General features: G+C 43.6%; 4 protein-coding genes and 1 pseudogene across 5 annotated transcripts in view; 3 read left to right on the top strand and 2 right to left on the bottom strand.

Annotated features, from left to right (window-relative positions):
• Positions 1-54,351: 54,351 nt before the first annotated feature.
• On the top strand, positions 54,352-316,454 carry LOC309567912 (uncharacterized protein; the record flags this gene model as incomplete). The annotated part of the gene is made up of 3 exons (XM_082273448.1): positions 54,352-54,426; positions 304,115-306,851; positions 316,292-316,454. The coding sequence occupies exons 2-3, from the start codon at positions 304,150-304,152 to the stop codon at positions 316,452-316,454; spliced, it is 2,865 nt and encodes a 954-aa protein (XP_082129574.1). The 5' UTR covers positions 54,352-54,426; positions 304,115-304,149.
• Positions 151,577-162,105, top strand: LOC309568447 (uncharacterized protein). Its single transcript, XM_082274116.1, has 2 exons — positions 151,577-154,300; positions 161,868-162,105. The coding sequence occupies exon 1, from the start codon at positions 151,611-151,613 to the stop codon at positions 153,066-153,068; it is 1,458 nt and encodes a 485-aa protein (XP_082130242.1). The 5' UTR covers positions 151,577-151,610; the 3' UTR covers positions 153,069-154,300; positions 161,868-162,105.
• On the bottom strand, positions 271,498-272,883 carry LOC309568803 (annotated as a pseudogene). The gene is made up of 3 exons: positions 272,619-272,883; positions 272,337-272,444; positions 271,498-271,890 (listed from the first exon to the last, which is right to left on the bottom strand). The product of its transcript is annotated as an uncharacterized misc_RNA (transcript).
• Positions 316,455-326,395: 9,941 nt separating the features above from the next.
• LOC309568481 (neuronal pentraxin-1-like) lies at positions 326,396-369,657 on the top strand. The gene is made up of 5 exons (XM_082274156.1): positions 326,396-327,393; positions 343,008-343,194; positions 362,079-362,326; positions 366,707-366,886; positions 369,283-369,657. Exons 1-5 carry the CDS (start codon positions 326,551-326,553, stop codon positions 369,490-369,492), a joined length of 1,668 nt encoding a protein of 555 aa, XP_082130282.1. The 5' UTR covers positions 326,396-326,550; the 3' UTR covers positions 369,493-369,657.
• A 51,244-nt stretch (positions 369,658-420,901) lies between these two features.
• The window catches only part of CYTH2 (cytohesin 2), a 94,664-nt gene continuing 77,905 nt past the window's right edge, over positions 420,902-437,660 (bottom strand). Inside the window, exons 8-12 of the mRNA XM_082273450.1 lie at positions 437,367-437,478; positions 431,737-431,813; positions 428,509-428,580; positions 428,239-428,393; positions 420,902-421,926 (exon numbers count right to left, since the gene is read on the bottom strand). Of these exons, the coding sequence (XP_082129576.1) occupies positions 421,818-421,926; positions 428,239-428,393; positions 428,509-428,580; positions 431,737-431,813; positions 437,367-437,478 (525 nt within the window). The 3' untranslated portion in view covers positions 420,902-421,817. The remainder of the gene's footprint in view (positions 421,927-428,238; positions 428,394-428,508; positions 428,581-431,736; positions 431,814-437,366; positions 437,479-437,660) is intronic.

Here is a 437,660-nt window from a genome sequence, read left to right as displayed (position 1 = left end):
TTGATCATTTCACAAGCCTGTGTTTTGAACAGCTGACCATTCTTCTCTCTCAGCGGGGAGCGATCGCGGATGGCCGGGCGGTAATTGGTGCCGCTGGTCCCGTGCATCGGCATCCCCGCTGCCTAGTGGGGCTATGTTGGTTCACGCAGGAGAGGCTGCCTGCCGCATTAAATCTGCGGCGGCGGTCTTAATGTGGTTAAAGCTTTGTATTTTTTTTTTATCAAAATAATAAATATGTTATACTCACCTGCTCTGTGCAATGGTTTTGCTTAGAGCAGCCCTTATCCTCTTTTCTGGGGTCCACCGCCGGTGTTTCTGGCTCCCCCTCAGCGAGTGTTCACATAGGAAGCTGCCTTTTCGTACGGGTTCGCTCCTGAGCTAACTTGTCTGTTTCCATTGACAAAGACAGTGTGTCTTGGCCCTGTACCCGCTCCCTCATCACAGAAATTGATTGACAGCAGCGGGAGCTAATGGCTCTCCCTGCTATCAAGCTGCCCAGTGAGGAGGTAGAAAGCAGAGAGAGACGCTGCTCTCATGCACAGCGCTGGATCAAAATCGGACGGTAAATATAAGGAGAGGCTGGAGGGATGCAGCACAGAAGTTTTTTACCTTAATGCAAAGAGCCACTTTAAAACTAACAATTTTAAAAGCCCCGGAAGATTTTACCCCCTTTCCTGACCAGGGCCTATTTTGCGATTCGGCACTGCGTGACTTTAACTGACAATTGTGCGGTCGTGCGACGCTGTACTCAAATTAAATTGATGTCCTTTTTTCCCACAAACAGAGCTTTCTTTTGGTGGTATTTGATCACCTGTGCGATTTTTTGATCATGCGCTATAAACAAAAAAGAGCGACAATTTTGCAAAAATAACATTATTTTTCACATTTTTTTTATATCATATTCCACAAAAAAAATAGTAAAAATCAAATTTTTTTAACATATTAGGCCAATTTGTTTTCTGCTACATATGTTTGGTAAAAAAAAATCGCAAAAAGCGTATTTTGATTGGTTTGCGCAAAGGTTATTGCGTTTACTAACTAAGGGAAAGATTTTTGTCATTTTTATTGTTTTTTTTTTAACGAGTAGTGGCGGCGATCTGCGATTTTTTTTGCGGGACTGTGACATTGCGGCGGACAGATCGAACCCTTGACTGACATTTTTGACACTTTTGGGGGTACCAGTGACATTACTACAGTAATCAGTGCTACACATATGCACTGTTACTGTAAAAATGACACTGGCAGGGAAGGGGTTAACTTTATTTGAGAAGGAGGGGTTAAGTGTGTCCCTAGGGGCGTGTTTCTTACTGTGATTGGACATGGCTGTTTGTGTAACAGCAGAGATCAATGGTCCTACATAGCAGGACCGTATGATCTGTGCTTTTACACAGGGGAGAATGACAGGCGGCTGTGTTTACATTACCTGCCTGCCTTTCTCCCGCTGTAACGGACAATCGCGAGTGACCGGCGGACATCGGGTCCACCGGGCACACGCGCGAGGGGGTCCGTGAGCGAGCGGGAGCGCGCCCTACGGCGGCGCGCGCGCGCTCCCTAGAGCCTCACAGGCAAGCGACGTAGAACTACGTCACTTTGCCTGTGAGGGGCTGACCACCGCAGTAAATAGTCGTGCGGTGGTCGGCAAGTGGTTAAGATTGCAGAAATTTAATAAATACATAAATTATATAAATATGGTATTGCTAATACAGAGGTTTTTGCTGCATATATTTGAAAATACATGTACAAGTCACACACAAGATTGTATATGAATAACGTTTTCAAATAAGGGGTTGATTTACTAAAACTGGAGAGTGTAAAATCTGGCGCAGCTGTGCATGTTAGCCAATCAGATACTAACTACAGCTTGTTCAATTAGGTTTTGACCAAAAATAAATAAATAAATAAATAAACCTGGAAGCTGATTGGTTTCTATGCAGAACTGCACCAGATTTTGCACTCTCCAGCTTTAGTAAATCAACCCCTAATTGTTTCTAAATACAACATTTCATGAAAAATGTGTTATCTCAGGAGTAACCCGAAGTGTGATTTTAATGATGTTATACTAGAAATAATGCATTAGAAGTAGAAGACAATTTATTGCTTTAAAGAAATTTTACTAATTATTACCAACAGTACTGACCTTTAGAGCTAGAACTAGCAGAAATCGAGTTTAGAATGCCCAATTCTCTTAGAAGTTCTAATGAGCAAAATGTAATTTGTAATAATGTTAACTGTTATCACATTTTACAAAATGAAATTATGAATGAAAATCAGAAACATTAAAACATGAAAGAAAAACAAAGACGACTATTTTGTAATTCATAATTAAAAATGCATGTTCTCGGGTTATTTTCCACGTCACCAATGTCTTCTGCATCATGGACAGTGCTGTAGTAATTATTTGAGATTACTGAGACCCTAAACGAAATAACATTTTGATAGATTAGAAAGACAATTCAGATCACTTAGTATAACTTTTTGGATGATATTGAGAAAAAAATGAAAACAGAGGAAAGTATCTGCTGATGATTTTATTTAAAAACTCCTGACACTACATAGGCAGGGTATATAAAAAAATAATTAAAAAATAAAGCATGTGGTACGCCACAAAATTCATACCACGCTCTTTTCTTGTGTAGAGATCTGGTATGGATTTGAAAAACCCCAGGGTAAAAAATCGGGCATAAGTTTCCCATTAAAACACGTGCCAGACCCTTACTCTGAATAAGGATCTGGTATGGATTTGCAAAAGAACATCGCAAAAAAAAAAATAAAAATAAATAAAAATAAATGAGATCATCCTAAAATCAATATCAGATACTTATCCATACATCAAGGCTGGCTGGAGAAGAAAGGGAACGGTAACTAACAAGCCCCCCCCCCCCCCTTACGTTACTTGTCCTATGTTGATGCAGACAAAAGCTTCACCCACACATAAGGACCACAGGCCTAATGTGGGTCTGTGGAGAGGGACCTATTGGAATCAGGAAGCCAGATATCTGGCCCCACAGCTTACCCCTGGTTACTCATTCACTGATATGTTCCTGTGCGATATTATGCAAACATGTTGCATAATATCACAGGCAGGCTTGATGGAAAACCTTGAAAAGTTTATTTATAAAAAATATATAGTGATGATTAAAACATAATAGAATGTGTTCCAAACCAGAGCGTTGCTGGGGGTCACAGGATGATTGAGCCGCTGGGTGAGCCAGGAACTGTGTAGATGATCACAACAGGGAACCAGGCAGGAGGGAGAAGGATCTTATGTGCCAAAAGCAGACCGGACCAGCCGGTAGGGTGGCGTGGCTTCCTCCCACCCGATAGTGTGGCTGCTCGCACCGGAGAAGCCACCCGGAGGTATCCTCAGCGGAGGCCGCTACCCGGAAGTGACACCAGCAAGCGTTGGGACCCGGCCTGGAAAGCATCAGGGTTGCCGTGAGGACATGTTTCGCACTGCTGTGCTTTGTCAAAGTCTTTGCTTTGTCAAAGTCTTTGTGCTTTGTCAAAGGACTTTAACAAAGCAAAGCAGTGCGAAACATGTCATCACGGCAACCCTGATGCTTTCCAGGCCGGGTTCCAACACTTGCTGATGTCACTTCCAGGTAGCGGCCTCCGCTGTGGATACCTCGTGGCATGTCTACACTGCTCCGGTGCGAGCAGCCACACTATCGGGTGGGAGGAAGCCACGCCACCCTACCGGCTGGTCCGGTCTGCTTTTGGCACACAAGATCCTTCTCCCTCCTGCCTGGTTCCCTGTTGTGATCATCTACACAGTTCCGGCTCACCCAGCGGCTCAATCATCCTGTGACCGCCAGCAATGCCACAGATCTGGTTTGGAACACATTCTATTATGTTTTAATCATCACTATATATTTTTTAATAAATAAACTTTTCAAGGTTTTCCATCAAGCCTGCCTGAGTTACATTGTAGACTATGTACCATGGGATAGCGCTGCTGCCCCTTCCCCCATGCACTGACTTATGCTGAATCAGCATTAATTAGCAGCAGCACCACACGGTAACTTGACTTTATTCATTCCTGAGAGTGAGAGATATCACAGTTAGCGCTGGAAGTCCCTTTGTTGTTCGATTTGCATAATATCACACATCTGTTCTGGGGACAATCCAAAATGTGGGATTTTCTTTTACTTTCGATGTTATAGGGCAAATAAAGGGTGTGAATTTTCCTAACGGGGCACATACAGCAATAAAAACATCTCAGGGGTTCTAATTCCTTTCCAAACTATCCAAAACTTTGCTCCCTGGTGAGCTGGTGGACCCGCTAGATCAACTTGCCCTCCATACTGCTGTCAGACACCAGCTAGGTCTGTTTGCCCTCAATACTGCCTTAAGGCACCAGCTAGGTCTGCCTGTCCTCCATACTGCTGTCAAAAACCAGATATGCCCACCTGCCCTCCATACTGTCTTAAAACACCAACTTGCTGTCAGGCACCAGCTAGGTCTTCCTGCCCTCCCTACTACCTTAAGACACCAGCTAGGTCTACCTGCCCTCCCTACTACCTTAAGACAGCATCTAGATCCCCCTGCCCTCCATACTGTTGTCAAAAACGAGCTAGGTCTGCCTACCCTCCATACTGCCATCATACACCAGCTAGGTCTGCCTGTCCTTCATACTGCCATCAGATACCATTTAGGTCCACCTGCAAACCAGTTATAGTGTTCTGTAGAAGATGATAGGGTATTAACCTCAGCACTCAATCAGATAGTGACTAATTTTCAGAATTATTTTTTATTGTTTTTTAAAAATAAAAGGCATTCTAAAGGTACATTTGCTATCACACAATTTTCATTGCGATGCCTGTACCTTATTAGTCTGATGTACACTTGTGATCAATTGAACAAAATTGTAGACACGTGAAAAATGTAGTATTAGACAGAATAACAGCTTTCTGGCATTAAATGCAGCACATTTATGTTCTTTTGGTGTAACGATATGATAACAGCACTTCATTATAGATTCTGTGAGGTTCTTTTTTTTTTCCCAACACCATGCTTTAGTCTTGCCCACATGGTTTTGATGGGGTTTTTAGGTCCATACTCCATCTTAAGACTGATGATTATACATATCTGACTGGGAGGGATCCTTAGAGACCCCTAGTGTTGAAGTGTAATATTATTGCTCTATATTCTCACTAGAGAAATAAGGAAAACACACTGGAGGTTCGAGCTTATTTTATGTATTATTTATGTACCTATACTTATATACAGTAACTGACCTGAATGGGACCTTACATGCCTGTTGTTATCAATATAAATATAGGATAAAGATGTAAAGCTATCAAAACAAGGATCGTAGAGAAGATGTTTGCATATATATATATATATATATATATATATATATTATTATTATTATTATTATTATACAGGATTTATATAGCGCCAACAGTTTGTGCAGCGCTTATATATATATATATATATATATATATATATATATATATATATATATATAGTATATGCAGATGTACAGTATCTAATGAAGGAAGCTAATCACTAATCATATTTGGACAGACCATAAGGGTCCACAAGGGCATATAGCTATTTAAATGCAAATTTTTATTTTTCACTTTATTTTAAGTTTTATATGCAGTAGACCTGCCTTTTGGTGTTCACGCTCCAACACCCCCCCCCCCCTCCCCCTCCACTTCTCTGCAGTGCCACTGGAAAGTTTTTGGGGAGGTTTGTTTTGTTTGGGGAGTCACACAATTATTTTTGGTAGGTGGATAAATGGTTTTGTGTATATGTATATATACACAAAACCTGTGTATATACTTTTGATGAATATGATGATTGTGATCATGATGATTTTCTTTCATTTGCTTGTACAGTATTTATGTTAAATTGTAATCATATATTTTAGATATCTACACAGGGCCGGCCTTAGGTGTTCAGGTGCCCTGTGCGAGCTAATCCTGTGGCGCCCCCCCCCCGCATTTTCTTGCACCTTTTTTGCACTTTATTTGACTTTTCTTTTTTATGATCACTAATAACTTAGCCCCCCTTACATCAGAGACCCCCCACACATCAGAGACCCCCCCCACAAAGTCCCCCTTAATTTAGAGCCCCCACACAGAGCCCCCCTCACATCAGAGACCCACCTCACATCAGAGACCCCCACACAGAGCCCCCCTCACATCAGAGCCCCCCCACACAAAGCCCCCTAACATTAGAGACCCCCCACACAGAGCCCCTCTCACATCAGAGACCCCACACAAAGAGCCCCCCTTACATCAGAGACCCCCCCACACACAGAGCCCCCTTACATCATAGACCCCCCCCCCCACACAAAGCCCCCCTAACATCAGATACCCCCTGCACACACACACACACACACACACACACAAAGCCCCCCTTACATCAGAGACCCCCCACACAAAGCCCCCCTTACATCAGAGACCCCCTACACACACACACACAAAGCCCCCCTTACATCAGAGACCCCCTACACACACACACACACACACACACAAAGCCCCCCTTACATCAGAGACCCCCCACACAAAGCCCCCCTTACATCAGAGACCCCCTACACACACACACACACACACAAAGCCCCCCTTACATCAGAGACCCCCTACACACACACACACAAAGCCCCCCTTACATCAGAGACCCCCCACACAAAGCCCCCCTTACATCAGAGACCCCCTTACATCAGAGAGCCCCCTTACATCAGAGAGCCCCCTTACATCACAGAACCCCACACAAAGCCCCCTTACATCAGAGCCCCCCACAGAGCCCCCCACATCAGAAAGCCCCCCTTACATCACAGACCCCCCACAAAAAGCCCCCTTACATCAGAGCCCCCCCACACAGAGCCCCCCCCCACATCAGAGAGCCCCCCTTACATCACAGACCCCCCCCCCCCACAAAAAGCCCCCTTACATCAGAGCCCCCCCACACAGAGCCCCCCACATCAGAGACAGCCCCCCACATCAGAGAGCCCCCCTCACACAGAGCCCCCCACATCAGAGACCCCCCTTACATTTTTAGAAGCTTTTTTTTTCTTTAAACTTCCCGCCCACACATCCCCGGGGAGTGTGGGCGGGGTAGGAGGAGAAGGGCGGGGCGAGGAGGAGCTGACGATCCCTGCAGGGAGGAAGGGATCTGTCACGTGGTGGATCGGAGGCTGAGCTGTGTGTGATACACAGCTCGCCTCAGACTGTCAGCACAGCACTGCAGTAGGTGAGGTGACCGAGGCACAGCGGGAGGTAAGCGGCGGCCGCGGCCTGTGTTAACCCTGTCCAGGCCGCGGTCGCCGCTTACCTCCCGCTGTGCTTGATCTTCTGCGAGCTGTGATGGCCGCACGGCGCCCTTGTTGCCCATGGCGCCCTGTGCGGCCGCACGGCTCGCACACCCCTAGGGCCGGCCCTGTATCTACATCTGTTGCTTGCTGCTTGAGGAAGCAGAGTCTATCTGCGAAACACTAGGCTATAATTTTGGTCTGCTATCTACGTTCTTAGAGAACTAACTATGATGAAGTGGTATCTGTATTTGGATCCACCTGTGTACTAAGTAAATTATGAATAATAGAGAGATAGGAAGATGAACACGGATGGTGTAATAATAGCTGACTCTTGAACTGTTCTTTTAAATGTATGTTTTTTTTTTTAATTGTTTATAAAAATAAAAACACATTTTAAAATATTGGCTTTGTCAATTATCTGATCTATTCACTGGAAAATCCATGCAACTCCCAAAGCCTCGATATTGTTAGCTGCTTTCATTGAAATCCCACAATTTTATGTACAATTCCTGTTGTAAGAGGTGCTAGAATGAATGCAGGTGGGGTAACAGGTCTGGCTGTTTCCTGGCTAGTCAACCACAATAATACGATGGATTGCAAACCAGTTCTTTGGTTATTTCAAACAGTTTTTTACAATTTTAACATGACAAGGAGCATAATCATGCTTGAAATAAGGAGGAAATAACTCATCTGCAGAAGGAAAATATTTTGGTTGTAATATTGACTTGATATATTTTTTTAGCTGTAGCATCCCTTCCACAAGCTGACAATGGCCAACAGCAGGACTAGGCATGCACACCTACATTGTCTTCCATCTGCAAAGCAAAAACATCAACCTATATTTTGGAGATGAAATGGAATTAGACACAGAACTCAACTATGGGAGATAGTTAGAATTCTGATTATTTAGCTTTTTATCTGTAAAGAGAAATGATTTTCTGGAATACAACAAAAAGGGTATTTTTTCCATAATTAAAAATTCACCAGATTATCTTTTGTACAGCAGATATATAGAGGGGCATCCAACCTACATACAGGCTAACACCACAGCCAAGGTATTAGTCTGTCAGGTGAATTAATTGGCTAAAAAGGAAGATAGGAGACAATATATAAATACATTGGCAAGAGGAAGGCTGATTTCTAAACTAGGTAATCAATGTTAAAAATCTAATATATATCTAGATCATTTTTGACTTTTCATTTTTTTAAATCCACACAAAATCCGATCTTTAATAAATTATTTAAAAAAAAAACAAATGTTTTCTAAATGTGTGCATAAGTAATAGCTTGTAATTACACTTTTAGAATCACATCTGTTCAGTTGACTGACTGTTTCCTTCATAAAAAAAAAAAAAAAAAACTAAATTGCTTTTAATTGTTTTAACTGTTGGACCCTCTTCAGTAATTAATCATAGGTAGTAGGGTGGTAGGGATGTATGTAATGTTACAAAACATTTAATTTTAGCATATCTACTTGTTTTTTTCCACATAATTGCTTGGTTTAAATATAGCACTCTGATATTCAGTAATTAATTTGCTTTAGTCTTGCCCAGAGGTTTTTAACAGGGTTTAGGTCCAGGCTGGTTCCTAGTCAGTCAATAACAGTGTACTTTGCAAGTGCAGTTGCTCCAGAGCTTAGTAAATGAGGGGAAGCTCTGCTGACTTCCATCATTTAGTCATGTGCAAGCAAAAATGCTGTTTTTTTTTTTTTTTTTTTCTTGCATGTGATTGGGTATTCATTGCAAAGTGAAGCTTGTGAGGCTTCATCTTATTTACTAAGCTCTGGAGTAACTGCAGTTGCAAAGTGCACAGTTGATGTGCCTTCAATAACTCCATTCCTTTGTGTTTTGTAGGCTTACATCCACTGGTAAAGCTGACCTTAAAAAAAACCTGGCCTTATGCAACTTATGCAAACTAAGGCCTTATGGAACCAGTTTGTATATTTCTTTGTAAGGAATAGGGTTGAGCGGACACCTAGATGTCCGTGTTCGACGGGTTCGGCCGAACTTTAAAAAAAAGTCCGGGTCCGTGTCCCGGACTTTTACCGAACTTTTCCCGGACACCGAACCCCATTGAAGTCAATGGGGACCCGAACTTTAAGGCACTAAAATGGCTCTAAAACACCAAAGGAAAGGGCTAGAGTGCTGCAAATGGCAGCAAAACGTAATTAAGAGCATGGCAAGTGCTCTGCAAACAAATGTGGATAGGGAAATAACTTAAAACAACAAAAAAAAACAGAAAAATAAAACAATGTTCTTCTTCATCTCTGAAGGACGAGGCCCATATGGAGTAGGAGGGAGGTTGAGGTGGTGGTGGATGTGGCGGTGACATAGGCGTGCGCACAGGGTGTGCTGGGTGTGCCTGGGCACACCCTAATCACCTAGGGCACATAGCATTGCCAGTGAGGAGATGGGAAAGATCTCCCTGGGACCTGCTCTGCTCTATTTCTCCTTGCCTACAGGTACATGGCCCCGATACATTACTCTCCCTGCTGGCAAACACATGCATGTGTATTTCAACTTTGGGGTGCACACCTTAATGCAATAGGCTGCGCACACCTATGGGCGGTGTAGGTGGAAGCGGCGGTGGAGGAGGACCAGGGCCGGATTAACAGCATCATGGGCTTGGTGCTGAGGATTTTGAAGGGCCTTAAGGGCCGTGCCTTGCCATGCACCCAGAGGAGGAAGGGTGCAGCCATGCATGCCTAATTCAACATGGGATGCTGTCTCTGAAGCCCATAAACACATCCATGCATCGCCAACTGTCCCTCCTTGTCCGGCCTTCACGCTGTGTGGGGAGGTTCTGAGGGTGCTGCCTGGGGAAGCGAGCATAGAAGCCAGACTTCTGTGTTTACAAGTGACAGAAGAGCGGTAACAGTGAATATGGCCAACCCGGGGCCTATATAAAAGGTAGGGGCCTGGAGCTGCAGCTCCAATAGCCCCTACATTAATCTGGCCCTGAGGAGGAGGACGAGGTAGCCAACACTGCTTCTTTTCAAAAATTTTAAATGAGGGTACACCCCAAAAGAGTGAGAAAGAGCAAAAATGGAACAATGGGTGGGTAAGGTCGGTATCCATTGCTATTCTGCATAAGGTACGGAAAAGTCCCGTGGGATCCATGCCTGGTTCATTTTAATGAACGTGAGCTTGTCCACATTGTCTCTGGACAGGCGGCTGCGCTTGTCTGTTATAACGCCCCCAGCCGTGCTAAATACCCGTTCAGATAATACACTGGCTGCAGGGCACGCCAGCACCTCCAAGGCGTAAAGGGCAAGCTCAGGCCATGTGCCCAATTTGGAGACCCAGAAGTTGAAGGGGGCAGACCCGTCATTCACTACATGTAGGCGTGTGCACACATACTGCTCCACCATGTTGGTAAAATGCTGCCTCCTGCTAAGACGTTCCATCTGAGCTGCTGGTGCTGCTGTTTGTTGTGGCGTGCTGACAAAGCTTTTCCACATTTCGGCCATGCTAACCCTGCCTTCTGAGGTGCTGGCGGTGCCCTGGTTGCGTTGGCGACCTCCTCCTCCTCCTCCTCTGCCTTGTGCTTCCACTGTGGCCCCGCTGTCAGATGGGAATGCCAGCAGCATGGCGTCTACCAGCGTGCGCTTGTACTCGCGCATCTTGCGATCGCGCTCCAGTGAGTGAATTAAGGACGGTACGTTGTCCTTGTAACGGGGATCCAGCAGCGTGGCCACCCAGTAATCAGCACAAGTTAGAATGTGGGCAACTCGGCGGTCGTTGTGGAGACACTGCAGCATGTAATCGCTCATGTGTGCCAGGCTGCCCAGAGGCAACGAAAGGCTGTCCTCTGTGGGAGGTGTATCGTCCGTGTCCTCTGTATCCCCCCAGCCACGCACCAGTGATGGCCATGAGCTGGCCTGGGTGCCACCCTGCTGTGAACATGGTTCCATCTCCTCCTCCAGCTCCTCCTCCTCCTCATCCTCCTCATCCTCCAGAACTGTGCCCCTGCTGGACAATTGCGTCCCTGGCGTTTGCGTGTGCAGGAACCCACCCTCGGAGCCCCTTGCGAATGACTGCCCTGAAAGCCTTGGAAATGTTACCTCTTCATCCTCCTCCTCCTCCTCATCCTGTGCCACATCCTCTTCCATCATCGCCCGAATTGTTTTTTCAAGGAGGCATAGAAGTGGGATAGTTAAGCTGAGAACGGCGTCATTGCCACTGGCCATGTTGGTGGAGTACTCAAAACAGCGCAACAAGGCACACAGGTCTCGCATGGAGGCCCAGTTAAATTAAATAGCGGAATAGAAAATATGATCCAAAAAAAGTGTATGTATATCACACGTACACAACCACACTGGGCCCCAATTACTATTGTTTGTACCCCTAAAAGGCTAGATGAGGAGTAGGGGGAGAATGGAACAGGCAGCACCCTCAAACCTTCAGAAGTATGAGATGAACCCCAACAACTTGGAAAGGTGGATCTCTCTCACACGTACCAACACAGACTATCCCCCAATTTAACTGATCCCCAAAGGTTTTTGATTAAATAGCGGAATAGAAAATATGATCCAAAAAAAGTGTATGTATATCACACGTACACAACCACACTAGGCCCCAATTACTATTGTTTGTACCCCTAAAAGGCTAGATGAGGAGTAGGGGGAGTATGGAACAGGCAGCACCCTCAAACCTTCAGAAGTATGAGATGAACCCCAACAACTTGGAAAGGTGGATCTCTCTCACACGTACCAACACAGACTATCCCCCAATTTAACTGATCCCCAAAGGTTTTTGATTAAATAGCGGAATAGAAAATATGATCCAAAAAAAGTGTATGTATATCACACGTACACAACCACACTAGGCCCCAATTACTATTGTTTGTACCCCTAAAAGGCTAGATGAGGAGTAGGGGGAGTATGGAACAGGCAGCACCCTCAAACCTTCAGAAGTATGAGATGAACCCCAACAACTTGGAAAGGTGGATCTCTCTCACACGTACCAACACAGACTATCCCCCAATTTAACTGATCCCCAAAGGTTTTTGATTAAATAGCGGAATAGAAAATATGATCCAAAAAAAGTGTATGTATATCACACGTACACAACCACACTAGGCCCCAATTACTATTGTTTGTACCCCTAAAAGGCTAGGAGTAGGGGGAGTATGGAACAGGCAGCACCCTCAAACCTTCAGAAGTATGAGATGAACCCCAACAACTTGGAAAGGTGGATCTCTCTCACACGTACCAACACAGACTATCCCCCAATTTAACTGATCCCCAAAGGTTTTTGATTAAATAGCGGAATAGAAAATATGATCCAAAAAAAGTGTATGTATATCACACGTACACAACCACACTAGGCCCCAATTACTATTGTTTGTACCCCTAAAAGGCTAGATGAGGAGTAGGGGGGGTATGGAACAGGCAGCACCCTCAAACCTTCAGAAGTATGAGATGAACCCCAACAACTTGGAAAGGTGGATCTCTCTCACACGTACCAACACAGACTATCCCCCAATTTAACTGATCCCCAAAGGTTTTTGATTAAATAGCGGAATAGAAAATATGATCCAAAAAAAGTGTATGTATATCACACGTACACAACCACACTAGGCCCCAATTACTATTGTTTGTACCCCTAAAAGGCTAGGAGTAGGGGGAGTATGGAACAGGCAGCACCCTCAAACCTTCAGAAGTATGAGATGAACCCCAACAACTTGGAAAGGTGGATCTCTCTCACACGTACCAACACAGACTATCCCCCAATTTAACTGATCCCCAAAGGTTTTTGATTAAATAGCGGAATAGAAAATATGATCCAAAAAAAGTGTATGTATGTCACACGTACACAACCACACTGGGCCCCAATTACTATTGTTTGTACCCCTAAAAGGCTAGATGAGGAGTAGGGGGAGTATGGAACAGGCAGCACCCTCAAACCTTCAGAAGTATGAGATGAACCCCAACAACTTGGAAAGGTGGATCTCTGTCACACGTACCAACACAGACTATCCCCCAATTTAACTGATCCCCAAAGGTTTTTGATTAAATAGCGGAATAGAAAATATGATCCAAAAAAAGTGTATGTATATCACACGTACACAACCACACTAGGCCCCAATTACTATTGTTTGTACCCCTAAAAGGCTAGATGAGGAGTAGGGGGGGTATGGAACAGGCAGCACCCTCAAACCTTCAGAAGTATGAGATGAACCCCAACAACTTGGAAAGGTGGATCTCTCTCACACGTACCAACACAGACTATCCCCCAATTTAACTGATCCCCAAAGGTTTTTGATTAAATAGCGGAATAGAAAATATGATCCAAAAAAAGTGTATGTATATCACACGTACACAACCACACTAGGCCCCAATTACTATTGTTTGTACCCCTAAAAGGCTAGGAGTAGGGGGAGTATGGAACAGGCAGCACCCTCAAACCTTCAGAAGTATGAGATGAACCCCAACAACTTGGAAAGGTGGATCTCTCTCACACGTACCAACACAGACTATCCCCCAATTTAACTGATCCCCAAAGGTTTTTGATTAAATAGCGGAATAGAAAATATGATCCAAAAAAAGTGTATGTATATCACACGTACACAACCACACTAGGCCCCAATTACTATTGTTTGTACCCCTAAAAGGCTAGATGAGGAGTAGGGGGAGTATGGAACAGGCAGCACCCTCAAACCTTCAGAAGTATGAGATGAACCCCAACAACTTGGAAAGGTGGATCTCTCTCACACGTACCAACACAGACTATCCCCCAATTTAACTGATCCCCAAAGGTTTTTGATTAAATAGCGGAATAGAAAATATGATCCAAAAAAAGTGTATGTATATCACACGTACACAACCACACTAGGCCCCAATTACTATTGTTTGTACCCCTAAAAGGCTAGGAGTAGGGGGAGTATGGAACAGGCAGCACCCTCAAACCTTCAGAAGTATGAGATGAACCCCAACAACTTGGAAAGGTGGATCTCTCTCACACGTACCAACACAGACTATCCCCCAATTTAACTGATCCCCAAAGGTTTTTGATTAAATAGCGGAATAGAAAATATGATCCAAAAAAAGTGTATGTATGTCACACGTACACAACCACACTGGGCCCCAATTACTATTGTTTGTACCCCTAAAAGGCTAGATGAGGAGTAGGGGGAGTATGGAACAGGCAGCACCCTCAAACCTTCAGAAGTATGAGATGAACCCCAACAACTTGGAAAGGTGGATCTCTGTCACACGTACCAACACAGACTATCCCCCAATTTAACTGATCCCCAAAGGTTTTTGATTAAATAGCGGAATAGAAAATATGATCCAAAAAAAGTGTATGTATATCACACGTACACAACCACACTAGGCCCCAATTACTATTGTTTGTACCCCTAAAAGGCTAGGAGTAGGGGGAGTATGGAACAGGCAGCACCCTCAAACCTTCAGAAGTATGAGATGAACCCCAACAACTTGGAAAGGTGGATCTCTCTCACACGTACCAACACAGACTATCCCCCAATTTAACTGATCCCCAAAGGTTTTTGATTAAATAGCGGAATAGAAAATATGATCCAAAAAAAGTGTATGTATATCACACGTACACAACCACACTAGGCCCCAATTACTATTGTTTGTACCCCTAAAAGGCTAGATGAGGAGTAGGGGGAGTATGGAACAGGCAGCACCCTCAAATCTTCAGAAGTATGAGATTGTGTTCACTGTACCCCACAAAGATTGAGTTCACTGCACCCCACAATGATTGTGTTCACTGCACCCCACAAAGATTGTGTTCACTGCACCTCACAAAGATTGTGTTCACTGTACCCCCCAAAGATTGTGTTCACTGCACCCCACAAAGATTCTGTTCACTGTACCCCACAAAGATTGTGTTCACTGCACCCTAAAAGGATGTTGTTCACTGCACCCCACAAAGATTGTGTTCACTGCACCCTAAAAGGATGTTGTTCACTGCACCCCAAAAAGATTGTGTTCACTGTACCCCCCCAAAGATTGTGTTCACTGCACCCCACAAAGATTGTGTTCACTGCACCCCAAAAAGATTGTGTTCACTGTACCCCCCAAAGATTGTGTTCACTGCACCCCAAAAAGATTGTGTTCACTGTACCCCCCAAAGATTGTGTTCACTGCACCCCACAAAGATTCTGTTCACTGTACCCCACAAAGATTGTGTTCACTGCACCCCAAAAAGATTGTGTTCACTGTACCCCCCCAAAGATTGTGTTCACTGCACCCCACAAAGATTCTGTTCACTGCACCCCACAAAGGATTTTGTTCACTGCACCCCAAAAAGATTGTGTTCACTGCACCCCAAAAAGGATTTTGATCACTGCACCCCAAAAAGGATGTTGTTCACTGCACCCCAAAAATGATTTTGTTCACTCCACCCCAAAAAGATTGTGTTCACTGCACCCCACAAAGATTGTGTTCACTGCACCCCAAAAAGATTGTGTTCACTGTACCCCCCAAAGATTGTGTTCACTGCACCCAACAAAGATTCTGTTCACTGTACCCCACAAAGATTGTGTTCACTGCACCCCAAAAAGATTGTGTTCACTGCACCCCAAAAAGGATGTTGTTCACTGCACCCCAAAAAGGATGTTGTTCACTCCACCCCAAAAAGATTGTGTTCACTGCACCCCACAAAGATTGTGTTCACTGCACCCCAAAAAGATTGTGTTCACTGCACCCCAAAAATGATTTTGTTCACTGCACCCCAAAAAGGATTTTGTTCACTGCACCCCAAAAAGGATGTTGTTCACTCCACCCCAAAAAGATTGTGTTCACTGCACCCCAAAAAGATTGTGTTCACTGCACCCCACAAAGGATTTTGTTCACTGCACCCCAAAAAGATTGTGTTCACTGCACCCCAAAAAGGATGTTGTTCACTGCACCCCAAAAAGGATTTTGTTCACTGCACCCCAAAAAGATTGTGTTCACTGCACCCCACAAAGGATTTTGTTCACTGCACCCCACAAAGATTGTGTTCACTGCACACCAAAAAGGATTGTGTTCACTGCACCCCAAAAAGATTTTGTTCACTGCACCCCAAAAAGATTGTGTTCACTGCAGCCCAAAAAGATTGTGTTCACTGCAGCCCAAAAAGATTGTGTTCACTGCAGCCCAAAAAGATTGTGTTCACTGCAGCCCAAAAAGATTGTGTTCACTGCAGCTCACACACAGAAAAATGGATGTGGATCACTGACACCTGCCTATCTCCAATCCCACACCACACAGCAATATCGATTGTAGTTTGTAGAACACAGTTTCCCTAAAATTCAGCAGACTCTGTCCCTAACAGGATTGAGAAGAGATCGTAGATCAGGATTGAGTGCAGATTCACCCCACCCCCCACACAGCAATATCGATTGTAGTTTGTAGAAGACACTGACCCTATAATTCAGCAGACTCTATCCCTAAAATGCCTACAACTCGCCCTGCCTAAACACTCCGACCTGTCCCTCAATTCTATCCGGACACAAATGGTTTTTTCCTGCCTATCTTTCCCTAATCAGCAGCCAGCACATTGATGTGTGCTCTGTCCCTTAGCTAAGCAGCAGAATGACGCTGCTGCGGCGGCTGCCTCGAACTTATAAAGACTTGGTCACATGCTTCAGACGGCCAATCACAGCTACTAAGACATTTGCAGGCATGGCTGGGATGGCTTAAGGCACACCAGTTAAACGATTGTTGATTGGCTGTTGAAAGCCCGCCATGAAAAGAGCGCCAAAGCATGCAAAACCCGGAAATAAAACGACCGAACACGGATTTTTACCCGAACATACAGTAAAGTGTCCGTGTCCGTGTTCGGGTAAAAAAAATCCAATTATTCGGTACGAACACGAATAATACAGTCCGTGTTCGCTCAACACTAGTAAGGAAGTGTATTTAAGTGCATTGGTCATGTGTATCGGTAAAGTGGGTAAAAGTGATTTTATATAATCCATGTTCAATATTTCATTCCATCCTTGTCTGACTTGACAAGTATTTTATTGTGTCATGTGTTTTGTATTTTATGTATTTCATGTGTCTTTTCTACTCTGTTGATTTTTTGTTTACCTAATAAAAACATGTTTTAATTTTACATTTTGGTGTTATTCTGGCCTTAAAAGTCCCATTCCCTATTAGGGGGGTTTTTTCATATCCATTTTACTAGGGATGTCGGCCATTTAACACCTTGCCCTACCTAGATGAGTGATTTTTTGTATAATATTTCATTCCATGTATTGTTTGCTGAAGGTTTTACTAAAACAATTTTTTGGTGACTTATCAACATACAATCCTACACAATTACTCTCATTATGCCTACTGTAAAAAAATAAAAATAAATAAACACTGGAGCTGCATAGAACGTTTTAAATGTAAAGTGGGGTACACACTATAAGAAAATCGGGCGAACGATCGTCCGATTTTTATCCTTGTTTCACAGCAAATCGGAACAGATGAACGAAAATTCATACAACAATTCGGCTTTTTTTGTTGTTTATTGTTTCTGATCATGCGCTTTCTTTCTTTTCTAATTTTTCTTGTACAAAAATCGTACGAAAATGGTACACATTAAACGAAATTCATGGTCCATTCGTCTATTTCAAACTGTGGCCATAGTAGCCATTGAATGTCTGTAAAGCTTGCTTGTGCCTATTTTGTGAGTATACATTGCTTTTAATAAACTGCGTGTTGAATCCTAAATGACAGAGAGCAATAGATTTCTTCCTTTCTGCCTAATATATGTATCATTTTCTTGAAAGGGATCTAAAGGATTTTAAGCAGAGATCTACACCTAATTAGATATATCCCCACATGGGGAACTGCTTTATCTGACCTGCTGGTGAAACAGGGGTCAGATAGAAGGGTGAGAGGCTCATCCATAGGGGTGGTGGAGAAGCACTTTGCACTTTATGGATTTTTGCACTGGAGTATCACCCGCTGAGATTTTATGGACTATTTTTGCACATTATTGTTATATTTTTCATGGTATTTATTAATAATATCTTTATTGCTAGCACCTTCCACTTTTTTTGCACTTTTGGACTAGTTCTTTACATTATTGAATAATATTAATATTCTTAACACTTTTTGCACTTTATGGACTATTTCTTCACATTAATAATTAATATTTGATGCGATTAATATTTGATGCGATTAATATTTGATGCGATTTTTGTTGAATTACTAGCACTTTTTGCCATTTTTTCTGGTGCAGCACTATTTGATATTTATTCATTATGTCTATGTGAAGTGGTTTACACATACAGTGTTGGCAGCCGGATATTTATGCACTATACACTTCATAGATATTGTTTTTAGATTGCGGCTGATTTATATTTGTTTCCAGATCTTGCTGCTATACTTAGCACATCTCAACAACCCTGGACACATATTTCTTTCTTTCCAAGTCAGCCACTGACAAGGCTACATATAAACTATCTGAAGGTTTGGTGGTGCATTGCAGTTAGAGTTATGGCCACAAGATGTCACCCAATTCCCGGAGAAGCTAGAGTAAAATGTAATACAATGGCCATGGAGTCATACTGTGCAGTACATATATGTAGAGTAGGAGAGCAGCAAAAACAAGCAGGACATTAGAATTCTCCTGAACACTAAATTAACTTGGGACATGTAGCTGGGCTCTACTTGGGTAAAATGAACATTACACATCTACATCTACTGCTGACAAGCGTTTTGAAATACTAACGCATAAATATACTGTACATTCGTTTTTCATTCACTATGTGTTTCTTTGTCAGTCACTGTTCGAGATTCCCAATTGGGGTTGATCTCCCTGTAGACCACTTCACAGAGCATTCTTATTTTGTTAACATCACAATATTCCAGCATCTCTGTGCCCCATACCTCAGGTCAAGCAGCATAGTTGCCAAAATTTCCAAAAATAAACAATGGACACTTTTTTGCTGTGCATTTACCAAGCCAATGTAGGTGGAGAATGTTTTTTTTAACCACTTCAATACTGAGCACTTTTACCCCCCTTCCAGCCCAGGCCAATTTCCAGCGTTCGGCGCTGTCGCACTTTGAATGCCCATTGCGCAGTCATGCAACATTGTACCCATAGGAAATTTTTATAATATTTTTTTCACACAAATAGAGCTTTCTTTTGGTAGTATTTAATCACCACTGGGTTTTTTATTTTTTGCTAAATAAGTAAAAAAAAAGACCGGAAATTGTGGTGAAAAAAAACATGTTTTTGTTATAAACTTTTGTAAATAAAAAAACCCTTGTTTATAAATTTAGGTCAAAATGTATTCTGTTACATTTCCTTGGTAAAAATAACCCAAATCAGTGTATATTATTTAGTCTGTAGTAAAGTCCACAAACTATGGTACATATCTGAAAATCTATCAATCCTGATGTACTGATGGCCTATCTCATTTCCTGAGGCCTGAAAATGCCAGGACAGTATAAACACCCCCAAATGAAAAAAACATAAATTGACATTTCGATATCTATGCCACCAAAGGAGAACAACAGTATATACCACACAGTATAATGTGAATTTTGCATCACTCTATACAGTATAAGGCATAACTGGAAACCTGGATGTGATATAACCCTTATTCATAAAAGTGGGAAACATCCCACTCAAAATTAAATCCCGCTGGCTTTCTAATATTTAGGCTAAAATCCAATAAACCTCTTTTTTACAGAGTAATCTAAATTTGTCACCACCTCTCTTTGGCAGCAAGACTTTTTCAATCCCTTGTATAAACAAGCCAGTTACATCTTTATCATGACACCCATTCCAAAGTTTAGCCACATTGGTTGAGCGATCTTTCTCAATAACGGGGGTGGTTAACCGCACGCTTATGGTAAATGAATAAGGTGACTAGTGGTGTGTGATGTAGCTGCCGCTGAAAAATAAGGTGCTAGTGCCTTTAAGTGATAAAAACCAAAGATAATCAGCGCTGCTACCTTATATAACAATAACCCAGTTATTAACTAAGCCCACCATGGTGAAGTACATCAAGGTATTATTTTATTTAAATAACAAGAAACCTACTTACAAGCAGGGATTAACCACCTCCCACTCGGCCATTGTAAATATACGGCCGGGTGGGAGTCTCGTCCTTCTGATCGGATGTTCCGGAACGTCCTTCAGAAGGAGAGAGATCGCGCCGGCGCGGGCACACGCAGCGGCGCGATCTCGATGTGCCTGTGTCCCTAGGACACAGAGCAACAAGACTCGGCAGGAGGGCCCTGTGATTGGCCCTCCTGATCACATGACGGCTGTGTCCAATCACAGCCGTCATGTAATGTCAATACAGCTGTTGTAACGGCTTCGATCTCTTCTCCTCCTGACAGATCCTGTCAGTGAGGAGAAGAGGAGAGGATCGATTCTGCAGCAGGGGTGATCAGTGAGTATTTCTAATTACTCACTGATCACAGGGGGGATCTGTGCTGGTAATCAGATGATTGATTACCAGTGCAGCCCTGGGGGGAGGGGATGCCACTAGAGCCACCAGGGATGCCCACCCATGACCACCAGGGATGCCCACTATGGCCACCAGGGATGGCAAACAGGGCTCAGAGAGCCTGTCAGTGGTGCCCCCTATCAGTGCTGCCCACCAATGCCATCTATCAGTGCTGCCCACCAATGCCCGTTATTGCCATCTATCAGTGCGGCCCACCAGTGCCCATTATTGCCCACCAGTGCTGCCTAACAGTGCCCATCAGTGCCCCCCATCAGTGCCGATCAGTGCCGCCCATCAGTGCCACCTATCAGTGCCCATCAGTGCCGCCTATCAGTGCCCATCAGTGCCGCCAATCAGTTCCCATCAGTGCTGCCTATCAGTGCCCACCAATGCTGCATATCAGTGCTATCTATCAGTGCCACATATCAGTGACCATCAGTGCTATCTATCAGTGCCACATATCAGTGCCCATCAGTGCTGCATATCAGTGCCACCCCATCAGTGCCACCCCATCAGTGTCTCCTCATCAGTGCCTGTCACTGCGGCGTCATCAGTGCTCATCAGTGCAGGAAAAAACTTATCTATTTACAAAATTTTATAACCTAAACAAAAAAACTTTTTTTTTTTCAAACTTTTCGGTTTTTTTTTTTGTGCACCAAAAAAGAAAAAACCTGGCGGTGATCAAATACCACCCAAAGAAAGCTCTATTTGTGGGGAAAAAATGACATAAATTTGGTTTAGGTGCAGTGTTGCATGACCGCGCAATTGTCATTCAAAATGCAACAGCGCTAAAAGCTGAAAATTGGTCTGGGAAGGAAGGGGGTTTAAGTGCCCAGTATTGAGGTGGTTAAAAACACACAGATAGACGACTCGGTGGTTAGCTGCTCTCGCAGCGTGCGTTCCACCGGCCAGATATGATGTGGGACGCTTCAGCCAATGGGCTTTATATTTTTATGAGGACACCCTGGACCTATATACCACTGGCAATAAGGATTTCTCTCCTAAGCTGAGTCCCTAAGGCTGCTCCCACTAGGATGCATGGTCACACACCAGGAGATTACATTGCTCAACGCCCGATTTCCATCTGCTTGTGGTGAGTAGGGAAACACAGGGGGAGCACCAGCACTTTTGTCTCAAGCAATTGGAGCACCTTCATACTTGCACTGAAGGACTAATTATTTCTGCACCATTTTTTGCACTTTTTTGCACATATTTATTGAGTGATTCATTGAAGTATCACAGTGCATGGACATTTGAGTTGAAGGGCTATCCATGTATTATAAGATCATTTACGATATTTAAAGCACATTTGTACTGCACCTAGTTTATTTGATGTGATTAACTATATACATTGTTTTACGCTTAGTTAATAACTGGGTTATTGTTATATAAGGTAGCAGTGCTGATTATCTTTGGTTTTTAGATCTTTCTCAATATCACATAAATGATCGTGAAGCCTATCCCTCAATCTGCGTGTTGTTGGACCCACATATTGGATCGAACATAACTTGCAGGTTTTGATAAAGGCTAAATATCTGGTGTTGCAGTCAATAAAGGAATATATCTTAAAATTGAATGGATTGGATTGTATCACCTCTTTTAATGTAAGCACAACAAGGACATACTTTCACACCGCATCGAAAGGAAACCTTAAATTGTAAGCAGTGAGAGGGAGACTTTTTACTGATATATAGGCTGGGAGATAGAGTTCTGCCTAAAGTAGGTGCTCTGTGAGAGACCGTTCTCACCCTTTAGAAAGAATCTGAGCATAAACAGGATCGTTATTTAGAACCGGCAGGTATTTTTGAACAATGCTCCTAATTCTCCCTAATTCAGCAATAAAGGAAGTAGAGAAAACAGGAACATCCACAGATGGTGAGGTTCCCTTTTTTGTCTTATATAAAATCTACTCCTTGTGGTATTAAAAACAACATTAATAGCTCGATTAAGAATAGACCTTGGATAGCCCCTACTTTCAAAATGTTGCTTCGTGTCCTCTGCTTCTCTTTTCAAATCTTCATTGCTGCTGCAGATCTGTTTTAATCTCAAAAATTGTCCCTCCGGTACACTTTTAATGGTGTGCTTGGGATGGCCAGAATCAGCTCACAATAGAGAGTTGCCAGCAGATGGTTTCCTATACAACTTGGAGACTACTCTGTCTTCCTTACCTGTTAAAGTGGCATCTAGGAATTTAATGAACCTAGAGTCCATGGTTCCTGTAAAATGCAGATTAACATTGTTGTCGTTTACATATGTCAGCTAATCTTGAAAGCTTTCAGCCTCTTTAGAACAAATAAAAAGCAGATCATCTATGTAGCAACAAAAAAACATTATAACTGGACGATGGGGACAACCTGATCCAAAAATGCGAGACCTCTCCCACCATCCCATATAGAGATTGGCAAGGGAGGGGGAGAACTTAGCTCCCATAGATGCCCCGCACTTCTGGAGGAAGTAGTCCCCATCAAATATAAAGAAATGATTAGTCAACAAATATTCCAAACTTAACAAAATAATCTTCTGATGTACAAGGGAAGAGTTGCTGGAATGTCTCAGAAAATAGGCAACAGCCTGTAAATCCAATGAATGGGGGATTGACGAGTATAGACTCGTCACATCACATGTAATCCATACACATTTAGAGTGCCATTTAAAGTCCTGTAGATCAATCAGCAACTGTTTAGTGTCCCTATGGAAACCTGGCAGACCAACAACAAGAGAATCTAGCTGATGGTCTACCCATTGAGCCAGGCATTCATTTAGTGACCCAATACTCAATGGTTCAATGCTTAATGGTTTTGCAGCATCGTGAGTTGCCAATGCATCACAAGAGATGTAAAAATGTGCATGGATCAGTGTATAAAAGGTAACTAAAATAGGTGCTTAACTGGAAGTACTTACTGGAGCACTGGAAGTACATAGTGATACTCTTCAACATAGGAGTCCATTGCAGAAAATCTTATTACTATGCAGGCGTAAGAATACCCTGAAATATTGTGCAGAGCTTCATTCACATATAGATGAAAAATGGAACATAAAAATTATGTATCCACTACCCGCACACCCTAAATTAAACAAAATTGTTCCAAAAAACAAACAAAATCCAAATATAGCTGCTGGTTGTGAGGCCAAGAAGGTCTGAAAAAATGTATGTTTCAAAAGACCAGTCAGCACCTATACTGAACGATTCTTTTGACAAACCGCGCTTAATTTATATATTAAAGTGATGAGTGCCAATAAATATACAAAAATTCATAAAAGTTCCAATAAATACATTGATTTTATACAGTGACAAATTGTCAACAATTATAAAGTGCATAAATGCTATACATTGCATATATTATTAATATTATTATTGCATGATGTCCATAAACACCAGTGTGAATCACACGTACAAAAATCTTGTGGATCGCTCTTCAAAAATCCTCCAAATGTGTCAAAATGTTGTGCCAAGATCCACCCACCGGTAAAAAATACCTACTCACCAGAAGTAAGTATAGATCTCGCATATTAAGGTGAGGGGACCCTCAAACTGGATACAAATTCTCCACCGGGACCACAGCAATGAGCCACATAAGAAGTAGATGTGCATATCCCATAAGGGGAGACCCTTAATTTGGGCACATAAATCTCCACACGAATCACCACTGTGACTCACATCAAAGGGAAAAAGAGAAGAGACGCTTACATAGTGTAAAAACATTTGTTTATTTAAAATATAAATGGTTAAAAAACGTACAATCGTGCAAGTAAATTAAAGGTTCGTAAGATGAGCAGGGACGCCGAAATGAAGTGTCACGCTACCCGTAATCCTACGCGTTTCGTCTGATATCACCAGGGGTCATGTGATCGGACACGTGAGTTCCACTATATTTATACAAGCCGCCGAACAGGAGGATATCCAATCTACATCCATCCTTACTGGAAACTGATATCCTGAATATGGATAGAAATGAACAACTAAAAGATATAGTCAGGAACAAAGATGAAATAAGTAACCTTGCCTTTTTGACAAATTTTATTTGAGATCACAAAGCTTTTGAACATATTATAAAGAAACATTGGCCTTTGCTTTTGAGAGACACAACATTGTCAGCTTTACTTTACTAAGTTTATATATATCGGAGGGCTCCGAACCCCTGGAATAAATTAGCACCTAACATCTACAACCCACCCAAAAGGATTTCTACCTTTTTGGATCGGAAAGGTATTTCTACTGTAATATATGTAAAGCATGTACGACAACAGTAGTTAATCAATGGAAAATAGAGAAATTGACATCATCAGTAATGGGGAAAGAGTACAAAATCAATAAATTTATCTCTTGTGACTCCATGCATGTAACCTATGTGGTAATGTGTCCATGTGGGTTGCAGTACATGGGGCACACCACATGAAAACTAGCTATTAGAATAAACGAACATCTAAATAACATTAGGAAGGGGTTTTCAAAACACTGCCTTTCTAACCACTTCAGAACCCACCATAATAGAGATCCTAATTTAGCTATTTTTTTATGGGATTTATAAAATTGAACCCCATTGGAGGGGCGGTAATATGAAATAAAAAATCTCAAGGAATGATACAGAATGGATTTTTAAATTATGTACCTTGTGTCCAGCTAGAATGAATGTAGATATTGATTGAAATTGTTTTATTTCCAATTACCGAATGTTTAAGGTGTTCAATCAGTTTTTATTGGAAATTCAAAATTAGGTTGAGGTGTGTTCCTTCTATATCGCCACTAGATGGCGTCATTATGGTATCCCTAGATCCCCATTACAACCTTTGTACAATATATTTGTGTGTCCATTGGAGGGAGCTCCCCTCCTTTTCGATATAGACATTTATGTATTTTAATATATCTATTATTCTCAATAATGTGATTTTACACCAATTTAGAGTATGATTTTTTTTATTACCTTTTATTACCATTTTCAGTGTTTTTGCCCTCATTTAGATTAATGCACCTTTATTACCATTTTGGTGGTATTGTCCTCATTTAAATTAATTTAAATCTATATTTGCTAAATATGGGTACAGGACTTCACTTAATAGGTAGTATGTAGGGGTTTAGATTCCTATTTTATCAATTTCCAGTAAGGATGGATGTGGATTGGATATCCTCCTGTTCGACGGCTTGTATAAATATAGTGGAACTGACCGGAGTTTGCTTAGTAAGTGGCGTGCTTAGCACTGTGCAGCATTACAACATAAATAAATCACTGGTTGGCTTGCACCCGAGGGTTCTTAAAGAGCTCAGCCAGGTGATTGTCAGACCATTATTCTTGATCTTTAAGGATAGTCTACAGACGGGTATGGTGCCAGCTGATTGGAAAAAAGCTAACGTGGTACCAAAAAGGGCCGAGATATAGCCTGGGTAACTATAGGCCGGTCAGCCTAACATCAGTAGTCTGCAAGATTTTGGAGGGGATGTTAAGGGACCACATACAAGACTTTAGTAATGAAAACGGTATTATTAGTAGTAATCAGCATGGATTCATGAAAAATCATTTTTGCCAAACCAATCTATTAACCTTCTATGATGAAGTGAGCTGCCACCTAGATAAAGGTAAGCCAGTGGATGTGGTGTACCTGGACTTTGCAAAGGCCTTTGACACCGTTCCCCACAAACGCTTACTTTTCAAACTAAGAAATGTAGGTATGGACCATAGAGTGAGTACCTGGACAGAGAACTGGCTCCAGGGGAGAGTCCAGAGGGTGGTGATAAATGGGGAGTACTCAGATTGGGCGGGTGTGGGAAGTGGGGTCCCCAAGGTTCTATCCTGGGACCATTCCTGTTTAATTTATTCATAAATTATCTAGAGGAGGGGATATCTAGTACAATCTCAGTATTTGCAGATGATACTAAACTAGGCTTGCCAATATCTTCTATGCAGGATGTGGAAACCTTGCAAGCGGACCTGAACAAAATAACGGGGTGGGCAACTACATGGCAGATGAGATTTAATGTTGAAAAATGTAAAGTAATGCACTTGGGGGCCAGAAACCAGAAAGCAAGCTACTCACTAGGGGGGGAACCTCTGGGTGAGTCTATGATGGAAAAGGACTTGGGGGTACTGGTAGACAACAAGCTTGGCAGTGGCATGCAATGCCAAGCCGCCACAAGCAAAGCCAACAGAATACTGGGATGTATAAAAAAGGGGATTCACTCCAGAAATAAAGAAATTATTCTCCCGCTCTACAAGACTCTGGTCCGGCCACATCTGGAGTATGCTGTCCAGTTCTGGGCACCGGTCCTCAGGAAGGATGTGCTGGAACTGGAGAGAGTCCAGAGAAGTGCAACAAAAATAATTAGGGGAATGGAGGGCATTGGCTATGAGGAAAGACTACAAGCACTGAACTTATTCTCTCTGGAGAAGAAACGATTGAGGGGGGATATGATATCAATGTACAAATACTGTACTGGTGATGACCCTAGCATAAGGAACAAACTTTTTAGAGAAAGGGTATATAATAAGACACGTGGCCACTCACTAAAACTAGAGGAGAAACGGTTTAACCTTAAAATACGTAAGGGGTTCTTCACTGTCAGAGCAGTAAGGATGTGGAATTCTCTTCCACAAGCAGTCGTATCAGCAGAGAGCATCGATAGTTTCAAAAAACTATTAGATGGGCACCTTAAAGACCACAACATGCAGGGGTATTCAATATACGGTTAACAGCAAACACACACACACATCATAGGTTGAACTGGATGGACGGATATCTTTTTTCAACCTGACAAACTATGTAACTATGTACAAGCCTCCTCAGATGACCCCACAGAGCACTGTGCATTACAGGCCTCCTTAGACTTCCCACAGCAATGTGTAGCCTTACAGACCTCCTCAGACCACCATGCAGAGCACTGTGGATTAGAGGCCTCCTCTTCAGACTACCATCCAGAGCACTGGGTGCAATATAGCCTCCTCAGATCATCCAGAGCACTGTGCTGCATTTACAGGCCTTCTCAGACCACTGTCCAAAGCACTGTGTGCATTACAGCCCTCCTCAGACCGTCCAGAGCACTGTATGCATTACAGGCCTCCTCATACTACTGTTTAGAGTATCTGTGTAGTTTGTTCAAACCATAATACCATAAATAATAACCCAATATTAGATTTTTTTTTTTTTTTTTTTTTACTCCAGGGAGTATATAACGAGTTTGGAAATTCTAGAGAAATCCCTTAATAATGCATTACAATTTTAATTAAACCCATTAAATTTTAGTAGACAAAAATGTACTGGCGATTCTAGTCAACTAAAAATAAAACAATTGCAGATGACTAAAATACGCCTTAAACTAACATGGCATTTAAATCAAAAGACTATGACTAAAACTGAATTGAAAATTGACACAAAAATAAACACTGCTGGTTAAAAATGAAAAGTATTAGTTGACTGGTTGTGGCTTCAATTCAGAATAAAAGATCAGTAGTGCCAGCCTCCATATTCTCTCAGTGTAAGTTTTATCTCAGTATAGTTTCCTTTGATATACAGTATTAGGAATGGCAACGGGTTCACTTTAAAGCTGAAAGCTGGGAAAAATAAAACACAATTTTCTGTGTAAATACCAAAATTTTCCTTCATATAAGCATCCTTATTATGGTACGCAGGGCTTACATAAAATTTCCTGTCCTCCCCCTGCAGTTGCCAGCAGTTTCCAGCTAAATTAATATGATAAATGTGTTATACAGCAACTATTTATAATGCTGCTTTAAAAAAATGGAACTTCTTTGTGTTTGTGCTTACTTTGTTCTATTCATCTGCAGTTCAAAGGAGTGACATTTCACTGCATATGATGTCAGTTAAAGCAACAACGTGTTTTTTTTGCATTAAAGCGGAGTTCCAGCCATTTACTCACCTGTCCAATGGTCCAGCGATGTGGCCGCCGGAAGCCTCGATCCTCTCCCTCGGCGCCGGCATCACTGCTGTGGGCACCCGGCTGTTACAGTTTGCGGCTTCACAGCCGGGTACCCACTGCGCATGCGCGAGTCGCGCTGCGCGCCGTGATTGGCCGGCAATCTTCTGGGACCTCTGACGTGTCCCAGAAGATTGCAGGGAGGGAGGGGGAGAGGAGAACTTCCGCTCAGGGCGCCGCGGCGCTCCGAGCGGAAGTGGGAGCGGGTACCTGTCAAAACTAGGTACCCGCTCCCCCCCCAAAAAAATGACATGCCAAATGTGGCATGTCGGGGGGTCAGGACTCCCTAAAGCGGAAGTTCCACTTTTGGGTGGAACTCCGCTTTAAATACATTAAACTGTTTCCCTTAGCAACTCCTAGTTTACCCTAATTAGCTCTAATCAACTCCTTATTGCTTTGTTTTTTCTAATCAGTAACATTTAACATTTTATTAGTTTTTATATGTTGTGTTTTTCATTTTTGCCTTTAGTGCTGCATTAAAAAAAAAATAATAATAATTTTGGCAAGACAATATCAATATCAAAAGAAAACCATGGATGTCCCTGAAAGAAAAACCTATAGGGGTAATTTACTAAAACTGAAGAGTGCAAAATCTACTGCAAGTCTGCATAGAAACCAATCTGCTTCCAGGTTATATTGTCAAATCTTAACCGAACAAGCTGAAGTTAGAAGCTGATTGGCTATCATGCACAGCTGCACCAGATTCTGAGTGCTCCAGTTTTAGTAAATCTACCCCTATGTATCTATTACTGTTATCTTAAAGCGGACCTACACTACATCTGAGCGTCACAAACCAAAACCACTATTTCATTTGTTTTCAATATTCAAAACAAATTCACCCATACATCAATGTCTCTATGCTTTATTTTGCTGAGGAATCACTTTGAAAAACACCCCCTAGCATTTCTGGCAGCAGCCATCTTTATTAAGGGCCGATCATTTATGTACCGTTTACTCCCTAGAATCCACCTGCCCTTAGCTCAGGCATGCAGGCAAGAGGGTGTGGTTAGCTCCCTTTCTCCCCTCCTGAAGACTGTAGAATTTGTTACTTCATTTGCCTAGGCCTGAAAACCAGAAAGTAAGTAAAGAAATGTAAAAAAAAAATGGTTAAAACATGCAAATATTATCTACTTTCCTATATATTTATTAATGCTGGTAGTGCAAGGATTAAAAATAGTCAATATGGACTGAAAGAGTGTGTCATGCATTTCTGCTTTTTTTGCATAGTTTTTCAAGAAAAACAATCACTTTTAATAAAAGGAAATGTCACATGGGAACTAAATGTCCTAATTTGCATTTCGGTTTTGGGAATTTTTGTTTAGGACCTATTCACAACAGATGCAGTTGGTTGAATTTTTGACTACACCCTAACTGCATAGACAATCAAAAATCAAATTTATCTTATAGGCATAACTTACACCATTGCAAGGCAGTGCAGTGCAGTGCAGTGAAAAAAGTACAGCATACTGAACTGCAAATGGAGAGAAGTGTACACAAATGCATGTAAATGCACAAAATTGCACAAGGCATCGCAATGCACGTAAAAGCCCAAAGAAGAAAGAAGATGGAAGTGACCTCAAAGGAAATGCAAGCTTAGAAAGAATGCACTGTAAATGCATGAAAACCCTGAATCAAAAGCATGTTATTAGGCAAAGACGTGCAGTTTTTTTGTGTGAATGGGCTCTTAGACATGTAGTTACAGTTTGACTCTGAAATGTTATTACTTTTTTTTTTGTTAACCTCCCTGGCGGTATGATTCTTTCGGATTTTAGGTGCTGAAAGCGGTACCATTATTTTGCATGTAATTCTTAAGAATGAGCAGCCCAAACCAACTATTTACATATGATTTTTATTTTACTGTGCGTTCTTCTTCATAACATCTCGGGTATGATAAAGTTTGAAACACAAGATCATAAATGATAATATAATAAATAACTATAAATAAGTTAAAGTATGTATGTATGTATACATATATATATACTGTATATATATATATATATATATATATATATATATATATATATATACACACACGTATATTATATACATAAAAAGTACAGTAAAACTGCAGGAAAGGGCACTGGGGGGCAAACTAATGTGAATTTATTTTATTTTGCATTGTATCAGTGTGTTTGGTGTGTTTTACCAAGATCTAGCGATCTTCCTAGCGATACCCCGAGTGTGGCTCGGGGTTACCGCTTTTGGCACTGAAATTTAACCCCGAGCCACACTCGGGAATACCGCTAGGAAGGTTAAACTGCTGGTGGGAAATTATATATGTAGTTATACTGTATATGTCAGCAACACCCCCTCTTGTGGAAATAATGTCAGTGCATCACTAAACAAACAATTTTTTAAAATTTTTACTACCATATGAATGCGTGTTTCATAGTTACTCTTGCTGGATGCAGGAACGGGCCCTGCTGCTAAAAAATCCATCCAAATTTAAAATTGCATGTACATGTCATACAGGTTCCAAAAATTGGACCTTTGCTGTTGGTGGTGCTTGAACACCATAACCAAGCCCTTGCAGATACTCTTGCTGGGTGCAGGAACGGGACCTGCTGGTAAGAATTCCATACAAATTTGAAATTGCTTGTACTTCTCATACGGTGCAAAAATATTGGACCTTTGGTGTTGTTGGTGCCTGAACACCGTAAGTTAGCAGGGCACAGGGACAGGACCTACTGTTAAAAATCACATACGACATTTAAATTGTATGCACCTGTCATATAAGTGCAGAAAAATTAGGCCTTGGGGGTTGGTAGTGACCTAAACCAAAAACATTGTTGGAAGCTAGCAGAATCAAGGTAGAGGAATAGGATAGGCAGCATATGCAGTCTTCAAGGGATGGCAGACCCCTGGCAAATTCAATCAGTTACATCAGCATCAGGGGCTTGATAGCTCTTGTTGATCCAGGACTGGTTCATTTTGATAAAAGTCAGCTGGTCAACAGAGTCTGTGGATAGATGCACTCTTTTGTTTGTCACAAAACCTCCAGCAGGACTTCCTGTTTGGAAAAAATGGTGGAAGCAAGACAGGCCAGTCGCTCCATTGCAAATTGAGCAAGTCTTGACAGTGGTCCATCCTCAAGACCCAGTAACCCAGTGGATGCTCAGCTGGAAAAGTCTCCAAGTCAGCCCTGGGTGCTGCTGAGGACAAAAGAACTGTTTAAAGGCATCGGTCAGCCGGCCGCCTTCTCCACCGCTCTTCCTTTGGCTGAACGATGCCTCAGAAACACGTCCAGAGAATGTTGACCTCCCAGTGTCTGGAAAGGTGGTACACAAATTTTTTGTCAAGTCCTTCTCAAGATGTTTCATCCTCTGAAGGCAGGGTGAGTTCTGCAACTTTACCCTTGTAACGTGGATCTTGAAGACTGCCGTATGCTATCCTCTACATGCTGCTTAAATCCTCATCCTCCTCCTCCTCTTCCTCCTGTATGTTTTGTGGCCCTGCAGGAATGATATCTGCATAAAGGGGGCCTTGTGAGGAAAGGATGTCCTCCTCTTCCTCCTGCTTTTCTGCCTCAAGTGCCCTGTCCATGATTCCTCCAGCAGGTAGACTAGCGGGATAGTATCACTGATGCATGCATCGTTCCGGCTCACCATCCTTGTGGCCTCCTCAAATGGTGTGACAGGATGATGCATGCGTCCTTAATCAAAAGCAACTGGCATGGCGAAAAAAAGCCAAGCTCCTCTGACCCTGTCCTTGTACCATACTCGCACAGGTACTCATTCATGGCCCTCTGCTGTGTGTGCAGCCACTGCAGCATTGCCAACGTTGAGTTCCACCTGGTGGGCATGTCACAAATGAGGCTGTTGGTGGGCAGGTTGAATTCCTCTTGAATGTCAGATAAGCGAGCACTGGCATTGAACGAACGGCAGAAATGGCTACAGACTTTTCTGGCCTGCCTCAGGAGATCTTGGAAGCCCGGGTATCTGCTCAAGAAATGCTGCACCACCAGATTCAGAACATGTGCCAAGCATGGAACATGCGTCAAGTGTTCCTGTCAGAGGGCGGAGAGAAGGTTGGTGCCATTGTCGCATACAACCATTCCTGGCTCAAGCTGTCATGGTGTCAACCATCTCTGAGCCTGCCCCAGCAGAGCTGACAGAATCTCTGCACCGGTGTGACTCCTATCCCCTAGACACACCAACTGAAGCACAGCATGGCATCTTTTTGCCTGGCTGCTTGCGTAGCCCCTTGAATGCTTAGGGAGCACTGCTGCTTCAGAGGATAATTGAGCAGAAGAGGACATGGAGGAGGAGGAGGTGGTGGAGTAGCCAGATGTGGCAGACCCAGCACCAGCTTTTTGGAGGCATGTTGGCAAAACAAGCTGCAACACCGAACCCTCTCCCACATCCTTCCCAGCTGCCAGCAGAGTTGAAAGAAATGTAACGTCCCTGTCCATGCCTGCTGAACCAAGAGTCAACAATAATGTGCACCTTCATTGTCAGGGTCCGGACTGGTAGCAGGAGCGGTGCAGGGAGTGGATCCGCTGTGTCAGTGAGGGATTGGCGTGGACCGTACCGGACGATCGGTTCTAAGTAGTTACTGGTTTTCACCAGAGCCCGCAGCAAGGCGGGATGGGCTTGCTGCGGCGGTAACTACCAGGTCGTGTCCTCTGGTAGCGGCTCAACCTCACCGACTGCTGATATAGGCGTAGTACAAAAGGGACAGGCAGAGGCGTAGTCAGACGTAGCAAAGGTCAGGGCAGGCAGCACAGGTTCAGAGGCGATAGTCGTTAGCAAAGGGTTCGGCAACAGGCAAAGGATTACACAAATAACGCTTTCACTAAGGCAACAAGGCAACAAAGATCCGGCAATGGCTGGAAGGGGCAGGTCACTTATATAGGAAACAGGAAACAGGTCACAGGAAACAGGTCACAGGTCACAGGAAACAGGAAACAGGAAGGGAGGTTTGGACCAGGCACCAATTACTGGTTCACAGGCCCCTTAAATTTCAAACGACCTGCGCGCGCGCGCCCTATGGTGCAGGGGCGCACGCTCCGGGAACCATGTGAGTGGGGAGCGGAGGAGGGAGCCGGAGCAGGCACAGGTGAGTGGATCTGGAACGAATGCTGCGAGCGCTCCGGTCCAGAAGCAGGGACCGGAGCGCTCAGCGTTACAGTTCCCCCCCCCCTTTGGTCTCCCCCTCTTTTTGGTACCCAGAAACCTGAGGATGAGGTTACGGTCCAAGATATTTTCCTCTGGCTCCCAGGATCTCTCTTCAGGACCGCAGCCCTCCCAGTCCACCAAAAAATATCTTCTCCCCCTGACCAATTTAGAGGCCAATATCTCCTGAACGGAGAAGACATCCGAGGTACCGGATACAGGCGTGGGAGGAAGATTCTTGGGGGAAAAGCGATTAAAGATCGCAGGCTTGAGGAGGGAGACATGAAAACAGTTGGGAATTTTAAGGGAGGGAGGGAGATGGAGTTGGTAACACACAGGTTTGATCCTCTTCTTGACCTTGTAGGATCCCAAATAACGAGGACCAAGCTTGTAACTAGGAACCCTGAAGCGGACGTACTTGGAGGAGAGCCAAACTCTGTCCCCAGGAACCAGGACAGGAGGAGACCGACGTTTCTTGTCCTCTTGGATTTTCATGCGGGATGAGGCCTGTAAGAGGGACAGGCGCGTCTCACGCCAGATGGCAGAAAAGTCTTGCACCAGGTCATCCACTGCAGGTACACCGGAGGAGGAGGATAACGGCAGAGGAGGCAGAGGATGACGACCGTAAACCACGAAGAAGGGAGACTTGTTGGTGGCGGAAGAGTCTTTGTGGTTATAGGAGAACTCCGCCCACGGGAGGAGGTCGACCCAATCGCCTTGACGGGAGGAAACGAAGTGGCGAAGGTAGTCGCCCAAGATTTGATTGACCCGCTCTACTTGTCCGTTGGTTTGGGGGTGGTATGAAGAAGAGAAATCCAGCTTGATTTTAAGCCGTGCACAGAGAGCCCTCCAGAACTTGGACACAAACTGGACTCCTCTATCGGAGACAATATGTGAAGGCAGGCCGTGTAACCGGAAGATGTGTCGGAGGAAATGCTTGGCCAACTGAGGTGCGGATGATAAGGCTGACAACGGGATGAAGTGCGCCATCTTCGAGAAGCGATCTACGACGACCCAAATTATAGTTTTCCCGTGAGATGGTGGTAGGTCCGTAACAAAGTCCATCGTGATATTGGACCAAGGGGTCTCTGGTATGGGAAGTGGCTGGAGAAAGCCGGCGGGTCTTTGGCGAGGGGTTTTGTCTCTGGCACATACAGAGCAGGACTGTACAAATTCAGAGATGTCCTTCTCCAAGGATGGCCACCAATATCTCCTGGAGATAAGTTGTAGAGTCTTTCGGACGCCAGGATGTCCTGCGAGAAGAGAAGAATGTCCCCACTTAAGAACCTTTAGGCGAAGACGGGGAGAAACATAGGTCTTTCCGGGAGGGAGGTTACGCAAGTCTAAAGGTGCCACGGTGACCAGACATTCCGGGGGCACAATGTGCTGTGGCTTGACTTCCTCTCCTGTGACATCAGACGAACGAGAGAGGGCATCGGCCCTGAGGTTCTTGCTCGCTGGACGAAAGTGGATCCGGAAGTTAAATCTGGCAAAAAATAGAGACCAGCGAGCTTGGCGGGGATTTAGTCTCTGAGCAGACTGGAGGTAAGATAAATTTTTATGATCCATGTAGATGTTCACGGGATGTACCGATCCTTCCAGTAAATGCCGCCACTCTTCCAAGGCCAGCTTGATGGCGAGTAATTCTCTATCCCCAATAGAATAATTTCTTTCAGCGGGAGAGAAAGTCTTAGAGAAAAACCCGCAAGTAACCGACTTGCCTCTCGTAGTCTTTTGCATGAGCAAAGCACCAGCACCAACAGAGGAAGCGTCTACTTCCAGGTAGAACGGCTTAGTAGGATCCGGTCTGGACAGAACTGGGGCGGTGGCAAAGGCAGACTTAAGAGCGCTGAAGACCTTCTCGGCCTGGGGCGGCCAAGATTTCGGGTTAGCCCCCTTCTTGGTTAGGGCTACAATTGGTGCCACAAGGGTGGAGTAATGCGGGATGAACTGTCTATAATAGTTTGCGAATCCGAGGAATCGCTGGATGGCCTTAAGGCCAGAGGGACGAGGCCAGTCCAGGATGGCAGACAGTTTGGCAGGATCCATTTGTAGTCCCTTGGCAGAAATGATGTAGCCCAGGAAGGGAAGGCTGGTACGGTCGAACAAACACTTTTCAAATTTAGCGTAGAGACGGTTCTTTCTGAGACGGGAGAGTACTAAGCGGACATGAGCACGGTGTTGATCCAAGTTAGTAGAGAAGATGAGGATGTCATCCAAATAGACCACGACACAGGTATAGAGCAGGTCTCGGAAAATGTCGTTAACGAACTCCTGGAAGACCGCTGGAGCGTTACAGAGCCCGAAAGGCATGACTAAGTACTCAAAATGCCCGTCTCGGGTGTTAAAAGCCGTCTTCCACTCGTCACCCAATTACTGGTTCACAGGCCCCTTAAATTTCAAAAGACCTGCGCGCGCGCGCCCTATGGTGCAGGGGCGCGCGCTCCGGGAACCATGTGAGTGGGGAGCGGAGGAGGAGTAATGCTGTTGAGACCCCGAAAGTCTATGCAAGGCCTAAGGGTACCGTCCTTCTTCGCAACAAAGAAGAATCCTGCTCCGGCAGGAGAAGAGGATTTCCTGATAAACCCTCTCTGCAGGTTCTCCTGGATATACTCTGACATGGCTAGAGTCTCTGGAGGGGAGAGAGGATAGATTCTTCCCCTAGGCGGCGTAGTGCCAGGTTGCAAGTCAATGGGGCAGTCATATGGCCTATGTGGAGGCAACACCTCCGCCTGTTTCTTGCAAAAAACGTCTGGAAAATCCGCATATGGTTCAGGCAGACCGGGAGGAGGAGAAATAACAGGTGCAGACTTGACTCGTATCGACTTGAGACATCTGCCGAAACAAGCCGAACCCCAGCTTCGAACCTCTCCGGAGGTCCAATCCAGAACGGGACAATGGCGCTGGAGCCAGGGCAGACCCAAGAGGAGTTCTGAGGTGCAATGGGGTAACACAAAAAACTCCAATCGCTCAGAATGCAGGACTCCGATGTCCATCTGGAGGGGTTCTGTACGGAACTGCACCATACCGTCGAGTCTCTCTCCATTAACTGTGGAGATGAAGATGGGCTTCAGTAAACGAACCACAGGGATGTGGAACTTGTTCACCAGCGAGGCGTCGATGAAGTTACCGGCTGAACCGGAATACAGAAAGGCAGAGGCAGCAAAGGAGATCTTGGCGGACACGGAAATCCGCACGGGTACCGTAATGCGTGGAGAGGAGGTATTCACACCTAGCAACGCCTCTCCCACGTTGACTAGGTGCGAGCGTTTCCCTGACGCGGTGGACGGAGAGGACAGTCCTTTAGAAAGTGCTCAGTACTGGCACAGTTCAAACAGAGGTTCTCGTCTCTACGGCGGTTCCTTTCTTGCGTGGTCAGGCGAGACCGATCCACCTGCATGGCTTCCTCGGCGGGAGGCCCAGAAGAGGGTTGCGGTGGAGGCTGGAAGATAGGCGCCAGACGAGGAAAGCGTCTGGGACGAGCACTTCCCTTTTCCTGTAGCAGTTCCTCTCGTCGCTCAGCAAAACGCAGGTCAATCCACGTGGCCAAATGGATGAGGTCACTCAGGTTGGTAGGGACTTCTCGTGCGGCCAGGACGTCCTTTATGACGCTGGACAAGCCTTTCTTAAAGGTAGCACAGAGCGCCTCGTTATTCCAGGAGAGTTCCGAAGCCAGGGTGCGGAAACGGATAGCATAGTCTCCGACAGAGGAACTCCCCTGGGACAAGTTCAATAACGCAGTCTCTGCTGAGGCAGCCCGGGCTGGCTCCTCAAAAACACTCCGGAATTCCACAAAGAAACTCTGGACACTGGCAGTGGCAGGATCGTTGCGGTCCCAAAGTGGTGTAGCCCAGGCCAGGGCCTTCCCCGAAAGCAGGCTAACGACAAATGCCACCTTGGCTCGCTCCGAGGGGAACTGGTCAGCCGACATCTCCAGGTGAAGGGAGCATTGGGATAAGAATCCGCGACACAACTTGGGATCACCGTCGTACTTGGCCGGCATGGACAGACGGACTCTAGAAGTGGCGGCGGCCACAGGCTGCGGTGGTGAAGCAGATGCAGGCGGTGGAGGCGGCTGCTGCTGTGCTGGAAGAAGCTGCTGCAGCATGGCGGTCAAGTGTGCCAGCTGTTGACCTTGCTGAGCGATCTGCTGCGACTGCTGGGCCACAACTGTAGTAAGGTCCGCGATACTAGGCAGAGGCACATCAGCGGGATCCATGGCCGGATCTTACTGTCAGGGTCTGGACTGGTAGCAGGAGCGGTGCAGGGAGTGGATCCGCTGTGTCAGTGAGGGATTGGCGTGGACCGTACCGGAGGATCGGTTCTAAGTAGTTACTGGTTTTCACCAGAGCCCGCAGCAAGGCGGGATGGGCTTGCTGCGGCGGTAACTACCAGGTCGTGTCCTCTGGTAGCGGCTCAACCTCACCGACTGCTGATATAGGCATAGTACAAAAGGGACAGGCAGAGGCGTAGTCAGACGTAGCAAAGGTCAGGGCAGGCAGCACAGGTTCAGAGGCGATAGTCGTTAGCAAAGGGTTCGGCAACAGGCAAAGGATTACACAAATAACGCTTTCACTAAGGCAACAAGGCAACAAAGATCCGGCAATGGCTGGAAGGGGCAGGTCACTTATATAGGAAACAGGTCACAGGAAACAGGTCACAGGAAACAGGTCACAGGAAACAGGTCACAGGTCACAGGTCACAGGAAACAGGAAACAGGTCACAGGAAACAGGAAGGGAGGTTTGGACCAGGCACCAATTACTGGTTCACAGGCCCCTTAAATTTCAAAAGACCTGCGCGCGCGCGCCCTATGGTGCAGGGGCGCGCGCTCCGGGAACCATGTGAGTGGGGAGCGGAGGAGGAGTAATGCTGTTGAGACCCCGAAAGTCTATGCAAGGCCTAAGGGTACCGTCCTTCTTCGCAACAAAGAAGAATCCTGCTCCGGCAGGAGAAGAGGATTTCCTGATAAACCCTCTCTGCAGGTTCTCCTGGATATACTCTGACATGGCTAGAGTCTCTGGAGGGGAGAGAGGATAGATTCTTCCCCTAGGCGGCGTAGTGCCAGGTTGCAAGTCAATGGGGCAGTCATATGGCCTATGTGGAGGCAACACCTCCGCCTGTTTCTTGCAAAAAACGTCTGGAAAATCCGCATATGGTTCAGGCAGACCGGGAGGAGGAGAAATAACAGGTGCAGACTTGACTCGTATCGACTTGAGACATCTGCCGAAACAAGCCGAACCCCAGCTTCGAACCTCTCCGGAGGTCCAATCCAGAACGGGACAATGGCGCTGGAGCCAGGGCAGACCCAAGAGGAGTTCTGAGGTGCAATGGGGTAACACAAAAAACTCCAATCGCTCAGAATGCAGGACTCCGATGTCCATCTGGAGGGGTTCTGTACGGAACTGCACCATACCGTCGAGTCTCTCTCCATTAACTGTGGAGATGAAGATGGGCTTCAGTAAACGAACCACAGGGATGTGGAACTTGTTCACCAGCGAGGCGTCGATGAAGTTACCGGCTGAACCGGAATACAGAAAGGCAGAGGCAGCAAAGGAGATCTTGGCGGACACGGAAATCCGCACGGGTACCGTAATGCGTGGAGAGGAGGTATTCACACCTAGCAACGCCTCTCCCACGTTGACTAGGTGCGAGCGTTTCCCTGACGCGGTGGACGGAGAGGACAGTCCTTTAGAAAGTGCTCAGTACTGGCACAGTACAAACAGAGGTTCTCGTCTCTACGGCGGTTCCTTTCTTGCGTGGTCAGGCGAGACCGATCCACCTGCATGGCTTCCTCGGCGGGAGGCCCAGAAGAGGGTTGCGGTGGAGGCTGGAAGATAGGCGCCAGACGAGGAAAGCGTCTGGGACGAGCACTTCCCTTTTCCTGTAGCAGTTCCTCTCGTCGCTCAGCAAAACGCAGGTCAATCCACGTGGCCAAATGGATGAGGTCACTCAGGTTGGTAGGGACTTCTCGTGCGGCCAGGACGTCCTTTATGGCGCTGGACAAGCCTTTCTTAAAGGTAGCACAGAGCGCCTCGTTATTCCAGGAGAGTTCCGAAGCCAGGGTGCGGAAACGGATAGCATAGTCTCCGACAGAGGAACTCCCCTGGGACAAGTTCAATAACGCAGTCTCTGCTGAGGCAGCCCGGGCTGGCTCCTCAAAAACACTCCGGAATTCCACAAAGAAACTCTGGACACTGGCAGTGGCAGGATCGTTGCGGTCCCAAAGTGGTGTAGCCCAGGCCAGGGCCTTCCCCGAAAGCAGGCTAACGACAAATGCCACCTTGGCTCGCTCCGAGGGGAACTGGTCAGCCGACATCTCCAGGTGAAGGGAGCATTGGGATAAGAATCCGCGGCACAACTTGGGATCACCGTCGTACTTGGCCGGCATGGACAGACGGACTCTAGAAGTGGCGGCGGCCACAGGCTGCGGTGGTGAAGCAGATGCAGGCGGTGGAGGCGGCTGCTGCTGTGCTGGAAGAAGCTGCTGCAGCATGGCGGTCAAGTGTGCCAGCTGTTGACCTTGCTGAGCGATCTGCTGCGACTGCTGGGCCACAACTGTAGTAAGGTCCGCGATACTAGGCAGAGGCACATCAGCGGGATCCATGGCCGGATCTTACTGTCAGGGTCTGGACTGGTAGCAGGAGCGGTGCAGGGAGTGGATCCGCTGTGTCAGTGAGGGATTGGCGTGGACCGTACCGGAGGATCGGTTCTAAGTAGTTACTGGTTTTCACCAGAGCCCGCCGCAAGGCGGGATGGGCTTGCTGCGGCGGTAACTACCAGGTCGTGTCCTCTGGTAGCGGCTCAACCTCACCGACTGCTGATATAGGCGTAGTACAAAAGGGACAGGCAGAGGCGTAGTCAGACGTAGCAAAGGTCAGGGCAGGCAGCACAGGTTCAGAGGCGATAGTCGTTAGCAAAGGGTTCGGCAACAGGCAAAGGATTACACAAATAACGCTTTCACTAAGGCAACAAGGCAACAAAGATCCGGCAATGGCTGGAAGGGGCAGGTCACTTATATAGGAAACAGGTCACAGGAAACAGGTCACAGGAAACAGGTCACAGGAAACAGGTCACAGGTCACAGGTCACAGGAAACAGGAAACAGGTCACAGGAAACAGGAAGGGAGGTTTGGACCAGGCACCAATTACTGGTTCACAGGCCCCTTAAATTTCAAAAGACCTGCGCACGCGCGCCCTATGGTGCAGGGGCGCGCGCTCCGGGAACCATGTGAGTGGGGAGCGGAGGAGGGAGCCGGAGCGGGCACAGGTGAGTGGATCTGGAACGAATGCTGCGAGCGCTCCGGTCCAGAAGCAGGGACCGGAGCGCTCAGCGTTACATTCATGCTGATCGCTTTGTCCAACGAGGCCAAAACACTACCTTTTTACATGGAGGTAGAGAGCCGGAATGGCCTTACGCGAAAAGAAATTCCTTTTTGGGACCTGCCACTGTGGTGCAGCACATTCCACAAATTCGCGAAAGGGCGCAGAGTCTATCAGACAGGTAGCAACTGTAATGCTAGCAATTTGGCCAAGCTAGCATTAGGACGCTGAGCATGTGGATGGCTGGGACAGTATTTCTTTCTACGGTTCAAAAACTGGGGTAGTGAAAGGTGCCTGCTACTCAAATCAAGTGGTGGTGTACTGCTAGCAGATTGGGTGCAGGTCTCTGTGCCACTCATTGCTATACCATCATCCCTCTCAATGCTGGTATTTGAGAAGGCATGAGGTATAGTAGGGTTAGACATCACAGATGAGGAGCAAGGGGATGTATGCTTGTTTTTATCTGGTGCCTCTTTCAGGTGCTGTTGCCAACAGACTGCATGGCAGGTCGTCATATGCCTTGTCAAGCATGTGGTACCCAAGCGGCTGGTGCTCTGGCCACGCTTGATCCACTTTAGACAGATGTTGCAAAAACAGCAACGCTGTCTACTGCACAGCCCACACTAATGAACTTTTGTGATTCCTCGAGGAGTTTGCAGCACCCTGCACCTGTGGAGCTCTGAGCTGTGATGCAATAGGGTGGCTACTGCTATGGCAGCCCCTGGAGCACATACTGCCTCGTTGGTGTTGTGCATCCTCCTCATCATCCCCCTCCTCCTCCTCTATCCTGTCAGGCACCCAAGTACAGTCAGTGACCTCATCATAGGCTAACGTTATTGTGGGTGTCAGAGGACGAGGAGGATAAGGACGGCTTATTGATCCACTCCACCAACTCTTCCACATGTTGTGGCTGAAAGGCACAGGCAGCACCGGAAATAAAAGATGGACATGCCCCGCCTGCAGAGGATGCACTATGTCGACTGTGACCACCACTTTTCACAGTGAACACAGAGGCTGCTTGCCCTCTTTTTGTGGCCTGTGAGCGCCGGCCTCTCATTGTCGGCCTTTCGGACATGATGTTGATACAGATCAATATAGGGTATACGCAACTGACCAATAGATACTCAATGACCTGATATGATGTAATAGATAGCCCTATAGATGAGCTGTGGTGGTTAAAGATGTACGCAAGTGACCGATTAACAATACTCTAACTGATATGATGTAATCTATAGCCCTATAGATGAGCTGTCCTGCTTATAGGATGTACACAAGTGACTGATTAACAATACTCTCACTGATATGATGTAATCGATAGCCCTATAGATGACGAGCTGTCGTGGTTATAGTTTGTACGCAAGTGACCGATTAACAATACTCTCACTGATGTGATGTAATCGATAACCCTATAGATGATGAGCTGTCGTGGTTATAGTATGTACGCAAGTGACCGATTAACAATATTCTCACTGATGTGATGTAATCGATAGCCCTATAGATGAGCTGTGCTGCTTATAGGATGTACGCAAGTGACCGATTAACAATACTCTCACTAATATGATGTAATCAATGGCCCTATAGATGAGCTGTGCTGCTTATAGGATGTACGCGAATGACCGATTAACAATACTCTCACTGATATGATGTAATCTATAGCCCTATAGATGAGCTGTGCTGCTTATAGGATGTACGCAAGTGACCGATTAACAATGTGATGATGCGATTAACAAACTGATGTGATGTAATCGATAGCCCTATAGATGACGAGCTGTCGTGGTTATAGTATGTACGCAAGTGACCGATTAACAATACTCTCACTGATGTGATGTAATCGATAGCCCTATATATGAGAAATCTCTCTCCCTCCCTGCTAGAAATGAATGATTGGCACTGCACTGTCTGACAAACTGCAAAGAAACAAATCTCTCCCTGCCTGAAACACGTTCCTGGCCCTCCTTACACTGCTAGCAATGTCTCTCTGCACTGTCTGACAAACTCCAAAAAAAAGCTATTCTCGCCCTGCCTCACACGCGTCCCTCTCCCTGTCTCCTTGCCCGAACAATCACACTACACGCTGCGGCTGCGTGGGCAGCCTTTATGTAGTGTGGGGCGTGTACTTGGCCGCTGAGCCACTATTGGCTAAAGGCAGCCTGCCTTTAGTCCAATCATGGCAGAGATCATTTGATTGGCCAAAGCATGAAGTCAGGGTGCATGCTTTGGCCTATAGCTTTCAATTGGAAACCCAGTTTATTTTATTATTTTTTTTAACCTTCAATTTTAAAATGAAAACATAATCTTTGATTTTAAAATGTATAATATATGTATAGTAAAAGGCAAATCTTTGTTTTAGTTCTGGCTAGTGTGGGGGGGAAGAGGGGGGAGGGATTAGAACACCTGACAGGTTTTTATTGCTGTCTGGGTCCCCTTTAGGAAGATTCACCCTCTTTATTTGTCCTGGTGACCATTCTTACCTAGGGTGAAAATGAAAGAAAATCCCAAATGTTGCCTTATCACCAGAACAGGAGTTAAGGGGAAACCTCCTAATGGGATCATGAGCTCTGGTGACCCTGGTGACAACCAAGGATTCCCTTAATTTACAGGGATTTCCTTTCACTTCATGTCTTGGAACAGGCTTATGGGTTAAGAAGTGAAGCAAAGTCTCCTCAACAGGATACAAAAATAAAAATAAAAAAATAAACACTTGACAGTGGTTATAACCCTCCCTTATGGTGCCCATACACTAGATGAAAAATCGTTCAAAAATCTCTCATATTGACTATTCGTTCACTTTTCAGCCAGTTAATAGGCACAGATCGAAAATCGGTTGTGACATTTTTGAGCCAAAGAATTTGAAGGAAAAATTTGGAAAACTTCTGCTGAATGGACGATAAATTAAAAGGTTAACCACTTCAGCCCCGGAAGGTTTACCCCCCTTCATGACCAGGCCATTTTTTGCGATACGGCACTGCATTACTTTAACTGACAATTGCGCGGTCGTGCGACGTTGTACCCAAATAAAAATTATATCCTTTTTCTCCCACAAATAGAGCTTTCTGTTGGTGGTATTTGATCACCTCTGTTTTTGTTTTTTTGCGCTATAAACAAAAAAACCCAGACAATTTTGAAAAAAAAAACCACTATTTTTTTACTTTCTGCTATAAAACATACCCAATAAAAAAAATGTATACAATTACATTTCTTCATCAATTTAGGCCAATATGTATTCTGCTACATGTTTTTGGTAAAAAAAAAAATCCCAATAAGTGTATATTGATTGGTTTGTTCAAAAATGATAGCATCTCCAAATTCTGGGATATATTTATGGGATTTTTATCTTTTATTTTCTAGTAATGGCGGCAAATTTTTAGTGGGACTGTGACATTGCAGTGGACAAACCAGACACCTAACTGACACTTTTGACACTTTATAGGGACCAGTGACATTATTACAGTGATCAGTGCTAAAAATAAGCACTGTTACTGCACTAATGACACTGGCATGGAAAGGGTTACTATCAGGGGCAATCAACGGGTTAAATGTGTTTCTAGGGAGTGCTTTCTAACTGTGCGGGGGATGCTTTGACTGGAGGAAGACAGAGATCTGTGTCCCAGCTTAGCACAAACACAAGATCTCTGTCTTCCCCTCTCACAGAACGGTGGTCTGCCTTGTTTACATAGGCGGACTGCAGTTTTGTCTCTCCTGAGAACGATCGGCGGGTCCCGGCCGACATCATGTCCTCCAGACCCACTGATTGGCTCCCACTGTGTCTAATTACAGTGGGAGCAGGTTTCCGGCGGTGTGCGCCCCAGACCCATTGCCGACCTGCCGCAGTATATCTGCGTGGAGCGGTCCTTAAAAGATTCATGTGTTTCTTGCCCAGTAAAAATGTAACTGTGGTACTGCGCATATGTGATCCAGAAACAAAAAACAAACAAGATATTGAATAATTTATGTCCATTAAACTATTTATCGTTTGAAATTCGGTCATTACATGATGGACATATCATCTGCTCTCACGACCGTGTGTTCCTTTTCCAAATACACGTTTGAACGATTTTTCAACTGGTATATGGCTAGCATTATTCTATCAACAAAAGTTTTGCCTTTAGTTCTGCTTTAGGTTTTCTTTTTCAGTGGTTTTTGTTATTTTACAAAGAGTACACATTTTATTGTTTTAAATACATTGTTTACATGCCATATTTATATACCTGTACCTGTTTACCCACATTCTGACTGCAATATGTATATAGGTTGCGGTTTGCAAGTGGTTTACTAGAGTTATGGCTGAGGATATCAGCCATAATCCTGGTAACATGTTTTTCAGCCAGCAGTTGGCCTTCTCATTAAAGCATTCCGAGCGGCTCATGAGCTGCTGGAATGCTTTCCAAAATGACGGGAGGGGACACCCCCCTCCTCTGCTCGCTGGTGTTTCTCGAGCTTACCGTTTCCGCTGGTTCAACCGGGGAAAGGATCCGAAGGTGCCACAGCTGCTCCCATAGACGATCAAAGAGTAGATACGTGTTCATCAACTCTTTGGCCTTTTTTTCTTTTTTTTTAAAGCAAAAGATCAAAAAAAAGATTTTTTTTTAGAAGGTTAAGAAGAGATTTGGGGTCTTTTTGACCCCAATTCTTTCAATAAAGTGGACCTGTCATCCCTTTTTAAAAAAAAAAAAAAAAATGAAAGGGACAGTGTAAAAATTAAAAATAAAAAAACATAAAAAAAAAAATAAAGAGCCCCTATCTCTTCGTGCTCGCGCATAGAAGCGAACACATACAGTACGTAAGTTGCACACGCATATGTAAACAGTGTTCGCACCAAACATGTGAGGTATTGCCACAAACGTTAGAGAGAGAGCAATACCTCTAGCGCTAGACCTCCTCTGTAACTCTAAACAGGTAACCTGTAAAGGCGTTTACAGCGTTGCCTATGGAGATTTTTAGGTACGGTAGTTAGCCACCATTCCACAAGCCTGCGCAGTTTTAAAGTGTGACATGTTAGGTACCTATTTACTAGGCCTAACATCATCTTTCACATTTTACAAAAAAAAAGGGGTAAATATTGTGGGGGGGGGGGTTTATTTTTTTGTATTCATTAAAGTGTATTTTTTTTTAAAACAATTGCATTTCCAAAACTACTGCGCAAATATCGTGTGACATAAAAAATTGCAACAATCACCATTTTATTTCCTAGGGTCTCTGTTAAAAACCATATATGAAATGTTTGGGGGTTCTAAGTAATTTTCTAGTAAAAGATAATAATTTAAACTTGGAAACAAAAAGTGCCAGAAAAAGCCTGGTCTTCATCAAGTGATTTCATATGTTGTTTTTTCTATTTATGTTTGGGAAAGCTTCTGTATTTTTATCTCTGGAGAATGCCAGTGTTGTCTTAAAATCTCCTTGTATACACTGGTGTGACTGTAAATTTACTACCACTGTTGATATCTGTCAAACACATTCATTGGTCAAAGTACACAGCAAATATTGCTTTACACTAGGGGTGTCACCTGTCTGGGGTTTGAATCATGTGTCCGGGTTTCAACCCACCTAAAACCCGGACACATTATTCAGACAAGATTGTGGCTCAGGACCAGAGATGTATAGTAACTAACTGTAGTAACTAACTGTATAGTCACTACTGTAGTTAAGTACTGAAAGGCCGTATCTGTACTTTCCTGGAGTAGAATTTTTTTCTCCTTCTTCCACTTTTACTTCACTACATTTTTTCAATGATTTCAATACTTCTACTCCAATCATTTTTTTTTTGTGCTGCATAGTTACTTGTTACTATTATAAAAACTACCACTGCCAGAACAGTAGATGGCAGGTTTTATGAAGCTCAAAACATGTGTATTATCAGCACATACGAAAATAAAAGCTACTGTATGAATAAATAAAACTGCATTTGAAATAATAAAAAACAATATGATGTTCAAACTTTTGACTTCTTTCTTTAATAACTACATAACACAGTACTTGTACTTTTACTTTTAGTACTTGAGTAGCAATTTTTTTTTTCAAAACTACTGGTACTTTTACTTTCAGTACTTGAGTAGCAAAATTAAAAAAAAACTACTTGCAATACTTAAGTACAAAAAATGTTGAATACTTTAGTACTTCTACTCAAGTCACTTTTTAATCGAGCACTTCCACTTCTACTCAAGTCACTTTTTGATCGAGCACTTGTACTTTTACTCAAGTATCGGTTTCGAGTACTTTATACAACTCTGCTCAGAACAGGGCCTGACAGGAGGGTGAAGGGGCACTATGTGCACCACAATAATATTTTCTTTGGAGTGCCCAAAGATGTCCCAGGTTTGTTACAATCCTATAGTGTATAAAAAAAAAACAAAAAAAAAAACAAAAAAAAAAAAACTACTGTGCGCCTCTAAAGTGTTTGGGTTTGGCTTGAAGAAAAAGTGGCCATCATTCCATCGTGCCTTTGTCACGACAATACGTCGGTCTGGCTTCTCCTTGGACTCTTTTAACCTAATTGAAACAGCTTTCTACACCTGAGCCTGTTTTGATTTGGACTCCAGCCGCACACAGTTCCCCTTGGATGGGTTTGTTTGTGTGAGCTCTACACACAAATGGGAAAAGGGGTTCACCCCCCTAAATACAGGTCTCGGTGACCTTGTACGCACTTATTTCTGCTCTGCGCACCCCCCAGTGGACACATAGAGAGAATGCTGAGCCTGCCGAATTGATTTTAAATCCATACATGCAGAATCTCTTCTAATACAGACAGAGACCTTACAAACAGTTATGTGCAATATTTCACATTACCCCTGAAGAAGAAGCGAATAGCTTCGAAACGCGTTGGGTATTTCGGTGTTAACTTACTTGCACGTCTCTGCTGCTGCATTGTATTGTATTTTCTGCATGTGTATAATTCATGTACCTACTTGCTGTTTTTAGATTCTTCTTTTTTGTCAATAAAACATTTGTTATATATTTTTTCAAACATACTCTACTACTTTACTTGTATTACATTTATCTGAGTGCCTAAAAAGTCCCAACCCCTTAGGGGAATCCTTTTCTTTTGAAGAAAAAGTGGCAACCCTATATTACACTGGTGGGTTGTGATATGACTAATAATGTATACAATATTCTCTTTGTGCAATATGTTCTGCTTGATCACACTTTAGGCCTCATTCACACCTGAGCGTTTTGTAGCTTGTAGCTTAAAGCTCAAGAAGGCTCAACAAGCAAAAACCCATTGTATTCAATAGCCTTTGTTCACATCTGAGCATCCCGTTGCTTGTAGCTAAACGCCTGTTGCTCCAAAAAGTAAATGATCTACTTTTCAGGCAGAAGCAAGCATTTTAGGCTACAGAGACTTCAACGGGAATGCCTGAAAACTCTTGTTGAGTGTTTTCAGCCTATATTACCAGATCATCTGCCCCTAGTGATTTCCATTGGCAAAAACAAAAAGCTTGAAGCATAAATACACATGTAAAACCCCTGTAATACTCTTCTAAAAGCATCTGTACAATCGGTCCCTTGGTTACAAACAAGATAGGGATGGTAGGTTTGTTCTTAAGTCGAATTGGTTTGTAAGTCAGGACAGGTACATTTTTTAACCACTTGCCGACCCCCCGCCGCATATACAGTATCTCACAAAAGTGAGTACACCCCTCACATTTTTGTAAATATTTTATTATATCTTTTTGTGTAACAAAACTAAAGAAATGACACTTGCTGTCCCCTCAAAATAACTCAACACACAGCCATTAATGTCTAAACTGCTGGCAACAAAAGAGAGTACACCCCTAATTGAAAATGTCCAAATTGGGCCCATTTAGCCATTTTCCTTTCCCAGTGTCATGTGACGCGTTAGTGTTACAAGGCCTCAGGTGGGAATGGGGAGCAGGTGTGTTAAATTTGATGTTATTATCCCTCTCACTCTTTCATACTGGTCACTGGAAGTTCAACATGGCACCTCATGAAAGAGAACTCTCTGAGGATCTAAAAAAAAGAATTATTGCTCTACATAAAGATGGCCCTAGGCTATAAGAAGATTGCCAAGACCCTGACCCTGAGCTGCAGCACAGAGGCCAAGACCATACAGCGATTTAACAGGACAGGTTCCACTCAGAGCAGGCCCTGGTTGACCAAAAATTTGAGTGCACGTGCTCAGCGTCATATCCAGAGGTTGTCTTTTGTGAGTGCTTCCAGCATTGCTGCAGAGGTTGAAGGGGTGGGGGGGTCAGCCTGTCAGTGCTCAGACCATACGCCGCACACTGCATCAAATTGGTCTGCATGGCTGTTGTCTCAGAAGGAAGCCTCTTCTAAAGATCATGCACAAGAAACAGTTTGCTGAAGGAAAGCAGACTAAGGACATGGATTACTAGAACCATGTCCTGTGGTCTGATGAGACCAAGATAAACTTATTTGGTAATGTGTCAAGCGTGTGTGGCGGTGGTGAGAAGTACAAAGACAAATGAGCCTTGCCTACAGTCAAGCATGGCGGTGGAAGTGTGATGGTCTGGGGCTTCATGAGTGCTGCTGGCACTGGGGAGCTACAGTTCACTGAGGGAACCATGAATGCCAACATGTACTGTGACATACAGAAGAAGAGCATGATCCCCTCCCTTCAGAGACTGGGCTGCAGGGCAGTATTCAAACATGATAACCCCAAACACACCTCCAAGACGACCGCTGCCTTGCTAAAAAAGCTGAGGGTAAAGGTGATATACTGGCAAAGCATGTCTCCAGACCTAAACCCTATTGAGCATCTGTGGGGCATCTTCAAACGGAAGGTGGAGGAGCGCAAGGTCTCAAAAATCCACCAGCTCGTCATGGAGGAGTGGAAGAGGACTCCAGTGGCAACCTGTAAAGCTTATGATGAACTCCATGCCCAAGAGGGTTTAGGCAGTGCTGGAAAATAATGATGGCCACACAAAATATTGACACTTTGGGCCCAGTTTGGTTATTTTGACCTAGGGTTGTATTCACTTTTGTTGCCAGCGGTTTAGACAATATTGGCTGTGTGTTGAGTTATTTTGAGGGGACAGCAAATTTACCCTGTTATTACATTGTAGCAAAGTGTAATTTTTTCAGTGTTGTCACATGAAAAGATATAATAAAATATTTACAAAAATGTGAGGGGTGTACTCATTTTTGTGAGATACTGTATCCTGCGGTAGGCTGGCCGGCTGCGCAAATCAATGTATCTATACTCCACTAGGCAGTGGAGATGCCGATCCACGGAGCCGGCGGTCGCAATTGCCGCCAGGCACTCGCGATCACTCCCCGCTGAGAGAGAACACCGGTCAGCTGTTGTAAACATAGCAGAACGTTGTTCTCTCTGAAATGATCACAGAGCGCCTGTGATCCTGCTATCCTGCACTTGTGTATCCTGGATCACATCTCTCTATGATCATTTCACAAGTCCCTCATCCACACAGTTAGAAAACACTCCCTTAGGCTCACACTTAACCCTTCGATCACCCTTTCCCTGCCAGTGTCATTATTACAGTAAAAGTACATATTTTTAGCACTGATTACTGTAGTAATGTCACTAGTTCCCCAAAAGTGTCAAAAATGTCAGTTAGTTATATATATATATATATATAGAGTGCCTTGCGAAAGTATTCGGCCCCCTTGAACTTTGCGACCTTTTGCCACATTTCAGGCTTCAAACATCAAGATATAAAGCTGTAATTTTTTGTGAAGAATCAACAACAGGTGGGACACAATCATGAAGTGGAACGAAATTTATTGGATATTTCAAACTTTGTTAACAAATAAAAAACTGAAAAATTGGGCGTGCAAAATTATTCAGCCCCTTTACTTTCAGTGCAGCAAACTCTCTCCAGAAGTTCAGTGAGGATCTCTGAATGATCCAATGTTGACCTAAATGACTAATGATGATAAATATAATCCACCTGTGTGTAATCAAGTCTCCGTATAAATGCACCTGCACTGTGATAGTCTCAGAGGTCGGTTTAAAGTGCAGAGAGCATCATGAAGAACAAGGAACACACCAGGCAGGTCCAAAATACTGTTGTGGAGAAGTTTAAAGCCGGATTTGGATACAAAAAGATTTCCCAAGCTTTAAACATCCCAAGGAGCACTGTGCAAGTGATAATATTGAAATCGAAGGAGTATCAGACTACTGCAAATCTACGAAGACCTGGCCGTCCCTCTAAACTTTCAGCTCATACAAGGAGAAGACTGATCAGAGATGCAGCCAAGAGGCCCATGATCACTCTGGATGAACTGCAGAGATCTACAGCTGAGGTGGGAGACTCTGTCCATAGGACAACAATCAGTAGTATACTGCACAAATCTGGCCTTTATGGAAGAGTGGCAAGAAGAAAGCCATTTCTTAAAGATATCCATGAAAAGTGTTGTTTAAAGTTTGCCACAAGCCACCTGGGAGACACACCAAACATGTGGAAGAAGGTGCTCTGGTCAGATGAAACCAAAATCAAACTTTGTGGCAACAATGCAAAGCGCTATGTTTGGCGTAAAAGCAACACAGCTCATCACCCTGAACACACCATCCCCACTGTCAAACATGGTGGTGCAGCATCATGGTTTGGGCCTGCTTTTCTTCAGCAGGGACAGGGAAGATGGTTAAAATTGATGGGAAGATGGATGGAGCCAAATACAGGACCATTCTGGAAGAAAACCTGATGGAGTCTGCAAAAGACCTGAGACTGGGACGGAGATTTATCTTCCAACAAGACAATGATCCAAAATATAAAGCAAAATCTACAATGGAATGGTTCACAAATAAACATATCCAGGTGTTAGAATGGCAAAGTCAAAGTCCAGACCTGAATCCAATCGAGAATCTGTGGAAAGAACTGAAAACTGCTGTTCACAAACGCTCTCCATCCAACCTCACTGAGCTCGAGCTGTTTTGCAAGGAGGAATGGGCAAAAATTTAAGTCTCTCGATGTGCAAAACTGATAGAGACATACCCCAAGTGTCTTACAGCTGTAATCGCAGCAAAAGGTGGCGCTACAAAGTATTAACTTAAGGGGGCTGAATAATTTTGCACGCCCAATTTTTCAGTTTTTCGTTTGTTAAAAAAGTTTGAAATATCCAATAAATTTAGTTCCACTTCATGATTGTGTCCCACTTGTTGTTGATTCTTCACAAAAAATTACAGTTTTATATCTTTATGTTTGAAGCCTGAAATGTGGCAAAAGGTCGAAAAGTTCAAGGGGGCCGAATACTTTCGCAAGGCACTGTATATACAGTGGGTACGGAAAGTATTCAGACCCCCTTAACTTTTTCACTGTTTCACTGTTATATTGCAGCCATTTGCTAAAATCATTTAGGTTCATTCTTCTTCCTCATGAATGTACACATAGCACCCCATACTGACAGAAAAACACAGAATTGTTGACATTGTTGCAGATTTATTAAAAAAGAAAAACTGAAATATCACATGGTCCTAAGTATTCAGACCCTTTGCTGTGACACTCATATATTTAACTCAGGTGCTTTCCATTTCTTCTGATCATCCTTGAGATGGTTCTACACCTTCATTTGAGTCCAGCTGTGTTTGATTATACTGATTGGACTTGATTAGGAAAGCCACACACCTGTCTATATAAGACCTTCCAGATCACAATGCATGTCAGAGCAAATGAGAATCATGAGGTCAAAGGAACTGCCTGAAGAGCTCAGAGACAGAATTGTGGCAAGGCACAGATCTGGCCAAGGTTACAAAAAGATTTCTGCTGCACTTAAGAGCACAGTGGCCTCCATAATCCTCAAATGGAAGACGTTTGGGACGACCAGAACCCTTCCTAGAGCTGGCCGTCCGGCCAAACTGAGCTATCGGGGGAGAAGAGCCTTGGTGAGAGAGGTAAAGAAGAACCCAAAGATCACTGTGGCTGAGCTCCAGAGATGCAGTCAGGAGATGGGAGAAAGTTGTAGAAAGTCAACCATCACTGCAGCCCTCCACCAGTCGGGGCTTTATGGCAGAGTGGCCCGACGGAAGCCTCTCCTCAGTGTAAGACACATGAAAGCCCGCATGGAGTTTGCTAAAAAACACCTGACGGACTCCAAGATGGTGAGAAATAAGATTCTCTGGTCTGATGAGACCAAAATAGAACTTTTTGGCCTTAATTCTAAGCGGTATGTGTGGTGAAAACCAGGCACTGCTCATCACCTGTCCAATACAGTCCCAACAGTGAAGCATGGTGGTGGCAGCATCATGCTGTGGGGGTGTTTTTCAGCTGCAGGGACAGGACGACTGGTTGCAATCGAGGGAAAGATGAATGCGGCCAAGTACAGGGATATCCTGGACAAAAACCTTCTCCAGAGTGCTCTGGACCTCAGACTGGGCCGAAGGTTTACCTTCCAACAAGACAATGACCCTAAGCACACAGCTAAAATAACGAAGGAGTGGCTTCACAACAACTCCGTGACTGTTCTTGAATGGCCCAGCCAGAGCCCTGACTTAAACCCAATTGAGCATCTCTGGAGAGACCTAAAAATGGCTGTCCACCAACGTTTACCATCCAACCTGACAGAACTGGAGAGGATCTGCAAGGAGGAATGGCAGAGGATCCCCAAATCCAGGTGTGAAAGACTTGTTGCATCTTTCCCAAAAAGACTCCTGGCTGTATTAGATCAAAAGGGGGGTTCTACTAAATACTGAGCAAAGGGTCTGAATACTTAGGACCACGTGATATTTCAGTTTTTCTTTTTTAATAAATCTGCAACAATGTCAACAATTCTGTGTTTTTCTGTCAGTATGGGGTGCTATGTGTACATTCATGAGGAAGAAGAATGGACTTAAATGATTTTAGCAAATGGCTGCAATATAACAAAGAGTGAAAAATTTAAGGGGGTCTGAATACTTTCCGTACCCACTGTATATATATATATATATATATATATATATATATATATATATATAGTTGTGTTATGTGCATTTTACCAATAAAATTATGTAATTTTGGTAGATCAGTTATCGCTGACTCACTTACTTTCAGTTGAATTGTTTGCATGTCAGCCCAGATGTGATAGCATTGTTTGCTGTCCGTTTTGTACATGTGCTACGTGTCAGTTTCCTGTGATCATGGACAGGATTAATAGGTATGTTCACATAAAAACTATGACATTTGTCTTGAGTGTGTTGCATGAGATATACAGGATGGCTACCTGACATATTTTAGGGAATGCGCCCCAGTGCAGAGAGGAGTGGCTAGTATTTATACAGTATATCCATGTGATATATCAGTGTGAAACTTTCTGAAGCACAATTATTACTTTCTTATGATTAGATGGTCAGACCTCTTTTGGGAAGTTCACTGCTGAGGGCTATACAAGGAAATGAGAGCTGCAAATAAAACTACCTATCATCTAAAAATAAATCACATCCCGGAGCAAAGAAGAACAGGAAACGTCTAATGTGTAAGGTGAGTAAACACATTGAATGTCTTTATAGTAGTGGTAGTAGTATACATATAGTATACATAGTAGTATGTGTGCCAACAAAATGCTGCAAGGGAGATAGTATTTTCACTATATAGCACAGGTTCTTAACTAGGACTCCTTGTACTCCTGGGGGTATTTCAGATGGTGTCATGGTCTGATTCTTGTAGTTAATTAAACAGTTTGGAGTCCTAGAAAAGCCTGTTTAAATGGATATGGGTAGGTATTTTAGTTATTTCAGAAGATAATGGGTTATTTGGGAAACATTTATGCACAGTTAAGTGTACTGGCAATATTTTCCCCCTTTGATAGCAGAGACACGTATCCTTCTGGAAAAATGGCACACGGGCTTCCACTCGTGGTTTGGCAGATGTAATTTGATAAAGATGAATATTCTGCCTAAACATATCTATTTGATAAGAGCCTTACCGGTGCGGTTACCTGCTCGATACTTCCATCTGATTCATGCTCTATTTATCAAATTCGTCTGGGCAAAGAAAAGACCCCGTTTAGCGCGGAAACTATTAACCTGGCCAAAAAAGTGCGGTGGTTTAGCTCTCCCGGATATGCAAAAATATTTTCAGGCAGCCCACCTGAGCAGGGTGGTTGACTGGTGTAGACATCATGCACTTAAATTATGGACTACTATAGAACAAGCACAGACAAATATCCCCCTCAGAGGAGCACTGTGGTGCTATCCAGATCTACCCTCACAACTAAGACTGCATCCTCTTATAGGTACGACGCTGCGTATAGGCTATCTGGCTAATATGAGATACTCTATTATTCCCCCCTTCTCTCCATTGTTCCCGGTGATTGGAAACCCTCGATTTGGGCCTGGATTCTCATCACCAGACCTGAATGCGTTGGGTATAGATGGATATGCTCGAGCGGAGCAATTCCTAGTAGCAGATAATTGGCCGACAGTAGAGACTCTTATGAAACAGGATGGCAATTTTAAGTTAACCTTCTGGTCGGCTCTACAACTGCATCATTTCCTGGGCACCCTGCCAAATTCTGCAGAGTACTCAAGGAGTATGTCTAAATTTGAAGGATACTGTCGGGGAGAAGGAGTGCTATTACATACACTTTCCTTACTATACAAATTATTAAGGCCAGTACCAGACAATTCTGCTTTACCCTGGGTGACCAAGTGGGCAAATGATCTAAATTGTACGTTCACATCAGTACAAATACAGAATATGATCTCGTTGGCTTTTGGAACATCTATCTGTACTAAAACCCAAGAGACCAACTTTAAAGTATTGAACAAGTGGTACTACACACCTCATAAACTCCACAGGATATTTCCAAACACATCAGTGAACTGCTGGAGATGTGGAGGAGAGGATGCAGGGATATTTCATATTTTCTGGTCCTGTCCGAAACTTGTAGGATATTGGACTGAGGTGAAACTTATTATCCAAAAATTTACGGAATTTACTATTCACGAAGATCCGGCTTTTTTCCTGTTCCATCTCTCAGATATTCCCATACAGAGATATGAGAAGTCAGTGGTGCGACATCTGGTCAATGGGGCGAAGGCCTGTATCCCTGCCTTATTTAAAAGCCCACATCCTCCTACGATAAAGCACTGGTTACGTAGAGTAGAGGTTATTAATAAAATGGAAGACTTGGTGTTGACATCTCAGAGTAAACGTGGATTGTATACTGAGACCTGGGAGCTCTGGAATAGCTTCATCCGGTCAGAAGAGGGGTTCAGGTTGTTGCAGACATGAGTGAAGAGAGGGGGGGAGACCTACAGGGACGATGATGGGAGGAGGAGGAGAGGGAACCTTCGGGGTTTTTTTTTTTTTCTTGTCCTTAGTTTTTGGTCTCGTTGTTTTTAATGGCGTTTGTTAGTTTGTTTGGGTATGCAAATGGGGTAGTATGGTTGAGACTAGCAAGCTATAGGATGCCTTAATGGTGGGAGTGACTATAGATTGTGGTAAGATATATAAACTTAGACCTCCCTGAAGGGATATACAGTAGATGAAATTAAGACTGGAATAGCCTCTCTAGTATGAAGGAGTTTCAATGTTGCTATAGCTGGACAGTGTTGTACTTATCTTTCTTTTGAATTGTTGTAAATCCCTATTTGTGTTTGGAGAAAAATAATAAAAGATATATTTGAAAAAGTGTACTAGCAATAAATGTACCCACACCTAAGTGTACTTGAGATTATGTGTCCCACACCAAGGGGTACATACTGTAGGTACACAATGACTTTATAAAGGGGTGCAACGTTTAATAAAGTTGAAAAACAGTTCTATAAGGCATGATATTGCTTCTAATAAGGTATGCAGCTGTACATTAGCTTCCCAGGCTAAAGGTATCCCAGTATGCTTGTATTAGAGTAATAGGATCAGGAATCATAAAGTACAAGTTGGCCAAGTTGGTTTATACAACACTGTATAAAAAAGCTTTAGAAAAAATGCATGGATTGATAAGTAAAATGTTAAGAATTCCAAATATCTGAAATAAGATTGAACCAAACTTAGTTTCCTTTTGTGTATAACCACAAATCACGTTCTAAGATGTATAACTTGAACACATTCAGCAAACGTTATATCTAACAAAAAAAAAGCTGCATGATCCAGGAGAGAAGCTTGTGAAAGCTAAACAATGTGGAAAAGAAATCTATCTTATGTGTCATATACATTTTTTATTTCTAGTGCTTCACTAGCTATAAGTAGACTCATTGGATGTCATCAAGAGAGGCACTGCATATTTTTTCACCTTTGCATGTTTATAGCTTGAATATAGGGATTTGACATATCATTAGGATAAAAAAAAAAAAAAATATTAGAACAGAGAATTTTTTTTCTTTCATTTTGTTGCACTGATAAGGTCACTTCCCCCAGTTTTAACTTTTCTTTTGTTCAATATTTGTATTGAAAATATGGAACTAGATATATAATTGTATAGTTACATTATGTATAAGCTGCTATGTAATAGAAATACAATTAGCAGTACACAATAAGGGCAAAATCAACAGTAGCACAAATGAGAATACACGGTGGAGCCAAATATTGAAGCAAAAATGGAACAATTGCAGATGGACTACCCCCCGATTTATAGGGACAGTCACGCTGAAGAGCTTCCAAATATCAGGAGCATGAAGCAGCCTATCTAACGTACACAGTTTAAATAAATAGTCTAAGAAGAAGAAAGAGAAAGAAAGGTGGGAAGGGAAAAGGCAAACCAAGCGGTCCGGTAGGTGTGATGACCAAGCTATGGCCAATTTTAGTATATCAGTGGGAAATTCTGCAGATATATAGTCAAAGTTCCAGTAGTGGTTAGTCAAAGTCTCATGGCAAGTAATTGTCTACCCTTGGCTGCCATATTTTCAAGCGTTTAGGGATGCGATCAAGTAGTGTAGCCTCTATTTTACTATGAATCATAAATTGTGTTATTCTATGTTTAATTTCGAAGAGACAAAGATTGGGCCTTTTCCACGGCTATAGTTTGTTTCTCTGCAGTGGTAAAGTATGAGAACAGTTTAAATTGTGTTGTAGTTAATTCAGGTGGGTGTTTATTCAATAGGGCTGTGGTAGAGTAAGGCATGAGGGTAACCCCAGCAAGCATAGATAGCATATGAAATACCTCAGCCCAAAAGGCCTCCACAACAGGGCAAGACCACCAAATATGCAAATGGCTTCCCCTATCTGTGAAACCCCGAAAGCATTGTGGGGGATAAGTTGGAAGAATTTTATTGATACTTGCTGATATCCCCAGTTTTAATTTTTGATTGGTTTTAAGCTTCTCATATTTCTACGGTCTCTTTTTCTGATTTCCCAAATTCACAGATAATTGTACATTGAAGCATAAGTTTGAAAACTGCCAATCAATTATTCGACAAAACTATTTTAGGTGGAACTTCAGCCAAAACTTTTTTTGTTAGTTATGAGCAGAACAGGGGAAGAATTAGAACATCTATGAAGTTTTAATGCCAGCTGTGTCACCGGTGGAATATGCCACCTTACTTCCTGTCCTGATGACCACTGCCACCAAAATAGAAAGTAAAGGGACTGTATTTACAACTTTTACAATTTCACAGTGTTAACCAAAATAGGAATAAATGGAAAACCATCTATGATACCAGTTTTGCTGAAAACTGTCAATGTACAATTTCTCCTCGTTTCTCCTTCTGTAGTCTGTCTGAGACAGCAGTGTAAATCTCTGGGAACACAACTAGAAATAAAAAGTTAAAAAAGGTATTTTTCTTTTATTCAATTTTTGAATATATCTTAAGCCAAAACACTTTTTTCCATTTTAGATGGAGTAGAGCAAGGGTCTCCAAACTTTCTAAATAAAGGGCCAGTTTACTGTTCTTCAGACTTTAGGGGGGCCGGACTGTGGCCAAAGGAAGTAAACAATGCCTGATCTTTGGTATTAGGGGGAGGACTAGTTTGTGTCAGTGGGTGGAATAGTGCCTCGTTTTTGTTGTCAGTGGAAGGAATTATGCCCAATCGCTTGTGTCAGTGGAAGGAATTATGCCCAATCGCTTGTGTCAGTGGAAGGAATTATGCCCCATCGCTTGTGTCAGTGGAAGGAATTATGCCCCATTGCTTGTGTCAGTGGAAGGAATTATGCCCCATCGCTTGTGTCAGTGGCAGGAATTATGCCCCATCGCTTGTGTCACTGGAAGGAATTATGCCCCATTGCTTGTGTCAGTGGAAGGAATTATGCCCCATTGCTTGTGTCAGTGGAAGGAATTATGCCCCATTGCTTGTGTCAGTGGAAGGAATTATGCCCCATTGCTTGTGTCAGTGGAAGGAATTATGCCCCATTGCTTGTGTCAGTGGAAGGAATTATGCCCCATCGCTTGTGTCAGTGGCAGGAATTATGCCCAATCGCTTGTGTCAGTGGAAGGAATTATGCCCCATTGCTTGTGTCAGTGGAAGGAATTATGCCCCATTGCTTGTGTCAGTGGAAGGAATTATGCCCCATTGCTTGTGTCAGTGGAAGGAATTATGCCCCATCGCTTGTGTCAGTGGAAGGAATTATGCCCCATCGCTTGTGTCAGTGGAAGGAATTATGCCCCATCGCTTGTGTCAGTGGCAGGAATTATGCCCCATCGCTTGTGTCAGTGGCAGGAATTATGCCCCATCGCTTGTGTCAGTGGCAGGAATTATGCCCCATCGCTTGTGTCAGTGGCAGGAATTATGCCCCATCGCTTGTGTCAGTGGATGGAATTATGTCCCATCGCTTGTGTCAGTGGAAGGAATTATGCCCCATTGCTTGTGTCAGTGGAAGGAATTATGCCCCATTGCTTGTGTCAGTGGAAGGAATTATGCCCCATCGCTTGTGTCAGTGGAAGGAATTATGCCCCATCGCTTGTGTCAGTGGAAGGAATTATGCCCCATTGCTTGTGTCAGTGGAAGGAATTATGCCCCATCGCTTGTGTCAGTGGAAGGAATTATGCCCCATCGCTTGTGTCAGTGGAAGGAATTATGCCCCATCGCTTGTGTCAGTGGAAGGAATTATGCCCCATTGCGTGTGTCAGTGGAAGGATTAATGCCCCATTGCTTGTGTCAGTGGAAGGAATTATGCCCCATTGCTTGTGTCAGTGGAAGGAATTATGCCCCATCGCTTGTGTCAGTGGCAGGAATTATGCCCAATCGCTTGTGTCAGTGGATGGAATTATGCCCCATTGCTTGTGTCAGTGGAAGGAATTATGCCCCATTGCTTGTGTCAGTGGAAGGAATTATGCCCCATTGCTTGTGTCAGTGGAAGGAATTATGCCCCATTGCTTGTGTCAGTGGAAGGAATTATGCCCCATTGCTTGTGTCAGTGGAAGGAATTATGCCTCAAGGGTCGGATAAAGCAAGCAAAGGGCTGCATCCAGCCCCAGACCTGCAGTTTGGAGACCACTGGAGTAGAGAAATAGTTAACGTGGTTGTAAAGGCACAAGTTTTTTTACCTTCATGCATTCTATGCATGAAAGTAAAAAACCTTCTGTGTGCAGCATCTCCCCTAATACTTACCTGAGCCCCCTCTCAATCCAGGGATGTCAACGTGAGCCTTGCCTCTCTGGGAACTCACACTCCTGATTGGCTATTGGCAGCAGCAGGAGCCATGCTGTAACTTACAGCCAATGAGCCAATCAGGAGACGGAGTGGGCAAGGCTGATCAGTGGCTCCGTGTGTGAATCGACACACAGAGCAGCGGCTCAGGTGCCCCCATAGCAAGCTTCTTTCTGTGGGGGCACTCGACAGGAGAACCAGCATGGGACCCGAGAAGAGGAGGATCCAGGCCACACCCCTGCACAGAGCAGGTAAGTATAACATGTTTAATATTTTAATTAAAAAAAAAATTAAAGCTTTACGATCACTTTAAAATCATCACCTGGGTGTTTTTCCTATCTACAGTATCTCACAAAAGTGAGTACACCCCTCACATTTTTATAAATATTTTATTATACCTTTTCATGTGACAACACTGAAGAAATGACACTTTGCCACAATGTAAAGTAGTGAGTGTACAGCTTGTATAACAGTGTAAATTTGCTGTCCCCTCAAAATAACTCAACACACAGCCATTAATATCTAAACCACTGGCAACAAAAGTAAGTACACCCCTAAGCGAAAATGATCAAATTGGGCCCAAAGTGTCAATATTTTGTGTGGCCACCATTATTTTCCAGCACTGCCTTAATCCTCTTGCTGCAGCTCAGTTTCAGGGTCTTGGCAGTCTTATTGTAGCCTAGGCCAGTGATGGCCAACCTTGGCACCCCAGATGTTTTGGAACTACATTTCCCATGATGATCATGCACTCTGCAGTGTAGTTGAGCATCATGGGAAATGTAGTTCCAAAACATATGGGGTGCCAAGGTTCGCCATCACTGGCCTAGGCCATCTTTATGTAGAGCAATCATTCTTTTTTCTCAGATCCTCAGAGAGTTCTTTGCCATGAGGTGCCATGTTGAACTTCCAGTGACCAGTATGAGAAAGTGAAAGCGATAACACCAAATTGAAAACACCTGCTCCCCATTCACACCAAGGAATCACATGACACCGGGGAGAGAAAATGGCTAATTGGGGCCAATTTGGACTTTTCACTTAGGGGTGTACTCACTTTTGTTGCCAGCGGTTTAGACCTTAATGGCTGTGTGTTGATTTATTTTGAGGGGACAGAAAATTTACACTGTTATACAAGCTGTACACTCACTACTTTACATTGTAGCATGTCATTTCTTCAGTGTTGTCACATGAAAAGTTATAATAAAATATTTACAATAATGTGAAGGGTGTACCCACTTTTGTGAGATACTGTATATCCTATTGGGGAGATTTTCCAAGACTTACTGTCCTGTAAACATAATAATCTAAAAAACTTTTCTTAGGCGTTGTATATCCTAATATCCCACCCCACTGCAGTTTCTAGAAATTAAAATGATGAATGTGTTGAAGCAGCTATAATGCTGCTGTAAAAAAAGGAACTTCTTTGTGTTTGTGCTTACTTCGTTTCATTCATCTGCAGTTCAAAGGAGTGACATTTGATCTGCATATGATGTCAGTGAAAGCAACAATGTTTTTTTTTTTCTTGCATAAAATTTAATTAAATTTAATTGTTGCTATTGACCCCCTTAGAAACCCCTAATTAACCCTAATCCACCCTAATCAACTCATTCTTCCCCTTCTCCATTTAGCTATTATTTTATTGCTGATTTATTTGCTTATTTTTATTTTTTATGATCATTGATATTTAACATTTTATTTGCTGCGTTTCTCATTTTTGCCTTTAGTACTGCATTCAAAAAATGCAAAATTAAAAAAAAAATGTTTTTTATTTGTAAATAAGTTTGCATTGCTTAGTTTTACTGCGGCAGGCTGGCTTGGCTGCGCGAAATGACGTAGCTCTACGTCGGTTGCGCGTGTGGTGCTGGGGGGTGGCGCACTCCCGCCCCCACTAGGTACCGGAGATGCCGATGCACGGGGCCGGCGGCTGCGATTGCCGCCAGACACCCGCGATCGCTCCCCGCTGAGAGAGAAGAACGGTCAGCTGTTGTAAACACAGCCGACCGTTCTTCTCTCTGAAATTATCACAGAGCTCCTGTGGATCCTACTATATAGGATCACAGGTCTCTATGATCATTTCACAAGCCCCTCCCCCATACAATTAATAAACACTCCCCTAGGCTCACAATTAACCCTTTGATCACCCCTAGGTTAACCCCTTCCCTGCCAATGACATTACAGTAACAGTGCATATTTTTAGCACTGATTACTATAGTAATGTAACTAGTCCCCCCAAAAGTGTCAAAAATGTCAGTTAGGGGTCCGATCTGTCCATCGCAATTTCGCAGTCCCCCTAAAAATCCCAGATCGCCGCCATTACTAGTAAAAAAATAAATAAAAATGACATAAATCTTTCCCCTAGTTTGTAGATGGGATAACTTTTGCGCAAACCAATCAAAATACGCTTATTGCGATTTTTTTAATCAAAAATATGTAGATGTGTAGTTGCACGGCCACGCAATTGTTTATTAAAGTAACGCAGTGCTGAATCTCAAAAAATGGCCTGGTCATTAAGGGGGCAAATCCTTCCGGTCCAGAACTGGTTAAAAAATAATAATTTTTGCAAGACAGTATCAACAGAAGAAAAACATTTTTGTCCTGGAAAAAATAACTATGTATGTATTACTTTGTTATGTTGAAGTGAACCTACACTGCATCTGAGCATCACAAACCAAAACCACTATTTAATTCATTTTCAATATTCAAAGCAAACTCACCCACACATCCATGTCTCCATTCTTTATTTAGCTGGGGAATCACTTTGAAAAACACCCCCCTAGCATTTCTGGCAGCAGCCATCTTGCTTAAGTGCCGGTCATTTATGTACCATTTACTTCATGGAATCCATCTGCCCTTAGCTCAGGTACGCAGGCAGGCAGGTATGTTTAGCTGGGACAATCCCTCCTTCCCTCCTCAAGACTCCAGGGATGTATGACATCATTTGCATAGGCCTGGAAACCAGAAAGTAAGTAAAGAAATGTAATAAAAAGTTTAAAACAAGTAAATATGATATACTTTCCTATCTATTTACTAATTCTGGTAGCATAAAGATTTTAAAATATATAAAAAAAATATTTTTTTGCAGCTGGTGGGAAATGTTATACATCAGCAACATTGTGGAAATAATTTCATATTAAAGCAAACAATTTTTATAGTTTTTTACTACTATATGAATGCGTGTTTTACACTTACATTGGGACAGATTTGTTAATCACTGATTTTCACAAAACGTATCTTAGCAATGGTATGCGAGTAATGCATAAGTATAAAAATAATAAATTGAAAGTATATGATACATCCAGTTCTAGAATATTGTGAGACATGGCATCATGATGTCATGGTAGATTACATAAATGGAATTAATCTATCCCTCTGTTATCCAGTATAAAAGCTAGGTGGAGGCCGCCAGATCAACACCAACAGTGTTGAACCAAACAGTAAAAATGTAAATAAAAAAGGATTGCCACTACTCCTGACCAGCCAAGGTGAATAAACGATAAGAACCGGCCTCGGCCTACTATCTTGTCTCCACCAAACCACACACCCTGGTGCATTTCGCCCTGCCCACCTATGACTAAGCCCCCGTGGGCAGATGAAATACACCAGGGTGTGTGGTTTGGTGGAGACATGTAGGCTGAGGCCGTTATTTATTGTTTAGTTACCTGGGCTGGTCGGGAGTAACAGTGATCCTATCTTCTTTACATTTACCACCGCTCTGGATTGGTATCAGGACAAACCTGCACCCCATGCTCTGGGACACAGTGATATGATTTCACCTTTACTTTAAATGATGCCAAAAGCAATATAATAGGCTGCAAATAAATTAAAATTATATTTTATTTGTAAATAACTTTGCAATGCTTTGTACCTAAATCATAATTGTAGTGTAATTTTAAATTGAAGACATTTTAGAACAAAATGTATACTTTTTATCTACAGTAATATTATTTTTTTAACCACTTGAAGAGCAGGCCTTCCTCTGACACTTTATGTTTACAAGTAAAAAATCAGTATCTTTGTATCAGTATCTAAATCAAATCTAGTAAAAAATATTTACTAGAAAATTACTTGTAGCACCCTACAAGGTAGGTGCTAAGTAAAGCATAATGGGCATTGGCTGCCTAACAGCAGGGCCATGATTTTCAGATGGACTGTCATGTCAGGTGTGGCTGCGAAGAGGATTCTCATTGGGCAGTGAAGGAAACCCAATCAGTGGCCCATTCAGGCCTGTATCTACCCCAGAAGGCAGATTCTGCCGCAGAGGATTCTGGGAGTGGGTATAAGTTTGAAGGGAACGCATGACGCAGCATCTTTGGCGGTAAGCAGAATCCCAGGAGGGGGAGTACGGCTGTCTCTCCTCCTTCAGAAGGATGGGTGTCTTGGGTGGCTGCCTGAGAATCCAGAAGGGCGAGCTGAGCTGAGCTGCAGAGAGGATCCGGTGTGCCGAGGACCAGCGAAGGAAGAGGGGTTCAGTTCCAGGAGTACTGTGAACTCCCTCTGAGGGTCTGCCTAGTGTAGAGGGGACCACTCCAGTGAAGGCCCCAGGGATCATGGAGCTTGCAAGTGTCAAGGGGGTTGCCTAGTGAAAGGACCCTGAAGTGTCAAGGGGGTTGCCTAGTGAAAGACCCTGAAGTGTTAAGGGGGTTGCCTAGTGAGAGGACCCTGAAAGTGTAGAGGGGGCGCCAGCGGTTGGGCCCTGAAGTCAAGTGTGCAGTGTTAGGAGTTGCAGCAGCACAAGCAGTCACAAGAAGGTACCTCAGTCAGTGAAGGGCTGGAGGGAGTCATACGCAGGACTTTTGAGCTAGACAGAGTGTAAAGAGTCAAGGGTTGGTACAGTCCTGGATTTTCTGAGTTAATCAGGGAGTTAAAGTTGAAGTTTCAGCACTTTAAGCAGAACAGTATCTCAAGCACCAGGAAGCATTCAGCTGGCGTCAGGACAGCGCTAACTGGCATTTTTCTACAAAGTGTCCCAGTTAAACCTAGTTGATGTTGGAGGCTGCAGCGCCTTAGATTCACACTACAGATATAAAGTTAAGAGGTTAGCTCGAGGCACAGGACAAAAAATTTTATTTTTCAAGAGCAATTGGATAAAAAAGTACATTTTTCAGGGTACTGCTTAGGCCAAAACTAACATTTCTAGATGCTTCCCATAAAATTGCAAATGTTTGCATTTTGAGTTTAGGTCTAGACCCCCTTCCCACCCAGCCCCAATGGATTAGGATTTGTGTGCCCAGTGGGGCGGGAAGGATTGGATGATCACATAATCACTGTGATTGGCTGTCACAATGGTCACATGATCGGGAGCCAATCCTGCTGACTCCCAAACATTAGTATGGATCATGAACTGTCTTTGACAGCTCATTTACTGTGCTAGATGCACACAGTGAGGGAGCTCTCAGCACAGAAAGCTCTGCCAACCATGGACGCTTATGTGCAGCATGTGAGTGTAAAGGCCCACCCTCTTTTGCCACCACACATACATTATATTGTCAAAAGTACATAAACTTTAGTGGCATCCCAGCATTAGTACGGAGGGTTCAATATTGAGTTGGCCTACCCTTTGCAGCTATAACAGCTTCATCTCTTGTGGGAAGGCTTAGGAATGTGTCTATGGGAATGTTGGACCATTCTTCCAGAAGCGCAATTGTGGACGAGAAGGCTTGGTTCGCAGTCTCTACTCTAATTCATACCAAAGGTGTTCTATCAGGTTGAAGTCAGGACTTTGTGCAAGCCAGTCAAGTTCCTCCACCCCAAACTCGCTCATCTATGTCTCAATAGACCCTGCTTTGTGCACTGGTGCATAGTTGTGTTGGAATAGGTAAGGGGCCATCCCCAAACTGTTCCCACAAAGTTGGGAGCGTGAAATTGTCCAAAAATCTCTTGGTATGCTGATGCCTTAAGAGTTCCCTTCACTGGAACTAAGGTACCAAGCCCAACCCCTGAGAAACAACCCCCGCACCATAATCCTTCCTCCACCAAATGATTTGGACCAGTGCACAAAGCAAGGGCCAAAAAAACATGGATGAGCGAGTTTGGAGTGGAGGAACTTGACTAGCCTGCACAGAGTCCTGACCTCAACCCGATAGAACACCTTTGGGATGAATTAGAGTGGAGACTGAGAGTCAGGCCTTCTTTCCAACATCAGTGCCTGACCTGACAAATGCGCTTCTGGAAGAATGGTCAAACATTCCCATAGACACACTCCTAAACCTTGTGGACAGCCTTCCCAGAAGAGTTGAAGCTGGTATAGTTGCAAAGGGTGGGCCAACTCAATATTGGACTAAGATTGGGATGCCATTAAAGTTCATGTGCATGTAAGGGCAGGCGTCCCAATACTTTTGACAATATAATGTGTATATGTTATGTAAGCAGCAAGAGATTAAGTGAGCAAAAAAAATAAAATGTAAGTGCATCTAGCATTAAAAAATTATCCCTAAGGGCCCATGGACACTGTTGAGCTGTGTTAGCGTATGTGCATTAACATGTGTTGTGTCACGGCAGCACTTTCAAATAAACCAAAGTTTTGTTAGACTGTTGTGTGCTACCACGCATTATAGTGTTTTGCATCATATTTACTGGGAATACTGGGAATTTACTCCTGAAATAAAACGATAATCGTCCCATTTTATATAACTCTGGATTGGCCATATCTGGAGTATGCCGTCCAGTTCTGGTCACCAATCCTCAGGAGGGAGGTGCGGGAACTGGAGAGAGTCCAGAGAAGGGCAACAAAGTTAATAAGGGGACTGGAAGACCTCAGTTACGAAGAACGACTACAAACATTAAACCTATTCTTTTTGGAGAAGAGACCCTTGAGAGGAGGTATGATAGCAATATACAAATACCTCAATGGCGATTCTGGCTTAGGGAATACACTATTCAGTTTTAGGGAGTGTAAGAAGACATGGGGCCACTCAATGAAGGAGGAGAATCAGTTTAAACTTAAGGCTCTGTTCACATTTTGGCATCCCAGATTTTGTTCTTCTACTTCTTGTACTTCTTTTGGGCGACAGGTGTCCCGCGATTCTATTTACAAGATTTTACCGCAATTCATCGGGTGACAATCGCGGCAAAATCGTGACACATTTGGGGTGCAATTGGAAGTGACGGGGGTCTCACGGGTGTCCCGCGATTTGCCGTGATTCAGGATCACGGGCAGAATCGCTGCCTTCACTGCGTAGAGGGTTTTTCACTGTCAGGGTGGTGAGGTTGTAGAATTCACTTCCACAATGGGTGGTGTCAGCAGGAAGTATTAATAGTTTTAAAAAACTCTTGGATGGGTATCTTAGCAAACACAGTATACAGGGATACGGAAAATGATTATGAACACATACACCCACACAGGTTGAACAGGATGGACTAGTGTCTTTATTTAACCTTACCAACCGTGTAACTATGTAACATGTCAGTTGGCAAAGTGCTTTTGGGGTGGCATTCAAAATGAACCCTGTTTGCAACAGTAAATTACCAAAGTGCAATTGTTTGAAAAGGCCCTTAGGGTTCATTAAAAATAAAAAAAATAAAAAGGGCGCACCCGCCTAGCGCGTTACCTTTGCAAAAATGGTTTTATTTCAAATATATACATCATACTCACAAATTAAGATGACAATTCAAGCAAATATAAGTGTGAGTGAACCCAGATTTCTACTTGGCATGGTCTTCTGGTCAGCGATAGTTGTGGAATGAATATCTTCAAAAGAAGCTAACGCATTTCAAGGGGTATCCCCTCTTCCTCAGAGCTTTCATTTTTTTTTTTTTTAGAGTGCCATTCGGGTTTCCCTTGATCTGCTGAGAGTGACAGCACAGCCCACGTGACGCTTGTGGTAGTGGACCTTCAGTCTCCATCTGTCACATTACCACCTCTCGAGCCCAGGAGCATTAACTTTCCTTTTTCTTCAGCCTTAGGGTCCATTCACAATAGTGTGTTGCCATAACTAGTATGTACCAGTAATAGAGTGTTTTTACAATGCATTACTGCAATACATGGAAGCATATAGTATGGTGTCATACAGTGCGGCTCATGTGGTGGCATTTATTTCCAACATAGCGGCATCCTAACCCACAGGAAATGTACATGTGTGAACCACGTGTGCATTGTGGTGCATTGGCAACCCATTCAAAGTGAAGGGTCTGCTTCAGCACAAAGTACAGTAACCCATGAACACTGCTGGATTACACCTTGTGCATTAACAAGCCAAACAATGTTGTTTCAGTGCTTACCAAAACAAAAATAAGATCTATTGTAACCCTTAGTTTTGTTAACAATCTTTTAAACTAAGGGCTCTTTCACACGGAGCGGACCGCATTGCGATCCGCTCCGGCACTTTTTTTTTTTCACGGAGCGGATGACATTTGTGTCATCCGCTCCGTATGTCCGCATATCATCCCATTCGTTTGCGGATGATATACGGACATAATGTATGTCTACGGGCATTGCGGATGTCAACGGATGACACCGCTGACATCCGATTTTCCTTCCTTTACGTTTTTTGAACTGAGGAAAAATAGGGTTCTGTTCCGTTCCAAAAAACGGAACAGAACTGAAAGGAAGAAAATCGGATGTCAGCGGATGGTCATCCGCTGACATCCGCAATCCCATAGACTTACATTATGTCTGCAAATCATCCGCAAAAAAATAGGATGATTTGCGGACATACGGAGCGCCCGTGTGAAAGGGCCCTTACTAAAATGGAAAGCTGTATTTGTGGAGCTTTATTCAACTTCCAGATATCTGGGAAAAAGAAGGGAGGGTGGGGCATGACCATTTTTTCTTTTCTGCAAAATCAGCCCAGACCTAACTTTGTGAGGTTGTGTTCTCTGTACAGCAGAAAAAAAAGATGCATAGTTTAAGGATTTTTTCAATTTATGACTGTGGAGATGATTTACTAAAGGCAAATAGACTGTGCACTTTGCAAGGGTAGATTCACTCTGCAGGGGTATTTGCTCCAAGCTTACTAAATGAGGGGAAGGTCTGCTGACTTCCATCATCCAATCATGTGCAAGCAAAAATTAGTATTTTTTTTAAATCTTGCATGTAATTATTTTTTGCAAAGTGAAGATTCATTTTATTTACAAAGCTCTGGAGCAATTGCACTTGTCCAGTCTCATTTCTCCTAATCAGCGTTTTGTAAGAATATTTAATAATAAATATCTTGCGCTCGTACTTATGTCAGAATATTTATACTGCTCTCTGAATATAGCAGTGTATTTATTTATGGTTAATAAGCAAAGATCTGTGAAAAAGGAGAGTCTTCACCTATTGCCATAAATCACTGTCGTGAATTCTTTTTAATTGATTAATTTCTTTTTAAAAGCATATACCAATCTTAGTGAGTACAGTCTACAGCGTGGAATATATATAAAATATTTATTCTCAAGACATGCAAACACGATATATGATCAAACAAGAAATGACACAAAAAGATAACTTCTACATAAAAAATACTAACTTCAAACAATCAATGCAATGTGATGTTTAGCTCAATAATGAAAATGAAACTAAAACAAAGTGAAACTAAAACAAAGTGAAAGTGAAACCAAAGTAAAAGCAGGATTACCATTTCTTCCCAGGTATAGTATAAGCCATAAATTAATGTTCTATATAAACAGACTACAATGGTCTGCGAATCACACGGCTCAAAGTCATTCCACTGCAGAAGGAATGAGAATAAGCCATGCAAAACGGAAGACTTAAAATTGCAAATAATGCACTTAATCTGATATTAATAATAATGTATAAAAACAAAAATCAGCTTTTTAGAGAAAAATCTACCATGGCTTATACGGCTGGGATTGTAATCTCATTACCCTTAAATATGCAATATAAAACATATAAGGAAGGAATAAACAATTGTTGAATAAAATCAAATAACATAGCAAGGCATATTTACCACACTTATGGCTGCTAGCTTCAAATCGTTACCAGAGTCCTAAGATGGATGCCTTTCTTAAGATGGTGGCTTCCCTTCAAGTTTCAGATGAATGATTGGACAAATATGGAGTATGTCTGGATGAGTCTGTTGAGGAATCTAATAGCGTGTGTGGTGTAAGTGTGAGGTGTGTTGTCAGTAGTGTAAAGTGTGTTGTGTCTCATATCTGGGTTGGTCTTTTATATGGTAAGAACAAAGAGCTATAAAAATTACCATAAGTAAAACCCAGAGGGATGAAACATTATCTCCATTGGCTGGGATATTCTATACCTAAACTGATGAGGTCAGAGACACACCTCTTTTGATAATTAACCCAAAACTTGGTTAATAAAGTTAAATGATTTCTCTATATGTGAGATTAATCATATAACACAACATAAAACTTTCTCCAGACTCCCAGTACATACATAAATGTCCACCTGTATCTCCATAATTCACCTGGGCAAGTAATGCCATTCCAATAATTATATTATTTAACACAATATAATATTTTTATATTGGAATATCTCAAATTATCTCAAGACTGCACCTGGTATTTCGCCTCCAGAGGGCAGTATTGTACCGTTCATTAGATTTTGTATTTAATATAATTAAAACAATTTGTTATCTGATGACCTATTGACCTGTCGGCTAGTGAAAAGCAATTACTTATTTGACCATGTCTTACACTGTCAATTAAGATGTCTGGCCTGTAGGATTTACAACACCTTGAGCACTTAGACTAGACTTCTCTGAAATGAGGTAACTAGTGACGAGATACATATGTCCTTACACTTATTAGAAAAAGAATTCTAAGTAAGATTATTACTGAGAATATAAACCCAAAATGTGATATAACATTCCTAAATATATATGTATATGCCTTACATAATATAATGACATAATTATGGCTAATATCTTCTCACATATGATAATGTATCTATAAAAACTTATATGGTTCATCTTTAAATGTCTGCTAGAATATACTGGGGTATTGTCCATTGTTATATACTTATAGACAGACTGAGATATCCCCCCTTAACATAGCGTCAGACTGACTAAGTTTTATCTGATCGAGATGTCAAAAGAAATCTTATTTACGATTACATAGAAATACAAAGATCTCTGTTGAAACCATAGACCCTTTGTAAGCCTGTGAGAGACATTTTGTTTAACAAGTATATATATGAACTTTGTTTCACCTTAAAAACAAGATGGACGCCATCCTGTTCAGAATCTCATATATGCATAATATGAAATACATGGCTTTTAAAATCATTTTTCTTTTTACCTATTATTATTTGAATCAACCCCCCAATAGTCCCGACATATCCCCCCCTTTCTTCCCAGTAGACAAGTGAGCAACTTAGGCCTATCTGGAAAGAAAGCCTTTTAAGGAGTAGCGGGAAAAAAAAATGTCTTGTTCTCTTTTTGTAAGAGAATAGTTCATATTGGGAATTGTTCATAACTTTTAAGTAAAGCGGTAAAAATGAAATTGAGAAAAAAAAATCAGTTCAAAATGTCAGTTCGTAGCGACTTTGCTGGTGTTAGCTATGTCACAAACTGTTCCTTATTAGTCTCTTTGAATTCTGATCTCCTGGTAAAGAAACTCAAATGTTCCTTGAAATCTGCAACATCAGCTTGTACAGTCTTGATGGAGACAGAAATTAACTGCTGCAATGGCATTAGCAACTACCATTCAAAGCGCAGTAAAACAATGTTGGCAATCAGGAATCAGAGAAATCTGTTTGGACGTTCAACCTTGGATGTTGGTTGGATAATGAATGGTTTCAGCATGGCCTAGAGTGTCATACACCTCGACTGAGGTTTTCTCACATGTGCAATGCACCATTCTCACATCTCCTTCAACTGAAAACAGGAGGTAGTGCGATTCCTCTCAATGGATTTCCTCGGATCAAATGCACAAAGATCTGTAGAAACAAATCTTCCTCTCCGTCAACAAGAATCTGGGGCGTCTCGCAGCTTGATTCCTGAAGAGGGATCCGATTCAATGAGGGGTTCCATCCAGAACTGGACTCTAAGGAGAGATGACCCATCCAATCGCTGTGTCTTTGGCAAACATCATCGTCTGTACCAATCAACGACCTGGCATGGAAGGTTAATCTATTCCTATTGGGTGAAACATATAGTATGAATATACATTCTTATCAATTGACATTTCAATGCGATGTTGGGACCCTAAGCTTTCTCAGAGTTCTCCTTTAATCCACCGTGTGATCAGCCCTTTTATATGAGCACCACGGAAGGTGAAACTATATATGCGACCTTTCCTAGGGCGACTGACTTCTGGGGCTTATTAACATGGGAATATTTATCGCCATGGATACTACACATTGGACAATAATACAATGATCTAATATTTTGTTTAAAATTTACCTACTACTTGGGAGAAAAAAAATATAATATCTCCCCCTTTGGGGCATCAATGCAATTTATTGTAGGCAACAAACTACCTGGCATTGAGGATTCCTTCTTGGTTACCGTATACAACCTTTAACCTCTTGACTGCATTACGTCATTAGGGTTTGATCCTCCTTGGTATCACCGTCATTGGCGATTTTTCAAAATGTGCCCGCTTTAAGCAACCTGTTTGAGTCAGAGGGATGAAGTGACCACTGAAAAATAGGAGGGTAGTTAGTATCTAACAACCAAGATTCCCTGATAGGAATTTCAGGATCCTCAATGCTGTGACCTGGGATAAAATGGTGTTAGAACCTCTGTATCCTATACTTCTATTCAGTGTATCCCTTTGATTCCTGCCACTTGGGCATTTAAGGATTTTATGGCCTTTGGCTGGCCATTGGATTTGTTCCTAAAGAGGAATTTATTTTAATTCTGGGCTGCAGTGCCCAAAGTGAATCAAGTGATCAGCTGATCAATTTGGCCTCTACTCTGCTGAAAACTTTTACAGAATTAGATTATTGGCTCTGCCTCCTGCGGTGCCTATGTCTCTCGGGTTCAGACATATGGGACAGATCCCCATTAGAACCAGTTACTTGGTTCTGGCGTGAGGTCTGGGCCTTAATGTCACTTGAACTTCCCGAGGATTTTGGGGAACCCTAGGATGGGGCAAATCCCTATTTATTTGTGGGCGTCCCCCCCTTGTTGATGGGATGTCCGGTGTCCTCCTTAAGGTATCCGGTGTCCCCTTGGGGCCTAGGTGGTATATCTTGCTCCTTTGCCAAACTTATTATTTTTATGTGCATGGGCAATGCCTCAAAGCACAGGGATTTAAATTCCTGGTGGTTGTACTCCGCTCTTTCATTGAAGGGTGTTAGGCACTTTTGAGTACAGCAAGAAAAAAAAATTCAATGGGGCTTTGGTGCTGTGTACATTTTAAATTGTAGATAACAGCTCTAGCAGCAGTAAGGTTTTATATGGGTTGCATTTTAAATGACATCCTGCAGGCACAACACAGAAAGTTGTTTTCATAGGCCTCAAGATGATCAATAAAGTTTAAGGACCTTTTATTAACAAAAAAAAATATACAGGACAGTACTCTTTTTAAAACTTTTAAATTCTGGAGGTGCATGGTGTCTTTTTAGGGGTGCTAGTCTTTTTGCAGTGACCTGATATGACTCATACCTATTTATGCATGGCTGCCCAATTTCTGCCCTCCTATTTTAGAAGATGGCTGGGGTAGGACATGGACTCTTTGCCCGACTCCCCCCCTGTCTGGGTCATAACCAACAGACTGGGAATCATACCTGGGTCTATGAATAATTACATCATATTTAAAATGCAGGACTAAAAACATTGCCTTTTTGTATGGACCCCATGACCTTATGGAACTCTCCTATGTATTTACTGATGAGTTCCTGTCATTACATGAACTGTTACATTTTTTTTTTTTCAAATTTTTCCACTGCTGATTACTCGGCAACTTTTTGCTAGAAAACATTTTCCTTGCTCAAAAAATCCTAATTATTGCATTAATCATTTACATTTCACTTTCAAATGGTTACTTTCATTACAGTTTACCTTATGAAACTTCTGCCACAGTTCTACTTTATTCTGCAGTTTCACGCTACATTCTCTTAACTTATGTGTCCCAATAGAGGTTACTTTCACCTGCTCAAGGAGGTTCCTTATCTCATACTCTCATTTATTTGGAGTGGAGATTGAAACTTTACTAAACTCCTTTTTGCTGAGCCTTCTGGTGCAGTTCCTCATAAAGATACAGTAAGATTGGCCATGACTCAAAAAGTATGTGATCACACTTCCTGACGTTTTTTTGGTGTTAGATAAGCTTATTGGTGAGTTCATACATACAGGTTTTCCTCTACCCATGTCAGATGCCCTTTATTGGCCCGACGTTCTGAGGATTTTGATATATGACTCTAACCAGCATTTACATATTCCACCATTTCAAACTCAGAGAGGTGTTTCCACACATTTATGATCTGTGCCAAATCTACTGCGGTTGTGGCATTACCACTAGGGACTTACACCTTGCCAGAGTTGGCAGCGTGAAAATTACCTGCTATAAACATTTTTAAGGCATTTCTATTACATTCATAATTAATAAAAAAAAATTCCAAAAAAAAATTTTTTTTTTTTTAAGTTATTGATTATGTCACATGATCAATATTTATGATTGGCATATGTAAGAAATCAATAATTATCTCAGCAGTGCCTCCATTATATGTAAGAATATTTAATAATAAATATCTTGCGCTCGTACTTATGTCAGAATATTTATACTGCTCTCTGAATATAGCAGTGTATTTATTTATGGTTAATAAGCAAAGATCTGTGAAAAAGGAGAGTCTTCACCTATTGCCATAAATCACTGTCGTGAATTCTTTTTAATTGATTAATTTCTTTTTAAAAGCATATACCAATCTTAGTGAGTACAGTCTACAGCGTGGAATATATATAAAATATTTATTCTCAAGACATGCAAACACGATATATGATCAAACAAGAAATGACACAAAAAGATAACTTCTACATAAAAAATACTAACTTCAAACAATCAATGCAATGTGATGTTTAGCTCAATAATGAAAATGAAACTAAAACAAAGTGAAACTAAAACAAAGTGAAAGTGAAACCAAAGTAAAAGCAGGATTACCATTTCTTCCCAGGTATAGTATAAGCCATAAATTAATGTTCTATATAAACAGACTACAATGGTCTGCGAATCACACGGCCCAAAGTCATTCCACTGCAGAAGGAATGAGAATAAGCCATGCAAAACGGAAGACTTAAAATTGCAAATAATGCACTTAATCTGATATTAATAATAATGTATAAAAACAAAAATCAGCTTTTTAGAGAAAAATCTACCATGGCTTATACGGCTGGGATTGTAATCTCATTACCCTTAAATATGCAATATAAAACATATAAGGAAGGAATAAACAATTGTTGAATAAAATCAAATAACATAGCAAGGCATATTTACCACACTTATGGCTGCTAGCTTCAAATCGTTACCAGAGTCCTAAGATGGATGCCTTTCTTAAGATGGTGGCTTCCCTTCAAGTTTCAGATGAATAATTGGACAAATATGGAGTATGTCTGGATGAGTCTGTTGAGGAATCTAATAGCGTGTGTGGTGTAAGTGTGAGGTGTGTTGTCAGTAGTGTAAAGTGTGTTGTGTCTCATATCTGGGTTGGTCTTTTATATGGTAAGAACAAAGAGCTATAAAAATTACCATAAGTAAAACCCAGAGGGATGAAACATTATCTCCATTGGCTGGGATATTCTATACCTAAACTGATGAGGTCAGAGACACACCTCTTTTGATAATTAACCCAAAACTTGGTTAATAAAGTTAAATGATTTCTCTATATGTGAGATTAATCATATAACACAACATAAAACTTTCTCCAGACTCCCAGTACATACATAAATGTCCACCTGTATCTCCATAATTCACCTGGGCAAGTAATGCCATTCCAATAATTATATTATTTAACACAATATAATATTTTTATATTGGAATATCTCAAATTATCTCAAGACTGCACCTGGTATTTCGCCTCCAGAGGGCAGTATTGTACCGTTCATTAGATTTTGTATTTAATATAATTAAAACAATTTGTTATCTGATGACCTATTGACCTGTCGGCTAGTGAAAAGCAATTACTTATTTGACCATGTCTTACACTGTCAATTAAGATGTCTGGCCTGTAGGATTTACAACACCTTGAGCACTTAGACTAGACTTCTCTGAAATGAGGTAACTAGTGACGAGATACATATGTCCTTACACTTATTAGAAAAAGAATTCTAAGTAAGATTATTACTGAGAATATAAACCCAAAATGTGATATAACATTCCTAAATATATATGTATATGCCTTACATAATATAATGACATAATTATGGCTAATATCTTCTCACATATGATAATGTATCTATAAAAACTTATATGGTTCATCTTTAAATGTCTGCTAGAATATACTGGGGTATTGTCCATTGTTATATACTTATAGACAGACTGAGATATCCCCCCTTAACATAGCGTCAGACTGACTAAGTTTTATCTGATCGAGATGTCAAAAGAAATCTTATTTACGATTACATAGAAATACAAAGATCTCTGTTGAAACCATAGACCCTTTGTAAGCCTGTGAGAGACATTTTGTTTAACAAGTATATATATGAACTTTGTTTCACCTTAAAAACAAGATGGACGCCATCCTGTTCAGAATCTCATATATGCATAATATGAAATACATGGCTTTTAAAATCATTTTTCTTTTTACCTATTATTATTTGAATCAACCCCCCAATAGTCCCGACAGTTTTCTCTTTCATTTCTGTGTTTTCCACATCCTGCACTTCTGCTTTTTCTGTAATACGTTTTACAAAAACGTTTCACTTAGTAAAAGGAAATGTTATATGGGTAGTAAATGCCATAATCTGGGAATTCTTTCTTGGCTATAATTTTACTCTGAAATGGTATTTCTATTTTGACAAAACTGGTGGAAAATAGGTATATAGGTCAGCAACATCCCCTCTTGTGGAATTAATGTCATTGAATCATTATAGTGATTGCAGAGTTTTTTTTTTTTCAATAATATAACAAACATGTTATACTTACCTGCTGCTCTGTGCAGTTGGTTTTGCACAGGGTGGCCCCAATCCTCCTCTTCTCAGGTCCCTCTTCTGTGCTCCTGGCCCCTCCCTCCTGTCGAGTGCCCCCACAGCAAACAATTTGCTATGGGGGCACCTGCACCAAGTCACAGCTCCATGTGTCCATTCAGACACAGAGCTGCGACCCGGCCCTGCCCCCTCTCTCTCCTGAGTGGCTGACTGACTTTGATTGACAGCATAGGGAGCCAGTGGTGCTGCGGCTGTGTCTCAGCCAATCAGGAGGGAGAGTCCCAGATAGGGAGGGACTAGTGGACATCACTGGACAGAGATGGGGCTCAGGTAAGTATTAGGGGGTGCTGGTGAGGCTGCTGCACAAAGTAGGCTTTTTATCTTGATGCATAAAAACCTTCTGGCTTTACAACTCCTTTAATTTGATGATTATGGCTTACAGCTAGTGAAAACCCAAAATTCAGTATCTCAGAAAATGTGAATATTGTGAAAAAGTTCAATATTGTATAGACTCATGGTGTCACAATCTATTCAGCTAATTAACTCAAAACACCCATAAAGGTTTCCTGAGCCTTTAAATGGTCTCTCTGGTTCAGTAGGTTACAAAATCATGAGAAAGCTGACTTGAAAGTTGTCAAAAAGACAGTCACTGACGCCCTCCACAAGGAGGGTAAGTCACAAAAGGTCATTGCTAAAGAACCTGGCTTTTCACAGAGTGCTGTATCCAAGCATATTAATGGATAGTTGAGTTGAACGAAAAAGCTGCACAAGCAACAGGGATAACCGCAGTCTTGGGAGGATTGTGAAGCAAAGGCCATTCAAGAATTTGGGGGAGATTTACAATGAGTGGACTATGGCTGGTGTCAGTGCTTCAAGAGCCACCACACATAGACGTTTCCAGGACATGGACTGCAACTGTCGCATTCCTTGTGTCAAGCCACTCCTGAACCAGAAACAACATCAGAAGAGTCTTACCTGGGCTAAGGAGAAAAAGAACTGCACTGTTGCTCAGTAGCTCAGTAGCTTACTCAAAGTCCTATTTTCGGATGAAACTAAATTTTGCATTTCATTTGTAAATCAAGGTCCCAGAGTCTGGAGGAAGAGGCACAGAATCCAAGTTGCATGAGGTCCAGTGTGAAGTTTCCACAGTCAGTGATGATTTGGGGAGCCATGTCATCTGCTGGTGTTGGTCCACTGTGTTTTATCAAGTCCAAAGATAGCGTGTCTCAGCCATTTAGGAGGGAGAGTCTCAGATGGCCGAGACACTTGTGGACATCGCTGATGTGGCTCAGGTGAGTATTAGGGGTGCTGGGGAGGCTGCTGCACACAAAAGGTTTTTCATCTTAATTAATAGAATGCATTACGATTAAAAACCGTCTGGTTTTACTACTTTAAGCAAATACTTTTTTTAGCTTCTTACTACCTTAAGTTCAAACTTAAAGTGGTTGTAAACCTGTAGCATGAAAATTAACAAAGCATATACTGTGTACTAGCCTCAATCTAAAGCACATAGGATTTACTAAGGGCTAATAGAATTTTGAAAATGCAGTTGATCTAGAGCTTAAGGGATTGTAAAGGCAGAAGGTTTTTATTTTTTTTTATCCTAACGCATTCTATGCATTGAGATAAAAAAGCCATCTGTGTGCAACAGCCCCCTCTGTCCCCCTAATACTTACCTGATCCCATCTTTAGGAGTGTCTCAGCTGCCCGGGAATTCCATCCTTATTGGCTGAGACAGCAGCACGGCGCGATTGGCTCCCGCTGCTGTCAATCAAAGTCAGTTAGCCAATCAAGAGAGAGGGGCGGGGTCACGGGACACAGGGAGCTGTGACTTGGCTCGGGTGCCCTCATAGCAAGCTGCTTGCTGTGGGGGCACTCCACAGGAGGGAGGGGCCAGGAGCACAGAAGAGAGACCCAAGAAGAGGAGGATCCGGGCTGCTCTGAGCAAAACCAACTACACAAAGCAGATAAGCATAACATGTTTGTCATTCAAAAAAATAAACAATTACTTTAGTAAACGAGATGAAGCTTCACTTTGCAAGGAATACCCAATCACACGCAAGGAAAATAAAAAACAGCAATTTTGCTTGCGCATAGAAGAGTGTGAAATGAGGTGCTGCGCTGAATGCCTATTGGCAGAGAGGTACAGAATAATTCAATAATGCTCACATGGTGAATATAATCAATACATAGAAGGCAAAGATGAATAAAGTGCATGTGATAGAATAAATAATCGATCCAAACGAAATTGTAAATAAGAAAGTAGACAATAAAATATATATATATAAGATGATGAACAAAAAACAGAAGACAAACATAAACAAAGACAAACAAACACAAAAGACAGTGGGACTTTATATGAGACAACGTCCATCCGCGGCTAATTGTCTCCATCCCTAATTCATATATAAATATTGAGGGGAGGGGAATAAAAATAGGTGGTTATAAAGTAACAATGGGATCGGCATATGGGGTATAATAAGTATGATGGATATCTATGTAAATAATATAGTAAAGGTAATATTTGGTAAGAAGCCGATTGCCCAATAGGGTTAATGAAATAAAATGGGAAGGGGGGGAAAGAAGTCGGGACTTTATATGAGGTGTGTGGAGTCGGTGGACATAGTGGAGAGTTACAATCATCTAGCATAAAATACAAGATTTAATATATGACAAAAAAACATCTCATGAATTGACATGAACAAAACATGCATGATGGAGACATACATGTGGTAGACAGTCAAGATTGTGATAAAAAACATTTTGGATGCATAATCATACATAATGGGTAGAATAAACATAGGGGTAGATGCCATTGACAATGTCCTGTGTACAGTCAAAATAAGGCTTATCAAGGGGGACACATCTATAGTAGGCTCGACGCGTTTCGTGGGGATACCCACTCATCAGGAGCAGATGCATCTCAAATTGTAATCAACATAAGATCAGTCTAAAAACATAACATGGCACAGTAATCCAAGAGCCAGGAAGTCTATTCCGGGAGCTGTAGGAGCCCATAACGCGGCCAGGGTGCATACCGGGAAAACATTCCAGGGTGTGTGTAGATAATCAAAAGATAAGTAGTGATGTCACAGATGCCCATCTCCAGTGATTTCTATGAAGGTAAAAATGTAAGTTAGTGAAGGTGAGTGTGCACTGGGGGTCCAGTGAAAATATAAAAAGGTATGGAGATAGGTCTGTGGTAGTATAAGTAAATTAATCAAAAATAATGTAAAAAATAAACATAAAAAATAAAAAAATAAATAAAAAAATAAAAAAATAAAATAAATAAGGGCCCATAATGAATGAACACATAACTAGTAAACTATTTCCCAAAAGGGAAACAGACAAAATATTGATAACCGTGACAAAGTGAGTGGGGTATCAATCATGATCAACAAAAACAGGGAGTAAAAAATGTGCAAGGTGCGAAAATAAAGTGAAGGAATGTTGTAGGGAGGCACCTGTTGACGGCCATGAGTAGGGCTCCTAGCGCCACGTCCGCGCTCAAGAAGTGGAGGTAGTGTGTCCACATCCAAGACCATTGTTACTTTATAACCGCCTATTTTTATTCCCCTCCCCTCAATATTTATATATATATATAAGATGGCGATATAAAATACTTGAAGTGCAACATAAATAAATATATTTAAAATAATGACTAGTTGTATCAAAGTGCAAATGGTGCTTATATAAGTGACGGATATTTTGACTAAGTTTGTCGAGGTAAAAGCTTGGTTTGTCAAAGTGCAGGCAGTGTTTATATAAATAACAACAGTGGCTGGATCTAAAGTGCAAAAGAGTGCTGTTATAAATGACAACTGATGTTGGAAATAAATAAATAAAAAAATCTGCTGCAGAAAAGTAGTGAATGTTGATGGTGACTTGAAAGAAAGATGCAAAATGCTCAATACGGTGACACCAATGCACCAAAAAGTGCAGATCTTCAGTGTGGGTGACACCACTAGGTGTTCAAGCCGCTCACCTTACTGCTATACAAATATAGCATGAAATGATAATGCCTCGGCTGCGACTTCACATATGCTGTAATGTGTCTCCTTTGATCCTCGCCCTTTTAGATAAGGTATGCTCCATATGGTATATGTAAGAAACGATATTGCAAATCCATAGCGTAATCCCATTTCAAATAATGGTTTTTATTCAAGTATTACAGTGGGTACTCACTATTCAATGGTAAAACAAAGCGTGGTAATCACAAGCACCGAGTTCATCTTAACATCCCTTCCAGTATTCTGGTGCCCTACGCGTTACGTCACACAGCACGTGACTTCATCTGAACTCCAGCGGTATCACTTCCGATCATGTCACTTCCAGGCAGGGTGGAACGCAGGTGGAACACACGCTATACAAGCGGCGTTTCCTCACTGTTTTACACAGAAATTTTCCACAGTTAGTGCTACTTGAAGCACTGAAAAATGTGAGTTTATGCACTTTATTTGTATTTGAATCAACGTTTAATAAACATATTTGTTCAATGAAATTTTTATCTGTTTGGAATCCCTGAGCACCAAACTACATCTGGGCCAACCATATCTGAAGGGGTATAGTACACCCACTCAACAGATCCAGGTTAAATCACCTTATAACCAAGGAGGCATTATACAGCTCTGTAGGTCCCAGGGGCCTGAATAGTTCTGGTAAGTGGCCATTACTTACCAAGGTGGAGGAACACGGAATACCCACACAATAGCACCTTATTCACTTGAAGCACGGATCACTTTATGGGGACATGAGGAGACAAGAACCCCTTTTTTCTAAAGAATAACAAACTTTTATTTACACATTTTTTATCAAGTCACATTGTTTTACCGCGCTTATAATTTATTTGAATGCATAGTTCTACAATATTTTCATTTGTATATATTTGAATACCATTTTTGAACGCACATATATATACTTTATGCACTTTGGAATATATTGCACATTGCACAATTTTGTATCAATGCACGTTGGAAGCACGTTTGCACTTTTATAGCACTTCAGTCACTTTATATATAAATATTTTACTTATATGGTCTATATATATCTAAATTGTGTATTAAGGGTAATAGTGCCTCACCACAACACACACATACTTATATTTGCTTGCGCTTGATTAGATGATAGAAGTCAGCAGTGCTTCTCCCCATTTACTAAGTTTTGGAGCAACTGCAATTTCATAGTGCACAGTCTATTTGCCCTTAGCAAATCCACCCCAAAGTGTAATTTCTGTCTGCTGTCTCTTCCCTCTGCTGTCTGCATGCCACCTCCACAGCATCCTGGGTGATCGCCCTCCACCCAGCAGCTGACTGAGAGCCTTGGCTGTGTATATTTCCTTATGATTCTGTGTAGAGGAGGTCTGTCCAATCCCTCCACTCAGGTTTCAGGTTTTACTGAGCTCTGTGCTATAGCTGTGCGTGTGTGTGACATCAGATTCCTACTCCCTAATGAGAAATAGCCTTTGACCTGTGTGTTTAGGAAGTTGTAGATAAGATAAGGATGCAGATAAACAGGTACAACTTATGTAGGATGATTTGTTTCATCTTTGTGTATCACCTGAAGCTAGTTACTTCACCTATATGTAACGGTTTACAGCCACTTTAACCACTTCCGGACTGCCCGCCACAGTTTTATGTTGGTACTTTGCCTTTAAGTACCGGTGTCATGGCCAGGGCTGCCATCAGGGGGGGGACAGGCCATACACATGTAGGGGGCCCGGACATCCTGGGGGGCCCTGCAGCCCAGGCCCCAACCAACAAGACTAAGTTGTTGCTGCTGTAGTAACTAGCAATTGCTAGAGCAGGACAGCCACAGAGTGAGCCAATGCAGTAAGTGGGATGTCTTTTTCCTGGATTTGGATTTCTCTTTGCTGAGTTTATGTGAATGTCTCTTTGCTGAATATATGGGTCCATCTCTTTGCTGGATTGGGATGTCTCTTTGCAGAATATATGGGTCCGTCTCTTTGCTGGATTGAGATGTCTCTTTGCTGGATTGGGCCATGTCTTTGCTGATTATATTGGGATGTCTCTTTGCTGGATTGGATTCATTTTTATATAATAAATTGTAAGAGAGTTAAAATAAAAGTGGGTGCACAGAAGGACTTGGTGGGATGGCCAGTGGGCCGATTCAGTTTTGATTTCTATAAGATCAAGTGTTTAGCTGCTTTCACTATCACACATCTCACATTCAATTTCATTTTAATTCCTAGCGCAGGATTTTTTTGATTTTTACATCTTTATGTAGAGCAACAGTTCTCTTTTTCAGATCCTCAGAGTTCTTTGCCATGAGGTGCCATATTGAACTTCCAATGACCAGTATGAGAGAGTGAGAGCGATAACACCAAATTTAACACACCTTCTCCCCATTCACACCTGAGACCTTGTAACACTAACGAGTCACATGACACTGGGGAGGGAAAATGGGTGATGGGGCCCAATTGGGACATTTTCACTTAGGGGTGCACTCATTTTGTTGCCAGCGGTTTAGACATTAATAGCTGTGTGTTGAGTTATTTTGAGGGAACAGCAATTTTACACTGTTATACAAGCTGTACACTCACTACTTTACATTGTAGCAAAGTGTCATTTCTTCAGTGTTGTCACATGAACAGATATAATAAAATATTTACAAAAATGTGAGGGGTGTACTCACTTTTGTGAGATACTGTATGTCCAGGACAAATCATTTCTCAGTGATTGTCAGCAGATGGCATGTTTATCAAGCATAGTTACATTGTCTGGATTTCAAATCACTTGTCACACTCACAGGAATGCAGGTAATGCGAAGCTTTTTGGGTGCACTGCTCCGCTTCCTTGACACCAAGCTTTTAATTACAGTAGTATGACAAAATAAAGATGTGAAGACTTGTGCAGATACCCCTTACCAAATAGCTGATGGAAAGAAGCCAGATGATGAGTATTCACTTGTCCTCACGGATGTGACACATTAATTCACCCAATGGCGATGGGGCTTCTCAGCAAGGGGCATTAAAATAAAAGAAAATGGACACCATAGTGTAAAACCAACTTTAAATGAGATTAAACACCAGAAGTGATATTCAAGCCTTGTTCAGGTACCGCTTACCAGAGATACAATAGGTTAAGGCCAAACAATATAGGGTGACTCCAGATCCGCCTCAGAAGTTGGGGATCAGGGGACTTCGTGATGTCAGTATGGAACTCCAGCAACGTGTAGGTTGAATTATGAAAAATAAAACAAGGCAAACGCCATAGCGTAAAACCATAAACAAAAAACAAAAACGACACCCAAGTGATGTGCACACAACAAGTCTCGTGGGGGGAGAGTCAGTACATGTAGATGAATAAGACACCAACCAGCAAATAAACTCCGTAGGTACCCCTTACCGGATGCTAAATGAAGAAAGAGCAAACAGAGGAATGTGTAGGGTATCAATCCAGTGAAGATGGCTGCTTACCAGATGGATGAAGGTAAAGCGTAACAAAGAGAGAGGGGACACCGAACATGCAGACCGGATGACCAGTAGTGTGTATAGGTACTCTTACCAACTTCAATGGTTAAACAAGCAGAGATGTAAAGCTCAGCTCAAGCTCCCAAAGTAGAATCAACCGGCTCAACAGATGGATGAGTGGATAGGGAATCAAGTGGTTATCGTCCTGGGTGATATCGTGCTGAGCTGTTCAGGACGGCGCTGTGAGCACGGGTCGGACAGACCGATTGGACAGGACAGTGCTAACAGCCAGGACAGCAAGAGAGCGTGGGAGGGAGCCCTCCGCCCAGTCAATCCAATTCTGCAAACGCAAACAAAAGCCCTTTGGAGAAGCCCCGAGTTGAGCGATAACCACTTGATTCCCTATCCACTCATCCATCTGTTGAGCCGGTTGATTCTACTTTGGGAGCTTGAGCTGAGCTTTACATCTCTGCTTGTTTAACCATTGAAGTTGGTAAGAGTACCTATACACACTACTGGTCATCCGGTCTGCATGTTCGGTGTCCCCTCTCTCTTTGTTACGCTTTACCTTCATCCATCTGGTAAGCAGCCATCTTCACTGGATTGATACCCTACACATTCCTCTGTTTGCTCTTTCTTCATTTAGCATCCGGTAAGGGGTACCTACGGAGTTTATTTGGTGGTTGGTGTCTTATTCATCTACATGCACTGACTCTCCCCCCACGAGACTTGTTGTGTGCACATCACTTGGGTGTCGTTTTTGTTTTTTGTTTATGGTTTTACGCTATGGCGTTTGCCTTGTTTTATCTTTCATAATTCAACCTACACGTTGCTGGAGTTCCATACTGACATCACAAAGTCCCCTGATCCCCAACTTCTGAGGCGGATCTGGAGTCACCCTATATTGTTTGGCCTTAACCTATCGTATCTCTGGTAAGCGGTACCTGAACAAGGCTTGAATATCACTTCTGGTGTTTAATCTCATTTAAAGTTGGTTTTACACTATGGTGTCCATTTTCTTTTATTTTAATGCCCCTTGCTGAGAAGCCCCATCGCCATTGGGTGAATTAATGTGTCACATCCGTGAGGACAAGTGAATACTCATCATCTGGCTTCTTTCCATCAGCTATTTGGTAAGGGGTATCTGCACAAGTCTTCACATCTTTATTTTGTCATTGGACTTTTTATGGACTATTTCAGTTGATGGTTCAACACACAGCACAGCTTATTTTTTACTATTCTATTTTGGGGTGTCTGTCGCATTTGAAGTTGCTGCTTATTATTGTATTGGTCTGAATTAGCGCAGTTGTTTTCCATATTTTCTCTTTTAATTACAGTACCCTGAGCCAATCCAGGCAGCAGACACATATTCCATTGGGGTTTCTCGATCATGCTGACTACGCCAAACATGTAATGTGGTATAATATGGGGTCACCTCAGGGAATGAATAAAACATTATTAAAACCAGGTGAATAAGATTGGTAATAAAAATAGATACTTACATTGTAACAACTGTGTACATTCATTATATACCCACTCCCTTCATTCCAGCCATAGATATTGTTTAATGATTTCCTACACTGACTTCTTGACATGCAGTGGCTCCTATTACTGACTTGTTAGAATGTGGGAACTGCATGCTAATTGTTTTGTATTATTTGATATGTGGGTTTGCACCTCTCAAAGCTGGAGGCCAAAATGAATTCATATACAGAAGGATGACATGCTTTTTTACTTGCCAATGATACCAGTTCCAGCACCAAAAACAGATTTGAGACATACAGCTTTGAGTCTCTTCACCAGCTGTTCACCGCACACTTTACATTTTACACCTTGTCATATTTCACCCAAAGGCAAAGAGGGGAGTCACCGCACTTAATTTGCAGCAGGATCTAAAACATAGAATTACCAAGGCTTTTGACCATTTGTTCGGCCCGCCGAATGAACACAATGCACAAAGCACTGCATTGGAAGCACTGATTGGCTGAAGCCATGAAAGCTTTGCCCAATCAGGGCACAGAGCACTGTCAGAGCCATGATTGGAGAAAGTAATGATGACTCTATCCAATCATGGCTCATTGCTCTTAGTCCCACCCCACACTATAAAAGTATTCTTTCAATAGCGGCCAGAACAAGGCTCTGTTCTGTGCCACTAGAGATAGCGTGCAATTCTAAATGTATTGTCAGTGTAGAAACTCATTTTAGTGTGAATCTAGTGATAGTTCCAGGGGCGTAACTACAGGGGTTGCAATTGCAACCGGGCCCCATGCTCCAGGGGGCCTGTGCAGTTCCCCTGTACATCTGGATAGGAGGGGTGGCTGGGACAGCATGTAGAGAAATCACTGTCCTCCTTTTTCCTCCTGTAGCTGCAGGAGGAAAATGGAGGAGACTGGTTCCTCTGTATGCTCCCTGCGCCACTCCTCCTATCCAGTTCACTTGTGTTCTGCTGTCTCTGGGCCCCTGTGTTCCCCCCTCCCAACCCCACTGTGCTCTCTCTCTCCTGCCAGCTGTTGCAGGGGATGTGTCACAATTAGTGATGTCGCGAACATAAAATTCGCCGTTCGCGAACGGCGAACGCGAACATCGGCAAATGTTCGCGAACCGGCGAACCGGGCGAACCGCCATAGACTTTAATAGGCAGGCGAATTTTAAAACCCACAGGGACTCTTTCTGGCCACAATAGTAATGGAAAAGTTGTTTCAAGGGGACAAACACCTGGACTGTGGCATGCCGGAGAGGGATCACACAAAAAAAAGTTCTTAAAAATTGTAATTTTTTGATAGAGAGCCAATTATTGGAAAAATTAAAAAAAAAAATAAAAATAAAAAATTAAGAATTAGGGTTAGGGCTAGGGTTAGGGCTAGGGTTAGGCTTAGGGCTAGGGTTAGGGTTAGGGCTAGGGTTAGGTTTAGGGTTAGGGTTATTTTTATGGCTAGGCTTAGAGGGTTAGGGTTAAGGTTAGAGGGTTAGGGTTATGGTTAGAGGGTTAGGGTTAGGTTTAGTGTTAGGGGCTAGGGTTAGGGTTACGGTGAGATACTTAGGGTTAGAGTTAGTAGCCCTACCCCTACCCCTCTAACTCTAACCCTCTAACCCTAAGCACTAAAAATAACCCTAACCTTAGCCCTGACCCTAACCCTAGCCCTAACCCTAACCCTAACCCTAGCCCTAACCCTATTTTTTTTCTGGTTCTGGACATGCTACAGAGCTGAAACTTCACAGGTACACTTTTTAGACCCCCCAGACAATAAATCCAAAGAAATTTTTTTTTTTTTAAGTTTTTTTTTTTTTTTTTAAGTTTTCCAATAATTTTCTCTCTATCAAAAATGACAATTTTTAAGAACTTTTTTGTGTGATTTCGTGTATAGGGGGTCTAAAAAGTGTACCTGTGAAGTTTCAGCTCTGTAGCATGTCCAGAACCAGAAAAAAAGATAATTTTTCAGTAGAGCAGGGATGGTGGGAACCCCTTTTACACCTATATGATCTTTTTTTCCTGGTTCTGGACATGCTGCAGAGCTGAAACTTCACAGGTACACTTTTTAGACCCCCCAAACAATAAATCCAAAGAAATGTTTTTTTTGTTAAGTTTTTTTTTTTTTTTTCCAATAATTGGCTCTCTATCAAAAATGACAATTTTTAAGAACTTTTTTTGTGTGATTTAGTGTATAGGGGGTCTAAAAAGTGTACCTGTGACGTTTCAGCTCTGTAGCATGTCCAGAACCAGAAAAAAAAGACAATTTTTCAGTAGAGCAGGGATGGTGGGAATCCCTTTTACACCTATATGAATTTTTTTTTCTGGTTCCGGACATGCTACATATATATATATATATATATATATATATATATATATATATTAAAAAAATACTCAAATACCAGCCCTCAAAGGGGCTTTTGGGGACAATATATATATATATATATATATATATATATATATATATATATATATATATATATCACAGAACCAAAAAAATTACACAAATACCAGCCCTCAAAAGGGCTTTTGGGGACAATAGATATATATATATATATATATATCACAGAACAAAAAGAATTACACAAATACCAGCCCTCAAAAGGGCTTTCGGGGACAATAGATATATAGATATATATATATATCTCACAGAACTAAAAAAATTACACAAATACCAGCCCTCAAAAGGGCTTTTGGGGACAATATATATATATATATATATATATATATATATATATATATATATATATATATCACAGAACAAAAAAAATTACACAAATACCAGCCCTCAAAAGGGCTTTTGGGGACAATAGATATATATATATATATATATATATATATATATATATATCCAAAAAAAACCTCAAATACCAGCCCTAGGAAGGGCTTTTTGGGGTGCTGTCCTTACAGCAGGAGTGTACCAAGAACACTGGCTAACAAGACCGGGAACTGTCCCTAGCTATAACAACAGCAGCAGCACCAGCACTTTCCCTGCTCTCAGTAACACAGAAATGATCTAAAATGGATGCTGCCCTTGCTTATTTATAGGAGGTGGGAGGGTGTGGGAGGGAGGTATGCTGATTGGCCTGGAATGTGTCTGCTGACTGTGATGTTCAGGGTCAAAGTTTGCCTCAATGATGATGTATAGGAGGCGGACCAAACATCGCATATGTTCGCCCGCAGCGGCGAACGCGAACATGCGAAGTTCGCCGGGAACTGTTCGCCGGCGAACAGTTCTATACATCTCTAGTCACAATAGAGAACCAGGAAGGGGTTGGTAAATATATAATTTACCAGCTCCTTCCTTTTCTGAATGGGCAGAGTCATAGTCAGTTACTTAAAAAAAATCAAATAAAATGATAAAAAATAATACAATTAAAATACCAAAAAATAAAAACTACTGACACCAGTGGGTGAACTTCCAGGATCGCAAAGGTCACACTTGCAACTGGGCCCTGGCATTCCACCACCATGGGGAGGCCCCAAGATGGCAGGAAGGGGGCCCACTGCAAAACTTGTGAATGGGTCCCGCTGTGGGACCATAATAAAGGGCCCGCAACAAGAGTAAGGGCTCCAGGATCAGTGGGAAGAGCCCCAGGCTTGAAGGGAAGGGCCCCCGGCCAGGGGTTCAGGGGGCCTTCTTGGTTTCTTGCACCGGGGCCCTGAAGGCTCTTGTTACTCCTCTGGATAGTTCAGTCAGTGTGGGTGTACTGCGACCATTCTTTTTTGCTTTAGTGTCCCTCTAGTGTGAATCTAGTGACAGTTAAGCTAGTGTGAGTGTAGTAAACGTTAGTTTTTACTTTAGTGTGAACCTAGTGATAGTTCAGTCAGAGTGTATTGATCTGACCATATACTTTTACTTTAGTGTCACTTTGTTTTGTCAGGGCAGGTTTTTTTGCATTACAGTTCAGTGCGTTAGTGCACATTTAACAAAGTACACTGTCTGGCCAAAAAAAAAAGTCGCCACCTGGAATTAACCAAGCAACTAACTAAACCAAGCATGCAGTAACTATCCTATAGGATAGTTACTGCATGTGCCCAAAGAATGAGGTCAGCTAACTACCTCAATATACTGAATGACCAGGTTATTCCATCAATGTATTTTTTCTTCCCTGATGGCACGGGCATATTCCAAGATGACAATGCCAGGATTCATCAGACTCAAATTGTGAAAGAGTGGTTCAGGGAGCATGAGACATCATTTTCACACATGGATTGGCCACCACAGAGTCCAGACCTTAACCCCATTGAGAATCTTTGGGATGTGCTGGAGAAGACTTTGCGCAAAAGTCCGACTCTCCCATCATCAATATAAGATCTTGGTGAAAAATGAATGCAACTCTGGATGAATAAAAAAAACTTGTGACATTGCAGAAGCTTATTTAAACAATGCCACAGCGAATGCACTGCATTTAAACTGTGTTTAACACAGTACATTTCTGTGTGTTACGTTTCATTTAATGCAGTATATTTCAGTGTGTTACTGCACGTTTAACACAGTATATTTCTGGCCATTGGTGCACATTTACCGCAGTATATTTCTGTGCATTATTGCACGTTTAACACAGTATATTTCAGTGCCTTATGTGCCATTTACCGCAGTATATTTCAGTGGGTTATGTGCCATTTACCGCAGTATATATCAGTTGCTTAATGCACGTTTAATACAGTATATTTCTGTGCAGTACTGCACGTTTAACGCAGTATATTTCAGTGCATTACTGCATGTTTAACGCAGTATATTTCTGTGCGTTTTTGAACATTTAACACAGTATATTTCTGTGCATTACATGCTATTTAGCGCAGTATATTTCAGTGAATTAGTGCCTGTTTAATACAGTATATTTTTGTGCATTACTGCAGGTTTTACACAGTACATTTCAGTGCGTCACTGCACTTTTAACACAGTATATTTCTGTGCATTAGTGCACGTTTAACGCAGTATATTTCTGTGCATTACTGCACGTTTAACACAGTATGTTTCAGTGCGTTAGTGCACATTTAAAACAGTATATGTTAGTGCATTACGTACCGTTTAATGCAGTATATTTCTGTGCGTTACGTGACGTTCAGCGCAGTATAGTTCTGTGCATTACTGCACGTTTAATGCAGTATATTTCAGTGCATTACTGCATGTTTAACGCAGTATATTTTAGTGTGTTACGTGCCGTGTAACACAGTATGTTTCTGTGCGTTAATGCACGTTTATTGCAGTATATTTCTGTGCGTTAGTGCACATTTAACGCAGTATATTTCAGTGTGTTACGTGCACGTTTAATGCAGTATATTTCTGTGCATTGGTGCATGTTTAACGCAGTACATTTCAGTGCATTACATGTTGTTTAGCGCAGAATATCTCAGTGTGTTAGTGCACATTTAATTCAGTGTATTTCAGTGCGTTACTGCACGCTTAACACAGTATATCTCTGTGTCTTACTGTATGTTTTCATTGCCTTAGTGCACGTTTAATGTAATATATTTTTGTGCATTAGTGCAGATTTACTACAGTATATTGTAGTGTGTTGGTGGAGTGTATCTGTGTAGTGAGTGCCCCAAACACCACTTTCCATTGATTAAAGTGCATCCACGTACACATTTCCACATCTTTATTACATTTTGTTAATAAGCATCTTCCCATCATGTCTGGGAGGCCAACAAAGAGAGGCAGACGTTCCCATGGCACTGTGAGGGGCCAGCAGCATTTGTGTCTACAGGCAAATGTGGATGTGGTCAGTCCTCAGGCAGAGCATCATTTCCTCTGTTTAGTGATGTTGCCTGTGCTATCCAACCACATCATGCAGAGGAGGTGGTGGACTGGCTTACTAAACCATCCCTATCCTCCGTTACCCAAGCAGAGACTAGTGCGCAGTCCACCACAGCTGCTAGAGCGGCCAAATCTGCCTCCTTGTCCACAGCTATTCCTGCCATAGCCTCAGCATCAGGCATGGAGGAGTCAGCTGAGTTATTTGAACACAGCATCAGCCACTTGCTCCTTGATGATGCACAGCTATTATTTGATTCAGATGTTAGTTCTGAGGTTGAGGAAGGTAGGAACATGAGCCTACAGAGAGGGGAGAACACTGGTACACAAATTGGCAGTCATGTTCCACCAGACGCAGGTGCAAATTGGATGCCAGATAGAGCAGGAAAGTGAGGGTGAGGCACAACTCCAACGAGGCTGCCATCATGAAAGAGTAGAGAGCAGCCACCCTATTCTATCACATTGTGGAGCTGTTATCTCCCGGCACCCTTCCCACAGCTCAGCTGTCTGGGCCTTATATAGCACATGTGCAGCCAATCACAATGTTGTAGTTTGCAAACTTTGTTTCAAGCGCAGTAAGTGTGGCAAAAACAACAGCCATTTGGGTACCACATGCTTGACAAGGCATTTAACCTCCCAGCACTCAGCGCATTGGCAAGAGCACCTGAAAACCACACAAAAGGGACACAATTCTGTTCCTCCTCCTTACTCACCTCTGTCTACCCCCGCTATACCTCATGACCTCTCAGCAGCCTCCACTGACAGGGATGATGGTATAGCGCAAGGTTCCCAGGTCCTTGCAGCACATCTGCCAGTAGCACACCACCAGCTGTAGACTATAGCCAGCAAATTTCTTTGCCCCATCTGCTGCAGTGAAAAAAAAATATATAGTCACTGCCACCCACATGGCCAGCGTCTAAATGCAAGCTTGTCAAAGATGCTGGCTTTACAACTTCTGCCTTTCTGTCTGGTGGATTCTGCCCCCTTCCATGAATTTGAAGAATGCGCTGTACCACAATGGCAGGTTCCCAATCTGTATTTATTTTCACGTAGGGCCATTCCAGCTCTGTACCATCATGTGGAAGGCAAGGTTGTGGCATCATTAAGCAAGGCAGTCAGCCGCAAAGTGCACATTACTGCTGACACGTGGTCCAGCAAGCATGGTCAGAGACGCTATATTTCCTTCACAGCACACTGGGTAACTTGCAATTCAGAAGTATGCAGGACAGGGCTCAGTGCTGCAGCTGGTTGTGCCACCACATCTCCATACAGCTAGTGCTGATGATGCGAGATTTGTCAGCTATCCCCCCCTCCTCCATGCCCTCCTCTGCTAAACTTTCCTATGAACCACAAGTACCCCCTTAGCGTTTAAGGTGCTTTTCAATGAGTCAGGCAAAAAGGTGCTGCCATGAAGTGCTTCAGTTGGTGTTTCTAGGGGACAGGAACCACACCGGAGCAGAGATTCTTGAAGTTCTGCAGGGGCAGGCCCAGAGGTGGTTCAAGCCATGCCAGCTGGAGCCAGAAATGGTGGTGTGTGATAATGGCACAAACCTCCTGTCTGCCCTTAGACAGGGAAAGTTGACACATGTGCCATGCCTGGCACATGTCCTCAATTTGGTGGTGCAGCGTTTATTAAATAGGTACATAGAGTTGGAAGATCTGCTAAAGCAGGCCAGAAGAGTCTGTAGCCATTTCAGGCAGTCATACACAGCCAGTGCTCGGTTGGCTAAAATTCAGCGGGAACTCCTCCTGCCCATAAACCGCCTGAGTTGTGACATGCCCATCAGGTGGAACTCGACTTTAGCAATGCTGCAGCAGCTGCACATGCAGCAGAGGGCCGTCAACGAGTACCTGTGTGAGCATGGCACAACGCCAGCCTCAGGTCGGCTAGGCTTTTTTTCCCCATGCCAATGGCTGCTGATAAAGGATGCATGCACTGTACTGTCACCACTTGAGGAGGCCACAAGGATGGTGAGCCGAGACAATGCGTGCATCAGTAACACAATCCCTATTGTGTTCCTGCTGGAGAAGACTCTACGTGGCATTATGGGAAGGGCACTTGAGGCAGAGGGAGGAAGAGGAGGACCTCCTTTCCTCTCAAGGCTCGCTTTATGCAGACACCATTCTTACTACACCACAGAAGGAACAAGAGGAGAGGGAGGAGGAGGAGAAGAATTCATGAAGTTTTGGAGGCATTGAAGCAGAGGAAGACATACAATACTTCAACCCTCAACAGATGGTTTTCCATCTCCAGAACCCTTGGCAGTAGTATGTGGCTGGGAGGAGGCAGTTCCAGAGACTGTAATCCTCAGTGACCCCAAGGAGTCTGCTTCTCATGCCTCCGCAAACTTGCGGTGCATGGGCTCCCTCATGCTTTAAAGCCGGTAAAAGGACACTTTAAACAGGAGTTTATCTAATGCTTTTCCCGATTCTGTGTAAGATCCTGGCACTCTCAGTGCCTTTCTATCATCTCACTTCCGGGTTGCGTTCCACCACTCAGGTAGGTGGAACGCATATAAGGTGTGTATTCCTTTAACAGTGCTGACGTCATCATCAGGCGCCGCACTGAGCGGCTATTTCAACTGACGGTCTGCACTCACACATTGTTCCTGCAACCGCTGCTGATACCTGCCTAACCTGACGCTGCCGAATCTTCCAGCTACATACCCTATACCTGGATTGACCGGAGCCTCGCTACCTTGTCCTACACTCCCTCACTTCTGGCTATTGATAAGTACCCCACAGGGGACCCCCTCTTATCAACAACGCTTGCTATCTATACCTGCATTATAAGAACTATTGCTAGCTCTAGGATACATGCTCTCCAGTATCTACCATCTGCATTTCTAAACCTAGATCGCTAGCTCTTGTGCCTATTATTTGTTACAACCTGCATTACCGAACTAAGCTTAGCAACACCTGTATATCTTGCTTGCTATTATCTATCGCCTGTTGATTATACTAGATTGCTAGCTCTTGTGATTGCTATCTATCATCATCTACTATCATTCCTGTAACATCACTATCTGAGTGCTTATCATCATCTACTATCACTCCTCAGAGCCTATACCTTCAGTGTAACATCTCACTGCTACTTGCATAATTACTATCACTCCTGCAACATCATTATCTGAGTGTTTGTATATGTGCATACTGAATCAGGCTGAACCACTATGATGAGTCAAGAGAGTTGGATCAGGTGATTTAACAAGATCTCTACAAGACTACTGAGTGGAATTCTGCAGCTGCAAATCCAGTATCCTTGAGCTAAAACCCAGAGCGTTACAGATTGCACAAACCTTAAAAAATGGATTCAGCAGAAATGGCCACTCATGTGATGCACCTCACACAAAAAGTAGAAGCATTAGTTCATACTCTTACTGAAGTACAAAAGGAAAATCAAACCTTGAGACAGCAGGTGGCCCCTGTATCACAGCTTACTGCTTCTCAACCCCGTGAGCCCAAGATAAACCCTGCACAAGTGTTTACAGGTGACCGGAAAAAATTTTGTGAGTTTAAAAACGCATGTCAATTGCTTTTCAGTTTAAAACCTTGTACTTACAATACAGACCGTATTAAAGTATGCACTACTATCTCTTATATGTCAGGTGATCCACGGGCTTGGGCAGACTCCTTCTTTGAGAAAGATGATCCTATTCTCAATTCCTATCCTGCGTTTTTAGCAGAACTCTCCCTTCTATATGAAGACCCAAATAGGCAAAGTACTGCTGACAGCCAATTGAGAGCTTTAAAACAGGGAAGGAGACCTGTTGAAGACTTTGCAGCAGAGTTCAAGAGATGGACCCTTGATGCAGGGTGGAATGATGCATTTCTGCGTACCCAGTTCAGGCTTGGTCTATCCGAAGCCGTTAAAGACGAGCTCGCCCGAGTGGACTTACCTGGCACTTTGGATGCTTTAATACAGCTCAGTATCAACATTGACAGACGGTTACGAGAAAGGAAGGCTGAGAAAATGGGAGTACCATCACCCAATCCTTCTCGTTTCTCGTCTTCTGATCCTACTCCCATGGAGGTAGGGATCATACGCTCCCCATTATCATCTGTAGAACGAGCCAGGAGAAAATCTCAGAACCTTTGCATGTATTGTGCTTCCTCTGATCATCTAATAGGCGTCTGTCCCCTTGTCCGCAAAAAAGAGGGTGAGTTTTCACATATATTATTGGGGGGTTTAACGACTTCTTTTTCTAACCCCTATCTTTTCATCCAATTAATTTTACAGTGGGACCAAAATAGAATCACTACCAAGGCTATGATCGACACAGGATCCTGTGGGAACTACATTGACACTAGTTTTGTTGCTTTAAATAAAATACCTATTATTTCAAAATCTAAACCTGTCTCTGTTAGTTTAATTAATGGTATTCCCTTATCTTCTGGTCCAATCGTTAAACAAACTCAAGCACTTCTAGTTACTGCTATCGAGTCTCATGTTGAGACAAACACTTTTGATGTGTTACCTTCACCACATTTTCCCATTATTCTGGGACTTCCCTGGTTACACATGCATCAACCAAACATCGATTGGAAAACACGAACACTGACTTTCCCCTCACACTATTGTGAGACCACGTGTAAGATCCAATCGTACCGAAATATCCTTTCCATGGAGTCAGATCAAATCACACCACCACCATGCTATCAGGATCTGGCTGAGGTTTTCCTTGAGAAAAATGCTCAAGTGTTGCCTCCCCATAGGGACTATGATTGTTCCATTGATCTACTCCCTAACAGTAAACTACCTTTCGGACATGTTTATCCTCTATCTCAGGATGAACTTTCTCATCTCAAACAATATTTGGATGAGAATTTATCGAAGGGGTTTATTAGACCCTCTACTTCTTCCACAGCTGCTGGACTTTTCTTTGTCCGCAATAAGGATCAGAGTCTCAGGCCTATCATTGACTACAGGCAATTAAATAACATCATGTTACGGAACCATGAACCAGACGTACAACAACAGATAAGTGAAAATAAGAAAGCTTTATTGAAAAACAAGCTGTAAAGCAAAAGTCCAAACGGATGACGAAACAAATGCAGAGTCTTTTGCGAAGCCAGGGGTCAGGAACCAGCAGGGTAGTCAGACGAAGCCAGGATCAGGAACCAGCAGGGTAGTCAGACGAAGCCAGGATCAGGAACCAGCAGGGTAGTCAGATGAAGCCAGGAACAGGAACCAGGAGCAGCAGCAGTCTTAGAAGCATGTGAACACAGGAGGACCAAGCAGGGAACTGAAGCCACAGACCACCTATATATATGAGCTAGGCATCCAGCTCCTCCCAGTGGGAAGGAGGAGCCGCAGGGTGGGAGGCTACAAGAAACCCAGAAACCAAGATGGCCGCCAGCACATGTCAAACGAAGGAGAACAGCAAGAAGGTAAGACCATGACAGTACCTCCCCCTCAAGGGCCCCTCCTCCGCGGAGTAAAAAACGGTTTCTGAGGGAAGCGTGCGTGGAAGGCTCGGAGCAAGGCAGGAGCATGGACATCTGCGGAGGGAACCCAGGAACGCTCCTCTGGACCATAACCACGCCAATGAACCAAAAACTGCACCCGACCGCGGACCAGGCGTGAGTCCAGGATATTGCTCACCTCATACTCCTCACGATTGCCCACTCGGACCGGACGAGGCCGAGGAACCGAGGAAGTGAAACGATTACACACCAGTGGCTTCAACAGGGAGACATGAAACACGTTGGAGATCCACATGCCAGGAGGAAGCGCAAGGGCATAGGCTACCGGGTTTACCCTGCGAAGCACTCGGAAGGGACCAACAAAGCGAGGCGCCAGCTTGGGAGTGGGCACTCGAAGGTTGAGGTTGCGGGTGGACAACCATACACGGTCTCCGGCCTGGTAGGAAGGAGCAGGCGCTCGTCTGCGATCAGCCTGGAGTCTCTGGCGCTGCGCAGAGACCTCAAGGGACCTCTGGATCTGTACCCAAGAAGCACGTAGGACGGAAAGGTGATCCTCCACAGCCGGAATATCCTGGGGAGAGAATACCTCCGGTAACACGGCAGGTTGGAACCCATAGTTGGCCATGAAGGGAGACGTCCCAGAGGAAGAGTTCACCGCCGTGTTCCTGGCAAACTCAGCCCAAGGCAGGAGGTCAACCCAATTGTCTTGGTGATCGGAGACATAGCAACGAAGGAATTGCTCCAAGGCCTGATTGGATCGTTCTGCGGCCCCATTGGACTGAGGGTGGTAGGCCGAGGAGAAGGAGAGATGAATCCCCAACTGGGAGCAAAAGGCGCGCCAGAACCTGGACACAAACTGACTCCCCCGATCCGACACAATCTCCTTGGGCAAACCGTGCAACCGGAAGACCTCCCTGGCAAAAATCGTGGCCAACTCCTGTGCAGAGGGTAACTTCTTGAGAGGAACACAGTGGCACATTTTGGAAAACCGATCCACAATCATGAGAATGACCGTATGGCCTCGGGATGCAGGGAGGTCCACAATGAAATCCATCCCCAGGTGTGACCATGGGCGCTCCCCGGTGGCTAAGGGTTGCAGAAGGCCCAACGGAAGGTGCCGAGGAGACTTACTCTGGGCACAAACGGAGCATGCCGCTACATATGCGGCGATGTCGGAACGTAGGGAAGGCCACCAGAACAGACGTGAAACAGCCCAGGACAGCTGATTCTTTCCAGGATGCCCCGCGGTCTTGGAGTTATGGTAGGTTCGCAACAACCGAGTGCGCAACTCCTCAGGCACAAAACATCTGCCGTTGGGTCTCCCAGAGGGAGCACCAGATTGAGCCGCCAAAATCTGCTCACCCAGGGGAGAGGTCAGGCTGGTGCGAATGGCGGCCAGGATCTGATTCGGAGGTATGACCGAAGTCGGAATCGACTCCTCCCTGGACAGGTCGGAGTACTGCCGTGATAAGGCATCCGCCCTGATGTTCTTGGAACCGGGTAGGTAGGAGACCACGTAATTAAAACGTGACAAGAACAGAGCCCATCTGGCCTGACGTGGTGTCAATCTCTTGGCCTCAGAGAGGTAGGTCAGATTCTTGTGGTCCGTCAGGATGAGGACCGGAACCACCGAACCCTCGAGCAAGTGCCTCCATTCTTTAAGAGCCTGCACGATGGCCAATAACTCCCTGTCACCAATCTGGTAGTTGCACTCCGCGGAAGACAGTTTCCGGGAGTAAAACCCACAAGGAAGCAGAGGACCCTCTGGTGTTCTACGCTGAGACAGAAGGGCGCCTACTCCCGTCTCAGACGCGTCCACCTCGAGGACAAAGGGCAACCCAGGGTTGGGATGCGACAGAATCGGAGCTGACACAAAGGCGGACTTTAGAGCCTCAAAAGCTCGGATGGCCTCGGGCGGCCAGACCTGGGAATTACTGCCCTTCCTGGTCAGATCCGTGAGAGGCTTGGCTAGCATGGAAAAGCCCCTGATGAACTTCCGATAATAATTGGCGAAGCCCAAAAAGCGCTGCAGGGAGCGAAGACCACTGGGCTGGGGCCACTGTAAGACAGCCGAAACCTTCTCAGGATCCATGGAGAACCCCTCAGCGGAAATGATGTAACCTAAGAAGGTTACCTGGGATCGGTGAAATTCGCATTTCTCAAGCTTACCGAACAGCTTGTTCTCTCGTAACCGTTGCAACACTCGTTTGACATCCAGAATGTGGGTCTCCATGGACTCAGAATATACCAAGATGTCATCCAAATAGACCACCACACACTGCTGCAACAGGTCACGGAAAACATCGTTGATGAATTCCTGAAAGACTGCGGGCGCATTGCACAGCCCAAAGGGCATAACCAAGGATTCATAATGACCGGTCCTGGTGTTAAACGCGGTCTTCCACTCATCGCCCGCCTTGATCCTTACGAGGTTATAGGCCGCCCTCAGGTCGAGTTTGGTAAAGACCGTGGCCCCTTTAAGGCGATCGAACAGCTCGGAAATCAAGGGTATCGGGTAAGCGTTCTTGATCGTGATGCGATTGAGACCCCTGTAATCGATGCAAGGCCTCAACTCACCGCCCTTCTTTTTCACAAAGAAAAATCCAGCCCCTGCCGGGGACGAGGATTTGCGAATGTGTCCGCGTGAAAGCGCCTCCCTCACGTACTCCTCCATGGCCTCATTCTCCGCTACCGACAGTGGATAGACTTTGCCACGGGGAGGAACGGCACCAGATTGTAACTCGATGGCACAATCGTATGGGCGGTGCGGAGGTAGGGCAACCGCGCGCACCTTATCGAATACATCCCGGTACTCCTCGTACTCAGGGGGCAACAGAGAGTCCGAGGAAGTACACAGCAACTTGACAGGCCCATGGATGCAACTAGCCCCACACTGCGGTGACCACGAGAGGATCTCGGCCGATCTCCAATCGAAAATCGGATTATGCTTCTGGAGCCAGGGGTACCCCAAGACCACCGAGTAGTGTGGAGACGAAATAACCTGGAAGCAGACCCACTCTCTGTGGACAGCACCAATGGCTAACCCCACTGGAAGGGTCTCATGAGTCACGTGTGGCGGCAGAAGGGGTCTGCCGTCTATCGCCTCAAGAGCCAGAGGAGAACCTCGAGCCTGCAGAGGAATGGAATTGGCGGCAGCGAACACACTATCAATGAACAAACCACCAGCACCAGAGTCCACCAACGCCTGGGTCGTCACCGAGCCCCTGACCCAGGAGAGGACAACAGTGATCAGTGGTTTGTCAACACGGGAAACCGGGGACGAGGAGACTCCACCCAAGATCTGCCCCCGACAGGATCTCAGGTGCGAGCGTTTCCCGGACGGTTCGGACATGCCAACCGAAAATGCCCACCGAGACCACAGTACATGCATCGGCCCTCGCGTCTCCGGAGTACCCTCTCCCCCTCGGACAGGCGAGCAAACCCCAGCTGCATGGGTTCACCCCCAGACAAGTCATCCCCAGGAGGCGTGGGAGGAGAGGGAGGCACGGGTGGGACAACAAAGGTAGGCGCCAATCTGTTAGGAGGCCTCCGCAGACTCTCCTTAAAGGAAGGTCTCTCCCTGAGTCTGGTGTCAATCAAAATCAGGAAAGAAATAAGAGACTCGAGCTCCACTGGTAGGTCCTTAGCTGCAACCTCATCCTTCAAGGCATCCGAGAGACCATGAGAGAAAGCAGCGACCAGAGCCTCATTATTCCAGCCCACCTCTGCTGCCAGGGTACGAAACTCAATGGCGTATTCAGCTACGGATCGTGAACCCTGTCTGATGGACATAAGGAGCTTCGCAGCAGAGGCAGCACGAGCCGGCACATCGAATACCTTCCGAAGAGAAGCAACAAAACCGGAAAACTCGGCAACCACCGGATTGTTGTTCTCCCATAAAGGGCTGGCCCAGGCCAAGGCCTTGTCCGAGAGCAGCGAGATTAAGAAGCCCACCTTTGATCTCTCAGTAGGAAAGGCATGTGGCAGCAACTCGAAATAAATGCCCACCTGGTTAAGGAAACCTCGGCACTGAGTTGGCTCTCCCCCAAAGCGCTGTGGAAGGGGGGCAGAACCGGACATACCCCGAAACACCGCAGGCGCAACAACAGGTATCGGGGTAGACTCTGGTGCAACAACCGGAGCGGCAGTAGGAGCGGGCCCAGGAGCGACAACCGACCCATTGGCAACGGGAGCGAAATGAGCCGTGCGTTCAAGCAGGGTTTGCAATGCCACGGCGAACTGACCCAACAGGTGATCCTGCTGATCAAGTCTGGCAACCAGCGAGGGTAGTGAGGATGGCCCTGTACCGTCAGAATTCATGGCCTGTGGTACCGTGCGTTCAAGCAGGGTTTGCAACGCCACGGCGAACCGACCCAACAGGTGATCCTGCTGATCAAGTCTGGCAACCAGCGTGGGTAGCGAGGATGGCCCTGTACCGTCAGAATTCATGGCTTGGTCCTAATGTTACGGAACCATGAACCAGACGTACAACAACAGATAAGTGAAAATAAGAAAGCTTTATTGAAAAACAAGCTGTAAAGCAAAAGTCCAAACGGATGACGAAACAAATGCAGAGTCTTTTGCGAAGCCAGGGGTCAGGAACCAGCAGGGTAGTCAGACGAAGCCAGGATCAGGAACCAGCAGGGTAGTCAGACGAAGCCAGGATCAGGAACCAGCAGGGTAGTCAGATGAAGCCAGGAACAGGAACCAGGAGCAGCAGCAGTCTTAGAAGCATGTGAACATGTATATATGAGCTAGGCATCCAGCTCCTCCCAGTGGGAAGGAGGAGCCGCAGGGTGGGAGGCTACAAGTAACCCAGAAACCAAGATGGCCGCCAGCACATGTCAAACGAAGGAGAACAGCAAGAAGGTAAGACCATGACACATCACAATAAAGGATCGCTATCCTTTACCTCTCATTCCGGAACTCATTGAACAGGTGCGTGGAGCCACTTACTTTTCAAAGTTTGATTTAAAAGGGGCATACAATCTCATCCGTATACGCAAAGGGGATGAGTGGAAGACGGCATTCAGAACTAGGTATGGAATATTCGAATATCTGGTGATGCCCTTCGGATTATGCAACGCTCCCGCAGCATTCCAGCTTTTTATAAATGACATCTTCAGAGACCTACTCGATGTTTGTGTTGTGGTATATCTGGATGATTTACTCATCTACTCACAATCCTTGTCTGAACATGTAAGACATGTATGACTTGTATTATCCAGATTGCTCTCACACAATTTATATGTAAAATTGAAGAAATGCCTATTCCATATGGAGGAAGTGTTATTCCTGGGATACATCATATCAACGAATGGCATTAAGATGGATAAAAGCAAGATATCGTGTATCCAGGATTGGCCTATACCAACAACACGTAAGGCATTACAACGATTCCTTGGGTTCTCAAACTTTTACAGAAAATTCATCAAAAACTTCTCTACCATTGTAAGACCGTTAACTCAACTCACAAGTGTGAAAAAGACGTACAAATGGTCTGAAGAAGCGAATCAAGCTTTCCGCTTGCTAAAATCAAGCTTCACTTCTGCTCCCATATTACGCCATCCAGACCCATCTCTACAATACATCCTAGAGGTGGATGCATCAAATATGGCTGTAGGAGCAGTTCTCTCCCAAAGACCGACAAATACGTCTCCTCTCCACCCAGTTGCTTTTTTCTCCAAAGCACTGACTGCCCCAGAGGTGAACTATCCAGTGGGTGAAAAGGAGTTACTTGCCATAAAATTGGCACTTGAAAATTGGCGACATTTACTTGAAGGTACCCGGTTGCCAATACTCATATATACGGATCACAAGAACCTCCAATACCTCCAAACCAACAAAACCCTTTCCCATCGGCAAGTGCGTTGGTCATTATTCTTCCTAAGATTTAATTTCCTAGTGACCTACAAACCTGCAGATAAAAACAAGAAGGCGGATGCATTATCACGGTTAACCGAAGATAACTGTTCAGAAATCCCTTCACTCCCTATAATACCACAAGATCGTATTGTTGGCGTTGTTCGTTCCTTAAAAGAAGAGATTCTGCATAGTCTAGGATTGGATTCACCACCACCACACCTAAATTGTGATGCAGAAGGCTTACTTTACTTTGATAACAAACTCTACATACCTCCTGACATGCGCACTAAGATCTTGGAACTAACACATGATGTACCTATGGCAGGACACATGGGTATGACCAAAACATTAAATTTACTCACCAGGCAATTTTGGTGGCCTGGAATGAAGACGTCTGTACAGAAGTTCGTTTCCTCATGTGACACCTGTGCTAGGTCCAAAATTGAGACTACAAAGCCATTCGGGCTACTTTGCAGTCTACCTATACCCAAAGTTCCATGGGAAGTTGTGTCCCTAGATTTCATAGTGGAATTACCACCTTCCAAGGGATTCACTACTATTTTAGTGTCAGTGACCAAGATGGCACATTTCATTCCCATTTGCAGATTACCATCATCTAAAGAAACAGCGGAACTACTAATTAAACATGTGTTCAAGTTACATGGAATTCCAAAGACCCTTTTATCTGACCGGGGTTCACAATTTATTTCTAAGTTTTGGCAAGCTCTATGTCGTATATTACGTATTGAGCGGAAGCTTACTTCCCCCTATCACCCACAGACTAATGGACAAACTGAACGGGTCAACCAATGTATTGAACAATACTTGCGCTGTTACATCTCCTATTTACAGGATGATTGGGTGGATCTTCTTCCTCTGGCGGAATTTGCTTACAATAATGCAACCCACAGTACCACTAAGCAAAGTCCGTTCTTTCTGAATTATGGGTTTCATCCCACATTTCTTCCTCCACACATCCTACCATCAAGTAACCCGGTGGCTACTGATTACCTTACGCAAATAAAAGACTCCTTGGATTTACTGAACACCACCATCTCTCATGCCCACAGCCAACAGAAACGGTACTACGATCTTCGTAGAAGACCTTCCCCTCAGTATACCGTTGGAGATCTCGTGTGGTTATCCACGAAAAATCTGAGATTGAAAATCCCCAGCAAAAAACTTGGACCTCTGTTTTTGGGACCTTTCCCGATCGATGGAACATCTGCAGTTCGACTCACATTACCGGATCTCAAGATACACCCTATATTTCACGTATCCTTACTAAAACCACATATACCTAATCAGGGAATTAGACCTACCATCTTGCCTCCACCTCCAGTACAAGTAGAAGGGGGAGAAGAATTTGAGATTCGGGAGATTTTGGATTCTCGTATCCATAGAGGAAAACTCCAATATCTCATCAGATGGAAAAATTATGGACCTCAAGATGACACCTGGTTGGATGCTTCTGATGCTCATGCATCCAGACTTATACAAAGGTTCCACACCAAGTACCCTGAGAAACCAGTTCTATAGGCCTTCTGGAGCCGGCCTTACGGGGGGGGGGGGGGGGGGTACTGTAAGATCCTGGCACTCTCAGTGCCTTTCTATCATCTCACTTCCGGGTTGCGTTCCACCACTCATGTAGGTGGAACGCATATAAGGTGTGTATTCCTTTAACAGTGCTGACGTCATCATCAGGCGCCGCACTGAGCGGCTATTTCAACTGACGGTCTGCACTCACACATTGTTCGTGCAACCGCTGCTGATACCTGCCTAACCTGACGCTGCCGAATCTTCCAGCTACATACCCTATACCTGGATTGACCGGAGCCTCGCTACCTTGTCCTACACTCCCTCACTACTGGCTATTGATAAGTACCCCACAGGGGACCCCCTCTTATCAACAACGCTTGCTATCTATACCTGCATTATAAGAACTATTGCTAGCTCTAGGATACATGCTCTCCAGTATCTACCATCTGCATTTCTAAACCTAGATCGCTAGCTCTTGTGCCTATTATTTGTTACAACCTGCATTACCGAACTAAGCTTAGCAACACCTGTATATCTTGCTTGCTATTATCTATCACCTGTCGATTATACTAGATTGCTAGCTCTAGTGATTGCTATCTATCATCATCTACTATCATTCCTGTAACATCACTATCTGAGTGCTTATCATCATCTACTATCACTCCTCAGAGCCTATACCTTCAGTGTAACATCTCACTGCTACTTGCATAATTACTATCACTCCTGCAACATCATTATCTAAATGTTTGTATATGTGCATACTGAATCAGGCTGAACCACTATGATGAGTCAAGAGAGTTGGATCAGGTGATTTAACAAGATCTCTACAAGACTACTGAGTGGAATTCTGCATCTGCAAATCCAGTATCCTTGAGCTAAAACCCAGAGCGTTACACTCTGGTAAGTTACAGTGTCATGAAAAAACGTAGTTTTGAGGCTTCTGTTGGTCAACAGAGGGGCGGTGGAGAAGTGTGCCGCCTAAGTGATGCAATTCACAATTTTTTTAGTCCTCACCCCCCAGGACTCTCAGCTTCCACATCCCATTGGCAGCGTCTGCATCATATGGTGGATGATTATCTAGGGGCAAAAACAGAAATGGAGAGCTTTCCAGCTGACAATTCACTGGATTACTGGGTCATGAGAACAGACCACAGCCCAGAAGTTGCACAGTATGCAATTTAGCTGCTGGGCTGCCCTGCCCTACTAGAGAAAATGCAGTCCTGGATCTATTGATCACTAATGACCCAGACCTAATCTCGGAGGTAGGAGTCCAGGACAACCTGGGCTCTAGCGATCACAGCATGATCACATTTAGTGTAAATAACAATATAACAAGGCAAGTGGGGAACATAAGAACCCTAAACTTCAGAAGGGCAAACTTTCCAAAATTGTGCTCATTGATGGAAAGGGTAAACTGGGACCAAACCCTGGGATCACTGACCATGGAGGAAAAATGGGAATGCTTTAGGAACATATTAAACAATGCATCTTGCAGTGCATTCCTATGGGAAATAAATTTAGAAGAGACAAAGCCAAACCTGGCTGGCTAAACCGTAACGTTAAAAAACTTATTAGGGGAAAAAAAATGGCCTTCAAGAAATATAAATCGGAGGGCAAAGTATCGGCTTTCAAGCAATACAAGGAGGCAGATAAGAAAAGTAAATATGAAATCAAAATGGCTAAAATCAACTTTGAGAGACAAATAGCAGAGGATAGTAAAAATAACCCAAAGAAATTCTTTAAATATATCAACAGCAAAAAAAACTAGGGCAGAGCATATTGCACACATAATTAACGATGATGGGAGGATGGTTACAGAGGACACTGAAAAAGCAACCGTGCTGAATGCTTTTTTCTTGTCAGTCTTTACACAGGAAAAGGAGGGGTACACTGACCATGACTGTATGGTTAGTAGTAATACACAGGTCTTGCTGCTATGGCTAACAGAGGGTGAAATGAGGGAAAGGCTGGACAAAATTAACACAAATAAATCACCAGGCCCGGATGGCGTACATCCGAGAGTACTCAAAGAACTTAGTAAGATTATATCTAGACCACTTTTCCTGATCTTTGCTGCCAGTATTATGTCAGGAAATGTACCAGGGGATTGGAGGAAAGCTAACGTGATACCGATATTCAAAAAGGGGCAGAGGCATATCCCGGGAAATTATAGGCCTGTCAGTTTGACATTGATAGTATGTAAACTTCTGGAGGGGATGATAAGGGACTATATCGTAGAGTTTGCTAAAGACAACAACATCATCAGCAGTAATCAGCACGAGTTTATAAATGGGTGTTCTTGTCAAACCAATCTCTTAACATTCTACGAGGTGGTAAGCTGTGAGCTAGATAGGGGCAGACCAGTGGATGTGGTGTACCTGGATTTAGCTAAGGCATTTGATACAGTTCCCCACAAGCGCTTCATTTATAAAATAAGGTCTGCAGGTATCTTGGATACGGAACTGGCTAAAAGGGCGTGTCCAAAGGGTGGTAATAAACAGCTCATACTCAAACTGGTCTAAGGTGGTAAGCGGGGTCCCCCAAGGCTCAGTCCTGGGACCAACCTTGTTCAATTTATTCATAAACAGCATTGAGGACGGGATCAGTAGTTCGATATCAGTTTTTGCAGATGACACAAAATTGGGCAGGGCAATAACTGCACAGCATGAAGCAGATATCCTACAGAATGACCTGGACAAAATAACAGAGTGGGCAACGACATGGCAAATGAGGTTTAATGTGGAGAAGTGTAAGGTTTTGCACTTGGGGACTAAAAACATAAAAGCACAATACACGTTAGGGGGGGAACCCTTGGCGGAATCAAAAATGGAGAAAGATCTGTAAGTCTTGATAAATGATAGACTAGGCAATAGCATGCAATGTCAAGCGGCAGCGGCCAAAGCCAGCAGAATATTAGCATGCATAAAGAAAGGGATGTATTCCAGAGATAAGACTATAATCCTTCCACTTTATAAAACTCTGGTCCGACCACATCTGGAGTATTCTGTCCAGTTCTGGTCGCCAGTCCTCAGGAGGGATGTGTTGGAGCTGGAGAGAGTCCAGAGAAGGGCAACTAAACTGATTAGGGGATTGGAGGACCTTAATTATGAAGAGCGTCTGAAATCGCTTGATTTATTCTCCCTGGAGAAGAGACGCCTGAGAGGGGACATGATAGCAATTTATAAATATCTCCATGGTGATCTCGGCATAGAAAAACAGCTATTCAGTCAAAGGGATTGCATGAGGACTCGAGGGCATGCAATGCGTTTAGAGGAGAAGCGTTTTAACCTCAGGCAACGTGGGGGGTTCTTTACTGTTAGGGCTACAAGATTGTGGAATTCTTTACCACAAGAGGTAGTTTCTGCAGGAAGTATGGTGGCTTTCAAAAGACGTACATCTCAAGGATCAGAACATTCAGGGGTATGTGAGATGATTACGGCCACACACACCTAGACAGGTTGAACTGGATGGACTATTGTCTTTATTCAACCTCACCTACTATGTAACTATGTAACTATGCATCCAGCATGCTTTCTGAATGGGCATTCAGTGCTACTGGAGGTTTTGTTGCTGATAATAGAACACGTCTGTCCACAGACTCTGTGGATCATCTGACATTTATGAAAATGAATCAGTCCTGAATTACCAGCAGCTATGAAGCCCCTGATGCCGATGTCACTGGTTAACTGTTTTTGGGATGTGGAATATCTGCAAGACTTCTAGGCTGCCTAGTGTTGTGGGTGTTGATTTAATCTGGAAGAATTTTTTAGTGTAGGTTTCATGGGCACAATTAGCACCCAAAGACCATTTTTTCCGCATCTGTTTGACAGGTGCATATCATCTAAATTTTTGAGAGCAAGGCTAATTCTTACTTTCTGTAAGAGTACTTCTATAGGGTTACGGTGTGAAGGCACAACAGAAATCCAAAGACCAATTTTTCCACGCCTGTTTGACAGGTGCATACCATTTTAATTTTGGCAGCAAGGCAATTCTTGCTTTCATCAAGAGTATCTCTATAGAGGTATGGTGTGGGGGCACCTTCGACACCCAAAGACCAATTTTTCCGCACCTGTTACTTCTATCCAAAGTCTGCAGAAGAGACACCAGAATTTATCCAAAAAATATCTAATCTTTTTCCCACTACACTACATTGTGGCCTCATCATACAGACTGGCTCCCCAAGCCGTTGTTTACAAAATAAAGAAAGCTTGCAGGGAAAATGTCTTTTTTTTTTTTTTTGCTTTATAAATGTATTTATTTCTGCAGCAGCTTCTATACACAGTACAGATGTGTCACTTTACAGGTAGACTAAGAGGCCCCCCCAAGCACTATGTTGAAAGGAATTTTTCATGCTTATTGTTATTTCCCCATTTTGATGCTTTCACTTTAGGCATCCGTAAATCACTCCTCATTTGAAAATTAAGTTTTTTTACAAACATTTTTTTCATTGATACATGTCCCCTAGGGCAGTTCCCGGACCCCCATAACCATTGTATACCCAATTACTTGCATATAAGCCTTCATAATGGGCACTTTTGAGTTTTCCAGTTCGGTCCCATAGACTTCAATGGGGTACGTTATTCAATTCCTAACTTTCACGATGTTCGAAAGTCCTGCTGCAAACGGATTGGGGGTTGTTCGGCCCATCCCTTGTATTTAAAGAACCTGTCTCACTGGCCACCACCACTATCTCATGGAGCTGGCTGCTCCACCTTCTTTTTACTCCTTACTTCGTAACCTCAAGGGTTAACTTGTGTGGTACACTTTGTTCTCCAGTTCTCCAATACATTGTAGAACATCAGGGCTGGTACAAGGGGTGGGCGGGAGGGAATTCTGCCCTGGGCATATCTGTAATGAGGGGGGTCGCACTGGGAGCTTCTGCCTTCTGCTTGACAGGAGTGAATGTCATTCTCCCTCCTGTTACTGCACTTCTCAGTTCCAGTCATTCACCTCTGCCTTATTTCTACTGCAGCCGTTAATCACTCTACTCCTTACAAGCTCCCCTCCCCCTGTTGGCTTGTTCTCCTTCCCGGCCAGGCCACTTGAGTCTTCCTTGTCATTCACTTTCACTTTGTCTGCAGCACGAGTCTTTACCTTCCCTGCACAATAGTAAGTCAGCAGCGATTCTTCTGCTCCTCTCTCCTGTTCACATTAATCCTTCACCTTCTTCTTTCAGCTGTCCCCTCCAAAAATCTGCACTGCATGTCCTGCAGCCTTTGGTCCCAGCTCTGGGCATTCCACACAGCCATTTAGCTGACCCTGTCCTGTCACAAAATGCAGCTTTAGCTCTTTCTCTACAGTCCTTCCCTCTGCTCTTCATTAGCACATAATCTTACTACCCAGACCTCCCCGCCCGCCAATTCACTCTCTTATCCCTAATAACCTGTGCACTGCAGTTTGGCCACAGTGTAATTGTATGTGCGTTTTACCCGGGTTTTAGTTGCACTTCTATTGAATTTCTATTACACAGTGCATTTTCATGAAAGCACACCAAAGTCCTGCATGTTGCATCTCTGATGCGGTTTCAGAAAACGCACTGTGTAATAGAATTCAATAGAAATGCACCTACTGGGCACCCCTGGAGGCATCCAGCACTGCCACCATTTTCGCAGTAGAAGGCCGGATTGACCCGCGGCCTACAAGGAGCCTGCCGCCACCGCTCCGGACCGCCGGAGCTCTCATCTGCCTCCATCCGTGCCCTAGAGGGCTTGATTTGAGGGCCACACCATCCCCCCCGACTGGGCACCCCTGGAGGCCCCTGGCACTACCGCCATTTCCTCAGCAGGAGGCCGGATTGACTCGTGGCGAGACCCGCGGCCTACTAAGGGGACCGCCGCCACCACGCCCTAGTAAGTGCCTGCCTGACTGACTGTGCTTGACATCTGCCATCTATCTGGCCGGATTAGGCCCTCTGGGTCCCCCACTGTACCCCAACGCCTCCAGGGAATTAAATTTTTGATTACATCCTGGCTCGAGCCTACTGCGGCCAGCCGCCATTTTGGATCCAGCCTTTCTCCACACAGCTTGCTCCCAGCTCCCCCAGTGGCTCACTACTCCCGATCCACAGTCAGCCCTTCCTCTCCCTGCACAGACTGCTCCATTACTGTTGACACTCTGCAGACCCTAGCCACAAACACCTCTCTGCTCTGCATGTGAAGCTGCCACCTCCCACAGTGCCACCATGCTTCCTATCTGTACTTCTCTACATTATAGCCTGCTTGGAGTGTCTTCTTTTACTTGGAAGGAGAGAGAACACCTGCTACCCTAACAGACCATCTATCACTTTAAGCATTTGTGGACAATAGTATGACATATGTGACCGCGTGGGTGCGCATGCGCGGACTCTGCAGGACGGACATGTCTGTTTGAGCTCCGCTCTGACCAGCAATACCCCGCCGCTAGCATCGGTGACCAGCCGCATCCTAACCTGCCCACACCTGTCCCATCGATTCCCATAAACACCAATAGTCTAAGCATGGCCTCTGGAGGTGCAAAATCTAAGCTTAAAAGCCGCAATATCCGGGACATCCTAGTACGAGCCTCCTCCAAAATGGCGCCACCACTTGTATCCCGCACCGGCTCCTCCAAGATCGCCCGGTTCTCCCAGCTCCACCCGGACGAAGGTGAATTGGACTCAGATATACCACACACCCAAGGGGTTGGTCCACATGATCCCCAACATCCCGGTCTCCTCCAACACTTTGAGCTTATCCTCCAAAAGGCCCTGAAGCAAACGTCTGACCAAATAACTGATAAGCTCACCAGGGAGATCAGAGACCTGGGCCAACGCACGGCCGAATTGGAACTCAGAACGGATGACCTTGAGGTGAATGTTTCCAATCACTCTGAGGAATTGGAAGCCCTCCGGGAGGAGAATCAGACCCTGCAGCTCCAACTGGAGGACCAAGAAAATAGGGCCCGACGCTCTAATATCAGGATTAGAGGGATACCTGAGACGGTGATGGACCTCCAATCCACTGTCACTGCTCTTTTCCAGGAGCTTTCTCCCTCAATCCCCCTGGAACGCCTTGAAATGGACCGGGTCCACCGGGCTCTGGCCCCGCGCAAACCTGACGGCCCGCCCAGAGACATAATAGCGAAATTACACTATTACAGAACCAAGGAGCAGCTCCTGCAGGCAGCCAGGCATAAGGAATCACTCCACTTTCAGGGTTATGATTACCAACTCTTCACAGATCTCTGTAAAGCAACCATCGTTAAACGCAGAGAATTTAAACCCCTGCTGCAAACCCTCCAACAGCACCATATTGTTTATTCCTGGGGTTTCCCATTCTCTGTACGCGTTACCCACCAAGGCCGCAAACACACCTGCAAGACCACATCAGAACTCCAGCGTCTCCTTCAAGATCTCCATTTGCTTTCCCCACCATCCACTCCTGCACCCCCCCCGCAACGCAGACGCTCGGCTTCCGGATCCCCTTTGAAGCCGACCTCCTCCACTTCCACCACTCCGAAGAGAAGTCGCCATGCATCTCCGCTACCACCCCCTGTTGATTCAATGGACTGAATCTATGCCTATCAAATACCTCCTGGACCCCTTGGTCTGTCTACTTCTTCAGTCTTTCCGTGTGAGACTCTGCTGTCTCCCCCCTGCCTACTACTTATACACTTGGATCCTGTTTGCATGGAACTAGCACCTGTTCTTCTTCTCCACTATTCTCAACTGTGATGTCGGAGCCTTACCACTCGATGAACTCTCGCCTAGTTGAACTCTGGACTATCTGGAACGCTCCTATAATTATTTTTCAATTTTTTTTTTTTTTGTCATTCCATGCTAATGGAACCTGTTTTCTCCCCTGGTCACCACCATACATCTTACATACTATTTTTTTTAGGCGGTCGTGTCGCTGGTCAGTTGTCACTGCCGCCTCCACTCTCCTCCGGAACCATCCTTCTGGAGACTTCCTGAGGTGATTTCCTCCCCTCCGTGTAGTGGGTCAACCCCTGCACGAACGGAAGGGTTTTTTCTTTTTTCTTTGATTTTCTTGCTTCTACAAATGTCTTTATTTGTTATAGTGTCTATGTTTCCCTCATCCCCTTTGTGTACTCCCTCTTCTCTGCTACCTCTGTCTTCCCCCTCCCTTTTCCCTGTTCGCCGGGGGGCTCCACTACTCATGCTCTTGCCTCCTCCGTTTTGCTGCTTTCGCCCAAATGACCCATGGCCACCCTGAATATTCTATCACTTAATGTCCAAGGCCTTAACTCTCCTCAAAAGCGCCGCAAGGCCTTTCGCTCACTGGCTTCGCTAGATGTGCATGTCGCCTGCTTACAGGAAACTCATTTTTCCTCCTCCCATACCCCTAACTTCCTAACTGCCTCTTTTCCTCAGTTCTTCACAGCCTCAGCTGCTGTCAAGAAGAGAGGGGTGATGATCGCCTTCCACCGGACCACTCCTTTTGCGCTCCATTCTTCTATAGTGGACCCTGAAGGTAGATACCTTATCCTTATTGGCACATTGCTGGACACGGAAGTGACCCTAGCCTCATACTACGCACCCAACACCAATTCCAGCTCCTTCCTTACACATTTTCTTCAAGTCGTGGAACTACACAAAAAAGGTACGACCATTCTATGTGGTGACTCGAACCAGGTCTTATATCCGTCCTTAGACAAGTCCCCCACCACAGCGTCTCCCTCCCCACACTGCCTCTCCTTCCAGCAACTGCTCCACAATCACTCTCTTGTTGACACTTGGCGTGAACATAACCCGTCCAAGAAGCAATACACTTTCTACTCCCACCCACATAATACCTTCTTACGCATAGACCATATCCTCGTCCCAGCGGCCACCTCCCCCTCCCTCCTAGCCTCAACGATCATACCTATTCCCTGGTCTGACCACGCTGCTGTGGTTTCCTCTTTTGATTCTCTGATCCCTAAACAACACACATTCTCCTGGGTCTTGAATGATACTTTGCTAGCCCATCCCTCTCACAGATCTGAGATTGCAACTGCGATCAAAGACTACATCGCTCACAACACCACCACAGATGTCTCCCCACTCACGATCTGGGAAGCGCACAAGACCGTGCTCAGGGGTACTCTCATTAGCCTAGCATCCAGACGCAAGAAGGAACGCCGCCTCACCTATCAAGCCTTGGATTCTGCATTTAATCAAGCCCACCGCAGCTTCCAGGCCCACCCCACCCCTGCAAACAAGCTAATTTTTGACAAGGCTACACTGGAATTGAATCTCTTCCTTACAGACGCGGCTGAAAAACAACTCAGACGTACTCGTCATAAATTTTATTGCAAAGCGAATAAACCGGACACTTTCCTCGCCCTCTCCCTACGCAATGTCGCCGTTACCCGCAAACCGATTCGTTTGAAAACCTCCCCCACAACCCACACTAGCAACCCCGTCAAAATACTTGACACTTTCCGACGCCAGCTCTCCAAGCTTTACTCCTCCTCCCAAACCCCGACTGACTCCCAACTCTCTGAGTTTTTCTCCGATATTGCCTTACCTGTCCTGTCTGATACCCACAGGGAAACCTTGGAACAGCCTATTTCAGATCTGGAAATTCAAGCGGCGGTTAAAGCCCTTAAACTCCACAAACGACCTGGTCCCGACGGTTTCACCGCCTCCTACTATAAACGCTTCTCCGAACTCTTGACCCCCATGCTTTCCAATGCTTTCAACTCAATACTCAAAGGCCATACGTTTGGCCGAGACTCCTTGGAAGCGGCCATTTCTATGATTCCCAAACCACACACAGATGACTCCTCCTGGTCCGATTATCGCCAAATCTCTCTTCTAAATATAGACATCAAAGTGATGGCCAAAATACTGTCTACACGCCTTAACCCAATCATAGGCTCCCTAATCCATAAGGACCAAACCGGTTTCATTCCCTGCCGGCAAACCGGAGACAACGTTCGCAGGGCTATACACCTAACCTATCTCGCACGTCGTCGTAACATCCCTGCCTGCTTTGTCTCCCTTGACATTAGCAAAGCATTTGACTCTCTCTCCTGGTCCTACTTACAAACCGTATTACACAGATGGGGTTTTGGCCCTCACTTTCTCTCTTGGATATCGTCGCTCTATTCTTATATTTCATCAAAGCCTACAGGGCAGTTAAAAATGTAAAAAGTATATATATATATATATATATATATATATACTGTACATATGTATATACTGTACATATAAATTCTCAAAACAATATAAATAATGTAAAACATTTGTAAAAAATAAATATTTAAGGGCTTGTTCACTGAAAAGCAACCAGCATTCAGATTGCTCTTCAGAGAGCATGTGACAGGAGGTAAGGGGCTGTTGTATCACCTACTTACTGCCTGAACCAAACCTTACACCATTATTAGCCCTATCTAAAGGTCGGGGGGGGGGGGGCAGCTTGCCATGTTTGCCCTGGGCTATGAATGAACTTGTCCCGGCACTGTAGAACATTCTCTCTCTTCAAGTAAATCAGACCAGGCATGGCATTCCCAAAGTGCAGAGTGAAAGCTGGAAGCCGGAAACCGGAATCAGGAACTTGTGTGTAGCGTGTGCAGAGAGAGGAGGAGGAGAAGGTGCTGCGGGGGAGCCGGTGCGTTAGATCTCGGGGGAACCGAGGGAACCGAGGTGTCCGGTGACTGAAGAGGAGGATCATCGGAGCGGCGGCAGCAGCGGCAGAGGAGGACCAAGAGGGACTGAAGGACTGAGTACCCCCCACCCCTTAGAAGAGCGGCGGTGTCCGGGCTAGAACCCCCCTCCCCCCCTGAAAGGAAGCGGGCGGCAAGCGGACCTATAACCCCCCCCTCCCTTGTTGCGGCTGCTGCATCCGGTGCTAAGACCCCCCCCACCCACCGAAGTAAGACCCCCCCCCCCTGTTGCGGGCGGCGTGCGGGAACCCCCCCCCCCCCCACCCCACAGAGAGAAGCAGAGGAGACTAGCTGACAGGGAAGTGACCGAGGGAGGCGGGGTGCTGAGAGGAGACTTACCGACTCACCGTCAGGAACTGCTAGTGACAGGCTTAAAGAGACACACACTAGGTAAGTAAGACTGGTGACTTAGATTGAACAGTGACTGAGGGTGTAGTGTAGTACTTGCTACCCGAGTATCTGTGAGTACCTATTGCTACCTGAGTATCTGTGAGTACCTATTGCTACCTGAGTATCTATTGCTACATGAGTATCTGTGAGTACCTATTGCTACCTGAGTATCTGTGAGTACCTATTGCTACCTGAGTATCTGTGAGTACCTATTGCTACCTGAGTATCTGGGAGTACCTATTGCTACCTGAGTGTCTGGGAGTACCTATTGCTACCTGAGTGTCTGGGAGTACCTATTGCTACCTGAGTGTACTGGGAGTGTTGTGCGTCTGACCGGGCGGTGCGACTGTGTTGTGCGTCTGACTGGGCTGTGCGACTGAGTGTTGTGCGACAGAGTGTTGTGCGACAGAGTGTTGTGTGTCTGACCGGGCTGTGCGACTGAGTGTTGTGCATCTGACCGGGCTGTGGGACTGAGTGTTGTGCGTCTGACCGGGCTGTACGACTGAGTGTTGTGCGTCTGACCGGGCTGTGCGACTGAGTGTTGTGCGTCTGAACGGGCTGTGCGACTGAGTGTTGTGCGTCTGACCGGGCGGTGCGACTGAGTGTTGTGCGTCTGACCGGGCCGTGCGACTGAATGTTGTGCGTCTGACCGGGCTGTGCGACTGAGTGTTGTGCGTCTGACCGGGCTGTGCGACTGAGTGTTGTGCGTCTGACCGGGCTGTGCGACTGAGTGTTGTGCGTCTGACCGGGCTGTGCGACTGAGTGTTGTGCGTCTGACCGGGCTGTGCGACTGAGTGTTGTGCGACTGACCGGGCTGTGCGACTGGGAGTGTTGTGCAACTGACCAGGCTGTGCGACTGGGAGTGTTGTGCGACTCACCAAGCTGTGAGATTGTGAGTGTTGTGCAACTGAGTGTCAAGCGAGTGTAGCGGAGTATTAGAGGGTGAGAAGGTAGCGTTAGGAAGCCAGGAAATAGCCACATAGGATAGACTTAAATCGCTGAATCCCCATTAGATTAGATTAGTAGGTACAATGCCCGGCGGGTGTGGAGATGCGACTCGGTGTACATCTTGTGATATGTATGCGTTCCTCAGACATGTGATCGAGGGCGAATACATATGCGCAAAATGTAAGCACGTTGCTTCCCTGGAAGCTCAGGTCCTGAATCTAGGGAAGCAGCTGGCAACACTGAGACGAATGTCCATACCGGAGGAGAGCCAGGATCGTACCAGTCAGGTGCAGACAGGGGTCTGCACAGAGGTGGGCGGAGTATTGGAGGTGCAGGCATCAGAGCAGAGTAGAGGGGTGACAGTTAGGAGGGGTAGACGGGGACAAGGCAAGGAGGCTGATCCTGGGCTGGAGCACCCCAATAGATACGCCCCGTTGTGTGATGTTGGGGAAACCAGTCAGGGACCAGCATTGCTGGAGCAGAGTGACGCCACTAGCTGCCAGGGGAAGAACTCCTCCAGTGAGGCTGGGAGAAAGGGAAAGGAAAGACAGGTGCTGGTGGTAGGGGACTCAATTATTAGAAGGACAGACAGTGTAATCTGTGACAAAGACTGTGTGCGCCGAACAGTCTGTTGTTTGCCGGGCGCTCGGGTTCGGCACATCGCGGATCGGGTGAACAGATTATTGGGTGGGGCTGGGGAAGACCCAGCTGTCATGGTACACGTGGGTACCAATGACATAGGCAGAGGAAGATGGAGAGTCCTAAACGATTTCAGGGACTTAGGCGCTAAGTTGAGGACTAGGACCTCCAAGGTAGTATTTTCCGAAATACTACCTGTACCTCGAGCCACACCAGAGAGGCAGCGGGAGATTAGGGAAGTTAACGAGTGGCTGAGGAGCTGGTGTAGTAAGGAGGGTTTCGGGTTCCTGGAGAACTGGGCCGACTTCTCAGTCGGCCACCGGCTCTATGGTAGGGACGGATTGCACCTAAATGGGGAGGGTGCAACCGTACTGGGTGCGAGGATGGGCAAAAAGTTAGAGGGGCTTTTAAACTAGGGAATGGGGGGGAGGGTACAGATGTAGAATTAGCCAGTGGAAAGCAAGTTTCAGAGGGCAGAAATGGGGGCATTAGCGGTAGGGTGTTCGGAGCTCCTATACCCAGGGTGGGTATGGGGAAAAATCAAGAGAGCAGCCTAATAACAACAAATGAGGATATATGTAACCAATCAAATTTAAGAGGTTTGTATACCAATGCCAGAAGCCTGGCCAACAAGATGGGAGAGCTGGAGCTGCTGATGTTTGAGGAGGACTTAGATTTTGTGGGGATAACTGAGACTTGGTTCGACAGCTCTCATGATTGGATGGCGACCATTCAGGGGTATTCCCTTTATCGCAGGGATAGAGAAGGTAAAAAAGGGGGAGGGGTATGTCTGTATATTAAGAACAGTATACAGGTAAATATGAGGGATGATATTAATAATGGAGCTATGGATGAGACAGAATCCCTATGGGTAGAGCTTCAAAGGGAAGGCACGGTGGGGAAGGTAATATTGGGCGTATGCTATAGGCCCCCCAACCAGAGGGAGGAGGGGGAGGCGGACCTCATGTTGCAGATAGGATTGGCAGCAAGGATGGGAAATGTCATTATAATGGGGGACTTTAATTATCCAGATATAGACTGGGCAGAAGGAACCGCGCACTCAGCCAAGACTAGGCAGTTCCTAAATGTTTTGCAGGACAATTTCATGGGTCAGATGGTGAATGCACCGACAAGAAACAATGCGGTACTTGATCTACTGATTACCAACAATACAGACCTGCTCACGGATATAGAAATACGGGACAACTTAGGAAACAGTGACCATAGGTCAATTGGTTTCAGTATTAATTACAGTTATAGGAAACACAAGGGTAATATAAGGACACTGAATTTCAAAAGAGCCAATTTCCCTAAACTGCGCTCGCTGCTAGAAAATATCAAATGGGATAGAACCCTGGGAACAAAGAACATGGAGGAAAAATGGTAGTGCTTCAAGAGCATACTTAACAGGGGGATTGGCCAGTGCATTCCAAAGGGAAATAAATTTAAAAGAGCAAAACTAAACCCTGGGTGGCTAAACTCCAACATAAAAATGTATATTAGTGCTAAAGAAAAGGCCTTCAAAAAATACAAGACTGAGGGGTCATTGGCAGCATTTAAGCATTACAAAGTGTGCAATAAGAAATGTAAAGATGAAATCAGGGCGGCTAAAATAGAACACGAGAGACATATAGCGGAGGAGAATAAAAAGAACCCCAAGAAGTTCTTTAAGTATATAAACAGTAGGAAAGTGAGGCCAGAACACATTGTCCCCATAAAAGATGATAAAGGAAATATGGCCACTGAGGACAGGGAAAAGGCGGAAGTGTTAAATAATTTCTTCTCTTCAGTCTTCACAAAAGAATTGGGGGGCTACACTAACCCAGCTTGTAAGGCCTAACTAAATAATACACCCCAGGAAGTGCCACCATGGCTAACAGAAGATAGACTTAGAGCTAAACTAGAGAAACTTAACATAAATAAAACCCCGGGACCAGATGGCTTGCACCCGAGGGTTCTTAATGAGCTCAGCCAGGTGATTGCCAGACCATTATTCTTGATCTTTAAGGATAGTTTACAGACGGGTATGGTGCCAGCTGATTGGAAAAAAGCCAACGTGGTACCAATATTTAAAAAGGGGCCGAGATATATCCCGGGTAACTATAGGCCGGTCAGCCTAACTTCAGTAGTCTGCAAAATTTTGGAGGGGATGTTAAGAGACCAAATACAAGACTTTAGTAATGAAAATGATATTATTAGTAGTAATCAGCATGGATTCATGAAAAATCGTTTGTGCCAAACCAATCTATTAACCTTCTACGATGAAGTGAGCTGCCACCTAGATAAAGGAAAGCCTGTGGATGTGGTGTATCTGGACTTTGCAAAGGCCTTTGACACCGTTCCCCACAAACGCTTACTGTACAAACTAAGGAAGGTAGGTATGGACCATAAGGTGAGTACCTGGATAGAGAACTGGCTCCATGGGAGATTACAGAGGGTGGTGATTAATGGGGAGTACTCGGATTGGGCGGGTGTGGAAAGTGGGGTCTCCCAGGGTTCTGTCCTGGGACCAATCCTGTTTAATTTATTCATAAATGATCTAGAGTAGGGGATATCTAGTACAATCTCAGTATTTGCAGATGATACTAAACTGGGCTTGCCAATATCTTCTATGCAGGATGTGGAAACCTTGCAAGCGGATCTGAACAAAATAACGGGGTGGGCAACTACATGGCAGATGAGATTTAATGTTGAAAAATGTAAAGTAATGCACTTGGGGGCCAGAAACCAGAAAGCAAGCTACTCACTAGGGGGGGAACCTCTGGGTGAGTCTAGGATGGAAAAGGACTTGGGGGTACTGGTAGACAACAAGCTTGGCAGTGGCATGCAATGCCAAGCCGCTGCAAGCAAAGCCAACAGAATACTGGGATGTATAAAAAAGGGGATTCACTCCAGAAATAAAGAGATTATTCTCCCACTCTACAAGACTCTGGTCCGGCCAAATCTGGAGTATGCTGTCCAGTTCTGGGCACCGGTCCTCAGGAAGGATGTGCTGGAACTGGAGAAAGTCCAGAGAAGGGCAACAAAAATAATTAGGGGAATGGAGGACATCAGCTATGAGGAAAGACTACAAGCACTGAACTTATTCTCTCTGGAGAAGAGACGATTGAGGGGGGATATGATATCAATGTACAAATACTGTACTGGTGACCCGAGCATAAGGAACAAACTACTCAGAGAAAGGAGATACAATAAGACACGTGGCCACTCACTAAAACTAGAGGAAAGGCGGTTTAACCTTAAAGTGCGTAAGGGGTTCTTCACTGTAAGAGCGGTAAGGATGTGGAATTCTCTTCCACAAGCAGTCGTATCAGCAGGGAGCATTGATAGTTTCAAAAAACTATTAGATGAACACCTTAATGACCACAACATACAGGGGTATACAATGTACGGTTAAAAGCGGACACACACACATCATAGGTTGAACTGGATGGACTGATGTCTTTTTTCAACCTCACTAACTATGTAACTATTGCTTTTAAACAGAACTTGCCAGTGACCTGCTGTGGGGTAACTCCAGGGATACACCCCTGATCACAGGCATGGGCATGGGGATTGTCACTAACTCTACCCCCTTGAGAACTCTGGAGAAAACCCAGCTTTTGGAGCCTGGTTGCTTGCAACATATTAGAGCCCTTCTTTACCACTGTCTGCCCTCCCACCTTACCTCACAGGTTTCTTCATCAACAAATACCCGCATGACACAAAATGATTGCCAATACATGGTTTCTGTTTTATCGAAAAGTGAACACTTTTCTTGAACTTTTTAACTACACAAAAATCCAACTTCATCAGAGGCAGCTGTTACTTCACAGTTTTTTCCAACACTTTATCTGGTTACACTAACGTAGCTCCAAAGGAAAGACCCAGGTTCCCACAGTTCCACTATTTATCATTCTCTTCCCAACATAATGGCTATTATCCAGCTTCCCTCCCTGCTCCATAAGGAACATTTTCAATGCTTCCCCAAAGGGGAGCGCACACCCTACACTGAGAGCACTCACATTGGATGCAGGTTTCCCCACATCCTATTCCTATGACAGGAGAGTGTGACTGGCTCTCAATGGAGCCATTCCACACATCCCCAGGACAGCTGCGGTCCGCATTTGGCAGGAGTCCTGTGTGTTTTTGGCTTTGAATCAGGTGCGAATTCATGCAGAAATTCTGACCCAATTTGCACCTGAATCGGTGAACAGGGGCGCACTGGACCCCCTGCTGTGAACCGCAGCATGTGTGAACCTAGCCTTACTAAAACTGGAGAGTGCAAAAATCTGGTGCAGCTCTGTATAGAAACCAGTCATCTTCCAGCTTTTTTTTGTCAAAGCCTTATTGAACAAGCTGAAGTTAGAAGCTGATTGGCTACAATGAACAGCTACACCAGATTTTGCACTCTCCAATTTTAGTAAATCAACCCCATGATGTCTTTTAGTGTGTCCTCATAGAGTCGCTCCTTAGCTGCAGTGATGTTTCATTACATCAAAAATGCTCAGAAACGCCATCCACGACTCCTTATATACTACCATGTAAACAGGTAAGAGATGCAGTTACAGGCTAGGACTAAAGTGATAGGTATTGGCAAGAAATAAAGGAACCAACACCCCATAGCCCTGTAACACCATTTGTTAACAAAAAATTACCGTGTAGAGGGGCCCATACCCCTGAATACTATATATAACCAAATTAGATAAGATGGGACTTTACGGGCCAGTGGGAGGAGAAGGATCATATACAACACAAAATTTATCTAAAATATAATTTTATTGTACATAGTAAAACAATACATAGGAATGGTTACCCATGTCTGACATAACTAAAAACAACAAACATATAAGAATCGCATTGTAAAAATACTTCCCAACAAGGGAGTGCTGATAACTAAATATCAGGAGATGACGTTAGGGTCTCAGGTGGAGCACGGTCTAAGGGTCCCCAGCGTTTCGCACGAGGCTTCCTCAGGGCCAGAGAGACCAGAACAGACCGATATTTCTACAAATTATATGTGATAATTAGTACACAAAAACATCAACAACATTATGTGTGCATATTTTATATACTAACAGTGATATAGTAATATCTCAATTTATCAAAGTATTATTTACATCAATAGCTTGATACTGACCCAATGCGACTCAAATAATGGCAGGCAAGGCAGATAAAAAAGTGATGGAAATTGTCCAAGACCAATAATGGTGTAATATTGTGTAAATGCCCAGGATATCAGCAATAGTTCTGAGGTTTCAGGAGGGAAACATGCATGTATGCATATTCATATCCACATTCAGGGCCTAACTGGCTACTGTAAATAATTATATTTATAAGAGATGGGAGGTTATTAAATGATAGATTGCATAGATAATTAGGTATATTGGTCAAAGGAACCATACTGCTTACTCGCATATACAAAAACAACCCCCCTTCATATATTATAATGGTGACATGCGGCCAAAATGCATGGGACATCCCAACAAGTAAGGTGTATCAATATATCCTGTGTCCTAAAGGCTGTAACTAAAAGGAAGGAGAGAGGGGGTATATGTCAGTCAATAGAGTTGAGCGGTTACCTGGATGTCCGTGTTCGGCGGGTTCGGCCGAACTTGAAAAAAAAGTCCGGGTCCGTGTCCCGGACTTTTTCCGAACTTTACCCGGACACCGAACCCCATTGAAGTCAATGGGGACCCGAACTTTAGGGGCACTAAAATGGCTCTAAAACACCAATGGAAAGGGCTAGAGTGCTGCAACTGGCAGCAAAATGTAGTTAAGAGCATGGCAAGTGCTCTGCAAACAAATGTGGATAGGGAAATAACTTAAAACAACAAAAAAAAACAGAAAAATAAAACAATTTTCTTCATCTGTGAAGGACGAGGCCCATATGGAGTAGGAGGGAGGTTGAAGTGGCAGTGGATGTGGCGGTGTAGGTGGAAGGGGGACGAGGTAGCCAACACTGCTTTTTTTCAGTCATTTTAAATTAGGGTACACCCCAAAAGAGTAAGAAAGATCAAAAATATAACAATGACTGGGTAAGGACCGTATCCATCTCTATTCTGCACAAGGTACGGAAAAGTCCTGTGGGATCCATGCCTGGTTCATTTTAATGAACGTGAGCTTGTCCACATTGTCTCTGGACAGGCGGCTGCGCTTGTCTGTGATAACGCCCCCAGCCATGCTAAATACACGTTCAGATAATACACTGGCTGCAGGGCACGCCAGCACCTCCAAGGCGTAAAGGGCAAGCTCAGGCCATGTGCCCAATTTGGAGACCCAGAAGTTGAAGGGGGCAGACCCGTCATTCACTACATGTAGGCGTGTGCACACATACTGCTCCACCATGTTGGTGAAATGCTGCCTCCTGCTAAGACGTTCCATATGAGCTGCTGGTGCTGCTGTTTGTTGTGGCGTGCTGACTAAGCTTTTCCACATTTCGGCCATGCTAACCCTGCCTTCTGAGGTGTTGGCGGTGCCCTGGTTGCGTTGGCGACCTCTTCCTCCTCCTCCTCTGCCTTGGCCTTGTGCTTCCACTGTGGCCCCGCTGTCAGGTGAGAATGCCAGCAGCATTGCGTCTACCAGCGTGCGCTTGTACTCGCGCATCTTGCGATCGCGCTCCAGTGAGTGAATTAAGGAGGGTACGTTGTCCTTGTAACGGGGATCCAGCAGCGTGGCCACCCAGTAATCAGCACAAGTTAGAATGTGGGCAACTCGGCTGTTATTGTGGAGACACTGCAGCATGTAATCGCTCATGTGTGCCAGGCTGCCCAGAGGCAACGAAAGGCTGTCCTCTGTGGGAGGTGTATCGTCTGTGTCCTCTGTATCCCCCCAGCCACGCACCAGTGATGGCCATGAGCTGGCCTGGGTACCACCCTGCTGTGAACATGGTTCCATCTCCTCCTCCATCTCCTCCTCCTCATCCTCCTCATCCTCCAGAACTGTGCCCCTGCTGGACAATTGTGTACCTGGCGTTTGTGTGTGCAGGAACCCACCCTCGGAGCCACTTGCGAATGACTGCCCTGAAAGCCTTGGAAATGTTACCTCTTCATCCTCCTCCTCCTCATCCTGTGCCACATCCTCTTCCATCATCGCCCGAATCGTTTTTTGAAGGAGGCATAGAAGTGGGATAGTTAAGCTGACAACGGCGTCATCGGCACTGGCCATGTTGGTGGAGTACTCAAAACAGCGCAACAAGGCACACAGGTCTCGCATTGAGGCCCAGTTATTGGTGGTGAAGTGGTGCTGTTCCGCAGAGCGACTAACGCGTGCGTGCTGCAGCTGAAACTCCACTATGGCCTGCTGCTGCTCGCACAGTCTTTCCAGCATGTGCAAGGTGGAGTTCCACCTTGTGGGCACGTCACATATGAGGCGGTGAGCGGGAAGGCCGAAGTTATGCTGCAGCGCTGACAGGTGAGCAGCAGCAGGGTGAGAACGCCGAAAGTGCGCACAGACGGCCTGCACTTTCTGCAGCAGCTCTGACATATCGGGGTAATTTTTAAGGAACCTCTGCACCACCAAATTCAGCACATGCGCCAGGCAAGGGATGTGCGTCAAACCGGCTAGGCCCAGAGCTGCTATGAGATTTCGCCCGTTATCGCACTCCACCAGGCCGGGCTTGAGGCTCGCTGGCAGCAACGACTCCTGTTCCATGCTCCTCCACAACTCCTGCGCGGTGTGTAGTTTTTCCCCCAAACAGGCACGTTTTAAAAATGCCTGCTGTCGTTTACCCCTGGCTGTGCTGAAGTTGGTGGTGAAGGTGTTACGCTGACCGGATGAGGAGGCGGTAGAGGATGAGGAAGCGGAGTAGGAGGAGTTAGGAACAGGAGGCAAACTGAAGCGCCCTGCAATCCTCGGTGGTGGAAGGACATGCGCAAAATTGCTATCCGCCTCAGGCCCATCTGCCACTGCATTTACCCAGTGTGCCGTTAGGGAGATATAATGCCCCTGACCGTGCTTACTGGTCCACGTATCAGTAGTTAGGTGGACCTTGCCACAGATGGCGTTGCGCAGTGCACACCTGATTTTTTCCCCCACTTGGTTGTGCAGGGAAGGGATGGCTTGCCTGGAAAAGTAGTGGCGGCTGGGTACGACGTACTGTGGGACAGCCACCGACATAAGGCTTTTAAAACTGTGCGTCTCCACCAGACGGAATGACAGCATTTCAAAGGCCAAGAATTTTGAAATGCTGGCATTCTGGGCCAGGGATCGCGGGTGGGTAGGGGGGTACTTCCTCTTCCTCTGAAGTGTTTGGGAGATGGAAAGCTGAACGCTTCCATGGGACATTGTGGAGATGGTTGGTGACCCAGGTGGTGGTGTTGCTGACAGATCGTCTGTTTGCGGGGTGGCAGGTGCCGGTATCACTACAGAGGTGGATGAAGAGGCTGAGACTGCAGCAGAAGAGGAAGCAGGAGGAGCCAGAGACCTTTCTTGGTTTTAAAGGTGTCTACTCCACTGCAGCTCGTGCTTTGCACTTAGATGCCTGATCATGCAGGTTGTGCTCAGGTTGAGAAGGTTTATGCCTCGCTTCAGGCTCTGATTGCACAGGGTGCAAACCACTCGTGTCCTGTCATAAGCACATTTTCTGAAGAACTTCCACGCTAGAGAACTCCTTTGAGCTGGCTTTGGTGCGCTCGGTCCCTTGCTGCGTTGGGCAGTAGCAGGCGTAGTGTCTAGGGCACGGCCGCTCCGCTTCTGCACCCTGCTCCCTCTTCTGCTGTGCTGGTGGCTCTGTGCGACCACAGCCTCTTCCTCCAAACTACTCAGGTCACCTGCATGACCTTCATTCCATGTGGGGTCGAGGACCTCATCGTCCTCCACATCATCTTCCACCCAGTCTTCACCCCTGCCCTCCTTGTCGGTCTCCACAATTCTGAGTGCCGCAGCAGTTGGCACCTGCGTTTCGTCATCATCGGAGACGTGCTGCGATGGTCCTTCCATGTACTCATCTTGAGAAATAAGTGTGGTTGGGCATCGCTGCACTCAATCTCTTTCACTTCTGGGGCAGGGCTAGGTGGATGGCCCTGGAAAACCCTGCTGACAGAGTCATCAAAAAGAAGAAGAGACTGCTGCATGACTTGGGGCTCAGACTGCTTGCCTGATTTGCAAGGGGGTGAGGTGAAAGACGGTTGGACATCGGCTGCAGGTGCCAACTCTGACCTTTCTGCAGTAGACTGGGTTGGAGACAATGTGAAGGAACTGGAGGCACTGTCAGCAGCAAACCAATCTACTATCGCTTCTACTTGTTCTGGCCTCAACACTTGTAGAGGCGCATGATGCCCTACCAAATACTGCTGCAGGTTCTGTCGCCTACTCACACTTGAGGAAGGTGTTTCACTTGCACAGATTGACCACGTCCTCTCCTTGCAACAGGAGCTCTACCAGCAGCACCACGACCCAGGCCAAGGCCCCTATTTGACGGTCTCCTCATATTTCTGTAATTTATGATCTTGCCCTAGAAAGGTGTTTATTGAATAGCGGAACAAAACAACAACAGTATCGCACTGGTGTATCTCACAGTCAAATATGCAAACTATGCCGCAATTTAATTTTTTTCACCCCAAAAGGGTGTATATTGAATAGCAGAATAGAAAAAAGGATATAAAACGGTGTATCTCACACGTACAAACACAGACTAGGCCCCGATTACAATTTTTTGTACCCTAAAGGGAGGATGAGGAAGAGGAGTAGGAGTAGTTCGGAACAGGAGGCAAACTGAAGCGCCCTGCAATCCTCGGCGGTGGAAGGAGATGCGCCAAATAAATTTAAAAGGTGTATCTCACACGTACCGATACAGACTATGCCGTAATTTTATTTTTTACACTCCAAAAGGGTGTATATTGAATAGCGAAATAGGAAAAATTTTATAAAATGGTGTATTTCACACGTACAAACACAGACTAGGCCCCGATTACAATTTTTTGTACCCTAAAGGCAGGATGAGGATGAGGAAGAGGAGTAGGAGGAGTTCGGAACAGGAGGCAAACTGAAGCGCCCTGAAATCCTTGGCGGTGGAAGGAGATGCGCCAAACAAATTTAAAAAGGTGTATCTCACACGTACCGATATAGACTATGCCGTAATTTTATTTTTTACACTCCAAAAGGGTGTATATTGAATAGCGGAATAGAAAAAATTTTATAAAACGGTTTATCTCACACGTACAAACACAGACTAGGCCCCAATTACAATTTTTTGTAACCTAAAGGCAGGATGAGAATGAGGAGTAGGAGAAGTTCGGAACAGGAGGCAAACTGAAGCACCTTGCAATCCTCGGCGGTGGAAGATGCGCCCCAAAAATTTGGAAGGTGTATCTCACACGTACCGATACAGACTATGCCGCAATTTAATTCTTTTTACCCCAAAGGGTGTAGATTGAATAGCGGAATAGAAAATATGATATCAAAAGGTGTATCTCACACGTACAGACCCAGACTAGGCCCCGATTACTATTTTTTGTACCCTAAAGGCAGGATGAGGAGTAGGAGGAGTTCAGAACAGGAGGCAAACTGAAGCACCCTGCAATCCTCGGCGGACTATGCCGCAATTTAATTATTTTTACCCCAAAGGGTGTAGATTGAATAGCGGAATAGAAAATATGATATAAAATTGGTGATTTTTTAATAGCACATGTGAACACAGCAGTGTCTTATGTTTTATGTCACAGTCAGCTCTGCAGCAGTCTATGAAGGGAAAAAAAAAATTCCCCTTTAAGTTTGTAATTTTTAAATAGTTTAAATAGCAGATTAGTACAGACTATGCCACAATTTAATTTTTTTTAACCCAAAAGGGTGTATATTGAATAGTGGAATAAAAAAAAGTGTATAAAATTGAAAATCCCTCAATAGCACATGTGAACATAGCAGTGTCTTATGTCACGGTCAGCTCAGCAGCAAGCAGGCTATGAAGGGGAAAAAAAAAAAATTCCCCTTTAAATTAATTTTTTAATAGCAGATTAGAACAGCAATCTGTAGTGAAATATAGCTGAACGCTGCACACAACAGACTGATAAAAAAAGATTTTTTTCTCCCTCCTCCTCAGTGGGCTCAAGTGAGGGCAAAAAGATCGTTCACTGCCCCACCCCCCACACAGCAAAATCGATGTAGACTGTCCCTGCCTAATCTCTCTAGCCTGTCCCTAAAATGCTGAAAAAGATCGTTCACTGCACCACCCCCCACACAGCAAAATCAATGTAGACTGTCCCTGCCTAATCTCTCCAGCCTGTCCCTAAAATGCTCAAAAAGATCGTTCACTGCACCACACCCCACACAGCAAAATCGATGTAGACTGTCCCTGCCTAATCTCTCCAGCCTGTCCCTAAAATGCTCAAATAACTTTCCCTACCTACACTCCGACCTGTCCCTGCATTCTTTTCGGACACAATTTTTCACTGTCTGTCCCTAATCAGCAGCCAGCACGTATGATGTGTGCTCTCTCCCTATACTACAGCAGAATGACGCAGCGCGCTGGGTCTCTCGAACTTATAAAGACACGGTCACATGCTTCAGATGGCCAATCACAGCTACTAATACATTAGTAGGCATGGCTGGGATGGCTTAAGGCACACCAGTTAAACGCTTGTTGATTGCCTGTTGAAAGCCCGCCATTAAAAGCGCGGCATTACATACAAAACAGGAAATAAAATTACCGAACATGGATTTTAAACCCGAACATACAGTAAAGTTTTCGGGTCCGTGTTCAGGTAACAAAAATCCAATTATTCGGTACGAACCCGAATAATACAGTCCGTGTTCGCTCAACACTATCAGTCAATTATGGATATCTGAATGACACCGACAACATTGAGGCTACTATGCCGTGAGGGGGCTGACTTAGAGTGACACATACCTGCAGATAGTATAGTCAAGACATGAGGCAGGTAATAGTTGCAATATTATCCAAGCTAGTTGGCTAGTATCTACAGCTAGCCCATATAGACACCAGGCAACAGCAAGCCCTATAAGGTGAGCATACACAAAGGTTATATGCTATCACAGTTTGCCATTTCTAGATCAGTATAGCCTAAAAGAGTTTATACCTGCAGTGTGTCCACAGTCCGAATGCCTGCCTCCAAGTGTCATGCCAATCAGGCTATATATAGCCCTATTTCATAACTGGCGCTAAAAGAGGAACTCAGTACCGCCCCTTCCTATCGCGTCCGAGGCGGAAGAAATCATACCGCTCCCGGAAGTATTACGCTCGGTAAGGGACAGTCAGCCTATCAGTCCAAGGCGAAAGTAGTCATACCACTCTCAGAAATAATACGCTCGGTAAAGGACAGTCAGCCTATCTCGGAAGTATACACTGGTCTGTGCGTTCCAACAACTCCTAAGAGCAAACCACTGTATGCGCATGCGCATCAAGGCCGTGGGGGATCCGGATCACATCCAAGCCATAACATATGCAGCTTGATGCGTCCCCAACATAATTCTACTCTTACCCCTCAGTCCTTCAAACAACTGAAACAGCCATACGACTGGCCATATGGACCTGTATAGAAATAAAAGAACAACCAAAAAACCCACAAGCCGCATGTCATCCATGTAATAAGCAACAAACCTGAATCGGGTCACTGCACTATATGAATACACCCTGCCATAACTTGAGCGCTAGTCGGGATCAGTTTCACATATGCCATCATATCAAATATGGTAAAAAGAAAAAAATTAATAATAACAATCAAATATATGAAATAACAATCCCCATTATATAGATATTTAATGATTAACTTAAAACCTATAATGCTTGTGTAGTGTGGCTAAATTAACCTAGGGGAAAATGATTGTTGCTATATGTAAAGAATATAACAATCATAAGGCTAGAGGCATAGTTCACAAAAAAAATAAAATTATATTTTAGATACATTTTGTGTTGTATATGATCCTTTTCCTCCCACTGGCCCATAAAGCCCCATCTTTTCTAATTTGGTTATAACACCATTTGTTATTACAATCATCCTCACAAACACTTTTAGTGGTGAGGATGGGAGAGAATGTTTTTGACTATGTCTTTTAGAGTACACAATCCATAAGGCAGCAAGGTAAAAATCACATGCCAATTTGACTGTGACTGTGCAAATTTTTAAGTTGGCTTGGAACAGCCAACTTACTGATATTGTATTTAAACTTATTATTCTTCTTATTATTATTTTTCTGGCCGGTAAATTTTTGGACACTAACTCCTCCTAGACCGTTCAAGCTACATACTCCAAACTCGGCACAGACCTTCATACTGTTCTGACTCGGTGTGCTATATCTTTTCAGACTGGTTTGAGTTACGGTTTTCCTAAAAATTAAAATTAAAAACCCAAAAAATGCCCATAGACTTTCATTGACAGGATGTTCAGATGACCCAAGCTCCAAATCCCATTAGACTCAATCAACATGCTAGTAACTTTGATAATCATGCTTGTCTTTAAAAAAACAAAAACAAATCCCATGACTTCTATTGCTGTCGCAAGGCAGCCAGACAGACAGACAGACAGACCGCGGGTGGGGGGCGGTAAAAAATTTTTTTCGTTTTTTCTATTTAGCTTGTCTTTAAAAAAACAAAAACAAATCCGATGACTTCTATTGCTGTAGCAAGGCAGACAGACAGGCAGACAGACAGACCACGGGTGGGGGGGCGGTAAAATTTTTTTTTTTTTTTTCTATTTAGCTTGTCTTTAAAAAAACAAAAACAAATTCGATGACTTCTATTGCTGTCGCAAGGCAGACAGACAGAGAGACAGACAGACCGCGGGTGGGGGGCGGTAATTTTTTTTTTTTTTTTTCTATTTAGCTTGTCTTTAAAAAAACAAAAACAAATTCGATGACTTCTATTGCTGTCGCAAGGCAGCCAGACAGACAGACAGACAGACAGACCGCGGGTGGGGGGCGGTAAAAAATTTTTTTTTTTGTTTTTTTTTTTGTTTTTTCTATTTAGCTTGTCTTTAAAAAAACAAAAACAAATCCGATGACTTATATTGCTGTCGCAAGGCAGACAGCCAGACAGACAGACAGACCGCGGGTGGGGGGCGGTAAAATTTTTGTTTTTGTTTTTTCTATTTAGCTTGTATTTAAAAAAACAAATCCGATGACTTCTATTGCTGTCGCAAGGCAGCCAGACAGACAGACAGACAGACAGACCGCGGGTGGGGGGCGGTAAAAATTTTTTTTGTTTTTTTTTGTTTTTTCTATTTAGCTTGTCTTTAAAAAAACAAAAACAAATCCGATGACTTATATTGCTGTAGCAAGGCAGCCAGACAGACAGACAGACAGACCACGGGTGGGGGGCGGTAAAAATATATATATTTTTTTTTCTATTTAGCTTGTCTTTAAAAAAACAAAAACAAATTCGATGACTTCTATTGCTGTCGCAAGGCAGCCAGACAGACAGACAGACAGGCCGCGGGTGGGGGCGGTAAAAATTTTTTTTTTGTTTTTTTTTTTTTTTTTCTATTTAGCTTGTCTTTAAAAAAACAAAAACAAATCCGATGACTTATATTGCTGTAGCAAGGCAGACAGACAGGCAGATAGACAGACCACGGGTGGGGGGCGGTAAAAATATATATATTTTTTTTTCTATTTAGCTTGTCTTTAAAAAAACAAAAACAAATTCGATGACTTCTATTGCTGTCGCAAGGCAGCCAGACAGACAGACAGACAGGCCGCGGGTGGGGGCGGTAAAAATTTTTTTTTTGTTTTTTTTTTTTTTTTTCTATTTAGCTTGTCTTTAAAAAAACAAAAACAAATCCGATGACTTATATTGCTGTAGCAAGGCAGACAGACAGGCAGATAGACAGACCACGGGTGGGGGGCGGTAAAAATATATATTTTTTTTTTCTATTTAGCTTGTCTTTAAAAAAACAAAAACAAATTCGATGACTTCTATTGCTGTCGCAAGGCAGACAGACAGAGAGACAGACAGACAGACCACGGGTGGGGGGGCGGTAAAAAAAATTTTTTTTTCTATTTAGCTTGTCTTTAAAAAAACAAAAACAAATTTGATGACTTCTATTGCTGTCGCAAGGCAGCCAGACAGACAGACAGACAGACCGCGGGTGGGGGCGGTAAAAATTTTTTTTTTGTTTTTTTTTTTTTTTTTCTATTTAGCTTGTCTTTAAAAAAACAAAAACAAATCCGATGACTTATATTGCTGTCGCAAGGCAGACAGACAGGCAGACAGACAGACCGTGGGTGGGGGGGCGGTAAAATTTTTTTTTGTTTTTTCTATTTAGCTTGTTTTTAAAAAAACAAAAACAAATTTGATAACTTCTATTGCTGTCGCAAGGCAGCCAGCCAGACAGGCAGACAGACCGCGGGTGGGGGGCGGTAAAATTTTTGTTTTTGTTTTTTCTATTTAGCTTGTATTTAAAAAAACAAATCCGATGACTTCTATTGCTGTCGCAAGGCAGCCAGACAGACAGACAGACAGACAGACCGCGGGTGGGGGGCGGTAAAAAATTTTTTTGTTTTTTTTTGTTTTTTCTATTTAGCTTGTCTTTAAAAAAACAAAAACAAATCCGATGACTTATATTGCTGTAGCAAGGCAGACAGACAGGCAGATAGACAGACCACGGGTGGGGGGCGGTAAAAATATATATATTTTTTTTCTATTTAGCTTGTCTTTAAAAAAACAAAAACAAATTCGATGACTTCTATTGCTGTCGCAAGGCAGACAGACAGAGAGACAGACAGACCACGGGTGGGGGGCGGTAAAAAATTTTTTTTTTTCTATTTAGCTTGTCTTTAAAAAAACAAAAACAAATTCGATGACTTCTATTGCTGTCGCAAGGCAGCCAGACAGACAGACAGACAGACCGCGGGTGGGGGCGGTAAAATTTTTTTTTTTTTTTTTTTTTTTTCTATTTAGCTTGTCTTTAAAAAAACAAAAACAAATCCGATGACTTATATTGCTGTCGCAAGGCAGACAGACAGGCAGACAGACAGACCGTGGGTGGGGGGCGGTAAAATTTTTTTTTGTTTTTTCTATTTAGCTTGTTTTTAAAAAAACAAAAACAAATTTGATAACTTCTATTGCTGTCGCAAGGCAGCCAGCCAGACAGGCAGACAGACCGCGGGTGGGGGGCGGTAAAATTTTTGTTTTTGTTTTTTCTATTTAGCTTGTATTTAAAAAAACAAATCCGATGACTTCTATTGCTGTCGCAAGGCAGCCAGACAGACAGACAGACAGACAGACCGCGGGTGGGGGGCGGTAAAAAATTTTTTTGTTTTTTTTTGTTTTTTCTATTTAGCTTGTCTTTAAAAAAACAAAAACAAATCCGATGACTTATATTGCTGTAGCAAGGCAGACAGACAGGCAGATAGACAGACCACGGGTGGGGGGCGGTAAAAATATATATATTTTTTTTCTATTTAGCTTGTCTTTAAAAAAACAAAAACAAATTCGATGACTTCTATTGCTGTCGCAAGGCAGACAGACAGAGAGACAGACAGACCACGGGTGGGGGGCGGTAAAAAAATTTTTTTTTTCTATTTAGCTTGTCTTTAAAAAAACAAAAACAAATTCGATGACTTCTATTGCTGTCGCAAGGCAGCCAGACAGACAGACAGACAGACCGCGGGTGGGGGCGGTAAAAATTTTTTTTTGTTTTTTTTTTTTTTTTTTCTATTTAGCTTGTCTTTAAAAAAACAAAAACAAATCCGATGACTTATATTGCTGTCGCAAGGCAGACAGACAGGCAGACAGACAGACCGTGGGTGGGGGGCGGTAAAATTTTTTTTTGTTTTTTCTATTTAGCTTGTTTTTAAAAAAACAAAAACAAATTTGATAACTTCTATTGCTGTCGCAAGGCAGCCAGCCAGACAGGCAGACAGACCGCGGGTGGGGGGCGGTAAAAAAAATTTCAAACCTTTTCTATCTATCTATCTATCTATCTATCTATCTATCTATCTATCTATCTATCTATCTATCTATCTATCTATCTATCTATCTATCTATCTATCTATCTATCTTCAAACCTTTTCTATCTATCTATCGATCTTCAAACCTTTTCTATCTATCGATCGATCGATCTAAACTTTTCAAACTTTCTGGTCAGGCTTTCTCAAGCCAACTTAAAGTTTGTCTCGACAAACTTTTTTTTCTAGTTAAACTTACTGTGCAACTGCTAAAATATTAATGCAGAGGTAAGACTGAAAATTAAGGTTGTTAGTACAAACTTAGTATTAGTCTTTTATTAACTAACTATTTCTGTGACTTTGGTTGGACTTTAAGCAATGCCAGCCTTTGTATACACAAATTAAATAATTTTTCTGACCATGTTCATTCAGTGAAGAAGAGAACTAAGAACAATGTTCCCAAAAAGGTGTTAATTCATGATCCATTACAAATTCAGTGTTACCTAGCATCATAAATATGGGAGCAAAATGCCACTCCTAAATCCTTTGTCTGCCCCAGTTGTGGATGAGGGTGGCAGATAAATGGAGCCCATCCCTGCATTCCACAAATGCAAACAGAAATTCCGGCTGTGCTCTAAGGACATGTATAAAATAAAAATGATTGCTCTAGACAAAGTATCCAAGATGTCCACCCCGAATTACCCACCCGACATGTTACACTTAAAACAGGGCTTAAGTCATAGAAATATTTTATTGGGAACAAAATCTTGTTCTAGCTATGTAGTTGGAAAATAAATATGTTTATGTTAGAGTGGTTTCATTATTATTCATAAATAAATATGTAAACATTTCTGAAGGTTATTAGAAAAGGAAATATTTGTAACCATAGATGGGGAAGCACTATTGTCCATTTCCCCTCTCTTTCCACTCTGCAGACGTCTTGTCCAAGGGCAACTTACAAACAATAATAAAAATATCACCTTGTCTATGCAAGTGGAGGTACTTATTTAACATAAACTACATGCTCTTTTTCTTGTGGGTGTGGGTAGCGATATACAGTATCTCGGAAAAGTGAGTACACTCCTCACATTTTTGTAAATATTTTAATATATCTTTTCATGTGACAACACAGAAGAAATGACACTTTGCTGTAATGTAAAGTAGTGAATTTACAGTAATACATTTGCTGTCCCCTCAAAATAACAACGCACAGCCATTAATGTCTATACCGCTGGCAACAAAAGTGAGTACGCCCCTATGTGAAAATGTATAAATTGGGCCAAAGTGTCAATATTTTGTGTGGCCACCATTATTTCCCAGCACTGCCTTAACCCTCTTGTGCATGGAGTTCACCAGAGCTTCACAGGTTGCCACTGGAGTCCTCTTCCACTCCTCCATAATGACATAATAAACAAACAGAAAATTGGGGGAGCAAACCCTGAACATGTATATCTAAAGCCGATGCAGCTATGGACCAAGCAACATGTATATTAAAAAAGAATAGCGCACACCTGCAAAAGAAATGACTATCAAATATGGAGACAATCCATACATAAAAATGGGGATTTAGTCCCACCATATGGCCATATCGTGCTCAAGCCCACCACTGCGTCAAAGTACCCCATTATCAGTGGGTCCTACACTATCCATAAAAAAGGGGTGAATCCAGCCTCTCTAACCCTTGGAGATAATACTCCTTGCTGGGATAGATTTGCTAATGCACTACAAAGGACTCCTCCTATATCTACATGATAGTGGACTCTGATAGAGTACAGCTGTGTGTGGGGGGTGGGATGCTCAACCTCAGAAGTCTGGTCAGACCGAATACATAATAAACAAGCAAAAAATTGGGGGAGCAAACCCTGAACATGTATATCTAAAGCCGGTGCAGCTATGGACCAAGCAACATGTATATTAAAAAAGAATAGCGCACACATGCAAAAGAAATGACTATCAAATATGGAGACAATCCATACATAAAAATGGGGATTTAGTCCCACCATATGGCCATATCGTGCTCAAGCCCACCACTGCGTCAATCCCCATTTTTATGTATGGATTGTCTCCATATTTGATAGTCATTTCTTTTGCATGTGTGCGCTATTCTTTTTTAATATACATGTTGCTTGGTCCATAGCTGCACCGGCTTTAGATATACATGTTCAGGGTTTGCTCCCCCAATTTTTTGCTTGTTTATTATGTATTCGGTCTGACCAGACTTCTGGGGTTGAGCATCCCACCCCCCATACACAGCTGTACTCTATCAGAGTCCACTATCATGTAGATATAGGAGGAGTCCTTTGTAGTGCATTAGCACATCTATCCCAGCAAGGAGTGTTGTCTCCAATGGTTAGAGAGGCTGGATTCACCCCTTTTTTATGAATAGTGTAGGACCCACTGATAATGGGGTACTTTGACGCAGTGGTGGGCTTGAGCACGATATGGCCATATGGTGGGACTAAATCCCCATTTTTATGTATGGATTGTCTCCATATTTGATAGTCATTTCTTTTGCATGTGTGCGCTATTCTCCATAATGACATAATGGAGCTGGTGGATGTTAGAGACCTTGCGCTCCTCCACCTTCCATTTGAGGATGCCCCACAGATGCTCAATAGGGTTTAGGTCTGAAAAATTGCTTGGCCAGTCCATCACCTTTACCCTCAGCTTCTTTAGTAAGGCAGTGGTCATCTTGGAGGTGTGTTTGGGGTCGTTATCATGTTGGAATACTGCCCTGCGTCCCAGTCTCTGAAGGGAGGGGATCATGCTCTGCTTCAGTATGTCACAGTACATGTTGGCATTCATGGTTCCCTCAATGAACTGTAGCTCCCCAGTGTTGGCAGCACTCATGCAGTCCCAGACTATGACACTCCAACCACCATGCTTGACTGTAGGCAAGACACACTTGTCTTTGTACTTCCCACCACACATGCTCGACACCATCTGAACCAAATAAATTTATCTTGGTCTAATTAGACCGCAGGACATGGTTGCAGCAATCTATGTCCTTAGTTTGCTTGTCATCAGCAAACTGTTTGCAGACTTTACTGTGCATCATCTTTAGAAGAGGCTTCCTTCTGGGACGACAGCCATGGAGACCAATTTGATGTAGTGTGCAGTGTATGGTCTAAACATTGATAGGCTGGCCCCCCACCCCTTCAACCTCTGCAGGAATGCTAGCTCATAGCACTCATATGTCTATTTCCCAAAGACAACCTCTGGATATGACGCTAAGCATGTGCTCCCAACTTTGTTAGTCGACCATGGAGAGGCCTGTTCTGAGTGGAACCTGTCCTGTTAAATTGGTGGGGAAGAGGGATGGCGCACTACGATGTATAAATGAACCATATGTCTAAAGTCAAAGTACTGACAATGAGTGTTGATAAAGAAGTACCATGAAAATGTATTGTAGGAATTAAAAACGAACCAGTCCTGGAGTCTCCGGTATCACTCTGGGGTGCTGTGGGAGTCCCATGCGTGGAAGAGCAGGATAACTCAAGAAATCTGTGTGTGGGTTTTCAATTTGCTAGGAGCCAAGATATTTTTTATGGTATGTGCCCGCTTGAAAGTGACCTGTGGAATGGGGGGCAGAACAGGAGCCAATCTACTGTCCAACTGATATATGAAATGGTTCTGTATTGATCATTAAAACCTGTGGTAAACCTCACTGTGTTCATATTCTCATTAGTAGTGCGTTTTTTGGTGGGAATAGGATCAAGATGTTCCTGAAAGATGCTCTGGACAAGGGATAAAGGATACCCCTTATCTGCAAAGCACCTCATCATTTTGGGGCCCTGATTCAAATAGTCGGCCGGACATTCATCCGCATTGATCCGCATTTATGTTCCTCTGGACCACCGCGATCCCACATTCCCCCTCCTCACCGCCTTGTGTTTGGGTTATCCTGCTCTTCCACGCATGGGACTCCCACAGCACCCCAGAGTGATACCGGAGACTCCAGGACTGGTTCGTTTTTATTTCCTACAAATATTTTCATGGTACTTCTTTATCAACACTCATTGTCAGTACTTTGACTTTAGACATATGGTTCATTTATACACCGTAGTGCGCCATCCCTCTTCCCCACCAATTTTCAGAGCCTGCACTTCATCCTGTGTCAGGGATTTGGCAGCCTAGGTGTCACAATATACATTGGTTCCATCCTTCATTTACAGTCATCTGGTATTAAGATCTGAAAGGAACATATCCAAGGGTTTAGCGCCAAGACAATTTTTTGTTTGACTTTCCTGTCCTGTTAAATCACTGTATGGTGTTGGTCACTGTGCTGCAGCTCAGTTTCAGGTTCTTGGCAATCTTCTTATAGCCTAGGCCACTTCCAGTGACCAGTATGAGAGAGTGAGAGCGATAACACCAAATTTACCACACCTGCTCCCCATTCACACTTGAGACCTTGTAACACTAACACTAATGAGTCACATGACACCGGGGAGGGAAAATGGCTAATTGGGCCCAATATGGACATTTTAATTTAGGGGTGTACTCACTTTTGTTGCATGCGGTTTAGACATTAATGGCTGTGTGTTGAGTTATTTTGAGGGGGCAGCAAATTTACATTGTTATAGGGGGGTGTACTCACTTTTGTGAGATACTGTAATTATCCTTAAACTGTGTTATACAGCATTATGCAAAAGTGCATTTACTTAGGGTAGAATGTTTTGAGTACTTATTCCTCATTGGATCTTCTCCAATTGGTCATCCTGCAACCAGTTAAGAAGCAAACATAATAGCAAAGGTAGCAACAACTAGGTGCAAGATCCTGGGGTGGTCCGAAAGTTCTTATTTCCTTACTACTGATTGCACTTATGAAAGTATCATAACGGGCTTCTATGTTGTATTAAAAAACAGAGACTGGAAGAATTTGTGGGACCTGAAATTATAGGGTAATTTAGAATTCTTGCATGAGGGCTTCAGAATGGGCATTCGGTTTCTGCTGTGTGCCACTTATTTGCCAATGTGGAAACAGTGTAGTGAGTTAAATGGCGAATTCAAGCAGTTAATCAGTGACCTGTCACAATAAATTTTGAATGCAGGTTTCAACCTGCTTCAGGTGTACATGCTAACAAATATTTGAATGGGGGGCCAGAAAATTGCCTGAAAGGTAGGACAGCACTAAACATCTAGAAGTGTGGAAAGCTGTGGTAGAGGCATGCTCAATCAAGGCAGCAGGCAAATGATCAGCACAGGTATTTAAAAAAAAAAAGGAAATGGCAGGCTGGAAAAAATAAGGGTAACTATTATTCTAGGGACATGTGATAATGTTGGATGTATAGGTCTGGTTGAGAGAGACATTGGGGACAATGAAAACTGGTGTTTCTCCAAATTCCCCCTCTGCTGCATACCTGACATTTTTTTTTGGCATTTTCTTCCTGATTCTGTAGGTGGTATGTTTTCTGGAAAATGTTGCTTATGAAGTCAGCTTACACAATTAGAGCGAATGCTTTCTAGAGGGGATCCTTGCTGGTAGATCAGGGCAGTGATGATTTCTTCTATATATTTGAGGAAGGTGCTGGGTCTTTCTGTTGACTTTCGATAGAAGACATACGCATTATAAGTGGCCAAATGGAAAAGGTAAATTGCAACTTTTGTATACTAGTAGAGGGTATTTCTTGTTGATAAATGGGGCTGTAGAATCTGATTGCTTAAATCAGAATTTGTGTAGAAGGGGAGGTTGGGGCCTATTTAAGCAGGGAATTTATTGGCACCTTCCCCCATAGGCAATATAGAAAACAGCAAAAGGGCACAAATTGACCCAACAAGTAGGCCAAGTTATGCCCTGAAGGAAGGGGGGATTTAAATGTGCCTCTATAAATCACTAGATATGCATATGTTTATATAGGTAGTCAACAACGCACATATATTTTGTTAAAAAAGTAATAAATCTTTATTTATACACATAATAAAAACAGTAAGTACGTCTTGTTGTCTTTATAGATTATAGGTATCAGTAACATTTACAAACATATGAAAATATTGCTGGAACTACGCGTTTCGCATTATGCGCTTCCTCAGGGTCCAGCAAAGAGATGTATTTAGACAGAGAATCAATCTTAGAAATCTAGAGATACATAAAAAACTTGTTAAATTCACAAATAAAGCCATATGAATAAAGTATTTTTGTTTACAATTCATCGTATATACATTTTATTTTAAATTGCTAATACTTTCACCAATAAAAACCAATATATTAGCTAGAAATGACCATTTCTCCCATTGTCTCTCATAAGAGAGACTCAGAATATGTTTAGACAATAAAAATCTTCTATATATGTCTCACAGAAAAGATCATTTCGTCCTACATTTCAATTAGAGAGGCTATAGAAAGTTCAGAATTCTCTGTAAGAGTAAGACAAAGCATCAGAGTAAGAAAGTAATAGCCTTCTGATTTATAGAAAGAGAAGGAAAAAAGAAGGAGAAGAGGAAAAGAGAGGGAAGAGGGGGGGAAAAAGTTAGGAAGCAATGTAGGGTGTGAATTAACAAGTGACCCAAAGGGGGGCGATGAGGGGATAGGCTGATCCCCCGGATAAATACAATCCGGGGGGCAGTCCATCCCTAAAAGAGGTGCAGGAAGGATGCGACAAGATGACCCAAGTGAAGATCCACATCCAAAAGGGTCCAAATGAAAAAAAGACTCAGATGTCTCTATCGCTTATTAGTAAAATATTCTTACCCAAATTTAAAGATCACAGTAGATAGTTGATCGTACTCGTTTTGGCTTAAAATCAAACTTATGTAGAGAAGGAGCCGTGAGTTCCTAAAACTAAGAGAAAACAAAAAGGATATTCTCCTGAGTCCTAAATTTAGGTTGAGTCTGGCTGGTAAAGGAGTGATAGAAAATTCATTTGTAAAAAAGATGCTTACCAAGGATTCTTTTTAAGGGATCATGCTTGTAGTGACAAGGATATCAAAATTGCGTGAGAAGTGTCGATTACATAGATAGAGTGCTGGTCATTGAAAATATCCCAGTCACTTGTTTCCACAAATAGTGAATAGGCGTGTAATAAAGGTGACCGTGTAAAAAATTAGGGGTGAATAAGGTGCAGGAAATATGCAGTTTGATAAGGCAGGATCACCGAATAATGGGCGCTTGGCTCTCATCAAGGATCTGAAATAATATACATTCAAAAAAAGCCCATAAGCATTCGGTTACTCTGAAGGGTTAAATGGATATATATTGGTGATAGAAAAAATGATGAAGGGGGTATCGCTTACCGATCATTAGAATCACAAGGTTCAGCAAAGGTACAGCCGTCTGAATATAGACCCGCTACTGAGAACTGCCAAGTGTTACAGCTATATATACTGACCTGATGTGGATCTGCGCCTCCCCCTCCACCGAGTCTCCCACCCCCCAAATCCGTCCGCCAAAAGCGTCCACGTGTGAACGCTGCGGGAGGATGTTCCCGCAAACCGGAAGTGAACGTCCTGTGTGACGATCCGCCGCAGGGTAAATGCACAACTAGCGGTGTCTTTAGCCGACAACAATGTGTCAACACGAAAGGAATGCATAATAGCATCGCAACAGCAAAATGTTGATATATGCTAAGAGCAATAGAATTCCTCAATAAATAACTGTCCAAACTTTAGAATCAAATTTGATATATAAAAACAGTGTTCATTGCAAGGATATACCAACAATCAAAGGCACAAAAAGGTACTGGTCAAATATATGGCCAGATGGCATAATACCTTTCAAGGTATATGATATTATAATACGTATATAATAAGCACTGCAGCTGTCGGTGTGCAGGACAATGGGTCACGTGGTGGTCAGACCCACAAAGAGTGAGAGACAACAAAAAAAAAAAAAAAGGGGTATTAAAAAAAAATAATTTTTTTTTTTTTTTCCTTTTAAAAAGTATATGCAGAGTGCCTTCCAATTTTTTTTTTCCTTCAGCGTTATATTAAACATACGGAAGGATATTAATCTCCTAGAAAAGGGGCAAAGCTCAGATGTTCGTTAAGTCCTGGGAGAGTACATGCATTTAAAGAAAAAATCCAACGTGCCTCTTTTTGTAAAATTAAGTTATCAAAGGGTCCCCCTCTAGGTCCAGGGTGGATCCTTTCTAGGGCAAAAAAATTAAATTTTGGACATTCATATCTATGCGTTTGAGCTATATGCCTGGCTATCGGACTTTCTAAATCACCGCCTTGTGTATATGATACATGATCTTTAATTCTCTCCCAAAAATGTTGTTTTGTCTTGCCCACGTAGAAGGCGGGGCATTCACATTTCCAAAGGCAAACAATCCCTATGGTCTGACACGTCACAAAATGTTTCAAAATGAATGGGCGACCATTTGGCAGGGTTTGTTGAGCTTTGCTAGCAATAAACTTGCAATAATTACACAGCCCACAGGGAAAAGTTCCCTGGGGTAATTTGGTGCAGGGGTCCGTCCTTCTGTCTCTCTGGTAGTGACTGGCTGTCACCATGTCTCGAATAGATTTATTCCTCCTGAAAATCATATTGGGCTTGACATCTACGAACTTGCTAAGGATTTTGTCCTCTGCTAACAGATGCCAATGTTTGGCTATGATGTCTTTCAATTGTTTAGACTGTGAGCAGTATCTTGTGATCATTTTTGTTATATTTGGAAGATTTTGAGACTCCCCTTGAAAAAGGAGGAGATCTCTTGGGCTATTTTTTGCTTTTTTACATGCTTTTTTAGTGCTTTTTCTACTATAGCCCCTCTGTAAGAACCTGTCTTGTAATTGTGAGGAAGGTGCTGTGTCTTTCTGTTGACTTTCGATAGAAGACATACGCATTATAAGTGGCCAAATGGAAAAGGTAAATTGCAACTTTTGTATACTAGTAGAGGGTATTTCTTGTTGATAAATGGGGCTGTAGAATCTGATTGCTTAAATCACCCCCCCACCATGAACTGATTATAATCGCAGATGCACTCAGGCTTTTGGATGGGACCATGTCTTCTGTGAATTTCCACCGAGGGGTCATTGCGGATGGTGAACAGGACTACACTAAGGATGATCGAACTTTTGAAAAATTTGGTTCGGCCAGAACATCCGAACTTCCCGAAAGTTCGGTCCGGATTTCAGAACCCCATTGGAATCAATGGGACCCGAACTTCGGTAATCAAAAAACACAATTTTGAAGCCCCAAAACCCAATAAATGCCCCTAAAAAGTGCCTAGGGTTCTGGGTCATGCCCCATTAACTATTAATCACACAAAAAAAGTTCTTAAAAATTGTCATTTTTGATAAAAAAACCAATTATTGAAAAAAAAAGAGATTTTTTTATTTTGACTTTGGATTTAGTATCTGGGGGGTCTAAAAGGTGTGCATGTGAAGTTTCAGCTCTGTAGCATGTCCAGAACCATGAAAAAAAAAAAGATAATTTTTCAGTAGAACAGGAATGTGGAACCCTCCTTTAACTTTAACACCTATATGATCTTTTTTTCTGGTTCTGGACATGCTACAGAGCTGAAACTTCACAGGTACACCTTTTAGATGCCCCAGACACAAAATCACACAAAAAAAGTTCTTAAAAATTGTCATTTTTGATAAAAAAAGCCAATTATTGAAAAATTTAAAAAAAAAAAGAGATTTTTTGATTTTTACTTTGGATTTAGTATCTGGGGGGGTCTAAAAGGTGTGCATGTGAAGTTTCAGCTCTGTAGCATGTCCAGAACCAGAAAAAAAAGATTGTTTGTATTAGAAAACTTTCTGACAGGGGGTTGGCTCCGCTCCTGTAACACCTTGCCGGTTTAATAGAAGGCATTTTTTTGGGATCTTTGCAGTCAGGAAAAACATCTGAACTTGTGTATAGTGGTACTGTGCACAAGTTCTGATGTTTTGCCTGCCTCCAAAAACCCCCAAAAAATGCCAGCAAAAACACACCTGGGCATTTTTTTTTTACGCTAGCGTTTTCTTTGGCATTTTTTGGGGTTCTTTTGAGGCAGGCAAAACATCTGAACTTGTGTATAGTGGTATATATACACACATACATATATTTATAAACACACCTAGACATATATAGGTGTGATAGTAGCAGAAATATATTACTGTAAATGATTTCATTAGCGCAAGCATACATTTCTGCTACTATCACACCTATATATGTCTAGGTGTGTATATAAATATATGGATGTGTGTATATACACCACTATACACAAGTTCAGATGTTTTGCCTGCCTCAAAAGAACCCCAAAAAATGCCAAAAAAAACGCTAGCGTAAAAAAAAAAAATGCCCAGGTGTGTTTTTGCTGGCATTTTTTGGGGGTTTTTGGAGGCAGGCAAAACATCAGAACTTGTGCACAGTACCACTATACACAAGTTCAGATGTTTTTCCTGACTGCAAAGATCCCAAAAAAATGCCTTCTATTAAACCGGAAAGGTGTTACAGGAGCGGAGCCAACCCCCTGTCAGAAAGTTTTCTAATATAAACAATCTTTTTTTTCTAGTTCTGGACATGCTACAGAGCTGAAACTTCACATGTACACTTTTTAGACCCCCCAGATCTGAAATCCAAAGTAAAAATCAAAAAATCTCTTTTTTTTTTTTCAATAATTGGCTTTTTTATCAAAAATGACAATTTTTAAGAACTTTTTTGTGTGATTTTGTGTCTGGGGGGTCTAAAAGGTGTACCTGTGAAGTTTCAGCTCTGTAGCATATCCAGAACCAGAAACAAAAAGGATTGTATGTATTAAAAAACTTTCAGCACAGGAATATGGCTTCTCTGCTGTAACACCTTGCCGGTTTCAAAGCAGGCATTTTTTTGGGTTCTTTGCAGTCAGGAAAAACATCTGAACTTGTGTATAGTGGTACTGTGCACAAGTTCAGAGGTTTTGCCTGCCTCCAAAACCCCCAAAAAATGCCAGCAAAAACACACCTGAGCATTTTTTTTTTTTTGACGCTAGCGTTTTTTTGGCATTTTTTTGGGTTCTTTTGAGGCAGGCAAAACATCTGAACATGTGTATAGGGGGTATATATAGACATATATGTCTGAATATATACCCCTAGACATATATAGGTGTGATAGTAGCAGAAATATATTACTGTAAATGATTTCATTAGCGCAAGCATTTATTTTTGCTACTATCACACCTATATATGTCTAGGGGTATATATACAGACATATATGTCTATATATACCCCCTATACACATGTTCAGATGTCATGTCTGACATCAAACATGTCCTCAAAAAAGCACTGGCAGTGGCAGCCCCTGCAGCATAAAAAATGCTTGGCTGGTGAGAAGTCTTATGCCTGTCCCGAAGCTATTCAGAGAAATGATCATTTCTCTATAGCGGTCACCCTGCTATGGAAGGGTTTTGTCACCCTGCCATAGCAGTCACTGCCAGTTAACCCTACACTACACTACGGTCCCCTGACACTTAACACTTTCTCTACAGAAACTAAATTTTTGAAGCTAACTAAAGTGTAAAGGAGCACTCTAACTACACTAGATATCCCTTTCCTCACACTAATAAATGCTAAATGACACTTTTAAAGTAAAATTAACAGAACTGCTTCCACTCTCTTCCATGTCCAGTATAACAATGCTAGGAATATGGCTGGGGCGATCTTATATACTGGGGGCGTATTCACTAATGATTGGTCTAGGGACCCCCTAGTCACTCCAATTACATTCCTAGCATTCTCCTGCCCCCTCAATTGGCTTTTGCTAATGGTTCTGGTCCAATCATGGGCTTTTAAAGCCCATTTCCTGAAGCATTGCATTTTGGGCGGTTCTGGTTGCCGAATTCCGAACTTTTTGGGCAAAAAGTTCTAAATTTGGCCGAACCTCGAACACCCAATGTTCGGGCCGAACCGATGGTGGACCCGAACCGTTCGATCATCCCTAGACTACACATCTCTCTCATCCCTCCAGTTCATGGCCAGCTCTTCCTTGTTTCTCAGACTTGCTTATTCCCCCCTTTGTAGCCATGTGTTGACCAGACTTTGTGGGAAGTCCTTCCTGTTTTTTTCACAGTACAGTTGGTGGAAAAGGGGAAGACTTGTATAGTAGTTATCAAGGTAGATATGATAACCTTTTTTGAACTGTGGGAATGCCAGGTCCCAGACAATTTTTCTGCTTGTGCCAAAGTAGGTTGGGCACTCAGGGGGCTGGAGCTGGGAGTCTTTGCCTTTATTGACGCAGAAGGCATGCGCATATCCTGTGGCTCTTTCACAAACTTGTTGAGTTTCAGTGCATACCTGACATTAATACTGGGAATGTATTGCTTGAATTGCAGCTGGCCAGTAAAGGGGACAAGGGATTCATCCACACAAATGTTTTGGTCAGTAACATAACATTCAGAAAATCTCTTAGAAAAATAATTTGTTAGTAGGTGGGTTTTATTTAGTTTGTCATAGTTGAGATGATCTTGGGGTGGGCACTGTGAGTTATCATTGAAATGCAGTAAGTGCATGATCATGTCTTAGAGTAACCTGGGCATTACAGCAGAATCAATTGGCATGTGATGGATGAGGTGGATGAACCAGTAGGCACGTAATACATTTTTTTTTAAGCCAATATAAAACTTAAGGCCCAAAAACAATTTAAACTCTTCCTCTGTGAGACGTTTCCGATAAAACAGACGGGCATAGGACGAAATGGGGTTGTTTGCAATATATTGATCTGCAAAAAGTTTAGTCTGGTCCACGATGTATTGAAGTAAATCGCCAGTGAAAAACGAATTTAAAAAATTAATTACGGAAAAAATGCCAGTGTTGGCCTGTGCACCAGGCTGTGCGGTGAAAGGGGGGATTGTAGCTGACCCCCAGCTGGAAGGCAGCCATAATGTGTTTGCCAGGGTGTCTGGAAGATAGGTTTGGGCCCTGATTTGTGTCTGGTATGATATTCCAGGGCTGGTACTGTGTCTTTTATCCTGGGGTCTAGCGCTGTTGATGTAGGTGCCATTAGGGTGCATAGCACTGCTGATGGTTGCCTGGTCTTCTTTTAGGAGGGACTGTTTCCTCCTCTGATTCAGTCACGGATCCACTACTTTCTTCTGGCATGTATTCTGAATTGGAATTCGAATGGTGAGAGCTCCCTGTTGCTCTCATCCAACATACTAAGGATTTTATATGCCTCCTTACTAGTAAAATATTTTTTGGACATGGCGGTGTGACGGTGGCGGGTATCAGATCCCTGGTATCCCTACCAGGCAATCTCACACCCTGCCGTCACTTGGGTAACAATGCCACTCTAAGCTGCACCCGTCACAAAGATTTTCCAGCTTGCAGGACCACAATCTAGATGCCAGCAGGCTGGGAGCGATTGTCACCGGGCTAATTAAGCAATTAACCCTTTTCACTGCCGCCACCGCTACGTTATGAGCCCAGCGGACGTTCGTAATTTTAGAAATACCAATTATGACTTTAGAATAATCATCTGTAACATGCACTGTCACCACAGACAGGAATGTTCAGAGGATTTATTCTATACAGTAGCACTCTTCAAGAGACAGGTTCTTTGTTAGTTTGCATTAAGAGCTTAGGGAAAATATTAACACTTTTCAAAATAAGGTTTAATAATAAAAAGGTTAAAATTGGTGCAAATAAAATATTTACAGAAAAAAAGTGTTTCAAAGAAAGAGAGACACAATTCAGCAATTTAGAGAAATAAGATAGATTTGGGAAATAAGAATACTTGCATTCAATGTCCTTGGTGTTACCAGAGTTCAGAAGCTGAGCCAGTTGTGATCGGTTCTCAAACTTGATAGATGTTCCTTCTCGATGTTACCATGAGAACTGTCACCTCATCTGCTTCTCTCCTCTTTTCTCTGAGACCACAGGGGGTGTTACAGATGTCCCTGACCAATAAACACAGTGGCCATGGGCTGCCCTAAGGTTTACGACAATACAAACAAGGAACCTCCCGTATAGACAGACTTATAACATAATTCATATCTTCCAATATATACCAGTTGCCTTCTTGAAACTGATAGATTATTGTGCAGCATTGAATTTTATATCCACAGATACCAAACACAGGCTATCTCTAAGTAACCTCTGACCCGTAAGGCATCTGACAGCTAGCTTATCTTGCATAGGAGCTAAAGTGGTCATGTATGATCTCGTTCCGTTCAGTATTTTATTTTGCATTTAACTATACACTTTATAGAGACATATCTATGTTTGTGTTTAAAGTTATGAATTTGTGTGTGAATGTGTTCAATTAACCACTTGCCGACCGCCGCACGACTATCTACATCGGCGGTCAGCCCCTCACAGGCAAACTAACGTAGGGCTACGTTGCTTGCTTGTGAGGGTCTAGGGAGCGAGCGCGCGCCCCCGGAGGCGCGCTCCCGCGTGGTCACGGACCCCCCCGCGCATGTGACCAGCGGACCCGATGTCCGCCGGCCACTCGGCGATCGGCGGGGGAGAGGGAGAATGTCAGGCAGCTTGTGTAAACAAGCCACCTGTCATTCTCCTCGCTGTAAAGACACTGATCACATGGATCTACTATGTAGATCCATTGATCAGTGTCCTTACAGCTCAAGCCACAGCCAATCACAGTAGAAAGCACGCCCCTAGGGACACACACAGCCCCTCCCTCCCAAATAAAGTTAACCCCTTCACTGCCAGTGTATTTTTACAGTAACAGTGCATATATATAGCACTGATTACTGTAGAAATGTCACTGGTAACCCCAAAAGTGTCAAAAATGTCAGTCAAGGGTCCGATCTGTCCGCCGCAATGTCGCAGTACCGCAAAAAAAATCTCAGATCTCCGCCATTACGCGTTAAAAAAAAACAACAAAAATGACAAAAATCTTTCCCTATGTTAGTAAACGCGATAACTTTTGCGCAAACCAATCAAAATACGCTTTTTGCGATTTTTTTTACCAAACATAGGTAGTATAAAACAAATTGGCCGAAAATGTTAAAAAATTTTTATTTTTACATTTTTTTTGGGGGGAATTTCATATAAAAAAATTTGAAAAATATTGCTATTTTTGCAAAATTGATGCTCTTTTTTTATTTATAGCGCGTGATCAAAAAATCGCACAGGTGATCAAATACCACCAAAAGAAAGCTCTGTTTGTGGGAAAAAAAGGACGCCAAATTTGTTTAGGTACAGCTTCGCACGACCGCGCAATTGTCCGTTAAAGTCACGCAGTGCCGAATCGCAAAATACCCCCTGGTCGGAATGGGGGTAAAATCTTCCGGGGCTTAAGTGGTTAACAGAGCTCTTGAATGGCTCTGTTTTACGACCCATTAGCCTTTATCCTTCTTTGCCCGGTTATGGCTTTACGACCAGCCTGAGTAGCAGAACAGATATCCGTCCAAACATCTTTTCAGATAACGGCTTGTTTGAAGTCGAAACTCTCTGCATTCCAGGAATTATTTAGCTCGAGGAGGGGGCTGTGTAAGTGAGGGTCTTTTGTAAACTGTCATGCCGTCCTATAAGCAAATCGAACAACATGGCCACCTCGTTCTGTGTCTAGTACAGGTGATCATTACAGGCGGCTCTGGTGATTGCGGCTGTATGACAGGTAAACTGCTGATGGGCGACTGTGATGGGTACACTGTTGATGGGCGGCAGTGATGTTTGCTCTGTGATGGGTACCCTGATTAGGCTGCACTGATGGCTGCACTGATAGATCCACTGATGGCTGCACTGATAGGTCCACTGATGGCTGCACTGACAGGTCCACTGATGGCTGCACTGATAAGCTGCACTGAAAGGTCCACTGATGGCTGCACTGACAGATCCACTGATGGGCTGATCTGACAGTTTTTTTTCCTATTTTGGGGGGTCGTGTGGTGCACAGTAGTGTAGATGTTAAAGGGTTACTCACTGATCCTGTGTTCTCTTCTTCACACAGGATCAGTGTTTGAGGAGAAGAAGCCGGGAACAGCAAGTTCTGTTTACATTTGTGACCGGCTGTAATAGAACACAGCCGATCACGTGGTAAAGAGCCAATTTAATTGGCTCTTTACTCTGATCAGGGATGCGCTTTGTCTGAGGAAAACAGCTCATCAATGATTGCCGCACTGAACGGGGTCGGGCACGATCGGTGCGAAGTGAAGGACGTCATATGATGTCAAGTCACAACAGTAAAGACCATAATTCTGCTTTGGGCTGGGCGGGAAGGTGTTAAGCAAGCTTAGATCCTAAACACACCAGACAGGTAAGGGCTAATCACTTCAAAGCCGAACTGCAAACTGCAAATACGCATTTACAGTAAATTACTAACACAATATGCCCAAAAGTTTGTGGACACCATCTCAACTCTATGAACTTTCATGGACCTTCTTTTCCAAAACCATGGACATTAATATGGAGTTGACTTTACTTTACAGCCAACTCCATATTGGCTTTTCATGTATCATACATGAAAAGCTTAATTGAGTAATAAAAACAATTTAAATATTCTGAATCACATCCCATAGGTGAAAATGGTTACTAGACACTGAATACCATCTATGGCTATTGGCCTTGCTGCCACCTTGCACTAGGCTTGAGAAACCAGAAACTGCAAAAAAACAAACGAAGAGAGGGGCACCAAACAGCGTCATAGTGTAGTAATGTGTTATTCAGTAAAGCAATCAAAAAAACAGTAAGTCTTGAACTCACAATTCAAGAAAGAAAGTAGGCATGTAACCGAGCAAAGAAAATCCTATAACCAATGGATCCAGACAGCCTACTCCAGCTGTTCAGATCCATATATAAAAAATACATAAAAATATTTTATATAAGAAATTTATTTACACATTTCTTATTCATAGGTTTCTCTAAGCCTAGAGTTACTATTGATCAATTCACTCATTATGACTGTATTGTGATAAAAGTATAGCAAATCATTGCGTGTATATACATATGGTCATTTTATTATGATGTTATAATCAAGTTATTAATATTTATTTAGTTTTTTAACCCAGATTTGGTATGTAATATGTTTATTCCATGCCGAATGTATCACGAAAGGTTCAGTGGCATCTGTTAGAAAGAAAATAAATGTAACCAAACACCAATACATTTTCCCTTTTAATATTCAAATATTAATATTTAAATTTTTAAAAACTTAATTTTCTTACTGGATTTATATTTTCAGATCAAATTAGGCCTAAAATAACAAATTTGCTATTAGAACAATCTGGTTGTATACCATTTTTAGGATGGGACTAGGGAATGCTTTGCTCTGTCTGATTTCCTGTGAAAATTACAGTTGATGTTAATTTTCTTTAACCTTAACCTTTTTACATTTATTTTTCTTTAGATCACTATATTTGTTCTGTCCTCGTTCGAGAAACCATGAAGTCTTCTGACATGGGTTATTATTACTCAATCAAGCATATCATGGTCTTGCTCACAATGACACTGCATATTGCGCCGCCAGCAACAGCCTTTGGATATGCCAAGTGTTTTTTGACCTATAAGAACAGAGGATATGCTAACTGCATAAAACAAAGAGTTGTGAACTTAACAGAATCCATTCAGCATCTTCCAAATCAAACTTTGTGGTTAAATGTATCACAAAATGATATTACTGTAGTAGAGCACAAAGCTTTTTCCCACTTACCCAAACTTCTAGAGCTTCAGCTGAATAGAAATAAAATTAGAACAATCTGTTCTGGAGCTTTTTACAATTTAAACTCTCTTTACTATCTGGACCTCAGCAATAATTTAATACAATCATTGCAAAATGTGGACATGAAGTACTTGACAAGCCTGCAGATTCTTTACCTTAGCAAAAATAAGATAAGCACAATAGAAAGTGTAAATTTTAATCATTTAACGGTTTTACAAAAACTTGATCTGTCTTTAAATCTCATTTCAAATTTTACATCTGTGGCTGAAGCACTGAAACAGTTGAACCAATTGCACAATCTCAATATTAGCAACAATTCAATAACTGATTTACGAAGTAACCAAACTCCGTTGATCCTATCATCCCTGAACATGTTAGACCTAAGCAATAATAAAATATCAGTATTCGATCTTAGTCAACTGTATTTGCCTAATCTAACAGGCCTCAATGTGAAGAGAAATACTCTGAGTTCAATAAATGGGAGTACTTTCAATAATGCACCCAAATTATTAGATATTAACTTTGATGAAAACCCTTTAAATATATCAGTACTTCTTCAAACTGAAATCCCCAACTTGACTGGACTTCACTGGTCAAGTATGAAATGTGCACTCAATTTATCTATTGCTTGCCAGGTTTTTCAATCCTTTCCCAATTTAAGGATGTTGGACATCAAGCATTCAAAGTTCTCTTCTTCAAAACTGCACCTCATTGGTGGATGCACAAACCTAACTTCACTTATTCTTTCAACAACTTCTCTTAAAAGACTAGTAAACACAGAACTTCAGGCTTTTAGGAACCTTGAGGTTTTGTATCTTGACAAGTGTAAACTCAATATGATTAATCAAACTACATGGAATGGTTTAGAAGCTCTTCATACCCTAATCCTTGAAAGAAATGACCTATTAAGTTTGCCAGATTTCTTGTTTAGTCCTTTAATCAATCTTCGTTATTTGGACTTGTCAAAAAATTATTTAGCGCGCATCAACGGAAAAGCATTTAAAAATATAAAAAACTTAACCCACTTGATTCTGAAAAGCTGCAACATTGCAGTTATTACCAGGGACAGTTTTAGTAATTTACAGAATCTCAGGTACTTGGATATTCAAGAGAATAGCATATCATTGGCAAAAACTTGGCCTTTTCATAAACTGCAAAGCCTTGAGACACTTTTATTGTAAGGGAACAAAATTCAGACAGTACAGAAGTTTGGATTGGACAGGCTTGGATTATTGAAGACTCTTTCTTTATCTAATAATATTATTTACAGAATCAGTAACTTTACGGGGTTGAAATCTCTGATACATTTGGATATAAGCAGAAACTGTTGGTCTTTTAAAAAAGAATACTCTAAAAGACCATTTGAGAAGCTTAAATTATTGGAAACATTGGATATAAGCTACCAGGATCCTCGTTATGAAGACAGTATCCCAGAAACACTGTTTGAAGGCCTGGGTTCCCTTAAAAAACTGAACATGAGAGGTATTTCAGTCTCTCTTTTCAGAAATGTGTCTTTTTCTCCTTTAACAAATTTGACTGATTTGGATTTGTCAGAAACTTTACAAGAGTTAGATCAACATGACACAGTTGAGTTTATTCGCAAATTTTTCAGAATAAGATATCTCAATCTTGACAACAACAAAATCAGAGACCTACCAGAAGATACATTTGCTCATTTCAAGTTCTTAGAAAACTTATCACTGAAGAACAACATACTTCGGAACATTAGTCAGGACCTTCTGACACCTTTGACTAACTTAGGTTATTTTGATGTCTACATGAATCCCCTTTCCTGTTCCTGTGAAAATTATTGGTTCCAGAATTGGTCACAACTAAACCCTAAGGTTCAAGTACCCCTCATACAATCATACAGTTGCTTTGGCCAAGTAGTACGTGACCTGAATTTTGTAAACCAGGACCTCAGCTTCTGTGGAACTGATATCTCTGTTTTCTTTTTCTTTGGAAGTTTTAGTATAACTTTCTTATTCATAGTCACAAGCCTTGTGATGGTGAAGCTGAAGTGGTCTGTACTCTACTTTTACTACATGGCCAGAGCATGGTGTCATTGGAAGCTACAAAAGGAGCACAAAATGTACAAATATGATGCTTTCATTTCATACTGCTCTGATGATGAAGAGTGGGTCATGAAGGAATTATTACTTAATTTGGAATGCAAGGGTGGAAAGAGATATAAAGTATGCTTCAGACCCAGAGATTTTATTCCTGGAGTATACTACATTGACAATATTCAAGACGCCATAAATAATAGTCGTAAAACTTTATGTGTAATCAGCAGAAACTACCTGGAAAGCCAGTGGTGCAGATTGGAGATTGAAATGGCTTGTTCTAAAGTTTTCAACCAAAGAGAGGATGTACTGCTTGTGGTTTTTTTGGAAAATATTCCAGATTACAGGTAAAGTATAAAGTATTATCTTGTCAGTATAAATGTCAAGACCAGTTTTTGTACTACCACTGGGTTGTTAAAAAGCTCTGTAAACTTAGTAGAGTAACCCCCTTGACACTCATCATGGTTATGTAAATCTTTACCTAGGATTGGGCTGAGCAGTAGTATACCCTGCCTTGCTGGATCCTATAAGTTTACTATAGATGCATGTTTGTAGAAAAAAAACAATGTTAATGCTCCCTCATAAATTATTCATAGGACTAAAGAGAAAAAAAGTTGAGTGACAAGGTTTCTTGGAAACACCGCCAGTGCTGTCTGCTGAATTACAGCAGTTACACAACGCATGCATATACAATTTAGACTGCCAATGTTTCTGTAGCTTTTACCCCTAAAGAAATCTCTGTTTCTCAGGCCCCCTGTTTCTGTGACTATGACTCTGCAAATAGCACCATGCACTCTGACACACCAAGCCGGATGGGGAATATTTGTTGCAGATATACAATACATATAGTATATGTGGTATCCTGGTGGCAAAAAAGATATAAACAGTAATGATACAGCAAATAGCTAAACAATAGCAAGACATATACAGCAAATACCTGAACAGTAGCAAGAAATCTACTGTGAAGACAAACTATTGGCGTAGAAGGTAGTCCCTCCTAAACCCTTTATTGGGGCAATCAAAACTAAGGTGAGTTACACCACCATAACAGTTCAGCAGTCAGTAATAAACTTAATTTCTTCTTCTGGCCAGCTCATTTTGGCTCAACTCTTACCTCAGACTGCTCAGGATAATGTCCCTTCAAGCACTGATAAAGGCACTAACTCTGTAATACTTGCAGGCAACACTGTTCAAGATTTGTCTAAGTGTAGTGGGGTTTAGCCTGCAGTGTCTCACCAACCTCTGTGGTAGCTAGTGATCTCCTTCTGTTTCCTGTTGGCAGCACAACGAGTCAGTAGATGCAGGGGCCTTCCCATCTATCAGGTAGCAGGCTCCATCAGCATTCACGGTGCTCCCTGGTGTCCCAGAAAATCTGCCACTGTGCCTGTCTCCCTCTCAGGTGAGCATTCTGCTAGTAGTCTGAAGCAAACTTAGTCCCTCTGAATGTCTTTCACACTTCCTCTCTTCTGCCTGGGAAAACAGTCCCACTTCCCTTAGAGCTTTAGGGTCCTCTTGGGTTCTGTCGTTTCTCTTCCCAGTTTTTCAAGCCAGCTCAGTCTGTAGGAAACTACAGCTCCCGCAATTCTCCATTTCTCCCAGTACTCTTAGCAGTCCACATCTTCAGTTTGTTCCTGTTGGGTAAATTGTGGGCTTACCCCAGCTACTCTCAGTTCTGAACTAGCAGCTTCTCCTTGCAGCTGTGCATGTGAATATTCTCTGTCACTGATCAGACACAGAATCCTCTCCTCAAACATGAACAAAGGCAGCAGTGGACACAGGAAAACTTACAGCCAGGTTTAAGTAGCTGCTCCTCTCCTGCCAGTACTGCAGACTGAACTACATTGCTTTTTAATTGCAACACAAACATATCCAGAGAGCATGTACAGTATGTGGAACCAACAATAAAACTACATGACAGTCATACGGTCAACAATTCTGCCTTGTGAACATACAGACAAATAATTGCTGCATGCACCACTTGCCCAGCTCTCCTGGTAGGGCACAAGTAATAAGTCCATGTGTAAATATAGTCCCAAAAGTAGCATCAAAGGGTCTGGAAAGATAAAAAAATGCCTGCAGCTTCCAATAGGATCTGGGATGAATCCACTCTCATGTAGGAAGAAAAGGCACAAACAGGGAGCTACAGTTAGTGGAATAAAAGCATCACCATTCATCAAAACATAGTACACTTACACGTGAAAACAATAGAGTCCAGCCTGAAAGAGCCGTCAAACTTCAGATGTAACAGACCAGAATCATACAGGTAACAGTGTGGGATGACAGGCAGTGATTGCATGTGGCAGAAAGCCAGCATAAAGTCAAAAAAGCAGACAACACAACAGCATCTACAGCCATAAGCACCAACAGTAAGCTAGCTGTCAAACTGACAATAGGTGTGGGCGGAACGCTGCCTGTCAACCCACACTGTTGTGAGTGAAAAAATGAAAGTGCGCTGATTAGGTATTGAGAAGCTGCTACCTTAGAGCTTAATAGTGAACTTGATAGGGATGGGTATATCAGGTGCGCTAATCAATAAGGTGACGATTAAAATAAATCTTTTGCAAGGTGCAAACAAGGGAAGGATTTTAAACAAACCAACCGTGTACTGAAAACATCAAAAATAAAGGTGTACAACAAAATGTGCTAATGACATTAGAAGGGTTGCATAAAACACAAACATTAAACCACAGCAATCACAGTGAAAACATCAATGTGTTTCTCAGGTGTGCATGGTGATGTATAAAGTCCCAAGCGATATATAAAAATAGTCCAGTTAAATTAGTTGTGATGAAGCCTTAAACAGAAGAGGTGAAGATCACGTGACTAAATTCAATGTCCCACCACCAGAGTAGCTTCTTACCAAAAAGATGAGAATTTAGGGCATATATATAAGTGATTCCGCTCCAGAGATCAAACACCAAAAAGGTTGGGAAGATGTGACCCCTAACACCATCCAAGAGGAGTGGGGATGTTGAGCCTCTTACCAAATCAATGAATGGGTAGAGCTGTAAATCAACAGACACTTCTCCCTTCCAACACGGTAGGTGATGGGTCGGTCTCTGGTGGGTATTCGCTGTTCTTAACCTCAATATAAGTGGGGAAAGAAAGTAACCGCCCCTCCTATCTCAGTTGATGCCCAATCGGGAGGAAACGCGCCAGAGAGGAGGCGCCGCGTCATCACACACAACGTCACACGGCGGTTTGCACTGCAGGCAGCCGTCGTCATCTATGTTCCGCATAGGGTGATTTCAATGCAAGCATTTTCTCATCTAAATGTAAGTGTGATTCTTTACATTTAATAAAATGTTAAAAGATAATGCACCATTGGCGGTTCCTTTCTTTCCCCACTTATATTGAGGTTAAGAACAGCTCATGAGGGTTGCCCAGTGTGTAATACATGAGCCCTTCACGGATAACAAAAACTGACCAGGACAACCCCTGACCACAACAGCAGAAATGCTTTCTGTCTGGCTGTTATTTATGCAAAGGGACCTGACATTTTTAACTTGTCTTTCCCCAATAAACTTGGTAACACAGTATTAGTTAATGCCATATTCCACACTGGTTTACACCTTTCAATGTCACAGTCACCAGTACCATTGTTAGTAGTACCAATCCCTGCCAGCTCGCAGTTTCCCATGTCACAATTTTTTAACTTTTATATCTCTGGGTACTTCAAATTGTACCTCTTTGCATGTGATAGACTGAATCTCTGTTTTTGCCGCCTCCACATCAGTCCCTTCCTTCTTATGAGGTCTAGTGGGATGAGGCAGTATCAGCGCCATTTACTAACATCTGATCAGCCGCACCTCAGACCTCAGTAGCAGAAGCGTTCTCTGTCACCGCATCAGGCGGAGAGACCTCTGATGTCTCCATCAGCTCTCTAGTGCCCCTTCCATACCAAACAGTACTCGGAAACACCCTCATAGGGAACTGTGAGATCACTTGCCACACTTTTAAAAAGCACTGTACCAACCAGTTCCAGTTCCAGGTGATTTAGGTTAGCCAGCACAGCTTGTACTACCTGGCTCCATCCATTGGTACTCCGCAATACCAACATATCTGACTGCTTTTATCAGTTTTAGCAGTTCCAATAGCAAACATATCATATCAATGCAATCCGCATCAATATGCAACAACTTTTTAGGGACCTTTCCTTTACCATAGACGTGGAGGGGCTAATTCCCTGTAGCTTGAGATGTTAGACATTTAAAGGGGCCTCCCCCTCACAGGAGGTACTCATCATCACAGCCTGGTTCTCCCCTGGAACACTGGCAGATGTATGTCTCACACTCATCCCCTCTAACTCAACAACAATGAGCCTCTGCAAGTCAATATCAGTTACACTGTCACCTTGACAATTGACATTCAGCGGTTGGGCTGTGAATACCCCATCTGCCATGCATGCGCCTTTAATTGGTCCTTCTGACTGGAGGGGAACAACCTTTGTAGGCACCAATCCGCCCTCAACCACCAGTTACTCTGTGATCTGTTACAGATTTATGATACCTCAGACAATATTCGGGTTAAATGGGAGTTCTTTGACCATGAGTGAAAGCTTCAAAACAGCAATATTAATTTTATTGGTATATAGCCTGGAGGCCTAAATTACTTTACAACAATTTATCTATAGTACATACAAAATGGAAAATATTCCTAGGTTAACTGAACAAATATAGAGTATAATACTCCAAATATTATGATATGAACAGCAAAACAGACAACAAATATGACATACATGTATACATTTAAGTACAGGAGCTACTTTCCATAGTTACCATTCCCATGAAAGTTTCATCCAAGTCTCCTGAATGCAAGAGGAATTTTTCTCCTTCCCGCCTTAACTAATATGGACCTATCTCTCACAGCCTTGCATTGGGCCATTCTAATTGGTGTAGCTGTCTTACCCTCTCCTCCCTTTGGGCGTATCTCATTCAGGACTGGACAATTTCCCCATCCCCTATATTTAGCATAACCCAGCCTCTTGCTAACCCCTCCTCTCTGTTGGAAGGAGAATTTAATTATACTTTTTGATCTCCTCTGGAATTGAACTTTTAGATATGCGAGGTCATATCCTGGGCAAGTTGTCCACTCCTCAACAGATGGCCCATCGTCATTGCATATCCTAATGAGGGCGTCTTTGAAATGGAGGCTGAATTAAGGAAGGACATGACATGGCCTATTAATTATTGCCTTGGACCCGTGATGTCTGGGGAACAGGAACTTAATTACGGGGTGGTACTACTTTGCATAAATAGCAGGCACCTCCCCGGTAGCTAAAAGCTCGCCCTTCAAACAGATTTATCCTTTTATGTGTTTAAGTGTAAATAGCAGGTGCCCCCCCCCCCCCCCCGGTAGCCCAGGCATGCATTTCAAACTGACTTGTTAAATTGATTACTACGGCTGGTCAGACTGGTTTACACAACTTAAAAATCTACTATCCTATATCACCTACTGTATATGGAGATTACACATAAACTCCTCATAAGGCAACAGATCCCTCCTTCTGGCATAGCAGTTCTTGTGTCCACACCTTTTTCACATAACATAGCCTTGTCTAGCATGGCTATCAATTGTTTGGCCCAACTGTCTCAATCTATTGTGCTTCCATCATGGATGCTCTGTAACACCGCATCATCTGCTGTAGAAGACACCTGGGATTCTGCAGCACAAACAGTATCTTTGTCAGTTCTATATACCTCACATTTTGACAACATGCTGTTACTCTGAGATAATACATCAAGGCTGGCTGCAATACATAATTTTGGCCAGCTGGCTCTTGGGGCCAGCTGTGTACTTTCAGCTTTGGCCAGCTGACTTAACCCCTTACCAACTGGGTTAGGGTGAGTGGACTGCTCCCACACACAGCATGGTGCAGACACAGTCTGTTCCACTAGAGCAGTGATGGCGAACCTTGGCACCCCAGATGTTTCGGAACTACATTTCCCATGATGCTCATGCACTCTGCAGTGTAGTGGAGCATCATGTGAAATGTGGTTCCAAAACATCTGGGGTGTCAAGGTTCGCCATCACTGCACTAGAGCAATATTAATGCTGTCCTGGACAACCTCTGGCTCCAACACAGGGAGACCCTGGAGGTTTCCATTATTAACTCTGTGGCTCTGTCTCTGGTTGTCACAGGAGATATCCTACTCCCACCATGGCTAATAAACACATCACCAACATAAGTACATTTATCAATGGTAATACCTTTATCAACAGTGTTATAACAGACATATCAACAGTGTTATAATCTTTAACAGGCTGCTTTTGGTCATTACCCACTGCAACCTGTGTGCCACTCAGCATACCACCCTTCCTCTCCAAAGGGATTATTTTGCCTACTAGAGCAGCTCCACAGTTGTCCTGGGAAACCCTGTGCCTCACCACTGTGGGCTCATGGGAGGTTTCCTGGGCTTTTCTGCAGCACCTGTCACTAGAGAACCTGGCTCACAGATTGTTTTGGTCACCCCTAGGCTAACAGTTCCAGCACTTACACCAGGCACATACAGTACAAGTCTTTTTGAGTGCTTAACTTTGCTGCAGGTTGAGCTTCAACCTGTGTCTACCTACTACTTGGGGTAGTACACTGCAGCAAGTCCATTTTCACAACACACTCCCACTTCACTGGGATCAGTCCCACAAACTGCAACAGTCTTACCATATCCTGTAGCAGGTAACCCCCAAAGATAGTAAACATGTCCCCCTGCCATAATTATGTATATATACTGTACATATATACACATTCACACACACACACACACACACACACACACACATATATATATGTGATAATTTACCACTGCTTAATAAATGGGCATCAGAGTGTTAAAAAAAATCTGTGATTTTCTCATACTGTAATCTCTATGTCCCACAAGATCACAGGCAGCCCATTCACTTTTACATGGATTTCAGCCGTTTTCAGAGGAAAAACTTTTCTGTTCTGTAAATGTAGACCTGTGTCCTTTAAATTACCATTTTCATTGTGACACCATCTCATCCTGTCACATTTGCTACTGTGGTGAACCAAGTGTGTATAGGAACAAGTTTTGCTATGTATGCTTTCTTTCTTATATGTCCCTAGTGAGCCAGGGTATACCCAAGTTGGCTCTGTTTTGTACATGGAAAAACTCAATAAAAAAGACTTTGGGGGAAAAAAAATAATTTGGCATTGAAAAACTTGCAACTTCACTCATCCCTATATATAATTCAGGTACAATTACTGTCTGTTGGTGTCCTTTCAATTACTCATTTTAATCCTAAAGTGGTTGTAAAGGGTGAAGGTTTTTTAGGTAAAAAACCTTCAGTGTGCAGCTCCCCTGCAACCCCCCTAATACTTACCACAGCCTGATTCAGCGATGTGCATAAGAGCTGAGGCTCTCCTGGGTCTCTCCCTCCCTACTGGCTAAGACAAAGCAGCGGGAACCATTGGCTCCTAATGCTGTCAATGTCTGCCAGTGAGGAGGGAGCAGGGGCGGGACTGATCCACACTCTGTGTGTCCCATAGGTGTACAGAGGCAGTGCGGGAGCAAGCACACGCGATTGCCCCCAGAGCAAGCAGCTTGCTATGGGGGCAATCAACAAGGGGTAGGGGCTAGAAGTTCTGGCAGGAGAACCAAAAGGAGGAGGGTTGGGTCTGCTCTGAGCAGGTAAGTATGATGTGTTTATTATTTTAAAGAAAAAAAATAGGAATCTTTACAACTACTTTAAGTTTGCATATGAAATATGGATTTAACGTATTTTATTTTCTGATTTAGAATCTACCATGATCACTTTTATAATAACTTTCTTTCAGAAATTCCATGAGCTATAAAATGAAGACATCTTTTATATGATGAAAAACTTTGCAATGTTATAAGCTTTTATTCATACAGCCAGATACCAGATATATTAAGTTCTTCAACTTCTTTCTAGACTTTCCAGCTATCATAAGCTAAGGAAGCTGATCAAGAATAATACATACATTGACCTTCCTGAAGATCCTCTAGGCCATGAATTGTTCTGGTTCAAACTGCGGAAAGCATTAGACTTCAAGGTATATGAAGAGGACAATAACCACCTTTTTGTAACTAACTAATTATGGTCATGCTATAAACTGGACTTTTCTAATACATTACAATTACCAATATACTGCAGATGTGTTGATATGTTATTGTTAGAGAAATTAAGAATGCCTTTATAATCATTTATGTATAAGGCTGACTGGGACTCCATTTTGTTCTGCTTGAATACAATCTAACTGGTTTTAAATGCCCTATACTATATATGGTAATGGCTAGATCTGAGAGTTTGTAAGATGAAGCTTCTTCCCCTTTAAGGAAATGACAATAAAAACAGACATTCCTCATTGTCCTGGGTGAAGGGTGAAGTCAGAACGTTTAACTGTATATATATGTGCCAGCTAGTTTAAGAAGTCAGACAAGTCTCAGATAAGAAGCCAACTAGGCTAGCTACTGTGTATGGTGCCCGATACCACGAGTCACAGGCTGCTAGAACCGGTGGGTGAATATCTGAAAATCTCCTGTACTTGTCTCCTCATATATGAGAAATAAATCTTCCTTGTAATCAGCTTGTGGTCTAAAGATGCTTTCCCTAACAGTTATTCACTTGTATTTTTTTTTTAATTTCAACTGTACTTCAAACATGCAGCACCAGATACAAGAATGAAAAGTTTCCAGGGGATGCTCCTTTCCCAGAGACAGACCCTGTGAAATGGGTTCCCAAAAAAAAAGAGGAGAGGCAACCCTAATTTAAAATAAAAGGTTTACGTCCATGGTGAATTCATGAGATAGAAAACAAAGGATGCAATAGTTGATATTGTGGGGACATCTTGTGGACAACTGAGAATAGAAATAGAATCTTATGTAAGGTCACCTAACTATTGTTATATGAATATACTGTACATAATTGATACTGTGATGATCACTAGTGGACAACTTAAACCAATATTACAATGTGTATATGTTTATATTTTATAACCACTTGATATCTCGAAGATTTACCCTCCTTCACGACCAGGCCATTTTTTGTGACACTGCACCGCGTTACTTTAACTGACAACTGCGCAGTCATACAATGCATACCAGAATAAAATGTTTGTCCTTTTTTTCCCATAAATAGAGGTCTTTTGATGATATTTGATATTTAATCACCTCTAGGTTTTTTATTTTGCGCTTTTAAACAAAAAAAAGATCAACAAAAATAATATATTTTACTCTGCTATAAAACATATCCGATGAATACCAAAAAATAAATAAATAAAAATCAAATTTGTTCATAATTTTAGGCCAATATGTATTCTGCTACATAATTTTGGTAAAAAAAAAAATCCCAATAAGCGTATATTGATTGGTTTGCGCAAAAGTTATCGTGTCAACAAACTTTGGGATATAGAGCGGGTAAAATAAGTATTGAACACGTCACCATTTTTCTAGGTAAATATATTTCTAAAGGTGCTATTGACATGAAATTTTCACCACATGTCGGTAACAATCCATACAACAATCCATTCATGCAATCCATACATTAAAAAAAAAAAATCAAAACAAAGAAGTTCAGAATTAACCACTTAACCCCCGGAAGATTTTACCCCCTTCCTGACCAGGGCCTATTTTGCGATTCGGCACTGCGTGACTTTAACGGACAATTGCACGGTCGTGCAAAGCTGTACCTAAACGAATTTGACTTCCTTTTTTTCCCACAAACAGAGCTTTCTTTTGGTGGTATTGGATCCCCTGTGCGATTTTTTGATCATGCGCTATAAACAAAAAAACAGCGTCAATTTTGCAAAAATAACAATATTTTTCACATTTTTTTATATGAAATTCCCCAAAAAAAATGTAAAAATCAAAATTTTTTAACATTTTCGGCCAATTTGTTTTATGCTACATATGTTTGGTAAAAAAATCACAAAAAGCGTATTTTGATTGGTTTGCGCAAAAGTTATCGCGTTTACTAACAAAGGGAAAGATTTTTGTCATTTTTGTTGTTTTTTTTTTAACGCGTAATGGTGGCGATCTGCGATTTTTTTTGCGGTACTGCAACATTGCGGTGGACAGATCGGACCCTTGACTGACATTTTTGACACTTTTGGGGTTACCAGTGACATTACTACAGTAATCAGTGCTATAAATATGCACTGTTACTGTAAAATTACACTGGCAGTGAAGGGGTTAACTTTTTTTGAGAGGGAGGGGTTATGTGTGTCCCTAGGGGCGTGATTCTAACTGTGATTTGGCTGTGGCTTGAGGTGTAGGAACAGTGATCAATGGTCCTACATAGCAGAACCGTATGATCACCATTCATACACAGGGGAGAATGACAGGCGGCTTGTTTACATTAGCCGCCTGCCTTTCTCCCTCTCCACCGACGATCGGGTCTGCCGGTCACATGCGCGGGGGGGGAGTCCGTGACCGTGTGGGAGCGCACCTCCGGCGGCTCCCGAGACCCTCACAGGCTAGCGACGTAGACCTACGTCGCTTTGCCTGTGAGGGGCTGACTGCCGCAGTAAATATACTGTGGGCAGTCGGCAAGCGGTTAAGTTATGTGCAATAAAATGGAATGAGACAGGGAAAAAGGATACTGGAATTTTAATTTATATATTTTTTTATACTAGTAATGGCAGTGATTAGCGACTCATAGCGGGATTGCTATATTGCGGTAGACAGTCTGGGGTTTATTTACTAAAGCTAGAAAGGGCAAAATTAGTCACAATGCTGCAGAGAAACCAATCAGCTTCTAACCTCAGCTTGTTTAGTTAAGCTTTAGCAATAAAACCTGCAAGCTGATTGATTTCTTTGCAGAATTGTGACTAATTTTGCCTTCTCTAGCTTTAGTAAATAAACCCCTAACTGACACTTTGGACACTATGTGGGGACCAGTGACACTAATACATACTAATACTAATAATATGATCAGTACTAAAAATATACACAGTCATTGTAATAATGACACTGGTTGGGAAGGGGTTAAAATGAAGGACGATTGAAGGAGTAAATATGTGCCTAACCAGTGTTTTGTGTACTATGTGTGCTGTTTTTACTAAGGGATCTGATGGATTTTATTCCCTGCATTGCAGGGATATTAAATCCATGACATTCCTGCAGGAATGTCAAATAAAATCCATGACATTCCTGCTGACAGAACAGAGCTCTTCCTTGCTGATCACCAGAAGGCGGCGGACATCCGTTGGCTAATTCATTGTCTAATCACAGCGCAGCAGCACTGTGGTACATGATCCAGTGCAGGAGCGCCACCTTGCTACCGTACATGTAAGTGATGCAGTCGGCAAGCTCTTAACAACTGTTTATTGTTTTTTTTTTTTTTCAGGATTCTGTTTTGGCGGAGTCCAATCAAAACATATTGATGTATGATCCTCAAATTCTTCATTAACTTAAATCTACAAAATCCAGGGGGGCAGTGAAGAGATAACACGTTTCAGCTTTACAAAGCGGCAATGTCTCCCCTATATATTGTTTCCTCACACAGGGAGTGAGCATACCCTGTGTTCCAACACTTCTTCTCTGAGCGAATTGGGCCCTAAACATGAGTATACTCAGTACAGCCTTAAGCCCTGTCTAGCGTCTAGCTGCACTGTATTTAAAATTATTGACAAATTTGACAGGCTGCATGCAGTGGGGCTGGACACGTGTGCCTGAGCATGCTAAAACACCAGGATTGGATGCACAGGGGCTAGATGCCCTACTGTGCAAGGAGCCTTAGTCACTTTAAATTCAAAATCCACCTTATGCAGATGTTACAGTTTAAGGCTCGGTTCACACTATTGCGATGCGGGAAGGCTGCGAATTCGCAGCCTGTTCCCGCATCGCACACGCACCCCCGGCAGTTCACACTGCCATATGCGATCCGCTGGGGGTGTCAATGTAATCTTAACGACACCCCCAGTTTGATCGCATATCGCAGTGCGATCGTGCAGTTCGCACAGGATCGGATCACACAAGTGTGAACCGCTGTGCGATCCGATCCTGATGCGGCAGCAAAAATGCCTCCTGTGCGTCTTTGCTGCGGGTGCGGTGCGAATTTAGCCATACAAACTGTATGGCTAAACTCGCACCGCACAGCTGATCGCATGTCATGTCGGAGCAGTGCGCTCCGACATGACATGCGAACCCGGCACACGCAGAAGTGTGAACCGGCTCTTAAACGCATTATATTTAAGGGAGCGATCCACATAAAATATATAACATTCACAAGGAATCAGCCATATAAAAAGTCTTATTATCATACTCATCTCTGATCAAAAAATAACCACAGAACATGCATGCAACACATTCTCCTACATAACTCACAATCATAGTATGGGTATATATAGATTATGGAAGTGTTGTACACTACTTGCCACTTACTATCAAATGGCTTCTCAAATTATGATTATTTTATTTAATAATTTATCACTACCTCTGATTGCATAGAAAATACCTATAAATATATTAAAACAGCATACATACTTCTACCCCATAAAACTTTTAGTTATTAATATTTTCTTTAAAACTAAAATGATTAGGTTATTCCACTCTCCATAACTTCCATAAACGAATAGAACATAATAGCGTTAGTACCTGGATTTCAGCCTATGAATTCTAAAGACCTCCTGCTCTTGGAGCTTCCAATGTAAATGTTAGCAGAGTAGAAGAAGGTACATATACTGTATGAAATACATAGCAGAAAAAATAAATATTTGTGAGCCTCAGAAAAGTACAATAAGGCTCTGTTCACACCTGAGCGTATTTCAGCTCGTAAAACGCTCATTTCTGAAGTCTCAAAATGCCCAATCAGAAAAATCTGATTCATTTTAATGGCCCCTGTTCACATCTGAGCGTTTTGTTGCCTAAAGCAAACACCTGAAGCTCAAAAAAGTACATGAGCTTCTTTATTGGCAGATTACAAGCGTTTTTGTTAGATGTCAATGCCTACCTCCAAACATCTGCAAAAAATGCTTGAAAAAAGCACAGAAAAACGCCTGAAAAAAGCCAGAAAAAACATTTGAAAACAATATGCTCAGGTGTGAATGGAGCCTAAGAAATACACTTACAAAAATAGGTAGCTCTGTAAAATAATATGCAATTGGTGGCACAGTGGTGTAGTGGTTAGCACTTTCACCTAGCAGCAAGAGGGTCGCTGGTTCAAATCCTGTCGGCATTATTGGGGTGAATAATAGGTAATTAACTAATAGAATAAAAATTATTTTAAAAGCCATGTATATTCATATCTTATGATGCTGAACAGTACAGCGTGGCTTCCATTTTGTTTTGAAGGTGAAAGAAAGTTCATATATGTACTTGTTAAACAAAATGTCTCTTACAAGCATACAAGAGGTTCTTATAATTTCAGAATTACAGAGGTCTTTGTATCTGTAAGATCGTAAATAAGATTTACATAGGCACCTTTCAGATAAGATATAATGGTAGTGCCAGTCTGTCTATAAGTATTTAACAATGGACAATACCCCAGTATACTCTAGCAGACATTTAAAGATGAACTATATATAAGTTTTAAAAGATACATCATTATGTGTGTGAAGATATTAGCACTAATTATGTCATTATATTATGTAAGGCATATAAATATATATTTAGGAATGTTATATTACCTTTTGGGTTTATATTCTTACAGTAGTAATCTTACTTAGAATACATTACTTTTAAGTGTAAGGACATGTGTATCTCATCACTAATTACCTAATTTCAGAGAAGTTTGTGTGTAGGTCTAGTGTAAGTTTTTATGACACTATAGATCTTCCAAACCTAGACTAAATGTCTGACAGTTATGTCAGAATCCAAATAATGAATGGATATTCACTAGCCAGAGGTCAAAGAGGTCATCAGATAAGGATATAGTGGTAATTTTTATTTAACTACAAAATCTAATGAACGGTACGATACTGCCCTCTATAGACTAAATACCAAATGCAGTTTTGGGATTATTCAGATATTCCCATATAGAAATATTATATTGTATTAAAAATAATTATTATTGAAATGGTTTACCAGATCCAATAATTGCCAAAGAATGATGGAGATACAGATGGACATTTATGTATGTACTGGGAGTATGGACAAAGTTTTATGTTGTGTTATATGATTAATCTTAAATATAGAGGAATCATCCTTTAATTTTATTATACATACATTGGGTTAATTATCAGGAGAGGTGTGTCTATGATCTCACCAGTTTAGGTATAGAATATCCCAACCAATGGGAATAATGTTTCATCCCTCTGGGTTTAACTTATGGTAATTTTTATTGCCCTTTGTTCTTACCATATAAAAGAATAACCCAGATGAGAGATAGGACACACATTACACTGCCCATCATACAATACACATACATCACACACACTACTACATCCCTCAATAGACTCATCCAGACATACTCCATCTTGATCCATCATTCATCTGAAACTTTGAGGGACGCCAAATGAAACTCCTCCCTCACTGGCATCCATCTTAAGACTCTGGTAACGACCATTTGCAGCTAGCGGCCATCTTAAGTGTGGTAAATATGCCTTGCTGTATTATTTGATTTTATTCAATATTGTTTATTCCTTCCTTATATGTTTTATATTGCATATTTAAGGGTAATAAGATTACAATCCCAGCCGTATAAACCATAGTAGATTTTTCTCTAAAAAGCTGATTTTTGTTTTTATACATTTTTATTAATATCAGATTTAGTGCATTATTTGCAATTTTAAGTCTTCCGTTTTGCATGGCTTATTCTCACTCCATCTGCAGTGGAATGACTTTTGGCCGTGTGATTCGCAGACAATTGTGGTCTGTTTATATAGAACATTCATTTATGGCTTATACTATACCTGGAGGAATGGTAATCTTACTTTCGTTTTACTTTCACTTTGCATTCAGTTTCACTTTCCTTATTGAGCTAAACATCACATTGCATTGATTGTTTGAAGTTAGTATATTTTCTGTAGAGTTATCTTTTTGTGTCACTTCCTGTTTGATCATATATTGTGATTACATGTCTGGTGAATAAATATTTTATATATATTCCATACTGTAGTCTGTACTCACTAAGATTGGTATATGCTTTTAAAAAGAAATTAATCAATTAAAAAGAATTCACGACATATTGATTTGTGAAATAAGTGAAGACTCTCCTACCGCACAGATCTTTGCCTATTAACCATAAATAGACACTGTTATAGTCAGAGCAGTATAAATATTCTGACATAATGAAGTACGAGCGTGAGATATTTATTATTAAATATTCTTACAATCCCAACCATGACACTACCTGCCTGGAGTTTGCATGTTCTCCCTGTGCCTGCGTGGGTTTCCTCTGGGTACTCCGGTTTCCTTCCACACTCCAAAGGCATGCTGGTAGGTTAATTGGATCCTGTATAAAAAAAAAAATTGGCCCTACTGTGTATGTCTGTGAGTTAGGGACCTTAGATTGTAAGCTCCTTGAGGGCAGGGACTGATGTGAATGTGCAATGTATATGTAAAGTGCTGCATAAATTGACAGTGCTATATAAGTACCTGAAATAATAAAAATAAATATTAACGAAGTAGGGAAAACAGATTACATACCCTTAGTTACATAGTTTATTAGGTTGAAAAAGGACACTAGTTCAACCAACAGAAAAAAAAGAAATAGAAAACCTCCATATACACAATCCTATACCCACAGTTGTTCCAGAGGAAGACAAATAAAACCCTATGCAGCATTAACCAGTTGGCTCCAACCCGGGTAAAACATTTCTTCCCTGATCCCACAGGAGGCAACAGAATGTTCCCTGGATCAACAATTCCTAGTGTTTTTATCTATAAATGTAATATCCAGTTATATTTTGTGCATTTAGAAATGCATCCAACAGTCTACAGAGTTGGTCAGAAGTTGTTCTTGAGGGTGTCTATTCCATGATTTCACCACTCTTACTGTGAAGAAGCCTCTACATGGACCCCTTATGTATTTATACATGGTGATCATATTCCCTCTTAATCGCCTCTTCTCAAGAGAGAACAAATTCAGTTCAGCTAGTTTCTCTCTTTCTCTTTCTTTCTCTCTCCCTCCCTCTTTCTCTCTCAATACAGTCTTTTAGCCAGTTTTCTACCCATTTATAAACTGAATTTTCTAAGCGTATAGACATTAGCTGTGTGTGGAGAACTGTCAAAAGATTTTGCAAAATCAAAAGTAAACTTTAACCACAGCTGCTCCTTTGTCTTTTTGTAAGTTTTTGCTTACTTCCTCATAAAAAGACATCAAATTTCTGAACACTTTGATCTTTTGTTAATCCATGCTCATTGTTTAAAATATTGTTTTCTAGCAAAAACTCGTTTATGTGGCCCTTTATCAAACTATCAAGTATCTTTCAGAAGTTAAACTATCCAGTCTGTAGTTACTTGGTGTACTGCCCTCCTAGTTAGGCTGTTAGGTAAATTTTGTTTTTGGCTTCACTGTAGTGAGTGCACCAGTGATTGATTTTTTTTTCTGTTAAGGATTTCCTAAACTAGGAGTTTGATTTTACACCATCTGTCTTTGAAAAAAGTTTCCAGAATATAGGATAAGGAAATGCAGATGACCAGTATGAAAATGACTCACTCCTCCTCCCCTCCTGACTGATGTCAGCAGGCGAATCTTAGCTCCGCCCGCTGCAGCTGTCAGGCGAGGAGAGGAGAGAGACAGCGGGTCAAGTGGCGGCCAATTGGCGCTCTGAAATAGGGTGAAGCCAGCATTTTTTTTATAAAACACATTGACAGGAGCAGCTAGCATTGGGAAACAAAGAGGATTATAGCAACATAGCAGTGTGGGTGAACAATCACTTAAAAATAATGAGAGTGTCATTTTTATTTTTTTTTTTTACATTAAAGCTACTGCTTGGATATTGCTTGTATATCAAGACAGCGCTCGCAAACCAAGGCAACATTTAAAAAAAAAACTTTGCTCGTCTTTCAAAGCGCTCATAAACCGAGTTACTCCTAAACCAAGGTTTTACTGTATTTGGCCTTAACACCAAATTATATGTCTGATCCAATACAGCTCACCATAAAAATAACACCATTCCTACGGTAAGCATGGAGGTAATAACATCCTGTTATTGGGGTGTTTATCTGCAGCAGGGACTGGAGCACTTGTCAGGATAGAAGGAAAAATGTATGGGGCAAAATACCATCAAATGCACGAGGAAAATCTACTGCCCTCTGCCAGAAAATTGTCAGTTGGAATTTGCAGACAGCAGCAATGAGCACACAGTGGTTGAAGGAGAAAAAGGTGAATGTCATTGCATAGCCTAGTCAGAGCCCAGACTTAAACCCTGTTGAGTATCTGTGGAATGACTTGATGACTGCAGTCCACAAACAGTCACTATTAAACTTAACTGAACTTGAGCAGTTCTGCAAAGAAGAGTGGGCAAATATTAATTTATTGCTGCAAAGCAACAAAATTTGATTTTTTTTCAAAGGGGGGGTTCTATACTCACTGTACATACTGTACCATAGTTTGTAGACTCTATAACTTTCACACAAACTAAATAATATACACGGATTTGGGTTATTTTTTACCAAAGAAAGATAGCAGATGATATTTTGCCCTAAATTAATGAAAAAAGATTATTTGTTTGAAAAATTTATAACAGAGATCAAAAATGTTATAAAACAAAGAATAATGTATTATTTCACAATTTTCAATTTTTTTTTTCTCGTTTAGATAGCAAAAAATAAAAAACCCAGCAATGATTAAATACCACCAAAAAAGCTCTATTTGTGTGAAAAAAAGTAAATAAATTGACTTTGTGTACAAGTATTGCATAACCACGCAATTGCCAGTTAATGTAGCACAGTGCTGAATAGCACAAAAAATGCTTTGTTAATGAAGGAGGTAAAACTGTCTGGAGGTCAATAAGTTAATTTGCGCAAGATGATTGTATTTAATTTTTTATAATGAATTTATAAAAAATATATTTTTTTGTAATGAGTGTCTGTTACTTATTGCATTAAAAGGAGTGAGTTTATCAATTACAAACTTAACTCCCTATTGAGCAAAATCCACGACCTGGAATCAACAAAACCGACCCCTCCCCCTCCACATCCCAATCTCTTACCAAACTCAGGGAAAACTTAAGAAACCTCCTTAGTGACAGGTATGACAAACATATACGCCACCTTAAAGTGGCCCACTATGGAGGAGCCAATAGGACAGGAAAGTACCTGGCATCTAAGCTGAAAGCAGCGCAGGCCAAATCCAGGATCTCCCATATCACCCGCACTCCCGACGACGCCCACATCACCAACCCTAAAGAAATCGCGGACAAGTTTGCTGAGTACTATGAGGCCCTTTATAATATAAAAAATTACCCCTCCACGCCGCAACTCTCGCTTGAGGCCATAAAAGCCTTCCTCTCCTCATTGCATCTTCCCTCCTTAACTACCCCGCAATTAGAAACTCAAAATGTTCTGCTCACCGAACCTGAAATCAATCCAAACTCTGAAGATGTCACCGGAAGTGACGAAACGCGTCAGTTTGGACCGCATAACGTCATCACGCTACCCTCAGTTGGAACACAAGCCGGAAGTCAGACATTTTTCTGCGAGGAGGACGTGCGGCCCGCACCACTGACCCCCAGGGATAGTGTGCTTTATACTTTTAACCTATTTTAACCCGAAGAATGGGTAAATAAAGATATTTAAAGACGATATCACGCTATTTGGAGCCTTTCTTCTCCCCATATATTGCCTTCACCACTACTGGTATTTGGAGCCCAGGGAAACCTGCAGGACCGTACAGAGGGGAAAGTCATCTTTGCCGAGAGGGCAACCTTAAGCCTGAATGGTCTTAGTGCCGTATGACACATAAGACCCATGTTGTCTGGTAAGTGACCCACCTTATTCACATTTTGAACCAGCCATTGATATCCTGAACTTTCAATCCAGAGCATTTGCACCTTCTTTGAATAATTATTTATTGAGGACATCCATTGCCTGAAGTATATCACCAGTGATTGATGGACTTTTTTTAATAATTTGTCCCCTTTTATAGACTGTGTTGTTTGATGTTATTATATATTACAGTCATTAGTTTACCTAGCACATGATCCACCGCTATGCTTTTTTGAATATTTATGTATGTTATTTTGGTTGCCATCAAATGATATTTATAGAGTCACACAGGCACTTTAGTAAGATACTGGTAATTTAAATCCTAGGAATACTGTTTATTTAATATATAGCAAGCGCTGTATTTGGCCTTTATAAAAAAAGACCAATTTTTTGACAACCTATCCATTTTTTACAGCAGCTGCATATATAGTCCATTTTTAACCAATTATTTTAAATCAATTTTAATATATAACACACATTGCTTATTACACCCTTTATACCCACCGGTACCCTTATAACCTTGGCGCAGGGAATATACTTAGTATATATCCTCCTGAACCTGAAATCAGTAGGACGATTAAATCCCTTCCTAATAATAAATCTCCCGGCCCAGATGGCCTGCCAAACGAGTATTATAAAATCTTTGACCCACTTTTGAACAAATTCTTATTGGAAGTTTAAACCCAAACTATAAAGGATGCCTCCCTCCCACCTGAAATGTTAGTAGCCCAAATAGTCACCCTACCTAAGCCAGGCAAAGACCCGACCACCCCTTCGAACTTCTGCCCTATCTCTCTGCTCAATTCCGATGTAAATAATTTACGCTAAACTGTTGGCCACACGCCTTATGAAAATCCTCCCATCCTTGATAGAGAAAGACCAAACCGGGTTTATCTCAGGGCGTCAAACGTCCGATGCAACTAGGAGAGTGATCAACCTGATTACGGGAAACGCACGCGAACGCCTTCTCCGTTGTTTGCTATAGACGCAGAGAAGGCGCTCGATAGAGTAAATTGGTTGTACATGAAATTGGCGCTACAAAAATTTGGCATAGAAGGTAACATTCTTAACGCAATACTCGCCCTATATTCCAATCCCACTGCCAGAGTCAACGCCTCAGGCATCCTATCTAGACCAATTGCAATTACTAACGGCACCCACCAGGGTTGCCCATTATCCCCGACCATCTTTAACCTCTCTATTGAGCCTCTGGCAGAAGCAGTGAGGATGAACCCAGATATTAACCACACCCAATATAAACTTAACCTGTTCGCTGATGACATAATTTTGTTCCTCACAAACCCCGACTCATCGCTCGCTACGGCCTACCATACGCTAATTCACTTTGGATCCCTCTCATACTATAAGGTCAATGCTTCCAAATCCCTGATATTAAATCCAGGCACTGATGGGCTAACGAAATGCTCCCTCCAAAAACGTTTCCCATTCTCTTGGAGGGATGAGGGGATCCCTTAATTAGGGATCACTCTTTCCTCCTCAATACCGTCTATGGTCCATATGAACTACAAAACCCTCCATACAAAATTGGTAAAAGAATTAACACATTAAACCCAACATGAAATATAATGGTTCAGCAAGATCGCGGCCATTAAAATGTTCATTATACCTCAGATACTATATTTATTTAGGTCTTTGCCTACCCCCATTCCCACTGCCCGAGTTTCGAAACTCTCTAGAAGCATAAAATCCTATATTTGGAATGGGAAAAGAGCGAGATGCGCCCACTGCACCTTTTCGCTTCACAGCTCCCTAGGGGGTGCTGGTCTCCCAGACATTTCCAACTACTATTGGGCGGCGCTGTTAGAACAGACCAGACACTGGTTCTCCAAGTGCAAGACACCTGGATGGGTGGCCCTGGAGGCCTCCTTAATTCCGGACGGGGATCTGCCCCTGCTTCTTCTAGCGGATCATTGGAAACCTCTAGCTTTAAAATCTATGACTCCCACCATACAAGCGTCAATTCTGGCGTCAAGATTTTCCAAAATAGGCACACCCGGCGACACCCCTCTATCGTCCCCCGTCAGTATCGATATATTCCATCTCCTTATACCTAACTTGAACACGCACATTTTGCGCACCTTAGGTATTTCATAGATACATGATCTAACAGCAAATAATCACATTTACTCATTGACAAAACAGACACAACCTCCCCCTCATGGCTCAATTTACCTGCATGCGCGTCTTACATTTCCTTAAATCCAACGTCATACCTGCAATTTCTAGTACATCAGGAACTTAAGAACTTAATACTCCCCACTACCTCCCCATAAAAGGGTCACATTTCACTCCTGTACCACCTTTTATATTCCAATATCGCATCTAAAAAATCTACCAACATGCTCAAGTGGGAATCCGATCTAGGCCAAACATACCACCTTAGTGACTGGAAGAGAGCTATACAGGCAATTAGCTTAGGGACCTGTGGCTCTAGCCACCGAGAAATCACGATAAACATTTTAAACAGTTGGTATTACACCCCCTACAGACTAGCCAAGATGTCGCCCTTATACTCGCCCCTGTGCTGGAGGGGTTGTGAACAAGAGGGAAACTTATACTACTCGCTCTGGTCATGCCCTAACCTAGTAAGCCTTTGGAACCGGGTTTCAAACTTATATCCTCACGCACGGGTATTATAACTAACCCCGATCCTTCGCTAGCCATTTTGAACATAGGCATAGACAAATTTCCCCCATGGCAAAGAACAGTGATTTCACACATACTCCTGGTCACCCGCCAACTAATCCTGCGAAAGTTGAAATCCACTCTGTCCCCGAACATATCTGAAGTGGTACAGATAGTGAACGAGAAGTACTCCTATGAACGTTAATTAGCGTTGGCTAATATGTCTATCACCAAATGTAACAATGAATGAATGGTCTATTTGGTTGAATGTCCGAAATACTGATTATTAATGTATGTTGCTCTACCTCGGGGGGGGGGGGAGTGGGGAGGGGAGAGGTGGCATGAGGAAAATTGCTGAAGGGGTGCCCGGAGCTCACCCCCCTCTGTTCTGACACTCCTCACCGCCTACCCTATGCACGGGGGCCTCTCCTAACCCCACACTGACGCTTACTTAGCTTATTGTTTTCCTTAATGACTGCACAATACTATTACCTCCTAATAAACTACACCTGCAAACCTTGAGCATTTTCTCTGACTGCCATGTTCGATACCTAGTTGTACTTTCTTTTTTTTGTATTGTTTTGACTGTTTTATCATGGTTTCTGTACACTGAACTGTTTACTAATAACTTGTACTGTTGAAAACCCAATAAAAAGCAATAAAAAAAAAAATTAATGAGTTTATGTTAAGATTGTTTACTTTATTAAAACTCTGTGTATGTCATATATGTATGAGGCAATACAGTTTCAATAAATTAAGTACATATATTAATTGCGTGCAAAGTTGTGATTATTTGAATATTTCTGGGGATGGGGTCCATAGCTTTCATCAGATTCCTGAAGGGGTCAGTGACTCAAGAAAGGTTAATGAAAACCCAAAAAAGAATATAAGGTCCCATGGAAACTGGGTGTTTAGACTGGTGCATGTCAAACTTTATGAGAGGCTGACTTCTGCAGTTGCAGTTGGATGGTGCACCTAGCGGTAGGAACATTTAGGGCAATATGCACCCAGGGACTTTTTTTGTGTTCCGGGCATTCGCCCCTAGGTGCACACGACTTTAAACGCTCAATACTGCTAAGTGCTCTGTCTGACCTCTCAAAGTATGACAAGGCTGGATGGGACACGTGCTACCCGATTGCAGATAAAATGGCAGCACCCCAGGCCCCGGGGCTAAACATCCAGCGCTCACAGGGCCTAATTCAGACTAATCCCTCCCACCCCACTTTATACAAAATAAATAAAAAATTTCAGCTCGACATACAATTTAACCACTTGTCATCTGGAAATTTCCCCCCCCCCCCCCTTCATAACCAGGCTATTTTTTGCGATACGGCACTGCATTACTTTAAGTGACAATTGCTCGGTTATGCAACTCTGTACCCAAATAAAATTATTTTTCATTTTTTTCCCACAAATATAGCTTGCTTTTGGTGGCATTTAATCACCACTGTGTTTCTAATTTTTTGCGCTATTAACAAAAAAATACAGACAACTTAAAAGAAAACAAAAACAAACAATTTTTTTACTTTCTTCTATAAAAACATATCCAATTAAAAAAAAAAATAGAATTTCTTCATAAATTTAGGCCAATATGTGTTTTGTTACATATTTTTGCTAAAAAAAATCCAAATAAGCGTAAAAATCATCTGCAAACTATGGTATATATGTATATACTGTATATACTGTATATATATATATATATATATATACTGTATACAGTTGGTACGGAAAGTATTCAGACCCCCTTCAATTTTTCACTCTTTGTTATATTGCAGCCATTTGCTAAAATCATTTAAGTTCATTCTTCTTCCTCATGAATGAACACATAGCACCCCATACTGACAGAAAAACACAGAATTGTTGACATTGTTGCAGATTTATTAAAAAAGAAAAACTGAAATATCACATGGTCCTAAGTATTCAGACCCTTTTCTGTGACACTCATATATTTAACTCAGGTGCTTTCCATTTCTTCTGATCATCCTTGAGATGGTTCTACACCTTCATTTGAGTCCAGCTGTGTTTGATTATACTGATTGGACTTGATTAGGAAAGCCACACACCTGTCTATATAAGACCTTCCAGATCACAATGCATGTCAGAGCAAATGAGAATCATGAGGTCAAAGGAACTGCCTGAAGAGCTCAGAGACAGAATTGTGGCAAGGCACAGATCTGGCCAAGGTTACAAAAAGATTTCTGCTGCACTTAAGGTTCCTAAGAGCACAGTGGCCTCCATAATCCTCAAATGGAAGACGTTTGGGACGACCAGAACCCTTCCTAGAGCTGGCCGTCTGGCCAAACTGAGCTATCGGGGGAGAAGAGCCTTGGTGAGAGAGGTAAAGAAGAACCCAAAGATCACTGTGGCTGAGCTCCAGAGATGCAGTCAGGAGATGGGAGAAAGTTGTAAAAAGTCAACCATCACTGCAGCCCTCCACCAGTCGGGGCTTTATGGCAGAGTGGCCCGACGGAAGCCTCTCCTCAGTGTAAGACACATGAAAGCCCGCATGGAGTTTGCTAAAAAACACCTGAAGGACTCCAAGATGGTGAGAAATAAGATTCTCTGGTCTGATGAGACCAAAATAGAACTTTTTGGCCTTAATTCTAAGCGGTATGTGTGGAGAAAACCAGGCACTGCTCATCACCTGTCCAATACAGTCCCAACAGTGAAGCATGGTGGTGGCAGCATCATGCTGTGGGGGTGTTTTTCAGCTGCAGGGACAGGACGACTAGTTGCAATCGAGGGAAAGATGAATGCGGCCAAGTACAGGGATATCCTGGACAAAAACCTTCTCCAGAGTGCTCTGGACCTCAGTCTGGGCCGAAGGTTTACCTTCCAACAAGACAATGACCCTAAGCACACAGCTAAAATAACTAAGGAGTGGCTTCACAACAACTCCGTGACTGTTCTTGAATGGCCCAGCCAGAGCCCTGACTTAAACCCAATTGAGCATCTCTGGAGAGACCTAAAAATGTTTACCATCCAACCTGACAGAACTGGAGAGGATCTGCAAGGAGGAATGGCAGAGGATCCCCAAATCCAGGTGTGAAAGACTTGTTGCATCTTTCCCAAAAAGACTCCTGGCTGTATTAGATCAAAAGGGGGCTTCTACTAAATACTGAGCAAAGGGTCTGAATACTTAGGACCATGTGATATTTCAGTTTTTCTTTTTTAATAAATCTGCAACAATGTCAACAATTCTGTGTTTTTCTTTTTTTTAAATTCAAAGTTTATTAGGAGAGGAAAAGGCATACAATACAGGCAAGATCAACAGTACAGGTCTATACACATCAAATACAGACACAAACAGCTCAGAGTCTAAAGCATAAAATAACAGCAAAAGCCGCCTCTCAACCAGAGGGCAGTGGTATCAGACGTCGTATCTAACTGCCACAGGGGAATAGGTCCCAGGAGAGGCCTCCCCCTCCACCGGCATCTGTCACATGGCCGGATTACAGAGGTGGAGAAAAGACAACCCCGGCGGGCCCATCTCCCCGCAGCCAGTCATGCGAGACCCATGTATGCATGCCCGTGAGGGAAGGAGCGAGGAACAAAAAAGATAAAACAGGGTGATTGACATTTCCCTTCCTCTCCTTTTCCTTTTTTAATGTTGTCCCAAAGAGGGTGGGGAGATCCCACCAAATGAGAGAGAAAGACAGGGGGGTGAAGACAGTAGGGGGGAGAAGGGGGGGGAGATGAAGGAGGAGACAGGGGATTAAAAAGGGGGGGAGGGGAGAGAGATGGCCACCCGATCCGCCAAAAACGAGCTAGATCACCAGGTCTTTATATTCCGTAGAAAAACTGAACTCATGCCAGTAGTACCATCTTTTGAGGAACTTCTCCCTTGTGCCCCGTTCAGCAGCTACAAGATCCTCCATTTCATTAATGCTAGCTACTTTCCTCAACCACATAGCCACTGTGGGTGGCTGGGACTGCTTCCAGAGAAGAGGGATACAGCTTTTGGCTGCCGTGAAGAGCAACGGCAGAATGGATTTTTTGTAGGATGCTCGTGGGAAACTGTTGTGGTGAAGGAGAAAGAGAGCAGGATCCAAAGTGAGGGCATGGTCTGTGAATTTTTGTGCGATGCGTAAAACCTCAGCCCAAAAGGGTTGCAGGCGGCTACAGGACCAAAAAATGTGGAGAAGGGAACCCACCTCCTCACCACATCTCCAGCAAAGGTCAGAGCAAGAAGGGAACATTCTGCGTAACCTGACCGGAGTGTAGTACCACCTGGTCAGCAGCTTGTATCCCGCTTCCTGATATTTGGTACAAGTGGAAGTTTTGTATGTGAAAAACATAATGCGATCAATCTGGTGATCCGTGAAAGAGAGGCCCAGGTCGCGTTCCCACCTGTCAAGATACAGGGGGCGGGAGGAAGGGTCATCCGACGGCCCCGTTAAAAGGCGATATATCAAAGAAATGGTATGTCGTAATGGAGAGGTCGATGCACATAGTTCCTCAAAGGGCTTTAGGCGTCTATTAAATGAGGTTGCAGGTGGAAGGGACCGGGAACAGAGGCGAAGGGAGAGAGGCAATTAGGCCTGCCTCGCATATCCTACGCCCCAGCCTAAGGGTAGCTCCTACAGTCGGATGTTCTAACACATGTTTAGGTAAGTCGGAAGCACCCCACAGTAGGGAGTCCGGGGGGGGGATCTCCCGTACTTCGCTCAATCCTGATCCACTGTTTTAAGTGGCTATGAACCTGCCAGTCCACAATCCTGGTAAGGTGACATGCTTCATAGTACATCGTCGCATCTGGGAAGGCCATACCTCCACAGAGCTTGGGCATACGGAGAACCCTTAGGGCAAGGCAGGGGGGGGGCCCTCACCCACAGAAATTTACGGAAGGTTTCGTTGATCTTGCGCAATAAGGCCGAAGGAACCGCGATTGGAAGGGCTTGCAGTACATATAGCAGACGAGGCATGACATTCATTTTGATAATATTGCAAAGCCCAAACCAAGAGAACAACCCCTTCTGCCACTCCTCCAGATCCTTCCGGATACGAGAGAGGAGAGGAGGGAAGTTAAGTTCGAAGACGCGGTCCGGACAGTTGGGGAGGGAGATACCCAGGTATTTGATATGGGATGAGCTCCACTTAAATAGGAAGTCCTGCCTGAGGAGGGCCAACAAAGCCGGAGGCATCGCCACAGGCAGGGCCTCTGACTTCTGATGGTTAATCTTATAAGATGAAAGGGTTTCATAAGCACGGAACTCCTTCATAAGATTAGGCAAGGATACAAGAGGTTTCGTGAGGAAAAACAGGAGGTCATCGGCGTAGGCCGCAACCTTCGGGGCTAGCGATGAGGAGATGGTCAACCCAGATATGTCCGCGTTGGCTCTGACGGAGCGCAAAAAGGGCTCCAGTGTCAGGACAAAGATCAGGGGCGACAGGGGGCAGCCCTGCCGCGTCCCATTTGAGATCTCTAACGGGTCGGGGAGCAGACCATTTATCTTAACACAGGCCGACGGGTGGGAGTAAATCGCACAGATCCAGGACAACATACGTTGCCTGAGGCCGACATGCTCCATCGTTCCCATCAGGAAATCCCAGTTTATCTGATCGAAAGCCTTTGCAGCATCCGTCGAGAGAAGCAGCATAGGGGTCTTCCGCGCACAGGCCAAGTGGAACAAATCCAGGGCTTTCGTAGTATTATCCCTGGCTTCTCTGGAAGGCACAAAGCCCACCTGGTCATCATGGATCAACTATGGGAGCAGAGGGGCCAAGCGAGATGATAGGATCTTGGTAAACAGTTTTAGATCCACATTGAGGAGCGAGATGGGTCTATAGCTCTGGCAGAGGAGGGGGTCCTTGCCCTCCTTAGCGATCACAGTGATATGTGCGCAAAGCGAGTCTACCGGAAACGCAGCACCCAGGCCCGCCGCCTTATATGCAGCCAGAAAGTGCGGGGAGAGGATGTGAGCAAAACATTTATAATATGTCAGAGAGTATCCATCTGGACCCGGAGCCTTGCCCTTCTGAGAGTTTGCCAAGGCGCTTAATAGTTCATCGGGGTGAAGAGGCTCCTCCAGGCGCTCCACGGCATCCAGCGGGAGGGCAGGAAGACCCGAGGCACTAATATATTCTTGAATCAGAGAGCGGAGTTTGTTTCGCGCGGACGCAGTCGTGGCAGGGGTCAGGTTGTATAGAGAGGAGTAGTAGCGGCGAAAGGCTTCCGCTATGCGGTCCGTTGCGTGAACCTTCCGGTTCGGGGAGGTGAGAATTTCCTGGATGAATGTCTACGCCCTCCGCTGTCGCAATGCGCGTGCCAAGATTCTCCCACATTTGTCCCCATGTTCATAAAAGACCCTTCTACACTTAGCTAGCGATGCCTTCACCCTAAAAAGGGTCAGGGAGCGCAACTGCTCCCGAAGAACAGTTAGTTCCTGAAGGACAGATTGGGCCAAGGACCTCTTATGGGCGGCCTCCAGCGACTCCAGTCGCATAAGAAGATCGTGCATCTGACGGGCACGCTCCCGTTTACGCTGTGAACCGATCTTTATTAGAACCCCCCCGCATATAGCTCTTATGAGCTTCCCAGACCATCAACGGAGGACTGTCCGGGAGGGCATTGGAGGAAAAGAAACGTCCAAGCTCGACTTGCAGCTCCTCCAGTACTTTGGGGTCCTGGAGTAGACTGTCGTTCAGCCGCCACTGCCACTGCCGAGGTTCCGGGGATCGCAAATCCAGCTCAAGGATCACCGGTGCATGATCGGACACAGTGACAGGGCCGATGGAAGACGAGACGACCTTACCCAGCAAGGCCTGAGGGATCAGGAAGTAATCGATACGCGTGTAGGAGGCGTGGGGGGAGGAGTAGAAGGTATAATCCCGGGACGACGGGTGAAGGATCCGCCATACATCCACAAGGTGGAAAGCATGAAATCCCTTTTTAAGGCGTTTGAGAGTAGCATAGGAGATGTGGGAAGCGCCTCTAGACGCATCCTGGACCAGATCCATGACGAAGTTGAGATCCCCTCCTAGAAGGACCTGACCCTCCATGAAGTCATGGAGTTGCGCCAACAGTGGTTCGAGACAGGATATCTGTCCAGTGTTCGGTAGGTAAAAATTGGCGAGGGTGACCGGGACAGAGCCCAAACGGCCCTTAACAAAAAGAGCCCGGCCCATCTCGTCACTCCATGAATCCAGAAATGTCCACGGAGCTCGTGCACTAATCAAAATGCTGACCCCTCTCGATCTGGAATCAGGCGAGCAGCTGTGGTAGACAATGGGGAACCATCGGTCGCCCAACTTCGGAAGTTTGGCGGCTCTAAAATGGGTCTCCTGCAAGAAGCCAACATGGGCCCAAAGACGGTGAAGGTCATTCAAAATGATGGAACGTTTTTCGGGAGTGTTAAGTCCCTTGACGTTGAGGGTCACCAAACAGATGGGGTCAACTCGGGGGGTGGCCATCTCAAAAAAAAAAGGGGGGGGAAGGAGGGATCAGGAGGAGGAATGGAAATCGAGGAAAAGGTTTAGTAAGCAGAGGTAGTATGGAGGCGAAAAGAAAAAAAAGAAAAAAAAGGGGGGGGGGGAGAAGGTAAGAAACTACAGTGCCAAGTGGCACTACGAGAACTAGTCTCTGGTCTCCTGAGGTGCCAGACCCACCACCCCTAACCTGGGTGGAGTGTGGGGAACCTCGGCCAAGGAGATCCTATGGGGGGAACGGGGAAGGACACCAACTAAGGAGGAAAGTGGTGACCGCTCCCAGCCGTCCCCCTCTCGGCAAACTCGTGATATAAACCATATATATGTAAAAAAAAAAAAACAGTTAAATGCGAATATAACAACATACATAAACAAGAGCGTCCATCATGAGCATAACTGAGGGATAGTCGGAAGGAGGAAGACCCCCAGGGGAAGCACAGCCGCACATCCCCGAAGGGCCCACCCCGGCCCCAGACACCCCAGGCGCATCCAGACCCCACCCCACCAGGACCCCACCGGCCCGCGGTCCCGCGGCCCCGCGAGGCCCCGAGGGGGGTCTCTACATGCAGCATAAGACCGGTCTGAGCAGGAGGGATGACCCCGAGGGGATGGACTGAGGAATAGGAAAGGGGAAAAAGAGAGAGGGGAAGGGGGGAGGGGGGGAGAGGAAGGGGTGTGGGAGAAGGGTGGAGGAAGGGAGGGGAGAAGGGGAAGAGGAAGAAAGGGGAGGGGAAGAGGAGGAGGGGGAAGGAGAAAGGGAAGGGGGGGAGGGCCAAGAAAAAAAAAAGGGGGGGGAGAAGAGGGGAAGGGAGGGGGAATGTAGAAGGGAGGGAAGGATGGGGGACGGGGGACGTAGAAGGGGGAAGAAGAAGGGAAGGGAGGAGGGGGGAGAGGAGGGGGGGGAAAGGAGGGGAGGAGGGGGGGGGAAGGAGGGGGGGTGGAAGGAAGGAGGAGGGGGAGAAGGAGCAGAGCATACCGCAGAATAGCTTCTATAAACAACCAAGTGACAATCCCATATGGTAGCCACGCAGCCCAAGAGCTCAGAGGCCAGGCACGGGGCAGCGAGCGGGAGGACCCAGCCCCAGCCACCCAAAAAGCAGGGCAATAGGAGCCACGGACATAGCGCTAGTATAAGCGCAGCCGAGCCAGGCCCACCCCCCACAGCACCCATGCCGGCAGCACAGAGAGCGTATCCTGTAGCTCCCCATGAGGGCTCCGCGCCGCAGAAGCCCGGACCCCGGCAGCCCCCCCCACATATATCAGCAACATTGTGACTTAAAACTACAACAGCCCCCCTGCCCCCCCCCAGAACCAGAGTCCAGAACAAGGTAGTCTCGAGCAAGCATCCAACCAGGAGCAGTTACACCCTCGTCCCTGGAACAGCGGAAGGGAAGGGACCACAGCGGCCGGGGGGGGGGCAACAGCATCCGAGGAAAAGGGGAGCCACAATCGTCACTGGGGACCAAAAGCAGTGCCTGATCGCAGTCCAGAAGGGAGAGGGCCAATAAAGCAGGGACCTGCAAGGTACAGCAAGGGACAATAAGGGACCGCAGGATGGCTCCTGAGGGAGCGGCACGCATGTCACAGAACCAGGGTCACCAGGGATCTACACAGGGGGGGGGGCAGCACGGAGCGGGCCGCAGCAGTCGGACAAAAAGTCACAGGGGAGATAGTGCAGGAAATCCATGGGCAGTTCAGCTACAACAGTCACCAGACAGCACAGGGGTTGGAATGGAGGGGAGAGAGGAGAACGGGGCCATACTCACAAACCGATGCTGACATTGAATTAGGTCTCAGGGGCCGCGACCCCCGGCTCACGCGAGCTCTCCCTGGAACGCTGATTCCACCGACGCTGTCTTCTAGGCAAGGGGCGGCTGAATCTACCGGCTCCCCGTCCAAGGTCACGGTCCGGGAGCAGAGCCATCCAGTCCAGGAGATCCACTGGGGGTACATCCAGGAAGGCGAACAGGGCCGGCAGATCAGCGTGCTTGCGGAGGGTGAAAGAGGATCCGTTCTTCCGCACTGTGAGCTGCATGGGGAATCCCCAGCGATACGTAACCTCTGGGCTCCTGAGCTTTTCTAACAAGGGCTTCAGCATCGCCCGGCGCTGAAGAGTGCCTCGGGCAACGTCCGGGAAGATCTGTACCGTCGCCCCATCAAAGTCCACCGGACCCTTTGCCCACGCCTCCTGAAGTACCTTCTCCTTCACGGTGTAACGGTGGAGGCGACAGATCACGTCCCGCGGTCTGGAGGGGTCAGATGGCCGGGCTCCAAGGGCTCGATGTACCCTGTCAAAGTCGAAGGAGGTCTGAGGGTCCGGGGTGCACACCAGGGAAAGAATAGCCCGCACCGTTTCGACTAGGTCCTCAGAGCCAGTAGCCTCCGGGATGCCCCGGAGCCGCAGGTTATTACGGCGGCTCCGGTTTTCAAAGTCCTCCATCCTGAGCTGGTGAGCGGCGAGGGTCTCTTCATGTGAGGCACGGGCTTGCTCCAGGGCAAGGACCCTGGTCTGAAGGTCACCCACCGCCGCCTCCCTGGCCGAGATGCGTCCATCCAGCTGAGCCACTTCCCCACTCAGATGCTGATAGTCTTTTTTATGCTGCTCCGCCACTTGCGCAACAATGGCCTCCATGTCTGCTCTAGTGGGTAGAGCCCGCAGGAGAGCCCATAGCTCGGTGTTGTCCCCTATCTGCACTGCGGGAGAGGGTTGAGAAGCCTGCGGCGATCCGGCGGTGGCCATCGTGCAGGCGGGATGCAGGGGTGAGGAGTTCTTTCCCGGCAAAGGGGGAGCCGCGGCTCCCAGGCGGGCGCTCGGAGTCAGGGACAAGGCCGCGGATGAAGGGCTCGCTGAGTCCGAGAAAAAGGAGCGGATGGGGGTGGTTGCAGCCCTCCTGGAGCACGATGTGGATGAAGACTTGGTCTTTTTCTTTTTATGGACGCTCATAGTAGCCAGGAGGTAGGTGGAAATGCCGAGAAGGGAGGACAAGGAGCGGGAGCACCATGTGAAAGCGACCTCACACCGCCATGTCCAAGCCACGCCCCAATTCTGTGTTTTTCTGTCAGTATGGGGTGCTATGTGTACATTCATGAGGAAGAAGAATGAACTTAAATGATTTTAGCAAATGGCTGCAATATAACAAAGAGTGAAAAATTGAAGGGGGTCTGAATACTTTCCGTAACCACTGTATATATATATATATATATATATATATATACTGGAATTTTTTTTATTTATTAGGGCCTTTTCAGACTGCTCTGCAGCAAGGTTTTGCTGTGTTTCAGATGCATTTCCTGTGCATTTTTGGGTTGCCTACAAAAATGGACATGTGACTCAAAAACGCACTAAAATTGCAAATCGCAGTGCATTTTTACCACAATTGTACAGCGATTTGTATTCATTTCCATAGGAAGTTGCGTTTTTGGTGTGGTTTTTAAAACCGCACCAAAGATGCAGCATGCAGGACTTTTCAAAACACATCGCACCTATAATGCAGTGGTGTGAATAGTCTTGTGTCTCTGCCAGCAGACATTGATTGCCCGGTGCCCACAGAATGGCTTCTGCTGTAAGCAATCATAGCAGAAGCTGCGCGTGCATCCGGAAGTGCATAATCACATCAATACAGTATCTCACGGACGTGAGTACACCCCTCATATTTTTGTAAATATTTTATTATATCTTTTCATGTGACAACACTGAAGAAATGCCACTTTGCTACCATGTAAAGTAGTGAGTATACAGCTTGTATAACAGTGTAAATTTGCTGTCCCCTCAAAATAAATCAACACACAGCGATTAAAGTCTAAACCACTGGCAATAAAAGTGAGTACACCCCTAAGTCAAAATGTCCAAATTGGGCCCAATTAGCTATTTTAACTCCTCTGTGTCATGTGACTTGTTAGTGTTACAAGGTCTCAGGTGTAAAAGGGGGGGCAGATGTGTTAAATTTGGCGCTATCGCTCTCAATCTCTTAGATGTTCACTGGAAGTTCAACATGGCACCTCATGGCAAAGAATTCTCTGGGGATCTGAAAAAAAGAATTGCTGCTCTACATAAAGATGGCCTAGGCTATAAGAAGATTCCCAAAACCCTGAGCTGCAGCATGGTGGCCAAGACCATACAGCGGTTTAACAGGACAGACTCCACTCAGAACAGGCCTCGCCATGGTTGACAAAAGATGTTGAGTGTACATGCTCAGCGACATATCCAGAGGTTGACTTTGGGAAATAGATGTATGAGTGCTGCCAGCATTGCTGCAGTAGTTGAAGGGGTGGGGCCAGCCTATCAGTGCTCAGACCATATGCCGCACACTGCATCAAATTGGTCTGCATGGCTGTCATCCCAGATGGAAGCCTCTTCTAAAGATGATGCACAAGAAAGCCCGCAAACAGTTTGCTGAAGACAAGTATACTAAGGACATGGATTACTGGAACCATGTCCTGTGGTCTGATGAGACCAAGATAAACTTATTTGGTTCAGATGGTGTCAATGTGTGGTAGCAACCAGGTGAGGAGTACAAAGACAAGTGTGTCTTGCCTACAGTCAAGCATGGTGATGGGAGTGTCATGGTGTAGGGCTGCATGAGCGCTGCCGGCGCTGGGGAGCTACAGTTCATTGAGGGAACCATGAATGCCAACATGATACTGAAGCAGAACATGATGCCCTCTCTTCGGAGACTGGACCGCAGGGCAGTATTCCAACATGATAACGACCCCAAACACACCTCCAAGATGACCACTGCCTTGCTAAAGAAGCTGAGGGTAAAGGTAATGGACTGGCCAAGCATGTCTCCAGACCTAAACCCTATTAAGCATCTGTGGGGCACCCTCAAAACGGAAGGTGGAGGAGCGCAAGGTCTTAAACATTCACCAGCTCCGTGATGTCGTCATGGAGAAATGGAAGATGACTCCAGTGGCAACCTGAGAAGCTCTGGGGAACTCCATGCCCAAGAGGGTTAAAGCAGTGCTGGAAAATAATGGTGTCCACACAAAATATTGGCACTTTGGGCCCAATTTGGACATTATCACTTAGGGGTGTACTCACTTTTGTTGCCAGCAGTTTAGACATTAATGGCTGTGTGTTGAGTTATTTTGAGGTAACAGCAAATTTACACTGTTATACAAGCTGTACACTCACTACTTTACATTGTAGCAAAGTGTAATTTCTTCAGTGTTGTCACATGAAAAGATGCAATAAAATATTTACAAAAATGTGGGGGGGAGGGCTCACTTTTGTGAGATACTGTATATATATATATCTCAAAAAAATAAAGGAACAAAACATATCAGATATAAATGGAGAAAAATATCATGCTGGATATCTATACTGGTATGGACTGGTAATGTGTTAGGAATGAAAGGATGCCACATTGTTTGATGGAAATTAAAATGATCAGAGGGCTGAATTCAAAGTGAAAAAATGCTGCAGCAGGCTAGTCCATTTTTCTGAAATTTCAATGCAGCAACTCAAAATGGTACTCAGTAGTTTGTATGGCCCCCACATGCTTGTATGCATGCCTGCAATGCCGGGGCATGCTCCTAATTAGACGACGGATGGTGTCCTGGGATATTTCCTCCCAGATCTGGACCAGGGCATCACTGAGCTCCTGAACAGACTGAGGTGCAACCTGGCGGCGTCGGATATACCAAAACATAATGTACCAGAGGTGTTCTATTGGATTTAGGTCAGGCGGTGTTATAAATTCCTTCACCCTCTAGGAACTGCATACTCTCGCCATATGAAGCTGGGCATTGTCGCTCACCAGAAGAAACCCAGGACCCACTGCACCAGTGTAGGGTCTGACAAGGGTCCAAGGGTTTCTTCCCAATAGCCAATGGCAGTCAGGGTGCCATTGTCTAGCCTGTAGAGGTCTGTGCGTCCCTCCATGGATATGCCGCCCCAGACCATCACTGACCCACCATAAAACCAGTCATGCTGAGCGATGTTACAGGCAGCATAACATTCTCCATGGCTTCTCCAGACCTTTTCACGTCTGTCACATGTCCTCAGGGTGAACCTGCTCTCATCTGTAAAAAGTGCAGTGCGCCAGTGGCGGATCTGCCAATTCTGGTGTTCAATGGCAAACGCCAATGGAGCTTCACGGTGCCGGGCAGCAAGCACAGGGCCCACTAGCGGATCCTGGGCCCTCAGGTCACCCTCATGAAGTCAAATTCTGATTGTTTGGTCAGAGACATTCACACCAGTGGCTTGCTGGAGGGCCCACTCAGACCAGTTTCTGGTTTCTTGAGCAACATTTGTTCCTGAGCTCCTTCCGTGTTATAATTCTTTCCTGACTTCTCTTGGATTGATCCCTTGTGTACTGACTCAGTTAGTTCTCCTGATTATGTTTATCTGCTGCCTACCCTGACCTTGGCTTGTTACCCGGCTCTCCTTTTGCTCCATCCATCTATCCCTGCCTGCACTGTCTCTTTTGGGAACTCTCTTCGTGAGCAGGGTGAACCTGGGGGTCAGCACGCAGCTAAGTCCAAACTCCCGTGAGGGGGTCCCTGGCAGAACACCGGCTGGCCCTTCGATTCCACACCCAGGGGAATCCCATGGCACCTGCTCGCCTGTGAGCTCATGTCTATAAAACTATACCAGAAGGAGTTGGGCTGCCTGTGCAACCTCTGTATGGGTCCAGGGATCACCTCATGCTCCCAGTAGTGACACTGACGCTAGCCAAATGCAAAACTAGTGAAAAACAGTTAGAAAAGATGAGTATGGCAAAAAGGTTTTGGAGGTTGTCTCATTGTTGCTCATCAAGTGCACCTGTTGTTAATTGCATTAACACCAAAGCAGCTCAAAGTGATTAACAACTCCATCTGCTACTTAACTGACCAGATCAACATCCCAGGAGTTTAATTGACTTGATGCTCTTCTCTGATTAAAAAGTGTTCCTTTCAAATTTTTTTGAGCAGTGTATATTACAATGTAGTAATAAAAATAATTGAATTTGATCAGCCTGACACCATATCAGGCATTGCGTCAGGATGATTTAAGTGCTGGCTACAGCCACTCGTCTGACAAATCACCCATCTAATTCCCCGTCAACCCCCGAGACTATATCCCCCCCCCCCTTCATTTTTTTTTGGGGAAGGGGGGGTTGTCCCCGAATGGCAGTTTGGTAATGTGGTCACCCTAATTACAGGACTCCTCAGTCTGTCCAGAGCACTGTTCCAGAGCACTGTGCATTACAGACCTCCTCAGACCACTGTCCAGAACACTGTGTGCATCACAGGCCTCCCCAGACCATCCAGAGCACTGTGCATTAAAGGCCTCCACAGAGCATCCAGAGCACTGTGCATTACAGGCCTCCTCATATCACTGTCCAGAACACTGTGTGCATTACAGGCCTCCCCAGACCATCCAAAGCACTGTGCATTACAGGCCTCCCAGATCACTGTCCAGAACACTGTGTGCATTACAGGCCTCCCCAGACCGTCCAGAGCACTGTGCATTACAGGCCTCCTCAGACAACTGTCCAGAGCACTACGTGCATTACAAGCCTCCTTGAACTGTTAAAGTTCATGTAAATGTACATGGTGGCATCACAGGCAAATAGATTGTTTTTGTTTGTTTTTTTGTTATTTTAATGTTACACTTCTGTCAAACAAACAGAAGTAAAACTTGGTTTTACTTATAAAGACATTATATAACAGCATATCTGTGTCTGTGTAGTTTGTTTAAACATTAACCACTTAAGCTCCGAAAGGTTTTACCCCCTTCCTGACCAGGCCATTTTTTGCGATACGGCACTGCGTTGCTTTAACTGACAATTGCGCGGTTGTGCGACATTGTACCCAAATATTTTATGTCTTTTTTCCCCCCCAAAAATAGAGCTTTCTTTTGGTGGTATTTGATTACCTCTGCAGTTTTTATTTTTTGCGCTATAAACAAAAAAAGAACCAAATTTTGAAAAAAACAATATGTTTTACTTTCTGCTATAAAACATACCCAATAAAAAAATTAGATTTATTGACTTTTTATTTTTTTTATTGTTTTCTACTAGTAATGGCGGCGATCAGTGATTTTTAGCAGGACTGCTTCATTGTCGCAGACAAATCTGACACTACGTGACACTTTTTGGGGACCAGTGACACCAATACAGTGATCAGTGCTAAAAAAAAATGCACTGTTACTGTATAAATGACACTGGCCAGGAAGGGGTTAACACCAGGGGCGATCAAGGGGATAGGTGTGCTCCTAGGGAGTGATTTTTAACTGTGGGAGGAGTGGATGCACTAGAGGAAAAGAGAGATCTATGCTTAGCTTTGCTGAAACACAAGATCTCTCTTTTGCTCCCTGACAGAACAGCGGTCTGCCTTGTTTACATAGGCCGCTGGACCCGCTGATTGGCTCCCGCTGTGATTGGACACAGTGCGCCCCCTAGATCGCGTGCACAAAATCACTTACATGTATGTGATTTTGTGCAGCCAGGCCGCCCTGCCGTAGTATATGTGGTGGACGTTTCAGAACTGGTTAAAGGATAAGTCAACCGTAACACTAAAATTCTTTTATCTATAGACCTCTACAATCTAACACTAACCTCTCTAGCCCTGTAAAGAAGAAATTGAGAAAAAAGTGGCGCACTGAAAAGCTGTGCTGGTACCCCTCATGGACTGAAAGTGACAAACCATATGAATATAGATAAAAATATTGTTTATTTCGCATACAATAAATATATAAAAACATCTGCAGATAAATAAATGACATAAAAAAGTAATATGAATGACATTTAACATATAGCCATTGTGAGTGACTATTAAAACCAACCAACTATGATGAAAGTACACCTTAAATATCATACACCAGTACAAATGGTGAACCCACTGTGTCCCGCCACTTGGGGAGTACCATAGGCCAGCTACAAGGTGTAGATGTTGAATTCGTCTAACATGTTTCAGACTTAGAATTATTGTCGAGTCCTTCTTCAGAGACATATCAGAGGGTACTAATTACTTTCTGAAAGCATAAACAATTTCTATTAATAATCACATTTTTTATGTCCAACATTCAAAAATTCATATGTGCTATGTCTTAGTAATATAGTAGTACAATAAATGTCAAGCCATAATAAGCTCAGTAACATACTCACACAATTAGGACAGAAGTCATGCATACAGTGTGACATGAAGTGCAAAATGGTAATTGATGAGGATATCCACTAGTGCCCAAACTGGACATGCATCCATAGGGAAACAAAGCCGCTACACAGGGACCCACAGAAGTACAATACCTCTGTGCTTGAGTACCAGCAAAAAGTGTCTGAGAACAAATAAATAAAATAAAATAGCAGCTAATTATGTGTGAGGGATTAGCTCGGTGGTAGGCGTATGGGTGACCCCTTTGGGGGTGCGTTTTCACAGAGATAGCCGATTAGAGGTTGAAAAACAAGACTGATTTATTCATGCAATTTACTTAACACAATTGCAAGCATCAAAACAGCCAAAATAAAATAAAAGACAAAATAAATCCTTGCCTCTGTGGGCGGCTACCTTCTCACAGCTGGAACCTACCTAAGAAGTCTTTCCAACCTACTGTTGGGCCGACACTGCTGATCCTACAGCAGACACTCAAATGTCCATTTGTTTGCTTTTCACACAGCACAAACATTGTCCATTGAACATGTCCCTTTGTTTTCTTTCACACAGCACATGTTCATTTATGACAGGATCCTTTACTCTTCAGATTCTTCACATGGAACACAGTTCATTTAACAGGTCCCTTTACTCTTCACACTCTTCACATGGAACACTTCTCTTCACACTCTTCACATGGAACACTTTGTCTTCTCACCTTTGAGACGTCTTCACTCGTGGTTACCCTCCTTAGCTTCACATCGCTGTAGGGGGTCTTCTCCCATGCTCACCAGCTTGTCGGGAGGCACACATCCGACTGTCCCCCTCTCCCAGCCCACACGGCGACAGGCGGCAGCAGTCCTTCTCCCATGCCCACACGGCGTCGGGAGGTACACGTATGTCTGTCCTCCTCTCCCAGCCTACACGGCGACAGGAGGCAGCACTCAATAGATTTTCTCTGGACAAATTATAGAGTCCTTGATCTCCTCATTCTGAACAGCTGAATGGTTTTCAACTTCCTGCTGGCTCTCTCTGCAGCCAACACCCTATAGTATCAGTGAACTTTCAAAGCAGGTGGGAATGTGTCTCCTCTCAGTGACTACATTCCCAGATTTACCTGACTTCCTGTCACATACCCCCCCCTCTTGTTTCAACCCTAGGGTTGGGACACATATTTCCAGGCACGCATGTGTCAGGCACTGCTGACTCACTGATAAGCCTCCTATTATCCTCAAGCTTCCGGATGAAACTGTTTTGTCATCTTCATTGACAGATTTCTCATAAATGCCACACAGTTTGTCTCTCATCTCATATACACATTCTTCAACTGCATTTTTGGCATCATTTTGCTCCTTCTCGTTTCTGTCATCTTCATTGACAGCTTTCTCATAAATGTCAGACAGCTTGTCCCTCATAACCGTCGGTCCAATCCACCATGGAGGACCGTGATCCATAGGCAACTCAATTGGGCTAGTCTTAATGTCTTCAACATTCTTAAGACGCCTCTCTCTGCAATCCATAAATGTTTTCCACAAAACTTTGAGAACCTTTGCTTCACTAAGCTTTGTTCCAAGTAGGGACTCTTGACATCCCTCTGTGACTTGAGTTGCCTCTCCATACATCTGTACACAATCATTGACTTTTTGTTGTAAAAGGGAATGATCTTCCTTCTTGAGCTTTGCTTGCTCTAAGATGCTGTGCAGAGGATTTTCCAATTGAGACAACAGGCTGTCACACATTTCTTCAAAGTGACCCCTGTTCCTTTTCCCAGAGATATCAATATCATTCACCAAACATTTCATATTCATAGGCAGATCGGAAGCATTTGCACTCATCAACTTCTTAAACTTTTCGCCCTCCTGAGCGAGTCGCAGTAAAGGCCTACTATTTGATTTGATATTCAGTTTATATTTCTTGCCAAACTCTTCACAGAAGTAGTCAACCAGAACATCATCAACTTTCCTTACACCAACATAGGGGTTAAAGGCAACAACACAGTTGAACCCAGCGATCTGGGTGGTATCCATTATAGACCTCCTCTCTGCATCAGTGAAGAAGCATGGAACTGCAACACATTCTTTTACAGGTTTCTTCAATGCACTTTCTGCTGAACTATTTGACCGCTCAAAGTCACCTAGTTCCTTTTCTCTATCTGAATTCCACATGGAATGCATCTCAAGATCACGATCAAACTTCTGCCACCCGTCTTTCACCAGTTCCATTTTGGAAACACTCCCTGAAAGGCACTTATTCATTTGCTTCACGTTTTCACCAACAGCCTTAGTTTTCTCCACTAGGTTTTCAGCCTGAACTGAGAAATCACCACATTTCTTACTCAGCTCCTTTGTTTGCTGAAGCTCTAATGATACATTTTCCAATGCTTGAAGTTTTTGAAGGAACGGTTTATTCCAAAGGGGTGATTCAAGCCACGTGTCATCACATTTCTGAGGCTCACTCAGGACAGACCCCAAAACACTGATCCTTTTAAAAACTGCATCAGGCACACTATCCCCTCTTTGGGACAGATCCTCTGTTGCCTGGAATTCCTCTTCCAGTTCCTGCAACGGAATCTTCATCTCTTCTACTTGCTGTTCTAAGGCTCGCTTAGACTTTTCTAGCTCCTGAACGCTTTTCACAACATCATCCTTGGAGCTGACCAAATCTTCCATTTCTGTACACAGCTGTTGGTTAACTCTTTCTAGTTCAACCTTACACTCTAGAGCTTCCTCCAAAGAGCGAGCCAAGAACAGGGCTTTGCTCTCGTTATCACGCACCTCCGTTTCTGCACGGGCGCGTTCTTCTGCATATTTTGCAGACACAGTCTTCTCTTCACCAAGCATGTGATCAAACTTCTTTTTCACATCTTCAACACACTGTAATGAACCAACGCTTTCTTCCATGCGTTTTTTCATAACCGCTATCTGAGCTTGCAATGTTGCGACTTGCTCTGATAGGTTTTTCTTTGCTTCCGCCTCCTCTTTTAATTGTTCCAGGAAGCCATTTTTCTCATCTTCCATTTGTTTGAGCTTTGTGCTAAAACTCAGCCTTTGACACCTCTCTTCCTGTAAGAGTTCCTGCGTGTCTTGCAGCTGCGATTCCAAGATAGAAAAATCTTCCGCAATTTCTCTAGATTTTCTGTCTGCTTGAGAAAGCTGATTTGTAACATTGTCCAACTCAACCTGCAGTCGGTTTGCCTTCTCTGACAGCTTAGCACACAATCGGTCACCTTCTGACACCTTGACTTGCGATTCCAGAAGCTGTGCCTCTACTTTTTCCCTCTTATGTTCACAATCTCCTTTTCCCTGCATAAGAGCCTTCACCTCATTGGCTAGCATCTGGGAATAAGAATGTAATTCTGCCACACAGGCTTCTTTCTCCTTTAACTGCTGCTGGAAACGTTGGGCTTCACCTTTCCAACTTTCACAGTCTGCACGTAATTCATCTACCACATTGCTCAAAGTGGTGAGCTCATACACAGTACTCAGTAATTTAGCCTCTCTTTCACTTTTCTCTTTGTCGCTGAGAGACAATGTCGCTTTCAGAGCAACATTCTGTTCCTGCGACTCCTGCAGGTCTATTTTTGTAGCTCCCAAAGACTGAAGACTTTTTTCCAGCTGATTACGCAACTCCAACATATCAGCCATACTTTGCTTCTGCAAAGTCTGAATTTCACTTTCCTTTTCCATGAGGATGGTATCTTTCTCCATTATAGTCTCTCTGCGTTTTTGCAACTCGACCAAAAGAAGAGCAGTGGATTCTTCCCACTGTAACACATGAGACTTGAGTAGTTCATTCATTTCCTGCAAGTTTCTATGCTCCATTTTAAGCAATTCCAAGGCTTGTTCCTTTTCTTCCATTTTCCGTTGCAAGGCATCCAACTCAGCCCTGCACACATACTCGGTTTCCTCCAAACCGATGGCCTCCATTGGCTGCTGGCGTCTCTGTTTCCAGCCTGCCATGCTCTCTTGGTGAGTCTTTTGCTGAGCTGCAAAGCTCCGCTGAAAATCCGCATTTGCCTGCTGTTGAGCTGCATTTGCTTGCTGTTGAGCTGCATTTGATATAATCAGATGTTTCAACATCTCCTCCATTTTGAGTTTACTTTTCATCTGAGCACACTGCGTCTCCATAGCAGTTTCATCAGTGTTGCTAGGGACAACAACCTTCCTCTTTAGTAGACTCTCTTTAGGCATGGATGGGGCTGGTTCAGACGGCAACATCCCCTCCATCCAAAGAATCCGGTCTCTCATTTCATCTATCTTTGCATTCTTCAGGCGTTTGGACCGCCCCATCTTCAATAACTCCACAAACAAATTTTTCACAGTCCAGCAAACAATTTTCAGACCACTGTCTCTTCAACACATGTAGTTTTTCTCTCTCTTGCAGGATCTCTTTTCCTGCGCACACAGTTTGTGCAGTCACTTGCACCAGACACAACAAAGTTCATCAAAAAATTTTGAGACCCCTGTCTCTTTAAAACACTTTTTTTTTTTTTTTTTTTTCTGTCAGGATCTTCTCTCCTGCACACATAGATTGTGCAATCTCATGCACCAGACAAAGTTCATCAAACATTTGCACTTCCTTGCAGGGATCTCTGCTTATGCCCGCATCCTCCACCATATGTGAGGGATTAGCTCGGTGGTAGGCGTATGGGTGACCCCTTTGGGGGTGCGTTTTCACAGAGATAGCCGATTAGAGGTTGAAAAACAAGACTGATTTATTCATGCAATTTACTTAACACAATTGCAAGCATCAAAACAGCCAAAATAAAATAAAAGACAAAATAAATCCTTGCCTCTGTGGGCGGCTACCTTCTCACAGCTGGAACCTACCTAAGAAGTCTTTCCAACCTACTGTTGGGCCGACACTGCTGATCCTACAGCAGACACTCAAATGTCCATTTGTTTGCTTTTCACACAGCACAAACATTGTCCATTGAACATGTCCCTTTGTTTTCTTTCACACAGCACATGTTCATTTATGACAGGATCCTTTACTCTTCAGATTCTTCACATGGAACACAGTTCATTTAACAGGTCCCTTTACTCTTCACACTCTTCACATGGAACACTTCTCTTCACACTCTTCACATGGAACACTTTGTCTTCTCACCTTTGAGACGTCTTCACTCGTGGTTACCCTCCTTAGCTTCACATCGCTGTAGGGGGTCTTCTCCCATGCTCACCAGCTTGTCGGGAGGCACACATCCGACTGTCCCCCTCTCCCAGCCCACACGGCGACAGGCGGCAGCAGTCCTTCTCCCATGCCCACACGGCGTCGGGAGGTACACGTATGTCTGTCCTCCTCTCCCAGCCTACACGGCGACAGGAGGCAGCACTCAATAGATTTTCTCTGGACAAATTATAGAGTCCTTGATCTCCTCATTCTGAACAGCTGAATGGTTTTCAACTTCCTGCTGGCTCTCTCTGCAGCCAACACCCTATAGTATCAGTGAACTTTCAAAGCAGGTGGGAATGTGTCTCCTCTCAGTGACTACATTCCCAGATTTACCTGACTTCCTGTCACATATGATATAAAAATATCACTTTACATAATGAATAGTCAAAAAAGATATGTATCCAAAAAGTGCAAGCAAAAGCCCTGTCCAACCTTCCTCTATTCTCTATAAGTCTTAAAGAGATAAAGTTTAAAAATAGTATCGCTTATGTTAAAGTATATATATGTTTATATTTCACCCCAGAAAATACCAGGTTTGGTTTTTCATATTGGGTATTACCAATGACAAAGTTATCCCAAAAGTGGAAGGAGGAGAAAAAATTGGGCAGAAATGCTGAATTACCTTAGGATTGATCTGTGGCTGTCCCAGCTTGGAGGAAGCACCTCACCACCGTCCTCTCCACGCACTGACAAGGGCATGGAAGAAGGCTGCGGTCATATAGTCCCTCCACAGCTGTGGATAGTTCCTGTATTATGGGCTTCAGCTGGCCGATCAGTGAGTGACGGGCGTGGGTGTCGTCATGGGAGGAACGCAAGCCAGGGGGATGACGGAGTGACATTTCCTCTGTCTGCTGGAGCAGGGCCCCTATCTCCAATGAACAGAGAGGGACCCTTTGTGTGCCGAGTGAACAGCTCCTCACCCAGGGCAGTCCAATCTCATGGCACAGGGGGATATCATATCTGTGATGGTGTTCACCATCACTGGAATTTAAGGACAGATGGGTGATAGGTTGAATTGCTTCATATTTGTCAGCAAGGTCAATTGTTCCCTTTCTCATGAGGTCTCTGAGCAGGAAGTGCATTCCTAATATTGTCATCCCAGGAAGTTCTGAGGAGACGGACTGTCTAAGGTGGCTCCCCATTCACCTATTGTCAGGTGTGCTAATGACCTCACCTGTTGTCTGCTAAGGGAGATATTGACACTCAGAGTAATATGTATTGAGGGCTCGTTAGGGAACCATTGTTCTGTGTCTGACTATAGTTTACATTGATTGCCCCCTGGGGCTTCTGTCTCCTTGCATTGGTCAAAGCTATCTGACCAATCCCTGTTGACTCATTTTCAAGTCCTCATTTGCATTTCCTGGTCAAGCTATCTGACCAATCACTACTGACTCATTTTCGAGCCCTCATTTGCATGTCTGGAGAGGACCTGAATGGGAACTGCAGGTACTTTACAATTGACCAATAGGAAAGCGGTTGTTGGGGGCAGGATGTTCCAAATTCTGTATAAAAGTGTGCTGTGTTCTTCCAATAAATTGTCTTCCTGTTTGAACTTACATACAGCTTGCTTGGTGTTTGTTCTAATGGATTCCGGATGGCACATAGCTGTAGTTCGGATCCCAGATCCTTGGTTGACCGAACCATCAGACGTTGCGATCTGCAAGCTGACTTACTAGAAACAGAGGAGTGTCGGGAGAGCGGACAGAGCGAGCAAGTGTCTCGTCACAATATCCTTTACAAAAAATGCATAAAAATACTACTGATAAATGATAAATGAACACACAAAAATATATAGAAAAAACAATGGCATGTGTAAGAAGAGGTGTATATATATATATATATATATATATATATATATATATAAGAGAAATATATGGAAGATTATATATGGAAGAAATATATGGAAAAAAAAAACCCAGCCCAGAATCCGTCAAAATCCTGGTTTAGATAGATGCAGTGGGAATAATGAGCACTAATACAGGTTCAGATTATCTGTGTAGCCTAACAGGTGGGTGCAAGGCTATAGATCCCATCAGCATGATCCTGAATTAAAACCAGCAAAATATGGTTTGAAGTTGAAAGCTTAATTTAAACCTGGGGGCGAAGTACCTTTGAGATGGAAAATCCATCTCAGCTCACTTTGTAATAGTCATTTATTGGGATCCCCTCCTCTTGGGTTATGGTGGATGTGATTTAGAGCTAAGAATTTCACTTTGGGGGGTGGAGTTTCCATGGACCGGAGCAGTATGTCTTCCCAAGGGCAGATCAGGGTCTTTTTTAGTGATACTTGTCAAATGGCGGTAAATTCTTCACCAGAATTCCAATTTGGTTTTTCTGACATAGTAACATCTACACTCACATGTCATTAAATATACTACACCCGCAGTTTTACAGTTTACATAATGTTTAGGTTTAAATTGTGTGTTGTTTGGTAAAGTGACCTGTGCTCTAGTGTCCATGTGTATGCAATAATTGCATCATTCCCTGACTTTTACATATGTCTTTTTTATTTCTTTTAAATACACTGTGGACCAGATTGTCCTTAAGAGATGGAGCTCGTCTGTGAGTGATCATCATTGGTTGTTCCCATACAAAGGCAGACAGGGAAGGATCCATACTCAACAGATGCCAGTATTTTGCAAAAATATTTTTGACTTGTTCGTGTTGTACAGAATATTGTGTGATAATACGAGTGAATGATTCCTCCTTGGGCTTGTGTTGTCCAAAGAGGAGGTCATTTCGCCACTTACTTTTGGCCTTTTTGTATGCTTTTTTTCAAAATCTTATTAGAGTATCCTCTCTCCAATAGCCTAGATTGTGAATTCTTTGCTTCTTGTTCACACAGGGAGTTAGTTGAGCAGCTACGTCTTGCTCGGATATATTGTCCAAATGTGATGGATCTGAGAAGAGGTCTCGGATAAACTAGAGGCTTCTAAAATTGTATTACCCGCTGTGGGTTTTCTATATAGGTCACTCTGTAAGTGACCTTCCAAATTTAGATGTATCGATATGTCCAAGAATGTAATCCTGGATCTATCATAAACCATGGTGAATTTTAACCACTTAAAGACCAGCCGCCGCAGATATACTGCAGCAGGCTGGCTCTCCTGTGCAAACCGCCGTATGGGTACATCGTCTCGCTGGAGCAGGTCTTGGGCGCACACGCATGCTGCTGGAGGCGCGATCGCATGCCTGCTCTCTAGCCCTGCAGCTAAGCAACGGGTACGGCGGCTGCGATGGCTGCCGGGAACCCGGCGATCGCTGCAGGGACTGACAGAAGGCGGTGTGCCGTTGTAAACATGGCACACCGCTCATTTGTCACTGATTGAAACAGGGCTCCTGTGTTCCTGTTATTTCGGAAGTAATAAGTAATAAGTTCGAAAAAAATATGTGGCAAAATACAAATTGGCCAAAAATTATGAAAAAATTTGATTTAAAAAATGTTTTTTATTGCGAATGTTGCATAGACGAAAGTGAAAAACACTGCTTTTTTTCACAATTGTCGCTCTTTTTTGTTTATAGCGCATAATCAAAAAACTGCAGAGGTGGTCAAATACAACCAAGATAATTTTATTAGGGTACAGCTCTGCACGACTGCGCAGTTGTCAGTTAAAGTAACACAGTGCCGAATCGCAAAAAATGGCCTGGTCATTAAGGGGGCAAATCCTTTCCAGTCCAGAAGTGGTTAAATTAAAGGTGTTATGATGATTGATATAACTCAAAAAGTTCAAGAGCTCTGTATCAGGTTCATCCCATAGTAAGAAGATGTCATTGATGTATCGATACCATGCAATTGCATGGTCAGTGTTCATTGTAGCATCTTCATCCACAAAAATTAAATGTTCCCACTCCCCCAGGTGCAGATTGGCATAGGAGGGAGCACAGCATGTACCCATCGCTACGCCCTGTACCTGGAGTTAGTGGGAATCAAGAAAGGAGAAAAAATTATGTCTGAGAATGAATTCCAAAGATAAAACAATGAACTCATTCAGTGACTGATCATACCGGCTCTGTTGAGAAAGGACATGCTGGACCACAGCCAAGCCCTTGTCATGGGGTATGGAGCTATATGAGGCCTTCACATCAAAGGCCACCAAAAGGGTTTGGCCATTGATGTGGAGGCCCTCAAGAATCTTGAGTAGATGAATGGTATCTCGAATGTGTGAGGGTAAAACCTCAACAAAGGGTCTCAATTGATTGTCTAAGAATTGACTAAGGTTTTCTACCAGGTGGATTTAAGTGGTTCTTGTGGATCTTAAGGAGGGTATAAAATGTTGCCTCCATGGGATGGGCAGTTCTAATATATTCCCAGATGTTTTTCGAAATGAGTTTCCGATAGTAGGCCTGATCTACAAAAAGATATGTTGAGTGAATTTGTCAATCCATGATTTAGGAATGGGTCAATACCACTCTACATTTTGCAGGATTTTTTTTGCACATTTGAATATATTGATGATTATCCTGAATCACTTATGTTGCCTCCTTTGTCTGAGGGTTTTATTGTGATACAACTTTTGTTTTTAAAGGATTTTAAAGCTTTAATTTAATTTTTAGTAAGATTGCTTGTATTTGTATTGGAAACCTTAAGCTTCTGAATGTCAGTTGAAACTAGTTGTAGAAAAGCCGCTGCGTTATGATTAGAACTAGGTGAGGGATAGAGAGTGGATTTCTTTTTGAGACCACCATCCCTTGAAGGGGAAGATGCTGCCATAGATATGACTCCATCCACCTCTGCATGTATGGTGTCCAAATCTATGGAATCAATGAGATTCTCTGAATCATTCTCTTCAAGTAGAGCTATTAGGCTCTCCATCTCTTCAACGTCCTTTTGGGAGTATCTGGACATAGGGTTGTCTTATTTTTTCGAAAACAGGCTTTTCAATAGGAGGTTACGTATAAAGATATGTGCATCTTTAAGAACTTCAAATTTATCGAGCTGTGACACCGGGCAAAAAGTGAGGCCTTTGGCAAGTACAGACCTTTCATTGTGCGTTAGAGGGTGTGATGATAGGGTAATAATATTTAATGTGGTTTGGGTGGGTGAACTTTGTGAATTTTTTGTGTAAATGTTTTGATACTAAATGTTTTGATACTTCCTTGATGTTGTCTGTTTTTCCTTTGCTTGTGTCTAAAAAATCACCTTGTGTGGAGATGACTGATTGGGATATTGGTGTTGAGTTTCCTGCTTTATGTGCCTTCTCTCTGTTAGCGCCATAGTTGTGTGTGTTTTTGTTACCTTGTCCTTGAATAGTGAAAGAAGAATTTTAGCAAGAGTTCTTCTTTATTAGTTTGTTTGAGCAATAGTTCAACCATCTTGATTTTCTAGCCGACATTTTATGAACATTGAAATAATAAGTGTATTTCTCATGTATTTTGCTGAGAACAAAATCTAGTTAGGTCTCAGTGTTCTTTTATTGCCCTTATCTTGTACTTCCCAAGCAATAGCTGTACAGTTCCCAGACACAGCTGGATTTTGTCTCTCTACATAAAGTCATAATGAAACAATGTATTTTTGTGGGAACATTTTAGGTGACCAAGGGGAGGCCTAACTGTGTTCCCATTGTTCTCCTGTTGGGGATATTTTACCATATAAACTGTATGGAAGGAATAAAGCGTCAGATGACTTTGAGCAACTGAACGCTGCAGTTGTTTCTTTGTTCAGAGTAATCTCCGGGCCCGCTGGGACTTGTGGTGCACCGGGACAGGCAGTCAAGTCTATACTTCACTGGGAGTGATCTAACACCAACAGTTTTGGAGGTCCCACACCGAGATGGTCAACAACGCCCATGTCCGGTAAGTGTTGAAATTTTCCTCTGCCTATCCGTGACCTCTGGGTCCACGACCATATAGCCTAGAGTAAAACCTGTTGGTTGTATAGACTTGATAAGTGTTCGGGGAACACTAAAGAGACCCTGGGAGGGTCCCAGGTCCTGAGTGACCTGAAACCTAGAGACATAGATCTAAGTGTTCGGGGAACACTAAAGAGGCCCTGGGAGGGTCCCAGGTCCCGAGTGACCTGATAGGTTGTGGAAACCTATAGACATAGATGGGATCTATGAGATATTGATCTATGAGATTTTGAAATAATATATACAGTACTGTGAAAATTGACTGACCGGTTGTAATCAACGAGACTCAGATCTTTTTCTCTCCTTTGCTTAATCTTTTCTGTCGCATAGAGGTATAAGATAATTTGTATTGTTTGTCTATAATGGTAGGAAAACTTTCTTGATAGCCACTGTACCTGGGAGGTATTGGTCAAGACTCGGAAAGGGTTTTTTTCTTTTTTTGTCCTAGAAGGGACACCCAAGTCTAAAAGTATAAGGGTTTAATTTATATACATCAGTGGCTTGAAGGAGGGTTTTGAAACCATAACGGGTTACCATGGTAACAAGTGATTATGTGAATGTGTAAATCATAGAGACATGTCTTTTGAGTGAGAGAATATTGGTATTTGGCGAGTAATATTCCTGGAAGTAAATTAAGGTAGAAGAACGGTCTACCTAAAGTTAAAGTGTTAAGAATTAATGTATATTGTATATGTGAATTATACTGAAGGTTTTAAGTGTATTATGATTAAAGAATTATGCTTAGAAGATAGACAAGCTTTCCCATATTTCCAGGGTAATCCACAAAGGGATAAGGGGAGATGAAAACTGGTTAACTTATGTCCCCTTGTAGAATAATAAAACAGTTGAAAAGGCTAGAAGGCTGAAAAGTAATAAGAATAATAAAGAGTTAACTAGGGCTTTTAAGAGTAAGTCCAATTGCTTGTAAGCAGAAGTCAGGTGAAACTGTCCTGGAGTTTTGAACAAGGTTTAGAAATGTATGGAATCATGAGGCCGGTTTAAGTGTCACCAAGGAATGGCACAGCCTCATGATTCAGACATTTATCAATAATTTACAGTCCCAATACATGGTGATTGTGAAACAGCAAGTTTCAGACTGGACAAAAAAGACATGGATGGTTTCCAGGAAGCCATATCAGAAAAGGATGCAGCGGGATGTTTTGATCTCCCCAGAGAGAAACAGTCCGTTGCTACATATTTTCAGACACCCTATCAGGGACGCTATCAAAGTGGAAGAGGCAAGGGGGGATTCAGGGGCAGAGCAGGGCATTCTCAGAATAGGCCCCCTTTTAATAATAGATTTCTGCAAAGGAGTGGTTGTTTCAACTGTGGGGATCCAAATCACTGGAAAAGGGACTGCCCTTATGAGGACCATTGTGTCAGTAATTCCCCCGCAGCTGACTAGCCACAGAAACAGAAGCCTAGAGATAAATTTAACATTAACTAGCAGACCCAACATCCGCAACAATGATGGTGCCCAGAAGGCGGGGATTTGGCATTTCCCCGTGTGTCTCTCAATTATCAACAACTGCCTATGATTTCACTTTGTGTAGACGGCATGAATCTTCCAGTTCTCGTGGATTGTGTAGCGATTTGCAGCTCCATATCACAAGAATTCTGGAATGGAGAGACATTGGAAGCCGAACCTTCAATGGGAATTAATGGGATCCCCACCAAGACATTTAGAAACCCCCATTTACCAATTGTAAATGAGTCAGGAGAGTATTCAATCATTTGGCTCGGTTTCAGAATAATACCTAGGTGCCCACTTAGTTTGTTAGGGAAGTCAGGCATACATTAGACAGACTCTTGGCCGAAGGTACATTTAAAATAGTATTACCTCACAAGATAACATGGCGCCCCTGTTTTTTTTTGTTGTTCTGAATATTCATTTTCCAAGTTAGACATACATAATTGTTTGAAGCTGCGATGTTGACCTTGACGTTGGTACATTTCTAGGGAGAGGTGGTTCCCACATTCCTAGGGAGGGGGTCAATTCTTGCGCGGAGCCTGATAGGACTACGTGTTCCAGCTCGTGGGACTATGGGTCCCAGCATTGCCAAATATATGCAATTATCTTTTTATGGAATTTTTGAAGTTTTGCCATTTATACATTTGTGCATAAAGCATAGGAACCTCTGGGAAGAGTAATAATAGTGAACAAAGACAGTTTTTTCAGGCAAAACATAGTTTGCCATAGTCGGCAAGATATTTTGAGGTTATTTTTTATAGAATCATAGATAATGAGAAATTACATTTTACAAATGGGTCCCCTTTGTCCCTAAATGTAAAAGGGAGCTCTGGTGCAAAATTTAGAAAATTGGCTACTTGCCAAGAAAGGGTTCAAACTTAAATATCTTCGTTCCTGTTATAGTTATGGAATTTATTTTTGGACAGAAAGGGTTACCGCAAGTAGTGTGACCAATGGACCCTATTGGCACCGAACCAAAAGTTTCAAATCAGATTAACTTTTTATCTGATTTCAGTTTTTGAGTGCTATTTTAGGGGTGTCCTCTATTAAGGGAGGGGAACCTCTGGACAGGTTTTTGTTAGATTGGCACAAGGCCAAAAGTTTTTTAGTAAGATTGGCACGGAGAAAAAAAGTTTTAGTTTTATATGATTGTAGTATGCAAGTGGTATCTGATGTGCCATCTCTACTGATAGCCATACCATCCGATGCTACCCACTTTACGGTGATTGTTTGAAGTAATGCGTTTTTTTTTTTTAGCGTCCTAGTGGATGAGGAGACACAGCCATCTTTGTTTCTTGTTTTGTTTTTCAGTCCAGGTAACTGACCTGGGGTAGAAATGCCTCAGGGCTAAGTAGACAGTTTTAGTTGTCTGCTCTATAGTTCTCCAGACCACACAAGAGGGGATGGACACCTGCTCATGCGTCAGTCCCGCTACAATATGTGGATAACATATGTAGTCACTCTGTGGAGGCCAGTCAGAGCGAGTGAGTTCATTGAGAAATTTACATGTACAAAGTGTCACAGGAATAATGACAATGGTGTCAGGAAAGTGTTGTTTACCTTGGTTTTGTTCTCACAGAGGGGGAAAAGGAGAGTCAGTCACGTGGGTCTTGCCAGCCCACAGTGGGTCTTGCCCGCCCACAAAACCAGGATCATTGATTGCAATGGATCCGACTGCTCCTATCTATAATAACATTTTTGAGACAAGCCACAGGTCCAGAAATGTCACAAGTAATGTTGAATGCGTTTATGTATCTGAAAAATGCTATGGTTGTAGCGCCTGCACTGGGCCTCCCAAATTATGGAAAAATATTTTGTGTTTATGCAAGGGACAATTTGTAACGCTCCTGCGTTTTTTATAGTAAGCTGGATTTGCAGCTGCAGAATCTCCACTCAGTAGTCATGTAGAGATGTGTTGGAATACCAGATCCAACTCTCCAGACTCATCACTGTGGGCCTGTCTGCTTCAGCATACCAATATACACACACTCAATAAGATGTTCCTGGAGTGATAGGATGTATATGACAGTATGGAGGTGATGTGCTGAAGGGACAGGTGTGAGCAGTGACAGTAATGATAAGCACTTGATAGTAATGTTCAGGAGAGTAGTAGATGGTAATAGGTAGAATGCAGATAGGCTAGTAATCATGTATGGTAACAGGTGGTAAGGACAGCAGATGACATATACAGGATAGACTAACCCAGTGCAAGGATAGATGGTAGTAGACTCAAGAGCTAGCAATCTATGTAACAGTGCAGATGATAAAATTAGTATGCATAGATAGTAACAGTCCTTAATGTGCAGAGGTAGATAGTGTAAGTTAGTTATGGAGGATTCCCCTGTGGGGTACTTATCACTAGTAAGGTTAGTAAGTAGAGGGATCCAGTAGTGAGGGAGTGATCCGGTAGCGAGATACGGGATCAGTAGCGAGGTTCCGGCTTGTTCCAGGTAAAGGCAAATAGCTGGAGGCTCCGGCAGCAAGACAAGGCTTGTGAGCATGTGGTAACAATTGAACGAACAACGTGAGAGAGAAAGCCGGCGATTGAAATAGCCGGTCAGCGGCGCTCAGCGATGACGTCATCCGACTTAAAGGTATATGCGTTCCACCTAACTAAAAAGGTGGGACGCAATATTAAAAGGAAATTGGCAAATAAGGGTACCAAAGGTACCAGAATCTTACAGTACCCCCCCCCCCTTAAGGCCGGCTCCGGAAGGCCTATAGCACTAGTTTCTCCGGGTATTTAGAGTGAAATCTTCGTATAAGCCTAGGTGCGTGAACATCGGAAGTATCCAACCAGGTGTCGTCTTGGGGTCCATAGTTCTTCCATCTTATGAGATATTGGAGTCTTCCTCTGTGGATACGAGAATCCAAAATCTCCTTAATCTCATATTCTTCTCCGCCTTCAACTTGTACTGGAGGTGGAGGCAAGATGGTAGGCCTTATTCCTTGGTTAGGAACATGTGGTTTCAGTAGCGACACATGAAAGATGGGATGTATTTTGAGATCTGCCGGTAAGGTGAGTTGCACTGCAGCTTTTCCAATGAGTTTCTTAATTGGGAAAGGTCCCAGAAATAAAGGTCCAAGCTTTTTGCTAGGGATCTTTAACCTTAAATTTTTTGTCGATAGCCAAACGAGGTCCCCAATAGCATATTGCGGAGAAGGTCTTCTACGAAGGTCGTAGTACCTTTTTTGTTGACTATGAGCGTGTGAGATGGTGGTATTAAGTAAACCCAGAGAGTCTTTTATTTGGGTAAGATAATCCGAGGCTACTGGATTACTTGATGGTAGGATGCGTGGTGGAAGAAGTGTGGGATGAAACCCATAGTTCAAGTAGAACGGACTTTGCTTAGTAGTACTGTGGGTTGCGTTGTTATAAGCAAATTCCGCCAGAGGGAGGAGGTCCACCCAATCATCCTGTAGGTATGATGTGTAGCAACGCAGATATTGTTCTATACACTGGTTGACTCTTTCAGTCTGTCCGTTGGTCTGAGGGTGGTAGGGAGAAGTGAGCTTTCGCTCAATCCGTAGTATTTGACATAGAGCTTGCCAAAATTTGGAGATGAACTGTGAACCACGGTCGGATAAAAGAGTCTTTGGAATTCCATGTAACTTGAACACATGTTTCATTAGTAGTTCCGCTGTTTGTTTAGATGAAGGTAGTCTACGAATAGCAATGAAATGTGCCATCTTTGTCAGATGGTGCACTGACACTAGAATGGTATTAAATCCTTTGGAAGGTGGTAGTTCTACTATAAAGTCTAAGGACACAACTTCCCATGGAACCTGGGGTATTGGTAGACTGCAGAGTAGACCAGATGGTTTTGTAGTGTCAATTTTGGACCTTGCACAGATGTCACATGAAGAAACAAATTTTTGTACAGACGTCTTCATATCAGGCCACCAAAACTGCCTGGTAAGCAAATTAAGGGTTTTCGTCATACCCATATGTCCTGCCATAGGTACATCATGTGATAATTCCAAGATCTTGGTGCGCATAGTAGGGGGTATGTAGAGTTTGTCGTTGTAATAGAGGAAGCCTTCTGCATCAGTACTTAGTTGTGGTGGAGGTGAATCCAATCCTATACTGTGCAAAATCTCTTCCTTCAGGGAACGAACAACACCAATAATACATTCATAGGGTATTATAGGAATAGAAGGGATTTCGGCGCAGTTATCTTCGGTTAATCGTGATAGCGCATCCGCTTTTTTATTTTTGTCTGCAGGCGTGTAGGTCACTAGGAAGTTGAATCTTAGGAAGAATAATGACCATCGTACCTGCCGGTGGGAAAGAGTTTTGTTAGTCTGGAGGTATTGAAGGTTTTTATGATCTGTATATATGAGTATTGGTAATCGGGTACCTTCAAGTAGATGTCGCCAATTCTCCAGTGCCAGTTTTATGGCAAGCAACTCCTTTTCACCCACTGGGTAATTCACCTCTGGGCTGCTTAGTGATTTAGAGAAGAAAGCAACTGGGTGGAGTGGTGAAGTATTTGTTGGTCATTGGGAGAGAACTGCTCCTACTGCCATGTTTGATGCATCTACCTCCAGAATATATTGGAGGGATGAGTCTTGATGGCGTAGTATGGGAGCAGAAGTAAAGCTTGATTTTAACAAGCGGAAAGCTCCATTTGTTTCTTCTGACCATTTGAATGGTTTCTTCATACTTGTAAGTAGTGTTGAGCGAACACGGACTGTATTATTCGTGTTCGTACCGAATAATTGGATTTTTGTTACCCGAACACGGACACGGACACTTTACTGTATGTTCGGGTAAAAAATCCGTGTTCGGTCGTTTTATTTCCGGGTTTTGCATGTTTTGGCGCTCTTTTCATGGCGGGCTTTCAACAGCCAATCAACAATCGTTTAACTGGTGTGCCTTAAGCTATCCCAGCCATGCCTGCAAATGTATGAGTAGCTGTGATTGGCCGTCTGAAGCATGTGACCAAGTCTTTATAAGTTCGAGGCAGCCGCAGCGGCGTCATTCTGCTGCTTAGCTCAGGGACAGAGCACACTTACGTGCTGGCTGCTGATTAGGGAAAGACAGGCAGGGAAAACAAATTGGTGTCCGGATAGAATTTAGGGTCAGGTCGGAGTGTTTAGGCAGGGCGAGTTGTAGGCATTTTAGGGATAGAGTCTGCTGAATTATAGGGTCAGTGTGTTCTACAAACTACAATCGATATTGCTGTGTGGGGTGGGGTCTGCACTTAATCCTGATCTACGATCTCTTCTCAATCCTGTTAGGGAGAGGCTGCTGCTGAATTATAGGGTCAGTGTGTTCTACAAACTACAATCGATATTGCTGTGTGGGGTGGGGTCTGCACTTAGTCCCGATGTACGATCTCTTCTCAATCCTGTTAGGGAGAGGCTGCTGCTGAATTTTAGAGAAAGTGTGTTCTACAAACTACAATCGATATTGCTGTGTGGTGTGGGATAGGAGATAGGCAGGTGTCAGTGATCCACATCCATTTTTCTGTGTGTGGGCTGCAGTGAACACAATCTTTTTGGGGTGCAGTGAACACAATCCTTTTGGGGTGCAGTGAACAAAATCTTTGTGGGGTACAGTGAACACAATCTTTGTGGGGTGCAGTGAACAAAATCTTTGGGGGGTACAGTGAACACAATCTTTGTGGGGTACAGTGAACACAATCTTTGTGGGGTGCAGTGAAGACAATCCTTTTGGGGTGCAGTGAACACAATCTTTGTGGGGTACAGTGAACAAAATATTTGTGGGGTACAGTGAACACAATCTTTGTGGGGTACAGTGAACACAATCTTTGTGGGGTGCAGTGAACAAAATCTTTGGGGGGTACAGTGAACACAATCTTTGTGGGGTACAGTGAACACAATCTTTGTGGGGTGCAGTGAAGACAATCCTTTTGGGGTGCAGTGAACACAATCTTTGTGGGGTGCAGTGAACAAAATCTTTGTGGGGTACAGTGAACACAATCTTTGTGGGGTACAGTGAACACAATATTTGTGGGTTGCAGTGAACAAAATCTTTGGGGTGTACAGTGAACACAATCTTTGTGGGGTACAGTAAACACAATCTTTGTGGGGTGCAGTGAAGACAATCCTTTTGGGGTGCAGTGAACACAATCTTTGTGGGGTACAGTGAACACAATCTTTGTGGGGTGCAGTGAACAAAATCTTTGTGGGGTACAGTGAACACAATCTTTGTGGGGTACAGTGAACACAATCTTTGTGGGGTGCAGTGAAGACAATCCTTTTGGGGTGCAGTGAACACAATCTTTGTGGGGTACAGTGAACACAATCTTTGTGGGGTGCAGTGAAGACAATCCTTTTGGGGTGCAGTGAACACAATCTTTGTGGGGTGCAGTGAACACAATCTTTGTGGGGTGCAGTGAAGACAATCCTTGTGGGGTGCAGTGAAGACAATCCTTGTGGGGTGCAGTGAACAAAATCTTTGGGGGGTACAGTGAACACAATCTTTGTGGGGTACAGTGAACACAATCTTTGTGGGGTGCAGTGAAGACAATCCTTGTGGGGTGCAGTGAAGACAATCCTTGTGGGGTGCAGTGAACAAAATCTTTGGGGGGTACAGTGAACACAATCTTTGTGGGGTACAGTGAACACAATCTTTGTGGGGTGCAGTGAAGACAATCCTTTTGGGGTGCAGTGAACACAATCTTTGTGGGGTACAGTGAACACAATCTTTGTGGGGTGCAGTGAAGACAATCCTTTTGGGGTGCAGTGAACAAAATCTTTGTGGGGTAAAGTGAACACAATCTCATACTTCTGAAGATTTGAGGGTGCTGCCTGTTTCATCCTCCTCCTCCTCATCCATCCTTTTAGGGGTACAAACAATAGTAATTGGGGCCTAGTGTGCTTCTGTACGTGTGAAAAACATACACTTTTTTTTGATCATATTTCCTATTCCGCTATTCAATAAAAACCTTTGGGGATCGATTAAATTGCGGAATAGTCTGTGTCGGTACGTGTGAGATCCACCTTTCCAAGTTTTTGGGGTTCATCTCATACTTCTGAAGCTTTGAGGGTGGTGCCTGTTCCATACTCCTCCTCCTCCTCATCCATCCTTTTAGGTGTACAAACAATAATAATTGGGGCCTAGTGTGCTTCTGTACGTGTGAGATACATACACTTTTTTTGATCATATTTCCTATTCCGCTATTCAATAAAAACCTTTGGGGATCAATTAAATTGCGGGATAGTCTGTGTCGGTACGTGTGAGATCCACCTTTCCAAGTTTTTGGGGTTCATCTCATACTTCTGAAGCTTTGAGGGTGCTGCCTGTTCCATACTCCTCCTCCTCCTCATCCATCCTTTTAGGTGTACAAACAATAGTAATTGGGGCCTAGTGTGCTTCTGTACGTGTGAGATACATACACTTTTTTTGATCATATTTCCTATTCCGCTATTCAATAAAAACCTTTGGGGATCAATTAAATTGCGGGATAGTCTGTGTCGTTACGTGTGAGATCCACCTTTCCAAGTTTTTGGGGTTCATCTCATACTTCTGAAGCTTTGAGGGTGCTGCCTGTTCCATACTCCTCCTCCTCCTCATCCATCCTTTTAGGTGTACAAACAATAGTAATTGGGGCCTAGTGTGCTTCTGTACGTGTGAGATACATACACTTTTTTTGATCATATTTCCTATTCCGCTATTCAATAAAAACCTTTGGGGATCAATTAAATTGCGGAATAGTCTGTGTCGGTACGTGTGAGATCCACCTTTCCAAGTTTTTGGGGTTCATCTCATACTTCTGAAGCTTTGAGGGTGCTGCCTGTTCCATACTCCTCCTCCTCATCCATCCTTTTAGGTGTACAAACAATAGTAATTGGGGCCTAGTGTGCTTCTGTACGTGTGAGATACATACACTTTTTTTGATCATATTTCCTATTCCGCTATTCAATAAAAACCTTTGGGGATCAATTAAATTGCGGGATAGTCTGTGTCGGTACGTGTGAGATCCACCTTTCCAAGTTTTTGGGGTTCATCTCATACTTCTGAAGCTTTGAGGGTGCTGCCTGTTCCATACTCCTCCTCCTCCTCATCCATCCTTTTAGGTGTACAAACAATAGTAATTGGGGCCTAGTGTGCTTCTGTACGTGTGAGATACATACACTTTTTTTGATCATATTTCCTATTCCGCTATTCAATAAAAACCTTTGGGGATCAATTAAATTGCGGAATAGTCTGTGTCGGTACGTGTGAGATCCACCTTTCCAAGTTTTTGGGGTTCATCTCATACTTCTGAAGCTTTGAGGGTGCTGCCTGTTCCATACTCCTCCTCCTCCTCATCCATCCTTTTAGGTGTACAAACAATAGTAATTGGGGCCTAGTGTGCTTCTGTACGTGTGAGATACATACACTTTTTTTGATCATATTTCCTATTCCGCTATTCAATAAAAACCTTTGGGGATCAATTAAATTGCGGGATAGTCTGTGTCGGTACGTGTGAGATCCACCTTTCCAAGTTTTTGAGGTTCATCTCATACTTCTGAAGATTTGAGGGTGCTGCCTGTTCCATACTCCTCTTCCTCATCCTCCCTTTAGGGTAGGAAAAAATTTAATCGGGCCTAGTCTGTGTTTGTACGTGTGAGATACACAGTTTTTTATCCTATTCCGCTATTCAATACACACCCTTTTGGTGTAAAAAACATTAAATTGCGGCATAGTTTGCATATTTGACTGTGAGATACACCCGTGCGATACTGTTATTCTTTTGTTCTGCTATTCAATAAAGACCTTTCTAGGGCAAGATCTTAAATTTCAGAAATATGAGGAGAGCGTCAAATAAGGGCCGTGGCCTGGGTCGTGGTGCTGCTGCTAGAGCTCCTGTTGCAAGGAGAGGACGTGGTTGATCTGTGCCAGCTACACGCACAAGTGAAACACCTTCCTCAAGTGTGAGTAGGCGACAGAACCTGCATCAGTATTTGGTAGGGCATCATATGCCTCTAGAAGTGATGAGGCCAGAACACGTAGAGGCGATAGTAGATTGGTTTGCTGCTGACAGTGCCTCCAGTTCCTTCACATTGTCTCCCACCCAGTCTACTGCAGAAAGGTCAGAGTTGGCACCTGCAGCCAATGTCCAACCGTCTTTCACCTCACCCCCTTGCAAATCAGGCAAGCAGTCTGAGCCCCAAGCCATACAGCAGTCTCTTATTCTTTTTGAGGACTCTGTCAGCAGGGTTTCCCAGGGCCATCCACCTAGCCCTGCCCCAGAAGTGGAAGAGATTGAGTGCAGCGATGCCCAACCACTTATTTCTCAAGATGAGTACATGGAAGGACCATCACAGCACGTCTCCGATGATGACGAAACGCAGGTGCCAACTGCTGCGGCGTTCAGCATTGTGGAGACCGACAGGGAGGGCAGGGGTGAAGACTGGGTGGAAGATAATGTGGAGGACGATGAGGTCCTCGACCCCACATGGAATGAAGGTCATGCAGGTGACCTGAGTAGTTTGGAGGAAGAGGCGGTGGTCGCACAGAGCCACCAGCACAGCAGAAGAGGGAGCAGGGTGCAGAAGCGGAGCGGCCGTGCCCTAGACACTACGCCTGCTACTGCCCAACGCAGCAAGGGAACGAGCGCACCAAAGTCAGCTCAAAAGAGTTCTCTAGCGTGGAAGTTCTTTAGAAAATGTGCTGATGACAGGACACGAGTGGTTTGCACCCTGTGCAATCAGAGCCTGAAGCGAGGCATAAACCTTCTCAACCTGAGCACAACCTGCATGATCAGGCATCTAAGTGCAAAGCACGAGCTGCAGTGGAGTACACACCTTCAAAACCAAGAAACGTCTCTGGCTCATCCTGCTTCCTCTTCTGCTGCAGTCTCGGCCGCTCCAGCCACCTCTGTAGTCATACCGGCACCTGCCACCCCGCAAACAGACGATCTGTCAGCAACACCACCACCTGGGTCACCAACAACCATCTCCACAATGTCCCGTGGAAGTGTTCAGCTTTCCATCTCCCAAACACTTGAGAGGAAGAGGAAGTACCCCCCTACCCACCCGCGATCCCTGGCCCTGAATGCCAGCATTTCACAATTATTGACCTTTGAAATGCTGTCATTCCGTCTGGTGGAGACGCCCAGTTTTAAAAAGCTTATGTCGGTGGCTGTCCCACAGTACGTCGTGCCCAGCCGCCACTACTTTTCCAGGCAAGCCATCCCTTCCCTGCACAACCAAGTGGGGGAAAAAATCAGGTGTCAGAGGCAATGTGGACAAGCTCACGTTCATTAAAATGAACCAGGCATGGATCCCACGGGACTTTTCCGTACCTTGTGCAGAATAGCAATGGATACCGACCTTACCCACCCATTGTTCCATTTTTGCTCTTTCTCACTCTTTTGGGGTGTACCCTCATTTAAAATTTGTGAAAAGAAGCAGTGTTGGCTACCTCGTCCTCCTCCTCAGGGCCAGATTAACGTAGGGGCTATTGGAGCTGCAGCTCCAGGCCCCTACCTTTTATATAGGCCCCGGGTTGGCCATATTCACTGTGACCGCTCTTCTGTCTCTTGTAAACACAGAAGTCTGGCTTCTATGCTCGCTTCCCCAGGCAGCACCCTCAGAACCTCCCCACACAGCGCGAAGGCCTGACAAGGAGGGACAGTTGCCGATGCATGGATGTGTTTATGGGCTTCAGAGACAGCATCCCATGTTGAATTAGGCATGCATGGCTGCACCCTTCCTCCTCTGGGTGCATGCCAAGGCACGGCCCTTAAGGCCCTTCAAAATCCTCAGCACCAAGACCATGATGCTCTTAATCCGGCCCTGGTCCTCCTCCACCGCCGCTTCCACCTACACCACCCATAGGTGTGCGCAGCCTATTGCATTAGGGTGTGCACCCCAAAGTTGAAATACACATGCATGTGTTTGCCTACATGTACATGGCCCAGATACATTACTCTCCCTGCTGGCAAAGAGAAATAGAGCAGAGCAGGTCCGAGGGAGATCTTTCCCATCTCCTCACTGGCAAACAGAGCGATAATGCTATGTGCCCTAGGTGATTAGGGTGTGCCCAGGTACACCCGGCACACCCTGTGCGCACGCCTATGACACCGCCACATCCACCACCACCTCAACCTCCCTCCTACTCCATATGGGCCTCGTCCTTCAGAGATGAAGAACATTGTTTTATTTTTCTGTTTTTTTTTTGTTGTTTTAAGTTATTTCCCTATCCATATTTGTTTGCAGAGCACTTGCCATGCTCTTAACTATGTTTTGCTGCCATTTGCAGCACTCTAGCCCTTTCCATTGGTGTTTTAGAGCCATTTTAGTGCCTTAAAGTTCGGGTCCCCATTGACTTCAATGGGGTTCGGTGTCCGGGAAAAGTTCGGTAAAAGTCCGGGACACGGACCCGGACTTTTTTTTAAAGTTCGGCCGAACCCGTCGAACACGGACATCTAGGTGTCCGCTCAACCCTACTTGTAAGTTGTGTGAGAGGTCTCACAATAGCAGAGAAGTTCTTGATGAACTTCCTATAGAAGTTTGAAAATCCAAGGAATCGCTGTAATGCCTTACGAGTTGTTGGTATAGGCCAATCCAGAATACAGGATATCTTGCTCATATCCATCTTGATTCCGGTTTTGGATATGATGTATCCTAGGAATAATATTTCTTCTTTATGAAATAGGCATTTTTTTAATTTCACGTATAGATTGTGTGCGAGTAATCTGGATAACACAAGTCTTACATGTTTTATATGTTCAGACAAAGATCGAGAATAGATAAGTATATTGTCCAGATATACCACAACACAGACATCAAGTAAGTCTCTAAAGATGTCGTTTATGAACCGTTGAAAAGCTGCGGGAGCATTACACAACCCGAATGGCATCACAAGATATTCGAATAATCCGTATCTGGTTCTGAATGCTGTCTTCCACTCATCTCCGTCACGGATTTGGATTAGGTTGTATGCCCCTTTTAGGTCCAATTTAGAGAAGTAGGTAGCCCCACGCACTTGTTCAATGAGTTCAGGGATGAGCGGTAAAGGATAGCGATCCTTTATCGTAATGGTATTTAATTGCCTATAATCGATAATAGGCCTAAGACTTGAATCCTTATTGCGGACAAAGAAAAGCCCTGCAGCTGTGGAAGAAGTAGAGGGTCTGATGAACCCTTTTGTCAAATTCTCATCCAAGTATTCCTTGAGATGAGAGAGTTCATCCTGTGAAAGAGGATAAACATGACCGAAAGGCAATTTGCTGTTAGGGAGTAGATCGATAGTGCAATCATAATCCCTATGGGGAGGCAACACTTGAGCATTTTTCTCAAGAAACACTTTGGACAGATCCTGATAGCATAATGGTGCAATCTCATCTGACACCACAGACAGGATCCTTCCATAAGATGGGAGGTTACACGTAATCTCGCAATAGTGAGAAGGGAAAGTTAAAGTCCGTCTTTTCCAATCTATGATTGGTTGATGTGTGTGTAACCAGGGAAGTCCCAAAATAATGGGAAAATGGGGTGAAGATAGTATATCAAAAGTGGTGGTCTCCATATGAGACTCGTTAGCAGTGACAAGGAGTGCTTGTGTCTGATTGGTGATTGGACCAGAAGATAGCGGAATACCGTTAATGAAACTAACAGAGATAGGTTTAGGTTTTGAAATAATAGGTATTTTATTTAAAGTAACAAAACGTGTATCGATATAGTTCCCACAAGATCCTGTGTCGATCATAGCCTTGGTGGTAATCCTAGTCTGGTCCCACTGTAATGTTAAATGAACAAAGAGATAGGGATTAGAAAAGGAAGTCGTTAATCCCCCTAGCAAGACATGTGAACACTCACCCTCTTTTCTGCGGACAAGGGGACAGACGCTTATCAAATGATCCGGGGATGCGCAGTACATGCAGAGGTTTCTGGATCTTCTCCTGGCTCGTTCAGTAGTTGATAAAGGTGGGCGTATGGTTCCTACCTCCATAGGAGTAGGGTCAACGGCCGAAATCCGAGAAGGACTAGACAATGGCATTCCCATTTTCTCAGCCTTTCTTTCTCGCAGTCGCCTGTGAATGTTGATACTGAGTTGTATTAGGGCATCCAAAGTGCCAGGTAAATCCGCTCGGGCGAGCTCGTCTTTAACGGCTTCTGACAACCCGAGTCTGAACTGAGTTCGCAGAGATGTATCATTCCACCCAGAATCAAGGGTCCATCTTTTGAACTCTGCTACAAAGTCTTCTACAGGTCTCCTTCCTTGTTTTAAAGCCCTCAATTGGATATCAGCAGTACTCTGCCTATTGGGGTCTTCATATAAACTAGCGAGTTCCGCTAGGAATAAAGGATAGGAGTTGAGAAGCTGATCATTTTTCTCAAAGAGAGAGTCTGCCCAGGCCCGTGGATCACCCGATGAGTATGAAATAACGGTACAGACTTTAATTTGATCAGTAGGGTAAGTACGAGGTTTTAGCAAAAAAAGCAATTGACATGCGTTTTTGAATTCACAAAATTTTTTCCGATCACCTGTTAACACTAGAGGAGGGTTTATTTTAGGTTCAGGGGGCTGAGCAGCAGTAAGCTGTGAAAGAAGGGTTACCTGCTGTCTCAGAGTCTGATTTTCTTCTTTTACTTCAGTAAGAGCAAGTATTAATGCATTTACTTGTTGTGTTAATTGTGTCACTTGAGTGGGTAATTCTGCTGAATCCATTTCTTGAGGTTCGTTCAATCTGTAACGCTCCTGCGTTTTTTATAGTAAGCTGGATTTGTAGCTGCAGAATCTCCACTCAGTAGTCATGTAGAGATGTGTTGGAATACCAGATCCAACTCTCCAGACTCATCACTGTGGGCCTGTCTGCTTCAGCATACCAATATACACACACTCAATAAGATGTTCCTGGAGTGATAGGATGTATATGACAGTATGGAGGTGATGTGCTGAAGGGACAGGTGTGAGCAGTGACAGTAATGATAAGCACTTGATAGTAATGTTCAGGAGAGTAGTAGATGGTAATAGGTAGAATGCAGATAGGTTAGTAATCATGTATGGTAACAGGTGGTAAGGACAGCAGATGACATATACAGGATAAACTAACCCAGTGCAAGGATAGATGGTAGTAGACTCAAGAGCTAGCAATCTATGTAACAGTGCAGATGATAGAATTAGTATGCATAGATAGTAACAGTCCTTAATGTGCAGAGGTAGATAGTGTAAGTTAGTTATGGAGGATTCCCCTGTGGGGTACTTATCACTAGTAAGGTTAGTAAGTAGAGGGATCCAGTAGTGAGGGAGTGATCCGGTAGCGAGATACGGGATCAGTAGCGAGGTTCCGGCTTGTTCCAGGTAAAGGCAAATAGCTGGAGGCTCCGGCAGCAAGACAAGGCTTGTGAGCATGTGGTAACAATTGAACGAACAACGTGAGAGAGAAAGCCGGCGATTGAAAAAGCCGGTCAGCGGCGCTCAGCGATGACGTCATCCGACTTAAAGGTATATGCGTTCCACCTAACTAAAAAGGTGGGACGCAATATTAAAAGGAAATTGGCAAATAAGGGTACCAAAGGTACCAGAATCTTACACAATTGTAAGACCATGACAGGTGTACTTGCCCAGGAGTATGGTGGTGGACTTTGCCCTATAGTTTTTGTCCAAAGATGGTCGCAGTCCAGGTCTAAGGCATGCCTGAAGTGACTCCAAACATAGCACATAGCATCTTGTGAGATGGTAATAGGGATGGCCACATCATTTGCCCTAGGTAGGCCCCAGTTTTAAATGGGTACTGGGATTAAAGAGTGTGTTACACCACAACATGATTGTATAGACATAATATATCAGGACAGCCATAGAGGGAACAGAGGATGGTTTTGTAGATGGTTCCTGCACCAGGCCAAAAGATCACACATTGTTAGAGCTACAAACGCATGCTACAGAACAGGTTTTAAGGAAATGGGTGATGGTTTAGAAAAAGTTGAGAATGGCCTTTTTCTAAAAGAGGGGAGATGGTATCCCCGCAGCTAGTGCCTCACTGTCTATTGCCTAGTATGATGGAATAGGACACAGGGGGTGGGAAAGAACATATGAAGTATTACTGAAGTTTTTTTACTGAAGTTTTTTTTGCATTTACAGGCCTAAATTAGTGAAAGCATATGTTGGTAGGTGCATCACCTGTATTAGGAACAACACAAACAAACACATAAGGCCAAACATGAACATCTGCAAATAGATTTCACACATGAGCCCAACACAGGGTAGAAACAAGAGTTAATAGTGGACATGTTCAGCAGATGAGTGGAAGCTTTTAGGGCCACAAAAGGGAGATGCCCACACGGTGGCGTGCATTCTCAATCGGGAGATTATTCCTGGATGGGGATGCCTGCTTTGAATTAGTTCTAATAATGGTACAACTTTAATATTAAAGAGAATGTCAGGAACTAGTTAAAATCCTGAAAATAGATTATCATCCACAGAGTTCAGGTATAGTGGAAAGGATAAATAGGACAATCAAAGACGAGCTGAGAAAAAGTAATTGGAATTTTGAATCAAGTGGAACGAAAAAGTTGCTCGCACCTGTCTTTTCTTTTTACAGGTATCAACCCATCACTTGAAGGAAGGAGATGAAGTAGTGATCAAGCTGTCGCCACATCACGAGCCCAAGGCTGGATTTCGTTTTGGACCAAAAGATAAAGGTAGTCGCAGTGACCAGAATCGCTGTCCTTGTGGAAAACCAACAAGCCTGGATCCATGCCAGTCGAGTAAGGTGGATTGTGCGAAGCAAGGCAAAGATAAAGACACAGATAAAGGAGGAGAAGCAGGTGTTGAAAATCCTTGAAGAGCGAGTGAGGCAGGTGTTATAGTCTCTGAAAATTAGCAAAATGACTGTATTCATAGCAAGGAACTAGTGTTCACTCCAACTTGGATCATAACTAACTGTATATATCACCCAGAGGACTTAGGCCCCCTTGAAGGACTGTGTGGAGGCCAGAACAGCACGCCCTCTGCCGAAGAGGGGAATGAAGAAACAAAGATCCTTGTAGCACAGAGACTTGTTAGGAGGAAAAGAGCTGCGTCAGCCCCTTCCAAATATTCCCAGATAGCTATTAAGAAAACAGGCGCTGTAACCACATTTTGGTATAATTCTTCAAACATTCAAGTAGCCACTTTCATTTTTGAGTAGTGTGACATAGTACCTTGTCCATTTGACCCTGCTTGGCTATATCACTGGTGTAAGGACATTCCAGAGTCTAGGGATATCTATGTGTGTGTCACGGATGAATACTAGGGGAATGAATGTGAACAATGGGGGGGCTGTAGGATGGAACACAGGCCCAGATTGGGGATATAAACCACAGAGTGCTTTAGACAGGAAAGATAAGAATGGGAAATCACTTATCAGTAGAATGACATTAAGGAGGATGGGAAGTTGCTATAGGAAGCAAATAAAACTCACCCTGACCCTAGAGAATCCTAGCCCAGGGGATGCTGGTGTATATATGATGGGGATGTGGACAAAGGGAGGCTCTGACCATGCACTAGGACGTTTCCAATTGAAAGATATGCATGGCTCCTCTGAGTGGGAGCCACAAGCAAAAGGGATAAACAATCCTTTAAAACCCCAGATGCAGACTTTGGGAGAAATGATAGCTATAGAAGACCCCACCTTTGAGGATACTATGGCCATAGAGACAGGATTCTCTGATGTAAACTTATGGTTAGAATGGATGAGGTATAGTGCTAGCTCACATAGCATGTCAGATTGTTATGTCTGTGGAGGAGCTAGGCCGCACCTAGGTACGCTGCCCCTTAACATCCCTGAGAATGTAGAAACTTGTCTTACCAATACCTCTAGTAACCATTCTAACTGTGAAACATGAAAAAAAGGAATATCCCATTATAACTAAAAAGAATCCAGGCCCACTGGATCTATCACAATTTACCCAGGTAGCTACACATGTTATTCCAGACACATTGGTGGGGTTAGATTTTTTGGAAATTTTACAGAGGGTTACTGCTCCACCTACAGGTCTACTGTTATAGAGAATCAAATAATGTCTTTGGGAGACATATATTGGATACATGAAAATAAGGACTAGGCTGTCCAGGAAGTGGACAGGACAATGTGCCCTTGCTAAAGCAATAATGCCCCTACACATATTCACTGAAAATGAGGTAAACACACATTAGCTTAAGGGAAACACTAGAACTGCAGGGAAACAAAAGAGAGAGGTACCCATGGGTAGTTTTGACCCACATGTTTATATAGATGCCATAGGTGTTCAAAGAGGGGTCCTAAATGAGTTTAAGGCCCGAGATCAGGTAGTGGCTGGATTTGAATCATTGCTTCCCATAGTTACAATTAATAAGAATGTAGATTGGATAAATTACATTTATTATAATCAGCAGAGGTTTGTTAATTACACGCGAGAAGCCCTCCAGGGAATAGCAGAACAATTAGAGTCCACCTCACAAATGACTTTTCAGAATCGGGTAGCATTAGATATGATGCTTGCAGAGAGAGGAGGAGTCTGTCTCATGATAGAAAAAAATAGGTACATGCTGCACATACATCCCCAGTAATACTGGTCCCAATGGAAAGGTCACATTAGCTATCCGAAAACTAGAGAGTTTGTCGGTTGAGCTTAAGAAGAATTCAGGCCTTACCAATAGGGTTGAGCGGACACCTAGATGTCCGTGTTCGACGGGTTCGGCCGAACTTTAAAAAAAAGTCCGGGTTCGTGTCCCGGACTTTTACCGAACTTTTCCCGGACACCGAACCCCATTGAAGTCAATGGGGACCCGAACTTTAAGGCACTAAAATGGCTCTAAAACACCAATGGAAAGGGCTAGAGTGCTGCAAATGGCAGCAAAACGTAGTTAAAAGCATGGCAAGTGCTCTGCAAACAAATGTGGATAGGGAAATAACTTAAAACAACAAAAAAAAACAGAAAAATAAAACAATGTTCTTCATCTCTGAAGGACGAGGCCCATATGGAGTAGGAGGGAGGTTGAGGTGGTGGTGGATGTGGCGGTGTCATAGGCGTGCGCACAGGGTGTGCCGGGTGTACCTGGGCACACCCTAATCACCTAGGGCACATAGCATTATCGCTCTGTTTGCCAGTGAGGAGATGGGAAAGATCTCCCTCGGACCTGCTCTGCTCTATTTCTCTTTGCCAGCAGGGAGAGTAATGTATCGGGGCCATGTACATGTAGGCAAACACATGCATGTGTATTTCAACTTTGGGGTGCACACCCTAATGCAATAGGCTGCGCACACCTATGGGCGGTGTAGGTGGAAGCGGCGGTGGAGGAGGACCAGGGCCGGATTAAGAACATCATGGTCTTGGTGCTGAGGATTTTGAAGGGCCTTAAGGGCCGTGCCTTGGCATGCACCCAGAGGAGGAAGGGTGCAGCCATGCATGCCTAATTCAACATGGGATGCTGTCTCTGAAGCCCATAAACACATCCATGCATCGGCAACTGTCCCTCCTTGTCAGGCCTTCGCGCTGTGTGGGGAGGTTCTGAGGGTGCTGCCTGGGGAAGCGAGCATAGAAGCCAGACTTCTGTGTTTACAAGTGACAGAAGAGCGGTCACAGTGAATATGGCCAACCCAGGGCCTATATAAAAGGTAGGGGCCTGGAGCTGCAGCTCCAATAGCCCCTACGTTAATCTGGCCCTGAGGAGGAGGACGAGGTAGCCAACACTGCTTCTTTTCACAAATTTTAAATGAGGGTACACCCCAAAAGAGTGAGAAAGAGCAAAAATGGAACAATGGGTGGGTAAGGTCGGTATCCATTGCTATTCTGCACAAGGTACGGAAAAGTCCCGTGGGATCCATGCCTGGTTCATTTTAATGAACGTGAGCTTGTCCACATTGTCTCTGGACAGGCGGCTGCGCTTGTCTGTTATAACGCCTCCAGCCGTGCTAAATACCCGTTCAGATAATACACTGGCTGCAGGGCACACCAGCACCTCCAAGGCGTAAAGGGCAAGCTCAGGCCATGTGCCCAATTTGGAGACCCAGAAGTTGAAGGGGGCAGACCCCTCATTCACTACATGTAGGCGTGTGCACACATACTGCTCGACCATGTTGGTAAAATGCTGCCTCCTGCTAAGACGTTCCATCTGAGCTGCTGGTGCTGCTGTTTGTTGTGGCGTGCTGACAAAGCTTTTCCACATTTCGGCCATACTAACCCTGCCTTCTGAGGTGCTGGCGGTGCCCTGGTTGCGTTGGCGACCTCCTCCTCCTCCTCCTCCTCCTCTGCCTTGTGCTTCCACTGTGGCCCCGCTGTCAGATGGGAATGCCAGCAGCATCGCATCTACCAGCGTGCGCTTGTACTCGCGCATCTTGCGATCGCGCTCCAGTGAGTGAATTAAGGACGGTACGTTGTCCTTGTAACGGGGATCCAGCAGCGTGGCCACCCAGTAATCAGCACAAGTTAGAATGTGGGCAACTCGGCGGTCGTTGTGGAGACACTGCAGCATGTAATTGCTCATGTGTGCCAGGCTGCCCAGAGGCGACGAAAGGCTGTCCTCTGTGGGAGGTGTATCGTCCGTGTCCTCTGTATCCCCCCAGCCACGCACCAGTGATGGCCATGAGCTGGCCTGGGTGCCACCCTGCTGTGAACATGGTTCCATCTCCTCCTCCAGCTCATCCTCCAGCTCCTCCTCCTCCTCATCCTCCAGAACTGTGCCCCTGCTGGACAATTGTGTCCCTGGCATTTGTGTGTGCAGGAACCCACCCTCGGAGCCCCTTGCGAATGACTGCCCTGAAAGCCTTTGAAATGTTACCTCTTCATCCTCCTCCTCCTCCTCCTCATCCTGTGCCACATCCTCTTCCATCATTGCCCGAATTGTTTTTTCAAGGAGGCATAGAAGTGGGATAGTTAAGCTGAGAACGGCGTCATTGCCACTGGCCATGTTGGTGGAGTACTCAAAACAGCGTAACAAGGCACACAGGTCTCGCATGGAGGCCCAGTTATTGGTGGTGAAGTGGTGCTGTTCCGCAGAGCGACTCACGCGTGCGTGCTGCAGCTGAAACTCCACTATGGCCTGCTGCTGCTCGCACAGTCTTTGCAGCATGTGCAAGGTGGAGTTCCACCTTGTGGGCACGTCACATATGAGGCGGTGAGCGGGAAGGCCGAAGTTACGCTGCAGCGCTGCCAGGCGAGCAGCAGCAGGGTGAGAACGCCGAAAGTGCGCACAGACGGCCCGCACTTTCTGCAGCAGCTCTGACATATCGGGGTAGTTTTTAAGGAACCTCTGCACCACCAAATTCAGCACATGCGCCAGGCAAGGGATGTGCGTCAAACCGGCTAGGCCCAGAGCTGCTATGAGATTTCGCCCATTATCGCACACCACCAGGCCGGGCTTGAGGCTCGCTGGCAGCAACCACTCATTTGTCTGCTGTTCCATGCTCCTCCACAACTCCTGCGCGGTGTGTGGTTTGTCCCCCAAACAGGCAAGTTGTAAAACTGCCTGCTGTCGTTTAGCCCTGGCCGTGCTGAAGTTGGTGGTGAAGGTATTACGCTGTCCGGATGAGGAGGCGGTAGAGGATGAGGTAGCGGAGTAGGATGAGGTAGGAACAGGAGGCAAACTGAAGCGCCCTGCAATCCTCGGTGGTGGAAGGACATGCGCCAAATTGCTATCTGCCTCAGGCCCATCCGCCACTGCATTTACCCAGTGTGCCGTTAGGGAGATATAACGCCCCTGACCGTGCTTACTGGTCCACGTATCGGTAGTTAGGTGGACCTTGGCACAGATGGCGTTGCGCAGTGCACACCTGATTTTTTCCCCCACTCGGTTGTGCAGGGAAGGGATGGCTTGCCTGGAAAAGTAGTGGCGGCTGGGCACGACGTACTGTGGGACAGCCACCGACATAAGCTTTTTAAAACTGGGCGTCTCCACCAGACGGAATGACAGCATTTCAAAGGCCAATAATTGTGAAATGCTGGCATTCAGGGCCAGGGATCGCGGGTGGGTAGGGGGGTACTTCCTCTTCCTCTCAAGTGTTTGGGAGATGGAAAGCTGAACACTTCCACGGGACATTGTGGAGATGGTTGTTGGTGACCCAGGTGGTGGTGTTGCTGACAGATCGTCTGTTTGCGGGGTGGCAGGTGCCGGTATGACTACAGAGGTGGCTGGAGCGGCCGAGACTGCAGCAGAAGAGGAAGCAGGATGAGCCAGAGACGTTTCTTGGTTTTGAAGGTGTGTACTCCACTGCAGCTCGTGCTTTGCACTTAGATGCCTGATCATGCAGGTTGTGCTCAGGTTGAGAAGGTTTATGCCTCGCTTCAGGCTCTGATTGCACAGGGTGCAAACCACTCGTGTCCTGTCATCAGCACATTTTCTAAAGAACTTCCACGCTAGAGAACTCTTTTGAGCTGACTTTGGTGCGCTCGTTCCCTTGCTGCGTTGGGCAGTAGCAGGCGTAGTGTCTAGGGCACGGCCGCTCTGCTTCTGCACCCTGCTCCCTCTTCTGCTGTGCTGGTGGCTCTGTGCGACCACCGCCTCTTCCTCCAAACTACTCAGGTCACCTGCATGACCTTCATTCCATGTGGGGTCGAGGACCTCATCGTCCTCCACATCATCTTCCACCCAGTCTTCACCCCTGCCCTCCCTGTCGGTCTCCACAATGCTGAACGCCGCAGCAGTTGGCACCTGCGTTTCGTCATCATCGGAGACGTGCTGTGATGGTCCTTCCATGTACTCATCTTGAGAAATAAGTGGTTGGGCATCGCTGCACTCAATCTCTTCCACTTCTGGGGCAGGGCTAGGTGGATGGCCCTGGAAAACCCTGCTGACAGAGTCCTCAAAAAGAATAAGAGACTGCTGTATGGCTTGGGGCTCAGACTGCTTGCCTGATTTGCAAGGGGGTGAGGTGAAAGACGGTTGGACATTGGCTGCAGGTGCCAACTCTGACCTTTCTGCAGTAGACTGGGTGCGAGACAATGTGAAGGAACTGGAGGCACTGTCAGCAGCAAACCAATCTACTATCGCCTCTACGTGTTCTGGCCTCATCACTTCTAGAGGCGTATGATGCCCTACCAAATACTGCTGCAGGTTCTGTCGCCTACTTACACTTGAGGAAGGTGTTTCACTTGTGCGTGTAGCTGGCACAGATCGACCACGTCCTCTCCTTGCAACAGGAGCTCTAGCAGCAGCACCACGACCCCGGCCACGGCCCCTATTTGACGCTCTCCTCATATTTCTGAAATTTAAGATCTTGCCCTAGAAAGGTCTTTATTGAATAGCAGAACAAAAGAACAACAGTATCGCACGGGTGTATCTCACAGTCAAATATGCAAACTATGCCGCAATTTAATGTTTTTTACACCAAAAGGGTGTGTATTGAATAGCGGAATAGGATAAAAAACTGTGTATCTCACACGTACAAACACAGACTAGGCCCGATTAAATTTTTTCCTACCATAAAGGGAGGATGAGGAAGAGGAGTATGGAACAGGCAGCACCCTCAAATCTTCAGAAGTATGAGATGAACCTCAAAAACTTGGAAAGGTGGATCTCACACGTACCGAGACAGACTATTCCGCAATTTAATTGATCCCCAAAGGTTTTTATTGAATAGCGGAATGGGAAATATGATCAAAAAAAGTGTATGTATCTCACACGTACAGAAGCACACTAGGCCCCAATTACTATTGTTTGTACACCTAAAAGGATGGATGAGGAGGAGGAGGAGTATGGAACAGGCAGCACCCTCAAAGCTTCAGAAGTATGAGATGAACCCCAAAAACTTGGAAAGGTGGATCTCACACGTACCGACACAGACTATTCCGCAATTTAATTGATCCCCAAAGGTTTTTATTGAATAGCGGAATAGGAAATATGATCAAAAAAAGTGTATGTATCTCACACGTACAGAAGCACACTAGGCCCCAATTACTATTGTTTGTACACCTAAAAGGATGGAGGAGGAGGAGGAGGAGTATGGAACAGGCAGCACCCTCAAAGCTTCAGAAGTATGAGATGAACCCCAAAAACTTGGAAAGGTGGATCTCACACGTACCGACACAGACTATTCCGCAATTTAATTGATCCCCAAAGGTTTTTATTGAATAGCGGAATAGGAAATATGATCAAAAAAAGTGTATGTATCTCACACGTACAGAAGCACACTAGGCCCCAATTACTATTGTTTGTACACCTAAAAGGATGGAGGAGGAGGAGGAGGAGTATGGAACAGGCAGCACCCTCAAAGCTTCAGAAGTATGAGATGAACCCCAAAAACTTGGAAAGGTGGATCTCACACGTACCGACACAGACTATTCCGCAATTTAATTGATCCCCAAAGGTTTTTATTGAATAGCGGAATAGGAAATATGATCAAAAAAAGTGTATGTATCTCACACGTACAGAAGCACACTAGGCCCCAATTACTATTGTTTGTACACCTAAAAGGATGGAGGAGGAGGAGGAGGAGTATGGAACAGGCAGCACCCTCAAAGCTTCAGAAGTATGAGATGAACCCCAAAAACTTGGAAAGGTGGATCTCACACGTACCGACACAGACTATCCCGCAATTTAATTGATCCCCAAAGGTTTTTATTGAATAGCGGAATAGGAAATATGATCAAAAAAAAATTGTATGTTTTTCACACGTACAGAAGCACACTAGGCCCCAATTACTATTGTTTGTACCCCTAAAAGGATGGATGAGGAGGAGGAGGATGAAACAGGCAGCACCCTCAAATCTTCAGAAGTATGAGATTGTGTTCACTGTACCCCACAAAGATTGTGTTCACTGCACCCCAAAAGGATTGTCTTCACTGCACCCCACAAAGATTGTGTTCACTGTAATCCACAAAGATTGTGTTCACTGTACCCCCCAAAGATTTTGTTCACTGCACCCCACAAAGATTGTGTTCACTGTACCCCACAAAGATTTTGTTCACTGCACCCCACAAGGATTGTCTTCACTGCACCCCACAAGGATTGTCTTCACTGCACCCCACAAAGATTGTGTTCACTGTACCCCACAAAGATTGTGTTCACTGCACCCCAAAAGGATTGTCTTCACTGCACCCCACAAAGATTGTGTTCACTGTACCCCACAAAGATTGTGCTCACTGTACCCCCCAAAGATTTTGTTCACTGCACCCCACAAGGATTGTCTTCACTGCACCCCACAAGGATTGTCTTCACTGCACCCCACAAAGATTGTGTTCACTGTACCCCACAAAGATTGTGTTCACTGCACCTCAAAAGGATTGTCTTCACTGCACCCCACAAAGATTGTGTTCACTGTACCCCACAAGGATTGTCTTCACTGCACCCCACAAGGATTGTCTTCACTGCCCCCCACAAAGATTGTGTTCACTGTACCCCACAAAGATTGTGTTCACTGCACCACAAAAGGATTGTCTTCACTGCACCCCACAAAGATTGTGTTCACTGTACCCCACAAAGATTGTGTTCACTGTACCCCACAAAGATTTTGTTCACTGCACCCCACAAAGATTGTGTTCACTGTACCCCACAAAGATTGTGTTCACTGCACCCCAAAAGGATTGTCTTCACTGCACCCCACAAAGATTGTGTTCACTGCACCCCACAAGGATTGTCTTCACTGCACCCCACAAAGAGTGTGTTCACTGTACCCCAAAAGGATTTTCTTCACTGCACCCCACAAAGATTGTGTTCACTGTACACCACAAAGATTGTGTTCACTGTACCCCACAAAGATTGTGTTCACTGTACCCCCCAAAGATTTTGTTCACTGCACCCCACAAGGATTGTCTTCACTGCACCCCACAAAGATTGTGTTCACTGTACCCCACAAAGATTTTGTTCACTGTACCCCACAAAGATTGTGTTCACTGTACCCCACAAAGATTTTGTTCACTGCACCCCACAAAGATTGTGTTCACTGCACCCCAAAAGGATTGTCTTCACTGCACCCCACAAAGATTGTGTTCACTGTACCCCACAAGGATTGTCTTCACTGCACCCCACAAAGATTGTGTTCACTGTACCCCACAAAGATTGTGTTCACTGTACCCCCCAAAGATTTTGTTCACTGCACCCCACAAGGATTGTCTTCACTGCACCCCACAAGGATTGTGTTCACTGTACCCCACAAAGATTGTGTTCACTGTACCCCACAAAGATTTTGTTCACTGCACCCCACAAAGATTGTGTTCACTGCACCCCAAAAGGATTGTCTTCACTGCACCCCACAAAGATTGTGTTCACTGTACCCCACAAGGATTGTCTTCACTGCACCCCACAAGGATTGTCTTCACTGCACCCCACAAAGATTGCGTTCACTGTACCCCACAAAGATTGTGTTCACTGTACCCCACAAAGATTGTGTTCACTGTACCCCCCAAGGATTTTGTTCACTGCACCCCACAAGGATTGTCTTCACTGCACCCCACAAAGATTGTGTTCACTGTACCCCACAAAGATTGTGTTCACTGTACCCCACAAAGATTTTGTTCACTGCACCCCACAAAGATTGTGTTCACTGCACCCCAAAAGGATTGTCTTCACTGCACCCCACAAAGATTGTGTTCACTGTACCCCACAAGGATTGTCTTCACTGCACCCCACAAAGATTGTGTTCACTGTACCCCACAAAGATTGTGTTCACTGCACCCCAAAAGGATTGTCTTCACTGCACCCCACAAAGATTGTGTTCACTGTACCCCACAAAGATTGTGTTCACTGTACCCCCCCAAAGATTTTGTTCACTGCACCCCACAAGGATTGTCTTCACTGCACCCCACAAGGATTGTCTTCACTGCACCCCACAAAGATTGTGTTCACTGTACCCCACAAAGATTGTGTTCACTGTACCCCCCAAAGATTTTGTTCACTGCACCCCACAAGGATTGTCTTCACTGCACCCCACAAAGATTGTGTTCACTGTACCCCACAAAGATTTTGTTCACTGTAACCCACAAAGATTTTGTTCACTGCACCCCACAAAGATTGTGTTCACTGCACCCCAAAAGGATTGTCTTCACTGCACCCCACAAAGATTGTGTTCACTGTACCCCACAAGGATTGTCTTCACTGCACCCCACAAGGATTGTCTTCACTGCACCCCACAAAGATTGTGTTCACTGTACCCCACAAAGATTTTGTTCACTGCACCCCAAAAGGATTGTGTTCACTGCACCCCAAAAAGATTGTGTTCACTGCAGCCCACACACAGAAAAATGGATGTGGATCACTGACACCTGCCTATCTCCTATCCCACACCACACAGCAATATCGATTGTAGTTTGTAGAACACACTGACCCTATAATTCAGCAGACTCTATCCCTAAAATGCCTACAACTCACCCTGCCTAAACACTCCGACCTGACCCTAAATTCTATCCGGACACCAATTCGTTTTCCCTGCCTGTCTTTCCCTAATCAGCAGCCAGCACGTATGTGTGCTCTGTCCCTGAGCTAAGCAGCAGAATGACGCCGCTGCGGCTGCCTCAAACTTATAAAGACTTGGTCACATGCTTCAGACGGCCAATCACAGCTACTCATACATTTGCAGGCATGGCTGGGATAGCTTAAGGCACACCAGTTAAACGATTGTTGATTGGCTGTTGAAAGCCCACCATGAAAAGAGCGCCAAAACATGCAAAACCCGGAAATAAAACGACCGAACACGGATTTTTTACCCGAACATACAGTAAAGTGTCCGTGTCCGTGTTCGGGTAACAAAAATCCAATTATTCGGTACGAACACGAATAATACAGTCCGTGTTCGCTCAACACTACTTAACAATCCATGGGATGAGTTTTTCTCAGGGTCAAGTATTTTGGATGGTTAAAGGGCATCGCTACCAGCACAGTCTTGGTGGTAGTTTTCATTTTATTTTTGTATGCATTTGTCAAGTGCGCTATGGTATGCTTAGCAACATGTGTTACACCAACTCCTCATATGTATATGCAATACTTACAGACTAGACGCCATGGAAAAGATATTGCTTTATAGGGAAACATGTTCATGTTTTAAGAACAACTAGAAGCTACCTCCCAGATGACATTCCAGAATAGAATGGCTCTGGATATGATCCTTGTAGAAAAAGGTGATACTTGTGTATATATTGATAAAGTAGATGGATGTTGTATTTACATTCCTGACAGTGCTGGCCCTAAGGGTAAGGTCACTCTGGCCATTCTGTGAAACTGAAGAAGAATTTTGGCATTGACAACCCTTGGGATCAATATTTTAGGTGATGTAATAGTTGGAAGCAAACTTTGGTATAGCTAGGAATTATTATTATAATCGGTATCATCATGCTTTGTGTGGTACCCTGCTTTAACAAAATGCTTAGCAAAGGTATAGACAATTTATTCATGTATAACCGTAATGTTGTAGGACTAGATCTAACCATCCTCTTACATCACACTTCACCCCATTCCTTAGACTATAAAGGTTAAGAGAAAATCGTTGTTAATAAATTAATAATTTTCTAGAGGGGATTGAAAGAAGAATTTTAGCAAGAGTTTTTCTTTATTAGTTTGTGTGAGCAATAGTTCAACCATTTTGATTTTCTAGCCGACATTTTATGAACATTGAAATAATAAGTGTATTTCTCATGTATTTTGCTGAGAACAAAATCTAGTTAGGTCTCAGTGTTCTTTTATTGCCCTTATCTTGTACTTCCCAAGCAATAGCTGTACAGTTCCCAGACACAGCTGGATTTTGTCTCTCTACATATAGTCATAATGAAACAATGTATTTTTGTGGGAACATTTTAGGTGACCAAGGGGAGGCCTAACTGTGTTCCCATTGTTCTCCTGTTGGGGATATTTTATCATATAAGCTGTATGGAAGGAATAAAGCGTCAGATGACTTTGAGCAACTGAACGCTGCAGTTGTTTCTTTGTTCAGAGTAATCTCCGGGCCCGCTGGGACTTGTGGTGCACCGGGACAGGCAGTCAAGTCTATACTTCACTGGGAGTGATCTAACGCCAACAAATAGGGGAAGATACCGAATGGTCTTCTATATCTGAAGTGACCTCAGTAGATGTATTACCGTGGCTTAAGCGTTTTTGCCGCCTCTGTCCGTGTTGCGGTTGTATAGGCGCTGATTGGGAAGAAAGTGAAGATAACTATGAGTATTTAGACAATTCATAATCATTAGATTGTTTTTTGTAAGTGTCTGAATATTTATTATTCTTTCTAGTAAATTGTTGCGTATCATGCCATTTATAGGCTCGTTCAACTTTTGTCGTGTAGAAATTTCTTCTCTTTCTTTGTAAGAACCTCTTTATTGAATTTAGCTAGATGATTTTTAAGCTTGCCTTCTAGTTCCAAACATAATGTATGTGTTTTAAAATTATTCATCTGATTGTTTAGGATATCAATCCTTTTGTCTAAGTCAGTAATTCTCTTACGATATTCCTGAATCCAGAATAACATTAGGTCATTAGAACACTGCTTCAGAACTTTCTTCCAAGCTTAAAGCTAGGTTCAATGTTATCAAAGGATGGGAAAATCTGGATTCTTAGACCAAAAGGATTGATCTCCTTCTTTATATAATTGACAAAAGAGTTAATGTGCCAACACATGAGGGCGTTTTTTTTTTTAACAATTTGGGTTAAATTAGAGAATATAAAGGAAATCTCTGCATCAACAGATTCTTTGTCACTAAACTCTTTATGTGAATTGGAAATAAACATATCCCATTCTTCCCCGAAGAACATAGCCATATTGAGGGGAGGAGGATAACAACTACAACAAAAAAGGGGGGGAGAGAAAAGGGGGGGAGGGGAGGGGAGGAACGTGGTGGGAAGTGGTAAATGAGGTTGAATACACAATAATGCTGTCAAGTGAGAGTATTTAAGCTCAAAACTGTTGTTCAATACCACAACCTCCTGAAGAGGGGATGGAGTATCTACTACCCGTTCAGTGAGAAATGTAGAAATTGGGGGTGCAGTATGAACATGACGTACAGTACAGCTGTACTTCATGTTCATATCGCACCCCCAATTTCTACATTTCTGTAAAGAAGAAAACAATATACTTATATTTTTTAAGCTGATCTGACCCGATCCCACACTGAGCTGTCAGCCGTGGCTTCGCTGTGGAGGCAGGTGCAGAGGCCACAGCCAACAACGGAAGCCCCATAGTAAGTCTAAGGATGACACTTCCCATTCATTTCCCAGCCGTTGTCAGCTATGTCCTCTGCAGAGCTTCCGCCACTAGAGATCGAGTCGGATCGGCTTCAAAAAAGGTATGTATGCTGATTTATCCTTTTCAGGGCTAGATAGGTTAGTGTTAGATCGTGGAGGTCTATAGATGCAGGGATTTTAGTTTTAGGGTGGACTTATCCTTTAACCGGTTGCCGACTGCCGCAAGTACATATACTGCGGCGGTCAGCCTACCGGTACGTCACTAGCCTGGGAGCCAATATCGGGCAAGCCAGAGGCGCGCTTCTGCCCCGGCTCGTTCACGGACACCTCCGTGCGTGTGACCGGCGGACCCGATGTCCGCCGGTCACTCGGGATCGTCCGCTGTGAAGGGAGAAAGGCAGGCGGCTAATGTAAACAAAGCCACCTGCCATTCTTCCCTGTGTAAAAGCACTGATCTAACGGTCCTGCTATGTAGGACCGTTGATCTGTGCTGTTACACACACAGCCACATCCCTGCACAAAATTGTAAAACAAGTCGTGCTAAAACAATAAGAATGGAACAAATAAAGTCCATATAAAGTCCATAAATAAAATGGTGTAATCCGTGATTCTCAAACCAGGCATCCCTGCACAGTTAGAAGCATGCCCCTAGGGACATACTTAACCCCTCCTTCTCCAATAAAGTTAACCCCTTCCCTGCCAGTTACATTTTTACATTAACAGTGCATATGTATAGCACTGATTACTGTAGTAATGTCACTGGTACCCCCAAAAGTGTCAAAAATGTCAGTCAAGGGTCCGATCTGTCCGCCGCAATGTCGCAGTCCCGCAAAAAAAATCACAGATCGCCGCCATTACTCGTTGAAAAAAACAACAACAAAAATTACAAAAATCTTTCCCTTAGTTAGTAAACGCAATAACTTTTGCGCAAACCAATCAAAATACGCTTATTGTGATTTTTTTTACCAAACATAGGTAGCAGAAAACAAATTGGCCAAAAATTTTTAAAAAATTAGATTTTACATTTTTTGGGGGGGGAATTTCATATAAAAAAATTTGAAAAATATTGTTATTTTTGCAAAATTGTTGCTCTTTTTTGGGGGGTAAAATCTTCCGGGGCTTAAGTGGTTAATACTATAAACAATAACATGTTATTAGAGGTTTTTTACTCTAGGAGTATCTGAGTTTGGAAATTCTTCAGAAATGCTTAAAAAATGTAATACAATTTAACTAAACCCACTAGATTTTAGTCAACAAAAATGTACAGGAGATTTTTGTCAACTAAAATGTAGGATATTTTAGTTGACATAAATGTACTGCATATTTTAGTCAACTAAAATACAACTAAAACATTTCATATGACTAAAATACCACTAAGCCCCTGGCCACACAGAATACATCTTTGAAATCATGTAACTTCACTTGAAATTGCACAATTTTAATACCGCATGTCAGTGTGACCCCAGGTGCAACTTGGATGACATCTGTGCAACTTCATGCACAGATGTCTATGCAAGTCACACCGTAAATCGCCAAAAATAGTGAAAGAACCTTATTTTCAAACCGATGCAGGACTGCAAAGTCGGCGTTGCACTGATTTTAACACTGACAATAGGGTGAAACTTGTAATGCATTTTGGACCTGTCAAATCGCGTGACAAGTCCCACTGGTGTGAACAGGTCTAAAACTAAAATGGTATTTTAGTCAAAAGTAAAAAGTCAATGACTAAAACTAAAACAAAATTTGACATGAAAATTAACACTGCAGAGAAACCAGCTGACCAATTGGATGCTGCAATCTCCTGAGATCTCATGCCATCTTGACTGGGAACCTTATACATAGGGTCCCCCGTGCCATTGGGTGCGCTTGGAGTGAGTGGTAGGTCAGGAACATATAACCGCTGACCAGAGTAATAGATTAGTGCAGGGAAAGGTTCCTTGTCAGTTGGGTCAGGACATAGGCAACACCTACAACCTACGCCCTATTTCCTTGCTCCCCTTTTCATCCAAACTCCTCGAACTTCTAATCTACAACCGACTGTGCAACCACCTTGCCGAGAATAGCCTCCTTGATCCCCTTCAGTCTGGATTTCGGCCTCAACACTCCACTGAAACTGCACTCCTAAAGCTGACAAACGATCTGCTAATGGCCAAAACCAATGGACACTATTCTGTACTCCTACTTCTGGACCTTTCTGTTGCCTTTGATACGGTTGACCATCCCCTCCTCCTCAAAAAACTCCATGCCTTTGGTCTCTGTGACTGTACTCTTCACTGGTTATCTTCCTACTTATCTAACCGCACCTTTAGCGTTACCTACAATTCTACTTCCTCCTCTCCTCTTCCCTTCTCTGTTGGAGTCCCCCAAGGCTCTGTTCTTGGACCCCTCCTATTTTCAATCTACACCTCCTCTCTAGGTCAGTTGATAGCCTCCCATGGCTTCCAATACCACCTCTACGCTGACGATACCCAAATCTACCTATCCACTCCTCAGCTCTCTCCCTCAGTCTCCTCACGTATCACTAAGTTACTATCAGATATATTGGTCTGGATGTCACACCACTTCCTCAAACTCAATCCATTCAAAACCGAGCTTATAATTTTTCCTCCACCACGTGCCCCTTCCCCTGATTTCTCCATCAATATCAATGGCATTACCATCAGCCCATCCCCACATGCCAAGGTCTTAGGTGTTGTCCTGGTGTAATGTTCCGGTACCTTTGGTACCCTAAATTACACTTTCCACAAGTGTATGCGCCCTACCATTTACTTTTGGAAAGGTGCGCATACACCTTTAAGACTGGAGCTGTCATCACTCAGCGCCGGACTAGATGGCTATTTAAGGCGTCGGTTCTCACTCACATGTGTTCGTTCAAACACCCTTATCTGGATGCTAACCTTGCTTGAAGCTTCCATGCTTGCAAGCTTACTTCGCTGACGGAACCTCGCTGCGCTGATCCCTGTATCCCGCTACTGGATCATCCGCCTCTCCTGAACCACCCTTCGGCTGTATCGCTAATAGTGCTAAGTACCCCACAGGGGAATTCTCTATAAACTTATACTAAGCTTACACTATCTAGCTCTGCATAGTAGAGACTGTTTATCACATCTGCATAAACTAGATTGCTAGCTCTTGAGACTACTGCTACTTTTCTGCACTGGGTTGATCTCTTTTGTATGTCCACCTGCTATTCTATCATCTGCTATCATACAACATTGCTAAACCTTCCTGCATCCATCTGCTACTGTCTCACCTTCAAGTGTCTATCACCTACCACCTCCACTCAACCTTCATCATTGTGTTACCACATGCATAAAGTCACTCTAAGAACCAGCTTGCTAATTGTGTGTATTTACTGGCTGAAATAAGACCTTCCACACATGATGAGTCATTGAGGTTGGGAATGGTGTCTCAGCATATCTCTTACATGACTGCTGACGTGGAACTATTTCTGCAGCTGAAAATCCACACCATATAAAAACGCAGGAGCGTTACAGATTGAACGAACCTAAAAATGGATTCAGCAGAAATAGTTATAGAAATAACCATTCAGGTGACACAATTAAAACAGCAAGTGTCTGCGTTAATACACGCACTTGCTGAATTAAAAGAAGACAATCAGGCTCTGTCGCAGCAGGTAATTAGACTGACACAACTTACCTCTGCTCAGTCCCCTGAACCCAAGATAAATCCCCCTTTGGTATTTACAGGCGATCGCAAAAAATTTCGCGAATTTAAAAACGCATGTGAGTTACTTTTTTTGCTAAAACCTCGTACCTACCTTACTGATCACATTAAGGTTTGTACTATTATTTCTTACCTATCAAGCGATCCTCGAGCCTGGGCAGATTCTCTTTTTGAGAAAAACGACCAGCTTCTCAACTCCTATGCCTTGTTCCTGGCAGAGCTCACTAGCCTATATGATGACCCCAATAGGCAGAGTACTGCTGATCTTCAGTTAAGATCCTTGAAACAAGGAAGGAGGCCTGTAGAAGACTTTGTCGCAGAGTTCAAGAGATGGACCCTTGATTCAGAATGGAATGATGCATCTCTGAAAACCCAATTTAGGCTTGGCCTATCAGAAGCCGTTAAGGACGAGCTCGCCCGAGCGGATCTGCCAAAAACCCTGGATGCATTAATACAACTCAGTATTACCATAGATAGAAGACTACGAGAAAGAAAGGCTGAAAAGATGGGAATGCCATTATCCGTTTCCTCTCGGAGTCTGGCCGTTCCTATGGAGGTAGGAACCATACGCCCACCGCTATCAACTATGGAAAAAGCCAAAAGACGAAATGAAAATCTCTGCTTGTACTGTGCATCCCCGGATCACAAGATAAACGTCTGTCCCCTAGTCAACAAAAAGAAGGGTGAGTGTTCACATGTCTCTCTAGGAGGATTGACAACTTCATTCACTAACCCCTACATTTCTGTTTTTTTGACATTACAGTGGGACCAGAAACGGATTACTACTAAGGCCATGATTGACACAGGATCTTGTGGAAATTATATGGATATATGTTTTGCTGCTTTAAATAAAATTCCTATTATTTCTAAACTCAAACCTGTCTCAGTAAGTCTTATTACCGGTGTTCCGTTATCCTCTGGTCCGATCACCGATCAGACACAAGCACTTCTAGTCACTATTAACGAGTCTCATAGGGAGACTTCTACCTTCGATTTAATACCATCACCCCACTTTCCCATTGTGTTGGGACTTCCCTGGTTGCACACACACCAACCAACCATAGATTGGAAGAAACGGTCCTTGACCTTCCCTTCTTGTTATTGCGAGGAAACGTGTAACCTCCCGTTTTCCGGGAAGATTCTGTCTGTGGTGACAGATGAGATTGCACCACTATGTTATCAGGATCTTTCTGAGGTTTTTCTTGAGAAAAATGCTCAAGCATTACCTCCTCATCGAGACTATGATTGTAGCATTGATCTACTCCCAAATAGCAAATTGCCGTTCGGTCATGTTTATCCTCTTTCACAGGATGAACTTGCCCATCTCAAAACCTATTTGGATGAGAACTTGGAAAAAGGTTTTATTAGACCTTCCACTTCTTCCACAGCAGCAGGACTCTTTTTTGTTCGCAATAAAGATTCAAGTCTCAGACCTATCATCGACTACAGGAAATTGAATGCTATCACAATAAAAGATCGCTATCCTCTACCGCTTATCCCTGAGCTCATTGAGCAGGTGCGTGGAGCTACCTATTTTTCAAAATTAGACCTGAAAGGAGCATACAATCTCATTCGAATCCGTGATGGACACGAGTGGAAGACTGCGTTCAGAACTAGATACGGATTGTTCGAATATCTTGTGATGCCATTCGGCCTATGCAATGCCCCTGCAGTTTTCCAACGATTTATAAACGATATTTTTAAAGACTTACTAGATGTCTGTGTTGTGGTATATCTGGACGATATACTTATATATTCACGGACCCTGTCTGAACACATAAGACATGTAAGACTTGTATTATCGAGATTGCTTGCACATAATCTTTATGTGAAGCTGAAGAAATGCTTGTTCCATAAAGATGAGGTACTCTTTCTAGGCTACATCATATCCAAAACAGGAATCGAGATGGACATGAGTAAAATATCCTGCATTCAGGATTGGCCTACACCAACTACACGCAAGGCGCTACAGCGATTCCTGGGATTTTCAAATTTCTACAGGAAGTTCATAAAAAACTTTTCTGCTATTGTGAGACCCCTCACACAGCTCACTAGCATAAAAATACCATTTAAATGGTCAGAAGAAGCAAATAAGGCTTTCCACTTGTTAAAGACAAGGTTTACTTCCGCTCCCATATTACGCCATCCAGACCCATCCCTCCAATACATTCTGGAGGTAGATGCGTCAAACCTGGCAGTAGGAGCAATACTCTCCCAACGACCTACCCACACTTCACCACTTCATCCAGTCGCCTTTTTTTCTAAATCCCTGAGCAGTCCCGAGATAAATTACCCCGTGGGTGAGAAGGAACTGCTTGCTATAAAATTGGCTCTGGAGAATTGGCGACATTTACTCGAAGGCACCCAATTACCAATAATTATATACACGGACCATAAAAACCTCCAATATCTTCAGACTAGCAAAACTCTCTCGCATCGACAGGTACGATGGTCACTATTCTTTCTAAGGTTTAACTTCCTAGTGACCTACACACCTGCAGATAAGAACAAAAAGGCGGATGCACTATCACGACTAACTGAAGAAAACTACTTTGAAATTCCTTCCGTTCCTATAATACCTCACAAACGCATTATTGGAGTTGTCCGTTCCTTGAAGGAAGAGGTTCTGCATGGTATAAGGTTGGATTCACCCCCACCACAACTAACTACCGATGCAGAAGGCTTCCTCTACTACAACGACAAACTTTACATACCACCTACCCTACGCACCAAGATCTTGGAATTATCGCATGATGTGCCTATGGCAGGACATATGGGTATGACAAAGACTTTCAATTTGATTTCTCTGCAATTCTGGTGGCCTGACATGAAAACATCTATACAAAAATTCGTCTCTTCATGCAATGTCTGTGCCAGGTCCAAAATTGACACTACGAGACCATCCGGTCTACTATGCAGTCTACCAATACCCCAAACTCCATGGGAGGTTCTGTCATTGGACTTCATCGTAGAATTGCCTCCTTCCAAAGGATTTAATACCATCTTGGTGTCAGTGGACCATCTGACAAAGATGGCACATTTCATTGCTATTCGCAGACTACCTTCGTCCAAACAAACGGCAGAACTCCTGATGAAACATGTCTTCAGATTACATGGTATCCCAAAAACTCTTTTGTCTGACCGTGGATCCCAATTTATTTCTAAATTCTGGCAAGAACTATGTCACATACTACGGATTGAGCGGAAGCTCACTTCTCCTTACCATCCGCAGACCAACGGACAGACTGAAAGAGTCAACCAATGCATCGAGCAGTATTTACGTTGTTACACTTCTTACCAACAGGATGATTGGTTGGATCTTCTCCCCCTGGCAGAATTTGCCTACAACAACGCAACTCACAGTACAACCAAGCAGAGTCCGTTCTACTTGAACTATGGGTTCCATCCCTCTATTCTCCCTCCACGCATCCTTCCTTCAAATAACCCAGTAGCCTCAGACTATCTTTCCCAAATAAAGGATTCTCTGGGTTTACTAAATACTACCATTGCACGCGCTCACAGTCAACAAAAGAAGTACTATGATCTTCGTAGAAGACCTTCTCCACAGTATACTATCGGGGACCTCGTTTGGCTCTCAACAAAAAACTTGAGACTGAAGATCCCTAGCAAATAGCTTGGACCTCTGTTCTTGGGACCTTTCCCAATCAAGAAACTTATTGGAAAAGCTGCAGTGCAGCTTACATTGCCAATGGACCTAAAAATCCATCCCATTTTCCATGTGTCGCTACTAAAACCCCATGTTCCGGACCAAGGAATAAGGCCTAATATTCCACCTCCCCCTCCTGTACAAGTTGAAGGTGGAGAAGAATACGAGATAAAAGAGATTCTGGATTCTCGTATCTACAGAAGAAGACTTCAGTACTTGGTTAGATGGAAGAACTATGGGCCCCAAGACGACACCTGGCTAAACACCTCTGATTTTCATGCGAGATACCCAGACAAACCAGCTCCAGAGGCCTTCAGGAGCAGGCCTTAAGGGGGGGGTATTGTAATGTTCGGGTACCTTTGGTACCCTAAATTACACTTTCCACAAGTGTATGCGCCCTACCATTTACTTTTGGAAAGGTGCGCATACACCTTTAAGACTGGAGCTGTCATCACTCAGCGCCGGACTAGATGGCTATTTAAGGCGTCGGTTCTCACTCACATGTGTTCGTTCAAACACCCTTATCTGGATGCTAACCTTGCTTGAAGCTTCCATGCTTGCAAGCTTACTTCGCTGACGGAACCTCGCTGCGCTGATCCCTGTATCCCGCTACTGGATCATCCGCCTCTCCTGAACCACCCTTCGGCTGTATCGCTAATAGTGCTAAGTACCCCGCAGGGGAATTCTCTATAAACTTATACTAAGCTTACACTATCTAGCTCTGCATAGTAGAGACTGTTTATCACATCTGCATAAACTAGATTGCTAGCTCTTGAGACTACTGCTACTTTTCTGCACTGGGTTGATCTCTTTTGTATGTCCACCTGCTATTCTATCATCTGCTATCATACAACATTGCTAAACCTTCCTGCATCCATCTGCTACTGTCTCACCTTCAAGTGTCTATCACCTACCACCTCCACTCAACCTTCATCATTGTGTTACCACATGCATAAAGTCACTCTAAGAACCAGCTTACTAATTGTGTGTATTTACTGGCTGAAATAAGACCTTCCACACATGATGAGTCATTGAGGTTGGGAATGGTGTCTCAGCATATCTCTTACATGACTGCTGACGTGGAACTATTTCTGCAGCTGAAAATCCACACCATATAAAAACGCAGGAGCGTTACACCTGGACTCTGAACTCTCCTTCAAACCCCACATCCAATCGCTGTCCAAATCTTGCCGCCTCAGCCTCCGCAACATCTCCAAAATACGCCCCTTTCTAACCAAAGACACAACAAAACTCCTAGTTCACTCCCTGGTCATCTCGCGCCTCGACTACTGCAATTCCCTTCTCATTGGCTTACCTCTACACAGGCTATCCCCCCTTCAATCCATCATGAATGCTGCCGCCAGGCTCATCCACCTCACCAATCGCTCAGTGTCCGCTGCTCCTCTCTGTCAAGCCCTCCACTGGCTTCCGCTCACCCAACGAATTAAATTCAAATTACTTACAACATCTTACAAAGCAATCCATAGCCTAGCCCCCGGCTACATCACCAGCCTCATCTCAAAATACCAACCTAATCGCTCTCTTCGTTCTTATCAAAACCTCCTGCTCTCTAGCTCACTCATCACCTCCTCCCATGCTCGCCTCCAGGACTTTTCCAGAGCCTCTCCAATCCTATGGAACTCCTTACCCTTATCTGTCCGATTATCCCCCACTCTATTAGCTTTTAGGCGATCTCTGAAAACCCTCCTCTTCAGAGAAGCCTATCCTACCAACCCCTAACAAATGTACCTCCTTTTTCTCCATCAACCCATCCCCCACAGTTATTGCCTTTTGTTTCACTTGACCCTCCCTTCTAGATTGTGAGCTCTAACGAGCAGGGCCCTCTAGTTCCTCCTGTTTTGAACTGTATTGTAACTGTATTGTCTTCCTTCACATTGTAAAGCGCTGCGCAAACTGTTGGCGCTATATAAATCCTGTATAATAATAATAATAAATACAGTGAGGAAACATCCCAGTAACTGGACTAATATTGTTGGGCTCTCAATAGCAGCATTAGAGCGGCATCCCGATACACTGCTAACCCTCCAGCAGAAGCAGTTCTTCGATAACACAGTACAGGGTCTAGTAACATTGTGTAAACACAAAATGTTGCATTGCCTTATGTCGGTGTCTTTAAGCCTGGGTTCACACTAGGGCGGCTTCAAAGTCGCCCGGCTCTGAAGTCGCCCCATGCAGCGTGACTTCAGCAGGGCTTGCATACGACTTCTCTAAGAGAAGTCAATGCAAGTCGCCCCCAAAGTCGTGCAGGAACCTTTTTCTAAGTCGGAGCAACTTGAGTTGCTCCAATTAGAATCCATTGCACTGAATGGAGCGCGACTTGTTAGGCGGCTAAGTCGCCTGACAAGTTGCCCCAGTGTGAACCCAGGCTTAGAAGTGTCAATACCGCTAACCTGTATACACTAACACAAGACCATTAATAACAATCAAAAACTGTGTGTCATCTCTCCCTGACTGAGTACCTTGGGCCTAGGGACCACCTGCAAGTCCTTCTACCCAAAAGTCTATTCAAGCATTCCATTGCACTGGAAATCCTTGAGGAGACATATGAATAAATACATTAGGAAATAGCATTCAAGGATTGGTTGTCTCATGGCACATAGAGAGGAGTGACTACCTTTGCAGAATGGCCTCCACATTTCGGCAACCAATGCACTTTCACCAGTCCTGACTGAACTATACCATATTATGGTGAGAAAGAAGGGCCACTTCCCTTGAAGTAGATTTAAACTCTCTCAGTTAGCATTAACAATTTTTAATCCGTATGCTGCTAGCCTTAGTAAATAGATAAGAAGTATACTATAATTAACCTTTCTTTTTTGTAATTCTTCAGTTGCTTCCTGGTTTTCCGGCTAGGCCAAAATCATATCATATATTTCAGAAGTCTTTGTGGGCATTTTGTTTTTCTTTTATCTGGAGAAGGGGCTTTCTTAGCTAAGCACACCCTTCTGCCTGCATGCCTGAGCGAAGAGCAGATGGATTCCAGGAAGTAAATGCTACATGAATCATCTGCCCCTACTCAAGATGGCTTTGGCTAGAAATGCTAGGGGTGTGTGCTTTAAAGTTTGTTCTTAACCAAATAAAGCATGGAGACATAGGTGGATGGGTGAGTTTGCTATGAGTAACATAAATTATTGCAATAACCGCTATTTTATTCTCTAGCTTTTAGCTTTGCTAAAAAAATGTATATAATGTTTGTGGGTTCTAAGTAAATTTTCTAGCAAAAAACACTGCTTTCAACTTGTAAGCAACACATTTCAGAAATAGGCCTTGTCTTGAAGTGGTTAAAAATGTATTAAATATATATTTTTTTTATAGTTTGTGGTACTCAGATACAGTTAAGTTCCACTTTGAAGACACAGAGTCAAGTTACTTAAAGGGTAATTCTACTTTTGTGGTGGAAAAAATTGAAAATAAATAAAAATAATATAGCGTATACAACTGCGACACAAGTCAGATGTGTAATTGACTGTTATTAAAAATTACCTTTCCTTTACAATCTGCAGCCGCTGTAATATTCTGAAAATGCAATGCAATATGGCTACCTGGAGTTGTTCTGTACACAGAATGTATACTGACCACACCCCAGAAATATAATTTCCTGCTTGTGTGATTGGCTCACCTATTTTCCCAGATGTCTGCCTAAGATACAAGTCAGATTTCAGGTATCCCCTGGAAAATAAATGTAATTTTTAGAGAAAGTCTCTCAATAGGAACACATCTAAAGGGATCCACTTTCCTCATTAGTGCTCTGCAGCTGCATAGCTGATTGATAATTGTGAAACCACTTCCATTAGACCTACTCAGTACAGGGGTACAGAGGAACGAACAGTGATTTCTTCAAAATAAAAAAGGTAGGAATTTGCAACAATGTTTGTAATAAGCCTTGCAATGTACAGAGATCACCCAGAGGGGAATGTTTTTTTCTCAACAAAAGTAGAATTACGCTTTAGGCCTCTTGCACACTGCAGCTTAAAAAAGCTCAGTATAGCTTTTTTTCTGAGCTAAAATACAGCCCATTCATTGTAATGTGCCTATGCATTCTTCAGTAAGAACAAAATAGAAAAATCGGAATTGTTGGACAGTAATTTATGCCTAATCCGCGCACATGCACCCAACTGGGAACAAATTAACGCGTGTGAACATACTGTTGATCTGAAAAAATGCTAATTTGCATATTTAAAAAGAATGCAAGAATACATTTGCGCAAAAAGACGCGAATGGGCGAAAATGTGCGCATTTCAATAAGACCAATACACCGGAAATTTACGGCTGAAAAAGGAGATGCTCAAACAGGAGTATCGTGTGTAAGAGGCCTTAAAGAACCAGTAACATCTCCTTCCATACATTTGCTTCTGCATAAAAAATTTAAGACGCTATAGATTCACTTTAACCGCTTACTACCCACCCACCGTCAAATAACAGTGGAGCGGCGCAGCTATTGTTCTGGGATGCCATCATATGGCGGCGCACCAGAACAGCCTCTCTCACGCGCCCGCGGGGGAGCACAGTGCAGCGATGGTGGCCGCGCCGTGTCCTAGCCGTGACCCCGATCTTGGTAAAGAGTCAATGACATGACTCTTTACCCATGTCATCGGCTGTGTCCAATCACAGCCAATCACATGTGAATGAGAAAGTGCTGTTTATCGGCTTTCCTGGCCTCATACTGTCAAAGTGTGTGGCGAGGAGAGCCGATCAGAGTGCCCTGATTACAGAAATAAAAACAGTGACAATCAGTGCCCACCATCAGTGCCCACCATCAGTGCCCATAGTGCTGCTAGTCAGTGCCCATCTGTGCCTGCTCATCTGTGCTGCCCATCAGTGTCCATCAGTGCCACCCATCAGTACTCATCAGTGCTGCCCGTCAGTGCCCATCAATGCCGCCCGTCAGTGCCCATCAGAGTCACCCGTCAGTGCCGCCTCTCAGTGCCACCTCTCAGTGCCCATCAGTGCCGCCTTTAAGTGTCCATCAGTGCTGCCTATCAGTGCTCATAAGTGCTGCCTATCAGTGCTCATCAGTGCCACCTATCAGTGCCCATCAGTGCGGCATATTAGTACCTCCTCATCAGTGCCCATAAGTGCCGTCTCATCAGTGAAGGAGAAAAATTATTTATATTTAAAATTCACTCACAGAAAATAAGAAAAACTTTTTTTTTCAAAATTTTCTGTCTTTTTTCTTTTTTTTTGTTGTAAGAAATAAAAAACCCAGCAGTGATTAAATACCACCAAAAAAAGCTCTATTTGTGTGAAAAAAAAATGATAAGAATTTTATATGGGTCAGTGTAGCATGACCGTGCAATTATCATTCCCAGTGTGACAGCGCTGAAAGCTGAAAATTGGCCTGGGCAGGAAGGGGGTGAAAGTGCCCGTTATTGAAGTGCTTAAGCTAAATGTTACATTTGTAAAAAATTGTATAAAATTACATGTAAAACTAATATAATGTTATTATGTATACACACAAAGTATCATGTGTAATTATTATCAAATATGTTTTAGAGTTCTTAGACATGGGGTATACTGAAGGAAATATTTTTTTTTTTTCAGTTGGCAGTTAATTTCAGTAACAAGTTAGTATTTGACAGAAATAGGAGAAACTAAGAAAACTGAAACAATGAATATGAAGCCCAATTAATAATCAGCGATCATGTCAACTGCTTTCTAAGAAATACTGACTGACAATATTAAGAAACATTTCTGTTTCACATGCTTGCAATATCCTGTTTCTGTTTGGGAATATTACTACTCAATGATGTGAAGTAGAAGTCTGCGGTCACTCCGGGTGCAATTTAACCACTTCTGGACTGGAAAGTTTTCCCCCTTAATGACCAGGCCATTTTTTGCGATAGGGCAGTGCGTTACTTTGCCTAAAAATTGCATGGTCGTGCAACTCTGTACCCAAATAAAATGTATGCCCTTTTTCCCACAAATAGAGCTTTCTTTTGGTGGTATTTAATCACCTCTACGGTTTTTATTTTTTGCACTATAAACAAAAAAAGGCAGACAATTTTGAAAAAAATAAAACAATATTTTTTTACTTTATGCTATAGAACATTCCCAAAAAATGTTTTTAAAAATCAAATTTTTTCATAAATTTAGGCCAATATTTTTGGTAAGAAAAATCCCAATAAGCATATATTAATTGGTTTGTGCAAACATTATAGCGTCTACAAACTATGAGATATTTTTATGCATTTTGTATTTTATTTTGCTAGTAATGGCAGCGATCAGTGATTTTTAGCGGGGACTGCAACAATGCGGCGGACAAATTGGACACTTAACTGACACTTTTTTGGGGACCAGTGGCACTAATACAGTGATCAGTGCTAAAAAAAACTCAATCTCACTGTACTGATGACACTGGCAGGGAAGGGGTTAACATCAGGGGCCTTTAAAGGGTTAAGTGTGCTCCTCACCTGCTTTCTAACTGTGTAAGGGGTGGCTTTATTGGAGGTAGACAGAGATCCGTGTTTCTACTTAGCAGAAACACAAGATCTCCATCTTCCTCTCTGATAGAACGGCGACAGTCTGCCTTGTTTACATAGGCAGACTGCCGCTCTGCCTCTCCTGTGAATGATTGGAGGGTCCCGGCGGACATCACGTCCACCAGACCCGCTGATTGACTCCTGCTGTGTCCAATCACAGAGGGAGCGGTTCGCCGGCTGTGTGGGCGCTCGCCTCAGACACTGTGCACAAAATCACGAACAGGTACGTTTTGGATAGAGTGGAGATTAGAACACCTGGCAATTTTCATGGCTGTCTGTGCCCCCGTTACGGAGATTTACCATCTCTAATTCTCCTGTTTCCCAGTATCATTGAAAGTGAAAGTAAAAGAAAAACTCAAAGCTGTCCCCAGAAAAGTAATGGGGAAATCTTCCAATGGGGACACTAGATCTGGTGACCTGGGGATCCTCAGGGAGATCCCATAAAGCGGAGTCCCCCCCCCCCTCTAAAAATTAAAAGTAAGCAGTTACACATACTGTAGCTGCTGACTTTTAATATTAGGACATTTACATGTCCTGGAGTCCAGCGATGTCAGCACCGCAGCCAATGCTTTCATCGGCTGTCGGGTGCTGCCGCCTCCATTGCTGCTAAGGGAACCCGGTAGTAAAGCCTTGTGGCTTCACAACCGGGCCCCTACTACGCATGCGTGAAGTGGGCTGGCCTCGGTAATTGGCCACGAAGCAGAGAGAGGAGTGGAGGTGAACCTCTGATGAACCTCGCCTCGACGAGGTCCGACCGAAGTGGGGAAGTCAAAAACAGGTACCCGCTCCCCCCTGAAAGGTGCCAAATGTGGGGGGGAGCAGACAGATAAATGGAAGTTCCACTTTTGAGTGGAACTTCGCTTTAATTTGCAGGGATTTTCTCTCACTTCCTGTTTGGCAATGTAACAGGAAGTGAAAGGAAATCTCAGCAATGGGACACAGATGGCGGGAAAAAAAAATACAACAGGGGTTAAAACTCTTGCTTACTCTATCCAAATGGAAAAAAAGTTTTGCCTATAGTTATACTTTAAGGATTTTACCAAAATTAAACATATGATTGTTTTAAATACATTGTTTACATGACATATTTAAATACCTGTAAATGTGTTGAATGATTTCATATGTTGTTTTTTTTTATTTATGCTTAGGAATATGCTTCTATTTTTATCCTCGGAGAATGCCAGTGTGGTCCAAATATCACTACTGGTGTACCTGCAATGCAACTTTACTACTACTGTTTACATCTGCCGAACATGTTTGTTGGTCAAAGTACAGAATATATATATATATATATATATATATATATATAGCTTTACACTGGTGGGTTCTGGTATGACTCATGGTGTATGCAATGTCACCTTTGTGCAGTATGTTCTCGCTTACTCATACTTTCCTATTACAGTGGGATTTTGTAGGCAGCATCGTCAGCCCAGAAGATGCAATAACATGGTTTGCTGTTTTTTACATGTGCTAAGAGGAAAATTATTTCCTGTGATCATGGACAGGGTCACTAAACATGTCCACATAAAAAAAAACGATGGACTTTAGAAATGGCATTCGTTCTGAGTGTGATGCAGAATGTATGAAATAGACAGGATGGATGCCTGACATTCTAAGAATTCTAAGAATACGAGACTGGCTTTTTTACATCACCACATTGCCTCCGTGCAGAGAGGAGTGACTAGTATTCTTATTTCCGTTAGTGTGAAGCTGTTTACAGCAGACGTATTACTTCACCATAACTAGATGGTCAGGCTTCCTTTGGGAAGTTCACTGCTGAGGGCAATACAAGGAAATGAGAGCTGCAAATAAAGGTACCTATCTTCTAAAAACAAATCCCATCCCGGAGCAAAGAAGTACAGGAAATTTCTAACTTGAAAGGTGAGTAAACTAACCGAATGTCTTTACAGTAGCTGAAAACAACCTGTGACTTTGTATGTGTGCCAATAAGATGCTAAAAGAGAGATGGAATTTCATATCGTATAGCAGGGTTTCTCAACTAGGGTTCCTCCCAGTGGCGGTTCTACATTAAATTGCTCCCCGGGCAAGACTCCCTCCCAGCCCCCCCCCCCCCCCCAAAAAAAAAAAATAACATGACAAAAGGCTCTGTGTACAATCCCTGTCTGGAATCGAAGGCAGGTAGTTTCAGCCCTTTTGTTACCTTAGGGCTCTTTCACACGGCCGCTCCGTGTGAAAGCTCCGCTGCAGGACTTTTTATTTTTTTTCACGGAGCGGATGACATTTGTGTCATCCGCTCCGTGTGCCCGCATATCATCCCATCCGTTTGCGGATGATATGCGGACATAATGTAAGTCTATGGGGATTGCGGATGTCAGCGGATGACACCGCTGACATCCGATTTTCTTTCCTTTCCGTTTTTTGAACGGAACAAAAAAAGGGTTCTGTTCCGTTCCAAAAAACGGAACAGAACTGAAAGGAAGAAAATCGGATGTCAGCGGATGGTATTCCGCTGACATCCGCAGTGCCATTGACTTACATTATGTCCGCAAATCATCCGCAAAAAAAATAAAATGATTTGCGGACATACGGAGCGCCCGTGTGAAAGGGCCCTTAGAAATTTTTTAGCTGGGTTAGGTGCCCTTTACTTTAACGGTTACACTTACAGTAAAGCCTCACTTACAAAAACATAAGGATATAAAGCAAAAAATATTTTATGGTAACAAGAATATATACTTTTCATAGGGGTTCTCAGTTTCTAGCAGCATGACAAATGATTCCAAGTCTGACCTACCCTAACCTGGTTGCTGCTGTGCTGTGCAGCCTGCACAGTGCAGGTGTGCGAACATAGAGGAGAGAGCGAGAGCAACTTACCTGCAAGTATGTGTAGTGTAGTGACTACAGTACAGTCAGTGTACACTACTCTCCTCGGCTCCTCCTCCTCGCCTTCCGCGCCGCTGCTGTGTGTGTAGTGTACAGTACTCCTCGGTGGCTGGCCCCTCCTCCTCGCCTCCCCCCCGCCCCCGCTAGTTCTGAGCGTGCCGCCGCCGCTGCTGTGTGTGTAGTGTACAGTACTCCTCGGCGGCTCGGCTCCTCCTCCTCGCCTCCCCCCCGCCCCCGCTAGTTCTGAGCGCGCCGCTGCTGTGTGTGTGTACTCTCCTCGGCTCCTCCTCCTCGCCTCCTCCCCCCGCTAGTTCTGAGCGGTATTATGCACAATCCCCGTTCCAGCCGCCGGCTCCTTCAGCAGAAGGGGCGGCAGCGGCGCCGCATCCCGCAGCAAAGATGATTTTCTTTTTCTCCATGACCACCACCACCAGGTTAGTGCCGAGTGCCCCCCCCCCCACGTGATGCCGCCCCGGGCGGCTGCCCTGTTCGCCCGTGCTCAAAACCGCCACTGGTTCCTCCTGAGGGTTCCTTGAGAAATGGGCAATTTCTGCCTCTCAGATAAGTTCCCAATGACACCATTGTTCCTTTTAGCTATCTGTAAGGGAGGTAATTCTTCCCAATGATGACAAGAGTAAGGAGCATTCTTCCCACTGACTGTCACACTAATGGCTGGTTTCCACTGAGCTTTCTGGTACGGTTCCGTTCGGTACGCTATTTATGCCATTTCCATTGTGAATGGTACCCTAATTTCAAACCGTACCGTACCACTTTTTTGGGACCCTTTCGTTGGGGTACCAAGCACATTAGTACCGTACCAAAAGGGTGGAGCTACACTCTGCAGAACTTGGATTGGTTGACAGAGAATCGTCTATCACAGCTTTCTTGCTACACCACACCTATCATGAAAGGGTACTATTGGCAGTGGAAACGCAATGTGTACCGTTTCGAACCGTTCCATACTGAACCGAACCGTACCGTACCACTCAGTGGAAACGAGGCATAATGTGTCATGAGTTGAAGATTTATAATTTTTAGCAGGGATTCCCTGAGACCAGAAATTTATTTCAAGGGTTCCTTTGTGTTAAAAAGGTTGAGAAAGGCTGTCATATAGTATAGGCTCCTAGCATGGTCTACCTGTACCCCTGGGGGTATTTTTGATCACATTACGAGTTATTTTTTCTTTATGTATTAAATTCCTCACAGTTTAATGTCTTAGAAAATTGTGTATAAAAGGAATATTGGTAGGTATTTCAGTAGATAATGGGTTTTGTGAAACCTTTATGCATAATTAGAGGTACTGGCAATACATGTACCCACACCCAGGTGTACTTGGGATCATGTGTCCCAGAAGGATTTGCCCCCTTAATGGCCAGGCCTTTTTTTTGCGATTCGGCACTGCGTTACTTTAACGGACAATTGCGCGGTCATGCGACCCTGTACCTAAATAAAATGGATGTCCTTTTTTCCCACAAATAGAGCTTTCTTTTGGTGGCATTTGATCACCTGTGCTAATTTTTATTTTTTGCGCTATAAACAAAAATAGAGCGACAATTCTGAAAAAACAAACAATATTTTTTACATTCTGCCATATAACATTTCCAAAAAATAAAAATGTAAAATCTAAATTTTTTAACATTTTAGGCCAATTTGTTGTCTGCTACATATTTTTGGTAAAAAGAAAATCGCAATAAGCGTATTTTGATTGGTTTGCGCAAAAGTTATCGCGTCTACTAACTACGGGAAATATTTATGTCACTTTTATTCTTTTTTTTTTTTTACTAGTAATGGTGACGATCATCGATTTTTAGCAGGACTGCACCATTGCAGCGGACAGATCGGACCCCTAACTGACATTTTTGATTCTTTTGGGGGGGGACCAGTGACATTATTACAGTAATCAGTGCTGAAAATATGCACTGTTACAATAATAATGACACTGGCAGGGAATGGGTTAACACAGTGGGTGATCAAGGAGTTAAATGTGTACCTAGGGGAGTAATTCTAACTGTATGGGGGTTGGGCTTTTGAAATGATCATAGAGACCTGTGATCCTATATAGAAGGATCACAGGCGCTCTGTGATCATTCCAGGGAGAAGAATGGTCAGCTGTGTTTACAATAGCTGACCGTTCCTCTCTCTCAGCGGGGAGCGATTGCGGGTGGCAGGTGGCAATCTGAGCCGCCAGCCCCGTTCATCGGAGTCCCCATTGCCGAGTGGGGGCGGAAGCGCATCGCCAGGGGCGCAGGCTCACCTTCTAGCTGCAGGGGCGTGACCGACGTAGAGCTACGTCGGTTCCCGCAGGAAGGGCTGCCTGCGGGCGGTCCGGAAGTAGTTAAAAAACATGACTAAAGCATGTGTGAGAAAAGTACTTGTGCGTGTGCTGCTATGTGAAAATGATATCTATTATAACAAATTTAAATATGTGTATATAAGAAATGAGTGTATATACGAACCAGCTGCGACCATTTAACTAGTTACATATATAGTTACATAGTTGTTGAGGTTGAATAAAGACAACAGTCCATCCAGTTCAACCTGTTCATTAGTGATCTCACACTAATAGTGAAGTGAATTCTGAGGATAATGGTGCACTAATTCCAACATAGGGATATATAATAAAATCAATACAAAAAAATCTATATACATAAAATCTTTGAATCAGTTCCTCACCAAAACTCTGTAAGGAGCTAACAGTATGAGCACATAAAAAACATACATGTGAAAAAATCATGAATGTGATAAAATCAATAATCATATGATAAAGTCCAAGTGAAATCCATAAAAGAATTGAAGCTAAAATCACTGCAGTGAAGATATGGTGAGGGAAAAAAAAAATGTAATCCCCTGCTGATTTTGTGCGTTTGCCCACTGACAAAGAAATGCTCAGTCTATAATTTTAATAGTAGGTTTATTTTACCAGTGAGAGACAGAATAACAACAAAAATATCCAGAAAAACACATTTCAAAAAAGTTATAAATTGTTTTGCATTTTAATTAGTGAAATAAGCATTTTACCCCTTCGCAAAACATCACTTAGTACTTGGTGGCAAAACAATCACAGAGGTCAGACGTTTCTTGTAGTTGGCCACCAGGTTTGTACTCATCTCAAGAGGGATTTTGCCCCACTCCTCTTTGCAGATCATCTCCAAGTTATTAAGGTTTTGATGCTTCTATTTTGTAACTCAAACCTTTAGCTCCCTCCACATATTTTCTATGGGATTAAGGTCTGGAGACTGTCTGGGCCACTCCAGGACCTTAATGTGCTTGTTCTTGAGCCACTCCTTTATTGCCTTGCCCATGTGTTTTGGGTCATTGTCATGCTGGAATACCCATCCAAGACCCAGTTTTAATGCCCTGGTTGAGGGAAGGAGGTTCTCATCCAAGATTTACCAGTACATGGCCCAATCCATCGTCCCTTTGATATTGGGAAGTTGTCCTGCCCCCTTAGCAGAAAAACTCCGCCAAAACATGTTTCCACCTCCATGTTTGATGGTGGGGATGGTGTTCTAGGGGTCATAGGCAGCATTCCTCCTCCTCCAAACACATTGAGTTGATTTGATGTCAAAGAGCTCGATTTTAGTCTCATCCGACCACAACACTTTCAACCAGTTCTCCACTGAATCATTCAGATGTTAATTATCAGACTTCAGACAGGCCTGTACATGTGCTTTCTTGAGCAGGGGGGCCTTTTGAGCCCTGTAGCATTTTAGTCCTTCGCAGCGTAGTGTGTTACCAATTGTTTTCTTGGTGACTATGGTCCCAGCTGCCTTGAGATCCTTGACAAGGTTCTCCCATGTAGCTCTGGGCTGATTCCTCAATGTACTCATGATCATTGAAACTCCACAAGGTGAGATCTTGCATGGAGCTCCAGACCGAGGGAGATTGACAGTTATTTTTCGTTTCTTCTATTTGCGAATAATTGCACCAACTGTTGTCACCCTCTCACCAAGCTGCTTGGCGATGGTTTTGTAGCCCATTCCAGCCTTTGTGTAGGTCTACAGTCTTGTCCCTGACATCCTTGGACAGCTTTTTGGTCTTGGCCATGGTAGAGAGATTGGAATCTTAAAGATTAATTGCGTCTGTGGACAGATGTCTTTTATACAGGTAACAAGCAGGGCCATCTTACCGAATGGGCCTGCTGGGAAGTTGCCCGGGGGCCCCACTTGTCCGGGGGGCCCCACCTGCCCAGCGACCCAGCCCCAGCCAAGCATTAGTCCCGATTCACACGTGCATCCTGCCGCCAATCTTAGCAGGTGGCAAGTGCCTGTTGGCCCTGCGCTGCTGTCAGGCCACTTGGGCCGTGTAGGGGGAGCCCACAACTGCAGGAATGCCTGTCCGCCTCCACAGGAACAGGCACACACAGGACAGTCCAGTCTTGACTCTGTGTGTGTGTTCACTGGACCCAGCTGCCTAACTTGGAAGCTGTCATTCGCCTGGCACTGCTGTACTAGTAAATATCGCCTTATCCATAATTTGCATTTTTATTCTCAGGGGAAATTGTGTAGGCGGGGCCCCAGTGCACTGCATTGCCCGGGGGCCTATAATGCTCTTAAGATGGCACTGGTAACAAGTTGAGATTAGGAGCAGTCCCCTTTAAGAGAGTGCTCCTAATCTCAGCTCGTTAAATAGAAGACACCTGGGAGCCAGAAATATTGCTGATTGATAGGGGATCAAATATTTATTTCACTCGTTAAAATGCAAATAAATTTATAACTTTTTTTAAATGCATTTTTCTGGATATTTTTGTTGTTATTCTGTCTCTCTTGTTAAAATAAACCTACCATTAAAATTATAGACTGATCATTTCTTTGCCAGGGGGCAAACTTACAAAATCAGCAGGGGATCAAAAACTTTTTTCCCTTAGGCTGCATTCACATGTCAGCGTATGATCGCGGGCAGAACCGCCGCGGTTCCGCCCGCGATCCGGAGCTTTATTGCAAATCGCGGGACGCCTAGCGTTGCCCGTTGATTTGCAATAGCCCCCCAAACGCCGAGCGATGTTGCCGCGATTTACGCCCGCCGAATCGCGGCAACATCGCGCAAACAAAATCGCGGGACGCAATACGCTCCAAAGAAGCTCTTGTACTTTTTTGGAGCGTAGTGCGTCCCGCGATTTTGTTTGCGCGATGTTGCCGCGATTCTACGGGCGTAAATCGCAGCAATATCGCTCGGCGTTTGGGGGGCTATTGCAAATCAACGGGCAACGCTAGGCGTCCCGCGATTTGCAATAAAGCTCCGGATCGCGGGCGGAACCCAGCGGTTCTGCCCGCGATCATACGCTGACATGTGAACGGAGCCTTATTGTATATAAAAAAATGTGTTATTTGTTAAACGTTTATGCACAATTAGAAGCACTGGCAAAAAAAGTACCCATACTCAGTTGCACTTGAAATCATGTGTCCCACACCAAGTGGTACATAAGTAAATTACTTTTATAGAAACTTTATACAGTTAAAAAAACATGACTAAAGCATGTTGTGCAGCCTAAATTTATCTCAGTATGCTTGTATTACAGGAGTATGGATGGGCAAGGAATCATAGAGTACAAATTGGTAAAGTTGGTTTAAATTAAAAAAATAAATTGGAAAACTTGTACGGATTGATACGTAAACACTTTAAGAATTTCAGGTATTTGAGATACAGTAAGCTTGAGCCAAGCCGATTTTCATTTTGTTGTGTAAAATAAATTACGCAATCATGGAGCTCGAAAATGTATACTTAAACACATTCAGCAAAAGTTACTTCTAACAGCTTCAAAAAGAGCCTCATCCAGGAGAGAAGCTTGTGAAGGCTAAACAAAATGTGGAAATGAAACCTACTTTGCATGCAGTGTTGCCAACCTACCAGATTGAAATTTACTGACATGACACCCAAAATTTACTGGCACAGCCAAGTTTTTACTGGCATTTCCAAAAGCTCCAAAATTACAGTTTTAAGTGCAAATTGCAGTATTTATGCTATTATTAACAAGTACAATATGCAATTTAAGGAAGATATTAACTACTTGCCGACTGCCTGCCGCAGATATACTGCTGAAGGCTGGCTCAGCTGCCCGAATCGCCGTACCCGTATAGCGTTTCCTGGAAGTGCTCCTGGGGGCACGCGATCTGGGAAGCCGATCCATGGGGCACCCCATGGAGATAGAACAAGTCTGCTGTTGTAAACACAGTAGACTGTTATTTTCCTCTGGAATAACCACAGAGCGCCTGTGATCCTTCTATTTAGGATCACAGGTCTCTGTGTTCATTCCACAAGTCCATCCCCTCACAGTTAGAAAACACACCCAAGGCTACACTTAACCCTAACCCTTTGATCACCCATAATGTTAACCCCTTCCCTGCCAGTGTCATTATTACAGTATCAGTGCATATTTTTAGCACTGATTACTGTAGTAATGTCACTGGTCCCCCCAAAAGTGTCAAAAATGTCAGTTAGGGGGTCTGATCTGTCCGCCGCAATGTTGCAGATCGCAGATCGCTGCCATTACTAGTAAAAAAAAAAATAATTAATTAAAAATGACATAAATCTTACCCCTAGTTTGTAGACGCGATAACTTTTGCGCAAACCAATCAAAATACGCTTATTGGGATTTTTTTTTACCAAAAATATGTAGCAGAAAACAAATTTGCCTACAATTAGAATTTTTTTTTTTTTTTGGGGGGGGGGGGGGAATGTTATATAGCAGAAAGTGAAAAATATATATTTTGTTTTCAGAATTGTTGCTCTTTTTTTGTTTATAGCGCAATAAATAAAATTTGCATAGGCGATCAAATACCATCAAAAGATAGCTCTAAAAAAGGACATCAATTTTATTAGGGTACAGCATCATACAAATTGTCTGTTAAAGTAACGCAGTGCCGAATCGCAAAAAATGTCCTGGTCATTAAGGCAGCAAAACCTTCCGGGGCTGAAGTGGTTAAGGCAAAAAAAAAAACTATTTGTTTTATTTTCTATATAGTAAGTAAGTAGCTCAGGGACAGGACTCAGGAGGGCAAGAAATTAGAATGGGCAGGCACACACACACATGAAATTGACTCTCACAGTGACACTGAAAGGAGTGTGCTGCTGCACAGAGGATGATGACACCTCACTGACATGACATGTCCCCTCCTGAGTAACAATGACAGTCTCTCTCCATGCCAGGTGGTCCCTTCAGTCCACTCCAGTCCAAACAGCACTGAAAATCCCGCATCCGGCTTGCCTTGCTTCCATCCTGCAGACTCGTACATGAGGCTCCAGCTGCTCCGCTCAGCTCCCTTCCACCATGACAGAACACAATATGCTCAGACACCGCCTCCGCCACACCCATCCCCCACCGACACCGCCTGAAGCAGGCAGTCGGATGGTCTCGGAGCGACACAGCCATATTTTTTACTGGCAACCTTTTTCTGTCACTGGCATTTACTGGCAGGAGAAAATTGCCTGTTTTTTACTGCCTGCCAGTACGCATACTGATGGATGGCAACACTGTTTAAATGTCATACATGATTTTTATTTGTAGTGCTTTAGAATAGGGTGACCAGACATCCCCGGTTTCTGATCTGGATTAAGTCTGTCCCCGGTTTTGTCCCCGGATTCATAGACAGGGCATCCCATGCTGGCTAAGAAACGGGCTGGTGGCTCGCATACTAACGCCCCCTACTGGACGATCTCACTGGCGCTCCTGCTGCTGTTCAGTGGAGATAAGGCAGAGCCACAAACTGACTGTGTGGAGGGCTGAGACCGGGAAGTGAGCAGATGGGGGACATTTAATTGTCACCCCTAAGTGACAATTGGACATCGTCACCTAAGGGTGTACTCACTTTGTTGCCATAGGTTTGGACATTATTGGCTGTGTATTGAGTTATTTTGAGGGGATAGCAAATTTACACTGTTATACAAGCTGTACATTCACTACTTTACATTGTAGCAAAGTGTAATTTCTTCAGTGTTGTATCATGAAAAGATATAATAAAATATTTACAAAAATGAGAGGGGTGTACTCACTTTTGTGAGATACTGTACATGCATAGAAATACTGACCAGCGATGACGATTTTTGTATTTTCTTTTTTTCTGATCTATATGCAAATTTACATGCCTGCATGTAAAGACCCATTAAAAACAACGAGCTGCATTTAGATTAGTTAAAATAAAAATGCCCTTTAAATGAGCCATGTTTAGGCATTCTGTGTGCAAGAGGCCATAAGGTCTCCACTCAATTTTAGTTTTTGGTTGAATTTCTAGTGTGAATGTACATTGCAGTAGGAGTTTGAACACCACCAATGAATTATTCAACAGATCTATTTTACTGTAAGTGGAGTTTCAGCCAAAACCTGTTTTTGTTAGTTTTGGTAGAATAGGGGAAGGATTACAACATTTCTGAAGTTTTAATGTCATCTGGTCACCAGTGGGGAAATTCCAACCTACTTCCTGCCCTAGTGACCATTGTCACCAAGACAGAAAGTGAAGGGAAAGTACTAACTAAGAGTTGTAACCAAACAAGACCAGAGGAAAAATCCACTAATATAAAAATGTTCTCCTGACTTTAGGAAGATTTTCTTTCTTCCTTTTTTAGTCTGTCTGGTGCAGGAAGGGAGAGTAAATCTCTGGGTACACAGACAGCAATATAAAAGTTAAAATGGTTATTTTCCTTCCATACACTTCAGATTATATCTAAGGCAAAAACATTTTATATATTTGTATATATTTAAACTTTAGATGGAGTAGGGAGTAGTTAGTAAGTCTCCACCTATACTTGGCATCTGTGTCCCACTGGGGATATATTCATTCACTTCCTGTCCTGTAAACACAACAATGTAAAAACATTTCTATATCCAAATATCTCTACAGGTGAGTTCACGTCGCGCACTCACCTTCAAACTCCGTGTGCTGGTGCCCACTTTGCTTTGGCTGATTAAACTTAAAGCTTGCAAATGAAAGAATACTGCATATTAGGATGCAGGGATAATTTCCTTATTTAGTCACAGCATGCAAAAACAACCCTTGAAGCAATTTGTGTGACAACACAATGCTTTTTCAGTATTTTGACTGTTTGAGAAAGCATTGTGCTGTGGTGTGAAAAACATTATTGTGTGGTCCTGCAAGCTGTGAATAACCAGCAGTAAGCATTGAGTATACAACCCAAAAATAAACCTCAATGAAGTACACAGAGTGCATATGAGTGTCCCTGTCCTTCTCCTCTTTGGGAATTGCTGTTTTACACAGCATCTATTACTGATGCTGCTATAAAAAATTTGAAATGCTTTGTACTAGAATCATAATTTTAGTTTAATTCTCAATTGGAGAAATTATCATACAAATTTTGTACATATTACATACCTCCCAACTGTCCGGGAATCCACGGGACTGTCCTGAGATTTCAAGTAGGACCGGAGTCCTGGAGCCCAGTGCTGGAGCAAGTTCCAGCACTGGCCTTCACTCAGTAGTAGTATCCTCAATGGGTGCAATATGTGCTCTGGCACACAGCACCAAGTGAGGATTCCTTACAGAAGACCTCTGCTACCCCATTCTCAATGCAGTCATCAGTTGCTAGGACCGCCAGCGTCACCTCCCAGTTCTGCCCCCTGTCTTCGGCTCCAGCTTTCTGGCTCTCAGCGGCTCCCCGGCTAAGGAATCTTTTAGCTTCAGTATTTTAGCTTACGTGCGAGCACCAGGCAAGCAGGCCATATGTTCCACATTTGCTGCTGGGTGGCCCGGACCTGCCTGCATGTTTTTTTTTGTTCCGGATTCTGAAGCACCTTCTTTCCCCGCCTGTCAGGGCTGTAGCACGGAGCCAAGTGAAGTGTGGTTAAACTCCTCCCCAGTTCCATGCCACACTTCTGACAGTTGGACCTGTCAGCGGCACTGTGTGAAAAAAAAAAGGAATACAATATCATTCTGTATTTGTGCGAGGCGGTGAACTGGTGAGGGAGCTGGGGGGGCACTTGTGAGGGAGCTGTGGGGGAGCACTGGGAAGGAAGCTGGGGAGGAGCACTGGTGAGGGAGCTGGGGAAGCACTGGTGAGGGAGCTGGGGGGAGCACTGGTGAGGGAACTGGGCAAGGGGGCACTAGTGAGGGAGCTGTGGGGAGCACTGGTAAGGGAGCTGGAGGGGGCTAGTGAGGGAGCTGGGGGGGAAAACACTTGTTAGGGAGCTGGGGGGGCACTGGTGAGGGAGATGGGGGGAAACACTGGTGAGGGAGATGGAAGGAAGCACTAGTGAGGAGCTGGGAGGGAGCACTAGTGAGGGAGGTGGGGGAAACACTGGTGAGGGAGCTGGGGGGCACTGGTGAGGGGGTTGGGGGGAAACTAGTGAGGGATCTGGGCGGGCACTGGTCACTGGTGAGGGAGATGGGGGGGCACTGGAGAGGGAGCTGGGGGGCAATGGTGAGAGAGCTGGAGGGCATTGGTGAGAGAGCTGGGGGGCATTGGTGAGGGAGCTAGGGGCATTGGTGAGAGAGCTGGGTAGGAGGCATCGGTGAGAGAGCTGGGGGGGGCATTTGTGGAGAGAGTGGGGGGCATTGGTGAGAAAGCTGGGGAGGGTGCTGGTGAGGGAGCAGGGATGGGCATAGGTGAGGGAGCTGGGGGGCATTGGTGAGGGAGCTGGGCGGCATTGGTGAGAGAGCTGGGGGGGGCATTGGTGAGAGAGATGGGGGCACTGGTGAGACAGATGGGGGCATTGGTGAGTTAGCTGGGGGGCAATTTTGAAAGAGCTGGGGGGGCATTTGTGAGAGCTGGGGAGAGCACTGATGATGGAGCTGGGGTGGGTATTGGTGAGGGAGCTGGGGGGGGCATTGGTGAGAGAGCTGGGGGGGGCATTGATGAGAGAGCTGGGGAGGGGGCATTGGTGAGACAGATGGGGAGCATTGGTTAGTGACCTGTGGAGGGTGCTGGTGAGGGAGCTGGGGTGGACATTGGTGAGAGATCTGGGGGGGGCATTGGTGAGAGAGATGTTGGGGCACTGGTGAGAGAGATGGTGGGGCACTGGTGAGAGAGATGGGGGCATTGGTGAGACAGATGTGGGGCATTGGTGAGGGAGCTGGGGGGCATTTGTGAGTGCTGGGGGGCATTTGTGAGAGGTGAGAGAGCAGGGGGGCCTTTGTGAGAGGTGAGAGGGCTGTGGGGCATTTGTGAAAGGTGAGAGCTGGGGGGGCATTTGTGAGAGATCCGGGGGGCATTTGAAAAAGGTGAAAGAGTCGGGGGGCATTTGTGAGACCTGAGGGGGGGACGTTTGTGAGAGGTGAGAGAGCTGGGGGCATTTGTGAGAGGTGAGAGAGCTGTGGGGATATTTTTGAGAGCGAGGGCATTTGTAAGATCTGGGGAGGCATTTGTGAGAGATGAAAAAGCTGTAGGGGCATTTGTAAGAGCTGGGGGCATTTGTGAGAGCTGGGGCGCATTTGTGAGAGGTAAAAAAGCTGTGGGGACATTTTTGAGAGGTGAGTGAGCTGATGTGGGCATCAGCTGCACACCTTTCTCCTTGCTTACTGCTGTCACTTGTAAACATAGTAGCGCTGCTTCCATATTTACAAGTGACAGTACTACTCTCCCGGCGGCAGCACAAAACCCCCTCTACCCATCCCCCTTGCACATTTCTATAGAAGAGCAGAAGAGGGAGGGGGCGGGGAATCTACAAGGGGCATGGTGGAAATTCCTTCTTATTCAGGATATTCATGCTGGCTGCTGGTGGGTAAGTTCTAGGTGCTCTTTTACAGCAGCCCCACTCTTTCACAGGATGTGAAGGGGAAAATAGTTTTGTACTGGAATAGGGGAAGGGGGGGAAAAGCTCTGTACTAAGGGAGAACTTGGGAGTGCACCTCTCAAACCTGGACTCTGTACACAGCACATCCCTCAGCCCTGCATTCAGTACGTAGCACACACCTCAACCCTGAACTCTGTATTTAGCATACCCCTCAACCCTGCACTCTGTACACAGCGCACTCCTCAACCCTACATTCGGTACACAGCGCGCTCCTCAACCTTACACTCGATACACAGCACACTCTTCAACTCTGTACATAGCATACAACTCAACCTTAAGCCCCTCACGCTGCTAAGAGTTTGGTTACACCAACATTTTTTGTGCATAGCATGCCGCAGGTAACTTCCTCCTTCGAGTGTCCCTCATTCTGAAGTTTAAAAGTTGGGAGGTATGCATATTATCTACCGTAACACAATTTTTTTTTTGCATGGTAAAATGGATATCCCATTGGCTTCACATCCACGCAGACACGCTGTAGAATGGTATGTGGCAACCTCAGCCTGGTCTCCCACCAAGCCCTTACCTCTGAGCTTTTTAATAGGGTGGGAGTAAGGGGGGGGGGGTTTGAGGTATCATCGGAGGGAAAGAGTGTCAGGTGTGTTAAACCCTGTTAAAATCAATTTGGGTTTTAATAAAATAAAAAATAGAAAAATTTGAGGAAATCAAAAATTCAAGATCAAAAAAATTAAAAAATCAATCTAAAATTCCTATTTTATATAGTATCCAGAGTTAAATGATGAAATTCCCCAACAAAGTATGGATACAATATAATCTTTTAGATAATAAGAACTAATCAATAAAAAAGGACAGGCTGTTCAAAGATTCTTTTTATACCAGCTAAAATGGGCTGTGGTTATTTATGAAGTAGGGTTGTTTATAAAAGGGTTAATTTAATCTTGCCAACCAGGCCTTTTCTGGCATTCTTTTCTATTAATGAATTAAAAAAAGAAACAAAACACAATATTTACCCGATTATTTTTGTAAAATGTGAAAGATGTTATTACACCGAGAAAATAGATACCTAACATGTCATGCTTTAAAATTGCACACGCTGGTGGAATGGCAACAAACCACAGTACTTAAAAATCTCCATAGTTGAGGCTTTAAACGTCTCTCCAGGTTACCTATTTAGAGTTACAGAGGAAGTCTAGCACTAGAATTATTGCTCTCGCTCTAACATTTGTGGTGATACCTCACATGTGTGGTGCAAACACTGTTTAAATATGCGCGCACCACTTATGTATGCGTTCGCTTCTGCGCGCGAGCACAGAGGGATAGGGTCTTGTCTATATTCCCATCGCACATGTTCCTGGATTACAGGCTCATCGGTAGTGGGTGCTGTAAAGATTTCCAGCTGGACAATAGATATATATCTCAGATCAGTACACATATTTGCCAGCACACCGTGGATCTTCGAAGACATGTCACATGCCTGATGAAGGGGTCTTGCGCGACTCTGAAACGTTGCACTGATTCTTTTGTGATGTGATCTTTCTGCAATAAAAGTTTTGGTCTGCAATTGAAGATCCATGGTGTGCTGGCGAATATGTGTACTGATTACAGGGGGATGGGGTCGCTTTACTTTTTTTTCTTTTTTTTATTTATTTTACTTTTTATTTTTACACTGTCCCTTTTTTGATCACTTTTATTCCTGTTACAAGGAATGTAAATATACCTTGTGATAGAAATAAGCAGGACTGGTCCTCTTTATGGAGATATCTGGGGTTAAAAAGACCCCAAATCTCTTCTTTCCTTTTAAAAGCAAAAGATTAAAAAAAAAAAAAATGTTTGTTCTTTTGCTTTTTTTTTTTAAAAAAGTTGACTTTAGTAAAAGTACAAGTGCTCGATCAAAAAGTGACTTGAGTAGAAGTGGAAGTGCTCGATCAAAAAGTGACTTGAGTAGAAGTACTAAAGTATTCAACATTTTTTGTACTTAAGTATTGCAAATAGTTTTTTTTTAAATTTTGCTACTCAAGTACTGAAAGTAAAAGTACCAGTAGTTTTGAAAAAAAATTGCTACTCAAGTACTGAAAATAAAAGTACAAGTACTGTGTTATGTAGTTATTAAAGAAGGAAGTCAAAAGTTTGAACATCATATTGTTTTTTATTATTTCAAATGCAGCTTTTATTTATACATACAGTAGCATTTATTTTCGTATGCGCTGATAAGGCTCCGTTCACATCTAGGCGTTTTGGGGCGTTTTTGGGGAGTTTTTCTGCTCTAGGATCAGCTCTCAAAATGCCCAACAAGACAAATCCTATTCATTTCAATGGCCCCTGTTCACATCTGAGCGTTTTGACGCTGTTTACAAAACGCCCAACACTCAAAAAAGTACATGAGCTTCTTTTTGGGCAGATTACAGGCGTTTTCCATTGGTATCTATTCAATAAAAAAACGCCTGCACAAAAAACGCCTGAAAATCGCGGTAAAAATCGCAGTAAAATCGCAGTAAAATCGCGGTAAAAAAATGCGCGAAAACGCTACGCTCAGGTGTGAATGTAGCCTAATACACATGTTTTGAGCTTCATGAGACCTGCCATCTACTGTTCTGGCAGTGGTAATTTTTATAATAGTAACGAGTAACTATGCAGCACATAAAAAATATCAGAGTAGAAGTATTGAAATCATCGAAAAAAGGTAGTGAAGTAAAAGTGGAAGTAGGAGAAAAAAATTCTACTCTAGGAAAGTACAGATACCGCCTTTCGGTACTTAAGTACAATAGTGAAGTATTTCTACCTAGTTACTATACATCTCTGATCCTAAGTGACGTCATGACGTCGCTCCGGTCCTCCAATGCTATAGAGTCGGTCAAAGAGTATTTACTCTTTGATTGCCTATGGGAGCAGCCAGGTGAACCGCCAGATAGTTTCTTGGGTGAACCGGCGGAAGCGATAAGCCAGAGAAACACAAGCTAGCAGCGGGAGGGGGTGGGGGGGGGGATTCCCCTTCTGCCGCTTTGGAAACCATTCCAGCGGCTCATGAGCTGCTCAGACTGGTTTAATGAGAAAGCCAGCCGCCAGCTGCAAAAATCGGTACCAGGGTTATGGCTGATATTTTCAGCCATAATCCAGGTAAACGACTTGCAAACCGCAACGTATATATACGTATTGCGTTCAGCAAGTGGTTAAGACTACTTCTCTTTTTTTTCTCCTGTTTATTTATTAAAACTTGTTTTCAAATAAGAAGCTTAATTCAGCTTCCAATTATCAGGTAATAAGAAAGAAGGGTGGGACATGGCCATTTGTTCAATGGCAATCACTTATACTCTCATCAGGATTATTCCGAAACGTAGCCAAAACCTAACATTGGGGTCATTTCTCTGAAGGATATCGCATGCGATATTTGGTCGATGAATCCAAATATCACATGCTAGTATGTAAATGTATATTCACTATAAGTTTATGTGTTATGTAATGGAAAAATAATGAACACTTAGTAAATACTGCATAAACACGTCTAAAAGTTAATGCACAAAAAAAGCATACATATACATTTGTTAATTAGGTCATGGTCAAGCCACACATTATTTAATGAATATATTCAATTACTAGCTAGTTCTTAAGGAGCTGGCACCCGCCAGCATCCTTTATGACCAGTGAATACCTAATTGTTAAGGAAATGGCACCTGCTGGCATCCTTAACAACTAGTGACTCCTCTGCTGTCAGAGGGGATTCCCTTCTGACAGCAGAATGTAAAAAAGAAAAAAAATTGAATGCGGTTCCCCCCAATCCATACCAGGCCTTATTTTAGGGGGTACCCCTACTCATTCACCAAAAAAATGTGTGAATAATAACTCCACACAGTTTTTGGAAAGTCCTTTATTAAAAACGTTTTTTTTTTTTTTTTCTGCCCCGATGTAAATCAATCATTAATTACAATGAACGTCACCTGCCGCCTGCACAAAAAAAATCTGTCGTGAGCGTTTGGCTCCCATCAACGGACATGCCGCTTCCACCCACCGCTTAAAGTTTTTCTAAAGCCTATGCCATTCTATGCATTAAGGTAAAAAAATCTTCTGTGTCACAGAATCCCCCCCCCCCTTTTCCTCCTTTATACTTACCTGAGCCCATTCACGATCCAGTGCTGTCCATGAGAGCCAAGGTTATCCCAGCTCTGTCCCTCTTCTCTGGGCAGACTGATAGCAGCAGGAGCCATTGCTGTCCATCAAAGGCTGTGATGAGGAGGGGAGAAGGGGAGCAGTGCCGAGCTGCCCGGTCTGTATCAATGGATGCAGACAAGGCAGCTCTTCAGTGAGCCCACACAAGTCCCCCTATGGGAAGCGGCTTTCTATGGGGGCACTCTGAGAAGAGGAGCAGCCAGGAGTGTGAGCGGGTGACCCCAGAAGAAGAGGATCAGGGCTGCTCTGTGCAAAACCACTGCACAGAGCAGGTAATTATGACATATTTATTATTTTTAAAAAATTATAAAAAATAAAAATAAGAACCTTTAAAGCGGAGTTCCAACCTCACACACTCACCTGTCCAATGGTCCAGCAATGCGGCCGCCCGAAGCCTCGCTCTTCTCCCTCTCTGCTCTGCGGCGCTGGCATCACTGGTGTGGGCACCCAGCTGTGACAGTTTGCGGCTTCACAGCCGGGTACGCACTGCGCATGCACGAGTTGCGCTACGCGTAGTGATTGGCCGGCAATCTTTTGGGACCTCTGACATGTCCCAGAAGATTGCAGGGAGGAAAGGGGAGAGGAGAACTTCCGCTCAGGGCGCCGCGGCGCTCCGAGCGGAAGTGGGAGCGGGTACCTGTCAAAACTAGGTACCCGCTCCCCCCCCCAAAAAAATGACATGCCAAATGTGGCATGTCAGGGGGTTAGAACCACCTAAAGCAGAAGTTCCACTTGTGGGTGGAACTCCGCTTTAATATCACTTTAAGTAAACAAGGGGAGCCCTGTCCCTTTGTGACATCAATGACCAAACATGGATGTGTCCGTGTATGGTTAATGACGTCAATAAGTGCCCCCCGCCTCTTATGACATCATTGATCCCAGCCCCCTTGTTTACTTAAGCAGCGTGTCAGCCAGCGGGAGTCAAGTGATGGAGTGGTGGTGTCAGAAGATGGCATTTTTTCTTTTTCATGCAGACGGCGTTCATCATGATTGACAATGGATGCTCATCGGTGGACATTTATAACATTTTTTTTATAAAGGACCTGTCATAAACTGTGTGGTGGTTTTATTTACGCATACTCATTTACATGGGGGGAGCAGGACCGGGGGTCCCCGTTCTCCAGATTTGAATAACGCACCCCCTGAACCTCCACATCCAGTGGGGTGGGGTTATGGGAAGAGGCTCTTGCCCTTATCCACATAGGGACAAGGTGTTTTGCAGCCCCCCCCCCCCCCCGGCAAAACCACCTCCTTATGTTGAGGGCACGTGGCCTGGTATGGTTTGGGGGGGGGGGAGTATGCTTATTACCTCCCCTTTCCTGGCCTGTCGGCTACATGCTCAGAAAAGGGTCTGGTATGGATTTGGGGGGGGGGGGGGGCGCATGGCTCCCCCAATCCAAATCTGACACGAAAGGGCTTGGTATGGATTGGGGGAGGGGCACACACACTTTTTTTTCCCAGTTTTTACTGTCGACTCTGTTCACAGTTGTGAATCCCTTCTGAAAGCAGGGGGGAGTTATGGTTGTTAGGAGACTGAGGTGTGCCGGCTCCTTAGCTACCAACAGCCTTGAGCTGAACTAGGAATACCACTGCTAGATGTTTTATACCCAGCTTCAGCCAGAGGGCCGATCTGCGTTAAATTGCAAATGCACATAATAATTAGTTAAATAGTGCAAAAAAAAAAAAAAAATTGTTGTATTTAACATGCTTTTTTGTGAATTAAAGGTTCCAGAGTTAAATACCACATGAGTTAATTGAAACCAAATACTCATGTGGTATTTAACTCTTAGTGAATTTGGGTGATTGTAAGTTGTGTTCTCTACAGCAAAATAACAAAAATTAATAGTTTAAGTATTTTATTTTTTAATTTTATAACTGTATTTTCTTCTAATCAGAAGTTTCCCTTTTCTTTGTTTAATTTGTATCTTGTAGTTTTGCTTTTTTGCACAGTTTCACAAAAAAAAAAAAAAAATCACTCAGCCTAGAGAAGGATGTTATATCGGTACTTAATGATGTATACAGTATATATACATATATGTCTGAATGTATATATATTAATTTTGCAATTTGGGAATTTTCCTTTAGACTTGTTGGTTATACTATTATGAAATGTTGATATCTTTTTTTAAAACAGCTGGTGGAAAATGTTATGTATCAGCAACACCCCCTCTTCTGGAAAAAATGTCAGTGCATCGCTAAGCAAACATTTTTTGTAGCGTTTTCTACCTTACAGTATGAATGCATGTTTTAGACTCTGAATTATTCAGATGTTCAGACTTAAAGTACCTGGGAACAGATATGTTAGTCAATTACTTTCACAAACTTATCTTAGCAATGGTATGTGAGTAATGCATATGTGTAAGGCCTCTTGCACACGATACTCCTGTTTGAGCATCTCCTTTTGGCCTCTTGCACACAATACTCCTGTTTGAGCATCTACTTTTTTCCAGACCTTTTTTCTTGTATGTATTTGCGAGTATTTGAGAGTATTCGCGTGTATTCGCGAGTATTGAGGCTTAAATTACTGACCAAAAATGCAGATTTTTCTATTTTGTTCTTACTGAAGAATACACAGCGCTTGTTTAACCGGTTGCCGACCGCCGCACGACTATATACTGCGGCGGTCAGCCCCGGCCAGGCAGAGTGACGTATCGGTACGTCACTCGCCTGTCACTGACTTGCGAGCCTATCGCGGGCGGGCGCGCGCCCGCCGAGGCGCGCGCCCGCCGCGGCTCGTTCACAGGCAAGTCAGTGCGTGTGACCGGCGGACTCGATGTCCGCCAGTCACACTGCGATCGCTCCTGTGAAGGGAGAAAGACAGAGCAGCTTGTGTAAACAAGCTGCCTGTCAGTTCTCCCTGTGTAAAAGTAAAGATCTGACCGTTCTACTATGTAGAACGGTTGATCTTTGCTTTTACACCAATAGGAATGTCCCTACACAGTAGAAAGCACGCCCCTAGGACACACTTAACCCCTCCCTGTCCAATAAAGTTAACCCCTTCCCTGCCAGTGTCATTTTTGCAGTAACAGTGCATATGTATAGCACTGATTACTGCAGTAATGTCACTGGTAACCCCAAAAGTGTCAAAAATGTCAGTCAAGGGTCCGATCTGTCCGCCGCAATGTCGCAGTACCGAAAAAAAAATCGCAGATCGCCGCCATTACGCGTTAAAAAAAAAAACACCAAAAATGACAAAAATCTTTCTCTTTGTTAGTAAACGCGATAACTTTTGCGCAAACCAATCAAAATACGCTTTTTGCGATTTTTTTTACCAAACATAGGTAGCATAAAACAAATTGGCCGAAAAATGTTAAAAAATTTTGATTTTTACTTTTTTTTTGGGGGAATTTCATATAAAAAAATGTGAAAAATAGTGTTATTTTTGCAAAATTTACGCTCTTTTTTTGTTTATAGCGCGTGATCAAAAAATCGCACAGGTGATCAAATACCACCAAAAGAAAGCTCTGTTTGTGGGAAAAAAAGGACGTCAAATTCGTTTAGGTACAGCGTCGCACGACCGCGCAATTGTCCGTTAAATTCACGCAGTAAAAAATCGCAAAAAAACCCCTGGTCCTTTAGCAGCCAAATCCTCCGGGGCTTAAGTGGTTAAGCGACTGTGTGCATAGGCACATTACAATTAATGGGCTGTATTTTAGCTCAAAAAGCTGTACTGAGCATTTTTAAGCCACAAGATGCCCAAACAGGAGTATCGTGTGCAAGAGGCCTAAAGAAAATTGGAAATAAATGAAAAGTATCTGATACCTCTAGCTCTAGAATATTGTGAGGCATGATATCCTGATTTCATGCTTTTTTACATAGAAATAATTGCTGTATCTCTTTATTACCTAGTATAAAAGCAAGATGGAGGCCAAATGGGCAACACCAACTGATAAATTAAAAGACCTATTAAACGTTCTGCATCTTTTTTCTCCTTACAGCCGTGCAATGTGGTGTAACATGGGGTCACCTCAGAGAGTGATTACAACTCCTATAGGCACAGCACATTTCCTATCTATTCTGGGCAGTTAAGAGAGCTGCCTCTTGAAAACCTTGCTCTATTCTACATTCAGGTCACTAAGGGGAAGTGTTGGTCATCTTACTTTAAAAAAGTAATAAGTTACAGTTACAAATTACTTCTCCCAAAAAGTAATTGCGTTAGTAACTCAGATACCACATTGAAAAAGTAATTAGTTACTCAGCAAAGTAACTGTGAGAGTCCATTCCCACTAATACGACTTGTCAGGCGACTTGTCAGCCTGACAAGTCGTGGACCGTCGCGGTCCATTGTGTGGTACAGGAACGGTTCAAATAGGAGCGACACAAGTCACTCCGACTTAGAAAAAGGTTCCGGTACTACTTTGGGGCGACCTGGAGCGACTTGCATAGACATTTATTTTATGAAGTCCGTGCAAGTCGCGCCGAAGTCGCGCTGCACGTGACTTCACAGGTCGCCCCTGAAGTCGTGCTGCTTCAGTGTGAATGCGGTGTAACTTTTTTGTTTATATTCTATAAAGCAATTACTTTCTATAACATCTTTAATATCAAAGATGTTTATATTAGCTGATTGAAGAATAAAAACACTATATACAGTACTTTAGAACATTTGGTATTTATTTGAACCCAACTCAATAGATTGCAGCCCGCCATTGATATAATATGCATAGAAACATATAAAAAATAAATATTGAACCTAAAATTCAAATGCAAAATTAAGACACACAAATGTAAACTTGGGTAAAAAGAAATAAAGGAAAATCTGGCCTTTAATTAGTGCAATTATCTGTATCTGTATTATTGTGTAAAAAGAAACAAAGGAAAACCTGGCCATTACTGCAAATCTCTGTAACTGTATATTAGGCCTACTGCACAATAAACAGAAGTTTTGATACTGTACTGAATAGTTAAGAGTTGGATAGTGTTCTGTTACAGAACACTATCCAACTCTTAGAGCCCGTTCACACTATGTCGGATCCGACTAGGGGGCGACCTGTGAAGTCGCGTGCAGCGCGACTTCGGCACGACTTGCATGGACTTCATAAAATGAATGTCTATGCAAGTCGCTCCGAGGTCGCCCCGAAGTAGTACAGGAACCTTTTTCTAAGTCGGAACGGTTCCTGTAGCAGTCAATGGACCACGACGGACCACGACTTGTCAGGCTGACCAAGTCGCCTGACAAGTCGTATTGGTGTTAACGGGCTCTCAAATATTCAGTAAAGTAACAAAATTAAATATTTAAAATAAATAATGTTCCCACACTTTGCATTCAAGTGCAAAACTAAGACTCACAACTGTAAACTTGTGTAATAAGAAACAAAGGAAAATCTGGCCTTTAATTAGTGCAATTATCTGTATCTGTATAATACTGCACAATAAATAGAGCACTAACCAACTCTCCATGTAGATTAACATGTTGTTCGTTCTCAATGAAAAGGAACAATACATTAATCTATACTAAAATACTCCTCTCTAACAACTAAACCAGTGGTTGTAACATACGACCACTGGTTTTTCGAATCTTTTGTCTGACAGTCTGTTCCTCTTCGGAGGGAAGACAAGCTTGCCCAGGCTGAACAGTCTCTCAACAGGTGCACTAGATTGAGTAGCAGCATTGTAAAGTAGTGACATTTTCTTGATGAGAGAAAATCCACACATAGAGTTAAAGTTTTGTGCTGAAGATCTAATATAGTCTGCCACCTGGTTTTCTGCTGAAGAGGAGGTTTCCTCCTTATCCTCCTCAAAGGAAAAGAAATCGTTCTCTTTGGCTGAATCTGTGTGATGTGAAGATGTGCTGTCACCTGGCTGTGGTTCTTCGAGGACAATTCTTCGGCAGTCTGCCAGCAAACTTGCCTTAGCCTTATCCTTTAAAGCGGTAGTATACTAAAAAAAAAAAAAAACCCTGCAAGACAAAGGCATAATGAGCTAGTATGCATCACATACTAGCTCATTATGAAATACTTACCTTAGAATTAAGCCTCGACATGGACCCCCGGACACCGCTGTGGGAGCTGACATGATCCCTCGGCATCTCTTCCGGGTTCGGCGGCTCCGGCGCTGTGAGTGGCCGGAGCCTGCGATGACGTCACTCCTGCGCATGCGCGCGAGAGTCATTTTCTGGCACTTCCCGGCAAGGAAACTCTGAAGTTCCGCCGGACCTTCAGAGCGCATGCGCCGCTCCCGTCAGCGGCTGCATGCAGTGCAAATATCTCCTAAACCGTGCAGGTTTAGGATATATTAATTGTACCTACAGGTAAGCCTTATTATAGGCTTACCTGTAGTTAAAAGTCACAAAAAGCGGTATACTACCGCTTTAACTCCTGTGACCGCAGCCAGCGAAGTTTGAATTTTTGAAGACTTACGGCAGCAAGTATAGCCTCTTAATTTCCCAGGACATTAGCAAATCTGGTTTTGATAGCCTAAAATGATAAGAATAATAACATTAAATGTATGTATCAACACAAATCAGTCATATTATTATTATTATGATTATAATAATAATCATAATTAGTAGCAGTTATATTTATTATTATTATGAGTACCACAGCAATGTTCACTTAATAAATAATAAGATATTAAATTCAAGTTCTTACTGTGACTATGGCATCAGGAAGGTCCCTCAGTATTTGCAGGCCACTTTTAAGGGCTTCTGTCTTCAGCATTAATGTCTCAATTGTTGGTAGGAGTGTACCATGAAAACAGTTCTCTTCTCCCTGAAGTATATCCAAGGCAACTGTAAGGGGCTTCATCACAATACAGTACTCCTTTAAAAACTGGTGTTCCCTTTCTGTTATCGCTGTCAGTCCTAATTTGGAGAAAATTGTGTTAAGGTCTACCATGGATATTTCACAGATTCGAGCCAGGGCATCATAGAACGGAATGCCATCGTGTTGTACAAGGTACAAGCAGCTTTTTTGACACCAACTCATCAACTGTTTCAGTAGCCAAAGCCGATCGACTGTAATGTTCTGGTATCTCTGGTACCCTTGTCTCCATATTTCTCCTTTCCTAATTGCGTCCCATCTTGTGTAACAAGGGACGCATATACCTTTAAGACCGGATGACATCATTGCCGAGCGCCGCTATGAGCGGCTATTTCAATCGCCGGTTTGCTCTCACTCATGGCTCGTTCAACCGCCATGGTTGGAGCGTCCCGCTGTCTGAAGTCAGCATACCAGTTAGACACGTTCCTGTATCTCGCTACCTGAACCTGTTTTCGGATCCTGTGTCTCGCCACCCGATCACCCCTGGCATGCTGTTTTCACCTTCACCGCATGTTCACCGCACCTACTCCTGTGAAGTCGGAGCTGCTGACATTCTCCCTTGCTGAACTGAAGCCGGAAACCTCGCTGGTGATCCGTATCTCGCTACGGGATCACCCCTCTCCAATGGACACTGTTACTCCTAAACCTATCTAAGTGATAAGTACCCCGCAGGGGATTCTTACTAACCAATCTCCTACTGTCATCTACTGCAATTACCAAGACTATCTGTATCTATCTATTCACTATCATCTGCATAGACTGTTAGCTCTTGGGACTACCTTCAACTATCCTTGCACTAGGTTACTCTGTCTAAGTATACTCCATCTGTGTCCTCTTACCATCTGCACTATACTTGACATCAGAACCTATCTGCTTTACCATCACCTGCAACTCTCCTTATACTACTTCTAGTGCTCACCATACAATAGCCTGTCTCTCATCTATATATCCTCATATATTCTATCCCTCCATTAACATCTATTAATATATATATGGTATATAACAGGCTGTACACGGTGATGAAGTCCTGAGAGTTGGATATGTTTGTTCAACAGATTCTCTACAAGGCTACTGAGTGTAATAATTCTGCAGCTGTAAATCCATCCACTAACAAAAACGCATGAACGTTACATCGACTAGTCTTGTTCCATAGGGCAGTACATTTGGCAGTAGCACTTCTATAAACAGCCTTTGTTGCAGATTTTGACAGCAGCCACTTGTCAAAATCTGTGCATGAAATCAGGTTTAGTGTGTGTGCTGCACATCTCTTGTGGGGGGGGCAAAGTGATCTCATCACCATCATTATCATCACCGATTGCATATAGAGCATCATTATTGTCTGTAAACGTCACCTCATCTTCATAGTCTTCTTCAGAATCACTTTCCTCAAGTGGCTGGTACCTCTTAAATAGTGTTGAGCGAACACGGACTGTATTATTCGTGTTCGTACCGAATAATTGGATTTTTTTTACCCGAACACGGACACGGACACTTTACTGTATGTTCGGGTAAAAATCCGTGTTCGGTCGTTTTATTTCCGGGTTTTGCATGCTTTGGCGCTCTTTTCATGGCGGGCTTTCAACAGCCAATCAACAATCGTTTAACTGGTGTGCCTTAAGCCATCCCAGCCATGCCTGCAAATGTCTTAGTAGCTGTGATTGGCCGTCTGAAGCATGTGACCAAGTCTTTATAAGTTCGAGGCAGCCGCCGCAGCAGCGTCATTCTGCTGCTTAGCTAAGGGACAGAGCACACATCAATGTGCTGGCTGCTGATTAGGGAAAGATAGGCAGGAAAAAACCATTTGTGTCCGGATAGAATTGAGGGACAGGTCGGAGTGTTTAGGCAGGGCGAGTTGTAGGCATTTTAGGGATAGAGTCTGCTGAATTATAGGGTCAGTGTCTTCTACAAACTACAATCGATATTGCTGTGTGGGGGGTGGGGTGAATCTGCACTCAATCCTGATCTACGATCTCTTCTCAATCCTGTTAGGGACAGAGTCTGCTGAATTTTAGGGAAACTGTGTTCTACAAACTACAATCGATATTGCTGTGTGGTGTGGGATTGGAGATAGGCAGGTGTCAGTGATCCACATCCATTTTTCTGTGTGTGAGCTGCAGTGAACACAATCTTTTTGGGCTGCAGTGAACACAATCTTTTTGGGCTGCAGTGAACACAATCTTTTTGGGCTGCAGTGAACACAATCTTTTTGGGGTGCAGTGAACAAAATCTTTTTGGGGTGCAGTGAACACAATCCTTTTTGGTGTGCAGTGAACACAATCTTTGTGGGGTGCAGTGAACAAAATCCTTTGTGGGGTGCAGTGAACACAATCTTTTTGGGGTGCAGTGAACAAAATCCTTTTTGGGGTGCAGTGAACAACATCCTTTTTGGGGTGCAGTGAACACAATCTTTTTGGGGTGCAGTGAACAAAATCCTTTGTGGGGTGCAGTGAACACAATCTTTTTGGGGTGCAGTGAACACAATCTTTTTGGGGTGGAGTGAACAACATCCTTTTTGGGGTGCAGTGAACAAAATCCTTTTTGGGGTGCAGTGAACAAAATCATTTTTGGGGTGCAGTGAACACAATCTTTTTGGGGTGCAGTGAACACAATCTTTGTGGGGTGCAGTGAACACAATCTTTTTGGGGTGGAGTGAACAACATCCTTTTTGGGGTGCAGTGAACAACATCCTTTTTGGGGTGCAGTGAACACAATCTTTTTGGGGTGCAGTGAACACAATCTTTGTGGGGTACAGTGAACAGAATCTTTGTGGGGTGCAGTGAACACAATCTTTGGGGGGTACAGTGAACACAATCTTTTTGGGGTGCAGTGAACACAATCTTTGTGGGGTGCAGTGAACACAATCTTTTTGGGGTGGAGTGAACAAAATCATTTTTGGGGTGCAGTGAACAACATCCTTTTTGGGGTGCAGTGATCAAAATCCTTTTTGGGGTGCAGTGAACACAATCTTTTTGGGGTGCAGTGAACAAAATCCTTTGTGGGGTGCAGTGAACAGAATCTTTGTGGGGTGCAGTGAACACAATCTTTGGGGGGGTACAGTGAACACAATCTTTTTGGGGTGCAGTGAACACAATCTTTGTGGGGTACAGTGAACAGAATCTTTGTGGGGTGCAGTGAACACAATCTTTGGGGGGTACAGTGAACACAATCTTTTTGGGGTGCAGTGAACACAATCTTTGGGGGGTACAGTGAACACAATCTTTTTGGGGTGCAGTGAACACAATCTTTGTGGGGTGCAGTGAACACAATCTTTGGGGGGGTACAGTGAACACAATCTTTTTGGGGTGCAGTGAACAACATCCTTTTAGGGTGCAGTGAACACAATCTTTGTGGGGTGCAGTGAACAACATCCTTTTAGGGTGCAGTGAACACAATCTTTGTGGGGTACAGTGAACAGAATCTTTGTGGGGTGCAGTGAACACAATCTTTGGGGGGTACAGTGAACACAATCTTTGTGAGGTGCAGTGAACACAATCTTTGTGGGGTGCAGTGAACACAATCATTGTGGGGTGCAGTGAACTCAATCTTTGTGGGGTACAGTGAACACAATCTCATACTTCTGAAGATTTGAGGGTGCTGCCTGTTCCATACTCCCCCTACTCCTCATCTAGCCTTTTAGGGGTACAAACAATAGTAATTGGGGCCTAGTGTGGTTGTGTACGTGTGATATACATACACTTTTTTTGGATCATATTTTCTATTCCGCTATTTAATCAAAAACCTTTGGGGATCAGTTAAATTGGGGGATAGTCTGTGTTGGTACGTGTGAGAGAGATCCACCTTTCCAAGTTGTTGGGGTTCATCTCATACTTCTGAAGGTTTGAGGGTGCTGCCTGTTCCATACTCCCCCTACTCCTAGCCTTTTAGGGGTACAAACAATAGTAATTGGGGCCTAGTGTGGTTGTGTACGTGTGATATACATACACTTTTTTTGGATCATATTTTCTATTCCGCTATTTAATAAAAAACCTTTGGGGATCAGTTAAATTGGGGGATAGTCTGTGTTGGTACGTGTGAGAGAGATCCACCTTTCCAAGTTGTTGGGGTTCATCTCATACTTCTGAAGGTTTGAGGGTGCTGCCTGTTCCATACCCCCCCTACTCCTCATCTAGCCTTTTAGGGGTACAAACAATAGTAATTGGGGCCTAGTGTGGTTGTGTACGTGTGATATACATACACTTTTTTTGGATCATATTTTCTATTCCGCTATTTAATCAAAAACCTTTGGGGATCAGTTAAATTGGGGGATAGTCTGTGTTGGTACGTGTGAGAGAGATCCACCTTTCCAAGTTGTTGGGGTTCATCTCATACTTCTGAAGGTTTGAGGGTGCTGCCTGTTCCATACTCCCCCTACTCCTCATCTAGCCTTTTAGGGGTACAAACAATAGTAATTGGGGCCCAGTGTGGTTGTGTACGTGTGATATACATACACTTTTTTTGGATCATATTTTCTATTCCGCTATTTAATCAAAAACCTTTGGGGATCAGTTAAATTGGGGGATAGTCTGTGTTGGTACGTGTGAGAGAGATCCACCTTTCCAAGTTGTTGGGGTTCATCTCATACTTCTGAAGGTTTGAGGGTGCTGCCTGTTCCATACTCCCCCTACTCCTCATCTAGCCTTTTAGGGGTACAAACAATAGTAATTGGGGCCCAGTGTGGTTGTGTACGTGTGATATACATACACTTTTTTTGGATCATATTTTCTATTCCGCTATTTAATCAAAAACCTTTGGGGATCAGTTAAATTGGGGGATAGTCTGTGTTGGTACGTGTGAGAGAGATCCACCTTTCCAAGTTGTTGGGGTTCATCTCATACTTCTGAAGGTTTGAGGGTGCTGCCTGTTCCATACCCCCCCTACTCCTCATCTAGCCTTTTAGGGGTACAAACAATAGTAATTGGGGCCTAGTGTGGTTGTGTACGTGTGATATACATACACTTTTTTTGGATCATATTTTCTATTCCGCTATTTAATCAAAAACCTTTGGGGATCAGTTAAATTGGGGGATAGTCTGTGTTGGTACGTGTGAGAGAGATCCACCTTTCCAAGTTGTTGGGGTTCATCTCATACTTCTGAAGGTTTGAGGGTGCTGCCTGTTCCATACCCCCCCTACTCCTCATCTAGCCTTTTAGGGGTACAAACAATAGTAATTGGGGCCTAGTGTGGTTGTGTACATGTGATATACATACACTTTTTTTGGATCATATTTTCTATTCCGCTATTTAATCAAAAACCTTTGGGGATCAGTTAAATTGGGGGATAGTCTGTGTTGGTACGTGTGAGAGAGATCCACCTTTCCAAGTTTTTGGGGTTCATCTCATACTTCTGAAGATTTGAGGGTGCTGCCTGTTCCATACCCCCCCTACTCCTCATCTAGCCTTTTAGGGGTACAAACAATAGTAATTGGGGCCTAGTGTGGTTGTGTACGTGTGATATACATACACTTTTTTTGGATCATATTTTCTATTCCGCTATTTAATCAAAAACCTTTGGGGATCAGTTAAATTGGGGGATAGTCTGTGTTGGTACGTGTGAGAGAGATCCACCTTTCCAAGTTGTTGGGGTTCATCTCATACTTCTGAAGGTTTGAGGGTGCTGCCTGTTCCATACCCCCCCTACTCCTCATCTAGCCTTTTAGGGGTACAAACAATAGTAATTGGGGCCTAGTGTGGTTGTGTACGTGTGATATACATACACTTTTTTTGGATCATATTTTCTATTCCGCTATTTAATCAAAAACCTTTGGGGATCAGTTAAATTGGGGGATAGTCTGTGTTGGTACGTGTGAGAGAGATCCACCTTTCCAAGTTGTTGGGGTTCATCTCATACTTCTGAAGGTTTGAGGGTGCTGCCTGTTCCATACCCCCCCTACTCCTCATCTAGCCTTTTAGGGGTACAAACAATAGTAATTGGGGCCTAGTGTGGTTGTGTACGTGTGATATACATACACTTTTTTTGGATCATATTTTCTATTCCGCTATTTAATCAAAAACCTTTGGGGATCAGTTAAATTGGGGGATAGTCTGTGTTGGTACGTGTGAGAGAGATCCACCTTTCCAAGTTTTTGGGGTTCATCTCATACTTCTGAAGATTTGAGGGTGCTGCCTGTTCCATACCCCCCCTACTCCTCATCTAGCCTTTTAGGGGTACAAACAATAGTAATTGGGGCCTAGTGTGGTTGTGTACGTGTGATATACATACACTTTTTTTGGATCATATTTTCTATTCCGCTATTTAATCAAAAACCTTTGGGGATCAGTTAAATTGGGGGATAGTCTGTGTTGGTACGTGTGAGAGAGATCCACCTTTCCAAGTTGTTGGGGTTCATCTCATACTTCTGAAGGTTTGAGGGTGCTGCCTGTTCCATACCCCACCTACTCCTCATCTAGCCTTTTAGGGGTACAAACAATAGTAATTGGGGCCTAGTGTGGTTGTGTACGTGTGATATACATACACTTTTTTTGGATCATATTTTCTATTCCGCTATTTAATCAAAAACCTTTGGGGATCAGTTAAATTGGGGGATAGTCTGTGTTGGTACGTGTGAGAGAGATCCACCTTTCCAAGTTGTTGGGGTTCATCTCATACTTCTGAAGGTTTGAGGGTGCTGCCTGTTCCATACCCCCCCTACTTCTCATCTAGCCTTTTAGGGGTACAAACAATAGTAATTGGGGCCTAGTGTGGTTGTGTACGTGTGATATACATACACTTTTTTTGGATCATATTTTCTATTCCGCTATTTAATCAAAAACCTTTGGGGATCAGTTAAATTGGGGGATAGTCTGTGTTGGTACGTGTGAGAGAGATCCACCTTTCCAAGTTTTTGGGGTTCATCTCATACTTCTGAAGATTTGAGGGTGCTGCCTGTTCCATACCCCCCCTACTCCTCATCTAGCCTTTTAGGGGTACAAACAATAGTAATTGGGGCCTAGTGTGGTTGTGTACGTGTGATATACATACACTTTTTTTGGATCATATTTTCTATTCCGCTATTTAATCAAAAACCTTTGGGGATCAGTTAAATTGGGGGATAGTCTGTGTTGGTACGTGTGAGAGAGATCCACCTTTCCAAGTTGTTGGGGTTCATCTCATACTTCTGAAGGTTTGAGGGTGCTGCCTGTTCCATACTCCCCCTACTCCTAGCCTTTTAGGGGTACAAACAATAGTAATTGGGGCCTAGTGTGGTTGTGTACGTGTGATATACATACACTTTTTTTGGATCATATTTTCTATTCCGCTATTTAATAAAAAACCTTTGGGGATCAGTTAAATTGGGGGATAGTCTGTGTTGGTACGTGTGAGAGAGATCCACCTTTCCAAGTTGTTGGGGTTCATCTCATACTTCTGAAGGTTTGAGGGTGCTGCCTGTTCCATACCCCCCCTACTCCTCATCTAGCCTTTTAGGGGTACAAACAATAGTAATTGGGGCCTAGTGTGGTTGTGTACGTGTGATATACATACACTTTTTTTGGATCATATTTTCTATTCCGCTATTTAATCAAAAACCTTTGGGGATCAGTTAAATTGGGGGATAGTCTGTGTTGGTACGTGTGAGAGAGATCCACCTTTCCAAGTTGTTGGGGTTCATCTCATACTTCTGAAGGTTTGAGGGTGCTGCCTGTTCCATACTCCCCCTACTCCTCATCTAGCCTTTTAGGGGTACAAACAATAGTAATTGGGGCCCAGTGTGGTTGTGTACGTGTGATATACATACACTTTTTTTGGATCATATTTTCTATTCCGCTATTTAATCAAAAACCTTTGGGGATCAGTTAAATTGGGGGATAGTCTGTGTTGGTACGTGTGAGAGAGATCCACCTTTCCAAGTTGTTGGGGTTCATCTCATACTTCTGAAGGTTTGAGGGTGCTGCCTGTTCCATACCCCCCCTACTCCTCATCTAGCCTTTTAGGGGTACAAACAATAGTAATTGGGGCCTAGTGTGGTTGTGTACGTGTGATATACATACACTTTTTTTGGATCATATTTTCTATTCCGCTATTTAATCAAAAACCTTTGGGGATCAGTTAAATTGGGGGATAGTCTGTGTTGGTACGTGTGAGAGAGATCCACCTTTCCAAGTTGTTGGGGTTCATCTCATACTTCTGAAGGTTTGAGGGTGCTGCCTGTTCCATACCCCCCCTACTCCTCATCTAGCCTTTTAGGGGTACAAACAATAGTAATTGGGGCCTAGTGTGGTTGTGTACGTGTGATATACATACACTTTTTTTGGATCATATTTTCTATTCCGCTATTTAATCAAAAACCTTTGGGGATCAGTTAAATTGGGGGATAGTCTGTGTTGGTACGTGTGAGAGAGATCCACCTTTCCAAGTTTTTGGGGTTCATCTCATACTTCTGAAGATTTGAGGGTGCTGCCTGTTCCATACCCCCCCTACTCCTCATCTAGCCTTTTAGGGGTACAAACAATAGTAATTGGGGCCTAGTGTGGTTGTGTACGTGTGATATACATACACTTTTTTTGGATCATATTTTCTATTCCGCTATTTAATCAAAAACCTTTGGGGATCAGTTAAATTGGGGGATAGTCTGTGTTGGTACGTGTGAGAGAGATCCACCTTTCCAAGTTGTTGGGGCTCATCTCATACTTCTGAAGGTTTGAGGGTGCTGCCTGTTCCATACCCCCCCTACTCCTCATCTAGCCTTTTAGGGGTACAAACAATAGTAATTGGGGCCTAGTGTGGTTGTGTACGTGTGATATACATACACTTTTTTTGGATCATATTTTCTATTCCGCTATTTAATCAAAAACCTTTGGGGATCAGTTAAATTGGGGGATAGTCTGTGTTGGTACGTGTGAGAGAGATCCACCTTTCCAAGTTGTTGGGGTTCATCTCATACTTCTGAAGGTTTGAGGGTGCTGCCTGTTCCATACTCCCCCTACTCCTAGCCTTTTAGGGGTACAAACAATAGTAATTGGGGCCTAGTGTGGTTGTGTACGTGTGATATACATACACTTTTTTTGGATCATATTTTCTATTCCGCTATTTAATCAAAAACCTTTGGGGATCAGTTAAATTGGGGGATAGTCTGTGTTGGTACGTGTGAGAGAGATCCACCTTTCCAAGTTGTTGGGGTTCATCTCATACTTCTGAAGGTTTGAGGGTGCTGCCTGTTCCATACCCCCCCTACTCCTCATCTAGCCTTTTAGGGGTACAAACAATAGTAATTGGGGCCTAGTGTGGTTGTGTACGTGTGATATACATACACTTTTTTTGGATCATATTTTCTATTCCGCTATTTAATCAAAAACCTTTGGGGATCAGTTAAATTGGGGGATAGTCTGTGTTGGTACGTGTGAGAGAGATCCACCTTTCCAAGTTTTTGGGGTTCATCTCATACTTCTGAAGATTTGAGGGTGCTGCCTGTTCCATACCCCCCCTACTCCTCATCTAGCCTTTTAGGGGTACAAACAATAGTAATTGGGGCCTAGTGTGGTTGTGTACGTGTGATATACATACACTTTTTTTGGATCATATTTTCTATTCCGCTATTTAATCAAAAACCTTTGGGGATCAGTTAAATTGGGGGATAGTCTGTGTTGGTACGTGTGAGAGAGATCCACCTTTCCAAGTTTTTGGGGTTCATCTCATACTTCTGAAGGTATGAGGGTGCTGCCTGTTCCATACTCCCCCTACTCCTCATCTAGCCTTTTAGGGGTACAAACAATAGTAATTGGGGCCCAGTGTGGTTGTGTACGTGTGATATACATACACTTTTTTTGGATCATATTTTCTATTCCGCTATTTAATCAAAAACCTTTGGGGATCAGTTAAATTGGGGGATAGTCTGTGTTGGTACGTGTGAGAGAGATCCACCTTTCCAAGTTTTTGGGGTTCATCTCATACTTCTGAAGATTTGAGGGTGCTGCCTGTTCCATACTCCTCCTCCTACTGCTCAACCATCCTTTTAGGGGTACAAACAATAGTAGTTGGGGCCTAGTGTGGTGGTGTACGTGCGAGATACATACACTTTCTTTTTGATCATATTTTCTATTCCGCTATTCAATTAAAACCTTTGGGGATCAATTCAATTGCGAGATAGTCTGTGTCGGTACGTGTGAGATCCACCTTTCCAAGTTGTTGGGGTTCATCTCATACTTCTGAAGATTTGAGGGTGCTGCCTGTTCCATACTCCTGCTCCTACTGCTCAACCATCCTTTTAGGGGTACAAACAATAGTAATTGGGGCCTAGTGTGGTTGTGTACGTGCGAGATACATACACTTTTTTTGATCATATTTCCTATTCCGCTATTCAATAAAAACCTTTGAGGATCAATTGAATTGCGGGATAGTCTGTGTCGGTACGTGTGAGATCCACCTTTCCAAGTTTTTGGGGTTCATCTCATACTTCTGAAGATTTGAGGGTGCTGCCTGTTCCATACTCCTCCTCCTACTCCTCATCCATCCTTTTAGGGGTACAAACAATAGTAATTGGGGCCTAGTGTGGTTGTGTACGTGCGAGATACATACACTTTTTTTGATCATATTTCCTATTCCGCTATTCAATAAAAACCTTTGAGGATCAATTGAATTGCGGGATAGTCTGTGTCGGTACGTGTGAGATCCACCTTTCCAAGTTTTTGGGGTTCATCTCATACTTCTGAAGATTTGAGGGTGCTGTCTGTTCCATACTCCTCCTACTCCTCATCCATCCTTTTAGGGGTAGAAACAATAGTAATTGGGGCCTAGTGTGGTTTTGTACGTGCGAGATACATACACTTTTTTGGATCATATTTCCTATTCCGCTATTCAATAAAAACCTTTCTAGGGCAAGATCTTAAATTACAGAAATATGAGGAGACCGTCAAATAAGGGCCGTGGCCTGGGTCGTGGTGCTGCTGGTAGAGCTCCTGTTGCAAGGAGAGGACGTGGTCGATCTGTGCCAGCTACACGCACAAGTGAAACACCTTCCTCAAGTGTGAGTAGGCGACAGAACCTGCATCAGTATTTGGTAGGGCATCAAACGCCCCTAGAAGTGATGAGGCCAGAACAAGTTGAGGCGATAGTAGATTGGTTTGCTGCTGACAGTGCCTCCAGTTCCTTCACATTGTCTCCCACCCAGTCTACTGCAGAAAGGTCAGAGTTGGCACCTGCAGCCAATGTCCAACCGTCTTTCACCTCACCCCCTTGCAAATCAGGCCAGCAGTCTGAGCCCCAAGCCATACAGCAGTCTCTTATTCTTTTTGAGGACTCTGTCAGCAGGGTTTCCCAGGGCCATCCACCTAGCCCTGCCCCAGAAGTGGAAGAGATTGAGTGCAGCGATGCCCAAGCACTTATTTCTCAAGATGAGTACATGCAAGGATCATCGCAGCACGTCTCCGATGATGACGAAACGCAGGTGCCAACTGCTGCGGCGTTCAGCATTGTGGAGACCGACAAGGAGGGCAGGGGTGAAGACTGGGTGGAAGATGATGTGGAGGACGATGAGGTCCTCGACCCCACATGGAATGAACGTCATGCAGGTGACCTGAGTAGTTTGGAGGAAGAGGCGGTGGTCGCACAGAGCCACCAGCACAGCAGAAGAGGGAGCAGGGTGCAGAAGCGGAGCGGACGTGCCCTAGACACTACGCCCGCTACTGCCCAACGCAGCAAGGGAACGAGCGCACCAAAGTCAGCTCAAAGGAGTTCTCTAGCGTGGAAGTTCTTTAGAAAATGTGCTGATGACAGGACACGAGTGGTTTGCACCCTGTGCAATCAGAGCTTGAAGCGAGGCATAAACCTTCTCAACCTGAGCACAACCTGCATGATCAGGCATCTAAGTGCAAAGCACGAGCTGCAGTGGAGTACACACCTTCAAAACCAAGAAACGTCTCTGGCTCATCCTGCTTCCTCTTCTGCTGCAGTCTCGGCCGCTCCAGCCACATCTGTAGTGATACCGGCACCTGCCACCCCGCAAACAGACGATCTGTCAGCAACACCACCACCTGGGTCACCAACAACCATCTCCACAATGTCCCGTGGAAGCGTTCAGCTTTCCATCTCCCAAACACTTGAGAGGAAGAGGAAGTACCCCCCTACCCACCCGCGATCCCTGGCCCTGAATGCCAGCATTTCAAAATTATTGGCCTTTGAAATGCTGTCATTCCGTCTGGTGGAGACGCACAGTTTTAAAAACCTTATGTCGGTGGCTGTCCCACAGTACGTCGTGCCCAGCCGCCACTACTTTTCCAGGCAAGCCATCCCTTCCCTGCACAACCAAGTGGGGGAAAATATCAGGTGTGCACTGCGCAACGCCATCTGTGCCAAGGTCCACCTAACTACGGATACGTGGACCAGTAAGCACGGTCAGGGGCGTTATATCTCCCTAACGGCACACTGGGTAAATGCAGTGGCGGATGGGCCTGAGGCGGATAGCAATTTGGCGCATGTCCTTCCACCACCGAGGATTGCAGGGCGCTTCAGTTTGCCTCCTGTTCCTAACTCCTCCTACTCCGCTTCCTCATCCTCTACCGCCTCCTCATCCGGACAGCGTAACACCTTCACCACCAACTTCAGCACGGCCAGGGGTAAACGACAGCAGGCAGTTTTACAACTTGCCTGTTTGGGGGACAAACCACACACCGCGCAGGTGTTGTGGAGGAGCATGGAACAGCAGACAAATGAGTGGTTGCTGCCAGCGAGCCTCAAGCCCGGCCTGGTGGTGTGCGATAACGGGCGAAATCTCATAGCAGCTCTGGGCCTAGCCGGTTTGACGCACATCCCTTGCCTGGCGCATGTGCTGAATTTGGTGGTGCAGAGGTTCCTTAAAAACTACCCCGATATGTCAGAGCTGCTGCAGAAAGTGCGGGCCGTTTGTGCGCACTTTCGGCGTTCTCACCCTGCTGCTGCTCGCCTGGCAGCGCTGCAGCGTAACTTCGGCCTTCCCGCTCACCGCCTCATATGTGACGTGCCCACAAGGTGGAACTCCACCTTGCACATGCTGGAAAGACTGTGCGAGCAGCAGCAGGCCATAGTGGAGTTTCAGCTGCAGCACGCACGCGTGAGTCGCTCTGCGGAACAGCACCACTTCACCACCAATAACTGGGCCTCCATGCGAGACCTGTGTGCCTTGTTGCGCTGTTTTGAGTACTCCACCAACATGGCCAGTGGCAATGACGCCGTTCTCAGCTTAACTATCCCACTTCTATGCCTCCTTGAAAAAACAATTCGGGCGATGATGGAAGAGGATGTGGCACAGGATGAGGAGGAGGAGGAGGATGAAGAGGTAACATTTCCAAGGCTTTCAGGGCAGTCATTCGCAAGGGGCTCCGAGGGTGGGTTCCTGCACACGCAAACGCCAGGGACGCAATTGTCCAGCAGGGGCACAGTTCTGGAGGATGAGGAGGATGAGGAGGAGGAGGAGCTGGAGGAGGAGATGGAACCATGTTCACAGCAGGGTGGCACCCAGGCCAGCTCATGGCCATCACTGGTGCGTGGCTGGGGGGATACAGAGGACACGGACGATACACCTCCCACAGAGGACAGCCTTTCGTTGCCTCTGGGCAGCCTGGCACACATGAGCGATTACATGCTGCAGTGTCTCCACAACGACCGCCGAGTTGCCCACATTCTAACTTGTGCTGATTACTGGGTGGCCACGCTGCTGGATCCCCGTTACAAGGACAACGTACCGTCCTTAATTCACTCACTGGAGCGCGATCGCAAGATGCGCGAGTACAAGCGCACGCTGGTAGACGCCATGCTGCTGGCATTCCCATCTGACAGCGGGGCCACAGTGGAAGCACAAGGCAGAGGAGGAGGAGGAGGAGGTCGCCAACGCAACCAGGGCACCGCCAGCACCTCAGAAGGCAGGGTTAGCATGGCCGAAATGTGGAAAAGCTTTGTCAGCACGCCACAACAAACAGCAGCACCAGCAGCTCAGATGGAACGTCTTAGCAGGAGGCAGCATTTTACCAAAATGGTGGAGCAGTATGTGTGCACACGCCTACATGTAGTGAATGACGGGTCTGCCCCCTTCAACTTCTGGGTCTCCAAATTGGGCACATGGCCTGAGCTTGCCCTTTACGCCTTGGAGGTGCTGGCGTGCCCTGCAGCCAGTGTATTATCTGAACGGGTATTTAGCACGGCTGGGGGCGTTATAACAGACAAGCGCAGCCGCCTGTCCAGAGACAATGTGGACAAGCTCACGTTCATTAAAATGAACCAGGCATGGATCCCACGGGACTTTTCCGTACCTTATGCAGAATAGCAATGGATACCGACCTTACCCACCCATTGTTCCATTTTTGCTCTTTCTCACTCTTTTGGGATGTACCCTCATTTAAAATTTTTGAAAAGAAGCAGTGTTGGCTACCTCGTCCTCCTCCTCAGGGCCAGATTAATGTAGGGGCTATTGGAGCTGCAGCTCCAGGCCCCTACCTTTTATATAGGCCCCGGGTTGGCCATATTCACTGTTACCGCTCTTCTGTCACTTGTAAACACAGAAGTCTGGCTTCTATGCTCGCTTCCCCAGGCAGCACCCTCAGAACCTCCCCACACAGCGTGAAGGCCGGACAAGGAGGGACAGTTGGCGATGCATGGATGTGTTTATGGGCTTCAGAGACAGCATCCCATGTTGAATTAGGCATGCATGGCTGCACCCTTCCTCCTCTGGGTGCATGGCAAGGCACGGCCCTTAAGGCCCTTCAAAATCCTCAGCACCAAGCCCATGATGCTGTTAATCCGGCCCTGGTCCTCCTCCACCGCCGCTTCCACCTACACCGCCCATAGGTGTGCGCAGCCTATTGCATTAAGGTGTGCACCCCAAAGTTGAAATACACATGCATGTGTTTGCCAGCAGGGAGAGTAATGTATCGGGGCCATGTACCTGTAGGCAAGGAGAAATAGAGCAGAGCAGGTCCCAGGGAGATCTTTCCCATCTCCTCACTGGCAATGCTATGTGCCCTAGGTGATTAGGGTGTGCCCAGGCACACCCAGCACACCCTGTGCGCACGCCTATGTCACCGCCACATCCACCACCACCTCAACCTCCCTCCTACTCCATATGGGCCTCGTCCTTCAGAGATGAAGAAGAACATTGTTTTATTTTTCTGTTTTTTTTTGTTGTTTTAAGTTATTTCCCTATCCACATTTGTTTGCAGAGCACTTGCCATGCTCTTAATTACGTTTTGCTGCCATTTGCAGCACTCTAGCCCTTTCCTTTGGTGTTTTAGAGCCATTTTAGTGCCTTAAAGTTCGGGTCCCCATTGACTTCAATGGGGTTCGGTGTCCGGGAAAAGTTCGGTAAAAGTCCGGGACACGGACCCGGACTTTTTTTTAAAGTTCGGCCGAACCCGTCGAACACGGACATCTAGGTGTCCGCTCAACCCTACTCTTAAATGCTTTACCAAAATTAGAGCCATTATCAGTCACTGTAGCTGTGATTTTGTGTGTTTGAGTGTATATTGTCAAGCTCAACTGCTATCGCGTCATGACTATGATGCCCCTTAAACTGCCTGCAGGCAAGAGCTGCTTTCTCTCTTTCCATGTTATTTGGATTGATCCAATGTGCTGTCACGCCAAGGTAACTTTTATTGTGGCAAGTCCAGATGTCTGCTGTAGTTGAAATGTACTGTAATTCCTCAAATGACGTTTTGAGCTCAATATTCATTTTTTCGTATTTGCTGTCTATGAATTTAGCAAAAGTGTTTCGGCATGGGGTTACCCCCTTTTCTCCTCCTCGTATTGGTATTTTATCAAGGAATCGGATAGCTCTGAATGACTCAGACACCACAGTGGACAGGGGAAGCATGTTTTCAACAACATACCTTGCAATCAATGTAATCAGCTCGGACTTAGTCACCTGTTGCTGACACAAAAAATCAAGCATTGCTTGTTTTAACAGAGTGGCTCCGTCTCCTTCGCTAGCTGCATTCGGGGTTGGGTTAGCAGCAACAAGTGTCGTGTTAGCATGTGTTGATGTGAGGTGCTTCAAAAGATTTAAGTTGCTTGAGGCAGACGTGGATAAAGTCTTTTTTCCTGGGCATAGCATGCATGTTACAGAATTATTCTTGCCTTTAATTTCAATTAAGGAGAAGTAGTGCCGGTACTTCCAGTTCGAGAATGCTAACTTTGATTTTCCCCAGCTCGTCGCCATTGTTGCTGACGGCTGGTGGTGTGGCACTGCGCTGGTTGGGGTACTGGCAGTGTGGTACGGTGGTACCTGACCTGAGTCTGACTCCTGAGTCCTGACTGTGGTATTTTATGTTTTTTTGGTGTTTTTTATTACCTGCTGATGGCTGGTGGTGGCTGGTGGTGGTGTGGCACACTGGTGTGGGTCTGAGTCCTGAGTCCTCCTGACTGTGGTAAGTAACCGTATTTTGATTTTTGGTACCTGCTGCCTGGAGTGGCTGGCTGGTGGTGGTGGTGGCTGATGGTGGTGTGGCACACTAGTGGGGGTCTGAGTCCTAAGTCCACCTGTGGTAAGTAACCGTATTTTGTTTTTTGTTTTTTGGTACCTGCTGCCTGGCTGGCTGCTGGTGGTGGTGGCTGGTGGTGGTGTGGCACACTGGTGGGGGTCTGAGTCCTGAGTCCTCCTGTGGTAAGTAAGCATATTTTGCTTTTTTTTGTTTTTGGTACCTGCTGCCTGGCTGGCTGCTGGTGGTGGTGGTGGCTGGTGGTGGTGTGGCACACTGGTGGGGGTCCTGAGTCCTCCTGTGGTAAGTAACCGTATTTTTTTTTTTTGGTACCTGCTGCCTGGCTGGCTGCTGGTGGCTGGTGGTGGTGTGGCACACTGGTGGGGGTCTGAGTCTCAAGTCCTCCTGACTGTGGTAGGTAACGGTATTTTGTATTTGTTTTGTTTTTTTGTACCTGCTGCCTGGAGTGGCTGGCTGGTGGTGGTGGCTGGTGGTTGTGTGGCACACTGGTGGGGGTCTGAGTCCTGAGTCCTCCTGTGGTAAATAACTGTATTTTTTTTTTGTTTTGTTTTTTGGTACCTGCTGCCTGGCTGGCTGCTGCTGGTGGTGGTGTGGCACACTGGTGGGGGTCCTGAGTCCTCCTGACTGTGACTGTGAGTAACCGTATTTTTTTTTGTTTTGTTTTGTTTTTTTGGTACCTGCTGCAGTGCTGCCTGGCTGGCTGGTGGTGGTGGTGGCTGGCTGGTGGTGGTGTGGTCTGCCCAGCACACTGGGGTCTGTCTGGCTCCGTCCTCCAGGCCTGTCTGTCTGCCTGTGCTGCTGTCCCTTGAGAGTGACTGTCTCAACTCTCCTGGCTGTGCCTGACTGTGGACGGTGGTGGTGGACTGGTGGTGGACTATATATATTTAATTTATATATATAAAATTAAATTATATATGGCCTCATGGCCTGGGTCTGGCGCGCTGTAACTCCGCTGGCTGTGCACTCTCTCTCCTCTGAGGCCAGTATCGCGGACAGCGCCGTCAGGGTCATAGAGGAGTGAGGAGGAATTACACTACTGCCATCTAGTGGCGGTAGATGTAATTGCGGTAATTAATGGGAACGGCTTTACCATGGGGGGAAAAGTAATCAATTAGATTACTAGTTACCCGCAAAAGTAACTGCGTTAAGTAACGCTGTTTACTTTAATGCTGTTATTACCATCACTGCTGAGGGGAGCTCAAATCTAAGTGCCTCACACAGTGGCTTCACACTGTTCCCTGCTGGGGCTCCCCAAAGTTCCTAAAGCAGGGACCCAAAGTCAAAACACACTCAGGTTGGCAACAATGGGGATTGCCACCCACTCTACATTATGACCCCCTTGAGAACTCTGGCGATGATCCAGCCCAGCAGAGCCAAGAAACTAACATAGCTTCAAAGGAGAGACCAAGGTTCCCAGAGTTTCACTACCTGTCATCCTCTTCTGAACAAAATAGCTACTATCCTGCTTACCTCCCTGCTCCATAAGGAGAACTTTCAAAGCTTCCCCAAAGGGGGAACACAAACTAGTGCTTAGAGAACTCATATGGTGCCCTTTAGTGTGTACTCAATGGAAGAGTTCTTATGTTCCACTACACCAAAAAAGCCAAGAATCTCCACCCACCACTGTGTAAACAAGTAAGAGTGGCAGATAAAAGTTGCCTAGCAACTTTCAGGCAGGATCCCAAATTAAATGGACCAACAACCCTTTACACATTAAATAGGGCACGTTCCTGTGTCTTCCCAAAGTGAAAACATATGGGTCTCTATCCACAAACACACTACAAAACTAGATAATGAAACAATAACACGCTCTCTGACAAGAGTATATCAAACTACAAACAACATGCATATAAACAGTGTACAAGATAGTATTAATGCGCATAACATATCATACATTACTTAACTAACATAATGGCTGGTAACCAACTATATGTAGAACCTTGGTTCATGAAGGTATGCCTCTTTCCAAGTCCTCGGGTCCTGTCTCTGGACAAAGCACAAGAGTCAGACAATCTTCCAAGATGTGTCGCCCCAGATTAAATTCATTAAAACACCATTCAATTCCTTGACTGTGGGCATAGGTGTGTACAGCCTATTGCATTAAGGTGTGCACCTCAAAGCTCAAACACATATGTGTGTGTGTGTGTGTGTGTGTGTGTGTGTGTGTGTGTGTGTATATATATATATATATATATATATATATATATATCTGACGGTGTCAGTAAAGCAGTGAACAGTGTCAGTAGGGCAGAGATTGGTGTACTTTTTATTTGTATTATTTTATTTTTTATTCTTTTTTTATTATTATTATTATTATACAGGATTTATATAGTGCCAACAGTTTGCGCAGCGCTTTACAATGTGAGGGAAGACAATAGAGTTACAATACAATTCAAAACAGGAGGAACTAGAGAGCCCTGCTCATTAGAGCTTACAATCTAGAAGGGAGGGTCAAGTGAAACAAAAGGCAATAACCTTGGGGGATGGGCTGATGGAGAAAATGAAGGTATATTTGTTAGGTGTGGGTAGGATAGGCTTCTCTGAAAAGGAGGGTTTTCAAAGAAATCATTTTTACACATTTTGTATGAGGCCCATTAGGGGACTTTGGTAAAATATCAGGGGTTTAAGCAGGGGGAATCTGTGCCACCCAGAGTGATTAGGGTGTGCCCAGGCACACCTGGCACACCCTGTGCGCACGCCTATGACTGTGGGTTAAAGAGATTCTCAGATATTCTTACATCGCCTGCTCATAGATTCACCCTGTTTTTCTCGATCAATCTATATAAATAGTTACTGAGACATAAAGGAACTTGTATCCAACACCACTGCTGTGTCCAAAATCATACATAGACACAAAGACCAGTATCCTATGGAAAATCCCACAGACTGTGATTTTAAGAATTCCTCCACACTGAAGATTCCACGGTGGAGAAGATGGCCCTCTCTGTGCTTGAGTCTGCCACAGCAGAAACTTGCTGCAGATTTTTACGGACATCTTGAAGCTTGGAAACACCACACTCAGCAGGGTCTCCTGTCACCAGGACCTCAGGGGAGACCTCCTGATGCTTTCCCAGTTTGCAGGGAGGACATACGCAATCTACTTTCAGAAAAGGAGACAGACAAATGGCATAACTCATCCATTGCGGTGTCTAAAGCCTTCAGGAGAATCTGTGTAAATGGCAGAGTCTCTGAAGGTTCCTCCAAAGGTACAATGATGTTGGTTGCCAAACCACCATGTCAGACTCCATGTAAGACAGCAACAAACCCAGGCCTAGTTAGTATTTTCAGAAGCCATCAGGTCTGCTTTGAAATCTCAACACCAGATACAGAGGAGGAAACAACCCACAGCCTTCTGAAAAAGCAGCAAAGGGTCATTGCCTACATCTCTGCCTGCTTCCACAACACCAGGAATCTCCCTTTTTAGGACTTGCTTTTGATGGAGATCCTCTAGAACAAACCAAGGTCTTCTAGGTGTGCACTCCAGTCTGAAGTTTCTAGGCTCCCTATGTTCAGGGGGAGGCCAGAACAAAAGTTTCAGAGTAGGCACCACAGTGGGCCCAAGGGGTGATCTCCAGCAAGTGACTGACAGGCAGCAGCAGCAGCTTTGTAATGCAATAATAACAAAAAGCTAGAATGGAAATAGAGGCCTGTGTCCAATACCAATAATTTCCCTGCCCCCACAAGGCTTGTAACAGATGCCATCACTGGCATTTTCATGATGTTTGGAGGTTCAACTTCTTGTCTCCCTTACTAGCAGGCAGGCGTACAAAAGTTTTTTGGGGCCATTGCTCCCCTTCCTTGGCATCAAGATTTTTTAAAGTTTTAATTACAGTAGCCAGTCAAGGCAGCAGATACATCTTCCAATGGGGTATCTGTCATGTAGTTTACAGGGTCACCTCAGAGATATTTACATTGTCAATGCTGTGTACATTCATTATGTGCCCACTCTCTTTGTTCTAGCCATGAATACTGTTTTTTGATGTCCCACCCTGACTTTTTGATCTGCAGTGACTTATATTACTAGCTGGTTCTCTCAGGAATCATCACAACATGCATGCTTCCATACCTTAGACTACACTAACATCCTGCTTCTCTCTGCTCCGGCACACACAGGCAGCACAGAGAGCGAGTACATGAATGAAACAAGTGTAATGCCCTCTCTCCACCCACTTGCCACCAGCAAAAATTTTGTGAATGTAAACATACAAATACATTAGAACAAGAGTTCCCAAACTGTGGGTCGGGACCCACTGATGGGTCGCGAGCTGCGTTTGAGTGGGCGCGCTGAGCCCAAAATCACAGAGAGTGGGCCCGCTTAAATTGTGCTGTGCGAGACCGCGCAAATTAGAGAGCCAGAGCAGTCAAATCACGATGGATTCAGGACCCCGCCCATGCAGTTTACGGAGGCTGGTCTGCATTTCCCGCGAGAAGGATACTTGCATCAGTGAGTACGTATGTGGGCTGTGATGTAGGATATGTTCATGGGATGCAGAGCCAGCTCCTCGGTCCTGCTGGTGGCAACGGTGGTGGCTAGACTGGCAGCGGGATTCTCTCAGCTATAGCTAGCAGAGACGGTAGCCTCGGTGTCATAGGAGGACCAGGTGCCCCGGCGGTGTTAGGAGTTCGTGGCAGCTTCTGTGACCCCAGTAGAGGATCTGAAGGAGAAGAGTCAGGAGACCAAGACCAGCCTAGAGCTCCTCATCATGGAGACTCTGGGTGAGGTGTGCTGGGCCCTGAAGAGGGCAAACAGGGGCTTCACCTTCACTGTGGACCTCTGGTAGAGGAAGGAGGGTGAGTGCCATATAGCCTGCTGATCACTGTCCTGGGGTGGTTGATTTCTGTCCTCTGCCTGCCTTATACTGTCTGTGAGGGTGCTGATTACTTACAACTCCGCTTATATGCCACACATGCCACAGGTTTCTGACCCCTCACTTAGAACATCTGGCAAGTGTATTCAATAATAAATTGAAAAGTAGTAATTTGATATTTTTAATTTAACATCCCCCTCCCTTTTAAAATATGCATTATTATTTTTATTTGCATTTATATAGCGCCAACAAATTCTGTAGCGCTTTACAATATTCAATTACAAGCAAGTGGGTCCCGAAAAATAACTGTATTCAGAAGTGGGTCTCGGCCCAAAAAAGTTTGGGAAGCTCTGCATTAGTATATCTCCCGTGTGGCATTATGTAGTCCTGCTGGAACAGTTGCCTGTGTGTTTCTCCATCAGAAGTAAGGGGAAAGTGCAGGACCCATAGAAACAGACTTCGCATAACCTAGATAAGTTCAATACATATTTTTTAAACATGTTTTTTTGCAAAATGAATAGTTTAATGACACAATTATTAAAATTACAATACACTGCTGTTTTTAGAGTGTTTAAAGCAACTTTAACCCCCGGAAACACAGCACATTTCTTATATTTTGTTCATGGCAATCAGAGTTCTGCCTCTTGAACCCTGATTATACATTGAGCTATGTTATACATTCAGGCTACCGAGGGGAGTTCAAACCTCTTCACAGTAATCCCTCCTTGGGCTCTCCAAAGTTTCTAATGCAAATGCAGACAGGTGTAGTTTGCCCTTTATGCAGTAGGTGGTACTGTGCCACTGTACAGATGGAGTAAAGAATTAGAGGAACACTGCTCATCAACAGACTCCATAGTTGTGTTAGGGGGAGCAGCTGTCTGATTGGACGCTATAATCTCTGATGGCGGCCATCTTAGGTGGGGCAGTGCTAATAAATAGCAATGCCCTCCTTGGTTTGGTGTGCATTCTGTGAGTGGACAGGACAGGGACAGGTACCCGCTTGCTAGGGAGAGAGATATAACATTAAGGCATTAGGGAAAGCAGGGGGAGTAAAAGTGTAGGGACACCGCTGCACATCCCTCAAGTCACTGGTGCTGCTGCCGCAAACTTTTAAAGGTTTCTCAAAGCCACTAGCTGAGTGTTGTAATTCCACCCCTCAGTGACCCCTCCAGCAGATGCCACTCTGGGTAAAGTAGGTCTTGTCTCTATTGTGCCTTATTATGAACCTGGAAAAAAAGGACCACCAAGGGTGTTCTGATACTGAGGCTCTGGACAGCATGCTGTGACACTTATTCATCACAGACGTGGCTGCTAGACCTATACGGAGGGCCCACAGGAACAGGTGAGATCCAATGCAACAATGACCTTTGATGTTTTTTATTGGAAGCAGTGGAGTGGGAGTAAGAAGACTCTGAGGCCACAGTGGTAGTGAGAAGGAAGGATGAATGACTGTTTCTCAAAGAGGAGGCTCTGGCCCCCTCCCATATCTCAGCACTAGAAATGACAGTATGAGAGCTGACATTGTCCATCATGTCCATGCAACAAGAGATGGCAGTTGTCCATCAGGATCTGGAACAGGTCTCTTATGGTGGGAATCCGCTGAGGCGGGCCCCGGTTGAAGAAGGTTTTGTCAGTGTTAACATTATGGACATATCTCCTAGAATTGCGGCCGAGAGGAAAGTCTGGCCCCCCTACACGAGCAGTTAAACGAAAGGTTCCCGGGGCAGAGGGACAACCCGCAGGAACCACCCTAACTCATCCCAGGGCTGATTCTAAAATGATCTCTCCAAGCCCTGTAGTCGATGTGGTGCCGAAGGGACAGTAGGTCCAGTGTTTGATTGACACTGTATCCGAGGTGACTACCATGGAATATGACTTTTACTGGCAATTGTTTGGGATCTAAGCCAAACTTGATTCCTTCTGGCTGTGCCTGAAGGCCGGTAATCACCTCCCTATTCTGGTGGAGGTTGTCATCTGGATGTCCATGTTTTCAACCAAACTGTGGATCCTGTTGGGATAGTGGTGACCTGAAGTCCTAATTTTTCTAAAGTGCCTGTGGTTCTGGGCATTTATGTCCTTAGGGACCTGGACTTGTCCCAGTTGCTTACAAACCATTCAGCTGGTTCCACAACTGGTCAAAAATACCAAGTGACATGGCAGAATTTATTCTGGCTTGTGAACTACATCATCAAGAGAATTAGTAAAAGTGGGAGTGGTCCACAATGTGATGAATACCCACTACCCTGAGCAAAGGAATCTCTCTCATGGCTTTGGGCCAGGCCTCTTTTTCCCCACCTAGGACCTGGCCAGCAGCCACTGTCCAAGTTCCAATGAGGGAGAAAGATTGAGCAAAGACTGCCTTCATCCCAATGTTGGGGGAGATACTAGTTTAATCGGACACTGTTTGACTTAGATAATGTCCCTAACACTTTCCACAGGCTGATGAAAAACTGACTTAGTGACTTGAAGTTTGAGACTGTACTGATCTACCCAGATGACATTATCACCTTCCTAAAGACTTTTGGAGAACATATTTAACAGCTAGATCAAGTTTTCACCCATCTAGCACAGTATGGACTGAAACTGAAAACCACTAAGTTTCACTCTATGAGAAAATAGATTCAATATCTGGGCCATGTGGTTTAGTCTGCCTTTGACATCCTGAAACAATGGTTAACTTCTGCCCCATTGATAGCGTATGCAGACTGTACCAAACCATTATGAGTCTCGACTGATGGACGTCTGCAGAATCTACGAGCAGTACTGGTTCAAAAGCAGAACAGAGTTGAATGAGTCATTGCTTACACCAGCTGCAATCTATGGCCCTTAGAGTGTAACTCTCATACCTACAGCTCTTTCAGATTGGAACAATTTTCTCTTGTCTGGGTTGTAATGGAGTAATTCTCAGAGTATCTTACGGGGCACAGGTATACATTTACAAAGGCAATAACCCTCTAGCATACCTTGACTCGTCTAAACTTTAACTACAAGCTCCACTACAATCTGGGCTATCTACACAGTGATGTGGATGTCCTATCTTGTTTCCCATAGAGCAAGCCCAGCGAGATGCTGACAAGTGTCAAGAGAACCTAGAAGTAGCCCCTTTTCTGAACCTGAAATAGCCAGCCAGGAATGTCAGTGATTCATGCTCCTGAAATGCTTCCCAATGTTGAGGATCTCTACACCCTAGACCAGGGATCTCCAAACTATGGCCCTCCAGTTGTTCAGGAACTACAATTCCCATCATGCCTAGTCATGTTTGTGAATGTCAGAGTTCTACAATGCCTCATGGGATGTGTAGTTCTGCAACAGCTGGAGGGCCGTAGTTTGGAGATCCCTGCCCTAGACGAATGGGCCACCTTGCAATGGCATGATCTGGGAAATCTACCAGATGTGAAGGTTTCATAACCAATGCAAGAAGCAATTTTCAAGAGAGTGTATCTGACTTTCAGATGTTGTCTGGAAATCATCTAGAGATCTGGGAAGGCATTTTGTATTGACGAGCTTGCATCCTTTCAAAGCAGTGGGACATATTTCTAAAATATTGTCCCACAGTCGGACGTATTAAAAATATGTCAACTGATGCATGCCTCTATAGGGTACTTTGAGGCAGAACACACAGGATTGGGCAGCTGTGTGCTGCAAGCCTGTTGCAGGTGCTAGAGCTGTAAATTGCAAAAAGCACCCTCATAACAAACCAGCCCCATGGTGATCTTCATGTCTGAGCTCCTCCCTATGGACTTCTTTACAATGGCTGCCTTTTCATCTGGCTTTTGCTACGCCTTTGTGTTTGTAGACCATTTCTCCAAGTTTGCCATGGTTGCTCCAAGCCAAGATCAGGCAGCAGTCACCACAGCTAAGATATTCTGAACTCACGTGGTTAAACCCTACGGGTGTCCGAAGCAAATCCGGTCAGACCAAGGCACTAACTTTGAGTCTCAGTTGCTCTCAGAACTCTGTGGGCTCAGTGGCATTCACAAGTCTCAGACCACCCCCATATCATCCTCAGGGAAATGGAGCCTGTGAGTGCTTCAACTGCACTTTTCTTAACATATTGAGAACCCCTTGAACTTTCTGTTGAGTACTCCCAGTGCCCCACCTTCCTCCATGCTTGTTGAGCACTCAAGCAAGGTAAGGAACTTCTCGGGGGCTCTGATTTAATGTTAGTGGAGGAGCAGCTCTGGGGTCAGTGATATAGGAAGGGGGATGATTGTAGGGAGGAAACCCTGATGAAGGGGGGAAATGTGAGGACCTTGATGTAAGGGGGTGGGCCTGAGGACCCTTATGTTAGCATTGGGAAATGCTATGTAAAAAGAGGGGAGCTCTGGGGATCCTGTTGTAAGAAGAGGGGCTCTGGGCACCCTAATGTGAGAAGGGGGGCTCTGGGGACCCTGACCTAAGGAGGGGGCTCTGGGGACCCTGGTATAAGGAAGGTGCCGCTGTTGGCCTCAATATAAGAAGGGGATAACTCTGGGGGCCCTAATGTAAGGAGGAGGGCTCTGAGGACCCTGATGCATGGGAGGGTGGCTCTGGGGACCCTGATGTATGGAGGGTGACTCTGGGGACCCTAATGTATAGAAGGGATAACTCTGAGAACCCTGATGTAAACATGGGGGCTCTGGGGACCTTGATATAAGAAAGGTGACTCTGGGAACCCTGATATAAAGTCTGGTGACTGTAATATAAGAAGGGGATAACTCTTGGGACCCTGATGTAAGGAAGAGGGCTCTGGGGACCCCTATGCATGGGAGGATGGCTTTGGGGACCCTAATGTAAGGGGGGGTGGCTCAGGGGACCATAATGTAGTGAGGGTAGCTCTGAGGACTCTGATGCATGGGAGGGTGGCTCTGGGGACCCTAATGGAAAAGGAGAAGGTGGCTCAGGAGACCCTGATGTAAGGGGAGTGGCTCTTGGAGACCCTAGAGTAAGGGGGGGTGACTCTATGGACCTTGACGTAAGGTGGAGGACTCTGATGAAGAGGGGGGACTCTGATGGGGATTTATGATGTAAGGTGGGAATTCGATGTGAACAGGGGGCTTGTCCTGATTTTGTCCGATAGACCGGCTTCTGATGAACAGCTCTGCAGCATTCAATTAGCACATGCAGCCAGTTGCTGCAACGCTAATCTGTGTATTCGTATAGTGGGGGAATCCTGCTGTAAGTATATAAAGACACAGCAGGAGGAATTTCCCCATCTACCTCGAATGTGTGAATGGGGAAAAGTATTCAGTTTATTTTGTTCAGCCGACTGGCTGAATGAAAAATACAGAGCCATGTATAATCAGCTTTACTCGTGATTCCTGTACTCTATCCATTAGGTTGTTTTGTATGTTACTTATCCTGACCCCTGCACTCTATACATTATGTTGTAAATTACATAGTCCTGACCAAAGTAATCATTGTTCCATACATTTGCTGGTTTTAATTAAGTTTTTCTTTATGCTAGGCTCAGATAGACAAAGTGATTAATTTTTGTGCGAAGTAAAGCATATGTGATGGAAACATTTCATTTAAAATGATTATTCATTCTGAGGTTTATATATGTCTGTAAAACTGTTACTTGTGGCACAGTAATTAGGAATATTTTGTAAATACAATGACTGTGGTATGTGTGTGCAGTATATACAGTGATTAGGCACAGATTCTGTTTAATCACCCCCATTTAAGCCCTTTCCACTGTTAGCTTGGTATACATTTGAAGTTTTTTTTTTTTTTCATTCAACAAGCAGCATAAAAGAAAAAAACAAAGAGATCCCCACATATAGACAAGCAATCCCGATGCAGGGATCTCTGCCACTGAGACATTGTATTCTGACAGGGGTTTTCCAGCATGTCCATTCGACAGAAAACAGTTGTTAGAACGGCTTCTGTTGAACAGACAGCGGTACACACAGACTGAAAGTTGGCCGGTTCCTGCTGAACCAGGCAATTTTTGACCCATGTGCATTGGCCCCCCCCCCCCCCAGTCTCTCCAACTATTCAGTAGGCAGCTGTAGGCAGATGGGGCATGCCGTTAGGGAGCAGAAACTGGAGTCAGCTAACCTGGGTCGATACAGTGAAGGGGAAGGAACTGGAGGAGGACTCCGCTGTGTGAGGAGACCCATCTTGGGACACGGGGTGATGGATACACGAGGAGGGAGCTGATAGCTTGCATGCAGGCAGGGGGAAACGAGTGGACACTGACTGGCAGATAACAGCAAATGAGTGCCACTTATCCCATTGACCCCAAGCACTACCACTCATTCTATCCCCTGACCAGCACTGCCACTCATCCCATCACCCCCAGTCCTGCCATTTATCCCATCCCCCCACCCCTGCCACTGATCCTATTAACCCCCCAGCACTGCCACTGATCACATCTGCCCCCAGCACTGCCACTGATTCCATCCTTCAGGCGCACTGCCATTCATCCCACCCCCCAGCACTGCGATTGGTTCTATTCCCCCCAGCCGCAGAAACCAATAGGTGAGCGATAATGATGTGCATTAGCCTCTAGCAACCAATCAGTGAGAGGAAATTATGTACAGAAACCAATAGCAACCAATCAGTAAGCAGTAATAATATGCATTTGCCTCTAGCAACCAATCAATGAGAGGTGATCATGTGTAGAAACAACTAGCAACCAATCAGTGAGCATAAGGATGTGCAGTAACCTCTAGCAACCAATCAGTGAGCATAAGGGTGTGCAGTAACCTCTAGCAACCAATCACTGAGCGGTAAGAATGTGCAGTATCCTCTAGCAACTAATCAGTGAGCAGTACAGTTGTACAGTAACCTCTAGCAATCAATCAAAAAGCAGAAATGATGTACTGTATCCTCTAGCAACCAATCACTGAGCGGTAAGAATGTGCAGTATCCTCTAGCAACTAATCAGTGAGCAGTACAGTTGTACAGTAACCTCTAGCAATCAATCAAAAAGCAGAAATTATGTACTGTATCCTCTAGCAACTAATCATTGAGCAGTACAGTTGTACAGTAACCTCTAGCAATCAATCAAAAAGCAGAAATGATGTGCTGTAACCTATAGCAACTACATCTACAAATTTTATACCAGTAGGGTCCCTATGGTGGCACTCTCTACAATGTCTCGAGAGAGATTGCTCCTTAAATCCCTTTTTGATGTTATAGAGATGCTCCCTCAAACAGTCCCTGAATCTTCTGGTTGTCCTTCCTATATATTGTTATTTATTTGTTTGGTTTTCTTAATGAAAAGCTTAGTACTTGTCAAACAAAAGTCTGTAGGGGCACATAGGGGTTGATTTGCTAAAATTGGAGAGTGTAAAATCTGGTGCAGCTCTGCATAGAAACCAATCAGCTTCCAGGTTTTTTTGTTTTGTCAAAGCTTAACTATTTCAGCTCCGGAAGATTTACCCCCCCCCCCCTTCATGACGGGGCCATTTTTTGCGATACAGCACTGCATTACTTTAATTGAAAATTGCATGGTCTTGCAAAACTGTACCCAAATAAAATGTATGTCCTTTTTTCCGACAAATAGAGATTCCTTTGGTGTTATTTGATCACTTCTGTGGTTTTTTTTTTTTTTTACACTATAAACAGAAAACGGCCACAATTTTGAAAAAAAAAAAACTGCTCCAAAACATATTTAACCACTTTAGCCCCGCCCGCCACAGTTTTGCTGCGGCAGGCAGCCGCCCCTGGGCAAAGCGACGTTATACTATGTCGCTCGCTCAGGAGACTCTACGGGGCGAGCGTGCGCTCGTTAGCTGGGGAGCCAGTGCGTGTGACTGGTGGCTCCGCTGGCCGCCGGCCACTCGCGATCTCCTGCAGCTGAGAGGGAAGGACAGACGGCTGATGTAAGTGATCACAGAGGCTATGTGAACCTGCTATATAGGATCGCATGTCTCTGTGATTACTTCACAAGCCATGCCCCCTGACAGTTAGAATCACACCCCTTGGGACACATTTAACCCACTGATCACCAGTAATGTTAACCCCTTCCCTGCCAGTGTAATTTTTACAGTAACAGTGGATATTTTTAGCACTGACTACTGTAGTAATGTCACTGGTACCCCAAAAGTGTAAAAAATGTGAGTTAGGGGTCCAATCTGTCCGCCGCAATGTCGCAGTCCTGCAAAAAAAAAAACACAGATCGCCGCCATTACTAGTAAAAAAAAAAAACAATATATATGACATAAATCTTTCCTGTAATTAGTAAACGCAATAAATTTTGCGCAAACCAATCAAAATACGCTTATTGCGATTTTTTTTACCAAAAATATGCAGCAGAAAACAAATTGGCCTAAAATGTTAAAAAAATTAGATTTCTACATTTTTTTTGAGAATTTTATATAAAAGAATGTGAAAAATATTGTATTTTTTTAAAAATTTTCGCTCTTCTTTTGCTTATAGCGCAAAAAATAAAAATCGCAGAGGTGATCAAATACCACCAAAAGAAAGCTCTATTTGTGGGAAAAAAGGACATCAATTTTGTTTGGGTACAGCGACGCACGACCACGCAATTGTTCGTTAAAGTAACGCAGTGTCCCGAATCGCAGAATAGGGCCTGGTCATTGAGCAGCCAAATCCTCCGGGGCTAAAGTGGTTAGTAAAAAAATAAAAAATAAATCAAATCTCTTCATCAATTTAGGCAAATATGTATTCTGCTACATATTGTTGTTAAAAAAATCCCAATAAGCCTATATTGATTGGTTTGCACAAAAATTATAGCGTCTACAAACCATGAGATATATTTATGGAATTTGAAAGTATTTATTTATTTATTTTTAGTAATGGTGGTGATCAGAAACTTATAGCAGGACTGTGATATTGCGGTGGACAAATCAAACACCTAACTGACATTTTTGACACTTTTTTGGGAACTAGTGACACTAATACAGTGATCAGTGCTAAAAATATACACTGTCACTGTACTAATGACACTGGCTGGGAAGGGTTTAACATTGGGGCGATCAAAGGGTTAACTGTGTGCTTAGCTGGTGTTTCAGTATAGTGGGGGAGGTGCTTTTACTAGTGGAAGGCATGGATCAGTGTTCCTGCTTTACAGGAACACAGGATCCATGCCTTCTGTACTGACAGAACGGCAGTCTGCCTTTGTTTGATTGCCATTCACCCTGTGTACCGAATGATCAGCGGGTGTCAGCAGACATCGGATCCACGGGATCCACTGATCAGCTTCTGCTTTGTAAAATCACAGTGGGAGCGAGCCGCTGGTGGCATGCACTTTCACCGGATACCCGGAAGTGCAGAATCACCTAAACATACGTGATCCTTCGCAGCGCGGCCGCCCTGTAGCAGTAAAAATCCTCCTCTTCTCGGGTCCCTTACACGCGATCCTGGCCCCTCCCTTCTGCTGAGTGCCCCCACAGCAAGCAGCTTGCTATGGGGGCACCCGAGCAGAACCACTGCTTTGTGTGTCCATTTAGACATGGAGCCGTGGCTCGGCCCTGCCCCCTGTTTCTCCTCATTGGCTCACTGACTTTGATTGACAGCGTCTGGAGTCATTAGTGCCCGCTGTGTTTCTCATCCAATCAGGAGGGAGAGTCTCGGATAGCCGAGTCTCTTGTGCCACATTGCTGGATCGAGATGGGGCTCAGGTACAGTAAGTATTAGGGGAGCTGCTGCAAACAGAAGATTTTTTATCTTAATGCATGCAATACATTACGATAAGAAACCTTCAGCCTTCAGAACCACTTTAATTGAACAAGCTGAAGTTAGAAGCTGATTGGCTACCATGCACAGCTGTATCAGATTTTGCAATCTCCACTTTTTGTAAATCAACTCCACTGTATAAAGTGGGTATTTGTAAAAGGACTAGAAGCAATACAAAAATGCTACATGTGTTAACATTACAAAAATAAAATACATTTTACCAAACACCATCATACTGTAATTCCCCTTTATTATCCAAATATTGCTAATTCAATTTTGAAAATCTTCTTATCAGATATGTATTTTTAATGAGATTAAGCCTGGAATGCCTACTTTGCTGTTCTAATAAGAATACAAAAATTCTAAAAGGAATTATTGTATACCGATTTTAGGATAAAACTAGGGAATACTTTTTCTCTCTGAATTTTTGTGAAAATTACAGTTGATGTTCATTTACCTTAACCTTAACCTTTTTACAATTATTTTTCTTTAGATCACAATATTTGTTCTGTCCTCGTTCATGAAACCATGAAGTCTTCTGACATGGGCTATCATTACTCAATCAAGCATATCATGGTCTTGCTCATAATGACACTGCATATTGCACCGCCAGCAACAGCCTTTGGATATGCCAAGTGTTTTTTGACCTATAAGAAAAGAGGATATGCTAACTGCATAAAACAAAGAGTTGTGAATTTAACAGAATCCATTCAGCATCTTCCAAATCAAACTTTATGGTTAAATGTATCACAAAATGATATTACTGTAATAGAGCACAAAGCCTTTTCCCACTTACCCAAACTTCTAGAGCTTCAGCTGAATAGAAATAAAATTAGAACAATCTGTTCTGGGGCTTTTTACAATTTAGACTCTCTTTACTATCTCGACCTCAGCAATAATTTAATACAATCATTGCAAAATGTGGACATGAAGCACTTGACAAGCCTGCAGATTCTTTACCTTAGCAAAAATAAGATAAGCACAATAGAAAGTGTAAATTTTAATCATTTAAAGGCTTTACAAAAACTTGATCTGTCTTTTAATCTCATTTCAAATTTTACATCTGTGGCTGAAGCACTGAAACAGTTAAACCAATTGCACAATCTCAATATTAGCAACAATTCAATAACTGATTTACGAAGTAACCAAACTCCGTTGATCCTATCATCCCTGAACATGTTGGACCTAAGCAATAATAAAATATCAGTATTCGATCTTAGTCAACTGTATATGCCTAATCTAACAGGCCTCAATGTGATGAGAAATACTCTGAGTTCAATAAATGGGAGTACTTTCAATAGTGCACCCAACTTATCAGATATTACATTTGATGAAAACCCTTTAAATATATCAGTACTTCTTAAAATTGAAATCCCCAAATTGACTGGACTTCACTGGTCAAGCATGAGACCTGCACTTGACTATGACTTATCTATTGCTTGCCAAGTTTTTCAGTCCTTTCCCAAATTGAGGATGTTGGATATCAAGCATTCAAAGATTCATGTTTCAAAACTGCACATCATCGGTGGATGCACTAACCTAACTTCACTTATTCTTTCAACAAGTCCGCTTGAAAAACTAGTAAACACAGAACTTCAGGCTTTTAAATACCTTGAGGTTTTGTATCTTGACAAGTGTAAACTCACAATGATTCATAATACTACATGGATTGGTTTAAACTTTCTTCGAACCTTAGTACTTCAAAGAAATGGCCTATCAAGTTTACCAAATTTCTTGTTTAGTCCTTTAATGAATCTTCGGTATTTAGACTTGTCAAAAAATCATTTAACCTACATCAACCAAGAAGCATTCAAAAGTTTACACAAACTAACTCACCTTATTCTGAATAGCTGCAAAATTGCATATATTACCAAGAACAGTTTTCATCATTTATGGAATCTCAGGTACTTGGATGTTCAAGAGAATAGCATATCAAGGGTGAAGAGTAGGTCCTTTAAAGAACTGAATAGGCTTGAGACACTTTTATTGTCAGGGAATAAAATGAAAACAGTACAAAAGTTTGGATTAGGAGGACTCAAGTCATTGCAGACTCTTTCTTTATCAAATAATGATATTTACAGATTCTCAGATAATATTTTTACAGGGTTGACATCTCTGATACATTTGAATATAAGCAAAAATCAATGGACTTTTGATAAACGTGAGTCTAAGAGACCATTTGAGATGCTTAAAGTCTTAGAAACATTAGATATAAGCCATCAGGTTGGTCGTTATGAAGACAGTGTCCCAGAAACACTGTTTGAAGGCTTGGGTTCCCTTAAAAAACTGGACATGAGAGGTATTTCAGTCTCTCTTTTCAAAAATGTCTCATTTTCTCATTTAACAAATTTGACTGATTTGGATTTGTCAGAAACTTTTCAGGAGTTAGATCAGCATGCCACAGTTGAGTTTATTCGCAAATTTTTCAAAATAAGTTACCTTAAACTTGACAACAACAAAATCAAAGACCTACCAAAAGATACATTTGCTAATTTTAGATTCTTAGAGAACTTATCATTGAAGAACAACAAACTTAGAAACATTAGTCAGCACCTTCTGATGCCATTGACTAATTTAAGGTATTTTGATGTCTACATGAATCCCCTTTCCTGTTCCTGTGAAAATTATTGGTTCCAGAATTGGTCACAACTAGATCTTAAGGTTCAAGTACCCTTCATACAATCATACAGTTGTTTTGGCCAAGTAGTACGTGATTTGAATTTTGTAAACCAGGACCTCAGCTTTTGTGGAACTGATATCTCTGTGTTCTTTTTCTTGGGAAGTTTTAGTCTAACTTCACTATTCATAGTGACAAGCCTTGTGATGGTGAAGTTGAAGTGGTCTATACATTACTTTTACCACATGGCCAGAGTGTGGTGTGAATGGAAGCTACAAAAGGAACACAGAATTTACAAGTATGATGCTTTCATTTCATACTGCTCTGATGATGAAGAGTGGGTCACAAAGGAATTGTTATTACACTTGGAATGCAAGGGCAGAAGGAGATATAAAACATGCTTCAGACCTAGAGATTTTATTCCTGGAGTATACCATATTGACAATATTCAGGACGCCATAAATAATAGTCGTAAAACCCTATGTGTAATCAGTAGAAACTACCTGGAAAGCCAGTGGTGCAGACTAGAGATTGAAATGGCTTGTTCTAAAGTTTTCTACCAAAGAGAGGATGTACTGCTTGTGGTATTTTTGGAAAATATTCCAGATTACAGGTAAAGTGATATCTTTTGTGTTTAAATGTTAACACCAGGTTTTGTACCACCAAAATCCCCCTTGACACTCATAATGAACATATCAATCCTTTACCTAGCACTATAATTTTACTGTAGATGCATGTTTCAAAACAATTATAATGCTTCCTCAAAAAATATTCCTAGGAATAATGAGGAACAAAAGTTGAGTGACTGTTCATGACTAAGGTAAGGTCAACCCACAAGGTTCCTTGGAAACCCCAGGTAACCAGGAAGAGTATCATACCCTGCCCTATTCACTGCAAAACACGATAATCTGCTGTGTATAGAATCAACCATTAACCCCAAGGGGAATTAGAGGTTATACAGTTAATTAATTAATTACAAAAAAAGTCATTTTTGTTGTTAGTGTCATCACATTATTAAGGTAATATTCTGTATTCTGTAAGCCAGCAAAGAGCTTAAGCATTGTGTGTGTAAGGTATGTAAAAATCATGTTAGTGGTCCATGAGATTCAAAATTGTGAGTTTCGTGGTCCGTGAGGTCCGAAAAGTTGGTGACCACTGAACTAGACCACCAGAATTAATCACATTAACATTTCCACCTGGGAGTTTCAGAGATAATGGAGTTAAAAGTTTTGACTAAAGGACCCGTTACAATGTGTGACTCTTTGTAGGCTTGACTGGAACTCCAGCCTTCTGTGACTACTGTGAAAACCTGCTAACTGGGACACTTTTCAAAAGATGGGCAGAAATTAAATGTTTTCTCACACCCCTAAAGTCAAGAGGCAGACAAGAGGAGCAGTACTGGAGGAGTAGTACAAGGGGATGTTGAGAAGGGGAGGGGGGCAGAGCAGGTCTGCATTTATAAAAGATTATAGGTGTGGCATATTATGGAACACAGAAAGGAAGCACTTTGATCAGGCATTTTGTCAGCCCTAAAGAATGTATATATTGACAACATTGTTTCTCAGATTAATTTAGTCCCTTTGTGGTACGTCAGACCTATTCTTTTAGTGGAAGCAAAACTATCAATCACAGGACCCCAAAAAATGCTGTGCCCCCTAAGAAAAGTTGCATTTTTAGGCCAAGGAAAAGACCTCCTAAAAAAATCGTACAATCATGCTCAGTAAGAAAGCACCCCTGCTATATTAGTGGTCAGGGGAAAGGTGCCCCAATTGCATTGGTGTCCAGTAGTGATAAGCCAGATTGCCCACCAAATTGGAGTCTGAGTTCATTTATTTGCAACATCCAAATGACACACACTAAACAACAGAGGTGACAGCAGGTTGAAGCGTTTCACACAGAGATGATGTGCTTATTCATAGGGTTATTAATAAGCTCATTATCTCTGTGTGAAACGCGTCAACCTGCTGTCACCTCTGTCGTCTGGTGTATGTCATTTAGATGTTGCAATTAAATGGACTCAGACTCTGATTTAGAGTTCAGCCACTTCCTTTACTTACCCTGTTTCTCAGAGACGAGCCGGGGCTAGCACCCACACAATGAGCAGGTAACTGATTGATGTGCTCGCCTGGAACGACATCTCCTTTTGTTTCCTGCCCTCAGTTCAGTTCAGCAGGGGTTTTGTGAACTTCAAGGAAGCTCAGATGCCAGATTGAACACTATTAAAATCAATGGAAGCCAAATAGGCAAGGGATTGTTAAGAATAGCATAAGGGAACATGTACCAATGAAAAAAAAAAAAGTAAAAAATCCAGAAGAGCAATGTTTTTTTTTTAAATGCCTAAAGTTGAATATTAAAAATGTCCTTTGGCATCAATTTAAAAGTAAGAGATCTCTTGGAGGTACAGGCAGCTGGCAACAAGGTGCACATATAGACCTAGAAAAAAATAATAAAGGGAAAGGCGCCACGCCCCAAAACGAATCAATAGAAAAATATAAAATATATTATATAATTTATATATTTATACTGGTTTGTTTTAGGGCGTGCCACCTTTCACTTTATTACCTTTAAATGACATTCCTGGGGGGTGTCCTCCGAATTCTGCCAACAATGGGGGGGGGGGGGGGCATCTCTGTGATGTACAGAAAGTGCTGCAGCAGTATTAACATTTACAAAGAAAAATCTTCTAAACTTGCCGGGAAATTAATTTGACAGCTGCTATGTATTTTGGGGGACATTTGGAGAGGTTTGTGTGTGGGTTTTTTTTTTTAAGAAGCTGGCAATAAAGGCAGATGACAGGTCCATGTCCACTCCACTATGCAGAGCAGACACGGACACAGCCCGCTCTTCTCTATGAGGCGGTTGGAAAATAAACACAAATAAAATACACTTTAAAGAATTTTAATGCACAAAATCAAAATATAATACCCAATTTTTTGGTAAAATAGAAAAGATGATGTTTACATATAAGTGTGGGATGGGCGCATGCGTTCACATTTCTGCAGGAGCACGGGTGGACAGGGCACTTTTCTTTAATCAATTTTTTTGCTATAACATCCCTTGTTACAGCATGGGCCATGATAGGTCCTCTTTATGGAGAAATCAGGAGAAGAGTAGTGACTAAATCTTCATTGCTTCCGGTTTCTGACATCACACAGTGGGAGGAACAACATCAGTTCCTCTCACTGTGTGCAAGGAGCCAGATGCTGCAGGTCGTTTCCTTACTGGGCTCCCCGATTGCTCAGGAAAGCCCAGTGAAGGTGGCGATGGAAGGGGGGGGGGGCTTTACGCTGCCTGTAAAAGTAATACAAGCAGCTCAGGTTACTTTTACCAGCTTCAGAATCGCTGGTACCGGTACGTCACTGGACAGGAAGCTGTTAAGGTGTTCTAGGGGCATAAATCACACATCAAATTTCTTGATTGTCACATTTTTGGAGGCCCTAGAGAACCAGGATAGTGGAAACATTGAGGACACACTGGCTCTCTTGACACTGGTACTATAATGGTGATGATCAGGACACTGGTATGGCAGTGATCAGGGTGCTGGTATGACAATGTTTAGGATGCTGGTATGGGGTACTGGGGTAATCAAGGTGCTGGTATGGCGTATGGCGGTGATCAGGATGGTGGTATAGTGGTGATCAGGATGCTGGTATGGCATATGGCGGTGATCAGGATCCTGGTATAGTGTATGGAGGTGATCAGGGTGCTGGTATGGTGTATGATGGTGATCAGAACACTGGTATGGCTTATGACCATGATCAGGACACTGGTATGGGGTATGGTGATGATCAGGACGTTGATATCGGGAGTAGCAGTAATCAGGACGCTGGTATGAGGTATGGTGGTGATCAGGACACTGGTATGATGTGGGAGACTGGTGTGACGTGGTGGTCATCAGGGTGCTGATATGGCGTATGGCAGTGATCAGGGATCTGTAAGGTGAATGGTGGTGATCATGGTGCTGGTATGGCATATTGTGGTGATCAGGATGCTGGTATGGAGTATTGTGGTGATCAGGGTGCTGGTATGGCGTATTCTGGTGATCAGAAATTCTGATATGAAGTATGGTGGGGATCAGGATGCTGGTATAGGGAATGGTGGTGTTTAGGACATTGGTATGGGGTATGGCATGAGCACTGGTGACACTAGGACAAGTGGCAGGGGCTGGTTGCATGCCTTATTGTTCACACTGGGGCAGGCTGGCACTGCAGTCTGTGAGTGTACATGCAGGCTGCAGCAACAGTTCTTCCTGATCTCACAGCTGATCTGTTTGAGAGCAGAAAAAACAATGTTCACTTTCAGCTTCCATTGAGTACAAGACCATGTGATCACCCCCCGATCACAGCGGTAATGTCATCCACTGTGTCTGGGGGATATGCAGATTGCTGGGCTCCCGGGTGCTCGTTCTGCGAGCCACGGAGGAGCCACCAATGACATACAGGTGCATTATTCCTCATTGGTGTTGCTTTCTGTAAATTGTTTATAAGTTGGAAAAGGCTTAAAAAGCCAGTCAGCAGTGGTGGGCATCATGATTGATGGTGGATTTACAACAAGGGACTTTTGGGGGTGGGGCTTCATTATTTGAATAAAGACTTTTCAAAGGTTTGGGTGTCTTTATTTGTAGACTTTAACTCCTTATTTTGTAAATGATAGAGGTACTATGTACCCCATTTGTTATATATATTGGGGGGGGGGTGGTATCTGCGGGCCACCTTATTAAATGACATTTACAGAGAAAAAAAACACAAATTCGTTTTAAATACCAGCAAGTTACATTAATTGCTAACTTCTTTAAAAAAAAAAAAAAAAAAAGCACACACACCTCTTCAAAGGTCCCCCCAATACATAGCAGACCCCTAACAAAGAAGATGGCAATGACAGTTGTCAAAGTCATTTGCTGACAATTTTAATTTTTTTTTTCTTTGTAAATGTCAGAGCTGCTGCATTAATTTCTGTACATCAATGACATCCACCCCTTCATTGGCACGAATTGGACATTTGTATTGTTTCACTTTAAGCTATTAATAAATCACTGCTCCTGGCCGAATTGAATTTATGTATTTTTTTTGCATTGGTACATGCTCCCTAGAGCAATGCCCCCCACCCCCACCCCAATACTTTATTTACACTCTCTTGCATACAGTATTAGCCCACAATGTGGGCATTTTTAATTTGACAGATTCGACTCCCACTAATTTTAATGGGGTTTGGGTTCAGCATCTGAACTTATTTAAAGTTTTCCAAACCCCTGTCAAACTGAACTCAGGGTAGATTGGCTCATCATAAATAGGCAGAAAAGTTTTTTGTATTTTTGATCTTTGAGAATTGTGGGGTCTATATCTATAATATCTGTATATATATATATATATATATATATATATTGTAATATCTGTAATATAATATATATAATATAATGTAATATCTGTAATATATATATATTGCTATCACAAAAATTTAGCTTGGAGCATGCACTTTTAATAGGTTAGTACAAACAATAAAAAAATGTTCCAAGTTGTAGGATAGAGATTTTACTTCTCATTGTATGCCAATGAAAAACCCCAAGGGCAAGAGGCATTTCTTTTCCCACGTTTAATGTGTTTCTTTCCCTGCCTGTATTTATCAAATTTTCTGTGTTTAAACATCCCTGGCCACTGGGGTAAAGCTTTTGTATAAGGCCTAATCAAGCTCATTCTCAAGAATTTAGACTACTGGTCATGTTAGAATTTCCCTTCTGATTATTTGTATGGTTGTCTCTTTAGGTGTTCCTACATAAAATGTAAATCTATACGCAATTGACAATCATCAGCAGACATTTTGAATTCAAAATGAATTGCTCAGCAAATAGAACCTGGGTTCATGTCAGAGCTCTTTGTAATTATTATAGCTAATCTAGGTGGTAGATTCAACTTTCAAGGAGTTCTATAACTTTCATTTAAAAAAAAAAACATGAGCAATTCAAACTAAACATTTGATAAAAGTATGCAAAAAAAAAAATGCATAAACAGGTGAAAATTGCTTAACGTTTCTCCTCCCCTCTATAGAACATTCCTGTTTGTTCTGGATGATTTCATTGATCAATAGAGAGACTTGGGAGTTAGATGGGTGTTTCACTTTTAGGGAATGTAAAACAGATGGACTTCATTGTAGGTTAGCCTTTGTTTACACAAGTCATCATATGCTTAGTATGAATTACCAAGGTTTATTACAAGTTTACTTTGAAAAAAACAATTAAGCTTGGGATGCTCCAGGCATGTATTCAAAACTGTTCAAGCAAGTAAGCCGTGCCTCGAAGATCTAATAAATTAAGCAGTGTAATAAGAGCCAAATAGGATAGGATTATGTACAAGTACAGTCGTACACTACTTGCTGAGTTGAAACCCACATAAGATGCAGAATAGGATAGCCTACATAATATAAAGACTAATATACTTTTATTTTCTGGTTATTTTATTATTGTAATATTTGAATATACAAATTTGACTTCTCGTTTTAATGTTAGTACTCTTCAAAGAGTAAATAGGAAATACATAGTCCCTGAAGTGAAAGACAATTACTTTTGTCCATTGTTTTTCCTAGTATGGAAATACTTAGTGGTACTTAGAAGGGATCTTATTCAAATCTAAACAGAAAATTAGATACTTTGCGTAATCCGGCAAATATGGCGGAATAGCTCCCTGATGTCCTTTGTGTTATTTACCTAAAATGAATGTCACTTTACAAAAAAATTAAAGCTGTTAGTTTCTTTAAAGTTGAGCCCTGGCATTTTGGCATAATGGGGGCAGTGAAAGCTGCTGCAGGTATGCACAGGTACCTCTAGACGCCTGCACTTTATACCTACTAGTAGCTTCATCTTTTTATGTGACACAGTTGCATTAACTCCAAAGACTTCCGTGTCTTTTGTGAAGGCTCCTCTTTTCTCCTACGCGAATCGGCGTACTCATAAGTCACTCCTCAGTAGCGAGCCCGAGGGCACACACGCAAGGCGATTCCCTAGAGGAGAAGCTGTTCTGCTGGGCCGGCGGCCCCGATTGCCGCCGGGCACCCACAATCACTCCCCAGGAGACAGGACGGCGGTCTGCCGTTATAAACAATCAGCAATCAACACAGGGGTCCTGTGTTCCTCCTATTTAGGAACACAGGTTCCTGTGTTGATTCCGTAAGCCTCTCCCCCTCACAGTCAGGGCCGGTGCTACCACTAGGCGAACTAGGCAGCCGCCTAGGGCGCAGCCATGACCAGTGCCACATTCCTCTCCTGTCACCTCCTCATCCCCAGTGGATGTAACCTCTAGAGAGGGGGGCAGTGTGTACAGGAAGGGAGTGTAGGGTTAAAGGGGTGCAGTGTGTATAGGAAGGTGGTGTAGGGTTAAAGGGGATGTAGCATTAAAGGGAGGCAGTGTGTGCGGGGAGGGGGGGCAGTGTGTACAGGAAGGGAGGTGTAGAATTAAAGAGGGCAGTGTATACAGGAAGGGCAGTGTAGGGTTACAGGGGGGGTGGCATTATGTGCAGGAAGGGGGGCAATGTGTACAGTGTTTTTTGGGGGGGGTGCAAGTAGCTAATCTTGCCTAGGGCGCAAAATAGTCTAGCACCGGCCCTGCTCACAGTTGCACCCCCTAGGCATACATTTAACCTTTTGATTGCCCCCTGGTGTTAACTCCTTCCCTGCCAGTGTCCTTATTACAGTAACAGTGCATATTGTTCTTCATCAGTGCATATTATTCTAGCACTGATTACAGTAGTAATGTTACTGGTCCCCCCAAAACTGTCAAAAATGTCAGTTAGGTGTCCGATTTGACCACCGCAATGTCGCCGCCACGCTAAAAATCGCTTATCGCCGCCATTTCTAGTAAAAAAAAAATTAAATAAAAATGACATAAATCTTTCCCCTAGCTTGATAACTTTTGCACAAACCAATCAATATACACTTATTGGGATTTTTTTTACCAAAAGTAGGTGGAAGAATACAAATTGGCCTAAAATGAGGAAAACATTTGATTTTTATCTATTTTTATTGGGATTGTTATATAGCAGAAAGTAAAAAATATTGTTTTTTTTTTTTTTTTCAAAATTGTCACTCTTTTTTTGTTCATAGTGCAAAAAAAAAAAAAAAATTGCAGAGGTGATCAAATACCACCAAAAGAAAGCTTTATTTGTGGGAAAAAAAAGGATATCAATTTTATTTGGGTACAGAGTTGCACGACCGCGCAATTGTCAGTTAAATTAGCGCAGCGCCGAATCGCACAAAATGGCATGGTCATTAAGGGGTAAAACCTTCCGGTCCTTAAGTGGTTAAAGTTAACTAAAGTCTGGAGTTAGGCTTCAACAGAAAAGCCACTCTTTACCATGTCAGTGCAGATGATGAATGTATTTGATTATGAACAAAGCTGTGCGATCATCATGCCAGTCTTGACATGGTGATCACATGGCTTTGTTAATAAAAAAAAAAGTACTGTAATTGCCATGACAACACTGATCACATGGCTTTGTTAACCACTTGCCGACCGCCGCACGACTATTTACTGCGGCGGTCAGCCCCGTACAGGCATAGTGACGTAGTACTACGTCGCTAGCCTGAGAGCCTCTAGGGGGCGAGCGCGCGCCGCCGGAGGCGCACTCCCGCCCCTGCTCGTTCCCTAACAAGTCCGCGCGTGTGACCGGCGGGACCCGATGTCCGCCATCACTAGCGATCCCCCCGTGGAGAGGGAGAAAGGCAGACGGCTAATGTAAACAAAGCCGCCTGTCATTCTCCCTGATCTAACTGCAGAGATCATACGATCCTGCTATGTAGGATCGTATGTCTCTGTGGTTACATTACTAGCCACACCCCTTTACAGTTATAAGCACGCCCCTAGGGAAACACTTAACCCCTGCATCACCAATAAAGTTAACCCCTTCCCTGGCAGTGTCATTTTTACAGTAACAGTGCATATATATATAGCACTGATTACTGTAGTAATGTCACTGGTACCCCCAAAAGTGTCAAAAATGTCAGTCAAGGGTCCGATCTGTCCGCCGCAATGTCACAGTCCCGCAAAAAAAAAAAATCGCAAATCGCCGCCATTACTCGTTAAAAAAAACCCACCAAAAATGACAGAAATCTTTCCCTTAGTTAGTAAACGCAATAACTTTTGCGCAAACCAATCAAAATACGCTTATTGCGATTTTTTTTTACCAAACATATGAAGCAGAAAACAAATTGGCTTAAAGTGTTAAAAAATCTTGATTTTTACATTTTTTGGGGGGAATTTCATATAAAAAAATTTGAAAAATATTGTTATTTTTTCAAAATTGTCGCTCTTTATTTGTTTATAGCGCAAAAACTAAGAATTTCACAGGTGATCAAATACCACCAAAAGAAAGCTCTGTTTGTGGGAAAAAAAGGACATCAATTTCATTTGGGTACAGCGTCGCACAACCGCGCAATTGTCTGTTAAAGTCACGCAGTGCCGAATCGCAAAATATGGCCTGGTCAGGAAGGGGGGGAAATCTTCCGGGGCTTAAGTGGTTAATAAACAAAGTGCTAGGGTTAGCATTAGGGTTAGAGCTTGAGTAAGGATTGGGTTTACCGTAAGGGTTATCATAAAGGTTTTTTGTGGCACACAAATTGGTCCAGCATATTGAAAGGAGCTTCTCCAATCATCATGAGCTTTTTAAAGCCCACTGCAATCTATTGACATCAGCGCCTTTCATTGACAAGTAACATTTCACCAAAATGGCTAAATTTTCACTAAAATGTCTGAAATTTTGCCAAAAATGTTGGCAAAGGAAAACTTTTGTATACATCCCTAAATATAATTCAGATACAAAAATATATGTTTTGTGTCCTTTTAATTGCTAATTTTATTTTCTCAACTTTGCATATGAATTATGAACATAACTTGTTTTATTTTCTGATTTAGAATCTAGCATGCTCTCTGATATAATAGCATGCTTTCAGAAATTCCATTAGCTATAATGTTAAGAGACCTTTTGTATGATGAAAAACGTTACTGTGCTATAAGCTTTTATTTATACAGCCAGATATCCTCACAGCCTATTATGTTCTTCAATCTCTAGACTTTCCGGCTACCACAAGCTAAGAAAGCTGATCAAGCAGAATACATATATCAACCTTCCTGAAGATCCTGAGGGCCATGAATTGTTCTGGATAAAGCTGCGGAAAGCATTAGACATCAGGGCATATGAAGAAGACAATATCCAGCTTTCTGTAGTTGACTGATCATTACACATGAAAATGATAGAAAGAAAACCAAAAGATGAACATATCTTCCAAGTGTATAGCAGAACTTGGCACTTAGGACAAAAGAATCCAATGTTTCCTACTGGCACACTGGGTCTCCTTTGCTGTATTTTTTCTGTCTTTCAAGATATTACAAACATACTTAAAATGTACCTGAACTCCAAATATAAAGGTTTGCTACGTTTTGGGAAATATAATGTGTGCTGAGCAGTACCTTGAAAATCTACTGTTAGTATTGCATTCTTCCTGAAAAATAGCAGTGCCCTTCCTGGTATGTGAGGGTGTCTGCTCACTGTAGTCTTTGCTGTGGGCTCTGTCATGGGGAAGCCAAACACTGCCTCTACCAAGATGGCCACTTCCACACAGAGACACAATGCAGAAAAAGGCATGATAAGGCAGTAATGGGGAAAAATCAGTTGAAGAGGAACCACAGGCAATACTGGCGGGTCGGAATGTTGGACTTTGTATAGACATACTACACCATTGTAGCTCATTTTTGCTGAGGTACTTTGGATTTTAGCGGACTTGAGAGGGTCACTGTTATTCATCAATACATCCCTATGGACTATGGATGGGATTGACGTCTTGAGGATATCCCTGGAACATCTCATATTCCTGTACAATCATGCTGGTGTTAACTTCTCTATAATTTGAGAGTCAACAACATCTGGTAAGCAGTTTATCCATATCCACGTGGTGTTTTGAGATAGGACTCCATCTTTATTGCTTTCACTGCCATTCACTGGTGTGTGGAGGATTTTCCTTCGTCACTCTTCATATGGACTCTTACATGAACTTTCATTATTGTTTTATCATGCATTGGCGCTGCCCTTTTGTGTATATGTAATTTGGGTTGCGTAATCTTGCCCATTGTGCTGGCTGCCTTATTTTCTTGTTATTTCTTTTTCCAAGCGCAGATATTTTTACCGTTTTTTGAATACTGGTAACTAGTCCATTGCCCTCTGCCTACCTTTTTTGGCACTGCTTCCAGAGTTCAGTTTTTGTTAAACCTAGGTTGTAAATAATTTTATTGTATGCAATCTCCACTAATAACTGTATTTCCCCTCATAGTTCTTTAGATTTATATTAGGTAAAGCATTTAACAAATTGCAATATCCAATAAAATAAAATAATGGGGTGGGCAACTACATGGCAGATGAGGTTTAATGTTGAAAAATGTAAAGTAATGCACCTGGGCATCAGTAATGTGAAAGCAAGCTACTCTCTGGGGGGGGGGGGAACCTCTGGGGGATTCTAGGATGGAAAAGGACCTGGGGTACTGGTAGACAACAGGCTTGGCAGTGGCATTTAATGCCAAGCCGCTGCAAGCAAAGCGAACAGAATGCTGGGATGTATTAAAAAGGGATTCACTCCAGAAATAAAGAGATTATTCTCCCACTCTACAAGACTCTGGTCCGACCTTATCTGGAGTATGCTGTCCAGTTCTGGGCACCGGTCCTCAGGAAGGATGTGCTGGAACTGGAGAGAGTCCAGAGAAGGGCAACAAAAATAATTAGGGGAATGGAGGGCATCGGCTATGAGGAAAGACTACAAGCACTGAACTTATTCTCTCTGGAGAAGAGACGATTGAGGGGGGATATGATATCAATGTACAAATACTGTACTGGCGACCCTAGCATAAAGAACAAACTTTTCAGAGAAAGGGAATACAATAAGACACGTGGCCACTCAATAAAACTTGAGGAAAAAAGGTTCAAGCTTAAAATACGTAGGGGGTTCTTTACTGTCAGAGCAGTAAGGATGTGGAATTCTCTTCCACAAGCAGTCGTATCAGCAGGGAGTATTGATAGTTTCAAAAAACTATTAGATGGGCACCTTAAAGACCACAACATACAGGGGTATACAATGTATGGTTAACAGCAAACACACACACACATCATAGGGGTGAACTGGATAGACTGATGTCTTTTTTCAACCTCACAAACTATGTAAATATCTGATCAGTTTAACAATAAGCTAGTTGAATTTCAAAATGTATTTTTTTTTTTTGTACTGAATAAGGGCCGGTTCACATTACTGCGAGTGCGGCGATCGCATGTAATTCGGAGCGCACTGCTCCTTCATTACATGCGATCGGATGTGCGGATGCGAATTCAGCCATACACTTTGTATGGCTGAATTCGCACTGTATCCGCACCAAACACGCACAGGACCCTTTTTTCCAGCCGCATCAGGATCGGATTGCACAGTGCTTCACACTTGTGCGATCCGATCCTGTGCGAACTGTCAGATCGCACTGCCATATGCGATCAAACTGGGGGTGTCGTTAACATTTAATTGACACCCCCTGCGTATCGCATATGGCAGTGTGAACTGCCAGATGTGCGTTTGCGATGCGGGAACAGGCTACGAATTCGCAGCCTTCCCGCATCGCACAAGTGTGAACCGGGACTTAAGGGGATCTTAACCATTTCACGATTGCAGAACCCCAATGAATTACTCAATATGCCCCATATTATCACCACCGGTTAGATACCAGTATGACTTCAAAGAATGGCAATAGCTTGGTTTTACAAATGGATAACTAGGGACAGAACAGCTGAAATAAATTCATAAAGATTATATCACATTTATTCATATGAAAACCAGTAACTTAAGAATAAACTGGCTAGCTGTTACTAATGAGATATTTACTGTTTTTTTTTTTTTTTTCAATCAGGACATTAAATCGAGGTACAGTGACTAACAACATTACTTGCCTGTTATCTGACACATCAACTAATTTCTTCACTTTGATTCCAGTTTCGACTCTAATAATAAAATTAGGGAGCTTGCCACCTCAATCTGTACCTATAACAGTGATAGTTAATAATTTAACATAACGTGCACTACCCCCAGGGGTGTTGATACCCCTTGTTAGGAACCCCTGTCTTAATAGATCGATACCCACTGATTAACAATGAGATCATGTACATATTTTTTAAACATCATGAAGTCCAGTTACTTTGGATTTTGATTATGAAATTACAGTTATTGTGTATCCTCTCACACAATAAATAGCATCTGAGGTAATGCATAAGGCTGATGCTCCTTTCTTGTTTTGTTGTTTAGTAGAGTAGGGCTTATATAGCCGCACCATTGTTATTGCAAAAACAGGGACAAGATGTGGGAAGGGAGGGGGTTTGCACCTGGTACTGAATTTACTTTGCACCATTTTATTACAACCACATACATGGTTGACAGTGCTTCATTAATCTAAAAAATAATGTAATTATTGTGCCAAAAGCAAGAGTCTTTCAGACATAAACCTAACCTCAGCACCTGGAAACTGGAAAAGAGAGACATGTGCTGTGGTCCATTCATCACTGTGAAGAGTGGGTGTGGCTAAAGTGCACTGGATATTAGGTGTGGCCTAAAGAAACTTGGTTTATTATAATCTAAGTCAGGAGTGTCAAGCGCCGCTTCATCGTGGGCTGCATCAGCATTATGGTTGCCCTCACAGGGCCAGTTGTATCGGTAAGACTAGAGCACTCCACCCGTCCCCGTCCCCCATTCCCATCCCCCAGATCAGATGTCAAGAGCCTTCCCACCATTAGAAGTCAAGAGTCCCCCACCTTACCTTACATCGCAGTGCAATGGGCACTTATAGGTGGCTTTGATATGCAACACTGATGGGCACTGATGGGCACTGATAGGCATCACTGGTAGGCATCATTGGTGGGCACTTGCAGGCATCACTGATGGGACTGCACTCAAGTTCACTTTATATAAATAATGCACTGATTATCAGTGCAGATCCTCCATTAGGAGAGCCGCTTATTGGCTCTCCTCTACTCACGCTGTCAGGGCGAGCAGAGGAATGCCGATAACCAACACTTCCTATTTATACTGCGATCAGCTGTGATTGGACACAGCTGATCACATGGCAAAGAGCCTATGTCATAGGCCTTTTACCGTGATCAGGGATGTGGTGTGTCCAAGAGACAAACTGCACCACGATCCCCATTCTGCGCACCCCCTGGGGTGCACACAAACAGCATGTACTGAAAGATGTCCTATGACACCCAGTCAAAACAATAGAACCCGCACCCAGCCATCATTTTGCTATAGGCCGGGTGGAAAGGCATTAAGGAGCTTACAGTCTAAGGTCCCTGATGCCTTGTGCACACACAACGATTATCGGCCGACCGATCGTCCGACTTTTGTCCAGAGTGGTGTTTTGTTGGTTGGAATGTGCCTAGACTGCACACAAATTTTCTCGGCCAACAAAAATCTACTTCAGAAGTGATGTCATGTGCTGGTTTACTTTCTGTGTGTTTTTTCTTCTCTGAGCATGCCCAGTCTTGCTCATTAGATTTTTGTCTGCCGAAATCTGTACTGACTGACAGAAAATCGGCCGTTGTGTTGACGGCCAACAAAAATTTTATAGCCTGCACACCAGTTTTTTTTCGGCCGAAAAGTCGGAGTCGGTTGTCGGAAGCATCATACTAACAAGCAGAAAATAGGCCGATCGGACGTTGGCCGAAAATTCACAGCCAATTATCGACGCGTGTGTACGAGGCTTAACTCACATTCAAACTCATACATACTAGAGTCGATTTAGGCAGGAGCCAATTGACCTAACAGCATGTCTTAAGGAGTGTGAGAAGAAATCAGAGTACCCAAGGGAAACCCATGCAGGCCATTTCTGCCAATGATTTTTTGGCAATAATCCTAGTGCTGCTCGACAGAAGTGCTAACCACTTAGCCACTGTGCTGCCCACTTCAGCTGTTCTATGCCTGTTCCAGGACGGACAGTGACTTTAAGTACTTAAGCCAGAGACAACCAGGTAAGAATTACTTTCAGAGGGATGTCAACCCTGGCAGCCTTCATGTTTCTCTTAGTACAGGTGTACTTTTATCAATTGAGAACAATAATTATGCTTTCTTTCAAATTGATCTTGTGATTGTTATTTATCTGCTGTGATAAGTTTTGGACTGTTCATTGTGTGAGGTGCTGGTTGGAAGGATTTGGATGATTGCATGTGTCAGACCAATGGTTTCTCACATACACATGGTGAAGGGCTCCAGAGTTTATGGCTGATGAGGAAAAAACAAACTTTTTGTTTTCTCAGAATCTTAATCATTTCTGGTATGACTCATGTAGCCCGGTGGCTTTGAAGAGCTTTTGAAGAGATTCATTCCTAGGTCCACATCCTGCCTTATAGCCAGATATCATTATTAGTCTCAGCAGTTCTCAGGGCTCAGATACTCATGGATCTCTATCTCTCTCAATCTCTCTTAGCTGTGGAAGCCTGCTGCTGGGTAAAACTGCTGAGTGCTAACAGAACACTAAAATAGGTACACGTGCTGCTGGGTTTTTTTTTGGGGGGGAACCCATTAGTGGACAGCCTGTAAGTCAGGTGCTGACCAGAGCTTAGTTAGCTGCTTGGATGAACAAATGTTTTGTTCGCTGTAGACTTGCTGTGTGAAGCCACCCTGCATTGAAAACTGTTTTTGATTGCTACCTAGCTCGAAACAAGTTTGAAGGACAAACATGCTTGGGCTTTTGATGGGTGTCCTTGCCTAGTGCATGGTATATCGTTGCCAGTACCAGTTGTGTCCTTTACAACTGCCAGACTGCATACTGTTACGAAAGATGAAAGTGTAATTGGACTTTAAATGCTTGCCACCCAGGCACAGTGCATTTACTGTGGCAGGATGGCACGAGTAGACAGGATCTCATACATGTACGTCATCCTGCCTCTTCCGGGTTAGGGGTACAAAGTGCGATGCTCCTGCAACCGCTGTGTCCACTGTGTGGGCGGTGTCTACTGCGCCCATGCACGTGGGGTATCTCTATGCCCAAAGACATGCTGACCAATGCCGAGGATCGGGTGGAGGCTGCGGTCATGTGAAGAATTTAAACATTAAAGCAGTCCCCAACTCAAAGATGAGCCACTTGTGTGCAGAGTCCCCCCCCCCCCCCCCGTAAGATGCCTTGTCCCATGTCACTATTCACTTGTAACTGATATATGTTGCATTCGGAGGGACATGCAGAGCTTTCTCTCACTCCACCAACACCAGCATACCTCTGTTACCTCACTCCCAGTAACAGAATGGGGTCCCGCCGAGCACATGGCAGGCCCCATGTGTACTCATTAACTTTTTCCTTCCTGTACCTCATGACCAGGCATTGAATCTCTGTAACACTAGTCTGCTCCCAGTGACTGAAGGAGATGGACAGCTAGGGAGGAAGTGAGAGCACTTACCCACTCACTACCAGACGACCTGTCATCTAACCAGGTACCACACCAAAGGACTGGCTGCTGTAGCTGCTCTTCCTTACAATTACCCATGGCAACTACACTCTCTTCCTTGCCTTGCGAGTTAACCTTTTGTAGTGGTGTTACAAATAACCTATAGGGCTTTTACAAACCCAGGTTCTTAGTAATACGCTAAGACCCAACATACATCTTTGAATAACTGCAGACCAGGCTAATGGCAGTTGAACAACTTTAACTGAAAATCCAGCATAACGTGCAAAAGGAATAAAAAAACATCCTTTCCCTATCTATCTCTAGTTGCAGTTGCCTCAGTGTACTTGTGCAGGTAAAGTTCTTTCGGGTGTAGTCCATAATTGGTGGATCTCGAGCAGAGGCATCCATGGTTTCGGAGATCCTGATGAGACGGCTCCTATGTCATGAGAAGAGAGGCCGGACCCCAAAAGGCCTGAGAACATGATCAGGGAAGGTGGCAAGAAACATTAATTCCTTCCCCCTGTCCTGGGCAGCCAAGTAACTGACTAGTCACAGTAGGCAACCCGCCTACAACCAGGCACAGTGGATTGCTGCTCCTGCTAACACATGATTACAATGTCAACAAAACTGATATGAATTATTTCATTCATAACAAATGTGATTTCTATAGTGATGCTCTGATTGACCAACAAATATCACATGGTACCTGGGCCAATCACAGCACCTTGTACTGTGTAATAGCTGTGGGCCGATGACAGCACACAATAGTAAATCACAGCTGTTATGAATGTAACCCATTCATGATAGTGCTAAACATTGCTGTTACAGTGATCATCACTGTAACAGAAATAAGAGTGTGAAAAAAAAATCCCTAATCACCCACCTAAGTAGTGTGACTTTGGTGACACTGAACTACTCTGATGAAAGTATGTAAAAAATAGTGAAAAAAAGAAACAAAATGGTAAAAAATGCAGCAAGGTTTCCAAGCCTGTGGCCTGATGTGGGTCTGCCATTAATACCGGAATCCTCTCCAGCCCATGTGAGCTGAGTCCCCAGGTGTGACATCTGAAACAGTGACAACTCCGGCATCTTTGTTTGTGGTTTTTATTATAAATTAAGGGGATGGGAGAAGGGAATGAGTGGGATACTCCTCTCGGCTTGAACTAATTACAGTTGGGACTTTGATCCTGGAAAAATTCCCATTGGCGCTTCCTTGAGGCTAGCCAGCGCCAGCCAACACTCACTGACTCTGAGAACACTCTGTAAAACAGAGGAAGTGTTGAATCCCCGACCTATAGTCCAGTAGATCCAAGACTGAGAACTGTAGTACTCTTGACACTGTTTCACTGTGTAAGTCTCTGAATACTTTTCCCCGCCTGTCACAGCTTGAGGTAGTATTTTGCAGAACTCCAAATGGCTATCACTGTAACTGGCACACGCAATACAATTCAGGGCCCAGACTGCAGGTGCCCCCTTTACTACTTGAACTCTTCAGGGTCCACTGACTATGTACCAGCTTTACAACTTCAGGGTCCTCAACCTAGGTACCCCCTTTCACAGCTAGCTGACACTGGATCCCAGAACCTCTTCCGGAGTGGTCCCCTCTGACTCTAGGCAGACCCCCAGGGGCAATCCACAGTACTCAAGACCTGTGTAGGCTTTCCTGGGACTGGACCCGTCTCTCTCTCCGCAGGCTCTCGGCACACTGGATCCCTTCAGCTCAACTCAGCACACCCTGAGACATCCACCTTCCTCAGACAGGAGGAGAGACAGCCGCACTTTCCTTCCTGGGACTCTGCTCCCGCCAAAGAAAATGTGCCACGCACCTCCCCCCAAACCTATATCCACTCCCAGAATCCTCTGTGGCAGAATCTGCCTTCTGGGGTAGTTACACGCTGTGTCCCCTGATTGGGCTTCCCACACTGCCCTATGAGAAGCCTCTCACAGGAGCCAGTGGGGACATTTCCCTCAGAGCAGACACACTTGGTAGCAATGGCAACCTACCTGTAGAAAAGAAAATATGGCTCTGCTGTTAGGCAGACAAAGCCCGCTATGTTTTACCTAGCACCTACCAGTAGGGTGCTACAAAAAGAAAAAAAATATATATTATTTTTTTTAACATACTGTCACAAGTCAGTATCCCTGATCACCACCACACCACTCGTATGATAACGCTGTACCGCACTGGTGACAGTATGTGAAAAGAAAAAAAAATGTTTTTAATTTTTATAATTTTTCAAAAAACTGTGACAAAAAATTACAATTTCAAAAAACTTGCCATGCCTCTTAGTCTAAACACTTCAGACTATTTACTTTCCAAAAAAGGGTCATTTGGGTGTATTTGTAATGTCCTGGCATTTAAAGGGTCTCAAGAAATGAGGCCGACAGTACATCAGGATTGATCAATTTTCAAATATATATACTATAGTTTGTACTGTAGACACTAAAAATTTCACACAAACCAATACACTTACTTTACTGTTTTTTTTATTTACCAAAGACATAACAGAATACATTTTGGCCTAAATTTTTGAAGAAGTTTGATTTTATTGGATATGTTTCATAACAAAAAGTAGAAACTATCTGGGACCTGGAGGGGGGGGGAGGGGGTTAAAGTTTTTTTTATCTTTTGTCTTTTATTTAGGAAAAAAATTAAAAAACCCAATGGTGATCAAATACCACCAAAAGACAGCTCTATTTGTATGAGAAAATGATTCATTTGTGTACAGTACATTGTTGCATGACCGCACAATCACCAGAGTATCACAGTTCTAAAAAGCAAAAAATGGCCTGGTCATGAAGGGGGTAAAAACCTTTCTGAGGTCAAGTGGTTAAATAGCAATGCTGCTTCTCATGTAAAGCGCTGTCTGTCAAACACTAAACTTGCCTATTGGAGGTAAGAGCACAAAAATGTGTTTATCATCAACTTGCTAATTTTCCTTCATTGTCTATTCATAAGTTGGCATGGAATCTTGAACAGGCTGTATTGCTCAACTGCAGTATAGTCTGCAGGAAAGCTCAGGATATGGCTGAGCTGTTTATTATGGGTGTCTGGATAATAAGACTCGCCAAGCAGAATAACAAATCTTTTGCATTTCAGCCTTGTTTTTACCGGTTTGGTCCGATTTTTCAATAACTACATAAGAATTGTTTGGTTGGAATTGACTTGTGTATTGAATGTTGAGACATATCCTTATTAAATACCTGCAATAAAAAGGACAAACTATTGTGCGTATTTTGGAAGGTGTTTTAATTTCTAGAAACAAATCCTAAAATTGTATATTAAAAATAAATAATTATAGAAAATGTACTATTTAGATGTGTTACTATTCCTTTCTTTCTTCTTTTAGCTTAAATATTTGTGTGTAATATTTACCAGTCTTTTAAATGTAAGAAAAAATAAGTAGGGTATTCAAGATTCTGGCTCTAGTATTTGTTGAGTATTAAACTCAACAGATTTATACTGACTGTCTTGAACTGATTCCAGGGCAATACTAGTTTACCAGGGCATCATCTCCTTAAAGTCCTCATGAGTTTATTAGCTATGTTTAAAGTAAGTCTTTGATCTTCTCTTGCTGCATGTAGGGCACTGAGACTGTAGGTGTGGCCTTCTGCAGATTTAAGAACATTAGCCTTCTATCTAATACCATTTCTAGACCAGGCTGCTGGAACTAGATAGGTATGAAATAACAACAGAAGAGGATTTCATCATTACAGAGGGAGGTGACACCTGAAACACAGCAAATCAGATTTTTAAATCCTCTGAATGTCATTTGTCAATTAAGAAGGACAACTTGAACATTGTGAGACAGAGTGGCAGTCAAAAAGGGACAGAAATTCTATCTTCCACAGAGGAGTGTTGTCTTTGGAAAAAAATGAAGCTTGTCTCACTTTTTCTGACAGTCTTTACTTTCTTGTTACACATATGTTGGAGCGAATACTCTCTACCAAAATTTGTCTGCACCCCGATGCCTCTGGATATGGACTGCCAATCTAATGTGCAACGTCATAGTTCTGGTGGAGGAGGGCATTGGGTAGGCATGCAGGAAGAAGCAAAAGAAACTATTCTTCACCTTCGTGAAACAGTGGTTCACCAAAAAGAGACTATCTTAGATCAAAGGGAGACTATAAGGGAGCTGACTGTAAAATTGGGCCGTTGTGAGGGGTACCCTCATAGCAGAGTACATGAAGAGGGTTATGGTCATTCTGCTGAACATGGACAAGAAAGGGAACATGGGCATGAAGAAAGCTTAGTACATGAAAGTAGCCATGGACATGAAAGTGGACATGGACATGAACGAGAACACGGGCACAAAAGGGAACATGGCCATGAATGGGAAGAAGGACATGAACGAGAACATGGCCACGAATGGGAACACCATGAAAGAGAAAATGGACACAAGAGAGAGCATGGTCATGAATGGGAAGAACGACATGAAAGAGACTATGGACATGAAAGAGATCATGGATATGAGCGAGAACATGGTCATGAGAGAGAGCATCCTCATGGGCATGAAGATATCCATGGACATAACAGAGACCATGAATATCATCCTCTCACCCAGCGGGAGTATCGGGAACAACCATCGCATGACTCGAGTCGCAAGCCAAGTGCCCCACCAAACACAATGGGAGACCCGCCAGAGGTGACACCACCTGGAATTCCCCAAATGGAAAGAATGTTGGAGTCACTAAAAGACAGACTGGAGCACTTACAGGTACTCAGGTTTACTATTGTAAATTATTAAAGTGCATTTCCAACTATAACATTTTTTCATTTTAGTTTTGGCTTAAGTGGGAAAGTGTTAAAACTTTCTAGGGCCGTTACTTCTATCTGGGGATCCCTCACTACCTGTTTAGTGAGAATAGCTTTACCAGATAGGAAGGCTTTTACTACAAAAAGGCTGGCCAAACATTATATAATTATCTTGTGCAATTTTCCTTTACATTTACCAAAACCATACAATATGAGGTCAAACCTAAACGCTTTAAATTTGTATGCAATCAGGCAGACACTTGCACTACATAGTTGAAGCTAAATTTAAAGCAAATTGAATAAGAAAATTGTATAAGGTATAGCCAGCATTAGGAACGCCTAAAACTTCTAACAGCTTTTTATTTTTGCCTATATCTGTATTTTTGTTGCAGATTATTCTCTTTCTTCCTGTCTGGTAATACTATTTTCACCAGCACAGAATGGGAACATTTCTCAAATAAATACTCAGATATGAGCAAAAAAACAAAACGAAAAGGGTTCCAGTCCCTCTCCACTCTATCCAAAAAAATTAAATAAAAAAGTTTTGTTTTCCTGGTGGGAATTGATTTCTGAAAACAAGAAAAACAGTAAAATAGCTGAGAGTAAATTAGACTATTTTTTTAAAGTGAACTTTTGCAGTGTTTGCAATTACTAAGCTAAATTGATAAATATTAAGTCTCATTTTTTAAAAGTTATGTTACAAAATGTCATAGATATAGATATTAGAACCAATATTTAATTCAAGTTTATATTTATCAATCATATTTTTATATATTATATTATAATATTTTCTAAATGTTTGAATGTGAATAGTAAGTGAGTGAGTGATTGCACAGTGAAGGTTAGTCAGAGATAGTCAGCGTGGTCACAAGGCAGAATGTTGATCACACAGTGGTGAAATGTGACTGCAAGTAGTAAATGTCCGAAACCATGTCCAATATTGTGTGCGCACAGCACTGATGACACATAAATGCAATTCAAACATCTCATTCCATATATCTGGATTAAATGTGATGAAGAACAGTTATTTCTTGCTGCAATGCCACAGTGAATACCCTACAGGAGTATTGACCAACCCATAGATTTTTACTTAAACTAACCAATAAAAGCTTTCCGCCCAGGTCCCCTTGCACATCGGGCCATCCAGCTGCAGCATGTGCCGCCTGACATTTTAGTGCACCAGGGGGGAGGCGGGGTGCAACATTCAACCCTGCTGCAGGCAGTGTGTCAAAGTCTATGGTAGGCTGTGTTTGTATGGGGCTGGAAACTCTACCAAAGACCTGTGTTCTGGACCTTCATCCCTAAAAGGACAGGGCCTCAAACTCCAGTACCACTTGGTACAGTGACATAGACTTTGACAGGCTGTCTGCAGCGCAGGGCCCTCTTTAATATTGATTGGACCCTGGGCAAATATTTTCTTGGGTCCTCCCGAATCCACTTATCAACTATTTGCAGGCAGTATGGGCTCAAGGGGCAGCTGCTTTGGGCCCCACAACAATGACTGGACCTGGGGCAGCTGCCCCTTTTGCCCTGTGTTAAAGACGGCCCTGCTGCAGCGGGGCTGGATGCTGCACATGTCCCTCTTGGGCACACTAAAATGCCAGGAGGCGGGGTTGCTGTTATAAATCACAGGGCCCCATACAGCCTACCTGACAGGCCCCCCTCCTGGACGAAAGTGACTGGGGACCTAGATTTATCAGTCTCTTCCTTTGCAGCCTTGGCTGCACAGATGAATGAATTGGGAAGTGCTCTGAGGCTTCCTGCTCATTCACAAACTGAAGCAGAGTAGACACTGTTTACTATGATTCAGTGATGAATAAACACAGTAGTGATTGGTACAGATTGCTCACTGTGTTCATTCAGGAAAGGAAGGGGCCAGTAAATTACATATTTACCAGCCCTTTCCCCCACTCTCCATCCTGAAACATCTCCCTGTGTGCTCATAGCAGTTTCTAGGGGGAGAGAAGAGGAGGGAAGTCGGCAGAGCTGTGGGGGAAAGGGGAACCTGGGAGGTCTGGACAGAAAATGGAAGAGGCACATGTGCCAGGACCCCCCTGCAGTGCAGCTGGAGGGAGAAAGAGGAGGAGTGGCTGGCAGCACTGTAAGGGGAGGCAGGAGAGGATTGGTCCCTGCAATAAGACAGTACAGCAACCCCTCCTGTTCAGCGGGTGCCTGGGCCCCCTTTTTGAACTGATGGGGCCCGGGCCCAGTAGAGGAGGGCTGGTTGTAATGCCTTATCAGCAGCCCTGCCAGGAGGGGCGCACAACAGCTGGGTGACAGCAAAAGTAAATATCTCCTTTGTTCATGCAGAGTTAAAAGCATGTTGGGGTTTATTTACAAAAGCTGGAGAGTGCAAAACCAGGCTCACTTCTGCATAGAAACCACTAAGCTTTTAGGTTTCATTGCCAAAGCCTAAATGAACAAGCTGAGGTTAGACGCTGGTTGGTTTCTATGCAGAAGTGAGCCTGATTTTTCACTCTCCAGCTTTAGTAAATAAACCCCTTTTTACTTATCTGTCTCCCTCCCCAGCAGCACACATGTAGCTGTCCTTTGCTCCCCTGCCACACTATTAAGTGGCCAGGAACAAAGGGTAATACTTGGTACTTCCTGAGACAGTGAGCATGTGACTCACTACCATGCAACGGTGCTGCTGCTTTGTGATTGGAAACTCAGGTACCCAACGTCATCAGATGAGAGTGAGCAGAATGTTTTCAGCACTGTGTAAGCTCCAAGATGCAACATAGAACATGCAAAGGTCTTCCTCTCTCTTCCACTACTGGCAGCTGAATGAAATGAGCCTTGGTAAAAAAAGAAAAGTTCCCTGCCAATAAAAGTCTTTTAACACTTATTTGGCCCGTCATTTGCACCGCCATTCTCCTTTGTATTCCTGAACTAGTGCTGCATGAAGTGTCCTTTTCATTTGTCACAATTGTCCATTTTACGGTTCCTCTCTACATCTACAGTTCATCCTGCTGGCCCATATATCATTACAGTAGTGACATTGGGGCTGATAGAAGGAACCACAGCCCACAAAGATAGGAAGCATCTAAAACATACAGAAGTGTGCCAGATGCCAAAGAGAGTTTCAGGCAGGTTATTCTCAGCAATACTGTGGTTGATTTACTAAAATTGGAGAGTGAGAAATCTGGTGCAGATGTGCATGGTAGCCATTCAGCTCCTAACTTCAGCTTGTTTATTTAGGCTTTGACTAAAAAATCCTGGAAGCTGATTGGTTTCTATGCAGAGCTGCACCAGATTTTGCACTCTCCAGTCTTAGTAAATCAACCCCACAGAGTAGAACAGCTTGACAGGTAAAGGAGCATGTGCTTTTATTTTTATATAGAGTTGACAGTGTCATAGAAATGTTCTTTGTATTCATTATTGGTAATATTCCAGGCTAACTACAGCCCATGAAATATCCTGGCTTGTCTGATATTGCAAATAGCAAGGATGATGAGCTAAGTGCAAAACAATAAAAATATCCAAACAAAATTTTAACACCAAAATAAGGGCCTTTAATAATGGTAGCATATGCATGAATAGAAAATATAGGAAACTATTAAAAACACACTATTTTTATTGCAAAGAATGGACAGAATTGTCCCATAAAATTTAGAAGCACAAATCCAAGACACTATAAAACCATAAGAGTGCTTGTATAGGCATTACAGTAAGCAATTACAATAGCATATGTGGTCTACACGTTTCATGGAAACATCTGCTTCATCAGGACATATCTTCTAAAACTTAAGCAGAGCAAGTCAGTAAATAACAGAAAACAACCAAAAAATAATGGGCAATAATATGAACATGAATATTAACGACAATAAGATAAACTGTCCAAAACATCAGGGGGGAAAAACGCTATTGGCATTGCTTATTGTAATGCCTATACAATCACTCTTATAGTTTTATAGTGTCTTGTATTTGTGCTTCTATTTTTTTGGGGACAATTCTGTCATAAAAATTGTGTGTTTTTAACAGTATCCTATTTTTTCTATCCATGCATATTCTCTCATCAGCATAATTAAAGTCCCTTATTTTAGTGCTTTCTTTTTGTTTGGATATATTTCTGGGATTATGCTCCTGGGGTCTTTTTTAAATTTTGACTGATATTAAACTCTATCACATTTAATACTGAATATTTATTGTACAGTTAACAATAGTTGCTAATTCATTCTTTTATTAGATGGCTGATTATTTGTTGTGGGTAAATGCACTATACATTTCTAAAAGAAGCCCAATTGTAATGAACTACAGTTTTTTTTTTTTTTTAATAATAAGAACTTAACCACTTTACCACTAGAGCATTTTGCTGTCTTACGTCTGGGCCACCTTTTGCGATTTGGCGCTGTGCAACTTTAACTGACAATTGTGCGGTCGTGCGACACCATACCCAAACAAAATTTACGTCCTTTTTTTCCCACAAACAGAGCTTTCTTTTGGTGGTATTTGATCACCTGTGCGATTTTTACTTTTTGCGCTATAAACAAAAAAAGAGCGTTTATTTTGAAAAAATAACAATATTTTTAACATTTTTTTATATGAAATTCCCCCCCAAAAAAGATGTAAAAACCAATTTTTTTTTAAATTTTTGGCCAATTTGTTTTCTGCTACCTATGTTTGGTAAAAAAAAATCACAATAAGCGTATTTTGATTGGTTTGCGCAAAAGTTATTGCGTTTACTAACAAAGGGAAAGATTTCTGTCATTTTTGGTGGGTTTTTTTTTAACGCGTAATGGCGGCGATCTGCGATTTTTTTTGCGGGACTGCGACATTGCGGTGGACAGATCGGACCCTTGACTGACATTTTTGACACTTTTGGGGGTACCAGTGACATTACTGCAGTAATCAGTGCTATATATATGCACTGTTACTGTAAAAATGACACTGGCAGTGAAGGGGTTAATTTTATTGGAGAGGGAGGGGTTAATGTATGCCTGGTGCTTACTGACGTGTGTGGGGGGAGGTGACTGAGTGAGCCAGGGACAGATCAGATGTCCAGCTATGCTGAACACTCCGATCTGTCACTCCCTTTCACTTGGGAGATCCGCCCGCTTGTGTTTACACAGGCGGGCGGATCTCCACACTAGATCCCCGACGATCGGGGAAGAGCAGAGGCGATCGCCGCTGCTCCTCCCCTGGCCCGACTCCCGCTGTGACTGAATACAGCGGGAGCGAGCCTCCGGCGGCGCGCAAGCGCCGCCCAGAAGGGGGGGTGTCTGACGACGTAGTACTACGTCGTCAGACGATAACGAGCCACTTTGCCTCAGTAGTACTACGGTACTCAGCGGTAAAGTGGTTAAATAATTATAAATATTAATTTAAATAATAATAAAATATATTTTGATCTTTTGCAAGGAAATTATTTTTTAAAAAGGCAGCAAAGGTTACATTGAAACAAGCAGCTGAAATGTGTTGTGTAAATGTCTGTTAGTAAAAAAGAAAAAAAAAACATATGTAGTACATCTCTGCAATACATACACATTTCTCCATGTTTTATCTATTGAAAGACCCTACAGGTACAAAAAAAGGTTTTAGTCTGCCAGAAATGCATTCCTAAAGTGCTATTAAACTAATAAAAATGCAATATATTCCAGATTAACAATCCCCCTAACTGTGGTGGTTGCATTGGTTTTCTTTTCTAGGTTTTTAGGTTCTAGGTTTTCCTTTATATTCACCTGGTGACCCTGCCAGTAACACAGTTCCTATCCGAGGGTGTCTCCACTCTGGATGGAGGAGCAACAGAGACACCCTTGGACAGCTGCAGTGTTAATCTGGGGAGGCTAGTGTTAGATTTACTAACAAATTTAGATGAGCTTGACTAACAAATCAAGGCCAAGCACTTTTTCAGCAGTTACAACATTTTTTTTTTCTTTTGGATAAAGATTAACCATACATTAACAAGGCTGGCCATACATTGTGCAAATTTATTTCCAGCAGCCATGGGTGTGCTCAGGGCCGCTGCTAGAAATCATGGGGCCCCCCCAACCACGCCCACACCCTACCTCAGTGCAGCGGAAAAGCAGAACTGACTTTATACACCTACACCCTGAAACTGAAAAAAAAGTCTTTCCTTTGCTTCCACCTCCTGGGCCCCTCTGTTAACCTGATGGGGCTTTGGAAATGTAATTTAAGCCCTGGTAAGCAAGAAGGGGTGAGAGTGTGGTCTAGTAAAGTCCATTTGTTTATTTAGGCAGAAATGAACAATAAAGCTGCCCTGGGCCCCTGAATTAGCTGATGGGGCCTGGGCCCAGTACAACAGTACTGGTTGTACTGCCTTATCAGCGGCCCTGGGCCCCCTGAATTAGCTGATGGGACCTGGGCCCAGTACAACAGGACTGGTTGTACTGCCTTATTAGCAGCCCTGGGTGTGCTGAAAGGGGAATCTCTTCTGCCGAGCAATTGCCTCTTCCTGGCGGGGGGGGGGGGGGGGGGCGGCCATGGGAAGCCATCCCCACTGGGAGAAGACAATGATTATCGATAGTGGCTATAGCAGCCACCAAGCGATAATCATATGAGAATCCAGCAGGCTGGTTGTAGCCAAGATGATAGATCAACTTGGTACATTCAGCCTGCCAATTAAAAAAAATAGGCATTAAAATAACACTAAACTTTGGTCTTAAAAAAATAAAAAATGTATTCAAGTCTGTAATCTTAAAGTGATTGTAAAGTCTTACTTTTTAAAAAACAAAAACAAATATATTATACTTACCTGCTCTTTGCAGTTGGTTTTGCACAGAACAGCCCAGATCCTCCTCTTCTTGGGTCCCTCTTCTGTGCTCCTGGCCCCTCCCTCCTGTTGAGTGCCCCCACAGCAAGCAGCTTGTTATGGGGGCACCCAAGCCAAGTCACAGCTCCCTGTGTCCATTCAAACACGGAGCCGTGACTCGGCCCCGTCCCCTCTCTCTCTCCTGATTGGTTGACTGACTTTGATTGACAGCAGCAGGAGCCAATCACACCACGTTGCTGCCTCAGTCAATGAGGAGGGGGGTCCCGGGCAGCTGAGAAACTCCTGCAACATCACTGGATAAAGATGGGCTCAAGTAAGTTTTAGGGGCGCTGCTGCACATAGAAGGTTTTTTTTTTTTTTTTTATCGTAATGCATAGAATGCATTAGAATAAAAAAAACCTTCTGCCTTTACAATCGCTTTAACTAGAAAAAAAAGCACTGCTATTGGACATAGCCTCCTCCAAATGTTCAGATTCCGGTTTTGCTTCTGTGATCTAACTTTCTGTTGGAGGGAGGTTATGTTCATTCTCCAGGATCCACTGTATGTAGGAATGCAGCCACCCTCTCATGCACACTCCCAAGATGGACTATGGATTATGGACTATGGGATTTATAGTGTGCATAAACCACAACTAGTATGAACTGTTCATTCCAAATAAACAGAAGGGAGAGGGTAAAGGCGTGGTTCAGGAACACAGAGAATGTTAGAAAAAAAAAAAAACAGTAGGATGTGGCAGAGAAAAAAAAAACACAGTAGGAAACAATTTAACCACTCTACTACCGCTCACAGTAATACTACTGCGGCAGAGTGGCTCGTTCCCGTCCAGTCACGTAGTATTAACGTGACTGGACTCCTCCCCTTCTGGGCGGCGCTTGCGCGCCGCCGGAGGCTCGCTCCCGCTGTTTTCATTCACAGCGGGAGTCGGGCCAGGGGAGGAGCAGCGGCGATCGCCGCTGCTCTTACCCGATCGTCGGGGATCGAGTCTGGAGATCCGCCTGCTGTGTGTAAACACAGCGGGCGGATCTCCATAGTGACAGGGAGTGACAGATCGGACTGTTCAGCATAGCTGGACATCCGATCTGTCCATGAATCACATAGTCACCTCCCCCCCTACACGTCAGTAAGCACCAGGCATACATTAACCCCTCCCTCTCCAATAAAATTAACCCCTTCCCTGCCAGTGTCATTTTTACAGTAACAGTGCATATATATAGCACTGATTACTGCAGTAATGTCACTGGTACCCCCAAAAGTGTCAAAAATGTCAGTCAGGGGTCCGGTCTGTCCGCCGCAATGTCGCAGTCCCGCAAAAAAAATCGCAGATCGCCGCCATTACGCGTTAAAAAAAAAACACCAAAAATGACAGAAATCTTTCCCTTTGTTAGTAAACGCAATAACTTTTGCGCAAACCAATCAAAATACGCTTATTGCGATTTTTTTTACCAAACATATGTAGCATAAAACAAATTGGCCATAAACTTTTAAAAAAATTGGTTTTTACATCTTTTTTGGGGGGAATTTCATATAAAAAAATGTGAAAAATATTGTTATTTTTTCAAAATAAACGCTCTTTTTTTGTTTATAGCGCAAAAAGTAAAAATCGCACAGGTGATCAAATACCACCAAAAGAAAGCTCTGTTTGTGGGAAAAAAAGGACGTAAATTTCGTTTGGGTACGGCATCGCACGACCGCGCAATTGTCAGTTGAAGTCGCACAGCGCCGAATCGCAAAAAGTGGCCTGGACGGAAGACAGCAAAATCCTCCGGTTGTAAAGTGGTTAATGAAACAGATTACATGGCCATTAAAGTAGCATTCCAGTCAAATTCTAACTATAACTTAACCTGCTCCCACCCCCCATTAAAATCCTATTCTAACTACCCTGTAAAGGAAAGATGTCTATACTTCTGAGGGTGCTCCGGACTGCTCACATGATCTCTCCAGCAGTGGCCCTCAGTGGAGAGGAGAGTGCCGACAATGGCTGCAGAGCATGTGCGGTGACGTCACCCATAGGCTTACTATGGGGCTATCTAATGTCGGCTGTCCCTCCTCGACATTGAAGCTGGCGCTGCAAACCGATCATGTAAATATCCCCTGCGCTCAAAAGGTGCATGTAGGCCAGAGAGGCATTGGCTGTATCATAAGCATCAAAGGTCTTGCTGCCCTCTCGGGATGATAGGTATCCACATAAACTGGAAGCAAAAAACAAGAGAAGGGCACACCCTTGCTAGTGCAATACCATAAAATATTTATTAAAAAATAATTAAAAGAACATATATTCTACTCACAAGAGTTCGCTATAAACAAGGGATAAAGAGAGAGTCCCTTCAGCTGTCCAGAGACCACAGGACCATAATGCTTAGTTGTGACAGGCAAGCTTGAAGGTGTCCATATGGCTAACGCGTTTCAAGGGAGAACCCTCTTCCTCAGAGCCATGAAACCAATCACGTGACCGGACCAGAGTGCCCTCAGCATAGGTAAATATACACTTCTTTCATGTCACAGGGTAGTTAGAATAGGCTTAGAATGGGGGAGATAGTAGATTTAGGTATATTTAGGATTTGACAGAAATTATACTATAAGTAGTGGGTGTGTATGTATTATTTTTAGAGAATAAAGTTTTTTTTTTTAATTTACATTTTATTAGTTTTAAACTACTGTTGACAATAAAAAAAATATAGAGAAAAAACAAAGATCTCATATAACATTGTCGATATATGAATAACCCAAAAACCTCCCTCCCACCTTCACTCCTCAACCTGGATCCCTCCCCACCACCCAGCCCAACAATCCATCTTCAAATTTGATATTATTCTCTATCTATCTTAACATTTTAACAGTATTTTAAATTCTATAGTAGGTGCATTATCAAGATTTCAAAATAATTACTGGATTTTTTAAAATCTTTCCTTTTTCCCCATTTTCCCAGCAAATAATTTGGTTGTTCCTCTTCCCTACTACTAAATACTCCATATTGTAAACATAGTCAACTCTATTACACCATTCCTTCAGAGAGAATAAAGTTATTTTGTGTCACTTTCAGCAATAGGTATTGGGTTCAGCCAGATTGTTTGGCATTGATCACAAATGTTTTCAACTTGTTCCATAGTAGTAAGGATGTTAATGTGCCTGTGGGTCTGTTGAGAAAGCTTGTTGATGAAAATATAGTTTGGTAATGTTATGAATTATGGAACCATGATAGGGGAGTTTTATAGTTGTAATTAAACCAAAACCTGTATTAACCTTTTTGTTGAAAATTGGTTTGATTAACAGAAGGAATAGAGCATGTTCACTTTCAAAGTGGAGTTTCACTTAGCTTAGTAAATAAAGTAAAATTGTAATGACTACAATTATGCAAAAAAATTAAAAATTCTTTTTTCCTCTTTTTTTTTTTTTTTTTTTACACTTCATTGGGTATTTTTCACAAAGTAAATTTTCACTTTTTCGTCTCATTCACTAAAATAAGTGGATACCTTTTTATTATGCAAAGTAAAAATTCATTTTGAAAGTGAAAATTCTTTACTCATAGTTTCATAGTTGGTAAGGTTGAATAAAGACCTTAGTCTATCCAGTGAACTCCTTTAGTAAATTAATGTTTTTATAAATGGGATTGGATGATTATTGCCTGAATTAATAAACCAGTATCTAAATGCCAATTTTGCAGAAAATGGTCAGATATTTTTTGTATTCCATGAGAAACTACATTTTTCAAAACATTACCCAGTTATCAGGCAGAACAGATCGAATCTGTTGATAGTCAGGCTGTACATGTTGTGCAGACATTTTCAAAGGAAATCAGATGACCCATTTAGTGGATTTGGTTGTTGGTTATTGCGGTTTTAAGATTGTTTCTGTTACACCTTGTTTCAGTGCTTATTAGAATTCCTTTTATATAGGAGGTGTGACAATTTAGTTCCTGGAATGCCCATGGTGTAACACATTGGTACCAAACTGTGTTCTGACATGTTCTAACACTGCACTCACCTGGCCAAGACCAGTTGACTCAGTCTTTATGGAGTAGTAGAAGAAAAAAAACACGCCCAATGATTTTGCTTTGTATGTGATAGGGTCAACTGGTCAGGCAGAACTGTAATGAACAAACAGCATTATGAAGGCCAAGGAACACACCAGACAGGTCAGGGATAAAGTTGTGGAGAAGTATAAAGTAGGATTAGGTTATAAAAAAATATCCTAAGCTTTGGACATCTCACGGAGCACTGTTAAATCCATCATCCGAAAATGGAAAGAGTATGGCACAACTGCAAACCTACTAAGACATGGCGGCCATTCACCTGAATAATAGGTCAGGCAAGGAAAGCATTATTCAGAGAAGCAGCCAAGAGGCCCATGGTAACTCTGGAGGGGTTGCAGAGATCCACAGCTCAGGTGGGAGAGTCTGTCCACAGGACAACTATTAGTCGTTCATTCCACAAATCTGGCTTTTATGGAAAAGTAGCAAGAAGAAAGCCATTGTTGAAAGAAAACCATAAGAAGTCCCATTTGCAGTTTGTAAAAAGCCATATGGGGGGCACAACAAACATGCGGAAGAAGGTTTTCTGGTCAGGTGAGACCAAAATTGTACTTTTTGGCCTAAAAGCAAAATGCTATGTGTGGCGGAAAAACTAACACTGGACATCACCCTAAACACCATCCCCACCGTGAAACATGGTGGTGGCAGCATCACATTGTGGGGATGCTTTTCTTCAGCAGGGACAGGAAAGCTGGTCAGGGTTGATGGGAAGATGGATGGAGCCAAATACAGGGCAATCTTAGAAGAAAACCTGGTAGAGTCTGCAAAAGACTTGAGACTGGGGCGGAGATTCACCTTCCAGCAGGACAACGACCCTAAACATACAGCCAGAGCTACAATGGAATGGTTTAGATCAAAGCATATTCATGTGTTAGAATGGCCCAGTCAAAGTCCAGACGTAAATCCAATTATAAATCTGTGGCAGACTTGAAAATTGCTGTTCACAGATGCTCTCCATCCAATCTGACAGAGCTTGAGCTATTTTGCAAAGAAGAATGGACAAAAGTACACTCTCAAAATGTGCAAAGCTTGTAGAAACATACAGTTTTTTTCGCTCCATAAGACACACCTAACCATAAGACGCACGTAGGTTTTAGAGGAGGAAAGCAAGAAAAAAAATATTCTGAACCAAATGGTGTACTAAAATATTTATTAAAATAATAATTAATATAGCAGTGAAGTGTCTACTGACTGTGCAGATATGTGAACATGATGATACACACCATGCCACCTGTTGTTTTGGGACTAATCATTCAGCCTTACTATGTCTATTATAGATGATAGAAGGAGCTCAGGGTAATAGTCTAATGAGGAACCCCATAATTAGTAACCTTCTATAGGTAAAGCTCATGCTGGTTACATACCGTATATAATACATTGGTTCTTCACGATTAACTTCTATGGGCTCGTAAATCATGAAATTAGTTTCCGAAATACTTCTTTACACTGAGCCTGGGAGGAAGCATGCAGCTGCAGTATAGAGCAAAGCCGCTGCTTCCTGTGTATGGCTCCTCCTGTCACAGGCGGAGTGCATCTGATATCACTCCGCCTGTGAACCGGGCCAATACAAGAAGTAGCGGCTCTGTTCTAGAAACTGACAGCTAAGCCGGGAGTCAGGACATTGCACGATGACTCGGGGACACCGCAGGGAGATTCTGGATTAGAGTATGCGGACCGCCCGTTACCCAACCTAAATCTGTAGAGATTTAGTCAGTATTCGCTCCATAAGACGCACAGACATTTCCCCCCATTTCTAGGGGGGAAGAAAGTGCATCTTATTGAGTGAAAAATATGATACCCAAAAAGACTTGCAGCTGTAATTGCAGGGAAAGGTGGTTCTACAAATGATTGACTCAGGGGGGCTAAATAGAAATGCACGCCACACTTTTCAGATATTTATTTGTAAATAATTTTGAAAACCATTTATCATTTTCCTTCCACTTCACAATTATGTGCCACTTTGTGTTGGTCTATCACAGAAAATCCCAATTTTACATTTACATTTTTGGTTGTAACATGACAAATGTGGAAAATTTCAAGGGGTATGATTCATTTTTTTAAGGCACTGTATGTTATTCACCTAATCTTGGTAGACCAAGTGAGCATTTAACCCTTGTAGGGTGAAAGGGACCCCACTGCAAGCATAACTTTTTTCCATCCTGGATATAGGTTTTAACCTCCACTCAATATTACATAGCTAACACTAACAGCCCAACTAAACTTTATGTTTTAATCAGGTAAATACATTCCAGGGGCATAAAAATATAGGTGGTCAATGTCCTACAGTTTTTTTTTCCTAGAAAGCAACCACAACCGGAGTAGAAAAGCCTGTCCCCTACCATCATGCTGTATAGATAAGATCCCTAGCTCTATGTGTGGAAGCAGTGGTCTCTCTGCAGAAGTCTGACAAGTGCCCTGCTTAGTCAGTCCTAGAGCTCCACAATTAACAGAAGACATGCTCCCTGTTAAACGGTGAGCTCTAGGACTGACCTCTGAAGAGGTCTGTGCTTCCACACAGTGAGCAAGGGCCTTTCTCTGCCCCAGGCTGGCAGCAAGCAGACTTCTCAACTCAAGCTGTAGCTGCTTTCTAATGATAATAAACTATAAGACTGTACACATTCATATGTTTAGATACACCTAAAATGTATTTAGCGGATCTAAACAGTTCAGTTTGGCATTAAGGTACATTTAAAGCCCAAACATATTTTTTTAGCTTTAGATATAGTGTGGAAGAGTTAGAACTTCTGCCAGGTCTTTAATGCTGTCGATGTCCCTTTTGGGGATATTTGCCCTCCATATTCATCCTGGTGTTCACTGTCAGCAGGACTGAAAGTGATGGAAACACCAGTTACAGTTTCACCAGAACAGGAATAATCTTCTAAAAAAGGACCCCTGATCTGGTAGCAGTTGTCTAAGAGGGGATTTTCCCCTCGCTTTGGAGAGATTTCCTCTCACTTCCTCGATGGTCTCCAGATAACAAACAATACCCTACCCTGAGTTCAAACCATTCCTTACTCTATCCAAATCAAGTTCTGGCTTCTGACACACTTAAACCTGTCTCTTTACACTTAATCTTCCCAACCCAGACACTTAACCTTAAATCTACAATATAAAACCCTTAACACCCCTAAAACACTGAAAGCCTAAGCCAAATACTAACTAATTAACCCTAATTCTTCTGGATGCTCACTTTTTCCTGAACTTAAACTATCCATGCAGCACCAAGATTTCAGTACAAGAAGAAACCGCTGCAGCACAATATTATACATGCTTCATGGTGACTTTTGTAATAGTTCTTATTATGCCTTACACTTTACATTGGATTTCTGACTTGTCCTGTGATATTGGGAGCAAGGGCAAAACTACAGGCAGTGTACCTTCCAACTTTCTGAGATAAGAAGGAAGGATGCCTTTTATCACAGTATGTAGGCAATCACTCAACTCAGTTACATGGACCATGACGAATTAATACAAATAATAGGTTTAATACACAGCTTTTTTACCATTAGTTTTGCTTTATGGGTTTTAAATAGCAAATTAAATTGTTTAGACTTGGTGTAGTATTACACTTTTTGTAGTTTTATAATATGTTTTTTCATAGTGGTCTTTACTTTAGACCAAAAGAGGAACTACTGGGTGGAAGAGAGGAACAGCCAGAAGCTATGCTTTTTATACCAGCAACTTTTGTTATTTCCTGTTTTTGAATGCAACAATATAAGAAAGCATGTCAGTATAGCCAAGAATCCGGAGGGTGTGTGACTATATGGGAAAATTATTTTGAGGGTTAGGTATAGAAGATGGTAGATGGGTTTTATATTTGTATTCCATTTGTATTCAATTCAGTAAACCAAAATTTGTCTGAACTGTTTCTCTTTTTCAATTAGGTCCACCATAGTTACGATTTCCTTTTTTTTTTTTTTTAACACAGTATTTTGGTTTTATTTAGGATAGAAATGTAAGAATATAGTCTAAAATCTGCCAGAGGAGTATAATATGGAACATACTGAGAAAAGATGCTAAATGCACTGTATTTGACCTTATTAGAAAAAATATTAGTAACTTTCTTTTTATATAATTAAGCAAAACTGAGGTGAAGCCAGAAAAACCTCAATTTCAATGCCCTGAAAAAGAGCACTGATCTTTGATAAATTCTGTGAGCCGTACGCTTTGTGGTTTACGATTTCCTTTATTAAAGCAAACCGCTATCTACTCATTGGGGGTCAAGAGTTCTTTCATAAAGGTGGAATACTTACTTTTGCAGAGTTAAGTAAAATAGATAAGTAACAAAGATTTGTAAGCCTTTCTGGATAAGGAGGTAAAGTGAAAATTAAGTGCTAGGGGGTCTTTGTAGAGGGGGAGGCTGGTCAATTTCTTAATAAACTGGGTAACTGAGGACCAGAAGTGAGTGAATAGGGAGCACAACCATAAAAAGTGAAGTGTCCCTTTATCTTCTTGGCATCTCCAACAGGCACTAGGGACCATTGGAAAAAAAATTGTGCAAAGTCTTAGGTGTTCTGTACCAAAGAGTTAGGAATTAATAGTTTTGGTTTGGTTTAGTTGGTCCTGTGATATCTATTGACTGTGGATGTCAGGGTGCAGGAAAGACAACCTCTGTTATTTTCTGTTTAAGCTTCTGATTACAAAAATACCAAATTTTATTTATTACTTGAAGAGGTAAAATATATTGTAGTTTTAAATATAAGTGGACCTCAACCCTCTCAAATGGTTTTAGTTACTTATTCCGTTTTTCCTCTGGTCCAGTACCTTGCTTTAGCTCCTTTATACCATAAATATTGGATGTTTTTGCTTTTTCAGGGAAGTAGAAACTCTTCTTTGTTTTCAACTTCACTGAGAGATACCTTACAAAAGAAGATCAGCATCCTAGAACATCAGATATTTGAGAAACACAATAGTTCAGAACACCAGAATAAAGAACACGACCAAACACCTGAAGACTTAGTGCGGCACAAGATGGATGCAGCCATACACGGCAAAGAAAGCGGTAAGTATTATATTTGAGGAAAGGTATTTTTAAGATAAACTATTGCTTAATACACGTATATTATGTTAAAGGGCCAGTCAACTAAAACTGGAGGTGGAGCCTGGGTTGGCTCACGCAGTGGTTTCCAGTCACAAGATCTCCCGTTTCTACTTGGCTTAGTACCTGCCCATCACTTATAGTTTAGGCTGTTCTCATCCATTTTTCTGTGTTCTCCGTTATTTTCATGTATTCTCAATTATATAAAATAAATATCTTACATGGAGTGTGGGACACTCTAATAATGTACACTTCAGGTGTGCAAGTCTGGGAACTCAAGATCAGAAATCTCACACAAGTGTCCCAGAAAAAATATATACTGTAAAACCGTTTAGATGGTTTACCTTTCCAACATTAACCAAAAACAGAAATATCATTTTGGGTAGACTGGTAATTGAATTGTTTTAACTGTGAAAATATTAGTAATTCTGTTAAGCCGCTTTGTGGTGCACACTGCACAGCTAGGAAAGTGACACCACTTTGTCTATTTTAATTAAAGTACATTTTTGAAGAAGTAAATATGCAGGCTGCCATTGCCAAATTCCTGGAAATTCTAGTTTCCTGGCCCTGTTTGATCAGGACTTCCAAGTCATAGACCAAAAACAAGCATGTTACTAATGCCTGGTACACACAATGAGATTATCGGACGAATGATCGTCTGTTTTCTTTTGGTTTTTTTTTTTTTGCATGCTAGTCTCATATCGAAAATTAAGCGTTTACTAAAATTATGGAAATTCTCGTACGACACAATAAACACATGGGGAAGTGATGTATTGTATTTGTATTGTATTGTATTTTTGAATGACAGCTGTACCCAATAAACGAAAATTGTACGATCTGGTATCATATGACAAAAATGTCTGTGCTTGTCCCATAATACAATAATTTTGCATGAATTGTCATGACTGGCTCTCGAAAGCTGTGTACTAACAATTTAGGTTATTGTACAATCGCTTTGACAGTGGCATTTATTGTACGATTGTTTTAAACATATGTAGGGGTCAGTGTCAGATTTCCTATCTCTGTACTTCCCAGACAATGACTGGCAATGTAATTTATCCAAAGCAAACAGGGAGATCAGCATGGCAACCTAAATATTTCTGTAATGACACATTTCTGGCAGGATCATCAGCCGTATCAGTAATTTAATGTATTTAATGATACATAACATGGCAACATATGCATGTACTGCAGAGCTGTGATGATTTTTTTTTTTTTTTTTTTTAGATTTAGTCATCTAATCCTTTAGACAGGTTCCGTGTGTTGGAATTATCACACTGTGAAATGTAATATAGCCTGGTTATCTGACACTGTTGTATCTAGATCAAGTTTATTTATCATTACTATCAGAAAAAAAATGTTGCGGTGGTGCCAAGAGGCCCCCTTCATTAGAGCTTAAGAATGTAGGAAGGGCTAAAATCTGGACCATATTCAATGTAGTCCTCAAAGGGAAATCTGGGCTGTTACAATGTATTTGCTTACAGTTATCAATCTGGCAGCCTAATCCCAGACCTAATTCCCATCCAAGAACTATGCTAGATTTAAACCCTTTCTAAGCCCTGATGAAGGTGCTTCTTGGAACCTCCCAGAATGCGTGCATCTTTTTTTCTTGAGAGTGATAATAAATAAATTAACTTTGTACTGTACTGTGATTACTGTGAAAGTTAATCAATAATATAATAAAATACAGATTAGTTAATATGCATTTACTAAACATGAAAAAAATACCTGATTGCAGGTTCATTGTAGGATTTTTTTTCATCTGAGGTTTGGCTTTTGTTTACCTGTTTACACTGCAGTCAATGGACTACTAGACCTTCAGACCTGTGTAAAGACATTTTGCCTTAGGCAAGTACGAAGTGAAAATTATGATAACTTTGTCAGACTGCACCCATGCTGATGCCAACCATGTTACATAAATTTTACATAATTATGTACCATGTTACATCATTTTCTATCTCAAAATGTATGATGGAGGCAACTGGCTGGTTTGCATGCAGAGGTAGAAGTCTATACAACCAGCTGAAAAATAAAGATGGCTGCCTATTGAGCTAGAAATGGTCTTCTGACTCCTTCCAACTTTGCAGCAGTTGCCTCTTTCTGCTTAACTCTACACCCAACAGTTGGCCATAAAAGAGAAAGATGCCGCCTGAATACACATTGTAACTTCTGTGCTTTACTTTGCTGCCTTAGATGCAAGCCCAAGAGTGTCATGTGTAAATGCAATGCTAAGTGTTTATTGATATATCAATCAGTAATTTTAAAGTATTATTATACCCACAACAGTAAAATCAGTCTGTATTTGAAGTAAAGCATGCTTGTTAAACTCACTGTGGAACCAAAGAGGTTAATCATCTGCATTGTGTAAAAAGGCTGGTTAATCCTGTCTTCTTTGATCCTCCTCTTCTTCTACTGTCTCCAATTCATCTCCTGATAGAACAGAGCCTTTAAAGTCATTCTGCACATGCTCAGCCTTTGGTGTGTTTTGCTAAAGAGTTTTTTTCTTGGGAGGGTGCATGTGATCAGCACAAGGGTCAATCAGCGGGTCAGGGGTCCTGCAGCCTCATAGGACAGTCAGAGGAGAATGAAAACTCCTCCTACAAGCTTTATCCAGTGCTTAGCTGGACAATGATAGAAGTCACAAGACTGCTGTATACTACTGAAAGAGGTATTTAGCAGTTAGCATTTACTAAAATAATTGCATTTCCATGTTCTGTGCACTGTGGGAGGCCAGATATAGTGAATGCAGGGTCCTGGGTTTAGTAATGCTTTAACTTAAAGTGTTACTAAATCTAGGACCCTGCATTCACTATATCTGGCCTCCCACAGAACATGGAAATGCAATAGTTATAGTAAATAAAAACTGCTAAATACCTTTTCTCTTCAGCAGTATAAAGCAGTCTTGTGATTTCTATCATTTCCTAGTAAAGTTTGTAGGAGGAATTTTTAATACTGCACTGAGCTGTCATATCAGGATCCAGGACCTCTGACCCTCTGTCTGGACAGTGCTGATTGGCACTGTGCTGATCAAAGTGGGGGGTGTCATGGCGCTCTTCTAATATCCCAAGGTGGTACAAGGAATGTGGGTGGATGGGAGGGGGGGGGTTATGGGGCTGCGTGGGGGGGAACAAAGTTTGGTACTGTAGGGAAGCTATAGTCCGCGGCAGCCGGCTGAAGCGTGGAGAAGCCCTGAGAGATGCAAGAAAGGAGAGAGCGGCGCCAGCTTAGTATAGTACAAGTTTATTTAACACTGTTAAAATTGGTGACTCACTGTCCGAGGTTGGGTGAGACCGGTACACATAGACTGTTAGGGTCATCCATCTTCCTCTTCCAGGATAGTGGTCATAGGAGAAGGTGGTGAGGTTCCAGAGGTATAGCCGAGCCGCTGTGGGGCTGCTAGTTGTCACTGGCCGCGGCGGAGCATGCACAACAGGGCTCCGGCTGCCGACTTCTGATCCCTGATGACATCACTTCCTGGCAGGAGAAAAATAGGGGTTGCACGCGTTCAGAGCATCCGTGCTCCTTCGTCAGGCGATGGGAGTGTCTCAGGTGGGGCAGGGAATTTATACCCTGTTGCCGGACTAATTGCAAAGACATCTGTCTGTGGGGGGGCGGAGCCAAAAGACTCTAAGAAAGTCATCTCAGTAAAAACACAATTGGGGATACATGTCTCTAGGAAATCCATAAAAGTACATAAAAATACATAAAAATACATGATGGTATTACATAAAAGAGGACTTATAAGAATAAATCCCATAAAAACAATACTGACATGGCCATGGGGAAAATAGATCGGTAATGTGTGTATACATCTACATGAAAAAACGGTATTGGAGGGAAAAAATAAAAATAGAAATAAATGTAAAGATAAAAAAAAAAAATATATATATAAAGATAAAAAAAAAAAATAAATAAAAAAATAAATAAATAAATAAAATAAACATAAAAATAAAAATATATAAATAAAAATAAAAATAAACATGAAAATAAGAGTAAAAATAAAATAAAAATAAAATAAAAATAAATATAAAAATTGGAAATCCACACAGTCCCCCCCTCTCACTACCGCCACAGGCCCAGTCCCTCTCACGGCAATCCACACAATCTTCCCTCCCATCCACCACCGCTATAGGCCCAGTCCCCCTCATGGACTGTCGCCCTGTTCCCACACCCTCGCTACTTAAGAGGGTACGTGCATCATCCAAACAGACCAATTGTTCTTCCAGCAACCTACCACCACGTGGAAAGGACCCCCCTAAACCCCTTATTCCGTCCCAACCTTGCTCTACACCATGCAGTCGTCAAGCAGAAGTCCCTCGCCAAAGGAGCAAAAAGGCTACCAGATCAAAAATAGATTCCAGCACACCCCATCCACTTGACAATACTGGGCAACAGCATATCATGCCCACAGCTCAACAACACCATACATCTGGGGGCGTGGCTGCCAGCGCGGAAGATGGCTGCTTGTTGAGTCAGCTCCGCACGGCCACCCAGGACAAACGCCGCTACTAGGGGCCACAAAGCTCCTACACACCCCAGACACGATCCGTGACCTGCGGGGAACCATCCGCCATGGCTAGGCGCAAGAAGGATACCGGACAGTCCGGTAAAATGACGGGATATCTCATCTCCCAAGCCTCCGGGCTCCGCCAAAATGGCGGCGGGACCACGAGCGGAGGGCAGCGCGGGAAGCCGAGCCAGACGCAGATCCCCAAGCTTCCACAGCTCCAGACTACCCCACCTCAGCGCCGCATGATTGCAAACCCGGATAGCGGACAATCTTCGGGTTCACCTTCGCCACCTTCTCCGTCATCCCGGAGCCCAGCAAAGCACAGACAGCGCAGGGACTCTCCTCCTCCAGCGCTGCACGATTCAGGTATGGAACTTACTTTTAACAATCAGGCCTCAGCGGCCTTCAGCCCCACTCCTGGAGACTCCTTTGCAGCCTGCCCTTCGGGGGGGAACCCTATCTCAGAATCCTCAATGAAGAACATGCTGTACTCCCTGCGAGCATCTATGCAGGCTGACATGCAGCAGCAAACCAGGCAGATAACTAAAGAAATCTCCTCTCTGGGCTCCAGGATAGATTTAGTGGAAAGAACTGTTAATACCCATGCTGAATCCATCAATATGGTTATAGACAGGACGAACTCTCAATCCGAGGAAATCGCATGGCTGAAAAATAAGGTCGCCGATCTAGAAGATCGGAGTCGGCGCAACAATATAAAGCTGAGAGGTGTTCCAGAATCGGTACCCCCCACACAACTTCTGCAATATGCGACGGAGCTGTTTAAAACTCTGGTCCCCACTATCCCGGACTCAGAACTTTTAATAGACAGGATTCACCGTCTACCCAAACCCTCCTTTCTAACGCATGATGTTCCCAGGGATGTTCTCATGAGGGTGCATTTTTTCCATGCTAAAGATCGCATCATGCTTGCCTCCAGACAGAACAATCAGCTACCGGATCCATATAGCGCTGTACAACTCTTGCCGGACCTGTCCAAGCACACACTGCAGGCTAGGCGCAACCTATCCACGATCACTAAGGCTCTGCGCAACCATCAGGTACAACACAAGTGGCAATACCCTGCGACCCTTCTGGTCACCCATGAAGGTTCATCTGTGGCTATTAGATCCCTGGAAGAAGGGATTTCAGGGCTCCGTAGATGGAACATACTGCCGGCGGATCAGGCTTTGCCGCCCTTCTCTCCACCTTTACGCCCATTGGAAGCTGAATGGCAAGTAGCATCGCGCAAGAGATCCTCCAGGTCTCCGTCAGTGCACTCCAGCCCCAACGCACACTGAGGACCCACGTTTTTTGTCCTAGGCCACGGATAGCACCTCTATCTGGCCTCCTGTTATTTCTCTAGCGGTTGGTTCCGCTCTCGGACTGCCGAGACAGTCCATTTCTTATGCTTTTTGTTTTCTTTTGCTCTCATACCTATTCCTCCTTCCCCTGCTACCTCCTCCTTGGACAGTAAGGATGATTCGCAACTGATGCATTTTTGTTCTGTTTTGTACGCCCAAAGGTCAGCTCTAAGGATCCCTATGTCTACCCATGACCATTAAGGTGATATCCATCAACGCGAACGGTCTCAATCACCCCGCAAGAAGACGCTCTCTGTGGAAGGAGGCTACCTCACGGAAAGCTGATATATTAGCTGTACAGGAAACACACTTTCAGGTTGACAATCAACCTCGCTGTACCCACAAGAACTTTCCACTGATCCTGTTTGCCTCCTGTAACGACAAGAAGCGGGGTGTGATGCTGGCGTTTAGAGACACTTTGGCGGTCACAATCCACAAGACTGTACTGGATCCTGACGGCAGGTTCATCATCACCACCTGTGACATAAATGGCATGCCAATGACTCTGTGTGTACTCTACGCACCAAACTCGCACCAACTTCGGTTCCTGAAGAGAGTTCTCCCGCAAGTATATGATGTTAAATATGGTCATTTATTGTTGTGTGGGGACTTCAACGCTGTCGTCGACCCAGGGTTGGACACCTCGGCGTCCCCCCGGGATCGACGGCAGCCCTTGGGGCCCCTTCTTCATAAAGAGAAGCTGTACGATGTTTGGCGATGTCAACATGCAGCGGAAAGGGACTATTCCTTTTTCTCTCCTAGACACAATTCCTATTCCAGGATAGATTTGTTCTGTGTAGACTAATTTTTGCTGAATAGGGCGACTTCCTCTGAGATCGCTGACATCACCTGGTCCGACCATGCGGTGGTGGAATTGACCATAGAGGAATCCGCCAAATTCTCCCCGACACGTATCTGGAGATGTGACTCCCGGGTCTTGCAGGACGACGGGTGTCGTAATAGACTCAACAAGGAGATACATGAGTTCCTTGCCATTAACGAACCCTCTGTCTCCGACCCGTGGGTGCTGTGGGGTGCACTCAAGGCCTTCATTAGAGGGGTGTGCATCCAGCAGCAGTCGCGGCTTCGGAGGCAGAGGAGGGACAAGGTATCATCCCTAACGACTGACATTCACAATCTGGAAATGACCAACAAAGCACGACCGAACGATGCGGACTCGATGGCTTTGATTAGGCTGAGACAGGACCTTAGACTCCTACTCCTAGAACAGTCAGACAAACATCTCCAATACCTTAAACAACAACATTATTTTCAAGCTAACAAAGCGGGGAAATATATGGCCAATCAGGTTAAACACAAACAGGCTAAGTCAAGGATTGCACATCTGCTGCAACCCTCGACCAAATCGAAAATCACACACCCGCAGGCCATAGCCGACGAATTTGCCAACTTCTACGGCGCGCTGTATAACTTACAGAACGACCCTAGCGAACACCAACCGACAGCTGCGGATATTGACCAATTCCTCGCGGCCGTGTCCCTGCCATCTCTCACTACTGACCAACTGGAATCGTTGAATTCACCGATTCTACTGTCTGAGGTCCAAACCAGCATCTCCTCCTTGCCCAAGGGTAAATCACCAGGGCCGGATGGATTCTCAAATGAATTCTTCCAGCTCACGTCCCACCTCACGAGCCCCACTTTAGTTGCAGTGTTTAACAAGGCCATGGAGGTGTCTTCACTCCCACCTGACATACTAGGGGCCCACATTGTCACGCTACCCAAACCAGGGAAAGAACCTAACACCCCTGCTAACTTTCGCCCCATCTCCTTGCTTAATTCCGATGCCAAAATATACGCCTGTATACTCGCCAAACGCTTGCAAGCTATATTGCCGTCCCTTATACATAAAGACCAGATGGGATTCACGGCGGGTAGACAGACGTCGGACGCGACTAGAAGGGTCCTAGGAATCATGCATCTAGCTCATACATCCAAAACCCCGTCAGTGCTACTCACTTTGGACGCCGAAAAGGCATTTGATAGGGTCCACTGGGGGTACATGCGAGCCACGTTGTTGAAATTTGGCTTTCGGGGCCCAATACTGTCAGCTATTACAGCGCTGTATTCTTCCCCAACGGCTCGGGTATACACTGCTGGCACTCTGTCCAAACAGTTCCATATATCGAATGGTACCCGTCAGGGATGTCCTCTCTCTCCATCGATTTTTAACTTAGTCATTGAACCCCTGGCGGAGACCATTCGATCCAACCCCTGTATAATGGGCTTCTCCCTCCCTTCCTATCATCATAAGATAAACCTTTTTGCGGACGATATTATCTTAATGCTTACCCAACCGCACACGTCCCTCCCAGCAGCTTACGATACACTTCAGGCATATAGTAAGGTATCGTACTACAAATTAAATGCATCCAAGTCCACGGTCCTCAACATGGGGGTCCCCTCCGCCTCCCAGATATCCCTCGCGAGTAATATTCCCATTCCATGGTCCTCGGATAAAATACACTACTTGGGTATAGATCTCCCGGCAAACCCTGCCAAATTGCTCTCAACGAATATGTTCAGAATACAGGCAAAGATCAATGCCGACATATCTTGCATGCGCCCCCTGTGGTTCTCATGGAGCGGCAGGGTGGCGGCGTATAAAATGTTTATCTTGCCACAACTGCTGTATTTGTTCAGAGCTCTCCCTATCCATTTCCCTATGACGCACCTCCTCAAACTATCTAGGACTTTGACGACCTACGTGTGGGAGGGCAAGCACCCACGCTGTGCTTTCGCGACTCTAGTTCGGAAGAAACAATTTGGGGGGGCATCGATCCCAGACATACCGACGTACTATTGGGCCACTGTCTTGGCTCAGCTACGACATTGGCTAAACTCTGCCGAACACCCGATTTGGGTGGACCTGGAGAGAGACATTGCACCCATTTCGGACCTCAAAGCGCTGCTTTTGAGTGATAAATGGAAGGCTTGGGACCTACGCTTACTGCCTCCTACTATGCAAGCTTCGCTGAGGGTGTGGCGTCGCTCTCCAGTCCCGCTCAATGAAAGAGACATTCTGTCCGAAACCTTATTACCGATTTCTATTCTCCGATTGCATATACCTGACCTCCCCACACGCTTACTGACTAGTTGGGGCCTTAGGTCACTTAACTCCTTCTATGATAACGGCACTTTGCTCTCAACTCCCGACCTCATTCGCAAGTATGCACTCCCACACAACTCCTTTTACCAAGTGCTCAGGGTAACGCACTTCCTACTATCTCACCCATTATGCAAAATAACCGTGGACGGGAAATTATGGGACGCACTCACAGACACGTCGGGACATTCCCCTAGACTGTCAACCTACTACAATATATTGCTGGACAATGTGACGTTTCACAAGACCACACACATGTTCAGATGGGACAGGGACCTGAATGCGACTTTCTCTATTACTGAGTGGAAGGCAGCTCTCCAGGCGATTCACAAATATTCACACTGTGCCACCCATTGGGAAACGGCTCTCAAGATAAGGAATCGGTGGTACTACACCCCCTTTTGACTGGCAGGCTTCTCCCCAAAATATTCCCAACTATGCTGGAGGGAGTGCTCCCAGGTGGGCACTCTGCTTCACATACTATGGTCGTGCCCCTCCCTACGCAGTTTTTGGAACCAAGTGTTCTCTTACATATCTTCTCACACCGGCTGCCTGACCTCACCGTCCCCAGCTCTGGCCTTATTACATCTAGGTATAGATAAAATCCCTGTCATGTATAGACCTTGGGTGACCCATGTTCTTCTGGCGGCCAGGACGGTAGTCCTACGTAAATGGAGAACACCCGATGCCCCGAACCTGTCAGAGGTGGTTTCATTATTAAAAACGAACTATCAATTTGAAAAGGCTATCGCCATCAACCAATTGAAGTTGCAATCCTTCAACTCCCAATGGAACTTCTGGGCAACAACATTGTAGACCAGTTCTAATGTACTGACATTATTGTTCTTTACTGCATCCTTACTCCACTTACCTCACCTAACCTGTACCTTTCCCTCCCTCCTCTACCCCTCCTCCTCCCCAACCCATGGGACAGGCACTGTTCGGCTTGTACTGTTATGTTTCGTTAAGCCTGTACCATGTCAATATGTTACTGTATTTGTACGGTTGTTCATTTGCAATGTATGCATTTAATTTTCAATAAAAATCATTTACACAAAACAACACCATACATCTGAACCCGGCCCACCCAACCAAACCAGCTCAGGAACAGAGGACATGCAATACCATGTATTAACCACTGACCCTCCTACCACAGGAGTGAACTCGGTTCCCCAATCACAGGAGCCCCCTAATGCTACACCCAACACACCCCCTATAAGCTTACCAGCTCCCTCTTCCCCCCAGTCTTTTTTAGTACAAACCCCCCTACCCTGCTCAAAAAGAAAATTCATCGCAGAGGTAGAAGAGGGGGAAAACGTAGACACGGACAGACCAGAAAAGTCACGCAGACTATGAAAATCTACAACCTCTCCAACCACCCCCTCTCCACATCTGAAGAATCCCTCTTAGCCCGAGGACTCACTTTTGCGCCTACAGCTGCTCCCAATCCATTCACCCTTTTCCTAGATCTGAACAGATTCATACGGAACCTTACGGTGCAACGCTTCTTCCATATTCAAGCTAACAAAAACAAAAACAGTATAAAGGAATCACCAATACCCAATATAGATGATATTGACAGTTCTCCCACCACTGAACAGAACTATCATTTCAATACACAAGAACTACAGGCTCTAGAGAATTTAGAAGATCTATACACTTGCGATACTGATGATTACGTCTCCATTCTTTCCCAAAACCTACCTGGTTCCCCACCCATACAGCATACTACGTTTCGGCCCAAATCAGTTTTTTACCCCACATTTGCTAAAGGTCCGTACATCCAAAGCTTCTACCAAGTGGTCCACGCTGATATACGCCGCATGTGCCAATCATCCCATGACCAAACACACCCTGCCTCCAATCTAACACCTATGGAAAAATCGGCTTTAAAGGAACTCATGAAAAACCCAAATATCATCATAAAATCAGCGGATAAAGGTGGTAGCCTGGTCGTTCAAAATAAAGCTGACTACATTAAAGAATCCATCAGGCTTCTGTCCGATAGCTCCACCTACTTAAAACTCACCAGTGACCCCTTGCCCGAATTCAAAGTGGAAGCTCATTCCCTCATTGAAAAAGCGGCAAAGGACAATGTCATCACCTCCACAGAAGTGTCATTTCTCAAACATGACTTTTACCATAGGCCATATTTTTATCATCTCCCCAAGATCCATAAAGATCCCCTTCATCCCCCGGGCAGACCCATCATTGCAGCCATGGAGAGTGTCTCCAGTTATTTTTCCATCTATATCGACCATTTCCTTCAGTCCAACAACTTCCGTCATATGTTAAGGATGGCATCAATCTACTGGACCTATTATCCTCTTACCCATGGCAACCATCATATCTCTGGCTATCTTTGGACGTAGTCTCTCTCTATACATCTATACCACATCACATTGGACTTCAGGCCGTACGTTTCTTCTTGAATGATGAATCTGCACTCAATCCCCGGCAAACACACTTTCTCCTGGATCTCATAGAATATTGTCTCACCCACAATTACTTCGAGTTTAATGGCGAGTTCTACACCCAAATCAAAGGCACGGCCATGGGGGCCAATTTTGCCCCCAGTTACGCCAACTTAACTATGGGCTACTGGGAGCAGCAATACATTTGGCACAACAATCCCTTTGCTTCTCATCTCATCTTCTTCGGTCAATATATCGACGATATAGTTATCATCTGGGATGGCCCTGCCTCCCTCATACCACCATTTCTCGAACACTGCAATAACAACCAGATGGGGCTTTCCTTCACATCAGTCTCAGATGCCGAAAAACTCACTTTCTTGGACCTCGAGTTATACCATCATGATAATACAATCAGTGCTCAGAATTACGTCAAACCCACCGCTGGAAATTCATACCTGCACTACAATAGCTGTCACCACCCCAGATGGATTCAGAACATACCAAAGAGCCAATATTGCCGCCTTAAACACAATTGCACTCAGTCCCAAACATATCTCCACCATGGAACACTACTCAAACAGAAATTTCTTGAAAAGGGTTATCCTGAAGAACTCATAACAAAAGCCTCTGACCACTACCTGCATGAAGATTTAAAGAAAAGTAGAGCGGAGTATACAAGGAAAATAAACAATCATCCCACCTCTGCATGATTCACTACCCAGTTTCACAGTAAATTCAAGCACATGGAACGCATTTTCCATAAACATTGGGCAATCCTAAAGGAAGACACATACCTACGTGCAGACCTCACCGAGCGCCCCCGTTTTTCATACAGGCGCGCAAAAAACCTCAAAACTCTAATAGCACCAAGCCAGGTCCGCTCCATTAGACCAAAAACTAACTCATCACTCACCTCCTTTCTCCAAATCAAGGGAATGTACAAATGTTGTAAGACCAGGTGCTTAACATGCAAACATGTGAGACACGGTCTAAAGGAATTCACAAACAATGGAAAAACCCATCACCTCACTGACTTCTACACTTGTTCGACGGAATATGTCATCTATTGCCTCGTGTGCCCCTGCAACCTACTTTATGTAGGCCGTACTATACGGACCTTACGCAAACGCTTTGGAGAGCATCGGAACCTTGTTGAAACAGGTTCCGATAAACATAGCGTCCCCCGACACTTTACTGAGTATCATCCCAAGTGCTCCGATGGACTCAAAGTGTGGGTATTGGAAGCCATCCCTGCACACTTTCCCCCTGCTGAACGGTTCAAGCGACTGTGTACCAGAGAAAACTACTGGATTTATACCCTGGACACTCTAGCGCCAGGAGGCCTAAACGAGGGATTAGAAATCAATATCACACTCTAAAATATTGCACATATACTTGTGACACCTCATACATTCACACATCATTCCCTATCAGTGACATATATATATATATATTTTTTTTTTTTTCCATCAATATTTTTTTATATATATGTATGTATATATATGTATATGTATATATGTATATATATATATGTGTGTGTGTATATATGTGTATATATATGTATATATATGTTTTTATGTGTGTATGTGTGTATATATATATGTATATATGTATGTGTGTATTCTATTCTCATTTTCATTTTTATTTTTATATTTATTTTTATTTTTAGTTTTATATTTATTTTTATTTTTATTCTATTTTTACTCTTATTTTCATGTTTATTTTTATTTTTATTTATATATTTTTATTTTTATGTTTATTTTATTTATTTATTTTTTTTTTTTTTATTATTTTTTTTTTTATCTTTATATATTTTTTTTTTTTTATCTTTACATTTATTTCTATCTTTATTTTTTCCCTCCAATACCGTTTTTTCATGTAGATGTATACACACATTACCGATCTATTTTCCCCATGGCCATGTCAGTATTGTTTTTATGGGATTTATTCTTATAAGTCCTCTTTTATGTAATACCATCATGTATTTTTATGTATTTTTATGTACTTTTATGGATTTCCTAGAGACATGTATCCCCAATTGTGTTTTTACTGAGATGACTTTCTTAGAGTCTTTTGGCTCCGCCCCCCCACAGACAGATGTCTTTGCAATTAGTCCGGCAACAGGGTATAAATTCCCTGCCCCACCTGAGACACTCCCATCGCCTGACGAAGGAGCACGGATGCTCTGAACGCGTGCAACCCCTATTTTTCTCCTGCCAGGAAGTGATGTCATCAGGGATCAGAAGTCGGCAGCCGGAGCCCTGTTGTGCATGTTCCGCCGCGGCCAGTGACAACTAGCAGCTCCACAGCGGCTCGGCTATACCTCTGGAACCTCACCACCTTCTCCTATGACCACTATCCTGGAAGAGGAAGATGGATGACCCTAACAGTCTTTGTGTACCGGTCTCACCCAACCTCGGACAGTGAGTCACCAATTTTAACAGTGTTAAATAAACTTGTACTATACTAAGCTGGCGCCGCTCTCTCCTTTCTTACTGTGCTGATCAAAACTCTCTAGCAATACACACCAAACTGAGCATTGCAGCCTGACTCCAAAGGCTCTGTACTATCAGGAAATGTTCTGGAGTCAGTGGAAGAAGAGGAGGATCTGTGCATACAGGATCAAACAGCCTTTTTACACAATGCAGAGGATTAACCCCTTAGGTTCCACAGTGAGTATAACAAGCATGCTTTACTGCATATACAGACTGATTTTATTGTTGTGGGTTTAGTAACACTTTAATAGAGGATGTCATACCAATTTACACTCCACACCACTGCCCTCTAAAAATATCTTTGGCTTTGCAATTGCAGAGTGATTTCTAGCTTGTGATAGTTCGCAAAGGACACTAAAAACCCTGAAGTGGGGTTAGTTAGCTTTAGATGTCAAAACTATTTACAGACATGAATAAACTGCAGAAGAATGTATTTTTCAACAGTTATGCAGACAGTCCCTACTACTGTCTTGGTTTCTGATCTGGACCACCTGCCTCATTCTGAATGAAGAAAAAACTATTTCTAAACTGTTTGTAAATCAGGATATATTCATGGCTGTGGTTCGCACAGTAGTCATACATTTGTGGATACTGATGAGCATACTAGTAACTACAAGATGACCAACAGTGCTAGCACATCTGGCCAAACAAAGGATTGCTCTGCCTGTATACTGTGTTAGTGATGCCTCCCGACATTCAGACACATTGCCAACATGTAAACTGCTGAAATTTAGAAATAATATTGAGAGGACCCTCATACTCAACATCTCATTACAGTGGTTGAGCACGGGATTAGCGACCAGAAAGATGTTTGCATCCTAACCTTCGCTACTAAAATAGCAGCTGAAATCTGAAATCACGCCTTCAATGATGATAGCTTTGACAAAATGCAACATTAAACAATAAGCAATTGACATTTTACCAGTTGGAGTACATTCTATTTTTTCTTTTTTTGCACTGTTATGTTACTGACAAACAACCAACTCATTTTGATTGTAGGGTTTATCTTTACGCAACCATAGCAAGATCTTTAATACAAATTTCTATAGGTGTACAGTATTTAATTCCTTGCAGCATGGTGGCACTATAAAAAGCATTTTTTTTTTTAACTGAAAAATTGTTCTTTTTTTATGTATTGCAATTATTTGACAAATTTAGATTTAGAATGGTTTTAGTATAGTTTTTCTTTATGGCTACACAGCAGTATTCTCCTGATCATGCTGTTGCAATTATTCACAATTGTTCTAGCTTTCTACAACCCATTTCACAAGTCACACTCTACTTTATGCATACAGTCAGGTCCATAAATATTGGGACATCGACACAATTCAAATCTTTTTGGCTCTATACACCACCACAATGGATTAGAAATGAAACAAACAAGATGTGCTTTAACTGCAGACTTTCAGCTTTAATTTTGAGGGTATTTGCATCCAAATCAGGTGAAAGGTGTAGGAATTACAACAGTCTGTATATGTGCCTCCCACTTTTTAAGGGACCAAAAGTAATGGGACAATTGGCTGCTCAGCTGTTCCATGGCCAGGTGTGTGTTATTCCCTCATTATCCCATTTACAAGGAGCAGATAAAAGGTCCAGAGTTAATTTCAAGTGTGCTATTTGCATTTGGAATCTGTTGCTGTCAGCTCTCAATATGAGATCCAAAGAGCTGTCACTATCAGTGAAGCAAGCCATCATTAGGCTAAAAAAAAACCCATCAGAGAGATAGCAAAAACATTAGGTGTGGCCAAATCAACTGTTTGGAACATCCTTAAAAAGAAAGAACGCACCAGTGAGCTCAGCAACACCAAAAGACCCGGAAGACCATGGAAAACAAGTGTGGTGGATGACCGAAGAATTCTTTCCCTGGTGAAGAAAACACCCTTCACAACAGTTGGCCAGATCAAGAACACTCTGCAGGAGGTAGGTGTATGTGTGTCAAAGTCAACAATCAAGAGAAGACTTCACCAGAGTGAATACAGAGGGTTCACCACAAGATGTAAACCATTGGTGAGCATCAAAAACAGGAAGGCCAGTTTAGAGTTTGCCATACAACATCTAAAAAAGCCTTCACAGTTCTGGAACAACATCCTATGGCCAGATGAGACCAAGATCAACTTGTACCAGAGTGATGAAAAGAGAAGAGTATGGTGAAGGAAAGGAACTGCTCATGATCCAAAGCATACCAACTCATGAGTGAAGCATGGTGGCGGTAGTGTCATGACGTGGGCATGTATGGCTACCAATGGAACTGGTTCTCTTGTATTTATTGATGATGTGACCGCTGACAAAAGCAGCAGGATGAATTCGGGCAATATTATCTGCTCATATTCAGCCAAATGCTTCAGAACTCATTGGACGGCGCTTCACAGTGCAGATGGACAATGATCCGAAGTATACTGCGAAATGAACCAAAGAGTTTTTTAAGGAAAAAAGTGGAATGTTATGCAATGGCTAAGTCAATCACCTGACCTGAATCTGATTGAGCATGCATTTCACTTGCTGAAGACAAAACTGAAGGGAAAATGCCCCTAGAACAAGAAGGAACTGAAGACAGTTGCAGTAGAGGCCTGGCAGAGCATAACCGGGAATGAAACACAGCGTCTGGTGATGTCTATGCATTCCAGACTTCAGGCTGTAATTAACTGGAAAGGATTTTCAACCAAGTATTAAAAAGTGAAAGTTTGATTTATGATGGTTAATCTGTCCCATTACTTTTGGTCCCTTAAAAAGTGTGAGGCACATATACAAACTGTTGTAATTCCTACACCTTTCACCTGATTTGGATGTAAATACCCTCAAATTAAAGCTGAAAGTCTGCAGTTAAAGCACATCTTGTTTCATTTCAAATCCATTGCGGTGGTGTATAGAGCCAAAATATTAGAATTGTGTCGATGTCCCAATATTTATGGATCTGACTGTATATTAGCATAATAATGTCTTTAGGGTGGCATTGGGCAAAAACATATGAACTCCCAGGCTGGGACCATTGACTTAATTCCACTGGGGATATCTGATGAGTGGACAGGAGAACAGGAAAGGAACCATTTAATATAGACAAGCATAGTCAAGAAACTGCTTAGGCACTGATCGCTTGCTTTGAGCATTATCCTAACCAACTGCCCAAATGACATTAAATAATTGGCATGAATAAAACGAAGGGCAGGGGTTGTGAACTACCAGCCTGTTATTATTCTGATTACAAAGAATTACATGCTATCAATGTTCTTTTGTTTTAAGAAAACATTAAACTGAGCACCGATTACCAAAATATATATTTACAACCTTTATTACATATATATTGAACATGGGCAGCCCAGTGGATAAGTGATTAGCACTTCAACCTAGCAGCTCTAGGGTTGTCAGCTTGAATCCCAACCATGGCACTACCCTGCATGGAGTTTGCAGGCACTCTCTGTGTTTGCGTGCCTCCTCCTACACTCCAAAGACATAAGCTGGTAGGTCAATTGGCCCTAGTACATGTATGAAGGTGAGTTAGGAACCTTAAGGCACTTTTACACTGCAAGTACCGGCTCGGCTCTACTCGGCCCTGCTTGGCCCGGTTTGCTTTTCCACTGCTGGTACCGCATGGTACGGTGTTGGAACGGTTCGGTATGGTACGGTATGGTTTGCTTTTCCACTAAAGTAGTACTAAAGTTAAGTGGGTGGGATAACAACGGGGTGGGTGGGATTCTCTGACCAATCAGTGGCTAGTAGTGACTGCATGCAAAGGATTGTGGGATATGGTACCGGGTATGGTACCTCTTGGAACCACAATCAAGGTGGTACTGTTTTTGAGAGCCGTACCGTTCGGTTCCATGCAGTGGAAAAGCGCCACTGTACCGTACCGAACCGTTCCTACACCATACCATGCGGTACCAGCAGTGGAAAAGCACAAAAGCGAGCCGAACTGTTCGGTTCCATGCATGGGAAAAGCACCATTAGATTATAAAGGAGGGACTGATGTAAATGTACAATATATATATGTAAAATATTGTGTAAACTGTCAGTGCTATATACATACCTATAAAAATTATAATTATCTGAACTCTGAAGTAAAATAAATTAGACCTCAGCAGAGCCCAGAGAACTGATCTAAGCAGGAATAAAAGCTTTCCTGCTGGCCAATGTAAAACAATTATTCTGCACTTTAAAAATAATATGCAAAACTTTTGGCAAAAAAGCACTTCCCAATGTCTTGTAATATTGGATGTAAGTTCTACCCCGGGTTTGTAACAACTTATAAACTTTACACATAATATGAACATTTAATGCATGATCAAGAAATTCCACAAATTAGCACCAAGATTTAGCTTAAGACAGATAAAGACAAATAATTCCCTTTCAAGCAAGATGCTTCTCAACGAAGCATAAAATGGAGCTGTCAGAAAGTGAATCCCTAAAAGTGAAAGGAAATTCCAAATTTTGGGTTGTCACCAGAACAAGTATAGAGGGGAGATTTACCAATGGGAACACTCGTTATGGTGACCCTGGTGACAACCAAGAGTTCCCTTACTTTGGAGGATTTTCTCCCATTTCTTGTATTGACTATGGAATGGGAAGTGAAGGGAAATGTCACTAAGGGGACACAGATTGTAGAAAAAAAAAAAAAAAACCTGACAGGGGTTACAGCCCTCCCATACTCTATCTAAAAACATTGACTTTTGTTCTATTTTAATTCCAACACAGTGTGGGATATTTTTTTTAAATAACAGGTAAAAATTCACATCTCTTCTGCACAGTAGTATTGAATGCAGTTCTGTGTCATTTATGAAAGATTGATTATCCACAAAGGTTTAACTATTAACTAGACTGTAGTTCATGTTTATACATTTAACAAAGAGTTAGCAATGGTTTTATGAACTGTAGTATTTGATGATGATATTTGTTTAAGGGTTAATAACAAACCTGTTCTTCCTCATTCCCTATTACATCCAACAGGACTTAAATCAGACAAGAAGTCCAATGACTTTAGAGTCAGTTTCCCTCTCAGAACAAATTACATGTACGCCAAGGTCAAAAGGACTCTTCATCATGAGATTTTCGCGTTCACCATCTGCTTGTGGCTAAAGTCGAATTCATCACCTGGCGTAGGCACGCCCTTCTCATACTCTGTTCCCGGGCAAGCCAATGAGGTGGTGCTTATTGAATGGGGTAACAACCCGATGGAATTGCTTATTAATGACAAGGTAACACTCTATGTAGTATTGATAAACTCTTCACAACAAGATAGAGGTTCAAACATGTCTACTCCATTTGTTAAGGCCTTTGCAGGCTTTTTGGTAGACTTGTTCAATCTGAAAGGTGAACTACAATTTAAAGTCGAAGTTCACCTTTGTTAACTTTTTTTTTCTAAATTCCAGCTACCCGATGTACAATATAGCATTAATGTACTTCTTTTGCAAAAATAAAAAGCTTTCCATTTATTCTTCACACGCTTACCTCACTGTCCCCATGCCTGTTTGAAAAAACACTGCTCCAATTATTCTGCCTTACTTCCTGGACAGACTTTAGCTCATGACACAGGAAGGACTTGACAAGTTGAGGGTAGATGATGCATGGTGTGTGTTCCGTGAAAAAACCATACCCGTGAGAAAACCACACCCTCGTCACTTCCGGTGCACCTACGGAGGGTATGGATTTATCACAGTAGTGTATGTAATGTTATACTTGCTGCCGTTACATTAAAACAGCTCCTCTGCAACATCAGTCATCTCCGCTGCTATCCCTGTCACTTCCCTCATCTCGGCTAATAAATATAAAAGCGGATCACGGAGCCGAGATCGCCGTCACTTACATTTCATACAGCCGCCGCCGCTTTTATATTTATTAGCCGAGATCAGGGAAGTGTCAGGGATAGGAGAGGAGATGCCCCATGTTGTCGCCGAACTGTTTTAATGTAACCGCCGCAAGTATAGCATTACACACACTCCGTAATAATTTCATTCCCTCCGAGCATGCGTACTTGTGAACTTCTCTGCTGTGCAATGACGTATCCGGGGCTCTGAGCATGCGCACTGCTGCGCCGCTCAGCTGTTTCAGACCGGAAGTGACGAGGGTATGGAATTCTAACGAGGTATGGTTTTTTAACGTTACAGTGTGTGCTAATGAGGTCACCTGGTCAAGTCCTTCCCGCGTCATGACCTAAAGTCTGTCCAGGAAGTAAGGCAGAAGTAATGGATAGGTGTTTTCAAACAGCCATGAGGACAGTGAGGTATGCGTGTGAAGGATAAATTTTATTTTTGCAAAAGAAGTACATTAATGCAATATTGGTATGTAGGGGAGCTGGAAATTAGAAAAAAAAAAAAAAAGTGAACAAAAGGTGAACTTCTGGACCGGAAGATTTTCCCCCTTGTTTGCAATTCGGCGCTGCGTTCAATTAACAGACAATTGCGCGGTCGTACGACCCTGTACCCAAATAAAATTGATGTCCTTTTTTTCTCACAAATAGAGATTTCTTTTGGTGATATTTGATCACCTGTGCGATTTTTATTTTTGGTGCTTTTAACAAAAAAAGAGCGACAATTCTGAAAAAAAAAAAAAAACAATATTTTTCACATTCTGCTATATAAAATTCCCAAAAAAAATTAAAAATCAAAATTTTTTAACATGTTAGGCCAATTTGTTTTTTGCTACATATTTTTGGTAAAAAAAAAATCGCAATAAGCGTATTTTGATTGGTTTGCACAAAAGTTATCGTGTCTACTAACTACAGGAAAGATTTATGTCAATTTTATTGTTTTTTTTTTTTTCTAGTAATGGCGGCGATCTGCATTTTTTTTGCGGGACTGCAACATTGCGGCGGCAGATCGGACCCCTGACTGCCTTTTTTGACACTTTTGGGGGGACCAGTGACATTACTACAGTAATCAGTGCTAAAAATATGCACTGTTACTGTAATAATGATACTGGCAGGGAAGAGGTTAACATAGTAAGTGATCAAGGGGATAAATGTGTACCTAGGGGCTTGTTTCTAACTGTATGGGGGCGTGGCTTGTGAAATGATCACAGAGACCTGTGTTCCTACAGTATATGGCAGGATCACAGGGGCTCTGTGATCGTTGCAGAGAGAAGAACGGTCAGCTGTGTTTATAACAGCTGCCCGTTCTTCTCTCTCAGCGGGTTGCAATCACGGGTGTCAGGCACCAATCGGAGCCGCCTGCCCTTTGCATCGGAGACCCCGCAGCCAAGTGGGGGTGGAAGCGCACCGGCGGCGGCACGCGCTCGCCCCCTAGCTGCAGGCACGCCACCGACGTATACCTACGTGGGTTTTACGCAGGAGGGCCGCCCTGCCGCAATATAACTGCGGCGGGCGGTCGGGAAGTGGTTAAGGTGTCCATAGAGAACTTACTCAGATGGGTGGGTAATGGGAGGCATGTTCACATGTGCAGCGTGAGGCTTGCTAATATTGATCAGGATCAACCTTAGACATTTTTCCATATGTACATAAATTCCTGTTTGCCATAATGACTAAATTTCTCTGCGCACAGTGCATGCTTGAACCTACTGTATAACGTGTGTGGTCATCTTTACAAAAAAGAGTATGTGCTCCTTTGTTTAAAATGCACATTAAATTATACATTGCTCCTGTGACCAGGTCAATTCAGTGCCCTCATTGAGCCTAGATAGACTATGGAGACTGAGCGTGGTTATGTGATTTTAGAGCACTGTTTGTACATTTTATGCACAATTTTAGGTTCTCCCATTAAAGTCTATGGAGGCCAGAAACACATGACCATAAACCAAAAAGTAAATTTGAACAACACGAAAATCTGGTGTCAAGTGTTAAAGTGATTGTAAAGTCTTGTTTTTGTTTCTATTAAAATAACAAATTTGTTATACTTACCTCCTCTGTGCAGTGGTTTTGCACAGAGCAGCCCAGATCCTCCTCTTCTCAGGTCCCTGGCTGGAGCTCCTGGCCCCTCCCTCCTGTTGAGTGCCCCCACAGCAAGCAGCTTCCTATGGGGGCACCCGAGCCAAGCCGCAGCTCCCTGTTTCCATTCAGACACGGAGCCGTGGTTCGGCCCTGCCCCTTCTCTCTACTCATTATCTAACTAAATTTGATTGACAGCCACAGGAGCCAATGTCTCAGCCAATCAGGAGGGAGAGTCCCAGACAGCCAAGGCATTCTTGGACATCACTGGATTGAGATGGTGCTCAGGTAAGTATTAGGGGGGCTGAGGTGGCTGCTGCACACTGAAGGTTTTTTTATCTCTGCTCGCATGCAGAAGCGAGCGCATACATAAGTCGCGCACACATATGTAAATGGTATTCAAACCCCACATGTGAGGTATCGCTGCAAACGTTAGAGTAAGAGCAATAATTCTAGCACTAGACCTCCTCTGTAACTCTAAAAAGGTAACCTGTAAAGGAGTTTAAAGCATTGCCTATGGAGATTTTTATTCACCATAGTTTGTCGCTATTCTACAAGCATGCACAATTTTAAAGAGTGACATGTGGGGTAGCTATTTACTTGGCATAACATCATCTTTCACATTATTCAAACAAATTAGGGTAATTATTGTGTTTTGTTTTTTTAATTCATTAAAGTGTATTTTTTCCCAAAAACTTGAGTTTGCAAAACCGCTGCACAAATACCGTGTGAAATAAAAATATGCAACGAATGCCATTTTATTCCCTAGGGTCTAGGAATGGAGCAATGCCAGCATGGTCATACGCTGCTCAAATTTCAGCAGAACCAGCAAGAATAAGTCGAAATTTAAACAGTGTATGGCCAGCTTAAAGCCTCGTACACACGCGTCGAAAATTGGCAGGGACTTTTCGTCCAACGACCGATCTGCCGATTTTCGGATTGTTAGTATGGTGCTTCCGACAACCGACTCCGACTTTTCGGCCGAAAAAAATCTGGTGTGCAGGCTATAAAATATTTGTCTGCCGTCAAAACACGGCCGATTTTTGTGCAGACAGTACAGATTTCGACAGGGAAAAATCTGATGAGCAAGTCTGGGCATGCTCAGTGAAGAAAGAACACAAAGAAAGCAAACCAACACATGACATCACTTCTGAAGTAGAATTTTGTTGGGCGAGAAAATTTGTGTGCAGTCTAGGCACATTCCAACCAACAAAACACCACTCTGGACAAAAGACGGACGATCGGTCGGCCGATAATCGTTGCGTGTGTACTAGGCTTAAGTGTTTTTTTTATGTTAAAGCTTAAAGTGCCCCATAGATCACAAGAGACACAATACCAGCCCCACTCTCTCATAGCAGCATGCAAGCAGAGAAAAACTGAGTTTGCCAGCAGTGTCTTTCAGGTGAAGCGGCTACGGATCCACCCTCTACAAATTAGAAATACCCATCGATCGTTGTTCTTTTTTCTGTGACCTTTGCCTAAAAGTCACACAAGCCATCATTACTGACTGCCAGTAAGAATACTTGTTGCCTGACACTAGGTTAAGTGAACTACCTAATATTAAAATAGCAGACATACTGTATGTGACAAAAAATTTATAAAGATTTTTTAGAGGTCATTTTTGTAATATGCTTTGAAACATCCATATGTACAACTTAGAATACCCGAACTTTCAATATGTTAATTGTATTTACAGGCTGCCACGTTACCACTGGCCATCAATGACGCTAAGTGGCATCACGTATGCATCACTTGGTCAACCAGAGATGGTGTATGGGAGACTTACCTGGATGGCGTGAGGCGAGGAAATGGAGAAAACCTGGCAGCTTGGCATCCAATAAAACCTGGCGGAGTTTTTGTCTTGGGACAGGAACAGGTATTAGTAATAAATTCAAATTAATAAAGCTGCTCATAGACTTGAGATGACAGTTGTCAGTTTCACTGAGATCAGCCAATGATTCAATGGCTGCTTTCTTGGGGAACTATTTATGATGGAACTGTGTTAGCACTGTTGGACAGAGACCAATTCACCCACAGAGAGTAAAATCGGCCATATGTGGATCGAAATTCGTCCAGATCAGCAGGGACCAGATGAATTTCAATCCATGTATGAGCACTGTGGTTGTGCAGAAATCACCCTGTTGAATATTTTTCTAAAAGAGTAGAAATTGTATGTATCTTAGTAAATGAAGGGAAACCAAGTGAAAATTAAAAATGCTAAGAATAAACAATTAGGTGCAAAAAAAATTCTTGCACGTGATTTGGTGTCAGCACAACATCGACATATTCACTAAGCTGTGTGAAAAAACACTATACAAAGAGAAAATCCTGTTTTTTATTTTCCTTGTTTCACTTAAAGCAGTTGTAAACCCCACTTGGTCATTTTTATCTGCAGGTAAGCCTACAATAAGTCTTACCTGTAGGTAAAATAAATATCCCTTAAACTTGCACTGTTTAGGAGATTTTCACCCTGCATGCAGCCAGTGACATCACTGGCACATGCGCTTTGAAGGTCCGGCATACCTTGCCGGAACTTTAGAGCCTTGTGCCGAAACCGAGAGCTCCCCCGTCATCGCGGCTGCAGCCGATCACATAGCAGGAGCGTGCAAACCAGGAAGAAAGACGAGGGGAACATGTCAGCCCTCTCAGCAGTCACTGAGCAGTGACATTACACTGCTGGAGGGCTTTGTTCCAAGCACATTATGCCATTGCCTTGCAGGTTTTTTGTTTGTTTTTGCAAAATCCACAGTTTACAACTGCTTTAAAGTATAGGTTTACCTTCTATAATATATTACATCTGTATCCAGGGTGTAACATGTTACAGATGCAGCAGTCCCTGCACCCTCCGATCCCCCATTGTGAAAGTGGGCTGGGGATCTTCTCCCTGCACCCGCTGTCACAAATTTTTAAAAAACAATCCACTCACCTGTCCACGTTATTCATTCACAGTTCTGTGAATGAGGAAACTATAACTACCATCAGCCATTGTGGCTGATAGCTTGTAGTTCTCAATAAACTACCAAGGTGCTAACGAGCGCTCTTTTAGGCAATTGATGCTTCCTAAAATTCTGTAAATGCCTGCTCGTACAAGGTACGAACAGACAGCTACACTGACAGTCTGCAGGAGCCTGAGATTGCACCCGTGAGCTGCTGAGCCTACATTTTTTTACCTGCAAAAAGATGTGCATTTATTTTTATTTTTTTACAAAGGTGAACTTATCCTTTAAAGTGATTCTAAAGGTTAGCTACTTTTGCCTTAATGCCTTCACTGCATTATGGTAAAAAATGTCCCAGTAATAGTATTACCCTCTCACCCCCCCTAAATACTTACCTGAGTCCTCACTTTATCCAGCGTTGTGCCCATCTCTTGTGGCTCTCCCCTTTCTCACAGGCTTTGCTGAGACAGCAGGAGTCATTGTCAATTTAATTGAGGGCTGAGCTGCGGTGTGTGTCAATTAAGGCCCCTTTCACACAGGCGGACCGTTCAGATCCGCCTGTTCGTTTTTTTGGTGGATCTGAACGGTCCCCCCATGCATTCCTATGGGGCATCGGACATCCGACCCGATCCGATCCGTCAAATCTGGACGGATGGAAACCCTATTTTCCATCCGTCCAGCGGATCGGATGAAAACGGACCGACGGTCCGTTCCCATCCGATTTCCCCCATAGAGATGCATGGGGAACGGACAGCTGTGTCTCTGCACACCGTGCGGAGACACAGCTGTCATCCTTCTGCTCAGCGGGGGATCGGCGGATCGATCCCCCGCTGAGAAAAGCGGAGTCCGTTTGACGGACTACAAGTGTGAAAGAGCCCTTATGCACACAGCCTGGCTCGGGAGCGAGCCTGCAGGTGCTTTACCATAGGAAGCAGCTTTCTTTGGGGGTCACACTGAGAAAAGGAGGAGCCTAGAGCACCAGAGATGGAACCCAGAAGAGGAGATTTGGGGCCACTCTGTGCAATTACATTGCACAGAACAGGTAGATATACCATGTTTGTTATTAGAAAAAAAAACTATGCCTTTACAACCACTTTAGTTCACTAAGATAAGTGAAAATTCACTGTGCTTGGTGTAATTCAAACATTAAAATTCAGCATGATCCACTCCTTTAGTAAATAACTCCAGCACATACTTTTATGTTTTCCATTAGAGAGCAAGCTAAAGATCCCTGAATATACCATGACAATCATTCTAGGCATTGTTTACACAGTTAAGTACATACTGTAATATGAGTTTATCTTGCAAACTACTAAACTATCCTTTTAATAATCAGGACACATTGGGAGGAAGGTTTGATGCCACACAAGCCTTTGTGGGTGAAATTTCTGACTTTAATATGTGGAGCCACATCCTAACCCCAGGTGAGATCTACAAGTTGGCCACATGTGCAGCTCACTCCACCGGCGATGTCATAGAGTGGACGGAGTCTTCAATGGAGCTCCATGGGGGTGTATCCAAACTCCCATTTAATTCTTGCCATTGACATGAGGGGTCCCTCCACATGCAGCATGCTCTGATAGGGGGCCCAGACATGGAATGGGCTCCCACCACCCCAAGGACTATTGCTTCAAATGGAGTAGAAACCTTTGTATGTCCGATTTTTCCTATTATATCACTGTTTTCATTGTTTTTGTGATTCAGCCTATTATTGTGTGTAAGGGTTTTGCAGAGATAATGGCTTTAATAATAAGGTAAGGCAATACAAAGTGCAATAACCCAAATAAACGAATTGGGATTTCAGTGTGATCAAATTATTAGGTCAATCAAAGCAATTTTGATTAGTTGTTATTGGGTGCAACACTTTGAAAATTGCTATTTGCTTATTAAATAAGCCCAATAAAGTGTAATATTTTGTAGATAAAAGGCAGAAGCTGGTTTAGAAGTCTTGTCATTCACCACTGTAGATCTGCTTTTCCAAATCAATGGATCCCAGGATCTTTACAAATGTTTAGGGAAAAGGAATTAGCATCCAGCTTTATCCCTTCAAAGAACAAGCCTGTCTTAGAGCCCTCAGGTGTTACCAGACAAGTTATAGTTTTCCCCTGAAAGGTCAAATCTACAACCGCAACATGACCATAAGGCTCCGTTCACACCTGAGCAGAGCGACTTTCAGCCATTTTTATTTGAGAGTTTTGGAGTAATTTTAGAAGTGTATTACAAGCACTTTGTAGCTTCAGGCATTTTTGTTTAGCCAATAGAAAGCACTAGGGGGAGGAGAGAGGGAGACAATTAGGGATGAAGAGCTGCTGTTTGAGCAGAAAAAATTGGATTTGGCTTTTTGCACATTTTAGAGCTACAAGCTTCAAGCAGAAAATTGCTCAGGTGTGAACGGGGCCTTACAGTCGTTTTCAGACGGGAAGTCGTTGGGGCAGCAAAAACTAGCGTTTTAGTAGTGGTTTTACTTTCCCTTGGCCACCCACCTGAACCACATTAGGTGTGGTACTGAAATAAAGTAAATATGTCACCCAATGGGGAAATCACAGGGAGCACAGCTTTTCTTCCATTACAAGACTAAATCTGGCCATAGATGGTTCCAATCTCAGCCGTTTCAAACCATGTATGGGCAGGCTGAATGTACCCAAGTTGATCGATCAATCAACTTGGATACAACCAGCCTGCAGGGGTTTTGCATGCAATTATTGCTAGCAGCTAGTATAGCCACTCCCAATAATCACTGTATACTACCGACCCTCCTGCTGGGAAAACACAATGGCTACATAAGAGGGATTCCCTTGTCAACACTGTCTGTGTCCATGGGGAAATCTAGTCCTCTTTTTCCTGCAACCACAGAAAATTGCTCTGCCTATGGCCGGTAAATGTGATCTGTGCTGCCATAGTTTTGCATCTGCAGTCGAGAATTGTCCCCTACACACTATTCTAAAGCTGGTCATAGATAGATTGAAATTCGTCCAGTTCAGCAGGGACCAGACAAATTTCGTTCCATCTATTATGGCTCTTCCTGTTCGAGAGTTGATCTATTAATCAACTCTTCTCGAACTTGACTGTTGGAAATTTTCATTCAATCACCACCTGTTACTAATCAGCTGCAGTGCAGATCAACGTATTCTGACAATCCTTTCTGTTAGAATACAATAGTGCAGTGGGAAATATTCCTCCATCCACCTCGATTATGTGGATGGGGAAGTCTGTTGATTTGTTTGATCAACCTGCTGGCTGTTCAAAACACAAATAATCCATATATGGCCAAGCTTAAGATATGGCACAGACGACGGGCCAGTACAATCCTGTCTCACTTCAAAATGGGCACCATTGTCACTTTGATTTTGTAATTGTATTCAATGAACCTGGACAGGAAAATGGGAGAAGGCTTTGTTGAGTATTTTTTTAAAGGTATAGACTCTGGAGGTCTCAATTGGATTCTAGTTCCGTACCTAGAAAGTTACTGACCCCAGAACAAGACTTTGCTGGCAGCATGCTTATTCCAGGTCACTGACTCGAAAGTGACGCTAGGATGAGAGTGACAGTTCTGGAGTCTGCTACCTTAAAAAGTAACCATCAGCTACAGATTTCTTATTCCTGTCCTCACAGTTCTTTAAGGAAAATCATTGTAAATAATTATTGTAGTAATGCTTATTTTTACTGTTGGCAAAGAAGAGACCATTTAAACCTTGGTGTTTGATGTTGAAGTATTTATATTCTGCCTGTACATAAATGCTGCAGCATAGTTTGCACTTTATATTTACTGAGATGTTTTGATGTGGATAACATTTCTTTTTGTAGATTGTGCTGGTAGATAATATATACAATCTGATGTGTTGTGTGTATCTTGTATTTTGGGGGTCAACTCAGAGCATTTTTAAGTTTAAACCACTTTAACCAGTGCTACATCTGCTGGTCACTATCTTCCAGTATGTGCTGCATGGTGGAGGATTGTCCATGTACTGTATATTATGCAGATTGACTGCATTTTTTGATGTTTTTGTGTGTTTTATTACTGTGCTTTAGCAGCCTGTATTACTGTGTTTATATAATACATGTGGATAACTTCTATCATTGTGCCCTTCTTAGAATTAGATTTATGCGATTTACACTGTTCACTTGCAAGAGCTCTAGACCAGTCCCTGGCATCATACTGGTCACCAGTGTCTCAATCTCTACACTAAGTGAGGCATGAAGACACAATTCGACAACACATGTAAATGCGATTATATGTTTGGCAACAGAATAATTCATTTTTGGAAGGAAAGATTTCTGAAAATTAGAGCAGAGGATTAACATTACAGCAGAGGAAAACGGGTCGCCATGCAGACTTGCCAAGATAGGCAACATTTCCATATTTTTGACAAATTTTTTTAATAGTAACAAACTGGATTTCAAGTAATCATGACTAAATGAGGATAGCGTTGAAATCGAATTGGCTGCAATGGGTTACTGTACTATGCACTGACTTAAATGTGACACTAAACTCTGGTTTAAACAACATCTATTCAAGCATTCCTAACTCGAAAATGTGCCTTTCATTGCTCTCAGCCTCCAAATATCCAGATTTCTTTTTTGTTTCTACTGTGATCTGACTCCTGGATAGAAAAAGGCTAAGTTTGTTCTCAATGGTCTCACTGTATAAAAAAATAGCCCTATCTGATGTGTCTTTTAAAATTTTGACTTGAACCTTACCGAAATTTAGGTGAGGGCACAAAGGATCCAGTAATAAAATTTGGATGAGTTCCACAATGCTCACTAGACTTTAGCTGACTTTCCCATGTGGTAAAATTAACTGTACAAAATAAAAGTGGCAACCATCCCATCCTGTAACTGGCTTTTGCAGTAAGTTGCACTTGGAAGGGCTACGCACATCACAAACAAAAGATTTCTCATCACACTTATCAGCGAGCCTGCAAATAAACCAAATTAGCCCTGTCTAACAATTCACGTTAAAACAGAGGGTTTTGTTTGCATGCAAATATATGTGTAAGCTGCAGTGTCTGTGTCAAGGCTCCTCTGTATACTGGGGTCCCAAATCTATAATTTTTAGAGTTTCCCAAGTTTGAGCACATATAACAATGGATAGATTAAGGGCAGGTGTACCTAGCGGGAGGCGGGAGCCCACCCGCTCATTAAAGGCACAGGGACACATATGATGCCCAGAAAGAGTACAATGACAGCTGAAGGCATTCAGTATGTCCGTGCAACACTGAGGGTCTTGTTTGCACACATTTGCTAATATATGCATAAGCCGCAGTGCAAAAGTCAAGGCTCCTCTGTATACTGCTACTACTTAAAGTGGTATAAAGTCACATCTATTATTACTTTGATCCCCTCTTTTTTTTAGATCTATGTTTAGTACAGTGTCTGGAATTTCTTAAAATTATAATGCAAATTACCTGCTTTTTACAGTGCTGCTGTGCAGTCATGTGACCTTCCTCTGCTTCCCTTCCCGATCTCAGAGACTACAGTGGGAGGGGCTAAGATTCCCTTCTGATATATGCAGGATGGCAGAGGGAGGATACGTGACTACACAGCAGTACTGTGCAAAGAAGGCATGTAGCATTATAATTTTAAGAAAACACACACACCACACTAAACATGTACCTAAACAGAGAGGATCAAAAAAATTATTACATGTGAATTTACAACCAATTTACAAGCACTGGAGGAGCTGCAGAGAATAGTATTACTCAAAGAAGGAGGGGAGGGGAGGGGAGGAAATTGGCTTCACAGTTCTCACACAGACTACAGAAATGACAGGGAGAGAGGGAGGGAAGTGGGGGAGATGCAGAGACACTGAGAAGAGAGCAGAATGACCCAGGCATGCAATCTGACCACACTATCATGAGTCAATGGGACAGGAGCTTTTTTGGGCAGGGGTTACAACAATCTATCAAATGCTTTATGTGCTCCCACCTGAGAGAAAATGAGAGAGTTAGGACCGCAGTATACAGAGGAACCTTGATGTGGGCACTGCAGCTCAATGCATATATTTGCAAATAAGTGCAAACAAAACCCTCTGTTTGTAACGTTAATTGTTAGACAGCGTCAATAAGGTTGTTTTGCAGGCTGGCTGGTAAGTGTGCTGGGAAATCTTTTGCTTGTCCATGGGGTATAACTGTTCAGTTTTCACTAGGGGCGCCTTCACACTGAAGCGGTGCAGTTTTCCCACAGCACAATGTACCCACAGCTTTTGTGCAGGTTATCTGAACTTTGCCATAGACTTTCAGGTGCAGCGCAGTGTACCAGTGGTTTTTGTGGGGGGTTACTGGCACTTTGCCACATATTTGTATTAGATTACACAATCTTGGTACATTTTCTGACAGTACACCAAAAGTCCTGCATGCAAGAATATAAAGGTACACTGTGCTGCAGGAAAACTTCACCGCATCAGTCTGAATGCCCCTAATTGATTTCTATTATTTTCAAATTAAAGAATAAAGTTACTCCCCTAATGGATTAAAATATGTAGCAAAGTACAACTTGCAAAAGAAAATGGTTTATACTCACATGTCCTGCCGTCTGTTCCCCTGCGATGGCCTGTGGTTCCTTCTGACACTCCATATTATTGCAGGTAACAGTAGTAACATAATTGTCAGCAGAAGGAACCACAGCACAGGGCAGGGGGACACAGGCATCTGACACTCCCAGAAGTGTCGAACGTGAACATTCTTCAGACCACCTTTGTTCTTTAACGGAACAAGGATTGGAAGAACAGTAGTGGAACAGTTAAGTATAAACCCTTTTCTTTTGAGTAGTGGCTTTCACATATTCTTTAACAGTTAAAAATTCTGATATCCGTAGTGAATTTTCATAGTGAGAACACAGTACAAATACAAGGTTACAATACATCAAATAAATAAAAGCAAAATCTTAAATACAGGGAGGCTGTGCCTCTCTCTTTTTCGCCAAGATTACAGAATTTTTTGTCCTCATGTTGTGCCTTCAAGCCATAGTTTTACATAACGTTCTTCAAGGCAGTCTGTGCTGGAAAATTCGAATGTGAGATATTACATGTTTTTTTTAAATATGTAATTGGTTTTGCACATTTTAAATTCTATAGATGTCAATATAAATTACAAACAAAACATAGGGAAACTGGTTTGGATTGTAAGGTATTTGGATGGATAAAGGTTTAGTTTTCAGATGATTATGTAAATTCTATTTATTTAAAAAACATATTTAAAAAAAAAAAATTGGTCATAATTTGATTTAGCATCCTTTATTTCCATTGAAATACTGTATATACATATATTATCTAACTAATATTTTTCCTCAATAACAATTAGTGATTTTCTGGTTCTATAATGAGATCGAAGGTCTATAAATAATGCATGTTACGCCTCTTGCACGAGGTACTGATGTTCAAGCTTCTGCTTTTTTTTTTTACCGAGGAATACTCAGCGTTTGTTCATGCATAGGCGCATTGTAAATAATGGGATACATTTTAGCTCAGTAAAAAAAACACTGTACTGAGCTTTTTAAAGCTGCAGTGTGCAAAAGGCCTTACTCTATCTAAATACCATCCAAAAAAAGTATGTACAGTATCTCACAAAAGTGAGTACACCCCTCACATTTATGTAAATATTTTATTATATCTTTTCATGTGACAACACTGAAGAAATGTGTAAACGTAAACTTAAACCCGCGCTAAATATTATATTATATAAAATAGTGCTTAGAATAGTGCTACCTGAAGCTGCTGCCCACTTAGGTAAAAGACCAAGATAGAATGAAATATTATAAAACAGCGCTAACAGGAAAATGTAAAATGAGTAAATACAATCCTTCAATAATAAACAATATAAAGTGCACTTAGTGATAAAAGTATGACAATAAAAATTTGTATATATGAAAGATATATATAAAAATACAATAATCAAAAATGCTTTGGTGCTAAAGTGAATTAGTGCAGAATAAAGTGCAGTCCAAAATTAAGAGTCCATTAAAATAATCAAATAAAGTGCTGGACAGAAAGTGCTTGATGTGCTCCACGCAGTGATATAAGTGCTCCAAACGGTCCCTTTTGGGGATCCACTCACCAGATGCTAAAGAGTAATCAAGCCTCAAGAAGCAGTAACTCTCCAAAACAGTCTTGGGGATGGATGGATCTGTATCCCACCAAACGAGCCTCCAAACTTTTGCTAATGGTCTCTCTCTCTTTATTTTTATCTGCTATTATACAAGGTGGTCCAATGTAGCATGCTGAAAACCATCAGTTTTGAGCTTGACCATTCCAAGGGAGCTGTCAGCTTAGTAAATGTTCCCAGACATCCTGGTCAAATCACCATAGAAGAAAGGATGCAGACATCATTGCCCAAATGTATAAAGTTTATTAAATCTGTTTGAAAAAAAAAAAAAAAAAAAAAACAGATTTTCAAACAGATTTAATAAACTTTATACATTTGGGCAATGATGTCTGCATCCTTTCTTCTATGGTGATTGACTGTAGGCAAGACACACTTGTCTTTGTACTCCTCACCTGGTTTGCCGCCACACACGCTTGACACCATCTGAACCAAATAAGTTCATCTTGGTCTCATCAGACCACAGGACATGGTTCCAGTAATCTTTGTCTTTAGTCTGCTTGTCTTCAGCAAACTGTTTGCAGGCTTTCTTGTGCTTCATCTTTGGAAGAGGCTTCCTTCTGGGATGACAGCCATGCAGGCCAATTTGATGCAGTGTGCGGCGTATGGTCTGAGCACTGACAGGCTGACCCCCCACCCCTTCAACCTCTGCAGCAATGCTGGGAGCACATCTATTTCCCAAAGACAACCTTTGGATATGATGCTGAGCACATGCACTCAACTTCTTTGGTCGATCATGGTGAGGCCTGTTCTTAGTGGAACCTGTTCTGTTAAACCGCTGTATGGTCTTGGCCACCGTGCTGCAGCTCAGTTTCAGGGTCTTGTCAATCTTCTTATAGCCTAGGCCATCTTTATGTAGAGCAACAATTCTTTTTTTTTTTGATCCCCAGAGAGTTTTTTGCCATGAGGTGCCATGTTGAACTTCCAGTGACCAGTATGAGAGAGTGATTACACCACATTTAACACAGCTGCTCCCCATTCACACCTGAGACCTTGTAACACTAACGAGTCACATGACATTGGGGAGGGAAAACTGCTAATTGAGCCCAATTTGGACATTTTCACTTAGGGGTGTACTCACTTTTGTTGCCAGTGGTTTAGACATTATTGCCTGTGTGTTGAGTAATTTTGAGGGGACAGCAAATTTACACTGTTATACAAGCTGTACACTCATTACTTTACATTGTAGCAAAGTGTCATTTCTTCAGTGTTGTCACAAAGATGAAAAGATATAATAAAATATTTACAAAAATGTGAGGGGTGTACTCACTTTTGTGAGTTACTGTAAAAGGTCTTGTATTTGTAAATATTATGTGCTTTTAGATTTCTTTTATTATGTGCAGAATATAGTTTATTTTATCAACAATTAAAAGTAATATGCCACTAAATGCAAAAAGTTAAATCTAAAGGCCCGTACACACGTACCGATCGTCGGCATACAAACGTCGGTGGACGAAGGATCTGCCGATTGTACGCGTGTTAGTATGGTGCCTCCGACAGATGTCTGCGCACAATCCGCGGACAAAAGTCTTTCTTGCAAACATGAAAATTTTTGTCTGCGGACACCAGAACGGACGATTGTTCGCCTGTCAGTACAGAATTCGGCCGACAGACCGCAGATTTGCAAGACTGGGCATGCTCAGAAAATTAAAAACACAGGGAAAGTTAACCATTACATGACATCACTTCTGCAGTCAGCTGAAGTCTGCAGACAAAATTCTTGTGCTGTCCTTGTGCTGTCTTTGCACTTTTCAACAGACACCGACATCCCGGGGAGAAAAGAGGAACATTTGTATGCCGACCATCGGTACGTGTGTACGGGGCTTAAGTCTAGTACATACGGGCTAACATTGGGCCCGTGTACTGGTGTTGGTCCGACAGAAGGGGAATGACCAAAAAAGGTCTGCCGTCCAGCTCTCGGTCAACACTCTCAGCCAATGACTGAGAGCACTGACCAGAGTGTTCTGGCTGGGGGGCGTCCCCCTGTCAGAACACAATAGCACAGCAAGGGAGATCACTGTACTAACATCGGATAGTTAGTACAGTGGCTCCTCCTGAGCTGTCAGGTTTTTTTTTTTTTTCGTTCAGCCCTGCTGGGTTGAATGAAAAAAAAAAAAACTACTTTGTGTACGAGGCATGACACCCCCATGTAAAAGAAAGTTTATTTTTAAGCAGGTCCGAACACTGCTGCTGCCCAAGCTGAGTGTTGGATAGCTAAACACCAGTGTTAATTTCGTCCACTAAAATATTTTCGTCGACTAAATTAATACTATTTTAGTTAAAATACGACTAAAACTAAAACACTTCAGATGACTAAAATACGACTAAAACTAACATGACATTTTAGTCGAAAAACTAAAATACAACTAAAACTAAAATGGCATTTTAGTAAAAAGACTATGACTGAAACTATCACAATGGCTAAATTTGTGTCTGTAGTGCATGTTCAAACCTTAATACCATGAAAAATAAACATGTTATTCGATTTTTACTCCAGGAGTATATAATGTTTTGCAGTTCTAAAGAAATAATGCGTTCAAATTTAACCCATTCGATTTTAGTACTGGAGATTTTAGTCTACTAAAATACGACTAAAACTAAAACAGCTCAGATGACCAAAATACAACTAAAATGGCATTTTAGTCAAAAGACTATAGCTAAAACGAAATGAAATTTGATGTCAAAATTAACACTGCCGAACACAAAAGTAATAACCTTCTTTTACAGGAGCTAATGGTTTAACTTTTGGCACCTAGCTGTAGGATGGCTCTAAAGCTTTCTTCCTACAGGGAACCTCAAAAACAGAGCAAGTAGCATTCCTAAAGCTACCGTCACACCTTTGTTTTTGTTTTTTTATGCAGTGCATTTGCACAGCAATGTGCTTAAACCACATTTTTTAATGCTTTAAAGAGGTTGTAAACCTCAGAATTAAAAAAAACAAAAAAAAAAACAAACACCTGAAAGACAAACACATAATGAGCTAGTATGCATTGCATACTAGAAACCCTATTTTCCATCTGTCCAGCGGATCGGATCGGATGGGATTGGATGAGAACAGACAGACGGTTCGTTCCCATCCGATATCCCCCATAGAGATGCATGGGGAACTGACAGCTGTCATCCTCCTGCTCAGCGGGGGATCGGCGGATCGATCCCCCGCTGAGAAAAACTGACTCCGTCCAACGGACGGACAGTTTGAAAGGGGCCTTATAAGGACATGTTTTATCCATGTGGTTTATTCACCTGATCAATTTATTTACCACTGTTGTATGCACTTTCTCTATTCCTGTTAGAGAATAATTTAATTTCTTTCTTTTTTTTTTTTTGTCATTTATTTCACTTATAGCGCTACAATATTTTTATTGTGGGAAAAGTTTATTATTTTTAGGTATGCTGTTTGAATGGAATCAATGGAATGGAATAGGAGTTTCTCAAATCTGACTGCAAAAGTGGAAATACGCTTTTATCAGTTTAAGTTTTATCAGTTTTCCTGAGCCATCACCACATTTAGAGCATTAGTCCTTTTTATTTTAAAGTCCTTCAGTCCTTTTTATTTCTGAACTCCTGTCAGATAAATATACTGTTGAAAAACATTATGAAAACATTTTACCTGCAAAGTATTTGCAATTCTGTTCAGCCAGTCTTTGGATCCAGGCCGTATCAGCATCCTGGAGATCTCTATTCACCTCTAAGGTGACTGAATTATTTGGCCAGACAAAGTGTAATCCAGTGCACATTGAAGGTCATTTCTGTATGTTCTGTTCACTAAAGCGTGGACCTGTAATGATATTGTTATTGTTATATGCAGACCTTCCATTTACCATACAGACAAACATTGCGCTAACTGGCAAATGTTTGTAGGTATGGCACTCTTAAAGTATCATGTAAGTGTTTGAAGCTCTATGAAGCTTTAATAACCTTCAGTAGGATCCATTGACCCAATTACCTGGTTCAAATCATTTTAATACACTAAAGAGTTCAGGTTGGCAGGTTGTATCCTGGCCCAGCATCATGCTGTTGGAACAATAATGTACTTATTTATTTTATTTATTTATTTCGGGTTCTTATATAGCGCTGTCAATTTACGCAGCGCTTTACATATACATTGCACATTCACATCAGTCCCTGCCCTCAAGGAGCATACAATCTAAGGTCCCTAACTCACATACATAGTAGGGCCAACTTTTTTTATACAGGATCCAATTAACCTTCCAGCATGTCTTTGGAGTGTGGGAGGAAACCCACGCAGGCACAGGGAGAACATGCAAACTACAGGCAGGTAGTGTCTTGGTTGGGATTCGAACCAGCGACCCTCTTGCTGCTAGGTGAAAGTGCTAACCACTACATCACTGTGCTGCTTGTACTAATAACAGGTTTTTCTGGTTGTCAGGCAATCCCAATTCATTTAATAATCTATTCATTCATTTAATATACCTCCAGAAGTGTAAAACAATGGATATATAGAAACAGGCATAATTTTACGTGGCTCTCACCATGACATATGATATAAAGTTTACTTATACACTGCTCAAAAAAATTAACGGAACACTTTTTAATCAGTGTATGGCATCAAGTCAATTAAAATTCTGGGATATTTATCTGGTCAGTTAAGTAGCAGAGGGGGTTGTTAATCAGTTTCAGCTGCTTTGGTGTTAATGAAATTAACAACAGGTGCACTGGATGGGCAACAATGAGACAACCTCCAAAACAGGAATGGTTTTACAGGTGGAAACAACTGACAATTTTTTCCCTACTCATCTTTTCTGACTGTTTTTCACTAGTTTTGCATTTGGCTAGATTTAGTGTCACTACTGGTATGAGGCGATATGTGGACCCTATAGAGGTTGCACAGGCAGTGCAACTCCTCCAGGATGGCACATCAATACTTGCCATTGCCAGAAGGTTTGCTGTGTCTCCCAGCACTGTCTCAAGAGCATGGAGGAGATTCCAGGAGACAGGCAGTTACTCTAGGAGAGCTGGACAGGGCCGTAGAAGGTCCTTAACCCATCAGCAGGACCAGTATTTGCTCCTTTGTTCAAGAAGGAACAGAATGAGCACTGCCAGAGGCCTACAAAATGACCTCCAGCAGGCCACTGGTGGGAATGTCTCCATGCAAACAATCAGAAACAGACTCCATGAGGGTGGCCTGAAGGCCCAACGTCCTCTAGTGGGCCTTGTGCTCACTGCTCGGAGCTCGAATAGCATTTGCCATTGAACACCAGAATTGGCAGGTCCGCCACTGGCGCCCTGTGCTTTTCACAGATGAGGGCAGGTTCACCCTGAGCACATGTGACTTTATGTTAAATTACAACCCAACTAATAAACCCTCAACAAATACAATTGGAAGGTGTCTGCCTAATCCAGATTGCAATGAACACCTTCAGATTCAAAATTACAACGCTGTGTACCTCAAAAATATTAAATAGAAACATTTCAAAAATGTAATTTATTACTAAATAGCAGTAGGCAATACAAGCAAATCATTTACTTATATTGAAGTCAACAGAAAAAAATGTACATATTTTAAACAAATATTTCTGCATTTTTACAAATGTATGGAAAACTATTTTAACTGCCCTTACAAAGACTGTAAGGCAAAACAAGGTCTGATTTCTCAAAACCAGACTTTGAAACATGAATCACTCATATTGCCAAAGAAAACATTTTTCTAAACCCAGCTCCAGGCTCCACCTCTCGTCCTTATCATCTCTGGAGCTCCTGTAGTCCTATTTACAGAATAAACAAAATCTATACACTAACTTTTTAGATCAATGTCTTTAGTCCAGTCACAGATCCTCTTCCTCCAGCAGTGAGCAGATCCCCAATGCTGCAGGTTTCTCCTCTGAGTCCAGGATGGAGAGGAGCCTCGACGTCCTGGGCTCACAGGAAATTAGTTTCATGATGGTGGGTGCCGAGTCTGTGGGGAGACACTGATGTGGATTAGGTGAGCATAGCAGCCGGAGCTACTTTTTTATTTTTAAAATGCAGTAGTGCATTAATTTCTTTCACTTTTGCTCAAGCTGGAACTGAGCTTTAGTGCAGAATAAAGTTAAATATGGCAGATAGGGACAATTATAAAAAAAAAAAAAAATCAACCTAATCAATTTTATGCAAATCTTCAGTTCATCTAGGACATGTGTCAAACACTAGGCCCACGGGCCGAATCTTGCCCTTCAGGCCATTTCATGCGGCCCTCGCACCCAGGGCTTTTTTCAGCTGGAACCAGTGGTGGGATTCAGCCGGTTCTCACCGGTTCCACCGAACCTGTTACTAACATTTTACAAGTTCGTGGAACCGGTGGAAGCCGAGAGCAGCGGCAGAGACGGCTCTTTAAATAGGCAGTTGCTAATTAAAGAGCCGTCTCTGAGGGTGGACAGCAAAGCTTCCTGCTCACCTCCGCGCTGGCTGCTCCTTGTCTTGAGTCCCCCCCCTCCCCCTTCCTGCTTCACTAAGCAGCACAGTCTCCTCTCCTCCCCAGCCAGAGTCCCGACCTCACTCCCCCTCTCCCTCCCCCCCAGTCGGCTCCCGCGCAATTCAAGTGAATGAACTGAAGCACACAGCCAGGTGCACTAAGAGAGCCGGAGGACACAGCAGGGATGTCTGCAAGGCTAGCCCCCCTCCTCCCCCCTGTCATACACAGGTCACCCTCGGAGCTGATTGCCCATCCATGCTGCTGCTGGAAGAAGCCCAGGTCGGTGACTGTGGATGAGTGTCCTGCAGCTTTGTAAAGGTGAGTGAGATGACCCCATCCCCCACACACCATCCCATACCCCACACTATCTCCCCTGGGGACAGGGACCCCTTCTAACCTGGGAAAAGGGACCCCTTCTCCCCTGGAGACAGGGACCCCTTCTCCCCTGGAGGCAGGGACCCCTTCTCCCCTTGGAATCAGGGACCCCTTCTCCCCTTGGAATCAGGGACCCCTTCTCCCCTGGAGACAGGGACCCCTTCTCCCCTGGAGGCAGGGACCCCTTCTCCCCTGGAGACAGGGACCCCTTCTCCCCTGGAGTCAGGGACCCCTTCTCCCCTTGGAGTCAGGGACCCCTTCTCCCCTTGGAGTCAGGGACCCCTTCTCCCCTTGGAGTCAGGGACCCCTTCTCCCCTTGGAGACAGGGACCCCTTCTCCCCTTGGAGACAGGGACCCCTTTTCCCCTGGAGACAGGGACCCCTTTTCCCCTGGAGACAGGGCGCTGGACAGGGACCCCTTCTCGCCTTAAGGCTTCTCCGTGGCCATCTCCCACCAGGAGCTCCTTCCCTACAGGGGCTTCTGGGGGACCTACTGCTGCCCGACGGGGATGATGAGACCCCTGAGGTGAAACTCATCAATTTTTTTTATCATTTTTGGCCAATTTGTTTTCTGCTAAATCTTTTTGGTTAAAAAAAAAATAGCAATAAGCGTATTTTGATTGGTTTGCGCAAAATTATCATGTCTACTAACTACGGGAAAGATTTATGTCTTTTTTTTTTTTTTTTACTAGTAATGGCGGCGATCTGCGATTTTTTTTTTTTTTTTTTTTTTAGCGGGACTGCGACATTTTCGGCGGACAGATCGGACCCCTTTACTGAAAGTCGGAACTGGTTACTAAAATTTTTGAATCCCACCACTGGCTGGAACCTGGCAGAACTCCGTTCCACCGCATCCGTCTCTCACCCTCCACTCCCTCCTCACCACTGTAACTGTGTTTACAAGAACAGCTTTCTTTTTGGCAGCTCCCACAGATCCCTGCCTATCCTGCACTCACAGTGGGACAAGGGAAATTTAGATGCAGTGTGGGATGGGGCATTATGTGGTAAGCTGCCCTGCAATCCCAATTTGTGCCCTGGTGCACAGATACCGATCAATGATCTTCCTACAAGTGAGAGAGGCAGAGCTGCCTACAACACTGGGCCAGGTAGGTGAGATGCAAGGAAGATTTTTGGGGGAAGGAGAGATGAGGGCTGTGGAGGGAGACGTGCAGAGGTGAAAACCCAAGGAAGGGAGGAAATGAGATGTGGACAGCTTGTGAAAGAGAGCTTAACCCTGCACTGCACATAGAACACTCCTAAACCCTGCACTCTGTATGTAGCACACTCCTCGACCCTGCACTCTGTACACAGCACACCCCTGAACTCTGCACTATGTACATAGGACACCCCTGAAACTGCACTCTGTACATAATGCACACCTGGTATTTATTGCCCCTTAAGATCCTCCCACTATGCAATTTGACTACACCCACCATTTGAATTGGTTTATGATTTGGTTTCAAGGGGGCCGTGGTTGATTTCCTGCGCCTATTCTCTGAGGAAAAAAAACCCTGGATAAATGTATAGTCCTACAGATACATCTGACCCTTTGAGGGCAACCATAATGCTGATGCGGCCCACAATGAAATTGAGTTTGACACCCCTGATCGAGGAGATTGGAATTTGGTTCCATCACCCCTTTCCTTGCAGGTCTCTCCATTGGGTCATTACTGTAATAGGCAGTCTCAAAAGCCAAGAGGTGCAGGGGGTGGGGGTGGGAGGTATAGTCAAACGTCAACCTACATGGGGGAGTGATATCAAGAGTGCGCCTGGTTTTGGGCTTCTGAATGCTCTAGAGATGTTTACACATGTGCATAAACCTTTCAGTGTTCACAGAATCTTTAGAAATCTTCAGTGTGGTAAGCCATTACAAAATGTACAAGTATTATGGTTTTTAAACATGAGCCTACTATGGTAATAAGGTTTAATTGTCCTTTAACAGAAAGTTGCAATCTGGCTATGTTGAAACCCCTTCTGATGTATTCCTGCTTTGGCTGCTGTAATGCTGAGGGAATCAAACTGTAGGATCAACGTCTACTTAAGATTTTGCCTTTATCCTTTACTGAAAGCAAAACCTTGTGCTGATTATCCCACTCGCAAGAGGATCAGTGCTGATGTCAGCCCGTGACAAAGACAAGGTCAAGACAATATATCCATGTAAGCTACTCTGCATTTCTAAAACTCCATTTGTTGCAGCCAGAATAATTTACCTGGGATTGCACAGAAGTATAATTTTTACAATGTAGCTGTTATGTAGCTAAACCGCAAACGAACATTCTAAAGTTAGAGTGACCATGTCAGCACAGTATGAAATAAACGCTACTCCTTAAAAAATATTTGCTACCCAAGGAACAACACTCCAATCAAACACAATCATCAGCTGATGCCTGTGCAGAAACAGTCATTTCAGGAGTGTCAACATCCTATACCCTCAAATAGTGCTCATTGGTTCCCCCCACTGACTCCTATATCATTACTCTGTCCTGTCCTGACGATAGGGTTGATTTAATATGGACAATACTTAGACATTGAAAAAAAGTGGCATTCAGACTCTACTGCAGCTGCTCCCAGGTGCACAAGTGCATATGTTGCACTTACAGTCAGGTCAAGGTGAGTTCCAGCAGCCTTTCCTGTACATATAGGGAGCTCTACAAGAAGGGTAATAAAAGATAAGCCATGAACTTCACTTTTAGGGCACTAGCTCTATTAAATATACCATTAAATGGGTTTAGCTATATCTGGTCAAAATAAATCCATCGAATACTTGCTGATCTTTACAGAAACCTTGTCTGCCATTAACGTCATAGGCTGTCTGCTAAACTCTTGTTCAGTTACATTGTTCCCAGCTATTTGAGGATGAGAGAATCCCTATCCTCAGTATTATGAAGAAAAGGAAGTTACAGTAGTCTAAACTAGGAGAGGAGCCTAGGATGACAATGCTGCTTCTCCATAGATACAGTAAGCGAGTGTTGTTACCCTTGGACAGGATGGAGGAAAGCAACCTGCATCTAGCTCTTTTACCCCCAGCCTTATTGTCCCTGACCTGCACCTTTATTTATTGGATTTCAATTATTTCAATCATGAAGACCCAGCATCACATGCGGGCATTACCTAGGACTGTCTGTATGTACTGTAAATGCAGCCTAAGAAGGAAGCTGTTGCAGAAAAGAAAAAGCTTTCTTCTAAAGCAGGTCTAACCAAGTAAACCCATTGGTTTAATAATTAAAAAAATAGTCACATTCCCAACATGCTGGAAATTCTTTCACATTGGTTGTGCTCTCAACCAAACTGTCAAACCATCCCAGGGCTGGTGTCATACCTGATCACATGTGCAGCATCATGGCAGTTGAAGATTAAACAGAGGCCAAGATGGCAGCTTCCTTGGCTGAAAACGATAGGAGGGTTTACTTCCTCAATAACACTCATCCTACACCTGCCCTCACCCTCCAGGAGATTTCTCCCACCCACCTGTTCTCCCTCTATGCAAAGAAGTGTCTTTGTCTAATGATCAATCGTTTTGTATGTTACCTTTATGTTGCATAGATTTGGCAGAGTGTGCAGGAGCTGAGTGATCACATAACAGGAGCAGGGCTGTAGTTCTGAAAACAGGAGAAGTGTGTGCCTTGAAGTCTGCAAACCTCACTATACAATCTTATCGTACACTCTCCTTTTGATCTACCATGAACTATGTAGTGCAAGAGCCTGCATGATTGGATACAGAGTGTTTGGATAGATAATTGTGTCCTATTATAGTTTTGGTAAAGCTAAAGGAGATTGTACAATCAGATTGTATAGTGTACAGCCACATTTATACACCTAAAATTACCTTGCACTTTCAGTGCCATTAATTTTTAACAGCACCCCAAACACGGAAGCAAATGTACATTTTAAAAAAAAAACGTGTAAACTGAAACATGCCAAAATGCCCCATTAGCTACTTTGCCGCGTTGGTCACACGTACGGGAACCCATTGGAATCAATAGCCTACCCTATGAGAGTCATGGGAAAACCACACCAAAAAACATGTGCTCCCCCTACACTGTGTGAATAGGGCCTGAAAGTAAAAAATGGATTTTTGTAAGAACTTACCGTAAAATCCTTTTCTCTTAAGCTCATTGACAGACGTAGTCTTCTTGATTCTCAAGAGCTGGGTTATGTTGTCTCCGCAGGAGTAGGACTAGGCAGAATGACAAAACGTTCTGGCTCCACCCTAGGGGCAGTCCCTGAGGGTATATCCTCCCTCTCTCTGCTACAGGGAATCAGTTCTGTTTAAAGCAGTACAGAGAATTTAACCCAACCCAACTCAATGATAGAGGGGCGGGTACTACGTCTGTCAATGAGCTTAAGAGAAAAGGATTTTACGGTAAGTTCTTACAAAAATCCATTTTTCTCTATCGCTCATTGACAGACGTAGTCTTCTTGATTCTCAAGAGCTGGGACATCCAGAAGCAGTGCCACAAATGAGGGGTGGGATTGACAAAATCAAATCCAATCTAGAAGGCCCAACCGGTGCCAAACTAGAAGTTTTAAAGGCTCATTATAAACAAAGAATGAGGCTAAAGAAAAATTTTTCCAACGGAAAAAAACCCTCGAGGTAGACCACTGGTCTCCTCAAATTGCGGCCTGCAAAACCTTGCGGCCAAATGAGGCATCAGACGATGCCATTACATCAACTTTATAATGTTTAGAGAAGGTATGCACCGACGACCAGGTAGCCGCCTTGCACACCTGGACCACTGACGCCTGATGGAGAAAGGCCCATGTCGCACTAAGTGCCCGAGTGGAGTGCGCCTTAACAGGGAACGGGGGCTCCCGACCCTTAATAGAATAAGCCTGCACTACCGTCTGTCTGATCCATCTGGAAATGGTCGCGGCAGATGCAGGCAACCCCTTTTTGGGTCCATCTGGGATCACAAAAAGTGAATCCGTCTTACGAAACGAGTCTGTCGTTTTCAAGTATACCCTGATCGCCCGGACCACATCCAAGGAGTGCAAAGCAAATTCCCGAGGATGACTGGGCTTAGGACACAGGGAAGGTAATACAATTTCTTCATTCAGATGAAATTCTGAAACCACTTTTGGTAGGAAGGATGGATTCGGACGAAGAACCACCTTATCTCTATGAACCACCAGATATGGTGAACGACAAGATAATGCGGCCAGTTCTGACACCCTGCGTGCAGAAGTAATAGCCACCAAGAAGGCCACCTTCTGGGACAACGTGGGTAGAGGAATCTCCCTAATATCTTCAAAGGGAGGTTTCTGAAGAACCGACAACACTAGATTAAGATCCCAGGGGGGTAACGGCGCGTGCACTGGCGGAGCCAGATGTCGCACCCCCTGGATGAAATTCCGCACCAAGGAATGAGTAGCCAAAGGCTTCTGAAAGAAGATGGCTAATGCTGAGACCTGACCCTTGATAGTACTCAAGGCCAGTTTCTGCTCAACCCCTTGTTGCAGAAAAGCCAATATTCGACTAATCGAATAAGACCGAGGACGGAACCCCAAAGGTTCACACCATGCAATGTAGGACTTCCATGTGCGATGATAAATCTTTCTGGAAGTCGCTTTCCTTGCTTCAACTAGAGTAGGAATAACTGAAGCTGACAAACCTTTGTCCTTCAGCACCTGGGTCTCAATAGCCAGGCCGTTAAAGCCAGCGATCGTAAAGCAGGATGGAAGATCGGTCCCTGAGACAGTAGATCCTCCCTGAGAGGAAGTCTCCATGGGACATCCGCCACCAGTCTGACCATGTCGGCGTACCAAGCTCGACGAGGCCAGTCCGGAGCTACCAGGATTACTGGGATTCCTTCCTCCTCTACCCTGCGAAGAAGTCTTGGCAGTAACGCGAGAGGAGGGAAGGCATATATTAGCTGGTATTGCCCCCACGGGGCGATCAGTGCGTCTGCGGTTTCTGCTAGAGGATCGCGGGAGCGAGCCACGAATCTCTGAACTTTCCTGTTGAATCGTGATGCCAACAGATCCACCTCCGGGGTGCCCCACCGTAGGCACAACTGGTGGAAAACGTCTGGATGGAGGGACCATTCCCCCTGATCCAGGGTCTGACGGCTGAGATAATCTGCCTGCCAATTCTCCACCCCCGGAATGAACACCGCAGAGATTGTTGAAACAAATCGTTCCGCCCAGCGAAGAATGCAAGCCACTTCTTTGGCCGCTCGGACACTCTTGGTGCCCCCCTGATGATTGACATAAGCCACGGCCGTGGCATTGTCCGACTGGATCCGAACCGGGCTGCCCTGGAGCTGCTCGGTCCAGTGAATCAGACAAAGTCTGATCGCTCTCAGTTCCAATACATTTATCGGTAACCTGGATTCTTCCGGGGACCAAAGTCCCTGGACAGATAACTGACCAAGAATTCCTCCCCATCCGGATAGACTGGCATCCGTGGTCACTATCGTCCAATATATTGGCAGAAATGACTTTCCCTGGCTGAGCATTGGAGACCGAAGCCACCAAACCAGAGACTCTCTGGTCTGTTTGCTCAATCGTATCTGATTGTCCAGGGATTCCGGATTCCGATTCCATCTGAGAAGAATCTCTTGCTGAAGAATTCGGGTATGGGACTGGGCAAATGGGACTGCTTCGAATGAAGCCACCATCAACCCCAGAACCCTCATGCACGTCCGAAGGGAAGACCAGCTGTTGGACAGTAACAACTGGACTGCTGATTGAATCTTTCGAAGTTTCCCTACCGGAAGGAAAACTCTCGTCCTGACTGTGTCTAGAATTAGACCCAGATATTCGAGCCTCTGGGTGGGAACCAGAAATGACTTTTGCTGGTTCACCAGCCACCCGAATTCCTGTAAAGAAATCATAGTAATTTCTATGTTTTGTAGCAAGGTCTGAGGAGACTCTGCATGAAGCAGAAGATCGTCTAGGTAACCTAGAATTGATATACCTCTTTGGCGCAGAAGTGCCAACATTGGGGCCAACACCTTTGTGAAGACCCGCGGAGCCGTGGCGAGACCGAAAGGTAACGCCACAAACTGATAGTGGTTCTCCTCTACGGAAAAGCGTAGAAAACGCTGATGTCCTGCGAAAATGGGAATGTGAAGATAGGCGTCCTTGATGTCTATGGACGCTAGGACATCCCCTGGATGCAGGAAGGCTGCTACCGTGCGAATGGACTCCATTCTGAATCTTCTTATGTTGACGAAAGAATTGAGTGCTCTTAAGTCCAGAATTGGACGCACTTTGCCCTCTTTCCTGGGTATTGTAAACAGGTTTGAATAAAACCCTTGAAACCGTTCTGTCCAAGGAACGTGGACTACCACTCCTTGTTGTAGTAAATCTGTGACTGCTCTCCTCAGATCTTCTAAACGATCTGCGGATAGACGGATATTGGAAGGGAAGAATCGCGCCGGTGGGAGAGATCGAAACTCGATCTTGTACCCTGACCTTATGACTTTGCAAACCCATTTGTCCGGGATTCTGGAAAGCCATGGATCCGGGAACCGGCGAAGACGTCCCCCCACCCCAGTTATGGGTGGGGGCGCACCTTCAGGCTTTGGATGGTTTATCTTCAGGTCTGGAGGGGGTGGGCTTTTGCTTGCCCGACCAACGACCCCTGACGCCTCCTGTAGGAACTTTGGAGGACTTAGTTTTTTCACCCGCTGGACGAAAAAACCTCTTGTGAGCAGAAAAAGAAGGCCCTCGTCTTTGACGAGTTCCTCTACCTTTAACATTTTGCGGTAAAAAGGTGCTTTTTCCACCGGTGAGATCCTTAATGATCTCATCTAAGTTGGCTCCAAATAGACGCTCTCCTGAAAAGGGGATATTAGCCAATGCTTTTTTGGAACCTTGGTCGGCTAACCAACCTTTTAGCCACAGTGTACGCCTGAGAACCACTGCTGAGACTGATGCTCGCGCCATTAATGGAGTGGCGTCTAACGCCGCATCACATACAAACTGTAACCCCTGTATCATTTGTTCCAACAAATCTGATACCGCCTGAGGGACTTCTTCTAAGTCCCGGCGTAACCACTTGGTCCATTCAGTTACAGCCTGCGAAACCAGACCAATAGCAATTATTGGTCTGAAAGCTGATCCAATCAAGGAAAACATGGTGCGAGACATAGCTTCTATCTTGCGATCCACTGGATCTTTAAAAGACGGAGCGTCTTCTAAAGGAATAACCGTGGCTTTATTCAATCTAGCAATAGGTGAATCCACCACAGGTGGTTCTGTCCATTTCTTAATAAGGGTTTCCTCAAACGGATAACGCCTGTCAATGCGTTTAGAAATATTAAAAGTGCGTTTTGGCAGACGCCATTCTTCTTCGATTGGATTGCCAAAACATTTGGGCAATGGAAAAACCTTCGCCACTTTGATGCGCTTTTTAGTCCCAAAAGGGATCTCAGTTTCAGCTATTTCCGATGGAGTACCCTGTAACCTTAAAGTCTCTTGAACAGATACAATGAGTGCGTTTACCAACGCTTCCTCTCGGGCTATGGCGGATGCCGAAACATCCTCCTCACTGTCTGAAGAGACAGGACCCGAGACACCAATACCAGATGAAGTACCTGCAACTGCAGAAATAGGCTCAGAGTCTGAATCCGAAGTTTCAGATAATAAGGGGTTAGGCGGGGGTCGCTTTCTTGCGCCCTGTCCCTGACAAGCCACTTCCACCCGGGACACAAAAGTTTCCATAAAGCTGACAAAGATTCAATTGTCAATGGGGTGCTGGAGGATCCCGCAGACCCCTCGAGGGGATCCGGAGGAGATACATGAGTGGCAGGGTCCATGTTAATACAGGACACCCTTGCCAGCAAAAACAAAAAAACTTTTTCTTTTTTTTTTTTTTTTTTTTTTTGTGTGTCTCCCCCTAGCGCAATAGCGCCCCTCAGAGTACCTGCTTCTCGATCCCAGAGGGAGAGAGAGGGACCCCCAAGGCTCACCAACCGATGCAGTGCAGTTTCCAACAAACTGCAGTCAGCGTCTGTCTTACACAGACTGGAAGGAGCTGTTTGCTTTTTTCCCGGGCAGAAGGCGTGGCTCCGCCCCCTGTGTACGCCTTCCGGCGTTCCCAGCCCTCCACGAGGTAGCTGGGCTCACAAAACATGGCCGCCCCCATAGAAGAGACATAAGACTCCAAAAACATGGCGGCCGGCGTGACCTGAGGACATACATGCATTCGGTCTACGGCAAAATGGCGGCGGACCGCCGATATCGTCTTCCCAGCACATCCACCTGCACTCTGCTAAGAGGTGACATATCGATCTACAGAGATACACTGCACATAAGGTAGGATTATACCTCCTATGTCTGCTGTAATTTACAGTCTGCTGGGTAGAGTGTTAGCTCTTGAACCAAGTCCACTTCCCACAAACACATGCTGTATTACAAGGGGGACTTGTAAGTATCAGATATATACTGACCATATATGGAGGGGCCCATAATATATACTGCCTCATAATGAGGAAAAAAGGGAACGTTTACTCACCATACCGAACCGACAGGCACCCTCTCTTCACAATACCCTCTCCACCGGGGTGGGGGTTTGTGGACGCCTCGACTCTCTGGTACCTGGCGTCCAAGCGAGCTTTTAACTCGCAAAGTCAGTCCCTTTGCTGGGACTCCGTCGCGGCCGACTCAGCGCACTGGTCTGCACGCGCTCTTAGGCAGAAACCGGGGTGACCACTGGATCTCAACATCCAGCCCGTCGCCCGGCCCTGCATACTTACTTGAATATGTCGCGGCCGACCAAGCGCAATGCCATGGTCTGCGCGCGCTCGTAGGCCGGCTGGGGTGACCACAAGTGTCGCCCAGTCCGGCATTTTTGCTTGAAGATCTCACAGGAAAAAAACACTGGAGAAAACTACCTAAAAAATGTCTTTTTCTTAAAGAAAAAAAGTCTTGCCAGGACCAAAAGATCCCAGCAAGGAACTTAGGTCCTTACTCCTGACTAGACAGAAAAAAACTGATTCCCTGTAGCAGAGAGAGGGAGGATATACCCTCAGGGACTGCCCCTAGGGTGGAGCCAGAACGTTTTGTCATTCTGCCTAGTCCTACTCCTGCGGAGACAACATAACCCAGCTCTTCTCTTTGAATCCTGTACTAGGGGTTAACCCCTTATCCTGGGGTGCTTTCCTGGATGTTCAGTTCGCTCTGCCTTTCTGACGCTTGTATTATGCCAGAGTGTATTGCCCCTTTCAACACGTTGTCCTTCCCTTCCTCCTTTCGTGTATCCCCTATTTACCCTACCTGTCTCCTCCCTCATCCTCCTCCCTTTCATCCCCCCCCTTCCTCATTCCCTCCCTTTTATGCCTTTCAACAAATTACTCAGGGTTCTTTATTTCGCACTCGGTGGTGGCTCGGCCTCCACCGACAACAGCTATGGCGCCCACGTTCAGAGATGTGTTTACCGGATCGCCACCTGTATGCGGTGGACCCCCCACTCCTTGACACAGTTAGTTCCCTTTACGGGGTGTCGGGTATGGGGGCGCCACTATGCTTTATCATAGGAAGCTCCCTTGTTTCGGTTCTCATCAGGTGGATGGGCGCTCTACCCAGCGAACCCTTCCAATAGCCCTATGTCCACTTGGTGCTCCCACTGGCCCTCTGCTTTTACACCGAGTTATCACATGACACCTTGTGGGATTGTCTGTGCTCTTTTGTTGCTCCATGCATGCATTGTACTGTTTATATGTGTATCACTTTTGTATTTGATCACTTTTTGTGGGCTTTGTAACCTGCCCGTTACTGCTTTGTTCTTTTGTGCTATGTATGCTTTATTCCTTAATAAAATGTTTTTGAAAAAAAAAAAAAAAAAAAAAAAAAAAAAAAAAAAAAAACATAACCCAGCTCTTGAGAATCAAGAAGACTACGTCTGTCAATGAGCGATAGAGAAATTGGTGTGTTTACACCCACCCCCCTCCCTGAGCTGGACCTTGATTACAAGAACATTGACAGATGAAGGTCTCCCTCCCATGTACACTATGCAACTGATTGTACAATCTCTGTACAATTTCCTTTAGATTTACCAAAACTATGAAAAAAGGGACCCACCTGAACAATTTGTATCAAATCAGGAAAGGCCCTTGCACTACATAGCTGATGGTGGCTACAAAGGAGATTGTACATTAATATTATATAGTGTATTCTTAAAGGAAGAAATAGGAAAGTGGGTGGAAATAAAAAAAAAAAAAAAAGAGGTGGTATAGCAATGAGGGAGACATGGTCCACAGAAGTAAAACCTGCGCTATTCTGTGATGCAGTAAGGCAGTGCATAATGACATATTATGATAGAGGAAGTTCGGGTTCAAAAATAATTTTTTTACAATTTTAAACTGAGAGGTGAAGATTGAAACCTGCCATTTAGTAGGTAAGTGAGAGATCAGCACATTAAGATGGCTTGGGCAAAAAGGACATTAGTAAAGGCTTCTATTTATTGTGAAATGTTAAATTCTGCTTGAAAACATGAACCCGACCTTTAAGGCCTGGTAAACTGTAAAATAGGATTTTTGGCTTTTTTTGGAGTACATAAAAGGACACAACATAAGTATTCAGGTAAATAGTGTTATAATGCTGCCTTTAGGAGATTGGACACTGGCAAACAACAACTGTAAGGACATCCCACTTTAACCCCCCAGCATGGCTTCATTTTGCAGCAAAAGTAGGAGAGATCACAGAAAAAGGAGAGGGACGTGTCCAGTAATGTACTTCAAGAGAAGTTTTACAGAAAGTGTACAATTCTATTTTATTGATCATAGAAACGTGGCAGCAGAAAAAGACAGAGTAGTCCACTGAGTCTGCCCATTTTATTTTTTTAGGGGGGTTCTTTTTTTTCCGTTAACTTTTTTGTCAGAGTATAGATCTATGTTTGTAGCTATTTATTATTGACTATCTTACTACCTCTACTGGAAATTTATTCCAAGCAGCAACTACCCTTTCAGTAAAATAATACATTCTAAAATTAGTTGTGAACTTTCCTCCAGTTAGATTGAGGTCATGACCCGTGTTCTTGATTTTGGTTTCATCTTGAAAAAACTGCCCTCCTAAACCTTTTCCACCCCCTTGATGTATTTAAAGGTTTCAATCATGTCTCCGCTTTCCCTTCTTTCCTCCAGACTGTACATATTATGTTCCTGAAGTCACTCTCAATAGGTCTTATGCCCCAAACCTTTCACCATTTTTGTTACCCGTCCCTTGACTCATTCTAGGGACCTCCTTCCTCATGCTTGTGACCCCCCTAGTGATGTGATGCATCCTAGAATTCGATTCGCTTTTCCCACGGCCTGGTCACACTCTGCTCATTTTGCAATCATCTGAAATAAGTACCTCCAAATCTTTTTCTTCTGTAGTGCTGGCTTACACTGTACCCGCAATGTTGTACTCTCTCAAGGGATTCTTTTTTCCTAGGAATATTATTTTACAATTAGAAACATTGAACTGCCATTTCCAGTGCTTTGTCCAATCTTCCAGCAATGCCAAATCATGTTCCATGTTACAGACATCTCCAGGGACATCCACCCTATTACAAACCTTTGTGTCATTAGCAAAAAGACATACCTTTCCCAACAAACCTTGAGTTATATCACTTACATATAGAATAAATAGAACAGGATCCAGTACAGAGCCTTGTGGTACACCACTAGTAAAGTTACAGGACACAGGAGACTTATTCAGGTACATAGGGACTTAAAAAAGCAGTCCACTTGAGGGGTGAGCTAGACAGCAAATGAAGGCTAACAGGTTGATGAGAAGTACCAGGTTAAAAAAGAGGACTCAACAGCCAAAAGATCCACCTGAAGGGCCAGCATCAGCTATGGCCTGAACTTGTACCTGGTAAAACGTTTAATTCCAGCTTATAGCCTAACAATACAATGTTCTGGGTCCAAATGTACAAAATGTCCTGGGACCAGATGGCAAAGGACAGTAGATGCCCCCTCATACAGAGGACTTGTTTGCAGAGCTAGAGAACTTGGGGGTACAGGACTTACAGCAAAACTGGGTTCTAGGCTTTGCCCTGGAGGCTATGAGAAACAAAAGAAATGCTTCTAGGCTCAGAAGAAGTGTGTTTCCACGAAGAGGGTTTTGCTTTTCTTTCCTGGGGCAAGAGGGTACTTTGAGTTTGGGGACCCCTTGATAAAACTGTCTAAGGATTTGGCAAAAAAGCATTCCCCATGAAAGGAAATACACACTGAAGCTTTGTAGACCAACATTTGAGCCACAGGGTCCATTGCACATGCACCAAAATGAGCCTGTTCTGGACATTTCGTGAATATTTTCAGATAGTTTGTCAGCACAAGAGCGAGCGGAATGTCTACAGTATCAGACATGTGACATGAAGGGGTCCTGCCAGGCTCAGAAACATTGCTATTTACCAGAACGATGTGATCACTAAATAAAACTTTGGACCCATTCTGGAGATCCATCATGTGCTGGTGACATTCTCGCACTGACTATTCACAGTCCCAGCCAGTGGTCGCTTCAACACCTACTTACATGCACAGCCATTTCTATAGGAACGTGTGCGTTGGGAATAGTGCATTGGAATCACAAGAAAACAGGGCCATCAGCAAAAGCTCCAGCTGTTGGAGGACTGAAAGGTCTATCAGGATCGAACCAGGATCCCGAGACACATCCTTGGATCAGTGAGCTAAACTCTAGCAAACTGACACAGTTGCAATAACAGGTTTCAGTGCAGGATCTGCAAGTGAGAACAAAGCCTTGGGAAGGGGTTTTCTGCCTTTTATCCACAGGGTCTTGAAACACTATATGGCCAGGTCCACTATTTTAGGAAACTCTACTCAATAGGGCATCTCAGGGCAAAACATTTAGGAGGGGGAGATGATTTTTTTTTAGGATTAGGACATCACCATAGAAAAACAACCTGTAAAAGCAAGTGTACAGGAAGGGTTTTAGTAAGCTCATGATCTTTGACATGGTTGATCCAGATTGCTTCAGGTAAAGGTAACTACACAATGCATCAATAGGGACCAAAATGGTATCCTTTAAATCTAGCACACATAGGCCAATGTTGGACGACTGTGTACTGCAGTCGGTTCGGCCAGCTTCTGTCGAAGGGACATGACTAAAAAAGATCAGCCGATTGGTTCCCAATCAGCACACTTAGCCATTGCCTGAGAGTGCTGACCAGAGGGTTCTGGCGGGGGGGGGGGGGGTTCCCCCTGTCAGAACACAATAGAACAGCAGGGGAGATCGCTGTACTAATGTAGGATAGTTAGTACAGCGGCTCCTCCTGAGCAGTCAGTTTTTTTCTGGGTTTCATGGCTGTGTTCTTAGGCAAAATTGTGAGTGAGCCAATGCCTTGGCTGAGAAGCAACCCCACACATGAATGGTCTCAGGATGTTTTACTGTTGGCATGACACAGGACTGATAGTAGCTTTAACCCTGTCTACTCCAAACAAGGTTTTTCTGGATGCCCCACACAATTGGAAAGGGGATTCATCAGAAAAATGACTTTACCCCATTCCGCAGCAGTCCAATACCTACACCTTTTGCAGAATATCAGTCTGTCCCTGATGTTTTTCCTGGAGAGAAGTGGCTTCTTTGCTGCCCTTCTTGACACCTGGCCATCCTCCATTAGTCTTCGCCTCACTGTGCATGCAGATGCACTCACACCTGCCTGCTGCCATTCCTGAGCAAGCTCTGCACTGCTGGTGCCCCAATCCCGCAGCTGAATCTGCTGTAGGAGATGGTCCTGGCACATCCTGGACTTTCTTCACTGAAGCCTTCTACACAAATGCAGTGGAAATGTTTTTTATGGGATTAAGTTCATTTTTATGGTAAAGAGGGACTTTGCAACTAACTGCAATTCATCTGATCAATCTTATTAACATTCTGGAGTATCTGCAAATTCCCGTCAGAAAAACCGGGGCAGCAGACTTTGTGAAAATTAATATTTGTGTCATTCTCAATAATTTTGGCCGCAGTTAACTATTAACTGTACAGTTAATAGAGGGTACAATACAGCAGGATCTGGATATGCCCTCAAGGACCAAGATGAAGGTTATGCAATGCAGAAGCTGCAAAAATGAGCTCCAATGGGTCTGCAGCAACTATAGAAACAAGCAAGTAAAGGGAAAAGAAAAAAAAAATTTTTTTTTTAACTCAACGTAAGATCTTATTGAGTTTTTTGAAGGACGCAGCCAGATTAGTAGATCATGCCTGTTGAGTGCTGTGGCATCTACAGGAGTAGAATGTTAGGTACAGCCAAAAGATTAGAACACAACCCAGAGGCAGCCCCATGTTGGTGGCCAAACACCCCCGCATCTGAAACACGTTCAGTTAGTAGCCATCAGTATCATAAAAAACACTGAGATAAGGACCCCATTTAAAGGGGGGGGGGGTCTGTTTCTGTCAAACTCAGAATTTTTTTTTTAAAATTTTCTTTTTTTTTCCCCGTTTATTTTATTGACGGAAACAGCCAGATCAGTAGATCCTGGCCATTTGGATGTCCCAAAGCAGTGCCAGAACTGATCCTCAGCAGAACTCAAATAGCTGCTTGTAAAACCTTTCTTCCAAGATTAGCTATGGCAGAGGCAACAACATTAACTTTATAGAGCTTAAAGTAGTTGTAAAGTAAGAAGGTTTCTTTTTAGCTTAATGCATATGAAATAACCTAAGTAACCCCTTGAAGGAAGGTGTAGGCCAAGGGACATTGTAACAGATAACACAGGGCATAAACCTGGCCCTTCACAGTACTGGTGGCCATCCATCGGTCCATGTCCTGTTGGAGGAAGGTCAAAATACGAGCCACAGAAAACCTGCAAGGATGAAAACCCAGCAATTTGCACCAGTGAAATGGGCCTTACAGGTACAATAATAAATGTATGAAGATAGAGTGCCTAGTTAGAAATATAGTAGAAATGAACCAAGGAAAGACATCTGGCCTTCAATACCTAGCCATACCATTAAAGCCTGCACTTGCAAAAAAACGGGTGCAATATTGGACTTTGGGATAGAAGATCTGGGTGAAGTGGAAGACGTCATGGAATGTCAACAATCAGCCGAACGAGGTCTGTGAGCCAAGCCCTGTGTGCCCAATCCAGAGCTATCAGGAGCACCGGAATGCTCTCTTGCTCTATCCTCCACAATAAACATGGTGGAAGTTTTAGATGAGGGAAAGCATAGATTAGTGCGTACCGGTCCCTTGGGGCCGCTGGTGCATCTGCCACGTAGGCCCAAGAATCTTTTTTTCTGACCACGAATTTGGGAACTTTCTGATGAGTTGGAACGGAAATAGGTCTAAATCCAATGTGCCCCAACAAAAGCAAAACTGATGAAAGACATCTGGATGCAGATACCATTCCGTTTGATCTAGGCATTGATTAATGAGATTGTCCACCTGCCAACTGTCCACTCCCAGGATGTGAACTGCAGAAAATGCAGAAACACAACATTCCACCTATTTCAAGGATCCGAGCAATCTCTAGAGAAGCTGTCAAGCTTTGTAACACCTTGGGGATTGATGCAGGCTGAATGGAAGAGCCACACTGTAGTGGTGCAATCTCAGCACAAAGTGAAGAAACTGTTGATAGTTACAAGTTGCAAAGGTCCCCCCACCATGAGTTGATGCAGTGGGGACACACATACAGACCCTCAACTAACGGATCAGCAAAGCCACCATAGGCAGGGGAAACTTGTTCAGTAGCCAAGACTTGGTGTAACAATTTCACACAATCAAGTCTGGAAAACTTGGATAAAAACTAGAACCAGACAAATTAAGGCTTCGGTGACTGAACACATGGAACAAGTTCAATGGGAATAATGGCAGGTTTGTTAAGTCTAGAGATTTAAGGGTCAATCACCAGCGTAAAAATGTTTGACGATTGACAAGGTTTGTGGGTCCCACAAGGGGCAGTGGAATCCCTAGGCGTGGAAGGAAACTTCAGGTTTTAAGGTCTCTCTAACAGCCTTAGGCTGGGTTCACACCTTCGCGAATTCGCATGACCGGAGAGTGTGCCTGGCTCTCAATGGAGCCAATGCATACACCTCCAGGGCGGCTGCGGTCTGCATTTGGAATGGGTCTTGTGTGTCCCAGCCTTAATGAGGGCTGCTTCCAGTTCGATTTCACATGCTAGCTTAGCCGCTTGCAACGCTTCTTCGCTATTGGAACAGGAAGAGGGAGGTTCATAGTCTAATGCATCAGACACGTACACAGGTGGTGGAGGGTGTTTTTTTTTTTTCTCTTTAGGGACCTTTTGTAAAAAGATCTTTCTCCATGCAATAACCAACACCCTCCATAATGGTAGCCAAGTTCTTGAAAGATAAAAGTAGCTCAAAGGACCCAGATGCCACCTGAACCAGGGCCAAAGCAGAAGCTTCAAGAACAGATAAGTGTTGACAGGCAACACAGAGAGTACAAAGAAAATTGTCCTAGCCACCCCACAACTTGCACAAGAGAGATGAGTGTCTCTTTCATTAGTGTGTCCAGCCGCCATCCTTGACGTGGCCATTGCTATCCAGAATTTGTGAGCTGACAGGGATTATTCTTCCCCAGCAGGTAACACTCCCCCTCTGGTCACAGTACCCAGGATTCGGCAGCAGTCGTAGGCCCTGCTCCAGTTCCAGTTGTGCCTTCACAATATAGGACCGCCCTCTCCAAAATGCAGCACTCTTGGCGGGAAATAGAGAGAGGGCAAACCCACAAGTAAAATGGTTGCTGAAGAGAAATCCCGCCCAAAAGTTTTGACACAGGAGCTGTGCAGGCCCATCCCCAGAACACCCCCTAGTGGTCTATGCACTGGAACTGCACCTATGTCTGGAAAGTGCCTCCTGATATTGATCTTGGTGTCTTTAACTGAGGGGGAACAATTGCTTGTTCCGTCCTTCGCAACACAGAGTATACACCTGTTGAGCACTCCACTACCACGCAGAGATGTTGGAGCCAGTCCTGCCAGGGCAGGGAACTGCATGCATTTGGAAGCAGGGCTAGGGAGACTACCAGGATCTATATATCCGGCCTGTCACCCAGCAACACAGTTTATTAATCACGTGCACTCCCAAAGATTTAACCCCTTCATGGCCAGGCCATTTTTTGCTAAACAGTACTGTGTTAATTTAACCACTTGCCGACTGCTCACAGTAATCCTACTGCGGCAGTGCGGCTCTCCTGGGTCCAGCAACATAGACCTATGTTGCTGGAGTTCATGTGATTCCCGTGGCACACGTGTGCCGCCAGCGGCTCACTCTGTTTAGTCACAGCGGGAGTTGGGCCGGGGAAGGAGAGGCGGCGATTGCCACCTCCCTTCCCCGATCGTCGTGGAAACGGTGAGAAGACCCGCCTGCTTTGTTTGCTGGAGATACACTGCTCTGTCTGGAGATCAGATCCCCTCTGTGATCTGCTGGGTGCTGCACTGACACCAATGAATGAGTTGGGTGTCACTATGTAAGGAAGGACACCCTATCCTCCTCTTAGCTCAGCACCCTGAAGGTTGTCACCCACCTCTCATTGTGGACTATCACAGCCCATCCTGGGTTTTGAAGACACCCTTGCTGGACTAAACTTCACCTCTGAGCTCCTGGCCTGCTTTGCAACTTCTTCAGTTGGATTGTATAAGCAGAATCTGGGAACACCGGAATCCAGAGGTTACATACAGACCTCAAGAATGTACCTGTAACCCCCCTACTTCTCTTCCGAGGGGATAACTTGGATATTCACATTGGACCGGCAAAGGTGACCTTTGGAATCGTACCGCATCGGAACACCGTGGGAACCATCCATGCCTATCTAAAGAGATTGAGAGGCTGTTTTTGTCTGGTGCACGGGATAATGTGTGAGCCATCCATCTATACATAAAGGGATAAGAAAAAGTGCCTGCAGTTTATCGACTGACCAAGAGGCTGTCTTTTCTTTACCATCTGGTAAGAGGCTTTATAAGCTTTATCACCGGTGGGATCGTGCACGTTTGGCAGGTGTATACTGGGAGATATATATATATATATATATATATATATATATATATATATATATATATATATATATATATCACCATCACAGGAATTTCTTATCAGGCACTTACCTTTATTCCGCCGGGGTAAGGAGGCATTTCACCTGGTGGAGGGATCACTCAATCACTCATCACTATATTGATTTGTTATTGGACTTTTCACCTAAATAACATTCGTTTTCATCATCATATCTTGAAGGAATTTTTATTTCTTTTTGTGTGATCCGTTTGACCTATATATGGTTGAATTTCACTGGACTTTAGTTCACGGAACATTAGTTTAACTTGAAAATCACTTTTGGTTTTATCACGTCACAATAATATTTAGGTTTATTGTGTTTAGGATATATATTGTTTATATTCATTTTACATTGAAAAGCGCACCATCACATTTAAACATATACATTTAACTCCTTGATCGCCAACAGTGTTAACCCCTTCCCTGCCAGTGTCATTATTACAGTAACAGTGCATATTTTTAGCAACGATTACTGTAGTAATGTCACTGGTCCCCCCCCAAAAGTGTCAAAAACGTCAGTTAGGGGTCCGATCTGTCCGCTGCAATGTCGCAGTCCCGCAAAAAAAAAAAAAAAAAAAAAAAAATCGCAGATCGCTGCCGTTACTAGTAAAAATAAAAATGACAAACCTTTCCCGTAGTTAGTAAGTGCGATAACTTTTGCGCAAACCATTTAAAATTTGCTTATTGTGATTTTTTTTTTTTTAACCAAAAATATGTAGCAGAAAACAAATTAGCCTAACATGTTAAAAAATTTAGATTTTTAATTTTTTTTGGGGGGGGGATGTTATATAGCAGAATGTGAAAAATAATGTTTCTCTTACGTCCTCCGACAGTCGCCGCCCACTTCATATTCATCACCAATGGGGTTATGTCCTCTATTCCGTAGGAGTAGCTAGGCAACAGAATATGTTAGTACAAAGACTTTTAACATATCCCACCCCCAGGGGGTGGTCCCCTCAGTACATAACCCTCCACTTCCTGTATCCAACTCAGTTTCATTTGTCTAGCTGTCAGGAGTAGCTGGAAGTTTCTGTGCTGGGGCACCTTGTCTCAGCTCTCTTTCCTTTCTTTGGATTTTATTTGGGTTTTTTCTCTCTTTCTTGTTAGCTGTTATTTTACCAGCGTTAGTTAGTTCTTCGGAAGAAGAGGATCATGCGGGCTGCGTCTCGGGCTGACCCCCCTGGTAGCAGGCTGTGGGTCAGTGGTTTCTCAGCCCGCCATAGAGCGTTCAGTCAGGTACCGCTCCTGAGTTATCTGAACGACCCATCCCTGTTCCGTGCAGGGATGCTAGGTGAGGTGGCTACCTCACCGGACGCTGTGCGGTTTCTCAACCCACCTTCTGATGCGTCCTGGATGCGACTCTCCCTGCCTCATGTACAGCGGTTTGTTCGCCTGTGCGGGTCCCCCACGCCATGTAAGAGGTAAGTGCATTTATGTGGGGACCTGTCTGTCTGGGGGGTGTCAGTCTGGGACTGTGTACCTTGCCCTGTGTTCACACTATTACTGTTTCCCTATCTCTCACATTGCATGCTGTGGGCTGCAGGAGGGGGGGCTGGCTGCACTCTGTGTCAGTTTCTGTCTGTGTGAACGGCTGTGTGCTGTGGGGCTTGAGTTTCTCATGCTTGGGGCACATTACAGCGCCGCTGCGGCGGTTTACCATGTTCCTTTTTTGGGCAGATGGTGTGTTTTACTTCACCCTCATGGGGTGTGGGAGCGGCGGTTTCGGCGCCAAAACGGCGCCATTTTGGCTGCGATTGCTCCGGCCGCATGTTTTACATGCATGGCGGCCATTTTCTTGTAGCCTCCATAGGCTTTAATAGAGCGCCCTGTATGCCAGCACCTCCTTTCCTTCAGGAGCACCGCAGGCAGCAGCAGCAGCACCGATCTCTCCAGGTTCATTTCTCTCTATTCCCTGTATCCTGCCTTGGCATACTTGTCCCTGTGGGGGTCCCTTGTGTGGGGTGCTTAGTGTGAGTGGGCTACGATCGCAGCGCTCTCTTAAAGGGGCGGTCACCCATTTATTTTTGCTACTACAGGGGCATGGATTCTCAGGAATGCAAGTTTCCTGCCACTTTAGTGGGAAGCCAGGGGACTGCGGTTTCCCCCCCCCCGGGGGGGATTTGGCTGCGATTGTGGCTAGCCTTGCGACTCAGGTGCAAATGCTGGTGGCTGCTCAATCCTTTAAAAGGCCCAGAGTTTCAATTTCCTCTGATTCAGAGGGTGATGGTACTGGGGCTGCTGTGGCAGAGATCTCCTTATCGGGGTCTCGTTCCTCCCTGGACCTTATAGGGTCAGAAATGGAGGCTGAGGTAGAGGGGGTTGATATTTCTCCCCCTGGCTCGTCTGAAGAGCTTGCACTCATGGATGAATTGGTTGCTTCTATCAAGCAAACTCTGCGTTTGGAGGAGGAAACGTCCTCCAGCTGCCTTGGTGGCTTATGGGACGCAGAAAAGGCGCAAATCATCGCAGATGTTTCCATGCACTGATGATTTTCAGCGTGCTGTGAAAGAACAATGGCGTAATATACGCAAACCTTTTGCTGTACCAAGTAGGTTTAAGCTGCGCTATCCTTTTACGCCCGCTACTGATGAGCGTTGGTGTGTCCCACCTCCGGTGGACCATGCGATAGCAGTTTTGAACAAGTCCACTGCGATTCCTGCTGAAGACACCCCGGTGTTCCGGGATGCCACGGACAAAAGGATGGAGTCCCTTGCCCGTCATACCTATTCTATTATGGGTTCTATGTTGAAAGCTTTATTTGCTTCACTTATGGCGGCCCAGGCGGTCGCGAGCTGGACGCAGGTGCTTAGGCGTGTCCTGGTGGCTGATTCTGCCCCCCAGGCGACTTTGGATATGGTGGATCAAATCCACCAGGTTGTCATGTATTTGTGTGATGCGGACCTGGATATGGTTCCGTTGGCTGCACGTGTACACAGTGTGGCGGTGTTATCTCGCCGCCTGGTTTGGTTGAAGTGTTGGTCTGTGGATCAATCTTCACGTAAGACCTTGGCCAATCTGCCTTTTGATGGTTCTCGCCTTTTTGGCGAATCCCTGGATGCCCTAATTAAAGGGGTCACGGGGGGTAAGAGTACGCTCTTACCTCAATCCCACAAGACTAAGACGGCTCCTGGAAAAAAGAATGCTTTCTTTCGGCCCCCTCAGGGGTCCTTTCGTGCCTTTCGGTCACACTATAGGGGCAAGCCGTCCAAGGCTCCCACAAGAAGCCGTGGGCAGGTAAGCAAAAGTCCGGCCAATCCGGTTCTGCGGCCCACAACAGTGCGGCCTGAAGGGGCGCCCTCACCCGAATCAGGGGTGGGGGGACGCTTGCTCGGTTTCCCTCAGCCATGGCTGTCCCGGATTCGGGACAGGTGGGTTCAGGAAATCGTTCAATCGTTTCTCTCTCGGCCGGAGAGCAGATTTTTTTCCCTCAAATCTTCTGTTATCCCCGGAGCGTTTGCGGGACCTGCATCTAGCGGTGCAGGACCTGAGGGCTCAGGGAGTGGTGGTCCCGATGCCTCATCGGGACAGATTTCGAGGGTTCTATTCCAATCTGTTCACCGTGCCCAGGAAGGAGGGCAAGGTGCGTCCGATTCTGGACTTGAAGGCGCTGAACCGCTTTGTGCGGGTGCGCAAGTTCCGCATGGAATCCCTGCGGTCGGTGGTGGCTGCCCTGGTTCCGGGGGAGTTCATGGCTTCCATCGACTTGAAGGATGCGTATCTTCACATCCCGATTTTCGAGGGTCACCAGAGGTACCTTCGATTCGCCATAGCGGAAGATCATTACCAATTTGTGGCGTTGCCTTTTGGTCTCGCCTCGGCTCCGAGGGTGTTCACCAAAGTGCTGGCACCGGTTCTGGCTTTGTTGAGGGCCCAGGGAATTTCGGTTCTGGGGTATCTGGACGATATTCTGGTTCGGTCTGCGACCAGCCAGAGTCTGGAGAAGGATCTGTCCGTCACGTTGCAGACTCTGCAGGAGTTTGGTTGGACGATCAATTTTCCAAAGTCGACATTGTGCCCATCGGTTCGGATTTCTTACCTGGGTATGATTCTGGACTCTGTCCAGGCGAAGGTCTTCCTGCCGGAAGAAAAACTCGCTGCTCTTCAGGAGGCAGTCAGGTCCCTCAGGGACGTTCCATCTTCGTCCATTCGGACGTGCATGCGGTGTCTGGGATTGATGGTCTCGGCTTTCGAGGCGATTCCCTTCGCCCAGTTTCACACACGGGATCTCCAAGCGGAGATATTGTCCAAGTGGGACGGGCGTCCGCAGTCTCTGGATCTCCAGATGTCATTGAGTTCTCAGACCAGAAGGGATCTTCTGTGGTGGCTTCAATCCCCCTCAGTATCGGGGGGCAAGTCTTTTCGTCCCCTTTCGTGGACGGTGATCACCACGGACGCCAGCCTGTCGGGCTGGGGTGGTGTTCTGGGCGTTCTGTCCGCCCAGGGTGTTTGGTCGACGGAGGAATCCTCCCTTCCGATCAACGTTCTGGAACTGCGAGCGATACTCCTCTGTCTTCGTCGTTGGACGGACAATCTTCACGGCTACCCGGTTCGGGTGCAGACGGACAATGCCACGGCGGTGGCTTACATCAATCACCAAGGGGGCACCAGGAGTGCCCGGGCGGCTCGAGAAGTGGCCGCAATTCTGTCTTGGGCCGAGACGCATGTCCCGGCAATATCGGCAGTTCACATTCCGGGGGTGGAGAATTGGCAGGCGGATTATCTGAGCCGCCAGACCCTGGACCAGGGGGAATGGTCCCTTCACCCGGCTGTCTTCCAGATGTTGTGCGCGAGGTGGGGTCTTCCGGGGGTAGACCTGTTCGCGTCTCGTCTGAACAACAAAGTACCACGGTTCGTGGCAAGGACGCGCGATCCTCGGGCGGACGCGTCGGACGCGTTGATTGCCTCGTGGCATCAGTACCAACTGATGTATGCGTTCCCACCGATTCAATTGCTGTCCAGGTTCCTTCGCAGGTTACACGCGGAACCGACCACGGTGATTCTTGTGGCACCGGACTGGCCTCGCCGGTCCTGGTACGCAGACCTCGTAAATCTGGCAATCAACGCCCCGTGGCGTCTGCCTCTTCGAGAAGATCTTCTGTCGCAAGGACCGATCTTCCATCCTGCTTTACAGTCGCTGGCTTTGACGGCCTGGCTGTTGAAACCGAGGTCCTGAAGAACAGGGGTCTTTCCCCTGAGGTCATTCACACCTTAATAAATGCGAGGAAGTCTTCCTCGGGGAAGGTTTATTACCGTACTTGGAAGGCGTATTTTGCCTGGTGCGAATCCAGGGGTTTCTCTCCTGACACTTATTCGGTGTCTAGGGTGTTGCCCTTCCTTCAGACGGGTGTTGACCAGGGTCTGGCGCTGGCCACGATCAAGGGTCAGGTGTCTGCTTTGGCCGTTCTTTTTCAACGGCCTGTGGCATCTAATTCTTTGGTTAGCACTTTTGTGCAGGGGGTACGTCATCTGATCCCTCCTAGGAGGGACCCTCTTCCCCCTTGGGACTTGAATCTAGTTCTATCAGTATTGCAGCGTGCTCCTTTTGAAAGGATCAGGGAGATCTCGCTGTCTTTGTTATCCAAGAAGGTCGCCTTTTTGGTGGCTATCACCTCGGCTTGTCGAGTGTCGGAGCTGGCAGCCTTGTCCTGCAAGTCTCCGTATCTGGTTGTGCATTTGGACAAGGTGGTCTTGCGACCTAACCCTTCTTTTCTTCCAAAAAGGGTTTCGGACTTTCATCTCAATGAGGACATTGTCCTACCTTCGCTTTGCGCGAAGCCGAAGCATCCGACGGAGGTGCTGCTCCACTCCTTGGATGTTGTCCGGGCGATTAGAGTCAAATCGACTGAGTTTTTTCGCAAGTCGGATGCCTTGTTTGTCCTTCCGGAAGGTCCTCGGAAGGGCATGGCGGCGTCGGCTTCTACAATCGCCAAATGGATCAGACAGACCATTGAACAGGCCTATGCTTTGAAGGGGAAAGTTCCCCCTGTACCTGTGAAGGCGCACTCTACCAGATCTCTGAGTACGTCTTGGGCCTGTCGTCATGGGGCCTCTGTGGCCCAGGTGTGTAAGGCGGCGACTTGGTCGACCGTACACACTTTCACGATATTCTACAGAGTAGATGTTCAGGCATCGGCTGATGCTTCCTTTGGCCGCAAGGTTCTTCGTGCGGCAGTTCCCTAGAGCCCTTGTTACGGGTTCTTTGGCTTTTTGGGATATTTGTTTTTTCCCTGGGTTTTCTTGCTCCTGTTGAGCGAGTGTTTTGTTCTTCTGCCCAACTGGTTTCCTTCCTTTGGTAAGGTTCCTTTCTCTGATGGGGAGACGGCGTTGCCTTGGGCGCGGCTGCGTTCTTCCCACCCCTCATGTTTACACTGCTTTGGGACATCCCCATTGGTGATGAATATGAAGTGGGCGGCGACTGTCGGAGGACGTAAGAGAAAACGGAATTTTTGTAAAATCTTACCTGTAAAATTCCTTTCTCTGAGTCCTCCGACAGTCGCCGCCCCGCCCCTCTTTTGGGGTTTTGATGTACTCTCTACTGCTATTCCACTGAAACTGAGTTGGATACAGGAAGTGGAGGGTTATGTACTGAGGGGACCACCCCCTGGGGGTGGGATATGTTAAAAGTCTTTGTACTAACATATTCTGTTGCCTAGCTACTCCTACGGAATAGAGGACATAACCCCATTGGTGATGAATATGAAGTGGGCGGCGACTGTCGGAGGACTCAGAGAAAGGAATTTTACAGGTAAGATTTTACAAAAATTCCGTTTTTTTTTTTTTTTTCAAAATTGTCGCTATTTTTTTGTTTATAGCTCATAGGTGATCAAATACCAAAAAAAGAAAGCTCTATTGATGGGGGAAAAAAAAAAAGGACGTAAATTTCATTTGGGAACAGCGTCGTACGACCACGCAATTGTCTGTTAAAATAGGGTCTGGTAAGGCAGGGGGTAAAATCTTCGGGTCTTAAAGTGGTTAATTACACAACCCAAATAAAATGTAAGTACTTTTTTTCCCCCCACAAATAGAGCTTTCTTTTGGTGGTATTTGATAGTCACTGTATTTTTATTTTTTGCGCTATAAAACAAAAAAGACCAACAATTTTTAAAGAAAAAAAAATAGTGGGATTTTTGAATTACCGTAAAATCTATTTCTCTGATGTTCACTGACGGACACAGCTTTAATCTTCATAACCATTGGGTTATACTGCCCCCTACAGGAGTAGGACACTAGGCAGAAAAAAAAAAAAGTCTGGCTATGCCCATAGGCAGTCCCGGGGGGGGGGGGGGTATACTCCCTCTCTCTGTTATAGGCACTCAGTTTTGTTACAAGCAGTGTCAGAAGAATTACAACTCCACAAAGGGGTGGGTGCTGTGTCCTTCAATGAACATCAGAGAAATGGATTTTACAGTAAGTAAAAAAAAAAAAAAAATGGATTTTTTTCTTACTGTAAAATCCTTTTCTCTGATGTTCATTGATAGACACAGCTCCATATCTTCTTTGATACTCCAAAAAAGATAAGTGCTGTACAGCACCCCATTCCTGCGCTCAGAACCTGGTCCTCAGGCTGCCTCAATCCCGGAACTCGTGCTAGTACTTGGCATCCATTATGGCTAGGCTTTGCTGCCCCTTACGACCGGGGCGGTCGACCAGACACTGTAGATACAAAACAAAGAAAGGGCGCACCAGCCTAGCGCATTATCCTCAGCGAGTTTATTAAATCAAGATAAAAATCAGCTACTCACAAACATTCGTGAAATACAGGCACATCAATTCCATAGAGCCGCCTCATAGTAGAGGTCCGATATCTCGTTGAAAGCAGAGGGCTGACGCGTTTCTAGGCCGTGCCCCTTCCTCAGAGCCTGGAGACCATGGCCAAATCCGTAGCTTAAATACCATATATACCATAATACCACGAATGTTTGTGAGTAGCTGATTTTTATCTTGATTTAATAAACTCGCTGAGGATAATGCGCTAGGCTGGTGCGCCCTTTCTTTGTTTTGTATCTACCATATCTTCTTTGACCCTTGGGTAATGCTGCTCTCCATCGGAGTAGGACTAGGTGGGAACAAAAGGCGACTATGCCCCTAGGGGGTATACTTCCCACTCCATGCTATAGGACTTCAGAAGAATACATAACCCAACTCAACAGAGGGGTGGGTGCTGTGTCCGTCAATGAACATCAGAGAAAAGGATTTTACGGTAAGTCAAAAATCCAGTTCTCTCTTTTGTTCATTGACAGACACAGCTCCATATCTTCATTGACCCTTGGGACGTACCAAAGCAGGATGAGGGGTGGAAAAAACACACAGCAATGCACATAATTCCCAAAAAGGGAACAAAACATAGCCAACCAGGTAAACCAGAAGCTCAACAAGTGGAGCTCACCAGCCAGAAAGAATACACCCTCAAGAGGCCGGAACCTCTGCAACAGCAGCCTGCAAAACATTGCGGGCAAACGCAGCATCCGCAGATTCGAGTACATCCACCTTGTAAAACTTGGTGAACGTATGCAAAGACGACCATGTGGCCACCTTGCACACCTGAACCACTGACGCCTGATGACGGAAGGCCCAGGAGGCACCAAGCGCCAAGTGTAGAATGCGCATTAACAGGTAAAGGAGGAGCCTGACCCTTAATGGAATAGGCCTGTACCACTGTCTGCCTGATCCATCTGGAAATGGACGCAGCAGACGCGGCCTGCCCCTTATGAGATCCATCCGTAAGGACAACACAAAGAATCCGATTTCCGAATCGACTCAGTCGCTGCCAGGTACACCCTAAATGCCCGAACCACATCTAGGGAATGCAATTTCTTTAGGATGTGTTGGCTTAGGGCACAAGGAAGGCAACACAATGTCTTCAAGTGGAAACCCGAGACGACCTTTGGAAGGAACGACTGACAGGGCCGTAGCACCACTTTGTCCCTGTGAACCACCAGGTAAGGTGACCGACAGGACAACACAGCCAGTTCCGACACCCTGCGTGCAGAAGTAATAGCCACCAAAAAAGCTACCTTCTGTGACAAGAGTAAGCAGAGGAAGTTCATGAATATTTTCAAAAGGCGGTCTTTGAAGAACCGACAGTACCAAATTGAGGTCCCACGGAGGTACCAGAGACCTTACCTGAGGAGGCAAGTGGCAAACGCCCTGGACGTAAGTGTGAACCAAACAATTTGTAGCGAACGGCCAATGGGAAAAAAATTGCCATGGCAGAAATCTGGCCCTTGATGGTGCCTAGAGCCAAACGTTTATCTACACCTTGCTGTAGAAACTCCAGCAGACGGGACACCAAAAAGGAACCCCCCCCCCAGTCGACCCTAAGGGATGAAAAAACATATGAGCCGAAAAGGAAGGCCCACGTCTGCAACGAGGTTCCTTGCCCTTAGTAGCGTGCGGAAGAAAGGTACTCTTCCCCCCCGTGAGACCTTTTATGTCATCCAGGGCAGCTCCAAACAGGGGATCTCCTTAAAAAGGGAAGACTAGTCAAGGCCTTTTTAGAAGTCTGGTCCTCAGACCAGCATTTGAGCCAAAATACACACCAAAGGACCACTGCCAAAACAGGGAGCTGAGCCACATCCAAAGAGGCATCATAGATAAACTGCAGCCCCTGGACCAGCTGATCCGCCAGCTCAGCAAAGGCAGGGGGGAGCCTTTTCTCCCTCCAGGTCATGGTGTAAAAGCTTAGCCTATTCGGTCAGAGTTTGCGACACCAGGGCAATGGTAAATATCGGCGTTGCATTGATGGATGGTTGGGACCCGGAGCCTCAGAGGTGATCAGGTTGGGAGATGTGCTTCAAGGACTCCATTAATCACCGTTGGGACCCCACAAAAAGTGTATAACACTAAAAGGGACAACTCTCATCGCGCTGGCAGCACCACCCAGTCACCAGGCACAAGCACCAAGCGATCCTCAGCAGAGAGGAAGAGAACCCTACCAGACTCACCACCCAGCAGAAACAGGTACCTGCAGCCACCAAGATAATCTGCACTCCACATGCAGCGATCAGACAGTGAAAGGTTCCAGGAATCAGCATCAAGGGATGAGGAGGGGCTACCACCGCTGAAATCGCCACCCCAAAGGGCTCCACTGTAATGGCCGCCGCCATTTTCAATGGCAAACCACCGCAAAATGGCCAAACATGGCTGCCATGTATAGAAACACACAGGCTACAACAAAATGGTGGCCCTGCGCGGCACCACAAGGCTTACAGGAACCCAGGCCTCAAGGACAGACCCAGGCAGGACAGGAGGTCCTGGGCAGGAGACCCCCTCACACAGTCAATTGTCCGGTTGGCAGGGCATCCCCCCTCCCCAGCATAGCTCCCTGCCCTCACCCCAGGAGGTGGATCAGACCACCCAAACAGCCCCAATATGTTGACACAGCTGCTCCCATACCAGGAACCAGACGGGCACCACTCCAGACAGAACCCCTCTCAATCGAAATGGGGGGGCTGTCAGCCAGGAGGAACGCTTAGACTTGGGCCAAGACCCCATAGTATGTGACCTCACAAAGCTTAACTCGCAGGCCAGCCACCTTCCAGTGGGGCTATGTCGTGGCCAACCTAGCACGGAGCTGTGGTCTGCGCGCGCGCTCGCTGGCCAGACTGGGATGACCACTGGATCTAAATTATCCAGCCCATCGCCCAGTCTGGCAATTGATTGTAGATCTCACAGGAAAAATCCAGGAGAAAAAAAAAATCCTATCTAAAAAGAAAAAATTGCAAGGACCAAAAGATCCCAGCAAGGAACTAGGTCCTTACTCCTGACTGGGCAGAGAGAGGTAGTATACCCCCTAGGACTGCCCATAGGCGTAGCCAGACTTTTTTTCTCTGCAGTATAACCAAATGGGTATGAAGATCCGAAGCTGTGTCCATCAGGGAACGAAAGAGAAATCTATTTCTTACTTTCTGCAATAAAACCAAAAAAAAAAAAAAATCTAAATTTCTTCATAAATTTGGGCAAATATGTATTCTGCTAAATGTTTTTGGTAAAAAAAATCCCAATAAGCATATATTGATTGGTTTACACAAATATAACGTCTAAAAACTATGGTATATATTAATATACTTTTTTTTTTTTTTTTATACTAGAAAATGGCAACAATCAGCAACTAGTGGGACTGCAATATTGCAGCAGACAATCGGACACAAACTGACACTTTGTGGGAACCAGTTACACTAATACAGTGATCAGTGCTAAAAATATGCAGTCATTGTACTAATGACACTGTCTGGGAAGGGGTTAAACATCTAGAGCAATCGAAGGGTTAACTGTGTGCCTAGCCAGTGTGTTTTTGTGTACTGTAGGTGCTGCTTTTACAAGGGGAAGATATTGATTTCAGTCCATCCCTTCAGAACAGAGATCTGCCTTGTTTACATAAAATACACTCATGGAAAGCAGGGCATATGGGTGCAGTGTTGGTCAGCCATGCAGTCTCAAGTGTAAGCCATGGCTGGCTGGCAGCAAGAGCTGCAGGGGTGTTGTGCAGAGCACTGCTGTTTTTCTCCCTCCTCTTTCCACTAAGGCCACAGCTGCAGCAGACATCATGCCGAAGCTCACTACAAGCTTTGGTTAGTCCCACAGCTTTAAGTGAGCTTAAGTATGGAATCCACTGCAGGTGCAGTCTTATCCAACAGCCATCCAGCTGACACAGCTGTCCTGAAAATGGTGAGGGTGAAACACAGCGTAGCTCAGCATTCCTGCAATTCATGCTGCCAGTCACGGCTCTAACTTACACTCTGGATTGCACGGCTGTCCAAGACTGCATCCATTTTCCATGATTCTATGACCCTACATATCTGAATACATCTCATGTGTCCTGTAATTTACAGAGAAATAGGTTTGTTCTCAGGTCTAGATACACTTTAAATATGGCAAAAGAAAGGGGAGAACTTGAGTGAAAACCTGCTTCTGGAGTTCTAAGATTTACAGTGCCTTGCAAAAGTATTCACCACCATTGGCATTTTTTGTGTTTTGTTGCCTCACAACCTGGAATTAACATGGATTGTTTGAGGATTTGCATCATTTAATTCACAGTATATGCCCACAACTTTGAACTTTTTTTTTTTTTTTGTGAAGCAAGCAACAAATTGGACAAAATAGAAAAAAAGTCAAGGTGTAGAACGATTCACCCCCCTAAAGTCAATACTTTGTAGAGCCACCTTTTGCAGCAATCACAGCTCCAAGTCGCTTTGAATAAGTCTCTATGAGCTTGCCCATCCTCCTTGCAAAACTGCTCCAGCTCCTTCAAGTTGGTTGATTTGTGCTTGTGAACAGCAATCTAAGTCTGACCACAGATTTTCTATTGGATTGAGGTCTGAGCTTTGACTAGGCCATTCCAACACATTTACATGTTTCCCCTTAAAACACTCAAGTATTGCTTTAGCAGTGTGTTTGGGGTTTTTGTCCTGCTGGAAGGTGAACCTCTCTCCTAGCCTCAAATCACGCACAGAGTGGTACAGGTTTTGCTCAAGAATATCCCTGTATTTAGGACCATCCATCTTTCCCTCAACTCTGACCAGTTTCCCAGTCCCGGCTGCTGAAAAACATCCCCACAGCATGATGCTGCCACCACCATGTTTCACTGTTCGCCTGAATGAACACTGAATGGTGTTCTTTGGGTGATGGGAGGTGTTGAGTTTGCGACAAACAGCATTTTCTTTGATGACCGAAAAGTTTAATTTTAGTCTCATCATATCAGAGCACCTTCCTCCATACATTTTGGGAGTCTCCCACATGCCTTTTCGCAAACTCAAAACATGCCATTTTGTTTTTTTTGCTGAAAATAATGGCTTTCTTCTGGCCACTCTGCCATAAAGCCCAACTCTATGGAGCATACGGCTTATTGTCATCCAATGTACAGATACTCCAGTCTCTGCTGTGGAACTCCGCAGTTCCTCCAGGGTTACATTTGGTCTCTGTGCTGCCTCTCTGATTAATGCCCTCCTTGCCCGGTCCGTGAGTTTTGATGGGCGGCCATCTCAGCAGGTTTGCTGTTGTGCCATGTTCTTTCCATTTGGTTAGGATAGATTTGATGTTGCTCCTGGGGATCATCAAATATTTGGATATTTTTTTTTTATAACCTAATCCTGACTTGTACTTCTCAACAACATTGTCCCTTACTTGTTTGGAGAGTTCCTTGGTCTTCATGGCAGTGTTTGGTTAGTGGTGCCTCTTGTTTAGGTGTTGCAGCCTCTGGGGCCTTTCAAAAAAAAGGTGTGTATATGTAATGACAGGTCATGTGACACTTAGATTGCACACAGGTGGACATCATTTCACTAATTATTTGACTTCTGAAGGTAATTGGCTTCACCAGAGCTTTCTATGGGCTTCATAACAAAAGGGGGTGAATACATACGTACATGCCAATTTTCTGTTTTCCATTTTTAAAAAATAGTTTTATGTATTTTTTTTTCTTATTTCACTTCATCCATTACATACAATTCAGATTAACAAAACATTGAAATTAGGGCTGTTGTGTAACAAAATGGGTAAAAAGTCAAGGGGGTAAATACTTTTGCAAGGCACTGTACAGTAAATGCTAGGGTACATGTGCTTCAGAAACTGGTAATTTGAGATTAGTTTCGTTTCTCAAATGTTGAAGTATGCTACACCCTACATTACCCGTTTTGGGTAGACTTTAAAGCCTCATTCACATAGGTGTATTTTATTTGTACACTTACAGTATGTGAAGTGCAATGTGTATTAAGATGCAGACGCAGTATGGAGACAGCTCCTGGTCCCAGTTTGTCCCTGAGCATACCCACACAGCTGTTAAATTGGGACCATCAGCTATGTCTGTGCAGCTGCTGCATCTCAACAGACATGAATGAAACATGTGCATCCCAAGTGGGCAAAGACAGCGCTTTGCACGGGTGTACAGACAGATACATTGGTGTAAATGAGGCCTAAAACCTAAAGTGTATCTACTTAAAAGTTAGTGTTGCAGTTAGAAATGACAAAGGCCTGCTGCTTCAGTCCCCCCCAAAAAATGCAGTACTTCCAGCTATGGTCACACATGACATCATCCAGCCTACCAGTCCAAATGGGGCAGAGGAACTTTTTGAATGTCATGCAGGTTTTGAATGCCAGGAAAATAATTAGGGCAGGTAGGGAAATATGGGAAAGGCAATACAAGGTGGTTTATGATGCTTTCTTCCAAACTGTAGTGTTTCCCTCATGCTATAAAGTTTTCCCTTTACACAGGGACTTGTTACATTTTTCTTCAATACAAATCATTGTGCACACTGAATTGTGGGTCTAGGAGATGAAATTAGCAAGTTCCATTCACTTTGACTTGTTAAGGCCTGGTTCACGCCTAAGCAGTTTGCTTTTGATCTGTTTCTGCAGTGTGTTTTTGCACATGCGTTTTTCCTGTTTTTTGATGCGTTTTGCATTTTTTATGCTGTTGGCTTTTGGTTAATTTTTTGTTGGACAGGTTGAAAACACCAAACAAAATTGTGGCTAAATACGCACTACATACTTTTCAGCAAGCTTCTTCATTGAAAACTATTGAACCAAAAATGCACAATTTTGATTTAAAAAAGGCCCTGACTCATTCCAAAAACACAGGAGCTGAAAAAAGCATAGATGTGAACGCGTCCCATAGGAAACCATGTTAAACAGAAACTGATGCGTTTCTGCAAAAAAGCACTAAAAACACATTGGTGTGAACCAAGCCTTAAAACTGGTTGCAGAGAAGAGCTGGACCTTGGCGACATAAAAGCTCAGGATTTGGATCAAGGCGGCATAAATAGTAACAGACTTCATAGTGAAGTTTGAAAGTTTTTATTAACTCAAAATCTGTGTACATTATAATATTAAATAGAAAAAAATACAACAAAAACCAACCCAATAATACCCAGTCTTACCCCGAACAAGGAAGATGAGGTATTCAGTCCTGAATCATTTTCACAGTACTTCCTTTTAATAGAAGGTAACAGACAGGCACAGTGCGGTGGGTTTTCTCCCCACTTTGGCACGACAATTTACAAAACCTGCCAGACATACCACGCTACAAAACTCAAAACAGTTTAAAGTTAATGCCCTATAGCTTACATATTCAAAAAGATGTGCTTTAGATTCCATTCGATTGTCGCACTGGGATAAGAAAAGCGTGCATTATCAATGTTTGATCAAATGTAACCACCTTTTATCAACCGTAGTGTTTTATTGCCATAAACTGTGACACACAGTAAGAGCTCTGTGTGGGGTATTAAATATCCCCCAAAGCAAATCCAGAACACCAAAATCATCCTCAGAGGAAAATCTGTCTTTCTGGTATGATGGGCCCATTCAAACTAGCGAATTGCACTAATGGGTGCATGTTACCTGCATGTGTGTAACTCCGTGACATTCATATCCAATTATACTCCAACACACCTTGCTTATGGACTCGTTTTGTGCTGCCAGAAATGCTACTTGCACCTCTACCAATGTACTGCAATATGGTGAATGGGCTTAAAACCTTGGTCTCATGTGGAAAATTTGATTTACAGCAATGACGAATTACAATTTTTAACCAAAACTGCCGTTTTATAACCAACCTGCTGTTATTGCTTGGGAATAGTAGAATGGACACAAAAAGGCTTTACTAAAAAGTGCAACAAACAAAGCCCGAGTGCCAACCACAGTAACCCACCAGGTCCCTCCTCAGTTCTCCTTCCTCCTGTTGAGTGCTCCCACAGCAAGCAGTTTGCTATGGGGGCACCCGCTCCGAGTCACAGCTCCCCGTGTCCATTCAGACACAGAAACGTGGCCCGTCCCCTTTCTCTCCCCATTGGTTAAAGGACTTTGATTGACAGCAACGGGAGCCAATGGCACCATGCTGCTGTCTCAGCCAATAAAGAGGGGAGTCCCATGCAGCCGAGACACTTCTGCAACCTCGCTAGATCTAGATGGGGCTCAGGTAAGTATTAGGTGGGCTGAGGCACACAAAAGGCTTTTTATCTTAATACATAAAATGCATTAAGATAAAAAACCTTCTGACTTTGCATCACTTTAGACATAGTGGGGATTAGAAGTGCAGACTCGCAGCAATCAGATTTCACCTATTTAAATGGAATACAGGATAAATTTTATTGGTTATCATGGGTTACCAAGCTGCCATATAAAACATACCTGTACAATTCTTAAGCTGGCCATAGACTGTTCAAAATTCAGTCAGTTCAACAAGCCACTCTTGTTAGAAAGAAGCCGATTGTTTGATCGACCTCTGTCAAAAGGACATGCCGGAAATGTTTTTATTTTGAATTAGTGGCTGCAGCTGCTGATTAGTGTGTTTTGACAGCGATGAGTCTCACGGTCAGAATTCAATGCCCCAGTGGAGGGATTCCTCAATCCACCTCAGGCTGAATGAAAAAGAAAAAAAAAAAAAAAAACACCCAGTTCTTTAAACTTCTTTAGTTCTGTTAAAAAAAAAAATTATGACGACTCCTTTTTTTTGCAGTACAGTAAGAGTACAGCTAATTACTTTATGCCTTTGGATACACTGGCATGGAGGTAAATTACTGTACAGTACAAATTATTCAAATACAGTAGTGCAAAAATCTCAGTGTATGGAGTGAAGATGGTCACAACACAAATCAGGTAATTCTTTATTGAGCAAGGCTAGAAAATGTTAGCCTATTTTCTGGTGGTGACAAGGCAAAGGAAATCCAAACCACATATTTCAACACTATGGAGAGTGTCTGAAATGTCTAATTTTCTGTAAATGTATGGTGGGTAAAAAAAAAAAAAAAAAGAGGACCTTCTAAATGTCTGATTTGTCACACAAGAGGAAAGTATCTTCTAGGTGTGTGGGTACCCTAAAGGGGGAAAGCTCTTTTGGCCCTACTTCTCCCATGGGTCAAGGGAGTGCACTTTGGTCTGCATTCCTGTAATCGGTTTTCTGCCAAAAGCGGGCTAAAGCCAGTCCAGACTATGGAGAGACCCCGACTTTAAAGTCAGGATCAATCCAGATACCTGGACCGGCAGCTGGCTCAGCCTCTCAGCAAGCTACCTGAGCCAACCGCTCCCACCCCCTCCATAGCCCGGCGCTCCAGTGAGTGCTAGAGGGGTAAAGCAGAGAGCCAGTGACCAACAGACATCAGCTCTCCACTCAGAAAACTGAGCGATCAGTCTTAGAGGTGGCGGGCAACAGATACAGAATCAGACAAATTCTACATCCACCCAGGCGAGTATGTAGGTTTGTTTTTTTACATTCCTGAAGTTCTAAAGAAGATTTGCAGTTCATCCTCAATGACGCAGCACAGAAACCCACATTGCCATTAAAAAGCCCTTGTCACACTAGCATCTACATTACTGGAAAGTCTAAAAAGGCACAACTTTCAGATACAGAAGTGTGAATGGTTAATGTCTGGTGGCCCTGAAGCTGTCACTTTACCCCCTGATCCAGGTAAAACTAGCAGCTGTGAGGTAGAGGTTTCTGCTTTCTTACATGGAGGACACATGATTTTAAAAGGGAAATTTCAATTTTAAGTTCTTAAAAAGAAATGAAAAATGCATGTGGTGCCCATGCACGCTAGATTGCCATATATGACTAGCAAAACATTCCTAAAGGATTGCTGGAATAAATATTTTTTCAGCCTAAAATACCTCCTTGTACAGGGTTATCGCATTTTCTTTTTTTAAATACTGTTTGAACCCAACAGGGTCCTATTTTCTAAAGTAAGTGCACAGATTTTCACTTCAACCAACCTTGTGAAGGAATAAATCAATTTGTTTTCAAAGTCCACTACATACAGGGACACTTCTCTTCACCCTACCACAGTTCAGTAAATTAATCCCCATTAGTATACATGTATGAAATGCCAGTGTGTGTTTTTGGATCTCTACCTGAACTCTCCCGTGGAGCTTCTGAACCAACCTCTGCCCTGTGGTCCTGACCCCCCCCAGAGGTAAAAGCCCCCCATTGGGGGTCCCGACTCAACCTCTACAGGGGTAGTAATGTTCCAGCAAAGATCAATCGTCATCTGCAAGCAATGGATTTTCACTCAAATCCATTGAAAAGCAAATTTAGCATATGGAGCAAATGGAGAATCCAATTGGAGAGACCACACATAACGACCAGGTAGGTGGTGCAGAGATCTTGTTGCAAATGTCCTTGAGGGGTAAGAAGCTTTAGAATCACTTTAGTATTTGTGTCGATTATCTAAATCCAACCTTTAAGCTTTGGAGCAGAGTAGGGAATGGGTAATTCCCTGTCAGTTTATGCTGTCTGGTTCCCACTGTGAAGATTTTCCTTCAATTCTTGTCCTAAAGACACAACAAATGAGGAGATGAAAGTGGGAAGAATGCAAATAGCAGCATGCCATTATGCTACCAATTGAATCAAAACTGTTTAGTGACATTCAAATCTCACAGAACAGAAGATTTTTCAATGCAGATCAGAGGTTGGTCACATCTGCAGTGTGTTGTGTTACATCTGACCACGCTTATTATTCTAATTGAATCAAATGTCTGTCTTGCGTGTTAAAAGGTGGTGCATTTTAAATATCGTAACATACATACATAAATAAATCAGGCAGAGCCCTTAGCTATAAGACCACTAAGATAAATTTACAAAACAGTCAATGTGTGGCCAGATGTACTCTATCCATTGTGTCGAGTTGTTACACCTCCACAAAACCACTCTGATCGGATTGTGCATCCAACTGTAACCAAAAGCACCTTGCATGAACTACATGAACTTTTTACTCAGCTCAGCCACATTATATGGGAAAGGGGAGGAAAGTTTGGCATTACTATGACCCCTCTGAGCAAATATTTAGACCTACTTTAAAGGAAAATGTTGTTAAAGAGCTCATGTAAGATCGACCATCCGCTACACCATTATACATGTATAGGGTAGCCAACCAAAAATTGCTGCAGGTATGGGTGCTGGCCAAACCAAACTGTCCTGTCACACCAAAATAACAGGCTGTTTGGATGGGAAAAGCTTAGCACCCCTGACAGTGTTTAAGCTTTTTCGACCCTTCCTACCTCTTTTGCATTCCTATGGGCCACTGAGGCCCTCAGATAATCTAATACCAATGCATGCTTTACAAGGTACCTAGAAATTTGTAGGCTGCCATTGCTGACCTGATAAATAAAAAATAAAGAAACCTGCACAAATCACAGTGGCCATAAACTGCTTACCCAAGCAGTAATCAAGCTGGTGCTAAGTAGATGTAATCCCATATCTGGCAAGTAACAGGTCTAATACAGCTAGGACTTGGTCCTCACACATTGTGTCACAGCTTTCCATCAGCTGTCTAGATATCTTGTCTATCCACCCCCAGTATAGGTTTCCAATAAGAAGAGAATTGGAGGATAGGGTCGCATGGTGTCTTGAAATGAAAAATGGTTGGACTCCCAGAAGCTATAGAGCTCTATCCTCTCACATATAAAGCAATCAAGTTTGTTAAACATATTTCCGCAGGAATTGTTCTATGACCTTAACACCAGAATGTTATATATGGATACAAGCTGTTTCTAGAATACTAAAGAAAAGAAGATATTGTAGGGTAGAATGACAACTGTCTTTCAGAACCTTCAAGCACCATCAATGATGGATAACAGTTTTTTTTTCTTTTTTTGGAAGAACAGAATATACTTTTCAAAAAAGTGTGGAGTCACAGTCCTTGACATTTTGTGCCGTTGAAATGCTTAGGTTTGGGTTGTATTGCTCTTCCATGCAAATTATTTTCTTAATTTATCACAAAAAAACTAACTTGCCAACATGGCTTAGAGTCCTAATTAACCAAAATATTTTACACAGGAAGAAATGGCAGATGTCCAAAAACCACAAAACTGTGGCTACCACTGCTAAACACAGGCCTGGAACCTTAATAGTGGAAACCAGTAGAATCTTGAAAGTTGTATCACTTGCAGCCACAAAGATCCCATATCTGATGCCATATAGCCCTCTTGGTTTTCACATTACACAGCCAATGGAATACCAAGCTCTTCACTGTCCTCATCTTTCTAAGGAGTGCTCAGGAGTGGTTGCAGGCCACAGGAGGCAAAACTGCTCCAATGTCAAATCTGTCGTTTAAGACTGTTCTTGCTGTTGCTGCTGCATCTGTTGCTTTTTCTTGACAGAGATCCGTTTTTTTCTGGCAGCCAGCATTTCATAGAAGGGATCCACACTTACAGCCGCCCTAAATACGGGAAAAGAAATTTGCAAATTCATTGTGTTTACTGTATTATAAAAAGGCATTAGAGTCATAATACATTTTTACACATTCTATGTGCCTCTTATATTACTTGGTGAAATGCAAGTACTATATAACTTTTGAAATGGCTTCCAGTATATAAAATATGGATTTTTCAGCTTACCTGTTAAATCCATTTCTTGAAGTACATCACGGGACACAGAGCAGCCATATTCATTACTATATGGGTTATACGCCACCTATAGGTGAGTGGACACGGGCAAACCATTCAGACAGGAAGTCCCCCAATATAACCCCTCCCATACAAGAAGTACCTCAATTTTGTAGCAAGCAACATCCCAGACGAGACCTAAAATACTGCCATCAGACCAGAGAAGAGCTACATAGCTGCCAGCAGAACACCGCGGCCAAATGCAGACACCTCCTAGGTCCTAACATCCACTTGATAGAACCTAGTGAACATATGCAATTACGACCAAGGGGCGGCTCTGCAAATCTGAGCCACAGAAGCTTGATGGCAAACTGCCCAAGAGGCACCTACTCTTCTAGTAGAATGTGCCTTTACTGGAAAAAGGTAGAACCTTCCCTTTTAAACCATATGCCTGGATAATAACCTGGCAAATCCATTGATAAATAGTATATTTAGATGCTGCCTGCCCTTTCCTGGGCCCTTCCAGCAGTACAAACAAAAGGTCGGTCTTACAAATCTCAGTTAACCTTTTCAAATAAATCTTGAATGCACGTACTGCATAAGAGAATGTAATAACTTTTCCTCTGCTGCTTGAGGATTTGGAAAGGACAGAAGGCAGTAGAATGTCCTAATTCAAATAAAAAGCGAAAACCTGGGTGTGGACACAGAATTACCCTATCTTGATGCAATATCAAGAATGGCTCTTTACAAGAAAGAGCTGCTAATTCTGATACTATTCTGGCTGAAGTTACTGCAACCAATAAGACCAATTTTCTGGTCAACAGAACCAGAGGGATGTGCCACATGGGCTCAAAAGGCTGTTTATGTAAAACTGCCAGCACCAAATTTAGATCCCAAGGACACAATGGTGGCTTTACTGTTGGAAGCATACGTAGCACCCCTTGAACGAAGGTGTGGACTAAGGAATGCAAAGCAATCGGTCTCTGTGAAAAAAAACGATAGGGCTGAAATTTGACCCTTAATAGTGCCTAAGACTAATCTCATATCTACCTCTACTTGCAAGAAGGCTAGAATTCTCCCGATCATATATTTGCCTGGATGCCATTTCCTGACATCATACCAACAAATGTAAGATTTTCAGACTCTGTAATAAATGCCTCTAGAGACAGGTTTTCTAGTATTTATCAGGGTAGAGACTGCAGGGCCAGATATACCCCACTCTTTCAAGATCGAGGCTTCAATAGCCAAGCCGTCATATTTTGAGACTGTAAAGCAGGGTGGAATATCGGACCTTCAGAGAGTAGGTCCGGACGTAGTGGAAGAACCCAAGGCCTTGCCACTGCCAATTTTAGGATTTGCGCAAACCATAACCTCCTAGGCCATGCTGGAGCCACCAGGATTACAGCTTTCCCCTCTATGAGGATTCTGAGTAGAAGACGTGGCAGCAGCTGCACCGGAGGAAAGGCACAGATCAGGGAAAACTCTTCCCACTGAGTCACCAAGGCATCTGCTCCGACTGCGAGTGGATGCCTGGTTCTGAACACAAATTTCTTCAACTTGTTGTTGAACCTGGATGCCAACAGATCTGGGATCCCCCGCATTGGCAGATCAATGCAAAGATCTCAGGGTGTAAGGCATGGAACAAATTTCGCTGCCCAGGATAGGATGAGATCCACCTCTTCCTGGGCGGACTGACTGATTGTTGATATAAGCCACAGCCATGGCATTGTCGGATTGTACCCGACAGGGTAACCCCGAAGTCTCGGCATCCAGTACTTTAAAGCCGACAAACTGCTTAGGATTTCCAAGACATTAATGGGAAGACTCTTTTCTACCCAAGACCACTTTCCTTGGACAGTGGCTTCCTCCAGAACTGCTCCCCAGCCGGAGAGACTGGCGTCTGTAGTCACTACTGGAAGAAAGGATTCCCCTTTTTCCAAATTTCTGGTTAACAACCACCAACTTAGACTCTGATGCACTCTTGGTACCACAGACATGCACCAATCTAGAGACTGGACCTTTTTGGTCCACGCTGACAGAATGTTGTTCTGTAAAGTTCTGGCATGGAATTGAGCATAGGGAACCACTGTAAACGAAGACATTATCTTCCCTTATAACCTCATGCAAAAACGTAAAGATACTTTTTCCTTCTTACGGATCGATCCAGATCCTTCGGGTCTGTGACCTTTGTTGGTAAGCACAACGATGGATGACAGCGCACGAGATCAGACAAGCAGGTGAGCCAAGGAGGATCCGAAGTCAGCAATAAATGACAATGGAACAGTTTATTGGAAAAAAATAGGAACATAAAAAGCACATTACCACACCGAGTCTAGGAACGGGCAAAGGCACTGATGGAATCAAAAGGTGCCGGGTGAAAGGATCCCAGGAACGCCTGATGTCGAGGCTCACAGGGGTGGTGGCTGGAGATGGACAAAACCGGACAACTGCTGACGCGTGGTGAAGCCGTCACCGGGGCACTCAAGGTAATCGTGCAGTAACCATTGTGGAGCGCACTGCACGATTGCCTCGAGTGCCCCGGTGACGGCTTCACCATGCGCCGGCGGTTGTCTGGCGGTTTCCATCTCCAGCCACCACCCCTGTGAGCCTCTGCATCTGGCGGTCCTGAGATCCTTTCACCCGCAACCTTTGACTCCCATCAGTGCCTTTGCCCGCTCCTAGACCCGGTGTGGTAATGTGCTTTTATGTTCCTGTTTTTTCCAATAAACTATTCCACTGTCATTTATTGCTGACTTTGGATCCTCCTTGGTCACATGCTTGTCAGATCCCGTGCGCGGTCATCCATCGCTGTGCATTCTATTGGCATCCAATCCCATGTTTTGACTGGCAGCACAGGGACACTGACCCTGTACATTGGAGTTTAATTGCGTTCACCCTCCTGACTAGGGGCCTTTCTAACAAGCGCCTGGAACATGTTGGATTTGTGACCTTTGTTGGTAAGAATACCTTTGCCTGTATTGTGTCCACAAACAAACCAAGATATTCCACACGCTGGACTGGCTGTAATGCTGACTTTGCCAAGTTCAGAATCCAACCCAGACGTTCTAAGAACTGAACTGTCCGGAACACATTCCTGCTTAGAGAAGAAGCCGATCGGTCTATTGGTAATAGATTGTCTATATATCCTATCACTGATATCCCTTGAGACCTTAGAGCAGCCAATACTTCTGCTAGGATCTTTGTGAACACTCTTGGAGCAGTGGCCAACCTGAAGGGCAGGGCAACAAACTATAAAATACGGATTTCTACTGCAAAGCGTAAAAACCTTTAATGGGCCTGAAAGATAGGCACGTGAAAGTATGCATCTTTGATGTCTGTCTATGGATGCTAGAAATTCCTCTCCCTGCAGGGAGGCCATGACTGAGCGAATTGACTCCATTGAGAAATTACGAAAGTTTAGAAACTGGTTCAGAGCTTTAAGATCCAGAATAGGTCTCAAGTCTCCGTTTGACTTGTGGACTACGAAAAGTTTTGAGTAAAAATCCCTGAATCTTTCGTCCTCCGGAACCTCTGTTATCACTCTTTGGGACCTTAAATGGTCCAGAGCCAAAAGAGAGAACTTCTTTTTAGAGGATCTGCAGGTATGTTTGACTTTACAAACCAAGGATGCAGGAACTCCCGAAATTCCAATTTGTACCCCTGCGACCTTCAAGGACTGGGTCCCCTTGTTTTGAAGGGCCACTCCCTTGGACCTGTAAAGCACCCTGCTGGAGCGCCTTTGGGGTTTGGTTTTTCCAAGGGTCCAGAGCATAAACTGAACAACATTACAGGCAAAATCTCCTATCTCCTTTGCCGAGGCTCAGGTGCCATCCTTTTAGTCTTCGACTTTTTTTGGATGGATCAGATTGCTAATCCCCTTAGATTCAAAGATCTTTGATCGCGGTTTGTAGCACAATCTTTCTTCTTTGAAAAAAAAAACATAAAAATGTGAAGAGCTTCTCCACCGTGACAATCACCTTTAAGACACTGGCGAAAAAACTGAGGTACTTCCTGTATGGGAGGGGTTATATAGGGGGACTTCCTGTCTGATTTGCCAGTGTCCATTTACCTATAGGTGGCATATAACCCATATAGTAATGAATACGACTGCTCTTTGCCCTGTGATGTACGATAAAAAAATATGGCTTTTAAAGAATGTTCACAACACAGGAAGGGGGTACAGACCGCTGTACAATAATAATTGTTAAAGTGGTGCATTCAATCTGCCCAGCACTAGCAGAAGAAACAAAACATGGAGGAAGTGGAAGGGGATCAATGCACCTCCATTCATTCATTTGCTTAAAGCTGGCCATAGATAGATCTATTTCTTATCAGTCAGCTGTTTGATAGAAACAAAAAAAAACAAAAAACAAAGCCACAACAGATTCCCTTATCCACAAAATCGAGGGGAATGGAGGAATCCTCCTGAAGTGCTATTGTATTAGCACAGGGGACATCTCCTTTGTCAGAATACACTGGCCAAATTTCGATCCATCTTTATCCATTCTCTTTCAAGAAACACCAATCTAAGGATCAGCATCTCTGGAAAAGGAGTGTTGGAAAATTCTTGTTCAAGCACTGACTGGCTGCAGCACTGATAGAACAAGATTTTTCCAATGTTCAAGAGAAGCCGATCCTTAGATTGGCTTTTCTCGAATGAGAATGGACAAAATTAATCAACATTTTGCCAGTACTTGTTGAACTGGACGAATTTGGATCCATCTACATCCAGCTTAAACAACAACATGAAAGCCTGAATGTATACCAAAACTGCAGAATTTTGTATTGTAACTAATACAAACAAATCCATAGATGAAGCATAAAGCCCCTGTAAATATACCGCAAATCTTTAGTCCCAAATTCATATCACTGAATGCCTTGGGTAAGTCCATAAGACTTATATTATAATACAAGCTATATGGCATTATGTAACCATGTAACAACCATGTTGGTTGCTCTTTAGTGCTCCATTTTCAAATATTAGACAACAGAATCCACAATCAAATGCTAATGTATTTTGGTATAGAAATGGATAACTGTTTACAGTGTTTAGTTCTTGTCCAACACAGAAAAAAAAAAACCTGTTAACTGCTAGAACAACCTAATCATAGTAGTGAATTTATGGGTGGTTAGTAAAAAAAAAAACCTTGAGCTGTCATTTTTGGACTTCTGGAAATACTGGTTGCCTGGCTGGCTGTCTGTGGCATCAAGACTTTGTCAATCACTGTATGCACATCAAGAAAGCCTGGGAAAGGTAGGACTGCTCAAACTTGTTCTGGGTCAGTGGCTGAAAGTAGTGAAGCAAGAGGGTCAGCGTGACTGGCAAGAAACTAGCATTTTCAGAAGCAGAGGTCAGTAATGGCAGCACCCACATTCCTTTAACGACAGGTTACATTTATGTCATTTTGGTAATTTCTAAACACTATAAATAGGCAGGTCTTGGGAAACATATGGTAGGACTCCAAGGGACAATTAAAGATCGGGCAATAATTATTATTTTTTTTTTTTTTAACACATATCCCTCGATCCTGGAAGGCAACTAAAATCTCCAAATCTACTTGCAGCCAGATTCTAAGACTGATCTATCTAGCCCTGTAAAGAAGAAATTGCTATACATACCTTTTCTGAAGCCACTCTGGACCAGTCATACATTGAGCTGTCAGCGGCGGCTTCTGTGTGTGGGAGTGTGCTGAAGAGGCAGCCGACAACGGAAACCCCATAGTATAGGTGACATCACTTCCCAGCCAGCTGTCTCCTGCAAACCGTTTCCTCCACTGGAGACCGGACCAGCTTCGGAAAAGGTATGTATAGCGATTTTTGCTTTACAAGGTTAGTCTTAGAATGTGGCTGCAGGTAAATTTAGAGATTTTAGTTTTAGGCTGAACTTCCACTTTTAACTGCAATGAAAAGCTGAAAAGCCATATGGCTCATTATTTTAAGCAGGCAGCAAGTAAAAAAAAAAAGGTTTAAAAGATTTTCAGATCTGACAGCTTTACGTCTGCTCATACAATCCTGGTAGAGCTGCAATAAACTCAGCACACCAGTAGAGCAGATTTCCTCTATTGCACAGAGAGACAGCCAGAAGTGATGTTTCAGTATTGTACAGTGAGTTAAAAACCACAGGATGGCAGTACAGGACTTCTTACTTTATAGATTTGATCCACTCCTCTTTCTCTTCTGGGGTTGGTGCTGAAATTCGGTAGACATTATGGTTACCCTCCACCACTCTCCCATCAGCCTCTGTTTTGCAAGCTTTGATCAACTGGCCCTTATTGTTGGGTATGTACAACTCAAAGCAGTTCTGTGTAAGAGAGAAAATGTAATCAGTAACTCAAAAACACAAGTCACTGGAATTTATAGCATTAGGGAAATATATCAATGACAAGCCAAGTAGCTTAAAACACAAAAAGGTTTACCGGTTTCCTGGGATCCTCAACTTCCCGGATACTGAGATTCTCCAGAGGTATGATCCCTCGAGGCTCCTTATCCTGAAGAGGTATACAACACTTGTTATAAAAAAAACCTTGTGAGAAAGGAAATATTTAAATCTGAATTCCAGCAATAGCTATTTTTGCATCTTGGACCTATGCAACTATGCATTGTGTCATACCTGGTCAATCCCTATGGCAGCTGGAAATCACTGTAATTGACACTGCTACTACAGTGATTGCTGCTAGCTTCCTGGTTCCCCCACTGAGTGGCTGGCCTGATGCTATGTAACACAGGAGGTCGCTCATTCGTCATGGGCATCAATCAGAAAACACTTTGAATTTTCTCAATGAATGCAAAGCATTCTCCGATTGGATGAGGCAAGTATTGTGACGTCACCGCCCCGCCTCCCCACCTCATCCAGTTATTGAGAAAAGGCAACACGCTCTCTCTGATAGACACCTGTGCCAAGCAAGCAACCTCCTGTTCCTGACTTTGCGGTTATGACATCATTTTCGCTTAGTGGAACGCATGCTGGCTCCAGGGCTTGTGGGAGTACAGGCATTTCCTCTAATCATCAGCTGGTCATTTCGAGTGCCGGAGGGGCACCTCTATTGTGGAGGAAAAAAATACTCCTGGAGTAGGCATTTACTGGAGCTTTATAACACAAGTGCAGTGCTTATGTAATATAAGGAGTCAACGTGATCTCATGAGCACTCTTAAAAGGGCACTCAATCATCATCAGAGGTGGTAAAGATTTGGCACAGTGTACCCACCAGGATGGACAGACTTTTTGTCTCTAAACTACATACTGGTAACTTTCTCGTATCTTTTCTTGCACTTTAGGAAGTTTTGTTTTATTGATTCATGAAAAGACATTTAACCATGTATTAGTATATTTGTGAGTTATCAAGTTTGCGGCAATGTTGCGCTTTATACATATGTTTGCACATTGATTTATTTTACAATTGATAGTGTGGGTGAGCGATAGCATATTATCAGCTCAGCCCCACGTCCCTTAGAAAACAGATATACAAAGATTAGTGGGACTTTTTTGCTGCTAGAAATATACAATAATTCACTACATACACAAAAAGACAACTCTTTATGTAGTGAATTATTGTTTATTTCTAGCACCTAAAAGTCCTATTAATCTCTTTGTATAGTTTTTTTTTTTTGCACACATTTTCATGCATTTCACATAAAAACTTTAGCACTTTGACACCTTAATTGTATTGTTTTTAGCATACAGGATTTAGGAGTGTGCCAACATTTTTATGATAGCACTGCTCAACTTGTTTTGAAAGGTAACCTGGGTTCACGAAGCAGCAGTGCAGCGACTCTCTGCCGAACCTGGAATCTAGCGAATGCCTACTATAGTGATTGTCCAGTTCCCATGGGATCGGAAAGGCATGTAACAAATAGTTACACTAGTCCAAGCTGGACAATGTAATTATGCAAAAATAGCAATAGCTGAAATGTAGCATTAAAAATATACAATCCTTATTATAGAAGAAACCCAGATAAAATTACATTTACCAATGAACTTACATTATATAAACTTAGAAATATTTTTATAGCATAATCATGACTGAATTGTGGGTTTAGTCCTGGCTGCTACCAACTGCGACTTCTCTAGCACCAATCTGTTCAAATATTTATATACGGTCTTGTTTGAGGTGCATGGCTTTGGCTGTGTGGAGAAAGCACTTAGTATGGTAATGTCAGTCGGTCTACAGCTCATCTCGCACAGTAGGGTGATATAGGCTGTAAACCACAAACAACACATTCCAATCATACTAAAAACATTCAAAAATTAAACTGTGTACTGCGACCACAAAGACTGCCAACTTCATTCTAATAAACACACCCCAGTATTTCACCACCATGTTTAACACATTTAAAGTGATTGTAAAGCAGAAGGTTTTTTTTTATCCTAAAGCATTCTATGCATTAAGATAAAAACCTTCTGTGTGCAGCAGCCCCCGTAATACTTATCTGAGCCCATCTTGAACCATCAAAGTTACAGGAGAGCCTTGGCTGCCGGGGACTCCCCTCCTTATTGACCATTGGATCCCGCTGCTGTCAAAGTCTATGAGCCAATGAGGGGAGAGATGGGGCAGGATTAGCCACGGTTCTGTGTCTGAATGGACACACGGTGGCTAAGGTGTCCCATAGCAATCTGCTTGCTGTGGGGGCACTCGTCAGGAGGAAGGGGCCAGGAGTGCTGAAGAGGGCTCTGAGAAGGAGAGGGCTCTGAGAAGGAGAGGGCTCTGAGAAGGAGAGGGCTCTGAGAAGGAGAGGGCTCTGAGAAGGAGAGGGCTCTGAGAAGGAGAGGGCTCTGAGAAGGAGAGGGCTCTGAGAAGGAGAGGGCTCTGAGAAGGAGAGGGCTCTGAGAAGGAGAGGGCTCTGAGAAGGAGAGGGCTATGAGAAGGAGAGGGCTATGAGAAGGAGAGGGCTATGAGAATACTTTGGCTGCTCTGTGCAAAATCACCTAAAATGTGTATGTGAATACAATACTGTAACCGCATACAAGACCGTAAACTGAGGGCGGTTATGATCTAAATGTGCTATTCACTGTGGGCCTTTATTAAAATTCTTCTTGATTATACTATACATTGAGATGTAGCTCACTCACATCAGGAATGCATTACATTTTTTTGCCTGGCAGAATGAGATGCTATAAAACAAATTTGCTCCTGCCTAAAACCCCGAATAATCACAGGGCCAAGAAAGATTAAACCAGGGATCCTCAAAATATGGCCCTCCAGCTGTTGCAGAACTACACATCCCATGAGGCAGTGTAAAACTCTGACATTCACAGCCATGATGGGAATTGTAGTTCATGAACAACTGGAGGGCCATAGTTTGAAGACCCCTGCATTAAACAATCTAAGACTAAACTGAACCTGTGCTTTGCCCATGCAGGGCAAACATCAACCTGGCTGTAATGCTGACCCACCAACTTTCAATATTTTCTGACTCCCTAGCCTGTACAACTATGCAGATAAAGTGAAAGAAAAAGTCAGAAGTCCTGATCTGCATATTCTGGATCTTTGACTAAACTGTAGAAACCAAAAAGGTTCAATATGACAGTCGGGCAAGGAAAATCTTCAAGATTCTCTCAAGAAAGGTTTCCTATAACCATCTATATTTATATTCTAAAAGCACTTTATTGACAAAAAAAATTTTTAAAACAAAACCCATGCTCTTACTGTAGTATATTCAAAATAGTACAAGCAGTTGTCAGTCAAGATGAACCAGCGCCGTTTCCATGTCTTCACACGCCCACCTGTCAAGACCATAAGAAATGTAGGGAAGGGGTAATAAAAGAAAAGACAACAACATTTACAGAGCTGCAAGATTTGCTGAGATCTAACAACACTTTATGTTTCATTTCGCTGCAACGTACAAGGTGAACATCCACATATATAAACACCACGTGTGGTGACCCGACCCAAACCAAACCAAACAGTGAGTTCACAATTTTCTAAATTGAGTGATGAGTACATAGACTGTTACTGACCTGCCTTCAAATCAGTGCAATGGTACACACATACAAACAAATGAACTATCTTATCCAATCACAGTCTAGAATAATGGTACTAATTTTTGGAATTAGTCATTTTGCAGTGAAGCAAAAGTTTTGCACTATAAAGAAATCATAACTACTGTCAGAGGAGGGATCCATCATTAAAACTGGAGGATTACGATGCAACTGAAAATTAGCAATTGGAATGCGTTAATAGTTGGAAAATGGCCTTCAACTTATACCAATGTAAGAAAGCAAAAAAGTTAAAGACGAAGTGAAATACATTTTGTTTTGTCCGAATAAAATTGGAGTGGTTGCCAATTTTGTTTAGCTTTCTGTAATTGGCATTGAGACACACTGGAAGCTTTCATCTGGGTTTCTAGTGTGTCCCTGCACCTTTAAGGAGGAATGGGCTGCCTTCAACATGGAGGCTCTCACAGATTAGAGTTAGGATCGCACTTCACAGAGGAGCCTTGACAAGGCACTTATGGCTTCCACATAGGTTTGCAGACCGTGGATCTCGATTTCTAGCCAAATCAACTCTAAGCCCCATCTTCTATCATTAGGATTGCCAAATGACAGAGCTTTAGGAGCCTAAAGAGGTTCTGACAGCTAAACAAAAGATATTATGGTCTGTAGTGTCAAAAACACGCACAGTACTTGTTGTAGCCAGGGACTATGATCAAGGCTGCCTAAGCTTTGGGTCACATTAGGAAGCTCAAGAACAAACGTTTTTTTATACATTGGCACAAAGTTAATCTCTTGCTCAAAATCATGTGATCTAGTAATGCACATAAGTGCCCTACAGATTTAGGGGGTCATGCAAGAGAAGAGCCTTATATGTGCCTCTGCTGGGGGCCGTTGCAGCACTGCTGCCTCCATCAGTCCCTTCGGCATTTGATATTTCCAAAAAGGGTCCAATGCCGGTGTCTACTGCTGCATGTGATGGTTCCTTCTACCAAACCCTGTCACTACAGGACTCGGCAGTGATTTAGCAGGTTGGCATATGGAACCACAGCATGTGGCAGGAAGACTGGCTGTAAAAGAGGGGATTATATATCTATAAAAAATACTTGTACCCTAGCAGGGTTGCGGTCATTTTAGGGCAATATGTAGACCATTTTAAACTGAAATTTGCACGCTACTATCGCAAAACACAAAAGCTTAATACTTCAGGACTGAATAAAATGCCCTAAGACTCCCAGTTAAGCTTCCCATACATGACAAAAAAAAAAAAAAAAACTTTGCGTATAGCTGGGCAGCTGTAGATTAACATAGCCCCAGGCTACTATACAACAACAAAAGTGTGGTAGAAACTATTTTCCAGCAATCAGTTGAAATGATGGATCCCAGTATTACACATAAAACCTGAAATAGGTTTGCAATTCACTGATAACTGGACAAAATGTGCACTGTGGTTATTACATAAAAACTAGGATGAGGGTCGAGTGTAACACCTACCTCCTGAGCAATTATTGTGAGCAGACGGAAGAGCAAATGTCATCAGCGGCGGAGCACACAAGGTATGAAAAACAGAAAGTCAGGGAAAAAGAAAGAAAGAAGGTGCACACAAGATAGGGAGGGCAGGCAGGCAAGTGAGGATAAAGAGAAAAAAGGAAAAATAAGTCACATAAACAAAAGGTGGAAATCAAGGTTCATACACATCCACTAGGCACAGTGCACTTTTAGCGCATTCAAGTACTAAATAAGAGAATCAGCAGAGCAAAAATAAGGTAGGAGCCATGTACAGGACGTGGAGGGAAACCTGTCTTTCCTTTGCTACAAAAGTGGCATTATTGCTGAAACGGCAGAAATTCTACTAAAATACATTGAGATTTCAAATCAGCAGCACAGCAATTGTCAGGAGAGTTCATTATTTCAATACACTCAATTAGCCTGTGCAACATGCGTCAGGGTTTGCTTACATCCACATCTTCTGTATAGATACCACTGATCATCACACTCTGTATCCCAACTGACATGCAGATTAGCTAAGAAGTTCTAAGAAAGCATGTCCTTCAGCTTTTCTACCCACCTGAGATGTCCCAGCCCAATCCTATTCTGAAAACAGACTAATGGCAAACGGTCAGCTACAGAGACATATAGAAGACTTTTCACTGCAAGCAATAATGCAGTGATAGTAGAGAAAGCGAAAGCGTTAAGGGGGATTAAAGCTGAAGTCATTCCTAAACATGTCTTTCAATTATGGATAGAGTGGGGAAGAGTTAGAACCGGAGTTTGATTTTTATTGCCGTTGTTTGTATCTCCATTTGGAAGAACTCCCTCCACTTCCTGTTCAATTGTCATCTGGTACAGGATATTAATTAAAATCTCAAAGTTTTAAAGTCTTTCCTCAATATCCAAAATATTTTAACTCCTTTACAACAGTGTTACAAATAAATGTAGTGGCAGGGCGAGTGGGCCTATAAGCCTAGCCGTTGCATATATGCATTACTGTCTTTTTCTGAGCTGCACTCCATCAGTGTATCCCAGAACTGCTTATGATCTGGAGCCGGTAGGCATGGTTCCCAGTTAGGTCAGCACTGTGCAGCAAATCCCAATGCAAAAATAATAGGAGCCCTGCCTACAAGCTCTGGGTGTCATGTCGCATTTAAAGCCCTGGCCCTGAATAGCCAAAAGGAGGTCCTCATCAATTTATTGGAAAGAAACGTATACTTTCCACCTGTAATCTCAATAAAGATGTCCAAAACCCCCCCCCCCCCCCCCAAAAAAAAAGGTTCACTCTCAAATGACATTCTGTGCAGCCTCTTATAGGGCAGCTCAGCAGACTAACATTTTATTTAGATAGTTCTCTGCACTTGCACAGAAAGTACAATGCGCAATGACCGACAGTACATCACTTATGCCGTCCAAACAGTAACGTAAGGCTGCTGGAAATTATTCCAAGTTGCATTGGGAATATGGGCTATACTTCTAGATTGTAAGCTCTAACGAGCAGGGCCCTCTGATTCCTCCTGTATTGAATTGTACTGTAACTGTATTGTTTTCCCCACACTGTAAAGCGCTGCGCAAACTGTTGGCGCTAAATAAATCCTGTATAATAATAATAATCCTTATTACCTCTGCAGCTCCTAGCCAGCCATATGGACCATACCCAGAGTGTCTGACACTGCCACAGCAACCACAATAGGTTATACAGTAGGACCCAGATAGGGCTAACAAAGCTTTGAGCAAAGTTTTAAAGCACTTATGCCTGGGATCCCTAAAGGTGGGTAAGTCCTCAACTGCTACTGTGAGAAATTTTACTAAGGCAAAAAGACTGCGGGACCAGCCTTTTCTTTTTAGAATTTCTTGTCCAATGGTTATTGTTGCAATAATCGCTTTGGAGGAATGTACATTTTTCCTGGATGTTTCCAGTCTCCATACAAAACATCTTTGTCGGCGTGAACTGGAAGGGCATTAGTAGGTTTTCTAATACCCATGCTGGTAACTTTGGGACCCTCGGGCACTGTGGATTTTACCTTAAGACAATTGCAGACCTCCTCAATTAGCACCGAAATAGTATCCAAATTTTGCAGAAAAATGGCCTTAGCAGAAGGGCAAATTTTCACAGAGGAATCGTCCAAGTCAGAGGAAGATTCTGCCCTGGTTACATCAGCATTCTAGAAGTCTGACCAGTTGGAAGGTTGAGAGGAAACTGAGGGGCTGTGGGCCCTAGACCATTTAGTTTATCCTTTGAAAAAGGTTGCTTTTTACTTTCTAAGAAAGAACATTTTGTAGTAAAATTATTCAGACAAGAATAGGGTATCTTTCCGTCCCTATGGGATACCCACCGCCTCCTGGATAGGCAGCAGGTTCACAGTGCCCAGTCCCCAGTAAGTGAACAACTGTCTGCAATCCCTGGGTTTGCTGAACACCTCTGGATATCACAACTGTGATGCCGTGAATGTGAAGTGAAGAATGGCTCTTCTTGAGGTTCTTGCACCAAATCTGCAGGTGAGGTGGTCTGTCCAACGAGCCTGTAACTTTTTGCTGTCTGTGTCAGGAACCCAAGAGGGCACCAACACGTGCGAAGCAGGCTCTAGATTAGTGGATGTGTGTGCACTCTACAATCCAAGATGGTGACTGCAAATGAGCCCTGCGCATTTTTGGGAGCCCGAAGATGGTGCCCACTCATGTGCAGTGTGGAGAACAAGCGGCAAGATGGCAATGACGTTAAAATGCCATTTAGTCAGGTAGATAAAAAAAATAAAGGGTTAGGTAATGACTGCCCTGCACAAAAGGCTGTCCTGGTTGCGCATCCACTCCAGGCCACACTGCACTAGCTGAGAAAGAGGAGGGAAACAAAAATCCAGTGCCTGCTTACTGATCCTTGAAACCGGTCCCACAGGAAAAATTCACCTGCTTCGGCTTAGGTAGAGCTTAAGTCTACCAAACTGGACTTCCCCACAGGCAGACCACTACCTCGGATCTGTATAACACCCAAAGGCGCGTACACCCTACCAAGGTGTATGGCCTTAGCTCTATGTGCAGTATAGCAGCTACTTAAAGACCAGCCTTACTCCAATCTTGACTCGGGGTCCAGATACAGTCCCCACAGTGCAAAATCAGGAGACACTGATCCAGCGGAATGACACTCCACCGCAGTCAGTAACAGATTTAGGAGTTTCTTTCATCAAGACCATCTTCTCTTTTACAGAGATGCATCCATCACCCGAAGACACTAGGAAAAAAAACTGTAGTGGGGGGGGGGGGGGGTTACAGCGCCAAGAAAAAGTATGTGAACCCCTTGGAATAAAACTGTTTTTCTAATTTTTCTTTATTATACAGTATTTTTTTTCTGAACGGCTTTTGCAGGTCACTGGCTCAGTTCACACATATAGGAAAACAGAAGTGTAAATCAGCAAATCTGCAGTTATCCTGGAATCTGTAACCTTAAAAAACAAGCATGGTAATCTATGAAGGTTCGTTCCAGAGATGTGTTGCATATAGTCTATAACACAGGACAACAATCAGATAGGGGATCACCTTTTAGAACCCTGGTCAGAATTACGGTCTCAAAAAGAAGGGAGCACAGAAATCAATCTTTCTGTGTTTGGTACATTCTCCTTCAAAGCCTAAATATTATAAAAAGATGAATGGATACTGTATTCCATCACCAGCCTAATACCCATTGATCAACACATAATATTGACTTTAGTGCCTATAATCTTACTTGTGGGGCTCAACTGGAAAGAATCATACATGGCTCCAGAGCAATGTGGTGGGATTGCAAGAGAAGAGAAGCTGAAAACAGAAGAATACAAGGCTAGATCATGTCTGCTATACCCAAACTATGGCAGCCAGACTTACCGAGTTTGAGGAGCCAACCTTCTCTATCTGGATTAAAGAAAGTATGTGTGAGGTCATTCCCATCATCTTCTGGGATCTTAAATGGCTCATTCCTTATACTGTCATAGAGGTTCTGTAATAATAAAGAAAATATCTTACAGGCCAGCTCCAGGAAACAATCTAATTAGTTGGCTACTAGTGCTACCTAGCAAAAACTGCAGCTGTGCTAAAACCAAAAAGTTCAAATGTACCATTGCAGAGAATGCCAATAAGTCACTGAAAGCGTGCTTCCTAAAGCCTGTGCAGTTTGACTCT

Source organism: Pelophylax lessonae (assembly GCF_965119305.1).
Source record: "Pelophylax lessonae genome assembly, chromosome: 12".
Lineage (NCBI taxonomy): Eukaryota > Metazoa > Chordata > Amphibia > Anura > Ranidae > Pelophylax > Pelophylax lessonae.
This window is presented reverse-complemented; position numbering and strand designations above follow the sequence as displayed.

Coding starts and splice junctions, on each gene's coding strand:
- LOC309568447 (XM_082274116.1), top strand. CDS start 151,611: ATGAAGTCTTCTGACATGGGTTATTATTACTCAATCAAGCATATCATG.
- LOC309568481 (XM_082274156.1), top strand. CDS start 326,551: ATGAAGCTTGTCTCACTTTTTCTGACAGTCTTTACTTTCTTGTTACAC. Junction 327,394..343,007: donor ACAGACTGGAGCACTTACAG/GTACTCAGGTTT, acceptor TTGCTTTTTCAG/GGAAGTAGAAACTCTTCTTT. Junction 343,195..362,078: donor CATACACGGCAAAGAAAGCG/GTAAGTATTATA, acceptor TACATCCAACAG/GACTTAAATCAGACAAGAAG.